Source organism: Aotus nancymaae, unplaced genomic scaffold, assembly GCF_030222135.1.
Source record: "Aotus nancymaae isolate 86718 unplaced genomic scaffold, 86718_ANA_hifiasm-v0.15.2.pri h1tg000016l, whole genome shotgun sequence".
Lineage (NCBI taxonomy): Eukaryota > Metazoa > Chordata > Mammalia > Primates > Aotidae > Aotus > Aotus nancymaae.
This window is the reverse complement of record NW_026988428.1, coordinates 21,581,646-22,158,361: the sequence shown is the minus strand read 5'-3', so window position 1 is coordinate 22,158,361 and position 576,716 is coordinate 21,581,646. Positions and strand designations below refer to the sequence as shown.

General features: G+C 36.6%; 2 protein-coding genes and 2 pseudogenes across 3 annotated transcripts; 2 read left to right on the top strand and 2 right to left on the bottom strand.

The window, feature by feature from the left end:
* The first annotated feature begins 209,305 nt into the window (after positions 1-209,305).
* On the top strand, positions 209,306-477,578 carry SYT1 (synaptotagmin 1). 2 transcript variants are annotated; one of them, XM_012442029.3, is made up of 9 exons: positions 209,306-209,408; positions 238,217-238,399; positions 310,875-311,059; positions 317,095-317,208; positions 320,839-321,006; positions 324,107-324,274; positions 372,834-372,951; positions 469,544-469,677; positions 474,523-477,578. In XM_012442029.3, the coding sequence occupies exons 2-9, from the start codon at positions 238,234-238,236 to the stop codon at positions 474,727-474,729; spliced, it is 1,260 nt and encodes a 419-aa protein (XP_012297452.1). In that variant the 5' UTR covers positions 209,306-209,408; positions 238,217-238,233; the 3' UTR covers positions 474,730-477,578. The 2 variants fall into 2 exon arrangements, with proteins under 2 accessions (XP_012297452.1, XP_064233009.1); XM_064376939.1 differs by having other exon boundaries at positions 209,388-209,408; positions 317,086-317,208.
* Positions 332,631-333,434, top strand: LOC135275258 (RE1-silencing transcription factor-like). The gene has a single exon (XM_064376703.1). The coding sequence runs from the start codon at positions 332,631-332,633 to the stop codon at positions 333,195-333,197; it is 567 nt and encodes a 188-aa protein (XP_064232773.1). The 3' UTR covers positions 333,198-333,434.
* A 14,135-nt stretch (positions 477,579-491,713) lies between the features above and the next one.
* On the bottom strand, positions 491,714-494,762 carry LOC135275319 (uncharacterized; annotated as a pseudogene).
* A 1,106-nt stretch (positions 494,763-495,868) lies between these two features.
* On the bottom strand, positions 495,869-501,601 carry LOC135275318 (uncharacterized; annotated as a pseudogene).
* Between the last annotated feature and the right edge of the window lie 75,115 nt (positions 501,602-576,716).

Here is a 576,716-nt window from a genome sequence, read left to right as displayed (position 1 = left end):
GGTTTTGAAATCCAGACCTCAGGCAATCCACCCACCTCAGCCTTTTTCACATAAGAGTCCATTCATTGTTTCTTAAATGGACTTTATAGTAAACTGATAATAATTATATATAATAATATATTGTTTCAAACTATTTAAAAGTTTAACTATATTAAATAGCATAAATATTAACAAATTATGCTTCATGGAAAGATTTATTAAAAGACATCTTTTGAAACAAGAAACTAAAAAAAATTTAAAAACACGTCGATGTTCTTCTGGTTCTCAAGTCTCCTTTCTCTAGAAATCTGAAATTGCCTACAAAGTATTGCTCTTGTTAGTTACCCTGTCCAGTCACACATGTCAGAAAGTCTGCTGCGCTTGGAGCAACTGAATCCTGTGCAGAGTAAACTTCTAATTTCCTGGCTTATTCAATCCAAAAATTATTATTAAATGGAGGGTTATGACTGACATTTACTCTGACGTTAGTTTCCTAAAATGTGTGTGTGTGTGTGTGTGTGTGTGTCTGTGTCTGTGTCTGTGTCTGTGTGTGTGTCTATAGAGAGGGAGAGAGAGTTTTTTTTGTGCTTTTTTGCTTTTCCCAAATTTATTCTCCCAGAGTTTTTTTCCTGCACTTGAGACCAGAGTTTACCTAAATTCCTACAGTGGTCAAAACTATTTCCAGTATTGGTATTATTAGTTATCTAGTAACCAATATCCAATATATCACTCTTCACTGTTCAATAGATCATGTGCCTTAAAAATTATCTCTTATGATGACTATTATTAGCAAATCTCTAGACTAGATCCCTTTCTAACCAAATTTATCTTATAAAGGAGTCCTAAACTCTTTCAAATAATTTAAAATCAATTTTTAAAAATAAATTTACAAAAGATAAAAGAAATACATTCATCTGTCCTCACTAACAAAGGACTAGAGAAAGTGAAGGCAATCAGTTGAACAAAAACAGGTTGTTAAAATTCACAGCATAGTCTGTGTTGAGATTTTAGAAATAATAAAAAAGTGAATGTAGATGCATTGTTCCAGGGATTAAATCAGACAAGAGAGCTAAGCTTTTCAAATTCACTCTTCTGAACAATTCAGAAAGAAAAATTATATAAAGTTTCTTGTGCCTTTCATTTCACATTGAATAATATGGTAAACAATTTTTTCCCAACATTTTTGATACAAAAATCAAACAAATTCTAATTTTAATAATAAAGCAAAAACTTATTTTTCTAAGTATCTTGTGCTATTTTAACTTTGTGATTCTAGAGGCAAGTAAAGTCCTATGATGGCTTGACTTGAACTATGTATTATAGCAGAGGCAATATATAGTCTATAATGAAAAGCGTACTTTTCACTGACTAGACTGAGAATCCATATATATGAATGCTACTTCAACTATGCTACTAATAAGCTTTGGGCAAGTAAATCCCATTTCTGAACACTAATTTCAAGGAAGGGAATCACTGACCTCTTTTAAGAGTCTGGTGAAAATGCGTACACACATATAATTTTATAAACTATTTCAAGAGGTTTGTGGACTTCTAGGAATTAAAGTCCCCATTAATGAGTAATTAAGTGAAGACATACATAATCCTAAAGTGTGTTTACATTCTGTTTCTAAAACAATTTGTAATCATTTAATTCCCAATTATTTCTTAAACTAACAATAAACAATTGAGCGGCGTAGGTGAAAGCTTCGCTCTTCTATTTTCTCCTCCATTTGCTGCCTTTGCCCTTTGAAACCAAGATTCTTCTTATGTAAATATCATGTAGGATATCTTGCCACAAAAAATATTTCAGTGTAATTATTCCTTAAATATTCATGTCTCAGGTAATTAGCTGGTATATCATCTGTGATTTGCTTATACACAAGGTCAAAAACCTGAGGTAATGCATCATAAACTAATCATTTCTACTTTCTTTGCCAAAGTTCACTGAATCTTTTAACCTACATTGACTATGATAAAGTTAATTTTCCATATTAAAGCAATATTCAAATTAGCCTTTTAAAAATTATACTATGGGAAAAAATGAACACACGTAAGTCAAAATTAAGGGTGCCATAAGCAAATAACTTGGCAGGTTTTCTTAGCAAAAAAAAAAAAAAATATATATATATATATATATATATCTGAAGCACATTTCTCTAAGTTATTTAAGGTGGTATATTAAACCAATTTATATCTAATCCAGTGAAATTTATGGCACAAATATTAATTAGGGTAAAATAATTGATAAATTAAGAAACATTTCACTCTGTAAAAACTCATTATTTCTATCTCATTAGATTTTTTTCTTTCATCTTTTAGTTTTTATGAACTTATGTATATGCCACAAAAATATCATAGTGATATTAGAAAATGTAAAATACATACATTTGGATTAAGTTATATCCCCAATCTCTCTGCCAAATAAAGGGTACCAGACAGTCCACTATCTGCATCTATCTCTTAATTGATAATAACTAAAGGATTCTGAATTTTATGTAACCATCAAGAGAATATGCTGAAAATAATTGGCTCTTACTCTACAATAATTGAACTTGAAGTCTCAGAGAAATATGTTAAGACAAATATACTTTGCTTTCCCATTAGCCTCTTTATCTTCTATTTTTTTATCCATTTGTTTTGTTCAATCGGGTTTTATTTATACTTTTTAATAAGCTACAACTCTAATAACTGTTTATTTTAAATTTTTTTTTAATTCACAGGTAAAATTATATGCATTTACACGTACAACATGGTGTTTTGAAGTCTATATGCATTGTGAAATGACTAGCACTCGCTAATTAACATGTGCGTTACCTCACATCATTACTATCTTTGTGGTAAGAACACTTTACATCCACTCTTAACATTTTTATGACTACCTTATGTTATTAACTACAGTTACCATGTTGTACAGTAGATCTCCTGAACTTATTCTTTCTAACTGAAATTTTGCGTCCTTTGATCAACATCTCCCCAACCACCTCAGGCCCTCATAACCACCATTCTATGGAGACTTCTCAAAAATTAAAAATAAAACTACCTTATGATCCATCAATCCCAATACTGAGCATATATCCAAAGGAAATGAAAACGGTATGATGAAGACGTATCTCCATTCCCTACATATTGCAGTGTTAATCACAATAGCCAATGTATGGAATCAATCTGAAGAATGTTTTTAGTGACAAATAACCGGGGACACATTTTATTAATCTGATATGCTACACCTTACTACGCAAGTTGACCTTGCATAAAAGCAAATTTACAAGAATATTAGCAGTAAATAATTCCTAACATCTTGGAGACAGTTTTTAAAACGATACATTTGTTAACTCATTCAAGATGTATTTACTAAGCTACTACTGTTCTATGCCAAGTGATAGTCTAGGTCCTACACATGCATCATAAACCAAACTGAAAAAAAAATTAACTCTTGTAGATTTTCAAAGTTACTATAGTAGCGAGAGGAAGAGACAAACAGCGAGAAAAAAATATATGTAGGCATTCCTTACTTAACGACAGGGATATGTTGTGAGAAATGCACCGTTGGGTATTTTGTCATTGAGCGAACATCGTAGAGTGTACTTACACAAACCTAGATGATACATGCTGACTATACATGTCGTCTAGATGGGATGGCCTGTTGCTCCTAAGCTCCAAACCAGTATAGCATGTTACTGCACTGAATACTGTAGGCAATTGTAACACAATGGTAAATATTTGTGTATTGAAACACAGTATAGTAAACATATAGTATTACAAGCTTATGAGACCATCATCTTAAATGCAATTCATCATTGACTGAAATTTCATTATTTGGTAGATAGCTAGGTTAGATAATGATAAGTACTATGAAGAAAAATATAGCATTACTTACACATTAAGAAAACAGATCAATCTACCAAATATCAGGTCATCCAAAAATTATTTTTAAACCAATATAATAGTTACTCCTGAGAATAGGTTCAAGAATTTTTTTAAATCATGATAAATGTCATCTCCTACCCCTCTTCATTCCCGCCTCCATCTCAATCCATTCTTCAAAGAGCAGCTAGAAGAATTAGATCCTCCAGAGGCTTCTCATGATCCCCCTCACTTAGACCCCTCAGCACAAACTGACCCATGCCCACCTCCAGCTTCATCATCCTCTGTGTTTCTCTAAACTCACTATATTTGAGCCATAATAACGTTTTGTTTTTTTTCAGTCTGTCAAACATATAAAGCATCTTCCTGCCTTAGGTCTTCACACACATATTGTTCCCACCTTGGGCCCACCCCCACCTCTCTAATCCCAACCCATCTCCAAACCCAACTGACTCTTGCTCATTTTTTAATACCTAAGTATGATTTCTGCATGGAAGCCAGTACTCAATGAGGTTACCCTGTTTGCAGTCTTTAAGGGTCTTTACCTATCCTTTGGGAACTTATTACTATTTAAATTATGTAAACACTTATGTTATACTCTGTATATTAGTCAAATATACCTCATCAGATTGCAGGCTCTGAGGGATGAGGCAGGAGGAGGGGTGGAGGCAGTTGTTTCTCTCCTTGGCCAGCGTACTTTCACTGCTCTACACCCTGCCTGACATAGACTAGGCATTTAGGAAATTGTTCCTGAGAGAATTAAAGAATAAATTTTCATCAAAAATGTCTTCAGTTTACAACATGTAGTTTTATGCAACACATGGCAAAATGGGTTCTGGTGGGAGCTGTGAATATCCTTTAAACCATGGGAATGAGCAAATGATTCTAGTTGAATCTGTGTTGTTTAATCTGTGTTTTTTAATCTGTGGGGCTCTTGCTCCAGACTCTGCTGGAAGTCTACTACTCACTTGTAAGCTCATAGTCCCAGTGACAGATAGTTTTTAATCTTTGCTATTTGGCTTCTAGGATGGGTATGTCTTACTAAAACTCATGTATTTTCTTTAACATGTAGAATCTGACTCTGATGGCCATTCCCTCTGAGGAATAAGATACTTTCTGGGACTTGTAGCCATGGGAGAAAGGTTTAAAACACTTTCAGAGAGTTGAGGAGAAGCCACTTTATGCTTGGAATCATTGTTGAAAAAAATTCAGTTATGAAAAATCACAAATGTGTAAACCATTAAATAATCCCAGACAGCAATAGCTTAGGGAATTATTGTTCAGTCATCTCATGCTAAGTATTCTAAAGAACACACGCACACGGCAAACACAGGTTTGGTGATGTTTTCTACGTCTTTCAGAGTGAGAAATTAGAATTATTTTTGAGGATGAGAAGAATCTTTTTACAATGACTAGCATATCCCAAATTTCCACCATGACAAATTTATAAAAATATTTTATTTTATTTCCATTTATGTCACCCCAATTTTTTCAGAGGCAAGAACCTATCTTTTCTTTTTTTTTTTAATCCCCAAGACCTGGCCAGAAAGAAAAAAAAAGTTTAAAATAGACAGTCAATTAATATTTATTAAATAAATCACAGATAGTAAAGAAGTATTAGAAGCAGCCTGAGCTGAAGCTAACTCTCCCTTGTCTCTATCAGCCAGGCAAATTATAGCTCAGAAGCCACTCAGGGAATAGAACTCTCTTGTGAAGCATCTATTCCTTTAAACTAAGGCCTTAAGTTTTCCCAAACCCTGTAAATTCCCAGGTTCTTCTGTATGGATTTATGCAAGAATGATTCCAATCCACTGGTTGGCAAAGAGAACGGTTTAATAACTGCAGAGGAAATATAAAATTCTATTCAGAATACAATGAAAGCTGTAGGGGATTATGTATTCATTTATCTTGTAGTACAAAAACGCAAATCTTCAAATAACAGAGTGTTGCCATGTCAGCTTCCTCTGGAGAGGTGAAAAATAAACTGTGAAGACAGCAGAATGATGTGATTTGTATCAGAGTCATTGGAATTGACAAAACCTAAATTCTTTTTTTTTAATTTATTTATTTCAGTTAACAAATGACAGATTTTATAAACTAGTGGTATACAATATGATTTTAATGTATGTTCTGCTATGCAAAGCCTCAATTCTTAATTGATCTACAGGATTCAGCTGATAATGTGAATTCTGTCTACCTGTGTTTTTACATTTGTGAAAGAATTATACTACTTTATTACTCAGTTTTTTTGAGATTCCATATTCTAAAATTATGACTTTCAACCATCAAATACAAGGTAGTAGAAATACGGGTCAAAAGTTTTTGCAGTTTTATATCAAAAAAGTAGATAAATGCAATAGGGAGTGCATTAAAGAGAATAGAAAGAATTTTTTTTAAAGGAACAGGGAAAAAAGAAGAGAAAAGAATGTAAAAGAAAAGAGAAAGGAAGGGAGGCCGAAAGGGCAAAGAAAGTGAGGAAAGAAGGGAAATATTAAAGTATTTGATAGAGCTTCCCTACCACTCAGATGCTTTTGTATGTGCAGTATTTCAAAGTTCTTCCTAGGTAAATAGCAATGTCTTTCCTTTTTATTAGCACTGCTGCAGCTGCTGTTGCTCATAAAGAGATTCACAAATCAAAATAGACTCAGTTAGATTTTCAATAATTCTGAAAAGGTAGGAGAACATTGCCAGAGAAGGATAGCACTCCAGTATCCTAACATGGAGTCCTGTTAGCAAAACGAAGTGTGAATTGCTTAGAAAATTCCCTGCTGTTGGTAATTCCACTGGGTGCCTTCTGTGGCAGCACAGGCTATTTCTTCTCTATAGACCTATGCCATTGAACAGGAGATGTCAGAATAATATGAAAAAGTTGCTCTTTTGAAATGTTTAGTCTTTTAGATTTTTTTAAAATGTCAGCATGATTCATACCTATTGGTTCTTAGCCTGGAGCACCCAGCACATCAGGAATTGAGGAAGCTAGACCAGGATGTGAATAATGAATGGGCTGCATAAGCAGAAGTCTATACTCAGTCAATAGTAAAGGCATGTGCAGAGTTGCAGGCCAGCATTTTCACAGATTCTTTCTATTATTCTCTCTCTCTCAAGGGAAAACAGGAAAACTAGCAAGAGCTAGCAAGAACTAGCAAGAGCTTGAACAAACACCTGGACTCAGATTGGAAGACTGCTTATTTGTCTACTGCTTCATTCCTGGAAATCGCACTGGAACTGCCTGATTAAGGTATTTGGAAAAAACAAATTTTGATACATTTTGTTGATTATCGACCTCCTTTATCCATCCATATCTTTTGATATGTGGTGGCAGGGTGGAGGGGGTCGTATTTGTGCCGAAGATTGGAAGATTGAAGAAATGTATCTTTTTCAAATTTTTTGTGATATTAAGGGGAAATTAGTATTTGTCACATCTTCTGAAATTATTACTAGTATTAATGTTTTTGAAATGCTGGTTTCGTTGGTGGGGCACTGGCTCCTTGTATAACATGTTTGCTTTCTCCCACTGTCATTTTGTACTCCATCAAATCCAAAGTTGTCATGGTTCATTATCTGTAGATGATCTTGAGCAGCCTTGCATTCTAAAAGAATATGCCATGGCATCTGCCTCTGTGCTTTTGTGGCCTGATGCACAGATGATATTTTAGCAAGAGTATTGGGTGAGGGGCTAGAGGAGAGAGCAGAATTTGTCTCAGACCGATGTTTCTTTGTACCATGCTGTGTCTCATTCTTTCATACATGCCTAATTCAGCAGTGAAGTACATATATCACACTGTGACTGTTACATACGTTAGAGTACATAATTGGGGTTGTAAAGTATCTGTTGAATGTCTTAACTAATGAATTCCATCAAATTCAATTATCATTCTTAGACTCTTCATTAACCAATCAAATTACTCCTTTGGTATAAGTCATTTCTAAGACACGTTTATTAGACATAAACACAATTCTATGAAGTAAATGCGAAGTGATTAGATTATCTCATGATCTTTACTTGGCGTCCACTGCTACTGAAGTTTGGATTTCTAAAGAATAGCTTTTCACATTGCTTCCATTGTATACAGGAGAAATAACACTACAGTGTGAAGCTCTGTCCTTAAGACTATTTTACTACTATATCTTAAACTCTTTCTTTTCCCTGAGGAAGTTTGCTACAGTGAGTCACCAATGCAAAAATACATAGAAATATACCAACCATATATGTCGATAAAATTAACCTACTTATTAAATAAATATATCTATAGACTTATGCCATACTGAATCATAATGTTCTTCACCTTTTAGGAATAAATTATTTCAATGTTAGAACTTTCTCCTGTCTCTTGCAGTAAGATACCACAGTGTAGGATCACAGTTGTTATTGTTGAAACTTTTTTTTAAAATTATTATTTCTCTACATGGCTTTCTTTTGAAACAAAGTAGTTCTGGAAATGCATATACCCAGTATCAATAGTACTGCAGTTTTCTAGGAAATAATTGCCACATTACTAATTTACATTGGCTATTTCAATCATTTTACAATGAAGGGCAGGTGCCTAATGTCCTTGCATATGATTCTTACCATACAGATCTTAAAATATTTCCACTTTGTTCTCTTCTACTTTGATGTCTTTTAGGAACATTTTCTTCTTCTGTCCTACAACCATTTTGAGAAACATCTCTAAATGTGATCTAAAGCCAACCTACAAAAATATGTGCCTGGGTTCCATGCCAAACTTAAGTCAGAATCTTTGGGAGTAGGCCCTAGGACCAGAATTTAAAATATACTATTAGGTGATTACAATGTACTCCAAAGTTTAAGAACCACTGCTTTACAAAATGAGAGCAAGGAAACAACTGATAGAAAAGCATTGTAAAACTACAGACATATAACTGATATCAAAAATAAAAACATCAAAATCAAGTTAAATTTGCATTTTAACTTTTTCTACATGTTTTCATTTCTTGGGGCTGCACTAAGCATTCTAGGATGTTTATTTCCCCTTTAATATAAGTCTAAAATATTTTAAATTAAAATTTTAATATTTAGTGTTAATTGAAGATATTAAGGATATGGATGTCTCTTATTTAAAAACTTTTCCAAGTTGCCTAACAATGATTGATATTTATAATGGTAAAAGGTATTAAATTCACAGTTTGCATAATTCATTATTATTTTCTTATTTGAATCTTTAGTTTTACAAACTTTGTAATAACAAGTCTTTTAATATTTTATATATCTAATAAACACCACTTTTTAAAGATTTCAACCTATGTTTTTGTTATGGTTTCCATTGTGATGAATTACCTGGGTGTCTTACTTTCAAAAGATGCTTTATTAATACAACTAAATTGAATTCTTTGAGCTTAGATTTGAATATTTCCATGTTATCTAATGTTAGTAAGATAATTTTCTCATTGCAACAAGTAAGACATTGTTTGCCAATTTAAAATACCAAACTCTAAAATAAGTATATACTCAAATGAGAGTTAGGGGACAAAGAACTGTCTTCTGAACCATGAAAAGACAGAATGTCATGATTACCTCAGGCACTGAAAGACAGCAAATATCAACATTAGTTCTAGTAGAAAGACTACAGAGAATGTTTGACCCATAAAATTAATTTTTGCTTCCTACATAGCCAACTCCATGGAGACAAAGCCTAAAAAGGGAAAATGGTCAAAATCTTAGGTTTGTAGGTTAACTCACTTTGTAAACTAAATATGTCCTGAAAAGACTGGAATAATTTAAATTCTTTCCATGTCCATAAGAATCATTTTATAAATCAAAAAGTCTTTTGTTTTGAGCTAGTTTTAAGGTTGTATTTAGATTATGGACAGGCACTACTGTAGTTGGGTTGTGTTTCAAAAGTTTTATTTAGAAGTTAAATATTTGGGACTCAAAACTTATTTTCAAATAGAAAGAATGCTATACATGATGTTTCATGCCCAGATTCAATAATATGAAATCCACAAATTTATAGTAAAAGTATATAATTTATAAAACTAGAGAATTGAAGTGAAGAATCATTGAAAATATATGATCCTCAAAATTAAGCCAATTAGATCAAAAGTATTAAATTATACATTTACTTTGAATATCAATGCTAAAGGAAAGTAAATTTGCTTATAAATAAATGAGAAATTAAAAGAGATGGTAGGATATTTTTCTAAAACACAGAGAAAGTGGGGTTCTAGCAGAGCAGTATTCTTCCCCTGAGCAGAGGAAAATGAGATGGAGGGGAGAGATGCCAGGTAGATTTAGAGAATCAAAAGCAAAAGGATCTCAAGTATGGGTGGCCAGCAGCATCGAACTAGCTATTAAATAGAAAATTTGCTTGTAAATGGTATGTTTATAATCCAGAAGAAGAAGAGTATTCAATTCTTTTTTGTTGTTGTTTGTTTGAGGCGAAGTTTCACTTTTGTTACCCAAGCTGGAGTGCAATGGCGCAATCCTGGCTCACTGCAACCCCCGCCTCCCAGGTTCAAGTGATTCTCCTGCATCAGCCTCTGGAGTAGCTGGGATTACAGGCACGTGCCACCACGCCCAGCTAATTTTGTATTTTTTGTAGAGATGGGGTTTCTCCATGTTGACCAGGCTGGTCTCAAACTCCTGACCTCAGGTGATCCACCACTTTGGCCTCCCAAAATGCTGAGATTACAGGCGTGAGCCACCACGACCAGCCTCAATTCTTTAAAAATGAGTAAATAACACATCCATTTAGAAAGCAGCTGTGTAGAGGAATGGTTAAAGAGAGAAAGTGAGCATACATGCTAAGTCAGTGAGTGCCAACTAATGGAGTGACGGGAGAGCTAATGAACCTCTGGCCTTCTATCAGTGGCTTTTTCTCTGAGTGAATTAACTCCTTACTCAACCCTTTAGTGAGCTCCACTTTCTAAGGAATTCTACCCTTTGTTTCTTTCTAAAAATTCTGCATCAAGTGAACCAAATTTACTAATTTGCTGCCTTTGTGAGCACAGTTGTTCATTTAATTTACAAAATATTTATTGAATACCTACTATGTAGTCAGCACTTTGCAAATTTTGTTACTTATAGCCCAGACTTTAAGACACAAAGAATATTTTGTTGTATTGGAATTTTAGTATTTTGTATTTTACCATTTCTCTTTATTGTTTGTTTCTTAAATTTGGATAGTCAAAGGGAACAGAATGGAGGGCTAGCAGTGTGGATAACACAGAGAAGAAGGCCGAAAAAGGAAGTACCTGTCTTATTCTTCTATTCTTCAGATTTTAAGGAGGTCTTAGCAGCACTAAATAGAGCCCCCATCACTTCCATTTAACCTTAAAAACAATTGTTAGAGATGGAAAGACAAAGAGAACTATTTGCTCATGATAAAAATTCTCCATTCAAAGTGAAGAAAAATTAATACATTCAAAATGAAGACCTGCAATATAGAGCACTTTTTGAGCTGATGTATATACTACTAGGCTAATCTATGTATAAGAAGCAAGAAGTCCGGAAGGCATCCTGGAAAAATGGCCCGTAATTCTTCATCAACTGTAATTTTCAGTAAAATAAAAGTCTAAATCTCCATTACTAGTTAGTTTGAAGTATAGAAGATCATCATGTAAGTTTCCAATATTCCTTCTAACTCTAGAAATTCTACTGGAGAGACAGATGAATAAGACTGGGAAAAAAGAATGGCTCATCTTTTATTGAAGAAAGATGTTTAGAGGAAGTTTTAAATATAAAGCACCCCTTCTTTCCATTCCATTTTCAAGAAACAAGAGCAAAGGATGAGTGTTGTCAACATTCAAAGAAGTGTCTTAGGGCAGGAATGGTCAATGTCTATGTTGAGTTATCTGAATCTATTTGGCAGCTTCTGAAAGCTACTGTACAAACCTGGACTCAATAAGAGGATGATGGTATAGTCTCACAGCCTTGTGTGAATTTTCCAAATGGTTTTTTCACCCCAAGCCTTAGAAGTGATACTTCAAAATTGTATGACTGATGCTGTATCATCAGTTATACTCACGTATAAACTTGCTTGATAATATTTCCCATACTTAAGTTTCCAGTCAATCTGTCTTTGTTTCTTACACTTCCCTGATCCAACAAATCTTACCCATCATGCAGCCTGAGTTCACACCTTTGTTTATTCAACAATTTTATTAAGCATCTATAACGTCAGTCATTCTTCAAAGCCTCTTGTCCAGGCCTCTGACCTCATGGAGATTACATTCTAGTACAGAGGTAGACTATAAACAAGAAACAAATATACAAATAATAAGACCCACCAAAATCTTGTTTATTCAGTAACTTTAATCGTATTTTTGTTTAAATTTTCTTCCTCCAAGTTGTTTTCAGTAAGTAATCCTACTCTTTATTTTAGCCTCATTGATTCTTACTGTTTTCAACATCGCACTCAAATTAATAAAATCCACTTATTTTAACTCTTTTAACACTTTCCATCATCTTAAGTGGAAGGGACAAAGAAATTCATAAATTTGCATATTACATAAGATGAATTGCCTGAGAAATCTAATACATATAGCTAGATGTAAGTAATACTAGAGTGGCTCCAATGTGGCCGTTATGGAATCAAATAACTCACAGCTCAGGCCTCAAAGGCATCTTTTCTTATCATAAGATTTTTCTTAATTACATTTGCCAGTGGCTAAGTGTCCCATTTCAATACATTCGAATGCATTTTCTGTAGTAAGTTGTCAGTGATCATAAACTATCTGGCAAGAATTTTTTAAATTATCCCAACAACCTCCTCCAGGATCTCTAGCTTAACCATTCTACATTTACTATGTCTATGTGTACTTGGCACCAGACAGTATAAAGGTTTAGCCACTAAATTGTTTATAAATTTTTCACACTATTCCAGGATATTAGAACCGGATAGTCATTTACATGTGTACACATATAAGTGTCTGAATGTACATCTTGAAAATGCAATAGGTTATGTCTGATGATGGTTCAAGAACTAGAAGGATAATCTTAAATGAACACAAAAATTTCACATTTTAAGTTATTGCTAAGAAGAATAGCAATGTAAGAATTTAGATAGCTGAAAAAGTAAAGAATCAAGGCAGTTTAAAGTTTCCATATTTTAGGGTACTTAACTAGCTGTTAAAAAGAGCACCTCTCTGACATCATTGAAATTTCAAAAATTTGATACATAAAGATGTATCAGTAACAAGTTTGGTCTTTAGCAATATTCCACTAATGATACTGTCTTTTTCATTCAGTGAATCCAAGAATGATAGTTTTCAGGCCTAAATATTTACAACCACAGTTTCATCAAAATGCAGAGAACATATATTTTATTGAGCATGCCTTTATCTAGGACAAATCTTAATAGCATCTAGATACAGACCAACTACTAAGACAAATTACTGAGACAATTATTAAGAAATTTGTATAAATAACTTTATTACTTCTTAGATTTTAAAAATTCTCGAAACAATTACAACCTTTACATACCTGTGCTGGTTTTTTATTCCATGGACAATTTTTCAGCAAATTAAAAATTCAGAGCACCCTAGCAACACAGTAGTATATTTACTGTTACAGTATTCCCATTTGATTTATTTTTTATGGAAAACACCCTAATGTTTTTATTTATTAACCTATGCAATATTGGATGAAGTATAACATAACTACAGTAAAGTGAATAAAACATACATTTTATACAGCACAATGAGTCTTTTTTCTCTTGCTTTTTGGCCATTTGATCTTGAAAATTTTTTTTTTTTAGTTATCATGATGATGATTTAATATCCAGAATATACAAAGAAATCCTACAACAAAAACCTAATGTGTCTATTTATTAAGATAATTACAAATTAGAAAACAATGAAGAATAGGATTTAATTGAATGGAAAATATATTAAATGTTTGTATTCATGGAAGAAACACACAGAAAGATGAATTATAATTTTCTATCAAATATACAGAAAATTAGATGGAGTTTTTGATTCAGAATAGCTGACAAGTTGACAATATCCTAATGTTAAAAATAAGCATTCTTCTAAAGTATTTAAATAGAAACATAACAAAAATAATCCTGGGTATGATAACTTTGTTAGAGATCTGGATTCAAATTTAGATTCCACAACAGAAAAATAATTAACAACAAGGTGGAAAGAGCAACAAAACCACAGTTATTTACAGTTTATAACATAATCTTGTAAGAAAAGAAGTTCAAGGTGCTAAAATTAGAAAAAAGAAGGAAGCATCAAATACCATTACAAGACACATTGTACACTGAGGACCAAAAAGCAACTTACTGAAATTGTAGAAAAGAACAATGAATGACATGATGCAATATTCTGAGAAGAGAATGTTGAATTTTCTTCTTGAAAATTTTTAAAAAACAGTTATTTATCATTTGTGGAAAAGTGTAATACAGTTCCGTTTAACAATGAAGAACTGCGTCACTGTATTACATCCCAATTCTCACATATTTGTAGATAAATATTGAAATGATACTTAGTATAATAAACCTAAATTTCTGAAATATGAGCACTATCACAATTTTCTAGGTATTAAGTTATTATACGATCTTGTTATTTAACTGTAAGCAAGGGAGAATCTGAGAAAAAACTCTTTCAGAAGAATGTATTCTCTTTCTAAAATGACTCCCTTTCAAGATGGCAGCTGAATACATAGAATAATCAAATTGGTCATTTGGGTTTAGTGGTTGTTTTTATGTTATATAGAAGGAGAAATGACCATTCTCTGATGGCATCCAAGAAAGTGTCTCTACAAGGATAGAATTTTTACCCCAATCACAATTGCTCATTAACCCCTTTCATATTAATGGGCACATTCCAAGTAGAAGATACGATACTAAACTCCTTATGTTCTTTTAGGACTTTTAATTCTAAAAATATTGGGACTTCTTATATACTGCTGGTTAACTTCTGAGTATGAATGTAAGGAAATTCTGTTTTACAATTTAATTTTATAATTTAGGGTCTTGAATAAGACTTTATAAATTGATTTATGATCAGTATGCTTCAAGTTTACTTCGGATATCAAATGTTCCCTTTATTGAATCTACTTAAATCAACAAAAGAAGGAATTTCAAACACTATTCATCCAATAAACTGTAGTTAGGAAAATGTACATTAATCTAATTTTATTTACCAAGAACTTTGTCCTTTTCTTTAGAAAACACATTGAAGGATGGAAAAATGAAAAACAGAAGGAAAGAGAAATTATATACAACTATAAAAATTATGTGCAGTTTTGCATGCCTTTTATGTAACCTAGTATTCAAAACGTATCTGGTTTTATCAGATTCCATCATGTTATGGACACACAGACTAGTTTCTTCTAACTAGGAAGAACATTCAAACTGAAAATCTAAGTTAGTGTTTTTCTACTGAAGGAAATGTCGCTGGTTTTGAATACAGAAAATGATTTATGTGCATAAAACTGACCTTATAAAAATAATTTGTGTTCATCATAAAGTTGAATTTTATTGCTATGAAACATTTGTTCCAGTTTCTTTTCGTAAATCTCTGATACACCATTAGTTTGTAGATCTCTGATGCCTTAGAATACATAACAGTTTAAAAATATCTATTGTGTTTTCCCAAAAATTCTTTTATTAGTCAGTAGTTTCTTTTGATGAAACAGTGACAACAATTTCTTCCATGGTTACAATTTTTTCAGGGTTTTAGCTAAAATATTTTACAAACTGAAAATTATCTTTGCCTTTGATTCAGAAATTAAAAATTAAATATATTTATTAATTCACAATTATATCTCCAAAGTAAAGTAAAGGTTATTTGGTTTCTGATGCTGGTAATTCTTGTTTATATTTAATAGAATTCACATTTCTCCTGACAGGGAAAAAAAATTATTTCTCCACATTAAGAAAGCCTTTGCATTCATGTCTTGAAACTACATATTTTTGTTCTGGAATATATATCATCTATCTATTTTATATATATGCTGAAATTTAGTTTGTGCAACAGAATATGTATCTATCTATATGTCTCTCTGTAATAGAATTCTGGACTGTGATGAGTTGTTCTCCATATACATGAAGGATTAGATACATATCTTTCTTCTTTCCAAAAATGCCATCGGCATTGTCAGTCTCAGAAAACAGGTGGAAAATTGCCTCAATGTTTCTGATATCTCTTATTAAATATAGTCACAATGCAGAACTGAAAAATACTGAAGTTTTATGAAGCATGACCATGAAATAATAATTGTTTTTAAATAAAGGACTCGTGTATCGAAATTTATATCCAAATGAGTGTTGTCCTTCACTGTGGTCACCTTAGATTTCAGAAATGCTTCCATCTTTCAAAACATTTTGTTCTGTGTTTGCAACTTTCAGAGCCAGTTTATGCACCAGGAAGCAGTCTTCGACAAACACCACTGTGAAGATATTATGTCATTATGATCAGTACAAATGAGGAGGCAGCCTTTCTAAACATGAAGAGCATTTCTTTTAATGAGTCTGTGCTCTCTCCAAAAGAAATATGCATTCATCAATTACACTTTAATTCGAAATGGTGTGTGCTTTTTAGACAAAAAGACATCTTTCACAAAGGAGGAGCACTCTGGGGCTGATGGACTCATGAGGTCATGTGTTAGCTAAAAGACCTGATAGGCTATCCCCAGAACGTTAGTTAAACCTTTTCAAGATTTGGGGAAAAAAGAAACATAAAGTTTTAGGCTGAATCAATGAGACCACTTTTTACTCAACTCTTGTTATATTATATAGTTATATCCTTATCCCAGATAGGATATAAGGTCCTTTCAAGAACCCATGAGGCTATACATGACCTTCCCCTGCTACTTCTCTTTATTGGAATATAAAACCTTACTTGAGCCTCCAGTACTCTGCATGCATAGTTACCATTTACTATTTACTTTGCATTAGGGATATATAAAATAGACCCTAAAAAGCCAGCCTCTACCAAGCTCAGATGAGCTCACTAGCGAATTTTACAAAACATTTAAAGGAGAGATATTACTGGTTCTCTATGATCTCTTCCAGAAGATAGAAGCAGAGGGAATATATCCTAACTCATTCCATTAGGACAGAATTACATGAATATCAAAACCAGACAAAGGCAATACAAGAAAAGAATACTACAGACCAGCATCTCTCATGAACATAGATGCAAAAGTCCTCGACAAAAGCCAGACCATAAGCCATCATGCCCAGTGAAAAGGTAGTGGAACTGTAGAGGGATGTTCTGCTTTCCATTTCAAACCATTCATTTATTCAACCAATATTTACTTTTGTGAGGTTGATTCCATTTGGTCAAGAAATCAAACTTGTCATCTTCTCATTCAGTCAGTCAATAATTAATTCACTCATTGAATCAATATTTTTTCAAAGCATACAATGCATTAGCATTATACCTTGTGCTAGGGGATACAATAGTCAGCAAAACAGGTCAAATTCCTGTCATCATGGTTTTACATTATATTGGAGAAACAGACAAATAACAAGATGTTAAGCAAATACAATAAATCAAGATTTTATATATATATATATATATATATATCTTGTTTATTATCTATTTCTCCAACATAATGTAAGATATATAGTAAGATTTATATTATGTATAATAATATTATATAGATATATAATGTAAAGTATGCTAGTGATATATGCTAAGAAGAAAACAAGAACTTCACATGTACATAGGGGTGAAATTTATGTAGATTGTTCAGAGATGGCCTCACTGAGAAAATGACTTTGTGTAAAACCCCAATAAAGAAAAGAGTCTTGATAATGTTTCCTGGAAGAGCATTGCAGACCTAAAGAATAAGACAACAACAGAGGCTGGTGTAGAATGAGTGAGGAAATATGCTTGGAGCTATGAAGTCAGAGATTTAGATGCAAATCAAATCATGCAGAGCCTTGTGAGAAATGGCAAGGAGTTTTTATTTTCAGCCAAATGTAATGAACAGCCTTTGGAGAGTTTTCAACAGGGAAATGCTATAAAATGATTGACTATTGTAAAAAAAATTATTCTAGTTTCTGTACAGAAGACAAGATTTATATGTCAAGAGTACAGGCATATAGAACAATAGGAAGTTACTGCCTTACTCCAGGTGAGGCAGCTACCAGAGTTGGTAATTTTGATTAGACTTGTAGCTATACAGTACTGAGAAGTTAATAGACTAGATATATTTTAAAAGTAGAACCTATATTTTAAAAGTAGAATCTAATATGATTTATTGATGGATTGAATATGGGAAATAAGAGAGAAGGAATCATCAAAGTAATTACCCTACATTTTTTCCTTGAACACTTTGGTGAAGCCATTTATTCTGATGGGGAAGACTCCAACAGAAATGTGTAGGGGAGGAGAAAACAAATTCTGTTTTTATATATTAGGTCTGAGGTCATCCTTGGACTTCTAAGAGAAGTCAGTTAGGCAGTTAAAATATAGAAGGCTGAACATCAGGGAGAAAGACTGGGATGAAGATGTCAGATTAGGATTTGTATGAAGTAAAATAATCTCAATAGCAAATTAAAGAACACCTTACAAAACTTTGCTTAAATATTACTGATATTTGTTATGTCACTTTATATCTATGTATTAAATCCAACTCTAGAGAGTACCAAGATTTATTCAGTAGATAATTGATATCAAAACCCTGGGTCAGCCTCTCTGGGAGTCTCTGAGCCTATACCCCATGTCTTCAGACTTTGTGCAGCATCTCAAGCATCATATCCTCCCACAGCAACAGATAAGGCAGAGTCACTGCAAGAAGAACATGCAGAAGAAAAGGGTTCTTTTTAAAGTTAGCTCTCTCTCCTGATCATAGAGAAGAGAGAAAATCTCTTCCAGAAAATTACCAGTGGATTTCCCTAATGTCTTCTTCCAGAGCTACATCAAATGTCCATCCCTATGCCATCCTTTGCAAAAGGGAAGTGTATTATCTAAATTTGAGAGGACAAGTATGAGTTATTACTTGTGACTGAGGTTCCATCATCAAAGAAAAATCTAGGACGTGTTGGGAAGGTAACCATCCACGTCTGCTACAGTAGGCATCCTTTTATAGATTGTATTTAAAATCAGGACCAAATGATGTCCCCAAAAATACACCAACTGTGCACTCAAGATATCTTCATCCTCTGTATATAAAACTCTTTATGGCTACTGGAAGAAACAGATTATATCAGCCTGAGAAGGGAATGGGCAGATCTATTGAATCATAAATAGAACCAGAAGAAATAATAAAAGAGCTTATAACATTCCCAGAAAAGTAGAAGAAACTGAATTTCGGAAAATAAGTTTCTGGGTTTTATACCATAATTAGAGATTGTGGGATGGTATTTGAACATGAGCTAGTGCACCTGAATATCTTAGGTGCCTGTGAATGCTGCCATTTACCAGAAACCTCTGTGAGAGGGGTTAATAGGTACTAACTGTTCATTTGTTTCTGAGACTCTCCAATATACCAGGTGCTGTGCCTGGAGCAAATAAAAGGTAGGCCTCTATCCTCAAAAAGTTCAAATCTCTGATGGTGATCTAGGTAAATAAGTATTGCATTAAATAATTTTCCAAAACTCTCCTATTATTGTAATTTTTTCTGACTTTAAAAACTATAACCCAAGCAATCTATTGACATTTAAATCACGACTATCTGGTTTACACTGTCTTTCCAGACATTTACTTGTTCTATTTGTTCTATTATAGAAAAGACAATACGAGTTGATATCTGCATGTGTTTTTAAGTACAAATTCTTATCTGTGTCTGCCATATCACACTGTATTGTGAGAAGTCCAAAATTTAGGTTCTTTCTTAAATTTAATTATCTGGTACTTTCCTACAAAACAGTGTGTCTCCTATTGACATTTCAAATTTCATTTTGTTCACATATCTTGTGTGTGTGTCTCCTTGATATTGATAACAATGGCTGAAGAGTTTATCTCCTCTTGATTCCGAAAATGTAATAAAGAAGGAAAATGCAAAGTAACAGCCACATGTGCCAGTTATTCAAGCAACCATCCAACTGCTGTATGAAACTAATATTGGGGGAATATGGTATGCATGCTGCAGCTCAGGCTCATTCGTGTCAAAGAGAAATACGGATGGCAAGGGACGGTGCTGCTTTGACACATACATGAAGGAATAAAGTATTGAAATAAAACAAGTAAATGGTCTTATGAGAACCTTTGTTTTACTTAGAAGGCAGTTTCATGCATGTGGTCTTGTTTATTATATTACTCTTTTTACTTCAAAACAACAGCATTTGTATTCTTATCTAACAGATTATGAATACAAATAACATGAAAATCGGGAGATATTTTTACTCTTTATTTTGATTTTTATTCCACATACTCCACTTGAATATATATCTAAGTAATCGTCAAAAGTAAGTGGATATTTGAGGAAAAAAATATAATATTAAAGAACCTCTGAGAAGTTACATAGTTCTTGCCTTGCTCTAGGCAAATTTATAATTTGTAAAGATCTTCTAAAGAAGAAGTTTGTATAACCTATTGTAGAAATTCTTCCTTATTTCTAACTCAAATATTTTATATTTTGTATTAAGCTTGTTGAAGTTTTTTCTTAGAAAATTTGTAATAAAGCATCATGTTTCTTTGGCCTATAGCAAATGAAAAAATCTTACAGTTAATTAATGCAGAGATTTTAAAATTATAGATCTCTAGATAACTCATTTTGTTTCCTTTGTATTTTACACATAAAAGTAAACATTGATTAATAATTAAAAGAGGGGAAGAATTTACGATTTGCAATCATTTTCTGTAAAAGAAGAATAGAATTAAAGATCTGTCACTATTTAAAATTGGAGATCAGGCATTTTTATCGAAGAAAATTCTGGAGAAATAATTTTGATTTTCAAATATGATTAGAAAAACTCAAACATTCAGCCTTGGCCTTTCTTTGAACTCTTTCTTAGGCTAACAAGTTCTCCTATGCTCATAGTTTTAGGTGCTGTTTATAAAATTGATAGTTGTACATTTATAGATTTTTAAAAATTGTGCTCATTTTGTGGATAAGTATCTTTATACCAAATTTATTTGGCTTTGTGAGGATTACTGTTTGAAAAAAGACTGATCATTTTGTAATGAGTATCATTACATGAAGAGCTATTATTTCCTGGAAACTTTATTCTGCAGCCTCAGAACATAGATCAGGGGCCCTAGTAAGTTAAGGGCCAGGCTCCTCATCAAGGTCATTGTCCTCTTTATACCATTGCCCTTTCTCCAACTCAAAGTCAGCCTAATAGTCAGGAAGATTCACTATAGGGAAAGAAAAGGAACAGTGCCTTCTTTACTAATGCCCTGCATAGCAAGTAACAAATTCCAGGTTATGATGAACTCAAAGTCATTGTGGAGACTTGGAATATCCAAGAGTTTTAGAAATGGTTATGGTCAGACACCTGTGTGTGACCCCGGGCAAAGTGGCTAAGCTCTCCAACATATTGTCCTTTATACACAATTATTAAAAAGTGTCCTCAAAACATCTTTAAGATACGAAGGTAGTTATGGTGTTTCCAAACTATTTTGACTTGTACTTTGTCAGTAGCCTGAGGCTATTAAGATATAACTTTTCATAAACAGTGGATGACTATGGAATCAAATTAGTGACTTGTGATTGGCATTTTGAATAAAATAAAACAGAAAAAATAAAGGACATAAGTTGCACCAAATGCAGTGAGAATCAGTATTGCTTTGTGAAACTTTGCATATGAAATTGTGCTCTAAAATGTATTTCCTACCATATGTAAAAGTTTTCCAAAAATTTTTAAAAGATGTCTACAGAACTGGACTATCTAGTGCAACATGAAAACCTCCTAAAAAAAAAAAATACAATACCTCTCAAAGATACAGAGCACAGACGAGTATTCGGGACCACTAGAAAGAAGCAGTGCAGTGATGCTCTTCAGGGTCTGTGATAGCTTTGGGTAGTCTTCTTGTTGCCATGTTGCATTGAGAAAGGTAGCTGAGCTGTAGATGTCATGTGGGTGTAATAAAAAAAAACTCACATATGTCCACTCAGTTGGACACTTATGGGAAAAAAGCAAATAAAATAATGTGTCCTTACTTAGTTTATGTAAGAACTGCTTTTAGGTATCTTTCCTCAGAATTCATGGTACTATGATGACTGCAGAGAAAATTATCTATATGTTTCTTTTACATTTGCTCTCTGGCATTTTTTTGTTTGTCAGCAAAAAGATGGTTACTGTATACTAATAAAATCCCTGTGCATCTACCCACAACTCATCCCTTCTGATGGCTTTATATCTAATTACTTAAAGCCTGTATTATGTTTCTCTGTTTTCTAAAAACACTATATGAAACTGTCAGGCCTAAATTATCCTGAATCCCAATCTGTGAAAGGACACACAATGATGGGAAAAATATATTCCTTATCAGAACAACCAGGTGTTCTCAAATATTGACTGAGCTGCATAATCATTTGGGCAAAGTATATCTTGCAAGAAAAGATAGTATGTTCAAATTCTTACATTTTTATTTTCCATGAGTTTGGTGTTTTCCTTTCAAAATAATAATTTTTCATGTTCTTATAAAATCGAGTTGATGCGTCAAGTCAGCCATCCTTGAAGGTATGAAGCCTGTGACATTAGGTCCTGTGATGTTGTTTACATGTTAATTACTGGCATGGGTGCCCATTCAGAAATTCTGTTCTACCAGGACTCCACTTTTGTTTTTCTAGAAGCAATTGCATCTCCATAGAATCTATCTTCTGGAAAGAAAACCTTCAAACAAAACACACTCTGCACTTGTTTATGTTAAGCCACATTAAAATTTTAAAAGGCAAACAACATTTTAAAAGTATGTACATGAACCATATGAAATTGCTGATATTTTAGTTTTTTTGACCTATAAAAATGATGATATCATATAGCTCAATCTAACATTACTTTTCTAAAAGCAAGGCAATATTCTAAACCCAATAGGCAATTGCTTTTAAATATCCAAATTCTTTCCGTTCAGTTGGTATTAGAAGTAGTCTGATGCTTTTCTTCATTCTCATATTTAACAAATATTTTCCTAAGTTTCTACTATGTTCAGAGTACCAGGCACCTGGTAAAGAAAAAAAATAAAGCTGACACAACTTAATAATTATGAAACAATTTTTTCTGATGATAGTAAGTTGTTGGCAGAACAAAAAAATTTATATGTTTCCTTTGCTCATAAAGTGACCCAAATATTTATAACTCCTTCAAATGTGTGGTTTTTCTTAAGCATTTCCTCAACTTGGTATTGTTTCTATCAAATTGCCTTTCTTTATTTCCTCCTGAGTAGATTCACTCAGAATCAACCTGTCAGTGTACTTTAGTCTCTCCCAGGTATTGTTCTCTAATTTTTAATGTAAGAATTAGCCTGTCTCTCGAACATTTTTTTGAAACATTAACAATGCATGTAAGTCTTTATCATTTGAATTGTACTAACCACGATAAATAAAACATTTGTTCTCATATGTTATTGTTCCTTCAGTTTTGAGGAGAGAATAACAAGGGGATGTCTATGTAGTTTGTCCCTTTGTAAGACATTCACTGAATAGACTGCCTGATGTTCTATCTAGCTCTTTCACATTTACTTGAGAAGTTGCATCATATTTTGTTTTCTCTTTTCATTGCTTTCTTTTTCTTCTCCCTTTTTTTCTTTTTCTTTTTGATTGGTGAGCATTCTTTGTTCTAAGGATCATATTTTTTAAACAAATGCATCCCACCATCAATACCCGATGCTGCAGAGTTTCTGTTGTTTTTTTTTTTTCAGAGCTCTCACTTTGTTTCTCTAAACTTGATTACCCCATTTGTGATTGCTGCACTGAAGCTCCCCAGTCTATATGCTGAATACAGTAGGGCAATTCATGGAAGCCAGCGATTCTCCACCTTCACTTCACCCTGGATCACCTGGGGAGTTTTAAAAATACTGACACCTGGGTTTCACTCCCAAGATTCTGATTAAGTAGGTCTGAGCCAAAGCCTGGGCATTAGGATTTTTTTAAATCTCCCAGGAGGAGCTTAGTGCACAGTGAAGCCTGAGAACCACTGATTGAAGTTTTAACAAGAATCCCCAGGCAGAGCCTTGTGTCTTTGACTTCATTGAAACCAGGCCCAAACTTTGGAATAGGCTAAAACCTCATGTCTATATCCACTTTTAGAAGCCCATTTTCATAATTTGTTGGCTACCATTTATTAAGTGTTTTCTATCCGCCCAAAATTTATCAGAGTGGAGTTCAGATCTCAATAAGGGTGAGAAACAATAACCATAATAGTCTTGAAGTCATTCTTTGGTATCCACGGCCGGATTATGCTACTCACCTGACAATTTGGGCAGCTTTCTCCAGAGAGTAATTAACATCTGTGTAAAGATGTAATCACCTGAAGCAGCTATGTAAGCAAGAACGATCTCAAGAGCTTTCATTTCTAGCAGCAAAGAAATTGTATTACAGCAGCATTTTGCCAGCATATCTTAGAACATCAGTGTAATCAGTATTAGAATGAAGCATTGTAAGACTGAATAACAGAAAGAGATTAATTTCTATTAAATATCTACATCTGTTGGTTCCCCAAGGTAGATTAGGCTGGGAAAAACTAACAGAGGATTTTCTTTAACCCAGCTTCCTTTCACTCCGTGCCCAATTCCTGCAGTTGTTGCTGAGGTTCACCAGACGGATTAAACAAATAAGAAGTGGCCCCAAACACGTAAGCAATCCCCAATTAATTGCTGTTTGAGTGAACTGTGGTGTTATTTGCACTTAGTCATAATTTACATGGAAAATGACATCTTTTTGCTTAGAAACAAAGATAGTTTTCTTTCTCTAAGTAACATTACTCACTGTGGGATCAAAAACTTGCCTGAAGTCTCTGAATTGAACTTATTGTTGTCCATAATGTCACTAATAACCCAGGTCTATCTCCAACCACGATTGTTACACTAAGGTCTACAGGTGAAATTATGGGTATAATTTGACCTCTTTTTTACTACCTTCATACCATTTACTTGAAGAGGGTTGAAAGATCTCTGTCAATTTTTGCTGAACTTTATGCTTCGCTGCCTCAGGGCATTAAGTAAACCATAAAAAGAGGCATTAGTAGTAATTTTCAATGAAAATAATATCCAGCTGCTCTCAAGAGAATCCCTTGATCACCTCTATTGCCATGATTTTGGCTTAGAAAAATATTATTAAGTGCTGACTTCTACCTTAAGGAAGGGTTGGTTTAGGATTTTATAGGGGAATCTTACAAAGGCACCTTTTCCCTTTGACCAGTGTATTGAGACCAAGTTAGAGAAAAGCATGAAATGGGAACTCTGCTGGGTTTCTGTTCTGTTTTGTCAGAACTTTGTTAAAGCCCTAGGGAAGAGCTTTAAACTTCCCTTGATGGTTATTTTAGACACTAATACTCAAAGATATTCTTTAAGGTCCTCACAGTTCAGAAAAGCCACATTGACGCTGTTACCTATCAAGAGTTAGGTTTCCTAACACCACATCAAATAGCATATGCAGAATGAACCCAAGAACAGTATGATTTGAGGATGCTGTAGAGTTCTATGCCACACCCTACAAATCCATATACCTGCTTTTCCTACTCAACTCTAGTTTGCCAAAATACAGAAAATGGGTCAAATAAGTCAGAGAGATAAAGAACAAAAGCAAACTAACAAAAGCAGCCTGGGAAACGCAGTGCTTTAAAGGAAACTCAGAAACAGGGTTTGGATTATTCACAGGATAAATATAGACCTGGTCACTGTATGAAGAATCTTTGAATGCTAAGTCATAGAAACCATGTGAGCTGATCTCAGTGATTTTATCAAAAAAAGACACTGGGATATCTACAGAAGCCAAGGACGCATTAAGCTTTAACATCTCAAAGAGAGAGAGATCAAAAGCAAATGCAGGGAGCTCAGCAGCGGGAGTCTGGTCTCCAGGTTTCTGGAAGTCTCCTAGAGGAACAACAGCATATGCCTCTACATCCCTCAGTTCCAATTCCAAACAGGCAGGAAAGTCATTTGATTTTTCTATTTTGGATAAGAGGCCCATCCTATATTAATTAGTAATAGCCAGGAAAGCTGTTCTTAGAACAAAAACATGGCCCTTGGGAATCATTCCTATGGACAGTGTGGGCAGTTCTCACTTAGAAGGACCTAGATAGATAACTCTGGAAGATTCTGTTATGACTATTTTCACAGAGTCCTTAAAATAAAAAGAGGTCATTAAAATATAGGGAAACTTATGTATCACTTTATTCCCAATGCCTTGGGCTTTTCTATTTTGCCTAAATTGCCTTATATTCTTGACAGCTAGATATTAAATAATTATGCATTGAGAGAAGGTGGTAAACTTTGCTTTTAAAAATAGGATTGAACTAGTCTGTGAGAAACTTTGAATTTCTTTTCTCTTGAGTTTCTAAGTGATACTTGAGGAGTAGAGTGCACTGAAGGTATCTTCTCCCCTTCCAGAAGCCACCTCTTACCCTATTAATGTATCTTTCCCCTTTCTCTTTCCCTTTTCTTTTTTCTGTTTTTCTTTCTTTTTTTGGTGGGGGGAAGAGAAATGGAGGAGAAAACAGTGGAGTTGGGATGAGAGGATAGGTAGAAAAGGCTGTGAGAAAGAAGAGACACATGGGGAAGAGAAGACCACGTTTAGCAGAGAACACTATTGTTAAACAAGGTATCCCCTCACCCAGCACCCTCATGGAAAGAGAGCCACTGCTTCAAGGAATAATTCTGGAGAAGTGAGACTGACTCCACAGTCACCCCTGTCTTTCTCTTAGTGGCCCTATTTCCTGAAATGACTTTACAAAAGCTCAGACCCTCAATCCACATTTAACAAGGAGAGACTGGATTGATTTAAATTCAAAACAAGTGACAACTTGGCTCATATTAGATCTTTGCCCCAGACCAGGTTTTGCTAGATCTGAGAACAAATGAAACAAAAGAATTACAATAATCTGAAAAGAAAAAGGAAAGAAAGAGCAGGATCTGAGACCCCCCTCCAAAATGACTCTTGCTCTCTTCATAGTTTTTCTGATGCTGTCCTTGATTAGAAGTAATTTTATGAAGTGTCTGTTTATATCCTTCACCCACTTTTGAATGGGCTTGTTTTTTTCTTGTAAATCTGTTTTAGTTCTTTGTAGATTCTGGATATTAGCCCTTTGTCAGATTGCAAAAAAAATTTTCCTGTTCTGTTGGTTGCCGATTCACTCTAATGGTTGTTTTGATAAAAAGGTCTTGTTTGTAGATAGTAACATTGATGTTCTAGAGCAGCAACACTCTGGACTATATGACAGAACATGGCTTATTTTAGTTCTCTGCCCTATCAACTAACCAATAAATAAATTATAAAATTCAAATAGAAAGCTCTGATCCGTCAAGTAATTTTTGGAAATCCGTATCTGGTGTTTTTCATCTACATTAGTACCATTCAAGGAGCAGTAGCATGCTCTTGGCTGTGGTCCTAAGTGTTTTTGAACCTTCATTTGTAACATTCTCTCTAGAAAGGCAGCAAACCATTTAGAGGCAACATGATGGCGTTATTTATAAAAGGTGATTCCTTTGTATATCTATAGTTTCACTTTTGGGGGTTGTAAGAGTCTAGATCTTTGACATGTTTTCTATATTTTTGTCTAAAAGTGGGAGACTAATAGTGCTAATCAAAACCAAGATAACCATGGCGTAAACTGCTTCTGAAAGCCCTTCTAATGACAAGTTTAATTCTGATTTATATCATCCTACCTCTTCTTTTCTAATCCCTCCAGCCTGGAAGAAATAGACCATTTTGGATGAAATGTATGTCTGTCCGAACACATGTGATTAATAGCAACTGGAATTAAATTAATCACACCCTCAATATTTGAATTTGTTTGTTATAGAGAGGATAGGTGTGTGTAATGCAGGATCCAGTGTAGTACTTTGGCCGCTGAATTGAGGTAATTCAGGAATCAGTCACTGTCATTACTTGATGTATTCCATGTTAGTGATAATGGGGGAGGGGATCATCAGAAGGTGTAGAAGCTTGCTAATATCCCTACAAAGAATTCATTAACTGCAATGTGATGTGATGTGATTTGAAAGAAAACGTTCTAATCTTCTAATCACACATTTTAAATAAGCACTTGCACTTAATAGGTGCCATGGTTTTGATTTTACAACTGGATATTATTTCATACTGAGAAATACTGACCATTTGAAATGTATTGGTGAAGTTCATGGAAATATACAAAATGTTTGAAGTGTGAAATAAATGCAAACATTACGAATATTAGATCAGATTATATTAAATTGGATTGGGGTATGTTAGAATATAGGACAGAGTACATCTCTAAAGTAATTCAAAACTAATTCACCATTACTAAGCTGTGTTTTAGCTGCAAACAAAATAGAAAGCAGAGTGCAATTTTTTTTCAACTAAGCAATGGAAAGATAAAAAATTGTAAACTTCTTGGAAACAAAATGCCTCCCTTGCTTTTTAACATAAGTGATATTTAAAAATGACTTTTTAGAATTGCTTTAACTGCTTCTTTTTTCGTTTTCCTTTCCTTTTCTTTTTTTTTTTTCTCTTTGAGACAGAGTTTTGCTCTTGTTGCCCAGGCTGGAGTGCAATGGCACACTCTTGGCTCACTGCAACCTCCACTGCCTGGGTTCAAGCAATTCTCCTGCCTCAGTCTCCCAAGTAGCTGGGATTACAGTTATGTGCCACCACACCCAGCTAATTTTGTATTTTTAGTAGAGATGGGGTTTCACCATGTTTGTCAGGCTGGTCTCGAACTCCATCCACCTCAGCCTCCCAAAGTGCTGAGGTTACAGGCATGAGCCACTGCACCTGACCACCTTAACCACTTCTTAATTTGAATATATAAAGCTTTTAATCCTTAAAGGGTAATTATACTTTGTCTCTATAGTTGAAGCTGTCAAGACTGAGGTTGGATTTTCTAATGGTGCCTTAGTCATATACATTATTTTGGGGCCAAAGGGCTCCAATCAGCATTTTGTTTGGGGAAGGAAATTTTTTGTCATCATGATTTAATGTATTAAATATTGTTGTTAGACCAAGTGGTTTATCTTTTACATCAACATCTACTAGTCAAATACGTATATACTCAGATTCTCCAAGAAATGCCAATTTAAATGCCCTAAAATATCTCTACTTACAAAAAATAAACAAAAACAAACTTAGCCACACTGTCAACAGGAAGTTTCAGATAAATTAGATAATTGGACAGTGCCTTTCCAAGAATTCTGAAAGTTTACAGTTCTAATGTGTTTGCCCATGTGATCCTTTATCTGTCCATATCCTAATTCATATACTATTCTAGTGTGAAAATTACAGTATGTATAAGGGGCTCCAAGAAATTTCTAGTTTAAACATCAGTAGCTAAAAATTGCCATTATGTAGTCAGTTTACCTATTTTATGCGCTACATTTATTGGACTAAAATGATGATATTTTGCAAATTCTTTACACATTATGAAATTCATATCTTTAAAAAATATCCCTATCCCTTTAATGAAGCCACCGTCAGTAGTACAGAAGAACATTATGAAGTTTCATCATTCAGAGAGAACATTAACTTTAGTTCCTATTATTAACTGGAGTCAAATATCAATATTTAGTTGTTTTCTCTTCCTTTTGTGCACATTTTAACTCTATTTTATAAAAAAGAATACAGTTCAAACAATGCATTTAAAAAGAATCTCTGACTAGACTGGAGAAGACTAAAGATGTTACACTGCTCTCTCTACAATCCATTCTAATGGTTGGAAAGATCATGTGCTATTAGTGACTATATAAAGGCTCAAGGAGTCAGTACACCACCATTATCTGACTAATTGCTTTGTGAAGTGCTTTTAGAAAAACTGGAACTGAAAGGCACTCCATACTACCAATTTATGTTCTATTCTTAGTGTCAATGATGCTTGAGAGAACAGCATATTGTGAAGTATGTTTTTCTGGTGATAATATTTTTGTCAAAGTGATGCAGATTTTAAAATACTCTCTTACTGAAAGGTACAAACTTATCATCTGTTTTTCCTGATGTGAAATTTATCCTCTGGATGTTGATTTCTTCAACTTTCTTCACTTAAGCTAGTTTTTTTGGCACTTGCTTTGAATTTAAAAGAAGCTAAACAGAGTACATGGATTAATTTCAGTGGTTGAATTAACTGAGACGTTTTGCTTTTGGTGATTTCAGGGTTTTATAATTCTATTTTAAGAGCATTCTCTGCTTTAATCATCTGCATGATAAAATAACTAAAATATTTAAGGAAAAAAACACTGCAACATGTTACATAGAAATGTTTACAGATCACTTTTATTAAAAATGTATGAAAATACATATTTTGTTCCTCATCTCTTTCAAACAATTCAATTTTATTATAGATTTATTACAATCTATAATAGTAAAAAAATGGTTAAAAAAATTAGCAGAAATAACATGGATAAAGTAAGCTTATCCATGGTTAAAAAAAAATAGCAGAAATAACATGGATAAAGTTAAAAAAAATTAGCAGAAATAACATGGATAAAGTAAGCTTAAGCAAGCATGAAGTGCATCAATGCAGTGTGCTCCCTCCCCAGTCGGAAGACTGTGAAATAAAAGCAATCGTGGCATATGCTTGCTGCTCCTTTGTTGTAATTTTCATTTATGAACAACTTACTTGCTCTTAGCTGAAATTTCTTCAGTAGGAGGAATAACAATATACTTATGATTTCAACATGAAATATTCCATGTTTGGTTTTTTGCTCATCGCCAATTTTTTTTTATTATGAAGGGAAATTTTGCTTAAAATAATGTCTCATCATTTCACATTTTTAAAAGTTTTTCCTAATGAATGAAAATTTGGGTTTTGGACCTCAATTTCAGTATCCAGATAGGGAGCTACACAGAAAATGTTCTTGTGCTGTTTTTATCGAAATGCCCTGAACTCTTGCCCTGAACTTATTTCATTTATATTCCAAGTCTCCTGTAACTGTGAATCCAGTTTAGCATCACTAATGACTATATATTCCTTGACTCTCAAATTCACTGAATCACTCCTTTGTGATCCTTCTGTTGTTGTTAAGGAGATAAGGAGGTAAAATAAGGCAGAATGAGAAAAATGGGAGCCCGCATTTTGTTTGGAAATGATTTTATGAGATTTAAAGTATTGAGTTTTAAAAATATGTCTGTTATATTAATATCAGTATGTAGCTTCCTTTTAAAATGAGTACAAGATCTTACATTTATGCAGCACTTTTCATCCCTAAGGAATGTTACAAACTATACAGAGTACAGAAATCACTTGACCCACCACTGGAGTGGAACACAGCAGTTGTTTAACAGATCACAACAATACTGCAAAATCATTTAAGAAAGGAATTGAATGAGAGAGTACAGCATCCAGAAGAAATTACAAGGAGACTTAGAAAAGCAGACTACAATCTCTCAACTTAGAATTTGGCTAAAATATTCAGGGCAAACATTTCACTCCATTTTTTTCCCTTAAAAATTGTAGTGCCTTTGACCCAATGATTGGTATCTCGAAATTTAAGTGTTTCTATCACATGGCATCTCCTAGACATAGTCACTTGGAAATTACTTGTCTAGAACTAATCCATCCCCCGGCAAAAAATAATTCCACTTAATGACTTGCAATCTTCAGTCTTCTAGTGTAGCTGGCTTCCTACCTTCACGTATCCTTTCCAAACATCGGCAGTCCTAGTCAACGTTAGCAATATTGCAACACACGTTATTTAAAACCCACAGAGGCAGAGTTGTAGCTTCTCAAACATCTCATAAATATGAAAAGACACACACTTAAGACCACTGCAAAATTAGAAAAATTTAGACAGACTCAGTGAAGTAAAGTAAATAATGTAATAGTAAAATAAACCTAATATGCATCATTGATTGGTTGTTGCTTCTTTGTTTCTGATTACAAAAGGGTGTACTTTATTTTATATTATACTGCAGATCTTTCTGAACTCCTGAATGTGGCCTATTCATACTTTACATTTTGATGATGTAGTCTACTTTCTCAATTTGTAAGTGTTGGACAGTTCCATTTCATTTTACGTAATTCTATAGAAACTACTTCTACAAAGAAAAACGTAGGCTTTGAAGTCAGATTAGAGCTTTTTTTTTCAATCTGGCAGGTTTGAATTATTACTGTCTCTATAAGGGTTAATTTCTTTTGTTACAATTTTAAAGCAACAATTGTCAGCATCTTGAAAAGTATCATGTGGAAAAACAGCCCTGAGCAGAAACAATAAGAAAATAGTTCACCTCCATCGTTAGAGTAACTGCGATGCCACTAATAATTCCATTTTCTCTGTTCCCAAATATCTAACGACCCTGCTTTTTAAAATCTAATACTCTATTCAAGGAAAGGTAATCACATATACTTTCTATGTATAAGAAATGATAATGAAAAAGCGTTCATATTCACTGGAATTTTGTTTGATTTACAGTTATTAGTGAAAGTTATCAGTTGTCTAAAATTCTTAAAGATAACATAGTTGGACATTGTAAAGTATACTACATTATTATTAAAAACAAATTATATCATATATATAAAAGTGATGACAATTACGATTTTTGTCAAAGTAATTATAGCATGTGACTAATTCAGCTAATTCTCACTGACCTCTCTTATGTACCTGATCAATTCCAGGGTTTGGATATGAAGCACTGAGAACAGTCTTGGGAAATATTGAGCTCTATACAAATGTTGCCATTTTTATCATACCATTTTTTTCTTTAGTTGCATGAATAGTTGGATAAATTACCTTAGTTAGCATAAGTAATTTGAATGAAATTTCAATAAAATATCAATAAAATAGCTATTTTGTTTTGTTGGCTTGGGGCTAAAGATAAGAAATATTTGATGTCGCAATTGCTTTTGGATATTTCATTAGTATAGTAGTAATTGTTCATAAATACAGAGTAAAAATAATAATGTAATTTTGATATAGATGTGAGAAGACTCTCTAGGCCAATATTTTGTGAGTATCATATTAATATGTCTCAGCATCCTTTAAGTACTTTATCTCATTTCATTTCATAACAACATTATTGAGAAAATATTATTTCCATATTTAGATAAAGCAAATGGAGCAGAAAGTGGTTCAATAACTTGCCCTAGGTCACATGGTTATAAGTGATAGATCAATACTGCTAACTCTAAGATCCTTTCTGTTAAACAATAATATTGGTTTGGTGAATAATATGCTCATATAATTTCAAACTTTCAAAGCAGAGTTTACACAAAAATATGAAGCTTAACTTTACTTGTATAATATCTCCATGAAACCCTAGGGTTCCATAGGAGGTAACTTGAAAACCATAATAGATAGCATCTTATAACAAGATCCTTATTGTGTGGGCATGGTAAAACTTTCCTTTAGCACTTTCAGTACTAGCAAATAAGGCTTCTCTGTGACCATGCTAATTTAATTTGTCCTAGCTATACATGAAGTCAGCAGAGAATCTTATTTCAAGGGTGCAACTAACATGTGTTACAGGCCAGCCATATATTTTTGAAAGAGAGTATGAATGAACTCATAATATATCGGAACCTATTTATTAATAATGTTTAGCATGACAATATTTTATTCATATCATGAAATTCGATTATATAAATGCTTATTAATAGAAAGCATACCCCCATGAATATTAAAAACATGGAATTTAAGGTCCCACAAACCTGGATTGCATTCCCAGTTTTCCCTTTGCTAGATCTAGATCTAGGACAAGTGATATTAATTCGCTCATCTCCAATTTCCTTATAGGAAAACTCAGGCTAAAAATAATGTTTATCTGAGGGCTGCTGTACATTAATCATGTATTAAATTAGATAGTATATGTAAAACACTTGATGGGCTATCTGACCCACAGGAAGCCCACAGAAATGATCTTTATTATTTTGATATATGTAATAGCATTATTATTGATATATATCAGATACTAAACAAGGTTCTTAATAGTAAATAGACATGGCCCCTACATAGACATGTAGGTTATGGACTGAAAAGACAGGCAGTTAAACAAGCATTGGCCATGCAGTTTACTAATTACTTTGCCAGAAAGAATTAAAATTGTCAGAGTTCCAAAAGTTTCACTGAGTTCAAAATTCATTTCAAGTTGAGAACTGGTCACATTGAAGGTATATATGTCATGAGGGTCCCAGTCTAAACTCACATTTTCAAATTGTCCTTCCCACCACGGAAACACCTCACCACTCATGGGTGAGAATCATATACCCCAAGGAGTACTGCCATTTGGACAGGTGCTCAGTTTGCCTACATTTATTTTCCTTAATTGGTTTGCATTGAAAGGTTCTAGTACACCATTTAAGATGCCAAAAGACCCAGGTGTCATCTCCTAACAACCAGATGTGACTGTGAATAGGAAGTTTAGAGAGGTTTCTCATTCAGGGTTTTCTTCTCTGGAGGACCAAAGTCTTGAAATTGACTAGAAATGCAATTTCTATTTTAGCTTGGAGAGGACATGATGGCATTCATTACTTTCAGGATTTCCTGTCTCCAGCAGGTCACCTTGTGACCATGTAGAGGATCACTTATATCAGGTTTGGGAATTAAAGTGTTAGATCTGATCATCAAAGGAATGCTTGATTAAGACTAGCCTATGGACCAAGTTGGCTACTGTATGACTGAAACTGGAATGCTGTATTAGGGGAAAAGCAGAAGCAGCAGTGACTGTAAATGAGGTCTATGCAACAGGTGCTTTTCTTGAGAAACTGGTCATTTTACTAAAAATGATGATGATGATGATATATGTTTGGCTTTTCTTGTCTTTTGGCAGTCAGTAGGGATGAGTATTTGGTGCCATCTTCTGAGAGCCCCTGAAATGACATCTGTCCCATCTGTTTTATTAATTTGTGTGTGTGATTTCTTCCTTTTGTTTTGAGTTTTCTAATCTAAAATATACTATGTAGGATGATAAGATATTTGTGAGAAGATATTCTCAGAAAGCCTCAGATCTTTACGTAGTAAGTCTGATTGCAACGGAGGAAAAGGGGAGGATCCTGATCCTGCAGCATCGTTCCTACTTTCTCCATGATGAGCCATGCTGTTGCTTTTGGCAAAACACATTATTATCACACTTAATTGCTTTGAAACACAGTTTATTTATAGGTAATTAGGATGCCTTGCATTGATTATTGACTTTGGTTGATAGATAGCTTCTGATATGTTCTTGCTTTGTAAATTTTTTCAAGTCACTAGCAGAGTTCTAAAGAAAGAAGTAGGTTTGTATCCTTACAAATATACTCCTAAGCTGCTCTGCCCATTAACATTTCAGTTTATGGAAGTTTTAAATGTTTTCAGTGTGAAATTATTCAGTTACTGTGATGGTCATTTTTCAGCAAAAGGGCCACTGCTCCTGCTGACAGACATGACAGCCGGCCAAGAGGAACTGGGCATAGAGGAGAAGCAAATCTCCCCTCAATATTAAGTGAGGGGAAATTACATAACTAAATATAGCCGCAGTTTAAATTCATCCATAGTTCAAGGACCATATCAAGTGCCTCCTCCTCTGTGATGCTTCTGTAATTACTCCAGGCCATGTTGACCACCCTGTCCTCTGGACTTTGATGGCTCTCAGTTTATTCAGGTATTTAAAATTAAAAGTAAGACATATTAGTCATTGAGCACATGAAAAATATTTTCCCAAAGGGTGAAACATGCATGTTTTATGTGATCATTGTATTTTTTTTTTTTTTTTTGTAGTCAGCTTCATTACCATTATTAGGAGATCATTGCCTGGATCAGTCCCGACCAAAGCCTTTTAACTGTCATGTAGTAGTAACAGTACTGCAGGAACTTGATGCACTTAAGGACCTCTATGTTCAAATATCTGGAAGTTACTTTCTCTTAATTTAGTAGATCATTTGAACTCAGAAGGTAATGGAAGGTTAATTTGGGAGTGGAGGGCAAAAGCTAGATCATACTTATACCTTTTTTTGTTCCCATACGTCAACCTTCATTTCCTGGGAGGTGTCAAGAAAAGGCTTTGGGAACAGAAGGTGAATAGCAGATTTGAGAGCTCAATTCTCATTAGAGAGGCAATGAAATAATTTCAGTGCAAAAGTTCATCAAAGACAGAAAAGCATGTGGGAAGTAGATGGCTTCAGAGATAGGGAATGCATGTGGATGAAAAGTATGAGTAATGGCCCCCTTCAGTCATTCAACATTCAACTAACAAATGCTTTCTAGGTGTCTGGCACTGGTTTTAGGAAGCACTTGGAGATACAGTAATAAATATGTTAGCCAGGATTGCTGCCTTCAAGGAACTTGTACTCTAGTGAAATAAAACAAGAAAATAAACCACAAGCCTATAAATAGTGATTACTGTGGTGGGGGAAACATGACGATTAAAAGGGAATAATGAGGAGTAACTTGGGAGTAGAAGGTTCATTTGTATGAGATAGTCAGAGAAGGGCTATCTGAAATGGTCACCTCTTAGTTGAAACCTAAAGAATAACAACCATCCTGGAATATCCGAAGGAAGAGGGCTCCAAGCAGAGGATTCAACATATGCAAAAGTCCAAAGGCCGGAGTGACTCTGGTTTGTTCTAGGAGCAGAGAGACGGAGTGTATGGCTAGAGTTTAGTAAAAAGAAGAAGAGAGTATTGGATGAAATCGTCAGGAGCACAGCATGTAGAATCCTATAAGCTGTGACGAGTGGTTGAATTTAATTCCAATTGCAGTAAAAAGCCACTGAGATGTTTTCAGCAGAGAAATACTATGACCCTAGATTATATTCAAGAAATTTACTCTAGCTATTGGGTAGAACATGGACTATAGGGAAAAAAGTTTAGAGTTATAATAGTGAAGCATTCATTCAAGGGAATAATGAAAGTGGTTTAGACTGTAATAGTGGCTGTGAGAATGATATGAAGTCGTTAGATTTGGACCACTTTTTGGAGATGAAATAGATAGGTTATGATAATGTAGAGAGTGAGAGAAAGAACAGAATCACAGATGATTTCCAGGATCCTTGACTCAGCAGCATGCTGGATACGTAAGGAGCTCCAAATACCTTCTCGGCCATCTCCCGTTGCTTATTGCTTTTCGCTAGCCTTGTTTTCCTGCCTACTGTCCTGGACGAGTGCGCCCATGTCTTCTCTCCATACCATGTCTAGCATAGCTTGAAGTACACACCAGGGGTTCAGTTACAACTCCATGAATTTATTTTCTCTACCACCTGGAAAAGAAAATACGATTCAAGAATAATTTTCTTCTGTAGAAAAAACATTTTGGTAAAATTTATGGAAACTTTAGCTTTGCTGTAAACATGTTTATGCTTCTAAGATTACTTGGAACACTGTTGTTCTGTTTAGTGCCCTTGCATCAAATTTAAAATACTAGTTGTTCACTTTCATTACATACTTAACTTGCATGAAGATACCTCTTTTTGTTTTTATGTGACAACTTCTGTTGAGGCTGTTATTAAATACAAGATAATATTTTAAGAGTTCTATAAATGATTAGTACTTTTTAATAAGAAAAGACATCTCCATGATTACTGTGTATTGTATTTTCCTATACTAATACTTTAAATCCTAGTGACTTTATTTCTACAATTTAGATAAAGAGCCCTCTGGTTGGTTGATTGTTGGTTTTGTTTGGGAATTCCAATTATTTATGCAAGGCTATATGCTCTGTGGATTGTCTATAGCGTTGGCAAACCTACTTTCAGTCTTCCCTGACCTCCAGAATAATCTTTGGTTGTCTGCACACTCCTTATGGATGAGCATTAGCAAATGCAAATCATAGCTATTAATACTAAATTACATGCATTAAGTTCTTACTTGCTCCCTGGCACCATGATAAACACTTGTATGTTTTATTTCATTTAATCATAACATAATTATCCCCATTTTACTGATAAAGGCTGAGGCTTAGAAAGGTTGAACATTGTGCCTATTATCATCTAGCTGTTCAATCAGAACTGCAGTGAATAAAAATCCACAACTCAAACCCTTGTTTAGATTTTCATCATTTGAAATTCTATGTGCTTTCACCTGCATCTCTTACTTGTTTCCCCATCAATATCAATTCCATTTGTTTTATTATCCTCCTATGTTTTCTTTCTTTTATTTTTGTTTCCAAACCTAGATTTGGTGCTTTACTCCACAAGTACTTAGAGCTTAGCACAGAGACAGCCTCCTCCATATTTCAAGGCACTTGTCCCTCACTGCTGTCACCGTCCTCTCTCCTGGATTCACAATACTGAGCTCTGATAATATTGCCAACATTTCTTACTTGCCTTCAAGTGTCTGTGAATGGAAAACTGCTGTGTGAGTCTGAGATTTATACAGGAGGTTTTACAGGCTTCTTGTTATTGCTAGATGAATACTGTAGGTTATTATTATTACTGTAGGTTAATGTTTCTTCATCCTGTTCTTTCAATATTTTCCTAGAATGATGGAGAGAGAGGTTGAAAAATCAATAGAATTAGAATTGAAAAGAGACCATGACAAGATGAAAATTGGATAGAAACAAATTGAATGATTTTTTTTTCCAAGTTGAAGTTCAAGATTAGAGTAAGGAGATATCTCCAGCTTCTCTCAGAAAACAAAGGGTGGGGAATGTCTCACACATATCTATCACATGCCCTTTTCTCACTTTGGTTGCCTACTATGGAATCCTCCATTTCATTCTGAACAAACTCTCCTCTCAAAATGCTTCCTTATGTGTTCATAGCAGGGACCAAGTTGTTTGTAGTAACATTTCCTGCTGCCTCCCTTCATGAAGGTCGCACCTCTTTATATGAAAGTGAGGAGGGGAAGTATCTATATTTTAACCCCTAACTTATTAAATAAAGCCCACTAAACTATTCTCTACTATATTTTTTAATTAAACCTGGATTCCTGGTTTAAAACATCAATTCCTCTTTAATGCCTCCAAAATACCCATATCTTCTAATCTTTTGATTCTCACTGATTATGCCTTTATTCCTTCAGTACAGACTCATAAAGTCCTTTCTTTCTATCAGTTTTCAGACCATCCCTGTGGAAGTTCAAAAATTTTTCTAGAGCCCATCCTAATCAGTTTTCATTTCTATCTGTATTTTTATTATTCATTCCATAAAGACAATTTTCTTCTAAAGCTAGATCCTCTAAATGTACCCTTCATTTAATATTTACCTAATTCCTGAGCAATCCTGCCCCCATAAGAATTTTTCATTTTCCAAACCTATTTTATTTCCCCTCAAAGGGAAGGAAGAACAGAGGTATCTTGGTCTAGGATTGTACCCTTGCACAGATGGTGACAGGTAGCCAGATTTATATCATTATGCCAATAGTTGCCAAGAAGTTCTTCCAGAATCTTCTTTCTATTTCTATTTTTGTTTGTTTGTTTTTGTTTTTATTTTACTTTAAGTTCTGGGGTACATGTGCAGATCTTGCAGGATTGTTACATAGGTATACACATGCCATGGTGGTTTGCTGCCTCTATTCCCCCATCACCTACATTAGGTATTTCTCCTACTGTTATCCCTCCCCAACCTCCCCACCCCCTGGTCTCCCTCCTCTTGCCTCCCATCCCCTAACAGACTCCAGTGTGTGCTGTTCCCCTCCATGTGTCCATGTGTTCTCATTGTTCAACACCCACCTATGAGTGAGAACATGCACTGTTTGGAATGGCTAAAAAGTTGCATTAGAATCTAATATGAAACTTTACACAAAATGATATACTGTCATTAGTGAAGAGGAATTTAAGGAAGAGACCACAGTCTTCAAGTAATAGAAACATTTATCTAACATTTATTGCCTATTTTTTCATGTAATAAGTATTTATTAGTCACTAGGTTCTCTGGTAGATATTAAAGATTCTGTTGAGCACACAATAAACAATATCTCCTTGACTTTACATACTAGCTCAGAAGAAGGCCAATTAATCAGTTATTACAAGGAAATGTGATAAGTGACCAGATTGGGAAATTACAAAGAAGTATATAAACTTATAGTAGGGCATTCTATCTAGTGAAGAAGAAAATGACATTTCATCAGAAACCCTAAGAATAAATCCTTTCCCAAGAGTTAATCCTATCCTAATGTTAAGGAGAGGAAGTTGAAAAAAAAATGCCCTGACCTCAAAGAACTTACAACACAGGAATCTATATACTTTCTGAGAGATTTTGCTAGAAATAGTTCGAATAACCTAGGAAGAATTTTTAAAACAATAGCTGCTAATTTTGCTCTTAACAGTTACCTGAGCTTTGTAAAAACAAAACAAAAGAAAAAAAAAAAAAAACACCTGTGACCAATCACCATTTAAACCTCCTGAATTAAAATTTCTAGGTGTAGATCCTGGGTATCTGCGTTTTATAAGCTCCCTGGGTGATTCGTATATATACAAATAATTGGGAAACATTGCCTAAAATATAAACATAGGTTTTCTTAAGAATCACCTGTGAGTGTTTTATGCTGGGCATGGTGACTCATGCCTATCTATAATCCCAGCACTTTGGGAGGCCAAGGCGGGTGGATCACCTGAGGTTGGGGGATCAAGATCAGCCTGGCCAACATGCTGAAACCCCGTCTCTACTAAAAATACAAAAATTAGCCGGGCATGGTGGTATGCGCCTGTACTCCCAGGTACTCAGGAGGCTGAGGCAGGAGAATCGCTTGAACCTGGGAGGCAAAATCTACATTGAGCCAAGGTCATGCCATTGCACTCCAGCCTGGGCAACAGAGTGAGACCCCCATCTCAATTAAAAACAAAGGAATCATCTGTGGGTGTATTATATCTACATATTCTCAAGTTGTACTTGAGAACCTGGAATTTCTAGAAGAGGCCCAGATATTTTCAGGAATCAGCACAGTCAGTGCTGCTTGAGGAGTTGATAGACCACACATGGTAATTGAGTACTCTAAAGTTCTACCACAATGTTATCTATTACAGAAGACAACTGTGGACTAAATACTGATTTAAGTTTTAGAGGCAGATTGGATCACTTGGATGATGCCTTACTTTATGACCACATTTAGCACGAACCGTCTCTTACTCAAGCATAATTGAGCAGGTGCTACTCTGATACACAAATGGCAAACACTTCTTTGTTCATAAAAATGTAAATATATGTAGAACTGTCAATTTTTAAGGAGAGAATCACTTTTCCAATTCTATTATTTGTTATTGTAGCACTTCTGGGATCTATGTGGTCATGTCACCAATATATAGCCTTTGCTTTCGAAAAGAGCTGGAGGGAGATATTATTTTATTATAATATCCCCTTGTTCTTTGTGAAGTGTGTAGGCAAAAACGGACAGCTTTCTATAAACAAGCGTTCAGTGCTTCTGAAAAGAGCAGAGTGCACCTTTTAACTGCTCCCTGTGCCTCCTTCCAGACTGCCTCTGCTTTGTAGTCAGAAATTTTCCTTCAGTGGTTTCTCCTTATGCTTTATGATGAGGTAACCTCCTTAATGTCGCCTGCTGTGCTTTTCAGGATGTACCCCAGCCCACCTCCAGATGCATCCCCACTCTTTCTCTGCTTCATTAACAGTGTCACACCCTTTTCTACTACAAGCCCTCCTCCCATGCAATCCCTTCCACCTGGAGGTCTCTGCCACCTCTGCTTGCTTCCACACCAGCCCAGCTAACACTCGTCTTTCACATGTCAGCTCAGGAGTCACTTACTAAAGAAGCCTGCCTTGATTCCCGGTCAAGGTCAGTTATTAAACACTATTTCTGTCTTGTAGAGTGCTCTTATCACTTTTTATTATCCTTGCTTTCATGAGTTTATTTGCCTAATATCACCTTAACTAGATTGAATGCAGGGATTGTGTGTTGGGGTGTGCGTGTGTGTGTGTGTGTGTGTGTGTGTGTGTTTACCATATTGCCTAAGCATAGTAGGTATTCCATAAGTATTTGTTGAAGAAGTGAATGAAGGGTTTAAAACACTCTGAGAGCATTAGGTTTATGATTTCAGTTCATTGAGTGGGTTCATCAAATAATTGTTCAATATTTGCTATGTGCTGAGTCTAGTAATGGGCACCAGGAACTCTAAGAGGGATTAACTGTTTGTAAACTTACTAACATGCACCCTGAGTTTTAGTCAACTCTCTTACAAGTAGATGCTGTTGGAACACCCATTTGTATAAGTGGTAGTCCTTTCTCACTAACTCATCTTCCCATCTTATCTGCAAGGATCTTAAGCATATTTTACTATATTTCTTCTGTTTCTTCCTCTGTAACTCCTAGGAGGTCTTAATAAAAATATCCAGTTCAGTCCAATTATAGAAAACAAACAAAAAATCAGATAGGTTCTTCATTTACTATATAAAACCACTTTGATTCTAGATCGTTATATAATATAAAGGCTAGGAGAAAATATTAGAAGGGTAAGCTTATAAGGTTTTCTTCATATAAGACCAAGATTCTACCATTTCCATTTTGTTAGAAAATAAGCCTTGGGTATTTTTGACAACTTCTAATGAAAAACCAGTGCAAATACTTTAACCAGCAACAATTCTCAATAGTTAGTATCGTTTGTTTTTTTCTGAAATTTGACCTGAAACCTACATTCAGATATGATTCCCACTCTTTTCAAATACTTTATACTATTTAGAATAATGTTTAGAATTCTTCCCTTTAATCATTCCTATTTTAGTGCAAATATTTCTTCTCTTTGAAAATGCATTCTAAAACTTTGATATTAAATGTAAGTTAAAAGTTTCAAAGCTAAACTTGCACTCTAATATAAGCTTATGCTGCATAGACCTGGTTCCAATTTAAATATATTTGTAATATTGTCCTTTTAAGTAACAATAAGTATCTGACTTTTTAATTTGCTTTTTCTAATTTTTATAGCTGTGCACATCAATTTCTACTATATATTATCTCTTTGACAATTTGTTTTATCTGATTCATATTGTTGCTGTCTCTATCACTTACTACTTTGCTAATGGTTTAAATGGTTTAAACTAGAAGAATCAGAGCCTAAATTGCCAGAAAAATAAGTTTATGCACTAAACGTATTTATCTAAACAAGATAAGCAGCCAGAATATATGTGTCTAATGGACCAAACTAAATATAATCACTCCCATTTGCTTAAATGAATCCAAAGTACCTAGTTGTCAAAACAGTTCTGAAGTTCAAATGAAAGCAATTTGCTTAAAGGCTTATGTGAAAGACACAGTAATATTCTTATGCCATCATGTTTATCCTTTATATCAATAATCCTCCATGTACATACCTATTTAATGTATTCTGCTAGTGTTTATTTTTGCTAGGCTAGGTAGGCAAGGATTATCTGCACTTCTTCTAAATGAAAAATCTGAGGTAAGGAGAGGTTAAATTACTTTGCCAAGGTCGCACAGTGAGTCTACAGCAGACCTAAGATGAAAACAAAGTGTAATGAGCCATGGTGCCTCCCTTCCTGGAAAATAATTTATCAAGCACTTATCTCAAATCAAGATTAATAGGGTCAGATGATAACTCTTCCTTCACTGAAACACATTCAACTAATACAACTGAGATCTGTTTTTATGTTAACATTTCTAAATTTTGTGTGTAATGAAACACAAAGACAGTTAAAAACAGAAGTTCTTTCTCTCTAGTAATATCAAAGATTTCATATCTTTTCACTATCACAGCATCTGTGTGAGGTAGGGCATGTGTAGTGAATTTATCACACATATGTCCAGATAAAAGCTAAAAAGAAAAATAGGTCCATGGCTCCTCAATGCTCTGATATCATACCTGTTTCTAGAATTAAGGCTGCATCTAGTGTGTTTCCGTAAGCATTATGCTTTCCTTTGGTTCCTGTTTAAACAGCTGTCCTCAGTGCAGCTGCTTTCATACTGGTTGTAATTATATTTCAACAGAAAACCATTGTTGCATTGTTATTTATAACTTGGGGAGGGAAAGCCACTTAAACTACACAGAGGTCAGTTTTTCAGAACTAGAATCAGTTAAATTATTTACTAAGGGCGCCAGTGTCAGAAATATTATCCTCTGCTATATTTATACATTTAAACGGGAAAAACTCAATTATAAAATCCCTGAGCATTAAATGAGTAGCAATGCTTTCTGCAACTTAATTTGAAGTGAATTTTTAAAATCGGTGGAAGTTGTTGCTAATGATGTCATAGAGAAGGCACAGTGATTAAGTTAAGGTCCTATATGTGCCCAGGATTTAAATATCTGCATTTGGTCTCCCATTCAGTTTGTAACAGCTTAATAAATAAATACCAACAAGGTATAAATTTGGGAAAATTGTAATTTTTTATTTGAAATGTAGTGTAGTATGAGGGATAAAGGCCACCATAAATCCACTCCACTATATACTAACTATGATGACTTTGGACATTTTAAGAGGCAAAGCATTGGTCTGTTTAATTGTCTGCTCCTAGATATGGACAAGGGGCTTTTTGTGTTTACATAAGCTTTCTTACATCCATCACTTATTGACCTATTAGAAATCCCTGATGAGAATGGAGAAAAATATTGTGATTCCCTAATATTGCACAAGACTGCCAAAGGTGGCTTTAAAAAACAACCTGAAGTCAGCTACCTGAGAACTGGGAGCTTCTCTGCTTTATGATATGTAGATATTCCCATTTAAGAAAAAAATGACTTAAGATCAGAAGATAAGAATATTAGAAATAATTGTAGTACATTCATTTTATACTTACTTGGGTACTAGGCATTTATTTTATATCAAGCATTATGCTAAGTGTTAAGCATACCAAAATAATTAATCACAGCCCTTGTCTTCAATGAGTTGTCTAATAAAATAACCAAGCATGTAAGCAAATAACCACAGTGCAGTGGCAGAGTCTGTAAGTGAGGCACATAGACCAACAAAGAAAAATTAACTAGGATATTTCAAAAATTGTAATAGAGATGTTGTTGAAGAGATAATGGTTTAATGATTTTTCAAAGTATTTTATTTACCAGCAAACTGATGGATGAGGAGGGAGTTGTCAACAATGTGTGTGATACAAAACTAGGAAATCTAAAAGGACATGACACATTGTGGGGAGGGGATGGACTTCAAGATAGTCAGAACATGTAAGAGTTAGGAGCCAAAATTGGAGGAAGAGGTTGGAAATACAAAAACAGGTTAGGTTAATAAAGGTCCTGCATGCTCTGCTAAGGAATTTCAGGAAGCAGCTGTTGAAGATTTTTAACCAGAAAATTGACATGATTAGATTGTACTTTGATAAAATGTCTCTGTCAACAAGGAAATAAATGGATAGGAGTAACATGAGTCATATAAAGCTAGTAGCAAAGAGTCTAGTATAGAAGCCATGGCAATGATCCAGGCTGAAGGTGAAGAGGTCACTAAGACTGGTTTGAAATAAAATTGCTTATTTTTGTTAGAAGAGTAGTGTTGCATGGATGGCAATGGATAATGAGGGCAAAGAAGCAGATGAATATTTCTTCCATCAATAACAGGAGATCTAGGTTTAGGGAAAAAGATAATGTTTTTTAAAAGTTTTGCATATTCATTAAAATCTTTCCTCTGTATGACACAAATTCTAAGTGAGAACCAACTGCCAAGAAAAGAAAGAGCTGCTAGAAGTGGATTTCCCTTGGTTGGATGGGCCAAACCTAAGTCCTATAAAGCTCTAAAGAAAAGCAATTGACATTTGGGGGTGGAGACTTTCTTTTTTTTTTTTTATTGTACTTTAGGTTCTGGGGTACACGTGCAGATCATGCAGGATTGTTGCATAGGTACGCACATGGCAATGTGGTTTGCGGCCTCCATCCCCCCCATCGCCTACATCTGGCAATTTTCCCCATGTTATCCTTCCCCGACCCACCCCCCACTGTCCCTCCCTTGGCCCCACCAAACAGACCTCAATGTGTGATGCTCCCCTCCCTGTGTCCCTGTGTTCTCATTGTTCAACACCCGCCTATGAGTGAGAACATGCAGTGTTTGTTTTTCTGTTCTTGTGTCAGTTTACTGAGAATTATGGTTTCCAGATTCATCCATGTCCCTACAAAGAACACAACTTATCATTTTTATGGCTGCATAGTATTCCATGGTGTATATGTGCCACATTTTCCTTGTCCAATCTATCGTCGATGGGTATTTGGTTTGGTTCCAGGTCTTTACTATTGTAAACAGTGCTGCTATGAACATACATGTGCATGTGTCTTTATAATAGAATTATTTATAATCCTTTGTGTATATACCCAGTAGTGATATTACTGGGTCAAATGGAATTTCTATTTCTAGATCCTTAAGGAAGCACCACACTGTCTTCCACAATGGTTGAACTAGTTTACACTCCCATCAACAGTGTAAAAGTGTTCATATTTCTCCACATCCTCTCCAGCATCTGTTCTCTCCAGATTTTTTAATTATTGCCATTCTAACTGGTGTGAGGTGGTATCTCAATGTGGTTTTGATTTGCATTTCTCTAATAATCAGTGATGATGAGCAATTTTTCATATGTTTGTTAGCATCATATATGTCTTCTTTTGAAAAGTGTCTGTTCATATCCTTTGCCCACTTTTGGATGGGTTTGTTTGTTTTTCTCTTGTAAATCTGTTTTAGTTCTTTGTAGATTCTGGATATTAGCCCTTTGTCAGATGAGTAGATTGCAAAAATTTTTTCCCATTCTGTTGGTTGCTGGTTGACTCTAATGATTGTTCCTTTTGCTGTACAGAAACTCTGGAGTTTAATTCGATCCCATTTGTCTATTTTGGCTTTTGTTGCCAATGCTTTTGGCGTTTTAGTCATGAAGTCCTTGCCTATGCCTATGTACTGAATGGTTTTGCCTAGGTTTTCTTCCAGGGTTTTTATGGTGTTAGGTCTTATGTTTAAGTCTTTAATCCGTCTGGCATTAATTTTAGTGTAAGGTATCAGGAATCGGTCCAGTTTCTGCTTTCTGCACATGGCTAGCCAGTTTTCCCAACACCATTTATTAAACAGGGAATCCTTTCCCCATTGCTTGTTTTTGTCAGGTTTGTAAAAGATCAGATGGTTGTAGATGTGTGGCATTGCCTCCAGGGCCTCTGTTGTGTTCCATTGGTCTATATCTCTGTTTTGGTACCAGTACCATGCTGTTTTGATTACTGTAGCCTTGTAGTATAGTTTGAAGTCAGGTAGCGTGATGCCTCCAGCTTTGTTCTTTTTGCTTAGGATTGTCTTGGCTATGTGGGCTCTCTTTTGGTTCCACATGAAGTTTAAGGTGTTTTTTTCCAGTTCTGTGAAGAAGGTCATTGGTAGCTTGATGGGGATAGCATTGAATCTATAAATTACTTTGGGCAGTATGGCCATTTTCATGATATTGATTCTTCCTAACCATGAGCATGGAATGTTTCTCCATCTGTTTGTGTCCTCTCTTATTTCCTTGAGCAGTGATTTGTAGTTCTCCTTGAAGAGGTCCTTTACATCCCTTGTTAGTTGTATTCCTAGGTATTTTATTCTCTTTGTAGCAATTGTGAATGGAAGTTTGCTCATGATTTGGCTCTCTGTTAGTCGTTATTGGGGGCGGAGACGTTCTAGAGTTGGGCAGCAAGACATTCCTGGAAGAAAAGTTGTTCCTTATGGGTATCTTTATTTAGCTTCAATAAGCATAGAGACTGGATTCTTTGAGAGTTAAAGAGTTTCCTTCTAATAATTTGGGAAAGACATATGTTAATCCCAGTTCCATGAATTACTAGTTATAAAACTTCGTATAAGTCACTTTGATTCTGAAACTCAATTGTATTATGCTTAAAATGGGAGAATAATATTTGTCTCATAATCATTTCTAAAATTAAATGAAATAGTATGAGGTGTTTTGTATTCTGCTTAGCACATATGTACTTTGTAAATGGTAGCTATTTGTCGAATTCCTATTGAAAGTAGTACACATGTCCATTAAATTAAGGAGTTGCCAAATCTCAGTTTTATATTTCTTTATATCTTGGTTCTCTTTTTATTCAATCAAAATGCAGTTTTTGAACTCTTGCCCTGTATGAAGGGGTCACAGATTTCCTGGCTATGGTCTGCAAATCTAATGGACAGAGAGAAATATTGTCAAATAAAGATGGTACAATGTGATTTCACGGTCTACAAATATATATGAATACTACTTCATTCATGAGTATTCTGTTAATGTCCTTCTTAAAATAACTTAATTTGGGGATTTGTCCTTAGAACTTTGCAAAAATTTGAAGCCACATTAAGTTACCCACAAGGTAACTAGTTTGAATTACTATCAGAATTTCCAGGGTTATTTTTCAAAACCTATAGATGATGTAACTAAGTAAACCAATCTACACAGTGATAATATCATGATAATAATCATAACAAGGGTAGGTAAAAGTTAATGCAAATGTAATAATTCAGACTGCCTACCGAGCACGGTTACTATCGATACAGATGTAATGATCAAGAACACAACAGACATTTTATCTATGATTCATCTGCCTAGTTGGTACTATGTTAGTTACTTTTAACTTTCATGGGCAAAATGACATTGGGCTGGGAGAAAATAGAAGTAAAGAAACAACCTACAGTTTTATGTTTCTCCGGCATGAAAGGAGTTTAGTAAATAAATAAATAAGGCTTATTTAGTAAATAAGTAAATAAGCCTTATTTATTTATTTACTAAACTCCTTTCATACCGGAGAAACATAAAACTGCTGGCTAGAGAAACCAGGAGTAGAATCTGTAAGTGAAGCAAAACAAATTCTAATCAATTCTTGTTATAGTATTAAAATTCTTTCATTTTCATAACCCATTTAACAAGTAGATGTTTCCTATGATGCAAAAATACATTTTTTTTCTTTCCACACCTCTACAAATTGCTTTTGTGTGATATACTGCACCACAGGACACTTATCCGAAGAGCTAATGTAAAAACCTCATTTTGAGAAACAAAAGTAGTGTCAATTTATATGTCAAGAGAATGAATACTGCATTCCAAATTGACGTAGGATCTGACATTTCAAATCCAAAACAAATTATTTGGAAGACCCACTATCTTTTTCCCTGACCTCTGTATTAACAGCTTTTGTGACCTTAAATGCAAATGAAGTACACTACTAAAGATGTTCATCAGTATGAATTAGAAGTTCCTTAATGTATGTTTCTGTGATCATCAGTTTATTTTCCAACGTTTTTTTTTCTCCCTAAATCAGTTTAACCAGGAGCATGTTGCGAATGTGACTCATGTCATCTGTGCCTGTGGTTAACATTATGTTGCAGCAACAAGTCCACCTGACAGATTTTTTGAGCCTAGGAAGTTGTCCATTTCAATTAACAGAATGCCCAGGACATTTCCCTGGCAGAATAATCAAAGTGCACACTGGTTCTCCTCCTCTCTGAAAAAGAAGAAAATATTATGTACTATTGGCATAAAGTCAACTTTCTATTTTTTTTAAAGCCCAGTCTTAGCAGGAAACCAATATAAATAATGAAAAATAATAGGTATGTGCTAAAACTTAAAGAAGTGTGATTTCTTTATTCTCTGAATTATAGTATACAGGCCAGGCATTCCTTTCCTATTCTGTCTCTTCTGTTGAAAAATAGATGGGTACATCTATGAATTTATATTGCTGCTATTGCCTGCTGTTCCCTGTCCATTGCAATAGGTCTGGATTTTCTGTGCTCTGGAAAGGAAGTACTTTGAAGAAAATGCATCATCCTAATGTTTAAATATTGTTTACTCTGTGAACTCTTTGAAGAAACCTGTGGTGTTTAATTCCTAGGCCAGTGCTAAGCAAGGCTACCTAATGGGTGGTAAAGTAAAAACACAGTGTGATGATGACTCCAAATGGCTTCATGAAGAATTGATGCAGCTTCTCAATAATACTTTAATGAGATAGGAAACTCTGACATTGTCTCACATTTAGTCAACACTGGTCTAAACATTTAATAAAATTGCATTGTAAACCATAACTCTTTAAGTCCAACTCAATTTCTCTATGTTCTATTCTTGATTTTTTTATTCTTGTTTTTTTTTTGTAAACCTACATCAGATAGGAGACCAAAAAAAAAAAAAAAAAAAAAAGAAGGAAAGAAACTGAAGCAAAGCTCCATTCAGCTATTAAAACATCCTTCCAAATGTATGCAGGCACTCCTAAGATATACCATTTTGTATGGTTGAGCTTCACCAACTCATCTCTACAGCAGGCTGCATATTTGGCTAGGAGACAACTGAGTTATAAAATTGGTTTTGGACCGTTGAGAAAAGAAATGGAGCTAAAGGACAGAGATTCTATCATGAGCCTCGTAAAGTAGGAATTATTTCTTCTGGTAAATTTCTCCTCTAATATTAGTTTATTTTCTTTTATATGAAATCTGATCATTATCAAGTTACCTCATCCTGTTTCTCCATGCACAGTGATCCTCTATTAAAATTGTGCATATATAGTAGTGAAGAGATGAGCCTAAAATACTGCAAATATCTCCTTTCTTTGAAAAAATCAATTATTACTAAAAATAGTATGATAGCATTAAACAATTGATAAATTATAGCATTAGGAAAAATAATTATAAAGAAAAAGAACCATAACATCATACAATTTGGGAGCTGAAAGGATGATCAGTTAACCCCTCCAAAAAATATTTTAAAGATGAAAACTGCTGTGCACAAATGTCGATTTGCACCAGCTCAGAAAGATAGCTAGTACTGGAAGAACAGAAGTTTAGGAAATTTATAGTGCCCAAACCTAGGCTTTTTAAGAAAATAATTTACTGTAATTCTTTTTATTTTATTTTTAAAAGAATTGAATTTTGTCTAAGTAGAAAATTTAACTCACCCATTAACATTTTTATTCTGTTGCCAAAATAAATGTATTTTTTATATTTTAATGTCCCTTTTATTTTTTCGAAGCATCTTCAAATCTATTATTTTTGTCATCATAGCTATTCTGTAAGGTAGCTATAAAAATTTCTGATTTACTTTTTTACACTGAGGACACTGAAAAATAAAGATAAACTACAATACTTCCAAGTTCACAAATCAATGTCACTACAGACATTGACTATATAATTATGAGTGCCAATGAATTTGCAGAAGAATAAAAAAGAGGAAACTCACTTTCACTGAATACAAAGTTATTTATACTGAAAACTATTGAGAGAAGTTTTATATTTATTATTTAATTATCTGTAGAGAAGCATTATCTCAATTTCCTAAACAACAGACTGTGTCTTTCAGATAGGATAAGTAATTCAACTGAGGCTTTAAAACTATTTAGAGACAAAGGTGGGATTCAAACTCAGGATTGTCACTCCAAAACAAGTGCATGGTCCACTACATGAGTGGCTCTCAAAGTATGATCTGGGTACCTGTAGACCCCAAGATCTTTTTAAGGAAGATTCTGATATTAAAACTATTTTCATAATAATGCCATTTAAAATCTTGTTCTCGGACATGGATGAAACTGGAAACCAACATTCTCAGCAAACTGACACAAGAACAGAAAACCAAACACCACATGCTCTCCCTCATAAGTGGGTGTTGAACAATGAGAACACATGGACACAGGAAGGGGAACATTACACACCGGGGCCTGGGGGTTAGCGGGGTAGGGGATGAATAGCAGGGGGTAGGGAGGATTGGGGAGGGCTAACATTAGGAGAAATACCTAATGTAGATGGCAGGGCGATGGATGCAGCAAACCACCACCATGGCACGTGTATACCAATGTAACAAACCTGCACGCTGCACATGTACCCCAGAACTTAAAGTATAATATATAAATTAAAAAAATAAAGTAAAATCTCATTCTCTGACAATTGTACACTGGAGTTTTCTAGAGATTACCTGCAGCTGCTTAACTGACAAAGCAGAGTCCAGCTGTTTTCTCTTAAATCAGACATTTAACAAGATTTGCAAATATGTAAAATAATGTCATGCTCTCATTTGTTTTTGTTTTGGAAAATTATTTTTAAATATATTATGTTATAGGTTAATTGTTTATTTCAAAACAAATTAATTACAGTTTATCTTTTTTTACTTTTAATATCTAGTAGGTTATATATCTGTAGATGCAGCTCATATGCATAAAAGCCCTCATGCATCCTTAATTTTTAAGAGTATAAAAGAGTTCTGATTAAAAAAAAAATTTTGAGAACGACTATGCTAAATTAAGCTTCTTTATTCAGTAAAATTGGAAGCTACAAATACAGCAAAACAACCGAGGATCTAACTTTCAAAAGACAGGCAAATCTCTGTGTACCTTAGTTTTAGTGTTAGAAATGACCTTTAGATAAAATCTTGCTTCCCTGCTGTGTTTCTATATAATTTATCCTAGAAATAAATCAGTAATTATTGTTCGTTGCTTGGAGGTCATGAGTTATAAGTTGTTACTGTAACCAGGTATTTCAATCTGACTCTTTTGACTTAAAAGGTCTAAAAAGCCAAAGAGGAAAAGATGGGTGATGAAACTTGCACATTCCAAAGTGAGGGGCTAGAGTCTCCATAGAGCTTTCAAAGGCAGCTTTAAAAATTGGTTTGACAACACTGCTTCTACCTGAATAATATAAAAGAGTTGAAGTAGGAAAAGACAATTTGTTGGAAATTAAATAATTTATTTAGATGTGGCTGTCACTGTGCTCTGAATCTTCACGGGGGAGGGAAGAAGAAAGCTTCTCTCTCCCACAAAACCTGAGGAATAGGGCTTTAGAGATTCCATCTGGAGATTCTCAGCTGTAACACATGGTGTTTCTGGTGCCCCACTGCAGATATCTGACCCATGGCAGGAAAAGTCAAAGGTGGGATATTGTGGCTGGGTCAGCCCTCAAATGAAGGAGCATGCATTGGAGGCTTCATTGAGAGCAATCTGTACTTACAGAGACTGACAGCCAAGAATGATGTTTCCTCTGGGACCAGATATTGAGGAATCAGCCTGTAGCCATTGTTTTTAGTAACTTTTTATTTTTTATTATATGTTTTATAAGTGATATTATATTCATTATGATTACATAATTATATTGCATTTTTCATGCCTGCAGAAAAGTTACAAGACAAGCACAAAAAATTCCCATATACTCTTTACCAAGCTTCATCACTTGTTTCTGTTATCTCATTTGCTTTATTATTCCATCCATCAATCTCTCTCTCTCTCTCTGTCTCTTTCTCCATGCACATTCATTACACATACACTTTTGTTTTCCAAACCATTCGCCTATAGGTTAGAGACATCATACCTCTTTACTCCTAAACACTGAAGTGTGTAATTCCTAAGAATAAGCACATTTTCTAATATAACTACAGTACAGTGGTCAATATCAGGAAATTTCACATTGATGAAACAGGATTACCTAACATATAGCTGGAGTTGTTTTAAATTCTTCCCAAGACTGCCTGGAAGGGCATCCTAACCTCACAGAGGAAGAGAACTGCTATTTTCCCAAAGCTTGAAGGAGGAAGTGTGAAGGGCAAACAGATGAAAATGCATAGTGTTCTAACTCAGTCTTGAGTATCTAGCAACAATTCTAGGAAATTGGGGCTGGAAATAGAACAGACTCATTTACCAAAGGACAATTCAAAGACATATTTGCTGGGTAATGGGATTGAGAGAGATGCGTGGCCAGCAAGCAGCAAGGCAAACTCAAGGATGGGTTGGAGAGCAACTACCCCAAGCTCCTGTTTGTGCCTATTGACTAATGTCAGAATTGGTGGTAGAACCTAGGATTGTGCTACTTCAAAAAGTAAAGCACTTTTGTGCTCAGCTGCCAAGGTTAGCTACTATATTATTATTCAAATTCAGAATTTTGCTTGACAGTATGTTAATATAATGTATTTTACCATTCTAGGGCCATAAACTCATTTATTCATTTAATAATCAAATATTAACTGAATGTCTACATGGTAAAGATTCCTGAGCAGTTTGTTCAACATTCATTCATTCAACAAATGTTTACAGATAAGACTAATGTACCAGACTTTCTAATTGCTAGGAAAACAGTATTTGACTAAAATGGGCAAGACTCCTGCTCTCCCCTGGAAACTACTTTCTAGGGTACATTCTGTTGTCCTTGTTGACTTTAGCAGTGTCATTACTGTAGGGGGATGCCGAAATGATGTTTTGGTATATCTGACATACTATGGTTTTTATTCTACAGTTATTAAGGAAAGATTTGGAATGGGGAATAACACTAAAGAAAATTTTGATCTAGCTTTGTTCCTCTGAATGATCCAGTATCCTCTTAAAGTCCTGTTTGTTGGCTGCATATTTTGTTATTTTTAAATAGTTCCAGGATAGTAGGTACTTTATGCTGCATTTATTGTGACCTTCGATAGTCTATGGCAAAGAAGAATACTCTTATTTAAAATGTGCTTATAGGATGCTTCTTTAGGCAAATAAAATTTACACATTCTTGAGCAAAAGCTTACAGATGTATACATTATTGTTAATGGATTAATTATTATGAATACCAAGTCCCAGTGTTGATTTTATGTCCTAACTTCCATGTGTGTTTTTAATATTTAGGAAGTTATGATTTGTCTACAAGTATTTTGACATGCTACGTATATTAAACACTCAAGCCTGAATTCAGAGTAATTTTCCTTTAGAGGCAAAAAAATATTATCTGAACCATCATTTAGTTTTACTTCAATGTGAATTATGAGCATCATCAACATGATTCCATTTCCTCTAAGTTGACTTTAAGACTTTTAAACTCAAAGTCAAAGCTGTAATGACATTTGGTTATTGAGCTTTATAGAAGCATTGGGAAGCCTGGAAATGATGCTTAAATTATATTGAACCTTGATATTTCTAGTAGCCATTTTTTAAATCATGAGAAATTAAGTTTAGTAGCTTGCTTTGGGGATATTATTTCTAGACACACAAATCCAGAGAAAAGTACACTGTGTCAGATTTCTGGCTATTACACATTGTAGGATAAAAACATGATCAATAGCTTAGGCATACACACACATATAATACAAATGCATATAGGTGATATATATATATTTGTTGTACATATATACATATATATTTCTTCTATACATATATATGCTCTGTATTTTGTTCTGCAGTACACGTAAAGTATGCATATATATATATGTTTATGTATGTGTGCATAATAGCTATTAAGTGGTAGCACGTTATAAAGCCTGTTTGACTCTAGAGCTTTTTAAAAAAATACCAGGCATTGTAACTGTATAAGTGACCTTTTCAGAAGGTTAGTAATATTGATAACCACGTTGGGAAGTGTGTTTTGATTTTACTAAATAAAAGTAGATTATGTTTATATATGAATGTGAAACTAAAGTGAATCTTTTCCTTGGTGCTACATATAAGATACTGAAAATAGCTATTTTAAAAGATCCTTGAAATGCAAATGCCTTTGGCATAATATTATGATAAAGCATTGTGTTTTAAACCCTGATTTGTTAATTTTATGCATCATTTATTTGAATTTTATATAATTTTTAAAGGAAATATTACCATTCAAGTGTTTTAAATCGCTTCCTTTTATAATTCTAAGTTAACAGATTGCTTACAGCAGTTAATGGTTCTAGTCAAACACTTTAAAGATAGAAGAAAGTTATTAACTTGTTGGGCATAGAAATTATATCTGTTCCATAAACATGTTCCAAGTACAGTACACAGAGTTATTATTGCTTCTTGATCAAGGAGGAGTTCATGTCCTAGTTATAGAAATGAGGAAGTAAAGATTCAAGAATTAGTTGCATTATCTGATGTGTAATGCATTTATATATTGAACATTGGAAAAAATGCTCATTCTTATCCATTTAATGTGTTCTTTCTTGATAAGAAAATGCCATTATGCAGTTTTAAAAGGTAAAAAGTTATAATAAACAAAACACTATGCTTTTACATTATTGGAATCACATGGTTTATTTATTTATTGATTTTTAGCCATTAGAATATATTTAAAGCTAATTGAAAATCCACACAGAACTGCATACTGACTTAGTCCTTTTATACCTTTTAACAGACCACTTGAATTTATCTCAACAATAATCTGATCTTAGCATTTGGAAAATACTTAATATTTTTTAATGTTTAATTGACACAGATTATATTTGAGATGTACAATGTTATTATTTCATATATGTTTACCTTGTATAATAATTTCCACAATGAAATTAACACATCCATCACTACCCATGTTGTACCTCAGATCTTTAGAACTTTTTTATCTTATAACCGAAAGTTTGTACCCTTTAACCAACATCTCCCCATTTCCCTCACCCCTAGCCCCTGGTAATCACTTTTCTAGTCTCTGTTTGCATGAGTTAAATTTTTTCAGGTTTCATATAGAAGAGAGATCATACAGCATTTTTCTTTCTGTATCTGGCTTATTTAGCATAATGTCTTTGTGGTTAATCCATATTGTTGCAAATGGCAGGCTATCCTTCTATTTTTATGGTTATTCTTTATATATATATTTATATATGATATATAGAAATTAAATTAATGAACACATCCATGGCCAATTATATAAATATATTATATTTATATAATATAAATATATAAGATAGATCGATCTTATATATATATCAGAATATATGATATATAGAGATATATATATCAGAATATATGATATATATGTTCTGCATTATTAAATAATTGCAGCATTATTCACAATAGCTAAGATACGGAAACAACCTAAGTGTCCATTCTGCTGCCTCAAGAGGTACACATACTATATATATGGTATGTATATACATATATATACTATGTATATATATAGTATGTATATATAGTGTAATTATATGCCTCAGTATACATTTTATATATATATCAGTATGTATGTATATCAATATATATACTGATATATATATATATATATATCACATTTTCTTTGTCCATTCGCTATCAATGGACACTTAGATTGTTTCTGAATCTTAGCTATTGTGAATAATGCTGCAAGAAATATGAAGTCGGGGGGCCGGGTGCGGTGGCTTACGCCTGTAATCCCAGCACTTTGGGAGGCTGAGGAGGGCGGATCATGAGGTCAAGAGATTGAGACCATCCTGGCCAACACGGTGAAACCCTGTCTCTACTAAAAATACAAAAAAATTAGCTGGGCGTGGTCGTGTGCACCTGTAGTCCCAGCTACTCAGGAGGCTGAGGCAGAAGAATCACTTGAACACAGGAGGTGGAGGTTGCAGTGAGCCGAGATTGCACCACTGCACTCCAGCCTGGTGACAGAGCAAGACTCCGTCTCAAAAAAAAATAAAAAGAAAAAAATATGAAGTGGGGATATATCTCTGAGATACTAATTTCATTTCCTTTGGATTTCTCAAAACCACATTGAGATATCACCTCACACCTACTAGGATGTCTTCTATTAAAAAAAAAAAAAAAGCAGTAACAAGGGTTGGCAAGGGTATGGAGAAAAGAGAATCCTGTACACTGTTGATAGAAATGCAAATGGTACAGCCATTACGGAAAACAGTGTGGAGGTTCCTCAAAAAATTGAAAATAGAACTACCATACAATCCAGTATGTCCCACTTGTGGATGTACTCTGCTTTATTTAGAGAATTGATGTTCTTGCTATTCCTTGAACACAAACAACTGTCTGCTGCCTCAGGTCACTGGGCCTTCAGCTCTCTCCATCTGGAAGTTGCTTACCTGTATCCTCAGCTGAATGTTTTTCTCACTTTACTCTGGTTTCTGCTGAAATATTTTTCCAGAGATGCCTTTGCTGACCACCCTACTTTAAATGGGCTCTCCTCCCTGTCTCCTGCTTACTTCCGTTAAGCTTTAACTGCCTATATTTTTTTTCATAGCCATTACTACCTAGATTTATATTGATTCACTTTCGCATTGAGTCCATGAAAGTGAGGACTTCATCATATTTAACACTGGAAAAACTGTCTATCATTAAGGAGGTGTCAAAAAATAAAGTGCAAATGCATATATAAAGCATATATATGTATACTTTTTATTATATATAACAAATAATATATAGATATTATTTAGATATGTATACTTTTCAAGCCCTCTGTAGAATAAGTGCATTGGGCAGGCTGAAAACCAGAAGCTTTTAGGCAAGTGACAACCATACATACTTGAAGTCAATTTGTGATCTTAAAAAAAATTCATTTTTTTCCACAGAAGAAGTCAAACTAAAACATAATATTCTATGGATATTTTAACTTGGATCAATAGAAATAAATTCTTTAAAACCACAAATAAGAAGTTTTATTAAGACACATTCTGTCTGCAGCAATATAAAGGCATAGCACCACACCAATTATCTTGAGTTTGCTTTAAACAGATGAAGACCAGCCATAGAATTCACATCAACCACTGGCCAAGTTTTCATGATGTGATAGCCAACTGTGGATGGACAGTTCTCCTTATACATTCCCAGCTTGTATGCATTTGAACTTGTCTATTTCTTTATGCAGTCATTATAGATTGATAAAGATATCCACATTAGATCAGAATAAAGGGGGGAAAAAAGAGGATACTGAATATGACCAAATCCATAAGATGATATTATCACTTGCTTGTTCAATTAATATTGTAAAAACACATGGTTAATTTTGTCATCTCGAAGGTGTTTCTATGATGAATGTCTTCAAAAACCAGAAAAATCACGTACTGTGTATTGAAAGCCTCTTCAAATTTTCTGTCTGTTGACTTATTATTTGTATTCTACTAACCCTGTCAGACCTTACCAGATATTTCTTTCCTTCAATAAAAATTTGTTTTTAAGCATACATTACTGTATGCTTAAATTATTTACATTATTGTTCTAAAATTTTAAGTGTAAATGCTAAAGAGTAATGTGTATTCCTGACTAATCTAATACTATAGAAGTTCAAAATTCAAAACAAAGAAATAAAGTAATATGGATACAGCTGAGTGCTATTCAAGGTTTTTTCTGTAGAGAAAATTAGAGCCTGCATATTCATTGCAGAGACTGTAAACACCACGAGAGTAAAGTCCCAGTATGCACCGTGGGCCTCGTATCCAGGCACTTAGTACTATATCAGGCACATAGTAGACACTCAATACATCTTCGTTGGATAAACAAAAATTTGAGGCTATGTAAATCATCCCTTCTCCCCCAAAATTAAAATAATAATAACACAGTATTAGCCATTTATGTATAATTGGTAAATAGTTAATATAGTCTTACTTTGGTCTAAAATGTACTTGCTCTTCTGAATGTGATATTGAGAAGGAATGAATTATATTCACCAAGCTACGAAATATATAAGCATGATAGTTTTATAATTGAGTGAAGATGTTATGCTGTTCCTTAAGTAAAAACTGCACTTTACTCATGACCTTGTCTCAAGAGCAATAAAATAGTTGAAATGGGACAAGATATAGAAAATGTATGTAGAGGTTCCTGCCTTTCGAGGTGGAATAATAACAGTAATGAATTTTCTAAGGGCATTATTTCAAAGGACTTTTATGTTAACAGTAGTCACACAAATATTTCATTTTTCTATATCTAGTGTTGGGGGCATTAGTCTCTTATGCAGAGATATGCACAAAATATATTTTTGCTTTTGAAGTCCTACACGGTAGTAGGATACTTTCTTGTTCCTAGGTAATTTCTACTAATGCTGATATCAATTGTGCCTTCAAACTATTCAATATCTCACCCTTGTGTGCTATGGGTAGTGCACGTTGTTTTTGTTTTATAGCTTTTGTTAATGCATTTGCGGACTGCACTGAAAAGAGCCTGAGAAAATTACTCCATATATCAGCATCAACAGTACAAATTGCTTTTGTTTCTTTTCCCTTTTAATCCACACACTGTGCTAGTGTGCCATATTGTACAAATCAGTAAAAAAAATAATAATAAGTGATTAAAGCTATTCTGGAAAGTTGTAGTGCTGAAGCAAATATTTTTTTTCGATGTTTCTCAAAACTAAGCAACAGAAAGATTACAGAAAATAAAATGTGAAGCTGAGCATGCATTCTGCCCTCTTCCAACCACAAGGATTCGAAACATTTGCAATTTCTGACTTGGTGATTAATTTAGCATCACTTGTGTAATTAGTGAAATTAAAATATTTTTCATGCATATAATGCTATTCTCTAGCTAATGAACCTTGAATGAAATTTTATTTATGTAGATATGCTAAGCGTGGACATAGGAGGTTACATGGTAATTATAAGTTATTAGTAATAGCTGTAATAAATGATATTTTAAGAAGTCTTACAGTGACATTTTACAATTAAAGATTATTTTGTAACCAACTGTATTATCAAGATAATGATTTTCTTTACTCAAATGTAGACAGAAAAGTAAGCTAAATTATATGTTGCTAACAATATTGTATAAATTCTAATACATTAGTTTTTATGTCAGACTTGCTTCATCATTCACACTTTTTCTCTTCCTCCTTTAATACAGATCATCAGTGCCATATAGAGTAAACTATGTGATATTTTGTGATTTTAAGTCAATCATGTTTTCTCTTCAACATGTGATGAATTTCAGTGTTAAATACACTTACTTCTATGAAAGAAACAAAAATGTTATATACTTCATAATTCACTTTTTAAATTTTGCCTTACAATATTTTAGTATTGTGACACAACATTAAATAAAACATTACCTGATCAAATAAATGCTACCAAATTCTCGGGCTATATTAATCTTCTGAGTTTATCACTGTTATCATGAGAAACCTGAATTTGCTCTTTGTTGCCCTCTGTAACGTTATTATAAGGATATCTACAATATGGTCCAATCTCCTTTTCCAGTCTTCTTTCTCTCTCCTTCGCATACTTACTTTAATCTCCTGCCACATTAACTTACTGTCTAGAATCCAAACATACCCAATACTTTTCTCCCTCTATAACTTTGCTCCTTCATAAAACTGAAACACTTTTTTCTATCAAAACACATAGAAAGAATGGTCACTCGTCAAGGACCATATGCCATAAGGCCTTTTGCTGTTCCACTGAGCTTTCATTGGTATGCATGGAAAACTCATCATAGTCTGCCTTGGGTAGAGTTATAACTGGGTTTAACTCTCTCTTTCCCACTCCATCTTCTGGATTAAAAATTCTTAAAACCAGAAATTTCTTGAGATTTCTCACTTTTCAATTTTAAACAGTATTTGTGAAAATTCTTTGCCCAAAATATTCTGTCAGCAAAATATATTGAACCAATATATATTTTAAGTGAATTGCATCAATAACTTCAGTGAGCCCATTCTAAAATAAAAACAATAGTTCTTTATACAGTTTTATGTTTAAATTAAGTGAAGGGGTAGAGTGATGCCATCAGCTCTACTTTGTCTTAGAAGTATACCTATGTTGTCTTTAAATAATGACTACATTTAGATGAAATAGGTTGAATTTTCCTCAGAAATACGTCATATCTCCACTAGAAGTATAATATTCTTCAATTCTTACCTCCAATGTGCACTCACTCCCAACAACCGCCATCTAAACTTTTGGAGCTGCTCATTTATATATATTCCAGAAGGAATAAAATGCATATGTTTAAATATATAATAAACATATTTTTAAATAGTTTATATAAATAATATCTATTAAAATTAGCTGCTCAATAAAATCTATACTAATTGAAATAATCATCAAAATAGTATTGATTATATTGATATCAACTATTAATGTCACAATTATTTGACTTCTCTTATGTAAAAACTCTATCATAGAAAGTAAATGATAAGAACATTTTCCTGACTTAATACATTAAATAAATGCAAATTTTATTTTATACCTTCTGCAAGTACTTCTCATTTTCCTTTTTAAGTAATAATATAAAATTTGAGGTTGTAGCAAATTGTGCCTAATGTATTCATCAGGGCTTACATGTTAAGTTATTTTCTTGGCTTTGCTTCTTTTCAATAAAGAAACATGAACAATGTACAACGCAGAAACGACTTCTCAGGCTTGTGGATAATCTGTGATAGCTTGTCAGAAAATGCAGGGGAATTTTATATTTCTGGCTTGAATATCCCTAAATCACCAAGTCATTCAGCTCTTACTCCCTGTTAAGATGATAGTTCTTGTTAGTACCCTATTATATAACTTTCATATTAAATACATCACAGAATTAATCCTGGCTTTTCCTTATAGAACTTAAAAGAAAAGTGAATGACGGCATAGTTAATGGCAAGAGGTTTGTAAGGTTTGAGGTATAGTAATTAACAGACTGGGAAAGAGAATAAATGAGATACAGAATAAGATATAATAATACTCTACTTTTGGAATTCCTAATCATGGAAATGTCTAGAATATATGCCCCACATATGGCAAAATATCTCCTGTACCCCTTTTTTTCTTTCTATTAATGGTCACAAAGTATGTTTAATTATGCAAGCTGGCATGTAAGCCTTTATGAAAATATATAGGTTATCAATCTAAATAAATAAATATCATGGGAGATAATTGAAAATTACTTTTATGTCCCACATAATAACTAAATATCTTGTAGAAATCATGTAAGTTTTTTCATGATTACATAAAAATCGGGAGCATAGCTAGTATCAAGCCTAAGTATAATTGTAGCTTCATGATTCAACTAGATTGGCAAGATAAATTCTGAGTGAGAGGATGCTGTGTTAAGAAAGGGGACTGATTAAGTCCTTTAAGCTTTTAGTTCAACAAATATTTATTTAGAAACTTTTATGTATATGCCAGGCAATGTGCTAGGTACTGTGAACTACAGATTAGTCAGACAGTGTTTCTTGGGGAGCTTCTATTGCCGTAAACAACAATAACAAAAACAAATGTCAGTGTCATGCATTACATGATATATGATAGAGATACGAGTTTTATAGGCAGGGACCTTATCTTGTACTATTTTTTACACCACACAACTCCTGGAATAGTACCATTGAAAAATTTATTGATATTTGCCTGTTTTAGAGATCAAACTTTGACTTCACTGGGGGCTAACTCCAGCGTATTGACAGTGAGAATACTGTGATTTGTATTCAGCTAGAAGGGCTGAGCTTCCCATCAACCTCTGCCAACCAAGTTTGCTACTCTTAATGCAGTTCACATTTAAATGATTTCATTATGTTGACATTTTAGTTCATGTTACAATAGTTAGTAAAATTAAAAATCCACATGTGGTAGATGGTGTTACAAGATTCCATTAAAGTCTGTTAAAGTGAATTATTATATGATTATTTTCTGATTATTCCCTATTTCAAGGATATGAAGTAACTGTAATAGTCAGTTTCTTGTCAAAAATAATATAAACTTTAACTATAACAAAAGAAAATATTACAATGCTAAGGGATTCTATGGCAAATACCACAATGATGACACTGAAGAGCAAAGCAAAAAATCACTTGCTATATTATACAACTCCAAAAGAATTTAATTTCAAATTGAAGTCCAGTCAATTTAGTTGAGTTTTATATCAGAAGACCAAAAATTCAGATCCTTATAATCTGCCTTGAGTTGTACCTCCCCAGAAATTTGCCTGTTCTAAGGAATTAATTTGATATTTGTCTTGAATATCTTCTTTTGTCAGTAAAAATTAGTTGTCATTTACATTAGACACCTAAAAGATCAAAGATTGGAAGTTGAGAGAACAGCTCATCCATGTTATTGCTTCGCTTGATCGCTGTTATTCTATTCATTATATCATTTCATGGGTGAAATGAGAGTCTCCTTCAAACCAATCAAATAGTGTCAAAATTGTAAGTGAAATTGCATTGAACTCTTCCCCAAATCTCTCACCATAGTGCACTCAATTGCTTCTTCTAGTGAAAACTTTAGTAAGACTTAAGTATACATTCCTCATATAATTTGTTGAATGCTGTCCATTTCTCTCAAATATAATTACATTACTTTAAAAGCATCTTGAATTCTCCTCAGACTAAATCATTGATTTAGAATTTCATAGAATTGCATTTATGCTCATTTTAACATTAAAAAATAATTTGATCAGAATTAGGTGGTTGGTTCTTACTTTTGGTGAGCTTCTTTCTTGCATCCCCTCCTACCTTTGGTCTTTTCTGTTTATCAGTATGTTTTCATCTATTGAAGGGGTATCTAGAGTCTAATATTGTGAAATCATGGCTTCACAAGTACTCCAGCTTCTGAACTTCTAAGTCTAAGAACTAGCTTTTAAAATGTGTTTTAGCTGCTAAAGTAAATTTTTTAAATTTTACTTGTAGGGCTTTTAGAATTAAATAAATGCTGTCTATTTAAAAGGATTGTGACTATTTGGGTTAATGTGGTCTTTTGTGATTTCAAGTCTCCATGTAACGTATCTTACCCATCTCTCTAGTACTTAGATTTCCACTCATATTTTATGGACTATAATTAAGATAAAGCATATCTCTAGACCTCCATAGCCATGTGGTTTTATTTTCTACCTAATGTAATTCTATGTGAACTATGTAGAAATAGATGTTCTGGAGTTAAAAGTAGTATGACAAACGTTTTGTACTTCTCATAAATTTATCCAAAAGCAAGCTCACAATGTATAATCATCATATGTAGATGAAGCTGTCGTGTTGATTTTGAATATTTTTATTTAATATAAGAATCATGCTGTTCAGGCAAAAGCCCCAGAAAAACTGATCAATTTAAAGATGTTAGTATCTTGAAAATTCTTTGGAAAGCCTTTTTGCTTTAAGGGTTTTTTTCCTCTAAGATTAGATAAATGATTTTCAGAAATCTAAGATACCTCAATAAATTAGCAAATCTAGTCTCTTTCCTTTGGGTAAATATTGCTTTCTCCCCATTTTACACATGAAGAAATTAAGATGAAGTAAACGTATTAATATAAAGGTAATATATCTAATAAGTGGTAAGGAATGTCTAGAAAATACATTTCCTACCCTTTCAAAGTCCATTCCAGCATTTTAGAGTCTTTTTTGGAAGAAAAATAGGGTTTGGTTACAGACAGAACTGAATTTAGATCCCAGCTCTACTACTTATTAACTCCAAAGAAGTTATGAATTGAGTTTGCTCATATGTAAATAGAGATACTTAATGCCTACTGCACCATTTCCTTGTGAATCTGAATGTGATAAACATATGCAATCTGCTGAATGCAGCTTATTAAATAGCAGTTATAATTTTTTTAAACAATGCTGCTTCTCCATAAATAGGCATATAGCCTCCTCCAATCAATCTCTGTAAAGGACAATTTTCATGTGACTATAAAGATCCAGGATATCTGTGAACCAAGCTGTATTGTTTATAATCTGACACCTTTTTAAAAAGTTTTATTCTATTTTTAATTGACATATTCCCTTTTGATATACCTGTAAGCTTGTGTCTTAAAGACAGGGATAAATAAGATGATGTCTTTAGAGTAATTTAGCATGAGAAGTTGATTATTTCTTATTTTATTTCTACAGTTGTTCTCTACATTGATGTTCAATAGTGGAAACCAAAGACCACTTCCTCTAGGCTGTAATTTTTATCCTTCCCACCATTGTCATCACAGGGTATGGTGCTGAGCTAAACTCAAATATAGCAAAGCACCTGAAGAGCTGCTAATCAGCTCAGAACTATAAAAATCTCATGCCAAATCCCAACATACCACTTACTTATTCAATGACACAGTGCTGGGTTTGAATATGGAGCAAACCAAGGTTTAAATACATCATTTTCTCTTCTTTAGCCTTCAGCATGTATTGATAATTGCTACCCCATTCTCTCTACCTCACTTTCCCAAAAGTTGGGAAAGCTGAGTCAATTTATGTTCATTGTTTATCATTTCACCAACATACTCCATCCTCTTAGGAAATGTGCACAGTTTAGGCAGCTACCCTCAAGCACTTTGTAAAGATTTTTGGTTGGCTTCTCCTTTTTATAAAGCCAAAATTATGTATCTGTTTTATCTCAATATTCTCCAGTCTCTAACTGTTGGAGCATCAGAATCTGTGTAGATATCAATACCTTCTAGAAATGAACCAATTCCTTTGCATTCTCTTTCCCTTGTGTCTTCCTCCTCTTCTGTAGCCCCCTTACTACTTCCTGCCCACAAAGCCACCCATTCTGCCATCACTGCCCTGCCAGCTTTCTTACAGGAATATTGCCATGGTGGTCTTGATTTGTACACAGAATCATAAGAGACATTCTGCTGTTTTGATAAGGCTGAGAAAAAGACTCTTGCTCAGCCCTGTAGACTCAAATGACAAGGACTTGAAGCCATAGCTTCAGATGGTTTTAAGGCTTTTTAAATAGACCTTTCTCATTAAAGAAATATACCTTTGAACCTCTTATGATAAATGTCCTGGCCTCTCTTTCCACAAACACCTAATAGAATATGACAATGAGAAAAAAAAAAAAAAAAGGTAGCAGCATCACAGAAGTCCAGGGTCACCATCCAAGCTTCATGCCTCAGAAGTCATCTTTGGCAGCTGCTAATCAACATTCCTGTCCAGTTTTTAAGCTCAGAGTATTTTCTGATCATCTTCATTCATTGATGAGAGTTTATTTAGCATCTACTCATTTTAAGTACCAAATAAAATGGAAGCACAAATATATAGTGAATAGCCTCCTCTAGTTGTCACAACAAAACCAGCATTGATGAAACTGAGAAAATAGAGAGATCATGTATAAATAAGTGCTGAATTTTATGTTACAGAATGTAAGTACCTGACAAGCTTATAGGAAAGAAAACACCTGAGGAAGCCACTGTTGGTATGGAAGGTTTTATGGTGGTGTCAGCAATTGCCAGATGGGTACTGAATTAGCTCTTCATGGAATTAAATATAGATGCTAAGAATTTATTCAGTTTTCTCTCCTCTACAATAGACAGTCTCAATTCTATGACCTTGTAGTAAAAGAATGTTTACATAAACTCCTACCATTTTGTAGCGTCTTTTGAACACTCTTCATTTCTCTTCACTTGGGGATGCTAAATGTGGATGCAAGAACTGTGCAGAGTCACTCTGTAATAAAAAGAACAGATAAAGATTTCTATATATGCATACTTGTATCAATAGTACATATGAATGTCACTTCACCGCATACAAAAACCATAAATTGCCTTTTGCATTCTCACTTTTAAATTAAAGTCTCTTTCAGTGGTACTTATTTTTCATTATTTAAATCAGTGCATTGATCCTTTATTCATATTTTCTATTTTTTCTCATATCTCTTTTTATAACTCATATCAGGCTATTCTGTTTCTTGAGAGTGTTCACAATGGTCCATTTTAATAAACGGACCTGTATACAGAAATATTTAGAGCTAGAAGTCACCTTGGAGAATCACCTTTTCCCACTCTCTCATTTCACAGCTAATGAAATCAAGGTCAAAATAGATGAAGTGATTTGCCTAAGGTTACGGACTGAATAGAGGCAGAGTCAGAAATAGGATTATAAGACACAGAATTTTACTTGTGTCATTATGTAACCTTATTCACTGAATAAACATTTATTTATGTGACAGGCACCATTCTAGGGACTGGAGGCCAACCAAAACCCGCCCCTAGGCACAGTTCTGCTCCTGATAGTCACATTTCTGCAAAGTTCTGTTAGATGTGCTCAGTGTGATTTTCTGCTATACCTTTTCGTAAATAATTTTGTTTCTTCATGCTTTGATAGTGCCCTTATCTTCACTCAGTCCCAATTAACTTCCCCAAGCTTCTCATTTAATTAGTTCACATCCTTTTTTGTTTTTCAAGGTACATACTGGCTCTCCTGACTTACTGCCATCCTCCCTCATTATCATCCCCCCTTTCTAAAATAATTATTTTGAGTATAATGAAATGTTAAACATGATTGAACCCAATATGTGATTGTTGTAACTCTGGCTGCCAACAGATGTTTTCACATTTATTGACTTGTATAATAAGTGTCACAACAGAAAAATGAGTAGTTCCTTCATCCCTGCCCCCTCTCCCTTTTTAAGTTCTTTGTTGGTAAATATTTGCTTCTATCATAATGAGAGCAGGCTTGTAGACTTATGCCTTTTAAATGGTTGTCAATGGTTAGAAACAAAAGAGAAAAAATAGAAAAATTCTTTTGCTCTAAATAGGAGGTACAATCTTTTGGCCTTCTACTTTCATTTTCAACAAAGTCCATATTCTGTACCATTGCCTTCCATACTGTTCCTACCAGCAACACCACAGGTACTTCCAGTGGTTACCTGTAACTACAGAACATGTCTTTGTTTACTCTATGACTTCTTGGATTCCTTTTCTTTCACTGCCTAATACTCTTCAGTAGTTATCCAGATAAACATTATTATCTTTTACAGCTGTAGACACAATCAGATAATGTTGTGCCTAATGAACAAACTGAAATAGCCACAGTTTTGTGTAATACAGTATTGATAATGAAAGTGGCATTTTATTTTTGTTTAATATTTTTAAAGGGTAATTATATGGTCTTTTTTTTGGTAATGTTTATTTCTCTGAAATTTTAAACTCTCACAAAAAGCTACAAGGATAGTACAGGTTCTCATATGCCATGTACCTTGACTCACTAATTGTTTACATTTTGTCATATATCATCCTTTCTCTTTATTCTCTCTATATATGAATATATGAATATATTATATATATGATATATAATATAGTATATGATTATATATTATATATGTAGTTATATATATAATATATAATTTATATGTATAGATGTGTGTATATACACGTGTGTGTGTGTGTATATATATATAGAGAGAGAGAGAGTTCAAAAATTTTTTCTGAATCATTTGAGAATAAGTTGGAGAAATGGTATGCCGTATCTTAAATACTTAAAAGTATATTTCAGTATATTGCTAAGAACAGGACATTTTCTTACATTACACAGAACAGTTGTCCAATACAGGTAACTTATCTTTAAAATAATACTATTATCTAAATCACACTCTATTCAAATTTCATCTGCTGTCCGAATAATGTTCTTAACAGCTAATTGTTTTATTCCCCCCTGGTCCAGGATCTAATCTAGAATCATGCAATGAATTTAATTGCCATACAGTGCTTTATTTTTGTGTTGAAAGCTTACATTCACAGTAATGATCTGGACAGTGTCCTTTTAAAAATAATCTCTGCGTGCTGACTGCTGTTTCAAGAATAAGAATTTAAGCCAAAAGATACGCAACAAGATCCCCTAGGATTAGTGACATCTGTGCTAAGGATATCTGTGCACATCAACCTTGTAACTATTTTCTAACCACAAGTTTTGGCATTTCAATGGGAGAGGGTCTAAGACAGAAAACCCTGAGTTTATTAACACATTACAGTTTTCAAGTACAAACCTTAGGATTGCCATTCTAGTCCATTATGGGTTAAAGAGATAGTGTTTATAAGTAGTCATGGAACAAGGGTTCACAATGCATTATTTAAAACCAATCCTAAACAAATATTTAGCTCAGTGCTATGCTACTGAAGCCTCAATTAAAATCAATATTTTCCCCAAAAGAAATGTTTGCTATATTTAAAAGCAAAACCTGGATGTAAATATGAATTACTTGTCATTCTTTAAATTAAGTCCTCTTTTAAAAACTTACAGCTATGCACTTTTGAATGTCCAACACTAAAATGAATATAAATAGTTGTCTTCCTCCCCCAAAATGCCATAAAAATTATTTGTATATTTATAATTCCTAAAGCATACAGTGTTTTGCTTAATTCTGTAAATAGACTATGGTTAAGGCTACAGGGTATGAGCAGTTTGCTTTCTAGCCTCTGTCAAAGCAATAATAATCCCTAAGTCTCAGATATTTTTTCTCCATGTCATGTTTTATCCTGCTTCTAAAACTGGATTTAAAAAAACACTAAAATGTCATCAGCTTTACCAACTATGAATGTATATAATATTTTGTGAAAAACATATACAGATTAATGTTCTTTTAAAAGTATTGTACAAAAACCTGAAAGTGTCAAGGCTTAATACGAGAAAATTATCAGAGTCAGTTAATACCAATTACATTACCGAAAAGTCAGATAGATGATGGAAGGTGCAAAATAATCCTGTGCTATGTTCACTTTTTCTCTAAAATAAAGAGAAGGCGTTTATACATGCAAAAGACAGAAATTAGCTACCAGAAAAATGCTGTGCACATCCATATTCAGAGCATAGATTAAGAATAAAATAGTTGTTTGTCCCCTGCAGTAGAACAAGTTTGCCCATTCATCCTTGTGATAGATATGCATGCACAACCAAAATGAAATCAAATCCCTACAGATGGCTCATAAGTCACAAAAACTGTTTAATCCTTTCACTTCATTTCTTTGGGAAGCCTGGCCCTTGGTAAGTAAAAATGTACAATGTATATAGTGTCAAATATTCTCTTATTTTTAAATAGAATGTCCTTGTTATCTTTAACAGGGTTCCCCCCATATTTCTTGTAAAAAGCTCTGTGTCACTCTGTTTACCTTAATGTGTATGTCCACAGAATCTTGCTGTAGTTTTTGTTTTAATAAAAAAGAAATGTCAGCATACTAAAGCTATACAAAGCATATCTAAAATTGATTGTGGCTCAAAGTCATGTTTTAAGAGGCAGTCAGGCAAATCTAAGGGCATTTTAACATTGCTCTTCCTAATGGATTTTACTGGGAAACAGTTGAGTTTCAAGCAGGAATAAAGGAAAAGCAGATCTTGAAGATTTAAATGTTGAACAGATGCAGTAAATGCGGCTTTGGAAATACAGCTGTCACTTCAGATCTTTTCTGCTGAGTAGCTATGTCAGCCAACAGCTAGAGCTGACATTAAAATATTTTTGTAATTCTGTTGAAAATAGATGCCTTGAGAACTCTTAAAATCAGAGTAACGTACCTATTATAAAACCTATTTTAAATATTTTATTCTTTCCTCATTTTCATGATACCTAAATTTTTTGAAGACTAAAAATGATGAGAACTTATATGAAAAGGTACTTGTCTCTAGCACCATGGAAATTGTCATTTATGAGTTGTAAACATGTCAAACCAAATCAGAAATTCCTAATATCTTTATTACATTAAAGCAATTCTTAATCTTGCCTCTTGAGGATTTAATTTTTTTCACTCTTTAAACTGAAAGTTGATCTTTTTTATGCAATGATGTACAATTATTTTTCTCCTAATCCCTGATGGGCTTCTAATATAAACATATTTGTGTGTGTGTGTGTGTGTGTGTGTGTATACACACATATCTATTAATGTATATAAACATAAGTAAATTTAAATACATGTATGTTTATCCTATGTACTAGAATAGTTAGTAGGTTACATCTAAACATTGATTAGATTCTGAAAATAGGCAAATATGAATAACATATTGAAGTATTTCTAATATCAGTGACAAATATAAAATTTAAAAGTAACATGGGCTATACAAGGTTGATTTGTAATAATTATATTGATACTCGAGACAATACTAGACATTTACTTGACTAAGAATCGTGATTTATTTTAATGAATGTAATATTCTCTAATAATATCTGCCTAGATTAGTGTTATTCTAATTTCAATTTAAAACACTATAGAAAGCATAATTGACTTTTCACAAATCAGTATATAAACTATCCACAGACTCCTGATCTCTAACTCATCAAACAACTTTAAAATCCAACCCATATGTATTATACTATATATACCAAATATGGTTATATATGACATTTTTATTGGAATATATAGTAAGATTTTAAGTAGAAATATTAAATAATAAAATTAACATATGTATGACAATCTGAAATAATACTGAACTATGTGTAGTCAAGTAACCATTGTATATATTGTTTTCCTTTTAGAAAAACAAAATAATTCTGAAAGAAAGAACACAAAGAAAAACATACTCCAGAATTCCTAATATAACAGTAAGTACTTTAATGACACAATGATGATAATAAATCTGTAAAATTAGAGCTTATAAATGTCTTTTATAGAAATACTAACCTTCCTATTTTCTAAGATAATAAATTAGCAGAGTAAGCAAGTTGAGCTGTCTCTCAATTTACTGGAGTAAACTGAAAATCATTTGTCCTATAATCCTCTTAAATAAGAGGACAAGGTAATCTTTGTGATACATTTATGGGGCAGAAAATGTTTATGGTGACTCCATCATATCTTTTGGCTAGCATAGTATCATCTTAAATTGTAAAGAAGAAAACAGTAATAAGCTAGTTGTAATCAAAGTGCCTCATTTTCTCCATATGTGATTAAAAGTTTTTACTTATTTTGAACAATATTTTAAATAACATTGATGTGCTTGTTTATTTATAATCACTAAATTGGAATTATTAAAAAAGGCAGCTATCTGCAGCCTTAAAATCTGCAGCATATTCTCATTAGTACATTTGTTTCTAATCTCACAACGTAACTAAAAATGTATTTCCTAGAAACGTATTTCCTTGCTATTGTTTGATGATGATAATAGTTTTCCGAAATATGTTTTCACTAAGCAAAGTTAAGTACATGTTGTGTCAACCTTTATGATAAAATTGGTGAAACCATAAAAATTTCAAGATGCAGGCAATTTTACATTTTGAATATATGAATATGAAGAATAATAACATAAAGATAGAAAAGCGAAATCCATGTTGATGGCCCACGTTGTATCACATTTAATACCATTGAGTTGGAAAATGCAGTATCAAAAATTAGAAACAAATATTAGAGTAAAACGTCATATAATAAATTAACAAAATGAAAACTCTATATATTAAAATATATCAAAATAGAGTCAAGTTAAATGGAAAGAACGTAAGTTTGATATAAAAAGTAGAAATTTCTAAACAATTTTTATAGAGTATATACAAATTATTCTTACATAATAAAATTTTCTAGCCCCGAAGAACTTTGATGCATAAGTCACATCTTAATTTTGAATGATTAGGTATAATTAAGCATCATTATGATGATATAAATGAAATGTATCTGAAATATATTTTATTTATTTATTTCTCTCTGCCTCTGTGAGAGAAGCAGAGAGAACACATTTTTTTTCTTTTACCTGCTTGTCTGAAGATTATTATGTTACAACTTCACACAAAGCACTCTGCCAGTTACTTTTTGGTGTAGTTATGAATGGCCATTTATTTTAAATCAGAAATCTAAAAAATTTGTAATTTGAAATGTTCACAGTTTTAAAAACTGTGCTTTGATTTAAACGATTAACTCCAAATGTATGAAAGTTTATTTTGAGTTTTCAGAGCAGGTTATAGGTGTGTTTACATCATTCTGGGTATAAAAGGATAATTTAATAATCAGATTTTTCTGTCATATATAATAATTTTTTAAACTCTGAAAATCTGAGTTACAAGATACCAAATAAGTGAGAAATTTCTTTTTGACATAGAAATTTTTTATCATCTTAATAACCTAACATAGTCAATGAAATCATTCAGCCAAAATAAACATTTTTCAACACCTAAAAGACTAGACTGTTTTAAAGTTTTGTTTTTATGTATATATTTCAGTTTTTAAACATAATTTAAATTCTGTGCAATATTCATTGGAAAATGGTTGAAGTGTTTTAAATGACAGGACCAGACATATTTGTTATAAGCTCTTTATACAAGAACCAAATAATATCTACTTCACTCCCTTACAATTTCTCTGCCCTCTGAGTATAATTTCATGTGAAAACAATCATCAATGACTCCTTTTCTACTCTGATTTATGTATAAGTTATTTGGTCTATGGTTCAAGTGTGTCCTGTATAAGTTATTTGGTTGGAACTGCAATTTTCACAATTGTATTGAAATAAGATTTAGCACAGCATATATAGGAGAGATGTCATTCAAGTAATGAGATACTCTGTTCATTTGGAGTAATCTCAAAAAAAAAAAAAAAATACATGTTTCCAAAGAAGAAATCATGCCTCTTTTTGATGAATTTTTATGTAGTTTAAAGCAGTTTTTCATCTCAGATTTTAATTACCTATTATTAATAAGTGTATGCCAAATCACTCATAAATTACATGCAAAGAAAAATGACTCAATTCAACCTCATGTAATAAAAATATAATTCTTTAAAAATTTTATCAGATATTTAGGAAAAAGAAAACTCTGAATTAAATGAAATTGTCAACATATAAGAGTTCTTAATATGTCTTAACCACTAAGGAGTTCATGAGTTAGTGTTAGACAATACATGGAATAAAACATGATATCAGATGAATATAATGGATAATAGAGTGACTACACTTTATCTATAGACTGTGCATGTGTTGCTAGCCCATGAATGAGTTTTATGAATTGTATTTGAACCAAAACTTTATAAATGAAAGATTTTTAGCATAGGAAATCTTTACAAACCTCTTACAATTTTGCTTTTAAATCCATAGCTTAAGAACAAGTTGATAATTGATTAAAATATTACTATACTATTACTAAAGAAATGAAGAGCACATTGCATTTATTGCTCACAAATGGTTTTGGTGCTTAAAAAAGATAAGAAATATAAGATAAAAGATAAAAATATAAGATGCATTCTTATAAGAATAGAAGAATAAAAGACCATTGGAAAGTATATTCTAAAATACAGCTAACCCTTGAACACCAACTCCCACGAAGTCCTAAAATTCCATGCCTAACTTTTAACTCTCCCAAAACTACTAATAGCCTACTGTTGACTAGAGGTTATCGATAACATAAATAGTTGATTAACTTATATTTTATATTTTATGTGTATTATATACTGTATTCTTAACAATAAAGTGAGAAAAGTTATTAAGAAAATGTTACTAAGAAAATCATAAGGAAGAGAAAATGTTTTTACTAGTCATTAAGTGGAAATGGATCATCATAAAGGTCTCTATCATTGTCTTCACATTAACTAGGCTGAGGAGGACAAGGAAGAGGAGGGATTGGTTTTACTGTCTCAGCAGTGGCAGAGGCAGAAGAAAACCTGTGGCTAAGTGGACCTGCATAGTTCCAACCCATGTTGTTCAAGTAGTCATTTTTTTCTTGATTACTGAAGCTCAGTAGTACTTTCAAGAACTTCATAGTCTGCTCCTTATAAACTCTAATTACACCGGATAGTAATAATAAAGAAGGTGTGTTTAAAAAAAACTTCAGATGCTCAGACATCCTTTTTTGGAAACTATTCCTATTATTCTAGATTTCCCAATTCTCATTAATACAACTGGGAGTTGATACACTTACTCAAAGTGTGACAATTATTAACAACCTAGCTTTCCTAGAAAACCAAATACAGCAAAAAGTTTTCAGTAAGAATATTTCTTATGAAAAGCAGATTTTAACCAATAAAACATCTTGTGGCTCATTAGAAAATAAATATTATTTGCCAATACCCCAAATGTTACCTGCAAATGCTCCTGACAAGTTTTACTTAGTCAATATTTCCATATTAGAATAATAACGCCTTGCAATAAAAAAGTATAAGCCTTTGAGTGTGTGTAATAGTGGCATAAAGCTAGGAGAAAATTTAGAAGTCACCTATCTAATATTTTAATTTTATAGAGGTTACCTCCTCTAATATTCTCATTTATACATAGACTGATAGGTCATTTGCCTAAGTTCTTATACCTAGTGATAGAACTGAGAAAAAAAATCTGTTAACCATCCACCATTTTTTTCTACCTGCCGTATTGACTGAAAGTGCAGTTATTAAAATATGAATATGTCTGAACTGTTTAAAAAAAAAAAAAACTCTTCTCCAAATTTAATCTTTCTTCAACCAAAATGGTGAAAATTCATGTAAATTATTGTTCAATGTCTAGTAGTCAAAAATTGTATTTTGATATAGTTTTATTAGGATGATGTTTATAAAGGTCATATATCTCCACTATATAACATATATATATACATATATATATGTATATATATCCACTATGTATGTATAAGGAGAGCTGAGGTATATAGATATCGATTTATTTATTTATGTTTAGATATATATATATCCACTGTATATGTATAAAGAGAGAGGTAATCTGAGTCTTGGCTTAATCCAACTCCCCCTACTATTTATTAATGATAAGTAGTAAAGAAAAATAATATGTGCACATTAAGCATTCATGTGCAGAGAATCCATAGGAGAAGGTGAGGACATTCAAGATTACACAGTTAAAAAAACTACTGGGTAATAATAATAGGTAATAATACATGCATGCAGTCTGCCATCAGCAACACATAAGCAGTTACCTCAATGAGTCTCTCTTTTCCCATCTGGGTAATGAAAGATGTCTGCCCAGCATACTTCCCAAGATTCTCTGAGATCCTATTAAATATATGGAGATCTCAATAGTGGTATTTAATTAAAAATTCTTATATATATATATATATATATATAAAATATATAAATTCTTATGTATAAAATAATGCATACTAATGTTAAATTATAATATTGACAAAATTATTAAAAATATCATATATCACTAATAAAATATATTTATTTTTAATTAAAAACAAAATTTATATATAATAATTAAACAAACACTTATTTTTAAATAAACAATTATTATTACATAAAATCTTAGACTATAGTATTATAAAAAGAAGTTCTTTTGTGAACATTTGCCTTAATTGTTTTTGGAGTACCATGTATCATTTTATAAAGGCATGTTTCTGAGAAAAACCAAAGTTGTTCGTTGATTTTTGCTTTAGGCAATAATGGTCATCCAGAAAAAAAAAATTCTCCTTTTCTTGAATTTATAAGTATCTTTAATCCTCATCAGTGTTCTCACACATAAGCCTAAGAGAGTTCATATATAGAAGGAAGGGAGTTGGGAAAGGAAAGGAAGCATTTATTGAGCTCTCATTTTACGTCAGGTGTTTAGTAGGCATTGAACTAAATTTCATTTAATTATTCAAAGAACTCTTCTGATGTTATTAATGGTTTTACAGATGATAAAAATGCGATTGAAAGCTAGATAAGGTTAGCCTACTTAGTATGCAGCAGAGTTACCATTTAAACTCAGATCTGTCTATTTTTCCCTTTTCAAGTTAGGATTCAACTAAACAGGGGCAACTAGTGAAAGTAAGGCATATTTCATCTTCCTATATGAGTGTCTATGCAAAATAATGTGCGCATATTACTTTCTTTACTACTTATCATTAATGAATATTAGATTACATCATGCATATTTGTCCTTCAGATGTTACAAATAAACCATGGTAAGAGAATTTAATTATTAAAGACAGCAATCTTTTGATAGGAAAAGTAGAACCAAAATCAAAATGGATTATAACCATAAGTATAAAAATTCACCCAAAGGAGAAAAACAATATTTATTTTGTTTTTAAATAACAATACAGTGGATATTCACCATATATACTTAGATTTTTATACATACTACATTATCTGGATTTATTCTCTTTAAAAACTTTGATACAACTTTGGAAATTTATTCCTTTATCCTTCATTCTTTATTCAACAGCTGCTATTGATTACCCACTGTATACATAGTTACAGGTGTTTTAAATATAGGAATAAATAAAGCATAGTCTCTGTCACCAATAGTTTATATTTTGAGTAATTATAAATATAGGAAAGTTTCCTTCATAAAGAGAATAACAGTTCTGTTGACTTATAGTCATAGATTTTCTATTCAAGCTACTCATCTGATTAACCATGATCAGATTATGTTTTTATTTGTCAAGTCATTCGATGTTTTGTCACTTTCCTTGAATATTGAGTAAAATGCATTTCCCACATCATCATTATTCATGATAAAGCTAAACCATATTTCACAATTTATAGTATTTTTAATACACTAATAAAGAAGTCTATTATAATCTTATTACAGCATAGTACTGACTTTGGAAATTCTCCATATTCAAATGCTAGCTCCACCACTTATTCACTATGGGATGCAGGACAATTTTGTAGACCTCTATGTGTTTTGATTTCTCCATTGAGTAATTGTGATATTCAAATGAGTCAAATATATGCAATGTCTTTGTTTATATAACAGTGTCTTGCTAATAGTAGGTACTGTATTCAAGTTGGCTATTATAATTAGTTGATAGAATTCAGTCCATTGTTTCTAAAACTTCTTATTAATCTTTGACTTGGAAGCTCTAATGGATATTAGTCTTTATTTTATTCTGAAAAACATTATCATCTTTCTTGACTGATATATAAATTGTATAGTTAAAAGAGATAAAGTGGAAATTATTTAAAACCAGCATTTACAGTTTTAAAGAAATCATGTTAAGTCCAAAGTTAATAAGAATTTAAACCAAATGATTTAGCTATACAAATTATTAGTTTTGATCTGCTATAACATTATGATTTTTTTACTTGTCTACAACAGGGTATTGCTTTGGGTTGCATTATTCTCTTTTGTAATTAAGAATGTTTGCACTGGATAAAAAAACTGTGTTCAAGTGCTATTTCTGCCACTTATTACCTGTGTGTCTGCAGGAAGACAACATAAGCTGCTTCAATATCCTCATTTATAAAAATGAAAATGAATCCTATTTTATAGGTTTCATATGAGAATAATAACATGTTTATTAACTGCTTATTACAGAAATTAATATAGTAACATAAGTAAAAATTAATGTTGTTATATTTGTTATTTAAAACATCTTCTTAGTAATATCAAAAGGGCATTCTTTTCTTTCAAATTTATTTATTTATTTATTTGAAATTGTTGTGCCACCTAACATTTCAGACAATGATGGACTGCATATACAGCAGTGACCCCTTAAGATTATCACATGAGATTTTTACTGTATCTTTTCTATGTTTGGATACACAAATACTTACCATTGTGTTACAGTTGCCTACAGTATTCAGTACCGTGACATGTACAGGTTTATAGCCCAGGAACAATAGACCAAACCATACGGCCTAGGTGTGAGGTAGACTGTACCATCTAGGTTAGTGTAAGTACAGGCTACGGTGTTCAACAACAGCAAAATTGCCTAATGATGCATTGCTCAGGATGTATCCCTGTCGTTGAGTGATACATAACTGTATATATTAATATACTTGGAATAAAGAGAAAGGGAAAGTGTGAAGGAAGGAAGAAAAGGAGAAAAGTCTGGTTGGAAATTTTGAAAAGAAGATGAAATTTGGATTTGGTAGAGTAGGACGCAAGCTTACTTTGGGAGGAGTCCACCATGAGCCCTCTCCTTGAAGGCCACTTCCTCCTTAAAGCAAATACAGAAGTTAGACCATCTTTATAGCATTATTCCCTTTCTGAAAGGTCAAGAATAAGGCTTGAAACATTTTGACAACCTTCATGGCTCTAGAAGTAGGCTGACTCAGTATATATTATGATGTGAAGGGTAGCAAAAATACTTTCTATCTTACCATGAAACTATTTCCTTTGGAATCACAAAGGGGCCCATTTTCTCCAGAGAAAATAGACCTAACCAAACTGTAGGCTGAGTAGATGTCCAGAAAAAAATTACATCCAAGACACTGATATTACATGCACCATTTTAAAATTAAGGGCAGTATGATGCCATTACAAGGCAACTCTCACTTTTAAAAAATTATAAAATTTTGTATATGATGCCTGAAATTGAAATCAAATCATTATTCTTTTACCAAAGAAATCTCAGTCAACAAGGTTGCTTATTTTGCTGCAATTTTCCCCTCGTGATACAGAATACTTTGTTTCTCCTCATTTTAAAATCTCAATTAATTATCTTCAGATGAAAATTTTCATATTCGTCATTTTAAGTGGCTTTGTTGTTTGAGTCATTCTTTTGCAAACACCATAAAAATCCCTTTATAATACTGACATAGACTATCAATCCTAACACCACTTCTCCTTTCAATACAAAATCTTGTTATGCCTCTAAAGATGACTATATCCCAATCTTAATAAAAACTATTCTTCTTTCAGCAGAAAGTAATTCATAATGAATATTTTAGCATTTTCCTCTTTTCCTTGGAATTGAATCATTACAAATACTGACAATTTTATTTCTTTTCTATTCTTAAAGATGAAAAATCTGGTTCAGCATATGCTCCATTGTACATTTGAGCAATTTATGTCCCCTGTTCTTATGGTTAATATGAATTGCTTAATCCCGTGATTGTTTTTGTTTTCCACTTTCAAAGGGATCCTGGCAAAGCCTATGTTTATGAATTTAGTACAAAATGTTTCAGACTAAGGAAAATGTCTCTAAACAAATGCTCAAAATACATTGGTTTCTAACTCATATGACCCCCCAAAGTGATATTATATGCTTTTTCAATAGTCTGAAATATATTGTAAGAAATAGTTCTTAGCAGTAGTTTTGCAAATTGCTCAGGATTTTTGATTATCCATTTTACATTTGTATGTAGCGTTGACATAATTTGCTATAACATCTCCTAGGAAGTTATTTATTTTTTATTATGCATATACTATTTGAGCTATGAAGGCTAGTCTTAGATGTTCCTTCTCTTTTGTATTTTAAATTTTTTTTCTAATTTTAGACAAGGTTTTCTTAATATCCTCTATGTCTTAGATTCACTGCACAGCGGTGTCCAAGGAAGAGAATACAGTCATGGGTTCTTAGTTTCTGTTTCTGGCTGGGCCAGTAAAGCCCCTTCTTCATCCCTCTTTTCTGCTTATCATTAGACACAGAAACCAAAAACTATGGCTTCAGGCTGCTAAAAGCCCGAAACAAAACAAAACAGAACAACAAAATAAGGCAGGTTGGACAAGCTCATGAGCATTACATATGTCACTGCCTTTATAATAAATACCATTTTATTACAGAATGCAACAGATATTTATTTGAATTATGCCCAGTACCGTAATTCCAGAAAAAAATAGGTTTTCACAATTTTATAATTATAGACATATCCATTGTTCCCATTTTAAGAATTGAACAATAATTACTGTGGTTTTTTTTTTGAAAGGCAAAGCCAGATCTGTCATTAAGTGAGACAGCTAAAAGAATGAAAGCAATACAGGCAGTTCCCAACTTATGAATGAGTTATACAACAAAATGCTTTTAAGATATTTTATTTCCATTTTAAAAGATGGACATTTATCCAGAGTAGCCACAAAAACAAACCTGTGAAAATGCACAGCTTACACTGAACGACTATATTTTTAGCATTGGTTATGGCAACGGTGTGAGAGGGACATAAGGAAAAAAATGTTTCTCCATTTTTCCTGATATTCAATTGATCCTGCCCAAAATGTGAAAAATAACTAAAGCCAGCTTTTCAAACAGCCTTTTCTCTCTCTCACACCTGTGTGTTTCTCCTGAGGTAATTCTGCTTCACATCTGATATTCTCTAGCTGCCTTTTCTTTAAAGTGGTTCTGGCTTTGAATTTTCTAACCCAGCTTGTCTCTTGATCAGAAGGACTCAGTACAGCTGGTTTGGGGAAATGTCTAAGAAAAAAGTAACTGGACCCAAGTGTTCACACCAGCCCTGCATCCTGCATCCCCTCTGCTTCTCCATTCCCCCGCCCTCACCCCACAATTGTTAATTTCAATAAACAAATAACTTAAGGAATTTTCGGCAATGTGGGGTCCTGGAGTGATAAATGTAGTTGGTATGGGTGATGATATTTGCAGACAGGAACTGAGATAGGTGGGATTTCAGCTTTAAATGCAGCATCCCCTGTACTGCTCTTGAAGTAATACATCTTCTTCAATTCTATACTTAGAAGCCTATAGTTTCTTTATTTTAACACATACACATTTTCCCAGTGAGTCTCATGAAGCTTGTGACAGAAGCTTTGTTAATGCAGTGTGTATTAGTTTGTTCTCACACTGCTAACAAAGACATGTCCGAGACTCGGTAATTTATAAAGAAAAGAGGTTTAATTGACTCACAGTTCCACATGGCTGGGGAGGCCTCACAATCATGGCAGAAGGTGAACGGGGAGCAAAGGCATGTCTTATATGGTGGCAGGCAAGGAAGCATGTGCAGGTGAACTCCTTTTTATAAAACCATCAGATCTCATAAGACATATTCACTATCACAAGAACAGCATGGGAAAGACCCGCACCCATGATTCAATTACCTACCATTAGGTCCCTCCCACAATAGGTGGGAATTATGGGAGCTACAATCCAAGATGAGATTTAGAGGGAGACACAGCTAAACCATATCAAGGTGTAATAGGCTAGAGATAACTGTGCTTTATTTTCTCTAAAATGTAAAAGTAAATGTAAAATACACGATTATATAATATTGTTTGCCTATATTTTAATTCTTTTCAATACCACAAATGTAAAACTATCCTCTTATAAAGTAAATTTTAAGAGTTACCTCTATGTGAAGGAAATCGTTATTTGTATTAGCTGTACCATTCCTTGTACCTGACCACCCAAAAGAAGAAAATAATCAAGTTTTTAATTTTCAGTTTTCATCATAACGCTGAAAATAAATATAACTAAAATGTTTTCAGCAATAACGCTTGCACAATGATCAAACAAATGCTGTTTGATCATTGTGTGCTAGCATCAAAAATCATGAAAGTGGCTTGGTAAAGCCAGGACAGACCTTTGTACACAGACAGCCCCAGACAGCCCATCCCTCTGACCCAGAGCTTATGGAAACAGTGGATGCTGGTAACTGAACACTTACTCCTTGCCGCATGCTTCCCATGTCATGTGAAGTATACATTCATATCTATATTTCATAAATGAGGAGACAGATTCTGAAAGGCAAACCAACTTGCTCAAAATAAAATAGCTTATACATTTTGAGCCAGATGCAGACCAAAGTCTGTGTAATGCTAAATCCTGTGCTCTTAGACTTTATGCAAACTGTTTCATGGGCTTACACTGGAATAATATCTGATGAATTTCTCTTTGCATAAGAGAGAAGCTCCACAAGTGTGGTAAGCAGAGCATCTTCATATCTCAGAACCTGACACACCAAAAGTGCTCAATGCTGAATGAACCAAAGTGACAACTTTTTTACCTAGCTCTATCAAAGCAGTAACTTTACTAAAAGTTCTCTGTTCCCTTACTTTTTCTCACAAAAGGTATCCATGTCCCCAAACAAAGCCTATGTCCCTGTATCAAAAAGCTTTTATTTTCAAGAGCTGTATCTTTAGCCTTTTTTAAATTGTGATAAAATATATACAACATCAAATTTACCATTTTAACCATTTGTAAGTATACAGCTCAGTGGTATTAAGTACAATCACACTGTTGTTCAACCATCAGCATCATCCATCTTCAGAATTTTTTCAACTTCCCAAGTTCACTCCAAACATATTAAACAATAACTCTCCACTCCCCCTCCCCACAGCTTCTGGCAGCCACTGTTCTACCTTCAATCTCTATGAACTTGACTATTCTAACTACTTTATATAAGTGGAATTATACAGTATTTTTCCTTTTGTAACTAGGTTTCATGTCGTATGATGGTATGATGTCAAGGTTTATCCTTTTTGTGGCATGTGTGAAAATTTTCTTCCTTTTTTAAGGATGAATAATATTCTATTGTGTGCATATATCACAGTTTGTTTATCAATTTATCTGATAATTTACTAAATAATGTAGTTGTCTGAGATAGAATCTTTTTGCCAATTCTTTAATGGAAGGATAAGATGCAAATATAGAAATGTAATGAGTTCATGATTTGTAGAACATCTCTCTTTTTATATCATAAGCCCTAAAATTAGTCAGGGAAAATTTGTTCAGTTTAGGCAATTGGCAAAATAAATAGATAGGTTTAAGATAATTTAGGATTTATGAGTTATAAATATGCCACATTTTAACTACTCAGGCTGGAATTAGCCTGTCTTCATTTGATTGTCTGTTTTTATACATTGACTGTTCTTGAGAAGATTCATGAAACTAGGGGTATTTTTAAATTGCCAGTTCTCTAAAATTAAATAAAATAATAGGGAAGGGGAGCATTGATTCTAAATAAGAATGCAAATTTATAGCTGTCAAATTTTCTAATACTATCATTTAACTTCTAATCAGTATATTATGGAATATTCTTGTTCAAGAATTGGTGTCTGAATCTTAAATGAATAAGAAGGAAATAATCTATACAGTTTTTAGTATTTTCAACAGCTTTCCTTATGTGCTAACCAATAATTTTTTAGCTGGGATTTATCAATGCAAGAGACACATTCATATACACATATGTATATATCCTCTAATACACAAACATTATCCTCTACTCCTTACACTGAAAAGTAGACGTCATCACCATTTTACAAATGAGGAAGCAGGGGATTGGAAAGGTTAAGTGACTTTCTCAGTTAATAACTGGCAGAGTCGGCATTTGAGAACAGGGCTTCTAGATAGATATGAGGCTGCTGCTCTGGCACCTCACACTTCCCCTACATCTGTGCATGGTGCTGGGGCCCAAAAATGGATGGGATAGTCTCACTCTGGAATAACTTATACTGGAATGGATGGACATTTTTAATTAATTAAAATGTAATAGTATGAGGATTAGAAGTGCTTTTGAAGCCAGCAGGTAGACAGAGCTTAACAGTGCCTGAAAAGCTTTGCAAAGGGAAGGGCATTCCAGCTTGGCTTAACTTGACTTCCTTCCACGCTGATTTTCCATTTTAATTAGTAAAGCATTTAGTTAAGCACATGGTACGATTGGTTAAAGTTGAAGCTCTAATGAGATCATGAAGGTTAAATTGAAGTGTTTGAAGTGTATCTTTTAGCAGTGGAAAACAAATGTTTTAATGTTTTTGTTCGTGTTATTTCTTTCTGCTTAATCTACCGTTCTGTAGAAGCCTTAGCAATAAAACAATAGTAGGAGAAGAAAAAGATAAGTTTTTAAAAACAATCCTTTTATGAGCTATGCTAGCTTATTTTAGTGTTCTTGCATTATAGACATGATTAAAGATTTTAAGTGTGTGACCTTGCATGTTGATCAGAGTTATCATCTTTCTCAAGTGCTGCTCAATAATATGATCCATAATGACATTTTGTTGTTATTTTCTGAGCTGTTGGGTGAGGCACTAAAGCTAGCTTCCCTAGGTCTATGTTGCTTTAAGTTACTGTAGTGAGGAAATTTCACAGTGCTGTCACGCTTTTGGTTAATACAGTTTTGTGTTTTGCTTGGGAAAGACAATTCTGAGAGTGTCCTATTGATTCAGATGTTTTCTGACAGTAGCTGCCTACCAGGTTTGCCTTCATTGACTTTTCAATGTTCTGTTACAAATAACTTGCATGTACAATTTGATATTGAAGAGCCTAGAAGGTTCCCCACTGTGCATGAAGTTAGAGCAGCCCTGAGCCATGAGGTGGTGAGTGCTTATTATCATTCTGAAAATCATCCACTTGTCCTGGGCTGTTGCCATAAAAGAGTTGTGTTTTCTCTGTTATTCTTTTTTTTCTTTTCCTGCTTCTTTTATTCTTCCAGACATTCCAATGCACTTCTTATTCTTGAAAGGTTTAAACTTCATTCTTAAATATCCCCCATGGTGACTGAAACTTGAAATATAAAGTCACAGGTGTTTTCTGATGTTTTTGAACACAGGAAATGTGAGATGGCTTGGATTGCAAGTACTTACTTTGTTAGTAAAATTTAAAAGAAATCTCTTCTATGAGGTTTTTCTAAAATGGTGAATGGTTAGAAACGTATTTTATAATAATAAGAAAAATACCATTTATGGAATGCCTACCATCTGCCAAGATCTGTGCTTAGCAACTTTCATGTTATCTATAATATTGACAACTGTGTACGGTAGATATCATTAAACTATTTACAGATAAAGAAGCTAAGACTTTGAGAAATTAAGTGACTTGTGCAAGAGTGATTACTTCTATCTTTCTAACTGTGGTTGACTTTTAGTTATCGAAAGTGATAGTAATATCATTTGAATTTGCAGAGCACTTCACAGTTTACATAGCAGTTTCACATATGCCACCTCCTTTAACCTCACAAAACTGATAATTACATTTTGCATTTCATCTTAATCTTTGTGAAACCATCTTGAGGCTCCAGATCAGAAATGGAGTACGGATTGTGCTGAAATATAACCCTTTGTTAAGTCGACCTCATTTGCAATAATGGTTTCATTTATACCATTACTAGTTTACGCTTGCATTTTATCAGCAGAGAAGGCAGCTTGAGAACTTGCCTGTTGATGCCCTTGAAGAGTTTGTGGGATTATGTTTACCCAGACAATAGCTGCCTTTAGTAAAAACATAATAATAATTTTGAGACCCAACTGCTTTGCCCCTGAAAACTATGTAGGAAATACTTACATAGCTGCTCTTTCCTGCTGTCTCCTCCCAGGATCCCAGCCTGTGGCATCTCTGTCTTTCAAAGACATTCTACTGTGCAGTCTGTCCCTATGTCTGCTTGTAAACCAAAGCATAACGTTCATTTATACATAAAAGTGGGGAAAGGAGATGGAGAACCTTATAGTATTACAAATAACATAACATGATAATGAGTAATAAGTACATTTCTGCCTCATCACCAGTGTTTCCAAAACCCAATGGCATCAAATTCTCTGAAATAATTTAGGACTGTGAAGTGGGAATTGACTAAAAAAAAGATAAGTAAAAAGGTTGTTGGATTCAATAGAGAAAAATAATAAAACAAATACAGCAACACATACAGTACGCTCTATCCCCCATGGAAACACCAAAGCAAACCACTCACTGTTCCAAAGACTATCATTTTTTTCAAATCTCAGAGCTTCGACCCAGGAGTCTGACCTCACTTTTCCTGACCTAGCTCCTCCTGGGGAGGTTAGTTTCTCCCTCTCTTCTGTATTCTCAAAGCACCTAAGACATGCCCCTGCTTCAATATCCATCTCCTCTACTGAACATGAGCAAAATGAGCCTCCTCCTCATCCCTACCATTCCAGAGAGCAGTCCATCACTTGGAGCGCAAAGCTTAGTGCACAGCAGATGATTCCATTCAGCCATACAACAGAACCAGACCCTGTGCTGGTACTGAGTGCTACATTTGGAGAATGTTTAAAGAAATGAGGAAAGAAGAAAGGGAGTGAAGAAGGTAGGGAATGTAGGAATGAGAGAGACAGAAAGAAAAGACTAAAGGAGGAAGGAAAGAGGGAGGGAGGAAGGAAGAAAATAAGAAAGCCTGGCCCAAGATGTGAATAAGTGTGTGATGATTTAATTTATCACATAGTATTTCACATAATATCTATTGTTTACTTTCCGCAAAGAAATTTATTTTGAGAATATGAATATTTCAGAGGGATAGTCCACAGTGGAGATGGGGAAAATGGTTTTGTAGAATACTAGATATCAGTTCTTAAATGTTTCTCTTTCCACTAATTTCAAAGTTTATTTTTCTTACTACTAAAATATTTCCACTTTTATGTATGTGAAGATAAAACTTGCTCACTCCGGCTGGTCGCGGTGGCTCACGCCTATAATCCCAGCACTTTGAGAGGCCGAGGCGGGTGGATCACGAGGTCAAGAGATCGAGACCATACTGATCAACACAGTGAAACCCCGTCTCTACTAAAAATACAAAAAAATTAGCTGGGCATGGTGGCGCGTGCCTGTAGTCCCAGCTACATGGGAGGCTGAGGCAGGAGAATTGCCTGAACCCAGGAGGCGGAGGTTGCGGTGAGCTGAGATCGCGCCATTGCACTCCAGCCTGGGTAACAAGAGCGAAACTCCATCTCAGAAAAAAGAAAAAAAAAAAAAACTTGCTCACTCCTTAGCTAATGCATTTTAGAAACTGTTTTATATGTTTTTATAATATATGAAATGAGAATACTAAGGAATTTTATCCACCACCTACATATTACCATATTAAAATATTCCTGAATAGAGTAAACCATACCATAAATGTGGAGGACGGGCGACAGGGGTATGATTTTTCTTTTGGGTCTATGAAACAGATTATGCTAATTTACACCAGCATTTCTAATAGCAACTAACCCTTCTGCACCCCAAACATACACACACCATCTACTCTTCTCTCCAGCACTCTGTAATGTTAGTTTAGTTTCCCTCTTTTATTCCCTAGCTCCACCCTCTTCAGACCTAAAAAAGAGAGAGAGAGAGAAGAAGAAGAAGAAGAAGAAGAAAACCTCTTCTCATTTCTAGGGCTCCGAGGCATCACATTGCTGCCACTCTACCATTCTTCACACATTCAAATTAGAAACCCAAGGGTGGCCAGCACAGTGGCTCGTGCCCATAATCCCAGCACTTTGGGAGGCTGAGGTGGGAGGATCGCTTCAGTTCAGGAGTTTGAGATCACCCTGATCAACATGGCAAGAACTCGTTTCCACAAAAAATACAAACAAACAACAACAACAAAAGTAGCAGGCATTGTAGCACACACCTGTGGTTCCAGCTACTAGGGAGGCTAAGGTGGGAGGGTTGCTGAGTCTGGGAGGTGAAAGATAGAGGCTGCAGTGAGCCTTTAGTGTGCCACTGCACTCCAGCCTGGGCGACAGAGTCTGGCTCTGCCCCAGAAAGAGAAGACGAGGGGAAAGGAGGGGAGAGACAGGGAAGAAAAGAAACTCAAGGGTGCCATGTATATCAGAGGATGCTTTCTTGTCTGCTTAATCTCAAATCTGGCCAGAAATTTGAATTTCTGGCAAGAGGATAAACAGGAAAATAAAAAATCATCTTGAGAAAAAAAAAGTCAAGGATGATTTTGAATATTATTATAGTATCTTGAAATCCATCATAATCACTTCCCAATTTCTTCATCAAATCTGACCAACATGTGCTCCCACTATTTGTTGAGATCTATAGGAAAGTCAAAATGATACAATTTCTCATTGTATCATTTTTTGTGCACTTATGTACACAGAAGCTACTGTGTGAATTGGTTTGAAGTTTCCTTCTTTTCATTATCCATTATCTTAATGGCTTAATTGGTAATGAGCAGCAAATTTTAAAAGATTAAAAATTGCAGGAGGGAGAAGAGAGGAAAGTTAGTGTCCTAGATAGAGTGACAAAAATTACAAAAGAACAAAGTAATTATTTGCAAGATGGGGAAAATATATAAATGAATTGAATTATGGATCAGACAGAAAAGACCACACACATACACATCCACATGTACAAACATTCACAAACCCAAATACACATACACACTCATGCACATACACAAAGACATGCACACACGGTCTACACTGCACACATATCCACCCACACAAATGCAGAGACCACACATTTGCACATCTGCTCACAAACACACTCACCCAAACATGGCAAAATTATGCTCCCAATTTAATTAGCGAAGAATATATTTTACAAGAAGCAAGGCAAAGATCACACAGAATAATAGCATGTATCAGAGTAGCCTCCCTTGATCCCAGAGTCCCTGAGGGGGCTCACAACCACCTATGAATGGGACATGTAAGCAGACCTACAAACCTAATTCTTCCTGCAACACTGAATGTTTATACGCCAGATGTCCAGGATGATGTCACAAAATCTCAAACTTACAATCTTTGTGCCTCTGACTAACATTAAGCATCACATCTCTTGGTTCTCAAAAAAAAAAAAAAAAAAAAAACAAAACTTTAGTGACATAGAGGCCATGTCATCATCTGGGAAGAGAGAGCAGAGTCAGTGAGCAGAAGCCGTGAGCAAAATGGCATTACCTTGTAATAAATATTGTGAATTATACTTAATCTAATATTCAGTTTATAAATGGGAATAATTAATAACTAGCGCCTAATGAGAATAAATGAAATAATATTGGTAACAGATAGTACAATGCTTGGCACATAAAGATGCTTAAAAAACCAGAATGAGGAAAGGTGAGACAGATTTTCATTTCTTTGTTATAATTGATGATTATCCAGTTGCTCTTGGTCTGGTTGGTTTTCCTCACATGATCGATTAGCTTAGACCCTAAATAAGTAATTGCATTTTCCAACTTGATCACTATTTAATGTCCCAAGATGTATTAATATAGGCAACTGGATCTACATTAATATGCCTCTGAGACCTGAATAAAACCTTAAAACTTCCAGGGATAGGTTAGAAATACAAATTATGTGAGTGTTACTATACATTGCTTCTATGCAGTGTGCTTTGTGATCATACATCAAAATGGTGGGGAAATCTTTCTGCCACAACAAGCCAGTTAGTTTGTCCCACTGTGAGATTCACCCCAGATTGCAAAATAGACATGCTTTTTCAAAAGAAGTGGTTTTGTTTAAATTTGTTGAAATGTCAAAAAGAGCCTAATGTTATAGATTTTGGTAAAAGGTAGTTTTCCATTATCAAAGTCATACAGCTCATACTTATTTTTAAATGTCTATTGTACAAAAAATGGTCTTTATGAGTATTGAACTCCTACAGTTGACTTTAAATTCTGCTCTCTGTATTGAGCAGAAAAATAGAGTCATGGAACTGTGGAATTGTAATTTGAAGGTATGTATTTCAATGCCATTTAAATATTAACAGTAGGAAACTACATCAATAAAATGCAGTCATTTTCAAGAGTCAGGTTATTTCCTAGAGGCTTTTATTTTTCAACATTCGAGATGCTTTACTTGGAGTTCCTTAGAGAAAAATTTCTTCAAAAGCTGAGATAATATAAAAACCATAGCTTTCCCAAAACGTTTACATAAACTTCGAAACAAATAACTAGCATGGTATGAATGCAAGTGAGGCCAAGGAATTAGTCTGTAAGGAGACCTTGTAATGCAGAGGTGTAGGGGATTCCAGGTAACACATCAATACCAACTGTACTTTTATGCTCTGTGCTATAGGAAGGCAGATGAGAGAAGTCGGGATACTGACATAGGTCCTGGACTTTTTTTTTTTTTTTTTGCATTTTAGGTTTTGGGGTACATGTGAAAAACATGCAAGATTGTTGCATAGGTGCATACGTGGCAGTGTGATTTGCTGCCTTCCTCCCCTTCACCTATATGTGGCATTTCTCCCCATACCATCTCTCCCCAACTCCCCATGCCCTGCTGTCCCCCTCCACTCCCCCTCAACAGACCCCAGTGTATAGTTCTCCCCTCCCTGTGTCCATGTGTTCCCATCGTTCAACACCCGCCTATGAGTGAGAACATGCAATGTTTGATTTTGTGTTCTTGTGTCAGTTTGCTGAGAATGCTGGTTTCCAGGTTCATCCATGTCCCTACAAAGGATGCAAACTCATCGTTTTTGATGGCTGCATAATATTCCATGGTGTATATGTGCCACATTTTTCCTGTCCAGTCTGTCATCGATGGGCATTTGGATTGGACATGCACACGAATGTTCATTGCAGCACAGTTTACAATAGCAAAGACCTGGGTCCTGGACTTTTAAAGATTCACTTAAATTTCCCTACTTCTTTATCCTGGCACACATCCTCCCCTGTGATCAAACTGCCCTGTGCTAGAAATAAAAACTCAGAGTATATTATTTGTTCAAGATCGCACAGATGAAGTAGAAATCACTATAGAACATATTATGTGCTTCCATGTTTCAGGATTGAATATAATCATTTGGTAATATCACCTCTACATTTTTATTTCTACCAAGACTCATCCATGTGACAAGCCTTAAAGAAGGTGGCAGCAATAGATATTATTCCCAGAGTTCCTGCTGTTTTGAGTCACTCAAGGTGATTGGCAAAATATTAAAGGAAATATGCTTTGGATTACAATCTTATCAATTTGGCTTGAAGTTGCAAAAAATGCAGGCCAAAAAAGGAAGTTTGAGTATTTTATGAAACCCAAACACACTTGTCAAACCTAACCATGCAAAACAGCACAAATTAAGTCCACTTTCAATCTGGTTTTGTGCCAAATGGAATGAAACCTCTGGTGGGCTGGACAGCTCTATTTCCTGCTTTCAATTTTGGAGAGTCCAATTAGTAAATCAAACTTTAAAAAGCTGTCTAAAATAATTAATTAGGTCATAATTACTCAGAAGCATATTTTATAGTGTACTCTAATCTAGTATCTAGTCTAAATACTTGAAAAGGGTATCAATTTCATTATTAAAGAATTAATTATAATTGGGCCTAATCCTTTGGTGATGAACGTTGAAAAAATACTCTGGGGATAAACTGTTCACATATGCAAAGTGGATAAGTTCTTTCAGAGCTCAAGAATAATAGTTATGCTCTGGAATTGTTTTCTGCTTGTATTAATTCCTTTATTAAAAATCTTTACAGAGATCACCCAACAAATAAAGAGGTTCTTTTTCCTTTTCATAGGAAAAAGAGCCCTCTGTTTAAATGAATTTATCACATATGGACAACTGATTTTCCTCCTACTCTATCCCAAAAATTTTCCATAATCAGTACATTGGTACAAAAAAAAGAGAAAAGAGAACTAACCTGCCAGGCATGGTAGTTCATGCCTATAATCTCAGCACTTTGAGAAGCTGAGTAAGAATTGTTTGAACTCAGGAGTTCAAGACCAGCATGAGCAACATAGTGAGATCTTGTCTCTACAAAAAAAAGTTTAAAAAAAATAGCCAGAATAGCCAGGTGTGATAGTGTATGCCTGCAGTCCCAGCTACTTAGCAGGCTGAGGTGGGAGCACTGGTTAAGTCCAGGAGGCAGAAGCTGCGTTGAGCTGAGATCACGCCACTGCACTCCAGCCTGGGCGACAGAGCAAGACAATGTCTCAAAAAAAAACAAAGAACCAACTTTTGTAAGTGCACATATTGCATCAGTCACTCTGCTAAGGAGTTTTACCTACATTATCCCTTTCAGTCTAATAATATAATAATCATCCTGTGATAAATATATTATTTTTATCTATTGAGGAATTGAGTTTCAGGGAAGATAAATCATTTTCATCATTAATAAGGATAAGAACTAGGGATTGAAGTCAGACCTATCTATTTTCAAATCTCACCCTAAGTTTTACTATTTCAGCATTTATCATACCTCCCAGTAGCATGTTTTCCTTGGGGTTTATAAGCACTATGGAATAATTTTTAAAAATTATGCTCTCTCATTTCCATTACAATCTAAAAGTGTATATATTTCACGATTTATGAATATAAAACAGCTATGTTAACAGTGATCATTCAGAAATGAAAAACATCTTAATATAATAAAACTTTATTCGTTAAGCCATGACTTCTCAAACAGAATTCTCAAGCCCCACCATGTATCCTCAGTGATGTTTTCCTTTGAAAGACACTTATATGTGACTCATACTTGCAAAACCCTACCCTACACTGCAATGCAATATTCCTTACAGACTTCTGAGTATTTTAAATTAATTTTTCAAATTCCAGATTGTGGGCTTTTTTTAAAAAATTTTCTCAAGCACCAATGATCTTCAAGCCTCTACATGTTACAATATCAACAGGTATGAAGAAATATCTAGTTATGAACTATTGGATTTGAGTTATATAATTGTAAATTATGAAAAAATTTTATTTAATGAACTACCAGGAACCAATATGGGTGTCTGAATCAAGAGTAGATTTTTGATCAAATGATTCTAAAGATAATACTTGCTGTTTTATGCATTTAATGTTTTTATTAATATTATCTAATTTCAACCAGACCGCTGAGTTATCTTTTATATATTGTTTATTTGCTCCTAGTTTGCACATGTTTTAATGAGTTTCATGAAGCCTGGTGTGATAATATCTTTGTCTCTTTCATATGCTAGTACGGTATGCTCTTATTTGACAATTAGTTTTTATCAACAGGATTTTAATGCCACATTCACAAGTGTTCTAGCAGAAATGCTAAATACAATTTGTTTTGTCAGTGAGGTGTGATTATGAAGACATTTCCATCAGAAAAGATATATGAAAGGGATACTATATGAAAAATAGGAATTATAATTACCTTACATCCTAATATTGATACAAAATAATATAACTTCTTACCAATTGCAAATAGAAAGAAAAAACTCTTCTTTAAAGACAATATTATATCTTCCTGTAGAAAATAATTCACAATTTTAATTTGATAATAGAAATCCTGTCTGTAAATTAATCTAAAATTTCTTTTTTGGAAAAGCAGCTTTGTGTGTGCATATGTGTGGGAACTTACATAAAGATTCATTTTCCCTAATCTTTTCTTTCCTGTACTATGAAAAAGAATGCCAAGAGGGAAAAATGTTACTAGTTCTTTAACTTCCTTCTCATTTCTTCCTAATGTTCTTTTATAATCTAGCAAATCAAATTTAAAAACTCAACGTATCATAAATAACGACACCTGAGATCAGTATAGCTTACCTCTTTTTGTCTACATCAGAGAGAATAAATAAATAAATAAATATAGACCATTTCAATACCCTTCCTGCATATGTAGGTCAACGAGAATTATAAAGCCAAAGCTCTAGAGCTCAATAAAGGAAAGTCAGCTAATGATTATACTTTCAGGGGTAAATTGTTGTAGTGAATTAATGTGTTTTTCAGAAGAGAGAGAATAGGAATGGCAGGTGTTCATCTATAAATGGCAATGAACAATGTGAAACCAAGACCACAGGTAGTATTTCTGTGGTTTATACAAGAGTATAAACGACAGCAGCTAAAAACAAAACAAATACATAAGTAGACTAGTCAGTCAAAAACATATTTTATGCAATGTTTTGTCTTTATTTTTAGACTTCACAAAATATAATACATACACGACTAAGGCCACAACACTGACTTAAGCTCTTATTTAAATGCATTTTTTGAAAATAATTCAGAAACTTTTTCAGAACTTATGTTATTTTTATATTTGTCTATACACATTTCTGTTTTTTTTCAATTGTGTTTGACTGTTGAGACTCTAAGTGATTTCTCTATTTATGGAGATTATAATTTTTAAAACATAAAAAGGAATCTAAAAATCCCTGTTATGTAGAATGATGGCTACTATGACTCACATGTGACTTGACATTGACTGAAAAATATTCAAGTATGTCTACAAATGAACACATAATAAGTATGAACTAAGGATATTGTCAGATGTTAAAATCCGTTTCTGGATCCTAGTCCTCCTGGCAAACATAAATGTTGTGTTACTCTTTATATTTTAATGGGAGCAAAGTGTTTGGGTGAAAGAATAAATTTTACTTTTATCTCTTTCCAAAAATACACGCACTGCTGTTTTCAGATGCAAAATGGAAAAATTGAATAGAATAGAATTAAATCTCATTGTTCAACAGTCAATAAATAATAAATAAATGAGAAAAATAAATATAAAGAGATGTTTAAATATAACCTTGAATATAATGCTTTTTGCAGGATTGTAAGACTTTTCAAATGCCTTTCATTTTCATCCTCTTAAATTTTTCAAAAGCTACTTAAGGTGTTGTAAGTAAATAGTAATGCTTCCATTATAACCAAAGCCTATTTTTTGAAGGCTGTTTATTACCCATTTCTGCTATTTTATTAACCATAATGGACCTACCAATAAGATACAATGAGTGGCATACACACTGATCAAGATAGACCCAGGAATCTAGATACACATAAGAATATCATTTATCAAATCAACATTTTTGCCTCCAGAATCCTTCATGGATCTCAAGAAATTCTAGCAACACTCCCAAGAGGACATTTACTCTTATTAACAATTTAATGGCAAATTACTTTGCCCAAAGACAAAGAAAGTCAGATTATGGTTTTCAGGCTAAATTTTTTTAGTTCAATTGATTATCGGCATTGCATTCTCTTTTTTAACCTTGAAGTCCTTTTATTCTCATAGAAATGTGGCGTTGTTTGGTACTGTGAATCTATATTGTGGCTATACTTATGCTTGAGATTGCACTGCTATTTTAAGTTCCTATTTCCAACATCAAGTTTTTTAACGTCTTTCTCCTCTCTTTTTCTTTTTTTTTTTAAGTTTTACTTTATTCTGGAAAGCTAAACTAGAAAGTTGTACTAACAATTGTTTGGCATTGGGTACACATGACCATAAACATGGGAACGACAGACACTGGGGATTACTAGAGAGGAGAGACAGGGATGGAAAAAGGCTGAATAACTACCTGTTGGGCACTATGCTCACTACATGAATGACGGAGCATTTGTACTCGAAACCTCGGCATCATGCAATATACCTTTGTGACAAACCTGCATGTGTGCCCTCTGAATCTGAAATAAAAGTTGAAAGAAAAAAAACAAAGAAAATCGTTTAGTTTTGTTCCAATTAGCCAAAATTTGAGATAAGTAATAGCTGCAGGTAGTAAAAAATATTTTATGCTGTGTGTACCTAAGAGTAGGTAACTCAAACCTTGGTTCCCCTCTAAACACAAACTCTAAGTAAAGGAAGAGAGTTCTGCCTTTCAAAAGTGAAGATACGTAGACGAAAGAAACCAATAACTTGAAATGCTAAGCCTCATTCTTTTCAAAAAATATTTAAAAAACTAGTAAAACAACATAAAAATGCAATTCATGTGTGTGTTTGAGAGCAACAGACCCTTCTTCAGTATATTTTTGGCTGGAAGTGTGGAGAAGTCTTTGTAAATTTTATTTAAAGGCAATTTATTGGCTAATTCAACATTTTATTTACTACCTTCTATGGCAGAACTACTATGAGTTCTGAAGTTACAATAATAAATGATATGGATCTTCTCCTTAAAAAGCTCACAGTCTAAGAGAGTGGGGGAATGCAAAGATAATAAATCTGTACTGAAAGAGTACAAGGGAAGAAGTAATCATTAATACTTTTGTGGACAATAAACATTATTATAGATCAGAAAACTGGTTCCCAAAGCATAAATGTGGTTAAATGCCTATTTTATTTGTTTGGTAAGACCACCATAAGACACCACCAATTTGCATAGCCTCAACAAAAGAAATGCATTCTCTCACAGTTCTGAAGACTAAAAATCCAAACTCAAGGTGTCAGTCAGGCAGTGGTTCCTCTGAATGCCTCTAGGGAAGGCTCCTTCCTTGCTTGTTCAGCTTCTGGTAGCCCCGGGCAGTTCTTGCCTTGTGGCAACATAACTCTAATTGCTGTCTCTGTCTTCACACAGCTGTCTTCCCTCTGTGTCTGTGTCTCTTCTCTTCATTTAAGAATACCACTCATGTCGGATTTAAGGCCTACCCTACTCAGGAATGACTTCACCTTAATTACATCTGCAAAGATCCTATTTCCACATGAAGTCATATTCATAGATACCGGGGATTATGACTTCAATATATCTTTTTGAGAGGCACAATTCAACACAAAACACTTACTCAGCTAGATGCTCATTAAAACACTGGATTTCTGCCCTTCTGGATTCAAAAGGTAATGATTTAATTAAAACATCAAACAATAAAACGACATATTAGTGTTTTGCAGTTTACAGTTCTATATATAGGCATGTATATACGCAGCTGCCATTATTTCATTATTATCCATAGAATTACTTATTTTGTCTTTAAATATAAAAAGGATTATCTTCTCTAAACAGTAAAAAATGATAAACTAAATTTAATTACCAATTAAAGATGTGGGTAACAAAGAGCAACAGCACCTAAAACAGAGTAATCATGAATATTGTGTAATCTCTCTCTCTCGTAGCTTGTTTATACAGGGAGACTAATGAAATAGAATGATAAAATCATGTCCAGCGATGAGGAGGGTTATTAAATGACATCTGTTCATTTAATATGAATATCATAAGCTTCAAAGGCAAAAATGTGAATATAATAAATTTTGAAATTTTTGAAAATGATATGATACATAAACATAAATATGTACGTAAGATTAACACATTTTATATATGTTATTTAAATTTATATACATATCCAACCTGAAAATTGTTTAATATTTGAGTTTCTTATAGTCTTTAAGAATGCATAAATGGTATGCAAAAATATTTTCAATTTCTTGCTTACCATAGCTGAATGTTACAAACTTATGTATCCAGCAAATTCCAAACTGTATACTAGAACCTACAGAGAAAACAAAATGTTTTCCATGACACTAAGAGATAAATAATTATTTAATCATTATACTAAGAGATTTCAGCAAGATGAGAATTAAGAATGGGATGAATATTCCAGAGAAACGGAACAATTAATTCGTTCAATTAAGATCTGTTGAGAGCCTGCTTTATAACAGGCACTGGTCAAGGTATTGGGAACACACCAATGAATACAATGTTCCAAGTTTCTGCCTCAAATGGCTTAACCTCAAATAACTTAAATTCTAGGTGAAGGAGTAAGGGGAAGGAAGGGAAAAGGGATGAATTCTAGATAAATAACAAATAAATTTTTAGTACAAGTATATTCCATGCAATATTTGGGACACTTAAATAAACAACAAGTTTTCAATATAAGTAACGAAAAGGAGAAGTAATAATATTTTTCATATGTCTGATGCAATAGTTAGAACATGATTATCCTTTTTCTTAAGACAGGACATCTCACTCTGTAGCCATGCTGAGGTGTAGTGGTGTGATCATAGCTCACTGCAGCCTTGAACTCCTAGACTCAAGCCATCTTCCCATCTCAGCCTTCCTAAAAGCTGGGACTATGGGCACATGCCACCATGCCTAGATTGGACATAATTAACTAAAAAGTTTTTTTGTTGTTTGTCTGAAGTTCACATTTAACTGGGTGCCCTATTTTCATTTGCTCCATCGAACCATCTCAGCGGGAAGAGATAGCAAATAAAGGCATTTTTAAAAGTAGTATGCCATATGGTGATAAATGCTTTGGAGGAAATAAGGCAAAGTTAGGAGAATTCAAAATGTTGTGAGAAGTGAGGGATCCCTACTCCATACATCAGAAGGATGACCTCTCCAATAACGAAGCATTTCAACAGGGACTTGAAGGAAGTGAGCAGGTGGTTCAAGCCACCAAAGCCTTCCTGGCTAGAAGGACAGCAAGTGAAAATCCCTAAGGCAGGAGAACGGTGGATCTCTCCAGGAACAGAGAATCCAGTGGACTGGAGCAGAGGGAAGGAGGAGAAAAGCAAATTTTTGCTTACCCTTTCAGTATTTGTTGTTAGCCAGAATTAATTCTTCGACATTAATCAAAACATGACCTTCAGCTGTATGTGTCCGCTCACCTCTGTCTGCCTGTCTCTCTTTTCCTGTCTCTCTCTTTATCTCTGCCTCTCAGCACAGGCACCTATCTATCTTCATATATAGCTTACTTATAGACCGAACACAAAGTAATGTCTGCTGCAAGAAAAAATAATGAGCAACTTAATTAATCCAGGCCTTATTTACACTCATGTTGTCAATTTTGATCATTTGCTTATTTAACTAAATTGTTCTGCTTTCATTCCAGTCATTAGCTTCCATCTATAAATAATAATGTGTTCACATTCCATAAGTATGTTAGAGTTTCACATATTTTGCATTTTGCAAAACAGACCAAGACTCTGGAGTGTTTTTATTTCATGAAACCTCAAACAGATCCTGTGGATTTACTAGTAATTAATCTTTAAAATAACACCATATACAGGACTTTAATACCCCAATTTGTTAACCTCATCTTTTGTTTTGTTAATCGCCCTCCATTTAACATTCTATCACACTGTATGCTGCCTCGCTCCTGCAGCCTTCATCTCCACACAGCTATGGTCTACATGGCTCCAACATGTGGATTCAGTACTGGCCCCCAGTTGTAAATGAGAGGTTTAAAAGGCTCCAGATCCAAGTGACACATGCAGCATTTCTGTTCAGGTTCTGCCTCCATCTTCGTGCCTAAATCTCTGTGTAGCTCCCCACAACTGCATCTCTAGAAGCCTGGAACTCTACCTTTCTCCTGTTAGTAACTCTTTAAAAAATCTACTTGTTCCCTTATTTCTAGCCCAGTTGCTGATATAATTTCACCTGCTGATAAAATGTTCTGAATAAAATGTCAGAATATGAATCACCCTTCATTCGTGAGTTTAGCTTACTCATGAACTGCGACATCCCAAGTCAGCCTCTTAGACTCCTATTGTTGACTTTTCCCTAGTCTTGAGCTCTGCTGTTGTCATGCTTCTTGACACAGGCCAAGGTTTACCTGATAGACTAAACTTTCTCTGATCATCCGCTGATGCTCTTGGGCTTCACTCAAGCCTGATTCAGAATGTGATTCCAGATTCTATTGTCCCCGTCTGCCCTCGTTGGATTTGGCAGAGCTGAGACACTTAGGGATAAGATAACCTCTGTCCCTCTTTTTAATAATGGGATTGGTTGGAAATTGCTTTTTATGTCCTATTTTCCATGCAGTGGGAATATGAACAAAAACACTGTGTACTTCTGAAGTCCCCAAACAAAAAATATCATCAGAAATATCCTGGATCTCAAATTAGATGTACCATACACATATTGTATCACTCTTCCAGACCAGGGATTAGAAGAACAAGCTCTATATTTGTAAAAATACAAACCTTAACTAATTTTTTTCTTTTTTTCTTTTTTTTTATTTGAGACAGAGTTTTGCTGTTGTTGCCCAGGCTGGAGTTCAATGATGCAATCTCGGCTCACTGCAACTTCTGCCTTCCGGGTTCAAGCGATTCTCCTGCCTCAGCCTCCCAAGTAGCTGGGATTACAGGCATGGGCCACCACATCTGGCAATTTTGCATTTTTAATAGAGATGGGGTTTCTCCATGTTGGTCAGGCTGGTCTCAAACTCCCTACCTCAGGTGATCTGCCTGCCTCGGCCTCCCAAAGTGCTGGGATTACAAGCATGAGCCACCGCGCCCAGCCTATATTTCTATTCTTTTTAATTTTACATACTGATGCAAAAGAGATACCAGGAGTTCCTCCATCAATTCATTCAATTTCTTGCTTCTTGGCCAAAGTCTTCAAGGCCTCTGAATTTCATAGTGAATTTCTCTTTTTGGTCTGTGGACCCACTCTTTCTCTTTATTACATCTCTTTTGAGGTTTTCCCCTTATACCTACTAGAACTTCTTCTTCTTAGTGCTAATCCAAATAGACTTTTTGGCCTTGCCCTAGCAAACATTTATCATCTTCTTCCCAGCAAGTGTCTGTCTCTAAAGCTTGATGCATAGTTGCCAAAGAACACTTTCTTAATGTAAGTAAACAGAACCAGGTTTGATTGGGCTTTCAGATGAAACAGAGAATTGTCCTTTTCACTGTGGTGAAGTACATCTGATGCTTTAACATTTATACTCTAGATCTGATAGTCTAAAGTCTGCACTATCAGATTGTGTGACCTTAATCCCCAAGTCTTGGTTTCCTTATTTGTAAAATAAGAATATTGGCTATTTGATCTTCAAGGTCACCTACACCTCTGCCGCCTGTGACACAACCATTTATCACATTTAGCAGATGCTCTTCTCTTTAGAAAAATCTCAAGCCTTATAGAACCAGATAGAATTTAAATGATCCCAGGCATCATTTTGCCCTCTCAGGATTTCTATCTCCATAGTCATATACACATTTTTTAGAAAACCCCAAGAGAGAAAACCATGCATATTAGAGGTAAATGTGTATTAGATGATTATAAATCACAAATTATATCAACCTTGTAGGGGAGAAAAGATTTCTTTTCTCACCCATAGCTAGGTTCATGGCTGAGACCTTTATAACAAAAGTCATATTAACAAGAGAAAAACATACATTTTTTTATAAAAATTTTATGACATGTTACAATATTACATTATGTAACACGGGAACCTTCAGAAGTGAAGAGCAAAGGAACAAGGAAACCTATGACCTTTATGCTGAGTTTGGTGGAGAAGTGGACAGTTGTAGAAGTATGATGTGATCTAATGGTAACAAGTTGGGGGGAGTTTATCAGGGCCTATTTGTTCAGATTCTCCTCTGTGTCCCTGTGTCTTCAGAGATAAGGATGTTTCTTTCCTCTGGGCTTAGGGAGGCACCTCTAGAATGAGGGCTTTGTGACCTGCTTCAGGGGAGAAAGATCAGGGGAAGGTGACAGCGACCTTCTTGCTTCTGTTGTTTCCTCAAATGCCAAGATACAATATTTTGTGGTAGTGTGTCCTGAGCTCCATCATATTTAAAAATAGAGAGACTGTTACTAAAACTTTCTGAAAAGAAATATCATACCATTTTATATATTGTTACTATTTTATTTGGAGGTGAATACATAAAAAGTTTCAGAATTTTCAAAATTAACCAGATCAGGTGAAATGCAGTTATGATCCCTGGCCCTCTGTTTTTGCCTTTCATAGTAGATATTATAAATGTAAAACATTCAGTGTGAACATATTTATAAGACTATAAAGTGTCAAATCCGGGCAGAGTAGCTCACGACTGTAATCCCAGCACTTTGTGAGGCCGAGGTGGGCGTATCACAAGGACAGCAGGAGACCAGCCTGACCAACATGGTGAAACCCCATGTCTACTAAAAATACAAAATTTAGCTGGGCCTGGTGGTGTGTGCCTGTAGTGCCATCTACTCAGGAGGCTGAGGCAGGAGAATTGTTTGAACCCGGGAGGCAGAGGTTGCAGTGAGCTGAGATTGGGCCACTGCACCACTGCAGCCTGGTGACAGAGCAAGACTCCGTCTCAAAATATATATATATATATATATATATATATATATATATATATATATGTATGTGTGTGTGTGTGTGTGTGTGTATGTCAGGAATAATTGTATCATAAAGCTCACACTCTTTATGACACAATATACTCTAATTTACAGACAGGATTGTCTATAAATTAATAATGTTTAACAAATATATTTGAATATGGAAACAACCACTTTAAGAGATCTCAAATAATTTTATGAACTAATGTTTAAAATGAATTGAGATAATTTATTCATCTAAATAAATATGCGTGGTTTATTAGTGGGCTTGTCGTTGCAGAATTCCATGCCTAGATTTCACTAGTATTTACAGTGATAGTTTTTAGCCTGACTTCCTTCCTATCCCTAACCCCAACTCTTCTCTGTATTTTTCACTTGCTGGATGTACTCTGTCAATTACTGAGCCAATCTTCACAAAGTTCAGGTGTTTTATTGCACACCACAGTTCAACATGCACAAGGTTTGGAATGTCTTGCAGAATAACTTAATAAGTTCTAGCTCTGCCTTTATTCTTTTGTCCCAGCTGCTGCATTAACCACCATGAAGTTTCTGCTTTGTTCTGCTGCTGAGCCTGAGCTCTCTTGGATAAAGGCTCATTCCTGCTTGGTTTCTGTCAGCCCCACCTATAGAGAATAAGAAGCTATTTATTCCCACAACATTGCTATGTTCCTTCCAGAAATTGGCTACTTTGCCCAAATACAAAGCACTGCCATCCACCTAATTCTGATATTAAACATATTGCTTTTTCTTCCATGACTATAGTGCATTCACACTATTGGATTCAACACAGCCAGTAACCACATAGAGATCTAATATTTAATACTGGATAGGACCAAGGGCAGGTATACCTTCCAGTTTCCAGTTGCTTGCCCATTTCCTTTCCACTGTCTCTTGTTGATGAAATGGCTCTCTGGCCCATTCTGACAAATTCAAATAGTGAGGAAAATTAGGTAGTTCTTTGGGTCAATTATCATGTTCTTGGACAAGTAATGGGAAAAGAATTGAGGCAATATATGAATATTCCTCTTTTAAAATATTAAGCAATGTATTGAAGGGTCAACTGTACAGTATTTCCAAGAAATAAATGAGAATTAATTCAAGATATAAACTTTTACAAGAGCATTACATACTTTCTACTTTTCAATGTGTTGTTGCTTTTCCTACAAATTGGTAGCTGAAAGGAACTATGAAAAGCTGATTAAAAATAATGTCATATAGAAATAAGCATTGGGCTGTTAGGTATATTATCATGACTATCTTGCTGGTCCTATTAGAAATACTATGCCCTATTAAAAAATTGTATGCTTTTTTTTCTGGTTTGATAAATTTTTGCATTTAAATTTTAAATCATTAAAAAGCACTATTCACATTTTTTATGATACATTTTCTGAAATATTTTCACATTAGTTTATATGCTAGTAGGTACAGAGAAATTTTTTTTTAAGTACATTTGAGAATACATTTTTGGAGTTTAAAACTTGTTTTTCATGAATTTTTTTTACTAAAATTTCAATAAGCTTCAAAACTATCAAATTAAGGTCACCTATTTCCCTTTACTCATTGGTCATTGTCCAGTTATAATTTATCCTCCTCACCATCACTTGAGAGCCAGAGTAATGTTGTGGAAGAAGCAAGTTGACTTTAGACTTAGAGTTGTGTGCCTTCTCCCCTCACCTTCACTCTGTTCTTGTCTCTCACACTCTTTAGCACTCATATTTTCTCATATCTAAACAGTAAGAATATCAGTATCTTCTCTAGTAGAGGTCATTGTAAGGGCTTTTATAATAACCAATATATGTGAAGCATTTAGTTTAGTACCTGATGTACAGTAGGAGCTTAATAAAGTAGTTACTTAAAATGACATAGTAATTACCAAGCTCTGATGGAATTAACCTGTTTATATTTTCCATTATTTTTTTCTAATACTGACAACCTGCTTTGTTTTTTCTTCAATATTTTTAGTTCCAGGGTTCATGTGCAGGTTGTACGGGTTTGTTACATAGGTAAATATGTGCCATAGTGATTTGCTGCACAGACCAACCCATCACCTAGGTATTAAGCCCAGCATCCATTAGCTATTCTTCCTGATGCTCTCCCTCATTCAACCCAACCCCTCAACAGGCCCCAGTGTGTATTGTTCCCCTCCATGTGTCCACGTGAATAAACTGCCTTCTAAGAGAAGAATATATATATTATATGTAATATATAATATATTCACATGTTATATGTAATAGATAATATATTCTTTTATGTTATATGTAATATATAATATATTCATATATTATATCTAATATGTATTATGCATATTCTAAAAAAATGATTCTGGTATAAAAATCAAATCTTACAGGATATTTTACACCTCAAAAATTAGTTATGGCTTCTTCTCTTAAAAGGCAGTTTGTGTATACACACACACATACACACACACACACAGAAAGAGATAGGAGCACTATTTCCTGGTTTAGATTTTCAAGAAGGTCTTGTATATATTGTTTGTCCCTGGATGCAAATGAATACTTATGCTATATGGTGTGACTTCATGGAGAGTCCATTGCACTCAATGGTAGGTGATATATTCAGCTATATTAAGAGGAAGAATTTAAAAGGCACACGAATTTAAAAGGATGCATGAAATCCACCTAAAAATTCTGTTCTGACAGGGTACTAATTTAGGCTACAACCCTGAATCTCCAGTATTTTTAGCTCTTCTGATGTTAGGAATACCATATAACTAAAGAATGAATAGAAAATATTTAACTTGCAATCATGGTAAAATAAAAGTGTAATATAGAAACTATTGTCACAAGCTGGCAAGAACATGAGAAAAAAATTTCAACTGACTTTCACCTCTCCCTACACAGAGATTAATACAGTAATAATTTTACTTTGATGTATAATCCATATTAAAACACACAGAGTGATTTAAATGATTCCTATACTATATGAAGCATTAGCTACATCAAAACCCTCTGAATTGAAGCTGTAAAAGCCTTGGAACTTTATAAGAGGATTGACATGTATTTGTGAGATTATTTTTTAGAATGTAAAATAGGAAATTTTACCTAGCTAAATTTAAAACGCCACTAACACAAATTATCATCTCATTTAAATTAAGATATATAGTTGTTATTTCAATTAATTACCTAGATATTTTATACATAGATATGTCAAATACAATTAATGTATCAGAGTATGATAGTAGAAATGACATTTTCAGATATTTGAATTCTTTTATTTTTTCTTTTATTATAGCAATTTTCTGTATCAACCACAGAAACTTTGAAACATGCATGTTATGTTATAAACATATAAATAAATAATTTTATTCTTTTGAAAGGCCACAATAATTTCAAAGAACCATTTGCAGTTGACATTGACCAAAATAAAATACACTGAAGTAATAAAACAGATTTTAGGTCTTAAATGTAATCGCTATTGTTAACATTGAATAGATCCATAAACATGAAAAATGGGCCATCTGTCCTTTTTGCTGACTCAAGGAGAATACCTTAAAAATAAGTTTAATACTTTCAGATAGCTGCTGATTGTTATGGATAAAGAGAATCTTAAATTCAAAGTACAAGATTTTATATTCTTCATCTATGAGTCATTGTTACCAAAGTAAAACCTTTACTTCTTCAATAGCAAACTTTCTGCTCTTTCAATGAGATTAAGCATTTGACTAGTCCTTATTTTATATTTAATATTAACTTAATGGTCCTATAGGAAAACAGCCTCAGGATTTAGTATATAGACATTTACCCAATGATATAACATCTATGTATTTGGACAAGAAAGAAAAATTTATGCAAATTACTTATTTCTTTTTACGTTAGACAGCTGCATATTTGGGACATCTGGGTATTTGATAATCGTGAACCTCAATATGATTAAGCATTTCATTTTTTGTCTAAATAATCTGGCACCAAGGCAAAACAGACTTAATCATTATTAATTAACCTTTAGGTCAAAGGAGAGTTAGAGAAAGTTCTGTTATAAGATATAAGAGAATCCATTCACTATACTAAAATTATACTGCCTAAATCTTAATCTGAAAGGAATCACAATGGATTGTGGTGGATATACATATAAATACATTTTCTTCAATCTTTAAGATAACAAACATCACAAAAAGGTGGTGGGATTGAGTATTTAGGTTTTATAGGATAAATGTCATCGCTTCTCGACCTTTTGGCTAAGATCAAGTGTAGGATAAATGTCACAAGCAAAAATTTAATGGAAAGATATACTGGCTCCCATATAAATTAGCAGCAATTATACCAGGCAATATTTAGACTCTATTATAATCTTAAAGGCATTCGGATTTTACCAAGTCCACAAGGTATCTACTTGGATGTAATAGCTCCAGAGAGGCTGCCTAGCAGCCACAAGGATGCTGTTAGACTAATTAGGTTAGTACCTTCCACTTTGAAGACTTCGTCAAAACAGTTTAAGATGACAGATGGGGTAGGGAATTTAGGAATCCAGGTAATGGACATGAGATTGGAGAGTGTTTACAGCCAAGTTGTGGGTTTATGATAAAAGCAGATTAAAGAAGATACTATTGTGACTGGACGGGGATTTAGGTCATGCTGTAAAACTCTTCAGATGGTATAGATATATATGTTAGGTCAGTGCAGAGGCTGAGGGTAGTAGGAATGAGTCTGTAGAGGAACTGATAAAAGTTTGGGACTGAAAAGATTTTAAAAAGACAGACATCTTGGAAGAGTTATCTGTTATGTTAGAAACAATTGTGTGCATGTGCATATGCATGTGTACGTGTGTGTACATAACCTGCTGCTTAATCCTCAGCTCCTGTGTTTCTTCTCCCCTTCCAGAGTCTGCCATGTATTTATGAACGTTTTAGAACTCATATATAAACTTTACAAAAAAAAAGAAAAAAGTAAATTACTACATTTTTACCTCCACAATGAAATCTGGGATACCATTATGTCACACAAATTCAAATTCACATTTTCTTTTCTTTTCTTTTCTTCTTTTTTTTTTTTTTTGAGACAGAATCTCACTCTGTTGCCCAGGCTGGAGTGCAGTGGCATGATCTCGGCTCACTGCTACCTCTGTCTCCTGGGTTCAAGTAATTCTCCTGCCTCAGTCTCCCGAATAGCTGGGATTACAGGTACCTGCCACCACGCCCTGCTAATTTTTGTATTTTTATTAGAGATGGGTTTTATCATATTGGCCAGTCTGGTCTCAAACTGTTGACCTCAGACAATCCACCCAACTTGGCCTCTCAAAGTGCTGGTATTACAGGTGTGAGCCACAGCGCCACGCCCAAACTCTCTTTTTCTACAAGTGACACTTGAGGCTTGTTCTGTATCTAGTCATTTGTTCTCATTTCTCTCTGTATTCCACAGTCTCTTCTTCCTATCAAATTTAAAATTAACAATTTGTTCCTCTGATGGAGTATATTCTCTGTCAATTCAAGTACTTCTGCTCTTCTTTCCCCAGGAGCTTCTAAGACCACAAAGGACTGCTTTACCATTGAATTCATTTCACTGTAAAGGAGTGTTTGTCACTATATGGCTCTTACTTTCATACATGATAGCTGATGGATCATGTGACATTACAATCTTGGTTTTTCTGTATCTCAGTTAGAAAAATAGAAGTAGTTCACTGTATGTACTATTCCTATTTTGTAGAAAATATTTTTCTATGCAATAGAAGTAGTACATATATTGACATAAAACTTTTTCCTACTCAAACTGTCGTGGCCAAGATTAATAGTGTAGTAAGCTAGACCTCAAATGCACCTCTATTGAAAGGCCTATGTGGATTCAACACAGATTTTGGAAGGAATTTTGACCCTTTTATAAATTCTATCTTAGAAAGGAAGTTATGTAGACTTTTTCAGACTTTTGTCCTTTATTTATTTATTTATTTATTTATTTTATTTCTAAAAATTTTTGTGTGTAGGTGTCTTTTGTCTTTTATTCTGCATGTTTCCACAAAGACTTATAGACCCATCTCCCACTCAACAGTCTGCAAGAAGTAGCTTCAATAAGCATCACAGGCTAGCAACTTTCCAGGTGAAATAAGGAAATCTAATCATTCATTTATTAGTTCATTTAACATAAATTTTTGTGCACCTACTGTATCTCTGGAAGTACCCTAAGCACAAGGATGTTTGCTCTGAACAGACATGATCCCTATCCTCAAGAAAATGGTACAACAGAGCAGAAGTCAGACAATACATGAGTAAGAAATAATATATACATAAACATATACCTTATAATAAGTGTGACAGACAAAGTAAGTTGAGCGGTAATAGGAAATAGCTATCAGAGAATATGGGAAGAAGATGGCTTGAATATATCCCTGAACCCTTGCTGCTGCTGTATCTGAGCCAAGCAGCTGCTGAGGCCTCCTGCCCTGCTGAAGTCTTGAAAGAAAGAGCTAGGGAAAGAATTTTTACTTCATGAGCCTAGGAAGAGCAGGGACCAGTTAGGGGAGGTCTAGGGGAAGGCCTCAATGCATGTGTTAGTTCTGACAAAAGTCTGGCCTGAGGGGTAAGGTGAGCGAAACTTGCCTGTGAGAGTGGTCCTTGCCAGGTGAACAAATCTCCTCAGGCTTTGAGCAGCTTCCAGGAAAAGGAAGAATTTTTTAATGAAAAAAAAAAAAACAAAAATAAAATAAGCAATAAAAGAAATGATTGTTAAAGATAACTCCAAGAGGATTAAAAGAAAAAAATAAATGCATATGTAAAAGAAGCTAAAAAATATGAAAGGACAAGTCAAGGCTAAGAAAATATATTTAGAAAACAAATAATCCAGAAGAAAAAATAAATAAAAGAGAACATCAGCTATTTCATTGAGGAAAAAACTAGAATGTCAACAAATATATCAAAATATGTTAAAGTTCACTAGCAACTTCTGAAATATTAATAAAGGAGATTGATCAAAATTAATTAATTTTTAAAAACCAAGATACTAATAAAGATGTGAAAAGGTAAGACTTACATACATTACTGACTGATGTGTAAATTAGTACCACTGCAAAGGAGAGTATCTTCAAAACACCCGGTGAATATGAACAGGCTCATGAGCTATGACTCAGCAGCTTTAGTAGATGAATTCCCTAGAGTAGCTCTCGCACATTTCCATAGGAATTATGGGCCAGAATGCTCGGGCCAGCTCCCTTTGTAAAACTGAAACATAGCAACAACATAATTGTTTTTCAGAAGGAAAATAGATAAATAGTATTGGCTGAAAAAAATTATGCTAGCCATATGATTTTTAAAAAGGAAATTGCTAAAAAAATAGAGTATTAAAGTATTTAAAGTTGTAAAACATATATTAAATGTAAAAAAGCATTTATATACAAACTTTAAATCTAGAAAATAGCATTACATATATTGTTTATATATATATATCCATATTTTATGAAATATAAAATTATGCAGATATGTAATATATACCAACTTCAGCAAAATGATTGCATTTGAGAAGGAAGGGAGGACAAAAGGATAGGAGAAGCTTTAGCTGATGTCTAATATTTGATTCTTAGAGAGAGAACACAGATGCAAAGATGTCAACTTGAACATCTTTGTGTTCATGGAAATGGACATCCTTTGTAATATTATTTTTATATTTCATAAAATCAAAACTACAATGGAAGGTTCACAAATGAGCATATATCCTAACAAGAATAAAAACTGCAGTTTGTCAAGGAGAGAGGCAGGCTGAGGGTGTCCAATGTTGCAGAAGTGCATACATATAAGAGTAGCTGCTGGTGTGCTTTGGGATCAGGCGTGGAACAATTCAGATTAACTATTTACCAGATATAAACTTTTAAAAGACTCATTTCTCCTTTTAATGATTTAATTTTTTCATTAATAAAGTGGAGATAATAAAGGAATCTACTTCACAGTATTGTGAGGCAATGTACTATCGCCTATATAAAACAACTGTCACTGTGCCTAGAATAAATGTTCCATAAATGTTGAAGGACACAATTTATTCATTCATCTAGATATTATTAAAATGTCAAGAATAAAAACATAATTAGCATAAAGATATGATGAGGGTAAATGGCAATTTAATAGTTAGAATTAGTTGAAAGTACACTAGTCTCCAGCTACCTTACATAATTTACCTGATACCCTCCAAATAACCATGCAGTGGTGACTCCATCATTCTATGTAAGGAGACCAAGACTCTAAGAGGCTCAGTGTTTTGCCTAAATCTGAGGTCCAGATTAAAGTTCATAGCTGACTGCTGCATTCTTTCACTTATAGTGATATTCACACTGGACTTGCAAAGGATATGACAGCTTAAACATATTTGAGAAGCATAATTCTACACTACATTGTCTTTATGAATACTAGTAGATGTTTGCTAAGATTTAGAGAAAGGCCTACACAATTGGCCAATCTACAACTTTGATGACAGTATAATATATTAAGTATATAATACAAGTAAAATTAAATTGCTTAACCTTAATCTTATAATTTTGTTAATATAGATAAATTAGCTAACCAGATGTATAAAGAAAATAATAGAGGTTGAATATCTTTTAGCCCAAATGCTTGGGACCAGAAGTGTTTTGAATTTTGAATTTTTTTCAAACTTTGGAATATTTGATATACAATGAGATTATCTTGGGTTTAGAACCCAAGTCTAAACATAAGATTCATTTATATTTCATATAATACTTACACACATGACCTGAAGGTAATTTATACAATGTTTTTAAAAATGTTTGCATGAAGCAAAGTTTGTGTACATTGAACCATCAGAAAGCAGAGATGTCACTGTCTCAGCCACCTATGTGGACAACCTGTAGTTGTTTGGCATCACCATCATTCCTGACTCTGAATTTATATGCCAATGATAAGCAATCATTTTCTTACAGTTACTTACACATAAGTATTAGCCGTAAGAAATAGGATATACCATTAATATGAGAAATTAATGTGTCAGGGTAAAATTTTCCACTTGTGGCATCACGTCTCTGCTCAAAAAGTTTCAAGTTTTGGAGCATTTCAGATTTGGAATTTTTGTGTTAGTGATGCTCAACCTATACAAAAATGACTCTTATGCTTGAAAATCTTCATGTCTTCTGGTTTTTAAGTCATCTGGGAAGTTTATATATGGCATAAAATGCAGCTAACCACATCCCAGGGCAGAGGCTGCCTCCAGTGCTCACGGTGGAGGCCACTGAAGTGTTATGACCTTGTTCTGTCAGTGATGTGTTCCTTTCTTTGGGCTCACAGTGGCATAGAAAGATGTGACCTAAGTCCGGGGAGTTGGGTGCTAATTAGAGAACTGCCAGTAACCAGGAGTAGGACCGTGACACCTGGGACTCTCAGCTTCATCTCTCCAGGTCTGTTTTGAATCCTACAGCCCTTTATTCAGTTGAAATTTTAAGCAAATGTCAAATATGTAAATTCGAGCCTGAGATGGGACTTTGAGTACTCTCCCCAAATCCTCGGAGACATTTCAAGAAGCATTTTGAAACAACTCAGAGAAATCTTTGTAAAAATTAGTGGACAAGATGAATTCTAAGATTGAATTAATTATGGAGAAAATCGAGGGTCCATTATATGATCACCAGGCTTGAATCCCAGATCCTCCAGTTACTAGTCAGTCTGATAGTGACTAAATTACTTAACTATTCTTCAAGCAGTTTGCTAACCTTTAGGGTTACTGTGAATATTAATTAAGATAATTCATGTGAAGCACTTAGAAAATAACTTAGGACTATCTGTGACCAATTTACCACCACCCTCATCACCACCATCATTATTGTTATTATAAATGTAATCAAATGTATGAGAAAAATCTAGCAGTTGTCTGGCACAAGGGAGCTACATATATGTATACGTGTGTGAGAGAGAGCCTGTGAGTAATTTTTTAGCTTCCATCATTTTTTCTACTTTCCTGTCAAGATATCTACTCTCTATCAGGTGCTAGAAATATAAAATGTTATTAGTTTGGATTAAAAGGTACTGAGAAATGAAGTACCAGTCTCAGAACACAGCGATGAAAAATATTTTCTACAGATTAAAATGAATATCGAACTAATATCATTTTTGTTAGAAACTTTCCTTCATCCCCAGAAGTTTAGTATTCCCTTTTCTGAAAATTTTAGTGGTTGAATCATTCCTGGCTACACAGGATATGAAATGATCATTAAAAGAAGCATCATGGTCGCTGCCTTGTAAAGATGATTCTAACAGCCTAGTTCCTTCTGAACTACTTGTGTGTTGGCTGGCCCTGACTTTGCACAAGTTGGCCACTGAGGCAGAAAAATCACCGCCAGGGTTGTCAAATATCATTGGTGCAAGGTGCCTTTCTGTGTGCCTGGCTGAGCAGCTTCCAATGACATGTGATGTGGGTTTTCTCCCAAGGCTGTGGCATGCTGTGTGCAGCATTTCTAAGCTGAAAGACTAGTGCATGGCTGGGTATTCTCGGTAGGCCTCCAGGCATTTCACATTCATTTATAAAATGCCTTTTTTCTACTTCAAATTAATCTTATGTTCTTTCCAATCACCACTGTAATACTCTTTTGACTTTATATTCTGACAAGCTTGAAATAGCCATATAGGATTGAACTGAAGTATAAAAAACCAGAGTTATAACAGTCAGAAACAAATGAAAAACTGAAACCAAGTCTGCAGAGTTACCTCCATAGCTGTGTTAGTATACAATTCGGGTCTTTTCTGGCTTTATGATTCTAAAGCACGTCTTTGTTTTGAATTAGGTTGCTGGCATTATGTTTGCAGAGCAGTTAATCCATCTCCAAAATCTGTAATGTTCCTGGTTATTCTGTGACTTTCACTTCAAATGAAACGTCAGTGTCTGGTTTATGGGAGAGCTATTAAAAAAACAGAAGGAGAGTTATCACAAGTCTCTTATGGAACTCGTTAACTTATGGTAATTAATCTAAATAGGACATTTATTTGAATTCTATCTAAGCAAACCAAAGCAAACTTTCTCTTCCTAGATGTGCAGTTTAATGCTTATTTATATTCAAATATTACATATTTTTAAGTTATTAGTCACAATTTGTGTTGCTGGGTCACCCATTCATTTAACAAGCATGTATTTGGCACTTCTTGTGTGCCTGAGTCTTGGAACTGAGAGATGAATACGACTAGTTCCTGTCCTCAGAGAGTTTCTAGTCTGGTGGAGGAGAAGCTACACAAAGATTGAGTAACGTGCATCAAGCCCAATGGGAGTAACATGTACCAGGCATAGGGATAACAGAAGAGAATGGCATTAACTCATTCTGGGAGTTCAAGGAATACTTTTTGAAGGAAGTGATGTCTGAACTGGATGATAAGGAGTAAGATAGTGACAATCCATAATGGAAGCTCATGTTTGATAATTTGTTACACAAAAGATTCCCAGTAATTGAAATAGGGTATCTGAACGATTTGCATGGGGCTTTCTGTTTAGCACTTTCCTATTTTCACCTCTTCATTTTTTCCTCCCTCTTACAGAAACTCCCTGAGATACATAAATTGATACTCCTCTGATTTTTCAAGTTGGAGAACTGGCTCTCAGGGTACACTCAGTGACTATTAGTTGAATGAGATAACACAACCAATATTTATTTTTATTGAGTCCCTACTGCCTCTCTGTGCCTTAATTCTTTATTTGTAAAATTTGCATAATAGCCATGTCTGTCTCCTACGATTATGGTGAGGAGAAAATGAGATTAATACGTCATGTAACATAGACTAGCATTGGCTCAAAATCAGGATTATATAAGCCAGTTATTATTACTAGTAATTTTCTAGATAACAAGAAATTTGTTTAGGGGTGAAGGGAATCTTCTTTACCCACTTCTTAAGGTTCAATAATTTGAGTCTATAAAACAAACTGACAGTAGACAGGTTAACAGAAAACAGGCATACAAAAGGATACTAGTTGTGATAACTAGTACAGACATGCCACACACTGTTTTAAGCACTGAACAGCAGCAGAGCAAAGTCAGGCTTTCATGCAGTTTAAACCGTGGGGCCAGAGTGGAGTGGCTGAAGAGGGGAGCAAATAAAAAGAAACGAGTTGAAAGACTTGCTGGAGGAGAGAAAGGCACAGATTGCAGAGGGATTTGTAAGCCATGATGAGACTACAAAATTTTAAGAACAGAAGAGTCAGAAGGTTATTCAGATCATAGTGGCTTTGGGTCAGAATGTGTGTGTGAGGGGGTCAAGAGGTCAAAATCTGGATATATTTTGAAGGTTTACTAGGCAGAATTCGCTAATGGAGTAGATATATGGCATTCAAGAAAGAGATTCCAGAATTTTGGCCTAAGCAGAAAAATAGAAGCTTCCATTTCTTGAGATGGGGTTATGAGAAAGAAAATTGGCTTCAACAAATGAAAATTTCCATTTTAAACATGTTAATAATAAATCAGTGAATATAATATGGTATTGCAAAAGACCAAGGAATTAACCTGGGTTAGGAAAGATGGATAGAGATTTTAAAAAACGAATGAAAGAAAAATGTATTATGGCTTCAAGATCCAAGGTGAGAAGTGGGAGACAACAAGCCTTATAAAAGAGAAATGCTGTTTGGATCTGAATCAGAAAAATCACACAGCATGATAATGAGAACTAACTGGACAGAAAAAGTCAGGGTTTAGAAGGCTAGCGTGAACGGTTTGAACTCATTTACTAGTAGCTTGGCAACAGTTAAAATTTTCAAAACAAGTTGATTTGAGCTAAGTATCTTAGCATTTGCCACATTATACTGAGTTATCTATTTCTGTGTTTTGCTCTCCAACCAGACTATAAATTCTGCTATGTTTTATTCATCTTTTTACTGCTCCTGTGTAGCACAGTCCCTGGTACATGCTTGGCACTCAGTAGTTGCTTGTGGAAGTCAACTGAAAAAAACAGTGGCTTGTGCCCAAACAAGGACCCACATTGAAATAATAGGATAAGCTCCATTGGTTCAAATTCAAACTATTCCCATATGCAAAGGATGCAAGTTTGCTGAGACCCCAGATCCAAGGCCCAAGATACCTGTCTTAAGATGATAACAAATGGTTACACTCCCTCACATATCCCAAAAATAATTTTTAGTATTCTGCTACTACCTCATTTTATCTCATACCAGAATTGAGGGCAACCATTCAATGTTTCTTTTTCTCTTACATTTAATTTGCTAAACTCCAAGTCAAACTGAACCCTGGTCTACTTGAAGAAAATACAGTGATGTAGTTTCTCCTCCCCTGTGCAGGCTCATTTATCTATACCTTAATTCACTCAAAACTCAGAGGAAAAAGACATCTGTATTGAAACATTTGTATGGCATTGATTGCTCCCCATGTGATTATTCCAACAACAACTATGTAACAAGGTTAGGGTGAAAATAATCTCTGTAGCTTGTTTGGTGTGGGCTAACACTCTAGTGAGATGGAAAAATAGACTAAAAGTCTGTCTACTTTTCCCTGAGACTTGTCTTTTCAATAAGAGCTTATTTAGTATACATCATGCTTGCTTTTAGTCACTGATATGTTTTGAAGATAGAACAAATTATCTTTTCTACTTGAAAACACAATTTATTTTTATCATAGTAAAACTATCCCATTAAAAATTTTTTAAGATGTGGAGAATAGATCTCATTTTAAGTTGGTACAACCTGTTCAAATTTTGATACAATAAACCAAACTGAAGGTGTAGGATAGCAAATATTTTTCTCCAGTTCCACTTAATAACCAAAACTGCATCATTCCAATATACCTGCCTCCATTTGGTTTCTTGCTCTTTCCTATCTTCCCCCAAGATCTCTCAAAACACCTCTCATACTTCCCTGTTTTACCCATCAAGCCAATACTCCCTCATTCCTGAAAAATTAGGCCCACCAGAGACCCATTAGCAGTACCGGAGTTCATGTAAATCATAATTTTTCTAGATAACAAGAAGTTGGTTTAGGGGTGAAGGGAATTTTTCTTACCCCCTTCTGAAGGTTAGATAATTTGAATCTATAAACCAAACACACTAGACAGATTCACAGGAAAAAAGCATGCAAATTTATGACATGCATGTGCACAGGGAGCTACACAAAATATGGGACTCAAAGAAGGACCTAAGGTTTTTATATGATACAGAAAGAGAGCCCTGCAGCTCCTGGGGGCTGTGGTGACAGGTTATGGAAGGGTAAAGGGAAGAAATGCACTGTGAACAAGGGTTGTTGTTTCATTGTGCAGATAAAGCTTCTCAGGTAGTAGCCCTCAGAAAGAATAGATGGTAACCTGTGGTAATATTTTCTCTGTCAGATCTTTAAAAGTGTCAAACCTGTCTTTAGCATCTTTTCCTGTGAGTTAATCTTTCCTGGATTCAGATAAAAGGACCTCAGAGAAAGCATCTGTCTGCATCCCTTGTTTGCTTTATTAATATATAGATGTAAATTTATTTTACAAAAGGATAGATTTTCAGAGCCATGCTTGTGTCTGCAGACCCTCTGAATGGTCATCTCGAAATATGCCAAAGAGGCAAACTTTGGGGTGGCATATTTTGGTTTCCCACAGCCCCCTCTTTGAAATTTATTTCCAGAAAGTTTTACATATTAAAATATGATTGATAATGGTGGAAAATTTAAGTTAGACATTTTGAGATAAGACACCAGCAAAGGGAAGAAAAACGTAAATTGGAATAAGTAGAAAATGTCTCATTTTAGGAAGTGGTGTTGCAGGATTCCCACAGTTAGGTCACTACATGCTGTAAACAAACAGGTTTTTAATATGAGGCATCTCTAAGGAAATAAAAGAAAAACAAAAATTAATAATTGGAGCAGCATATAAGCTAGTTCTGAGTCCAGCAGTTGAAAAGATTTCTAGATCTGGCCTCAAAACATCTTCAGTTGAAGTTGGGATAGGCAGTGACAATCTGACAGATTTTAAGTTGTTACTGTGATTTCTCTGGAGTTTATCAAGTCAACTAGCTTCAGCTTTCGGGGCTTCAAGAAAAAGGCACATCTAATTTCAGTGATTTCGAGTCAGGGAAAAAATGGGAGAAAAAAGTGAAAATGTTAGTTGGGAGAGTTGCAGCCAGACATTAGAGGAAACTAAACAATTTCAGAATCCAGTCTAAATCATAAATAAACAAAATCTCAAAAATAATGAACAGACCTAGAATCGAATAACAGATACATTATAGTTTTATTTTAAATCATAGTATTTCTCTCTCTTGTTCCCCACTTTTAACCAAAAATAATCACAGTAAAACTAATTTATTTGCAAAATAAGTTTTAAGCTTGTTATACTTTGCCTAATAATTTACATAAGTACAGCAAAATGATGATTAATCACATAAGCTCATTTTCAATTTTACTTTGCTGGAACTTTTCACAAGGAATCTCAGATTAAGCTTTTGACAGCCTCTTGAGGCTGGGAAGCCAATCCAAAAAGTCACCCTCAAATTGTGCCTGTAATACCTTTAAACTCGGGTGAATACTTCTGAAAGTTCCCCAAAATATCTTCAGGTTCCAGGGCCTCTCAGGAAGTGACATTTTTTACTCACCTATAAAGCAACCATGTTAATTATTTATCCAAGGTATCACGATAGATTTTCCAAGGGGTTTTAATTGGATTTGTAAAGTAAACTTTAATCCCTTAGAGCAATCTGGTCATAGCTGAAAATAGGACATCTCAGGCAAAGCCTTCGAAATATAGCTAATGTTTCCAGTTGTGTCCTATTACAAAGAGAATAGATTATTCTTGAATGTAAGAAAATAACTATATTGCTATTGAAATAAAAACACAAATGGCCTCCACACTCTGGAGGGATCAGGTAGGTAGAAAAAAAAGTTTCAATTCTGCACACAAAAGTACTCCTTCCTATATTCCTATAAACTATAGATAGCTGAAAGAAAAAAAAATTTCATGTGGAAAATGAAATATAAAATAATAAGCCATATTTCAAACAAAAAAGTCATAAAATCATAATCTTTCATTATTTTGGTCCCATGTAATAATTCTTATCCTACTTGATGTTGGGTTAGCAGTTTTATGAGTCCAGCTTTTTCATTAGAGTTCTGGATTTCTTACTCTTACCCAATCAAATAATATGATCTCAAAATCATCAGAATCCTATTTTCAGTGGTACTTGTCAGAGTCTTTTCTATAAATTTCATTGAAGAAAAGCAATTTGGGGCTATAACTGATTGCAAGATGCTTTTAGAGAAGAAGCAAAACTACTGTCTGTCTATGACAAAAACTTCCAATGAGAATTAATAACAAGTCATTGACAAGGAAATGTGTTTGTGGCATATAACTTCTTAATGTAATAACCATAATTATTACTGATAATGTGCAACAGGACTATAAATTTCTAGAAATTTTATACAATTTTGGAATACATGTGAATAGCATATCTATAAAAATATAACTCAGAGACGGTTAAACATCATTTGCTATTTGGAGTGCTTCCCATATAACTTCACCTATTAAATAGGCCTAACTTGTTTAATATCTCACTTTTGTACTTTTAGGGGTCCTTCTGGAATGCCCAAAAGTTAGTTTGAGATCAAAAAGACTTAATTTTGATTTGGGGAAGGTTGTTAAAAACAAAGCTTCAAAGCATTCCATCAAAAATAGGATCACAGGTTACTGTGAAATAGTAGTTATTCATTTAACCAGAATGATAATTAAAACACTGCAAAAGAATATACAGGAAGTAACATGATTATAGAAAAATTTTAACTATTTAACCCAATTTTCCTAAGTTAATCAAAGACCTAATAATGACAGTATAAAGCACAGGAAATTATTTTGATAAAGTATAAAACATTTACCAATACTTTGTTTTTGAAAGAGAAGACCAAATTTAGTTTTGTATCAGTGTACTTCTTCTATTAAAGCTCATTTCTAAAACCTTTAATTTTATTCACTTTTAGTCAATATTTTCTCACCTTACAATATTTTCTCTCACTCTCTTTTCCAAACTCTCTATGAACTATCATTCAGCTTTTTATATATGATTTCTTCATTCTGAAACAGCCTTTAAATAACCTTTAAACTAAAAGAATTATTTTTTCTTCAACAACAAAAATATCCTCGTGCCTTCCTTATAACCTTTCTCACCAAAACACATCCTAGTTTCCTTGTACACTTACATACAGAATTGTTTCTCTTATCTCTAGTAGTTTTTAATTACATATATTAATTAGAATTTTAATTCTTAGTAATCTTATTTTCCAGTGAAAATCTGAGAAGTAAACAATCTTGAACTGTCATGTACCAACACATGTTATCAATACAGATTTCATAATTTCTAGAAACATAAGCTTTCTCATAAAATAATTTTTCAATATGGATCAGGGTATATTTACTAGCTGACCCAAATATATTTAGTTCTCTTGTAATAAAAAGTCAAAGTAAATACACTTAAATGTGTGGTTAGCAATTACTGTTCCAATATTATGTCTTATTTGGAAATGATCTAAATATTTAATGAATATTCGTTATCTAATTTAGTTTAACAATACTTTCAGGATGTAGTTACCTAAAAGATTTGAAAAACCTTTAAAAGTACATAGTATGAAAGATAATTATTGTTAAAAAGTAAATTTATGTAGTTTTATCCCACTTACATCTATTTAATTTACTTACTTTAAAACCAACAGCATCAAACTAGTCCTATTTGTGAAAGATTTACCCAAGTCACAGGAACTTGAATAACCTTTGAGTTTCTTACTATATTTCTAGCATTTTAAAAGTATTTAATTTATGAGGACTAATTTATCTTTAAGCCAATTTGAAACTCTTCCAAGGAAATTTATCTCATGTAGATATAATTTAACCATACATGTACACATTATAAACATATACAAACATACAAATATGATACAAACAAAAATATTACCGTTTTTATTTTAAAACTTTAGACCAGTACAATAATATAAAACTCACCAATTTATAAAGCATTAACCAAGTTAATACTATCTGTTTACATGGTCAAAACTCTTTATCAATATTAATAGAAAAGGCCTTCAAGATTTTTCATTTCCTTTGAATTTTTAAATAGCTTTTTTTTTTCCTGAGGATATAGTGCCATTTTAGCTTAGGAGAGATGGCAAAGAAATTCTTATCATGCTCTGAGTATGAACCAGAGTTCTAAACCAAAGGTAGATCTACAAGAGACTCAACACCAAAAATAATTCTCATGACCTAAATTAATGAGCCTTTTAATGGCTTTAACCAAGTGTCTAACATTAGAGCAAAAAGATGTAGGCTGTTGAAAATCCAAAGCCGCTCCCAAAAGAAAGGCAGTCAAAAAGAAAGAAAAGCTTTGCTAGCCAAAAATGAGGTACAACCCACACTTCTGTCCAGCTATATTTGTGGGGCTGTCAACCTTTTGGTAGGCCACCCACACATGAAGGCCTGATAACCTGTGTGCCCTCAATAGACAAAAGGTTTAAAAGAGACAACAGTTGGTAAGACAAACAGGAAAACAAAAGCCGTTCATCGGAGGGAAAAGGATCATTATCAAATGAGTACCCCAAAAGTCAACAGTTATACAAATTCAAAACAAATAATTCAAACAAATTCTTATAAACTAATTCTTACAAATATTTATCTCCTGATCTAAAGAAATTTACTGAAAAACATGGAGGTGGATTCAGAGAAGGGTAGTTTTAAAATCTGGAGCCCAGAGATCCAAAAGATTTTCTCATTTAAAAAGATTTCAACTTTATTCTAAAATTAATTTTTATTATTTTGATATTGCTAAGGGAGTCTTTAAGGTTAACAGTTATATTTACTTGTGTCTCTTCTTTTTTAAAAATTTGATCTTTTTGTAGCTATAAATAGTTGAGTTTTTCTAAATATAGCCAATTTATTACAAAAGTGATTCAAAACAACAAAAGACCTCATTTATAGACATGTTTTCACCAGCAAATCTAAATTTGAAAGAAAAAGAGACAAACATGACTTTTACCACTCTTACTCAACTAGGCATTAAAGGCAGAGATCTGGGAATACTGACCTTGGTAAAAATTCTTACCTTTCTTTGTTGGCTTTTTTGTCAGTCATCCCAGGGTCCCATTTATAGGCTCAAAATGAGCAGAGTGATTTGCTCTCCGGGCTGGGCTCACCAAACTGTTAGGGATAAAGGGAAATTTTCTCCCTCCTCTTTCTGAAGGTTCAATAATTTGGGTCCATAAAACAAACTGACAAGAGGCAGATTAAAAGGATAAAAATGCATACAAATTTATTACATGCACATGAGCATGAGAGTCACACAAAATATGAGACTCATGAAACAGCCAGATGGCTGATATTTTTATGTGGTACAGGAAGAATAGAGGCTTGGAGGTCCTGGGGGCTGTCGTGACAGGTTATGGGAGGATGAGGGGAGGAAATGCACTGTGAACAAAGACTGTTGTTTCATTGTACAGATAGTCTCTCAGGCAATAGCTCACAGAAAGAATCGATGGTAACCTATAGTAATAGTTTCTCTGTCAGACCTTTAAAAGTGTCAGACCTTTCTTTAATTTCCTTTTCCTGTGATTTAATCTTTCCTAGTGTTGGAAATAGATGCTCGGTGCCACAAAGAAAAATTAGCACTGAGACAAAGGATCTTTCAGCAACGCAATTTTTACTTCCTGGACTGCAGGAAGGGTACCCTCACTAGCCATCATGCCACCAGAGTACAATGAACAAAGGAAAAACAGACAAATTTATCCCTTAGGTATTTGTAGTCATCCTTACTGCTGAGTCTGATCTCTGTTGGCTGGAGCCAGACCTCACAATCTAAACTAAAACACGATTGGCTAACAACTTTAAACTTTTCTAAGCAGGTCAAAGCAACGGAGAGCTGGAACATGCCTGTGAGCACATTCAGCACAGATAAGTACAAGGACTTAGAATGTACTACATGCCTGTAAGTATGGCATGTCTAACAACTACATAGGAAAGAGCTTAGCAAAGATTTATTAGCACACTTAATGATTTATTTTTTAACAAGAAAGGAAACTTTACAAATGAACTTTTCTACTTCCCACACCTAGGTTTAGAAAAAAAGGACCTCAGAAAAAGCCTCTGTCTGCAAATTTTGTTTTCTTTATTAATATAGATCGATGTAAATTTGTTTTACAAAAGGATAGATTCTTCAGAACTCTGCTTGTGTCTGCAGCTGAGTAGCCATCTTGAAATATGCCAAAGAGGTACACTTTGGGGTGGCGTGTTTGGTTTCCTACATTGATCAGGTGGAACAATATACCAGCTAGCAGAGATCTTTTGATCTCCTGAGAGACAGGCCATGTAAATAAACTTTGCTAAGTGTGATTAAGGCTCAGAGGATATGTTTCTTAACACTTCCTGGGGCAGCTGAGGAATATCACATGCAGAGATGATGTTTAGTTGAACCTTGAAGGATAAGAGGGAGTATTCCCATGAAAGGGGGCATTTTAGGTGAAATAAGCAGTATGTTAAAAGGAATAGAGGAATGCAACAATATGATCCACTGGGAGAAAAGAAACTAGGTATGATTGGAAGGAAGAATCCTGAAAGATCAGGGGTAGATACTGGCGAGGCAGCTATTAAAGGCATTTGAACAGGAGCATGACATCCTCACATTGGAAGCAATGTGGAATTCAAATTAGCTTTAGTACCCAGTTCAGATAAAAGTCCATTGCCATATTCACAGTGAGGTAAAACAAAGGCAGAGTCAGAGAGATTAAGAGGCTGGGAAAGATTCAAGAGATTTTTAGGGATCGGAATTCACATCAGTTGATGACAAGTACAGAAGGGCAGAATAGCAAGGAGAGGAAGTAAATGATAATTCCTGGGTGCCTTATTCACAATCAATTGTGGAACAGACATTGGCTGATTTTGGAAGTGTTGCATTTAAGGGGACTTTGATTTGAGCTAGTTATGTACTTGGGAATCTTTACAAAAGCAGGGAGATTGAAGCCACAGATGTGGATGTAATTACTAAAAGTAGAAGAGGTAGGGTGAAAAGGGACATGGAATGAAGCAAAAGCAACATTTGAGACTGTCCAAAGAATACAGGTATATTACCTTACTGCAGTAGTCAAAGTCTGAGAGACTCTGAATAGGCTGGTCCTTCTTAACTACTCTGAGGGCTACCAGCCATACATCTGGGAGATAAGCATATATTCCTTGGCTTAAAAAATTAAAATAATATATTATCATCCACTAAGATGCATGAGACTGCCAGAATGACCCATTAGCCAGAGGTCATTGATATCATCTATCCACAAGAATTTAAACCTCTGAGGTCTTAGAAAGTAGTTTTTCGAGGTGCTATAGAAACAAATGTTTCCCTTTTCTATGACTCTCTATGGCAGGCAGTATCACGTAAAATACTATGTAATCTTTGAAAGTCCCTCTAGAAAACAAACATACTCCCAAAATAAAGCTAAGATTTTGTCAAATGAGGCCTTACCCAGCTTTATTCAAGAAGGAAAGCAGTCCTATTGACCTCTGGGAAATGATCTATTTGCCTTCTCCTCCAAGGAATAGCAGTAAAACTATAGCAACTGTATATTTATATATGATAATGATAGAAAATTTTAACTTTCAAGTATCCTGCTTAGAGATGAAAAGGCAGGACTCCCAAAGCTACATTGCTAACCAGGGAAAAGCTTACTTTCTTTTCCTTCTTTAATGTGAAAAAAGAGTCCATTTTGGGTGTGTGCGTGTGAGTATGCATATTACTCACACATACGTGTTTACCTGCAATCTACTAAACATTGCATGGTCTTTTTAAAACTTGTTTTGTTTTCCTGAAATGTTTTCTATTTTGTTTTCTCTTAGTCTCTCTGGGCTTGTTTTATCTCAGCCACCATTTAATGAGTTTCTATGCTGTTCAAAATCATGTTTCACATTCTTCATATCATTTCATTTTTCAATATTTATATGAATGAGATGTTAACATCCAGTTTTATACATGAATCTCCCTCTGCAAAAGGCTCAACAACTTGCCCAAAGTAAGTCTTTCTGACACGAAAGCCATCACTTCTTCCACAACACTCTCATCTCCAAATGAGCTGGATAGAAAGTGGCCCCTAGTAATTCTAAGTTAACTTGAACCTCTTTATTCTAGAATTCATCACCTAATACAAAATTTTTATATGCCAATAATAAAACTAGAAGTAAAAAATCTCAAAGTATTAGCAACAAAAGTCCAATAAGTATGAAACACCTGGCAAAAGAAACTATTTATATTGGCTAAATCTAAACTTGTCTATGTCAGTTAATATTATTTATGTTATCCTGTCTCAAAGGATACACTAGAATTTCAGGTTATGAAGATGTGGTTTTAATTAAATATTTTAAAGTAGTTCTCAAAACAGTTATTTTACAGTGTCCAGTTATTCACTAAGAAAAAAACATTTGATGTTCTGGTTAGTGGTGACTTAGTACAAAGTTTCCATCCTTGGCCTCTTGGTGCCTTGGCCCCAGTCCAGTAATAAACATGTTGTACCCTGCAGTGATACAACAGGAGAAAACCACCTGTTACAGAGGCTCCTATTAAGACCTTTGAGGAACTGAATCTCTTTGTGAATAAGCAGCTCCTAAGAAAGATCTGATTTAAACATAACATGAACTCAAAATTGTTGCCTCTCCACATGTTATTTCAGAACCTGTGAACAGCACACTAAACAGCTTGGTAGAAGAGCAGCTTCAACTGGTCCAAGCGTATGAGTACCAACTTTTTATCCTTTAGAGCTTTACTGCTGCCTCTCAAGGGCAAATTAGGAAGTAATTCCAAAAAGTGCAGCCAATGGTAATTTTCTACATTGTGGAGCACAGGAAAGGAGGAAATAAAAGAAAAGATAAATGGGTTACCCTAGTGCTATCCTTAGTAACTCTGTCCAAACTTGGCAATGACAAACCTACGTAAACTTTAACCAAATAAAGGCAGTGCAGCCTGAAGGTGAATTTTGCTACTTGGCTCACAGTCCCGATCCTGAGAAAATTGTTAATTCCCCTGATGTCCCTAAATACTCCCTACCAATTAAGAAATGTATTAATTCAAAAAATCCATTTTCCACATAAAAGAGAAGCTTTAGCACAATAATGTTCTTTTTGTCTAAACATTATTTATTCATTGCTACTGAGAATTTTAAAACAATGCAATTTGGAATAAACATATGCCTGGTTAATGTTATCCTTTAGAGAGGAATAAAAATTAATAATTTAAAACCATATAGTTATAAGGTATCTGGTTTGATAGAAATGTACTCTCGGTGTAGAACAGTGCACAATTACTCAAAAAAGTTAGAAATATTGGAGGAATCACAACTTCTTGGACAGTTAGTCTGTCTGTAAATACAAAGTAGAGTTTTTAATCCTTATATTGCTTGTCGTTTCTAATAATGTGAAGAAATGTGTTGATAAATATCTTTAAAAGAATGAGTTTTTTAAAAATCTTCTGGTTAAAAACAAACACTAGTATACTTTGAAAGAAATTGTCAATAATAGCCTGTGTGATTTTATATAAATAGCATAGACACTAATCCCCAATTATGGCAATGACTGGCTTACTGGATTCAATTGGAGGTTAATCGAGTTCACATTTTTCAAAGCACAGCACTAATACTCTGGACTCCTAATCAGGATCTTCCACATTAGAATCCCAGGGGAAGTATTTCCATTCAACATTCCAGGTAATTGTAGACATGATAAAGTTTTAGAATCACAGTAATCATATGTTACTGTAGAAATTTCCAAGGATTTGTCACATTATTTAACACTCGATTAAATAATTGTACATGATCTTTCAACTTTAAGGTAATAAAATAATATGTTATTCATATGTTATATTTAAGTATATTCAAAAATAGATTTATGTTGTATAATAATAACAAACACTTGGAGTGCTTCCTTGGAGGTATTGTTTTAAGTAGCAGTTCATTAATATGAATTTGTTGAGTACTCACAGCAACTGTATGAAGTATTACATTTATTCTCCCTTTTTATGATGAGGAAAAGAGGTAACTAATTTTAATAAATTGCCTGAGGTCACACAGCTAGCAAGTGGCAGAGCTAACTTTGGACTCATGCAATCTGGCTTCCAAACCTCTTCTTAACCACGAGGTCATACTATATCTTAAAGGTTTTCCATTGAAAACTGGTCTACTTAGAAAGTCATAATACTAGGAAAATGCTTGTAACACATTATTAATGGAAAACAAGAGGAAGAAAAGGGAAGGAGGAGGCAGGAAAGGAAGGAAAGGAGGAAGAAGAGATAAAGGATCTTACAAAACAATATAGACACGACTGTTTTGCAGTCAAAATATGCAAGAAAAAAAGACTAAAAAGGTATAAACCAAGATACTTATTATCTGATGATGGAGTTGCAGTAATTTACTGTTTTCTCTGTTCTCCAAATTCCCTGTCATAAGAGAATGAATGATCATGGATTGCTCTTATAATCAGAAAACAAAAATTGAGTCAGTTTACAGACTGATTACATATGTCTTAGTTGACCTGTTTCGTAAATATACAGATTGATTTAGATTTTTAATTATACTTATTACTTAGCTACTTTTAGAACTACATAGCTATATAACTAATAACTTTTTTAAAGAATAGTTTAATCCTTATATAAATTTTATATATTTGTGTTATGTTTAGTTGCTCCATGAAGAAAAAAATGCAGAGTACATTGTGGCATTAAAATAAGTATGCTATTTCTACACCACTTCAATGGAAAACATTCCAATCTTATTTTGTTCTCCAATATTATGTACATACATAAATAAGATTATTTATCAATACATTTTATGTTATATGTATTTCATTATTCTAATCAGAATTAATTTTGTTAGAATCAAGAAAAGCTGTACCTTAAAATGAAAGAACAAATATTTGTATACTCATGTTCATAGTAGCACTATTTATATATGATAATATATATGATAATATATATGAAAATATATATGATAATATATAAGCATCATTCACAAGCATCATTCACAAGCAAAACAATTCATAGCACTATTCACAAGTGCCACTCAGTGGATAAGTGAATAAACAAAATGTGTATAACTATACAATGGAATATTTTTCAGACTTAAAAAGGAAGGAAATTCTCACACATGCGACATGAACCTTAGAGACAGTATGCTAAGTGAAATAATCCAGTCACAAAATAACAAATATTATGTGATTTCACTTATATGAGGTGACTAGAGTAGTTAAATTCATAGAGACAGAAAATAGAGAGCTGTTTACCTAAGGCTGAAGGAAGGGAAGAATGGAGAGTCAGAGTTCACAAGGTACAGAGGTTTAGGGAAGGTGAAAAGTTCTGAAGATGGAAAGTGGTGTTGGTTGTACACTGTGAATGTAATTAATGGTATAGAACTGTCCGCTTAAAATGGTTAAAATAGTCAAGTTTGTGTTATATATAATTTTCACAATAAATAAGCTTGGTGTGGCAGCTTGTACCTGTAATCCTAGCACTTTGCAAAGTTGAGGTATGCAGACCACTTGAGACCAGTCTGGGTTACATGGCAAAACTCTGTCTCTACAAAAAGTACAAAAATTAGCTAGGCATGGTGGTGCATGCCTATAGTCCCAGTTACTCGAGGGCTGAGGTGAGAGGATCACTTGAGCATGAGAGGTTAAGGCTGCAATGAGTTATGATCACACCACTGCATTCCAGTCTGGGTGACTGAGTGAGACACTTTCTCAAATAATAATAATAAGTAAAATTAAAATAAATTAATAAAATAAAAGATGTTAAATACTATTTTTTTCATTTGTTATTGTGTTCAAGACAGATCACACTCTCAAAATTCTTTTAATTACCTATTCATAAGAGTTGTACTCCTAAAGACACTTTAATAGATACCTGTTTTAGAAACCTTGCATTTATCTTCTCCTAATTTGTCTTTGATCATAATATATCCCTGCTTATTGAACTCCTCCTGTGGCTATCATTAACATTATAAGTAAAATCCGAAGTCAAAGATACAAAAGATGCTTTATAATATTGGTTTCTGTACATAGAAATATACCTACACATGTGTCTCTTCCCTCTTTCCTTCTCTCTTTCTCTATCTCTCTCTCTCTCTTTCTCTCATCCCTTCCTACTGCTGCACAGGCTTCTTGCTGTTTCTGGTACATACCAACTTTTTAACATTGTCAAAGACATAACACTCAATACTTCCACTCCTAGAAAGCTTCCCCTAGACTTCTGTGTTCTTTTGCAGCGAGGTCGTTCCTAAGGGCCCCATCCAAAACAGTGTTGCTTCTAAGATGCAGCCACCCTACTCTCTAGCCTTCTTTCTATGTTTCCTCTTTAGCACTTCATTAACTAAAATGCTGTATGGTTCGCTTGTGTGCTTGCTTTCTTTCTGTAGTGGAATGCGAGCTCCAGGAGAAGACACATCTTGACTGTATCTCCAGTGACACAGCACTTAGCACAGCGCCTGGTACAAAGTAAATACTCTGCAAATACTGGGTGTGTAACTGTTTGTATAAACATATTTAAGATACCTCATTGGCTGTCATTGATATTTGTGGTATAGATAAAATGAGATTGAGGCTTACAATAGTAAGGATGAGATTTCTGAATCAACAAATTGTTAAGTAGGTGGTCATTTGTTCTCTGAGATAATATCCTGATTCTAGGTAATAGAATTTCATAAAATGGACCCAACCTTTTTCTCCACTGAGAAATAATTTGAAGACAGACATTTGTTATGTATTTTCTTCAATACTTTACATTCATTGTAGCAGTTCATCCTCACAACACAATAAGGTAAATATTTTTATTACTATCATTTTACAGATGCAGAAACTGAGGTACAGAGAGCAATTTGCCCCAGATCAAATAAGTATTCAAATTGGACTTCACTATTAGCAATGATTCCCAAGCCAATGCCTTTAAGCAGCATTCACTGTGGCTTCCCCTAAACACAGATAAGTTTTATCATGGCATTTTTTACTACTGATTACATTTAAGATGTGTGCTCATTCAGAAAAGTGAAGACATGAATATTCAAATAAAAAATATACAAGTCATTCCTAATCCTTTAATTAGACATTACCACTTTTAAAATAAATTGTTCTTATCTTTGTGCTTTGCATAGACAACTTAAAATAAATCAAAGTGAAAGAGGAATGAAAATAGTGAACTAGTAAAATTCCAGAGTAATATCTAAAAGATATTTTTTTCATTTAACATGCTAAATGTTTTTTCAATTTTATCCATTCATTTTTTTTTTACTTGATGAACTGGAAAGAGGAGTGAAAGTTCGCTTGCTACAAGATTTTGTTTAAAAAGTGACCTGTTTTCCCAACGTGGGGAGTTGGGGAGAGATATCATGGAGAGAAATGCCAGATATAGGTGAAGGGGAGGAAGGCAGCAAATCACACTGCCACGTGTGTACCTATGCAACAATCTTGCATGTTCTTCACATGTACCCTAAAACCTAAAATACAATAAAAAAATAAAAAATAAAAAAATAAAAAGTGACCTGGAAGACAGTAGGTATATTCTTTTATGTAAGTAAATATAAAATTATTTAAAGGGTTTTCAAAAAGTTTTCATTGAATAATATAGCATAATATTTATTCCATATAATAAAAATATTTTAAGCAGTTATTTTAGATTCATAGTGGCTTCTAATATCTTTAGGGAAATAAGAATGATGTGACCTATTAGTGTCCTTCTCAACTTCCCTGGTTTAACTGTATCTGTGAGAATTAATCATATTTTGAACAGATTTACTCTGAGCAGGCATTTTTCATATGTGTGAAAATGAGCTATAAGAGTTTTAACAGATAATGGCAGTGGATGGGGCTCTCTTAAGAATATGTACTTACCCACATTAGTATTGCAGTCTTACCCTTGGGTCTGTAAATTTAACTTGATAGATATTCCACATGTATATTGTAAGAATATAAGGCAGGAAATAGAGAAAAATTAATGCAAGAATGCTCCCACAGTGACAAATAATAAAATTATATTAAAAATAGCTGCACAGGGATTGTTTTACAGTATTATTATAGGCTGTTGTCACTGGAAAATAGTGTTTGTCTTGCAATACATTGCAATGTTATATGATAGGTTATTATAAAAAAATTATGTTGACATTCAATGGAGTCAAAAAATTTTTTTAATTTGGTCTACATTAGACAACACTCATCTCAAAATGTACTTCAAAATACAAAGAATTCTTTTTTCAAATTTAATACAGATTTAGTGAAAACTACAGAAACTATATAAATAAGGATTTTATGGTGCTTACAAAACTGGATGAAAGATCATACTTCTCTTTTGAGAACTTACAAATTAGGAGGGAGTGGGATTTTTTAAAACACAATACATGATATATACAATGCGTATACAGCATGTTCCCTAATAGCTACAAAACGTAAAGGCAATTGAGAGGAAAAATCAACCATAACAACTATGATTAGGAAAAAATGGGGAGATGCATAAATCCTGATGTTTCATCAGACTGACGGCTTTAATTCGGATCCTGAAGTATTAGTTGACTATTAATAGGCAAGGATCTCTTTATCCCTTACACACATGCTAATTTAGCATCATACTATGAACTTGTCCAAGGGCTAGACAGAGCAATTGAACAACACTAATTGAACCCCTACTCTAAAGCCTTCCAGTAAACAAATACTAGATAAATTAGGTAAGTTCAAATACTGATAAATTCTATTATAATAATAAGATAGGATAATAGCAGAGTGAGTAAGTTGCTTGAAAGAGGGGAGAAAGGGGCCTTTTTGTGAGGTAGGGCTTTCTGAAAACACAGTATCCAAATAAATATTAAAAGCCAGTCTCAACTAGAGCATTTCAGAAAGAAAAATAGCAGATTTAGAGATTCTGAGATTAAAACAATGTTGATCATGAGTTCACGAAACAATAACTAGAACAAAATGGAGGTAGTGCAGTATGAGGTCAGATTAGAGAGGTAGACACAGGTCAGACTGTGCAGGATCAAGAAGATACTCAAGGCAGAAAGAACAGCAAGAGCCCAAATATAATTCAGAACACATAGAGCACAATGGTTGAACATATGTGGCTATTGGGATCGAATGGCTTGGCTTCAAATTCTGGCTCTTCCACTTCCTGGTGGTTTAGCATTGACCACATTATCTATTTTTTTTGAGCTTCAGTCTTCTCAGTTTTAATGCAAAAATAATGATGATGCCGGCTTCCCATGTGTGATGAGTACTACTTGGTATAATGCATATTCAGAGCTTAGCAAAGTGTCCAGCACTAACAAAGTAACCATTCTAGAGTATTTTGGAGAACAGAATTCAGTCCAGTTAGACTGTTACATATAAGGAAGAGTAATGGAAAATGAGTCTCCAAATAAAATAGAAACTAGAGTAAGCAGAATATGAAACATCAGATTATTTCATAAGCAGGAGAAAATCCTTGCACCCCTTTGAGCAGTAAAGCAATGTGTCAACAGTAGGCTTTGGGCAGACGAATATATCAATTGTTTATAGATTAATATAGCAATTGTTTTGGATATTGGAGATATGAAAATAAACGATTTAATTAGTTCTAAGGTAGAGACCAAAGAGAAGGACTGGATTGCGGACATCCTGGAGGTTAACTTGGCAGGATTTTGTGACTAAATGAATGAGTACAGTCTTAGGAGCCTGAGAGAATATATAACTGAAATACAGATGGTGGGGAAGGAACCAGTTTGAGTCAGAAGAAAATGAGTCAACTGTAGACCTGCTGCTCTGAGATTTCTACAGCTATCCAGCAAGCAGTTGGAAATGCAAAAGTAAACTAAGGGGAAAAGTATTGGTTGGAAATGTAGGTTGGAGAATTACTAACATTTAGATTTTAGCTGCAGCTTTCTGATTGTCGGTTGGATTGTCAGAAGAAAAGAATGGAGATAAAAATGCAGAATACTAAGGATATAACTCCAAGGTCCAAGTGTATTTCACTAACAAGACCAGAAGAATGAGTTTATGAATGAGATAGGGGAGTGATCCACATGGTCCAAGGAAAGCCAGAACAGGGATCATATTCTACATGTCAATTGCTGGATATAAATGATACCTAAATAATGAATTTAAACATTTTAACTCAGATATTCAGTTTATGGGATAGCAAACAATTGATTTTAAAAATGTTTATAATATTTCTTGCTCATAATGAAATGATGTAAAAATTCCAACTCTGTGTCTTTTTCCTGTATATATCTAATTTACTTACAAAACTCTCATAGGGAACTTTTTTTTTAAATGTTCCATTTTTAAAGCCTAGAATAACTTCCTAAGGAAACTGTGAAATATTCAGACCCAGAATAGCTTCCTAGAAAGTAGGTCTTACTAATAGGGAAAAACTTTTTCTTTGACATAACAGCTAAAGGTGATGAAATTATTTCTTCTTTAAATGACTCTAGTCCTATGGTGGCATTTAGAAATGGATTTAAGTGAAGTGTTATCATAAAAAGTCTTTTCTTTCTGATAGTTTTTCCACTACTTTATCTTTAATCATAGCAGAAACAAAGTATAAACAAAATCAGCAAATATAAATAAAATTTGTATACATTGTTCTATTTTACTTGTTGTTCAACTCATGTCTTACTTTGCATTGTATAGACCAGAATTCAGGTTCATAGGAAAAAAAAATTGTTTCTTCAAATAAGCATGCTTATTTATAAAAATAACATTATGAATGAGATTAAGAAATAATAAAACCGATTTAAGATATTGAAATACTATGACAAATATATGTTAATAAACTTGAAAATGTCAGTGAAATAAACATCTCAAAAGCTAGAAATGATCAAAATTAACTCAACATATAAAACATAAAGAGTTCAATAAACAAGAATTAAATTTTAGTTTTTACCCAAGAACTTTAGGGCCAGATATAGTTTACCAATATTATTTTAAAATTCAAGTAATAGCTTGCATAATATAGAGAAAGTGAAATGGCTATTATTGTTTCTGATGATTACAAAATTTGATCAACAGTATGAATAAATATAGTACTATGATGCTGCTATTAACATAGATGAATACAAAAGTATAAAATATATACCAACAAGGTAATTCCAATAATACATTAATGTATTGATGACATAAGATAGGTTTGTTCCAGAAATTTAAAAAATATTAAATCAATGAATTTGAAAATTTGTAATATTCACACTAAAAGTATTACCATTAAAACCAAAATATGGCATACTTATTCTCTCCATTATTTTCGAATAAGAAAAAATTATTATTTGCAGGGCTCATGCTTACATGTATAGAATACCCCAGAGGTTTATTTGAAAACTGTCAGATATTCTTAAAGACTTCAGCTACAAGAATTTAGATACAGTATAAATAGCCTAAAACCCAGCAACCTGAATATCATTGATGACTACTTACAAGACTGAAATAATTTATTATCAATTAAGAAAAAAAAACTAAAACATATCCAGAAAGAATCCTAACAAATCTGTGGGAACTTTACCAAGAAAACTATAAAGCTTTATTTAAAAAACAAAAAAAGAAATAAACAGAGAGATGTACGAGATGGGCTACTGAATGGAAACAAATATTGTAAAAATATGAATCATAAATTTAGAGATTTAATGCAATCTTCAGCAAATTACTAGAATATTGTAAGAACTTAGCATAACTCTAAAGTACATTTAGAGCAATAAAAGTAGAAAGACAGCTACAATTAAATGACATTACTTTTTTCATACAAGAAAAAAGAATGAATGATTTTTTAAAAGAGCAAAGATGAAGATATGTGCCAAGCTGATAATGATACTAATCTCTTGGGTATGGAACTAAAAGGGATTGATGGAGGGGTGAGGCTATTTGTTTTTTCCTGTATTTCTTTAGTGAGAGCAATTTTTACTTTCTTCTGACTGTATTTTTCAACTTAAAAAAAGTTATTAAAGCAATAAAAGATGAAAATCTAGGAACTATAATCAATATAATGAATGTTTAATATCGTTGATAAATAAAGATATGTATCAGCTATAGTACTAAATATATTCTAATAGAAAATTTTATAAATATTATCAGGTAATTGGCACTGAAAATAAATTAAAAATTTAACATAACAAAAAAATACATTTTTAAAGTAGAGGTAGCCATTTTATCTTCATAATTTTGTGATTTAAATGTTAAGACTGATAAGGATACAGTGAGAGAGACCCTCCTGTGCCCTTTGGATAGGAATATAAAAGGGGAAATGAAAATCTCCAGTTGTTGAATCATAATGCATTTTTATTTTCCTTCTCATACATTTATGGATTTTAAAAAAATTCTTAATACTACACATTATTTCTATATTAAGGAAAAAAAAATTTCAAATTCAAGAAAGTTATGTTTTAACTAAATGCAGCAAGCTAGAACTTTTAAATATAGTACTCCCTTAAAACACCACTTTTCTTAATTTATTTATGAGTACTGAACATGGTTACAGTCTCAATTTCTGTCTCCAGTAAGCTCATGCCTAACATTTTAGTCATTGAAATGGAAATACACAGTGTCTTCTCCTAAACATAGTGGTATGCATAGTAATAACTATCATAATGTTGGTAATGTTGTGGGAACTTTTCCATAGCTCAACTGAAGATGGATGTCCTTATCACACAACCACAAGAAATCAGGCTTGCAGACAATTTGAAGCGTGAGGAGGGCAGGGATTATTGGGTGAAAGGAAAAGAGGGAAAACAGGGACTCTCTGCAAGGCCAGAGGCCCTGCTAGAGTGCTTCCTGCCTGGCAGATGGAATCCCAGGTTCTACCCAGGAAGAGGAGGGGCCAGGCTCTTCCCTGCTGCAAAAAACACAAACTTCTGTGGCTCTAACCCAGTACGCACCCCTCCCAATATGCAGGCCAGTTGGAGGCTTTGCCAGGGAGCCCTTCCCACCTGGCTGTCTCAGTAATCGTCAAAATATTGAACATTTTCATATGCTGGATACAGTGTTAAGCTCTTTGAAGGCATTAATACAGTTAAACATTGAACCCTATGTGATGGATATTATTGCTTTCACCAAAAGAATTGAGGGTCAGAGAAGTTACATAAATGTCCAGGATGGTGGGCCCTGGAGGAGGAATGCCAACACCTATGCCCAGCCAGATCACTTATTTGTTTTCTATCTTCCCTGAGAGGCCATTTAACGTACTGGAGTCAAAAGGTTCTCAACTCAGCTGTAAAATGGAAATAATAACACTTGGCAATGTTGTGAAACCCAAATGATGTAATATATGTGAAAGCACTCTGAATAACAAATTCTATAAATTTAAAGCAAAATGGAGATTAAGTATTTACATAGTTTCCCTCTTAAAAGTATCTTTCTTATTTTACCACTTATCTTTGCCCCAAACTTTAAAAATTGTGATATTTCATAGGGGAAATTATTTTTTCTTATTGAGTCCAGTATCTGAAATTTTGTCTACTCAGTGTTGCTAGTTAATGTTTTATTGCAGACTAACCTATTAGTGGCCTCTTTAAAAGTAAATCCCATCCACAGAACCTGTCTTCCTGTGTAGGACTTTAGATGCAGCAAATAATAATGTATCTACAGAAAGCTTTCCACTATATATTGCTACTGCCAAATAATACCAGATGAGATATGAGAGAAAATAAATTAGTCTGATATGACTCAAAATGTAGTGAACACTTTGCAAACAAGTATTTTTTAGCATCTTAGATAATTTTGGTTGAATTCCATCTCATTTATAACACCACATTTCATCCTAATTTCAGTTGTTTTCCATATTGTCTCCTCTTTACTTCTACTCCATTTCACAAAAGCAGTAAACCTTTTTTTTCATTTCTGAACAGAACATTGACGGAAGACCCTGCCATGAGTGTAGAGTCCTACACAAGGAATAGCTAGAGATGTAGTTCAATTACTACCAATAGGAAAAAAAAAAGTGAGACAATCTCCAATTTTTTATCTTAGGTTTTCTCTGTGATATGGCACAGGAAAAAATAATAAACAATTTGAACAAAAAGGCAGCTTTTTCAGTTCCATAGCAATTTATGAATAGGATATAAGAAATCCTTTTTTCCTTCTAAAATAAGGACTGTATGGGGTTTTGATCTTATTTTTTTTTTTTTTTTTTTAGTGGTTAGAGAATCTGATCACTGAAGTAATAAGAAACAAATGAAACTCTGGAAAACATTTTACATTTTGTTACATATTTACAAATAGCATGTTTTCACTTTCATTCTAAAGCTAATTATTATCAGAAATTTGTATCTTATCTACATCATTGGTTAATAAGACAGATTTTTTAACTTATAAACTTTAATTCTTCATATAGCAGTCTGATTGAACCAATACATTTTAAAAATTTTTATCAGCTAATTGAAGTATAACTTGAATTAAACACACATAGACTTGAAAAGAAAGCATAAATAGAAGTGCATGGAAAAATGAACCTGTGATTGGTTCTTAGGAAATTAATAATAAAGGCCAACATTTGTGGAACTCTTACCAAGTATGACATGCAGTAACCAGTTATGGTATGCATTACTTCTTTTAATGTTCATAATAATTTTATAATTAAGTACCATTGCTATTTTATAGTCAAATAATTAAGTGATTTGCCCAAGAACATGTAACAAAAAAAGTGATGAACTTGGATTATGCAGGCACTGGTCAAATTCTACAAGCAGTGTTCCTCACCTCTCATCTACACTGTGGGTAACATTTATTTTTCAAAATATTAACTATATAAAGTATATCAATTAAAAATGAAGAATGTTATAAATATAAATTGTCCTCACTTAAAAAATGTTAAAAAAAAAAACAAAAAAAACAGCTACAATGAAAAGAGAATCCTTATGTGTCAGCATGATCTAGCGCAGTATTCCTAACAAAGTTGAGGCTGGGGGCAGTGGAACAAAGAAGGGAAAATCCCTAGAGGAATATATTAGAATCAAAAAGGAGCATTTTCATACTATGCACACATCACCTCCCAACTCTAGAATTTCCCCACCAGTTTTTCTCATGCCTTACATACCCTTTCAAATACTCTTTCTCTTCCTGGAACACCTTTTCTACCTCTCCCTCACTTCAGGGCTAAGTTCTGCAAGTTGGTCTCTTCTAGACTGTCAGAACCTTCTAAGCAAGGACAACGAGTTTTTTATTCATCTTAATGTAATAATAAACTGTAATAATAATAAATTATAAGTTATAACAATTTTAAAAACTATCATAATGCCTGCCACAGACTCAACACTCAGCAAGTATTTGTTGAATAGACAAATATATTTCAAAGTAACTCACAGTTTGCAATGCATCTTCTCATAATACCTCATTTAATTTTCATGGTAAGCCCCTATGGTGAGTATAATAATCTCTCTCTCTCTTTTTTTTTTTTTTTTTTTTTTTTTTTTTTTTTTTTTTTTTTTTTTTTGTGACGAAGTTTCGCTCTTGTTACCCAGGCTGGAGTGCAATAGTGCGATCTCGGCTCACTGCAACCTCCGCCTCCTGGGTTCAGGCAATTCCCCTGCCTCAGCCTCCTGCGTAGCTGGGATTACAGGCATGCACCACCGTGTCCAGCTGATTTTTTGTATTTTTAGTAGAGACGGGGTTTCACCATGTTGACCAGGATGGTCTCGATCTCTTGACCTCGTGATCCACCCACCTCGGCCTCCCAAAGTGCTGGGATTACAGGCGTGAGCCACCGTGCCCAGCCTCATTTTTAAACAAGAAGAAATCTGAGACACAGAAAAGCTAAGAAACTTGTCTAGAATCACAAATCCTGCAACAAAAAGAACTGAGACTCAAACTCATGCCTTTCAATTCTGCATCCAGTATTGTTTCTCTCATAGCTCGGGCAAGAAATAGGTCTGGCAAAGTATAAGGGCTACCTCTCAGCTACCAAATTTCATGCTCTAAAAAATTTTAGTACAGTGAAGTGGTTACATTCCACAGAAATTTTTTAACTTTCATTTCAAGTTAATTGTTTATTGCAGAACACAGTGGTAGTAAATAATAGATAGAATCTTTGCCCTTGGGAGAACTTTAGTTAGAAAAAATCAGGAAAAAAAAAACACACAAAACTGCAATTCAAAGCAAGAAAGAGATGCTATAAGAGAGTCAACACAAATTTTATTAGGTAACTAATTCTATGCACCAACCTTGATACAACGTGCTAGTACATGAGGAATTTAAAAGAGGGGATTGTGGAGTCAACAAAAAGAGATATTCACAGACTCATGGATATGGTAGAATCTGAGACAAAACTTGAAGAGCAGGTTTACTTTTAAAAGACAAGTATAAAGGTAGTCAATCTGAGACAATAATGAGACATTAAGTAAAAGCTACAATGTGGAGATGTGTGGGGCGTGTTTTGGAGAGAGCCAGTTTAGTTAGAGTGATAGCAAAAAAATATTCTATTTCTTAAAATATAAGAGTGAAATATTAGGACCTTAAATGCCAGACTAAGGAATTCATTCATAATTCGATAAGCAATGTGCAGCCATTGAGAGTTTTGAGCAGGAGAGTGACACTATTGAAGCTGAGGTTTATAAAGATTAACCTACCAGTGAATATAGGATGCTGTAAGAAGCTCAAAGTTGGGACACTAGTCAAGGTTTCAAAGATAAGGATGATAAAGTAGCATCCCTTAATTATACCATTATATCTCAGAAAATACTTCAGTGATCTAAAATAAACACATTTTTTTAGTTTATTCCCTCAAACAGATAAAACGATTTTAAGAGAGTCCCCGATGATGAGTTTTTATACTAAACAAAATGTTTATTCGGGTGAGAGATTGCAACTCAGTATGGTTAAATTAGATTTGTTATTTCTTAGAACTACACTCCCTTTGGTACTTGTAGAGAACTTCTATTGCAGATTTAAAAAGAAGAACATAAAGCGTATGACAATTTTTCATAGTTATTACTGCTGACATCTAAGCTGGCAGAGTGCAGACAAAGGAAAGGCATATAAATTAGACAAATAAAAATTTCTTTAGATTCATCCACAAACACCAACAGAAGTGTATAAGGAGATAATGAACTTGCCTAGGGTCAGTGCTGCTGAATGAACAAGCCCAGATATCTATCAATTCCAAAATGTATTTGAAATAATAGTCGTTATTTTTTATTGCTGTTTTCAAAAGCCACCATTTTTAGAATATTTGTGTTTCTCATATAAGTTAACCAAAATATTTTATGTATGGTGTCCATTTTAATGTTGTCAATACTAAGTATACTATGCTAATAATGACCATGACTACTGGCATCTCTAAACAACATAGAAGGTCAATTTCATTGATTTAACTTGATGTTTTTAGCAAATAAAATAGGAGAATATTTGCCTTGGTGCTGACTATTGAGTATGGCACTTACTGGCACTGAATAAGCAGTTTTTTAATAACTATCTTATACTAGAGAGGTATGACTTTGAAACTACATTGTATCCATTGGCCAAAAAATTTTACAGCTATAAATTTTGTTAAATTATCTACAAAAAACTTCTATTGTCAATTGAATTTTGGAAATTTGTATATCTTTTTATTTTGGAGATACATACTGCATAGTCGCATATTAAAGTCTAACACATGCTATGTAAAAATAAAACCTACTTAACTTTCTTTAACCCAGTGCCTTCCTAACTTATTTGACCATGTAATTGATTTATCTTCCTTGAGCATCTATTCAGATTCTATGCTGGCTTTAGGGAATATTGCCAGAGAACAAGGAAAGCAGCATTACATGCCAGAGAAAGTGAAATTTTAATGAAAGATCTGTGCACCACTGATCCTGGGTCCCCCAGAAACTGCTATAGTGTCCTGGTCTGACTCAGCCCAATAGGCGTTCAAATTTACATCAAAACATAGGTGTTTACAGGATTTTTATAGTCCTATCCAATTATGCCTCAAAAATAGAAAATTATCTCTGATTATTTTATCTCCCCATCTCTGCTGCCTCCCTCCATTCATTCAACCACGGCTTTCTGTTCTGACTCCACAACGGGAAGCATGATATATGCTTGAAATGAACTCGTGGGTAGAACTCGTGGTCCTCACCTTCGCTAAGCAAGCTGGGTAGTAGAAGAAAAAGACAAGGAAAGAGCCTGATATGTCTTTGCTAAGGAAAATACCTTGTGTTATGGGAACTGCCTTGGTGGATAAAGGTAGTTCTGTGAATAAACCAAAATCTGAAGGATGAGTAGGTATGAGGGAAGGAAGAGTTTCAAACAAGGTCTTTATTTGGGAGAGCATAAGTGCAGTAATTCATTCCATCCATGCAGTACAGAGCCTAAGGGAAAATATTTTTTACTATTGGATTTCTCTTGTCAGGAAAGCTTAGAAACACTAAGCAATACCTGTAGGGTAATCTGGAGGCAGAGTGAGGTGGCATCACACCTCTTACAAGCTTGACCTTTGGCTCTGTAATCAGGTAGCTACAGGTATTAGGAGGTAAGGGGGCTGACGCTCAACTCCTCCTACCCCTAACTCCCATGTCTTAAGTCCAGCGTGTCAAAGGAGACCCACCTACATCACAACTCCTCCTACAGTGCTTTTCCTCTGGAGTTTTATCCAACCTTGGAGAAATTCCTTCATGCAGACTCCGGGTCTTTGCAACTGTACTTTCAGGCCAGAACACTTCTTTTTTGAGATAGAATACAGCCTTTGAAGTGTGTTCCCAAAATACAAAGAATGTTGGAATATTTCTGACCAGGCCTCTATTGATCTGTTTACTTCTTGTCAAAAAATTAATTTGTCTTTGAGGAGAAGACCCACCAGATTTTAAAATCAATGTGTATGCCACATATAAGCAAAATTAAAGAGTTTCTACGATTGAAAATTTCAGCATTTTTCATACAAGCTCAAAAATACCAAACTGGCAACATTCCAGTAAAATGAAGATTAAATTTTTTTTAAAAAAAAATGAAAAACTGGAATATGTTAGTATATGCAATTATTCTACATTTTTAAAAGGAAACATTCACAGGAGAGTGTGATCATTTATCATCCTGACCAGACCTCTCCCACTCTTTTCTCTTTAAAGTTGAAAATGCTGCAATTATTCTGTTACGCCTCATAAAATAGTAAATTATCTCCAATTACTGTAAATTCACAGTAGCAGTAAAAAGCTTGTGTAGAACAACATACTCCCCATAGTCATCTTGAAATTTATTACAATATCATAAAATTATAACTCAGAAACGAGTTTCAAAAACACGTCTAGTCCATTTTGGTTACCTCTGGGCAGGACTGAGCTGCAAATAATTCCAGGAAACTATCTAAAGAGAAGAATCAATAATTAGTCTTGTTAGCTAGAGGATTCAATCACACTCATGTAGTATAAATATTTTTCCTATATGATACATTTCTTAAATGTTTCTTCATGTTCATATACAGCTAAATTCTCAAAATTCACATTCTACCACCTCAACACAAGTGAATGGCCTCTGAGCAATACATAAATAAATAATTTTACCCTTATGAACTTAGGGAAAACCTTTCATTTATTTGCCTTCATATTTCTATTTTCATCTAAAAGACAGCACTACCTAGAGAAATTTTTAGCCCTCTTAGAGGAAATATCAAAAATACTGTTTTAACAGCATGATGGTAACCTAGCCTCTGCACAAAAACATCTTGTTCTTCCCACAGAAACCATAAAGTAAGCACAGCTTCCACCACTGATATTGTAGAATATGAAGTAATTTTTTAAAATTATAATTGCTAATTTTTGTTGGGCATCAGAGTAATGCCAGATACCCTTTCTAAAACTTTAACACAACCAACTGTTCTTTCATTGCTCTGCATGCCATCCAGGCTCCATCCCGGGGCATGCCCTTTCACAGTTTAGGGTTGCTTTGAATATTTCTACAGGAGTTTTCAGACATTAGCCTGTCAACCAAATATGTAGTAAGTTCTCACAAAGTTTCTCACTTCCTCACACTCTGAAATCTATAATGGGCAAACAGGGTAGACTCTAATGTTGTGAACAGGAGAGCATAAAACATTTGAACTTAGATCTTTGTTTGATACCTGCTTCTGTCACTATCTAGCTGGACCTTGGATATATCATTTCATTTATTTGGAAATAAATTTCAGGTGCCTTGTCATTAAAATGGGTATCATGATGGTTGCCTCATAGGTGAGAATAGGATTAGTTGAGATAATTAATGGAAAACAAATAATAGCTGGTCAAGAAAACTGGCCCTCAGCCCATGTTTATAGTTACTATGGCTGATGTTCTTGTTGTTCCTAGTACTACTATGTCTGTTGGGAGTGCCAGAGGATGATGGCCCAAAAAGCCTAACAAGAAGTTTAGGATTGGTATTAGTGTTAACTAGGAGAAGTGCTTGGGGTTTTACACTGGCAGAGATGTACACAATATTCAACAGAGGAAAAGGTAAGTGAAATTTAAGAAGGCAAAGCATTTCCTCTACAGGTTGATGAGGTGTCGACTTAGGATCCACACAAAATCTCTAATCAAGCAAAACATTCTCTTGTTTGTATCTTACTTCATAAATGAGGAACTCACAGCATAGAGTATTAATAAAACATGTCCAACGTGACTGAACTAAAGGATTTAAACTTAGGATTTCAAAGTCCAAAGTGAATGCTTTCTTTATTCACTTTTACCAGGCTCGCCCTCTGCCATTTACAAAAGAAGTCTTTCCCATATTCTTCCCTATGCAGACTACCATTTAGTCCTTTCCTATATTGAATTCCCATAGTATGCTAAACTCACTTTATTATAGGATAATTACTTGCTGTATTCTATCACTTTCTACTAAATTGTGAGCTCTGGGAGGTCAAAGAGAATTTTGAATTTTCCATTCAGCTACATATCTCAAAGCCTACACCCAAATCCTGAGATTCACCTTAGTTGCTTCTCTCCCTCTCCAGTGAGGAGGGCAAGCAGGATTCTATCTGGCCTCTCTGAAATCCACAAGCAGCTCTGCAAATAGAGAAGCGTTGATGTAGAGACTGATTGGCAATAAAATTAATGAGGAAGCCATGGTACCAAATTTTATAGCCTTTCTGTTCTGAACTAAAGTCAAATTCTTGAGTGTTGGAGTTTCTTCTTTAAAGCCCTGTTACTGGAGAGATTAATCTACCAGCAATACACAAAGACAGATTAGTGAGAGGTGGTGGTCCCAATAAAATCATTCATAGGCTACTTAAATTCCTCCTTCACTCAGTTTTACTACAATTAAAATATAAAAGGTCTGTTTACATTTTTGGTGCCTGGATATGTATTGAGAAATACGATATTCTTAAGCAGGTTTTCACTTTGCATTTCTCTGCTTTAATATAACGAAGTCATTATCCGTGTGGGCCCACAGTGCTCCGTGTTAAATTCACCAACTGCTGTTCTGCACATTCCCTCAGCCAATTTATTTCAATTTCAGAAGGAGCAACTGACTCCACAGTGGATGACTGCTGACTGCAGTTCCACACCATCACTCTTCAAGAGTAAACTCAAATCAAGGAAAAAGCTTCCACATGTGAGCATGGGTATGATCAATCTCCTGTTAGCAGCAGCCGCAGCTTCAGGCCTGATAGACCCCAGTTTCTGCACATGGGGTACAAAGCTACAGACAGCTCACCTACCTCTACTACAGGACAGGCTTTGTGTGTGTGTGTGTGTGTGCTTGTGTGTGTGTATTAATTACACATACATATATTTGATTATTCTCAAATCCATTATTTTCCACTGTTACCTTTCTTCTCAACCTCAGATCCAGATATCCATACACACACACACATATATATATTATTATATGTATTATATATATGTGTGTATATATAATGTAAAAGAAAAATAGGTTGTATAGAGATTTTCAAACCAATCATTAACACATATAAGAGCTAGGTCATATTTATGGCATTGTTGGTGGTGGCCAGATATCATAAATTCTGTATCATAAATACTTTTAGATGAAATTATATAACTCTTAGGATAACAGCTTAAAACTCATAATTTGCAGAGTTAGGGGGTTAGAGCCTAAATGTTCAGAAATTTTCCACAAATGGCTATCATCAATTGAAAATAGCTATGTTTACCAAATAAATTATACTGAGCTAGACATATGGATTAGCAAATCTATAGCACAGATCTGAGAAAGGAAGCCTTTGGTCCTTTTGACCTACCTGCTCTTGTCTCTGATTTTCTCTGTTTGCTGATTCCATCAGTTAATTTGTTCTTTGTAGAGCTGATCTAGCCTGTTGTTTGACAAGACCCTTTTCTCTTGAACTATATTATCACTTACCCCATTATCATGTACTTGTGAATAGCATATAAGAATGAGTCATTTTGCCACTTACCATGTGTGGTTATGAATTATTGGTTGTGTATTGTCGTACTCCACTAAAACAATGATTTCAATATAGAAGCCGATGCTTTGAGAAATCAGTAGTCTCTCTACTGGGTTGGGTTTTTTTAAATTTGGGTTGTGCATGATCATAAGGTTAAACATTTTTCAAGTGGAACATTAAGAACAATGTTTTCATGTAATTTGGATAGACAAGCCATTTTGCTGAAGTCTATATACAATTTTCATGTGCTAGTCTTGGTGTAAAAACTAATGGTAGACTGTTTTAAAATGATGGTAATCAAGTTTACCATCTCCACCATTTAATGAAGCAAAGAGCACTAGTGTAGAAATTAGGAAGGAAATAAAAGGAGCATTTAGTGAATGCCAATGTTTGATAATACAATGTTGTACATGCATTAGCTCCTCTAGTTTCCACAAAGCCAAAATGAAGTAGTTATTGTCTGAGTTTTAGAGGTATTAAGAAATTTACCAAATGTGCCCTGAGAGCTCTTTAAATGCTGTATTCCACAAGTTCCCCATCCTGAGCACTCTAATTTTCTATGGTACATAATTTACTTGGGTGATCTCATCTCTTTACTTGGTTTCAATTGCTGCTTATATACTCTGATTACTCTCAAATCCATTCTTTTCCACTGTTGCCTTTCTTCTCAACCTCAGATCCAGATATCTAGCTGCCTACTAAACATCTCTTTCTTGTCCCTAGACACTTCATCCTTCAAATTTCCACTTTTGAATTCCCTATTCTCTACTCTGTTTCCTGTATTCTTCAGTGGTTGCTGGTACCATCCAGCCAAAGTAGGAAAGGGCTGCTCATTTTCTTTTTCTCCATTACCCCTAATATATTCCTACAAATTTTACTTCCTCAATAATGTACAAAAGCAACTAGAGAATCTGTGTCTGTCCTCTCCACTCTCACTAACTTCCTATTGTGTCTATCATCATCTCCTGGCTGAACTTTTAACAGGTCCTCCTGCCTTGAGTCTTAACCTCCTGAACTCTGTCCTCCATGCTACTACTGGAGAAGTCAGTGGCAAACAATGCACGTATGAGAGTTTGCTTTTTAAAAACATTTAATGGTTCTCCATTTCCTGGAGAAAACAGGCCAAGCTCCCTAACAAGTCTCTCCTTAATCTGGTTCATGCTATCGTCTATAAAACTTCACCCCTCTTCAGTTTTTGACCCATGACTTTTTTCTCCAGATACACAACCCCTTATATTTTTTCTCACAAAACATGATTTTTCTTTAGTCATAACTTTTTTTCAGCTGAGGTCTTATCTGCTCTTTCACTTTTCCTATCTTACTCTTCACCCTTTAAGATTCAGTAAATGTCACAATCACCAGAAATCCTTTTCTGATCCAGTTTTACAAAAATGTGGAAGGATCTTAAATTTTGAAAGTTGTCACTATCACCAGAAATCCTTTTCTGACCCAGTCTTACAAAAATTTGTAAGGGACTTACATGTTGGAAGTTGTTAACTAAATGTCTAGAGAGTTGACTAGATCAGTAGTGTTAGAACTTAGTGAGCAGAAATATATGCTTGCAAATGAACTCAAAAAACCCGGGACTCACTGAAACAAAAAGGAACATTTCAAATCATTTTGGAAGATTCCTTTACTTCCTGAATTAATTCATAAGTTGGTTTTTTTTTTTCTCTCAGCTAAATTACTTAAATAGCTTTATTCTCCTTTTGAGTAAGGACGGAAGCTAATTAGGCATCCTCCAAGGCGCAGATGGGAAAAACATCATCTCCCTCCTCTTTTCTTAATCCCCAGTATAGCCAGACGTAGTGAAGTTCCCAGCTGCCTCCTAAAGACCTGCTGTGGAACAACAGGAGCTAAGAGACTGGGCCAGCCAATCAAGCTTAACATTTGCATGCGAAGGCCTCCCAGAAGCAAGGAATTCAGCTCTCTGACTCCATATGCGTTCTACTGCTTATGGGCAATAGCACCACAAAAAGAAATGGGCCTGTGCGTAGAAAAGAAAAATATTTACTCAAGTCAGAATGTTCGTATGTGGTGATGAGAAGCCAATCAATTTAAGAAGACAGAGCAATTAATTTATATATTAGTTTTAAAAATACAAATTGACATAAACATGGAAAAATAGACACTGTGGACTACTAGAAGGGGGAGAGAAAAAGGGGGGCATGGGTTGAAAAACTACCTATTGAGCACTAGGCTCACTACCTAGGTGTAATATCCCATGTAGATCTGCACCTGTACCCACCGTATCTAAAATAAAATTAAAAATTAAAAAAATATATATATAAATGCAAAATGTGAGAGGGAGAGCTGCTTAAAGCAGCTTCAAGGATTTTTGTCTTTCTTGAATTTCTATTCAGCAATCAATATTTCACACCCACGGTGCATAAGTATCAAACTAACATATTATCAGTAAAACTGGATTTGGATGGCAGGACTTATACACAGTATCCTCTGAAACATGGTTGTTCCCCACGTACATCAGCTGAGTGAACTATAAGTATCAAAGAAATCTACATGAAAAATGTATGTTTATCTAAAAGTTATATGATGTTTCACATGATTAAATTCTAAGAAAATGTTCCTAAATGTCTCATTCTTACAGCTGCAAAGCAGTGTTGACATCATCCGATCCAAATTCCCTGCTTTATAGCTGAAAATCCAATGCATGTAGTAGTTCAGTGACTTTAATGATGACACAGCCAGTGTTAGCCTAGAAACCAAGGTGCCTTGCCTTGAAGGAAGTTCATATATATATATATATATACACACACACACACACACACACATCTATATATATTCAGGTTATATATATATATATATATATATATATGATTGGTGATAGATGTATGAACATATGCATATATATATCCAGGTTAGGAATCTGTTTTCCTTCAGATTACTCCCAGCCACTGCCTTCTTTCTTCCTTCTCCTCTGGCAAACCCACTTCCCAATCATAAGCATCCCATTGCCCACTTACACATTGCTCACCACCCAGAATCCAGAATGTCGGGATTGAGTCCTACTCCCAAGAGACTCACTTCAAGCCACCTCTTTCCCAGACATTGCTGGACTTGGCATCTGAATGTTTTTGTTCTGCAGTAGATAGCCTCATATGCTAATCAAGGGTTAAAGTTTTGTCTGTTGGGTTTCCTCTAACATCCTATGAATAATCTTCAATGAAACACAGGGAACGCTTTCAATGGCATCAAAAAGGCAGACTGCTATTCAACATTGCTATCCTCTGACTGATTCCAGAAGTAAAGCCTCTGTAATAAAGTATTCAATTTTACACTTCTGTTCTATCCCCACTCAGGACTTGCTAATCATAATCACCCCCTCACTCCACAACCTGCTCCCATGCCTATTTCTTAGTGTGGGTATAAGATCAGGCCACAGACAGCCAACAAGCAATGAGTTTGCTACACTTGTGTACTGAGCCACTAGAGGGGCTAATAGAAAGGAAATTTTCTTATTAGATGCTTTCAAAAAATAAAATTCTGGAGCCTAAGTATTGTATTTAATGCCCTAAGGGCAGATTTTGTATAGAGAAGTCAAACCTTGTACTTGCTTAAATATCAAGAACCTGTCAATGTATTGAATGATATACAACACAGTAGATGTGATTCAAGTCAACTAATGCTTATTGAGTTCCTAACACAAGATAGCCTGATATATACAAAGAAATGAAAAGCCCTGCTTCCATGGTAAAGAGGAACTAGGAAAAGCTGTACTTAACCACACAGTTTAATGAAAATGTTCTGCTCTTGTCATTGCTTTCAGCACTTTTTGAAGTAGATGTCTTCTGTTTATCTTATTTCCTGGCAAGATTTATAAGAGTCTTCAAATTATAGATCTTTAGCACAAGTCTTGAGTACACTCTCATTTCTTCAAACTCATCATCATTCATATAATTAGAAATAAAAGACTGCAGAAAAATATAAAATTCCTTTGAAAGAAATCAATAAAGAGATTCATGTTTTGAATGTACATGAACTTTTAACTAGTTATTGAAATTTTCCAATAAATTGAGCTATTACTAAACTGGAATATACGTAATTCAGATTCCAAATGTGATGAGTAAGGCACATTTTTCTGGTCATAAATAAGTTCCATTCATTGTATTGCCTATAAATTGAGTCTGGTAAGTTTGAGTGAGAGATATTTGAGCATTATGATATTTAAGGTAATGCTTTGTTTCCATCAAGTTCTTAGTAAATAATAAATTCTCAGTTATTTTGAGAAAGATGGCTTTTATTTTCCCCATATTGCCTAAGCCTCCAAGTTATAATTCTAACTGTTCATCCAACTCGCCCTATTTTTTTATATAAATGATGACACCTCCTAAGTAAAGTGATCATTAACATCCATCATTTTTAAAAGTAGTTCCACTGAAAATGAAGAATTATAATGAGAAGAGAACCTAATTTTACAAGAGGGAATTTTACCTTTTCTGTAGAGACAAGTTCTACAGCCACCCACAGGAACTTGTATGTTTAATTCAGTTATGATAGAAAGAATAAAATATCTTCTAAAAGCTCCAAACTAATTTACCATTTTATCGACAAGTTTCTAGTAGGCTCTAACACTAAGCAAAACAGAAGCTAGTAGGTTTCTAGGCAGAACCTACCTTAATGGTCCATCTATCTAAAAATGTGCTTTAAGGTGCTCAGTATTACAATTCCTATCTGGTACTCAGTAACACTCTGTTATTTCTAAAAATCTCTAAAAATGCAATGTGTGTATCGGGAGTGTGTGTGTGTGCACGCGCGTGTGTGTATGTGTGTGTGCTTAGCTACCATCTCAGAAATCAGGTAAGCAAATCCTTGAGAAAACAAAATAGGAAACTATGTTAAAAATAGTAACACCTAATGTTTATTTCTTTTGGTCCTCTAGGTACTAACATCATCTCTATTCTACAGATGAGGAATCTGAGGCTCATAGGGACTGAGTCACTTGGTCAAGGCTATGCTCTTAACCACAGCACTGCATTATTGTATTGAAATCAGTTTGTTTACTTACAATTTAGAAACACATTTACTGCACAAATCCAGTGCTGCTGTGCATAGAACCTTATTATACTTTTTTCCTCTGGCTAAAATAAAATTGAAGCATTTTACGTTTTCTTAATTTTCAGCAGGTGTCTAAAGTTTCCTTTTTTCATTTTCTGGTGTTAAAACTGAATGAGCTCAAATTAGTGATTCCTGATAAATATGGAATAAATAGAAATGCTTTTTAAAAATTAAAGAATATTGGTTCTTTATTTCATTGACCAGTAAATTAGCAAAAAAAGGGAAAAAGTCTTGAAGAGCTTTACTCTTCCCCTTAAGTGAAGACGAGGCTAATTAAATGCTCTCTAATGCCAATAGGAGAAATATATTTCCCACCCTGCTTCTGTTTTTTTATTGCTTTTGTTGTGTTTTCAGATAACATTTATCAAGCACATACTATGTGCTAGGCACTGTGACAAAAACCTGCATCTAAATATGCAATGCTTGTCACAACCCCATGGGGTTTTCCTGAAATAAGCCACATTAAAATTGTCAAAAAGAAAACCTTTCACAAATAGCTGATCAAAATTCATCCTCTAAAAGCCGTCCTCTAATATATTTTGACTCTGCCCTAAACATAGCCAGAAGTATGTTGTCTTTCAAAATTATGTGGCCCGCCATAGGAAAAAATTCTCCAGCACCAATATGATGTAATTGGAAGAACGTAGATTCCTAGTGTTTGAATATACCCTTTGTAACTTTCTCGCTGTATGATCTTGGAGACAATACCAAACCTCTCAGAATCTTCCTTCTCCTATCTGAAAAAGGATTATGCCAAACTCATAGTCTTCTGAGATTACGACTTATGACTCTTCTTTGGCTTGTCATGAGGTAGGATATAGATAACATATAGATAACCTGGAAAAAAGAGTGCCCAATAAATAATAGAGTATTACTCTCACCATCATCATCATCATCACCATCGCCATTGTCATCATCAGCATCATCACATGATGCAATCTTAGATTTTTTGTGGGGGGAAATAGGTAGGAAATGAATAGAAAATAAGACTCCTCCATGTGATAGTTGTATGTATTATACATACACAACAATATATGAAGTCATTTCATGTTTGGTAGCTAGACAATTATATCCCTACTCTTTTTTTAATATTATTAATCAGATGTCCAGTACATAAAGGTTAAAAATTAAGTATGGAGTAATTTGAGTATAAGGAAAGCCAGGAAAGAAAGGAGGGAAATTGAGAGAAGGGGAAAAAGTTGAAATGTCAATTTTTTTTTCCATTCTCTGCCCTTGTGGGTTTTTGTTTTGTTTTTGGGTGGGACTATAACACAGCATATGCATCCTTGCATCTTATTATTTCTCATGCCGAATAATCCAGCCATTCTTTTGTAGGTGTCATAGGGCTTAGCAGATTGCTTTATCACAGGAGGTTAAATCATAGGATCATCAAAAGAATGGGTAGAACTCATTATAAACTGTGCAAATGGAAAATAACATATTCCAATTTCTTTTTCTGTTTTCTTCTTGCTACTTCAGAACTTTATTCTTCTTTGGCAAACATTGTAGAGCAGGAAAAATGTTCAGAGGCTGGATACAGTAGCTCGGGCCTATAATCTCAGCAATTTGAGAGGCCAAGGCATGAGGATCACTTGAGTCCAGGAGTTCAAGACCAGCCTGGGAAACATAGTGTGACTCCTGTCTCAAAAAAAAAAAAAATCAGCTGTGTGTAGTGCCTCATGCCTGTAATCCCAGCCACATGGGAGGCTGAGATAAGAGGATTGCTTGAACCTGGGAGGTGGATACTGCATTGAGCTGTGATTGCACCACTGCACCCCAGCCTAGGCAACAGAGCAAGCCCCTATCTTAAAAAAAAAAAAAAAGAAGAAAGAAAGAAAGAAAGTGCTCAGAGTTCTCAGCATATTTATACAAAATTTAAAATATAAAAACTGCATTATTCCTTTGACTGCTCTAATATCAATATGCAGCTTGCTAATAGGTATATCACATTCCTGAATAAATGACATTCACTCGTCCTGGAACAGGTAGCACCCAAGTTTCTTCATGTCTTTACACAAAGGCCTCCTTATCAAAGAAGACTTTCCTAAGCTCTGCAGGAAGCAAGTTCCCCAGTTTATCAATCACTACCCTCCTTATCTGGCTTTTTCTTTATTTTCTTTAGAGCACTTCTTGCAATGTAACATCTATCTATTTATTTAGTGTCATTGTCAGTCCATTAAAAAGTAAGCTCCATGAGACCATGGATTTTCTTTGCTTCACTACTGTATGTCATGGTAGAAAACTTCAACAATAATTATTTCAATGATAATGCGGTGATTATTGAAGAGTGAATATTAAAGACTATTATCTTCTGGAAGAGCAAAGTTCTAATTGATTATATATCGGAGACTGACAAAAATTAATATCATCACATTTAAAATACATAGCTGATATCTTGAGTGTGTAACCCATATATAAGGCCATTATTAAAAGTGGTTGGGTTTTTTTTGTTTTGTTTGTTTTGTTATTGTTGTTTGTTTGTTTGTTTTTGAGACAGAGTCTCACTCTGTCCCCAGGCTGGAGTGCAGTGGCACGATCTCAGCTCACTGCAACCTCCACCTCCCGGGTTCAAGAGATTCTCTTGCCTCAGCCTCCAGAGTAGCTGTGACTACAGGTGCGCACCACTACACCCAGCTAATTTTTATATTTTTAGTAGAGACAAGTTTTCACCATGTTAGCCAGGATGGTCTTGATCTCGACCTCGGGATCCACCCACCTCAGCCTCCAAAAGTGCTGGGTTTACAGGCATAAGCCACTGCGCTGGGCCAAAAGTGTTTAATAATATGCTAGAATTGTCACTTAAATAACTCCAGTGAAATAGCCACTTTGGAGGATTTATATAAGCAGTGTCAAATAGCTTCATTTAAGGTGTCTATCTGGACACGTCAAAATGGTATAAGAAATTATTTTAAGACTCAGAATAAGATAGTGTCCTGGATAACCTGGATCCGTAAGTGAGCAGGTTTAACGGGTACTAGAGAATAGGGACTCTCTTACCATATCTTGGACTCAAGATTGTAATTAGGGTAGAGTTTGCCAGCGGCATTAACTCCGTGCTTATTTGTCAACCCTATGGTTGTCTATACTCAATTCAGTAAAACTCTGGCTTTCAACTTGAAAATTAGCACATGATACTTGTTTACAATTTTATGACATTGACATTGGTGAGAGACTCCTATGTAGGACTACAGCCTACCAGGAAGAGACTACTGGGTGTCTGCTGGCAGCATCTCTCAGCATTTAATCTATTGTCTCACACTGTTAATTTGGCCTCAAAATTTTATATTTTATTCCACAAAGTGAAAACTTAGGAATTATCTGGACTGATCTTCCTCTGAAAGCAGACATGTGGCATTTGTTACTTAAGTATATTTTTTTAGAGCTTCATTCTCTTCCAGCAGGTTGTTCATCAGAGTGTTCCTCCCAGAGGCATAAACAAGCTCTAGGGGATGGAATTTTCTCCATCTTCCAAATTCCAAAAATAAATTTTAGTGCCCCTCACACATTGGCTTTCTGGCAAATGCCTGACTGGCCCACACTTAATCTGACTTTGACTTAACATAGCACTGGTTGCAAAAGATGTGAAAAACATGGGCAGTTTTCATGAAACAGATTGTGGTTCTTGAGCTTAGTCATGTTGAAGTGCAAGAGTTTAGAAGCCAGTGTGGGTGGTAACAACCATCTGAATGTGGGAGAGTTCCTTAACGTTTCTAAAGCTCAGATTCCTCAGTTGTAAGATGGGAATAATAACAGTACCTAGCTCGGAGGACTGATGTGAGAATACGAGTAAGCACCAAACAACGTTGTCTTAGGCCTGAGCAGAACAGTGAACATGAAAATGACTATCACAGAGCAGTTCAACATGTCTGTTGTTTTCATGTGCTGCCAAAATCCTGCATTTGTGTGGCTGTTTCTGTTTCCAGCTGTCTTTAGTCAACCACACAGAAGACAAGGAAGAGCTCAAAGGAGTCCTGGAAAACAATGGTTACTTTGTCTTTATTCTGAGCAATAGAAGGGCCTTTCTTTAGGAATGAATGTTGGATCAGGCTGGAGATGGTGATTACCATTGTTTAATATGGTTTAAATTCAGCTACTTAGGAAATGAAATGTCTGTGCTGATAATAAAAAGATCATAGATAGATGGGTAAATAGGTAGATAAATGCATGATAGATGAATAGGCAGATGGAAAAACAGAAATAGTTATAGATGGGTGGATGAGTAGATGGGTGGATGGACACAGAGATAAAAACATATCTGGGTGCACAGATGGATAGTTAGATAGACAGATTAGATAGATAAAGAGGTAGCTCACGCACAGTGGTTCACACCTATAATCCTGGAACTTTGGGACGCCCAGATGGGGGTGGATCTCTTGAGCCCAGTAGTTCAAGACCAACCTGGGCAACATAAGGAGACCATGTCTCTAAAATAATGAAAAGATTAGCCAGGTGTAGCGGCTCACACCTGTCATCCTAGGTACTCAGGAGGCTGAGGTAGGAGCACCTGTTTGAGCCAGGAGGTTGAGGCTGCAGTGAGCCACAGCACTCCAGCCCAGAACGAGTTTCAGTCTCCAAGAAAAGATAGATAGACAGTTAGATGATTGATAGATAGACAGACACATAGATAGATAGAAAAAACAAATCTTGGAACTCCCTGCCCCTTTTGAGTTACAGCTGAACACACTTACGTTTTAAGTCTATGCTCTTCAGGCATGGAGCACTCAACTTGCAAGGAAAACCTGGCACATTTTCCTAGAACTTCTGATTTGTTGATACCCTATTAAAATCGTCAACATGCCCCTGCACAATTATATAAAATCCAAATTTCTATATAGAACATAAGAAACCTGTTATTATCATACTTACATCACTAACTTCTGTTCCTGTCTGTACTTCCTACTCTTCGAGCCAAGCTGAATTTACTGGTAATTCCCTGAACGCATTATGGTTTCTACATGATTTCTATGTGCTATTCTTCCTATAATTTTGTGTTTATGTTTAAAAAAGTATAGATATAAGACAAAACAAAAAATTTATATTTATATTTTATAGAACAAAAGCTTAAGGAAACAGTGGCATTTTATGTTAGAGAAGCAAGGCTGTGGGTTACAGTCCCCCTGACCCTCCTGATGGTATCCTTTTTCTCTCCTTTGCCTTTATGGGTACTTTGATGAAAATTTTTAGAAATGCATGGTTAACCAAAGGACTGCAATAATTTATGTGGCCTGACTCATAAAGCCTTCACAAGTTTTGTTTTATTATGCTTTTATTTTAGCAATGTATGAATTCATTTTTGCTAATACTAAATACACCTGCTGTTAAGGTGATGTTGATCGGATGATACGTTCAGCAGAAAGGCAATGAGATGCAATGGAAAACGGAACACAGTTTGCTATGGGCAGGAGATAAAAGGCATAGATGCATGCTAAGCCAAAGAAAGATCAAATACTCAATAAACCCATGAAACTTTCCCTCGTCGGTCTATAAAAGAGCATGGTCAAGCTGATAAAAGTTCTACTGAAAGGAAGAGTCACTGTTGAAAGGAGATCAATTGAGTAGTGTATTGACCATGGATGCAATTTTCTACAGCTTTGTAGAAATATTGATGTACTCTAGGAGGGATTACATTATAAAATGTGCTGCCTCATTCACCATATTTGAGTATTTTAACCCCACTAAGTATGAGTGTCAGCAAAGATTTAGTACTTGAAAGTGTGCTAAGAGTTCAAAATGGTTAAGAATCTGAGTTAAATTTTGCATTTTAAATCAAGACACTTACCAACACCTTTTATCATCATACCAGAACCAGAAAATCAGGGGTGGGGAGGAGGCAGTGGCTTTTGACATAGTAAACTTAAGTATAAATGTATAAAATTCCATTTAAGTCACAGTGCTTGCATGGAATGTAAAGTTATAACAAAGATGATTAAAATATGAGTATATTATAAACATTTACAGAGATGTAGTATTTTGCAAATGGTAAAGACCTCTGCAAATGATCAGATGGAGAGAATTACACATATACAAAACAATTAAGTAACATTTTTAGATTAAAATTTTGCAGATCTTTATCACAAACCTTTATAAAAGCAAGTAAACTTTTTTTCTTTATACATAGAAACATGGAAAATTAGCCAAGTTTCAGTTGGAATGTGGGGTATACACTTTTAGCCAAGAAAGCAGAATTTTTATGCTCATCTGGAAAGAATTTCTTTTCAGGGATAAAGTATTTTTTTCCACAGTAAGCTGTAACTGAGTGATTATATATGTATTCATGTGAGACGCTTTTGAGAGAGAAGGTGCTAAAACAAATTTAAAAGTATTAATTGATCATTAGCAGGCTTTGCCCAGGCTTTTCTATGAGCAAACTGGAACACACAGTTAATCAAGGAGTAATAGCTACTGCTTCAATATCATTTGCCATTGTATGTATTAGATTGTCCACCATCTCTAAACTCTCTGAGTCTCACCATTGTATTGTTCAGTGACCATTCTCCATGGATGTCTGTTTCCATACATCTTCAGAGCACAGGAATTGGGTGCCTTGATTCCAGATGATCTTTTCAAGAACTTTTATATGGCAAAGAGCTTCAGAAGCTAGAAATTTGAAGCAAAGATCAAGTTCATTTGTTTGTATCTTTTATAAGATTTGGATTTTCTAAGATTAGGATTTCTCAGTTCTGACTTAAAACCACCATTCGAACATCATCTGCTTGGGCCATGCCACATTACCCCCATGGGACTTGGGACTTGGGGTGTCAAGGGGAGCTCGCACAAATATAAAGCTCATGCTACTTGTTATGTCATAAATAATTAGGTCCTTTGTCTTTGAACCAGGAGTCTTAAGCCTTCTGCTAGCATCCATGAATTTATAGCAGGCTAACTTGTTAGTTTACAAGTAGGTCAGAACCTCAGTCCCTTCATAGTTCTTAATACAAATCTACAGGGCAAAGGTAAAACAAATAAACATTATAATAGTGATATTCAATCCTGTTGCATGTTAGGGCACTAAACAGGGATTTGGAAATAAACTGTAATCCCACTGGATTACAACCATTTTGAGTTACTCTGAGCAAATTATTTCACTTCTTTCTGCTACTCAGTTTCTTTTTTCCTTTTTTTTATAAAGGAATTTCTGCTAAAATGCAAATGTGTGCATGTGTGTATTCTTTTTTCTTCTTATTTGCCCTTTTTTAAATTATACTTTAATTTCTGAGATACATGTGCAGAAAGTACAGGTTTGTTACATAAGTATACACGTGCCATGGTGGTTTGTTGCACCCATCAACCCGTTATCTACATTAGATATTTCTCTTAGTCTATAAAGTTTTTGAGAGAGGATGGTGACCCTGTAAGGTATAACTATAAATTCTTAAAAGTTCTCATTTTTTTCAGTGTTTTTCATAACTCTGTCCCTTACTCCTTCCACAAGGGGTGTGTGTGTGTGTGTGTGTGTGTAACTTAAAAATCAGAGAATATTAGATATGGGAAGCTCCTAAGAGATTATGTACTTTAGAGACTCCCATAATTATGTTCTGATGAATCCTAGGATTTCTTCAGAGAAAATTTTGGGTCTCCAAAATACTTGATTAAACTTTAATTTATGTATATTTTTTAATTAATTTTTAAACTAATAAAACAACATGTGTACTCAGATGTTATAAGCCAAGTGGTAACACATAGAAGACCATCAATGAGTCAACTTATATATTCACTGACCTTAAAAATGCAAATGCCATAAAATACCATTTCTAAAACAAATCTACACTGATAATATATTTATTTTGACTGTTTTTCTATGGAAAGTTTAAAACAATAAATCACTCTGAACAGCTTATTTTACAAATCAGAAACATGAAATACTAACAGGAATATTATTACAATGAAAGAAGGTAGTTAATTCAAGTAAGGAGAAGACAGTGGAGGCAGGAAGTTGGCTGTGCATGTGTGGAGCTATAATCATATAGTTGAAGATTTTTATTCCTTTTGAGTTGAGGGTCACATTTTTTTCTTTCGAGTTTCTGTAGTTAAATCCTGCAATACTTTGGAGTTCAGTTAACCAGAGTGAGTTTTCTTCCTATTTGAAATTGTTATCAAAGGCTTTGTTATAACTAAACAGCAAAGAAATGAATAATCCCTTTAAAATTATGCAAAGGACAGAATAAACATTTATCAAAAGAAGACATACAAATGGTCAAGTATATGAAAAAATGCTAAACATCACTAATCACCAGACAAATGCAAGTCAAAGCCACAATAAGATCATCTTACCCCAGTTAGGATGGCTATTATCAAAAAAACAAAAAATAACAAATGCTGGTGAGGATGTGGAACTCTCATACATTGTTTGTGGGAATGTAAATAGGACAGCCATGAGGTAAACAGTATGGCGTTTTCTCCAAAAATACCTGAAAATAGAACTATCATGAGATCCAGCAATTTCATGACTGGGTATCTATCCGAATGAAAGAAAATCAGTATATCAAAGGTACTCTTGCACCCCCTAAGTTTATTGCAATACTAGCCACAACAGCCAAGATATGGAATCAACCTAAGTGTTCATCAGTGGATGAATAAAGAATATGTGGTATATTAGTATATATATATATATATATATATATACACAATGAAATACCATTCAGCCTTTAAAAAATGATGAAATCCTGTTATTTGCAGCAACATGGATGGAGTTGGAGGTCATTGTCAAGTGAAATAAACCAGAAGCAGAAAGACAAATATCACATGTTCTCACTCACATGTGGAAGCTAAAAACATAGTTTCTCTCATGGAGGAACAGAATAGCTTGATAGTTATCAGAGGCTTGGAATGTGGCAGTCGGGGTGGGATGAAGAGAGAGAGATTAAGGAGTTAGATAGAATGAGTAAGTTCTAGTATTTGATAGCACACTAAGGTAACCATAGTTAACAACAGTATACTGTGTGTTGTATATTTCAAAATTGCCAGAAGAGGGTTAGTTGCAGTGGCTCACATCTGTGATTTCTGCACTTTGGGAGACTGAGGTAGGAGAATCACTTAAGCCCAGGAAGTTAAGGCTGCAGTGAGCCTAGGTGGTGCCACTGCACTCTAGCCTGGGTGACAGAGTGAGACCCTGTCTCAAAAAACAAACAAACTATAAGAGAAGATTTGAAATGCAAAGAAATGATAAATGCTTAAAGTAATGGATATCCTAAATACCCTGTTTTAATCATTACTCCTTGTATGCATTTATCAAAATATCACCTATACCCCATAAATGTAGGGCTAAGGACCCCACAGGGTCGTGGGTTGTCCCTTATGCTGTACTGAGGCATAGGATCTGAGAAATAAAGAGACAGGACACAGAAGTACAAGGAAAACGCAGCTGGGCTCAGGGGGGCCATGCCACCTATAGGCGGAGACAGGCAAGGCCCCAAATGTCCAGATGCATCTGTATTTATTGAGTATAGGTTTGGTGGCAGGGTAATGAGTGAAGTCATCTTTAAGGATAGTGATAGGGTCGTGAGCAATAAAACAAGGGGTCCACCCCCATTAGGTCACCTAGGCTAGGAGGTGGACAGTGCGCAGCAAGGGGTCCACCCCATTAGGTCATCAAGGCAAGGAAGTGGGCCATGTGCAGTAAGGCGTTCACCTCCATTAGGTCACCGAGGCATGGAGGTGGGCTGTGCGCAGTGAAGAGGGTGCAGTGTGCAATACCTCTATCTATGGGCATGCTACTCCTAAGATCTATAGGAGGATGCTTAAGTCACAAAGCAGTGACAGAGCTGTCAGGGTCTACCGCCACCTGCTGGCAGCTTCCAATGAGTCCTATAGGAGGATGCTTGAGCTAGCACAGTAACAAGAGCTGATAAAGTTCAGTCACCAAGGTGCGATTATCCAGAGGGGTTTTGAGCCCTCGGATGCTTGAGGGATTGCTGGTCTAAGGGCAGCCTTCCATAAGAACTGGAGCAAGCTCCTACAACTCCTTTATCGGGAGGAGTGGCTCTTGCTCCAAGCCTGCCATACAGTAGGTATCTTTATGATACTGAATGCTGCCGCCTGGGTCATGGATTCTTGTCCTGGTATAACTGTTTTTCCCTTAAATCATGTTCTGTACTGTGTCTGCTCCAGACATTCCTCCAACTATAAGCTGCTTATTTCTTAATTCATGCTCTGTACCGTGTCTACTCTAGGCATTCCTCCGATTATGAACTAAGATATAGTTTATATATATATATATATGTATATATATGGAAATAACTGAGTGGTAAGATATTCCTTAGGCACTCATTCTATGAACTAATATATGATTATATATAGAGGATTATATAAAGAGAAATAACTGAGTAGTAACACTATAAACTGAGATATTCTTCAGACACTAATTGTGCCAGGATTCTGCTTAGCTCTCCTTCCTCAGTACCTATATGATGGGTTACCCACACATAAATATTTACAAATATTATGTATCCAAAAAAAGTTAAAAGGGTTTTATATACATCCCTTCTTTGGAATTGCTACCCCTAATGATGAGATGATAGACCTAAACTTGGGAGAAACCAACCAGAATGAAAAAGAGATATATATAAAAGACAATACAGAAGAAAAACCACAGAACTTAATGGCAGGTACAAGTACAAAAAAAAATTAAACATTGCTCTTGCATCCTGGTGACTGGGAAAATGATTATATTAGTGACAGAAATATGAAAGTAGAACAGAGTAACCAGTTTTGAAAGGAAAAATTGGGAACACAATTTCAGAAAGTTAGGAGTTTGAAGAGATAGCAGAATGTCTGCTATAAATCCCTAATGAACAGATCAGAATTGAGAAGAAAGGACTAGATAGAATTATAGATTTGGCAGTCATCTGTGTCCATAGATTGCAGGCTTCATATATCAGAAATTATCTGTTATTCTTGAATCTGGACGTGCTGATCATGTGGCAATTTTCTGCCACTCTTTCCAATAAAAAGTCAACATTCTGATTTCCCTATGACTCAGTAAATTGCCTCAAATCTCATACACTGTTTCTCTTGTTACTGGGTGTCAAACCCAAATCTACCTTCTCTTTAAGTGTAAACGTTTTAAAACTATGTTGTGTATATGCAAACTGAATTGTTACATATTCCTTTACCTGAGAAACATGGAAGCATGGAAAAAAGAATAATAAATCATTTCCCTCAATCAATGTAAGGAATCCAGGTTTACAAAGGCATATTTGAATTACTATAAAAGAAAAGGAGACCTGACAATTTCTGTTTGATTGTGGGATATATAGCATCATCATAATGACAAGGTAAATTCTGAGGGACGTTTTTCTGAATGTTGGAAGAATTGACGGGGTATTCAGCAGAAACTGAATGAAAATATCAGGGTAACGATGGTGATTTTGCAGTTTTTCACACTCTGATGACTGGTACATAGAAAGATTTGATCATGGCTTCATAAAATAAGAAATTGAACTTTCAAAGACATTGCTGGTACTAGAATATACTGGAATGCTCCTTTAGTATGCATTCAAGTTTTTTTAATAGTATATTACTTGGTTAATATTTATGTCTCTTTCATCCCTTAAGTCTATATACTTTTAAATTTATTTCTTTGCACATATAAAATTATTCTAAGCTTACCTCAGACACTAATAAATAAGTAACAAGGGCTCGGTTAGTATCAATTCCATGCCTAGCACAGGGCTGGGCATTATAAGTTTAAGACATTCTAAGAGAATAGAACAGTGGTTGCCAGCGGCCAAGAGATGGAGAAAATAAGGAGATGTTGGTGTAAGGGTGCAAACTTTCCATTATAAGATGAATAAGTTCCAGGGATCTATTGTAGAGCATGGTAATTATAGATAATAATATTATATTGTACACTTGAAATTTGCAAAGAAAGTAGATCTAACTCTCACCACACACACAAATGGTAACGATGCCTTAACTAACTTGATTGTGGTAATTATTTCACTATATATATATATATATATATATATATATATATATACTAAAATATGTACTAAAATATCACATTGTACACATTAAATTCATACACTTTTATTTGTCAATTATACCTCAATGAGGCTAGGCTGGGAATGTGAGCCAGGACTTCTGGCATCATGCTAGTCCAGGCATTTATAAAATGTTATGTAATTACTGTGTTCCTTTGTAAAGGCTCAGTTTCAATAGTTCATAAATTATTTATTCATTATTGGTGTCTCTGACAAGATAAATAAATATGAAACAGCCTTGCACTTAAGGGGGAAAAAACCTATGAAAAAATTACAAGCTACTTGGGAAGCCTTATTTGGATACTAATAAAGTAAGTTGCTCCAGATTTATTCTGTAATAAGGAAGAGTGAGAGAGTTGGATGATTTACAGGAGCATCTTGCTTTCGATAGTAAAAGGCACTCATTGGAACATCAGCTTGTTCAACTCCATGCCTTTACTTTTAGAGCCACAGGAAACAGGGGTCAATGATGGTGAATGCATGCTTTTTCTCTTGACAGAAGTAGGAGGATTGAAAGACAATGGTGCCTTAAATGTGGTTGAATTTCTGAACAAATAAGACCCTTGCAAGAGTAATTAAAATAAGCTGCTAATTAAAAGCTTTGGCTATTTGAACTTGGGGAAGCAAATGAAAGTGCCAAACTTTCACTCCAAGTCATCTCGTTGCTCTGATGCCAAGAAGGGCAGCTTGAGACAGTATTACCTAAAAATTTCTTGAATGCCTGAAAGGAGTTGAGTTGAGTTCAGCTTAGAAGTTTAGATTGGAAAAGATGTCTGTGTTTAAACTAAATCGTGGATTTTTAGATTTAACATTTAGATGGAAAATTACTTAATTTTGATTATTCTAAAAATAAATCTGCCATTCCAGTTAGTAGAATAGACATTCTTTCAGCTGCCATATATTGAACTCTTATTAACAGCCAGACATCTGCTAACTGCATAAGCTTAGTTGAATCTCACAGTAGTATTATGAGGTTGATATTTTAGTTATCCCACTTTTATAAAGAAGAAAAAAAAAGAATGAATATTAAGTAATGCCAAGATTCATTAACTCACAAGGGTGAGCCTGGAGTTGGAACCCAATGTACTGACTCCAAAGCCATTGTCTTTACTACCGTATTTTGCCAAACTTGACCAGCAGTAAACTTCAGGAATCATATATGAATGTACTGGATAAAATAGTTTCCAATTACTAAAAGGCTTCTAATCTCCATTTTTTGTACTACATATTACCATTATACTATTTTTTGTAACTTCCAACATACGTAACACTCTAATAATGATACTGCAATTATTAATAAAAATTGCTAGTGCAACTCTATAATTTTCACTTTTAACATGTTACCTAAAGCATTTTTTGCTTAAATGTTTCTTCTTGGTCAATGATTTATGGCTCTTGCTAACCTCAAAGAAAAAAAAATGTGTTTGATGAAGTTATTTCATGTAAATGGTAAATCCTTTTCATTTAGAAAAAAATCATTTTTCTTGTGTTTTTCATTAATTAGAATAGCAATGATCAATTTTAAATATGGCCTCACCTGCATATTAAAATTGATTTCCTTCTCAGGTTTAGTTCTGCAAGTTTTACTTATTTGGGAGACAAGAAAAATTATAAACTGTTTTTATTATTCCATGTTTGCAAAGTATGGGTAGTCATTTCTAAAGGTCAGATATTTGTTCCAAAATACTATTCCTTTGCTTCCACAAACACCAATAATAAAAAACAGTTAGGTCTAACATTTATTATTCAATAAACTGATATGTTCCAAATACTATACTTAGAACTTTCTTTTTTCCAAGACGGAGTTTCGCTCTTATTGCCCAGCTTGGAGTATAATGGCACAATCTCGGCTCACTGCAACCTCCGCCTCCCGTGTTCAGGGGATTCTCCTGCCTCAGCCTCCCAAGTAGCTGGGATTACAGGCATGCACTACCACACCCGGCTAATTTTTTGCATTTTTAGTAGAGACGGGGTTTCACCATGTTGGTCAGGCTGTTCTCAAACTCCTGACCTCAGGTGATCCACCCTCTGCGGCCTCCCAAAGTGCTGGGATTACAGAAATGAGCCACCAAGCCCGACCGGAACTTTTTTATACTTGGAACTTTATATCCATTATCTCATTAATACAACCATCTTATAAAGCAGCTATCATGCACAATTATACAAGAGCAATAGGGCTTAGGGAAGTTAAATAATTCTCCCATGTCATAAATTACAAGAGACAGGCCAGGCGCAGTGGCTCACGCCTGTAATCCCAGCACTTTGGGAGGCCGAGGCGGGTGGATCACAAGGTCAAGAGCTTGAGACCATCCTGGCCAACATGGTGACCCCATCTCTACTAAAAATACAAAAATTAGCTGTGTGTGGTGGCGCGCGCTTATAGTCCCAGCTGCTCAGGAGGCAGAGGTTGCAGTGAGCCAATATCACGCCCCACTGCACTCCAGCCTGATGACAGAGTGAGAGTCTGTCTCAAAAAAAAAAAAAATTAGAAGAGACAAATGCTGTTCTGAAACCAGGACTACCTGCTTCCTAATACTCATTTTTTACCCTATCACCTTGCTGCAGCCAAGATACCTTTGAAAATATTAAAAATTAAACTGTAAGTATAAAATAAGACCTTGAGTTCATTTAATATTTGGTTTGTTCTTCATAAACATTTTAATGCACACTTTCAATTTTAGATGAATAAGAATTTGATTTGGCTGTAATTCTATAATGTGTTTCTTTATGTAATTGGTATCATATTAACTCTTTGTTAGCCTTGCTGACCTTTCCTAGTACTGGTATTTATGTATATGAGCCTGCTTTATATTGACCATGAGTCTTTCTTTCTTTCCTATTCCCCTGCTTTTGTATTGACTATGGATATTCCTTTCTTTCCTATTTCTCTGCAAAAATCTCTCTGCTGTCATGTTGTTAGCTGATATTTATTCCATTCCTGCAAGCAGTCATGCATAAAAATATGATAATAGATATTCATGTCCTTTCTTAAGCCCCAATACATACTGATTTAACCATCACGTCATTCAACAATATTTATTTCACCATGACAAGAAGGGCAACATAAATAATTAATATTGATTTCCCTGGTCTTGGCTCTAACCCATACAGCTTTCTCAAGTACTGATTGATAGAAAAATACTTTACCTCCAAAGCTCTCTCACATTTAAATATTTAATTCCCATCTCATAGTTCATGAAATATTACTAGAGTACACAAAAAAACTACTAAAAAAGCAGTAATTCAACTAAAAACTTGAGGAATCAACTGAAACCAATGAAAAAGAAACCTCTAGAAACTTACATTCAGAGCATCAAATTTGTATTTTTAATCTCCATGAAAGAGGCAAGAACATTATTGCTATTTAATAAAATCTTGAATGATATTTTGCTGCATTTCCCAAATGCAGTAAGAACGATTACTAGTAGTTTATTGGTGTATAAAAACACTCTCTTATTTCATAAATAGATTACTCTCTCTCACTTCTATTCACCTCCTCCCTTTGACCTTTCAGCTCTGCAGCTTTGGGTAAATTACCTCTTTGAGCTTTACTCGCTTCATCTGTAAGAAGTAAATGTAATTCACGGGATTAAATATGAGTACACACACATAAATATCTTTGTGTGTGTGTATGTATGTGTGTGCATGCATATATATAACAAACAATGCCTGGCTTACATGTAGTAGGTTCTCAAAAACTATGAGTCCCATCCTTCTTTTCCCTTTTTGTATATTTATATCACCACCTGTGTACACACCTAGTTAAATACTTCATATTTTGCGAGGCTTTCGCATACGGTGGGGTTAGGGTAAGGCGAACGTGCCAGTTGCTTTATGCACAAAATTTAAGATGGTAAGAAAAAAACTCAGTAATTAAGGTCAAATAATATTTTTAAGCAATATTTTTAAAAATCAGAATTTATCCAAAAATTTCTGATGAACAAAACCTCAAAATATTAAATAAAGGCAAAGTCAGCATGATTGGCATTTCCTTTGCCTCAGACTCCAGCGTGGTTTAGCCCAGCTCTGCTTTCACCAGCATTATCTACTCATGTCCCATAACCCTGGTCCACACACAGAAACAACATCTAAGACATCTGCATCCTTAGTCCCAGGCCTCCTGCATAAGGCAGCTCACAGCCTCATTCCTTATTCTTGGTTTGAGGTTGAAAGGTTTAAATCTTGAATTTGGAGATAGGAATGAAGGCGGAACTCAAGCTGAGAATTTGAGAGAAAGTAACAATGGGAGAGTCCAGAACATCACAAAGATCTAGCAATGAGGTAGCTTCATTCTGAACTTACCATGGTTGAAAGGCTATAGATGAGCACTGTCTGTTCCCTCACTCTGCAACAGCTTCTTCATCCAGCAATGATTTTCGATGATGACATTGAATAAATATCCATGTTTCTCTAATAGTTTTAGGAGGCACAAAATGAGCTTCTGGTTTCTCTTAGGCTTATAAATGTAATAGAGTATTATATAGTTACTTTTCCTCCTATTGGCCTTGAAAAAAATACCCTATTAGTTATCTAAGTCCTCATCATGTATAGGTGTAGAGTCAATGTTAATAGTACTTTTTGAGAAATAAAAATGATTTGATTACCTCCTGTTTCTATAATACTTTCCTATTATGTCATGTTGTTTCATTCCCAAATATTTAAATACACTTCTACTAAAACCAAATCATAGACTAAGTCGGAGTGCTTGGTGTTACTTGGTTTTGATTGGTTCTCTCCTGAGACAGGATGCCTTTTTCTCTTTGTTTTACCCCAGGAGAAAGTATTGTCACCACTGGACAACCCAGTGAACAGAAAAACCAGGTTACTGAGCAGAATGAGTGAGTGATGGTGTTTCCATCTCTCCATTACCAAATTGTGCACAAAATATATCTGCAGCTGGTGCTGCCATGTATGCAGCATTTCAGGTGGGCTGTGGACTGCCAGGAAAAGAGTATACAAACCTACAGAAAGTCCCTGATTTATTTAACAAGTATGCTGAAGTTAATGGAAACAGGGGCTCTTCATGGCAGGAAAAGACAGACCATATATGGTTTCCCCTTTGCCCCTGGGTTGCCAGAGGGGCACAGAGCTGCCAGAAACTCGCTTCATCTGGGAAGGCCATGCTAATGTTGAAAATATAGCCTAGTTCTTGCTATGCCACAGTCGTTTAAAATGTAGGGCATATAATAACCATATAATATTCCAGGAGAATTTAGGCTAAAAATCTGCATGCTTCTAGTACAGAAGCATTTACAAACTTCAGACTCTACACGTTCTTCTACAAAATCTGCACACAGGAAGCCCACATCCTCTTCTGGAAGGGAAAGCAGTATCAGGTTTCCCTCTGCAGTATATCTGCCTTTAGAATTCTTGTGTCTATAAAAAACTCTTTTCTAACAAAACACTCCTTGATACAGATTTAGTGTGCCTTTACCTAGGTGATTTCCATATATAGTGTGTTCTCAAGATAATAGCAACTTCTCTGAAATTTATTGTCTTTACTGTGTGCAAAGTTAAGTATTTGTTGAGATTTTAGAGCCAATGGATGTGTTTTATAGTCAGGCCTCCCTGACTATTAAAGACCGTGTGCTTCATTACCATATGGGGTTCTACAGATTGCATACATCAGAATCATATGGAGTGCTTATCAGCACTGCATTGCATCTGGTACTGAATCTTTGTCTTGGGGTATGGGGCCCAGGAACTGTTAGTTTTACAAGCTCCTAATTGACTCATACATGCTGAAGTTTGGAAATCATTGCTTTAATTTTATACTGCATCCTGGTTGCACTGATTCCTTCACAATTTGAAGTTCTGGTTGTCTCAGGAAGAGAAGCTTATAGGATAACAGATTGCCAGCACTCCTGTGACCATTACTCTTTGCTTGCCTCAAAAAAGCCACATTGTTGATTGGCATAAGTCCTTTAGTCACTATCCCACCCTAAGCTCAGCTTACCGACATCTGAATGAACTGGCAGTCAAAGTCGTACAGTGTCAAGGAAACAAGTTTCCTAAGAGTTGCTCATGAAAAACGAAGGCCAGGTTTGCCCCCTTGCTTTCTATCTTGAGTTTTGTTAAAACAAAAACTATTTTTAATCTGTGGAAACAAGCATGTGTGCCATCTGTTTTCTTTGAGATATCAAAGTTCTGTATTGTTTTTAATTCAGTCACAAATATTTATTTTGCCCTTCCATATGATGTTTATTCATCCTCGTCTCCTTTCCCTACCAGATTTATCTGATTAAATTCAGTCTATACATTGGTACATCAATATTGTCTTTGTGTTAAATTTGTTCCTAATTAAACCTAAGAAATTTTATATTTTAATGTATTGTGACACTCTATGGATTTCTTATTTCTTCAAAATTATACTCCTTTGGAAATGTACAAATAAAGTACATTTGTACAATTTGTACAAAAGTACAAATAAATGTACAAATACTTTTACCTCTGCTATTACTTAAATTTATTATTTAGGCACATTATATATATATAATATTAGACATGCTGGAATGTGTGGTTTAACTAAAATAAGCTACTTATTTTGTTTTCTTCCATTTATATTATTGTGGTTATACAGGTTAACAAACTTGAAAAACATGAGAACTATATTATAATTAAATTATTTTGCATTCCATAGTCCAAATAAGCCAAACTAATGTTGTTCTGGCATTGACAATGAGAAAAAGAGGGGTCATTGAATAATTGGGAAAAAGATTAAAAATATATTGATTAGTAATGATTATTTAGACATGAAAGAGAAGATAATATCTACTAAAAATATAGATAAACTGATATTCAGACATATTCCACTTGTCATAATTAATTTGAGCCTAGGGTATAATATTTATTGCTTCTAATGCTCTCATAATTTTTTGTGTCTTATTGAGCCCATATTTTCTAAGAAACATCATAGGGCCATATGAACACATTGCCTTCAGATGCATAATTCATTAGGTTAAACAGTGTATGTCATTGGCTTGGGTTTCTTTCTTCAGAGTGCTGCTGAAGGACATCAGAACCCAGTTTAACTGGCAACAATTTGAGATGCAGAATTAGCACATTGTTTCTTGGGGAATGCCCTTGAATGTGCTTGAGTAGCTGGTTGTGTAAGGCATGAGCATAATTGCTAAGAGCCAGAGAATAAATGGATTCCAGGCATCATGCAGTAATCGTGTGTGCCTGTGCCTAGTTTGGTATCTCAGGAAAACTCTTCAGGAAATGTCAGATCATTGTTGAATGATTAACACACAGACAGTGCAGACCAGAGTTATACCTGGGGACTCACAGCTCACTCATATTACAGCACACCTGTGCAGAATTCCAAAGCAAGGGATCCCTGTGGTGCCAGGTAAGCATCTCACCTTCAGTGCCAATGCTCTAAAGTTACACCTAAGAAATTACTGAGAAGTTAAGCTGCAACTTTGCTACAACTTGAAAACTTAACATTTTTCGCCTTTGTGGGGCTGGAGCTTAATATATTTGTGTCCTGGAAGAGACAAAATACAGAAATAAATACAGGGCCAGCTTGTATAAGTATACTAAAAATGTGGCCAGAAAAAGATATAAAGAAAAACAAATCAACCTCCATTGGACCAATAATGAGAGCTTAGCAATATGACTTTTTATTAATCTCACATGCCAAGAAACCGTCCCTTACTAAAATAGATGGGATAGAATATTTCCATTTGGCAAAATGCTTGCGGGTGAAGCAAAATTTAATCAATCAAATGCAAATATTAGTAAAATGAGGAGAAATAAACTCTAGGCAATTCACAATTTCATAAGAACTTTCATTTGTCTTTTGAGCAAAGAATAAAATGGCTATCATTGCTTTTAATCACTGGAGAACCAGAATTCTTTTTAGACTTCTATCACTTACTGTTGAATATGCTTGTGTCTGAGTCCTCCAGTATTCTGAGTTGGAGAATGGTTTATTTATGGGATTTGTGTCTGCTGAAGAATGCTTGGAGGAATATCACTTTTGTTTACAGAAATTGAAATAGGTATGGTAGGGAGATACTCCTGTGTCTGAAGTACGTTTTAAAGTAGGAGGTCAAGCCCAAGTCCTTGGACAAGTGAGAAGCAGACATAATAACAAAACTTCAAACCCTAGATTGTCTTCATGTAACCTTTTGGGTCTATGATTCTGAGAAAATCTTACACTTAAAAAAATTTGGGTGATTAGGTATAGAGAGCAATATACAGTTTTCTCTGATGACTCCAAAAATGGATTGTTAAGAACAGATCTTGTTAAGATCTTTTCATGTTGCTAGGAGCAATTGTTACCATAGGAACAATGATACTAGCGAGCATTATTTATATACCCATAACATGCAACCCAGAAAGTAATTTAATTAAAATACCTTTAAAATTACATCCTGTTGTCTTTTGCAGAATTTTCATGTGTATAGTACAACTTATTAGGCCCTCTTTAAGGCAAGCACATGTATGTTTGCTCACTGGTAACTTTTACTGGTTTGTGTCTTCACTCATTTTGTTACATTGAAGTTCAGTCTTTCTTTGGCATAGAAGAAAAAAGATTTAACATTCTGAGCTTGATTGTCATTTTTGTAGGGAACTTTGAGTCACAGCAGTGATGGGTGCTCAGCCCTGATGGGGCTGCCATAATCAAATAAGAAAATCAAAGAAAACATTGACACTGCTGCAAATTTAAATTGTGCTTCACCCACAACCCAGTTATCTTATCTTGAATATTATTTTGAAAACATAAAATCGGAACAAGTAGTCATCCTCAAATTCTTTAAAACATTCCTTTTCTTAAGGTTTTCATTAAAAATCACATTCTCTGATCAAACTGAAAAGAATTCAGCGCAAGCAATGTTGGATATGCTCCTCTATTTCCCCCCTTAAAAGAATAGTTAATTAGACTATATTACACAGTTATTGATTACGGACTAGTGGTTTGCTGTTCAAAGAATATGCTAGCTCAGGTTACAGATCTCTCTAAAGTCAAAAGATAGAAGTCTGAATTCAGGTTGTAAATTGTTAAAACATTGCCAGAAAACAAATTGGGAGATGCTATCCTTGGCTGTGGATGTGGATTTGTGCCATGATTGTGGATTTCCTGAAATACTCTAAGTAGAGAGTCTTAGGTACTGGGGAAGATAAAGCACACCACACTTCACTGCCACAGGCTTCTGCTAATGGCACATCCATCCTCACCTCCTTGACCAATCATTCCCTCCAAAATTAGCTCATTCAGTGTACAATACATCAAATTACTTTTCAGTTTCTATCAATGAAGTGTGCTATCTATTATTACAACTGTGTAATACACTGACAGGGCACCAAACTCATTACTCCTGAATCCCAAAAGTGGACAGGAAAAGCAGAATCAGTAACACCTGTTAACAAGGATTGTGCATTCAGCAATGTATATAAAATACTGGGTTCTTTAAAATATGATAGAGAACAGAGATGTCAGTCCTTGAGCTCAAATCCCTTCCCTCACATTTTTCAGTGAGAAGCTTCCTTTTTTCCCACTGCCCAGGAGAGCATGTCTTAGCAGTTTCCTCAGCCCACATTGGGATAAAGGAAAGAAGCTTCTGATTTTCTGTGTGAGGACCCTTTCCAAGATCACTCAGACCCCAGGCATCCATGGCCCAGGATGCACAATCTCCATCTGCAAACGACTAGGCTAGACAGCACCAGGAAGTAGGTGGCTCTTAAAACAAGACCCTTCATCTGGGTCAGCCATTGCAACTATTGGTCCAGCACTAGGAAGACTAGGATACCTCTCAAACCTCCTCATACGCTGGCTCATTTCGTTTAAGAGACTTATTTCCCAAGAAATTGGTGTGGGATAAGCTTCTAATCAGCTTTCACTTTAAACCACCAGTAATTCTGTTTTACCTTTCCAGGGATGAAATACTCTTGAATCCATCTACAAAATCAAAATCAAAGCACTGTTTCATCCTATTTAGCTGTAGCCTGAAGGCACTTTCTAAATTCAACACATTCAGAGCTTGGTACCCTCAGTAATGAAGAGTTTCAGAGTCTGACCTTGCCCTGGACAATTTTTTTTTCCCACAAACATAGAAAGAGCAAGAACCTCGGTATTAGCAACGTTCTAAACTTCAGTTTATCTGTATGGAAAATAAAGAACATCACTTTACTCCATAATATTATAATATTAATGAGTATCAAGCTAGATAATGCATATAAAGGTATACAGCACAGCATCAAAAATATAACTCTTTTTCATTTCTACTCTTCCCCCAAATGCTTTAGATGATAACAAATCTGCTTAATATTCTGAAATGCATACTATATATGTCTATTAATATATTATCTAATTTTATAAATCTCTATAGCTTTGACTCATCTTGATTAAAAATGTATTTTTCTAATTTTATTTAGAATGTTAACTTTTTTTGAAAAATATGAATTAATGAAATTTGTCATTTTCTTATATGTGAATTTTAAGGATCATGATCTTCATAACTCATCAGAAACATTTAAGTTAATGTTTATTTTTTATCTGATTTTTTCCATGATTTTAATACTTTTATCTAATTCTTTTTATGCAATAATTAGTAATAGCAAACATGTATATGGTATGTGTGCTTACAATGTCCAAAACATCATAACCATTTTTAATGATTTTTACATATTAAAAATTACTCCTCATGACAACAATCCAATGGTATCATTATCAACAGCCTTGTTTTGCAAATATGTAAATTGTGGCACAAACATTTTATGTGACTTCCCCAACATAACACAGCTAATTTTTCAAACCCAAATAGTTGGACCCCAGAACCCAAGCTTCAGACATAGTGTTTTAAGTCCTGTGGAGAAGAGGGAAAAGGAAATTGCCTAAAAGCAAAAAGCTAGCAAGCACAATAACAAAACAAAAACCACTTCAGACTTCAAGGAGTTTCAATCATGAGAATGTACAGCCTGTGTCCTAACCATCCTTTCAGCCCTAAACATATTCCCACAGACAGGCATCATATTCATACACCCTTAGCCAACTCACTACTCCATCCTCACACTTCATAGTAGAATGAAAGTTACAAGAGAATGTAAGGTAATGTTGTTGTAGAAAACAGTCCATTGGAAGGACTGGGACTAACATAGATTGTCAGCTATATGTCAGGATTTTCCCTGTACTGTCTCATGTAATCTTCATCACTTCAGAGAAAACTGTGGCCTAAGAAAGCTCATTACCTTTCTGAGGACCACATAGATGATTATGAAAGTTCTGGAATTCATACCTCATTCTGACTTCAAAGCCCATGACACCACCACACCACAGTACAGAGGCCCTAACCCAAACTTCTGGTTTGAGAAGACAATGCTTTCAGTAGTGTCAAATGCTTATCTTCTCCAGACATTCACCTCAGAAGCCAGGAGACATTAATAATAATAATAATAATAATAATAAGAGTATCTGTACTTCAACAATTCTAGAAAATAATAAACTTTAAAACATGACCTTACAAAGTGGCATGGTAGAAGAATGAGCAGAGGCTGTTGAAGTTCATCAAAGGATGTTGTCTGAAAGTTTTTAGATCTGACCTGACTTTTTAAAAAATTATGTAAAGTGTCTACAAGGTAAAGGAGATAAAAGGTTAAACACCATATATCTACTTTTAAAAATCAATAAATCTTCCGAATGTGCTCATTGTTCATAAACTGAATATTTGCAATCATTACCAAAAATTAAGCTGCCTACTCTTCATATTTGCTTCCTTCCTCTACCTCTTAGCTAAAATAGTATTTATTCTTAGCTATCATTGTCTTTATTTTCTAAGTACATGAAAAGGAAAGACAGGCCTTTAGAAAGTATATTCTTAATGTTCCCCTAATCACAGGCTTTCTTGAAAATTAAAAGACAAAGGAGCTAAGGTATGTTTAAGGTGTACAGCCTGGGTTTTTTTTCTAGACTTACACTGATTTTTAAAATATTTTTGTGAATTTTGAAACTTGGGGAAAGAGAGTGTTACAATGCTCATCACAATAATTATAACTTAGACAATCTTAAGTAGGCTTTGTGAGATCAAACCATATTAACAGACCTTAAACTCAAACGTTAGGTAACTAATAACAACGTTTCTTACATTATTCAGTACCAAACACAAGTAGCTGATAATTAACTTGAACAGTCTCATCACAATGATTAAAAATATGTCAACTGATACAAAGGAACAGTTACACTTAATGAGTTCATTATAGTCTGAGATTATCTACAGGAAGAAATATCAATCCTGAATGTTTTAATGTTTTAATATTTGTAAGTCAGGATGAGGGTCAAACTTAAAACTTTTCAGGCATGTATAAGGGAATTTGTATTTGGTGAAATAGCAATGAATTTCAGCACTAACATATAATTGGTTTGAAATAGGAACTTTTGATGCCACATCTGGAGAATAGAATAATATAATCCACAACAGGTAGTAATTACTGAAGGTAATTGAAATGCAGCTTGAGTTGTAAACATTAATGAAAAAAAGATTTCTAAGCAAATGAAATCTCAAACATCCAAAAGACAAAAAGTTTGTGATAAATGGTTCATTTAGGCATGCAGTGCTGTGTGGGCAAAATTGGATTGCAATCATAGCCATTTCAAAAAATGAAAACATTAGGAGAAAAGAAAATTGGACAGAAATGGCAGGGAAATTACAGCCTTTGATCCATTCTGAAGAACCTTTTTTTTCTGAAGCATCATCATGAGTGGGCAGCAAACTCCTTCCAATCTTCTGTTAAAACTTTTTTGAAACCTTGGAGACCACGAGGTGAAAATGATCAATTTAGGACAGACCATGGAAATATTTTTCAGTGATAATATTTGTTTCCATAAAATTGTACAAAACTAATTCCAATGTTAAATTGCTATCTGATCTTGAAATTGACACTTTTAATTTCAGGAGAAGGTCTTTCCTGAATCTTTTTTGACCTGTCCAATTAAAGATCAGTTATTAGACACATGCTTCATGGCAACTTATATGGAGATGGCACAATTTCACAAAAATAAAGAGTATTGTAATGCTTTTACTGATAGATCATTGAAAATGTTATGGGTCCAAGAATCATACTCTGAATAATCACACCTTGAAACATAAGTGGGCGCTATCCTATGGAAACAGATCTTTGGCTATTGTAAATAATGCACTATAGTTTCCAAAGGCCTGTGGTGCTTTATCTGTATGTGCAGAAACTTAAATTAATCCCTACAGCTTTGAAACAATGATGATCGTAGACTTGTTCAATCATTATTAAAATGTCTGTAATTTGATTGTAAACCATTAATATTTGAAATTACCTATTGGGTTTCTTTATTAATTACTGGTAGTCATTTTATGAGGTTTTTTGACCCATATTATTAAATCTAAGTTTTTAAATTAGCTTCCAACATTATTTAAATTACTTCTTGCATCTAAGATTATTTTAAGTTATTATCTTTAGAAGAATATTACATCCTAAAATTAAAAAGAAGAATTACTGGCAAATAAGTATAAGAACATTACTTTACATTTGAGTAAATAGTAGCTTTATTCTTCTGAAGGGGCTGTTTAAATCAGATTTACAATGCCTGAAGCAAAATCTAGATTTATTTTCTTACTTTGTTTGACTTGACTACATTCTGTTTTCATTAACATTTTCTATTTGACCTTTTGAATTATAGACCCCTTCTAACCTAAAAAGATGTTATTATGAAAGAAGAATGTGTGTGTGTTATATCTTTAAAAGTGAATACTGGTTTTATTGCTATTTGAAAATATTACTTAAAATATAGGGATGTGAAATTTTAAATGATATGACTGAAATATGTTTTTTTCTGTCAAGATTTGTAATTCAACTATGGGTGAAGTAGTTTCTTTCTAGGATTTATTAATCTTCAAATTCTATAACTAAAATGAATCATTTGTATGATACTTTTAAGGTTCTAATGGTAATTTTTCTAAATGATCCCTAACAACATTTAGTAAATAATTCCTAAATAGCAGTTTTCTTAGGTCATTGTAATATAAACACATTTTTTTAATCTGAAAGAGATGAAAATCCTTGCCCTTGCCCTTGAAGAATCCATACTTAATGGAAAAGATAGATAAGTGATTAATTTAAAACTAGTGCGATGAGTGCTGTAAGGGAGGTGCTTCAACATCACTGCCTCAAGGACCGCTAGACTAGATTTTATCCCCTGTGATAGACTCTTAGCACACTGAACTTCCCCTTCTACAATGCTCCACATTCTACATGGCAATTACGTTTTTCAAATCTGTATTCATAATAGACCATAAACTCTACACAGGCCCCACACCTTCTCTCTTGCTCACTGAAGTATCTTCAATACAAAGCATCATTTCTGACACATAGTAGCTGCTTTATACATACTCACTGAGGAAATAAATGAATGAGGGTAAATGAATGAAAGGTATGGAATGGTGTTTTGTTATTTAACCCAGATTAGACTAGTTTTGAATTTTTTATTTTTAATTGACAAATAATAATTGTACATATCGATGGAGTCCAGTGAGATGATTTGATATTTGTATACAACATGGTATAATTAAATCAAGTATTAACATATCCATCAGTTCATATTCTTATGTTTTCATGGTGAGAGCATTTAAAATCTACTCTTTCAACGATTTTGAACCATACATTATTACTAACTATAGTCTCTAACAGATGAATGGGACAAAGAAAATGTGGTATAGATACACAATAGGATACTAGTCAGCCATTAAAAAGGAAATTCTGTCATTTGCAACAACATGGATGAAACTAGAAGACTTTATTCTAAGTAAAATAAGCAGGCACAGAGAGATAAATTGTGTGGTCTCACTTGCATGTGGACTCTTAAAAAGTCAAACTTGTAAGTAGAGAGTCAAATGGTGGTTACCAAAAGCTGTATTGGAGAGGAGGGGTGGTAAGACTTTGGTCAAAAGGTACAAAGTTTCAGTTAGACAGGAGGGATAAGTTTTTGAGATCTAGTGCACAGCATGGAGACAGACCATACTTAATAATAATGTGTTGTAGATTTCAGATCAGACCATTTTTAAATGAGCATTGAACTGTCATAAAAGAAAGTACAAGTGAACATGATGAGGGGGCACAAAAGCCAAGAAGATAGTCATGCCAAAGCACAGAGGTGAGAAAGAGCACAGAGTAAGCAAAGTCAACTGTGAGGAATACGGAATGACTGGCCATTCATAGAAGTTGTGAAACAATGGTATTACAGAATAATTGTTTAAGATATTATTTTGTATTTTGATATTAGTCTTCTCCATTTCAAGCAAGTAACACATCCTTGTCTAAGGGCATTTTCCTTTCAGAGAAGAAAGGAAAAACAGCCAGGAGTCAGTAGCAGTTCTTGTTTTTCATGAGAGTTTAAATGCATTGAAGAGATACTTTAAGTGTCCAGAAAAAGAAGCATAAAGGGGAGCATGATTTTGAGGGCAAGTAGAGAATAAGAAGAGCAACTTCTCAAGCTAGGAAAGGGGAACTAGTTTGTCAGGACCTTAAGACAATGGTAATGACTATGCCACAGACCCAGAAGCTGCTGGCTTCTCCTGAGAGTCCTTTGTCCCAATGACAGAATGAAGAAAAGGGAGGATGGGGTGAGAAACCCACTGAAGAAACCATGCTGGCTAAGAAATTGAAAGCATGATGGCTAAGAAATTGGGCATCTCAGAGGTGATAAGGGTTGGCAGATGAATTATGACCGGAGGAACTTCCATTTCTGTTTAGCATTCAGTAAATTCCGGAGACTTCAGAACAACCTGGAGATTATAAAATTCCATATGTACTAAGATTAACATTTCCACCTGCCAGGAAGAATGGAAACTTGGAGTCAGTTTTAGGATAATTTATGAACATAAATAAATGTAGTCATTTTGTCATTTGAATTTGAAACTTTAGATTCATACGTGCTACCTAACTGAGAGAGGATTGAGGCACGTCATTGAAGGACATCACATATTGAGCTAATACATTTGAAATTGATTCTGCAGAGTTGGCCATTAATGGTTTTTAATCAGGAGAATAATAGCAAACATCACCCTAATGGCCACAAAATGATGGACTGGACAGCAATAAGACTAGTGGGAAGTTGACCAGGTACAGGCAAGAATTCAGTCGAGTTGACGAGCTGGACCTAAGATCATGAAAGGAGCTGATGGTTTGAGAGATACTTAGGCTATAGAATCATCTTGATTAGATGTCTGTGGTGAAGTAAAAACAAACCTCAGACAGCTCCCAGGTTCCTGGTTCACAGCAGGGCAGTATGGGAAAGATGTAATATCATTTGTCCCAAAAACTGTGAGGGTTGTGCTGATGAGAGAAGGAAGGAAATGATACGGAGTTCAGGAGAGAAAAATTGGGGGCTTATCAGCAAAGTTGAATGTAGAAGCACATAAAAGAGACATGGTCCAGAAACATATATATAGTAAAAGGGCTGAGGAAAGGACTGTGTGTACTGAGGAAGTTTCAAAGAAGACTGATGAAGAGTGAGCACAAAGCTAGGAGAGCAGTAGAGGATGATGTCACAGGAGAAATGAGAGGAGAAGTTTTCTGGAAGGAGAGAGAAGTCAGCTGTGCCAGATACTACTAAAGGGAGAGAAACTAACATACCTAGGAAATTTGAGTGATAAGACCTTAGATGACCTATGAGAAAAGAATGTGAGGATGTGGAAACTGAACTTCAATGGGTCAAAAAGGCAATCTAAGTGATGATGTAGATATGTTACAAAATTTGATGAGGAGGAGAGAGGGGGAGATGCAGGACCCCGAATGGGTTTTAGGACATAGGAAGTTGGCAGCAGAAAGCGGGGGTGAGATACAGACAGACACACCTCTTCTATTGGCATGGAAGGGGAGTTAAATCTTTATGAAATCAGAATCATTTTGCACTTTGTACAGGACAGTTAGAAGTAGAAGAAAAGTGCCAACTATCAAGGAGATTATTGTTTGCCTCTATTTTCTGAAAGGAAATATATGAGAGAGGAATTATCTGTTATATAAGGAATATTATGTGAGGAATTATCTATTCCTAATATAATTTCATATTATCTAAATATTTATCCATTACATCTATTTTATGAGAAATTGTATGGAGGTATCTCTATTAAATGAGAGAGGAATTATAGGCTGAGAATGAGGACATAGCTTGGAAGATTAAGGGTTTAGAAGTAAGCATAGTAAGTATTTGAAGAATAGAGTGGAAAGGGAAGCTTGACTAGGAACAGGTGAAAGGGGGATTATAGAAATTTTGCCAGGAGCAAAGCTGTCCTTTTGGGTCCAAACTATGGAAATTAATTTACTGATGATGCTTCATAAAAGCAAGAAAAATATTAAAAAATAATAAAAGTAAGAGACATTAAGCCCTAGCAGAAATCTTAGGTTTTACCTAGCAATATGACCCTTCTTATTTATATATAAGAAAATTCAAGACCCTACAGGTAAACTACATTAATCTTGATAATAAGCTATAAACACCTGTTTCCCAAGTTGTCATCAATGACCCAAAAACAACCCAAAAAAAGGCATTAAACTCAAAAGGAAGCCTCACTGAGAGAGGTTGAGGGAGGTGGGGCTGAGTTCTAGCTCAAGACCTAGGTATTTGCAAAATTATTTAATTTCATAGGTTTCTCAGCTTTTGTCATCTGGAAAATAAAAGCTTTAAACTTAATAGCACTTATGATCCCTATAATCAATAGGATGCCAATCAAATCAAATTCACCTAGTTTCAAATTTAACAATAAACCCATGCCTCTGGCTAATTTTCTGGAAAATTATACGTGGGAAGAAGATCCATTGAACATGTTAGAAAACTCTGTTCTGTTTCACTCTCTAAAAGAAAAAATGATTTACAATTTTAATGGTTTATTGGCTACCCTAATGCATCCTATGTTATAGAATGCTGTGATTAAAAACAGAGTTGATGAACAATAGAGACACATTAATTATGACTGGAAAAAATAAACATAAGCACAGAAGATATAATGCATTTTATATATAAATTATTCCACCTTATGATAATCAAACTGTGTAGCAGTGGTAATCCTTCTTTCACTATAATGGTTATTTTCAAATGCTTTTACTTCACTGAGTGGAGTTCATAGATGATAATCTCTAGCATGAAAAATCATTCAATTGTCATCACTATTTCTTCAGAAAATTTGGGAGTTCATAGGTCTTTACCTAAAATGAGTCATTATGATGATTCTATTTTTCTTTCTATGGTTTGTCTGACCATATATTCAATTAGACATTTGAGGTTCAGAAATAAAGTCAAGTTGAATATTCATCAGTTGGATATAAAATATGTACCACATGGAAATCACTGTTGCTAATAATATTGCCTCTATTTTACAGTCAAAGAAATTGACATTCAGAAAGATTAAAGAACTTATGAAAAACAAGCAGATTTTAGTTGGCAAATCTGAGAATCAAGCCCCTGATTTTATAAACTTCAAGTCCATTGATGTCCACTCCATATCTTAGACTTTAGCTACCTTCTGCCAATCATTAGTGTGAAGTTAGGCTGAGATCCACCAGCTCACGTTAACATTAACCTATTCTTGGTTAAATTTCTGTGATGTATATCAGAGTGAAAATATTCAACGGTATGTTAAAGAGCCAATGAAGAGCTAAAATTTGAGAAATGTAAGAGAGATGAAAATAAAGCAAGAAATTATAAAGAGACATAAGAAAAATCATTTTATAGAAGAGCTAATCAAATATTAGAATGGGCTGCCAAGAGGGATTATAGAAGCTCTGTCTCTGAATATCAGAGGGGAAGCTGTTCATCCTTATTAATTAAAAATTCAGATGTCAGAAGGCAGGGACTCCCTAGGATCCCACTGTTAATATAGAAATCCATACTCAGCTGTAATCATTGTCTCTGAGGCATTAACAATCCAAACATGCTTGAATTTCTCTGCTGACATTATATTCTTTTAAAATAGGGTAAAACTTTCTTCTCATCTAGGCAACAAATCAACTGTACATATTTTGTTTAAAATCTGTGAGTAATTTAGTAGTGTCCTAGATTCACAGAATGATGTCCCTAAATAACACAAAATATTTTAATGTACTTTATATATCATGAAAGACAGCCTATTACAGTTATGTTTCCATTAATGCACTCTGTATCACAATTAGAAATATCTAGTTGCACTTTTAAAATGTTTATTAGAATGGAACAAACTTCTCTGACAGACTTTTAGTGATGACTTCATTTCAGAAGGAAAAAAGCCGAAAGGGAATTCTTCTGTTGCCTTCCGTCCCCTCTTGTGTATTTCCTTTTCACAGAGTAGAACTTGAGTACTTTCAACCAACCAATGTGAGATAGGAATTTGTTAACAATTACATAACCTCAGTGGATAACTTGATTGCCTAATCAGCCATTGTTACAGTGTGGAACAGATTACTAAATCATGTACTCAGTCTAACCAATCTTCCTGGAGGAAAAACATATTAAAATCTACTTGGGTCTAACATCTGGTCATTTTATACCTATCAAGTACTAGATACCAAGTGTGTTACATATACAACCTCATACTAAGAACAACCTTGGACAAAATGAGTACTATTATTATTCATTGTATAAATGACAAAACCAGGACTCCATAGGATTTCAGGAATGACTAGCAGAATTGTGAAGCTAATCCAGAGAGGTTTATCTGACTTAGAAAGCCGACCATCAGTGCATGAGGCCATATGACCTCATTTTAATTAGAGAAGCTCACTGGTGTTCCCTGTATACACAGATAGGTTGTATGGGTAAATTATCTGTGTATGTGTGTGTCCCTTTGAGGTTGCTTGCCTTCAGTGACTATGCTTATCCCCAAACTGCCTGAAAAATGCAGGCTGTTCAGTTCATTTTTAATTCAATTATGTAATCAAAAAAGTCATCAAAATTTAACACAACTTAAAAGTTCTGATTAGATGTGCTCAGTGACTTCACTCAGAGAAGCGTCCTGCTTAGTGAGCATTACTGTCAATTGCCACAAGCAAACACTTCCAGGTCAACTTTCCTCTCACCAACCCCAGGCAGGAAGTGTCCAAAGCTTCACTTCTAGGGTTGTCTTAGGCAAGAGAGAGACAGACTGATGGGGAGAAAGAGAAAGAAGCGGGAGGGAAAGGTGATGTCAGAGTGAGGTACAGAGAAGAGATAGTTGAAAGGTTCAAGTAAACTGCCTAGACTGATCCTGGGTCTGGGTCATCCATCCCTGCTCCTGCCACCTCTGCACGTGCTGCAGTTAGTACCCTGTCCTTTCCACTGTCAGGCAAGCTTGTTCCGCAAGACAAAGTGAACTGCTTGCCGTTTATTGCAAGGGAACTTTTTAGCAGTGACCTTTAAAAGCACCATATCCTATAGGCATGACTGTCATTCACCATTTGCATTGATGCAGCTGGCTGGAAGTATGACACCAGGTTATGCACCTTGGGCAATTAAAAATTGAAAAAGACAGACTGACACAAGGTGAAAAAACTGAAATAGCTACTTCAGAATCAACCTCCATCTTGCCGCTATTTTAAGACCTCCTTTTTGAAATAGAAAGTGACAAACAGTCCCCCACTTTAAATGAAACCTAAACATGTTTAACTCTCTCTGTACAAAGAATCTGACAAAAATAGTTTACCCATTTGACCTTATACGATAAATCTGTGCTTCTATTCCATGTTGGTTTGATGGCGCTGTTCATCTAATAAATACTCGTGAAGTATTGGACAAATGTCAGGAACTAGGTTGGGTATTTAAAATGTAAAGAAAAAACAAGACATTGTTTCTGTCGGGTAAAGACTGGCTTTTTACTTGGGAAGGCAAACAATTAGAGGACTTTGTACTAAGAGCTTTAACCTTACTATGCACTGGAATTCTTCTAAGTGATTTAAGTATATTAACTCAATAATTCTCCCAACAACTTTTTATATGGTTGCTGTTATTATCCCCATTTTACTAACAGAGAAAATAAGGCACAGAGAGGTTAAGTGACTTACTAATTTATTTACTAATACCTGCTGAATCTAGACTCAAACTCAGGCAGCTGACTCCAGAGACCACATTTATATCCACCATGCTATAAAGCTGTGGTCCCCAATCTTTTTAGCATCAGGGACCAGTTTCATGGAAGACAATTTTTCCACAGACCAGTGGGGAATGGAATGGGTGGTTTGGGGACGATTCAAGCACATTACATTTATCATGAACTTTATTTCTATTATTTTTACATTGTAATATATAACGAAGTAATTATACAACTCACCACCATGTAGAATCAGTGGGATCCCTGAGCTTATTTTGCTGCAACTAGATGGTCCCATCTGGGGGTGACGGGAGACAGTGACAGATCATCAGGCGTTAGGTTCTCATAGGGAGCACACAACCCAGATTCCTTGCATGCACAGTTCACAGTAGGATTGGCTCTCTTATAAGTATCTAATGTCACTGCTGATCTGAGAAGAGGTGAAGCTCAGGCAGTAATGTGAGCGATGAAGAGGGGCTGTAGATAACAGATGAAGTTTTGCTGCTCACCTGCCACTCACCTCCTCCTGTATGGCCTTGTTCCTGACAGGCCACACACTAGTACTGGTCCATGGCCTGGAGTCTGGGGACCCCTGCCATAATCATCTAAAATTAGAGAGTGACTCTTTCAGAGGAACCAGGAAATACTTTTGAACAATGATGTTAGATGATAAAAGGCCAGGCATGGTGGTTCATACCTGTAATCCAAGCACTTTGGGAGGCTGTTGGGTGGATTGATTGAGCTCAGGAGTTCAAGACCAGCCTGGGCAACATGGTGAAACCCTATCTCTACAAAAAAATACAAAAATAGCTGGCTGTGGTGGAGCGTACCTGTAGTCCCAGCTATTTTGGAGGCTGAGGCAGGAGAATCACTTGAGCCCAGGAGATCGAGGCTGCAGTGAGCTGTGATCACGCCACTGCGCTCTAGCCTGGGTGACGAGGTGTAACCTTGTTCAAAAAAAATTTGATAAAAGATAAATTGAATTTAGTCAAACAAAAGTATTTCAAGGCAAAGTATGTAGCATGTCCTAAGGCAACACAGTTTAAGGAACCTTAATAAACTCTGTAAAAAAAAAAAAAGGTATTTAAAGTGTGTGGGAGAAATGAAGAAAGGCAGAGAAATTACATTAGGACCAGATTGGAAAAGGTCTCTTATGCTATGCTGAGGAGATTGCATTTTTATCCTGCAAACAATAGAGAGACAGCCAAGGTTTCCAAAGCAAGGAAGGAGAGGTGAATGGTAAGGTGGAGCATAGGCTGGTGGGTTCTCTCTAAATTATAGAAAACACAAAATATAGAAATCAGGTATGTTTAGAGATGATGCATACATATAATATTCTGCATTTTGTTTTCGAAGACTTATTCTGAGGACTGACAAACAGAGTACTTGGGAGTGAAGATAGAAAGAGGAAACAGAAGACAGTGGCTGGGAAGGTAGAGTAGTCGCCCCTTATCTGTGGTTTGCTTTCGAAGGTTTCAGTTACCTATGGTCAACCACAGACTGAAAATATTACAGTATTTTGAAACAGAGAGAGAGAGAAACAGAGGGACAGAGACCACATTCATGTAACTTCTATTATAGTATATTATTATAATTGTTCTATTTTATTATGGTAATTGTTGTTACTCTCTCATTGTGACTAATTTATAAATTAAACTTTATCATAGGTGTGTATACATAGGAAAAAAATCATAGTATTTATAGAGGGTTCAGTACTATCTATGGTTTCAAGCCTTCACTGGGGAACTTGGAACATAACCCCTATGGATAAAAGGAGGTTACTGTACACAGAAAACCATTAGCATGTTTCATCAAATCTAAGGCACCGTCAACTGTGAAGCACATTAATGTTAGAAATTCTAAGAAAGAAAAATACTTCCAGTTAAACACCATCTATTATTAGATGAATTCCAATTTCTCGGATGTTAAAATGTAGCAGTGAATGCATCTCAGAATCTATGAAATATTGTTAATAACTTAGGCAAAAGTAGAATTGATCACTGGTTCCAGTCACTGAGTAAATGAGAACATAAATTAATTACAAAAATACTTATTGAGTGTTGCAGAAATACTTATTGAGTATTATATAGAAATATAATGGAGATGTTAAGAATAAGTGGCAGTTGTGATTGAGGGGAAAAAATGATAACAATTTAAGGTATTTAGAAAATAGAACAATTAGGCTTTTTTGTGCTACTGAATGCAGATGGTGAGGGAGAGACCTTTAAGTGATGTCTAAGATGGCTGACTAGCTAATGTCTTTAAGACCAAAAGGGCAAAAAGAAGAGCATGTTGGGCTATGATATCGAGTTTGGCTTTGGACAGTTTGAGGTTGAAATAGAAGTAGGACTTACATGTGGGATCCTCAGCAGGCAGTTGGAATATTGGACCCAGCTCAGAAAAGAAGCTAGGACTGGAGGTATTGATTTAGGACACATCTAAGTGATGTATGTGGTCAATGAAACCATAGAAATGGATGAAGCCACTCCCAATAAAAAGTCTGGCTAAGAGGTTATGTTCACTTGAACTAAAGGAAAGCATTAGCAATAAATAAAAGGAGACAGATTCAAGACCTACTGTAGGTCTTGATAACTGATGATCTTTAGGTATTAAGAGAAAGATGGTTCCAATAAGAGATACAAGGAAGTTAAGAAATACAGCAGTTTAGTTGAAGAGGAGTGAAAATTTCAGTTCTAGACATACTATGTTAGAAGTGCTGCCAAGACATCAAGTGAAAATGACCCAAGAATAGTTGAAAATGTGTTCTGTATTTCTGGAGATGCGGCAGATCTAAAGATTTAAATTTGAAAATCATCTATTCATAGTGAGAGTTGGTGCTGTGGCATAAAAGATTGTCAAGAGAAAAATATAAAGAAAGAGTAAAAAGGATTCAAGCATAGAACCTTAAAGTAAGTTCTACTTCGCAGAAGTCATGTGGTGCATAATGACATTTTGACCCACTACAGACAGCATTTATGACTGTGGTCCATAAGATTATAAGACTAGGCCAGGCATGATGGCTCACACCTGGAGTCCCAACATTTTGGGAGGTCGAGGAGGGTGGATCGTTTGAGCCCAGGAGTTCAAGACCAGCCTGGCCAACATAGCAGAAACCCATATCTGTTTTTTTAAAAGCACAAAAAATATTAGCCAGGCATGATGGGCTCACCTGTACTCCCAGATACTCAAGAGGCTAAGATGGAAGGATCACTAGAGCCCAGGAGGCAGAGGTTACAGTAAACCAAGATTGTGCCACTGCAATCCAGCATGAATAACAGAGTGAGACCCTGTCTCAAAAAAGTAGGGATTATAAGACTGTATTTTTACTTTACTTTTTCTATATTTAAATACATGTAAATATACAAATACCATTGTGTTATAGTTTTGCCTACAGTATTCAGTACAGTCACATGCTAGGTTTGTAGCCTAGGAGAAAAAGGCTGTATCATATAACCTATCTGTGTAGAAGGCCACACCATCTAGATTTATATAAGTAAATGCTATGATGTTTGCTCAGTGACAAAATCACCTAGCAATGCATTTTTCAGACTGCATTCCATCGTTGTTAAGTGATGCATGCCTGTGGTTCGATCTTATGCTAAATGATACTATTTAATAAAATACTAAAACTACTACTATATAGTGAATGCTGATAGGTATAAGACATTTTACATCTTGTTTACAATACTTCTAACTGCACAATAGATAATCAACTGTCTATTTTACAACTGAGGAACATGTAAGGTTTAGTAACTTTCCCAGGGTCACACAACTAGCAAGTGGTGCGTAGGGATTTGAACCTGAGGCTTTTGCTTGAAAGTCCTCATGTTTTATAATGCATCCAGCCTATACAAAGCCTATCCTCCTCTAACTTTTACACATTGCTCTTACGTCTTTATAGAGTACACATACCAAACCCAAATTCTTACAAAAGACACAAGTAAGTAACATATGAGAGACCCTAGCTGGGCCTTTCCCCAAGGATATCTGGAATTGTATGATTCTGACACTGGCATGCTTCTTTTAACTATGAAGATATATTCTTCAATTACACATACACACACACATACACACGCACACACAAACAAAAAACAGGGTTTTCTTCAAATATGTGATCTTCTTACTTTATTCTCAATTTTCCGACTTTTGACTGAAACATAGAAACAAATATTTCTCTACCATAATAAAGCAACAGTGTAAGATGATGGTAAAAGCACCAGATATTTGAATTCAGTTTTGTGTACAATAAGGAATGGTGAGAACTATTGCAAAATGGAGAGTAAAGCCCAATCTAAAAAGGTGGCAAACCCTCAAAGTTCTGTGTTGCTAAAATTTCAGATTTTGTAAGGGAAGATGGAAACTTAAAATATTAGGTGAAACCTCCATCTATAGTGTGACTCATTATTTTAAATAGTATGCAAGCTAAAGAAAAAAATGCCTGTCAGCAAAATCCACTTTAAAAGATGATACTGTGTGCCACTGCATTCCAGCCTGGGCAATAAGAGTGAAACTCTGTCTCAAAAAAAAAAAAAAAAGACAGTACACTGCCTTATATTCTCCAATTTTAATATTTCCAATTCCTTCAAGTGTTTATGTTGGTTGATTTACAAACTTTACTCTCCTTTGAACAGAGACCATTCTGTTAGTGTTCCTTTTAAAATATGACATCTGGAGCTAAACAAAATCATGTAGCTTCTCTCTGGCCTTCTCAGAATTCAGTGAAACTGCTGCTATATTTGTGCTGAGCACTGTATGCTAATGTAACCTAGTATTGCATTAGCTTTTTCTTTTTTTAGCATTTACATTTTACTGTTGCCTAATGAGTTTTAGTCCATAAAAACCCTTAGTTATTTTTTCACATTAACTGCTGAGATAAATCTTAACTCATCCAATACTTATAAAGAAGCAGCAATTTTGTTTTGAAATTAAATGCAAGACTTTACATTTTCTCTATTAAATTGTTTATGGTCTAGATAGAGTTGAATAAACTTTATTTTATTTATTTGGGCTCATTATTCTAGATTTCAGGCAGAGTTTTCAATCATCTGTCTCTTTCCACAGCTTCAAATATAAGGATCTACAATTCATTATATGTACTGTTCACAGGCACAATGAATGTTCCTGAGAAGTCTCATCCACCAAGGTGCACACAATTTTAAAAGGACCAAATCAGAATTGACCCATAATTAGAATATTACATTAGCCTTTAAGAACTATCCCCACAGCACCCTACAAATAATGACAGCATTATCTGCATTTGCCTGCATTATTTATTTGCACCCAGGGATGCCACATTGAGTGGAACACCTACTGCACACAGGAAATAATTTCAGTGATTTCAGCTATTTGGCTGCTTCTGCTGTTATCCAGAACTTCAGCCTTACGTCCTCTTCAATGTTCATCTTAATTATAAAATTTTCTTTCTGGCAACTGTAAACATATGTTTGATGGTAAAGAACATTCTCTTCCTGTTCCTCTGTTTGAAAGAACTAACCAATAAACATCAATTTATCTGACTCACTGGGGCCTTGCACTCCACATGGCTTCCTTTCAGGGAACTGTGTAGGCTACAGTATCAATAATGATAGCAACTCATGCATCCCAAGGGGTCACTATGTGCCAAGCACTATCCTGTGCACTTAATGTAAGTCATCTCCTATATTCCTTGATAACATGGTCTAAAGAAGGATTTAACAGCCAAGGAACTAAGACATACAGAACTTGAGTAGCCTCACAAAGTCAGTAATTGTCAGGGTCAATTTTCCAATAAGTCTGTCTACACTGAAAACTCTGCTCTTGATATTACTGTTCTCGTTCCTACGCAGGTCATCTGAACTTTCCTTCGGTGTAGTCAAATTACCAGATGGACAGCAGAACCCACCAGTACTAAAGAATGCCCTATGTTCTGTGTTCTAAAGACCTTATTTGGCAGGCATGTATCAAACCCTAAACTAGAGTTCCCTGATAGTCCACTACTAGGTCTATACATTTTAGCCTTTTTAAATCAAGGGGAGAATTTTTCAAACATTTTTCTCTTTGTTAGGTCTCTGCTTTAGAGGTCAACATACACCTTTTTTTCTTCAATCAGGCTGTTGGTAAGATATTGAATGAGAAAGAATTCTGGGCTGTGCCATTGTTGTATCACTATCTTTTTTCCACCATGATACAGATAATTGACATACATATCTGTATGAAGTTCACAATCCCCATTGCGCTTCTAATTCTGAAGCTTCTTTTCCATTAAAAAATAAGATCACAAGCATAAAATAAAGTAAGCATGACATTATCATAGGGACAACATCAAATCAGTTTTACTTTTTAAAGGAAATAATTAAGAAATGTTGGTGCTTTACTATCAAGGATAAATTACTGGTGTCCCAAGACACTACTGCAGAGGACCATTTAGCTTGGTGCATTCACAGAGAATTTAGTGGCCATCTTTTTTTTTTAAACTTCCATTGTTCCATCAACTATTAATTCTTCTAAACCAGATTGCCCTCTGATTCTTCATTTTTCCACTTGTTTTTACAAAATATATTGCAAGAAGTTGTGTAGATGCCTCACTAAATTAAAAAATATGTGTATATGAATAAATATTCATTATTTTTCATCCACATCAGGCTTTGCTGCCATGAGATGAGAATAAAGAGAATGAACTATGTCCCTTTACCTGCCTTAGAGCATTCCCAGAAAAACACAATATAGAGAGAAATCCTTAGTAATTGCTTCTATCAATGGCTGCAGTCTCTGCTGAGCCTCTTGTTTTGTCTTTGGAAATTTAATGTTTAATAATTTTTAATATGTCAAAATTTTAGTTTATCGAGAGAGGCTGTGCAGTAACAGGCGTTTGGAGATCATTGTTTGCTTTGCGAAGTGGATAGATTAGATTTAAATATTTTTATTGGATCAAGAAATATCCAGCTTTTACATTTAATAAGTAAGAAATGGCAAATGAACAAAGAGAAATGGTGATGTAGACAGAACCGTGGTGCATATCTAAATTTCTGTTGAAGGAGATGTATCCCTTTAATTTAAGACTTTGATATAAAGTAAAAGGCAAATATCTGGAGAGGTGACCTTTTGGCTATCACTAGTCTTTTGTGAAGAAGTTGGACACAAATTTTGGTAAGACGTAGAAAGAGAAGAATCTTATACTGCAATCCATGTGGAAGTGAGAGGAAAGCAATAATAGGCTTTTTTTCCTATTATCTTCAAAATTTTTGCTGACTAGTGTTAGTGTTTAGAAATGTACTTTTTCTTAGGCAAATATCAGCTAAGCTCATTTAAGAGAAGCTTGTTCTGGGTGACATTTTTGCTGCATTTATCTTTAGAAACAATTTTTAACTCTGCTTGTCTATGTCATTTACAGCTGAAAATTATAATTGAACAGTTAGAAAAAAATCTCTGTTGATTAATTACATAGCTTATGTGGTATTTAAATAGCCAAATTTATTACATATTTGTAGCTTGAGAGGATTCTTCACAAATAAAAGCTTTTTTCTGGGCTGGGCACCATCCCAAATCAGATTTAGAATAATGTTGGAAAGGTTTTGTTCACTAAATGTATTCCAAAATTCTAGTGTTCTTTAAGGACGATATGGTTGCTGATTTTATTTGATGGTTTACTGTGAAGACTCTTCGATTAAAATGTGTTTCACCGAAAATTTATTCTTCAAGCAGACGCCTTAGAAATTTATCTTGATTGCAATGGAAGATGGCAATTTAGAACAATTATTTATCCTTATAATAACTCAAGAGCTTTTATCATCAAGCACTTGCTATTTGAAGACCTGACTCCCATTGCTAAATAAGTGAATATTCATCTGATTGTTTTTAGTCCTTATAACGTAACTTAATCTTTTGCTAGCCTATTGCATGAACTGAGTAAATATTAAACGGGACCTGAATTGTCCACCTTCTCCACTGTTTATAAAGATATATATTAGATATGTTACAATAGAATGAGTGCTAAAGCACATTTTCTTTTGAAGAATAATATTCTAGGAAACGTAGCTTTCATTACTTGCTAAAGCTCACCCATGGAATTCAATTTTTTCTTAGTTTTTCTCATTTTGACTACCTGCCTCGTTACACAAAAACATATTACTGTTTATAAGAAATCATTATCCTTCATTTTCAAATGGAAAAGACAAACCAAAGACAATAATCAAAATTGGGTGTAATGCCAGATTCATCATCTTGGAGTTCCGAGATTTGATTATTCAAAACGTGGAACAGTATCTATAAATTTTTTTTACCTTTGTAAGCCATGTGGAACCCAAGAGCCATCAGAACTGCTTTTGTAAAACACTGTTCTATACAAATAATTTCTCAGAAGACAATTTAGAGTTTTGAAATACATTCCAGTTGTCAGAGTCTGTCAAGTTCTGTTTATCATTAATTTTTTAAAATTTCGATTATGGGTAAACTCTACCATAATAATAGTAATCGAATACATCACTCATGACTATAAAAGTTTAATGCAATGCATAGAATAGAATTCATAAGCTGACAATAAGAGTGGTGGCTTCATAGCCTATGCAGGGAAGCCCAAGCACTAAACTGATATATATACTGCAGAGAGTAGGAGACAAAGGTAATATTCTGAAGAAGAATATTTTAGGGAGAAAAAATGAGAAATTGAATAGCCATCTAGGTGATTTTTTGACCAAAATTTTATTTAATTTTGTTTTTATTATGCAATGACCTAGTAATGGTTCAATAGCATCATAAATAGTCCTAAACCTTGGGTGATAACATATTCTCCTTCTATTTTTAGAAATGCAATTGGCATCAAAATAGGTATAAAAATAAAAATACCTACCTCCCTAGGTCTTGTGAGGATCAAATGAGATGATGTGAATGAGAGACTTCAGATGCTATACAAATGTTAGTTGGAGTCTATGGGAAGTCTTCAGAGATTCCTTTGCACAGTGGAAGGATCCTTGGACTTGGTAGTTGAAAAATCTCAGTTTTGCTAGCCATGTTATCTTGAGTAAATCATTTAAATTTAATTCCTCTGGGTCATACTTTTTACATGTAAAATGGGGATAATAATTTCTACCGTAGTGCTGTTTTGTAAATCACCTCAAACAAAATGATATCTATAATGAAAGTACTTTATAAAAATGAAGCATAATGCTAATAATGTAACAGATTGTTAATAGAGTACTTCTTAAATATGGCATAAGTAAAGGAATGACATTTGCAACAAAATAAATACAATTGTTTAAGTTAAAATTATATGTAGAAAGGGTTGAGAATTGAACTGAGTTCTTCTGTTGAATACTTACCGTATTGCAATCTCAGGGTCCCTGTGAAGAGGACAAAGTCGTGGCCTTGCAAATGTTAGGATTTCAAGAAGAGGTAGGGCAGACTTTGGGTATCTACAAGATATAAAGGAAACAAACCCAAAACTAAAAGTTGCATTATAAGCCACTTTTATGATTAAATCTCATTCCTAGCATGATTTTTTATTGAAAATTCATTGTATAGAAAACTTATGTCCTGATTTGTGGGAGAGTGTTTGTGTTTGTGTGTGCTATGCGTAGTGGAAATGGTTCTGAAAGGTACACTGCAAAAGAATGTAAATATGTTTGCTTCTCTTTCCTCAAGCTTATATATTTGAGAATCATAAATTTTGATAATGCAAAGAATCACAAAATAAATATCAAATGACTTACACTAGGATGTACTATTGAGACTTACTAAGCCTACTATGTGGAAAATGGTCTTTAATTATTTTTACCAAAAAAAAAATGAAGGTTTAAATGTCAGGGACTGAATATTTGTGACTATACTTTCCCCAAAAATCTAATAAACTGGAATTAAAACATTAAGAATTAAGAATAATTATGCTTAAGACAGCGGTCCCCAACATTTTTGGCACCAGGGATGTGTTTCATGGAAGACAGTCTTTCCCTGTGGGGCGCAGGGGGCTGGAAACGGGCTGGGCCTTAGATTCTCATGAGAAGCGCAACAACCTAGATCCCTCACGTGTGCAGTTCACAATAGGGTTCACTCACCATACAGTTCACGCTCCTATGAGAATCTAATGCCTCTGCTGAGCTGACAGGAGGCAGAACTCAGGCAGTAATGCTCATTCGCCTATGTGCCACTCACCTCTGCTGTACAGTCTGGTTCCTAACAGGCCATGGACAAGTACCCATCCATGGCAGAGGTTTGGGTACCTCTGGTCTAATACATATGTATGTACTTAAATTCTTCATCTTCCAGTGATTCCTTTAGAAATGTGAAGAGATCTGGAGCTTAGGAGAGACAACTAGATCTGGTTAGAGCCTTATTTGAGTGAAAGTTATCAGTTTATCTCCCTAAGCCTCAGTTTCCTTATCTGGGGGGAAAGTCCGAATTCACTGGGTTGTTGTAAAGATTCAGCATTATAATGAACACAAGTGAACCAAAACTGTGCCAGGCAAATGCTTGAGTCTCAAAAAAGTGAGTGATTATTCAGTGTCTCAGTAATCTTTATTCTTAATAAACCCACCAAGTGATAGTTTGATCTGGCAAAGATGGAATGGGGCACCCAGCACTAAACTCTTCTTTGCCACAGAATATTGCTAGTTTTTACCAGTGAATTACTAATATTTACAGACTAAAGACACCCGTTTATTACATTTTAGTTTTAAATTTACATTTTAAATTTTTCCGATACAATCACTGGAAAGATAAAGGACAGTTTGTTATAGTTAGAAAATAACACAATTTTCTGAAGTCCTTTTCATGAAATGTTTTAAACTAGAGCTTTGTCTTGGGAAATTCCTGCTCTTGGGCATAGTTATCATGTTGTTTGAGGTTAGCAAGGATGTGATTTTGAGGTCACAACCAGCTATTGTTTACTGAATGTGTGTAAGATAAAACAAGATGAGAGGCTAATTATCTATAGGTTTGCCTTAATTAGCAGATAACATTTTCTAATTTAATGAGGCCTCCGTGATCATAATCAACAGTCAAGTTTCTAAATAGCTTTCCCATATCTTTGTGGGCCATTAATTCCCTCATCTTCAAGTTTTCTACATTCTTTTCAAGGCATCTTGAATACTTGAGCAGCAATTTTCCCTGTTTGCAGCAATCACCAGTTGAATGCTTTTGTGAATGAGAAATTAAATGGGTTTTCAACAATGTAGATAGTTTTAAATGAGAGTCCCAATGAAATTATGGATGAATCAAGGGACAGCAGGAAGTCTGTGATTTTCTCCATTTGCAAATGTCTTTCTAAAAAATGCCATCCTGAGAACTCTTTATAGATATTAACCTATTAATGCCAATGCCTCGTTTTTTTGAAGAAATTCTTATTCTTTTTTTATGGCTCCAAAAATTCACAGAAGAATAGTTAGTAAAGCAGCAGTGAACTATACTCACCAAATTTCATAAAGTGCATTAAATGTACTACTACTCACTGGAAACCTCTTTCAAAATGTATACATCCAGGACTTCCAAAAGTATCGATTATAAATGGTATGAAAAATGCTTCAACATTTAAAGAGAATGTAAGAATTTCTGTAGGGAAAAAAAAGAAATATGTACAATCTTATTTAGTGATCTGCTTATTATCACATGAATTTGTGAGCAGAGTGATCTAGAGAAGGCTTACAAGATGTAGTGAGACAAACAGAATTTTGAAAACTCCTCTGGAAGAAGATGGAATCAGTGAAGATTCAAATTCACCTGCAAAAGTTACAAGCAGATGTGAACTGTGTAACCAAATCTAGCTGCACCTAAATATGAAAGGACACCATTGAGATTTGCCATGTATAGTTCTGAGAAGGAGAGTGGTATGAGTAGAACTATGTTTTTTTCTTAACTTTTAAGTTTAGGGGTACAAGTGCACATTTGTTTCATAGGTAGACTTGTGTCATGTGTGTTTGGTGTACAGATTATTTCATCATTTAGGTATTTATCCTAGTACCCATTAGTTATTTTTTCTGATCCTCTTTTTCCTCCACCCGCAGTTCCAAAAGGCCCCAGGGTGTGTTGTTCCCCTCTACGTGTCCATGTGTTCTCATCTTTTAGCCCCTATTTAGAAGTGAGAACATGTGGTATTTGGTTTTCTGTTCCTGTGTTAGTTAATGACCTCCAGCTCCATCATGTCTCTGCAAAGGACATGATCTCATTCTTTTTATGGCTACATAGTATTCTGTGGTGTATATGTACCACATTTTCTTTAGCCAGTCTATCATTGATGGGCATTTAGGTTGATTCCATGTCTTTGCTAATGTGAATAGTGCTGCAATGAACATACACATGATGTGTCTTTATAATAGAATGATTTGTATTCCTTTGAGTATATAGCCAGTAATGGGATTGCTGGGTCAAATGGTAGTTCTGTCTTTAGGTCTTTGAGGCATTGCCATGCTGTCTTCTACAATGGCTGAACAAATTTACACTCCCACCAACAATGTAAAATCATTCCTTTTTCTCCACAGCCTTGCCAGCATCTGTTATTTTTTCACTTTTTAGTAATAGTCATTCTAAACTGGTGTTAGATAGTATCTCATTGTGGTTTTGATTTGCATTTCTCTAATGATCAATGATGCTGAACTTTTTTTCATATGATTATTGGCCACATGTATGTCTTCTTTTGAAAAGGGTCTGTTCATGACCTTTGCCCACTTTTTTTATGGGGTTGTTTGTGGGGATTTTTGTAAATTTGTCTAAGTTTCTTATGGATGTTAGATATTAGACCTTTGTCAGATGCATACTTTGCAAATATTTTCTCTCATTCTGTAGATTGTCTATTTACTCTCTTTATAGTTTCTTTGGCTGTGCAGAAGCTCTTTAATTAGATCCTATTTGTCAATTTTTGCTTTTGTTGCTATTTCTTTTGGTATCTTTGTCATGAAATCTTTGCCCGTACCTATATTCTGATTGGTATTGCCTAGGTTGTCTTCCAGGATTTGTATAGTTTGAGATTTTATACCTAAGTCTTTAATCCATTTTATGTTGATTTTGTATATGGAAGGGGTCCAGCATCAATCTTTTGCATTTGGCTAGCCAGTTATCCCAGCACCATTTATTGAATAGGGAATTTTTCCCCCATTGCTTGTTTTTGTCAGGTTTGTTGAAGATCAGACAGTTGTGGGTGTATCGTCTTATTTCTGGATCTCTAGTCTGTTCCATTGGTCTATTTGTCTCTTTTTGTACTAATACCATGCTGTTTGGATTACTGTAGCCCTGCAGTATAGTTTGAAGTTGGGTAGCATGATGCATCCAGCTTTGTTCTTTTTGCTTAGGATTGCCTTGGCTATTTGGGGTCTTTTTTGGTTCCATATGAATTTTAAAATAGTTTTACCTAGTTCTGTGAAGAATGTCAAGAGTAGTTAAATAGGAACAGCAGTGAATCTATAAATTGCTTTGGGCAGTATAGCCATTTTCACGATATTGATTCTTCCTCTCCATGAGCATGAATGCTTTTCCATTTGTTTGTGTCATTCTGATTTTTTTGAGCAGTGGTTTGTAGTTCTTCTCATAGAGATCTTTTACCTTCCTAGTTAGCTGTATTCCTAGGTATTTTATTCTTTATGTGGCAAGAGTAGAACTATTTTTAAGGAAGATGATTCTTGCTACTACTAAATAATCATAGAAGAGGAAGAATCATTTGGCTTTCACATGAATCATGTATTATAAATAAAATAGGCCTTTCAAATTAATTCTATGTTTTATAGATTCCTTCCATAATTCAACTATTCAATTCAGTAAAGGCTTAGTCTGCCAATATAACTGCATGATTTTCCAAAGGAGGTATACAGTAGAAAAGTGATTAGAACCATAGGTTCTGGAGTTGGACCACAGGGTTTTAGATCTTGGCTATACTTTTGGCTAGCTGTGTGACAAGGATGAACTAGTTAATCTCTCCAAACCTCAATATCCTCAGTTCTCCCATTATTAATAAAATGGGTGTAATAATCATGTCTTCCTCCTTATTTTAATGAGAGGATTAAATGATAGCATGTTGAGAAAGTACTTCCACAGTATCTGGCATATTATAAATGCCCAATAAGTACTAGTTATTGTTAGAATTTCTAGATTTAAAGAGATGACTTATTTTTAAGGTATCTTGATTTTTACTACTAAATGCAAATCTTTATCTCTTTTAATTATTTATTTAATAACAGAAAAATAAAAACTGAAATATTCAAAATTTATTTTCCAAATGCTTAAGTAATTTCTAAATAGAGATATAAACACTTTTAAGTTCACAATAATATTGCATGTCACTGGAGTTTTACATCTACTCCTTGGTTCTAAATTCTTTGAACTAGATAGTTAAACTTCTCACATTTTAAACCTTCTTCCAAACATAAAATACATTCATTGAATAACCTAACTTTAGGTATATTGAGACTTTATTTTATAATGAACAGTTATATGAAGAGTGCTTGCTCCCAAAAACGGACTTACAATGTTTCAATTTTAAGTGGTAAGACATTTATTGAGATACAGAGTAAAATTACAGTGAAAAATGTGAAGATGCTATCTGAGTAATGATAAGATAATTTTATTGTCTATTTAAAAATAGGCCTTGGTAATTGGAAAATATTAGTTAAATCTTTTTTGAGCTTTTTGCTGTTATTGTTGTTTTTATTATTGTATTAGTTTTGCTTTCTCTTTTCTATCTTATAATTTTTTCCCTAAACAATTAGAGTTAGTTATATGGGGCAATCTAATATGGTGGTATTTATAATGCTCTGAATTAAATTATTGAGCTAAAAAATCAGTCCTAAGATTTGTCAATTTTATAGTGAATTATAAAATTTATCTCTGTAAAGAGTTCTGATTATGAAACTTCTATGAACTCTCATTATTTTGCAACTTCTTTCCCTTATTTATTTTATAGAGTAAGGCATTTAAGCCTATGTTAGCAACATCTCCCCTTGGAAATACTATGATCATTTGATAATACTGGGTTTCAAACTCTAGATGCCTTTCTCACATTGCCATCATAGTTCAATTCACAAAGTTTGTGTCAAGATACTACTACTAAGATTACTAAGAGCTCCTGCTCTCAAAAAAAAAAGGAGTTTTGCATGTCCAGAAATAAAATAATGTAGCAGAAAAGATGTACAAAAACTCTTGAGATTTTAGAGAACTGATTAATAGCATCTCTACCTTTTCACGTCAGAGTCCTGAACCAACTAAGAGGTAGAACAAAGTATCAAGCTGCTACAGTTCAGAATAGTAGTTTTTTGCACTATAGGCTTAAATGTGTAGCCCCAGTTTGGTTCCTTGAATTGAGCTTACAATTCAGATCAGCAATGCTCCCTATCAGCAAGTTCCCTGTAAGCTCACTATACGTCTGATAGAGCAGCCTACAGCCTCTCAGGAGGTAGACTATGAATAGTAAGAACACTAAATGTCCTGGACTAAGCATGCTTAATTTCTTCCCCCGTATGTGTCAGTCAGGCCAGGCATCCTTCCCATTGCCCCACCTGGGGAAGATGGATGAACGAAAGGAGCCCAAAAGATATGTGTTCTTCCCTTTTTTCCCTTTAGTGCATGCAGTGGAAATTCCCCATCACTCAGTTGGAATGTGAAAAGTAAAAATAAGTGTTCCCATCCTAAAAGAGACAACATGTATTGCGATTCAAAGAAGAAAGATTCCAGATGGTTGGAATGATCAGGAAATAATTCAGAGAGAAGATAGTGTCTGAGAAAGGCTTAAAAGAGGAGTACAAATTATACAGGAAAGATGAAAGAACAGAGATACCATAAGGAGCCTGGTAAAAAGTCCAGAAGAAATAACTGGAAGAATTTCCAGGCATCAAAAAGGACCCAGTTAACACTGGAGTGAATTTTTAATGAATTTAGTCAGTATATTTGAGACTTTCTTTATTAATATTTAGAAGGCAAGGATAAGGCAGATATCATAAGGTGTTTACAGTTAACCAGTGCTCTAATATATATTTAAGTTAATGTGGCACTCTAAGAAAGTAGTGTGTCATTACAATAGATGTTGTTCAGTTCACACTTCGTTGCTGGACAAACAAAACTAGTATCTGTGTCAGTCTAGGAGGAGTAAAGATAGGAAAATAATGAACAGATTTATAGGGAAAAGTAGAGGACAGAAGTCTATAATGAAAGAGAAATTTCAAAATGGATGATATAGAAAGTAGATCAATGCCCACAGATAAAACCCACACTACAATTATGAAAATCATTAGAATTATAACAAAAGGAATTTTGAGGGCTAAGTAGCAGAGGGTCATCAATTTATGCTGAAATCACTAAGGATGTTTCTAAAAGTTTTGGCAGAATGTGGTGTAAGCTAGTGGAGAAAGATGGATACCCATCCCAGTTGTTGGTGACACTAATGAAGAATTTTATATCGCATAAGTACAGAAAAAAATAAGTGGCTTCCATAAGTCCTGTTGGTTAATAATCTGGAAGTGGTATGGGGTGACAAATAATGTGCAGATCCATTCTCCTGCCCTTATGGAAAAATAGGCTAGGAGGTATCAGGGAGAAATCGGGTTTCAACTAATAAAAGGTGTAAAGAGCCTTGAAAAAGATTTAAGAATTTATTACAACGTGTAATAAAATGTAGGTAGTCAATAACATATGATGTATGAGATACTAATAAGGAAATGGGCCAGAGTATGTGTGGCCTGGGAAATAAGAGAGATCTAGGTAAGAAAAGGAGTTGGGAATTACCAATAGCAAGGATTAAGAAAATGGGTTGAGAGAGAAGCTCCAGGAAAATGCTGACAGTACAGAAGGTGGAATAATTTAATCACTTCAGTCCTTTGGAATGGTATTGCCAAGTCACTTTGGGATGTTAAAAATTATATTCCTTCAACACTTTATAATTAGGAACAGGAATTGGCGTCATTCTATTGGAGCTTGCTGCTGACAGTGTGGGAGTTTTTAGAGACAGATACGAGGTCTTGCCAACACATTCTAATGTAGTCACAATGCCATCCAGTGGTTGGTTTGGTTACTTTACAGGTACTTTCCACTGCTCTTTAAGAATAAATTTTATTTTCTAGTCAATATTCATCAAAGTTTTAGAAAGCTTGTATGGAAAGTGTTTTATTATACCTTCAAAAATTGCATAGCAGGGATTCGATTTGCTATGTACTTCTAAGCTAATGGAGTTATATCCAGCTTGTTTTCTATATGTGTTATGCTCTGGGAAACATGATTTAGCCTGTCCTCTGTCGAAATTAATGCAATAAGGAACCATGAAATAATGGGTCTTACACTGTATTCAATTTTAGTCCTAATAGAAACACAATGGAAAATAACATCTGCGACATAGGCCTGGATGATCAGAGGACAGTAATGGACATTTGTTGCTGTGATTTTATTGGTGCTATGGGCTTTATCCTTCACGGTATGCTCATCAGTATAGAGATAATGTAATAAATACTTTTGACTTGATTTGTAGTTAGTCTCAGTTTGTCTGTAAGGTCATAATGGGCACACTTAAATGGGAAACTTTAATTTGGCAGCTGACAACATAAAATGAATCTAGCTGCCATTAGCAAAGACCTTTCTTAAATTTTTTATAAAAGCACAGCTTTCAAGTTAACTGCACATCTCTTTAACAACGTATTTAGAAGTAATTTCAGAGACATCTATTTGGCACACTCAAACTTTTGGTGATGAAATTCCCTATTGCCACAAAAATTCATTATTTGAATCTCCATGGTAAATTAGCTTTATGAGTTAGCCATTGTAATTATTTTTCTGTGAAGCAAAGGCATGAGTAGAGACAATTTCATCATCTTACCATCATTTGTATGTGGAATCACTAAAGAGTTTGGCCACGTGGAACCATGAAAGTCCCTGGTTTACCCCTCTATCAGCAGGCATAAACATATCTAAACCACCCTAGAAAATGTACATTAATATTGCTTCTAAAGACCTGTGGGTTGGGCATGGCATCACCACAGTCAACAATGTTAAACTGATCAAATATTTTAAATAATTTTAATGCCAAAATTATTGGATCCATTTCTTGTTTGATTATTTTCACACTGTTGGTCTTTTTAAACTTGGTTCAGAAAATACAGAAGCAGGCGAACATGGTGGCTCACAATTGTAATCCTAGAACTTTTGGAAGGCTGAGGTCTGGAGTTTAAACCTAGCCTAGCCAACATGGTGAAATCCCATCTCTACTAAAAATACAAAATTAGCCAGTTGTGGTGGCACATGCCTGGAATCCCAGCTAACTGGGGAGGCTGAGGCAAGAGAATTGCTTGAACGGAGAGAGAGGCAGAGGTTCCAGTGAACCAAGATCACTCCATTGCACTCCAGCCTGGGCAATGAGTGAAACTTTGTCTCAAAAAAACAAAAACAAACAAACAAAAAAACCAGAAGTGATTTGGAAAAAAATGATATTGATGTGAATGATGGCACGGCTGCAGATTTTCAGGTGTGTGGGAGCAAGAGATCTAATGTTACCCAGACCAAGTGGCAAAATTGGAGATGATGACCACAAAAGAAACACTTTACAATTCACAGAAGTTACAGTATTTTATCTTCACTCATATAGCTAAATACTCCTTGTTGATGTTAATTTACCAATACTAAATTAAGCTGAGTAATTTTTTAATAAACACCGTTACTCTACAACCTGCTTCATACAATACATTGACTGGGGGCTTTGTTCTTGTTGTTGAGTTCTATATTTTTTTAACTTTACATTTGCAAATGTTTTAGACTTACAAAAAAAGTTGAAAAAATAGTACAATGAACACATATATACCTTTGCTTACACCAAATGGTAACCTCCTTGCCACATTTGCTTTGACTAACAATTTACTTTTTTTGAGTAAACTAGATAAAAATAAGTTGAAGACACTTCCACCTATAACCCTGTAAACCTTAGGGTTTACAACCCTAAGTAATTCCATAATATCTTCTAAGAATAACAGTACTATCCTATATAACCACAATGTCAATCTCACATCCAAAAATTGAATATTCATGCAATAATATTATCCAATATAATCTCTGAATTTAAATTCCCACAATTACCCAAACTTGCCTTGATAGCTTCATTGTAAAAGCATATTTCTACTATCATTAATATTCTCTGCCCCAGATATCTTCTGCCCAGTGTTTTCAGCATAGTTAGCCCTTGCCTGAATCACTTATTATATTGATTATTGTAAAACTGTGATTTTCTAATTCTATCATTTCCTTTACATTTTGAGACCATTTTTTTCTTTAAAGAAAATTCTCTTTCTTTTACTTAATAATATCAATCAGCCACATAGATTCCTTTCTATTTCAATTTTTTGTAATCTGTTACCATCAGTTTTCTTTTTTATGCTCATATTGTCCAAAATTTAGCTGGTGAGAGCTCCTGAAAACCAGCTTCTGTGTCTTTTTAACATATCCTCAATAGACTTTGGGCATGTCCTTACTTACAAAATAAGGTATTCTAGGCCCACTTTGTACCTTGCCTGTTCCAGACTTAGAAACAAGAAGTCTTGGTTTTTATTTTTGTTTTTTTCCTATGGGCAATGACATTTGGAAAGCTACAGTGCTCATTTTTACTGTAATATTATTCTTCTAGGCTCTTTTGTTGGACAGAGTTATATTTTTTTCTTAATAATGAGTACATAGTTATCCCTCCAAGTCAAATCCAATACCATAGGATGCTTCCCCACTTTTCTTCATTTCATATGTTTGTCTCATATCTCCTGCTGGAAAAACGGTGGTTTCTAGCATCATTGATCTATTTGCCATTTGCTCTGGCCTAAGTTTCAGGTTTTTAATTATTCATTTTTTGTCCTTGGACAATGTACCACTAAGGGTGTTTCACTTAAAAATGTATATTGAAACTAACTTTATATCAGTTCATAGAGATATGCTTAATTCTTTTTTATGGCTTCATAGTTCTTCATTTTATGGATCTAACAGAATTTACTCAACCAATCCCTATAATTTGATATTTGGGATTTTCCCCAATATTATGCTGTATTGACTTACTTTGTGCATGTTATTTTATATTCTTCAAGACGTATCTTCAGGGTGAATTTCTAGAAGTGGGATTGCAAAGGCAAGAGTTGCTAAAGATATATGCTTTCATCAGATATTGCCAAATTTCCCTCTATAGAAATTGTACCATTTTGCATTTTCACCATTATACTTCCTAAAATAACCAAAATCATTATTACTCTTTGATCATATGAACAATATTAATTAATTAATATTAAAAAATAAAGAGTTTTTCTATAACAAGCATAAGAATTTCTTATACACTATCCTCACTTCCTGATTCCAAACTCAAATTTTAATTTTATAGGTAGAATATGCCACTGCAGAAACAGAGAAGACTATAATACTAGACAAGCCTCAACATATGTAATCATTTAAAGCTTTAGTATTGGTATTAGTCCATTCTTACATTACATTAAAGAAATACCTGAGACTGGTAATTTTTTTTTTTTAAAAGGGGTGGTTAACTGGTTTGGAGTTCTACAGGCTGTACAGGAACCATGATGCTGGCACCTACTTAGCTTCTGAGAAGGCCTCAGGAAACTTATAATCATGGCAGAAGTGGAAGGAGGAGCAGGCATCTCACATGGCAGGAGCAAGAGAGAGTGGGAGGGGAGGTGCCATACACTTTTAAATGAGCAGATCTCAGGAAAATGAACTCACTATCATCAGGACAGTACCAAGAGGATAGTGCCATAAACCGGTCATGAGAAACTGCCCCTATGATTTAATTACTTCCCAGCAGGCCCCACCTCTGACATTGGGTGATAAGGTTTGGCTGTGTCCCCCAGCCAAATCTCATCTTGAATTGTAGTTCCCCTAACATGAGAGGGATTCAGTGGGAGGTAACTGAATCCTGGGGGCGGTTACCTCCATGCTCTCTTCATGATAGTGAGTTAGTTCTCATGAGATCTGATGGTTTCATAAGGGGCTTTTCTCCCCTTCACTCTGCACTTCTTACTGCTGCCACGTGAAGAATGTGTTTGCTTCCCCTTCCACCATAATTATAAGTTTCCTGAGGCATCCCCAGTCCTGCGGAACTATGAGTCAATTAAACCTCTTTCCTTTATAAATTACCCAGTCTTGGGTATGTCTTTATTAACAGCATGAGAATAAACTTATTCATTGGGGTTTACAATTGATCATTAGATTTGGATGAGGACATAGGTTCAAATAATATCAGTATTTATGATTGCATTTCTCTTGAGCTAATTAAAAATATAAAATAAAACAAAGTCATTCATTCTATAGAAATTTGGAGTGGAAAAAAATTCTTGGGGATTTACTTTTATGGATCATATTTGCAGAAGGTGAAGTACTGACAATATAAAAATGATTGAATGCATATCACATTGTTTTAGAGTATGGATCGATCTATATGGCATTTTTGTCACTTTCTACTCAAAATACAATCTCCTCTCCCTTTTATTCTTCTAGGGCCCTCATTGTTCTCCGTATCAACCCTATACCATTTTAGATGTCTAATATATTTAAACAGTCTCTGAGATCCTATGATCTGATTTCTCAGTTTCCATTCCCAAGTCACTAAGTGTGGCAGACCCGGTCATGTGATTGGAACCATTATATATCTCCACATGAGACATCAGTGGGCTTCCACTGCTACTCAGTACTCCTGCTGCTCCAGTCTTCAAATGTCTGAAATTCCCCCAATGCCTCTAATACCTTCTCTTTCAGCTGTTGATCTTGGTTTTCACCTCATATGAAGACCAACAACATCCTGTTTGTGTTGCTATCAATTTTATCATCCCTTTTTCAGAACATCTTTGTTTTCACTCTTTTTTCTCTTTCTCCAAGATAACCCCACCCCTACTTCATCTCCTTACTCTTCCTCTGAAACTCTGTCATCTCCTTTTTAATTTATAATGTTTTAAATCTTTCTCACTTCTGGTAACTTCTCTTTGTCTACACACATGTGTAGGTCTCTAACATTCTAAAGATACCTTTTAACCTTGTTAGGCTGAGTTACTACTTTGTCTTTGTCCTTTCAACTGTAAAATTCTGTACTATTTTAAAATCACAGCTTTTTACTTACTTGTCAAGCCCTGGTAATCCAGCTTCCACTTCATAATGCTGTTCTCTTAAAAGTTTCTAGTGACCTCTGATCTCTAATTTCAATAGTCTTTTACTGGTCTTCATCCTCTGTAAACTTACTTTAATGTTTGGTATTACTGATTGATTTTTTTTCAACTCCCCTTCTGTGATTTGTCAGGATAATTTGGTATAGTTTTATTCCTAAATGCTCTTATTCTCTCTTGTTCGTTAGTGTGTCCCAACTCCTAAAATTAAGCATTCTCTGAAATGGAATGCTTAATTTTAAACCTATTTGAGTAATTCACCAGATGGACAAGTTGAGTACCACCCATGAGGATATACTCCTGGATTGTGAAAATGGCATAATGCATCCTGGGGACTCAGTTGACAAAGCCTCATAGTAAAAGGAGAAAAAACTATAGATATGGGTAGGTCCAGATCCTATGCATATTAGTTCAAGGACTTTATTTTTTAGGACAATACATATTACAGTTAATCATATCAATAGTTTTTAACTGACTGAAAGCAGAGATCTGAACAATAATTTAAAAGCATAAATGTTTACCTTCTTCTAGCATTTCTGCTGAAAATATTTTCTTTCAATCTAATAACCTAAAGTAAATTCCATAATATTAGTGTGTCTAAACTGCCCTTAGTTAGGGCATTAGTAATCATCTGTTACTTCTCATTAGAAATCAGTTTCCTCATTTTTAAAGGCCTAACAATTTTGGATAGTTAAATATTGTGTACACATAATATTATTACAGTTTCATTTGATGTAGGTCAATTTCTGGTGCAACCTTATCCTTGTAATAATCATTCAGAATAAGAACCAAATGTGTTATGTTCTTTTTAATTAGGAATTTAAGAAATATTTCATCACACCTTCATTGCCTAAGTCAACAAATGTTTATTGTGCACTGATTATGTGAAATTCACTCTTCTGAGCATTAGGGATTCGAGCTAGACAAACATTTGCTTCTGGAGCATGCACATTTCATCTGAATGAACTGAACTGTCAGAGCTGTTATGGTATATGTAGCTTATATATGAGGCACCATTCACTTTGGGAAGAGCCAAATCTTCTGCAGTGACTGGTGCTTCATAGAATGTACCAGCTTTTAGTGAACACACTAAGTTGGGCAGACAGGAAGATATTTGTCTTCTGTAGAGAGGAACTGGTTCATCTTGGCCAGTAGTTCTCAGCCAGGGATGATATTGCCCCCAGGGGACATGGGCAATATCTGGCGATATTTTTAATTGTCACAACACAGGGGAAAGGGTGTTACTGGCATTTAATGATGCTGCTAAACATCCCAAAATGCACAGGATAGTTTCCCCCAACCACCAAACAATTATCTGTTCCAAATCGTCAACAATGCCAAGGCGGAGAAACCCTGCTCTAGGCTAAAGGGTCATGTGGCTTAATTACTGGATTCTTTCTTAGAAGGACATACACCACGCTTCTCCCACAGACCCTCTCCTCCCTCTGACCATATAGATTTCCTTTCAAGCTAGTTTTTCCAGCCATTTTTTATTCCATGGGTTAACAGAGAATGTTCAGTTTAGATCTGTACCTTCTATTTGTTTTTCAAGCTGTTCTCAAGGGTCAATCAATGCTTACTAAAGTTTTCGAGCAAGCACTAAGGTAGTAAGTTCTATGCCTGCTGGGCATAATTATAGGAAACAACTTTGTTTTTAAAATCTCATAACAAGAAGCACAAGCACAATCCAGAAATTACAGTTCCTTTGCAGTGTGTTTGTACCTTTAGCAGCTCACAACAGGGCCACATCATCGTCTCCGTCAGCCACCATTTTTCTAGCTACCTTCCTAAAATATCAGAAACAACAAACTTCCCAGGGTAAGGAAACATTCTGCAGTTTTGCCCACATGGATCAGTATTTTTCCCATTCAGTCATTATGTTGCTATAAAGTAGACAATAAATTATTATGAAAACATGAATAGAAAGAGGAAGTGAGTCATGTGAATCATTATTAGTATTCTATTTCACGTGGTGGAAAACTCACAGGGATCTTGATGTTAGTCCAGAATTAACTCATGCTTTCCCTTTCTTTTAAATGCTGGGGGAAAAAATTGAGTTGTAATGTTATCATTGTACTTGTAGAACTATATGGCTAGGTATGAACTAAGTTACTTGGCAACAGTTGAGCTCCAAATGGGACTTATACCTTTGTTAGTTATGTAACATTAGATACATTGTTTACCCTTTCAAGGGCTGAATTTTGTAATATGTTAAATAAATAATTTGAGCTAGTATCTGGCATGAGAATCCTGGTTTTGAATTTGGCATCATCAGTTTCGGGCCATGGGCCATGTGGCCATGAGCAAGCCACCCACTGTGCAGAGAGATTATAATGAGATGAGATTAACATGGGCATTACAAAGATTTTTGCCATTGCTGTTGTCATCACCAGATAATTATCTTGCATGTGTCTTGTATAACACAACATAAAATCACTGTAAACAATATTAAGAGATACTATCCAGCATTCAGAATATCTAAGTTTGTCAGAATTAGGTAGGTTTTAAAACTCTATGTTTCAGCATTTTTCCAAGTCAAATATGAATAACTATAATGCACATCTAGGAATAAACCTATAAAAATGGACATCTAATTTGCACCCCAGTGGTTCTTGACATCATCTTTGTTAACATGCACACTCTAAGTATTTTAGATTCACTGGGAAACTGTTGATATTTAGAAAGGGAGTATTTCTCTTTAAAGTAGTAAAGCTTAAGCATCTCTTTTGAAAATTCTTCTATCCTAGGATCTCTTCTTTCCTGACGTAAAACTGTGTGAGCTGTGTTCTTATAGCAATAGCATCTTCACTAGCAAACAGAAATTTCACCCAGCAAAAGGAGGTTTCAAGAAGTCAGTCAGTTCTCTCCACTAGGAACTGCCAATTTTGGTCTGTATTACTGATCCTCAAGAGCACTAGTTATGCTCAGAAATGGAACCTCAGACATTATTTACGGATTCTGTGAATTTCTAATTACTTTTGTTCACAGGAAGTCAACCACAAATGCTTATGAGGAGTCACTTGTTTGAATGACAAATAACTAAGTGCTGGGGATTTATAAAAATGAAATTAAATGCTACTTCATTTATCTTTCACCTATCCATATGCATTTCTATTTTTCCAGACTATTTTTCTAGCAGTTCTTTTGAGTATAGTAAGGTCTTCACCTCCATCAGGCACTTTTAGGGTTGAATGCACTTTGGAGTGATTCTAGTGTGAGATTTTACAGAACAACTATTCTACCTTTCCAATATCCCTTCTGTGTTAGATTTATCCGGAGTACACAGATAATAAGTGGCCACATTATATCTTGTTGCATAAGTTTGCACTGCAGAAGGAATGGTCTGAGTCTTCAAGGAGCTGACATCTTTATTAGAGATAAAAGACAAACACGTGTAAAAAAGAGTAGCCCATTCAAAAAACATCAGTCCATTACAGCAAATCATCATTATATCAGCTAACTACTAGCAGTATGGAATAAAAATGTGGAACAGTGGTATATAGAAGTGATTTGAAAATATCCATGATTATATACCAGTTCCATTGAACCAAGTGCTGTATCAAATAATGATTATTTTATATATACAGGCTTTTTCTATAAAGTATGTCCTATATTTCCACTAATTGACATTAGAAAATGAGAGATATTCTCCATTTTTTTTAATTTGCAATATTTTTGGCCAAAAAATATTTAAATGCAATCCTGCAGCATGTAACTGCTTTACTTTCTGACATTTTAATTCTCAAAAAGAGTTCATTTGGTGTTACAGCATTTTTAATATCATCTTTCTTTGTTCAAGAAGCTCCTTCTATCACCTTTTCCTCTGAAACTAAAGGATTTTCTTTATGTTCAAGGATCCCCTCATATTTACATCTTCAATAACTTTCATGTGATTTTCTAGTGTCCTCCAGATTTTACTTATTTCATAAGTATAAAATTTTTATAAGTAATATGACATAAAATTCAATTACTTTATCAAGTCTGTACATTCAGACTTTCTCTTATCTATTCTACCTCACTTGCAAGATACCTATGTTAGTTTGCATTTTATTTATATTTTTTGCACAAAGCCATTGCTTTGTAAAAAGTATTCTTATGGTATACTGGAAAGAGTACAGAAAACCTGGGTTCCAGTCTTACGTTGCTTGATATTTTCTTTCCTCAATATTAGAATGGGAAGATTAGACTTGACTGTGTTCCTTTGCCCGTAACTTTTATGTGTGTTTTTTTTATTCATGTGCACTTCAATTTATTATCCTCCCCAGGTCTAGAAAGGAAATTGAACTTTTGAAAGTTTTTCCCTGAGAGAATTTTATTCATGATGTCCATTTCAGTTAGTAAAAATGTCTTTAAGAGGTTAAGTGGCTCCCCAAAGATTAGATGTCCAATAAGCAATAAAGTTGGAAGTGGACTCCTGGCTCCCTGATTTCCTACATCGAAGACTAGATGCCATATATATTTCCTCTTACCAGGTTTCTCTTGAAATTGTAATTTGTCATCTTCTGAGTAGTAGGCAGTGAAGGCCTAAGATTTGTTTTCCTTGCAAATGAATAATTAGTGAATGTCAATTTCATGATTTCTTTCAGACTATGTGAAAGTCAAAAATAGTCATGTTAATTATACTTAGCAGGGACTTTTCTGTGATAAGACACCAATTCCTGGAGATGACATGTAAATATTATTGTTTTCCTCCTTAAAAGATCATCTAATCTGGTATTAAAAGTTCATTTAACATTGTCTTCTTTGTAGATAATTTCAAAAGTGTTTTGCTAATTAGATAGAAGACAGTCCCCTCATCTAAACATTATTTTATATACACTTGCTTTTAGGTTTTTATTGTTTCTTTTCTTTTTTTTCTTCTACACCTCCTTATAGCACAAGGTATCTCAAACCTCAAGCAGCAACCATCTGGCTTGTTTTATATAACTCTCTCAGCCCATTCAAGTGGCAATACACCAGTGAAGAATAAAAAGATATATATTGGATGAAGCCCAAGAACTGCACCCAAAATAGCTTTTTAAAAGTCATTGAGCATAACAGTGGGAATAATAGGACTGTCTTAAGCGGCAGCTGCTCAGGGAGCACTGGAATAATTCTCCCATCATCATGCCGCAGGTATTGTCCAGAAAGCAATGCTCCTAGCACCTCCACTTTCTCCTTTAGTTTTTATGTCTATCTCTCAAATTGCAACAGCTGACAAGCACCTGGGATTTAATTCCTGCTGGATTTCATACATTCACATTAATTTTGGTGATTTCCCAATTGTAACAGTGAGAACCTTCTCCAATTTGGGTGAGTAGCTTTAATATTTCATTGCATATTCATGTATCACCTCACGTTATTTTTAGTTTCTAATGGAGATAGCAGACGAGGCTTCATAAAAGATTAGTAGGAACCCTAGAAATAGCTTTCTCTGTTCCAGTATATTTCTTTTTTCGAGAGAGCAGTAAAGAATTCCCTTCAAAGAAGGCATATTTGGTAGCGAACAAAAGGGAATCTTCCCAAGACCACTAGCAATCTCATTGATAATGTTAGAATGTTTAATTTTGATTCTCTCAATACAGACTACCACAATGCCCCTGTTCAGCTATTGTAGGGCACAAGCCCATCTTGACATTTTGTTTCCTTCCTCCCAATTCTTCCCATTTGAATTATTTAAAAACTATGTCATGTTTCATTATTTCTACATTTCTTTTACTGAAATATCAAGACTTCAGAAAGAAATACATCTTTTTTAAACACACACATATACAGCACAGTTTATTCCTTTTCTATTTCAAATAATTTATTCACATTATATTGGTGTCTTTTAACTTTCATATTGACTGTGCTGCTTTTTAAAAATAATTTTTCAAAATGAAATTCCCTGTATCATTTCCCTTATTCATCCAGAGATTTTTATAATATCGTATAGCATGTAATATGGTAAAAAGCTCAACATACCAGAATGTATTTTTAGAATAGAGATATTCTACAAATGGCAGGGGTTTTTTTTCCATTTTATGCCTTATGAAAAATGGATTTGGAACTTATAAAAAATGTATCTGGAACATCTGAGTGCAAGATTTTTTATTGGATTTTAGAATTCAGATCTATGATTTAAAAGCAATTTCTTCCTTTCTGAAAGTGGCCATGTCAAATTGATTTTTAAGGATAAAGAAAGGGTGTAATTTGGATTTTGAACCCTTTTCTCACGACTTAGATTGTGTTCATTTGTGTTGGCTTCCTTTATCCTTATTGCATCCTCATGGAGTGGGAAAAGCATGTGTTATCACAACTTTTTTTTTGCAAGGATTGACCACAGGCAAAGCCATAAATAAGGCTTAATTCTTCTTTGTTCCATTTCACCTTTCTAGCTATACATCTATTAAACGCCAGTGGCTTTCTAGCTAATACTCTTTTTTTTCTATCTTGAAGGGAACGTCTTAATATTTTGTGGCATCACTCCAAAAAAGAATTTGCTTTCCCCCCCTCCAACAAAGAGTAAGGAGAGGAAATAGTCAACACAAATGAATTCGTCACTAATGGCTGACTTTTCAAGTAAAAATCCAGTGAATGTGGAGTAGTTGTCTAGGAGATGTAACTGGAAATTTTTCAAGTATTTGAAAATGCACAGAACAATACAGAGTCCCACTTTATCATTCTTATAAAAACCAAAGATCTGAGTATCAAATCACTAACCTATTTTTTTTTTTTTAATCTTGATTCTTAAGTTCTGAAAGTAGTTCTTTCTCTATCAGGCTTCTAACTTCTATGATGGTTGCATCAACTTCAATGTTTTAATTTTTAGCACAGCTAATGGAGTAAAAAGGTAATTGAGTAAAAAGATGACTAGAGCACTCTCTAGTTTTCTGACTTTTGGAAGCAACCGTCCCTTTCTGAATGTTATTTGCCTCCTCTAAAATTAGGAGGCACAAGCATATTTTTAAAAAATACCTCTGCGATAAGCTTCTTCGGTTTTAATTTGAATTCTATTACTCTACTAGTTCTGCGGTCTTGTTACAAACTATATAATCTGTCTACACTTTAGTTTCCTTACTGTAACATGGAGATCATTGCAAAACCTACTATGGAAGGAATTCTATCGAATGATGTACATGCTTAGTTGGTTTTCAATAACTTTTAGCTATTATTTGATTCAGAGGTATGTTAAAGTCATTATAGCTATGTAAAACAATTAGAATAACTGACACATGTAAACAGTTCCTAAATATTTGTATAATAGCTAACATTTTATTGTTTATTAAATGTAAAACACGAAGTTCTTTATTTGTGTACTTAAATTATTCCTCTCAGTAACACAGTGTAGAAGATACAATTATCCCTGGTTTACCCATGAAAAAATTAACCTAGGCAGAGCATGGTGGCTCACACCTATAATCCCAGCACTTTGGGAGGTCAAGGCAGGCAGATTACCTGAGGCCAGGAGTTCGAGACTAGCCTGGATAACATGGCAAAACCTCATCTCTACCAAAAACACAAAAATTAGCCAGACATGGTGGCACTTTCCTATAGTCCCAGCTACTCTGGAGGCTGAGGAAGGAGAATCACTTGAACCCAGGAGATGGAGGTTGCAGTGAGCTGAGATCACACCACTGCACTCCAGCCTGGGCGACACAACTGTGTCTCAAAAATAAAAATAAAAATAAAACCTAAATAAGAACATAGTCACACGAGTGAAAGAGTGCTGGGATTGTCATATAAATGGAGGCATGTTCGCCCCAGAGTTCACTCTTTTAATCACTGGGCTGTATTACCTTCCACTCTGGTGTCCTCTGCCTTCAGTCTAGATGACTAATGCATAATTAACTGCAGCACTATATTCTAATGAATACCAACCTGTCCATCTTTCTTGAATTTTTTTTATAATTAATATCTGATTTACATTACTTATTTTCCAAACTTGCCAGAGAACTTTAGAACATGATGTGTATGTATTTTTCACGCATGCAAACCCACGAAGTCAAAGAGAGTTTTCCAACCACAGCTTGTTACTCCTCTACCTTCCTTTCCTGTCAAAATCACCTATGAAGAATCAAGTTTCTCAGAAATCTCAGCAACTTGTTGAGATTTAGCCTGGAATTCACGTAAAACTAGATAAAATTAGTGCTAAAAGGCCTATAAGAGCACCATAAAAGAATTGACATCAAAGCACACACAGACACACACACTCACACACACACACACACACACATTTTCATTTCAAATGTAAGAAGTCAGAGCTCTGACCCCATTGCTTTCCATAACTGGTGAAAAATATGACTTTTGAAATCGATACATTTCAATCTCCATGTTATCATTCTAGTACAGTGCTCCACAGCGCTGGGAAGAAACATCAGTGTTTCTTTCTCCAGATTAATGCTCTTCTTTCAGAGAAACGACTTTCAGCTATTTTAGACTATATGCCCTTCATTTGAGAAGCAGTTTATATTCATTTACTTACAGTCACTATTCACTAATATCATGGATTGATGGAGCTAAAAAAGCCTTTCATTATTTCTGTTAGCAAGGCCAATTTTTATAGCATTTGATCATTTTACTTCTAGTTGCCCCCCTTTTTTTAAGGACTTTGTGTCCCCCTATCATTCTTTAGATAGAGTAATATATTACATGTTTTTATCTACAAAGATGTGCCCATGTCCCCAATAATGAAAGCAGCTACTCACACACACAAAAAAGGTTCCTGTTCCTTGTACTAATTATGCACAGAAAGTTCCACCTCTCACTTACCCATGAGATAATTGAAATGTGAGTCTTGGAGCAGAGGATCAGAGGTTTGGATGCTTGTATAATACATATATTACTGGCTAGTAATTTGTACAGAAAAAACATAAATATAAATATATATGTGTGTAAACTCTTTGCTCCATTTCTCAAGTATCTTATTACTTGTTTATTCTTGCAGAACTTGTTATTGCTAAATTCAAATGAGTCACAAGTTCATTCAAGATAAATACTATTCCATGGAACTGCATACCAATTATAAAAATAAGGAATGTCTTGATGAAACTTAGATATGGATGTAGAATACATATTCCTGATCTCTAAGTGTACATCAATCGTGGGGTTCTTTCCTCATTAAATGTAACTTATCAATAACATATGTAAAAACTCTATTCTGCTATTCAAAGATATTCACATGAAATTTTTTTGTGTGAAGTGGCAGATCTGAGTACATGAAGAGCCTTGGGAATAAAGAAGAGACAAAGCCTTGTAATAATAATTCCTGTTAGTAGAAATATTTATAATTACAGTATGACATCCTGTTTTTAGTTGCTATGCAATTAACATTTTCTCTTTTCTTCTGCTTCCTCTTACACTTATACACATGAGGATATGTGGGTTTCATTATACCAGGACGATTAGGTAGAGATATTGGTTGATATTTTAATTTTAGGACATTTTCTAGACTTCTAAAATGAGTGGGTAGTTATTTATTTTTTATTGTCAAAAACTTGTAGTGGACCTTGCTATGTTTCAGGGACTGCACACATACATAACATCTTCTTTAATCCTCATGCAACCTCTGAGGACTTGCTGGTCTAGTATGGAATATGGGATATACACCTGAATCACCACAACTTAAGACACAAAGCGGTGACTGCCATGAGCAAAGTACAGAGATAAGTAGCAATAACCAGAAGAAGAAAATGTTGCTTCTACCTGAAGAAATATAAAAGGCTCCTTTAAGAGGTGACATTAGGAGCTGACCCGAGGGGGGAAAAATGGTACTTTTAATATCAATCTAACCCCTAAAATCTCCCCTTAACTTTAGATGTGTATCATTAGCATTATTCTTGTGTTAAACAAACAACATTAGGAGGATGCTTTGGCAAGAACCTGAAATGAAGACAGGGGTGCAAGTAAAAAGGAAACAGATTGAAAGCCAGAGAACGTCAGAAGCACCTGGCAAGGACTAGGATTGAGAAGGAACAGGAGTGTGTGTTTTAGTGAAAGGAAACTACGTAGAATGAAAGGAAACAAAATCTATTTCTAATGAGTTAAAAATAAAAGGATGGAGAGTAGGAAAATTATTGTTTGATACTCCTTTGATACAATCACCAGATGATATCATTAAGACAGTCTAGTTTATTAGTTGCCTGAATTGACCTATTCAGATGCCAAAGGAGACTCTTTGTCTTCAGGATGGTAGGGATAAAGTGAGAAGAGTTTAATTTCTGACCCCATGTATAGGACGTTGGACGCTCAAATGCTCGTTACTTGGGGAATACCTATGAGGATAAAACAAGAGGTACATTATCTACTGAGGGTCTGGAAGTTTACTATTGTTAATACCTACAATGTGGAGGGTGGGGAAAGGATGCAAAGGAGAAAAATGCACTTGTTTTGAAGGTAGCCAAGATGACCTTTACCCTATAGCTAAGCTGAATGACCTTGCTTGTAGGTGAAGTATTTTGTGAAATCATTCTGGCTCACTTAGGGGCCAGCCTTGTGGATTGTCATTATTCAGAGAAAGACACAGTGTTTGTTCCCAACGTTGACCCCACAGTATGAGAGTTAGGTAATGTGAATTAATGAATTATTTATAACTTATTCAAATTTAAGATTCACTGGTCTCTAATAGAAACAAAGAAATTTTTTTCTTCCTTCTTTTCCAATAAGTTGACACCAATATCTATGCTTCTGACAAATGGATTCTCTAGAATCAAGTGATTCCTTTCAATACTGTGGGCTCTCAAACTAGCTAATTACACCTGAATTAAGGTCAGTCCCATTCAGGTGGTTCTACATTTTATTTTACACAATGCCATAGCCAGGATGACCCAAAACAATTTCTTAATTGCCTGAAAGAGTTCCTCAACTTTCCAACAAACTTCAGGAAAAACACATAGGATAATTAAATAATTCAGGGAAACAATTTTTTAAACATTTGCTTTATACTAGGGTTGAGCAAGACACTACCTAACTTTCAAGGAGTTTACAGTATGACTTTTTGAAGCATTATTTTTACAAATATGAAAAAGATATGTCAATAATAAATATAACACTAGGCAATAGGACATAAGAGATGTACTAGGGAAATAAATAAATTTTGACTTGGCTGGCTTAGAGAAGAAGAAAACAATTGACTTACAACCTAAACCATTACAAGGATTAGGATAGTCAAGAATTAAGTGGGAGTGGAATTTGGGTAGAAAGTTTGCCAGGACTGAGGAAAACTGAGCTCCTATCAATATGGTGAGTTAATTAATAGAGTTAAAATTCAGGTGTGTAACCCAATAATTTACTTTCATTTCCTGGCTTATCATTACTTATTTCCATATTTTAGTTTTTTGCTATTATTAAGATTCATCAAAGCTAAGTACTGTGCTTCACACCAGTAATCCCAGCTATTCAAGAGGCTGTGGCAAAAGAATCACTGATGCTCAGGAGTTCAAGGCAGCAGTGAGCTATGATCATGCCACTGCACTCTAGCCTGGGTAGTGAGACCCCCATCTCTAATATTCACAAAGTTATCATGACCAAAATATCTTTTGTTTAATACATGAATAACGGATGAAGCTAACATTAAATATATTCTTATATATTTCTTCATCAAATTCCATATTTTTTATTTTTAAAACAATTCATTTTGTATTGTTTTATTTTTTCTTACTTCTTAGGTATTTTTAAATCCCAATACGCTCTGATAAATAATTATCATAGAGCATATGATTTTAAGCAGAAGTGTAATTGACTTTAAAAAATACAGACCCATCATTGTCATCATCTAACTTTTGTTGAACCCTAAATTTCAAATTTTTGCTAAGCACTGCAACTCATTTAAAATTATTCAGAAAAGCAGCATTTTATGCGGAGTGAGCCTCTGAAAAAAAAATTATCTATAGTCTAAAAAACTTTTGTCAATAGGCCTACTATGAAATTCAGTAGACTGACTTTTCCTGTCTCTCAGTAAATCTAATATAACATTGAAAAAGATCACTATGCTTGGTTTGAAATCTAAATGAAATAATGGGCTTGAATTAAGAGCCATATTGTATGAAAAATATAATTGCTTATACTATTTTTTCCTGAGCGGTAGTGTCACCTTTGTTTCATAATGTAACTACTGCAGTGTTTCTTAAAGATAAGACATATCAGAATCACCCGGAGGGCTTGTTAAACTCAGTTGCAAAATTCTACACTTAGTAGGTCTAAAGTGGGGCTTAATAACTTTTTTATTTATTTTTTCTTTTTTTTGTAGAGACAGGTCTTACTATGTTGCCAAGGGTAGTCTTGAACTCCTGGCCTCAAGAAATCCTCCTGCCTTGGCCTCCCAAAATTAGAATACAGACATGAAAGGATTTTTATTTTCAATGGGTAACCAGTGTTGCTGATGCTGCTGGTCTAGGGGACGCACTTTGAGAACCACTGTGTATACACATACACACTTGAAACACATAAATATCTACATCTTAAATTAATTTGTGATCATGAAAGGTATATGTGTGTATTTAAATACCTGTGTGATTGTGCATCATTCAACCAATTACATTTTTTAGTCATTAGTCATTTCCTAATTACGTGGCAGTGAATATAACCACTTCTAATCTATAGAACTGTTTTGATGTGCAAAGCTTTCAAAACCAGTTCTCAGCTGCTTGGAATGCCTTAAATGCTAAGGTCAAATTGTCAGTAGAATCCTGCCTGTGTAGATTTAACACCAGTAAGATAGGTCTAAAATTGGCATTTCAATAAGCTATTTTGCTAAACTTTAATAACGCAAATTCTGTTAACCTTGAAGCCCTGATTAAAACACAAATAAGTGAGAAAATTCCTATTGTTAACTGAGCCCATTTTGCATATTTATTGCTACACCTTTTAATTTGTAAGGCCATGGCAGACTGTATAAACTATTCTCTAGTTGCTAGGTCTTTCGTTTTGTCTTTTCCATATTATATTACATGTAGATGCTGGACATAAGTGTAGTAGCAGCTTACCTATATTTGGAGAAAATATGAAAACCTTTGAAAAAGTGTTATCATTCTGTCATTTCTTTCTTAAGTCTAATTTTTTCCTACATTTGTCCATAATCTGTTTTCAGAGCCCAAAAATTTTAACTAGTTTTTTCACTCCACCAGAATGAAAATTGTAACTATTTCTTTAAAAAATAAATAGTTAAATAAAATTTATATAAAATAAATTTAACTATTTATTTTTTAAAGAAATACTGTATTTTGTTGGGTTGAGTAGTATATAGAGTCTACTAAGTGCTTTGGTTAATTCAAAGTTATCTTTTGCACAATCATATACTTGAAAAAAGAAAGGTAACCCTGAAAAATAAAAAGAGAGAATACAATATGAATGAGCTGCGATTGGACAGTACTGAAGTTCAGAAACATGTGGACTATTTGGCACCCAAGAAATAAACCACATAGTGATCATCAGGCGTTGGGACTGTTTATGGAGAAGAAAGACAATGCCCAAAGTAGTTTAATGAAACACTGAAAACAGTGATTTAGGAACAGATCAAAAGGTGCCAAATTCATTATTTCATCACATGATCTGACTTTCTTTGCAGTCTAACTTGGGAGAAACTAAGGAAGAAAGCATGTCAATCAAATTACCTGCTTTTCCTTTTTTAATAAAATTATGTAAAATTATAGAAGACAAAATTAAAACTACATGTCTCATTTCAACTACTATATCTGTTGATCTTTTACCAAGAACTGTCTCCAGTGTCACAAATAATTTTAAATTGCTTGCAGTGTTTATATTTGAAGACTATAAATTCTACTTATTCCTTCATTCTACAGTATTTGTTACGCAACTTCTGTGTGCCAAGTGTTAGCTGAAGGAAATATAGTTGTGAACAGACATCTCTTGCCCAGCCAGGTAGTTAAGACATACTAAGAAACACTAATAGCAATAAAATGTACAAGAAGCTATGTACATTTCTAATTTGTTTTTGTTTTTTTTTTTTTTTTTTTTTTTTGAGATGGAACCTCACTCTGTCACCAGGCTGGAGTGCGGTGGCGATCTTGGCTCACTGCAACCTCCGCCTCCCGGGTTTAAGCAATTCTTCTGCCTCAGCTTCCTGAGTAGCTGGGACTACAGGCACACACCACCATGCCCAGCTAAGTTTTGTATTTTTAATAGAGATGGGGTTTCACCATGTTGGCCAGGATGGTCTTGATCTCTTGACTTTGTGATCTGCCCACCTTGGCCTCCCAAAGTGCTGGGATTACAGCCGTGAGTCACTGCGCCTGGTTGTTCATTTCTAATTCTATAATATCTGGATACTCCTCTCAAACTCGAAGAACCTTAGTTTGGAATTTAATTTTAATTATATGGAGGGAAAGGAATCAGTCCATCCTCTATGCCTTTTCTTTTAGTAACAACTACAGAGCAGAAATGTGTCCCTTTAACCTTTGAAGAGGCTATTTTCTCTTTCAACACAGGGGAAGAAAGCTTCGGGTCAGAACTAATTGTTCTGTGATTGATTGATAGTTTCCCTCTTGTTACTACATACAGCCCAATGACATGCATTGTACACACAACAGGAGGTAAGAGAGTCAATAAATTAGGGAAACAATTAGTTCCAGTTTCTGCAATTCATTTGATGTAGATGAAATTGCCTGAAAATATTAAGAACATTAAAGATCAGTGGTGAAACTTAAATAAATACATTTATATTCAAATTTTAGAGGCAGATGCTTAGTTGATGCTGCTCTTCTGCAGATAGACAATGTTAATGCAATAACAATTACAATTTGGCAGTGATTAATAAATGGACTGTCAGAATCAGTCAAGTTGCGTTCATGGTTTTGGAAGGCTGCTGATTTTAGCTTTGACAAGATGTGGCTGAAGTGTTGCTGAAAAACTCAACATGATTAATTAATTTAGAAGATATAATCTGTGACTCCCCTTCTAGGAGTAGTAGTTGGAAATGAGGGAATCCAAACATTCAGTGCAACCTGATGCCTTCTTTGGGGTCCATATTTAATTAGTATTTATTTCTAGTAAGTGCAATATATAGGAGTATTCTAAGATTTATGAGATTGATTACATTGCAACCAAGAAAATATGAGTCAACTTGGAGTAATATAATTTTATGAGATCTTCAGGTCACAGAGAATTCTAGATTTAGAGCTTTTGTTGTAATATTAGGGCATAAAACTCAGGGTGGGGAAGAAATTAGGATGGGCTAGGGGGTGATGGGCTAGATCTAAGTGAACTCAAAGCTATGTCTCATGCAGAACAATGTGAGAGACTGAGGTCCCTCTCTTCCTTGGATTAAGAAAGTAGAAAGTTAATAAAAATGATCAAGAACATTTCATTCAAAACAGTGGAAAAGGGAAAATGCTTAAGAATTTTATTATATTTCTTCTAAAGCAAAATATAAAAATGAGTTTAAAGCCATAATTCCATTCATCAGATTTTGAGTTTATATGTTAACCTATCCTTTATTATGATCAAAGCTGCCTAAATCTAGAAAGTAAATCCTGATTAGTTTCACATTATCTATTCGTTTGTTCAACAAAGAATAAAGAGAATATTGGTGTTAACATGTGTATGTCTACAGTGTCTAAAATCTAACACATTCTGAGAAAAATGTCCTAGAGTGGCTCAAATTTAATCCCTCAGAGAAAATTTATATTTTTTTAAAAAATAACACTGTTACTTTGATTAAATTTTTTGCTAAAAATCTCTGGATACAACTAAGACAGCAAAGACATATGGAAAGCAATAAATCATCACTATCACCCAGAAAAAACAAGGTAATACTAACAGAGAAAATTAATTCTAAACATTAAATCCATTTCTAGACCAAAAAGAAAAGAATTCCCATTATCTTATTTGGGTTTTTCTAACCTTTCAATGAAAACCTTGTAGAAATTTGCTATCAAAGTTCATTTTGTAATTTAATATTAGGAATTAATTAGGAGGAAAAAAAATTGATATTCTCAGCTCCTTATCTTTGGTGTTTTAGTACTTATATTGTCTTTGGTGTTTTAATTAATTTTACTAATCCCTTTAGTTAATGAATAAGTAAATCAGGACCAGGGGAAAAATTCATCAATTGGAAGAAAAGTGTAGAAAATTGTTAATTCAGAAGTAACCCATAACAACCACAGTGAACTTGTCAGTATTGCTTTGCTCTCTTGCTAATATTCTAATTTCTGTTTTATTGTTCTTCATAGAGCAAAATGTTTCACAGTTAATCTTTACAGTACTTTTGTTTCTAAGCCTTCTAAAAAGCATTGATTTGGGAATAGCTTTTGATTTGGGAATTCAAATATTTGGCTAAATATTTGAATATAAATTGATTTTATACAATACACAGAAAACAAGTATTTTATTGATTTAAATGGTTTCTTTATTTGTAGAATTACACTTAAAATTATTTTGAAGCAGCATGAACTCTCTCTGGACGGTATTAGAATTTCATGCCTAAATCAAGTTGAACATTACTTTTATATGAGCCTTTTGTCTTCTGCAGTAGCATAAATGCCTATGGTTGGAAGTGTCAGGGGAGTAGAGATGGAGATAAAAGCTTCAGGAAACAAGATGTAAGTGTGAAAGATGACAGAATGTTCACGTGGGAAGAAATTGCCGTAGCTTTTTTTTCCTTCATTCCTCTTTCTAAAAGAAATACTTAGATTTAAGGACTTCAGTAATTTTCTTTCAATCTAGTTGAAAATAACAGGAGACTCAGGCTTAACATATTAATTAACACAGAAAATGCCCAGACATCATAGAGACAGACATGAAGAAGGGGAAGCCTGTGTGAATTTTTGGAATGACAAACCTTGTGTGCTGATACTCTGATGTCAGTTGACATTCTGATATTGATTTTCCTTCACTGATGAAGTAGTTATAATCTTTAACCAGCATGGCCAAGAAAGAAGTCTCAAGGGCAGTGGAGACTTCCGCTATTGTCTAAGTTCTTCTTATCCTCTTTAATGCCACACCATTCTCGCCCCTTTGGAAGGCTGTTTCTCATTCACAACCATCTCAATTTAATTCAGTCTCTGATGATGGACTTCTACAAAGTGCATCTTAATCAGCAGATTTCCACAGAGACTTTTTCTCTCTCTAACACCCTCTGCAAAATGCTGGCTGAAATTCTTACTTGTTACCATGAATAACAGCATGATTTTGCAGCTACATGTTCCCCTCTTTCAAAATTGAATGCTCTATATCCGTTTTTCCCTACCAGCTGCCTTCCCTCTCTCCACTGTCAGCATTTTGTGATGAAAAAGATTCAGTTACAATATGTGCCCCATATTGTGTAGGGTTTATATTCACTTAGGCTTTGAGTCAGGCTTCCATTCTCACCATAGAAATGCCCTATCACCTCTCCAAATACCAATTCTCTCTAAAATTAAATTTAATGTGATATAACATGCAAAACCTAGAAATGCATTCAAAGCCTACTTCTGACACCAGAGAAAAATAAAAAATCATGAGCAAATTCACCTAAGTTTACCCACATTTATATGTTTTACTCCCTTTTAACAGAGTAATGCAATATTAGGTTTATACCAATATAATACATATCATAAGCACTATGAAATTTCATACTGTTGTAGGGATTGAGACATTGTGGTGAGTACTTCAAATACAAATGTGAATAAAATCCTTTCCCGAAACTCAGGGAGCTCAGAGCTGATTGATGAAATAGATATATAAGAAGACAATCATGATATATAATTCTAGAAATGCAATAATAATTCATAAAAGTTCTGATCTTTTCCTTTTCCCAATATAATGGTAAGGAAGTTTGTTTAAGAAAATATATTTAAGAATTTTATACTATAGTATAAAATTTTTTTCATTAGAATTATAAAGAGGGCTTCTCTTCCTGGTGACATCTTAACCATAAGAGATTATTTATGCTTCCTTCCAAAAGCTACTAAAATATTATAATAGAAGAGAGATGAAAAAAGTGAAGGACATAAAATTCTGGGCAACATGAAAGTACCTTAACAAATCAGAAATTCTGAATTGTTTCCAAAACATAGAAAGCATTTTATAATAATTAATAAAGATACCAGATCTGACAAAAAAAACTGCAACCCAGAAGTGCTTGGAAGCAATGTGCTGCAGAGAGAGGAGCCATTTTCCCCAGCTGGCCCTTGATAGTCTAACAAATTGCCAAAGGATTTCTGCCTGGAGGGTAATTACAGTGGAGTAATGTATTAAAGGAGAATTGCCTCCTCACAGCTGGACAACTGGCTTCCATTTACAAAGAGGCACTAAGAGCCACTATGAGGGCTTTCTGAGTAATGTGGACAGGGTGTAGGACCAAACAAGAAGCAAACCACGGTCCTCTGAAGCTCTAAAGGATATGAAAGAGTAAGAATAGTCCCTCTGCCAGACAGAAAATCCTGTCCACCCACAGAGAAATGCCTCCCTTACCTTGAAAATTGAGGGAATTCCTAGCCTATCTCCTGCTACCTGCCCAGGCATTTAGAAGAAAAGTCTGTGTAACCATGTATACCATGCTTTCAGTCAACACTTTCATTCAGAGAAGAAGCTAACTGGGGAAAGAGATTTGCCCAATTAACAAAATGTATACCAGTCGTAAGATTAATCAACGTAAGATTCCAGCATAGAGTTCCTAGCTTCATAGCCAATGCTGTTATCCAGATCATAACTGAACCAGTCTATATAATTCAGAAACATAATCTGTCCACCCTCCCTGTCATATTTATCTTGATTAAAGGGGATTTTTTTGTAAGCCAGATTCATATTCAATTGGTGAATCACCAACCTGTACAAATAGTGAAATGGTAAAAAATTAAGGAAATGTATTTTGAATCAGAGGGTTATCACATGGGTCAGCCAGTCACTTCATGGAGCCATCCTTTGATCATCTCCCGGCTGTTTTCAATTCTCAGGACTTTTTACTTTCTTCATTGCTGATGCTGTGGAGCCTCTAAAAGGCTTACAGTTTTTTAGGCTAACGTTCCTAAGAGCTGTAGTGGAATGGCCCATGCTAGGCAAGGGGTGATTTTTCACATGTGTATATTCTGGAAGTTGGGACATGTAAATAGTTGACTACCTCTGAGTGCCATATAAAGCTAAGCCAGAGCCAATGAGAGAGTCTAGCGAGTTTCCAAAGAATCCTGAATAATTTCTTCGGCAGCAGCTATCATTTTAAAATTTGCTAAATCTGAGAATATCTTTAGACCTTATTCTATAAAGAAAGGCTTCATCAAGGAATTGACAAAAATACTTTCAGTTGTTTATGTTGCTATAAGACTATTGGTGTTGCTATAAGACCAAAGGATAGTGAAGTAGGGACACAAAAATTTAGCCATATTCCAGGATCTGACCTTCAAAGTAATAGGCTCAAAAATTTGTTTAAAGTCATCTTTTGGTATGACTCACACACAAGGGGCTAATATATAAGCCATAATTCTAATAACTGTTCAGGGACTAGACACAGTGTCTTTAGATCTGTGCATTCTCTCCTAGTAGAAAAATCTATAGGAAAACACTATATTGACCTTTACAAAATCATAGTAGAGTTCTACTCTCTAGTAAAGTTACAGTGTGCATATTCTTTCTACTTCTAGTATGGGAAAACTTCTAAGTTACCTTTGTAAAAATCTTTCTCATGTATTTCAATTTGATTTTATAATTTTACTCCAATTATTTTAGTGGTGCTTTGGTAGCATTCCTGCTTTTCCTCTTCTTTCTTTCTCTCTTTTAGGCACAAAATTTTGACACAATCTTTTGGGATTCTTTTTTCCCTTCCCATTGATTTTGTCTTTGATTGCAAAAGCCCTTGAGTGGTTTCTAAACATAAAACTGCTGGTAAACAAGAGGAATTTTATTGTCATATCTTCTATTTTATTCTATATTTCACCTTCTATAATATAAGGTGAATCTTTTAGTTGATTAAAATCAACACTCATATTTTATTCATGCTATCAGTGTGCTTCTTAGCTTAGTAAAATGTTAGTTTATCTGTAATGTAATATTCAGTTATGAATATTATTTGTAATCGTGTGCCCTCACTCAAATATGTCTCCTTAGCCAGTTGGATATTAATTGAGATTTAGCTACTTATATTACGTATTTTAAGAAAAAGCAATTGCATATGAATGGCATGGAAGAAAAAATATCTGAGTAAATATAAACAAGTTTTCTTCCAACAATGCATCATAGTTTATATAGTTTATAACTAGACTGATGAAACAAATGTGGAGTCCTAGTCATCAACAATCTGGAGCGACACCGTAGGAAAAGATGCAGATCTTCCATACATCCATTGCTTTACAGTAAGGTAGAACTGACTTCTACTTAAGATTATTTAAAAATATAATATGGCATTTTGAGAATAAAAGACATCCAACAACTTTTAAAGTAGATGTTTGGCACACTCAGTACAAGTACTTTAGATCATGTTTTAGTTTTCTTTTACTGTCATAATGTCAAATTATTGATCAATAAGTATGAAGAAAGTCCAAAGAGATGAGGCAACTGCCTGTAGAATGACTTCATGTCAATGAAATTAGAGTATCTGTAATTACTGAATAAAACATGAAAAGGCAATTTAGCTCCATATATTGCTCTTGTCAGTAAGCCAGCATGCCTGTTTATCATGCAAATAGGATAGTATTTACAGATCATGCTTCAAATCAGAAACTATATTCTTTCTAAACTTTTTCTTTGAAGAGCTGAGATGCAAACTGTGGTATATTCGTCAGTCTTATTAAGCCATTCAGATGGAAATGGCATTAAGTCCAGGCATTGGCCAAAGTGAAAATAAAAGTTAAAGAACCAGAGATAATGACCTTTTATTAAAGTTACTTATTTCACAATGTTCAATATGATGCTCCAATGTGAGATGTGACTCAATGGTATTTTATAGGAAATCTGTTCTGAACCCCACTTTCTTAAAGTGGTATCTGCTGGGTTTGTCAAGATGAAAGAGAAGATGTGAAAATTCATCATGGACATATCCCTAACTTTATTAAAGCATGACTTGTTGAAGAAACAGAAAATAAATTATTTCTTATGAAGAAACAAAAGCAAAGAAGAAACAGAAGGAGACAGGGAAGAATCAAAAGAAAAGGAACTTACTAAGAAACACATGGAAACTATGCCACATAAGAATCACAATAGGGCACCTGCCTTTCAAATATGCTTTCCAGTCCTCCAAGTCCTCCTGATTTATTTGTATAGTACTCCTGATAGATCAAGGTGTAGTTGTCCACTGCCCCCTCACTCACAGACTTTGATGAATGATGGACACACTAAAAGGTAGAATATTCCATTGGAATGTAACATATAAAATTGAACCCTTACCTAAACATTTCAAATATTTTAAATCAGCTTAAACCAATCACAAAACCATTTTTTTCTTTCTCTTCCTTCCTTCCTATTTTCTTTTCTTTTCTTTTCTTTTCTTTTGACGATGTTTTGCTCTTGTTGCCCCGGCTGGAGTGCAAGGGCTGATCTGGGCTCACGGCAACCTCCGCCCCCAAGGTTCAAACAATTCAAGTGATTCTCCTGCCTCAGCCTCCTGAGTAGCTGGGATTACAGGCATGCACCACCATGCCTGGCTAATTTTGTATTTTTAGTAGAGACAGGGTTTCTCCATGTTGGTCAGGCTGGTCTCAAACTCCCGACCTCAGGTGATCCACCCGTCTCAGCCTCCCAAAGTGCTGGAATTACAGGTGTGAGCCACCATGCCCATCCTACCAATTTTCTTATAATTCACATAAACTCAATTCATATTTATCCAGCTCCACAGGATGCAGGGTGCTGAACTTCACCATAATTTACAGAATGTAGGGAAGACACAACCCTGTTTTGAATAGGAAAAAAAAGGTGTAACGAAAATCTCTTAGACCTACTAGGAGTCAAATGCTTCAGGCACACAAAAGTAAAGAGTATTAGCAACAAGGCAAGTTAGCTTTGCCTAGTAGAAAATAAACCTATGGAAAAAATAATTTTTTATTGTGAAAATAAGATCATAAAGTATTTGTGTATGCTTGTTTTTGGCTACAAGCAACAGCAGATGCAATACAAAATGAATTAAACCATAAGGGAAATGTATTATTTTCCATTATAAGAACTCCCAAAGTATGGTGGTCATGGGTTGATTAACACAGCTGCTCAATGTCATCGTGAGGTTATGGTCTTTCTGTTTGTAGCTCGCTGTCCATAGAGTATCTATCTGCCTTCCCTTTCACCAGATTCTCTCAGAATCATGACATGGCTGCAAGCAGTTCCAGGTACCACATGCAAATGCATACCCAGCAGAGGAGACATTACTTCCTCTGCATGTCTTTTTAAAAATTAGAAAAACGTTTCCAGAAATCACCCAACAGAATTCCTCTCATATTACTACAGTTCCAAATATTGACTCATATGCCCTTTCCTAAACCATCGGCAAAAAGAATAGGATTTCCGTGATCAATATATAGACTAATAAGATTTTCTCATGAAATAGGAATAAGGTAATCTCCCTAGAGCAGTACTTGTCAGGAAAAAAAAAAAAGGTTTGTCTTAAATTGAAAGGAAGAAATAGCTGTTAGGTAAAAAACCAACACACTGTTAGGTAAACAGCCAACAGTGTTGTTTACTATTGTCTTGTAGATTGTGGATACTGTTCATTCTTGTCTCATGTCCCCAAATTAATTCATTGGCACACAATAGAAGGTAGAATTTCAGGAGAAGTAAGACAAATCACCACTTTTTACACTTCATATTGGATATATTTAGCATATAAACTTAGTTTCAGGCCCTGCTATACTCAGATATTTTAAATCGCAATGGTTTTCTATGTGGTGTGTTCTCTCAGTACAGTCTCCTCTAACTATTTATACTAGAGTATATTTTGGATTTTAACCATCTGTGTACATGGCTGTATCCCCAGGCATTCAAATGGTGAATGAATTACTTGAGAATTATTCAAAGCACCTAGTATAATATTGGACACATTGTAGACACACAGTTTATTCATTCGATCAACATTTATCTATTCATTTATTAGTGAGGCAGACTTCCATGGACTCAGAGCTGGCCTGTTTCAATTTAAATCCTGGCTCCACCACTTACTAGCTGTGCAAACTTTGGCAAGTTCTCCCATCTATAATAGAGAGACACTGTAATAATATTGCCTGACTCATGGGGTTTATTTTGTGACCATTATATGAGCTTAGATGTTTAAAGCACTTATAATAATGTCTAGGTAATAGTATCAGCTTAATAAATGTTAGATATTTGTATTTATTATTATATTATTTCTAACGGGTAGATTGCAGCATTTTCCATCATCCTATTTACTTCATTCTGAACTGTGTAAGGATGGATTTTAAGGTTTTGCTTCACTGTATGACAAAACAATGACTGTTTGAACACAGTGTGATAAAAGAGGGCTGTCAGTTGCAAGCTCAGATTTTCTGTCAAGTGCCTGCAGCTCAGACACAGCAAGAATTCAGAGATGAGTTTCAGCAAAGCAATGGAGAATGGAAATTCCAAATTGTTTATTTGTAACTTCTATAAAAAAACACTATGAGAGCCAAATGGATTTCTCCAGCTAAGCTGTGTCTCTTCATAACTACCAAAAGCATCTAGTACCATCTTACTATACAAAAGTTAGAGATCACTTCAATTATATACTATACAGTGAGCACAGTCACTAAGAAAAGCTATGTCAAATTGATTCATGGAAGATTTCAATTCCATCTCTAGGCCGTTACATCTACCTTTTCTATCAAAGGGGGGTGTTGAACAATGAGAACACGTGGACACAGGGAGGGGAGCATCACACACTGCGGTCAGTTGTGGGGGACTAGGGGAGGGACAGCAGGGTGGTGGGGAAGGTGGGGAGGGATAATATGGGGATAAATACCAGATATAGGCAATGGGGCGATGAAGGCAGCTAACTACCTTGCCATGTATGTACATATGCACCTATCCTGCATGATCTGCACATGTACCCCAGAACCTAAAGTACAATAAAAAATGGAAAAATAATTAATTAATTAATTAAAGAGACACTTATGTTTTAACATTTTTTAAAACACTACAAAATACACCTGAAGTTTTTATAATGCATTTGAAAAGACTCATATATTTTCTTGATTATGAACCTGCCATTCTGACTAAAATCTTGGGAGGATTTTTAAAGTCAGAAACATTCTACATCATTCAGTGGCACTTTAAAAATAAATGCGATTTTTGAAACTGTAATGATAAAATATTATATTTGTGGAGAACTGGATGTATAATAAATGGATTATTAGCAAAATGATGTTAATTTTGTGCATTCATCAATGAATATATTTTTAGTGACAACTCTAATGTACCATATATTCAAGATTTATATCCCTATTGTAGGTGGAAATTTTTAAGATTTGTATAAAACCTTCTAATTTTCTGTATATTATTATAGTAATTTAGTACTTGAGTTTTCTCTTGGATATGTTTTTGCTTGTTTGTTTCCATTCTTTTGTTCTCTATAGGTCCAAAGGGGAAAATAACATAGCAATGAATATAGTTTTCACTTGCTTATGGATTTATTTTTATTTTAGCTAGTTCTTCTGAAATTTATGTTGACAACAATTGCTAAATATAATTGTAATTGATCTTCTAAGAATAAGAAACACAGTTAGTTTAAAAATTTTTTAAAGTTTTCCCTTTCCAATACATTACTCATAAATAATATTCATATTTCTCCTCATTCTTTAGGAAATATGTATTTCATGTACTCTAAGAGATCATTAATTATAAGATGCACCATTATTTTATAAAGCACTAAGAAAAAATATTGCAAAACAATTTCAAAAATGGTTTTGTTATTTGAATTTTATTTTGTATTAAAAGATCATTTAGACATTTAGACAGATTTCATTTTGTCACTCTTGTACACACACAAAAAAACAAAAATAAAAGCAAAATAAATTGGTTAATAAACTTCTAAAATTTCTAAATCTGTTTTCAATATTCAGATTTGATAATGCCCTTTTTTTCACACACCATTTTTGCAAATATTGCTTTACTGTTACCTCCAAAATCTTCCAAATTGTTTGTGTCTCATTCTGCTAGTTTTGATGGTACAGCCAATATTGGAAGGTTTCAGACAACAACCCAGATGCAGATCCCTTCTTCAAGTCACCTTTGACTGATTTATTGACTAGAACATCAGTAGGAATAACAACTGTGTTGAGTGTACATCGAGCAAAATGACAACCGAGTCTGGCAGACAGTGATAGTAAGATGCCACATATTGTAAGAAAAATCCCCATTTCAGAGATGTAAAAAATGTTGAAAAAAATATTGTGAAAGAATGTATTCAGTTGAGTGTTCAATCCATCACTCAACAATCAGTCTCCATGGCATTTTCCTTAGCTTCCATGATGGGATCCCACATCACTCAATGCTGTCAGTTCTAGTAGTCTTCCATGTACATCAGTTAGGAGTGCAAAGTGAAGACTTACTGACAAAAGTCATCACTTCTGGCTATAAATTCAAATGATGAAGAAACTAACAAGACTAGTGACTCCACATAGTAGAGTCATAATACTTTCTTGATTACAAGGTGCATGTATACTCAGATCACCATCAAGTGTGAGAATTTGTGGGATACTATGTACTGAAACTCAGATCGAGGTGAAAACCAGATCAATGGAAGTGGAATAACCGCGAAGATGACATTGCATAGTGATCACAGATGTGAGCCCTGGGATCAGATAGCCATACTGGAATCCTGGCTTCACCACTTATTAGCTCTGTGATGATGAGCATGCTTATTTTTTTCTCTATGCCTCAAGTTTCTTCAAAGTTTTTCATAGCTTAAATTCCTAGGGAAAGATTCTTATTTGCGTAACTCACCTTTTCATGCCAAACAGTGTCATTGGCCTCAATCCAATGAACTGCGCTTGAATCAGGTACACATTCCTCCTTAAATTTGCTGTGACTATTCTGTAGGGTGTGGTCACACAATGTGCATGAGCTGTTTCCCACCTTTAGAGCTGTGAGAACAATTTTACTGAAAAGGAGCTATCGATGGGCACACATTGGATTTCATACTTCGAGTACATCTCCCACCCACCTTGATTAGGATCAAGGGTTAGATCCATCTCTCCTTAGAAAAAACAAAGTTTTTTGTTTGCTTGTTGTGATTTGATTTGATTTTAGGTTCCAGGATACATGTGCAGAATGTGCAGGTTTGTTTCATAGGTAAACGTGTGCCATGTTGGTTTGCTGCACTCATCAACCCATCACTTAGGTATTAAGCCCCTCATGCATTGGCTGTTTGTCCTGATGCTCTCCCTCTCCCTGCCCCACCTACAAGGCCCAGTGCATTGTTTCCATCCCTGTGTCCATGTGTTCTCATTGTTCAGCTCCCACTTAAGAGTAAGAACATGCAGTGAAAAACAAAGTTTAAAGAAAGAAAAAAAGATAAAGAGATGTTAAACCAGTTAGGCCAGCTTGGAAATAAATCTAGAAAACAATGACACTTTTTGACACAGGACGTTATGATTTTTAAATAATGAAAATTAGAGTTAGATGGGGAAATAACTAAATTCTTAATATAACCTGTCTCCTTCCATCTTTAAGAAAGATGGCTCTTGAGCTTTTGCTCAGCTTGAAGAGACAGGGATTGGAGTGGATGGACACTGGAGAATCTGGAAAACTAAATTGCCTCACATAAGAAAAAGACAGGAAAGAATTCTCATTAACAATATGAAATTTTCAAGTTGGTAAGTCAGTTTTCCAACCTCTAGAAGTAGGATTAGCTAGGTACTTAAACATTTAACCCCTAGTTTTTAACATAGACTTTTGCTTTTTAAGCTATTTGTCCATTTTGAGAAACTTACAGCTGCATGTCTCTGTGCTTATCCCTTTTGGGCCCAAATTTCCTAATTCCTCATCCTATTTGCTACTTCTTATTTATGCTTTCTCACCTGCTTCCTGGAAATCAGAGTCATGTTCCCAACTGTCTAACTATGTCAAAAAGATAACTATGAATTGTAATTTACCATTATCAGTTTCAGGAGATGCCACTGTGGGGTATATTTGAGTTTCCATAATGGGAGGAAGGGTCAGCAAGCAGAAACTCGTGGGCTGTTTTAGTGGTGTGAATTGATATCTGATTCTGCTATTCTCCAACTCCACACAAAGCATAAACCTCACTAAATTCTCATTACTTACATCAAGTCCTTAGTACATGGTAAGTAGGACCTAACTAAAAGTGATTCTTGTTCTCCCCTTAGGGAAAAAAAATCAAAAAAAGAAAAGAAAAAGTTAAGACAAGGAGGGGTTATAAGAGAAAATAGAGACTGAAGCATTTTGATCAGAATGAGAAGAGAGAGACAGGAGACAGGGGTGTGAGAAGGAAAGCCAATAGGGCTGTAGGAGGCTGCAGAGAAGTTTTGAAGAAAGAAAGAGAGAAGACATATAGCATCTTCAATAGAGCCAGAAACCAGGGGAACAGAGATGTTTAAAGGGGATTCTTAGGAAAAGCATTTGGTGAGCATGCAATATTTCCTTCTTCTTACATTCTTCCAAAGACACCTTCAGCATAACACCTCTACGCACCTCTTCAATGTTTGTATTGTGGAATTTATGAGATTGGGGAAGAATTTTTGTTTGTTCCATTCTTAAAGTAAAGCTAAGAAGGTCCAGCTATATTCAATTTGCAAAAGCACTATGAGAAATATTTCCTGGAAGGCATACTCTTTAAAAAAAATTCTCCCTACACCTCTGATGAAACTTGTGTGACTTGTTAAATGGGTACAATCTGGAGGTAACTAGATCCACTTGGAAAAGAAATGAAGAAGAACCCAGGCACCTGTGTGCTTTATGTTAAGCAAACTGCTGTGCTTCTGGTTGTTCCAAGGTCTGAAAAACAACCTTTCATCAGTAGCCCTTCCTTTGGAACTACCGCTGTTTAAGTCAGCTCTCCTCCATAGTGACAGGGCTGCACAGTCTCTTGCTTCCTTCTTACTTCCCTCAAGAGAAATTATGTTTGAACTAGAGAGAGGATATACCTCGAGCCTGACATTCAAACATCTGCAAACTTGTGGAAGATTTTGATATGCTGCTAGGCTTTACTTAACTGCCTAAGGATCTTTGGATTCAGAAAGAATTTAAATGAAAGTTTTGACAATGGTTCATTTTTTTCAAAAATATTTAAGAGTAGGTGTTATAGGTCAGATTCTTTGGGAACCTGTTCTCAATCAGAGATAGTTTACTAGGAAATGTTCTCCATGTAAAAAACTGAAGGAAGCAGATGTATGAAAGGGGAGATACTTGCTGAACTGATATGCTATAACGACAGGCTTTAGCTGATCCTACAGTGTCACTCAGAGATGAACTAAATCGAGCCAACATCCACCACTCATTGCATGAAGGGTATTCCTGGGTAAGAGGCCTTAACCTTCGGCAAAGCAGCTGCTTTTGGCCAAGGGCAATTTCTTCAGAGTGACTCCCTGGCTGTGAGCAATCAGCAGGCAGCACTGCCTGAAGCCGAGAAAAGAGGCTGAAATCCTTATTCCTGAAAGCCACGGGGCATGGGAAGAAGTGAATGTATGTGGCCCTCACTTATGGATTCTAGCTATACCCACAGCAGATCAAGGAAAACTTGGATGTAATAAAATCGCTACATTCTGCCCTCCACCTCAAAATATACTCTGACACCTTCCATAATATCTCCTAGATTCTTTTAAATAATTATTCCAATAGTTAGTTTCAATATGGGGCTTTCTGCATTAAAATACTTCTTTTAGCAATAATATTTTTTCGACCTTCTCCTATAAGTGCTTTAATTTTGCATGCTATTGTTATAAAATGCAATACTTAAATAGAAATAGAAGTAATGCTTTGTCTAAAAACCATGATGCTATTGCAGTAAAGTAGATTTTCTTACTATGTAATCTGAGTAATCTATGTCAATTTGTAGATCTAGAGATAGGTATAACTAAAGTCCTACTAAGAAGAATAATTCTAAGGGGACAGCGGGAAGTTGTCATAGCAACCAATGTCCGGATTTTCCTCATTTTATACCACAAAACTATAAACTTTTTTCATATCTCATGTTTTATAAGTTATTGGGGTACAGGTGATATTTGGTTATGAAGTTCTTTAGTGGTGATTTGTGAGATTTTGGTGCGCCTATTGCCCAAGTTGCCTACACTGCACCCTATTTGTAGTCTTTTATCCCCCACCTCTATACCACTCTTCCCAAGTCCCCAAAGTCCATTGTATCATTCTTATGCCTTTGCATCTTCAGAGCTTAGCTCCTACATATCAGTAAGAGCATACAGTGTTTGGTTTTCCATTCTTGAGTTACTTCACTTAGAATAATAGTCTCCAATCTCATCATCACTGTAAATGCCATTAACTCATTCCTTTTTATGACTGAGTAGTATTGAATAGTATAAATGTACTGCAGTTTCTTTATCCACTCATTGCTTAATGGGCATTTGGGTTGGTTCCATAATTTTACAATTGCAAATTGTGCTGCTATAAACATGCGTGTGCAAGTATCTTTTTCATATAATGACTTCTTTTCCTCTGGGTAGGTTCCCAGTAATCAGATTGCTGGATCAAATGTAGTTCTAACAAAAGTATAAACTTTAATGATAACTTCATATCTTTTCTATATTTTATTTTAACCAGAGCCCATTTCACATATTTGCTAAATATGTAGCTGCATCATTCATTCTTGAGATTCAGCTTCTGAATACATTTTAAAGTATTTTTTGAAAATCTGGCATTAGGAAATTAAACTTCTTCTGCAAGATCCTTTTTTCTCCAGAATAAACGTTTTGAAGATTTTTTTCTTTTTCATAATTTAAAAAAATCAGGTTTACAATATATTGAGAATGTAGACATATAGGGGAAATGTAGATATTCTACCACAAGGTTAACACTTTTCAATGCATCCTTCCAGCCTCTTCTCTACAAAAGATTTTTTAAAGAAAAATGGGACAGTTTATATACTGTCTCATAATTTGTGTTTTTACCTAACACTCCCATGTATTTCCAGGTTTATAGATGGCTACCTTTTAGTAATTTTTATAACATCATTTTGTAGATCACTATAATTAAGAAGTTTCTCTGTTAGGCAATTTCTGGTACTTCTAATGTTGTAAATAATGTTACAAACATCCTGATAGTAAATTGCTTTTACATCCATCTAAGATTAATTTTTATTGAGAATTCCTAGAAGAAAAATGACCCTTTCTAAAGCTTTTGATATGTTCTGTTAGTTTGGTAACTATAAAGTATCTTTCTAATCTATTCTCCTTCCTAATTGCCCATTTTCTTGTACCCTCACCTTCACTATCTATATTTAGCCAGATTTCTAAATGAATATGTCACTTCACTGTTATTTTAACTTTCAGTTCTTTATTTGTGAAATAAAATTGTTTATGGTTTTGCTTTTAGTTTTTCTTAGGAGGCAGAGGAGTTTGTGTTTCTTTCTTTGAAAATTGCTTGTGCTGCTATTTACAATAGGAAAGACTTGGAACAAATCCAAATGCCCATCAATGATAGACTGGATAAAAAAATGTGGCACGTATACACCATGGAATACTATGCAGCCATAAAAAAGAATGAGATCATGTCCTTTGCAGAGACACGGATGAAGCTGGAAACCATTATTCTCAGCAAACTAACACATGAACAGAAAACCAAACCCTGCATATTCTCATAAGTGGGAGTTGAACAATGAGAACACATGGACACAGGAAGGGGAACATCACACATCCAGGCCTGTCAGGGATGGAGGACAAGGGGAGGGGGAGCATTAGGACAAATACATAATGTATGCAGGGCTTAAAACCACCATAGCACATGTTTACCTATGTAACAAACCTGCACGTTCTGCACATGTATTCCAGAACTTAAAGTAAAATTTAAAAAAGAAAAGAAAATTGCTTATGCTGGACTTTCTTTTAGAAGATAATTTAATTTTTATTCAATAATATTTTTCTTGACAATTTAATTTTCTATTCAATAATTTTTTTGGTATATTTCAGGACGCTAAGTTCCACTTTAACAAACTAAATGACTGTGCCTCTAAAATTAACCTTTTAGGAAGATGACTTGTGTCTTCCATTTACTGGCAAGTAGATTCAAAAGAAAATCATAAATACTTCTTCAGTACTGATTTAATTGTTTAATGATGCTTACATGTTATTATTAAAGTAGACCAGTGGAAGGAACCTTGGATCAGGCTAAATCTGTGTAGGACCAATTACACTACCCTGGGAAAGCCATAGTGCAGTTTCTTCTGTAAAATAAGATTGAGTTACTTTTCAGAGTTGTAATAGGAATTGAGAATTGTCTCCTTCAATATCAACAACAGTATTTTGGCACAAAGTAAATGTTCAATAAATGGAATCATTAGTTTTTATTAGCCTCTTTTGGTGTTATTTTATTTTAACATGTCCCTTATTTTACTGGTTTTTCAAACTGTACATCTCAAATCATGAGTGGATTGTGAAACTAATGTACACAACTTTGAGATACAACTAGAGCTTTTCAGAAAGAACAAAGCAGAATTAACTATATCTAAGTATTTCACAGAAGTGTGTTTATGTGAAACTTTTCTTTGGTATATAATATCTAGGCAGAGAGAAATGTGTACACTGGATGACAGTGTAAAATGACCTCTTACTATGAGTTGTATCTAAAAACTCCTTCACAAATGGGATTATATTAGATACTTGTCTCATAGTTTGCAAGTCTCTTGATGCTATAGTGGCTAAGACACCTTGGTTCAAATTCTGACTCCATTAATTACTACCATATAACTTTAACTGCCTGACTTTTACTGTATAACCTCCTATGCCCTAGTTTCCTCTCCTAAGAAAGGGGTGATAATTATTCATGGAAGTAATATGAAAACTACTGTATTCTTTAATATGTGTAAACCACTTAGCAGGTGCTTAATAACTGTTAGCTTATTTTATAAAAACTGATTAAAATAACTTTTTTTTCTGAATAAGCAAACAGTATACATAAAAGAATATAAAGTCATCAGTCCGGGCTTGATGGCTCACACCTGTAATCCCAGCACTTTGGGAGGCCAAAGTGGGCAGATTACTTGAGGTCAGGAGTTCGAGACCAGTCTGGCCAACATGGTGAAACTCTGTCTCTACTGGAAATACAAAAGTTAGCCAGGTGTGTTGGTGGGCACCTGTAATCCCAGCTACTCAGGAGGCTGAGGCAGAATTGCTTGAAGCCAGGAGATGGAAGTTGCAGTGAGCAGAGATTGCCCCACTGCACTCCAACCTGGGCAACAGAGGGATACTCTGAAAAAAAATTAAAAATGAAAAAGTCATCACATTAGCCAGGACTGAAGAATCAGGTAGTTTTTCCATCCACAAAAATGATGCTTCATAATAAGCATCTTATTTCCATAAATATGAATTTTCAAAAACCAAGTAACTATTCTTAGTTTTGCTATTTACAAAAAAATATTATCTCTCAAGATATGAAGGAATAAAAATAAAACACTAATTAATCAATTAGTCTTTGCCAGTATATTAGATCCTCAATTACCCATTATATTTTTTTGTTTTATGAATTTTTTAAATTTCACAGTGGTGTGCACTAAGTAAAAAGAACTTTGTCTATATTTAGCCTAACAACAGAGCAAGATCCTATCTCATAAAAGAGAGAGAACTAGTCAATTATAAAATAAAAATTCCTATCTATGTATATGTGTTAGTCTCAGCAATGATCTCCTGGAAGTAGATCCAAAATCTCTGGTTTTGATTCAGATTGTAATAAGAATCCTATGCATCTGAGATTACTCTATTTTCAATTGTACTTTTACTAAATTACTCTATTTTCAATTGTACTTTTACTAAATAAGTGTGCATTGCTAATTCACAAATTGTTTGAATTTCATTTTTTTAAAAATTGTTTGCTGATTATCTCCACGTCTTTGCAAAATAAAAGGTTTTTATAAGTTCAACCACTTTTCTATTGAGAATATGAAGTGAATCCTGTCCAGGCCTCTTTACTTACCAATTTATGCCCCAAATCATGCCCATTCTCTCATCAGAAAGCCTGAAATCTTAAGTTGTGCAGGAAAATTACAAAGTCCAGAATATTTTTAGATTGAAGAATATTCATTTCTACTCCTTTAGAATACCTTCCTTGCAATTGTACCTTCACATGTTCTAAGAAAAATCTAGGAAGGACAGGTTTTAGTTCCTTCATATTTCAGAAGGTGGACAAATTATGAAGTCAAATGGCTTGTTAAAGTTTACTTAGCTAGTGAAGAAGATGAGAACTCACGTCTTCTGAATTCACAGCTAAGATATATTTATTGATCATTTTATTAATTGTTTTGGGATATTTGGGAAGTGAACAAATGCTTAAAATAATTGAATAAATTAAAAAAATAAAATATTCAAATTAAATAAGCTAGATAAAGTAAAATAATGAAACTTATGAGCTGTGTTTCATTAGCAGGATTTTGATGTATATAGTCAACCATGCTACACTTATAGTGACTTTAAAAAATTACCCAGCAAGACAAGTGAATTATTGATCAGAGTATTGTTTACAATAAATGTCAAAAAAGTGATTGGGGTGAAAACTTACCATCAATAAATAATATTCAAGAACCAATCATTGTAATACATTTATAACATGTTTGAGTATCAATATTATAAATAGTATATTTATAACCATTTTAAAGTCACTAGCATTTTGAATGTATGTTATCATTTATTAACATTTCCAATATAAATATTACATCTCTTTTTTCCTTTTAAAAAATACAAAATATTTAATATATAGAGCATGTATTTTGTCAAGAATTGTTTCATACACATTTTGGTAAGATATGGGTTAAAAGTTAAATATACACAGCAAATAATTGGCTCTATAAATAACTAATAGATTTGACAGTATACATAGTATTGTTGGGAGAGAATGCTATTCAGTAACTATGTCTGGTCTTACCTTCTGGGGAAGAGGTCTTTACTCACTGTGGTTCCATAAATATTTCATGAACCAACACAAAGCAATATGCTAATGATGGACTATTTACCCAGTGAGCAGGTGCCACCTCTGATGCTGTTTCATCTCTGGAATATCTTTGATGTGGGAGCAGTTAAGCCATTTTGAACTGTTCTATCTTTGCTTCCCTCCCCTCACAGCTTCACCTGAACCTAAAATGGTGAGCGAGAGTCACCATGAGGCCCTGGCAGCCCCGCCGGTCACCACTGTCGCGACTGTTCTGCCAAGCAATGCCACAGAGCCAGCCAGTCCTGGAGAAGGAAAGGAAGATGCCTTTTCTAAGCTGAAGGAGAAGTTTATGAATGAGTTGCATAAAATTCCATGTGAGTATTCTATATTAGTACTTAAGTAAAAATAAGTGGTTGAAAAACACCCTATCTTTTGGAAAGAAAGCTCCTTTTAATATACTATAAATTTACATTTAATTTATTACTATAGGAATGATAGTATCCCAATATAAAATGAAATATTCTTGGAAATGGAATATTCTTCCTGTCTTTAAATATACTTCATAAATGAAAATTCAGTTTATAAAAAAAATCTGCCGCTTGTCTTCAATGTAGGTAGGTTCTTTTCTTCGGTGTCTGTTTCTCTCAAGAATATTAATGTTTAGGGTTGTGTTGTATGTATTTTGGATTTGTATTTATGAAATTATTTCATTGTAAAGATTGTTTCTGCACAATAGCTAAGGTTTGCTTTCCCAATATCGCAGGTTTGATTTTCTGTCACTCATTTGTCAACATTTAAAAATCTTATTATGATTTTTTAAAGTTTCTTTATTGTGATTTTAAAAAACTGCACTTAAGTTTATTTGGATAGTATAACACTAAGTTCAATCAGTGACATTTAACTTTTTTATTGTATTTTTATATTGACAGATAAAATCATACTGTTGTACAACATAGTGGCTATCATTAATAATATATCTATGGTGTATTCCAGAAAAATGTTAAGAGAGTGAATATAAAACATTCTCACAACAAAAATGATAACTATGTGAGATTACACATATGTCAATTAGCCAGGTTTAGTTATTCCACAATGTATCAAAATATCATGCTGTAGACAGTAAACATCATGTTGTACAAAAGATCTCTCGAACTTATTTCTCCTCTCTAACTGAAATGTTGTATTCTTAGACCAACATCTCCTCAATTGCCACCTCCCCCGAGCCACTGGTAACCACCATTCTACTCTCTACTTTTATAAGATCATCTTTTTTAGATTTCACATGAGTGATATAATGTCGTATTTATCTTTCTGTGCCTGGATTATTTCACTTAACAATGTTCACCAACTTCATTCATGTTGTCATGAATGCCAGGATTTTATTTTTTTATAGCTGAATGGTACAAGTGGATGTACCACAATCCATTCATCCACTGATAGACACTTGGGTTGATTCCATGTCTTGGCTATTGTGAATAATACTGCAACAAACATGAGACTGCACGTATCTCTTTGTCATATTGATCTCATTTTCTTTGGATACATACTCAGTGGTAGGATTGCTGGATCATATTGTAGTTCTAGTTTTAATTTTTAAAGAAACCCCCATACTGTTTTCCCTAGTGGTTGAACTAATTTACATTCCCACCAACAGTGTGCAGGGTCTCACTTTTCTCCACATCCTTGCCAACACTTATATTTGATTTTTGATCATAGACATTCTAACAGGCTTGAGGTGATATTTCATTGTGGCTTTAATTTCCATTGCCTTGATAATTAGTGCTGTTGTGCACTTTTTCATATTTCTGTTAACCATTTAAATATCTTCTTTTGAAAAATGTCTATTCAGGTGATTTGCCCTTCTTTTGATTGGGTTTTTTGTTTTCTTGCTATTGAATTATTTGTGGTCCTTATGTATTTTGGCTATTAATCCATTAACAGTATATAGTTTGCAGATATTTTCTCCCCTTCTGTAGATTATCCCTTTATTTTGTTGATTATTTCCTCTACTGTGCAGAAGCTATTTAGTTTGATATAATCCTATTTATCTGTTTCCTCGTATTGCCTGTGCTTTTTGGGTCATATCCAAAAAGTTGTTGCCAAGACCATGTCATAAAACTTTCTTCCTGTGTTTTATTCTAGATTCATAATTTTGAACCTTATATTTAAATATTTAATTCATTTTCGATGATTTTGCATATGTTGTGAGATAGAGTATAGTTTCATTCTTATGCATTCGGCTATCCAGTTTTCCCAACACCATTTACTAAAGAGACTCTTCTTTCTCCTTTGTGGGTTCTTGGCTCTTTTGTTGAAAGTGAGTTGGGAGTAAATGTGTGGATTTCTTTCTGGGTTCTCTATTGTTTCATTTGTCTGTGTGTCTGTTTTTAGGCTGGTACCATGCTGTTTTTGTTACTATAGCTCTGTAGTATAAAACTATAACTCTGTACGTAGAATATTGAAGTCAGGTAATGTGATGCCTCCAGCAATGTTCTTTTTGCTCAAAAAAGATTACATTGGCTATTTAGGAATTTGTGTGGTTCCATACAAATTTTAAGGTTGTTTTTCTATTTCTGTGAAGAATGTCATTGGTATTTTGTAGTGTCTTTGTCTAGCATTGCTATCAAGGTGTTGCTGGCTTTGTAAAATGAGTTTGGAAGCATTCCTTCTTCAATTTTTGGAAGAGTTTGAGAAGAATTGGTATTAGTTCTTTAAATGTTTCATAGAGATCAGCAGTGAAGTTATAAGGTCCTCACTTATGGGAGATTTTTTATTACTGATTCAATCTTTTTGCTCATTACTGATCTATTAAGGTATTCTATTTCTTCATAATCCAGTCTTGGTAAATTGTAAGTGTCAAGGAATGTATCCATGTTTTCTTGGTTATACAATTTGTTGTTGCATAATTGTTCATAATAGTCTCATGACCCTTTGTATTTCTATTGTATCAGTTGCAATATCTCCTTTTCTGTTTTTTATTTATTTTAATCTTCTCTCTTTTTTTCTTAGGTTTGCTAAAGGTTTGTTGATTTTGTTTAACTTTTCAAAAAACCAGTTTTGTTGATCTTAGTTTTGTTGATCTTTTCTGTTGTTTCTGTAGTTTCTATTTCATTTCTCTCTGTGCTGATTTTTATTGTTTCCTCCCTTTACTAAATTTAAGTTTAGTTTGTCTTTGTTTTTCTAATTTCTTGAGGTTCAACATTAGGCTATTTATTTGAGATTTTTCTTCCTTTAGTGATATAGACATTTATTTCTATAAAATTCCCTCTTAGAATTGCTTTTGCTGTATCCCATAGGTTTTGCTGTATTGTGTGTTCTTTTTCATTTGTCTTAAGAAATTTTTTTTGTCTCAAGAAATTTTTGTTTCCTTTTTAATTTCTTTAATGATCCATTGTTTATGCAAGAGTGTGTTGTTTAATTTCTATGTATTTGTACATTTTCTAAAGTCCCTTCTGTTTTTGATTACCATTGTAGTCAGAAAAAAAAATCATTTGATATAGTTTCAGTCTTAAATTTATTGAGACTTGTTTTGTAGACTCACCTATGATCTGTTCTGGAGAAACTTTCATGTGCGGTTGAGAATAATGTGTATTCTGCAGCTGTTGGACAGAATAATCTATGTATGTCTGTTGGGTTGATTAGATGCAGATTGTAGTTTAAGTGATGTTTCCCTACTGATTTCCTATCTGGATGGTCTGTCCATTACTGAAAATGGGGTGTTAAGTCACTGTTATTGTATTACAGTTGATCTCTCCCTTCAGGTCTATTATCATTTGCTTTGTATATTTAGGTGCTCCAATGTTAGGTGCATTTATGTTTGCAATTATTACATTCTCTTACTGAATTGACCCTTTTTATCATTATATAATGATCTTTCAATTTCTTTTTACAGTTTTCGTCTTAAAATCTATTTTATCTGATACACATATAGTTATTCCTGCTCCCTTTTAGTTTCCATTTGCATTAGATATCTTTTTTCATTCCTTTATTGTGTATGTCCTTACAGGTGAAGTGTAGGCGGCATATAGTTGGATCTTTTTAAAATTCATTCATTCACTCTACGTCTTTTGATTGGAGAATTTAACTTATTTACATTCAAAGTAATTATGAATAGTTAAGAACTTACTTTAGCCATATTGTTAATTGTTCTCTACTTACTTTGTAGATTGTTTATTTCTCTCTTTTCTTTTTTGCTGTCTTCCCTTGTGGCTAAGTGATTTTTCTCTAGTGGTATGTTTGATTCCTTGCTTTTCATTTTTTGTGTATCAACTAGCGGTTCCTTCTATATGATTACCATGAGATTTTCAAAAAACATCTATAGTTATTAGAGGTTCTTTTAAGCTAATAACAAATTAACTTTTTTCATGAAAAAACCTCTGCAATTTTACTCCTCTACTGCTCACATTTTGAATTTTTGATGTCAAAATTTACATCTTTTACATTGCATTTTCCTCTAAAAATTATTGTAGCTATTATTATTTTTAATTGTTTTGTCTTTTAGCCTTCATACTAAAGTTATACATAGTTGACACATCAGGATTACAGTGTTAACAGTATTCTGCATTTGACTGTGCACTTACTTTTACCAGCAAATTTTATACTTTCAAATGTTTTTGTGTTAATCATTAGCAACTTTTTTTTTCAACTTGAAAAATTCATTTTAGTATTTTTATAAGACAGACTTGGTGGTAATGAACTCCCACAGCTCTTGTTTATCTAGAAAAGCCTTTTTCTCTCCTTTATTTCTGAAGGATAGCTATGCTGGGTACACTATTCTCTGTTGGCAGTTTTTTCTTCAGCATGTGGTATAATATTCTACTCTCTCCTGGCCTTTTCTTCAGCATGTTGTGTAATATTCTACTCTTTCCTTGTGCAGTGGTGCAATCTCAGCTCACCGCAACCTCTGCCTCCCAGGTTCAAACGATACTCCTTCCTCAACCTCCCAAGTAGGTGAGATTACAGGCATCTGCCACCACACCCAGCTAATTTTTTGTATTTATAGTAGAGGCAGGGTTTTACCATGTTGGCCACGCTGGTCTTGAGCTCCCAACCTCAGGTGATCCACTCACCTCGGCCTCCCAAAGTGCTGGGATTACAGGTGTGAGCTGCTGCCCCTGGCCCTGACTTGAGTTTTTTTAAAGATCATTCTTGCTACAGTGAAAAGAAAAGGCAGGGGAGGGAGATAGAGAGAGACAAGGACAGAAAACAGGTTCCTGTAATCCAGATGAGAGACTTATAACCTGTATAAGAGAATTATTCTATAAGGACACTGAAAACCTAAATGAAGCATACAAGGAATTAGTTTCTTATTCCTCTTATTAATGAGGAATAAGCAACTTGTTAATTTGCCGGTCCACTTTTAAGAAATTCAAATTGATCTAAGACATACTTTTAGCACAGTTGTCAGTAATTACCATTCTTAACAGGAAGATTTGTAAGCCAGTAGAGATGAAGATGATCCAATACATCGAACCCATCAACTGGGAAACACAAAATCTCAATTGTCCTTGCTCTGCTCCTGTGTTAATGGACTGACATACAAACTCCAGGCACTTTTGATATAACTTTGAAGTCATAACTACATAAACCAAATACATCTATTATGGGTGTAAACGTTCACTTAAGGAATATTTTGTCAAAATGTTTACATAGGATATGTTTTAGAGAAGCAGAGAACACAATGAAGACCATAAATCAAATGCATATCCTGCCTTTTGTTTAACACCATCTTCCTCTCTGGAATAATAAACAATATGAGACACATGGCAAGGCTGATTAACTATATGATTGAAATGCTCACTGTATACAAGCCTAACTCATTTACCCATTTCCTTTCAGTCTTTGCCCAATATTAGCACCTCCCCAACCACAATATTCAAAATTGCAATCCATTCATCTTGCCCTATCTTTGCCAGTATTTCCTGTCCCCCATCCTTGATTTATTTCCCACCATATTACTTAGCACCATTTTAAATAGCATGTATGTTATTATTTGGTTTTAAATTGTTCTAGCTTCCTCCAAAATAATGTAAGCTCTATGAAGGCAATATGTTGGGTCTGTTTTATTCATGGTTATATCCACGCTCATCCCTGGCATATAATGAGGCATTAAATATCTATTTGATGAGTGGGTGGATTAATGACTACCAATTCAACTTGTATCCTGAATCACTCTTCTTAGACTTTGAGGCCTTAATATTCTGAAAAATTTAAGCATATTACTAAAGCATAAATTTTAAATTTCAAACACTTAGGAAAGCATCATTTTAATGCTTGACTTTGCAATAAACATTGAAAATGCAATTGTTTCTATCTTTAGTGACAACTCCTCCATCTTTTAGCCTTTCCCACTTAGAGTCAGCTATTACTTTATTTTTTCCTCCCTATTTGTTAGTAGGAAAGCAATCAGCTGAAAAAACTATCTATGAAACTCTTTCCTTTCTTTCTTTTGTTTCTTTTGGGTAATCTCACCTCTTTCCTTCCCAAACCATTGTCTTAGTCCTGTGTCCCTTTATCAGGCACTGGAAATCAGACCAGATAAACAATCTGCTTGTCCATGGTGATTTGCCTTTGACAAGCAACCTAAAATAATAGAATGTCAAAGAATCTGGGTACCACCCCTAAAAAATATTGTTGCTAGCACTCTCCTTGATTTAGTAGGAAGAAAAAAGTAAGAGAACTAAAATCTTAAAGTGGTATGGTAAATCAGTGTTAGAAAACACTGCATCACAAAAATGTGTAATAGTACATATTTTACACTTTTATTTTAATCCATCACAATTTTTACTGCCTGTGTAATTGACATTCCTAATAGGATTTATATGCAGGAAGCAACACTAAACAAAAGACACATCCTTAAAATCAAATTTCTTTAGGACCATATGTTATATAAAGGTTATCACTTTTGACTTGGCATAATATAGTGTGATACTAATGACAGGTAACAAATTAAAATATTAATTGATTTCAGTCTCTGAACTAAATCTTGGCTATCTGGCAGATGCGTTTTTTGCAAAATTGATAGCAAACAGCTTTAGTCTGTCACTTGAAATTCCCACTTGTAAGAAGAGAGGTGTCACAATGGCAAGGAGTGTTCCTGTCATTAGTTGGGTAATCTGCACAGTCCAGCATGAAACATAGTCAAACCAAATTGCCTGATGATATCATCCATAATACCACAGGGCTTAAATTTTTTCAAAAAAGGAGAAGGAAATGGTAAATGCTTAGCATTTTTATCTTTCAATTCATTCTGCACGCTGTTATCTAAATGAAGCAGACAAGGTTTTTCAGAATGTTTTTTTATTTTGCAACTTTGATTTTAATATGACTAGGGCCATGGTTGGTTTGTAAAGCATGAACTCATGTCATCTGAATAGCTGTGATTAAGGCTTTGATATTCATGAGCTTCTTGAAGTAGAGTGCACCTTTCTTTAAGCACAGTAGAAAGCCAAATAGCCAGAACCTGACTCTTAGTCCAGAATAAGAGCAAGTGGATTAAGAGTAGTTGTATAATTCATGCAGAAATGTTATTGGATAGACAGTTTAATTCAGAAATTAAAAATACAAGCTCTAGACATAGACTACTAGAGTTCAAATCCTAGCTCCACTGCATACTGGCTCTGTGACCTTGGGCACGTTAATTAATTTTTCTGAGTATCAGTTTCCTCCTTTATAAAATGGAGATGAAAATAATAATCCCATCATAGGGTTGTTTGGTAAAGGTGTCAAGGCATATGAAATGCTTAGCAGTGTGTCTGGCACTGAGTAAGCGTTCTATAAATGATAGCTATTATTAAACTCAAGCTGTCACTTTAACAAGTCTATTTCTATTTTAGAAAAACCCTTTATTCAGGTCCGTAACCCAAATTGAGAAAATTCTGGAAACTTTGCAGCCAAATACATGTGCATTGCATTCTTTAATCCCATTCCAGTGATGTCTGTATTAGAGAAGGTAAATTCCCTCTTGGCATTTCCTCATTTCATCTTCTCCTTTAATTTTTTTTTGGGGGGGTCCTGTAATTTTACTTTCTCCCTCCTTCTTTCCCTTTAGCCTACACACATGATCAAGATTCACATATCTGAAAGTGCTTGGCAAAATTCCAAGCATAGTAGATTCTTAAGAAATGCCAGTTTTCTTCCTTTATACTCTAAAAATTTCTTCCCCTACTTTACCTCTCCCATCATGCTATCATTCTCTCTCTTTCCTTCACATCTCCTCCACACTTATTTAAAAACATAATCTGGACCCTGACGTCTGTTTTTTCCACTCTCATTAACAACTCAATTCCTTCCACTCTAATTTCCATCCTTTGAGTACTATTAAAATTGATTTCACTAAAGTCCCCAGGTACTTCCTGATATACAGTTATGAGGATTATTATCAATATTCAGTTGCTTAGATATTTTCTCATTATTATCACTATTGGCTTCATCTTCTGAAAACTCTTTAATTCCAGAACCACTCTCCTTTCCTCCTCTTCTTTCTTCCCCTCCTTATTCTCCTTCACTGACTGGTCCTTCTTTTTTATTATTTTTCTCCCCCTAGGTATTAGAGATCCTTGTTTTCTGGGGTTTCTCTTTTAATCCTATTCCATTTTTATTCTGTATGCTCTCTTTGGGCAGTTTCAATCACTTAGCCATTCAAATAAAACGGCTCACTGTCATTCTTGACTCCTTGAGCTATTTCACCACCAGTTCTGTACCTGCATTTAAGTTACGTGAATTATCTTGAACACCTTTCAAAACCAGCCAGCACTTCACTACAACAGTGTCTCCCCTCATGATTTTCTCTCTTCCTGGACTAAATTACAAAAATTAACATTATATCAGTGTGGTTCTTGTGCCATGCTTGGAGGAAGTGTGATCTAGAAAGCAGGAGTTTTCAAACTGTTTTAGCCAAGGATTGCTATGTTCAAATGCAATATTATACAGATACTTGAATGTATAAGGTCTTATTTTATCATCTTCTTTAGTTTATAATTTTAGTTTAATTTTGACTCAAAATATAGAAAGTGTGTGTGTGTCTGTTTGTGTGTGTGAATACTATGTATGTGTGTTTTAAGAGTTACCTTAAAAGCAATTTTGTGGAAAGTCTGGTTCATCTAGAGCAGTAGTTCTTTTTTTTTTTTTTTTTTTTTTGAGACAGAGTTTTACTCTGTTGACCAGGCTAGAGTGCAGTGGCACAATCCCGGCTTACTGCAACCTCCACCTCCTGGGTTCAAGTGATTCCCCTGCCTCAGCCTCCCAAGTAGCTGAGATTATAGGCGCCCACCAGCACACCTGGCTAATTTTTTATATTTTTAGTAGAGATGGCGTTTCATCATGTTGGCCAGGCTGGTCTTGAACTCCTGACCTTGGGTGATCCACCTGCCTTGGCCTCCCAAAGTGCTGGGACTACAGGCATGAGCCACCACACCCTTTCGAGCAGTAGTTCTTAATAGAGATGGCACTGCTCCTACAACAGATGGCAAATATTTTGGGGTCATTTTCAGTATATTAAAAAAGTGGGCATGCAAGAAACTCCTGGCATTAAGAGGACATGGTCACAAGACCCTACACATTCTGCAAAGTGTGGGACACTTTCACAAAATGAAGAATTTTTCTGCATCCCACATAAATTTCAGAAGCCCCATAGGACATACATAGAGATGGAAACCCTTTTTATAATTATCTGAACCTAAAACTATTTTCCATATAAACACAAAGTATTTTTGCATGACGCTCATGTATTAATACATGGAATGGTCTAGCTTGTGTTCTACTGTCCACCTTGAGTTTAACCTCCAATTTTCTTTTGATTTTTAAAAAATCTTCTAATTGTCTTCTCTAAATCTAAACATCGTTTTTAGTATTAAAAAGTTTCAAGCATTCGGTTATTTCACTGTCTTATTGTCTAGTTGCACCTGAGGATTTTTGTACTGAAATATAAATCAATTACTATGTTATTTATCCATTATATTATAGTTGGCACATTTTATTAATTTTAAAATTACTTGTGTAAGTATGTTATATTATTATTTAAACTTGGAGACAGAAAAAAGAAATATTATAAAATATTTGTTACGAACTGGAGTATTGTGTACAATATGTGTTGGAAACAGATGCTTGGTGCTGCAAAAAAAAAAAAATAGCATTGAGACAAGGGATTTCTCAGAAAATCAGTTTTTACTTTCTGTACTGCAGGAAGGGTATTCTCACTAGCCATCTTGCCACAGGAGTACAATGAACAAAGGAAAAGCGGACATACTTATTCCTTATGCATTTGGAGTAGTCCTTACTGCTGTGTCCTTACTGCTGTGTCTGATCGCCATCGGCTGGGGTCAGACCTCATAATCTTAACTAAAACCCAATCGGCTAATAACTTAAAACTTTCCTAAACAGGTAAGGGGCATAGGCTGTGAGCTGGGACATGCCATAGAGCACGTCCAGCACAAATATCTTGGTTAAAGTACAAAGACATAGACTGTACTACATGCCAATAAGCATGTCTAACAGCTACATAGGATAGGGCTTAACAAAGAGTTATTAGCATACTTATGATTTATTCTTTTACAAGAAAGGAAACTTAGAAGAGAAACTTTTTTACTTTTCACAATATGGATTTTTAAAAAACAAATGTGTGAAAGGACTCTATCAAAATTCCAAAAGCTAACATTCTACTGATGCTGCATTTCAGGAAAGGTTGTTTATATGTGTCCTTGGATTTTGCTTTATAAACTAGTGTTGAGGGGATTTTATAAATTTCCAAAGCATAGGTAATAATAAGCATAGTAAGCACACAAAGGCATCAAGTAGATTAAAATCGCAGATATGGTTCTAAACTTGATTCAGCTGTATTCCATTAGCATTTCAAAGATATTAAGCAAACAGAAACACACCTGAGGAAAATGAAGGACCTATATCCAAAATGACTCAGGAATTATCTTGCTGCAATACCATACAAATGTACTTTAAAATAGCTTTAAATGTCTACTTTGTTTTTGCCACGTAGCAGATACATTGCAAACTACAGGCTACATTTTCACTAAGCAAAATCTGACTACAAAAGCAAATCTGCTAAGACCACAGAGTGAGAGAAGCTGGGAGACTGCTGTTTTCTCCTTACTCATGACTATGTAGATCTCTTACTGCATTGCTGATCTGTCAGGTTTGAGTCAGTTTCTATTAAATTGAGTAAAGAATTTAGAAGCAGAAACCAGAGGGAATTTATGAGATGTACCATTATATTTTTAGCACTTGGCTTTATTTTTCTTTGTTTTGATTTTCATTTACGAGAACACTATAATAAAGAGATTTGTACTTGATATCTTCTGAGTCCATGGGTCTCCCCAGCCTATCTTCTGAGTGAACCTAAGTAACTTTGAAATAAAGATTAAGAAAATATTGGCCCATTTAGAGTTCCTCACTAAGTAACACTTTCATTGACACTGCTGCCCTGGAAAAATTTCAAAACCACTTGAACCCTCTTTTTTTTCTCTCCTCTTTCAAGTTGTTTTCACACATATAAGTTTTTTTTTTTTTTTTAAGGATAATAGTAGACAACGAATAGAAATATATGTGAACTGATAAATATGCCATTTTCCAAAAGTAGTTTATACCTGTCCATAGAAACTCAGAAAAGAACCAGGATCTCAGGAGAATAAACTATAACTGTATAATTGACTGAGTCACATTGTTCAATGCCTTGAAGGTAAAATATTATTGTAAAAAATTCACTTTTGTAAGGATTTGGATCAGATTATTTTAAATCAGGAAATTATTGCAGTTGATTTAAAACATTGCTTTTATAATCATGCAAATATTACTACCTAAATTATTTGGTATACTTCAGTAGCCCAAAAATGGTGGCAATTTATCCATAATGCTGTCTTAGTCACTCAGAGACTCTGACCCAATATTAGCAACTAACCCAGGTCAGGGGAACATTGTTTGCTAGAATGAGAATCTATCAAATGAGGTCATTTGTAGTATGAGCTACAAAGTTGGTCTTCCCAAGTTCAAAATTCTGAATCTACCATTACTAGTGTATGATCTTGGGCAAACCATATAATTTATCTGTAAAATAAAGACAATAATAGTACTTTACCTCTGGGAAGATGTGAGCTGTAATGTATCCATATACATAAAGTTCTTAAAACAATGTCTGGAATATAATAGCCACATTCAAAATCCATAAGCTTCCACTGCATTTATAAAGCACCTACTATGTGCTAGGCTGTATATGGCATGGTAAGGAGTTAAATCAAAGCACATAATTTTTCTGAACCTTAATAGCATTATAACTCAGAACTTTCCTGCTAGAAAGACTTCTAACTTAAAATAACAGCAAGACAGCAATGGCTTCTTATGATATGGCCCTTGCATATGCTCCAGCCTCCTCTGCAACTATTGGCCCTCACACAGTTTGCTCCAGCACGACAGAACCTCTTAACAGTTACTCAATGTATTATCCATAGTTTATCTTGCTTCCAGATCTTTATACAGACTATCTCCTCTGCCTGAAATTCCTTGCTTGCCATAGCTTGTCTACCTAGACTTCTAGTTAGCCCTCAGAACTCTACTTTTGCTTAAAGCCTTTCCTGTTTTCTGTTACCAACTTCCTAATCTACTATTCCTCAGCAATTCTTCCTCCATAACAAAGTTTGTACTTTGTATATGCTTATAATTTTTACTTTTATTATTTTGTATTTACTTGAGGCCAGGGACACACTGTCTTTTCATCTTTGTGTCTCCAGTCCAGCACAAAAATCTGGCTCATAGGTAGGCAGAATTATTTTTCTCCTTTGGCTCAAAGGCCCTCATATCAATTTATAAAGACTTCCAGAGAGCTCTTACGGGAAAAGAGTGAGAGAGGGCATAATAATCAAAGGCGACATTCACCGTGAAGCTGAGCCGAAGACAGGCAACCTTCCAGAGCCATTGTGCCTTGCCCTCGACCCCACTCTACTCTATAATCCATCTTTTCTTTTTCTCTCTCCTTTTATTTTTTTCTCCCTTTACTCGACCTTTCTTTAACATTATCATCTTCTGTTCCCTTTCTTTCCTCCTTGCCCATGCTGACTTAAAATGTTCATTGTTTATTTTGTTCTCTATCTGCCTCGTGGCAGCCCCGTCTAATTCAGACTCAAGATGAAAGCAGCCACCAAATGGGTCCTCCAGCTAAGCAGTGTCCCCACCCTCAAGCATGTTTATTCCAAGTGGAGATCAGGAACTCACTGATAGCTTCATCTTTTTGTTTTAAAAATAATGGATTGTATTAAAGTGTCCAGGAAATAAGATTAGTTCATGTCATATGATGATTATTATATAACATAGCCCAGTATCCTGTGTTTTCACTGAGAGAGTTCAAAAGATAGCTGAATATGCTGTTACAGTGGCTTTTCCTCCAATGGGTACTTGTGTGAGGTTTGCTTTGCTGAGTAGCTGTTTATAGGAAACTTATGCTTCTGTGTTTCACCCTATCAGGACCACAAAGCACAGCAATTTCTCTTTTCAGCTACGTTGTCAATATCACCACAACTGTGGATATCATTTGAAGTGGTGCTTCCACATGACCTTGACAGTCATCTTCTGCCCACACTGATTGGAACTGTTCTGTGTCACCTCACCTTTCTACAGCTGCTGTCATTCATCCACCTTTCTTTTCCAGATCTGCTAATGTGGCTCTGATGCAATTTACCTGGCTGTCTTCCAGGCCCTCATCAGCAGTGAATCTGTTTTGCTGTTTTGCATTAAGTAGTCTTAAGCACCAGTGCTATTGATGTGAAAAGCAAGGTACTTCCATAAGAGCTTCAGTGTAATAATTTTTCTAACAGTTGAGCCCTGCATAATTTCACCAGTGCTGAAATTACAGAAAAACATATAGGCAGTTTCCCAAAGTCAGTTCCACTACTGTTATCTTCCTTTGCAGATTGATGCTGCCTTGCCTCTAATCTGGATTACTTGATTTGGCCTCTTAGGTAGGGATAGTTGGATCTATATGTACAAGGCACCCAACACAATGTACCTTACTGTTATTGAAACTCTCCCCTCCCTTGGCTTCTGATACTCAATATAACTCTTTCTTTCCTTCTAACATTCTCTTTCAGTCTCCTCCAATTGCCTGCAGGTGGGTACTCTCCAAGGTCCTGCCTCTGACATTCTTCTACCCCTATGATTTCTTTATAATCTCAGGATTTCCAATACTATCTTTATGTAAATCACACTCAAAACTCAGTCATCTAACTCGATGTCTCTAATGAACTCTCCTTTTTTGTTACATTAACTTTATTGAAGAATGATTTACATGCATTAAGATGCACCCATTGAAAATGTATAGTCAAATTGCTTCTAGTTCCTTTCTAGCAATTTCTGCCCTACTATCTCTAGTTCTGGGCAATTATCAATCTGCTTTCTGTTACTACAAATTAGTTATAACTGTTTCAGCATTTTATTAAAATAGAATCATGCACTGTCTTCCATGTCTAATTTCTTTCACTTAGCACAATGTTTTTGAGATTCATCTTGCCTGTTTCAGTAGTCCATTTCTTTTTATTGCTGAGTAGCATTTCATTGAGTGGATATCCACAAGTTGCTTATCCATATATCTGTTGATAGACATTTAGGTTATTTCTAGTTTGGGGCTCTGAAGAATAAAATTGCTATAAATATTTTTGAGCAACTCTTTAAGAGAACATATATTTATTTATGTTTTTGTTTCTCTTAGGAAGCACCTAGGTATAGAATTGCTATAGAATTGCTACATATGGTAGTATAGAAGTATATTTACCTTACTTTATAGAAAAAACTGCCAATCTGTTTTCTAAAGTGGTTATATTGTTTGTATCTCCACAGTTGATGTATGAGAGTTCTAGTTGTGCTATATCCTTGCTAACACTTGGAATTATTTAAATTATTTAGTCTTTTTCATTTTAGTTACTCTAGTAGGTGTGTAGAATATATCATTGTGGTTTTAATGTGCAATTCCTTGGTAACTCACAATGAATTGCAGACTAAATGTAAAAGTTAAAATTGTAAAACTTCTAGAAGAAAACATAGACAATAATTTCATGATCTTGATATAGACAAAGATTTTCTTAAGAGGTCCCCAAAATCGTTAAGTATGAAAGAAAGACTTGATAAGTTAGATTTTTTCAAGGAGTCAAGACTTCTGCTTTCTAAATATACGACTAAGAAAATACAGGAAAAAAAGGCAAGTCACAGAATGGGAGAGAATATTCATTTTTTTATATATATATATATAATGGAAATAACTTCTATGTCATTATATATATTCTCTATATGAATTCACATATATATATAGAATATATATAATGACATAGAAGTTATTTCCATAATATATATTTTAAAACTTCTTACAATTCAATACAAATATGAGCAAAAGATTTTAATAGACACTAAATGAAAGAAGACATGAATGGCTAAGTTTATGTAAAGATGTTCAGCATTCTTAGTAAAAAATGTAAAATAACAATGAAATGCATTTTTAAAGCTCTCTTTTAGAGATTTGTTCATCTATATACCCATTAGCAATTGAAATTCAGTATGTCCAAAACTAAATTCACCTTCTTTTCTTTTTCCCCCAACAAAACAAACAGATGCATGTTTCTTGACTCTGAAGCTTAATCCCAGAGCTTATATTTAATTCTACTCACTTTGGACCCCATTGTCCAACTAGTTGGCAAGTCATATTTTCTGATTTACTGTCTTCTCTCTACTCTCAATTTCCACTGTCATTATTCTGATTTGAGCCCTCATCTATATTGTAAGAGTCTCTTAAGAGGTGTTCCCACAACAATTTTCCTTTATGGCCAGCCCATTGTACGTAAATCTTTCAGATGATTTTTCTTAGAGCCCAGCTCTGAAAATACAAGTCCCTTGTTCAGAAACCTTTAGTACTTCACCTTTGGCTGGCTTTTCAACTTCTTTATTTGGCATGCAAACTTCTCTATAGTTTAATCCCAACCTACCTTTCCAGCCTCTTTCCAGCCTCTCTTTTAAGTGCTCAGTACTTTGTGAACAGAACTAATCACTGTTCTACAGATACATGCTTCCCTTTCCTGTCTTTTTACCTTAGTCCATGGTGTTCTCACGTCTGAAATGGCATTACCCTCATCTCTGCATATTCAAACCTTCTGTCCTAAAAGACTAAGACTCAATTCAAATGATAGCTCTTCTATAAAGCACCTGCTGAATACCAGTATTACTCATTTAATATACTTTTTATCTTCCACCAAGTGGTATTATTATAAGCTCAAATTTTTCTTACTAGATTTTTAAGATTACTGTAGAAGTTTACCCATTCCTACATAGTGCCAACTATGTGATATAAGCCCTATGAGCAGAAAACAGTCAACATGTTTGTGGCATGGATAAACAGCTTGATGGTGGGATATAAAATAGAATAAGTCATCATTCTTACAATCTGATAAGAGAAATAGGATATGCATGGAAACAATAACAACATAAGAATGTGATGCATAATAAAACTTGTGACAGATGTGTAGAGGAGTCATCATAGAGTAATTTGCAATTAGGTTAGAGAGGTCCATCAATATCAGGATGTTTAGACTTTATTTAATAGTTAAAGAGGAGCCAGGAACCATTCAAGATATTCAAACACAGAAGTAACATAATTACAGTTTTGCTTTGGGAGCATCAATCTGGCAGCACTGTGTGGGTAGAATGGTTTGTGATGGGGGAACCTGGAGAGCGAGACAGGCAGGACAGAGGGAATTGAAGGAACACTAGCATGAGATAATGAAAGACTAAATTGCTAGCAAAAGTGCAGATGTGACAGACTCTGTGAACATGCTGTTGACAAGCACTGTGTCTGGGTCTGGAGGTGTGTAGAAAAGAAAATGAAATATAATTTCAGAGAAGCTGGGTATCCATTCCAGGGTCATGCCATGTAGGGACTGGAGAATAAAAGAAAGAGTTTAGCATTAGAAATTGAGACTTCTTTGACCACATACAAGTTTAGGTTGTATTAAATAAAAGTGGATATATGTTATTAGTAATACTACATAGAGGGGGGAAAAAGAGAGAAATCCAGTGATAAATTCCTAAAATACAAAACTCATGGAAGAGTAGAGAAGTTGATGAAGACATAAATGAGCTGACAGAGACTTTACGTAAAATAGAACAACAGTGACTCATGGAAGCTAAATAGAGAGTTTCAGAGAAACAATTGTCATTTCAATGTGAAAGAATGTTTTCGAAAGTACTGCTTAAAGTTTGGAAGAAACAAAAAAAGGGGAGTCTCTGAGCCTACTCCGGCTCCAGAGGCTGCCCATTAAAATTTTTGAATTAAAAAAGAAACAAAAATGATTAAAGCAGGCAATCTATTCTTATAGTGTTTTCGGTCTCATGGGGCAGAAGGAGCAGACTTCATTCACATCATCACCATTCCCATCATTTTCCAAGTGCTTAGTACAGGCTGTCATCTGTATACTTAATTATAATTTTGCTAACCCTATACATTTATGATCCCAATTTTATAGTGGAGTAGAAAGTCTCAAAGATGTTATGCAGAATACATTTTAGTACAGGGCTAAATGAAGTAAATATTAAAGAGAGATACAAGTAAGCTCAAAGAAAATAGAACTGGTATGGGAATAACAGAAAAGGAGTTAAATGAGTAACCTCTAGACCATGCCTTGAACCAAAGAAGAGTTTGCATAACCAGAGAGTTGATAAAAAGTCATTCTACACTGAACGAGGTGAGTATCATCAGAGTTTTGTGGTTAACAGTGAGGTTGGTGTGATTGCTTGATGTACAGTATTTTGTATATCCTACAACTTACTGTAGAATACATTTAGTGGCATGGCTAGAAGAGAAAGCGTGTGACCCCATTTTCTAAGAACATTTAATGCCATCCTAAGCAGGATTTATGCTGCAAACTCTAATCCTCTGTGGGCTTTAGGGAACAGAATATGACCCAACTTAATGTTTTTTTCTTTTTGGACCATTAAAGAAATAACTAGACATATAAGCATTCAGGCATGGCAAATGCTTCAGAGAGATCACAGAAGATTATGCCTGAAATAAAAAAAGCCAGTGGATTTAGAGCGCTTCGTTGACCTTGGAAAGCCTTGTTTCATTAGAGAGCTGTAATCAGAAGCCAACTTGCAGGGTGCAGGGTGAGGAGTTAAGAAGTGAGAAAACAGAGTGAGAACATGAAAGCAGTAAGCGTGAACTGTTCTCTCCCATAAGAGGACAAATAGAATTACAGCTCATGCACTTAACAAGATGCAGGGCAATTGGGTAAGCGTTGCAGTGGTGAATAGAATGAAATGAAAATAAACAGGTTTTATTACCAAAGGCAAAGCTAACTCTCTTGCCTACTTCCAAATGCCACCATATATCCACACCCTTGATCTCATTACTAATTCCTCTTTTTTTTTTTTTAAGATGGAGTTTCGCTCTTGTTGTCCAGGCTGGAATACAATGGCATGCTCTCAGCTTACCGCAGCCTCTGCCTCCCAGGCTGGTTCAAGCGATTCTCCTTTCTTAGCCTCCCAAGTAGCTGGGATTACAGGCATGCACCACCATGCCCAGCTAATTTTGTATTTTTAGTAGAGATTGGGTTTCTCCATGTTGGTCAGGCTGGTCTCAAACTCCTGACCTCAGGTGATCTGCCCACCTTGGCCTCCCAAAGTGCTGGGATTACAGGCTAATCCCTCATATTTTTTGCAATAGAAGTTACTTGTGAACCTGGGACAGAAATGTTGATGACAATCTAACTGATAATCTTGAATGTGAGAAATCCTTTTGAATATATTCATATGGCTAATTTGCTTTGACTATAAAGTGTGTTGCTGAGACCACATTAACATATTTGTGATATTTCCCCAGTTTCTTTGATCACAGTCTCCCTGTCCTTGGAATTCTCCATAAGCCTCATGCATATAACACTTGCCAATTTTATTTTTATGTTCCAGTTATTTGCCTTATTCTTCCAGATTATCCCACATTCTTTGGTGGCAGAAATGGACATTTAATATGTACTGTTCCTATAGAGCAGACACTAAATAATCACTTTTGAATTGAAATAATTTTAGAGACTATGTTTCTCTATTATAAATACATGTAAAAAAATTGACTTGTGGAGATATATTAATTTTCTATTGCTGCATAAAATTTTACCACAAACTATGCATAACTCACAGCCCTAGTATAATCATGAGAAAAATATCGGACAAATCCCAATGGAGAGACATTTTGAAAATACTTGACCAGTACTTCTCAAAACTGTCAAGGTCATCAAGAACATAGAAAATCTGAGAAACTGTTATAGCCAAGAGAAGTCTAAGGACACATGACAACTAAATGTAATGTGGAGTCCTGGAATGGAAAAACCCAGAAAATCTGAATGAAATATGGACTTCAGTTAATAATAATGTATTTATGTTGGTTCATTCATTGTAATAAGTGTGCCGTATTAATGTAGATATTCATAATAGGGAAAACTAGGCATGAGGTATATGAGAAATCTCTGTACTATCTTAACGTTTCTGTAAATCTAAACCTATTCTAATAAATAAAGTTTGTTTAAAAAAACATTTGCTGAGGAGATCCAAGATGGCCAGTTAGGAGGAACTCGGGATTGCAGCTCTGAGAGAAAGCACAGAGGGTGAGTGGATGCCGCATTTCCAGACAGATTTTTACTGCCCACAGACCAGGAGATTCACAGGCAGAGGAGCCCCATGGGTCACCAGCGCCGCTGGTTTGACTGGCGCAGCCGCTTGGCCTGCACCCTGGGGCAGCGGCTCCCTATGCAGAGTGAGTGAGACTGAGTCCCCTCTAAGCCAGCAAGGGGAGCTGAAATGGGGAGCCAGGCCAGCGCCACGAATCTCAGAGCCATGGCTCCAGCTGACGCAGCAGCTCCGGAGGCAGAACAGATGAGACGGTGTCCCCTCTTAGCGAGCAAGGGGAGCTGAAACAGGGAGTCAAGCCAGGAGATTCCCGGGCAAAAAAAGTGCCACTGCAAACACAACTGAACACGGGACGGTCAAGCTCTGTGGAGGAGGGGCGTCCTCCATTACGGAGGCACCCTGCAGTTCCCAGGGCAATTTCCATAACCAAGGCAACCCGCCACTTCAGAGACTCTGTCACTACAGGGGCAGGCCAACATAGCGGAAGCAGTTCTAACTACACCCATATAAACAGGACTGCAGGGAAGTTCACACAGAAGCTGAGCGGAGCCCACAGCAGCTCAGCAAAGCCTCTGCAGGCTGAGTGTGACTAGGCTGCCACCGTGTGGGCAGGGAAAACGGCAGCGGCACAGCAGAAAATCATAAAGCCCTAACTCCCTGGGACAGAACACTTGGGGGGAAGAAAAGGGGGTTTATGAGTCCTGCTGCTGCAGACTTAAAATTACCAAAATCAGAAAGACAGCAACTACAAAGTCGACAGGTGGATAAATCCACAAAGATGGGAAGAAACCAGCACAAAAAGGATGAAAACACCCGAAACCAGAGTACTTCTCCTCCTACAAGGGAGCACAACTCCTCACCAGCAAGGGAACAAGGCTGGGTGGAGAATGAGTGTGATGAAATGACAGAATCAGCTTTCAGAAAGTGGATAATAAGAAACTTCCATGAGCTAAAAGAACATGTTCTAACCCAATGCAAAGAAACTAAGGACCTTGAAAAAAGATTTGACAAAATGCTAACAAGAATGGATAACTTAGAGAGGAATATGAGCAAATTGATGGAGCAGAAAAACACAACACAAGAACTTCACAAAGCATGCACAAGTTTCAACAGCCGAATTGACCAAGCAGAAGAAAGCATATCAGAGGTCGAAGATCAACTAAATGAAATAAAAACAGAAGGCAAGATTAGAGAAAACGGGGTAAAAAGGAATGAACAGAGTCAACAAGAAATATGGGACTACGTGAAAAGACCTAATCTATGTTTGATAGGTGTACCTGAATGTGACGAAGAGAATGCATCCAAGCTGGAAAATACTCTTCAGGATATCATCCAGGAAAACTTCCCCAACCTAGCAAGGCAGGCCAATATTCAAGTCCAGAAAATACAGAGAACACCATAAAGATATTCCTCTAGAAGAGCAACCCGAAGGCACATAATCATCAGATTCACCAGGGTTGAAATAAAGGAGAAAATACTAAGGGCAGCCAGAGAGAAAGGTCGGGTTACCCACAAAGGGAAGCCCATCAGACTCACAGCAGATCTCTCAGCAGAAACTGTACAGGCCAGAAGAGAGTGGAGACTGATATTCAACATCCTTAAGGAAAAGAACTTTCAACCCAGAATTTCATATCCAGCCAAACTAAGCTTCATAAATGAAGGAAAAAGAAAATCCTTTGTGGACAAGCAAGTACTCAGAGATTTCATCACCACCAGACCAGCTTTACAAGAGCTCCTGAAGGAGGCACTACACATAGAAAAGAACAACCAGTACCAGCCACTCCAAAAACACACAAAATGGTAAAGGGCATCAACACAATGAAGAATCTGCATCAACCAAAGGGCAAAACAGCCATCTAGCATCAAAATGACGGGATCAAATTCACACATAACAATATTAACCCTTAATGTAAACAGACTAAATGCCCCAATCAAAAGACACAGACTGGCAAATTGGATAAAAAGCCAAAACCCATCAGTATGCTGTATCCAGGAAACCCATCTCACATGCAAGGATACACAAAGGCTCAAAATAAAGAGATGGATGAAGATTTACCAAGCAAATAGAGAGCAAAAAAAAGCAGGAGTTGCAATTCTCATCTCTGATAAAATAGACATCAAAGCAACAAAGATCAAAAGAGACAAAGAAGGACACTACATAATGGTAAAAGGATCAATGCAACAAGAAGAGCTAACGATCCTAAATATATATGCACCTAATACAGGAGCACCCAGATACATAAGGCAAGTTCTTAAAGACGTACAAAGAGACTTAGACTCCCACACAATAATAGTGGGAGACTTCAACACACCATTGTCAATATTAGACAGATCAACGAGACAGAAAATTAACAAGGATATCCAGGACTTGAACTCAGACCTGGAACAAGCAAACCTAATAGACATTTACAGAACTCTCCACCCCAAATCCACAGAATATACATTCTTCTCAGTACCACATCACACCTACTCTAAAATTGACCACATAATTGGAAGTAAATCACTCCTCAGCAAATGCAAAAGAACAGAAACCATAACAAACAGTCTCTCAGACCACAGTGCAATCAAGTTGGAACTCAGAATTCAGAAACCAACCCAGAACCACACAGCTTCATGGAAAATGAACAACTTTCTCCTGAATGTTGACTGGATAAACAATGAAATGAAGGCAGAAATAAAGATGTTCTTCGAAACCAATGAGAATGAAGACACCACATACCAGAATCTCTGGGACACATTTAAAGCAGTCTCTAGAGGAAAATATATAGCAATAAGTGTCCATATGAGAAGAAAGGAGAGATCTAAAATTGACACCCTATCATCAAAATTGAAAGAGCTAGAGGAGCAAGATCAAAAAAACTCAAAACCTAGCAGAAGACAAGAAATAACTAAGATCAAAGCAGAATTGAAGGAGATAGAGACACGAAAAACCCTACAAAAAATCAATAAATCCAGGAGCTGGTTTTTTGAAAACATCAACAAAATAGACAGACCACTAGCCAGATTAATAAAAAAGAAAAGAGAGAATAACCAAATAGATGCAATAAAAAATGATAAAGGGGATATCACCATAGATTACACAGAAATTCAAACCATCATCAGAGATTATTACAAACAACTCTATGCACATAAACTAGAAAACCTGGAGGAAATGGATAAATTCCTGGACAGTTGCCTCCTCCCAAGCCTAAACCAGGAAGAAGTCGAAACCCTGAATAGACCAATAACAAGGTCTGAAGTCGAGGTAGCAATTAAGAGCCTACCACCCAAAAAAAGCTCAGGTCCAGATGGGTTCACAGCCGAATTCTACCAGACATACAAAGAGGAACTGGTACCATTCCTACTGAAACTATTCCAAATAATCCAAAAAGAGGGAATCCTTCCCAAATCATTTTATAACACCAACATCATCCTGATACCAAAACCCGGCAGAGACTCAACAAGAAAAGAAAACTACAGGCCAATATCCATGATGAACATAGATGCAAAAATCTTCAATAAAATACTGGCAAGCTGATTACAACAGCACATCAAAAAGCTTATCCACCATGATCAAGTAGGATTCATCCCGTGGATGCAAGGCTGGTTCAATATACACAAGTCTATAAATGTAATTCACCACATAAACAGAACCAATGACAAAAACCACATGATTATCTCAATTGATGCAGAGAAGGCCTTCGACAAAATTCAACAGCCCTTTATGCTAAAAACTCTCAATAAACTAGGTATCGACGGAACGTATCTCAAAATAATAAAAGCTATTTATGATAAACCAACAGCCAATATCATACTGAATGGGCAAAAACTGGAAGCATTCCCTTTGAAATCTGGCACTAGACAAGGATACCCTCTCTCACCACTCCTATTCAATATAGTACTGGAAGTTCTAGCCAGAGCAACCAGGCAAGAAAAAGAAATAACATGTATTCAATTAGGAAAGGAGGAAGTCAAATTGTCTCTATTTGCAGATGACATGATTGTATATCTAGAAGACCCCATCATCTCAGCCCAAAATCTCCTGAAACTGATAAGCAACTTCAGCAAAGTCTCAGGATACAAAATCAATGTGCAAAAATCACAAGCATTCCTATACACCAATAACAGGCTTAAAGAGAGCCAAATCAAGAACGAACTGCCATTCACAATTGCTACAAAGAGAATAAAATACCTAGGAATACAACTAACAAGGAATGTAAAGGACCTCTTCAAGGAGAACTACAAATCACTGCTCAACAAAATAAGAGAGGACACAAACAGATGGAGAAACATTCCATGTTCATGGTTAGGAAAAATCAATATCATGAAAATGGCCATACTGCCCGAAGTAATTTACAGATTCAACGCTATCCCCATCAAACTACCAATGACCTTCTTCATAGAACTGGAAAAAACCACCTTAAACTTCATATGGAACCAAAAGAGAGCCCGCATAGCCAAGTCAATTCTAAGCAAAAAGAACAAAGCGGGAGGCATCACACTACCAGACATCAAACTATACTACAAGGCTACAGTAATCAAAACAGCATGGTACTGGTACCAAAACAGAGATATACACCAATGGAACAGAACAAAGGCGTCGGAAGCAACACAACATATCTACAACCATCCGATCTTTGACAAACCTGATAAAAACAAGCAATGGGGAAAGGATTCCCTGTTCAATAAGTGGTGTTGGGAAAACTGGCTAGCCATATGCAGAAAGCAGAAACTCGACCCCTTCCTGACACCTTACACTAAAATTGACTCCAGATGGATTAAAGACTTAATCATGAGACCTAACACCATAAAAACCCTAGAAGGAAACCTAGGCAAAACCATTCAGTACATAGGCGTAGGCAAGGACTTTATGACCAAAACACCAAAAGCATTGGCAACAAAAGCCAAAATAGACAAATGGGACCTAATCAAACTCCATAGCTTCTGCACAGCGAAAGAAACAGTCAATAGAGTGAATTGGCAACCAACAGAATGGGAAAAAATTTTTGCAGCCTACCCATCTGACAACGGGCTGATATCCAGAATTTACAACGAACTAAAACAGATTTACAAGAGAAAAACAAACAAGCCCATTCAAAAATGGGCAAAGGATATGAACAGATACTTTACAAAAGAAGACATACATGAGGCCAACAAGCATATGAAAAAATGCTCATCATCACTGGTCATTAGAGAAATGCAAATCAAAACTACATTGAGATACCATCTCAACGCCAGTTAGAATGGCGATCATTAAAAAATCTGGAGACAACAGATGCTGGAGAGGATGTGGAGAAATAGGAACACTTTTACACTGTTGGTGGGAGTGTAAATTAGTTCAACCATTGTGGAAGACAGTATGGCAATTCCTCAAGGACCTAGAAATAGAAATTCCATTTGACCCAGCAATCCCATTACTGGGTATATATCCAAAGGATTATAAATCGTTCTACTATAAGGACACATGCACACGAATGTTCATTGCAGCACACTTTACAATAGCAAAGACCTGGAACCAACCCAAATGCCCATCGATGATAGACTGGACAGGGAAAATGTGGCACATATACACCATGGAATATTATGCAGCCATCAAAAACGATGAGTTCGCATCCTTTGTAGGGACATGGATGAACCTGGAAACCATCATTCTCAGCAAACTGACACAAGAACACAAAATCAAACATCACATGTTCTCACTTATATACGGGTATTGAACAATGGGAACACATGGACACAGGGAGGGGAGCACTATACACTCGGGTCTGTTGGGGGGAGCGGGGACAGTGGGGGGTGGGGAGTTGAGGAGAGATAGCATGGGGAGAAATGCCAGATATAGGTGAAGGGGAGGAAGGCAGCAAATCACACTGCCACGTGTGTACCTATGCAACAACCTTGCATGTTTTTCACATGTACCCCAAAACCTAAAATAAAATAAAATAAAATAAAATAAACATTTGCTACAATCTTAGTGACTTAAAACAACACACATTTATTATCTCACAGTGTACCTGGATCAGGAATCCAAGCACAGTCTAACAGGGTCCTCTGCTCAGGGTTTCACAAGGCTGCCATCAAAATGTCAACTAGACCTCGGAAGAGGGAGTCAGGGCTTTTTTCCAAATTCTTTCAGACCTTGTGGCAGAAATTCTGTTCCTTGAAGTTATAGTACTGAGATCCTCAGTTCCTAAAGACAGCTCTTCCTTATGCAGTTTACAACATCGTGACTGCTTCTTCAAGGCCAGTGGCACAGCTCTCTCATCTCAGGAAGGGCCTAGCCATGCTTTAAGGGCTTTCAACCGGACTCGCCCAGGACAGTCTCCCTTTTGATGAACTGAAATACAACTTATTTGGGACTTTAATTACATCTGCAAAATCCTTTCACCTTTGCCACATAGCACAATCAGTTATAGTCACAGATCTTTCCCATACTCAAGGAGAAGGCTTACATAGGGCACGTATGCAGGAGAGGGTGGAGTCTTGAAAACCATCTTATTAATAGAATTCTGCTTACCAAAGATTTGGAAAGAGAATGAACATATGAGAGGGAGCAAAAGGATTTTTTACTTTATGAAAAGGCAATAGAGATTACCTTTTATCTAAATAACGTCAAATTGCACTACTCTATCTTTTACAAAATTCAAAGGATTTGACCTGGAAAGCATCTCCTTATTCTCATTTTCTTCTCTTCTTCCTTTTGATGTCATTCCATTGTAGCCACCAAAATAGTGTATTTTTGCAGGGCTAGCAGCAACATGATTATTACAGTGGTGAGATCTTCCAGTGCAGATTCCTTAGAGTCTGAGCATTGTTTAAAAAGAATATGAAAGCTTTATCAGTTTACTATTAATCATTCTCAGTCTAGTGAAAACTTCAAAGCTTATATTTTGCTGATGGTGATCAGTTCACATCAACAGGTTCTGGAAAGTCTATGTCCAAGACTATGAAAACAACATAGATTCCAGATTAGAAACATGGTTCCAATTCCAAACTTTTGCTTAAAATAAAAAGTGATTAGGAAGAAGTAGAGTTTCTGTGCTTAATTTGATTTCAGATGTACAACTCGAAATTGTGAGCTAGTATACATGGGAGTGGTTATTAGAAATTGCTAGCTTGACACATTCACTTTTTAAAAAATAATTATATATTGCAAGGTGTTGATACTGTCTTTTATAAGAAATATGCATCTAGAAAAACAAAAATGTAGAGGATAATATTTTATTTAAAAAAGAAAGGGCTGAGCACAATGGTTCACACCTGACATCCCAACACTTTAGGAGGCCATGGCAGGAGAGTAGCTTGAGCCCTGGAGTTTGAGACCAGTCTGGGCAACATAACAAAACCCCATTTCTATAAAAAATTTTCAAACCAGTATCACAGGCACATGCCTTTAGTCCCTGCTACTCAGGAGACTGAGGTGGGAGGATTGCTTGAGCCCAGGAAGTCAAGGCTGCAGTGAATTGTGATAGTGCCACTGTGCTTCACCCTGGGCAACAGTGTGAGACTGTGTCTCAAAACAAAAACAAAAACAAATGGTAATTAAAATCCTGAGGAAAGATTCTAGAAAAAAAAATGATTTGTTTACTGAGGAATGATTTACACTGGCAACTTTTTTTTCTTTTTTTTTTTTTGTTGTTGTCTTTGTTGAGATGGCGTCTTGCTCTGTCTCCCAGGCTGGAGTGTAGTGGCATGATCTCAGCTCACTGCAGCCTCCACCTCCCTGGTTCAAATGATTCTCCTGCCTCAGCCTCCAGAGTAGCTGGGAGTACAGGTGCATACCAGCACACCTGGCTAATTTTTTTGTATTTTTAGTACAGATGGTTTCGCCATGTTGGCCCGACTGATCTCTAACTCCTGGCCTCAGGTGATCCACCCACCTCGTCCTCCCAAAGTGCTGGGGTTACAGGTGTGAGCCACCATGTCTAGCCTATGCTGGAAACTTTTGAATATGTTTCCCAAAACATAAAAATTCACGTTTTTATAAAGCATAGGAAAATGACAGTACAAAATAATTGTTGCTGGTAAAAAGAAAAAAATGTATCTGCATTAAGGAATTAGAAATGTATTTTTTAAACTCAAAAGTAGATAATGTGTGCTGCAGTTCAAATCACGTGCCCCATACCATATGTTCAAGTACTAATCCTTGGTACCTGTCTGCAAGTGTGACCTTATTTGGAAACAGATCACATTTTTTTTGAAGATCTAATCAAGTTAAGGTGAGGTCATAATGAAGTAAGATGGCCCTTAATCCAATATGACCAGTGTCCTTAGAGGAGATAGAGAGACGTAGGGAGAAGACCATGTGGCAATGGAGGCAGAGATTAGAGTAATACATCTGTAAGCCAAGGAACACCAAGAATCGCTGGCAACACCAGAAACTAAGAGAAAGACACAGAACAAAGTCTCTCCTAGAGCATTCAGAGACAGCATGGCCCTCTAATACCTTGATTTCAGACTTGGAGCCTCTAAAACTGTGAGAGAATAAATTTCTGTTGTTTTCAGTCACCCAGTTTGTGGTCATTTGTTACAGCAGCCATAGGAAAGCAATATAATGGATGAGTTGCATGTGGATCACCTAAGTCCTTGTGTACAAATGCTGAGATGACTTTACCATCTCTGCCCAGGATCATTGTCAATCACTGCTCCTAAAAGAGAGAATGCCACTTAAGAAGAGGGTTATAGAACGGCTTGGGAAGCTAGGCTTCATCTACTTATCATCTTCTCTTGGGCTACTTAGGTCTACTTTTGATTGTGTGAGGACAAGGAAAACTCTGGCCAGAAGCCCTTTTGCAATGAGAGGCTCCTCCCCTGTGTGCTTAAAATACCAATTTATGCACTGGAGCTTGATTGTCCTAATAGCCACCATTGACTGAGTATGCACCTAGTAATGCACAGGCTGATATTGACTTTTCAAGCAACAAGCAAAGTGATATTTTTTTAAAGCATGGCTTCTACACAGAAGTACAACAGTTTCAGAAATTGAAGACCAGAAATTGAAGATCAGAAATTCAAGATAGATTTATTAACCAAGATTATTCAACTGCCAAGTAGCAGGGCAGGATTCAAAACTAAACCAAAACTAAGTTCTTAAACCAACCAGGTTCTCTGCTACTACATGCTGCTTACTCCTCCCAAAATGCCAGTGGAAGACTGTGTTGTATTTAGTATGTAACTTGTATTGTACTTGTGTATAACTTATGTAACTTTTCATTGAATATTGTACCTTGCTCCTTTTTCCCTAAAATGGTGTATTAGTCCATTTTTATGCTACTGTGAAGAAATACCCGAGACTGGATAATTTATAAAGAAAAGGAGGTTTAATGGACTCACAGTTCCGTATGGCTGAGGAGGCCTCACAATCATGAGAGAAGGCGAAGGAGGAGCAGAGCACATCTACATCTTACATGGCGGCAGGCAAGAGAGCGTGTGCAGGGGAACTGCCCTTTATAAAACCAACAAATCTCATGAAACTTATTCACTATCACAAGAACAGAAGGGGAAAAACCCGCCCCATTATTCAATTACCTCCCATTGGGTCCCTCCCACAACACATAGGGATTATGGGAGCTACAATTCAAGATGAGATTTGAGTGGGGGCATAGCCAAACCATATCAAATGGTGTTCAAAATGTTTCCATTTTATCTTTTTTATGTTTGTTTTCTTTATGACTTATTAAATAGAATTTCTTAAATTACCCTAGCACAGCCACATGCTTTCTCACACTTCAGTGTCAAGCAAAACATCAAGTACAGGGCATATTTTTCACATTGATGCAACTTTGCTGGTAAATTAAGATAAGAATATTTATTAGATCCCTTTTGTGTTTATGTATTAAAATAAATTATAAAATAAACTCAGCACAGTTAGAATAAATTTGAGGACCTTCCTTGGGAGCAAGAATTGTCATAGTTGGAGACTCAGTGCAGAAAATCAAATTCCTTTTCTCTGCTTCCAAATTCAAGCATCATAAAGCATTCATACTGGCAAACAGGAAGTCTCTAAAACTAAAGTCACTCCAGAATGGCAGAGTTGTCACTTTAAAGATAGGTCTTAACTGTAATGTTGATTTCAAACCTCTACTCCTTAAATATACTAAGTATCCTTATCTCAGAAATGTAAAACAAAGTTCACAGGGTCTTCCAAGTAGAAAAAAAGGTAACATTACAAATTTTCGTAGCATAAAAAGTAAGAAAGGAGAAAAGGAGGGAAGGAAAAAAAGAGAGGAAGAAAAGGTGAGAAGGAAGGAAGAGAGGAAGGGAGGGAGGGAAGGAGGAAGGGAGGAAGGAAGGAAATACAGGATGGGGTGGCTAAATTATACCGAATAAAGCTTAGAATGTGGTAAATTTTTTGACATGAAAAGCATAATCCTGTATACTGTATCATAAAGTAAAAGAAAGTTGTTATATGTTTTACCAGTTACATAATGAGCTCTTACACCACATTTTTCAAATGTGTTAAAACAATTGATCAATTCACCTTGATTCCATTCTGGGCACTATAAAGTACTGCATTGAAAGACTGCATACTGATAATTATTAGTGTTCTCTTTTCCTGGCCAAAAATTAAGGTGCTCTTATTAATACCTTCATGATTATCATTGGCTTTCCACATGCCATACTCTCATTTACTTTACAACTTGCTAAGCCTTTTTTGTCTCTTTTGGTAATCTTGATCCTCAAGAACTTTCCACATTATTTCTTTCATAGTCCTTTTGCATTTTTTTTTCCTCCTTAGAAACTTTCATTTTTTTCTACACTGCCACAAGAAACTTCAAATTTTGATCATAAAGCTAAAATGATGGCCAGGTGCGGTGGCTCACACCTGTAATCCCAGTCCTTTGGGAGGCCAAGGTGGGCAGATCACCTGAGGCCAGGAGTTCAAGAACAGCCTGGCCAACATGGCAAAACCCTATCTATACTAAAAATACAAAAAAATATTAGCCAGGTGTGGTGGCGCCCGCCTATAGTCCCAGCTGCTCGGGAGGCTGAGGCAGAAGAATCACTTGAACCCAGGAGGCAGAGGTTGCAGTGAGCCAAAATCACTCCACTGCACTCCAGCCTGGATGACAGAGCAAGTGCCTCAAAAAAAGAAAAAAAAAGCTAAAATGATCCACGGTTATATTAGCCTTGCCTCATAAGTCTCTATACATCTTGATTGAGTATTTATTGAGCTAGGGAAGCTGGGCTTCTAATTTGACTTTTGAATGACTCTTTTTTTCAACTGAGATTTCTATCTTTAGTTTCTTTTTCTAAGTGACAAGAATGGAATGAGAACTTTAAAAGTTACTCAAAAACTTTATCTGATGAAGTAGGTAGCTGTCTTGGCAAGTAATGGAATTCCTGAAAATTTTTTCCACCAGAATGATAGCTATTATGGCTACAAGATAAGGTGTGAGCAATGAGTTTTCTTGCCGAAGGAATGGCTCTGAAATTGTCATACCTCTGTGCAGAAGCCATGCTTTAAAAAATATCACTTTGCTTTTGCTTGAAAACTCAAACATAAATAAATAACTTCTAACCTGGCTTTGACTTCATAAGAACTTCATTATATATGTAATTGTGCAAAACTTGTGAGAAGTAATGTTTATATGAAGAAAAATATCCCAAAGCATTGTGGCAAAAAAAGAAAAATAACACAGAAAATAATTATGCAATTTTGCTAATCCTACAACCAAAGCAAGCTGTTTTGGGGAGTAACTCAGGAGAAATCTCTCAAACTAGCTTCTATCACTGTTTAATTACATTCAACATGATTTCTTACAGATCACATAGTTGGATAAATATAGGTGAGATGCTAAATGAACATAATACATGATTTCATCAGTTCTAGAAATGTTTTACAAAGTAGTTCAAGAGGATTTCATGAAAAGTAAAAAGAATATATACTAGTAGACTAACACCTTTTTTTTTTTTTCAGGAAAGGAAACCACATCAGCAAACGCTTAGATGTGGCCTGAACAGGGCATAATTGAGAAACAGAAAGATCAGTTTGGTGGCAGAAAATCAACCCCTGCACCATAGTATGGGACGTATGTTTAGCATCTTAACATGAAGTACTTTTAATATCAATTTAAAGTAGATTATTTTTTATTTTAAAAATAGGGAGTTATTAAAGATTTTTGCTGGTATTTTAATCATAAGATTAAACTACTTTATGGAAATTATGCAAAAGACTTAATGGAGAACAGATTCTGAAGACCAGTAGATGTATTAGTGGTCAATTCCAAAAGACAAGGCAATTTGTACAAAAGATATTGTTCTCTTTTCCAATATGGTACTTATTTTCACCTCTGCTCTTTTATTCACATTGCATCTCTCTCACCCACCAGCTTTGCATGTATGAATTTTGCACATCTTTCATGATATCACCTTTATAAGTCCATTCTAGTTTTCCAGTTCTTCCCTTCTTCCTCTGAATTTCCACATTTTTTTAAACTTTTGCCTCTGTCTTAGTCCATCCCTGCTGCTATAACAAAATATGTTAGACTGAATAATTTATAAAGAACATAAATTTATTGCTCACAGTTTTGGAGGCTGGTAAGTCCAAGATCAAGGTACCAATAGGTTCAATGTCTGCTTAGGGGCCTGGTCTTTGCTTCTAAGATGGTGTCTTGAACACTATCTCCTCACATCGTGGCAGGTAGAAGGGCAAAAGGGGCAAATACTATGTGAAGCCTCTTTTATAAGACCTTAATCCCATTCACAAAGGAGGAGCCTTCCTGACTTAATCACTTCCTAAATACCTTGCCTTTTACAACTATCATACTGGTGATGAAGTTTTAGCATATGAATTTTGGGCGACACATTCAGACCATAGTAGCCTCTGAGGCAATTATCATTAATTCTATTTGGAAACCTAGTCATTTATCTCTTATTTCAACTATTATGATTTTCTGGAAAATTAAGATGATGTCTTGATCTCTTTTTATCACCCTTATCCAGTCCAGTGGCTGGAACATAATGGTTCAATATAAGGTTGACAGAGTATTCACGTGTTGGGGATGTTACAGAGGTAAAGTGACAGAAGTAAAGCTGTACAGTTGCTGAGAAGTCAAAGAATAAAAGCAAGAGATTCAAAGGATGAAAGATTTTTTTAATTAAAAATTTTAAATTTGTTTCTGATACCAAGTGTCATAGAGGTTGGGAAAAATAAAGATAGTTACATTTAATGATTAGTTTATCACCTGTGACTTTCCAGTGTATGGTTTTTATAGAGCAGATATTAAAATTTTAGAAAGGATATTCAAAAATCAAGTATGATCAGGCGTCTTTTCTCACCTGTATAGAAAATGCATCCTCATTTCTCCAATTTACCGGTACTTTCAGTTCACTGCTTTTAAAAAGATATCTGAAGTTAAAAACCATCTAATAAGTATTACTCATGAGGCAGAGATGACTTTTCTTATAATTAGACTTTATAATATTGTTTTTAAACATTCTTGGCCTAGAACTAACATGCCACTATTGGGATATATAGAGTATAATGCAAAGTAACACAAGCAAAGACAATGATACACAATTCTTCCTTATGAGAGAAACAATTTATGGGAAATTATTAAGAACTCCCAGTATTATTAGCATCTCACCTGCAATTGGGATGGATGTTAATATATTCCCTTAACACATGGTAGATTGTTTTGCAACCACCTACACATTGGCCATGGATCACCAAACATTTAATGAGTGCCTGCTGTGTACTAAAGAACCTTCTAGAGTACACAACAGTGGCCGGAGAAGACATCTACAATACCATAGATGCTTATAGCACACACACATAGATGCTCAAAAGGGTCACAGTTATACAAGAAAAGAAAATATATATATAAGAGTTGAAAAACAGTTTCCAGAGAAGTATTTCAAAAACCACAGGAAGCTACAGTATAAATCTAGGAAGATGCACAATGAAGAAACACAAAGTATAAAAGTAATAAGAACCATCTTGGGGGGTGAAAATATTTCTCTTAAAAAAGAACATCTTCAGTTGGGTGTTTAGAAAATGAAGGTCAATAAAGACCTTATTGGTTAGAACAAATAGCAAAGAATAGTCCAAGTGGTTAATTCAATTTTTTAAAGTTCACTTAGAAAGAACTAAGCCCGTTTGACCCAGTTGACACAGTCCATTTAAATCTCCCTTAGGATGCCCCACATTAAAGCAGGTGAACTAATTACATAACATTGGTGCAAACCAATGACATTTCTGAAAAAAAATACTTTAAGTGAATCCTCCATTAATGGAGAGTTGAGAAGATTATTTTTATATCCAAAAAACAGAATTTAATAATAAGTGGAATAAGTGAGATGGATAAAGGGTACAGTAAGATTAGATTGCTTAAAATAAAAATATATTAAAAAGAAACTAGGAATCAATAGAAGGAGAGATTCAGTTGTGCAGGTGATGGAGAACTTCTATTGTACCTGACATTCTTAAAAAAATAAACATATTCAAAAAAGAAAAAATATTTTGACAATAGTATGAAAGCTAGAGACCTTTCTTGTCTCCTTGTTTGGAAATTATCATCTTTTTTTACATGTCAGTGTACTTTATCCATCACAAAATCAAAGTCTACGAAACAAACTCTCACAAATAATAACCCCAACATTGCACAAAATATCACCATGTATAGGAAAACACAGAATAGTCTCCAATTAAATTAAAAGAAAACTAACAGAACTTTTTGAACATGATAATAAATATATTCAAAAATTTATAATCATTTTTAATCAAGAAAAATAATTTTCTTGTTATAACTTTTTAAATTTTACTTTAAGTTCTGGGGTATGTGTGCTTTGGAAATTATTATAGCAGTTTAGGCATGGAAATATCAAAAGGAAGGAGGAGTATGGTGTTTGTGAAAATGAAAAAGCTTTAAGTTTCAAAAATGCCATGGAGAGGAATTTGGCAGTGGATAGAATGTAAATGAGTACCAAAGAAGATGGAGAAGGCTAAATTAACCGAAGACTAAAATGAGAGACATGAGTAAATGGTATGTTTAACAAAATGCAAATAGGCAAGAAAGGCTTGATTCTGGAACATATCAGCTTCAGATCTTACACAAACACCTCTGGGCCAAAAGTTGAAATCAACTGGAGACCCTTGACATTCTAATTGAGAGTTAGCCTTGCAAAGGAGCTGATAGATGAAATTCATTCTAACACATAACTGATTGCATAGAAAATCTGAGAACATTGACCCTTTAAAAATGTATGAAATTAATTCTCTGTTTTAAGAAGTAGAAGATCTTTGACAGAATAAACTGATTTTATTTCTCTGCATGTGTTTTAGCTACTTCTGACTCTCAAACATGTTCCATCTCTCAAGCATACGGCTTTTCCAGCTTAGAGTTGTTGAAGGGCAACCACTGTACAAATTATTCCCTCTTTTCTTTATCTCTTTTTAATCTTCCATCCGAAGAGTTGGAAGTGTGAGTGGTGAGAAATCAAATGCATCCAGAGGAGACAGACTATGTAGCACATACACAACTCGATGGAGGACTAGACTAGCTGCCCAATCAGGTATTCGGAGAAAGACCAAAAGTTATTGGCTTTTTTTTTAGGGAGATTGCATCAAAACATTTTGAACCAGAAGTAAGTGATAAGTAACTCCAGGAAGAAAGGTAGAAACAAGGGTCTGGTCATTTAGAGATAGACAGGCAGGTAATGTGGCAGCCAGTAGCAGCAGCCAGCCTTGGGGATGACTTTACTCCTATCAATGAATCAACAAAAGGTTTGGTCCCTAGTCCTGGAGAAACAGAATTTAAGACTTTTCATATCAATACCAATTTAGAAGAATAAAGCCCATTTTAGTAATTAGACTAGAATGTAAAATATCAAAGTTTTGAACCCCAACATCAGAAGTGAATCTCCAAATCAGAATAAGGCAAATTAAGAAATCTAGAACTCCTTAAAGTCCTCAGACCAAATTTAAAAAAAAAAAAGGTTTGGGTCCAGAACCTGTAATATGATCATTATCATTAATTTAGTGATTATTAAGAACTTTACCTGAATCATCCATGCAATTCTATAAGATGAATATTATCATTATTTCCGTTTTAGAGAAATTAACTTACCCAAAGTCTTACAGATAACATGTGTCTAGGAAGATACAAAATCTATCTATAAGTGGGTGACAAAAAATACCACTGTGTAGATAAGAGGAGGATTCAGGACAAGAGCTGAACATCCCTTCTAGTAGTCCTTCCAGAAAAAAAAAGAGCCATGTCTGAGTGTGTCTGACTTCCAGAATATGATATCTCCCAGTAAGAGAAAGATCTTGTTTATTGTTCTTACTCACCCTTTATTAGTAAATACAATTCCAGTATGTAAACATATTCCTCATGTTCTTATTAAGGGCTTTCCTGGAACACTCAAGTTGAATCACCCTCAAATATGTCAACTTTCTTGAGTCCAGCAAGCATAGATCACTTAAAATATTTTAAATTTGAGAGTAATTCTCGTGAACAACTTTGTTTTATCTCTGGAGATGTTTTTATATCTTTGGAGTTGTATTTATAATTTATACTGCAGCAATAATAAAATATCTATGAACAACATGGTCGAGTCAGTTATTTTAGGATGATACAATCTGGTCATTTTGTTATAGTAGACCAGAACTAGAAGCATCTTCATATGATAAATGGGCTGATCTGTGACTTATATTTTAGGTGGGAGGAACTCAACTTCAACCTGTGTAAGTGTTAACGGGATTTATTATTATTATTATTATTATTTGGTTTAAGAATTAAGAAGTAGCCACCTACCCTGGCTTCCACAAAGCTGGACACCAAAGATCAAATTATGTTATCAGCATTTAGTTTTTACTTTTTCCATCTTTTGGCTTGGATTTCTTCGGGTCTTAACATCACTCTTAGGCAGGTGTCCTCTACATGGTGGCTGTCTGGCAGCTCAAGGTTTCCATTCAACCAGCAGAGCAGCTCAGCATAAAGTGACTTTTCATTCACTCAACAAATAGGTTGAGTGCTTACCATGTGCCAGCATTGTACTCCACTTGGAAATGCATCAGTAAAGAATACAGGAAAATTTCTACTCTTCTGTTGCCTTTTATAATTCTAGAATTTGTCACAATAGTCTCAAGTCCAAGTACTACTAATATTGACTTGGGTCATGTACTCATCTATGGACTAATTATTTTTCTCTGGAGGAAGGAATGTCCTGACTCACCAGACCTGAGACTTATATCCACCCTTAAAGAAGGGAAGAATCATTAATGCTCTAATTACCCTGATTAGCAATGAGGAAGCATTATTTTTCCAGAGAGAAAGTTGAGTGTTTATATCAAGCAATGTATGTAAATGTGGAGAAAAACAAAATTCAATTAAAACTTCAAAATCCAAATTCAGGAAAGTTAAATGAGGAAATCTCCCCAGAAAATAAATAGAACTTGTTCAGATAAGAGAGAATGGAAATTTGAGTCAAAATAAGCCTCCAGAATCATCAAATCTAGATGCTCCTTTATCTAGTCAACAAGCACAGGTAGGAAAATAGTCTTCCAATAAGGAATAAGTTGGTGGGTGAAGTTGTACTTCCATGGATAATCACTCTCTGTGGTCATTGTCTGAATGCATTGTCTGAGGTTTATAACTTCTATTTATAGAAGTTCAGCACTCACCAAGTGAAGGGATCTGGGCTATAGATAACTTGCTTCTTTCCATGGACAGTAAAAACTGAATTCAATCTTGACTTAACCCCAAGTAAGTAGAACACAAGCTGTTAGTGGTTGAGGCCTCAGGATTTTTAATTTATAAAATATACTTTGCTCTTCTGTGTAATGGAGGAAAACCTGCCAACCTCCATGCTTTGGAAAAATTGATTCAAAATTTGTCTAACATGCTGACTTCAACTAACTGTACAGTTACTGATAAATATCTCCTAATGGAGTTTTATCTTATTTTTTCCAATAACAGTGTTATGGTAGTTGAATATATTTTTTTCTTAGCAAGATACATGATAGATAGATAATAGACAGATGTGTATCTATATATCTATATATGGATATGTGAAGAGCAAAAATTTATAGATTTATGACATGGTAGAGCATGTTAGTTAAGAGCATAGGTTTCACAGCTACACGGCCTAAGTGTAGACATAATGCTATTAGATACCTAACAAGATACAGTATAGTGTAAACAGAACTTTTATATGCACTGTGAAACCAAAAAATTCATGTGACTCACTTTATTGCAACATTCACTTTATTGTGGTGGTCCACAACCAAGCTTAGCTGTAAGGTATGCCTGTACAAAACTGATTCAATTTGGTCATAATCCATCCCACACATCTGGGAAAAGGGCCTACTATTCATGAGTAAATGAATCCTGCATAATAACGGAACAAAATCAGCATTCTCTTAGCAAAGAGTAAGGAAGAAGAATGTCTATGTAGCCAGGAATATTTTTCACAAGAGTAATGGCCTTCTATAAGACTCTTTGTAGAACTGAAAGATTTCTTAAAATGAGGTGCCCTTGCATTTGCTGTATATGCAGTTTTGTCCCAGGAGAGAGTGTTGGATCTGCTGAGAAGAAACTGACGTATCCTGATAAGTCTCACTGCTTGTGTATTATAGTGGATAATGTGGATTTCTAAATAGATTTGCTCAGCCACATTATTAGACAGATGCCTAATAATATAATGTACACTAAAGTATGTTAATAGGAGAATGTATAATCATAAATTAATTACCAAGATTATGATTATCCCAACTTTAAACAGTGCTTGAATTAAAATATATCCCTAGAATACAAAATGAGTGGAGGCTTAACTGTGTTCTATGGTGAGAGATAAGGGATCTGCAACCCCTGGTGGCTTTGGAAAATGATGCGTTTTGCAGTTTGAAAGCATGGATTTCAGTTAAACGTTAAAAGCAGATGACTGCCATTACTTTCTATAACATGATCATGCAGGACACTGAGAGATACGTAAAAACAATTCTGCCTTGTGGCACATATTTTCCCTACTAATATTTGCAATTCCAATTTTCAATAGCACAGGTGTATTTAATTGCCTCTGAATATTGTGATGCAAACCCATTCAGTGTTGAAAACAGGAGCCCAAAAAGGAATCCCAGGCTTTGTTGGCCTGCAGAATCTTGTAGCTGCAGATTGATTTTAATATACCCAGGGAATGTTTTTTCTTTGTCATTGTGCTTTCTTTAGAAAGGCATTTAAATTATCAAACCATTACCTTACCAAGCACAAATGTTCTGCCAATCCTTGTGATTTCTGAGTTATTTGTGCTAAAACTGCATGAGTTCTATTGACTATTTTTATCAAGTCCAATGATGGAAACATGTATTTTCTAATGCTGTAAAAAGAGTTGGTCAATAACTCAAAACCATTTTTTGATGAAGAGATATACACTACTAATAGTAGAAATCCTTCCAAAAGCTTTTAACAATAGGAATACTTCTAAAATTTTTAATGCCAATTACTCTGCCTGATGTAGAAGAAAAATTCTATCTATTCAAGTTAATTAATCCAGTTTCTCATTTGTTTGCCCTACATTTGAGTTTTATCTGAGTAACAATATTACAAAATGTATTTACACAGTATGAAAATAATCTATTTTTCCTTGGGTATACCCATGATTCATCTTTAAATTAACTTTAGAAAATCTCAAATCAAAACTTGCTAATGTTAGCTTTAGCTCCATTTCCAAAGGAGACCATGTTGCTAATAAAAATAGCTTCTAGCAACTTGATAAGAGAGTCTCTGTGTGTTCACGGCCAAGATAAATTATCTTAAAGATTTAGGGCACAAAAGACAATTTTGTTGAAATTAGCCTTAACAGATATTTAGTAGCATATATCAAAATTCAATTTTGTCTGAAACTGAAGAAAACCCATCAGATATTATAATAAGACAATAACTCAATTCAAACTTGTAAACAAAGGTGATATCAATCAATTGAAATGCTGAAAAATAGTCAACCTGTATCCTTCTTATACCATAAATCAGCATGTTTGATCACTGGAAGCTTCATTTTGATGATTAGCAGTCACGTCTTGAGGCTAAATGATATGTTTGTCTCACAGCTAACAATAACTAAAACTGTTTATCATCTTGCCAGTGGTACTACAGTGAGGTCACACTTTTGGTGCAGAACAAAAAGAAACCAGGAATCTGTCAACAGCATCCCATTGTAACATTATTGTTGAATGAACCAAGAAAGAAAGAAAAAAAAGCATCTGACTGTTAACCTTGTATACTTTTGGAAATGGATGTCTGTGTCCACATCCCCTTTTATATACTGGTTATGGCCTTGGTGGTGAAAATCCCTTACTGTATATAGTGGGTCAAAAAAGTAGGATGAATGCTAACAAACATTTTAGGATGCATCACAACATCTGAATTCTCCCTTCTGATGCTTAGCATTTTATTTCACAAAAGGCAAGGCTACTAAAAGAATATATGAATCAACTCTTTAGATGAGTAAGCAAAATTAAGTAGTAAATGTAAAAAGTGATTATTTGGGTTTCGCTATGACAATAAACAAGATATCTCACTCTCAGAAGAAAGTCAGCTAAAGTATACCTTTATTATACTTATTTCTATGGGTTACACATTTGAGAATATTAAGGAATAGTAATTCTGATTTATTTTATTTCAGAATGACTGTGACGGTGTTAGCAGGATTTTTGCTTCTTTTCTTATGTTTTTTTGACTTAGTATCTTATCTGACTTTCAAACAGTTCCAAGGAAAGAGAGTACCAATTAGACAAGAGAGGAAGGTGAGAGACTACCTGAACAGTATCACTTTTGTAAACCGAGAGTTACTCCAAGGATAGAGTGTATAAATGCTGACCTACATTAAATACAAGTGGCATGGATCTCTGGGCATGTGGGATGGCTTGGTAATTTGAGTGACAAATCACCTATGGTGCATTTACTACTCTTCTGTGGTTTTAAAGTTAGGTAATTTTAACTCCACAGCATGAAAGTTCAAAGAGCTGTTAAGATTTCTCTGTGATGTGTGAGGGTTTTCTTAGGAAGACAAAGTCTAAAAAATTCCCAAGAAGACACTTATGTGCAATAAAAGCATAAAGAAATGTACATGAAAAAAAAAAAAAACATTAGATTTTGTGTAGAGGTTACCTCTTGGGAAGAGAGCAAAGAATGCAATCAAAGGTAGTCATATGTAGCCTCAGCAGTACCCATACTTCTTTAGTTCTCCACTAAGTGTGTAAATAAATATCATACTTTTTTACTTGACTTAAATTTTAATAATATTTGAAAGAATTAAAGAAGTCCATGAGATAATGTGAAAATTTGTAATGAAAAGGCCTGAATACAAAATTGTATATGTTATGAAGACAACTCTAAATATTTGTGTGGAGATGGGGTCAAGAAGAAAGAGCTAACTTTCTAAGGTGGCAGAATTATGAGAAATTTGGACAGAAACTGATGAGAAAAGTGATTAGGTGATGAAGAAAGGGAGACTAACCTAAAGAAAATTGAAGCTTCTTTCACATAAAACTAGGAAATATTTAGCATAAATCAGTTTCACCAATTTGAACCTGGTCTTCTATCTGTCCTCTCCCTTGTACTCACCAAATCATTTTACAATCTTCCAATTAAGGAAAAATACTTCCTTTGTATGAATGTCTAGAATTAATATTTATAGTTCTATAAAAAAATTCAGAGCTCTAAACCTAAAACAAGTGAAAGTACATTCACAGTTTTTAAATGTTACAAAGACAATACCTGACATTAAACTGTATTTCCTCTATATTGCATATTCTAAATTTAACATTGTCTAACACCTTTAGGCTTAAAGCTTAAATTAGGCATGTAAAACAAGATAATAACAAAAGAAAAGAAGGCCGAGTGTGGTGGCTTATGCCTATAATCCCAGAACTTTAGTAGTCAAGCACTGGAGAATGCCTGAGCCCAGGAGTTCAAGACTAGCCTGGGCAACATAGGGAGACCCCATCTCTACAAAAAATAAAAATATTAGCCAGGCATGATGTCACACACCTGTGGTCCCAGCTACTCAGGAGGCTCTCTTGAGCCTGAGAAGTAGAGGCTACCGTGAGTTATGAGTGTGTCACTGAACTCCAGCCTGGGTGGCAGAGTGAGCCCCTGTCAAAAATAAAAAACTCATATTTATTTTCAAAAGGGACTTGATTATATGGAGCAAAGTGAAAATATACCTCAAAACTACTTAAAAATACCTATTATTTTTTCTATAAGTATCCACTGCCAAAAAGAGCAAAACTTGCTGAGTATGATTGGCAAAAAGATTTTCTTTTGTTTTGATTCCACTGTTCCTTCTATTTCAGGCCTTGAATAAAGTCAAATATAGCACTGTTATGAAAATATTCAGTGTAGAACGTATAATTTAGCTACTATTGTTCTGTTGGATTTATTTTATTTTGATCAATTTCAGTCAGATTCCCTTGATTTCTCTGAAATTGGAGAGTATTGTATTCTAAACGAATGACTTGTCTTTACTGGTTGAAGTAAATAAGCAATTAGAGCAAAAAGCTACTTCATAGAACTTCAAAGAAAATTGTTTTTAAGATTCTGTTGTTCTGTGGCCCTTAATAATGCGGCCAGTCATTATACTACAGAAATCTGTCAGAGAATAAATTTTTATTAGAGACTGACTTTACACACACACACACACACACACACACACACACAAACAACTTCAGAAGCAGAAGCACAAGGTACTTCCTCAGAGAACCACAAATATCATGAAAGTCTTATTTTGACATAATGCTACTTTAACAAGAAATTCAGATTTATGGAATGAAAATTGCTGTAGTAACAAGTATTTTGAAACCCACTCTAATACCTAGAAAGTGACAGCAAATCCCAGTGCTTCCGTAACTGAGCCAGTTAAACTGTAGGACAAAAATTCTGCTGTGGTCTGGTATTACTGTCTTTCTGAACTGAGATTGTGTATTGTGCTTTGGATGATAGGAAGCAGTGAGGGTCCTGCCTTTCCCAGATTTGAACTTTTTCAAGTGGTTGAGATCTTCCTTGCAACTCCTAAATTTCATTATATTTTTCTCCATTCCATAATCCCCATCCAGTAATAAAAATCTATTCAAAAGCTGAAATTAGAGATTCTTCCATTTACATCAGATTATTTTTCTAAGGAAAAATTTAAGATTCTGTTTTTACTGAAAGTCTGATTTCTTTTTTAGTAGACTTGGGTCTAAAGCCATTCTGTTAAAGGGGGAAAAGAGTAATATCATTATATTGAAATATCCAACCATATCATGAGATGAAAGCATAAAAACAGCTCGAGGATCATCTGGTGAGTCCCGCTATCTGCAGAAACCCTGCATGTCTGCATTGCTGTGAACAGCTCAATGTGGCCCAGGGGTCACCTCACGGTTGGAAATTCAGTGGTCCCACACAGTCCCTAAATCCAAACCACTCCCCACTCCCACCTGTCATTGTTCTTTGGCGTTGTAAAGGCCATTAAGTGCTCAGTAGTCTTATAAAAACATGCGGATTCCTCAAACAGAAATAATAGTTTAATTTAGTATACTTTAGAGCCGTAAGTTTAAAACTTAGTGGGAGACAATAAGTGATGGCCCGGCAAGAAAAACAAAACTCCCTGCCAACCTTCACTGCCTACGAAACGTAATGATCTATGCCAGATCTACTCTCTGTAAAATTCTTTCAGAAGGTATCAAGTCTCAATGTCAAGAAATGTCTACCTTCCTTCCTCCAATATTTTCAATCCCTCTGCTACACTATGTTTATATTCTCTCACAATTCTAGTAGATCCCATTGTCCAAGGCTTAAAAGCTGTGATTTTATGCTGGATTAACTTTAATCATCTGTATTTCCTCTAAGTTGTAGAGATTACCTTGGGCCAATTTTCTTTTCCTTCAATTTTTAAGAGAGGCAAATCAAACTAAATCTTTAGAGGTAACATAGCAAGTCTTATGTAATTTTATTGTTTGACTCTAATTATTTTAAATATGTTACCAAGTAAAAAATTAATTAGGATAAAAAAGTTAAATTTTAGAATAGAATTTGATATATATTTCTTATTATTTAAAATGGGAAAGGGCATTAGCATTTATTAAATCTCATCTGTGTGCCAGGTATTCATATGTATCATCTCATGTAATTCTCATTTTATTATTATTGTGGTATTATTTCAATTTTCATGTAAACAAAAAAAGTTCAAAGAAGAAAATGACTCACTGAGTTCTGAACACACGATTCTCTGAGTCCAAACCTCTAGCACTTTCTAGAATACCATGAAGAGTGGAAGTAATATATAGCACTAGAATTAATGTTTTATTATTTTATTGTTTTATTATTAAATTACACATTTATTGAAATCCACACATAAACATTTATTTTAATTTAAAATCAAATTATACTGACATAGTGCCAAAAAAGCTGCTCTATGAGACCAATAAATCCAATCTATTCTGATGTAGAAAGGCAAAACCCATGTGTATTGCTTTATAATAGTAATCAAACAGTCATTATGTTTCAGCCATTTCAGGAACTTATTTTTAATTATTGTGTATTGATTATGATTCTGATCAGTTGTGGTTAACAAGTCTTTTTCTCCTTATACTTTGCTTTTTTTAAAAAAAAAGCAAACAAAAAAAAGACTATTTTGTTTTATAGCATGGTTGGACTTTTGCCTAGAAAATTACAAATGTATTCAATATAAGCAGTATTTATACTAACTTTCTGAAGAAAAAGAAACTTCTATTTAACTCCAACCTCATAACTCTTCTCTGATATTTTTCCAGCAGTAGGTGTTAGCATCTGCTGTTGTAAAATCTTTGGTGTTGATTGGTGAGGACTGAGGTGAGGACCAGAGCCAAGATCACTTTTTACATAAAATATTATACAATTCTGCCCCGTGTCCAACTCTATAAATTACTGGAGTTTTATGAAAGAGTGTACATCTTCCAGCTTATCTTAATCATTTCCACATTTGTATTCTTGAGATTATACCTGAGATTCTTATCCACACAATCCTTAATTAAAGCAGCTGACTTGCTTCTCAACAATGTAGGAAAATGGGGGTGCCAACTGCCTCTGCCGACTCCTGAGCACTGTTGAAGCTGAACTAGCTCCTCAACGCTTCTTCTCTGGGAAATGTACTGCAACTCTCATTCTACTTATCACCTCCTCTTCTCATTTCAAAAATTGTGCTGCTCAGAGACATTCAGAAAAAGTCCAAAAGAACAAAACAGCTCCAAATAGCTTTCTGCAGTTCTGTGCTGTATTCTCCCCTCTGTTGATTACCCTACAAGGCAAACAGGCATAAAGCAACTCACAAAAGAGAATACACAAAAAGAGAAAACCAAGGTATATGACAGCACCATGTGCTTCAAGAAAGACCTGGAGTAAAACTTGGAGCACAAGGTTCAGGCAAGAACTGACCTAAGTTAGCATAAACATATGGTCACTTACTGCCCTCTCTGCAATGACCACAGAATGCATTCCTAATTTTCATTCGATTTGTCTCCAATTTGTGATAGGATTTCAAAGACTCTTGATTAAAGAAGTTGTTCTAATCACCACTTACAAGTCAGAGAGCTCCCATTCTGGGGTGAGTGCTAAGCTTTTTCAATAGACAGTAGCACACTGCATTCACTTCTTTGTTGTTCTTTCTTCAGATCCTTCTTCTGGTAATTTTTTCAATATCCAGAGTTCTATTATTTTCTTCCTTTCTGCCTAATAATATTTAATTTAAAATAAATACATCTTTTTCAGAGATAATAATTTGATCCTTAGTAAAAACATTTACCCATATCATCCCACTATATTTTGTGTTTTATATTCTTTGTTTGTTTGTTTGTTTTTATTTTAGGTTTTGGGGTACATGTGAATAACATGCAAGATTGTTGCATAGGTACACACGTGGCAGTGTGATTTGCTGCCTTCCTCCCCTTGACCTATATCTGGCATTTCTCCCCATGATATCGCTCCCCAACTCCCCACCCCCTGCTGTCCCCTCCCCTATTTCCCCCCAACAGACCCCAGTGTTCATTTAAAATTACTAAGATGAACTTCAATTATAAAATTTTATATTGCTTGAAATGCATTTGCCTAAATATGCTATGTGTCTACTGTAGTTTTTCAAAGAACTTTGACTTAAGAAGCCACAAGTATATTAAAATAATTCTATTTCTTCCAGGAAATGGCTGGATTTAATTATCCTATAAGGTTATAAACATTATAATATTTATATATTGACCATGCTCTTGATTTAGATAGTTTCATATAAGCAAAATACCAAATGAAGACAAAAAAACATAGCTATCCCTTTTATTAAGTTTCATCGCTTTTAATTTCCTAAGGAAATCCTTTAGCTATTTCTCTCTTTCACTAAATCATATTAAAATGTAAATTTCCACGAATATTGCAATTCTAGTCAAAGCCACAAAAAGAAAAAATGGGCTCCTAAGTGTTTAAAAAAAAAAAACTATGAGCAAAAACAGCAGAAAATAAAGGTTTCCTATGAATGAATACGGCATCTACATTGGAATTATGTACACAGTAAAGGACTAAAAATTGTGTAGTCCTAAGTAAATTTAAATCCTATCATTATTGATTGAATAAAGACAGAATTATCAGAGATTGGATTAATAAAAAGAGCTTTACAGTTCAAAGAACTAAGCTTGTGAATGGGCCATGATTTTTTCCACGGATTTTTGGGTAGTCATATTATTTTCTGTACCTTAAATTTGCCATCTGTGAATAAAGATAATATTGACTACATGAAAGACTAAGCCCACCTATTTTGTATATTATTCAGTGGAAATATGATAAAATTGTTTCTCAATTAAAAATGATCCTAATCATGTAAATGGGCAAGTAAATACTTATTGAATAATAAAAGTTGAACTCAAGGTAGCTTTTTCAGCCACTTAAAATACTTGGCCAATTTTGAAGGAAGGAAGCAAGCAGCACCCAAAAGTCTATTCTTGATGCACTATAGAATTGAGAGCGTGTTCAAGCAAAACCTAGCATTTTGCCAATGGAAAGACAGTAAAAATCTTGCTACTAATGTCTGTACTGCTCTGTTAAAACATTTACCTCAGGTACTGTTAGCTGGGATGGCTAATTACTGAAAATACAAAGTAGTGCATATTGTTTATTTCCATTAGTACAAATTTAATATTATTCTAATGCTGTTTGCATTATCTGAATAAGGTAAACAGTTGTCAGTCACTGTGACTTCAAAGGACTATTCTTTATTCTCCCCAAAGTTTGATTTACTCATTCTATTATTTATTCATGAATAGCTGCATACTACCAAATGTCTTGCCTTTCAGTTTTTCGACAACAATCTTTATTTTAGAATGTTACTCTGACCTTCTGATATATCATTAAGTTTGAACATGTTGAATGCTTTGGGGGTTGTTTTATACATGTAAAATTGCTTGTATTTCATCTTTCGTTTAGACAGCTTTTATAGTTTGGTTTTTTTCAGCCAAGTTTTCAACATTTTTAAGTTATGAAGTTTACTAGGCGTTGCTGACAAACAATAATAACTGGCATTTTTAAACTCTCCTCAATATCCACTACACTAAGTACTTTACATATTGTAAATATATATATCACAAATCACTTACAAGTTTTTTATATGCTTATCTCCTCTCTCCACCCCTTTTCATTTTATAGATAGTAAAACTAAGGTTCAGAAAGTTTAACTAATTTGATCAAATTTATTTGGCAATTTAGGTGGCAAAACTAGAAGTCAAAATCCATGAATTTTTTATACTTGGCATTGCCCTATTGTTGTTATGATTAATAGCAATTATGTTTTTGGACAAATGATTTTCACTGATTTGGAGTAAATAATTTAAAATTATTTCATTTAAATTAAGCCTGATAGTCCTATACTAACTGATATGTTGCAAAACTAAACTCTTCTTAGCAGTAATATCATTAGCATTTGCTCAGTTTTCAGCATGAACATAAAAGAATGCCAGAATCTTTGGAAAGAGTATGAAAGCTGAACTCCAAGGACCTAAGTCTGATCCTAGCTTTAACAGGAATCACATTACAGGAGCTACATTTTAGATCCTCAGTGTTATAATCTGTAAAATGAAGATAATTTTAGCCACTTTAGCAGTTCTACAATTTGGTGTTTAGGATCAAATCCATTGAGGTCATGTGAAAGGGTCTCAGAAAGTGAATAAAACTATAAACAAAAGATAGAATTAGTCAATACTGCAAGTGCTGCATGCAAGAAGAGTAAAACTATTAGCATTACTAATACGATGTTAAGAAAACATTTTCAAGAGGATTTGCTATGCAAAAATTATTTAGAAAAAAAATAATTGACAGAAAACAAATAAGTTTCTCTGTCATTTCCATGTCTACCTAGAATAAAGAGTAAGGAATACTTGCATAGATTTTCTAAATAATCTGGAAAAGTTGATATATCGCTGAAATTTTATTAGGATTTGATCCATAGTATTTTTTAAGTGTACCATTTAGATTTAATAAGGAGTCCAATGGAGCCATGCTTACACTATACGTAAACAATATTTGAAAAAAGCTTTCTCTACCTCTGATTATATTTTTATGTATTCAATAAGCATTTGCTAGACTTAGTATGTACCCAGCCTAACTGACACTTCATAGAAGGCAAAGGAAAGGAAGAAAGCAGTATCCCTCTTCAGGTAGCCTTCCCCATGCTAGAACGACAAGTCACAAAGCTACTAGAAAGCAAAGATTGATATAATAAAAAACAAAAGGCGTGAATACATACAGATAAGAAACAAAATAAAGGGCTCACATATGGTATTACTTAGGTAGACATTTGGAAGAAATCTTTTGGGAACGATGTCTTATTTTAGCAAAGAAAATAAAGGGAATTCTACTTCGTTAGGAGAGATCTATGAAAACCTACAGTAGCAAGAATCATGCAGGGCCTTGTGGTCATGTGCTTATAGTTTCAGTGCTTAGAAGCACAAACTCTAAACAGAAGAGCCATGTGATGGTAAAAGAAAAAAGTCACGAAGAAAAAGCCACTGTGTGTGAGACTGACAGGTATAGGGAAGTCCCTTCAGATGTAAGAACAGACAATAAATCAAGGATCATGGGAGTTGTAGAATGAAGATAACAGTTTAAAAGCCAGGAAACAAAGAGAAAAAATGCTGCTACAAATTGGGGATTGGACAGATAAAATTGCCATGGAGAGAAACAGAGCAAACTACAGATAGAGAGGAAAATTAATAAGCTTGGTCTGTAGTGGCAGAAATCCACTGGATAACCAAGGAAAAATGTCCCACGGATACTCAGACAAGTGAGGGGCTTTGTTTTCACTGTTGCCTACCTGTCACTTCATATAATAATGAAATTAATGAGCCTGACTCTTCCCTTTCATGACTGTAAAGATTCAGGGAGATCCAAGATGGCCGCTTAGGAGGAACTCGGGAATGCAGCTCCGAGAGAAAGCACAGAGGGTGAGTGGACGCCGTATTTCCAGACTGATTTTTACTGCCCACAGACCAGGAGATTCACACGCAGAGAAGCCACACGGGTCGCCAGCGCCGCTGGCGCCGCTGGCTTGAACGGCGCAGCCGCTGGGCCAGCACCCTGAGGCAACGGCTCACTGTACAAAGTGAGAGAGTCTGAATCCCCTATAAGCCAGCAAGGGGAGCTGAAACGGGGAGCCAGGCCAGCGCCACGAATCTCAGAGCCGCGGCTTTAGCCAACGCAGCGGCTCCGGAGGCAGATCAGATGAGACGGTGTCCCCTCTTACCCAGCAAGAAGACCTGAAACACAACTGAAACCGGGACGGTCCAGCTCTGTGGAGGAGGGGCGTTCTCCATAGGCACCCTGCTGTTCTGTACCAAGGCAATCCGCCACTACAGAGACTCCGTCACTACAGGGGCGGGCCAACATAGCGGAAGCAGTTCTAACTACACCCAGAAGTTCACACGGAAGCTGGGTGGAGCCCACAGCAGCTTAGCGAAGCCTCTGCAACCTGAGTGTGACTAGGCTGCCACCTTGTGGGCAGGGAAAACAGCAACCGCACAGGGGAACATCAGAAAACAGTAACTCCCTGGGACAGAACACCTGGGGAGAAGAGCAGGGGGTTTATGAGTTCTGCCACAGCAGACTTAAAATTACCAAAATCAGAAAGACAACAACTACAAAGTCAGCAGGTGGAAAAATCCACAAAGATGGGAAGAAACCAGCGCAAAAAGGATGAAAACACCCAAAACCAGAACACCTCTCCTCCTACAAGGGATCACAACTCCCCACCAGCAAGGGAACAAGACTGGACGGAGAATGAGTGTGATGAAATGACAGAATCAGCTTTCAGAAAGTGGATAATAAGAAACTTCCGTGAGCTAAAAGAACATGTTCTAACCCAATGCAAAGAAACTAAGAACCTTGAAAAAAGACTTGACGAAATGCTAACAAGAATGGACAACTTAGAGAGGAACATGAGCGAATTGATGGAGCTGAAAAACACAACACGAGAACTTCGTGAAGCATGCACAAGTTTCAACAGCCGAATTGACCAAGCAGAAGAAAGGATATCAGAGGTCGAAGATCAACTCAATGAAATAAAACGAGAAGGCAAGATTAGAGAAAACAGGGTAAAAAGGAATGAACAAAGTCAACAAGAAATATGGGACTATGTGAAAAGACCTAATCTACGTTTGATAGGTGTACCTGAATGTGACGAAGAGAATGCATCCAAGCTGGAAAATACTCTTCAGGATATTATCCAGGAAAACTTCCCCAACCTAACAAGGCAGGCCGAGATTCAAGTCCAGGAAATACAGAGAACACCACAAAGATACTCCTCTAGAAGAGCAACCCCAAGACACATAATCATCAGATTCACCAGGGTTGAAATGAAGGAGAAAATACTAAGGGCAGCCAGAGAGAAAGGTCGGGTTACCCACAAAGGGAAGCCCATCAGACTCACTGCAGATCTCTCAGCAGAAACCCTACAGGCCAGAAGAGAGTGGGGGCCGATATTCAACATCCTTAAGGAAAAGAACTTTCAACCCAGAATTTCGTATCCAGCCAAACTAAGCTTCATAAGTGAAGGAAAAATAAAATCCTTTGTGAACAAGCAAGAACTCAGAGAGTTCATCACCACCAGACCAGCTCTACAAGAGCTCCTGAAGGAGGCACTACACATAGAAAAGAACAACCAGTACCAGCCACTCCAAAAACACACGAAAAGGTAAAGAGCATCAACACAATGAAGAATCTGCATCAACCAAAGGGCAAAACAGCCACCTAGCACCAAAATGACAGGATTGAATTCACACATAACAATATTAACCCTAAATGTAAACGGACTAAATGCCCCAATCAAAAGACACAGACTGGCAAATTGGATAAAAAGCCAAAACCCATCAGTGTGCTGTATCCAGGAAACCCATCTCGCATGCAAGGATACACAAAGGCTCAAAATAAAGGGATGGAGGAAGATTTACCAAGCAAATGGAGAGCAAAAAAAAGCAGGAGTTGCAATTCTCATCTCTGATAAAATAGACTTTAAAGCAACAAAGATCAAAAGAGACAAAGAAGGACATTACATAATGGTAAAAGGATCAATGCAGCAAGAAGAGCTAACGATCCTAAATATATATGCACCTAATACAGGAGCACCCAGATACATAAGGCAAGTTCTTAAAGACTTACAAAGAGACTTAGACTCCCACACAATAATAGTGGGAGACTTCAACACACCACTGTCAATATTAGACAGATCAACGAGACAGAAAATTAATAAGGATATCCAGGACTTGAACTCAGACCTGGAACAAGCAAACCTAATAGACATTTACAGAACTCTCCACCCCAAATCCACAGAATATACATTCTTCTCAGCACCACATCACACCTACTCTAAAATTGACCACATAATTGGAAGTAAATCACTCCTCAGCAAATGCAAAAGAACGGAAACCATAACAAACAGTCTCTCAGACCACAGTGCAATCAAGTTAGAACTCAGAATTCAGAAACCAACCCAGAACCGCACAGCCTCATGGAAAATGAACAACTTTCTCCTGAATGTTGACTGGATAAACAATGAAATGAAGGCAGAAATAAAGACGTTCTTCGAAACCAACGAGAATGAAGACACCACATACCAGAATCTCTGGGACACATTTAAAGCAGTCTCTAGAGGAAAATATATAGCAATAAGTGCCCACATGAGAAGAAAGGAGAGATCTAAAACTGACACCCTATCGTCAAAATTGAAAGAGCTAGAGGAGCAAGATCAAAAAAACTCAAAACCTAGCAGAAGACAAGAAATAACTAAGATCAAAGCAGAATTGAAGGAGATAGAGACACGAAAAACCCTTCAAAAAATCAATAAATCCAGGAGCTGGTTTTTTGAAAAGATCAACAAAATAGACAGACCACTAGCCAGACTAATAAAAAAGAAAAGAGAGAATAACCAAATAGATGCAATAAAAAATGACAAAGGGGATATCACCACAGATTCCACAGAAATTCAAACCATCATCAGAGATTATTACAAACAACTCTATGCACATAAATTAGAAAACCTGGAGGAAATGGATAAATTCCTGGACAGCTGCCTCCTGCCAAGCCTAAACCAGGAAGAAGTCGAAACCCTGAATAGACCAATAACAAGGTCTGAAGTCGAGGCAGCAATTAAGAGCCTACCACCCAAAAAAAGCCCAGGCCCAGATGGGTTCACAGCCGAATTCTACCAGACATACAAAGAGGAACTGATACCATTCCTACTGAAACTATTCCAAATAATCCAAAAAGAGGGAATCCTTCCCAAATCATTTTATGAGACCAACATCATCCTAATACCAAAACCTGGCAGAGACTCAACAAGAAAAGAAAACTACAGGCCAATATCCATGATGAACATAGATGCAAAAATCTTCAATAAAATAATGGCAAGCCGATTACAACAGCACATCAAAAAGCTTATCCACCATGATCAAGTAGGATTCATCCCGGGGATGCAAGGCTGGTTCAATATACGCAAGTCTATAAATGTAATTCACCACATAAACAGAACCAAAGACAAAAACCACATGATTATCTCAATTGATGCAGAGAAGGCCTTCGACAAAATTCAACAGCCCTTTATGCTAAAAACCCTCAATAAACTAGGTATCAATGGAACGTATCTCAAAATAATAAAAGCTATTTATGACAAACCGACAGCCAATATCATACTGAACGGGCAAAAACTGGAAGCATTCCCTTTGAAATCTGGCACTAGACAAGGATGCCCTCTCTCACCACTCCTATTCAATATAGTACTGGAAGTTCTAGCCAGAGCAATCAGGCAAGAAAAAGAAATAAAGGGTATTCAATTAGGAAAGGAGGAAGTCAAATTGTCTCTATTTGCAGACGACATGATTGTATATCTAGAAGACCCCCTCATCTCAGCCCAAAAGCTCCTGAAACTGATAAGCAACTTCAGCAAAGTCTCAGGATACAAAATCAATGTGCAAAAATCACAAGCGTTCCTATACACCAATAACAGACTTAAAGAGAGCCAAATCAAGAACGAACTGCCATTCACAATCGCTACAAAGAGAATAAAATACCTAGGAATACAACTAACAAGGAACGTAAAGGACCTCTTCAAGGAGAACTACAAATCACTGCTCAACGAAATAAGAGAGGACACAAACAGATGGAGAAACATTCCATGTTCATGGTTAGGAAGAATTAATATCGTGAAAATGGCCATACTGCCCAAAGTAATATACAGATTCAATGCTATCCCCATCAAGCTACCAATGACCTTCTTCACAGAACTGGAAAAAACCACCTTAAACTTCATATGGAACCAAAAGAGAGCCCGCATAGCCAAGTCAATTCTAAGCAAAAAGAACAAAGCAGGAGGCATCACACTACCAGACATCAAACTCTACTACAAGGCTACAGTAATCAAAACAGCATGGTACTGGTACCAAAACAGAGATATAGACCAATGGAACAGAACAGAGGCATCGGAGGCAACACAACATATCTACAACCACCTGATCTTTGACAAACCTGATAAAAACAAGCAATGGGGAAAGGATTCCCTGTTCAATAAGTGGTGTTGGGAAAACTGGCTAGCCATATGCAGAAAGCAGAAAATGGACCCCTTCCTGACACCTTACACTAAAATTGACTCTAGATGGATTAAAGACTTAAACATAAGACCTAACACCATAAAAACACTAGAAGGAAACCTAGGCAAAACCATTCAGGACATAGGCGTAGGCAAGGACTTCATGACCAAAACACCAAAAGCATTGGCAACAAAAGCCAAAATAGACAAATGGGACCTAATCAAACTCCACAGCTTCTGCACAGCAAAAGAAACAGTCAATAGAGTGAATCGGCAACCAACAGAATGGGAAAAAATTTTTGCAGCCTACCCATCTGACAAAGGGCTGATATCCAGAATTTACAACGAGCTAAAAAAGATTTACAAGAAAAAAACAAACAAGCCCATTCAAAAGTGGGCGAAGGACATGAACAGATACTTTACAAAAGAAGACATACATGAGGCCAACAAGCATATGAAAAAATGCTCATCATCACTGGCCATTAGAGAAATGCAAATCAAAACTACATTGAGATACCATCTCACACCAGTTAGAATGGCAATCATTAAAAAATCTGGAGACAACAGATGCTGGAGAGGATGTGGAGAAATAGGAACACTTTTACACTGTTGGTGGGAGTGTAAATTAGTTCAACCATTGTGGAAAACAGTGTGGCGATTCCTCAAGGAACTAGAAATAGAAATTCCATTTGACCCAGCAATCCCATTACTGGGCATATATCCAAAGGATTATAAATCGTTCTACTATAAGGACACATGCACACGAATGTTCATAGCAGCACAGTTTACAATAGCAAAGACCTGGAACCAACCCAAATGCCCATCGATGATAGACTGGACAGGAAAAATGTGGCACATATACACCATGGAATATTATGCAGCCATTAAAAACGAGGAGTTCGCGTCCTTTGTAGGGACATGGATGAACCTGGAAACCATCATTCTCAGCAAACTGACACAAGAACACAAAATCAAACACCACATGTTCTCACTCATAGGCGGGTGTTGAACAAGGAGAACACATGGACACAGGGAGGGGAGCACTATACATGGGGGTCTGTTGTGGGGGAGTGGGGGGGACAGTGGGGGGGTGGGGAATTGGGGAGGGATAACATGGGGAGAAATGCCAGATATGGGTGAAGGGGAGGAAGGCAGCAAATCACACTGCCACGTATGCACCTAAGCAACAACCTTGCATGTTTTTCACATGTACCCCAAAACCTAAAATGCAATAAAAAAGAACCATTTGGTTAATGCCAAAAAAAAAAAAAAAAAAAAAAAAAAAAAAAAAAAAAAAAAGATTCAAACACCCTGTTCTTCTCTACTCAAGCACAGTAGCCATACAATTCTCCTGTCAGTGCAATCAAATCTTTCCAAGTTACAGAGAATTCTAAAAACGCACTCGTTTCTAGAATCTTAAAAGAAAAGTCGTGGAGGAAAAAAATTCTTCCAAAAAACAAGTAATAAGGCATTTTTGTTTGCTTATTGCTTATAGCTGTTGGCCTTAAATTATAATATAGCAGGGACTATATCTGCCCCTTTAGCTGATAATCTTTTATCATAATTGAATTTAATCTCAATAACATTAAATTGCTTAGAATAGAAACAGGTAGATATTCAGATATTGAATTATTCAGCAGTTACCAACAGTGGCCATGTTCAGTTCTTGGAATGAATTTCTTTTTCTTGGGCATCTTTGCCAAAATTAAAAAACAGGTTAACAAAATTGTTAACAAAATTGTTAACAAAATTGAAAGCGTCAAAATAAAGCCAAATACAAATTGGGTCAGAATCCAAGAGTGCTTATTGTGAAGTCTTCTAACATAAAAGTTGGGAGGAAAGTTAGCTTCCTTGACAAGAGAAAAAAGACTGATAGGCGATGTGTTTTTAGTTTTGAACTTAGAAATCAGAACTGAAGAAAGACACACTGAAAATTTCACAGGATAAATGGATTTCCCTTTAACCACAAAATTGTGTTGTCCACAGAATGATTGAAAACTGTTACAAACTTCCAGAGGTTTCCGATAATTAGCCTGTGAATAGCCTTCACCTCTGCCAACTTACCTGGCATCCTTCATGTTTACCAGCGCATTTCTCCCTGGAGCCTGCAGACAGCAAGCTCCTGGGCTGACTGTGGAGCCTTATCTAAATCCTCCGAAAGTTGTGCTGGGGTTTATCTCTGCCTGAAGACCCATCATTTTGCATGTCAAATTTCAGACATTCTAATACTGTGAAGATATGGATGGCTTTGCCTTATCATTTAAAGCAGACTAATATTATTATAGGCATTTTATAAAATTAATTATTTGACTAATACATGTGCAGATAAAATGTCCTTCATTCAACTAACTTTCATCATCAAGACTAATCACTGCATGTAGTGAAAAACATCAGTAACCTTAATAAGTTACTCAGTAGGGACTGTGAATTTGTTCAACATCACAGGAAATACAGAAATCAGATGAAAGGGTAGAGGATCTGGTAAAAATGTATTGTGACTTTGTGTATATCAAAACAACATAATATACTTTATTAAAGTTTTGATGTATTGACTGTTGAGTTTATGGGCAAAGAGGCAGATTTCCCATTCTATTAAATGTTAAGATTTTTTTTCTAATCATCATAAAAAGTGTATTCATTTGATGTGTAAAATAAGGTTGCCACGACTATATAGCAGAATCAGAATCCATTAACCATGGATTAACCATTAACCATTTGATTTGTAATTTAACATGCTATGTGGCAGTTTTCACAATATTTAATGTATGTTAGTCAAATCTGCCCAAGTAGACTGTAAACTAATAAATTATTTCAAACTTGTTCAAATGAATCAATGAATGAATGAGTCTCTCTTCTAGATTGCCACTAATCACAATTTATCTACCCTGAAAAGTCACAGGTAACTAACCCAAGTCAATGGCTTGGAGCATTTTTACAATATTTTTGCACAGACATCCAGTTTCCTCTTTGTCAGGAACACAAATTGAAAAGAGAAATAGAACTATGTGGGAGGAGAATGTGACATGTATCCTTAAGGAGACAATTCTGAAGGCTATTTGGAGAAGGCTACATGGATTTACTACAAGGAAACATTTTTTCATCTACTATGATTAAAAAAAAGAATGCAGATTTTTGATGTCTGTGTCATAATGAAAGCTCTGTTTAACAGAGTAATCGCTAGGTGATAAATTAGATTAAAAGGAGTCTGAAAACCAAAGGAAAGAAAGAAGGAAAGAGAAAGGATGAAAGAGAGACAGGTAGGAAAAGAAATGAAGTCTTTCAAATACCATTTTCACTGTGGAGCAAGCAGGGCTTTGGAGCATACCTCAGAACTCACCTCCTCCATGAAGTCTTTTCTGAATTCCAGGCCCTTTTATCTTGCCCTTCTCTAGCCAGCTACCTATAAAGACTTTCTGCTCCACTGAATTTTGTGCTTAACTCTGTATTGTCTCCTATCTCTAGTTTTTTGTTTTTTGTTGTGGTTTTTTTTCCTGAGAGTTAGTCTTTCTAAGTTCCTAGGGAAAGGGAACCATCCTTTCTTTCTGTGTTCCCTGTTCTCCGTTCTCTCACTCCACCCTTACATAGTTTAAACATATAGCAGATTGTCAATAGGAAAGAAATGAATGGTTAAATGACCTGATAAAGGAATAAGTTTTTCTTTGGCCTTGGTGCATCTTGCCCTGATGCTCTGAGAAATAGGCTTTTAATTTGGAGTCCAGTTGTCTTCCAGACCTGAGGAACAATGATCTGCACTCAGGTACCACATATTACCAACCGTATGAAAAAGTAAAGTACGCACACACGTGCAATGCACACACACACATATGCAATTTCCCATGAAGAGTCCACAATTTTATCATATTTTAAAATGGACCTATGATTTTAAAAAGGTTTAGAACTATCATTCTGAATAGAAAAAGATACTTCAATACCCAGGAACCTAGAATTGGTAGTCTTTGAAGCCATTTTAGGCTATAATGAGAAATTCTTCATTTGGACCTCTGACTGATTGATTTAACCTTAAACTATGTTCTGTAAGACTTTATACACTTTTTCAAATATGTGTTTAATATTTTGTCTCCAGAGATGGCTAATGAGTATATTAATGCACATATTTGTAGAACTTTTTTCCATTTGTACTGTATAGTTTAGAAAAAAAAAGATTTTGATTTTTGCCAATTTTTGAAAAATTATTATCTTTGTGTGTTTTTGAAAACTAATCATAAACAGTCCCAAAAGCAAGACTTTGAAATAAAGATTAGTTTTTGTACTAGTTGATAGCAAAATAATTATTTCCATATTATATTCTGCACCTTGCATCTACCTATAATGATCTAGAAAAATGATGAATTGTTTTGGGTAAAACTAGAAATTGGCAAAAAGCATCAGTAAATATAAGAGTGAAGAAATATGTATATTATTCATAAAATGAATAATGCAGACATTCGTGCAGTGGTGAAGCATTCAGAAGACAAATAGAGATATGTTGAAGGTAGAAAATACTTGAAGTTACTGCTGAATTTTTGTAGTGACCATAGCAACAGTATTACCTGTGTTGTCTTGAGGCTCTTAACTGAAATATCTGGGACTGATGCAAATGTACAAGCTTGTATTTTCCAGGGATGAAAATACAGCTCATTCTGTGAAAAAAAAAAATATGGATTTAAGGTTGTTTCTTAATATGATGAATGCAAATGGAGCTAGTAATACAAAGCTGCCCTTAAAAGTTAAACCAAGGCAGAAATATAAAAAAACAGTGAATTATGACATAGATTAAAGCAAGATCCCAGTACATAAATCTACCAAAGTTTCCCAGCCTGGGAGACAGAAATAGCTGACTATGAATGGGAATGAGGAAGAAGAGAATCAGTGCCAAGGAAAAGCCCCTTGGCACTTGGGATGGTGGCGTACTTCAAAGACTGTCCACTCTACTTCTACTTGAGCTTGAGAAAATGGCTATGTGGGTTTCCTTCAAGTCATCTAATATTTATTGAGCACTGACTCAGGCATTTTAGGGACTGCAAAAAAGATCCATTTAGAAGTAAATTCTCAGAACCACACACAGCCTGCCTCCCCTAGGCCATAGGCACATTGTGTCAACTAGAAAAAAGGTTTCTTCCCAATTGTTCATTCAGTAGGTCTGACATTCAGTGAACATCTGAGGAGCAGGCCTCAGATTTGAAAGCATAAACTTAACAAGCACAGCAGCTAGTCTATAATGCCAAAGATTTTCCTTTTTAAAATGTATACTCTGCAACAGCCTGGCTCTTGGTGAAGATTTCGTCTTTGTTTTCACAATGCTCAATTTAAAGAGAAAGATATTTGGAGCATTTACTTTTTAAATATATACAGGTCAGGACTCCTTAAGTAAATAATTTTTAAAAATTTCTGTGTGGTGCCAAAACTCCCTGGAAGAAGAAATATTGATGTTTTTCTATCTGAGGGTTATATTTTTATTGTAGAAAGAATATTTATGAGTTGATTTCATCAATAGTTGTATCCCTGAAGTGCTAAATTTGTATGCAAGAGCCTGTTAAGCCATGTAGATTTCATTTGAAAATGTACCGTATTATGTTGTAAGAGCTCAGTTTAGCAAATATGAGAAATTGAGTTCTTTTAGTAAAATAAATAAGACTGAGATTTTAACACTTGGGAAATAAATAATAAGTTTCATGATTGCATAAACCATCTTTAGTGCTGTATCCCGATCCTGAGAAAAATGCCTTGCACGAAGTAGATGCTCAATAAATATATTCGATTAAATAATTTTTAACTGCTCAATTTATGCCTACTTGTCATGAAAAAGCAGACTTTCTTGATAAAGGAAAATCATTGTCTTTTTCCAACAAAAAACTTGCTAATGCTAATTTATTCCTAAATGGTTCCAAGTATTTCTATTTGTTTGTATTAATATCAGTGCTCATGAATAATCTACAGAGAGCCAAGATTTAAGTCAGAAAGAAATAAATTTCTTGTATAGGAAGGGAATTTATTAAAATACATTTTATACATTTGCATACATTTTATCTCTTCTTTTCTTAATGCATCTTTTTATACCAGTCTAACATAAACCTGTCAATGTATTGTACCACATAGTCAATATTTCTACCAATGGGGGGCAGATTTTAATAGATGTATTCAATATTTTTATTTAAAAATCTGTCATGATAAATGAGACTTGTGGTAAGCCTTGAAAAGGAAATATTATTTGAATGACTGGAGAGGAATAAGAATAGCATTTGAAAAAAGGAATGCCCTTTAGAAAACACAGGAGTAGAATTGAGCAGGAAACAAGTTATTCAGTCTGATATGAATAGAGGTGCATGTGGGGGGACAGTGAGAAATAAACACAAATAAGTAGGATGGGCTAAATGACAGAGGACTTTGAACACTGTGCACAAAATAATTGATAATTACATATTAGAAAGTTTTATCTCATTACAATGAATGGGTAAAACGAACAGCGAAGATAATTGATGGGAAAAGAGATCAGATGGGAGATAATATCAGGTCTACACCTTATAAATAGACATAAAAGAAGAGTAAAACACATTGAAGGAGAAATGGCAAAGCTTGCCAACCAGTTGGATTTGGGAATAAATATTTCCCCATTTTTCTGGTGTGGTAGGAAATGACAGAAGCATTGAGAGAGCCATAGAGCTGTTTTGAAGAACTGGTTTGGGGAGGAGATAAAGAATTTGTACAAAGCATTCTATAGACATTGGAAATACAATCCTGGGGTATAGAATAGAGAGCAGAATGGAGTAACTGATCAAATAGTAAGGCATGGGAAAGGATGTGCTCAACAATGAGTAAATGGGAAGATAAGCAAGAGGCTGAGAACCACCTTAAATAACACATTCAAGACTTGAGAATAGAAGGGGAAAGAGAGGGGAAAAACATAGAGATGTAGCAGGACATGCTGGCAGAGAGCAGTAACATGAAAAATAAAAGCAGAAGAAAATTTCAAGAAGGATTATGTGGTCAAGATTTTCTAATACCACAGCCAATGTTGTTGGGGTTTGACCAAAAATGCCATTCGTTATCTTTTGGAGAATCCCTGGAGAATAGTTGCAAAATGAATATATAGAAAGGGTGGATAAGAAGAAAAGACAGTTTTTTTACCCCCAAGATAGCAGTTTGGAGGCTTTGTTAGTATGCCTCAGCCGCTTGGAAAGAGCGAAATAGTGTGTGTTAACTTTTTTTTTTTTTTTTTTTGAGACAATGTGTCACTCTGTTACTCAGGCTGCAGTGCAGTGGCACAATCATAGCTCACGGCAGCCTCGAATTCCTGGGCTGAAGTGATCCTCTTACCTCAGCTCCCACATAGCTGGACTACAGGTATGCCAAACACTCAGCTATTCTTTCATTTTTTGTAGAAATAGGGTCTCACTATGTTGCCTAGATCTTGAAATCCTGGGCTCAAGTGATCCTCCTGCCTCAACCTCCCAAAGTACTGGCATTACAGGCATGAGCCACCATGCCTGGCCACACACTGTGAACTTTTATAGAAGAAGGAACACAGAAACTTTACATTAAAAGTGAAAGAAACTTCAAAGAAGTGGTAGGCAGCAACTTGCACCAGGAGTGCGGCAGAAAACTGTGAGTCTCCAGAGTGCAAAATGGGGAGAGAACATCACCATTATTCTCATTTCCACTGGAAGGTCTGGCAATCCAGGCCACAGGGGAGCACCTTAACCCTACCCAACATTGAAGCTGATTTCGTGAGCAGTGAGGAGTATTTGAGAAGGAGCAGCCTCAGGACATGCTTTGCAGGCACTCCTAGACCCTAGTGAAACAGAAGGAAGACATTCTTGATCCTAACTGGCCAGCTAAACTCAACCAGTGCTTACAGCTTGCAAGAAACTCCTAACTGAGATTTGTGATATAATATCAAGTGGGGATGAACCCCCAAGGCCAGAGCTGAGCACAAGTGGGAAGTGTGCTCTTGCTACAGGTATGGGAGCTGGACACCCATGCTTTGCAGGTCAGTCCAGGAGGAGTATGGCCTGAGAGCTGTGGTTTGTGTCTTGAGTGGAAAGTCTTGCATCCTGGGGCAGTTTTGTATTCTGAGCATGGACTGCCTGGGATTCCACTGGTAGTTACAGCTCTCTTCAGCAGAAGTCTGCAGTTTTGAGACACACCAGGTCAGGGGCATGGGAGCTGTGTGGGTCTCATTGTGGCCTGCTGTACCTCTCTTCCTATGCAGACTCTTTTGTGCAGAGGAAATGGTTCCAGTCCTCTCTGGAACATTACCCTAGTGGCCAGGGAACTTCCTTTCAACCTTCACTGCTTGCACCTGCACTTGGGGAGCCAGAGCGCACTCTTGGCTGACCCAGCCCCCACACAGCTTCTCCTCCTTTACATGCCTTGGTAGTAGACTATGGATAAAGACTTTTGAGAGTTCCATGGCCCAACCCATCACCTGAGATATCTGAGTACTCTTTCTGGGTAACATAGGCCGTGCATAAATCCCACAGTCACAGCTGGCTCTCTCTTGCAAGTGCCACCTCTAGCAGGAGGTGTCAACTGGCACAGCTTATTACAACATCTGCTGACACAACATAGTGCTCAGAAAGAAGAAAACTTTTGTGCAACCTCAGCTAGTACTATTGCCCATACCCCCTCGCTACTCAGGAGGTGTGGAGCCTGTTCACATGTGCAGTGAGCATGTGAACATACTCGCGATAGCTGGCAATTCAGAAAGCCACCACACTAAGGCTGTTTATAACCAAGAAAATCTTACAGAGTCTACATCACTTCCCTTTCACCCCCATCGGAGCTGGTGCTTGCACCTGCCACTGGGAGACCAGATGACAGATCACACCCCACCAGCTCCACACCCCACCAGCATGGATTGTGGCAGCCCCACCAGGTGGCTAGATCCAGAGGAGCAGGAGGATTCACAGTTTTCTGACCCTAAGGGACTGCCACTCCTAGGAACAGAGGGAGTGCACCACACCGAGGGAGCACCCTACAGAACAAAAGAAACCAGAGTGTCAGCTTTTCTCTACACCAGAACTTCCTGCTTATGGGCAGGGAACAGCTGCACCTCTTTAAGCAAAGGCACAAGCACAGTGCTGGGCTCAGTGGAGGAAGACTGTGGCTCTGCACAGCAGTCGAACAGCCCCAGAGCTCATGAAGAGATTTGGAGAAGGGGACTTCTTGTCCCCCTCAGCCATTGCTGCAGACACAGCCAGCGATTCTCCTGTAAAAGCTCAGTGAGAGTACACCTGTAGACAGCCTTTCTGGAACATTTCGGGGTGACTGCATCCCCAAGGGAGCTGTGCCCTCCAGGTTCCGGCTTGCATGAGGGGTGGAATTCCACTCCCTCTCTACATGGATATTGGTATTCCTGCAGATGGACCGAGATGCCTATCTGATCTGAATACCAAAAATCCTGGGATGGGGGCACGATAAGAAGGCAGGTCGCTTTTGCGCTGGCCTCATAGTGGAGCTGAAATGACTCCTTTCCTTCCCCCACAAATACCTCAATGTATTTTGCTGGGAGCTCCCTCAGCCGCCTCTGTCAGAGCCAGGACTTTTGCTCACTATTAGGCATTGCATTTACGCACCTGCTTCAGCCGCAGGCAGTCCTTACCCTTAGCTGCCTCCTACTGGCCTGAAGGCTGAACTGTTCAACACAATGAAAAAATACTGGTGGGGAAGGGAAGTGCACATGACTGGGTTATGAGGTGAGCTTCATGAGACCTCTGCCATTCTAGCCCCATAGGAGACAGTGAATCTGTTCACACACCCAGTACATCGCTACTACAAGCAGCATGTGAGAAAGCCATTGCACAGAGATTCTCTGTATCTAAGAAAACTCATGAAGAGACTGCCATGGAAAGCACCCAGAGCCAAAGCTGGCAATCATAAACTATACACATTATAGTAACAACTTCAAACTGGGAAAAAAAAAACCAGCTCAATCAAAATAAATTTTAAAATAATAAGAAGAAATGATATCCCCAGATGAGAAGGAACCAGAAAAATAATTCTGGCAATATGGAAAAAAAAAAAAAACAGTTTTACAACACCCCCAAAAGATCACACTAACTCTCCAGCAATGGATCCAAGTCAAAATGAAATATTTGAAATACCAGATAAAATATTGATTGCAAACTTGCTCAGTGAGATCCAAGAGAAATTTGGAAAACAACATAAAAAAATAAAATTCAGGGTATAAATGAAAAAATACCTAAAAACAGATATTTCTTTTAAAAAAAGAACTTTTGGAAATAAAAAGACTTGCTTAGCGAATCATACAATGCATTTGAAATTTCTAACAGTAAACTAGACCAAGCAGATAAAATAAATTAAGAGCTGAAGACAAGGCTTTTAGGTTAAACCAATCAGGCAAAAATAAAGAAAAAAATTTTTTTAAAAATGAACAAGTTCTCCAAGAAATATGAGATTACATAAAATGTTCAAACCTAACAATCACAGGTATTTCAGAAGAAGGAGAAGAAAAAAGAAGGAAGAAGGGGGAAGAAGAAGGAAGAAAGGGGAAAGGAAAAAGGAAGAAGGGGTAAGAAGGAGGAAAAAAGGGGAGGAAGAAGGAGGAAGAAAGGGGAAGAAGAAGATGAAGAGGAGGAGGAAGGGGGAGGGGGAGGGGCAGAAAAGAAAAGGAAGAGGAAGAAGAAGGAGAAGGAGAAGGAAGCAGCAACAAAACGTTTAGAAACCTATTTGAGAGGACAATTGAGGAAATATTCCCTGGTCTTGCTAGAAATCCAAACACAAAAAACTCAAAGAACTCCTGGGAGATACATTGCAAAAAGGATATCACCACAACATATAATTATCATGCTATATAAAATCAATGTGAGGAAAAGAATTCTAGGAGCAATGAGACAAAATAACTCATAAAAGAAATAACTTATAAAGGAATCAAATAACTTATAAAGGAAAACCTATTAGACTAAAAGCAGACTTCTCAGCAGAAACTGTCTAAACCAGAAGGCATTGGGATTCTGTCTTTAGACTTCTAAACAGGGTAACTGTCAGCCAAGAATTTTGTATGTTGCAAAACTAAGTTTCATAGATAAAGGAGAAGTAAAGTCATTCCCAGACAAGCAAATGCTGACAGAATTTATCACAACCTGACCACCTCTACAAGAATTGCTCCAATGAATGATAAACATCAAATCAAAAGGTTGATATGCACCAGTATAAAAACACTCAAAACTATAAATTCATAGAGCTTATATAATAATAACACAATGGAGAATACAAAGCAATTACATAATGATCCACATGATGAATGGAACAGTAACGCACATATCACTATTAACTTTGAATGTAAATGTTCTAAATTCTCCACTTAAAAGATATAAGTTGGCAGAATTGATAAAATACATAATCTAAATATCTACTTCCTTCAGTAGACCAACTTAACACATAAATATTCTTATAAGGTCAAGGAAAAGAATGGGAAAATATATACTATGCAAATGGAAACCAAAAGCAAGCAGCAGTACCTATTCTTTCATCACATAAAACAGACTTTAAATCAACAACAGTAACAGTGACAAAGAAGGTCATTATATAATGATAATGGATCAATTCAACAAGAAGATATAATAATAATAAATATATATGGACCTAACATCAGAGCTCCCAGATTGATAAAACAAATACCACCAGACCTAAGAAAACAGATAGACAGCAATACAGTAATAGGGGAGAATTCAACAACCCACTGACCACAGTAGATTGTCAAGGCAGAGTCAACAAAGGAACACTAGACTGGACTCTGGAACAAATTGACCTAACAAATATTTACAGAACATTCTGCCTCAAAACTGTAGCATATACATGCTTCTCATCAGCATATAGAATATTTTCCAAGATAGATCATATGATAGGCCACAAAACAAGTCTCGATAAATTTTTAAAGATTTAAATCATGTCAAGTATCTTCTCAGACCAAGCAGAATAAAACCAGAAATGAATTTTAAGAGGAACTCTCAAAACTATAAAAATACATTAAACAACCTGCTTCTGAATGATCTTTGGGTCAATGATGAAATTAAGCTATAAATTTTTTAAATTTTTGAAAGGAATGATAAGAGTAACAAGGTATCAAAATCTCTGGGATACAGCAAAAGCAGTGCTAAGAGGGAAGTTTATAGTGCTAAATGCCTACATAAAAAAAAAAGATTATAAATTGACAACCTAATGTCATGCCTCAAGGAACTAGAAAAACAAGAACAAACCAAACCCAAACCTTGCAGAAGAAAAGAAATAATAGAGAGCAGAACTAAATGAAATTGAAACCAACAAAACAACACAAGGATCAATGAAATAAAAAGTTGGTTATTTGAAAACATATATAAAATCAATAGATTGATAGCTAGATTAACCAAGAAAAGAAGAGAATTTAAATAACCTCAATCAGAAATGAAAATGAAGACATTACAACAGATACTACAGAAATATAAAATATTATTCAGGATTTTCAAGGTTACTATGAACACCTCTAAGTACACAAACTAGCAAATCTAGAGGAAATGGATAAATTCCCAAAAAAATACAACCCACAGCCTGAATCAGGAAGAAATAGAACTCTTGAACAGGCCAATAACAAGTCATGAAATTGAATTAATACTAAAAAAATCTCCCAACAAAGAAAATCCCAGAACTAGATGAATTCACAGTCAGATTCCACCAGACATTTAGAAAACTGACACCAATCCTACTGAAACTACTCCAGTGGGTCAAGAAGGAGAGAATCCTCCCTCATTCATTCTACAAAGCCAGTATCACCCTAATACCCAAGCCAGGAAGGCACACAACCAAAGCATCTATGTCCCTGATGGATATAGATGGAAAAATTCTCAACAAAATACTAGCAAACCAAATCCAACAGCACATGAAATGATTAATTCACCACAATCAAGTGGGTTCCATCCCAGGGATGCTAGGATGGATATATATATGCAATTCAATAAATATGATTCAGAATTAAAAATAAACAGAATTAAAAATAAAAATCATATGATCATATCAGTAGATGCAGAAAAATTATTCAATAAAATGTAACATCCCTTCCTGATAAAAATTTTCCACAACTTAGGAATAAAAGGAACATAACTCAAAATAATAAAAGCCAAATGCAAAAAACCCATAGCCAACATCATACTGAATGAGGGCAAAGTTGAAAGCATTCCCCCTAAGAACTAGAACAAGATAAAGATGCCCAGTTTTGCCACTTCCATTCAACACAGTACTGGAGGTCTCAGCTAGAACAATCAGGCAAAATTAAGAAATAAAGAGCATCCACGCTGGAAAAGAGGATCAAATTGTTTCTGTTGGCTGATGATATAAATGCATATGTAGAAACCCCAAAGACACCTAGATTTTATAAATAAACTCAGTAAAGTCTCAGGGTACAAAATCAATGTGCATAAATCAGTAGGACTGCTGTACGCCAATAATGATCAAGCTGAGAATCAAATCAAGAACTCAATCCCATTTACAACAGCTGTAAAAAACATAAAACACCTAAAAATATACTTAACTGAGGAGGTGAAAGATCTCTACAAGGAGAACAACCAAAAACACTGATAAAAGAAATTGTAGATGACACAAACAAATGGAAAAGCAACCCATGATCATGGTATGAAAGACTCAATATTGTGAAAATGACCATACTATCCAGAGCAATCTTCAGACTCAATATAATTACTATCAAAATACCAACATCATTTTTCACATAATTAGAAAAAAATCCTAAAATTCATATGGAACTGATAAAGAGCCTAAATAGCCTAAGCAATCCTAAACAAACAAACAAAAAAAAATCTGGCAACATCACATTACCTGACTTAAAATTATACCACAAGGCTATAGCAACCAAAACAGCATGGTTGTAAAATAAAAGTAGTATAAAAATAGACATATAGACCAATGGAACAGGATATACCCAAAAACAAAGCCACATATCTACAGCCAACTGATCTTCAATAAAGCAGACAAAAACATACACTGGAGAAAGGATATCCTATTCAGTAAATGGTGCTGGGAAAATTGGATAGCCACCTACAGAGGAATGAAACTGGATCCCTATCTCTGACCATATACAAAAAATTAACACAACGTGGATTAAAGACTTCAGTGTAAGACTTGAAACCATAAAGATTCTAATAGAAAACCTAGGGGAAAAAACTCTTCTCAGCATTGGCCTAGGTAAAGAATTTATGATCAAGACCCCAAAGGCAAATGTAATAAAAACAAAAATAAATAGGACTTAAACTTCTGCACAGCTAAATAAATAATCAACAAAGTAAATAGACAACCTACAGAATGGGAGAAAATATTCACAAACTATACATCCAACAAAAGACTAATATCCAGAATCTACAGAGAACTCAGCAAGAAAAAAAAAATCCCATAAAAAGTGGAAAAATGTGAACAGACGTTTTTCAAAAGAAGCCACACAAATGGCCAACAAACATATGAAAAAAAATGCTCCACATCACTAATCATCAGAGGAATGCAAATTAAAACCAAAATGAGGTATCACCTTACAGTCAGAATGGCCATTATTAAAGAGTCAAAAAACAATAGATATTGACATGGATGCTGTGATAAGGGAACTCTTATACACTGTTGATGCATTAGTAAATTAGTACAGCTTCTATGCAGAACAGTATGGAGAGTTCTCAAAGAACTAAAAGTAGGTCTACATTTGATCCCGCAATCCCACTATTGGGTATCTACCCAAAGAAAAAGAAGCCATTATATCAAAAAGACACCTGAACTCTTATGTTTATTGCAGCACTATTCACAAATGCAAAGATGTGGAATCAACCTAAGTGCCCATCAATGAATAAGTGGATAAAGAAAATGTCAGATATAGAGATAGAAATAGAGATAGACATAGACATAAACATAGATGATAGATTAATAGTCGATAGATAGATAGATAGATAGATAATGGAATACTGCTCAGTTATAATAAAGAACAAAATAATGTCTTTTGCAGCATCTTGGTTAGAATTGGAGGCCATTATCCTAAGTGAAGTAACTCAGAAACAGAAAAACAAATACTGCATGTTCTCACTTATAAGTGAAAGCTAAGCCATGGGTATGCAGGGGCACACAGAGTGGTATAATGAACATTGGAGGCTCAAAAGTGGGAAGGGTCGGAAGGGGCTAAGAGATTAAATATTACCTGTTTGATACAATGCACACCATTCAGGTGATGAGTACACTAAAAGCCCAGACGTCACCACTATACAATTCATCCATGTAACCAAAACTACTTGTACCCCTAGAGCTACTGAAATAAATAAATAAGGAGGTAAAGACAGCGGAAAATACATGAATAGCCCACATGAATATTACTCTTGTATAGTCATCTATATACAGCATATATTACAAATTTCTTGAGGTCTTCTTTGTATCACTTGAGCTCCTATTGTTGCTATAATGAATTATTCCAAGTTTACTGGCATAAAAACCACACATATTTATTATTTTCCCATTCCGGAGGTCAGAAATCTGAAATTGGTTTCACTGAGCTAAAATCAAGGTGTCAACAGGGCCAACTCTGTCTTTAAGGAGTAGGGGATTAGCTGGGCATGGTGGCGCATGCCTGTAATCCCAGCTACTTAGGAGGCTGAGGCAGGAGAATTGCCTGAACCCAGGAGGCGGAGGTTGCAGTGAGCCGAGATCGCGCCATTACACTCCAGCCTGGGTAACAAGAGCGAAACTCCGTCTCAGAAAAAAAAAAAAAAAAAGGAGCAGGGGAGAATCCATTTTCCTGCCTTTTCCCTTTTTTCATCTACAAAACCAACAACAGACACTTACAAATCTCTCTTTCTGGGACTCTAACGTTTCTGCCTGGTAATGTCAATTCTGCCTGGTAAAAACCCTAGTAATTACATTGAGTCTTCTCAGATAATTCAGGATAATCTCCCCATCCCAGGATCCTTAACCTAATCACATTTGCAAAGTCCCCCTTTCCAGGGAGGGTAACATTCACAGCTTCCAGGAAATAGGATGTGGACATCTTGGAGGGGCCATTATCATGTCTACCACAAGGTATAAATTAAAACATCAGAAATCGTTTTAAATTAATTTGCCTTGGACTTAATTCTTACGCATCAGTTTACTTTGGGTCAAATATATATGTTGGATTGACTCATTAACTAGAAAATGAAAATAGTATTTTTAATAGAGTTCTTATACCAGTCTATTATTTTCTGCTGAAAAGCCTTTAAGTTAAATGTTAAAATTCTTATTATAAAATTCCACGTAATGGTAGTTGGGTAGCAATAGCAATAAACTGATATTTTCTGCCAGTAGCAGTATTTTGATGAGGCTGTTTTTGACTGAAACTCTATTTTATATTTAAAAAATCACTGTTGGCAGCATTTTATGCTGTTACATAATTTGCTTCACTGGATTTTTAAGTTTAATATGTTCTATTAAAGAGGCTTCAAAGCTAGATACAACTTTTTTCTATGTATACATTTTTAATATTCACATTTTTATCCTAACAACCTAAGGATATATTTGAATTTCTCAAACTATTCAATCTATAGAGTTTTTCCTGCATAAAACTGAAGTGATACTGAACAAAACTGCCTCAAAGACTAAGTTTTTCAGTGGTTATAAATTACCTTCAAATTGCATCATTTCAAATTTCTTCCTGTAATCTCATATTCCAAGCTCTTTAACTCCCTTTGATTAAATAATGTTCCTTTGCTTTCACTATTTTCTTTTTGTGAACTTGTCAAATCATCTTTGTCTTGTCTTAGTATAATTTAAGAGACTCTTATGTAGCTCTCTGAGCAACTATCACCACACAAGTCCAACAGGGAGAATAATTTACGAGGTTCAAAATGAAGAGTCATTATGAATGCTGTCTTTCCTGTAATGAATATGAACACTCTCTTGTTCATGCATGACAGGATTTTAACTAGATCAAGGGAGATAGATGCTTTTACATGAAGTATTATGAATGATATCATTGGTTACATAAAATACTTTTTTAATATTTACATTGTTTAATAAGTTTAGAGAACTGGAAGAAAACATCTTTGGATGTGGGTTTATCTATAACTTTCACGTAAGTATTCTTTTGTTGAAAACACAATTTCAAAAGTGGTAGTTTTATGTCCTTAGGTTAACATCTAGGATCCAGTCATAAGCTGGAATCATATGCATAGTAAGTATTCTGCACAATGATACTAAATGCAGAGAAGAGAGCAAAGAGAGTAAATTTTCTCAGTTTTGAAGACAGGTTAATTCTTAAGTGTTTTTACTTCATCAAAGTACTCCTGACTGGTGTTCAGCAATCATTGGTTCTAGTAATGTTTATTTGGCTATTTTTTTATTGCAACAGACAAATCTAATTACTTCTGATTAATCTCAATAGTTGTGATTTGTATCATGAATACCTCCCTTCCACTCTAACTGAAATCCTAAATGTTTCCGTGTCACTTTATTTTTTATAAGCACATGGTCTAACCAAAATCCTAAATGTTTCCATGTCACCTATTTTTTATAAGCACGTGGTGTAAGGCATACCAAATAAGAAAATGTATCAACCTTTAGCAGAGGGAAAACTGTAATAGAAAACTAAATGTTTATTTGAGTATATTTATGTATATATGTTCATTATTTTAAACAGCCTGGAAACCTAAGCCTCTCCTCTTATCTAAAAATCATCTTTCCTCCTTTCATTCCCTTTGCATTTTCACTAAACTTTCCTCAGTGTACTTATCTTGCTTTTTACATATTTGTCCGGAGCTCTCTGCCTTACCCACAATGCCTTGACTAGAAAGAAATGATAGCTAACATTGGCCAGGTGCCGTGGCTAACGCCTATAATCCCAACACTTTGGGAGGCTGAGGTGGGCGGATCACAAGGTCAGGAGATCGAGACCATCCTGGCCAACATGGTGAAACCTTGTCTGTACTTTAAAAAATACAAAAATTAGCTGGGCATGGTGGCGCGGGCCTGTAGTCCCAACTAGTTGGGAGGCGGAGGCAGGGGAATCGCTTGAACCCGGGAGGCAGAGGTTGCAGTGAGCCGAGATCGTACCACTGCACTCTCCAGCCTGGCAACAGAGCAAGATTCCATCAAAAAAAAAAAGACGGACGGACGGAAGGAAGGAAGGAAGGAAGGAAAGAAGAAAGGAAAGAAAGAAAAAGAAAGAAAGAAAGAAAGAAAGAAAGAAAGAAAGAAAGAAAGAAAGAAAGAAAGAAAGAAATGCTAGCTAACATTGATTGAGTTCTTGCTATGTTCCAGATGCATTCAAAGCTTTTTAGCATATTAATCCCTTTAATCTTCAAGCCAGATGAAATGGGTACCACTATAATCTTCACTGTATAGAGGTGAAACAGAAACTCGGAACAGTAAAGCAATCTGAGCAGAGTCACAGAGCCTCTAAGTGGCCATGCCAAAATCTAAACCTGGATTAGGAGCCACTGAACACATGACCATCACCCACATCTAGAGAACCTCAGTGCATACATTTCCCCGTGACTGACTTGCAAATCACCAGGTACTTCTTCCGAATCTTCACTATTGTTATGATTTTACATTTGCTGTTCTATGTATATGACTAATATCTGCCCCCCACCATGCCAGAACATAGGAATACAACACCTAGTATTTTATAGATGAGTAATAGCAGCTACCATTTATTAAGCTTTTGCCATGTACCAGGCACTGCATCTTATTATTTAATACTCAGAAAGATCTACAGGGCACCTACCAGTTTACTTCCACTTTAGAGATGAGGAAAGTGAGGCAGAGAGAGGTTAGATGACTTGCCCATGATCACACAGCTAGTAAATCGTGGAGCCAGGATTTAAACTTAGTGGTTGAACTCCAAAGCTTGGGTCTGAATGAGTGAAGGGATGCATTCATAGAAACCTAGCTTGGAGAGTCAAGAAAAGCAATAGGGAGGAGATGACATTTGACATATCTGGAAGGGCAAAGTGGGAAAGAAAGGAAACAATACACTCAGTGGAGAAAACAACATGGATAAAGTACTGAGGAATGGTGTACCTGGAGCATAATGGGTGCTCAAAAATGCAAATAAAATGAATATCTTTATAGCCCATGAATTAAAAGCTTTTGCACATCTAAGTGTTGTATGACTAGTGCTCTCTGTGCATTTCTTTCTTTCAGTGCCACCGTGGGCCTTAATCGCAATAGCCATAGTCGCGGTCCTTTTAGTCCTGACCTGCTGCTTTTGTATCTGCAAGAAATGTTTGTTCAAAAAGAAAAACAAGAAGAAGGGAAAGGAAAAAGGAGGGAAGAATGCCATTAACATGAAAGATGTGAAAGACTTAGGGAAGACGATGAAAGATCAGGTAATGTATTTCTTCTACATTGCTCCTTAGATTATTTTCTTTAGAAAAAATAAACAAATGGTTTATTATTTTATGCCATATATTATAGAAATAAACAACTTCTGGACCCATATCATTGTGAGATGCTTTGCAGGCCTTTCAGTCACTGTTCTAGATCCCAAAGCATCGTGGAGGCATTTGGCAGGGTTTTCCAATCTCCTGAGCAAATGGAACAGAAAAGGGCATCCATGATCATCAGGCTCATCTTGATGCATTTGGCATAGAGAATGATGCCTGAATATTTTGATTACATCTGTTTAACCAGTCTTCATTCTGTTTAGAGTTAGAGAAATCAAAGAGTGCCTGAGTGTTTTTGCAACTGGGCAGGGGATCTTTCTAATTTCTACTGTTCATAGTCACTGTTAAATAACTGAGCTTCACAGCTGTTCATCAAACTTGATGAAAGCTGCCTTTCCTACATATCCATCCAGCTGAAAAATTAGTTCTCAAGAATAATGAGTTGTATGGGAGAAGGGAGAGAAATATGAGCCAGTTCTAAGTATCAAGACAGGACAGAATTTTTCCCTTATAAGAAAGTTTTCTTTCTTATTTCTTATAAGACAAAATTTTTATTTCAATTTAATAAGGACAATTAAAACCATAACACTTTGTTATAAAATCCATTTGGCTGGGTTATCTTTCCAAGCCCAAGAAAGCTATTTGGATGTCTTTCATGTTGCTCTCTGTTTTTGGCTAAATTAATTGGACAACTTGGTTCAAGATGACGTTTACTATTACTAATGATAATTATTAAATGCCTCTTCATTTTTGAAATAATATTCATACTGAATATCTCTAAAGAATATTTAATTCATATTTTAAAATTAAAATGTAAATGTACAAATTTTTCATAGAAATAACATTTTCAACTATCAATGTTTTTCATCAAATACAAAAGTTTTATTTATTCCCAAATTGAAAAATATATAGGCAGTTTTATAAGTTCCTCTTATAGTATTATTATTAATCTAACTCTTAAACCTGAAACTCCTTAAGAACAATTTAATCAGGTGTTACAACAGGCATTTTAAATACATTTGCATTGTTTCCTAGTTCATTACACATTCAGGACACTAACTTCCCTTCCTAGCTTAAGTTTTAAACTCTTTTTCCTCAAACACACTATAGTATCTATTGGTAATAATTTTACAAAGGCTCGTTTTTTACTCCCTGCATCTGTGTTTGGTTTTTGGAGCTATGGAATGGATGGAATCCCTGTACTCACACTCAAGAGAGTTTTGGCCTGAGCTCGGAGTAGAAAGGGTTTGATTTTTCTGGCAATTTCTTATCACAGTCACAAAGCCCATGCACAAATATCCAACTACAGATGTCTAATAAGATTTTTCTCTTCAGTTAATTTAAATTGAAACTAAAATTTTAAATCCTGTCTTACTTTATTTACAAACTTTTCATAGTAAGCAGGACTTGATAAAGATTTCTTTAAACAACTTATTGGGAGAAATAAGTATAGAAATAACCAACTAGATGGACATGGACTGAATAATATGTATGTTAATTTTAGCAATACTGTGAAAACAATAATTTGACAATAGATTACTATCTTTTTCATAATTATCATAAAATTTGAATGTGGTTTCCCTGTGTTCTAGAATTAGTTAAAATTGCTGAATAATGTAAAGTGATAACTATAGCATTTCTTCCTAGGATAATAAATCTATAATATTTGTGGGATTTGTTCCGTATGATGTAAGATTGTAATTTACAGCATAGTGGTGGTGTTTATTACTTCTGTTATAACCTGGATAAATGACCAAGATCTCAAATATAGAGAATTAATGGCTGTTAATTTTTCACTGATGATCTATTTTTTGGGTGGGGAGGGACAGAGAAAATGATTGAAACAAAGGAATACTAAGTCAGAGATAGTTTATAATAATCTGTTATCACAAATTATTTAGAATTTCAGCCACTCAAAAAGATGTTTTCAGTCATTTTAAGTAGTCTCAATTTTACTAAGTTATGAACAATTAAATGCACAGAATAAGATACAATTTGGACAGATGAATATACACTCCAGTGATAAACATTTATATAACCATAGCTTATGTTACTTTTTGAAGCAGACAAAAGTAGCTAATAATAGGTTCCATCATTTTATGAAGAGGAAGGATAAAAAAGCAAAACAGAATGTGCAGATTTTAAGAGGATGTTTCATCACATGATGATCACCAGATCACCCAAAATTCAAAACAGTGTAAATACAAATTAAAATTATTATTAAATAATTATATTTTCAAAACACCTTAAGCAGAATGTTGAAGTGAACATGGGGAAGAAAATAAAGATGGCTTATGCCTCTCTCATTTAAAAACAAGACAGATGTGATGGGCATTTTAGATATAATTTCTTAATCTTAAGAAATATATATATAGGCTCTATATACAAAATATAAAGGCTGTAGGACAATGAATACATTTTTTACCTTTCAATTCATATCAAACTCACAGAAATTCAGATTTCAATATTCATGGCTACATGTCTCTTTGGGAAGGTTTTTTAACCAAGGAAGATTTTTTAAATATTCTGCAATGACTACAAAAATTATAGACACTTTATGTTGCATAAGATACATATTTTTGTGTTCTTTCATATGCGTTAAAACTGGAGAACACTAGAGGGAAAATATTCACTTGTAAAGTCATAGGTCTGGAAAGGTCATTTCTCCACGGTTTTCACTAATGTGTGTGGATATTTTAATTTTTATTTCTTCCTTCTATGTCCTTATCTGTGTTGTGTCTCATGACTGTTCTGGACTGTCCCTTGCGGTAGGTTTCCTCTTCTACTTAGACATCCCTAGTCAACGCTCAGATACATTTAGTGGCCTTGGCACCTGGGGCTCCACAGCTGAGGGTATATCATTCTGACATACATCAAGAGGCTGAACTAAATTGATTTTTTTAAAAGATAAAGTGTTCTCATTTTGAACATGCTAATGGATTAAATGTAACAGTATTAGAAAGCTCAGGTTTTAAGTTGATGGATACTGAAAGAAATTCAGTCCCTTGTGCTGCTTTTCTAGTGTGCATTATTAAATCCAAATCTGAACAATGTAACTTACAATGAACAAATGCTCTTTCTGATGGCTGCAAACAAAGCACCTGTTGAATGTCAAAGCAAACCATAAGCATGTGCACTAATCTTTGAAATTTAAAATAAGGTCTGGTGTTCCCAATCCAGCTTTTTCTACTGCAATTGATCAAACCTCAGAACTACTGGGTTTACAAGCTTTTTCTTCCAAATTTTGTTCCATGGAGGGGAAAATAGTGCTCTTGAGATGTTATAATAGCTACTGATATAATAGGTCTGAATATAATGTGATGGTACAGATAATGTCTTGCTTAAGCTCAGCCTTTGGGACAGGAATAGACTTAATCACTTCAGTGATGAACAGTGGCACTGAGAAATTATCAAAAATTTAGCCCTATTTCATGCAGAATAATTGCAGAGATGGTCCTGCCTTCTATTCAGGCAAAAACCACTTAGGGAGAAGGAGATTTAATATCTCAGCTATTTCAAATTGCACTGGGCCTGAAACATGATACATGAATTGTCAGTTCTGAAAGAGACTTTTGAAAAGGTATTTTAATCAATGAATTGTTTTATTATAATGATAGAGTGACATGCAGATTTATCAAACAAATATGTGTTAAATAGTTTGCTATTATTTTTTAAAAACAAAATCTTATAGGGAGGCAAATTACCTAAGCTTCAATTTCCTAAACACATCTACAACAGTGTTAAAGACTTATACACAGCTAAGGTTTTGAAAGGGCAAAGGGATCCCACTGCATAAAGTTCTCTAATTAAACTCAGTCTTTTTTTTTTTTTTTGTCACTTTACTATTATATGTTCCCTTTAGTGACCAAGCCCCTTGTTCGCAAGTTAAACAATTAATAGAAACTTTAAAATATTTTCATGTTGTTTCCTGCCTTTAGCTATTAGTAAGTCAACAGTTTATATTCAAAGAAACAACCAAGTGTAGATTAAGCTTTTCCAAATGAAATGGTTTGTAGCTAACCAAATTTGAAAATGTTTCTACACAGATGTATATCATGATGGCAATTTTCAATTTTCCAAACTCACTGTAGGCTTTTAAGAAATTTCCAGCCAAAAAAGAGGAGGCATCTCTGACAACAGCTCAATTCTATTTATATGATCTTCCCACCTGAATGAGTTCTATTAATCTGTCATACAGATTAATAGAACTCAGTTTTTTAGAATCAAATTAGAGTTAACTGGGTGAAGCCAAATTAGAAAATCCTGTAAATTCAAGGACTGAGGGTGCCATTTGAAACACCACTGAAGGTCCCTGAGTACGTGGGTGGATTGAATAGAGAATCTCCTTCCTGAGAATGATGAATACAGCAGAGAAAAATGACTATGTGGTCTTGGATGTGAGGGTAGCAGAGTGAAGGAACTGCAGTCTGACTGATGCCTCTCTACAGCCTGGTTATACTTCTTACATTTGAATTCTGTTAGAATTCTTAGATTCAATCTGAGAGCTAACAAGAGTTAAGATTCCTTTACTTTGTCAGAGATATAAAACAGTCCACCACTGGTATGTCCACTTTGATTTCTGTGAGATTCTACAGTAATACACGCGTGCACATACATATACAAAAATAGCAATAAAATGCTAAAACATAAAACGCTAAACCATAAAACTAGAAGATAATAATTGTTATATGGAGCACAACAACAAAGCTGAAATTTTTAAACTACAAAGAGTCTTTGTAAATCGATAAGTAAAAGGTGAACAACACATAGACAAATTAGCAAAGGCTATGGACAGGCAGTCCCCAGAAGAAAAAATACAAATGGTTAATATAAAAGTTTTTAATATGTTGAACCTCAAAAGTGGTCAGGATAATGTAATTTTGTATTATTTTTTATTTTGAATAATGATTGTGTGTGAATTTCTAATTAACTGTTCTAATTACTTGAAGCAATAAGAATTGCACATCCCTAGAAACAAAGCTTCATGTACTTATAACCTTTGTAACATTTGATAGTTTTAGAAAAATTTTTGCAAGATAGGAAAATACATTATATATTTTGATTTTTTTAAAAAAGAGCATTTGAATGTAACTTATGAGATAATGAGCTTTCTAGTATTTCCATTTATAGTACACTTAAGTTTTAGGTCACAAATATTCAATTGGTTAGACTGAGTTTTGAGAGTTCAATACAATTGATTTTGTTCTTAAATGCAAAATGAATTTTTTTATACCAATTTGTTTTTGACAAAATTGCAAACCTAACTCTTTTTATATTTTGATATCAAATAGACTCTTAAGTCAATTTAATTCAGCCCAGCTTTTGGTGGAGCTGTTATGAAAATAAACTGGTAAACTGAAATTGGAAGTGGGGTGAACTTTCCTCTAAACATGGATTTGCTGGTGGCATGTTTTTTCCTCTTTTTCATACCATTATAAATGTATATGTGAAACAAAGGGAAATTAAATTTTCTGAGGATCACTTACTGAACTGTCTTTTTCATAGGAAATAAGTCAACAAAAGGACATGCTTTTTATAGTAATTATTCCACTGCATGTAGCGATGATATTTTATATGATGCTGAGCACCTCTTTAAACTACATGAATGTGAAATCTGGCCTGATTAGTAGCATGTTTATCTTTCCTCAGAAAGCAGCAGTTTTATCAGAACCAAATACAACACCAAGTTGACACTTTCTTTGCAACAATGTTGCATTTTTTGCTTGCAATATTCTGAGGGGCTTCTTCCATCGCTTCCATTTTGCTTGCTGATTGGGGAAAAAATTCCGTGCACAAATGGAATTTAAAAAATATGTAAGCAGCAAATGTGAATGTGTGTCAGACAAACAGATTTCCAGCATCTTAGTGCTTGCTTCGAACAACTTGGAAGTATAACTACAGGTCCAGTTAAATTTGAGTTTTGATGAAATTTAGTGGAATTCACATGTGATCCACTTCTCTACACATAGGCCCTCAAGGATGATGACGCTGAAACTGGATTGACTGATGGAGAAGAAAAAGAAGAACCCAAAGAAGAGGAGAAACTGGGAAAACTTCAGTATTCACTGGATTATGATTTCCAAAATAACCAGGTCTGAAGTGGGGAAATGTCTTCTAATTCCATTATGTTTTCTGAAATTACCAAGTAGAAACTGAAGCAAGATACTTTTTAAAATACTTTGTTTGCTGTGAGGGAAAATGCAATTATCAAAGCTATTGATGAAATAATTTCTAAGAACAGGCAGTCCCCAACTTGCTAATTTAACATCTGGTAATTAGAATTTACAGTATTCAACTGATTACATCTACTTGTGGCACTTTCAACAGGCAGACAGAATACAAATTAACTTGAAGCAGTCGGTCTGCTTCTGAGAGCTTCCAGCCACAGTCTCCCCGCCTCAGCTCCCTCAGCCTGAGCTGCAGCAACCTTCCTTGGACTTTACAGATTTAGAACTAGACAGGGCTAGGGGCCTTTGAATTGAGCTACTATTACAGCCAAAGTTTTGAAAAATCATCTAATGGTTTGACAAGGAATCAGAGATGAAAAATTGACTCTGGTTCATTAATTTTAAAAACAGGATTGCCTTATATAATGCTAGTTGAAACTCCTAGTGTTAATGAGTTAGCAATTCTAAGAGTGGGAAGACCAGAGACTAGTTTCTAGTGCCTAGGAATACTGCCCAAAAAATGACAAAAAAAACTAAAGAAGGTAACAAAACAGGCATTTTTGCTTCAATTTCTCAAAAAATCGTGAAATGTCACCGAGATTCATGATAATATTGGCTACCTTTTACTGACTGCCGGCAAATAAAATAGAGATTGCTGAAAGATAACTGTTAGAAAACTCTTTGTAAATTATAAACCATAATAATAATAAAACCCATGAAACCCCCGCCCCCCAAAAAAAGAAAACTCTTTACATTCAGAGACATTCCCGGATCCACAAAATTGATGAAAATGTTCCTTACCTTCTGAATTGTTAAAGAAATGTAAAAGTTGGATAAGAATTAGGGGAATAGGCTAAATTAGAGATCAGGTTCTTAAAAATCTGTAAGACATAGCTCTTCTCCAACTAAGAAGGTTTTAAACCTCTCCAGTTCATTTTGCTTCACTCATCTTTTTGGGCAAAGAAGAACTCATAAATGTAAAATAAATACAGTTACTAGCAATGCAGAGTGTGTTAATGATTCCCAGTTTGATGAGGAATGAACAATAAATGAGTGAGACACTAATGCTCATCTTTGATGACTGCCCAAAGTCAGTAATGCTGTGAGAGCTCTAAGCAGTTGCAGAAATTCTGTGCTTTATTTAGGAATTGATAGTTCAAATAATGCCTTCACTTTCTGAAATTTCCAGAGGGTTCCTCATGAAGAATTTATAAGCATGCTGTCATATTAAAAGTAATTTTTTGATCAGCTTCATTAGAGCCTGGCTAGTTATTACATAATACATTCTAGAAAACTATGTTATTGGCTGACAGGTAAAGGTTTATAGTTATTCCATTTTTAGTTAATTACATATGATATTTGTGGTCACATCTATCACTTCTACCAAAATTTGAGCATCAGGATTTGGTTAGGAGCAAAACCTCTTGTTTACATATACTAGAAAAGATCAAGGACAACTTATATTGGTTTTAATACCTAACATGTTTTCCAAAAATTTAATCTGACTTTCTATATGCATCCAATATTTTTCTCATCATTTATTGTCTATTCATATCTTTAAGTGAAAAATCTACTGGTATCTGATCCTGGTTAGTCATAATTTTAAAGCTTTTAAATTAATTATAAATACTGTAAGTATCATTTTATAAAGCAGTATTTTTAAGAAAATAAATAACACTGAAATTCTTTTTACTAAATATAGTGACAGTACATTTACTGTTCTCTTTCCAGCAAACATCAAATCTAAAAAGATATTTTATTCTGAGAAACTGATGAATTTTAAAATTATTATGCATTGATTTTTCCCAAATGTTCTCAACTAATTTGATTTATAGAGTGATTCCTAAGAAGCAGGAAGGTAAAGTCTGAAAAACTCCATAAACTTTTGATCAAATATATATGTTTTCTTACCAAAACTAAAAAACCCTAAAATATTCTCATTAAGAAGCTTTATGGTAAAGAGAAATGTGACATTTATCTCTTAGGCAGAAGTCAGAATAAAGTTGGAAAAAGTAACGCCATTCTTTCTTAACAGAATATCTAAAAATCTCTAAATTATAAACCATCTAGTTTCTAAAGAGTTTAAACCATCTCTCTGGCATTTTCCCTGCTCAAAAGAAAACTGGTCATAAAAAGTGAGGATGAGGAAATAGAATATTGCTTATTTGCATTGCTACATAAAGGCAAATACCAAATACCAATTTGGCAAACAAAGAGACAGACTATTTGCTTTACTAATCATGGCTATTTAATCTGATGCCTATTTTTTAGCTATTTTAGCTTTTTAATCTGATGTCTATTTTTTAGCTTTTTTTTTTGACCATCTGTCTGTGTTTTGTGTACCTATGATCTAGCACTCTTGTTGCTACTGTTGTATCATGATGCCACAAAAAAGATATTGAAGCATTAAAATAGAAAAAACATAATCATTCGGGGTATTGGTCCATGTTAAAAATCGAGCCACCTAGCCAAAATGCACTTAAGAATACGGTGGGTCACAATAAAAATGGATATGCATTTTTTTAAGGAGGTGAATTGCTTTTTTACTCTACTAGCTAAAAAGGCATGAACTCAAGATTTTCAGGCTGTGATGGAAAAACCTGTGGTGTGACTGCATTTATTGAATAGCATATACCTTGAATAACAATAATAGTCTACTTTGTTTCCTGTATTTATCTAAGTCAGTCCGTTGACACAAAATCTCTAATGGCAGAGTATCTATAATAGTCTACTCACACCTCTTTTTTTCTTTGCAAAAATATTAACAATGCCATAATATGTTAATATTCATAACGAGGCTTAAGAACGTATTGGTTAGAAAACAGACTTGAAGAAATGTAGATAGTTCTGTGGTGTTTGGGGAAAATAAGAAACATAGTTCCTCACCATTAAGAAACCTCACCTCTAATCTCCCTTCCTCTCTATGAAGCTGAAATTACATTTCTTTCACTCCACATCCTATATTTAAACACAGAATCTCATAGATAATAATCATTCTACTGTAAGTGAAAATAAATGTAGCCAGCACACAAGTGAAGGTCAAATATAACAGAACTAGAAGATCTTATTTTTTATCTCAAAATGCCATCCAATTTCTAAGAAATTTCTATTCAGCTGGTCTGAGGCTTTGCTAAAGAATAAAAGTTTCCCACTTTATAATTACAAACTTGTGATTGCTTAACAATGTATTTTCACTTACAAATCACGCCCTGGAAAGAAAAACAATGCACAAGGGCTTTTAGCAACTGGAAAGTTATTTGATTACAACTCTTTTACCAAAAAAATGGATTCCATACTTAACTGCAATCAGCAACCTTTTAAAAGCCTCTTTTGTGCTTAAAACTAGGCTTCCCAGAGCCTGCATCTGTCATAATTGGGTTTCTGAAGTCTACATAGTTCACTTCATTTGCCTTCTGTGTTCAGATTCACAAGAGAATAAGAGTTTATTAAAAATAAATAGAAGTGGGAGAAATCACAATATGCATCATTGTGAACAAATCGATCTTTTTCAAAATCTCCACTAATATTTATGTTTGCTCTATTCTGTCATTTCAGCTGCTGGTAGGGATCATTCAGGCTGCCGAACTGCCCGCCTTGGACATGGGGGGTACATCTGATCCTTATGTGAAAGTGTTTCTGCTACCTGATAAGAAGAAGAAATTTGAGACAAAAGTCCACCGAAAAACCCTTAATCCTGTCTTCAATGAGCAATTTACTTTCAAGGTATTTTTTAATATTTACTTATAACTTTTCCTTTGCTGTTTTAGTTAAAAGACTGATCTCATCCTGACACATCATAGACATGCACATGAATGCTTATTCAGGGACTCACAATAATTTCAGTCAGAATATGCAAACTTCTTATCTTCAGTCAAGATTCAATATTGCCTTTCAGTGTATTCAGAGTAGGATTCACTTCAGTCATTTCAGAATGGAATGGACTAGAACATGACTAGGATGTCATAGTCAATCTAAAAAGTGAGATTGCTTCCTAAAATAAAGTCAAAGGAATGAAATCATTGTTTTTCTGAATTTCAAAGTTAGTGAAAATAGGTACATCTGTTGAAATCCCAGGATTAAGTAAGCTGTGTCCCAATGCTTAAATGGTACAGATAGCTATGATCTTGTTACAAAATTCTATGTGTAGAAGAAGGGCAGTTGGAGCACTTTAAAGTCATTCTTCTTAACTAATCAATAAAAAGATTACGAACATAATGTTTTATTGCATTTCTAGCCTTTTTCCTTTACTGTAGGCTCTGCTCTGATGTTCTTCAATTTGTTGAGGCACCTCGGTTGACAGACAATAACAGAGAGATTCTAGCCATATAATATCTCATCAGGAAAACATGCCCTGCAGGTCTCCAGGATCTCTGTGGATTTGCGGGTCTTGTTTTGAAATCATTCATAAAAATAATTCTTTTGTAGATATCTTTAACATGAAAAAAAACTTTTTAATGCATTACTTAGAACAATATGTTTCTGAAAAATGAATGTCTGTGATGCCAGCAGGCTAATTCAAAATCACCCCGTCCATCAGCCAGGCTTAGCATGTGCCTTGTGTTGGCAAACATTCTGGGGCAAAATAAATTGAAAATGAGGGCATGAGTCATTTTCTCAAGCCGTGTTTTCAATTATGTAAAGGAGAAGTGTCTTTCTATTCACTCTAAAAATTCTGAGTTTTCAAGACAAAAGTCTCTGATGTATTGTTAGTAATCTTATTTAAAATCTGCTTTTTCTGTACCTAGACAGTGAATTTAAAGTAGCAGTAAAAACATTCTGGAAATACTCAGCTCACAAAGAGCTTAATCACTATAGTCAACATACCACAAAACATGAAATGGAAATAAAATTTTAAAAATATTGTAATAGTAATCACAGTTGTTTTATTCATCAGCAGTTTCTGACCAAAATTTAGTAAGGAAATTCTTAAATTATATGAGCTTTTTTTTAATGTATTGGAGCTTTGTTTGTATTGCATTACCTGCATATTATTTCTAAAAAAGTTGCTAATAATGTTATTGTAATTTTATAGTATCAAGTATAATTATTGAAATGTTTGAATTCTCTATAAATTTTATCAAGTCCCATTTTATTTCAGAAATGTTGATAGAACTTGCATAAATCCAAAGTATGATATATTCTGCTATATTTTAAAATACTTCAGTTTTTCTAGCGAACTGGTTAGACATTGTAGATTACTCATCTTGAAATGCCAAGAGGCACTATGATATAGGAATGGAAGCATAAGAGACTTTAAAGAGGGATGGCTTTACAATGGATTTCAGTCACTTAACAGGAACTCAAGATGCCCCAAACTAAATTCATCTTCTTTTCCCCAAAACAAACTGTTATCTGAAGGAGCTATTAATCATTCAAACAATACATATTTCTTAAATGCATCCTCTGTGCTAAGTGTTTTACCTATATTCATTTATCCTCAAAACAGCCCCATGAAGCAGCCACTACTACAGTATTATCACAATTTAATAGATGAATAAACTGATGTTTAGTCACCTGCCCCAGGCCCTTTAGTTGGAAAGTCCAGAAATCTGGTACAAGGTCTGTCTGACCCCAAGCCCAGGTTTTTGACTTTTGCTCTTTTAGTACAATCATCAAAAAGTCTAGAGAGATTTTAGATATACAATAAAATTTTCAAGGGTTTACCCCTACTCTAAAATATTTTGTTTCTTTCTTTGAGAGTCAGCTCTTTGGAAAGGTTTATTTTCCATTCCTTCTAAAATGGAAAAAGTGTGATGCTTACTTTTTAATCATAGCATTTTAATAAAATAATCAGATTCCAAATAGATGATAAATGACCTAAAAGAAAAACTCTTTGGAAAACTAAAATTTCTTGTATGTAGATGGTCCAATATTCTTCCTTTTCTTCCCTCCTTAATATACAGAGTTAATTGAGAAATGTTTGCTGAAGCATAAGACAACCATTTACACTGATAAAATAATAGGAAGTATATGAAAATTGATCAAACCTCTAAGACAAGTCTAAACAATTTCTTAATTAGGTATTTCTACCCAGTTACTGAAGTGTAGCTTGCTTGGATTGCACTGCTTTCACTGAATATTAAAAATGTCACTAATAAACATCCCAACCCATAGCATCTGTCCCAGATATATTTGAACAGCTGGAGAATTCATCAGTTCTTGGCCTTTTGCCACCACTCATCCTAAAGCATGTCATACCCAAGAATGAACTTCAAAACCCATATTATAATGCACCTCTGATATTCAAAGCATCAATTTCCTAGTCAGTTCTTGTCAATCAGCAAATTATTTTAAGGAGTAGGTGAGGCACTTGTGAATATCATTTCAATCCTTTCAGACTCCTAATATAACCTTTAATAAATCATTGCTCCGTTGAACTGTGACTTTTATATGAAAGAGTTAATGGAACATTTGAAAAAACTTATTTGCCCCTCAGTAAGTTACACCCGGACAACATAACTTATAACAACAACAACAAAATATTCTACAAGAAAAACTTATTTATAGTCAAATGCAATTGTCTTGTTTATTCTTTTATTAAAGTATTTATAGCATGACTAATAGCAGGATCCATTATTAATAATGCTAACAGCTTCTAGAACTTTGAAATAAAGCAATAAATCACTATAAATTCCCATTTTCTCTCAAGTAATTTTAGCCTTAAGCAGTTTGTCAAAAGTCTCAATTTAAAAAATAACCAAAACCAAAATTATCTCCCTGTTCTGTTTATGCAACATAAATATTAAATTAAGCACCGTGAACAAGTAACATGTTTTAAGCATTTTTGTAACTGGATATTTTATCCCCATCTCTTTTTATTAAGGTGCCATACTCGGAATTAGGTGGCAAAACCCTGGTGATGGCTGTATATGATTTTGATCGTTTCTCCAAGCATGACATCATTGGAGAATTTAAAGTCCCCATGAACACAGTGGATTTTGGCCATGTAACTGAGGAATGGCGTGATCTGCAAAGTGCTGAGAAGGAAGAGGTAAGGCAATTACTAGCATTTCTAACATCACCAGCTGTACTCGCCAGTTGCTGCTCATATAGTAACTTATTGAGAGATACTCTTTACAAAGGGTAACGTGGGCCTCTAGTTGGTGATAGCTGGTAAAATAGGACCAAAGGCATTGCACCACCTCATTAAAAAGTGTACAGGTCTTCTGACTGTAATTTGAAAGGAGAGAGAGAAATTTGTTTACTGGATCTATAAACAGCAACCCTGGACACACACAAACACACAGGCACACAGAAACTCTTTCTGAAAGCTTACGAAATGCCACACACACACACTACTGTTTAAAAGGACAATGAAAAATCATTTTATTCCTCATATTTTCCACAATCATTTTGTGTTTTCTGCATAGGTTATCACACAAAAATAAAATGGTACCTTTTCCCTTATTGTTTCTGCATATCACAGACAGTTCACTGTTTGTCCTGAAGATATGAGAGTGTGATTGGTGAAACATCAAATATAATTCACAAAGCCTGATATTAAATCCACTTTTTTAAATGACTCACATTTTTATGCAACTCCTCACATTGTTTATTCCCAGTTTTAATAGTTTAGCCTAGTATTTTTCCATGACTTAAAAAGGGAAGTTCAATATTTTTTGTGTGTGCACTTAAGCTTCATAATAATCAATCATATCTGATTATGCGATGCCTGCCTGGCACTAGCATTTTTCTCTGCAAACATTTCAGTAGACCAATACCAGAAAAGCAAAAAACCCTCAGCTCTCCAATCCTTAAAACAACTTTTTTCCCAGTCACTTTATAGTTCCTGACATGTAGCTATAATTACCCAAGGGACTGCCGACAGCTCAGTCATTTAGGATCTCCAGATCCCTAGGATTCCCTGTCCTCTTGGGGTTGGCAGGAAGATCACAGAGATTGCCTTCAGAGAAACTTAACCAAGCCCATCACCTGGGAATCCTCTCAGCCTAAGGTTTTTTGTGACCAATCTGAAGCTATGAACTTCATACCCCCTATAGGACGAAATGAGGTTTTAGAACTGGCTTATTAATTCCCATGCTGAAATTAAACTTTTCATTCTAAAATTGCTATTTTCTATTTGATTTTACAGAAGGAGTCCAAAATACTTAAGCTCTGCTTTCTTTTTGGAAATAAGTATATATACTACTTTCTAAAAGGAACCAGAGCTTAAATACTTTTGTGTATAATATACATGTACACATTGTATGTATACTGTCTCAGTATGTGTGTGTATGTGTGTATATATATACACACACATACACACATATATATACAATGTGTATATATATACACATATGTATGTTTATATATAAACACACATACCTATATACACATATATATGTATATATATACGCACATACATACACATATATACACAAATATATGTGTATACATATACATATATGTGTGTATATATAGGTATATATACACACACGTATATATACCTATACATGTGTATACATGTGTATATGTGTGTGTATATATATACACACACATTTATGTATGTATATATGTGCATATGTGTATATATGTGTGTGTGTGTGTGTGTGTATATATATATATATATATACTGTCTCAAGATCTAAGAATGTTGACTAACCTTTCTTAGATATTTAGACAGATTTAGTTCTCCTGTGGGTATTCAAGAATAACCAAGAAAAATACTGAGTTTTAAAATTACATGATTTCATGGATAGTTCTTCCCTTAAGTGAACTAATAGTAATTTTATGGACATCTTTATGAAAAGAAATTCAATCATTCAATTACAATGCTTATAATTATTTAACAAAGTAATGACATGTTTTGCTGAGTTTTTTATTGAGGTGTTTGACTTTGCATAAATTCTTTGGGTGATAAAGTAGGACCACAGCAAATGTTTATTAACTGATTGGTTTTTATTATTTGGCTGGTATTTGTTTGGCTTGTTGGTTGGGTGTCAGAACATGAACTACTGGTACTTCACAACGCCCACCTGTGCAGGGGGCATGGCTCACACTTGTTACTTTCACCTTGATAATTATGTGGTAATGGCATCCAAGATCACACCCAGTGGGTTTCTGAAAAATTGTGAAAGATTTTTTCTGAGTTAAGGTAATGTAGGCCATTGAGCAAGTTTCCTCTTTCAGAAATCTTTGAGTACCAGCAGAGTTTGAATCTTAACACCAACCTGATAGGTTTCACTCTAGAATTTACAGGGTTAGGTACACTCCTCATTCAGTTTTTTAATCTAGAAAGTGGCCTAATGTAATTTACCCCTTATCTTACTTGCCCATGAAATAGAATAGAATGTGAAGTACCCAGCATAAAGTCTGGCATATGGTTAATGTTCACTATGTGAGAGGTCTCTCAAGCCTTTTTCTTGGTTAATTTTATGTGTGCGTTCTCCTTCCCCTTTTTGTGTGTTCATCTCCCCATTTTTTCTGCCTTTTCCCTCTATTTTTATCTACTTCTCCATTCTTTTTCTCACCATTGCACTTACTGAATATCTGTAGGAGTTATTAATGGGAAATATTAATTTTACCATTACAGTTGTAAAACTCTAGAGACTTTTCTCTTTGATTTCTACTCAGGAATAGAAATTTTTGGCTTTCAGTTGAATGAATGTTTAGCTTACAAAGTATCTCTGGATGACTGGACCCAGTTAGAAACATTTTCATAATAAGGAAATAAGATTTCAATTATATTTTGTATCTGAAGAATTATATATTCTCAATGATATGTGCTCTAACTTTTCATGCCACTGTCCATTAATTGTAGAAAATTATACTTGTGTGAAACAATTGAAGTCTTAGATTGACTTTAGTTTTATGATTTCAAATTAGAAATTGTTTTTTCACTTTACATGAGAAATTTTGTTCATGATTTTAGTTTTGCTTTCAGCTAACAGTGTTAAGCATTATTTTTAATGTCATAATGAGATGAAAGATATCAAAGAAAGTGAGAAAAAAGAATTCAAGGAACAGCTTTGGAATCTAGAAATAGTACTGCTAATCACAGTAAGCTGTTCTCCCAGAGACCTGGATTTAAACAGGTTAAATCAGACCCACTGACAGCCAACTCTGTGATGTTAATTAATTGGAGTAACGTTTTGTTGCCAGAAAGTTGACAACTATAAGTCATAATATGATGAAGCAATTGTGTAAGTTAAAGAATTATGTACTATTTTAGTGACCAAATAATGTACAATCAATTTAGAAAGAAATGGGAAGGAACATTGATAGTGTAAGAACCACATTTGGAAGTGACTAGCCCCATGTTTAAAAAGGAAGTTGTGTGGAAGAGATAAGCTTACCAGGAAGAGCCACAACAAAAGCACATGGTTCCCACTATTCGATCCTATCCCCGGGTGGAAACATCACTGGTGAGGTCTCCATTTGGCTTGATAATGTTCCGCAATTTACATAATCAAAGCCACCTCACTGGTTTCTGTTCACTTGCCAGGTTTTTTTTTTTTTTTAATTGCATTTTAGGTTTTGGGGTACATGTGTCAACTACTTCTTCCTCCGCTTCCCCACCTTCTAACAGATGAAGGTGGAATTTGGCCTTGGAGACAGGTCAACCTTTCTCTTATTTTTGTTTCTTTAAAACAGAAATATGTATCCACTGAGTTTCTAGAGACGGTTATATATAAAACTGTTGTTCCTTAATTTTTTTCTTTCACAGTATATGGCTTCAAAGTCATCCTTTGTAATCAGTATATACAATTCTTCAATTTGCAAAAGGCTACCAATATGTATAGCCCTAAGTAGTCTATGTTGAATCTTTGAGATTTTTCTTTTTAATCTTTCAAAAAATAAGTATTTATGGTACACACGTCAAACCTGAAACCAATCTTTATCCTTTTAGAACAATCTATTCATTTAACATCTTGACTTAATTATTTCGAACATTACAATCAACAGCTATGACTCTATTTTTCTCTTATAAATTTCATTTATGTCCATTTTTAAAATTGTCTCAGTTCTGCACCCCAGGATCAGGTAGATCATCAAGTATTTAAACCCTTTTTATTTTAATATTTTGTTCCTATTTTTAAAATTTCTTTTTTCTTCCATGCCTTCCACTGATGTTTGTTATCTCTAAAAACAACATAAGGAATAGATAGCACCAGAAAAAAACAGAGCCTTTCTTTTTAACATTCTGCCCTGATACGCTGCAAGCTCTCATGACTTGACCAGTACCGTTTTGTTGTTTGTTTCCATTAGAGAATAAGTCTATCACCTCTGCTTTGTGTAAAATTTGGTAAAGAGTGATTTTTAAATGAGATTCTGTAATCCAGTGCAAATGGAAAAAAAATTGATTGCAGAATTGAAACAAGTTGAAGCATAATTTAATTAGTATCCAAGCAGAAGGGGAGAGAAACTACTTTAGTGCCTTAATGGAAAATCAATTTTGCAAGAAAATTTCACATTTTTAAGCTTAATTAGAAAAACATTGACTTCACAGAAAAGCATGTGAAGAATACATATTCAATCAAATGACAACAGTTTTTTAACTTCCAATGGTCAATTCCTTGGTGCTTCTTCAGAATGAGTTAGTCATTATTCCTTACGGCATCTTTTATGCCCAAGGATCATGAAATTAGTGATGATGTTTCTAAGTACATTTAGCAATCAGATGGCAACTATGCTTTCCAAGAATCTCCACCTAACAGTCAATGCCCTGATTGGAAATCCTTATAAAAGATTAATTGATGGAACTTTAAACATGGATGCCAATAAGAACCTTCCTGGTCATTCACAACCTATCACATTTGAGAAACGTAACAAAAACATTAATTTGCATCCACAGCATTTCAGGAAGTTACACTTGTTTCTCTTTACTTGTTCATTGTTTATCTTTCCCACCATCCAGGCAGCAGCCATGTCTATGGTTCCTCACCAAGTTTAATCACAGCGGCCAGAACACAGTAGGCGTGCAAAAATATTTTTGAATGAATGAATGGAGATGTTTATTATACTGTAAGAAATGATTCCAAATGCCCTTTTTAAAGTCTGTGTTAATAGTCATTGTGTTCCTATTTTACAAATGAAGGTTAAAGTATTCTGAAAGCAAATTAGCAAAATGTCCTAGCTCTGAATGCTGAAAATAGTTTAGTGCCTCTTTGGGGTTTTTTTGATATGTTTCTTTAAAGATAGAGGCAGTACAGATGCTTAGCAAAATCAGCCTTGTTATTGTTTATGATTTTGAAAATAATAACAGATTTTGTTTCAATAACTTTTGTTTGTTTATTAAAGGCTTATTCAGTGTCTCCTTCCTCTCTGTAACCCTCTTTTTTATCCTGTTTCCATTATGCACATGGAGCTCATAGATTAGCTTAATTTAACTTTTGTTTAAATTTAAGACTCAGAGCTATGGTGTAAGTCTCTGCTTACATCATGGAAATTGATCCAGAAGAAAATGGGAAAGAATTCGTTCTAGGAAGAACTCAAAGAATGAGAACAAAATCTAAGTTTATCATGCCTAGAATATTTGTTGTTAATCAATTTTATAATATAGTAGATATAGTTTAGTAGTACTGGATTATTTTAATTAGTATATTAAAGCTATAATATGTATTAGTGTACCTAATATCTGTGTGTCCATATCATGGGACTTGGAACATATTGATTTCCCTTTAAACTGCTACGGAAGTATAGACGTGTTTCATTTTTTATGGTATCTTGGGCCATAGCTGTGGTTTATTTGAGTTTGAGTGTTTGGTTAGAATTTCTGTCACCAATTATAATTGTATTCTTATGCATAATAAATGTTATCCACTTCATTATACGGTTTCCAAGAACACGGTAGGCAAAAGCAAATAACTTGAAATATCTCTCTAGTATGTAGGACTGTAATTTGATTACCTTTCTAGTTAAAAAGACTTTTCAGGCATGGGTAGAAGAAATCCAAATTCTTACTTCAGAGTTTCTAAACAAAAATATAATATTTTTTTATTTTAAATTCCTAGAAAAGTAATACAAATTAGACTCCAATTTGAAGCAAGAATTAAAGCGAGGAGAGACCCTGGGCGTTTTCAAAACGCACTTTTACTACCTTCCTTTGTTCTCCCTCCCATTGTCTTACTTTAGCCCCAGTGCACCTGCCTTCCCCGTCACAGTGACAGCCACCCAAAGGTCTTGGCTCACAGTCTGGCTCTCTAGTTTCCAAAGTTCATCTTCAATAAAGCTTATATTAACTTTTCTACCTATGCTATAAACACAAATAATAGCTACCATTTACTAAGAGTCTACTGTATGCTGACAAAAAAAGAAAACAACATTCTCATAACATTCTTCAGAATTGGCATTATGAAATCTGTTTTACAAAACAGGGAAGGAAGGGACCTGAAACCCAGGAAAGTTTAAGTAATGTGTCCAAGTTCACCCAGGCAGTGCCAGAACTAATTCAAACACAGGTCTAAAAGCCTACACTTTCCATTTTTTGAGACTGAGTCTCACCCAGGCTGGAGTGCAGTGGCATGATCTTAGCTCACTGCAACCTCCGCCTCCTGGGTTCAAGCAATTCTCCTGAGTAGCTGAGATTACAGATGCCCACCACCACACCCAGCTAATTTTTGTATTTTTAGTACAGATGAGGTTTCACCATGTTGGCCAGGCTGGTCTCCAACTCCTGACCTCAAGTGATTCACCCACCTCAGCCTCCCAAAGTACTGGGATTACACGAATGAGCCACCGCACCCAACCCACACCATCTTCTTTAAAGAGTCTCTCTTGTTTTTTTCAGATCTGTCTGGTTCCCAAACCCATTTTCACTCTACATTGCCATACTGCCATGAAGAGAGTGCAGGGATATTGTCTGTTTTGTTTATCTATTTATGCCCAGCACGTTGCACTGTGACTGCAACATCCAAAGTGCTTAAACAAATACTTTCAAGTAGATTGGTCAAACAAATTAGAATTTAACAAACGTGTATTCTAATGTTATATCACCTTCGAGAGAGTCATCTTTGAAAGATACCCAGTTATTCCAGTTGCACTGCTTATATGGTATCCCAAAACATTTTTGAATTCCAGTCCCTCTATCCAAATATCTTTCTTAGTGTATAATACATTATTTTATCTGCTCTCAATAATGACTTGTCTTTGTCTTGAAAAGGTAAATTTCATCGAAATGGCCATAACTGTGTAGGGTCAAGTGTAGGCTATTAGTTGATGATCAAATTAGGTAAAACCATTTTAATTACTGTGGTAAAGCGATGAGATGGATGTTCTTGTGAGATTTATATTCTGAGTCTCTCCTAAGTGCTTTGCACACTAACATTGTTACATGGTCTCTCAAATGGGTTGCTATGGGGAAAATTCTCATTAGAAGATATAAATTCTGATAACACGCAGTACCAAGAAAATATAATTGTTTTAATAGAAATCAATGTAAGTATTAGGTTTTCTTTTTATCCAAAGAATAAAATGACTGAGAGTTTTCAGTTGAATTTTAAATAAAGCAGTGGAAAGTGGTTTTGGGAGCCTGATTTCATGTATATAGTCTGGCAAAGCAGAAACTGAGAAGTGGGGGTTGAAATAGGAACAAATATAAAACAAAAAGAGAGTGAGAATAATCATGTAGACAAGAGCAGTCTTGTCTGCATCTGGTTTTTCATATTATTGAAATAATGAAGAGGATTTTGAGTGGGAAGCAGTGTGAGCAATGCAGGAGAATGCCTTGTTCTGTCTTCCACAGATTTAAACCTTTTAAAATGTAATCTTTTCTTTTGAGTTCATCATATGCTTCAGAGCAATTTTTTTTATCTTGTTTGTGAATCTTCAAATTAGATGTTTTTACCTTCTGTCTTACTCCTACCTACCTTTGAGCAGGCCAAATGTTTGTGCTGTAAAATCTTTAATCCATTACATTCTGTTACTCTGCAATTAGATGAAATGTCAGTGATTGAGTTGTACTAGCTGTACTACAGAATAAGGGAGGAGAATGAGGACTTGCTGAAAAACAAGAGCTTAAGTTACTAAAGAATCCAAGGGAGAGGAAGCATACCCAGACACACAAACTTACTTGCTTTAAACATGATTAAATTCCTGCCAATTATGAACAAGAACTTTTAAATACTGCAAATTAATTTTATTTATTCATTCTTTCATGGATTCATCATATATTTATTAAACCTATTTGATAAGCCAGGAGTTGTGCTAATTTCAGGGAATACAGTGGTGAATAAGATAGACACCCAGGTTCGGCCATCTGACCTCCTGAGCTGGCGGGGCTGTGGCACGTTCCTGCCAGGCGCCGTGGGGTAGTGAAGTTCGAAGACTCCCAGAGCACCCAGCCCGGGGCGTTGGGTGAGCCCAGGGGCAGCCGGAGAAGCCCAAATGCCACCTGCGCGAATACAGTTATGGTCACCCAGGTGATGGGGCAGTCTTCTGGAGAAGGAGGGCTGTTTACCCGCAGTGGCAACATTGGAATGGCTTTGCCTAAAGACATGTATGACTTGCATGACTTCTGCAAAGCTGAACTGGCTGCACCTCAACTTATCATCCTGGCAAATGTGGCCTTCATTGGGGAAGAAAGTGGCAGCTGCTGTGATTACCTGGTCAGGGAAGAAAGACAGATGGCAAAATTGATGCCTGTTGGGCATAACAACTTTTCAGATAGTGAAAAAGGAGAAGGACTTGAAGAGTCTGCTGAAATAAAAGGTGAACTTCGTGGACTGGAAAACGTGGAACTGAGAAGTTTGGAACTCAGCGTTATAGAACCTCAGCCTGTATTTGAGGCACCAGCTGCTCCAGAGATTTACGGCTCAAATAAAGATCTTCCTCCTGAAACATCTGGAGCAGAGGACAAAGGCAAGAACTCGAAGACCAAATCCTTTCACTGTAAGTCATGCCAATACGAAGCAGAATCTGAAAAATGGTTTGTGCATCACATCAGCATTCACCGTGCCAAGAAATTTTTTGTGTAAGAAAGTGCAGAGAAGCAAGCAAAAGCCAGGGAATCTGGCTCTTCCACTGCAGAAGAGGGAGATTTCTCCAAGGTCCCTATTCACTGTGACTACTGTGGCTACAATACCAATCAATACGATCCCTATACGGCACACCTGAAACACCACACCAGAGCTGGGGCTGAGGAGCGAGTCTACGGGTGCGTCATCTGCGCATACACAACAGGAAACAATATTTGGAAACTTCAAACTTGGAATTAGGAGACATAATTATTCCTTCAAGTTTTATAGAATATCACTTGGGAGATCCCAAAGCCATAGCTATTACACAGCAAACCTAGGATAAGGGAGGTAGTACGTATGAGTGCTGGTAGACCAGCTACAACTTTCCTATACAGTGAAAAAGGCTAGTGAAACATGTTCAGGCCAGATTTTTAGAAATCATACTTTCTCAGGGATCTCCACAAACTAGTGGGTGTCCTGGCTGTCTCTATGATAGCCTCTTTGTACAGTTGAGGCCTCAAATGAATTGCAGCTATCCTGGTGTTCCCGTGGGGGCACTTTGTATGAGAAAGGGCATGTACTCCAAAACATTTTTGTCTTTGTCCCATTGCCAAAGAGTATGAAAGAATCCAGTGTAGGATTTTTCTTACTGATAGCAGTTATTCATTGCAGTAAAACAGAATATGATCCCAGTAGGGAATCTTGAATTCTGACCTCCCATATTCTATTTAGAAATAACCACTTTATGTTTCATTTTTTTAAATCTGATGATCTCTTTGAGGCAGGTTTCGGATTTTGGCAGTACAACATGAAAGATTAGGAAAAGCATTAATAATCTGTGGGTGGAAAGCTTGTTAAAAATCTGAGAGTGAAGCTTGTTTGAAAATCGAATTGACTGGGAGATGAAAGATTTTTTAAAAGCAGAAGATTCTTCTCTTAAGACATGAGGAGTAAGTTGTGTGATAATGGTGTGTGTTTTGTGGTGAACAAATGGAAATTGTAAATGTTGAATTCTAGGCTCCGACAATCACTGTCAACAGAAGATTAAGCTGCAAATATTTATGCTTTAAAACTTAAATTATAAAGGTAGTTCATTCTTTCTAACAACCAGTTTTAATGTTCATGGGTACATTTTACCTACGTGACCATTCACATTGCATAGAGAAAGATTCACCTTAAGCACAGATTGGCTATCAGGAATTAGTTTGGGGAAGCGGTTTCTTGTGGATTCCTTCATACTACAAAAGAAAAACCATTTACCTTCTGGGGAATTGAACTAAATTCTAATCTAGTCTTTAAGACTGGAATGCTAAAAACAAAAACATGAAGGAAATTAAAACCCCTTATTATTAAATCAATTGGTAAAAAACATTGTTACTGGAAATTGATTGGACTTGATGCCTTCTGCCAGAAAATAAGGACTTGATTGTCAGCCCTGTATTAGGTTCTAAACCTTAATGCCATGTAGTCGTATTTATTAAAAATCTTTCAATGAAAAATATTATTAGCAGTATGAATTTCTGGTCCGGTTGGAAGTTCTTCCATTTGAAAAATGTGATGTTTACATGGAACTGTTTGCATCTTTTTGTTTTCTAGTCCCACTCCTCCACACTGGATAAAATTTAAGTTAGAATTTTCCCTTTTGATGAAAGAACAAAAAATGAATCTGTTATTTATAAATTGATGTTTAGTAACTCGTGATAAACTTGAAATATTAGAATACATTATAAGCCTTACTCTTAGGTAGTCTTATGAAAACAAATCTCTTAAGTATCTTTTGAACCTATATTCACATTGGTTTTCAAGATATTTTAAGTTACTATTTTTTTCCTCTTTTCTTCAGAGCTGCTTCTTATTTTGTGGCAACTTTTTTGTTTTATTGTGTAATTCACAAGGGGCTGCATTGGTTTTTTGATAAGGCCTATAATTATGGCTGGATGTTTTGCTCTAGTCTTCTAAGAAGGGCCATTTTATTTTTTAGAGTCATTTCTAAAGTCATGTGTAATTAACTTTGGAGACTGTTTTATATATGAGTGCTGATACAAATTAAAACTCAAGTAGACCTCATTGCATATCACCCTATGAATGTTGACAATGGAAGGAATACCTTGTCTGTAGTATACTGTCACTTCTGGACTGAAAAGCTGAGGAAGAAACTTAATTTTCTTTTTTGCGTAAGTCAGAAAAACTTAACAGCTAGTGTTCCTAGTTTCCTGGCTGACCTCAGCAGATGAAATGAACAGATAGTGTTAATTCAGATTGAGGAAATTATATGAATCTTGGTTTGTGTAGGTTTACAATCAACATACAATGCTAACTAAATCAGATAGCTTTTACAGTCTCACATGTGTATATAGGTTCCCTCCCAGTCCCTTCCATACCCATTAGTTATTGAAATTTCTAATTCTAATTCTATTCAAACATTACAAGAGTGTTTTGTTGCAAATTTTATAAACTCATGCAGTGCAATACGTGTTATTTTTCTGAGACAAACCAAAGGTAAATTTCTCAAGGTTCTTGCTGCCTTCTTTAGCAGCATTTCAGGGAGGATCTTTTATACATTTGTAATAGATAAAAATAAACCAGATTGCAGATCTTTTTTTTTAAATCTTAAACCATGTACCAAGTTTTTGGTCCAAATTGTGTAGGATAAGTTAAGCTTAAATTGCATTCTATTAACCAATATATGGGTATTTCTGTAAGCATAGTTATGTTGAAATAAAGTTTTTTTTAAAAAAAAAAAGATAGGCCCACTATGCTTAGTCAATTATGAATTAATGGTGAGACAGAACTGCAGGGTAGATTAAAGCTCAGCCTATGTGGATCACTATGACCCCACTAACTACTGATGTGTCCTTGGGCATGTTGCTTAATCCTTACATAAAATGAGATAACATTACTCACCTCCCTGAGTTGTGACACACTCTAAATGAGATAATTCATGTAAAGCACATAGAACAATACTTGGCAGCACATAAGCTCTCAAAAAGTATTAGTGGTTTTTGTTATTGAAAGCATTGGTCAGAGCCCTTATTTCCTTGCCAGCTAAAAAGCATTGCTCTGATGACTAGACTTATATCCTTCCTTTTTTGAGGACACTGGGACAGCCTAAGTGTTCAGAAGGCATTGTCAAACATGGTTTTAATAAAAGAGTAGATATCTGAGCCTAGATCCCATGTGCAAGAGTCTGTGGGGTGTGAAAAGATTTCACAAAGATGAACTCAGTGTAAGGCTCAGCACGTGTGAGTGGGAGATAGTGCTACCCTGGCGTGACGTCAGTGATTGTGTACCAATTAACTCCTAAGCTCTAACACCACACAAAGGAACCAAAGTTTCAGGTTCTTCTGAAATCAGACAGACAATAACAAGTGTTGGTGAAGATGTGAAGAAATTGGAATTCTTATACATTGTTATGTATGTAGCAATGTATAAGAATTGGTATATATGTAGCAATGTATAAGAATTGCTACATATTCTTATACAATGTATAAGAATTGCTACATATTGGAATGTAAAATGATGTAGCCACTTTGGAAACCAGTTTGACAGTTCCTCAAAATGTTAAATCAAGTTGCCAATTCTACTAAACGATTCTACTAAGTTCTACCCAAGAAAAATGGAAACTCACGTACACACACCAAAAAAATGTTACAAGAACAATAGTAGCATTTTTTATAACAGCCAATAAAAGTAGAAACAACCAAAATGTTCATCAAGTGATGAATGAATAAACAAAATGTCGTCCATACAATAGAAAATTACTTAGCCACAAAAAGAAATGAAGTGCTGATCCATGCTATAACACTGATGAACAAAAATATGCAAATCCACAGATGGAAAGTAGATTCATGCCTAAGGGTAGGGGTAGGGTAGGGAATGGGGAATGACAGGTAATGGGTATGGGATTTTTTTTGCAGTGATGAATATCTTCTAGAATTAGATATCAAGGATGGTTACATAACCCAGTTAATATACTAAAATTCACCAAACTGTACACTTTAAATGAGTTAATTTTATGGTATGTGAATAAATACCATTTTTCTCAATAAGCTGTTTCTTATTTTTTATTTTCCTTATTATTTTTAAATTAAATTAAATTAAAAAAATTTTTTTGAGACAGCATCTCTCTTTGTCACCCAGGCTGGAGTACAGTGGCACAATTGTAACTCACTGCAGCCTCAAACTCCCAAACCCAAGCAATCTTCCCACCTCGGCCTCCTGAGTAGCTGGTACTGCAACTGGCACCACCATGCCTAGCTAATATTTTTTTTTTATGGTTTGTAGAGACAGGATCTTGCTATGTTACTCAGTTTGTCCGCAAACTCCTGGCCTCAAGCAGTCCTCCCACCTCAGCCTCGTAAAGTGTGAATCACTGCACCTGGTCCTAAATCTGTTTATTAAAAAAGAGTTTCCAGGGTGGAGATCCTAAACATCAAAGTGTGATGCTCCAGGCTGACTGAGGTCCCATGTGAAACAGCACTCAGGTATGCTGGGACTGTCTTTCCTGGGACTGTTTCAAAAGTTTTGGGATATTTGCTGAAAATATTCTAGTCTCTCTTTAAACTACAACACTTGTCTCCAAAACCACACTCCTTATTACCATTTCTACTGATGTAAGGTCAGTACTAAGCTTTCCTTTTCAGAAATGAGGAACCCAGGCCTAGGACATATGCTAGCCAATGAGAACTCAGGATGTAAATGCCAGTTTTTCTGATTCCACAGCCATTTTCTTCTAGTCTACTGTCCTTTAGGATAAGAAGTTTTATGCTTAATTTCCCTGGTGTAAAAACAAAGTTTTAAACATGAGAACCAGTCTTTTTGCAGCTTGTTTTCATACTATAGCTTCTCAGAGATTCCCCAAGTTGCTCTTTTCTGGACCTTTTTTCTAGCAACATCATGACTTTTTAAATTGAGATAAAATTGGCATGCAGTAAAATGCACAGATGTTAAGTGTACAGTTCGATGAGTCTTGGCAACTCTACACACAGTGTAACAACTCTACGCATGGTGTAACACCATTGCAGTCCAGCTACAGAACATTTCTTGCACCCCAAAAAGTTCCTCATAACTCTTTCCAATGTATCTTTGCCCAAGCCCCTAGAGGTAACCTCTGTTCTGATTTTTCTCACCATAGATTAGTTTGCCTGTTTTGAGCTATATATCATGGAATCATAGTATTTTGTGTCTTGCTTCTTCAGCTCAAGATGATGTTTTTGAGATTCTTCATACAGTAGTATTGCGCTCCTTTTTATTGCTAAGTAGTATTCTATTATGTGAATATATCAAGATTTATCCATTTTCCTATTGGTGGACTTTTGGGTTGCTTCCAGTTTGAGATTGTTGGAAATAAAGCTGTTGTACATGTACAGCTTTCTATGGACATACGCTTTTATTTCTCCTGAACTGCTGGTTCATAGGTAGCTGTGTGTATCATACTTCTTAAAGCTAAGATGACCAGGACCCCAGGTATAATAGTCTACATAGGAACGTACTGTGATACCTATGGTATGGGCTTCAATCATGTTTTCTTTTCATTCTCACTAGACTTCTTGATGATGCTCAGCACTGCCTTGATCCTTGACCTGGGTACTATGTTGCCTATCCTGCACCATCCAGCTGGCACTTCATTATACACACGCTAATTCTTTAAGTGTAGGTGCATAGCCACACAACGCTGTTACATAAAAAGATGCCTTGTTTACCTGTTTCCACTGTCTCGATAGGTAGAATATAAGCTTTTTATAAGTGAGGAAAGTGTCTTAGCACTTTTTCACATCACAGTACTTAGCTCTTAGGAAAAAGTATGGCATAGATCAAAAGAGCATAGAACTCAGAGTCCAAATCACATCAACTCTCTGAGCCTTATTTCTTCATATATTAAATGCTATTGAAAAATGCAAAATAAATTATGTACTTATGTGTTTGAAATTTAAAAGTTATTGGTCTAGCACAAGTCTGTCCATTGCCAATTGAATTCCTAAAATAAGCAATCAGATACATCAAGTAGCCATTCACTTTCACTATTTTATGGGGGGAAACAATCCATTGTTTCCAGAACCATTTAAAAAGTTGAGGAGTATTTTCACTTTTGCTGCAGGGCTGGTGAACATCTCAGCATCTTTATCACCACTCCCTTCCATTCTTCCCAGATTTCAAGTGCCGGAAGGCAAAGTGGAATGACCCCTAAGCTTTTCCCCCTCCCCCTCTCCCCAAAGCGGATAGAAGAATTCCCTGTCAGCCTGCTTTATGCAAAACAACTTCTGGCACTGGCTGTCACCCTGCCAGGCTTATCTCCACTCTTCTTCCTTTTTGCTCTACTTTAAACATCTCTCAAATCATTACTTATATGCAATTATTTTCCCCCTGGGACAGGCCACAGTGAGATTGTGAACCAGAGACGGCAGAGTATTCACTGGGGTGCCTTGCTCCTGGGCTTCAGAAGCTGGCAGACTTCTGGCTTGGAAAACAGCAGAACATTGCACAGTGGGCAAACCTGGGGCACACAAAGCCACCTCAGGCCAAGCTTATCTACTTACAATTTTAAAATGCTTACAGGGCAATGTCAGAGGTGACTGCCAGGCGAGGTGTCAGTGCCCTGGCATCAGGAAGTGGTCAGCTCATGTGTTGGTAAAAAGAATTTACTGACAACAGTATAGGTTGTTTATTAGAAAGAAAGAACACTGCAGAAGAGTGCAGCGGTGCACCTCAGTGAGAGGACTGAGCACACCGCCATGAATTTTTCCTTAGGGTTATTCATGGACCTTAAGGCGGGAGCTTAAGGGTAATTTGGACCATATTAGCCCCATAGGTCATGATTAATGATTACATTTGTAGATATTTTGGTGTGATAATGTCAGCAAAAGTTGCAAAATGAGTTTTGGCATGACATTCCAGAGGTAAGATACTGAGCTATGAAGAATTGATCAAAATTTAAAAGTTTTTAAAGAATAAGAAAGCTACCAAAGATGTAAGATTCCCTAAATGTACTGCAATGTGAACTGTGACAGTGACCATTCTCCTAAATTAAACTTTCTATACATCTGGTGTTTCTATACATCTCTATATAGAAATTTTAATTACTTAGAAAGGTTGAAAAAGGCCTGGAACCAGAGGCCAACTGTATATATTAGGGAAGTCTAATTACTTCTGATTTTCCCAGATAAGGAGTTTTGCCTCTGGTTGACCAGTTTGATAGTCACCAGGTGGTCCTTGCTGCCTTCTAAATTCCTCAGTTAAGGACTTTTTGTCTCGGGGGCCTGTTCAATGATCAGCAGGTAATTTTCACTCTCCTGTTTCCAGCCTCCCCTCTGAAAGCCTTCTACACCAATATTTCTCTTTTCATGTGGACTATAACTAGTTTATATGCAAGAATAAATTTCTGGACCCTGGATAACACTAGAATACAGACAGGAACATTTATGAGTGAAGTGAAAGGCCCCACGTACAAAAGGAAAATTTGAAACTATCTCAAGTCAACTTTTCTCATTCTCAAAGCTGCAAATATACTCTGGAATGTGGACAGAGGTTATGATTTGCCACAAGTTAACCAACTGCTCTTCCCTTTGAGCTGTGATTTTACATAAATAAATCAATATTCCGAGAAGGTGCTCTCCCGAATTTTCACATTCTGCTAGTGTTTTAAAGAGAGGAGAAAAAAATGTCTTTCAGAAACCAACATAGTGTCAGAAATAGTCTGCTCTTAATTGTATCTCTGTGTCAAAAAACAAAAACAGGGTGAGATTGGAATATTAAAATAGGTAGAGAGTGTGGAATTTTCTGTTTTTATTTTAGAATATATTTTTGGATAGTCTAAGTCATAAACAGTGAATATAGAAAGCAGCCTTTGAAATGCCTGCCTGAGGTAAAATCAACATTAATGTTTAACTTAGAATCTGAGGAGAGATGCTTGCCTCTTTTCAAGGTCATTGACTTTCCAAGCTGTGTATACTGATGTGTTTGCACTGGGGCCATGTAGCCATGTTTGAAGATGACGTAAGGCAATGGAACCTATGTGTCACAGTAGATTGCCTGATTTTGGTCAAAAAGGTGCATTTTTGTTTCTTTTTGGTAAACAGTGCTCTCTGTTACCCGGAATATCATGTATTGTGCAAATTTACCTTTACCCATGTTTAAGCTCACGTCTATTAAGTATCTGTTTAAGCCAAGCATTGTGCTGTGTGTAACTCATTTACTCACAACACTGTGGGGTAGGCACCATTATTATCCCCAATGTATAGACAAAGAAGCTGAAACTCAGAGAAGCTGGAATTCCATGTGGCCAAGTAGCTAATAATAGGAGGGCTGAGATTCAGAATTTTGTCTGACTTCAAGGTTCTTATCCATCATGTTAAATTTCCTCTAAGTTAGAAAGAGGTAACAGGACCTACGCTAGGGATGATGTTTTGGTCTGCAGCACATACACTCTACACATGCCCTATAGTTGTGTGTTTCCTTACTCCAAACCCCCAACAATTCTGCCAACACCACAACACCATATGGTACCAAGGGAGGGCTGCAATAGCCAGCATCCATTCAACACCTTTTCCTTAGCTGCTCCCAAGATTTCTGGGCCACTCTTTCCATGATACACATAGGCGTGAAAAATCCCATATAAAATTCAAATGCTTCTGTTTTCAGTTCCCTCTATTCCCCATCCTTTGGTTTATTCCATTCCACGATATTGCAAGTTCCTGAAAAAGGGCAATAATCGCTTCCATCTCTTTCATCACCTTTTCTTTTACCAGATAGGATGAGGAGCATGGAGTAGAATATCCATCCTTGTAATTATACCTAAAACACTAAAGATCAGTGAAGTGTATATGTTAATGTTCTCCAAATAGCACTTAATTAGGAGTACTCAAATATATGAGAAATGTCTTTGCAAAGTAAATGTTCTGTATGCGTAGAGTTTTCTAAGCCCCTGTGTTTCATAATGCAATATAAGCTTTTTATTAGTACCCTCTGGCTGGGGTAAGATACTGAGCTGTGAAGATGTGCCCAAAATTTTAAAATTTTTAAAGATTAAGAAAGCAATGTAAACTATGGCACTGACTATTCTCCTGAATTTCCATCCCAAAACCCTACCCCTCATGAAAGAAAGAAAAAAAAGTAGGGAGAGAAAAAGCACATGCAACATCTTACAAAACTAGATAATTACTAAATACTTGTCATTTGGTCCCCAAATTTTCCTCTTTTGAAATCCTAATCTTTAATATTTTTTATTGTATTTTAGGTTTTGGGGTGCATGTGAAGAACTTGCAAAATTGTTGCATAGGTACACACGTGGCAGTGTGATTTGCTGCCTTCCTCCCCTTCACCTGTATCTGGCATTTCTCCCCATGCTATCTCTCCCCACCTCCCCAACCCCCGCTGTCCCTCTCCTATTTCCCCCCAACAGACCCCAGTGTGTAGTGCTCCCCTCCCTGTGTCCGTGTGTTCTCATTGTTCAACACCCGCCTATGAGTAAGAACATGCGGTGTTTGATTTTCTGTTCTTGTGTCGGTTTGCTGAGAATGATGGTTTCCAGGTTCATCCATGTCCCTACAAAGGACACGAACTCATCTCTTTAATATTTTAAAGAATAAAATGCCTGGAGGTTTCTACGTCATCATTATAGGAATTGTTTTGACCAATTTTACATACAACTCAGCTAAATTTGTCAGCATATTTTGTGTTAGATCTGAATCTTGCAGCATAACTAGTCTATATTAGATGAGGAATGGTTGTTGTCAGTTTCAGTTATGACTCTCAAAACTTCATGTCAGCTGGTGCTAGCCCTGCTGTCCTGCATCAGCAGCACCTTTCTTGGGTAATTTCTGAAGACTGATCCTCACTACCACTGCAAATCCCCAAACCCAACCCCTTCTACCTGCTGGCTTGTGTTCCTTCTTCAGAACTTTCCAATTTTGTGATTCTAATTGCTGGTCAGTCCCCTTGAGAAGAAAAACAATGGACAAGTTCAATTTAAATCTGAAATAACTAATTAGTTCAATGAAATCTCACAAACTATGTTACAGATATTATTAAGTCAAATTTGCAAATGAGGAAACTGAGACTCACAGAGGCTAAGAAACTTACCTGGAATCATATAACTAAGCAAGTAATGGCAGAAATTTAAATCAAAAGTTTGCTTTATTCCAAAGTCTATGTTAATTACTATTTTCTCTATTTTTAAATTCTGTTAAAGCAGGGGCTTCATGTTAAATTTCTAGTATTTGGGAGTTCAGGAAATGTTCAAGAAAAGTTCATTACCAGGTTCTTGAACCTGGTAATGAACTTATGAAAAAAAAGTATCATGTGACTATGGTGGTCTTTCCTCTTTTAACAAATTGATTGAAGGTTTTCCTGAAAAAGTGATCAGGGATAACTTTAAAAGGTGCCTATTTAAATTAGCGTACAGGCAGTTTGAATTCTAATTCTTCCTCTTTTGGTATGGTAGAGGCAAGAAAATAGTTTATCCCAGTGACTGCTACTCCATAGACAACTGAACTGAACCTGAAGATAGAAAAGGGATGGGACATAGCTGAATTTTAACAAGGCTAGTTTAGGCCAGTGCTGCTCTTCAGTGCACTGGGTTTGAGTCTGAGACTAGTATTTACCAAAATGTGTTGTAGAAGTTATCAGGAGATACATTCATGGAAAAACAGAGTACACAGCACAAGGACCAAACTGTCTTTCAGATCCTCATGTTCAGCACATAATGAATTCAGTGCCCTGAGCTAGAACTTAAATAACGGGGAGCAGAAACCAGTTCGTCGTGTCATTTCTACAGGAAGATAATGCTTCAGGTATTGTGTGATCTCCTCCAAGTAGAGCACAGCCACTTGCCCAGCCATTAGTTAGAGTGCCTGGATGAAAGGAGAAAAGCAGAGGCTGGGAATGTAACGGGGGGTGCAGTTAATTGTTCCTCTCAGGCCAAAACATAGTGATGTACCGTTTCCCACCGCTCCTCCCATTATCAGTAAGCAACCTGGTCAATGTCCTCTAAGAAAATGATTCATTCAGCATGCCCCCTTTCCAGTTGAAATCACATACACTTGACTTCAGAACTGAGAACGAAAATGGTTCTTCCTAAATGCAAATTCTAGCATGCCTAAACAGAAATTTTGTAATTAGTGAGCTAAAATCTCCCAAAGAGTTTAAGGCATAACTTATTCAAACATATTCTAAGACTGTGAAAATTGAGGACTCATCTATCCTCAAATGGAAACTGCTGCTGGCATCATCTTCTGTGCCTTATCCTTCCTTTTAAAAAACTCAGATTTATCACTTAAATGCCTGCATCTGTTTGGATTTACTTTCATGTTCTATATATTTCTATTTTTATTAGTCCATATTTGTCCTCCAAATGTAGGTCATCATACAAGTGATAAGTTTCAGTAAGATTCACATTCTCTTTTTTCTTATGGATGTATCAGTGAATATTATTAACATTGTCTCACATTTGCAGGACACTTACATGTGCTATAGAAGCCATTGGAACCCAGCTCTGTATTTCTGAACCAAATTCTCTCCTTCCTCAAACCTCAGGGCGTTGGGCATTCCCTCAATTATGTGGCATATATGGTAGTTTCTAATCTGATTGGGGCTCTTAAAATAGAACCAGAATCTCTTTTTTGGAATGAGAGAATGCAGTGATGCGTATTTATTAATTAAGGGAAAAACCTCCACTTGAGGCAACTGGGAATGACTTTCTAAAGACACTAAAATCCAAATAAAAAGAAAGGCATTCAAATGTGGGAAGAAAAAGTAAACCCAGTTAAGACCCTACTGAAAGTATAAAATGTTGAAATGGATATCTGAAAGAACCAACTTCTTTGGAGGATTTTTAAAAAAAAGAATTGGGGCATGGATTTGTAGTCTTGCTTCAAGGTAAGGGAATAGACAGGTGATCTCCCGTGGGATCTCACAACCTTGTAATTCATCAAAGAAGGTATTTAAAAGCAAAGCCAATGAGGGGTAAAGAACAGTAACATCAATCTAAATCAAGCCTTACATGCATTTTCTCTTTTTGGTTCACTTCTAATCTCTCCCTGCATTTTTGTAAGACCCATCACAGTAGGGCTTACTCTCTACAATTACTTTGACAAACAATGATAACAGCACTTGGGTTTTTAGTGTCTTCCAAAGTAATCCACTTTTGACAGTGAAAAATAGAGGAAACTAATTCCTGATGCTGTGGACTACAATGACAGATTTGGGGATCTGACTTGCCAGAGTGGGTTTCCATATATCAGCCCTGGCTGACATTCTTGGGCAAGTACCCACAGGCACAAACTCTCAATGGAAAGTTGAATAAATGTAATACAAACAATAGTCATATGTTGACTTTCCTACCAGGTACCTTGTAAAAAAATGTACAAAATTTTAAAAATCTTTTATTTCAATGAAGTTTACTTGACACCAAAAAATTCAGTCCAGCAACGTGAAATTTTACATTATGAAGAATTATGGCAAATAGAAACACTAACAAACTAAGCCTCTAGCTGTCATATCTGAAATACTATACATACCCATATTTATGGATGCCGACTTGCTCTAACATAATTTTACATATTAAGATAGGCTCAATTTTCAACAATAATAAAATGGCTACTTATACTATGACTTCGTGGAATATTAGATGGCCATTAGACATACTTATATGGAAAAATGCTTTAATATATTAAATAGAAAAAGTAAAATATAAAATTATATATAAATTATATATATGCTTTTGTAGTGGTTTTTAAAAACATTTGCATATGTATAAAGATAATTTGGAAATCTGAAATGAGAATAATTATCTTAGGAGGCTAAGATTATGGTATTTTTGTTCCCATTTTCAATACACACAAATACAAATGCACACACACAGACATACACATTTGATGTAACAAATGACCACTCTTTCAGAACTCAGTCCATTATATTATGGTTGAAGAACAGACTTACATTAAGTGCTCTGCCATGAGCTTTAAGAAAAAGTGAGTAGACCCACATGACCCTGCCTTCATTCCCTTTTCTCCTCTCAAGACCTCTGCCAGCAAGAGCACACACATTGAGTGGGCCATTGTAACTTAGATCCATCTGATAAGATTATCTTTTTCCAAATTAGTTTGTTCCAAAAGTATCCAGTAGATTGTTCAAGAGAAGCGTTTAGTATTTGCCTTTAATAAATGAGAAAATAGGAAGGTCAAAATGAATTAGCTTTTAAAAATAAGACCAAGCACACCCCTGTGGTGCATCTGTGGGGTCTGAGATGTGCAGCATCATACATATATCACTAGAAACTGAGACATTTGGAAACAGCTAAGAAAAGTCATGTTGCTGAAAATAATCATGACTGGCAAAAAAAGCTTTTTGTGAATATTCCCTACCCTACAAAGAATGGGACAAAAATAAATACATAAAGACTTATACCCTAGAATAATATAGCAGAAAATATCTCATTAAAAGACTTTCGATACCTTTGAGGTACCATGACACAATCATATTAATCCAAAATACTTTCTTGAAGCATGGATTTTTAAAGCTTGCCTTTTGAATGCCAGTTGGGCTGTATTATAAGTAGCCATCAAATTTTTTGTTTCCTTTTTCTGGCCACGTCAGAAAACTCTTTGGTAGTTGGTAAGTTTTCTCTATTGCAAAAAAAAACCTGTAAACCTTGGGATATTCTGCTGTAATATATGAGTCCCATTTAAGTATCTTCCCAGGAAAGGCATGGGGATGGTAGTGGGGCCAAACCATCTGCTTATTTTAACAAGGCCTTTGGCCTGCTTCTGATGATTAAGGAGCGTTAACTCCCTGGCTCACCTACTAGAAGCTCAGAGAATGAGAGTTCCTGGTATTTACAGTGTTACTTTTTAAATCAGTTTAAGAATGTGACTAATACACCTTCCTAGGCAGGAAAAAGCTATGTTACGGCTGAAAAGAAAAGAAGCAAATAAACTTATTTTTGGTGGATGTGGGAAAACAAACCATTTGGATACTGAACAAGGAATAAATACTGTTAAACACTTAATTTCATACATAAAATATATAGTGAACTTATTTTAAGCTTCCTGTTGCCTTTTAGATGCCAAATTCAGATCTAATTATAAATGCCAGTTTTGAGTAATTCAAAAATTTATATAAAATCATTTCCATGAAACAGAGTTTATGGAAAACAGAGAAAAGATTGCCCATTTCATGTAAGGCCTGTGATTTCCTCCTTTTACGCTGACTTAGCATGGCTACAGATAAGGTTCATAGAATACGAACGTCTTTGTAGTCAGACCTGGGTTCGGATTGCCTCTGCCATTTGTGAGCTGTGCAAACTTGAAGTCAGCCTACCTCCCTGTGCTTTAATGTTCTTATGCATAAGATAGAGAATATAAAACCTCATCACAGTGTTATTGTAAGGATCGGATGAGATGCAGTATGCAAAAACATCCAAAACTAACAAGTATCCAGTGAATATTAGCTCCCTTTTCTCTTTTCCTTCCTCTAGGCTCCTGGGCTACTGTAATTTACACATTAATTGTGTAACTTAAATTTCCTACTACCTCTTTAAAATACAGACCATATTTATTGATAGAGGGAAAAATATGAAAAACTTAAAGCATGTAACATAAAATAGTTCCTTAAAGGGTAGTACAGCAAAATGGAACACATTTTCTTGCCCATTCACAGAAAGACAGTGAATGCATAATTATTGGAAAAACTCAGCTACTCTGACTTTTTACAATATCTAGTGATCAAGAAAACCTTTAGATCATATTACTTTTCCTCTCAATGTTGTAGTTAGGCACTCAGAGAGGCCTGTGACAAGCTATAGTTAATAAGTTTTCCATGGTGTCAAAAGTAATAATATTAACGCGCCGTTGTGAGTTAAATTAATTTTGTTTTGTGCACTGGCCTGCATAAACGTGAATGACATTTCGAAATATGATCAGGCAGGAGCTGAGAAGGAGCCAAGTGGCAAGGCAGAATGAGATGCGGTCATTAGAGCAGAGCAGCCAGCTGCAAGCATTTGTGAATGCAGGCAAAGAGGTACAGGATATTATTACAGCAAACTTAGGAGGGTTTCTTTCAGTTCATTTTTCCCTTTTTTAAAAAAAATATTGATTTTGTCTTTAGAGGAAACTAGAGATGTTTGACATCCGGGCTCCGTGTTTGGAAATGAAAGACTGTCTTCCTGCTAATCACTGATTTCAAGTGTCTTTCAACCCACAAATTTTTCATCTCTGCCTGCAAGAGGCAGCTGATTGATAACGGCTTTTAAACTGATGACCAAAAAGTGGCATTTTAAAATCTTAATGGTTGTGTTTATTTCAGAGACTTCTTCAGATTCCCCACCAGCACCACACACAAAGGAATATGCCTCCTGCCAATAGAACAAATAAATATGCTGCCTATAAACAGTTAAAAGATACAGGTTGAGACTAGGAAGAAAATACCTTAGGATCACTCAGGGATCAGATGACCAGAATGGCTGGTGTCATAAGTTTTATACTTATTACAAAATGGCTGGACAAGTCCTTTTCCACTTGAACGCTAGTATTTTAACTACTGTAATCAGAAATCAAATTACAAGAAAAAGAAAGATGTTCCTATTAAGGCAATCACTGAAAACAAGAACTAGATAATAATTTAAGGGGTGCTGTACCCCTTCATATGTTAAACTTGACAATTTAGTTTAGGCAACATCCCATAGTCATGAGTCTCTATATTTCTTTCATACATCTTAGTATCACAACAGTTTTTGTGATTGTTCAGTACTGTTCAGAAGTACTACACCTGCACCAGTCAATTTTTAAATTTCTCTATTTTAATAAAATAAAGAGCACTATATTCAGAGCTGTACATATTGTTTAGTATCCACAGCAATACTACGTGATGTGAAAGCATTGTTATCCTCATTTTACAAAGGAAAAGTAAAGGAATTCCCTGAAAGCCATATAACTGTTAAGCCACAGAATCGTGTATTAACTCAGATCAATCTAACTCCAAAGCCTGTGCTCCAGGTGACATATAGCCACAAATACACATGGCCTATTTCCTTCCAGCAACCAATCCACTGTACCTTCTATGGTAAACAACTATGTTCTGTAGCTTCTGCATTTAACTACCTCAAATGAAAAGGCCCCAGCAAAGGAAATGGCTTATTCTGGAAGATTTTGCATTAATCGTATTATTCACTTCAACAAACTTACATCTGCAGACCAATTCTTGCTGGGCAGTGGTGATGTAAAGATGAATTAGACAGTGATAAGGAAGGGATGATGCTATCTGGAAGTGAGGCATTCAGAAGAGATGGTCAAAATGTGAATTTGAAATGGGTTATAAAGGATAACTAGGAATTAACAGGTTGAGAATAAGGGCTTCTAAGAAGAAGAAGCAGGGCAACCACTGGAACATTTAAAGAACAAGATGTCCAGATCTGATTAGGTTGTAGTACTGTACATGTGAGAGGGGGATGGTGTGAGTGGTAAGCCAGAAAAATAAAGAAGAGTAATGTTTTAGGGCCTTGAAGGTGGGAGTTGACATTTTAGTCTCACATTTGGCAGCCAGCAAGAATAATAAGGCTGTCAGTGGTCATATCAGCTCTGTGTGAGAGAAAGCGAATTTTTTGGCTCTTGCCTCCATTTAGGAGTCTATGAAACTATATGGCTGTAAAGATAGAATATGAACTTGAATTTGGAAAAGTATTTTCAAAAGTAGAATTTACAGAATTTCGTTATCAATCAGATAGAGAGGTGAGGGGAAGAGAGAGCTGTTGAAAAGAATTTTGATTTGTTTGGTTGACTGAGAAATAAGCAAACAGAGCAATAAATGAAATTACAGAAAGATGCACTAATTTTAAGGGAAAACAGTAAGTTCTGTTTTGGACATGTTGATTAAAACGGAGTTCATTTCTATTTAAGATGATGTTAACATCCTTTTTTAACCCTACCACAACTTGTTTTTAATATTTTATATGCAATATTTGATGTTCTCCTAAATTGTACCATGCCCACAGTCAAGAAGCATTGCTTAATTTTTCTGATTCCACTCTCTTTACCAACCTAACACTTTCTAAAAATTACTCACAAAGAAATCCTAGAGCCATATTTTTTTCTTTTAAAAGAATTCCAAAGGAAAAAATACCCTGAAGAATAGCAAGCATGGCCTTTATCCTTGCAGCTGAGGATGGTGTATTTTCAAGTTTCCTCATGGACTTTGTGATTTCCATTTCAACACATCCCAGTTAGCAGCCAGGTGTAATAAACCGCTACACCCATCTGCTCTTTACTGTGCTGATCCAAGCTCATGGTCACAGAGGGGTTAGGTGGAAAATAAAATCCAAACTATGTTATCCAAGCACAGGATCCAGTGGACTTCAACTCTGAAAGACCCATTGGGTGATGAGGCCCTAAGCCACCCTGCAGAAGGAGAGCCTTGGAAAGGGCCCAAGCGTGGTAAAGTACACATCTCCACATAGATGTCTTATAAGGCCTCACTCCATGTGCTCTTCTGTGTGTCTAAGAAAAACCTGGTAAGAGGGCTGACTTAGGGAATGTCTCTATATAAACATACGACATTATCTTTCCATTAATGAATATACTGAAAATATAAGTGTCTGTTACGTGCCAGGCACTAGCTGAGCAGGAAACACACAAAGTTGGATAAAACATTAAAAATTATTCTTAATTATCTATGGATGGGAATGCTACTGTACTGGAATAATAATGAAATAACTAACATGCATGCAGACTTTCCACATTCTAGGCACTGTTCTGAGCACTTTATATATCTCATCTCATTTAATCCTCACAACCAGGTGAGATCAGTACAATTATTATCCCCATTTTATGCAATAGGAAATTGAAGCTTAGAGAAATGAAACAATCTGCACAAGGTCACCTATCTAGTAAGTGGCAAGCCAGAGTTTCCAAGCTGTGTCTGTCTGATTTCAGGCTTCAAACCCCTACTCTGTGTAACCTAACAGGTGCTTCAGTCACACAGCCATCTCTACACTGTATCTGTTGACCTTCAGCCATATGAAAACAGAAAATAGAGTACTTATCACTTGTTTAGAGAAGGTGGCTTGCTTTTATCTTGTTCTAATTCATGCCTTAAAATTATCTCTTTCTTGCATTTATGTATCCTCTTCTTTGCAGAAAGCTTATCTTTCCACCTATTTTATCTTATTTGACCTCATTAAATCCCTATAAGGAGAGAGGAATACATTTTATTACCCCTCCTGAGTCAAGGCACTGTAATACATCTACTCTTAGTCAATCTGTTTGACTCAGGCAACCTCAAGAACATAAAGGAAAATCGGGAGCTTGTGTTCGGACATACTTCTGCTCCTCTGAGAAACACTTTCACCTCAACAGTCTACAGATTTCCATGGAAGACCTTGAGATGGTCATTCAGGAATTGTAGCCTGCTGTTTCCTGTGCATTCAGGAAGACATGAAAGCAATTACAAATTGCTTAACAGATGATGCATAATATTAGAGACGAAGAATCTGGCGGCAATCACTTACACCAGGGAAATTCTGCCGTGTGATTTTTTTTCCATATCAGCACCTTGTGCTAACAGTATTTCACTGGCATAATGTTGAGTACTCCTAAATAATGATTCAGTAGAAGAAGAAAAAAAATTTCAGAAACTTTCACTACATAGAAGAAAGAGCATGACATCTGTGCTTAACAGACCTGTCTTCTGAGTTCTAATAACCTTAGGAAAATTACTTCACAGGGCTGACCCTCAATTTGTTCATTCACGAAATGGAGATAATAACTATATTTCAGTGCTGTGAAGATATGAAATAAATTACATGAAATACCTAGCACATAGAAGTTATTCCATAAGTGATAGTCTGTTATGACATTGAATAACATTTATTGAGCACTTGGTATGTGCCAGGTGCTGTTGTATGCACTTCATGTGTATTAATCCATTAAATCCATACAACAGTCCTTTCACTTAGGTACTATTATCATTTGGATTTTCCTGATGAGGACACAATAGTCCACAAAGTTTAAGAATATTACCAGATCACATAGCTAATAAGTGATAAGCCAGAATTTTTGAACCTAGGAGTCTAACTGTAGTCTTACTTATGGCCCTCGCTGTCTCTAAAATTCTTGAGAAGTAAACATCTTTCAGGCATACAGACTTAACTTCCAGTCTATTTTCATTTCTTACAGTTCCTTATTAGTAAACTTAGGAAATATTTCTCAATGACCCCAGGAAAAATTGCCCCAGCTTAACTCTTTAGCCTTTTCAGTTTTACCCTCACATGCAATTGAGAGGTATTCTTTTTTTTTTTTTTTTTTTGAGATGGAGTCTCATTCTATTACCCAGGCTGGAGTGCAATGGTGTGATCTCAGTTCACTGAAGCTTCCACCTCCTGGGTTCAAGTGATTCTTTTGCCTTAGCCTCCTGAATAGCAGGGATTACAGGCATTCACCACCATACCTGGCTAATTTTTGTATTTTCAGTAGAGATGGGGTTTCACCAAATTGGACAGGCTGGCCTTGTGATCCTCCCACCTCGGCCTCCTAAAGTGCTGAGATTACAGGCATGAGCCACCACACCCTGCCAGAGAAGTGTTCTTAATTTAAAACAACAACAGATTCTTTCAGAAAGCTTTCCCACCTAACTCTACCAATCTCACTTGTAAGTGGCATCACTGGCTCATTTCTCTACCTTGAATTTCACCCTGGATAAATTTAGAAGTCACCTGCTACAATTTTACACATTTTCTTTAAATTTTTCCCACAACATAAACCTGCTCTTCTTTTTTCTCTTAATAGCTTGCAAAAGTAGTCATAAATATCTAATGATTCATCTTCTTCAGCCAAATGGTCTCAAATATTCCAGGACTTCTACTGCCTAAAGGCTTTTTTCAGATAACACAATTGTTCACATACTCTTTTCAGCTTTAAATTCAAAATGATTTTCCTTAGATGTTTTATATTCTCCTAGTTTAAACATTTTGGGGACATCTAAAATTTGTTTGATTTTTTAAATTTATGTCTTTTGAGTTATTTTCTTCTTTCATTTTGCCAAGAATTAATATGCATTTTAAATCAATGGAAATAATTTGTGCCTTTGCAGCATTTTTTATCCTTTTGCAGAATTTGTTAAACGATAGTTACTACTTTTATGAAGTAGATTTTCCATGGACGTCTACAAACTTCTTTAAAGTACAGTGTTAGTAGAAAACATGCTTTTATGAGATTCCACAATGTGGAAAAAAATAACTTTTTAAAAATGTTTAGTTTGATTTCCACCCAATAGGATATCATATAATAAAATTATAGGTAAAAGTCAGGCTGGGCACAGTGGCTCACACCTGTAATCCCAGCACTTTGGGAGGACGAGGCAGGTGGATCACCTGAGGTCAGGACTTGGAGACCAGCCTGACCAACAAGGTGAAACCCCATCTCTACTAAAAATACAAAATTAGCTGGATATGATGGCACATGCCTGTAATCCCAGCTATTTGGGAGGCTGAGGCAGGAGAATCACTTGAAATCAGGAGGTGAAGTTTGCAGTGAGCTGAGACCATGCCATTGTACATTGTACTCCAGCCTGGGCAACAAGAGCAAAACTCCGTCTCAAAAAAAAAAATATATATATATATATATATATATATGTAAAAGTTAAAAATAAAAATAAAGTCATAAAAAAATGATAAAAATTATCTGGTGAAATTGACCAGGAATTTATGGATCAATTTTCTCATTTATATTTTTCTAGAAACTTATTAATTTTTCTTCATCAAAATGTGATGCTCAAAAGTTGAAAGCCAGAATGCCATCACAAATAAGGAGAAAAATTGTCATAGTTTAGAATGCCTAAAGTTGCAATTGCATAACATATGCTGTTAAAAAAATCCTCTATTAGTCGTTTCTCATAAAAATCTGTGATGAACTTTACATAACCAAAGTCCTTGGCATCTCAGCAGGGTCATTCCAGCTGTCAGTGTGAATGCTTGCAAAATGAAACAAACAAGATATACCTATTTGCTTTTTCTGTCTGAAAAGGATGGCTTTCATTCAAATTCACATCATACTCATTTGCAGATAAACTGTATTTTTGCACTGTGTGATTTAGTGACATCACATTTTCATGCAAAGGACCATTGAATTCCCTAATGATGTTCTGATTTTCTTAACAATGAACACCAGTGAACTTTCCCCTAGGCAAACCAGATGGAAACTAAATTGTTTCTGCAGAATGAACAATTTGTGAAATCTTGGCAAATTGAATTCCAGATATACTTAGAGACGATCTTGACTTTCTCTGTAATTCTGCCACAACATGCAATGCGTTTAAGGCCTACATGGGAAATACACTAATTAGTTGCATAACCTTTAAGCAGAAATGAATGAGAACAGAAGATCACCATCGAAGAAATAAGAGTCAAAAACTCTGAAAAAGAAGTAATATGCACATGGGACATCTTCACTAAGAAAGTATGAGTTTAATGTAGATATTTTGGGAGGTGTTCACTTGTCATCTTTGAATTGGTTCTTTTTAACCTATTTTGTGAAAGAGGTAACTCAAGCAAGTGTCTTTACATTGTTTCAAATACATTATTTAGCCAGTTATATGAAAATCTGAATTCAAATTCCTAATCTATGTGTCTATATTTGCTACTTCACACATCTCATATATGCCCCAAAATGGAATTAAATGGACTATGTGTGAAAAAGATTTTGTTTCTATTACCCACAGTCTGATTATATTATTTTCATAGTGATCTTATCCAATAGATGCAACATGCTTGTAGCACAAAAGATAAATTGTGCTTTCTTCCTGACTTCAAGTAAAGAATCCTTACAATTCTCATAGCATTCCATCTACAGAGGGTTATAATTTCCCCAGATGTGACTAAACTGGCATGGCCATAGTTATCATTAGGCTTTATGTCTTGTCTTAGTCTGTTTAGACTGCTATAACAAGATGCCATAAACTGAGTGGCTCATAAACAACAGTAATTTATTTCTCACAGTTCTGGAAGCTGAGAAGTCTGAGATGAAGGTGCCAGCAAATTCGGTGTCTGGTGAAGTCCTGCTTACTGGTTCATGGTCTTTTCACCATATCCTCACATGTCAGAAGGGGCAAAGGAATTCTCTCTGGCCTTCTTTACAAGGATACTCATCCCATGCAGGAAGACTCAGTCCTCATCATCGAATCACCTCCTATTGGTCTCACTTCCTAATACCATCACCTTGGGAGTTAGGATTTCAATGTATGAATTCCGCAGAGGAGACACAAAAATTCACAGCACAGTGTACCTATTCAGAAATTCAAATATTCCACCTCAACTACTATGTCATCAAGTAATGAGGGCTTTTTTGCATTTTTACAGAGTTCACTCATATCTAAATCTAAATATAAATCTAAAGAGGGTTATTTTGCATCTTTACAAGATTCAGCCACTCAATGTCTTTAAAAAATAATGAGGCAAAGTCAGGGAAATGCTTTTTAGAAAGCGTAATTCTATTGGCATTAAACTAGCAAGAAAAAAATGCTGGCATCTTTCATTTATAGAATAGAACAGGTTTAATTTATTAACACTTTTATATTTTGATTTGTTTATTCTTACCAGCTCTTTATTATAAAAGACGGTTATATTATTATTTATAAATATAACAACAAACAACAAACCAGCCAAATTCCCAATGTTATTTATATATCATTTTTCAAACCTATTCATTTCTCTCAAATTGTGATTCTCTTCTTTTTGTCTCATTTACATTTTTATCCTGCCTAGTTAATTCCCCAATAATCTTTATATATTGTCCGTGGCATTTCTACTCTCCCAGAAAGATTGATACCCAAAACCCTACTTCACATTTTTTCCTTTGCTTTTAATAAGAAACCCAAATGTACCTTAACTCTTAAAAAAAAAAAAAGTTACTGAGTATCAGCTATGTGCTGGGCAGCTTTTACTTTTTAATATCACTATTGCATACAGCACAGCTTTTCATTTTTTCCTCACAGTCTTGACCAACTAACTACAAACTTTTCTTACAAAAACTAAGAATGACTATTTTCTCTGTCCTATGCCTTTCCCACAGTAAAAAAACAATCTCATTCTATATTCACCTTTAGCCATATGGTGCACATGGTTAGGCAAACCAATTAAAACACAGGATATGTTTAATGAAAGCAGGAGAGAGGTGAGCAGACATTTACAGCACAATATTGCAAGTGCTAAACTGAGGGTTTGGAAAGGTGTTATAGAAGTGCAAAGAAAGAAGGGCCAAACTCTAGTGAGAATGGTCAGGGAAAGGCTCAGTGAAGAGATGATAGTTGAGAAATAAGTAGGAGACCAGTAGGAAAACACGGGGAGGGAAGTTATACCAGGCAGATGAAGCAGCATGTTCAAAGGCTTGAAAGCACAAGGGTATGGTGCAATCGAGAACATGCAAACGTCAGCTCTCCTTTTTCTATTTCCTACAACCCTATGTGAATTTGCTTTGATGTAGTAAGATTTCTGTTGTGTAAGCTTAATCTCCCTTGATATTTCTTTGATAATACTTTCATCATTTTTCTTTTTATGTCCATAGCCTTTATGTTCTACTCTGGCATCATCTTCATAGGTTGTCCTTGTGTTCTCAAAAATCTTTTCAAGTGGGACCACCTTTTCCAAAAGGCTGTCAAGAGGTTAGGTTATGTTTAACCTGGGCCCTCCCATGTCTACTGTCTTAATTTTTCTTGCTTATAAAGACTAGGAGAGCCAGGAACATTCACAAAGCTGGTCTTTTTTTATTTCTCATGACACATTGACACATCGAACTCACTTTTTCCTTCTCCCACAATTCATTCCCCACTACAGGTAACATTCTTCCCCTATTGATGAGAATCACAAACCCCAAGCCTATCCCTTCAAATGTGTTGACCTCCCTTACTTTATGTTATTGTAAAGTGCTTGTGCTTAATAGTAAATTCCATTCTGCTTCCAACACTGCAAGCAGTGCTTTCCTATGCTTGTACAATTTTATTTAGGCCCCCAAGTCCCTTTCAACTAGATCTTTCTTTCTAGGATCTACTGTCTCCTCTTGTCTGGTAGTCCTTTTTTCTGGAACTTGGGTTTTATCCCCAGAAAATCTGTTATGTCTGTCTGTTTTTCCAGCCTTTCCTTGTATTTCTTCTGTGTTTTTAATGCCTTTCCTTGTATGCCTTTCGTTGTGTTCTCTGGTGCTTTTTTTTTTTAATTCACACTCCTTTCTTAATTCTTCTGTGGACTTCAAACACAGGTCCATGTTTGAAAAGGCAGTGGTTTACCTTTCCTCTGCAAGAACCATCTTCTCAAGGCACTTTTATCTTGGCTCTTGCTCTTTATGACTAGCTTATTTATATTCCTGCTGTACCTTTAAATCCATTCTGAGAGAAGAACAAGTAATATGTAACATTGATAACATTTTCTTCCATTCAATCAATGATAGTTTACCCACACACATACCCAAAATACCCAATGACAACCTCTTTTTAGGGTCCTTCTATCCAAAAACACATACCTTGTGCTAAATTTCTCATGCTACCTTGTCCTTATCTGATACTCTTCCCCAAGCACTTTATTCTCACGTGATCTGTTAACACACATGTAAAGGACATCTCTAGCTGTTCCAGCCACAGCCAGAACTTGTTTCTGTTCTGGATTAAAAGCAGCTGGAAAATAGGATGCCCGTGTTCACCTTGACAGCTTTCTATTCCATACTTATGTTTCCCTGTCCTAACGCCAAATCTCTCTGCTGCTGTTAATGAAACTTCTCTACATCATAATGGGATTTTTCAGTGAAATTGCCATATGACCTATCTCCTGTGTTACAATCCCTGAAGAGAACTAACAGCCTTTGGCTTTAACCTGCTTGGGGAAATCACCAGTGCCTCCTGCTTTTTCTCCCGATACAGCCCACGAAATATATCCATTTTCTCTGTCATCTGAGGTTCACATCAAACTCTTTATATCTGTGGATTTGAATTACTGCAAATACGTCTCTTGGGTTCTTCCCAATTGAACTAATAATTAGGGTCCTATCACATAGTCTCTCTCCAGGCAGCAGCTCTCATCCATTATGAAGTAAATCCACAAAAAACGTCTTTCAAAATCCTTCCACTGCTTTCTCCACGATTCCCGAGTTGACTTTCCTTATCTTCTCTCTTCCTTCTGTCCTCTTCCTAATGGAAGATAAAATAGACAAATTAGCCCTTTTCCCCTTTATTCTCCTCCTCAAGCTTCTTTTTTCCCCTCTATATCTTTCTCTATTTTTTCTACTGCTTTGCCTCCCTAACCATAATTCTTTGCCTTTTGTTTCTGTCTTCTCTCCTTTTCTAAGTGTGGCATTTGCATTTGCTATCGACAGACGCCATAGAGAAGCCAGCTTTGGCACCCTCTGACCTCCCTAACACTGCACTCATTCATTCATTCATTGAGACAGGATCTCAGTCTTTTACCCAGGCTGGAGTGCAGTGGCAATCATAGTTCACGGCAGCCTCTAACACCTGGGCTCATGCAATCCTCCCACTTCAGCCTCTGGAATAACTGGGTTGACCAGAGTACACCATCATACCAGGCTAATTTTTTTTTCATTTTATGTATATATTTATTTTTATTATTTTTTATTTTTGTGGGCAGAGACAGGATCTTGTTTGTTGCACAGGCTGGTCTCAAACTCCTGGCTTCAAGAGATCTTTCTGCCTTCGCCTCCCAAAATTTTGGGAGTACAACATGAGCCACTGCACCCAGCCCCTAACACTGCTTTTAAATAACTCTTCTCATGCCTTTTATGTCCTCCTTTTTGGTTCTCCTCCCGCCAGTGTTGGGCTCCCCTTAGCTCACAGATAGATTGTGTGCCATCCTCACTCATAGGATGGCTGTAATTTACAGTCAATATTGCAGTAGACAAAGCAGATATTATTTATCCATTTTGATGGTGGAAGGAGCACATGCTCAGTGTGCCCCTAGGAGTGGATTAGTGCAGAATTGAGGTCTGCTGGCTATTCACCCTGCTACGGTTTTACCCACTGCTCCCTAATAAGAAGGAAAACTTTCCTTGAGTAATGGCATCTCCAAATTGCGTGGCCATTGCCATTTCCTCCAGATATTTCTTCTTGGTTACCATTGTCCCAGAACTAAAAAGAGAAAAGTGTTCTTCTGATAGAACAGCATCCTGGCTTCTGAGCTTTCTTCATCAAGACCCCAGTTTCCCCATGATATCCTCTCAAGTTAATTAGGATGCACCAGCAGAAGTAGCTACAGAGTGACAGAACTTCAGAATACAAGTCTTTTCAGTCATTGGATATGATTGGTAAAAATATAATGCTGCTTTGTCAGGAAGCCTGTGTATAAATCATTCAGATACATATCTCTGCCACTAAAGATTATGATTCTCAGAGTTAAAAGTACTAAACAATGCCTTCCAAGGCTTATCTGCCATTGTTTTTCATGAACACTCCAGAATCAATAGTCCACTTCCTGGCATATTACTTTAAATGCCCCCTTTCTAACTGCACAGGTCAAATCTGCATTGTTATTTAGAAATATATGTTGTCCATATTTCAAAATCACTTGGTATCCACATTTACATTTTAACAGAGGATAATACTGGTTCCCATCATCCAAATCACTATGAGCCACCTTTATCCCAGAGCCTCAAAGTCAGGTGAGGACAGGAAAGTAGAATGTTTAAAATTGAATTTGACCCAGAAAACCGAGGACATGTGGTTGACAGAGGGAGAATGTTAAAGTGGCAAAGCAACTTGGTAAAGGCTTGTCTTTGGACACTGTCCACAAATTGTTCTCTATTAGTTTCCTTCCACTTCACATGTCCTTAGCTATTTACCTGGATTCCTACTTAGCCCTCTACTGAGAGCAGCACCCAAGCTATGGGGCCAGCCTACCATCTTCCCCATTTTTTGGCCATTTCCATTGACTTAGAGAAATTGTTCATATTCCAAGAAAATGTCAACTAAAAATTTTTCTTTTCTTTTTTCTTGAGACAGGATCTTGCTCTGTCACCCAGGCTGGAGTGCAGTGGTGCAATCATAACTCATTGCAGCTTCAATCTCCTGGGCTCACACAGTCCCCCTACCTCCTACCTCAGCCTCCCAAGTCACTGGGATTACAGGTGTAATCCCACACTCAGCTAATTTTCTTTAATTTTTATTTTTAGTTGCTTTGTTGCCCAGACTGGTCTTGAACTCCTGGGCTCAAGTGATCCTCCTGCCTTGACCTCCCAACACCCTGGAATTACAGATGTGAGCCACCACACCTGGCCAACTAAAATTTCACACTGTGATAGATGTCATGTCACCCATTAGGGAGCAAAACAGTGTTTCATATTGTTTTAAAGGACCTAAAGCTTTAGCTAAAGGTAATAAATGGTAGAATTTCAAGTACCTCAGCACACTATAGCATGAATAATCTTTTGACAAGGACATTTTTGGAATTCACTTTTCTCTACTCTCCAATAAAAAGTCACATAAGTAATTATTTACAAATTCCTCTACCTTCTCTATATTGGTCCTTCCTAATACATGTTTCTACAATGGCACCTACAATTTCATGTTGAATTTTTGTTTATATACTTGTTCACCCCAGCACTGAAAAAGCTTCTTAAGAGCAAGGACATGTTTTAATCATCCTTTGTTTCTAGTTCTTTGTAGCATAACTGGCATATGGAAAACACAAAATAAGGGTTTGACATATAAGACTAAGCTTTACTCATTTTCTATAAGCCACAGATTGTTAAGTGGATCACTAATTATACTTCTGAAACACTGTTTAGAAGTCGTTTATTTATTTGTATTAATTATGTCAGGCTAGGCTACAATAACAAATAGGCCCAAACATGTAATGAGTTCCGCAAAAGAGAAGTCTATTTTTCGCTTGCTCAGTGAGATAAAGAGGTTCCAGCTTGGCAAGTAGGGCTCTGCTTTATTACATCTTCAAGGATCCTGTCTCACTGAACCTCTGCCATCTTCAGTGTGTAGCTTCCAAGGTCACACTGAGGTCACTGTCACAGACATTGGGAAAAAAAATCATGGGTAGGAGTTTTAGGGGGTTGGGTCTAGAAGTGGTGCACATCACTTATGTTGACATTCCATTTTCACTAGAACCCAATCATAAGACCACATGTAACTACAAGAAAGGCTGGGAAATGTAGTCCAGCTGTGTTCTCAGGAAGAAGAGAGTGGACTTTTGGTAAACTACAGAGACTCTGGCAGAGTGGGACACTCAATAAACGTATTCATTCTTTAGCTTCATAAATATGTACTCATAATACGTGTGCCAGGTCATCTGCATATAGATAAAAGGATACGATGTAAAGGAGGTCAAATTCATCGAGGTGAGATACAATTGAATAATCATGCAAATTAATACATCACTACAAACTAATAGATATTTTAAAAGAAGAGTACAAATCACCACTAACAAATCTATTAAAAGGTTCTGATCTAGTTTAATGAATCATTTGAGTCTTCTCTAAATAAATGAATTTTGAGGAGACATGAAAGATGAGTAAAAGTTAACTAAATAAACAGGAGGGTGACGAGAGGGCAGGATGTCAAGCAAAAGTAACTGTTTATATGAAGCCTCCGAAAGTGTAGGTGACGTGGCATAGTTAATGATACAAAGAAGGTTTTCCCCTTGTGGCTGTTGCACAGAGGGAGAAAGGGGCAGGAGAAGAAGCAGAGGAATAAGCAGGAAATAGAACTCGAAGGCTATTCTAAATGATGGTAAGAATTTGGACCTTTGACTCAAGACAGATAGGAGGCCTATTTAAGGATTTTAAGATTTGTTTTTTTTTGTTGTTTTGTTTTTTAGAGACAGGGTCTTGCTCTGTTGCCCATGCTGGAGTGCAGTGGCACAATCATAGCTTACTGAAGACCCAAACTCTTAGGCTCAACTGATCTTCCTGCCTCAGCCTCCTGAGTCAGTGGGACTGCAGGCATGTACCACCATGCCTGACTATTTTTTTGTTTTGTGTAGAGACAGAGTCTGGCTTTGTTGACCAGACTGGTCTCAAAATCCTGGCCTCGAGCTATTCACCCTCCTTAGCCTCCCAAGGTGCTGGGATTATAGGGGTGAGATACTATGCCTGTTATTTAAAAGGTGACTTTGTCGATTGTATTCCAAGGGTAAATTTCAGGAAACCAATTAAGAGGCTATTGGAGTAATCTGTATGAGAGATTATTCAATCACATTGTGAAGATGATAAGGATGGAAACGAGTGAACCTACTGAGAGATTTTATGATAAATAAAAACAGAACTCAAAAGAAGTCAATGGTCAATGATAATGCCCAGTTTTCTGACTTAAGCAACTTGCTGGATGCAGGTATCATTTGTTGAAATCAAGTGAACCAGATTTAGAAGAAAGATCATAAATTCCGTTTTTGGCATTTGAGTCTAAAATGAGTGCGAGATATTCAATGACTAGTGGACGGTTGGATATAAAAGTCTGGGGCTTACAGAAAACATCTAAACTAGAGGTACAAACTTGAGAATCACTTCCATATTATAACTAAAACCATGTACTGGGATAAGACTAGTTTATGAAGAAAAGAAGTCAGCTATAACTATGCCTTGCAAAAGGAGACCAAGAGTGAGTAGCCAGAGAGGCAGAGAAACTAGAATCAGGAAAGCATTGTATTACAGAATCGAAGGAAGAGAAGGGAGTCAATAAATTCTGCCGAGAATTCATAGAAATGAGACCTGCAAAATATTAATGGCTCGGTAATATGATGTTATTTGAAATCTTAGTAGCAGCCATTTCAATGAAATGATGGAAAGAGAAATCAGTAGAACAGGAAGAAATGGGGACAGTTATTGTAACCAATTTCTTTAAGAAATTTGGCTGTGAGGAGCAGAGAGACATGGCACTATGTAGAAAAGAGGTTGTTGAAATAGAAATTTTGTTATAATAATAGTGAACATTCACACAGTACATTTTGTGAGCCAGGAACTCTTCTAACTCCTTTGTACATACTAACTGATATAATTCTGCTGACTCCATTGCTGTTCTTTCATTTTAGAGATGAGAAAAGTGAGGCACAAAAGAGAAAGTACATTTCCCAAGACTTAGTAGGTAATAAGAAGCAGACCTGGGAATTGAACCTGAGTAGCCTGACTATAGAGTTTATGTTGTTACAAAGTCACTGAGGAATCTTCTAAGCATATTTAATGTTGAATAAAAGATCCCAAATATTATTTCCTCTTTTGTCAGTAATAAAATATTTGACACATCCTCCCAATGTTTCTATCTATAAATCATATACACATTGTCCTATACCAATATATGATGTGTTTAATAAAACATATAAATGAAACACAATTTAAAAATATGGGATAAAAGTTAATATAAACAGAAGGTCTAATATTTTCTTCTCGTACTCCAATGGATTGCCTTATGAAATCCGCGATGAAGATAACTAAAGAAGAGAGGGAAAGGATAGAGAGAAGGAACTGAGTGCATTTACTGGTTTTGATTGCATGTGACAAATTTCCACAAATTCTGTGGCTTAAAACACCCATTTATTAGTTCACAGTCCAGTAAAACAGAGAGAACAAGCAGACAGGCAGCTATAATAAAGTAAAATCATGGAAACATATGATTTCCCAGCCAGAAGAACCTTCAGGACCATGGTATCCAGATCTGTTTTATAAAGACAAGGAAGGTGAGGCCCAGATGGTTAAGTAGCTGACCATATTTCACCTCCTTCAAATCCTTCTTACAGAGACCTTCCCTGAACTTCCTGTCTCAAATTGCTCTCCCTTATCGCCCTGGCTACTTTACATGTTTCCACAGCACATACCACACCAAACATGCTTTTTATTTTACTGTTTATTTTCTTCATTGACTTTGCGTTTCTTACTGGTCACTGTGCCCAAGTGCCTAGAACAGTACCTGGTACAGAGGAGGTACCCGATAAATATCAGTTGAACCAAAAAGTAGTGAATGAATACCCATGGCAGTCCAGTGCACTTTCCACCACTCTATACTGTACTTTACTGTCACTTTTTATTTGTTTTTATATTTGAGACAGGGTTTCACTCTGTTTCCCAGGCTAAAGTACAGTGGCGCCATCTCTGCTCACTGCAACCTTCACCTCTTGAGCTCAAGTAATCCTCCCACCTCAGCCTCCTGAGTAGCTGGGACTCTAGGCACGCATTACCACACCTGACCATTTTGTTGTATTTTTTTGTAGAGACAGGGTTTTGCCATGTTGCCCAGGCTGGTCTCAAACTCCTGGGCTCAAGCAGTCCACCCGCCTCAGCCTCCCAAAGTTCTGGGATTACAGGCGTGAGCCATCACGCCAGGCCTACTGTTACATTTAAGAAACACTTTGATTTTCTATTTTCATCCTTATTTTGATCACATCAGACTATCCCCTTTTCTGTTAATTATTATTTCTAACGGGACCACAAGTATATCCATTAATCAAAATATAAATTATGGATATCATGAGGAAATTTTGAATATCTAAATCATAAAGTAGAAATCCATTTTCAATTAAATTACTTGAGTTTTAAACTTATAAAAGAGTAACTTAGTTTAAGCAGTTCAAGGGGTCAAGTACTGCGTACATGTATTCCTGTGCTTAGAACACTCACGCCCTCTTGTGGACGGGGTTCATCCTGACTTCCTGCCGAATCTTCCTTATCTCAGCCCAGGTAAGGGCTCCTCCAGGACACTTAAATGTCCCCTGCCTTTCTCCTCCTCCCATAGACACCAGTTCTGGTTAAATGGGGGAAGCTAGAAGGCTGGTCTTAAAGCTACATTTGTATGGCCTGCACGTTGGTTTTACAAAGAACATGCATTTGGGGTGGCTTGCAGAAATTTATAATCATTATTGGGGGAATAAATCTCTAATTAAAGTCCCCCTCTACTTAGTTCTGTTACTAGACCCTGGAAAGTTTCGATCTTCAACTCCTATAGCATTTGTGCCACTTCCATGGTACAGTCAACACATTATATTGTTACTTATCTAGATACCTGTAGAGCCTAAACTAGAGCCTGGTAGAGTCTATGGTGGAATTCAGTAATTATTTTTTAATAAGAAATGAATGTATATAAATCGATGAATTACAGAGTATCCCCAAAGAATAAGCATCCAAAGATACACTCTTTCTTTCACCTGAACAATTTACTGTACATTTGTACATTAGGCCAGATTCAGTCTTTCTAGCCTGAATACATTACACAGCAACATTTCACACTGTGACCATCTGGTCCATTAGATGTAAATACCGATTTGGCAGATACTTCAGGAGTATGAGAGTAGTGTGGGAATAAAATAAAGCTGAAAAATACTACCATATAAAAGATATATTTAAAGCTACCCATTATCTTATTAAAATTAAAAACATGACATTGTCCTTCATATAAGTGAAGAATGTCTTAGTATTTTTACAATGAGGACTATGCAAATGGTCTGAATTTTCTTCTTTTTTTTTTTTTTGAAACAGAGTCTTGCTTTGTCCTCCAGGCTAAAGTGCAGTGACTTGATCTTAACTCACTGTAACCTCTGCCTCCTGGGTTCAAATGATTCTCCTGCCTCAGTTTTCCTAGTAGCTGGGATTACAGGCACCTGCCACTATGCCCAGCTAATTTTTGTATTTTTAGTAGAGACGGGGTTTCACCATGTTGGCCAAGCTGGACTGAAACTCCTGACCTCAGATGATCCACCCACCTCAGCCTCTCAAAGTGCTAGAATTATGGGTGTGAGCCACCGCTCCCGCCTGAATTTTCATTTCAGAGATAATTGGGCCTCCATTTGTTTTGTCACCTCCAAACAGACTCTCAACCTCAGAGAAAAACCATCTACTCATCAAAGAATCTGTTGCCAATTTAACACATAGAAAAATCTTCCTACAATTAACATAAATAGAATGTCCTTTTAAAATGTCACAGCATCAATTCAGGTACTTTTGAAAAACTCACTCAAGAGTACAGTGTTTCCATCAAATGTATGAACTTGGCCCCATTTGCAAAGGTCACTAAAATGAACCCATCTTTTTACACATAAAACGATGTATGGGGCTACAGAAGCCATCAAATAAATAATTCATTTTAAATCAAGCTTTTTATTTATCCGTTGAAGATGACCTCTATTCTAATTACCTATAATGCTTTTCAAAAAGGAAAGGTATTTTTGTCATTGTCTAGTAAATCATTAATTTGTGTCTTCTCTATTCAGTGGCTGCATTTTTAAAAAAATAATGAAATTATCAAGCTGCTCAGAACAAAGCTGCCTTCTGATTATCAGCTCCATATTCTAAAAGAGCAGGTTAATTTCTCTGAATCTCACAGCTGGAACTTTTCTAACACTAACTGATAGTTTCCACCTAGTGATCAAGGCAATTGACTAAAATACATTATACATAAAGCTGAAATTCCTAATAGTAATAAGGCCCCTTCATGAGATAATCACACCAGCAAAAGCACTCGTGTTGGCTGCAACCCTACAGGGTCTTGAAATTATCTTATAAAATCTATACCTCCAGAAATGTCTTTGTTTCTAGTTTCATGACAGGGCTAGTATCCATAGCACTAGGTTCAAAGGAGGAGCTCCAAAAAAATCTATTAGTTGACTGGATTAAACTGGAGACATTGTTGTTAGAGCACTGACATCAGTGCTATTTACAAAGCAAAAGACTGGTGAGGTCCTCATTTCAATACAGTCAACCGAAAATTATTTAGAAGCCTTTATTATGTGCCTGGAGCTAGGCATAGAAAAGTACTATAGAGTCCCTGCTCTTCTGGAGTCCAAGGTGAATTGAGCTCACATATAAAAAATAAATAGGGAAAAAGTAATCTCTAGGCACCATTCTACGAAGCAATTGCTAGCAGAAATCCATGTGGGCTAGAATAGTAAGGAGGGATTTTTGGCGTTTTTTTTTTTTTTTTTTTTTTTTTTTGGACCACGGACTAGTGCTTACTGGTTAGGAGTAATTTGATTAGGCAGAAGGGAATTAAAGCATTGCAGATGGATTTTCCAACTAAGCAAAAGTCTGGTGGCAGGAAGGAATATAGCTCACAGAGAAACAGTGATTGCTGTAGCAAACTTCCCAATCTTTGTACCATCTTCATAACCAAGGCATTTATTAACTAGGATCTCAGGAGTATTGATGGCTGACAGCTCATAACTGAGTTCCCCCTTCCTGGCATCACCCTCAGCTGAAAAGATGCTGACCCAAGGTGTAGGAGAAGCTCACATCCAATGTTTGGGAGATTCAAGATGATAAAGTCTCATCCTTGTTGCCCCAATTCCAAATATCTTTGAAGAACTCTTCCAGCTCCAGAGTTCCCCATAGAATTGACTGAGGACTTTGACGTAACTGTATCACAGCACAACTTCTCCAGAGGGGTTGATCTAAAGGACCACCCCTATAAACCTCATGTTGAAAATCTGCCTGAGTCTGCTTCCTCAGAGCACTCAACTTGTGACAAACAAAGATGCTGAAAAGACCAACCCGACTTACTCAGTTGTAAGGAAGCTGCATGTTCTCATTCAATAGGCATAGACACTATTCTAATGCTGGGAACACAGCAGTAAGAAAAGCAAGTCTCTTCTCTTATGGATCTGATATTCTGGTGAGGAAAACCTAAATAGACATAATGGAATGTCAAGTAATGACATGTACTAAGACAAAAAAGAAGCAGAATAAGAGGAGAGGCAGTACATGTGTTTAGGACTGCACTGGACTATGTTAGATAGAGTGGCCATGGAAAAAGTCCTTAGAGGTAACATACAAGCAGAAAGCTGAATAAACTAATGAAACAATTCACAGCAGAATCTAGAAGAAGAATATTGCCGACAGAAGGAACATCAATGCAAAGACCTTCAGACAAAAGTGTGCTTGGCATGTTTTGAGAAGAGGAAGTGAGAACTGGAGAATAGTGGTGGGATATGAAGGGGTCTGATCATATCAGGCTTTTTAGAATAAGGAAAAGATGTTATTCTAAGTAAAATGGGAAGATATCAAAGGGCTCTGAGTGGGATTGTCTCATGATCAGGTTTCCATTTTAAAAAGATCATGCTTTCTTTTATGTGAGAAGGAAACTAGAAAGGAGCAAGAAGAGATGCAAAGAGGCTGTTATGAGGCTATTACAGAAGTCTAACCCAGAAGAGACAATGGCATGGACTTAAGGTTGCCACTAGTCATGGCTTGCCTGGGACTGAGGGGTTTCCCAGGATACAGGATTTTAGATCTTAAACCAGGAGGATCTTGAGCAAATCAGGATGTTTGGTCACTTGGACTAGAGTGATAACCTATGAATGAAGACGTGTGGTCAGGTTCAAAATATATTCTAAGGGTTGAAGAAGCAGTGAAGCAGGAGAAACTGGTTTAGACATTTAGGACAGAGGCAAAGTATAAACTTTTTGAAAGTCAGGAAGAGGAAGAGGGGTTCAGACCTTTCAAACATTTGCTTGGCATCAGTATGCAGTATGCACTGAATTTTTGGAAAGACCATAACTAAAGAGGTCTTTAATCAGACTATTTCAGAAAATATGACAAAAGTGTCAATAGGGCTCAAACACAATGCAACTGATGGTAAAACTTGGAGGTGGAGGTGATTGAAGTGGTGGTGTTAGTTGTAGCAGCGATCCTATTGTAGGGTGGAGAAGGCGGTGGTGATAGTGGCAAGTATTATATGGAGATGGTGGTCACATTGAAGTGCATGTGGTGAGGGCAGAGGTTACATTGATGATGGTGGACAAAAAAAAGAAAAAAATCCAACCTGAGAGACATTTACATATTCAGAAATATCAGGACTTGTGGGTTAAATGAACAGAGGAAAACTGAGAAAACAAAATAGGCCACTAGAAACAGATGAGTTAGTGACCCTGACGGATGTTGGAAAGAATAGTTGAGAAGAGGGATTGGTGTTGAATATTAATTTCGTTACAGAAATCAAGTAAGAGTTGAATAATCAAGTGGATGGCCAGCTGGAACATTAGTTTCTATCTTTTCCAGATAGCAGTGTACTAGTAAAGAAAACTCATGATTTTGAGTCAAAAGAGCCTGCTCCAGTTCCTCTCTGAGACAGCTTTGTAACCTACAGCCATCTTTATATATAAAATGGACATAACAGTATCTAGTTCACATGGCTATTCTAGAAAAAAAGTAGACAAAATTGTCAAGGAGCAGCAAGGATCTGATTTGGGTATCTTCTTTTTTCTTTGTAAATTTTCCAAGAACCCTTTAGTCCCCATCACCATAATCCCACCAAAGAAAAACTTTTTTTTAATTTTGAAAATCTTTATTTTTAGAATTTTAGAGTGATAAATAATTTATATTAAATGTTTATAAATTACTACACAGTCATCTTTCTTCCAAACTGGAACGTCAAAACTATGAAATTAGAGTTTGATGTAAAACTGTTCATGTAAAACTATCAGGTTCTTTAAATTCCTCTATGTTGATGGACAAGAGTTACAGTAAAGCCTTCATATGCTAGAGCAAGACTCTAGGGACAGACGTGCTTTCCTTCTCATCACAGATGTTCAGGGAAAGACTTCACTGAGAAAATGAAAATATTTGTTTCCAAAAATTCGTACTGGTATGAGTCTTTAAATCTGATTCAGTGTGACAACACTGCCTTACTATATAAACCACAGACACAATCCTTGTTTTGACTGGGGCAGAATAGAACACACCTTAGGGGTTGACACAGGAGTCCAGAATCATCCTGCCATGAGTGTCCTTCTTGCGGGCGGTATTAGGATGCATATTCTGGCTCTCGTTTCATATGAACTTCAAGTCCCTTATCCTCCACAACATGTGAAAAACACATGACAATCGTATTTGCAAATGTCCTAAATCAATTAATCATGGGTCAAAACGTCAGATAGTAAAAGGAAGTTGCCCTAATTCTCAAACTTTGGGTAGAAAATTATTAAAGCTGATTCTTAAAGCATTAGGGAAAGCATATACTTAGACCTCCAAAAATTTCACTAACAAGACAAAGGTTCGTATAAACTGGATATTTTCCTTGCCTTTTTCTGAAAATGAGTTTTTCTCTACCTTGTTGATGCCCATAAAGGACATAAATTTCAGGAAAATCAAGGACTGAATTTTAAATATCTTGGAGATCCAGAAGTAATCAAATGTTAATACTTTGAAAAGTAACTTCAGTTAATTAATACAAACTACACTTTCAATTTGGCATACCAATTATGATAATTTTATGAGCAAATGAAATTTTACATGTTAAATTTCTTAAACTAACGAAGCAAATGTAGATCTGTAAAGGGTGCTTTAAAAAAGTCACTTTTCCACATTTCTCTTTCTCCCAAAATGCCCATTTTTTTTCTTTCAAACACTTATTCTTCCCCCATCCCATAACTTTATAATTACAAGTAACATCACACACTTCTTCTGCCTTAGGTATGCTTTTTCAAACCATACAAATACTCTCTTCTAAAGATAAATATTATGTAAAATCTTTTAAATTTCCTATGTGTCATAAGATAGAGGTATAAAAAGATATTGGAAGAAAGACAAATTGTAACATTTTTTTGTTTAAAACAATTGCAATGCCCCTAAATTAATCATGGAATTAGATTATGGCCCATAAAGGGAGATGTTATTTAAGAGAGAGCAATCATGTCTGAAATTCCTAATTAGAACAGTTAGAATAACGTGATCCTGCAACACAATTAGTTCTCCCAGGAGACTACTGTGGAAAATAGACAGAATTCTGCAAATAAAAAAAAAAAGGAAAAAGAAAAAAGAGCCCTCCTCCTAATGAGCATTTTAAACAGCAATTTTGTTAATTTACATTTCTCTTGTCCCATAAAGTTCAGATGAATTTGTCCATATTTTATATTAATTTCCGTGATATTGTCTCCCATTCTTTGTTTTCAGAGACTCTGAAGAGTAATTTATTCCACTAGCCTCTCCTGTTATATAAATTAATTTCTAGGAGTGAGTAGGAACATCAGGTGAATTCGGCACATTAGAAGTAACTATTATTTATATTAATGGAAGGGGGCTATGACCTAGATAATTCAAAACAGGTATTTTCTAAAGTTTCCACTTATTTAAGTTTTGAAACTGTGTGGAAAGTGATAATTTAATCATGGATCCTGTCTTCAAGGAGTTTACAGTCATGTGGGAGAGTTAAGACACATACACACTAAGACAAAAACAAAGTTCTTAGTAACAGAGAGATGTATGGTAAAATGCTATGGGGACTCAAGAAGTGAAAGACTTGGAGCCATAAACATACATGGTGATGTTTCCAGCACAGGCATTACTTTAGCAGAAAGAGGCACTATTTCTCCCTCATGTATTGAATGTATTACTTCTCAATTATAGATAAATTATGACCTTTCTCTTTTGAAAAATGGATATAATGAGTACCTCCCCCCAAAAAAAGAGGGGGGGAATTATATTTCCTTACCTTGTTAAATTATATCTAGGCACCTATTTCCATACTGGAGACTCTGGCCAACTTAACACATATGTCGAGTTATAGATAAAGACACATGTAGTCATAATAGGGTATAACTTGACAGTGCCTTAGTACATGGCCTTCTTTACCTCATTTCTTTATTAAAGGTCTATCTGCAGCAGTCTGACACAACTGTTGCCTTCTTTAGAATCAGAATTTGCATTTCATTGGGGAAAATACTAAAATAAATCCTGATTTGCCATATAGCTAATTCTGCATGTCAGCAGGCACTCTAGAGCCTCCAGTATCTGAGGGACATACAACAAACTCTCTCTCTCATACTCTCTCTTATCTCATGCTTATAAATATGAGTGCAAATTCTACTTATGTTGAACAATAACATGATTCTCAATTAGTCATCTTAGAAAATAAAACAAAGGAGGAGAATCAGTAGGAGTCTTTTCTGAAAAAAAAAAGTGTAAGTTCTCTATACCATCATCATTGTAAACACTTGATCAGTTGTTCAAAAATGCCTCAGTACAGGACTGTTGAATGTTCTTTGGGACTAAAGTATGGTATCGACAAAATAACGTGAGAAGTTATGAGATGGGTTTGCATTGTGTTACTGTGGGTTTCAATTTGCTAGCCTGATGCTCAGATTCTTAGGATTAGGAAAAAAAGTCAGACCTCACTTGAGATGAGTAATACTAAAAGTGCAAAAACATATTTTGTTACATTTCAGTTATTAGGAATTCAGAATTTCTCATCAATAAATAGAATTTAATGAAACACAAATGCAAGTCTTTTTCCCAAAAACCTAAATATAGAGTATTAGACGTAATCCTATTTGAAATGTAAAAAGACAAAAACAAGTAGATTGATTCAACTAAAAAAGTGTTAATTTTCAAAGCTATTTAACAAAATTATGAAAATTTTGCCAAGAGTTTTGCAGTGCTATTCAGAGCACAAAGTCTCTTTAAAAAGTCACGTTGTTCTCATTTCCTGCACCATTGTATTATAGATATATTTTGATGAACATTAAAGTATAGCTGATCTTTGTCAAAAACTGAAATAGATGGTCTTGAAAAAAATAAAAGCTGTTATCACTCTTAAGACCTTAATCAATGAAAGGCCACTGTGTAAATCCCAATGGACCTAAAATTTTCAAATTCTAATCAACATAAGTCTCCTCTTGAAGAATTTACAATGTATATGTTAAAACTCTATTTACTTTTATTTGAAAAATTACTAATACTTTCTTTTTGATTTTCTTAGCAAGAGAAATTGGGTGATATCTGCTTCTCCCTTCGCTACGTACCTACTGCTGGTAAACTGACTGTTGTCATCCTGGAGGCAAAGAACCTGAAGAAGATGGATGTGGGTGGCCTATCTGGTAAGCCTGCGGTGTTTATTGATTTTTTTTTAATGCTGTTTCATCGTGGGTACCAAATGCACGGAGCACATGCTGCGACTCCCCACTCCTTAATTGATCACAGTTCTCTTTCCTACGGAGCCTGGAAGCAGTCTCAGAATTCATCCCAACACAGTGCCCCAGGAAGCCACTCTCAATTTATAGCAATTGGCATAGAAGATGAAATCCATTTTCCTTCTTTGGAGCCAAAGTATCAGTTGTCTTTTTGATGACATTGAAAGCTGAAAATGTTTGCTTCTTTTCTGAAAGAGAGTGCTTATAACAGATTATAATTTTGTTGAGGTTAGGAGGTTTTTTTGGTCAAAATTCACGCACAATATAAAAAATAATGTTTTCTCTGAGACTTATTTATTAGGTATTTGATAGCCTAACATAGTCCCTACAATACCATTTATTAAAGACACAGCATTTCAATATATATGCATAATAAAATCTCTGTTTGAGACTGAACCCCTACGGTAATGCATTTAATTCCACAGCTTACATTGAGGATGGGGGAGATGTGGGGATTGAAAGTTCTGTACAACCCAACCTTAGTAAGACATGGTGAATAAAGTACACCCTTGCTCAAAAGCAAAGTCAACTCAAGGACTTGTCACTTCCACGGTTAAACATAATTTTTCTTCTTCTCTGTATGATTAAATCAATTATATTTTTAATTTTCCGCTAAATCATTAAAGTGTGAGGAATTTTCTTGATATGCCACAAGGTCATCATAAATTGACTGCAGTTGTCATTGTTTGTGGCTGAGGAATTACAACCAACATTACTGGTTACTCAATGCTTTCTTTAATAAAAATAATGCAGACTTCAAAAGGTTATCCTAAGGCAACATGGTGATTTTTTATTCTAAAGCATAACAGCTGAAAAGTGCTACAGCTGAGCTTCCCCTCACCCACTCATTTGTCAACCAAATTCTCCTGGTACCTGAGTTTATTTCTATTTATAAATAAGTCACCTGGGGAAGCCATACTAATTCTTTCATGTCACTAAGACCCTATTAAATAACTTGCTGTTTTTATTGTGCCTAGCAGTGTAACACAGCAATTTTAAAGCAATCAGCACAGTTTTATCTAAAAATATAGAGTATTTAATGTGACTATAAGTAAAAAACATGCAGAGAAATTTTTAACTACAATAACAGTTCACTCCCAGATTATTATTTAGTATCCTAAGGTAACATCAGATACCTTTGACTTTTCTCTGTCCTTTGGTTCAACAGCCAATTCCCATGACATGGTTTCTTTGTATACTCTCTCTTAGGCTTTATCCCAAATGCCCATGCCAACCATCCCCTCATCACCTATGTCTAGTACTCTGCTAGTCTTCCTAAGTCATTCTATACGCTTCAGCAGAATTCCAGGACAATTTTACCATGAAGCCACAAAAGCTTCAGGGCCCCTTATTTGTCTTGGCTTCTTCCAGGGTCCCAGAAATGAGTTCCCATCATCACAGATGTTTCAACCACGATTTGTTCATCCCAGTTTGCTGTCTCTTTCCACTGTGGCTTCTCCACTATCTATTTCTTCTTGTTGAGTGGCATCAGAGAGGCTGGCTGCAGGCATTTTGGAAACTTGGCTAAGGGAAGTTAGGTCTAGCAGGTTATTTTTATGTGGCTTACAGTCATATCATGTATAGTCAGGTTATTGCTAGCTATCCCAGAGAAGGAAGGGTACCTGAAACGCACTGACTAACTCACCGTTGTGACATAAATAAGGACAGCCAAAGGTCATACCTAATTTAGTATTCATAACTTTATATTCTTTTTTTCTAAAGAGAACCGGCAAAATCGTATTCACTTCAGGATCCACACCTGAGTTCACCCCTACATTTGAATTACCTGGAATGATTTTAATTATCAAGTAAGAATATTTAAAGAGTAAATATCCTGAAAAAGCCCTAATTTTAAGGGCTCCGCACTGCTTGTGGAATTAAGCCATAATCACTCTAATCACTTGAGTCTAAGTAATGTGGATATGTCCAGCCTATGTCATGCCATATTTCATTTTCACCAAATTGACCAGACACTCTTTTGCAAACAAACAATATGACTTTCTGCCTCAATTCTTTGCTTAGGTCATCTCCTTCACCTGGAATTCCCTTCCTGCCCACAATGTCTCTCTAAATCCTACCCATTCTTTAGGTCCAACTTAAGTATTATCTCCTCCATTCATTCAATAAGCATATATTGTGTCCCTACTTTAAGTCAGCATTGTTTTTAGCACTAGGTTTTACATTAATGGATAAAATAGGCCAAAGACCCTCCCTTCCTGCAGCTTGCATTCTAATGTAGGGAGACAGAAAAGAACCCAACTGATAGCAAAAGCATGAGTCTACCCAAGAGGTAACAGATGCCATGAAGCAGTAAAGCAGGAAGTAGGATGAGAAGTGCTGGGGATTCATTTTAAATGGGATTCACGGAAGCCCTCATGAGTAGGTGGCATTTCAGCAACAACCTAGAAGTGAAGAATTGAGCCATGGGGTGTCTGGGAGAGAGAACAGATATCTCATGGCTCATTTCTTCACTTCTTCCAAGTTGCAGGTGAAATGTCACCTACTCATGAGGTCTTAAGACCTCATGGTTTTAAGATCCATCCCAGTAGAACAAATCTTTGCCTTTTTTAAATGCCACTAGCCATTTGTTTACACCCTCAAACATCATGCTTCTCTCTCACTAGACTGTGTTCTGTATTTATGCCTCCCACAATGCTCTCAGTGACGGGCAGCACTAAGCATAGCTGCTGAATGAATAATGAATTATTTACGAAGGAGCTATGGCCTGAGAAAACAAGCCTTGCATTTCAAATGTGTTTAACCTACTTACCATTAAAATAACTTTAAGCACTTGCATGGTCTGTCTCAAAGTATGTTGACCTGTGTACGAGGAGACCAAAATTATATAATAAGATCATTTCAGGTAATTCAAATGCCAAACTGCATTTGCTGGAAATGGCTAGTTAATTGGAACTAAAGTGGGTTGTTTTGCCAGAGTTTAAACTCCATCTGCCACTAACTAGCAATTTGACATTGCACAAGTTATTTATTTAACTCTTCTAAGCCTCAGCTGCATTATCTATAAAGTAGGAATAATGAGAGGACTTTGTTGATGACGCTATGAGAAATAAATGAAAGCACAGGGCCTGGCACAACTAAGTGCTCACTAAATACTATTGTAGTCATTTCTATTAGTGATTTTGTCAAATCTTGAGCTAAATATGCAACATGGGAAGGCAACCAATGGATGATTTAACCAATTACTTGCTTCAGTGGAGAAAAAAAATGTTTATCTGACTGATGGAATTAGCTGATTAATTCAGGCAAAAGTATCAGTAGGCCCACATTTTGCATATTTTGCATAGACCCTATAGTGAATTAAGATAATTAACAAAACAATTGAGAAAATAAAACATGGAAACATATATAAAATAATTTTCTTATTGCTCTCCAACAAGGTTATTTCTTTCCTATGGTATTCATTCAAAATACATTGCACAAAGATTTTGCCTCTATTTTATATCATTATGACAAACAATGCAAATCCCAGCCCTTCATACTTCACAGTGTCAAGCTTAATTGGACTATGCACATCTCTACAGTAGATCCTTGTGCTTGCATTGTTAATATCCCAACTTTCAAGTGCTTGTGAGCAACAGTGAGGATTTCTGAATTTAACGGCAGTCGTGTTGATTAACGAAAGGCATACATTTTGAGAAGTGTGTCATGAGGTTATTTGATCATTGCACAAACATCATAAACACAAGCCTAGATGGTACAGCCTACCACACACCTAAGCTATATGGTTTGACTTGTTGCTCCTAGGCTACAAACCTATACAACATGTTACCATACTGAACACTGTAGGCAATTGTTAAGTATTTGTGTATCTAAACATAGAGAAGGTACAATGAAAATACAGTATCATAATCTATGAGACCCCATTCTATAGACAGTCCACCCTTGACTGAAATGTTGTTACACAGTGCATGACTGTGTTTGTATCGAGATCCTGAATCTTGCAGGCTGCAAGACAGTTCTTCAGGAGCAAGTTGGTGCTGTAGAATATGTGTAGGTGTTTTTGCCTTGTACTTGGAGAGAATCAAGCCTCTGCCTAGTACACGTGTCTCAATAGCTTTGTTATCTTTTACACATCTCTGTGTGGAGTAAGTCTTCCTTCAAATAATAAATGTTTTTTACTTGGGAAAATTGTGGAAGAGAATAAAGAGGTCAAAGTGAAGGCACTGGAAAAACTGAGAATTCCCAACGGTATAAAGTTGTGTATCTCATAGTTTTGAACTAAAGTATACATAATTTTTATTCTTAAATTTATATCTGTGTAAACTCCCAAGTCAGAGACTAATCAGATACTTTGCTTCTTGTCCCTATTTGTGTCACAGAAACTACTTTCCTCAAGTTTGGTGGTTTTTTGTTTCTGTGTTTGTTTTTGTCATCTCAGAAATGTGAGACTTCTGATTACAGCTTTAAGAGGAATGTCAATACTGTAAGTTTAGTTCAGACTTTTCTATTGTAAATTAAGTGAAATTCTGAAAATTTTCTATTTTAGGACATGGCTGTTTAAAGAAGGAAACACTAAACTTTAAAATCAGCAAAAATTGAAGTGATTATAGCTTTTAAATTTTGATCTATTCAGTAGAAATTCTATTTTTCTACTTCAATCTGAGAATTATTTTTAACTGATAAAAAGTCACATTATCAGTTATAGAACACTACCTAACTTAGAAATCTTTTTTTAACTTGATTTTCTTATGGGGTTCTCATGATAGCCCTATGAGGTAGTTGCTGAAGATAATATTCATATCTTACCAGTGAGAAAATTGAAGCTTAGAGACATTAGACAATGTACATAAACTATCTTCCTGTATGTGTCACATAGATGGGGGTCTTCAATACTTGCAATTGCTCTTAACGCTGCTGACATTTGAAGTCAGCTGATCTGAGAGTAGGACTGAAGTTCAGATCCCCTGGTTCTCAATGCAGAGCACTTTACAGTAGAGCATTCAGCCTAGCCCACACCCTCACCTTCAAGATGGGAGAGTGAGGATTCCTCAGCTCTAACCTGTTAAGGTGCTGCCCCTGCCCAAAGCTGAAACATCAAGATGAGGTCCTCACAGTAGGTAAGACTAGAAATGGAGTCTTAGTGGACTGTTGGAGATGGCGGGATTCTTGGAGACTCGGGAAAATGTTCGTAAATGTAAACCCTTATGGATACTCCCAGTCAAATAGCTCCAGGGCACCCCCTTTTCTTGCCTTCTCAGAACCACAAATTTATTTTCTTGCTTCACTTGTGGTTTCTGGCAGATTCCTCTTCTTGCCGGGCCCAAAATGAAACAGAATGTGGTTTCATAGACCTGTTCTACGTCCCTCATTCCCTGAAGCCAGTAGGTAGTTCTTTTGAGACTTTTTTCTGTGTTTGTACTGCTAGTAGCCATGGCAAATCTGCAAGGGCAGAAAGTGTGCAGTCCTGGTTCCTTTGATGTGGTTCGCATTCACCTAAATTGGGGTAGTGGGGAACATTAAAAAAGTATGTCAAGCATGGGGTCAAGCTGGAAACCCATATGGTAAAGGGCTGAAATCACATCTATCTATTCCAGCAGTCTCCCAAACATCAAAGAGCTAGAGGGGTGGCTAGGAGGTGGGATCAGATCAATGATGGTTGCAAAGTACTCTCCTTCATCATTTTTCTCTCCCTTTCACTCTCTGTTCTAAGCTCCATCCCTAGTCCTCTTCCTGGCCATTGCTAGTCCTGCTTTGTCTCTATGAAATGAAATCTGTACTGTGAAAAGCAACATTTGGGTCTATAGAAGAGATTCCTCGAGAACATCTAAGTCTCCAAAAGCAAAGACAAATGAAATGTTGGAAAGTAGCAGCAACTACTTGAGGGAAATGATAAGCGAGGGAACAGGGGACTCGTGGTGATAAAATAATCACCATCACTATATGTCACACTGCCCGTATGTGCATTATCTGACCTAGGCCAGCAAAATTTACCCTGTCTCTCTCCCTCCACCCACACACACTCCGTTTTCTAGAAGGTGCCATTTTTAAAATGTGGCTCATGGGTTTGTCTTTTCTCTATCTGCTTTTCTACTGTCCTAGAAATGTAATTTGGGAAATGCAGACAGATTTAAATATTTGAGATCATTTAGGGAAGAGCAACTCACCCAACCTCAGGTAACTACTAGATTCCAAGGAGAAACCACGAAGCAGCAGAGGTAGGTCATTCCCTCAGGCAATATTTATCAACGTGATATTTTGCATAACCCCATCAGAATCACCTACGGTACTTATTAAAAACTAAGATTTCAAGGACTAATTCAAACTGAGCTATAACTGAGTATCTAGGAGTGGGAACCTGGAAATTGCATTTTAAACAGGTCCTCCCCATCCATACACACACACACACACAGAGGTTATTTTTATGCATCTTACATTTGAAAACTACACTTCAGAGGCTTAAAACACTATGTCATAATTTTAACTGAGGCCTAGGTCAGCCAAGTTCTGAGTTAGAATTTGTTTTTTGCACAATAGAATATAACACATCTTTTGCTTTATGTAATGGAATTTCCTCAAATAAGAAGTTCTATTTCTTTCATCAGTCCAGTATCCTCTTCCCTGAAAAACACCATGCCCACATGTCTAAATTATTATCTTTTTTCTTGAGCCTCCTCCACTGAAAGAGGAAATAAAAGCAGGAGATGTTTCCTTTGTACATTCTGAAGTTGTTTCTAATACCCTTGACTACCACCCTTATCTGTCCTTCCACTGGTGCTGAAAGCACAACAAAGAAAAACACTCCAAATTCAATTGATTTGAACTAAAAGCCACTAGTCTGGGAGCCGGGCCAATAAATAAAATGGCAAAAACTTATTTGAACCAATTAGATAGGGATATGCAAATTAATTGGCCATGATATCAGGGTCAAGCAATAATATGCAAATAAACTGGCATCTTATTGAGCTAATGGGACAGGAATATGCATAATAAGTTGGCTGTGATGTCAGAAGCTTCATCATAATTTCAGGCATGAATGTTACAATATAATATTAATTCTGGAACACTTCAAAATGCTTAATTATAATATTGATAAAATAATCTGAATTCCTAAAATGTGAACAGATTGGTCTAAAAAACAAATGACAAGTCTTAAAATTGGATCATCCTAGAAAATGAGTAATTAGAAAGGATGATAGCCAAGCCCAGTACAAGTTGGGACCAAGGCACAGTTACTTGTTTTCACAGTATGGATAGAAATGCTGTGCCTGAAGGACTAACAGTTTTAGAGAAATGAGCAGATGTGAAATCAAGAGAAATAAGTGATAGACTGAAATGTATTTGTTCAGAACAGTTAGCCCAAAAACTCCTAAGTAAATTCTTTAGCCAGCAGGTACGTATCCAATCAGTCAACAAACATCATGTGAAAACTCCTCTGTGCCAGGCACCATGCCAATCCTTGGGAATATGAGTAAAAACAGCAGACACTTGCATAGCAGAATATGAGCCAGACACTGTTCTAAATGCTTTACATATGGCTAACTGATTTAATCCCCATTACAACCCTGTGAGGTAGATACTATTTTTAATGTGATTTTATTGATGATGGAACTGAAGGACAGAGAGGTACATAACTTGCCCAAGGTCACAGAATTACTATTTGACAGAGCTAGGATGTCAACCCAAGCAGACTGTCTTCAGACTCCAATGAATAAAACATGATGTCTAGGTCCTTATCATTTCTCACCAGGTTCAACCTGGAGAACAGGTGGATAACTACATGTTGCAGTTTGAAAGATGTGCAAAAGTGACCTGATTCCAAATATCCTCTATACTCACTAAAATTCTATCATGGAAGTCACTAATATAAATCAGCTGGTTGACTGTTTAATTAGTTCTTTGGCTACTTAGACAGCAAAGGTGAGATCAACAAGTCTGCCCGGGCACAGTGCCTCATGCCTGTAATCCCAGCACTTTGGGAGGCTGAGCAGGCGGATCATCTGAGATCAGGAGTTTGAGATCAGCCTGACCAACATGGAGAAACCCCATCTCCACTAAAAATACAAAATTAGCCTGGTGTGGTGGCACATGCCTGTAATCCCAGCTACTCAGGAGACTAAGGCAGGAGAATCACTTGTAACCGGAAGGCAGAGGTTGTGGTGAGCCAAGATCATGCCACTGCTGTACTCTAGCCTGGTCAACAAGAGCGAAACTCCACCTCAAAAAAAAAAAAAAAAGCAAGTCCATAACACCAGACATTGAATAGTCATAGAGGACTTTTATGCTGGAAAGGACTGTATCCGTTTCTCCTTAATGTACAGATTGGTATGTTACTTTAGTGACTAATTCTTCACACACAAAAGAAGATGAGACACAAAACAGTGACATTTCAGCTGTATCTGTGGTGCAGAAGAGAGGTTGCTGAACATGGTGGAAGAGAGTCCGAGTTTAAGCGATTTGAGTGCCTTTTAGGTGGTAGAGAGAGATTAAAGAAAAACTTTACCTACAACTAAATATATCAAAAGCTGATTCTGCTAAGGAATACGTGATATGATTGGGAGAGGGGCAGTGTGATGTAGGAGTACAAAAGCTTACTACCCCTGTAAACTGTTATAAGTCTCTTTGGGTCAAAATTACATACATAAATATTAAAATTAAAGAAATTCAAATTGCATTAGACAACCTACCAGGAAAATACAGCTCAGCTAGATAATGTTAACAAGGGAAATCTACAGATGACAAAGTGGAAATAGAGAGTTCCAAAGATACCTGTTCTAAGGCACTTTCATTAATCACCTTAAAATTCGTAATTTTGAAGGTAAGATAAATGTTTCCAGCCATTGAAATGCAAAGCTCAGTGAGTAAAGAAAAAAATCCAGCTAGGCTGAGAAGGCCAAAAAATGTGGTAGATGAGCTTCCTTTAGGTCAAGCTAAGAAATAATACACTGAAAGGAGAAATTGACCCAAATTAGAGCATAGAGTAATAGGATCAATTATAAATGAAGAACAATGTCACATAGAGCCATCCACTGAAGACATTCATCAGTCAATGTGTCTTTTTTGCTACCCAGAAAAAGACTCGATGTTGTCACAGATTTTATACATAACAGGGAGGGAAAATGCCCTACCTTTGTCCAAGTCCAGAGCTCATTCATGTGTACAATACACATAGTTTTGGTTGTCCACCTTAGGAAAGACAGTGGTGTTAGATGACTATCTGCTGGAGGAAGGCAGCTACAAAAGGGGCTGTGTGAGGACAGGCTAAGGACAGTGGGACTTTGTGGTCTGGAAAAGCAAGGCCGAATATGATAAAAGTGTGAAAATCATGAAAGGTAGAGCTAGAGTAATGCCTGCCTCTTTATCACATCCCACAATACTAGAATCAGGAAGTAACCTTGATGTTTGAAAGAGAACAGATAAAAGGACAGCTATTCAGAATGATCTCAAAGGCACCTTTCTACTCAAAAATTCTTTGTCAAATTTTCTTTATTACTTTACAATTGGTTTGTAAATACGTGTTGCTCCAGGAAATGGAACAGACTGAAATATAAGGCTAAGATAAGTGTATGTCTGTTTTGTGTTATAGGCTTACAAGGAGACATTTCTAAACCTTTGTGTTGTCTTGTAGGAATCCCTCATGCCATTCCATGGGTAACCATAAATAGCCCACAGCTGCATATCTCACTAATCCAACCCAGAATGCTTACATTTGCATCCCTGAGTCGACCACTTCTATTTCCTTCTCTTCATTCAGTATACAGAAAAAAAAGAAAAGGGGGTCAGAATTTCTAAGAGGTGATTGTGCCGGGAGGAATAGAGCCCCATATATTCCTATTTTAAAAAAATTATATTTAGTGGGTTCTTTCAGGAGGTATTTGGGATTTTCTAATAAAATAATTAAAAACATATAGCAAAAGTCTGTGTTTTTTCCCCTTTCTTTTATTAAGCTATAGATTCCTATTAGCAAAACCTATAATAAGTGAAAAAAGCATGCAGAGTTTTCAGTCTCAAACACTACAATAATGCTCAGAAGTGGAAACATCAAAAACAGTCCTTTAAAAAAAAAACTGGGGAGAGAGATCCAAGATGGCTGATGATTAGCAGCTCGGGCACGTACCTCCCAGTGAAAGCGCAAAGAACGAGAGGACGCCACACTTTCAGACGAATATTAGTTGCTCACGGACCACGAGATTCCCAGTGGAGGAGCTCCACGGGTCGCCAGGGCGACTCTTGTGGCCGGCGTGGCGGTTTTGCTGGTGCCTTAGCACGCCAGTTCTTGGTGCAGAGTCCGGATATTCCCGGGCAGAAAAGCACCATCAATCTTAACACCGCTCTTTTGGCCGGCTCAGTGGATTGCTCAGATTTCGGCGCAGGGAATCAACAAGTTGGACGTCAGAGACCCAGTTAGAAAGTCGGTAATTATAAAGACGATAGACGGACAAATATATAATGAAGGGAAGAAACCAGCGTAAAAAGGTAGAGAATACTCAAAATCAGAATGCCTCTCCCTCTACAGGGGATTGCAATTCCTCATCAGTAACGGAACAAGGCTTAATAGATTACACCGGTATTCCAATAACAGAAGCAGGTTTCCAAACGTGGGTGATAAGAAACTTCTGTGAATTAAAAGAACTTATTCTAACCCAATGCAAAGAAACTAAGAACCTTGAAAAAAGGTTTAACGAAATGTTAAGGAGAATGGACAATTTAGAGAAGAATATAAGTGAATTGATGGAGCTGAAAAACACAACACGAGAACTTCGCGAAGCATGCACAAGTTTAAACAGTCGAATTGATCAAACGGAAGGAAGGATATCAGAAGTCGAGGACCAGCTCAGTGAAATGAAACGAGAAGACAAAAATGCAGAAAAAAGGATGAAAAGGAATGAGCAAAGTCTCCAGGAAATATGGGACTATGTGAAAAGACCTAATTTACGTTTGATAGGTGTACCTGAATGTGATGAAGAGAATGAATCCAAGTTGGAAAATACTCTTCAGGATATCATTCAGGAAAATTTTCCCAACCTGGCAAGGCAGGGTAATATTCAACTCCAGGTAATACAGAGAACACCACAAAGATATTCTTCAAGAAGACCAACCCCAAGGCACATAATTGCCAGATTTATTAGGGTTGAAATGAAGGAGAAAATACTAAGGGCAGCTAGAGAGAAAGTTCAGGTTACCCATAAAGGGAAACCTATCAGACTTACAGCAGATCTCTCAGCAGAAACCCTACAAGCCAGAAAAGAGTGGGGACCAATATTTAACATCCTTAAAGAAAAGAACTTTCAACCCAGAATTTCCTATCCAGCCAAACTAAGCTTTATGTGCGAAGGAAAAATTAAATCTTTTGCGAACAAACAAGTACTTAGAGAGTTCACCACCACCAGGCCTGCTTTACAAGAGCTTCTGAAAGAAGCACTATACATATAAAGGAACAACCAATATCAGCCTTTCCAAAAATATATCAAAAAGCAAAGAACTTTAACACAATAAAAAATTCACATCAACTAATGGGCAAAACAGCCAGCTAGCATCAAATGCTGGTATTAAACTTACATATATTTTAATTGGATAAAAAGCCAAAACCCATCGGTATGCTGCATCCGGGCCCATCTTACATGAAACAATACACAAAGACTCAGAGAGAAGGAGGAAGATTTACCAATTGAACAGAGAGTAAAAATAAACTAATAAACAAAAAGCAGCAGATGCAATTCTCACCTCTGATAAAGTAGACTTTAAACCAACAAAGATCAAAAGAGGCGAGGAATGACATTACATAATGGCAAAAGGATCAATGCAACAAGAAGAGCTAACGATTCTATAGATCAACGAGATAGAAAATTAACAAGGATATTCAGAACTTGAACTCAGACCCGGAACAAGTAAACTTAATAAATATTTATAGTACTCTCCACTTCAAATACACAAAACATACATTACCACCTCACACCTATTCCAAAGGTGACTATATAATTGGAAGTAAATCACTCCTCAGTAATCGCATAGCATTTCATAGGTTTAAATTAAATATTGGTTGGCTGTTTGTTTGTTATCTTCTTCCCTTACTCCTTCCTGATTACATCATTAAGTATAATTATCAGTATAAAAGAGGTTTTCAATACCCATTACTAAATGCATTCTAGCCTGGGCAAGAAAGCAATACTCCCATTCTCTCTCCCTCTTTCTTTTCCTTCTCCCTCCTCCCCATTCTCTCTCTCTCTTTCTCTTCCTTTTTTCTCCTTCCTATTCTCTCTCTCTCTTTCTCAAAAAAAAAAAAAGGAATGCACACGTTTCCTTCTGCCTCGGGCTCCAAGAGGGCTTGGCACAGCAGTGCTCACTGATGATCAGGCCTCTCCTTCCAATGCTCTTCACACGCAGACCACGCCTAGATTCTTCCTTTTGGGATGGAAGCCCTGTGCGGGCAGATCCATCCTCTCCCCTGCTTCTCCTGTCGTCTATCTCTGCTCCCTCATAAGGAGGCTGTGTAGCTCACTGAAGGAGCCTTGGTTTTCCTTGCAGCCTCACCTTCAGACAGACAAAAAAAAAAAAAAAAAAAAAAAAAACTGTACTGGCCAGGTGCAGTGGCTCACACCTGTAATCCCAGCACTTTGGCAGGCAAAGGTGGGGGGATTGCTTGAGTTTGAGATCAACCTGAGCTACATAGTGGGACTCCCATCTCTACAAAAAAATTAATTTAAAAAAAATAGCCAGGAATGGTAGCACACATCTGTGGTCCCAGCTGTTTAGGAGGCTGAGGTGAGATCTCTGGAGCCCAGGAGGTCAAGGCTACAGTGAGCTGTCATTGTGCCACTGCACTCCAGCCTGAGTGACAGAGTGAGATCCTGTCTCAAAAAAAGAAAAAAAGTACTTTATTATAATCACCTCTGCTTCCAAAAGTATATACTGTTTCTACTTGGTTCCTTAATCCCTTATTCTTAATCTCAGTTATAAAGGTGTCATTCTTGTTACCTTTACCACATAGTCCTGCCACCTGCTGCACTATGACCTATTTTGAGAGCAGGGATTGTGTCTTCTTATGCTTGTGTTCTCAGAGCCCCTAGCATATATGTTGAAGAAACAGACCTTCATATACCCCGCCTAAATAATCAGTTAGGAATTTTAAAATTCCACTAATCGAACTGATTATTTCGTCTTCATCTTCCAAATGGTCTGACTTAACTTCATTAATTAATGCAATTATTTTGGCGTCATATAATAGTAATCCTATTATAATAGAAATAGGGTTCATAAATAAAAACCAGATAATGGAATTCTTAAAATCAATTGGTTATTTTAGCCATCATTTTCAGAAAATTTTACTTCCTTCCTTCATTTCCCCCCTCCCTACCCTCTTTAGTGGTTAAAAAGAGAAAAAGAAACAGACTATCTCCAAGAGATAAAAGAAGAGAGTCTCACAGAAATGCACACATTACAGTAGTTATACCTCAATGACAGTCATAAAGGCATTTTCAAGGGAAGAAGTAAAGACAGAGAATGATCCTCTGGTCACCTTTTGCCCAGCATGAACAGATCAGGCAATGATTCAGCATCTTACTTGTCCACTGTTTTAAAGACTAACTCCTTATCAAAGGAAGTCAAAAGACCACACCAGCTGACTGCCTTTTGAATTACTAATGGCCTAAGTTTTGTGGCACATCATTTTCAGTGATGACTGGAAAACTAGGAGGCTTCCTGTCATTTTTTCTTTCAAAAATAAATGATATTATTTAACTTTAAAAAAAGAAATAAACATATTTATTTTATATCCTCAGAACCACTGAAACTGCTTTTATCTGAAACTAAAGCAACATGATTAAGAAATTAATAGATTTCAAACTACTGATTTCAGTCAACAATATGACAGTGTAATTAACTAATAAATTGCCCCATTAACAAAAAAAAAGAAGCGAACGCACATTTTGTGATAGTGTACTTGCAGAATTACTACATATACATGTGAAACTGCAAGATTACCCAGTAAGCTACTGGTGCAGCTGTCATTTGTTGAGAATATTATGAACTTTCATATCCTTATTAAGGAAACAAATGCTTTCACAAGTAGCATGTGTTTAAATATTTCCTTAGAATTTTAGTTTTAAAATATAGGAAAGCTCAAGAAATAAAGTAAACCCATACCCCACCACTTCTTTTCATATATAAGTGAAAAAGTAACTCAAATTAGCCCCTCTAATCCCTTTCCTTTCCTAAGAGAGAGTTAATTGACTCAAGGAAATAATTTGAAATTTCACATCCTTCCAGATTTTCTTTCTGCTTATTTCAATTCTATACATATATACAAATATATATGCATTTTACAAAAATGAGATTTTAAACACATTATTCTTTAATTATATTTCACCTAGCAATATATAATAGAGATCCTTTGGGCCAACATATAGATGTGCCATATCTAGTGGCTGCACAGCATCCCGTTGTTTGAATGTATCAGAGTATATTTAGTAATAGTCTTATAAATATAACTATAAGAAAAACTATATAACTTCACCAAAAGACTTCAAATGAGACCTAAATAAATAGAAATATAACATGCTCTTGGATAGGGAGCAATATAGTAAAGATATTATTCCTCCCAAATAAATGCCATAAATGAATTTGAAAGATAAGTAACACACTAAAAGAAAGCTTTGCCTCACATAAACAGATCAATTATTAATATCCCTATAATACAAAGAGTTTCTACATATCAATGAGAAAGAAAAGCAATAGAAAAAAGTCTCCATTTTATTAATGTTCCTAAAGTTTACTTGCTGCTGCTTCTACTACTGGCTGCTCTTGCTGAGAGGTAAAATGTTGCATTTATACAATGTAATTATGCATCTAAATAAGAAAGGATTTTAAAGTAAGATGTAATTACCCTAAGTTCAAAACCTAAAAACGTGTTGCTTAAAAAGACAACCTAGACTGATTGCAAAGAGTACCAGGAAAAAAAAAAAGCAAGCAAGTCATTAGCTTGTAGATTTTCAAATTTTCATCAATTATATTTGCAGGAGTTTGAATCCATTAAAACACTCAATCCAGCAGCATTGTTATGATAACTACCTGAAAACAACTTGAACAGTCACTAAAAGTCAAAGTAAAAATATATACCGCTATGAAAGTCATTTTTAAGGGAATATCCCAATTTCTAGACTTTACAAAAACAAACATTTGAAAGCTGCTTTTACTATAAGTTGCCAATTCAATTTGTGTATCTAGAAAAGACTCCTGAATTTTACAGTACTGTCTTTAATGTAGTGAAAATACTGTGAATGAAACTAGCCTAAAGAGCAATAGTATATCACAGTAAATCTCCAGTTTACTCTAATTAGGAATCTACTTTAATCTTACCTGAAAGACATGTTCGTGTTTTATGTTTATAAGGATTTCACTGAAATTTTTATGAAACAGCTTAATAGAAGAGATTTTAAAAGAGGCAGTGAATGTTTATGAATTATGCAAGTCTGAACTTTCATTTTAATAACTTCATTAAAATATAAAAACCTTAAAAGCTTCCCAACAGGAATTTAACTTTATAGAAATGCTTTATATGTGCCCTGACCTTGCCAAGAGGCAGGCCTAAGGCATGATTTAACAGTTACTACAGGGCAAAGCCTAATAATAAATACCTATTTGAAAATGCCAGCATTTGTCCTTGCCTCCCTGGCCCCCAGTGGGGTTGCAACTCAGCCATAAACAGGCCCTCTCCTGAGAGACAGCAGGGCACAACAGAAAGAGAACAGCCACTGGCCTTGGAAAACCTGGATCGGAAGCCTTTAACCTTTCCGATCCTTAGTCTGCTCATCTATAAAACTGGGGTATTAGAGACAGCCACGTTGTTGAGTAAACAAATGAGATAACGTTTAGTGGAAGCTCCAAGTAGGAAGCACTGTATAAATGTTGGTTATTTCTAAGCAAAAGACAGTTCTTGGTTAACTCTTAATTTTTCTCACCATATCCTGGCTCCAGGAGAATGTGTGTTCCTATATGACTGATATAAATAATACTGTGTGTGTGTGTGTGTGTGTGTGTGTGTGTATGTTCAAAGAATGCCTCTTCATTATTTAGATGGCAGTCATCTGCTTTGACTATCTTACGTTCACATCCTGAAGCTAACAGCAAATCTTCCTCCCATCTCCGGTTACTATGTGGCCAGAAGACCCAGGATATTTTATAAGAAATCAGAGCAGTAGTATATTTCTACCACCTTCAGCTTGTTAAGCTATTTATTTGAGTTAAGACACTGAGTTCTCTTCCAAGTACTTCTTCTATGATACCAGATCCAAGACAAACACAGCTTTAATTGGGCCAACAAATGGGAACAAAGAGGAAGAACAGAGCCTCTGTCATCCTAATTATCAAGTTAATGCCTGGTTGCTGGACAACTATCTCTAAAATGAACCACCACAAAATGGAACCTGATGTTGCAATGTTAATTTGACTAGAAGTGGGAAGACCTGGTCCCAGAGCAGCTTCTGATTGTCTTTCCAAATAATTTAGCCCCAGCTAATAAATACCTAACTGGATACAATATGAGTCAGTATTTGTTGTTCATTGCTGCATAATTGAGTGGTCAAGATTTCAGCTTTCACCTGTCTCTACAAAGTCTCAATCTCCACAAGTAGTCAACACCAAAAACAAGAAAATTACCCATGTAAATTTCTACATCCTTGCATCCAAAGACCCTTTGACCCTCTTCAGCTTGCTTTCCTCTAGCTGAAATTTCATTGTTTATATTAAACAGATCCTAGTCTGTGCACATTTGGCATTTCAAAAACAAATAGAAAAGCCAGGTTGGATTATTCATCTGCCTTCTCCTTAAATCAGATGAATTGCTCCACATGCCGATAGGAAGAGTAGCTCAGTTAACGCATATACTAAGAATCTAGGTAAAAAATGTGAAAAATTGTTGTTTATTAGTCCTACAGCAGAGATGATAGCTTTATACCATTTTTTTAACCATTTAGCATTGTTATTTAACTAATGCTAAATTTACCCATATCAGTCATGTTGAACTGTGCCTCTGTCAAACAGCTAGCAAGACTGACCTGAGGTTGAACCAATTGCTTAGGAAACATCCTCTATGAAGCCATGAACCTGAAAGCTATCTATATTTCAGTCTCTAGAGATGAAAGTGTCAGAGCTGGCTGGGCATGGTGGCTCATCCCTGTAAGCTCAACACTTTAGGAGGCTGAGGCAGGAGGATTGCTTGAAACCAGGAGTCTGAGACCAGCCTGGGCAACATGGTGAAATCCTGTCTCTACAAAAAATATTAGCCAAGCGTGGTGGCATATGCTGCAGTCCTGATTACTCAGGAGGGTTAGGTAGGAGGATTCCTTGATTCCAAGAGGCTCTACGCTGGACTCCAGACTGGTGACTAAGCATGACTCTGTCTCAAAAAAATTTTTTTTAAAGTGTCAGATGAATTTAAGAGGTATATTTCAGCCTGATCCATATTGAGATTAAAGGGCTGCTTTCTTTTCTAAATAAAGGTATGTTTAGTATTTCTACAACAGGATTCAATACAATAGAATTGAAAGTATATGTAAGTTTAGCCCAAAACTAAAGAGAAAGATACTATTCTCAAGCTGAATTACATAGAGTACGTTGATATGCCTGTATCTTTATCTTTTTTTTTTGAGACAGGGTCAGATACATCTTTTAAAAGTAACTTGCCCTCACACTTTTGTAGCACATACAGATTTTGATTCTTGTAACTGTCACTTCAAATTTTGTTTTTTGAAGCTAAATTAGTCCAACCATCTTTAATGCTGCAAGAGGAACTAGTTATTCAAGCTATGGGAACTTAGTATTTGCTTCCAAGCAAGATAGCAAGAATGGAATCTTTTTTATCTTGGATAGGTCAGCGAGCAAAAAGACATTTCTTTTTATTTCTGTGTGCTATTGGAATGGGTGGTTCTCATCATTGCCCCTCTAACTTCCCATTTAATTTTCAAAATGATTTAATCTGAAATGTAAAACAACTGTGAAATCTTATTACCGAGATTATTTATTTCAAAGATGAGTCTCCAGCAACAGAGTTCCTATACTCTATGCTGAGAGGTCTGGAATATTGCATTCACTTCTGCAAACACACTTAAGAGGAGACACACTAACTTTCTGAAGCAAATCCAGCAGGAAATCAGGGTCATGCAGAGGGAAGATACAGTCTCAGTCAAGGAACAGTTCAAGGAATTGGAGATGTTTAAGCTCCAAAATACAGAACTCAAAGAGGATATAACTGTCTGAAAAATGTGGGGAAAGAATTAAACCTACTCTTATTAACTATAAGGATCTGAACTGGGATTCATGAGTATAAGCAATGGAAATCCACACTTGGTTCTTCTTATTTTTGTTCTCAAGCAAAAGCTAGAGGAAAATTAATCAGAAATACTGAGTTAGGGATGGTACCCTATCTACCTGCCATAGGTTAGAGAATTAACCTATTAAATCACTCCAAGCTCCTAAAGTTTCATTTTAAAATTCTAAAAGATCATGCCCAGCCTAAAGATAACATCAGTCCTTGAAGAACACATCTATTAAAGACAAATGTATCCTCACCAAAAGTGATTATTTTATTTTTTCCTTAAGATAATAAGAATGAAAGACTACTGCTGCTAATAATAATTATAGTTTTAATCTAGTGAGTGCTTTCTCTACTGTGCACTTACTAATTTGGTCTTGTTTAATCCTACTCATACTTTTATAAGGTAGGTATGATTATCCCCTTCTATGAATGAGAAAACTAAGGTTTGGAAAAGTGATTTGCTCAAGGTCACAGGGTAAAGAAATGGCGAATGCCCAGCTCGTCACTCCAGCTGCGTCTGTTACCTAAGCCTGCCCACTTACTCCCATCATCCCCCACCTAGACTGTGCACACTGTAATTTCAATTGGCCATAATCCCTGAATCATAGAAACCTCAACTCTAGAAGATAATGAATGCTCTTGAGCAGCAAAATGATCATCAGTTGACTCACAATGAATACTCTCTATAGATTATTTTGACAAAGTAACACTATCCAACTGTGCCTGCAAATGCCAACACATGCAAATCCCTGCGACTTCATAAACAGCAAATGCCCTAATGAGCTAAAGAAACAATTGCTCTTTATTCATTTTTTTTCAGTGTGTTTCTTATTTCTGCTGGAAAATAATGTCCAGAAGGAATTTGTGTTCTATTCAGTGACTATCAAAAAGAGGAAGGTTAGTGTTTACAAGCTTACATAATACAAAAAAGAGTGGCCGTGAAACAGTGAGCTGTGGCTTCCTGGTGGGAAGACAATCATATGCAGCCCGTGAATTCCTGGGCAATTTTAATTTACTTTTAATCATTTCAGAAGTCGTGCCTCAGAGGTTTGAGATGAAAAGGTTCATAGCATCTTGTCTTTTTCTTTCTTTTTGGCCCCTCCTATTCTAGCTTGGTATAATGTAGTCCAAAAAAAGAGGTGAAGGGGAAGAACCGATTTGAGTATTTGTTCCTCCAGGAAACTTCCTCACATATCCGAAACCCATCTTTGTTCGTCTTTACCTTTATACTTTCCACATTTTTTCACTTGATCACCGACTGTTGTGTTCCTTTGATTGTGTCCTATAAATGCCTTTTCTCATTTATGAGATGGAATTGTTTAATCATCAGGGTGGCCAACACCCTCATTATTTGTTTTTCTGTGTTTCCACGGTCCACTGGAGTTATCTCGTCCCATGATTTATCACGCGCTGTAGGTATCCGTGGCTCCTGCTCTGTGTACTCCTTTTGCAGAGACCCAACTTAATTTACTTTTGCATAGACATCATCTAGCATCATCTAGTACATAGTAGGCCTCCAAGGAGGAAATTAAATTAAATGAAAACTAATGGTTCATGTAATCCTCAGTGTTCGACATAGAGTATGAACCGAATTGAGCTGAAGTGAATTAAACTCAATCAGAACAAACCAAAATGAATGGATGTGACTATATTAAGGCATTATTATGTTGGATAAAATTATCAAGATAATATTTATAATTTGTAGAAAAATTGATTAACACAGCCTAGCTATGTTGTGTAATTCCAGCGATGGACACTCCAGATTGCCCATTACGTTACTACCATAGAAAGGTCAGCAGCCTTCAGGCCCAATATTGCAGTTTGTTCTTTAAGCTGAGGCTCTAAGGGCAGACACAGTCTAACTCAGTAAATATTTAAAGAATGGCTGAGAAATGTAGACCAACCTCTGGAAGGCTGACATTATTTCTGAACAAGCAAATGATGTCTAAAGTGAAATGATGCTACTGATTATACAGGAGAGTTCCCAACAAGTAGATCTAAAATTTCATTTCCAGGGCTAAGTCCCCTTCTTGGTTCATGGTTTGCTGTGATCCCAGAGGGAGAGAAAACCAAACCCACAGCAGCCCTCCTCCCTCTCCTTTCTTCTTATCTCTAGCTTCTGAAAACTGGTCCATCAGCACACACCGTGCACCCCTTCAGGGTTCAGCCCTGTGTTAGGCACCTGAAATTTTGACAATAAGATGAGCATTATCTCTCCACTTTTGGGTCCTCACATCTCAAAAAAGAGACTAACAATAAGTACCAAAAATATTAAAATAAATGATCACAAATTCTATCAGGATATGAAAGAGAGAAATGAAAAGGTATTTCCCTCATCCAAAAATGTAGACTCTGATTTAGGAGTATAGGCAATTCTTTTCTCAAAATTATATCCCTTTTCATCAAAAAAGTAATTAGTTGTAAACCAGATAAATAAGCATTTTGTAAAAATGAAAATGACTGGGAGAGAGAGGAATAGCCCCCTATAATCTGTGCTTAACTAGCATAGGTTTGTCTAATGAGACCGGACATCTTTTAATGTTGATGATGTTCACCTATCAGTAAAACTTTGGGAGCACATTCCTCTTTATACATTGATTTGTAGGTTTGCAAGTGTATATTTACTGCTATAGTAATATAAAATAGACATTATAAACTTAAAAGTCAAATGTAAAAGATAAAGCAAAAATAAACATTTTTACAATTATTTTATTTGGTTTGTGAATGATCAAAATGTTACTCTCCCTTTAAAATATAATTTCTATGTTAATAAATATGCCTCATTTTTCTTCAAGATATCAGTTTAACTTTGTAATGTAACAATTCACAAGTATAATATTAGATTCCATTTATTTCAACCCTTAGTTTTATAGACGGTCACATAAAAAAAAGCCTCACAAATGCACAATATTCATAATATTTAACGTGAATTTAGTTTGGAATTTATAGAAAATATGTCAGTATATCACATTGAAGGTTTCGATGTTTTTTTAAATTTTAGCCAACTTCTCTAACCTGAAATAGATTATCATTCTTACCTGTAGACATGACTGATACAGAGCACAGTTGAAGAAGAAAGAGGTACCCACTCTGCTATATTCTCATTTCTCATTCGTGTTTCCATTATCAAGTTTTCTTCAAGCCACAGTTGTTGTTCATGACTCATTTTAGGCAACATGTTCATTTTGTGAGGATTAGTTTGGTTACAATTAAATAACATAATCTACAAACCAATTTAACTGGGCTCAAATAAAGTGCAATACACAGAAAAATGCTAACATTAAATAAAGTGCAGGCCCCGCTGGCACCCTACCGCATGGTGGCGCTTCCATGCCACCCTCAGGAAACCTTGGGTACTGCATGTGAATCATGCCTGAACAGGGGTTCCACTGTGGTACTGTACATCAGACCTTAGTAAATTTTCAAAGCCTTATTTTTAGAAGAAGAAATTAAAGTAGAAACTCTGATATTTTCTCCTGGGTGCCAGAAGTAAATATTAGAGTTTCCGTTTTATTCTTTCCACACTGGAGATCAGAGAAATTAAAGGTTTCGAGTTCATAAACCAAAAGTCAGCCAGCAAATACATTTTCCTTTTTTTCTCTTACCAAAAAGAAAAATGTTATATCATATAGATTAAGTTTTGTCTTTATAAATCAATTACTCATTAACCAGAAGGACAGATCATTGTTATTTGACATCATTGTTATTTATTAATGTGATACCTAATTCTTATTTTAAAATAGTACACATTCTAACAAATGGTAAGTTCTTCGTAATTTTCAGAAATAATGCTAGGTTTTATTAAAAGAAAAACAAGTGTGACGAGGCACTGAACCAGATTAGTTTCAGGACACTCAGTGTCATCAAAAGAATAGGAATGCCTAGATGTTTCACCTATAAAGGAAAAGACTGGCTGGGTAGCAGGATGACCGCTCACAAGAATTTGAAGAAATGTCCTATGGACAAAAGTATGGAATCAGACATTCAGCAAATATGTATTAAATGCCCACTTGCTGAGTACCACAGTTAGGAGCTGGAGAGCTGGCAGTACTGAGATGGACTTTGTGATATTTGCCTGTAAGAAACTTGGAATCAGCTCTGAGAGATCCACTTTAAAATACTGTGTGATTTAAATTAGGAGTAAACTTTTTTTGTAAAGGAGCAGATAGTAAATACTGTAGGCTTTGAGGCCACATGATCTCTTGCAACTAAATATTCAGCTCTGCTACTGCAACACAAAAGTAGCCACAGACTGTAAGGAGTAGGCATAGCTGTGTTCTAATCAAACTTTTTATTTATGGATACTGATATGCAAATTTCATATAATTTTATATGTCATGAAATAGTAAACTTTTTAATTTTTTTCCACTCTAAAAATGTAAAAACTTTTTTAGCTCATGACCTACAGAGATATGCAGGGGCTAGATCTGGTCCACAGGTAGTCATCTGCCAAGAGCTAATTAACAGGATTTCACAAGAGCTCAGAAGAAGAGTACTTAACCTCAACTGGAGATTTCATGGATGCTTCCTGGAGACACCAAGAACTAGGGTGAGGGATTGTGCAGGGCAAGAGGGCAAGGCCAAAGGATAGTGAGAGCAAAGGTGTGGTTGTACAAAACAGACTGGGGAGTGCAGAGGAACTGCTAAGAAATGAAGTTAGAGAGGCAGTGACCAGTCAGGAAAATTAAACTCTGTTCCAGAGGTGCTAAGTAGCCACCGCAGGGAGTTTGTATTGGAAAAGGTACTGTAACATCAATTCCAGCTCAGGCTGTGGAATCAGCTTCATATAGTTAGGATCCCAGTTCTGCCACTCACCAAGCATATGAACTCAAATCATTTTCTTAGCCTCTTCAAATAGCAGTTCTGTCATCCGAAAACCAAAGATAATCCCTACCTTACCGTTTGTTATTCTCTATTCTTGTACCTGTCCACTTCACTTATTGCCCAAAGTGTCACAACTGGTAATATGAATTCCATTGCTAACTTGTTACTTGACTGATGCCCCCTCTAGATTGTGGGGCCATGTCATCATCCATATACACCAAGTGCCTCACAGGGGGCCTGACTCAAAAGTACCTGATGAATAAATGGAAAAAAAATCAACTAACAATGATAAAGCCAATGATCTCCCACTTGTAGTTCCGTCACTATCCATGCTTGCTTCTTGCTTTACAAGGATAAATATGTTGTATCATTGATTTAAAACTTGGAATAAAGTCATAAAGAAAAATGATTAATCATTGTCTATGCAACTACCTTATCCATAATGTTTATTTTCTTGAGCAAGTTCTCATTACATTTCATTTTGGCACATGGCTTTTCCCTCTTCCACTGAGATGCTTCCTCCAAGAAATTTTCTTAATCTAAATGTTACAGGAAAGGGGTCCTAATCCAGACCCCAAAAGAAGGTTCTTGGATCTTGTGCAAGGAGGAATTCAGGGTGAGTCTTCAGTGCACAGTGAAAGAAAGCTTATTAAGAAAGTAAAGGAACAAAAGAATGGCTACTCCAAAAGAAAGGCTACTCCATGGTTGCCCATTTTTATGGTTAGTTCTTGACGATATGCTAAACAAGGAATAGATTATTCATCCCTCCCCTTTTTAGACCAGATAGGGTAACTTCCTAATGTTGCCATGGCATTTGTAAACTGTCATGGCGCTGGCGGGAGCATAGTAGTGAGAAAGACCAGAGGTCACTCTCGTTGCCATTTTGGTTTTGGTGGGCTTTGGCCGGCTCCTTTACTGCATAAACTCCTTTACCTGTTTTATCAGCAAGGTCTTTATGACCTGTATTTTATGCCAACCTCCTGTCTCATCCTGTGACTTAGAATGTCTTAATCATCTGGGAATGCAGCCCAGTAGGTTTCAACCCATTTTACCCAGCTCCTATTTAAGATGGAATTGCTCTGGTTCACACACCTCTAACATAAGTGGACAATTTTCTTTTCTTTTTTTTTTTTTGAAATGGAGTTTCACTCTTGTTACCCAGGCTGGAGTGCAATGGCGCGATCTCGGCTCACCGCAACCCTTGCCTCCTGGGTTGAGGCAATTCTCCTGCCTCAGCCTCCTGAGTAGCTGGGATTACAGGCACGCACCACCATGCCCAGCTAATTTTTTGTATTTTTAGTAGAGACAGGGTTTCACCATGTTGACTAGGATGGTCTCGATCTCTTGACCTCTTGATCCACCCGCCTTGGCTTCCCAAAGTGCTGGGATTACAGGCGTGAGCCACCGCGCCTGGCCTAAGTGGACAATTTTCTAGTTTATATTGCAGTGAGCTGGAAATGAAGCGAAATCTTTCCAATGCATAATTGAGGCTAACTTTTTAACTTAAAGCTCACAGATAGGATAAATGGCCTATTTCATTAATGATCTCTAAATGTCTGCATGACTCCTTATCTAAATTGCCAAAATACCTTTATATTTCAATGCCAGATATCACACTATAAATTGTAAATATATGATTTATCTATTCATTCGATTTCCAGAACTCTTATTCTAAGGCAAGCAAGAAAGCAACAAAATCCATGTTGCATTTTAGCTCATATTGCTCCATATTGTTCAACTTCATTCATTTGTTTAACAAATATCTATTGAATGCTTACTGTGTGCCATGTAGTGTTAAATCTTCCCTTTTAGAGATATTTATGGAACACTTTTTAAGGTGCTTATTTTCTAAATAGCTTAAATCTTAACCACCAATTTATTTTTTAATTTTATATGTGTTGGTAACTGTGGCTTAGATAAAAGCCCTAGCAATTGTAGTGGCAGGGCAAAATATAAAAATTTTCAGGGCTATTTAAATTATAAACAGATTTTAAGAAGCACTGTGTTGTTTTCCGTCATCCTTCTACTTTCCAAGAGAATATATCTGCATCCTGAAATCTAATCGAATTTACATATGACAGAGTTACTTCTGGAAATTCAGACTTTGTCTATATTGTCTTTGTTGTATAAACAACTTAGCTTCCCTTTCTCTCTTTTAGTTCTAGAATTCTTTAGGACTAATTATAGATTGAGGATATCTAGGGTGCTAAACTTACGTACAATTTACTCAACGTATCCAATCTGCTACTTAGGAAAACCCTGGCATTTTTTAAGGAATGCTTATACTTAAATTCTAACTTTTTTTTAATCACTCCAATCTTGAATAAAATTAAGCAGGGGATTATCTGTATGAGAAAATAGATAATTTAATTATTTTTCTAGAAATGAGTTATTTCCAAAAAAACTCTTTTCAAACGTGACAAGATCTCCTGGGATTTTTATAAGTTTTAATTTTCAATTACTAATTTGTTAAGCCAAAAAAATGGGGAGATAAATATTCATTTAATACTGCGGACCAATTTTCTATAAATAGACGTATTTTGTGTGTATATACGTATTCTATTATATATGCTGTAATTATTATCCCAAATTCTAAGGATAATTTAGCATTCTAATAAAATATACATAACATACACAGTATTTAAAGCCTTAATATTCAATTAGGCACATGGTAAATACACAAAAATAGCTGTTGAATTAGTCCACTAAGAGTAAATTCCATTTAGTATTGTTTCACCTTCCTCTTTCTTCCCTGATAGCTTTATTCACTCATTAATTCAAAAAATATTTATACAACACCTGCTATACGCTAGGCATGTCTACAGGTAAAGGATACAGCAGTGAATATAACAGTCAAAAATTCCCTCTCACGAAGATGGCATTCTAGAGGGGGAGAAAAACACTAAACAAAGTAAATTACCAAAACACAAAGTATGTTAGGTAATAAGAGCTTAGAAGAAAAATAATGCAGGGAATATTGATGAAAAGTGGTCAGATTCTGGAGATATTTTAAAGGAAGGGCCAACAAGATTTGCTTTTCACCATGAAAGAGAGTAAGGAGCCGAGGATGAGTGCACTGGTTTTGCCCTGAGCAACTAGAAGAGTGGAGTTGCTAAACCCTGGGATGCAGAAATCTGTACTAGTCCAGGACTAGGGAGAATCCAGTTCAGAAAGAGTGGACAGCATGGGCTTAGTTGGGGACATATGAAGCCTGTGATACCAATGAAGACAACAAATGAGACATCTCCACAAATGGAGATGTTTAATATGCAGTTAGTCACCAAAATTATAACTTCTTATTTCTTAAGTTTTTCAAACTGCCATGGAATAGTCCCTTTCTCATTATCTCACCCATGACAAATTTCTCCTATTTGTCACTGCCAATACATTTGAAAGGTGTTAGCTATCTTGCTCACTTATTTCTCATATTATCTAATTCTTAAAGCTCTTAACTATATAAAATGCCGGCCATAAATCAAGGAGTTTTACCTCATCCTTATTTTTAATTCACATTCCATATTATCAAATTCAAATTCCCTTCCATTAGAAATCCTTGCCTCACTAACTAGAAGAAGCTCAAGGCTTGATTCCTTTATGAAATCGTTGCAATCCAACCCCAGTTTACAGATGTGCCTTTTTCCAGGATAAATTTGGAAACCTTCAGAAATATCACAAATATGACCAACTTTGAAGGATCTTCTATCGTGATGGTATAATCTGTGACACATAAACACAAACTCTTAAAATTTCAAAGGGAATAGTCCACTGGAAGCAACCTTTTTTATTCTTCTTGCTACCAAACAAGCTGCGTGACATAGCCCATGAAGCCAGTTTACAGAAATGAATTTGTAAAGAAAATTGCTGTTTTTAAAGAATCAACTGAAGATAGGTTAGTTTAGTGGCCTCACAGACTTCATTAAAAACAAATCTGGGTCCTGATTTGGCAGTGATTTTCAAACTATTCTGATTCAACAACCACTTGTGAAGGTCAAAAGCACAATTTACTAGCTTCATTGACTATGAAAACAAACAAAATATGACCTCCAGTTGGGTAAAAGCTTTTGATGAGACACTAGCATTAAATCACTAACTCATGCCAGAAACAAAAATATAAAGATTGGAATCTAGGTCAGTAGTGATTAATACAAGGAACAAGCTGGAATGAAACAACCTAAGGACTCTACTTGGGGAAGCACTAAATATCATAACTAAAAATGGTCATTAGATGAATTTACAGCCCAAATTAGGAAAGTTCTTCCATCAGTTACTTGCACACAGAACTTAGGAAATTTATGGAAGTCATGACAGTGACTTCCAAAATCGATACAAAAATTACTGCATGTTTTGAAAACAGACTTTGGGTCAAAGTGTTGCTTTTCAAAATAGGAGTGGCAGTTGGAGATGATACCCTCTAAAATCTTCCATAGTAGTTTCTCAGGAGGAAAATAAAAGAAATTCATTTCATTCTAGTGTTCCTATCATGTTTTTGACAATTTACATCCTCATTTTCAGTTCTGAAAGCACGATTTAGTAAATGGTCCTCAGACCCAATAAGCATATCAACAGAGAATTTTTTAGGAAGTTAATCAAAATACAGGGAAAACAATGAGATATGCTTGAAATAACAAATCAGTTGATTACTTAATTAGGTTAACAAGATTACCATAATGGAAACGCTGTCGTTTTTTAAAACCTTGGTTGAAAATATTTCTGGGTAATGATTCAAAGATTGAAGAAAATTGGCCTTTTGGAGGTTACCAAAATGTTACCAGCTGTGTACCATTCCGAGGAGTCCTCTGAGAACCCTGAAAATACGTATGGGTTTTTGTGAATCATCTTAAAATCTCAAAGAGCACTCTGCTACACAATAATACCTGAAACCCACATGAAACTTCCTGGTGTTTTATGGAAAGTCCTAGTTAGGCCAAGCTTTTTGGATTTGGTTGAGAGCCCTATTTCCAAGCTCCGTAGCAAACCCGTGAAAGCCTGTCCGTTGTGTCTTTTGCCGCTTCATATAGTAACCATGTATATGTTTATATACTGAAGCGTCATCCAACAGAAGTCTAGCTTTGTAAAGTAGGTTTACTAAGAGGATACTAAAATTACCCATAAGATAATTTAAGGGAATTAATTACCCAAATAAAATAATATAACAATAAAAATAACCATAGACATTGCTGAGAGTTTACTTACATGCACTATTATGGCTAATTTACCTTGTTGAAAAGATGAAGAAACAAGCCTAAGGAAACTAAATAATTTGCCAAAGGTTACACCAGAGAGTAAGCAACTAAACCAATCATCTAACTCATGCCTTCTAACTCCATTTGGATCATGTTTTCTGGTTTGTGACTCTAAAACCCCCTTTCTAGAAACAATCTGACATTTTTAGAAAACTTCTTTTAGAATTGACCTATTTTACTGAAAAAGACTCCATTTCTTTTGAAGATAAACCAGAGATTTTAAGGCTAATCTTGGCTTTTATTTCAACATTTCTTCACCACTGTACCCCCACAAAAAAAAAAGAGAGAGAAAATAACAGTTTCTGTCATTTTGATATTTTGAGAAAATATTAATAGCAGAAACAAATTAGCATACTCCGAAAAACAAGTCTCGGAGTTTAGAGCGACTCTGACAAAGATGCAATTTGAGTGTGTTTCTCAAGCACATTCATTCCCATTTTACCTTATTCACAATCAATCAGCAAATGTGGCAGTGTCCGGGATGAAGACTTTTTTGTTTATTTATTTTAGAGACAGAGTCTCGATCTGCCACCCAGGCTGGAGTCCAGTGGCATAATCATAGCTCTCTGAAGCCTTGAAACTCCCCTTTCCTTAGCCTTCCAAGTAGTTGGGACCATAGGTACAAGCCACCCTGCTCTGCTAATTTTTTTTAAGAGATGAGGGTCTCTCTGTGTGGCCCAGGCTGGTCTTAAACTCTTGGACTCAAGTGATCCTTCCACCTTAGCCTTCCAGGTATCTGGGATTACTGGCACAAGCTACCATGCCCAGCTGAACAAATTCTTTCCTAAAAGTGAAGAGGGCTTGTTTAGAAGGACTAGAATAAGCTTCCCTTGCAATTCCCCAAGTGGACTTTGCAAAATGTCCTCCTCCCCTCAACTCTTCCACCTCCTAGAAAACACCTATTCATGCCTTCTTCTTCCTGGAACCCCTAGGAGTTTCCTGGGGTTCCTTGAGCTATGGCAACCCCATATGTCTGATTCCAAATTTAGACAGAGGAATGTAACCTGTGTCCTAGAATGCCAAGCCAAGAAAGAGAATTCGCACCAATATGTGATACTTTGTGTTCCATTAGAGTTGAGATAACTGCTACCTTATTCAGAGCTTACTATGTGCTAGGCACTGTGCTAAACACTTAACTCTCTTTCCCTCATTTAATTCCTACGACAAATCTAGCTAATACTGTCATTATCAACAATTTGCAGATAGGGCTTAGAGACTTAGAAATCTAAAATCCATGCCTTTGGCTACTTCACCATAATTTCTCCTGGGATTTAATAGTTTTTATTCCTTGAAACATTGACAATGAATGGCCTACTATACTATTAAGCTGAATTCCCTGATTCCTACTTTAAAACACAACAGTTTCCATTTTTGAAAGATTATAGATACATCTCTTTTGCTTGCCCGAAAGTAACCCATTCTTTCTTCAAAAGTAAAACTGTACGCCTAAACTTTGTAAAACTCTGTAGTCGAGACTGTCTCAAATTCCTATTGAATCAGATAATTCTTATCAGATCTCCTTGAAAAAGATAAAAAGGACCACCATGGTTACAAAGTGCAGAGCAACAAAAGCCAAGGTCCAGTTAGCAGCACTTCATTGAAATGCAAGAGGCATCTCTGTGTACTGGCTTTCTATCTTAGCATACAGCAGAGCAGGGGGGTTGAAGGATTTGAATTCTGAATTTCTGTTATAATAACATCTGCCAAGAACAAGCCCTGAGTATACTACTTGTCCCTGTAGAGAAAAATGAGGAGCTTATCAGGCAGGTCTTTGTCAAGATAATACCTGCACTTGTTGTCAGGCTAAAGATTTAGATACTCCTGGATGAAATTCCAGGTCTGCTGTGTGAGGGTCAGGGAGCATGGTTGAGCTACAAATTGCCTGGAAGCAAGCTGATTTTAAGTTGCCATGGCAAAGAAAATGCAGAGAATGAGAAGTTTTTCATTAATATTTTCTACATCTTGTTATGATAGGATTGTCCAGCTGAGGGGTGCTTTTTTTGTGCTTCTACTGACATGAACGGATAATAAACACTAATTACAGAGTATTATAATGATTTCTGGGCTTGCCTCAGAGGGGCGTCTATCTGGCTAGGTAATTACTTCCCTGACAGATAGATTTCTACGTGAGAATGGAGCATGATGAGCCTAGTTTATTGCCTGCTGATGAGACCACAGGGGAGGAAGGTCATGCGGTATGCTTATTAAGACCATTTTAGTCAACCTGTTTTTCAGTCCGTCATCAGGGTACCCACCCCTGGTTAAAGAAATGCTGCAGATGAAAATGGCACAGTGATTCTCAGTCGTGCGAGTCTGTTACTTTAGGGAAGTGACTAAATGGTAAGAGACTTCTCAGGTTGAAGTGGAAGGCATTTCTTAAAAATATGATACTTTGTCTATAATGCTTGAAAGTTGATCCCTAGTGTGAAAGAGAGGGCTGGTTTCTTTATGATACTTTATTCCCTGAAAGATTATTTCCCCAGCTAATTCAGATTCAGGTTTCTATGCAATTCTGGATAATGTTTAGGAGGTATACTGACTTCAGGGAATTTATATTCGAAAGTACACAAACACATGCAGTTTTTTCCCTTCTCCTACACCCTAATTGAATTTGCCAGGAAAAAGGGGCAATGATTCTTTCCCCTTGTTATTTACTAATAGATAATAAAGAATATATAGTAGGGTAAAAAAGACAGAAAATCAGAGAATCCAGAGAGGAAAAGAAGTTAAAAAAAAAAAAGCAGGGGGGAGATGGGGCAGAGGGCACACACAAAAAAAGAAAAACTAAATGAAGCTTTGACAAAAATTTGATAGTGTACACATGCTGCCCTTCTTGAAATGACCCATCTTATTCAATGACCTGATTTCAGTGCTTACCTCTTAGTCCTGCTACACCTATGGAAATTCAGAAGAAAGCTAGATTTATCACTTTTTAAATGATGGAAAAATGTTACATGCTCCAAATGCTGAGTAGAGATTCTTGGATTGTGATGAAATATAAAAGCATAGTGCAGTCCCCACTTTGAATTACTAAACAAACTCAAATATTGTAAAAAAGCAGGCATTTCTTGACTACCTCATACAGCATAAACTTTTCTCCCAAGTAGTCTGTGTCATGTATGTAACTGTAGATAATAAATCTAGGATTGCTTGCCTTGTCTTCTATGAATGCTCCACAGGAAGTTCATCTACACCTAAACATAACGGTTCAAATATTTATTGGCATGATATGGTAATAGAGGCCCTTATAGTGCTTTGTAGAACAGACACATATACAGTCACGTGGAATGGGGATATGTTTTGAGAAATGCACAGTTAGGCATTTTCATCATTGTATGAACATCATAGAGTGTACCTACACAAATCTAGATGATATAGCCTGTTGCATACCTAAACTATAGTGTATAGCCTGTTACTTCAAGGCTACAAACCTTTAGAGCATATTACTGCACTGAATACTGTAAGCAGTTGAAACACAAAGGTAAGTATTTGTGTATCTAAATATAGAAAAGGTACATTTAAAACACATCAGCGATGCTGGAGGAAGATCCAAGATGGCCGGTTAGGAGGAGCTCAGGATTGCAGCTCCCAGTGAAAGTGCAGAGGGTGAGTGGATGCTGCATTTCCAGACGGATTTTTATTGCCCACAGACCAGGAGATTCGCAGGTGGAGGATCCCCACGGGTCACCAGGGTGGCTGTTTTGGCCAGTGCGGCTGTTTTGCCTGTGCCCCAGCGCTGCAGTTCCCAGTGCAGAGTAAACGGGACTGTGTCTCCACTTAGCCAGCAAGGGGAGATGAAACAGGGAGCCAGGCCAGGAGATCCCCGGGCAAAAAAGAGCCACGAATCTCAGAGCTGCAGTTTCAGCTGGTGCAGTGGGTCGCCTCACGGGAAATCACACAGATCCCGGTGCCTATTCAACAGGCGACCAGGACACCTGGGAGAGAGCCAACCGTTCAACTAAAAAACAAAAGGCTCTAAGGCAGGGAGCCAGGTGATCAGGCCCGGCTGGTCCCACCCCCACAAAAACAAAAACAAAAACAAAAAAACAGCAATTGGAAACGCTCTGGGTTGAGAGTTTCACAGCAAGCACAGTTGAACTCGGGACAGTCTAGCTCTGTGAGGGATGGGCTTCCACCACTACCGAGGAACTCCACCACTACGGAGGCAGTCCGCCATAGCTGAGGCAGCCTGCCGTTGCCAAGGCAACCCACCATTACAGAGAGAGTCCATCATTACAGAGGTGGGCCACCATTGCCGAGGCAGTTCTAACTACACCCATATAAACAGGACTGCAGGGAAGTTCACACGGCAGCTGGGCGGAGCCCACAGCAGCTCAGCGAAGCCTCTGCAGGCTGAGAGTGACTAGGCTGCCTCCTTGTGGGCAGGGAAGCCCTGAAAAAAAAAAAAAAAAGGCAGCAGTAGGCAGAAACCCATAAAGCCCTAACTCCCTGAGACAGAACATCCGGGAAAAAAAAAAGGGGTTTATGAGTTCTACTGCTGCGGACTTAAACTTACCGGCCCAGCAGCTCTGAATGAACAACAGAGCTCACAGCTCTGCACTTGAGCTACTATAAAGGACAGACTGTTTCCTCAAGCAGCTCCCTGACCCCCGTATATCCAAAGAGTCACCTCATAAAGGAGAGCTCAGACTGACATTTGGCAGATATCCTTCTGGGACAAAGCAGAAGAAGAAACTGGTAGCAACCTTTACTGTTCGGCAGCTGCTGCAAGTGATCCCCAGGCAAGCAAGGCCTGGAGTGGACCTCAGCAGTCCTACAGCAGAGAGCCCAGACAGTTAAAAGGAAAACTAAGAAACAGAAATAACTTCATCATCAACAAACAGGATGGCCACTCAGAGACCCAATCAGAAAGTCAAGAACTGCAAAGTCGACAGGTGGATAAATCCACAAAGATGGGAAGAAACCAGCGCAAAAAGGATGAAAACACCCGAAACCAGAACACCTCTCCTCCTAGAAGGGATCACAGCTCCTCACCAGCAAGAGAACAAGACTGGATGGAGAATGAGTGTGATGAAATGACAGAATCAGCCTTCAGAAAGTGGGTAATAAGAAACTTCCGTGAGTTAAAAGAACATGTTCTAACCCAATGCAAAGAAACTAAGAACATTGAAAAAAGATTTGACAAAATGCTAACAAGAATGGACAACTTAGAGAGGAATATAAGTGAACTGATGGGGCTGAAGACACAACAGGAGAATTTTGTGAAGCATGCACAAGTTTCAACAGCCGAATTGACCAAGCAGAAGAAAGGATATCAGAGGTCGAAGATCAACTCAGTGAAATAAAATGAGAAGGCAAGATTAAAGAAAACAGGGTAAAAAGGAATGAACAAAGTCAACAAGAAATATGGGACTATGTGAAAAGACCTAATCTATGTTTGATAGGTGAACCTGAATGTGACGAAGAGAATGAATCCAAGCTGGAAAATACTCTTCAGGATATTATCCAGGAAAACTTCCCCAACCTAGCAAGGCAGGTTAATATTCAAGTCCAGGAAATACAGAGAACACCACAAAGATATTCCTCAAGAAGAGCAACCCCAAGGCACATAATCTTCAGATTCACCAGGGTTGAAATGAAGGAGAAAATACTAAGGGCAGCCAGAGAGAAAGGTCGGGTTACCCACAAAGGGAAGCCCATCAGACTCACAGCAGATCTCTCAGCAGAAACCCTACAAGCCAGAAGAGAGTGGGGGCCAATATTCAACATCCTTAAAGAAAAGAACTTTCAACCCAGAATTTCATATCCAGCCAAACTAAGCTTCATAAGTGAAGGAAAAATAAAATCCTTTGTGAACAAGCAAGTACTCAGAGATTTCATGACCACCAGACCTGCTTTACAAGAGCTCCTGAAAGAGGCACTAGACATAGAAAAGAACAACCAGTACCAGCCACTCCAAAAACATACCAAACGGCAAAGAGCATCAACACAATGAAGAATCTGTATCAACTAATGGGCAAAACAGCTGGCTAGCATCAAAATGGCAGTATCAAATTCACACATAACAATATTAACCCTTAATGTAAACGGACTAAATGCCCGAATCAAAAGACACAGATTGGCAAATTGGATAAAAAACCAAAACCCATTGGTGTGCTGTATCCAGGAAACCCATCTCACATGCAAGGATACACAAAGGCTCAAAATAAAGGGATGGAGGAAGATTTACCAAGCAAATGGAGAGCAAAAAAAAGCAGGAGTTGCAATTCTCATCTCTGATAAAATAGACTTCAAAGCAACAAAGATCAAAAGAGACAAAGAAGGACATTACATAATGGTAAAAGGATCAATGCAACAAGAAGAGCTAACGATCCTAAATATATATGCACCTAATACAGGAGCACCCAGATACATAAGGCAAGTTCTTAATGACTTACAAAGAGACTTAGACTCCCACACAATAATAGTGGGAGACTTTAACACCCCATTGTCAGTATTAGACAGATCAACGAGACAGAAAATTAGCAAGGATATCCAGGACTTGAACTCAGACCTGGACCAAGCAAACCTAATAGACATATACAGAACTCTCCACCCCAAATCCACAGAATATACATTCTTCTCAGCACCACATCACACCTACTCTAAAATTGACCACTTAATTGGAAGTAAATCACTCCTCAGCAAATGCAAAAGAACGGAAACCATAACAAACAGTCTCTCAGACCACCGTGCAATCAACTTAGAACTCAGAATTCAGAAACCAACCCAGAACCGCACAGCTTCATGGAAAATGAACAACTTGCTCTTGAATGTTGACTGGATAAACAATGAAATGAAGGCCGAAATAAAGATGTTCTTCGAAACGAACAAGAACGAGGGCACCACATACCAGAATCTCTGGGACACATTTAAAGCAGTGTCTAGAGGAAAATATACAGCAATAAGTGCCCACATGAGAAGCAAGGAGAGATCTAAAATTGACACCCTATGATCAAAATTGAAAGAGCTAGGCTCACACCTATAATCCCAGCACTTTGGGAGGCTGAGGCTGGTGGATCACGAGGTCAAGAGATCAAGACCATCCTGGTCAACATGGTGAAACCCCGTCTCTACTAAAAATACAAAAAAAAATTAGCTGGGCATGGTGGCGTGCACCTGTAGTCCCAGCTACTCAGGAGGCTGAGGCAGGAGGATTGCTTGAACCCAGGAGGCAGAGGTTGTCTTGAGCCAAGATCGTGCCATTGCACTCCAGCCTGCGTAATAAGAGTGAAACTCCGACTCAAAAAAAAAAAAAAAAAAAAAAAAGCTAGAGGGGCAAGATCAAAAAAACTCAAAACCTAGCAGAAGACAAGAAATAACTAAGATCAGAGCAGAACTGAAGGAGATAGAGACACAAAAAACCCTTCAAAAAATCAATAAATCCAGGAGCTGGTTTTTTGAAAAGATCAACAAAATAGACAGACCACTAGCCAGATTAATAAAAAAGAAAAGAGAGAATAACCAAATAGATGCAATAAAAAATTATAAAGGTGATATCACCACAGATTACAAAGAAATTCTAACTATCATCAGAGATTATTACAAACAATTCTATGCACATAAACTAGAAAACCTAGAAGAAATGGATAAATTCCTGGACACTTGCCTCCTCCCAAGCCTAAACCAGGAAGTAGTCGAAACCCTGAATAGACCAATAACAAGGTCTGAAGTCGAGGCAGCAATTAAGAGCCTACCACCCAAAAAAAGCCCAGGTCCAGATGGGTTCACAGCTGAATTCTACCAGACATACAAAGAGGAACTGGTACCATTCCTTCTGAAACTATTCCAAATAATCCAAAAAGAGGGAATCCTTCCCAAATCATTTTATGAGACCAACATCATCCTGATACCAAAACCCAGCAGAGACTCAACAAGAAAAGAAAACTACAGGCCAATATCCATGATGAACATAGATGCAAAAACCTTCAATAAAATACTGGCAAGCTGATTGCAACAGCACGTCAAAAAGCTTATCCACCATGATCAAGTAGGATTCATCCCGGGGATGCAAGGCTGGTTCAACATACGCAAGTCTATAAATATAATTCACCACATAAACAGAACCAAGGACAAAAACGACATGATTATCTCAATTGATGCAGAGAAGGCCTTCAACAAAATTCAACAGATCTTTATGCCAGAAACCCTCAATAAACTAGGTATTGACGGAACATATCTCAAAATAATAAAAGCTATTTACGACAAGCCAACAGCCAACATCATACTGAATGGGCAAAAACTGGAAGCATTCCCTTTGAAATCTGGCACTAGACAAGGATGCCCTCTCTCACCACTCCTATTCAATATAGTACTGGAAGTTCTAGCCAGAGCAATCAGGCAAGAAAAAGAAATAACGTGTATTCAATTAGGAAAGGAGGAAGTCAAATTGTCTCTATTTGCAGATGACATGATTGTGTATCTAGAAGACCCCGTCATCTCAGCCCCAAATCTCCTTAAACTAATAAGCAACTTCAGCAAAGTCTCAGGATACAAAATCAATGTGCAAAAATCACAAGCATTCCTATACACCAATAACAGACTTAAAAAGAGCCAAATCAAGAATGAACTGCCATTCACAATTGCTACAAAGAGAATAAAATACCTAGGAATACAACTAACAAGGAACGTAAAGGACCTCTTCAAGGAGAACTACAAATCACTGCTCAACGAAATAAGAGAGGACACAAACAGATGGAGAAACATTCCATGTTCATGGTTAGGAAAAATCAATATCATGAAAATGGCCATACTGCCCAAAGTAATTTACAGATTCAATGCTATCCCCATCAAGCTACCAATGACCTTCTTCATAGAACTGGAAAAAACCACCTTAAACTTCATATGGAACCAAAAGAGAGCCCGTATAGCCAAGTCAATTCTAAGCAAAAAGAACAAAGCTGGAGGCATCACACTACCAGACATCAAACTATACTACAAGGCTACAGTAATCAAAACAGCATGGTACTGGTACCAAAACAGAGATATAGACCAATGGAACAGAACAGAGGCCTCAGAGGCAACACAACATATCTACAACCATCCGATCTTTGACAAACCTGACAAAAACCAGCATTGGGGAACGGATTTCCTGTTTAATCAGTGGTGTTGGGAAAACTGGCTAGCCATATGCAGAAAGCAGAAACTGGACTGCTTCCTGACACCTTACACTAAAATTAACTCCAGATGGGTTAAAGACTTAAACATAAGACCTAACACCATAAAAACCCTAGAAGAAAACCTAGGCAAAACCATTCAGGACATAGGCGTAGGCAAGGACTTCATGACGAAAACACCAAAAACATTGGCAACAAAAGCAAAAATAGACAAATGGGACCTAATCAAACTCCATAGCTTCTGCACAGCAAAAGAAACAGTCATCAGAGTGAATCGGCAACCAACAGAATGGGAAAAAATTTTTGCAGCCTACCCATCTGACAAAGGGCTGATATCCAGAATTTACAATGAACTAAAACAGATTTACAAGAAAAAAACAAACAAGCCCATTCGAAAGTGGGCAAAGGATATGAACAGATACTTTACAAAAGAATACATACATGAGGCCAACAAACATATGAAAAAATGCTCAGCATCACTAGTCATTAGAGAAATGCAAATCAAAACTACATTGCGATACCATCTCACGCCAGTTAGAATGGTGATCATTAAAAAATCTGGAGACAACAGATGCTGGAGAGGATGTGGAGAAATAAGAACACTTTTACACTGTTGGTGGGAGTGTAAATTAGTTCAACCATTGTGGAAGACAGTGTGGCGATTCCTCAAGGACCTAGAAATAGAAATTCCATTTGACCCAGCAATCCCATCACTGGGTATATATCCAAAGGATTATAAATCGTTCTACTATAAGGACACATGCACACGAATGTTCATTGCAGCACAGTTTACAATAACAAAGACCTGGAATCAACCCAAATGCCCATCGATGATAGACTGGACAGGGAAAATGTGGCACATATACACCATGGAATATTATGCAGCCATCAAAGATGATGAGTTCGCGTCCTTTGTAGGGACATGGATGAACCTGGAAACCATCATTCTCAGCAAACTGACACAAGAACACAAAATCAAACACCACATGTTCTCACTCATAGGCAGGTGTTGAACAATGAGAACACAAGGACACAGGGAGGGGAGCACTATACTGGGGTCTGTTGGGGGGAAATAGGGGAGGGACAGTGGTGGGTGGGGAGTTGGTGAGAGATAGCTTGGGGAGAAATGCCACATATAGGTGAAGGGGAGGAAGGCAGCAAATCACACTGCCACGTATGCACCTATGCAACAATCTTGCATGTTTTTCACATGTACCCCAAAACCTAAAATGCAATAAAAATAAAAAATAAAACACATCATCATAATCTTACAGGACCACCATAAAACATGTGGCTCATCCTTGACCAAAACATTCTTGTATTTTCACTTCCTTCCTAACTATGAATACTTTTATCCTGATAAATATGGTACAATGGCAAAATACGTTTATACAGTATAGATGGCTAGTCAAGATATAGTTATTTAAATAAAAAGTAGGGTTTTTTCCTAAAAACAAAACAAAAGAAAATCTCCTCTTGCTTTTAACTACCCTTTATGTACATTTTGTTGTTGTCTTTTGCAGAATATTCAGTGTTAGACAAAACACATGGTGGAATGATCAGAATTTAATTAGGTTTATTTGTTGTTGAAACAGCTTTCAAATTCTTTCATCTTATAAGGAGTGAATCTCTAGATTCCTCACAGACACATGAAAATAAAAAACTACAGAGGAATTTTCACATTGCACTTCAGTTCTTAATCATGTAAAGCACCTGGGCCTTTCTAAAAGATGCAAATCCCTCTTTATTATTTTCATGAGCTAACAAGATGAATTCATCTCTAGAACACTATAAAAACTAAATTGTGAAAAATGACCCCCAACCATATAACCTCTCCTTGATCATGTCTATTATTTGATAATTATCTGGGGAAACTAGAATCTTATAGAAGTATTATTTGTGTCCTAGCTATTTAAGTGGATGATTTACCCTCCTCTAGGCAACTTAATATTGAGAGTAGGCAGAGAGGTGATCATCTTTAGCTGGAAAATTTTTTATAAATTAAGGAAATTGAGTTTACTAGTTAGAGCAAATTCTCCATATGCATCATTTTTCTGTACTGAGTACTGCACTATACAATAAACACAGCAACTGAAGACAAGTTTTCAGCTTTGAAAATATCCAGCAGATTCAAGTATTGTTATTTGGCCTAACAACCTCTTAAACATATGCTCATTTGCAATTGCAAATATGAAAGCATTTGTGCAAAAGGCTTTATAATATACTGTATGCACAAAATATAAACCAAATTTTATATGATTAGATTTGTATGCCAAAAAGAATTTTTCATATATATAATTCTCTGATTCTTAGATATCAAAAATAAGACTATTTTAACAGTTTGGTATTAAAATAAGTGGCAACTTAAATTACCTATGGGGGCATGTAACCAGAGTGGCTATATATGAACAAGGTATAAAAAATGCTTAATATGCAGCTTAACACTAGCATGTAAAGTGTATGTGAATTCAACAAAACATATTTTCAGTGGCTTTACATTCCATTACTATATGGGTTATAGACACAAAGTTATGGCACTGAGATGAATCACTACTTTTGAGAAACATTTTTGACACTCTGACCTGGGAGATCTGAAGCAGCATCCACTGAGAGCCAAAATGATCTTAATTCATAGTTCCATCATTTCAAGCCTTGAATAGAAGCAAACAAGAATAAAAGTTGATTCCCTATGGTTGACAGATGTGAAAAAATATCATCACTTATTTTATGATAGGTCTGGTTGGCTTTTTCCTAAATTACATAAGATGGTATGTTCCTCATCTGTTTGGGTATAGGTGTTTAATACGTTAAATACCCAAATCTTTGAATTATTGTTTGATTATTTACTGTCTTTTGTTAGTGGTTATTCCCACCAAGAAATTTATAATAAACAGCTAATGGGAGAGACTACTGGATTTTTTTTTTTTTTTTTTGAGACAGTTTTACTGTGTCACCCAGGCTGGAGTGCAGTGGTGCGATCTCGCTTCACTGCAACTTCCACCTCCCACGTTCAAGCGATTTTCCCACCTCAGCCTCCCAAGTAGTTGGGATTACAGGCACCCACTACCACACCCAACTAATTTTTGTGTTTTTAGTAGAGACAGGTTTCACCATGTTGGCCAGGCTGGTCTCAAACTCCTAACCTCAAGTGATCTGCTAGCCTCAGCCTCCCAAAGTGTTGGCATTAGAGGTGTGATCCACTGCTCTTGGGCAGGACCACTGGATTTCCATATGGAACAAACTACTATCAAAAAGAGAATTTTTTTTCTAAATTCTACATAGATAGGAACTATATAATCAGTTATTAAAAATGCATTCTCAGGATTGTCTGCATAATTTATTTTCTATGTATTTGTGGATGCTCAATCAAGCTTTATGCATATTCATTGATTTTTTTCCCAATATGATTAGCCTTTATAAAAAATGTTATGCATGTTTGTTTCCCCAAAAAATGTCAGCCACAATTAAAATTAAAATTAGGGGCCGGGCGGGGTGGCTCACACCTGTAATCCCAGCACTTTGGGAGGCCGAGGCGGGTGGATCACCTGACATCGGGAGTTCAAGACCAGCCTGACGAACACAGAGAAACCCCATCTCCACTAAAAATACAACATTAGCTGGACATGGTGGTGCATGCCTGTAATCCCAGCTACTCAGGAGGCTGAGGCAGGAGAATCACTCAAACCCAGGAGGCAGAGGTCGCAGTGAGTTGAGATTGTGCCACTGCACTCCTGCCCGGGCAACAAGAGCAAAACTCTGTCTCAAAATAAATAAAAAATTTAAAAAATAAAATTATGATACCAAACTTACTGGTGGTAGCATGCTAGAATTTATAATTCAAGGTGGTATGAGGGCCGCATTGTATACTAAACTGATTTTGCATGTGCAGATCATCACAGAATTTAGAACAAATTGGTATATTAGGCCAGAGTTACCAATTGAAGGGAGCATCAACCAACTGTGGTTATACAGTCAATTACCTTTTTTTTCTTAATTCAGGAAGATGTGTTGCATATGAACAAACTAAATAAAGGAAATGCAGCCGTTAATAGTTTTTGCCACTAGTGTCTTAGGTGAGAACATATGCCAAGTTTCATAACTCCACTAAGATTGTTATTGTCAGTTAGCTAGAGAAAGTGGTCTATGACTAAGTTAAAAAGCTAGAAAAATCTTGCAGTCAAAAGGAAAACAAACTTTGTTAAGGCTACTCGGGCTGGTGGGACAGATGACGGTGCATGGCAGTGCTGGTGCATATCATTGCTGTGGTCTATAACACTGCTGTAGTGCTGCCCAGCTGCTACTTTAAAGCAGCATTGCTAATTGTGGGCCTTGAATTAACCCTTGAAGGTTGTATGATCCATTACCCTGCTGTTAGATAAAATTACTTTAAATCATTCCTAAAGAAAGGTATCACATCATTCTCCAGAGATTAAGTTATTAGATTCTTAACAAAAAAAAACCCACATATTTATTGAAATAACAAATTTCCAACAAAAAATTCACTATTATAAGAGTTCTTTGAAAATTGCCATGGTTTCCCCCACATACATTTTTGGGTTTTTTTTTTCCTTCCTTATTATTCATTAGTTTTCTATCATATGGACATCTTCTATGCTTATTTTGCTTTTATTAAAAATAAGAAATCTGTATCCTGGTATTCCCTGGTGTTTGAATCTTTAAATACCTATTAGAACCACAATTTCTGGAACATAATAATGCTTTACAAAAAGTCTCAGTGCTCGTTCCTGAAGTTCGTAGTTTCCAAGCCTCCTCGATGCCTAGCTTTGTGCATCCATTGATCTGTGATTGCCCCTGTAGCATTCTCATTGCTGCTTCAGTTTCCCTGTTACCTCCTACTTCTCTTCTCTACAGTTGTGCACTCTCCTTATCCTTCTTACTTTCTCTCTCAACATTAGCTTCACATACGTGAAACACATTCTACAGGAAGAATAACCTACTCCAGAATTTAATAGAGCCATTCTAAACATGTCTGACATAAACATGTCTGCCCGTCGCCTGCCTATTCGGGATAAAGGAAATAAGCTTGATTGGAGATACACATACTATTGCAAACCACAATCAAGGCTGATATCTTAACCTGACTTTATCCTAATTTATCTCTATTTACCTTCATTTTCAGCACTTCTGCTATTTCCACCTTCTCTTACCCACCTTGTAATCTTTGAATATTGTATCTAACTGATATCCTTCATAAAGGGAATATTTGGCAGATACTATGTACTTTCACTTGAAGAATAACCCTCCAAGACAGCAGTGGCCCAGAACAGAGACTAGAAATGTAGTGATAATTCATAAGTCAACATCTGCCTGTCTTTTCTACTTTAGTCAAGTTTAATGCAGAGGGCATTAATTACACTTAGTTTTAGTCTCAAGTCTACCACAATTAGAGCCATAATCATGGGTAAATCGCTTAACTTATCTGGGCATCAATCTCTCAGTGAAAAAATTAAACTATTCGACACATATGGCCCCTGTTATGTTTAAATCAATTTTATTGTTTTTTTACTAAATGAGGTTTAGAATATTGGCCTATCAAATGAAGTCACTGTAAAGAATAATAAAACTTATAGTTAAATAACATTTCAAATATGAAGCTATTCAAATGTCAATTGTGCAGGCAGTTTTTGAATATTTCTAGTCAATTATAATCACTCTTTTCTCAGTCTTTCTATTCTACCTACAAGCATTTGATTAAAGATGATACACAAAATTCTCTCTTAATATGCATTCTATTGGGGATACCAATTAAAATTTCTTTAACTTGTTTACTTTAGAAGTTGTGTATAATGTCAAACAATAGTTGTTAAGAGGATAAGTTTCCCAGTAGATGATCTTGAAAACTTCTATAATATCTAATTATGTATAGATCCAGACTGTTCATGTTTGGCATACAAATAATTGCTGCGAGCTAGAATGGTTTGACTAATACATGCAATTAAGTGCACATATGTTAACCTTTTTCTTAAAAAGTTACTTTGTTATATGACCATTTATTTCTTGGGTGATATATTTAATCCCAAATCTTTGCTATCTCATGAAGACCAGTTTGTCATAAACATTTAATAAATACCATTTTGTTCAGTTAAAACAGAAGAGCATGTACATCCTATGCATACATACTTTTTCTTCTACTACATTGTACAGACATTTAAACCTATGTGTGTATAGCTTCAGGAAACTATAGCTGGAGCTGGGCCAGAAAATGTCTACAGTAGCCTTGCAATAGTTTTCTAGCTCCTTGGTCATTACTATGCATCATTAGTGCCTTTACCTATGTCCTTTTTCTCTTCAACATATATACACACAGACTTTTTCCTGCTCCTTTAAGTGGGGAAAAGCCTGCTAATTCAGGTGAAGAACTATGTGTTTGAAAAAGTATTTTCAAATAAAACACTTGGCCAGTCATGATGGCTCACATCTGTAATCCCAACACTTTGGGAGGGTGAGGTGGGTGGACCACACGAGCCCAGGAGTTCAAGACCAGACTGGGAAACATGTCAAAACCCCATCTCTACTAAAACCAAAAATAAAAAATAGCCAGGTGTGGTGGTGCACATATGTAGTTCTGGCTACTAGGCAGGCTGAGGTCAGAGCATCACTTCAGCCAGGGACTCAGAGGTTGCAGTGAGCCAAGGTCATAACACTGCACTCCAGCCTGGGCAACAGAGTGAGACTGTGTATCAAAATAAATAAGTAAATAAATTTTGTAGTGGTAGAAGTTTCTAAGCAGGGATTTCAATGTTCTACTCATAGGAAAACTTACAGAACAAGCAGGTACTTTAAACCCCACCTTCTAGGGCTAACTGCATCATAAAAATTATTCTATAAGGACTTGATCTACATCATTCCATCACATATGATTCCAGCCCTCTTTGTCTAAGCCTGTGACACATACTTAAACCCTGCCGTTTAACAAACTCCAAGGGAACCCATCTTTGATTGTCATTAAGGATGTATATCTGCAATGCTAAAAACTTTGTTATCCCATAATGTTTAGAAAAATCTGCTTAATGAGTAGATGTATCCTCCTTGTTTATTACTCTGCATGGGTACTCTCGATCTACTTACAACCGAATTGTATGTAATCACTTGTTGTCATTCACATGTACAAACCATGAGAAGAAATAAATATGTGGGAGTATCAGTTCTCTGCATCAAGGGACATCTTTAATAGAATATAGAATATCTTACTAATCAGATATCCTAACAACATATATCTTAGCCATAATTTCTGTACTAAGACACTGAAATTACATCACATTGTAAAAATTGTAGTATGAGGTATTTATATGTTCCTAGCATTGTATCCTACCTAAAAACCCTAAATTAAATAATACACCCAATGAAGTTTAGACCATTTTTAGTTAATTTAAGAAAATAATGGGGCCAGGCACAGTGGCTCACGCCTGTAATCCCAGCACTTTGGGAGGCCGAGGCGGGTGGATCACGTGGTCAAGAGATCGAGACCATCCTGGTAAACATGGTGAAACCCCGTCTCTACTAAAAATACAAAAAATTAGCTGGGCATGGTGGCATGTGCCTGTAATCCCAGCTACTCAGGAGGCTGAGGCAGGAGAATTGCCTGAACCCAGGAGGTGGAGGTTGCGGTGAGCCGAGATCGTGCCATTGCACTCCAGCCTGGGTAACAAGAGCGAAACTCCGTCTCAAAAAAAAAAAAAAAAAACCAAAAAAAAAAGAAAAGAAAAGAAAATAATGTCAGATATTTTCCGTTGCTAAGCATTTGATATGAATAAGACATTGTGCCAGGTACTTTATAGACAGTAGCCCATCTAATCCTCACAGTTAACCTATAAGGTAGATACTGTAATTAATATTATTTGACAGGGAGGAAGCTAAAATGTTAAAAGCTTAAGTACCTTGCCCATAATTATAAGTGGAGCTAGAATTCAAATCAAGTTTGTCTGGCTCCTGAATTATTTTTTTATGCCACCCTCTACTAGCACATTTATATTCAGGTTTCTTTGGGTATCTCACCATGAAATGCTGCCACCCCATTTTAATGGTTGAGGAGATTCAACTTTCAGTTCTACCAAGTAGTAGCATGCAATTTTAGCTATAACTCTAGAAGTATCCAGGAGTAGTTAGTTCAATTTCCCAGCTCTTTAGGTTAAATTCATAGTCTTAATGTGTTTCACTCCAGCTACCCAGTGCAAATTATGTCACTAGGAACAAAGGAATAGTCACTACTTTTAAGATTAATCATAGACTCTAGACCAGTGGTTAAAGCAGTTGTTTCCAATCGGTAAAGTGCATTACAAGTTCTGGGGGTGTTTGTTAAAAATGCAGGTGCCCAGGCCCACCCCAGTGATCCTGATTCAATAGCTCTGAAATAGGGTCTCAGGCATCTGAATATTAAAAACACTTGGAGGTTATTCTGATGCAAAGTCCTGAAGAATCATTTTTTGAGAAGCACCAGCTCAAAGATATACAACAAAAAATAACAATAGGCAGCAGTGATTTCCAAAGCCAACAGTAAAAGAAGATTTCAAAAATTCCTTCCCAGTTCTAAAATGTATACACTGGGGGATGCCAGAAATATATTGCTTAAGATTTTTGAAAAGTTCCCTAGGAATGAAAAAAAAAAAACCCTAATTTAATAAAGAAAACACAGTCCATAGGTCATTAACTTCAAAGCATGTGTTAGGAAGATGGCCAAGAGCTAAAGTGGCCCATTTTCATTATTTTCTGAATGTGGGAAAGATGTTGCCAAGAGCAAAGAAAAGAAAACGTTATCTTTTGTAATCATTGAAATGAATTTTTAGTTGATTCCCCCCAACAGTTTTGAGTAGACCGTAAGAATTACATATGATTACACCACTTAGCAAAGCCGGAGAAAGGAACAAATGGATTTATTTTTATTCAGAATGGCTGATATTTTGTGGTCAGAAAGCAAAAAGTGGTTTCTGGTCTTCTCCTGGGACAGAGAAGACCAGAAACAGCTGCTGTCAATTTACACATTGTCTCTGACTAACCTAGAAGCTATAGCAGGGGCTGCATTAAAGACGTAAAATATTATTTGGCTGTAATCTGCTCTAATGCTTTGGCATTTGGTCACATGTATTATTTAAAATCAGACAAATAAATAAACTGTTCACGTAGCCCAGATAGCTTGGTGATAGCACCTGGTAAATGCTAGGGGTATGTAGCTGGGTATTAACTTAAATTGCAATGGGCCAGCAGATATGAAAATGATTTGGGATATTACCAAAACAGTTGTTAAAATGGAAATCATATTGCTTTCACTGGGAAGAAAAAATTGAAAATAGTAAAAATGCAACTACAAAAAAATTACAGGCAGAAGCTCTATAGTATGTCAAGTTTAACCTGTGTAGGCAACTGATAAACACTGATAAAGATAGATTGCTATGACAGCATATAAAACAGTCTGCAGGATCAGTATCCGAATGTGAACCCATTTAAGCTAATAAAGATCAATACCAACCAGAAGGTGACGATGTACAACCCACCCTTTATTCCTGTGTCTCATATTAGAGGTTAAAGACATTTCAAAATCCATATATTTAAAGATGCTTAACTTTTAAGATAGGAATTGATTTAGCCCATTTTATGTTAAAGAAAAGTGTTTCAGCTCACATTAATAAAATATAATACTTAACTAGAATTCATCAAAAACAGGTTTCTACTGCAACATATAAAAAAACTAGATGATATGTTTTTGCACTTATTCATCACTCAAATGCTAAAACATCTGGACTGTAAATTTAATCTTCCAATGAAATAGCTACACAATAGTGGGATTTTTGCTATTGGGTATATTTGGTTATTACCCTGTTTACCTAAAATTACCTCCATAATTACCAATAGAATTAAAGTTAAGTAGATAAATTTCATGGGAATCCCAATGTTTGAAAACTATTTTCACACAACACACGTAATTTTATTATCTTATATTATTTTTTTAAGGCCAAGATAATTTTGAAGAACTTGATACATAATAAGCATTAAATACATTTGTCAAAGAGATGAGAGAAAAGGAGAAAGGGAAAGAGGTAGAGAGGAAGACTGTAGAAGAGACACGAATCAACCATATCTGCAGTTTAAAAATTCCTCTGAATAGGGCCAGTCGCAGTGGCTCAGGCCTGTAATCCTAGCACTTTGGGAGGCTGAGGCAGGCAGATCACAAGGTCAGGAATTCGAGACCAGCCTGGTCAACATGGTGAAACCCTGTCTCTACTAAAAATACAAAAATTAGCCGGGCATGGTGATGGGTGCCTGTAGTCCCAGCTACTCAGGAGGCTGAGGCAGGAGAATCACTTGAACCCAGGAGGCAGAGGTTGCAGTGAGCTGGAATCACACCACTACACTCCAGCCTGGGCGACAGAGCAAGACTTTGTCTCAAAAGAAAAGAAAAGAATTCCTCTCAATGATTAATTAGAGATTCATTACAGAGATTAACTTTTTTTTTTGAGATGGAGTCTCTTCTTTTGCCCAGGCTGGTGTGCAATGGCATGATCTTATCTCACTGCAACCTCTGCCTCCCAGATTCAAGCAATTCTTCTGCCTCAGCCTCCTGAGCAGGAGCTCACCACCACGCCCAGCTAATTTTTGTATTTTTAGTAGAGATGAGGTTTCACCATGCTGACTATGCTGGTCTTGAACTCCTGACCTCAAGTAATCCTCCAGCCTCGGCCTCCCAAAACGCTGGGATTACAGCCATAAGCCACCATCCCTAGCCCCAGAGTTCAACATTTATTACAGATTTGTTTTTGTTTTTTTGTTTTTTGTAGAGACATCGTCTCACTATGTTGCTCAGGCTGGTCTCAAACACCTGGACTCAACCAATCCTCCCGCCTTGGCCTCCCAAAGTGCTGAGATTACAGGCATGAGCCACCATGCCTGGACTATTATAGACTTTGATAGTAGTCTACTTGATTCATAAAGATTTTTTTCTCTCCTAGTCTACGTGTAGTAAACACTTTACTTACAATGTAATAAAAGGAGCAAAAGAATATAGAAATAATATCAAAGAAGAGAAAAATTAATTTAAACTGATGCATATCGTATTAAAATAAGTTTGAAATAACATGCTCAATAAAGGACTATCCATATTTTCCTAATTTTCTAAATTAATAAATTTAGGGATACATCTTTATAGTTTATAAGACACCCATTGACTATTTTGTTATCATACTATTGCTGCAAAACACTCAATAATGCTCTGTATCCTAAATTAGTTACTACATATAGGAATATAATTTTTAATTGCTTAATGCTTATATACAAAGTTATCTATAACCATTTTTTTTTATGGCAGAGGCTCGGTCTGTCACCCAGGCTGGAGTGCAGTGGCACGATCTTGGCTCACTATAACCTCCGCCTCCTGGGTTCAAGTGATTCTCCTGCCTCAGCCTCCCAAGTGACTGGGACCACAGACACCCACCACCACACCAAGATAATTTTTGTATTTTTAGTAGAGACAGGGTTTCACCATCTTGGCCAGGCTAGTCTCGAATTCCTGACCTTATGATCCGCCTACCTTGGCCTCCCAAAGTGCTGGGATTACGGGCATGAGCCACTGCGCCTGGCCATCTATAACCATTTCTAAACAGAATATTTTAATACTTTAGAAACTGAGTGAGGTATTTAGTATGCTGACATTTTATAAGGTCCAAAGAGAATGCTAATGGAGTTCCAGGTGAGAACAAGAAATTTTTATAATGATGGCCAATTTTCATCTGGGAACCCCCTCGATGCAGAGGGATTGGTTGATGTCATGTCTGCCTTAAATTGATACTATTTCACTTGAATACAAATTTAGAAAAATATGTTGATAATTCTGCAGCATATTGCAAGTAAATATTAATTTAAATATTGAATGTGTAAGTATTAAATTAAATACTAATCCAGTCTTTCTCAACCCTCCCAGTACTTCAGAATCACCTTAGTGGATTTTTAAAATACAGATGCCAGGGCTCTATTCCAAGAGAAACAGTTAGTTGAAGGCTATAGGAAATAATGATTTTTTTGAAAGTTTCCCCAGATGATACTAATCCAGTACAAAAGAGGATTAAATGAAATCATCATATTCCTTTTCTGACAGAATAAGTGAATAGAGCTTCATTCAAAGAATGGAAGTTCTATAAATTCTATATCTAGGCTAAGGGGACACAATCATAGGTTAAGTGGCAAAAACTGTGCCTCAAATACTTTGTGTGGCTTGGTTGAAGGATGATATTTTCAGACAGTGTGTCAACAAATATTTATTGAGCATTTATTTAGTGCCAGGAATTATCATGCTGGTACTAGGAATAGAGAGATTAACATGGTATTTGCCCTTCAGCAACTTACATTCTAGAAGAGAGAATTAAATAATAAACATAAAATAATTTTGGGTACTGGTAAGTGCTACAAAGAAGACAAATCGAATAATGTGAAAGGTAAATGAAGGGGTGGACTTAGCTCCGGTAAACAGAGAATTTTCTTTAAAAAGGTAACATTTGAAAATCTAGAGGAAGAATGTTTCAAGCAATAAGAAAAGTGAGTGCTAAGGTCCTGAGAGGGGAAGAAATTTCATATATGTTGGAGGAATATCCAGGAAGCTGGAATGGCTGGAACTTGGTCCAGCACTGGGAGAGTGGAAGGGATGAGGTCTGAGAGGCAGGCAAGAACCAGCTGCTGTAGAGTCTTCGAGGCCACAGGAAGGGGGTTGCTTGTATTCCAGTTGCACTGGGAAGCTAGACATCAGAGGTTTTATTTTCTTTTGTTTGAGACAGGGTCTCCCTCTGTCGCCCAGGCTGGAGTACAGTGGCACAATCACGGCTCACTGCAGCCTCGATCTCCTGGGCTTAAGCATTCCTCCCACTTCAGCCTTCCCAATAGCTGTGATTACAGCCTTGTTCCACACATCTGGATAATTTTATTTTTCTGTAGAGACAGGGGTCTCCCTATGTTGCCCAGGCTGATCTCCAACTCCTGGACTCAAGTGATCCTCCCACCTCAGCCTCCCATAGTGTTGAGATTACAGGCTTCAGGCACAGTACCCGGCCCATCAGAGTTTTTTAAATAAAAGGAGAGCTGCCTGCATTTTGGAATGTTACTCTGGTTGCTGTGTGGAAGTTGTCCTGAAGAAGGAGATCAAATTTGGAGGCAGGATCCCTGATGCTACAAAACTATGGTAGCTGGGTACTGGGAAGATTCTAATTAATCACCTAAGTCTTACCAATAATGATTTTTCTTTATCATTCTTTTAGTTCAAAGACTCTATGCTACAAGGCTTAAAGATGTGGGGAGGATGTGATTCATATAAAAAGGAAGTATCCTGATAGATTTTTCCAAGTATATGAGATGTCCTCATCCAAACAGCTTTTCATCCATGAAGTTTCCATCAAGTTGTCCACTATACACTGTAAATTCCATATCGCTACGTAGAACCAAAATCCCTGAAGTGTTTGTGTTTCTCAGAAAATGTTGGTGCACCCTTTTAGTCTTGTAACTGAATGAGGTTAGGTTATGTTCATGCCACAAACATTAGATTCCAAATTACTGCTTAAAGTTGAAAGTTAACATTCTAATTGAATTAATTTCTACATATTTTTTCCTGTTCCACCAATTATATTCCATTTGTCATTTATTACATTTCAGGAAAAGTGTTCAGTATGAAAGGTCAGTCTGATCCTCAGAATAAGAGAACACAGAATAAGGGTAGGAGGGCTCTTGCAACGTCATAGGCTGAGCTCCTCTGAACTAATAGGAACTAGCATGTGTTCAAACGCTACTGAATGAATTTCATACTTTAAGAAGATAGAATACTAAGGACCACGCTCTGAGTTCAAAGCAGTAGCTATCTCATATTTAATAATTAATTTGGCTTTTAAATACTGTCTTAAAATATCTTCTGAATTATTATGTTTAATTCTTAACTTATCCTAGTTTTGTACTGTTAGCCAACTTAACTTTAAATTTCCTAATAACAAGGACTAGGTATTATACGAGGCCCATGTGTGTTAAGCCTAGTATGGCATAAAATACGTAATAGGAAGTCAGTAAATATATGCCAAATAAAATAAACGTTTAATAGAATATGGCCCTTATACTCTAGAAGTCAAGAATAAGGTCCTTATACTTTAGACTTTAAAATAGATTTAAAATATGATTAATGTTAACTTATACAAATCAACATGTATAGAATTTGTCAACAGTAAACATGTATCAAAACATTTGCAAATAGGATTTATTGATGAGGAAAACTTTCTGGGATAACATCTAAATTGCTATTTTAGAAGGAAAAGGATTGTAATATAGAACATGAACATGTTTTTAAAATAGTGCATTTTTAGTAGGAGAGGGTAGAGAATTTGGTATCAGGGGCCAAACAATTTTCTGTTCAATAGCGATTCCTCTTACAGTGTTTTTGTCATGACTCTTGTAGCTGATTCCTCTCCAACCCCTGCTCCAAGTCGCTGTCCAGCTCAACATGACCATACAAATAACCAGTACAGTAGATGAAAATAAATCATGTAGTTTCAGGAAGTCTTCCATGTTTCTGTCTGCTTAGTCAATGTTGACACCATTAATACATAGTCCAGTATTGTTGTCCCTGGTCTCCTTTGAAATGCTACAATTTTAAAATCCCATTATTTCAGTGACATTTATTTTCTTAGGGGATTGGATTAGGGCATGAATAAGAAGGAATATTTATCTTTTCCCTGTTCTTTTCAAGTTTTAAAAGGTTTCTTGATATTTTTATTTTTGATTCAGATTATTATATGACATTGAGACAAGTTATCTGCAGTAATTTGAATTTTTTTTTGCCTTTCAAAATTCCAATCATTGTCTTCAGTAGGTAATCTCCAAGAATATTATGATAAAAGATAACATAAAAATGCAGATATGACATTCCTGTTATTTAGAGGTTAATTTTATTTTTCTAGTGAGACAAGATCTCACCCTGCAACCCAGGCTATAGTGCAGCAGCATAATCATAGCTCACTGTAGCCTCTAACTCCTGGGCTCAAGAGATCCTCCTGCTTCAGCTTCCCAAGTAGCTAGGACTACAGGCAGTAGCCACCATGTCCAGATAATTATTTCATTTTTGTGAAGTCATGGTCTTGCTCTGTTGCTCAGACTGGTCTCAAACTCCTGGGCTCAAGCAAACCTCCCACCTCAACCATGAGCCACCAAAACTCAAACATTTTTAGGCCAAAACTCAAACTTTTTTAGGAAGAAAGAGACTAAGAAGGTGGCTGCCCCTGGGACTTAGTAATTGTGTAAGCCTAGCACTGTTTGCCTAGTGAGTGTTTTAGCACTTTCAGAATCTCAGAGCCCTTCACAGATCCTCTAACAGGAGTTGACCCTTGGGCTTCAGTCAATCTACATTTCACCCCTCGCAAGCTCCGATAGTAGAGATTTCTCCCATGAAAAGTTTCCATAATGCTACATGCAAACCCCTTGGGAATAGTAGCTCCTCTTTTGCTTGGAAGTGCAGGCTACTTTCTGGAGCTGCTATGTCCCACAAGGCCAGTAAGTGCTGCCATGTAAACTTATGCAATTTCCCCATCTCAACACAAAATCAAAGCTTCAAGCTTTGGGAGAAAAAATCTGGGTTTCAAGTTTGATAAAATCTTTTTCACAGTAGTTATCTAGGATTGATCAATTCTGAAAGCTCTAATTTCTGTTCTTCAAGCTAATTTAACACAAGGCAGCCTGAACAATGCCTCTCTTGGATGGGCAGCCTAAGATACAGATTTTCGCAGGTGTTTCCTCTGTGCTGCAAACCTAAATAGCCCCCTATATTCAATCACATGGATGCCAGAGGCAGGAAAAAATACTGCAACAAAAGAAGAAAAGAGAGCAAGCTCAGTAAAGCTGACTCCTCAAGAGCTGTTTTGATGTAGAGATCTCTGTGAAAGCTCATTAAATCCTCAGTGTGTGAGGCAGCGCTTAGGGAAAATCAAAATAAGGATAATAAGACACCATATCCATCCATACTGACATATTTGTAAAGCATTCATTAATTAAAATACTCCAAGGAAATTCCATATGACTTCTCAGCATGTTAAGGGCCTGAATCAGCTCTTCTGGTTAAACTACAGTCCAGATTAACAGGTACATACTTGAGAGATACAGTTAGTTTTTGTTTTGTTTTTCATAATACCACAAAAAAACCTATTGAAAAAAGCAATTCAAAGCATGGTTCCCATAATGAAGGACCAGTTGGGTCCTCTTCAAGAGGAAAGATGGCCCTATACGCTATTAATATCTAATATATTTGAATATATGATAATAGGTCATTAGATGATGGGTGTATATGAGAAAAGCTCAACCTATTAAGTTAGGTCCCCACTGCTTTTATTTTCTGGAAAACATTCATAAGGATAGGTGTACCTTCATGCTTCAGCCAAAACCTGAATGGGAGTAAGACCTTCTATTATTCAAGATTCCCCAGAGAAACAGAACCAATAGTGAGGGGGTCAGGGGAAGAGGCAGTCAGGAGAGAAGGGGAAGAGAGAGAGGCTTATCTTAAGGAATTGGCTTATTCAGTTTTAGAGGCTGGCAAGTCCAAAATTTGCAGAGTAGGCCAGTAGGCTGGAGACCTAGGAAACACTTGATGTTCAGTCCAAAGGCACTCTGCTGGCAAAATTCTCTCTTCTTCAGGGGAGGTCTTTTTTTCCCTTAAGGCCTCTAACTGATTGGATGAGGCCCACCTAATGACCTCATTGTAATTTAATTACCTCTTTAATGACATTATCTCCAAATACAGTAGCATTCAGGGGTGCTAAGGGTTAGAACTTCAACATGTGAATTTAAGGTGACACAACTTAGCTCATAAAATACCTTAGTGGATTTTATTTTGATATAGATATTAGAGAGAGAGAGAGAGAGAGAGAGATGGGAAAGGTTGATAAGGACATGTATTTCTCCAAGCAGTGATTCTCAGAGTATGGTCCTAGGTCCAGAAGCATCAGTATCGTTTGGGAATTGGTTAGAAATGAAAATTCTCAGCCCCAACCCCAAATCTACTGAGTCTGTGCGTGGGGCCCAGCAATTTGTTAATAAACCTTTCTTCCTGGTGGTTCCAATGAAGGCTAAAGTTTGAAAACAACTATCTTAGAAGTTGCTTGATTACAAAAATGACGCCACCTAAGAAGCTTTCCAAAAAACATGTGTGTAAATATTGTTCAATCTATGTGATTTCATTAAATATATCAAGCTGAGTCATATTTTATTAGTGGGCCTTGGATCTATTTTACTCTTGTAAATTGAAAACGAAGCCAGAGTTCCAAGGATAAGCATCACAACACTGCAAAGAAACTTGGCCTCTGAGTACAGATTTCACAGGGTAAAATCAAAACTGTGAGTACCCAATAAAGCTAATTTATCAAATACCAGAGCAGTCTAATTGCTGTCTGTCTGGTTGGAAGCCTCAATTACCTTATGTAATTCCCATGAATGGCAGACTAAATTATAAGGTAGAACTTAATAAAATTCATTCTACACTCTTCTTAAAAATGAAAACCTATAAATAGAACTACTAAGTGGCCACTTTTGAACAAGAATGTGGTTTATATTATGTCCCAAAACCCCTTCCACACCCTCACAGCAGTAGCATTTGCAAATATACTGTCATTAAACAAGCCTCTTCCTCATGGTCTTTGAGAATCTACAGTACAGCAGCAAGAGCAAGAAGTTTTAATTCACCTGTAAATTATTTTCAAGCCTTGCTGGTCAGATCATGAACAAGAATGCACAAGACCAACTTATCTGGAGAAGTCAGCCTCATCTGAGCAGATATTCTACTTGGTTGTCAGGTACATGTCTCTAAAGGTAAAGCCTGTATCCAGGAAGCTTACGTGACTTGCCGAGCACAGTTCTCAGCACATAAGATGCTAGATCACATTGCATAATGCAACAAGAACTAACACTCATAATTACTTATGTAAACTATATAGCAAGAATTTCCCAGGCCTTTAGGGAAAAAATGTTTATTTGCGGATCCTGATTTTTTTATATTAGCTATCAAGAAAAAGATTGCCAAGGAGCGTATTTGATTATTGGACTTGGATCTAGATGTAACCTATTTGTAACATTGTCACATAATGACAACCTGAAGGTTAATACATTAGGGCAGATTCTATGTGAGTGAAGCTTCAGAACTACTTGCAAGTTGCACTATTTAACTGTGTCCAGATGGAATAGAGAACATTCTCACACTGAGCAATTATATCAGCAGGCCATTGATTGGGAAGTTGATGTTTGTCTTTTCCAAATGAACAAGGCTGTCCCATTGCTGGAAGCTAGTGCTCTATCATTTTTAAATAAAGAGAATGTTTGTCATTAGCACTTTCCAAAGCATTGGAGATACTTGATCTGGATTTGCCTTTATTTCTTCCTTATCAAATGAAATCTGCAAAGTCTCCATATACTCTTGTGCAATCTTGGCACTTATTTAAATCATAGAAGCTCACAGAATCAAAATTATACTTTTCATAAAAATTGTTAATCCCCAAAATTCCAAACAGGCAGAAATAAACATTACCTAGAGTTCTTATTGGATTTTTCAATGGGTTCCCTCCTAATCAAAGGATTATAATTTAAAATGTGATCGTTTTAACTAGGATTTTAGAAGTTCCTAATATAAATTCAGCTGTGAGGATTACAAAAATAGATCATTAAACAAATATTTTATGACCCTTGCTATATCTCAGGAATTATACTGGAGTTTGACAAATAAATTTCTGACCACAAGTATTCATAGACCCCTGCCCTTGAGTCTTCACAGTTGGGATATACCCTAAGCAATATATATTTCAGTTAAGAATGCATTGGGCTGCAAGTAACAGAAAACCCAGTGTAAATAGTAGAGTAAGCAACTTGGGAATTATTTTTTACATGTAACAAGAGGTTAGAATGCAGAATGGTTTGCCTACTCTATGATGCCATCAGGGACCTGTGTTTTTTCCTTCTTTTCAGCTCCTCTATCCTTAGTATGTTGGCCCCTATTCCTGTGATTGTCTCCTCATGGTGCAGTTGAAGACAATGACTGTCCCAACCAAGTTTTTCCTCCTTATCAGTAAAGCAAAAGGTTTCTCAGAAATCCACTCAGACTTTCCTTAGATCTTATTAACTGGAGAGTTACAGGTCCACTTTTGTCTAAAAGGCTACATGAGAACTAGAGGGACAAGATCATCATGGCTGGCTCCTAAGTACAAGAATGACATAGGAAAGTAATAGTTTAAAAAAATTAATGTGGTACTGAAAGAGGAGAAGTGGAGTCAGTAGGACCAAGTGGAGCATTGTTAATATAATTCTGGCATGAGAACATAAAGGTCTAGGTAATGGATCCTCTTATGATGGCTTAGTTTGTAATACCCTTCATGAAAGAAAAAACATGATAAACAGGTGGTCAGACACTTCCTAAACAACAGTCACGAGTTGTGCTACGTTATGATGACTAGTATGTCTATAGTGGCAGGTTAAGCACTACCCCAAGCACGGAGGTGGCCCTTGGGGCAGGATAGTGCCTCTGAGCTCCTAACGGTTACATATTATAGGCCCCAAGACCCTGAGAAAAGTCTAAAAACTACAGATCTGACATGGGTGCATCTCTGCCTACAAAACACAGTGTCTGCTTACATATATCTTTTTTTTTTTTTTTTTTTTGAGACAGAGTCTCACTCTGTCATCCATGCTGGAGTGCAGTGGTGTGATCTCGGCTCACTGCAGCCTCTACCTCCCAGGTTCAAGAGGTTCTTCTGCCTCAACATCGCAAGTAGCTGGGACTACAGGTGCATGCCACCATGCCCAGCTAATTTTCTTTTTTTTTTAGTAGAGATGGGGTTTCACCATGTTAGCCAGGCTGGTCTCAATCTCCTGATCTCGTGATCCACCTGCCTCAGCCTCCCAAAGTGCTGAGATTGCAGGCATAAGCTGCTGGGCCCAGCCCCATATATCTTTTTCAGTGTTATGTGCCCTGATTTCCACCTTATTCTATACACTCTCTGAAACTTCCAAAGATTCTGCTACATAAATCAATCTCATGCCCAAGTTGGTGGCAGCAGAAATGAAGCTTAACTTAGTCCAAAAGGGTTTGAAGAGAACCAAAAAATAAAGCTAGAACCAGATCCAGCACTATCATTATTCTCGTGCTACTTTTTAAGGTCTTGTCCACATTAGACAGTGACAGAAAACTGATGCTAGAAACACTGAGCACGTAACTGTCACTCACTCTGATCTCTAGTTGCTGCTCCTGATAGTTTTCACCAATTAGCACAGGCTTCTGTGTCAGACTATCTGAGTTTGAATACCAGCTCTGCCACTGAATAGTGGTATAATCTTGGAGAAGTTCTTAAATTATCTGTATTTTTCTATAAAACATTGATCATAATGGTACCTACCTCACAGAATTGTGGTGAGAAAGAAAGTGAGTTAATATTTGAAAGTCCTTGAAAAGTGTGTGGCACATGGCAGCACTCCTAGAATGTCGGCTATTTTTATTACTGCAGCCGTTATTATTCTGGTGTAGAGGTTAACCACCCTGTTTTGGAAGTCATAAAGACTTTGATTCAAATCCTGACATTATCACTTACTATCCCTATGACCCTGGACAAGTCAATTAATGGTTTTAAGCCTCAATTTCTTTATCTGTTAAAAAGGGATAATAATGCTTGTTTCATCGGGCTATAGTAAGTGTTAAGATGACATGTGACAGTGCTTAGCCCCGGTTCTGACAAATGAGTAATTTGTATTCTTTTTTCTCCTCCATGATTCACTCTTTTCTCTGGGTTTATCACTAGAACTCCCCCGGGATGATCTGTTATTTGTGACTAATTATACTCTGTGCACTTGTCCCACTAATATTATTTGAGCGAAACAAACAAATTCAGCATCAGGAACTATCTTGAAAGGAAAATAGATTCATAAGAATAGTCTCTTACAGTTTTAAGAAGAAAAGATGCCATCTTACAAATATGGTAAGGGTCTTGATGAGAGAGGTAGGACCCTGCCACCTACCATGATTCTTTAGCATCAAGTGGTAGTCCCACCACACCGTTGTCTCCCTTCCCCACCAGAACTAACTGATCTAACCACCCTCTAGAGTTGCTTACCCACCATTTGTTGGGAAGCCGTGAAAGCAAAAGAAAGTGTGAGACCTGGGATAGTTGTCCCCATTTGTCATACCATTGGGATAGCTCTGATTGTCGCATTCTCAGAAATGCACATACTAAGCCCTGAGAAGATACAGTCTTCTTTGTGAATCACCTCCATTCCAATTTTTGACCTCACTTTTAAGTGGGGTGTATCTACAACACAGAGTCTGTAATTCTGAGACACATCAAAGCCTATTTGGTGGCCCCTCCTGAAATCAGAAGAGGATGTAATTTTCTATGGTTTCTGCAACTCTTTTGCACACAGTCCAAGAGAAGAAGGTTTTAGTTTTAGAGTGGATGTGGCTGTCCTTTCTCCAGTAAACTCATAGGAGAAGGACACTGCTGTCTTCTTTCCTTCTATCCTTGACCACATCCCTTCTGTATTGTTACTTCTTCCCAGGCTCCTCCTCCCACAAACAACAGTTTTATCCCCTTAATCCTGTTCAAACTGCCTTCTAACATTGACCACCACCAAAAGACATTGCTTCCAGAACAGGCTGAGTGGAGAACCTTAAATGCATGGGGAATATTCCTGACTCTCACCTGGAATCAGTTAGCCCGGGTTTTACACTTGAATTTAAAGCAAATGTATGCACAGACAATCCTGGGTGAGCTACTCTGAACAGGAGATGGCAGTAGCGGCCAAGGATTTGGACATCCCTTTCTAGTCCTAACAGAGATTTCCCATTGATTGATTGTCAGTTCTGGACTGCAGTTTTGCCTCACCAAACCAAGGTAGCTAAACAATATGCCCAAGATCCCAGACCTTGCTGAATCTCACAACTATTGAAGAACTAGAAATTGCTCAAATTGAAGGCTGAACAACCAAGTGAACACTGTGGGGAGCTGTTACTAAGTCTCACTGCAGAGGAAAGGAGGAGCCCTCCAGGAAATAAACAGATTGCCCACTTAGATTGGCATTAGTGGGTTTATTGGAAGGAGCAAGGATCAGAGATCCAGTGTATTTTCTTACTGAGACTTTGAGCAAGTCATTTAGCAATGTGATTCAACCCATGCTCTCATGTGGATTCAAGGGATAAGGAAGTCTTCCTCACAGACTTGACAAAGGGTTAAGTAAGATAACATCCAGGAAAACTCATTTTATATACTATGTCATGCTATAAAAATACAAGAAAGACATTTTGGTTGGTTTTAGGTCATTTCTTCGAGTTTGTCTTGGCACCTCAAATTTCCTAGACCAGTTTTATTTATTTTTTTGTTGTTATTCAAGTAATATGGTCAGAAGCTGTTTGACTATGAGTCTATTACTTCTCTGATAATTATAATTTCAAGAGTTATGGCACACAAATTACTTTGTAATAGCTCTGAATTCTTTGCTTTATCCTGAGTCTACAATTATGCACTTATCCCTGCTCCTGTCATCTGTGGTACTGATTTATGGAACCTTCTGTTCTCAGATCTCATTTCTTACCTCTGCCTCCTTTAAAACTCAGGAAATGTGGCAGCAAGGTCAAATTTCTCATCGGTCCAGCATTACATTCTCAGGTGTAATTATTACTCTCTTAATAAAGCAAGCAGTTAGTTCCACAATGGTCTGTTTAATCCACTAGATAATTGCTAAGCCTTTACAATATAACTTCCCATCCTGTCCCTTGCTATGATTCCAGAGCCACCATGTTGTAGTTGAAACATCTATTAATTTGGTGCATATATTAATTAAAATTTATTTCTAGTGAAGAATATGATGGATCAAGTGCCACGTTAAAAAAAAAAAAAAAAAAGGAAAATATAATTAAATCTTAACCAATTTCACTTGGAGCAAAAACAATGTAACTGGAAAGTTTTCCGGTAACCGCCACACACTCACAGACTTTTTTTTTTTTTTTTTTGAGACGGAGTTTCGCTCTTGTTACCCAGGCTGGAGTGCAATGGCGCGATCTCGGCTCACCGCAACCTCCGCCTCCCGGGTTCAGGCAATTCTCCTGCCTCAGCCTCCTGAGTAGCTGGGATTACAGGCATGCGCCACCGTGCCCACCTAATTTTTTGTATTTTTAGTAGAGACGGGGTTTCACCATGTTGACCAGGATGGTCTCGATCTCTTGACCTCGTGATCCACCCGCCTCGGCCTCCCAAAGTTCTGGGATTACAGGCGTGAGCCACCGCGCCCGGCCCTCATAGACTTTTTTATCCAAAATTTGAAAAAAAAAAATCTAAATTGTAAAGTACTGCAGAATCAGTTTGGTATTATGGCAGAAGATTTATAAGCCATGCAATTATACAACATTTTTGATATAGTTAATACCGCAGATATATTACTTCGCTTTGTTCCACTTGTGACCTAGAGCGAATTTTATTCACAGTAAAATTAGACCTTACTAGGGTCTTATAACTGAATGGTCAAGAGGTAGAGAAATTTCCAGCACAGCCTTATTAGAGAGTGGGATACATGACAAGACCATAATCTAAACCCAGTTCTCAGTTTTATTATTTACTTTGCTGCCTTGATCATTTTTCTGCACTCATTTGGCTTGAAGGCATAGACATTCCCTGTTGATGATCTCGGCTTGGCAGTGGGTTTCTGCTACACATTTTGATTCCTAATATGGTAGTAGGAGAGGATTTTGTATGAGTTCCAGCGAGTTTCTCTGGGCTTGTGGAATGCAGCAAGGAAAGAATCCTACAGAGATGAAAACATGAACATTTGCATTGATAAAGAGAAAAAATGAAAGAAAGAAAGAATCACTCTAATTTTTTTTCCTTTTCTTACTCTGATCATTTTCACTTCTAATAATGTCTTACACTTTTGGGGTGGGAGGAATTAACGCTGTGTTCTTTTATTGCCCATACCTTCATGGCCATTTCAAAAGTTATTTTGAAATGCCTGAGTGTTTTGTTTTTTTTTTTTTTTTTTTTTTTGAGACGGAGTTTCACTTTTGTTACCCAGGCTGGAGTGCCTGAGTGTTTTCACAAAGGCAGTGTTAACAAAATAGTTTTCATCATCATCAAGGTTTGAATCCCTGAAGCACCCTATTCCACTGTTTTGCACATTAGCCACATGAAGAAAACTGAGAGAAGTTTCATGTCACTAAAAGAGAATAATAGGTTGATCATGTATATTCACAGGGTACAAATTACATTGTCTTAATTTTGCAGCAATATGAACTATTGCTAAAGAAATACCTTACTTGCTTATCCATCTATTGATTGTGTTGGAATTCAATGCAATTTTTCTCTCACGGTCAAGTCATTCACAGAATCAGGGGTGTTCAAGGGTAAGAATTCAGTCATGGGGTCTTAGTTTCTGTTTCTGGTTGGGTCAATAAAGCCCCTTCCTCATCCCTGTTTTCCACTTATCACTAACGACGCAAACTTAAATCGTAATAAACCACTCCACTGGTAAGGGAAGAACACCTCAAGTAAGCATGTGTACAACTCCAGTAAACTCACTGTGCAGGCAGCTCTCCCAAATGCTAGCAGGCCACTGTGCATGCAGACAGCCCACCCAAGGGAAGAATCAGGGAAGAAGGGACACAAGACCCCGGAAGTATGCCAACCTGTAACACCCCATGCACCTGATCTTTCAAGTCACCTGTTTGGCCCTCTTCCAAGTGTACTTTACTTCTTTTCATTCCTGATCTAAAGTTTTGTTAATTAAACTTTCACTCCTGCTCTAAAACTTGCCTCAATTCCTCACTCTGCTTTATGCTCCTTGGCCAAATTCTTTCTTCTGAAGAGACAAGACTTGAGGTTGTTGCAGACCTGTATGGATTCACTGCCACTAACATACTTGCTACCTCAAAGAAAGCAACTAGGTGGGATCCTTAAAGGGCCACAGACTGATGTCTTATGCAGGTGGACAAACTGCTTCAAAAGTCACCAAAAATTTGCCATTGGAGCATAACAGAGAAGAAAAGTGTATGGTAAGTCATAGGAGCTGGCGGAGCCAGGGTTCCCGTTAATGTCTGTCTGGGCAATGGGCCAACAGATGGGGAAGGGCTGGAGGTCATCTGAACTGGTAAGGTAAAAACAAGTATAAATCTCAGAGGACAACTGCAAGGGAACCCATATCTTTGCTGCCAAGCAAATGCAGCAAGAGCCGTGGGTACACAAATAATAGGGATTGTGTGTTTTAACATGTGAAGTGAAACTATAGAAAAACGCAGACTTGCCCCCAAGGCAGACAGTCTGGTGGGTGTGCAAGGCCATTGCAGAATACACACAGAGAAAACAGACTAGTCAGTGCAGGTTCTTGGGGAAGAGCTGATTTTAGTTGAAAAAGCAGAGGAAACACCAGACATTGCACAGTGTTAAGCTGTAGCCCTACCACTCTCGCACGTCCCCTGTCCAGGAGGGTTGTTAGTGCCTCAGTCCTACTTCTACTTGGTGCAGACTCCAAGGTCCTTCCCGCCCATCAGGCTGAGCTGAGAGACCCGCCAAGGGGAGTAGAGCCACTGTGGCAGAGAGGAATCGTTCTGGCAGTTGGTTAGTAAGCAGGAGAGCAAAAAGGGAGAAGGAAACCATATATGGGTAGTAACTACTGGGGAACATATCTGTGTTGCACAGAACCACAGTATGTTAGCAGCAGTGAATCCATACAGGTCTGCAGCAACCTCAGTTCTCGCCTCCTCAGAAGAAAGAATTCGACGGACTGGTATAAGGCAGAGTGAGAGACTGAGACAAGTTTTCGACCAGGAGTGAAAGTTTATTTAAAAGCTTGGAAGAGGGCCACATGGGCGATTTTGAAAGATCAAATGCAGTTTGGCCTTTTGACTTGGGGTTTGATACACTGGCATGCTTCCAGGGTCTTGTGTCCCTTCTCCCTGAGTCTTATCTTAGGGTGGGCTGTCCGCATGCACGGTGGCCTGCCAGTGCTCAGGAGAAGCTACATGCACAACGTGTCCACTGGAGTTGAGCCTCTCTTCCCTTACCAGTCAAGTGTTCCTATAAGGTAATATCCCAGTTAGACTCTGCCATCTTGCTCTTAGTTTGCATGCTTCAGCCCACTCCCCCAACTCCTGAGATCTTATCAGGAAGTTGATCACCAGTCTCAGGTTTTTCTATCTATTGGGAGACTGCCTTTCTCTGGTGCTGTCTGCAGCCGGTTATTATTTTAGAGAGGCAGTTAATACTTGCCTGACCATTGCCTCATGGTTGCCTGACATTCATGGGGTGGGGCGGCGGAAGGTCTCTCCTGCCTTGCTTATGTCTGACCAGCTACCTACTGTAACACTGTTGTTAATAATTTTGAGTTTTTCTGTATTAGAAGCCACACCTCAGTTAACATCTTTGTTACTAAATCTTTGCTCATATCCTTAATTACTTTTCTTAGAAGATAGTTTTTCTGATAAAATATTATGCATATCTTAAGGCTTTGATGTGCCAAATTCCTCTCCAGAAAAATTAACATTTTACATTGTTACCCTTCCATCTGAGTATATGCCACTACCTTTTGACCAGCAATGAACGTCATATAATTTTTAAAAATTCTTTACCAATCTGATAAACCAAAACATCAGTCTCAGTTTCACTATGCCTTTGATCACTACTGAAGTGGAACATTTCCCCTGCTTTTATATTTAGCCTTTTTTATTATTGTGGAAAGATAAGAGAGGAGAGAAAGAAGCTCATGGGCTCAAATTTGAGAACACTAACTTCAGACTGCATAGAAAAAGTCTCTGGTTCTGAAGATAAGCCATATATGCTAACTCAGAATGGCAACATAAAAGGAGAGGTTATCCTTCCATTTCAAGGCATTCAATGAAGCTGTCACCTGACCTCTTCCAATAAAGTACCCAGATTTTTCCTCCATTGAAGAAAGAAGCTGCCATGATCTTGGCTCACACTGTGTTGAGTTTGAAGGACACTCTTCATATGTGATTTACAGGTTTTCTCTCAGCACAGTTATTCCCTTGACTTGACTGTCAAGCTCTTGTCTCTGTAGAGTGGCAAGTGAAAATACTCCAAGGGGCTAAAATTTAATTCAAATAGCCAGTAAACCACAAGATCTGTCTGCTCAGCTCTTTTCATACCAAATAGGATATTTCCTATCTAAATTTGTAACTGAACTGGAAACAACTTTGTGCCTTTAAATATTTGATGTTGTGTCACATTTCACTACATTTAAAGCCAATAGAGTAAGTAGCCAGATCACAATATGCCAAACAGCTGTTTGTATCATGACCTGATATTTGCTAAGTAGAGAATTTCAGATGCCCTAGGCACATGCTATGTGTGAATGGGATTGATATATTTTCTTGCTTCTGTATTGTATAAAATACTCTGGAACAGTTAATTCTTTGCAAGTTTTTAAACCTTGTCTCATGCTCAAAGGCTAAATTGTAAATCAAGAATTAATCTAAGAGAGAGTTTGAATACTCTCTCTTAATTCCCTGTTAGATTATAAAGACAAACACTCCGATAATTGCAATCCTAAATAGTAAGGTACAAATAAAAATAGGAAGAAAAAAATAAACTTCAACCTCTATCAGCAAAACCAAAAGTTAAATATTGAACCATAACTATCTCTTTTCCTCTATAAGCCTACCAATTCTTTTCCATATAGGTAAGGAAGGCAAATATGCATTTTTGTTTACAATTTAGGCTGGGACTGCTACAGTGACTCACCTGTAGTACACCACAGCGAAAATTTAGTGGGCAATAACACAGAACACTATAAGCCCATAAAATTGTAAAACGTTATTGGAGTTTGCCCATCCACCAACTGTCTTGCTGAAGTCTATTTTTCTCTTTCTATAGGAGAAGCTATTTAGAGTCAAGCATCATTAAATCAAAATGCAAAGGAAGGAGAAAATGAATGTGGGTTAATTGCATTCTGAATGCAACTGAACCGCAGTTGGTACAAATTACTAGAGTATAAGAATGCAGTGTGCATACCAGGAAGACGAGTAATTAGGTGAAGCCAGATTGGGTGTGTACCAGGAAGTGGCAGCAGATGAGGATTCTGAGTGTGTTTGTGTGTGTGTATATGTGTGTGTTGGCAGGTGGGAACACATTGGATCCTTGTATGTTGCACTAAGAAGTTGGGACTTTATCCTGAAGCATAGATCTCCCAGGAGAGTTGCAGCTGCTGTCTAGGAGTGTCCCATTCTATGCAATTTGGCACACTCTGTGTAATCTTCTCTTCTTTATTGCACAAAGAAGTCCTATGCCTGCAATCTTGCTAGGGAAGTAAAACCTGTATTCCTTATCAGTAGATCTGCAAGGTAATAAAGGGAACATTCTGATGGGCGCAGCTGCAATGGAATTGAAGACCTCTTTCTTCTTGCCATCAATTGCCTGAAGATAAAAGGAATACAATTAATATAAATAAAGGGCAGAAAGGCACAGACTCCAAAGCAATTAATTTTTTGTAATAAAAGTGGAAAGAAAGCAGACCAATGAGGGCTACAAGAATCACAATGGGCTCCTGGGAGGAGGTGATACTTGCTGTCCCTGCCAGACATAAAGCATAATCTTCAGGGCCCTCAAGAATTAAGTGACAGTCGGACTCAAAAAACCATTTCTCCAGTAGGGATATGGTGATGTGCAAAACAGACAAATATCTGGTCTCACGGCTCACCACAGAAAACACAAGTACCTGTATTTTTTTGCAGGGCCTTGTTATGTTACCTGTACCCAAAGGACTTAGGTAACTGTTCCTTTATATATTTTCCATTTTATTTACTTATTTATATAGAATTATTTGCTTGCTTATTTACAATTTTTGTTTGTTTAAGTTATAAAAGTAATATGTGTTTATGACAGAGAAGTAAAAGCAGACCAGAACTGCAATCCTCCCCTGCCCTACCCAGTCCTTCCATTTGGAGATAACCAATGTTAAGTGTTGCATATACAATCTTTCAGAAATTTTTCATACATATGCATGCATGGATTTATGTTATGTATAAATATTATCATACTGTTTTACTTTTTCATGTAACCGCATAGTGATAGCACCATGATGTAGATATAGGAGGGACTCCACCCTCTTTCCAATCTGGTTGGAAAGAGGGTCTTGAAGCTCCATTGCAAAATACTTATAAAAAATAGAATATCGATTTTTTCATATCAAAGAAAGGAAGGTGCTGGAAAGTAGGAGACAGTAAAGTCCCGCCAAGTAAATCTGTGGTTTTGCCAGTTAAACATTTTTGTATAATAGCACGTAGTTGCCTATGATTCCCTTGAGTGAATGGACCAGAATTTCTTGATCATTCTCCAATAGTAGACATGTAGAGTATATGTAGAGTTTTTGCCTTCATAAATAATACTATTTTGAATCCCTTTATACATAGCTTATACTTAGGCAAGGGAATCTATAACACCAATTCCTATAAGCAGAATTTCTGAGTGAAAGAGAATATGCATTTTAAATGTTAATAGATACTGCCAAAATTAAGCCAATTTTCCAGTTTACAGTTAATGGCAGAGAACATTGTTTTTTAAGAATGTCCTTGTAGAAAGAAAGTGCTGAGTAATGCGGCCACAGAACTAGTTCTGCTAGCTAAAATTTCAAAGTCTACCTACTTACCCATTTGCAACTAGGATCCAAGCCAGGCTTTACAAGTTCAGCTTTCTCTCAGCATTTAATAACAAAGCTGTTTACATTAGCAATGCAACTAAACTGTGGAGTGGCATAGTCCCATTTACATTGAGACTCATTTTTGTTTTAGCTTGTGGAAGTGTAAATTACTATTAAAGAAGTTCCATTTCAAATCCAAAGAACGTTCTATTGAGGAAAAAAACTAATGAGAGAGGGAGCCATGAAGGCCAAGTTTGAGCTGCTGACAGCAAGGCAGATAGAAAGAAACAAGGCAAGGCAGAGAAACAAACTCAGAAAATTGAATAAGAAACTGTGTCACAGTCACATAACCATTTAGGTCTTATGAAACAAAAGGCATGGTAGATATTTGCCTGGAAGTCCCTTGGAGAAAGGATGGCAGGAAGACTAAAAGGCAAACGCAAAAAGTTGAACATCTTTGCCATTTTCATCTCATGTTCAAATGCTCCTTAGAAACATACAACCTTATCTGCATTAACATTTTGACATTTTATGTACAGATCCTCTTCTAAATAGAGTTTAGGTTTATATTCATGTTATTGTAGTAAAATAACAGATGATCACTGTTTTTTCAAAGATTAAAAAATATGACTCATAGAAAAATGCGAGCATTGGTAATTTAGCTTCTGGCTTTATCAAATATCTTTTAAAAACTCAGCTAATAATATACTAAGGCTTCTCATACATAATTTATATTATTGATTAAAATCTAAAAATGGAAGGAAAAGGCTAAGTCTAATTTTTTTGCTAAAAGAACAAGTAAAAAATAATCAGCCATGTTAATATTTCACACAGCAACTTTGAAATTCACTTCTGCTTTGAAAGAAAAGTTTGAGACTAATAAGTTCTATTACACACTATTGATAAAGAAGATATAAAAGATACAATATACTCTTAAAAATGATTATATTTTCAATGAAATATAAAAGAATAGCTTCTTTTTTGGTCAGTAAGAAAACTATTTGAAACCCTGTGTAGTCATAAATAGCAAAAATACAACGAAAATCCTAAAATGTATGTGTGTGTTTTCTCTTCTTCAAATTTCCATATCTGATATATTTTTAACTTACTCTGAATTATAAAGCATGCATCAATTGTTAGTTATCAGTTGTTATCAATTGTCAGTTATCAAAAGCATCTCTGACAATTTGAGGTAGCAAAAAACAATGGAACAATGAACATATTCATTTAGTCTTCCCTGCTTTTACAATTTGTCATTGAAACCTGTGTCTTCGTCCTAATCATGTGTTCTTAAATTTTACATTTATTTAGGATTTGGTGATTGAGAGTTTGGGTTTTTTGTTTGCTGATTGATGGTTACTTGGTCATTTGGATGGTTTTCCTTCATCCGGTTGCATACGATGTATTTCTAAAAGGATTTTTAAGGAAATGTGGAATGTCATTTAGTAATATGCCCTTTTGCCCATTCCTCCTAAATATCTCTCCTATCTCCACCTCTTCTTCTTTCCCGAGGCCGGCCTTGGTTTAGGCACTCACCACTTCCCTTCTGATGACAACAGCCTCCCAAAGCTCAGCCCTCTTGGCTCCTGCCTTGACATTACTGCCAATGGCCTCATCCTAAAGCAAAAATCTCATTATGCCACTCTCCTGTTTTAAATGCTTAATTGGTTTTAATTAACTTCTCACTACCTTTATGATGAAATCCAAATTCCTTAGAATGCTCTGCAAGCCCTTTCATGACAAGGCCCAGACCTGCCTCACCAAATGGCATCATTTACCCTATGCTGCAGCAGTAATAACACCCTGCATTTCACACCGGGGAGCTTTGGTGGGTGTCAGTGCTCTCCCTGAACTGTCATCATTGTAGCTCCCCCACTCCCACCCCTCACTTCAACCTGGAGAACCTCTAAAGTTGTGCTTTTCTGCTTTTCCTGTGTGTATCATGTCCTGAGAATCTTGTTAAAAAGGAGATGTTACTTCTGTGAGTCTAAGATGGGGCCTGACATTCTGCATTTCTAACCAGCTCTCAGGCAATGCTGGGAACACACACTGAAGACAAAGCTCAAAAACCTTACTCTGCCATCACTCCCTCTGTGAAAGACTCTCCTACAAAGCTGATCTACACAAAGCGTCCTCTTTCCAATGTTTATGACTTGTATATAGAACATGTACAGATGCTCTTAAATGTCTCACACCCTATTTAATTACCTGGTTACAAGGCTGTCCCTGTAATCACTAGTCAATCATCAAGGGCTGGAACAGTGACTGCTGCTCCTCATAGTCCCAGCGCTAAGAGTTGGTGCGCAAATGATCATCTGATAAGGTGTTGTTAAAAATGTCCACTGGATGGAAGGTTAAAATAACTTCTTAGTTTTCAAATTGATGGGTTTTTTTTTATGTGATTGACAATCTCTCCAATGGGGTTTTGGTTAGGGAGAGGCTTAAAAGTAATTGATTTATAATTCTTTTAACCAACTTGTAAGTCAAGAGGCTGGCCAAGGTTTGAAAAGCCCAGACCTATTAAGACAGTACAACCAATTATCTTTGTGACCTTGTGGGTAACTTCGCCACCCCACAGCCCTGCCTGTTTCCAAAACACCTGGCCTTGCAGAAAAGAATGAAGAAAGAGCCAAGTCACAGCTAATATTCTCCAGCAGAGTTTGGGCAACAAATGATACCTCAAAGATATCTGAGTAGAGAGAGAATTAGTGGACACTGCCAGGCGTGGTGGTGCATGCCTGTAGTCCCAGCTACTCGGGAGGCTGAGGTGGGAGGATCGCTTGAGCTCAGGAGTTCTGGGCTGTCATGCGCTATGCCGATCGGGTATTCGCAGTTCGGCATCAATACAGTGACCTCCTGGGAGTGAGGGACAGGACCACCAGGTTGTCTAAGGAGGGGTCAACAGGCCCAGGTTGGAAACGGAGCAGGTCAAAACCACTGTGCTGATCAGTAGTGGGATCGCGCCTGTGAATCGCCACTGCACTCCAGCCTGAGCAACATAGTGAGACCCCGTCTCAAAAAATAATAATAAAAAATAATTTTAAAAAGAGAGAGAGAGAATTAGTAGAAACAAACATCTATCCAAGACTTCTCGCATCATATCACAAACTTAACAAGAAAGGCCAGCAGTAACTGTCCCAACCATGGTAACCAATGGCCCTGAAATTTGGTCAATATCAGGTATATCAGAGCCTGAGAGATGAGAGTGGTTTTCAATACTGTATGCAGATTAGAATCACCTGGGAAGTGATATTTGTAAAATACAAACATCTGAGGCCCCACCCTAGAACAGCTAATTCAGATTTCTGGGGGAATGGCCAAGGGGTCAGTAGATTTTAAAACTCAGGTAATTATACTGTAAAGCCAGAGCTAACAGCCACTGATAGAGGATAGTACCTTCTTCCCCTATAGGTGCCTCAGAAGTGAACATCTAGCTTCAGCTCACACATCCCACTAATTGGCCTGGCCACTAAGTCTTACTTATTTTAGGCCAAATAAAACCAATAGAAAGTTTTGCCTTTTCTCAATGCAGAAGGCACTAATGAGTCTATAACTAAGAATTTTTAAATTTCTACTCACATTCCTATCACAGAGTTGTTGAGAAATTGTTGAGAAAAAAATGTGAGATGTAGAAAGAAGGAAGCTGAATTCACTTAGAAAACAGAATTCCAAATGAGCTTAATTTCCTTTTATCTAAATCTTAATAATCTACCTTGCTTTTCTTCTCCTTCCACTGCACCCTTTCTCCACGAATTCATCAGTCATAGTGGTGAGCTCACAGTATCCAGCAGCAGATCAGGTGGGATCACACTGACTAACAAAGGATCTGAAGGTACAATGCAGAAGTCGCCAGATAATGGGATTCAATTACATTTATAAGCATAGACTTCTCCAGTGTTGGCTGTCATGCTGCCAAACGTGGAAGAGCACTGTGTTATCTACATGGCAGGCATTTCATACATTTTAGTTGAATTTGACTTGGAGTACCTCGATTTTTTAAATGAAATATTTGAGGTCGCAATAATAAGTATAAATAATAATATAATGAAGGCCTGTACCTACCACATTAAAGAAATAAAACCTAACATCTATAATCAAAATATCCTGTGTCCTCTTGATCTCCTTTCTCCCATTCTCTTCTCAGAGGTAACTGTTGTCTTGAATTTATGATTCCCAACCCTGTTTTCTCATTTTGTTTGTCATTCCGATGTATGTTTTTATGACATACACACACAATTTTGATTTTTTGTGTTTTCAAATATATAAATGGCACTTTATTGTATGTATTTTGTGCATTTTCAAGCTTTATATATTTATCATATATCCTTCTGCAACTTGACTCCCTATTTCATTCTTGAGATGTATTCATGTTGATTAAAGTAACGCTGTCACTTTTTATTACTGTATAACATCATGGTAGGTAAATATCCCAGTTGGTCTGCTAATGGATTTTTTAGTTATTTCTAATCTTGCTGTCGCAGACAATGCAACGTATCTCTTTATGCAAATGTGGATGAGTATCTCTAGATATTTATGTAAGAGCGGGATTGCTGGAATGTAGGGTATGCACATTTTAAAATTCCCTAGATGTATTAAATAACACCCCAACCAGAAGTATGTGAGCTTTCCTATTGCTCACATCCTTGCCACGTTGGTATTGTAGACTTTTAAATGTTCGGCCAATTTTAACTGGTGAGTTTTTCCTTAAAAACCCTGAAGAGGGCAGCATATCCTGGCAATTGCTGTATCCTATACCTGCATTCCAGTTTATAGATCCCTCCCTTCTTTACTGCTTGAAAATCTTTGACCTCAGTTACTCTTCAACCCACTCTCTCACCTCAATCAGCTCTGGGCAGTATCTTAGAAGGACAGACAAATATAACACTATCTCAAAGCCGAAAGTTCCCTCCAGCTTTTTCATTCCACATTCCTGGAACACTTCTGTCCTCTGACAAGGAGGTAGGGAAACAGAAACAAGTCAGTCTGGAATTAAAGCACTTTTTCCAGTTCAAAGTAGCACGAGAGAGATATGTATGATGTGAGTAGAGAGCAGTCTTCCGCCATTCTAAAGCAGTGGTTTGTAATCTAAATAGAAGGGCATTGCACACTATCATAAACGATGCTTATGTAAATGGGAAAAATACTGAGAAGTAGGAAAAAGGATTGCAAAGTGGCGTTGTTTTTCTTCTGGAATAAAAGCTATGTACTCCTTTGCCTTCTCAGTTACACTGTTCCTGGTTCCCTAAGGAAGAAAACAGTGTCAAAGCTTCAGAATATCTCCTAGAATTTCTCTCGTTTAATACTGAGCTAAATTCCTACCACTTCCAGAGTTCTACAGTGGGAATGCAGCCTTCATAAAGATGCTTTCCTTTAAACAAAGCAGATGTGAAATTGAGCCGTACTTAAAGATTTGACATGGCTGCTTTAAGAGAGAATTTATTGTTAGTACTTTCAAAGTAGACCTACAGCTACCACTCTACTTTTTTATTCCTGAAACCGGATTTTAAGATTGTATTGCTTTAAAATAAATGAATGAATAAATAATAAAATTTCATTGGTTGGGGAGGAGGAAGTAGGCAAAGGAAAATGAATTGTTCTTGGATTGATTGCTATTTTGAGTTATTAAATCTTTTTCCCCTCCATTGCGGTAGATCAAACTTTCTCCAAATGAGATCTGCTACTTTTTCATTAATGTCTTGGAGTCTTTTATATGCTTGTGAGTTTTATAAATTTCTAAGGTGTGCCATTTAGAGAGTCTGTGCTTCTGAATTGTTTGACCAGAGTTTCCTTGTTCAAGGAACACTTCACTGGAGTTAAAAGTTCACACTTTGGAAACCACTAGTGCAGCTGTTCTAAAGTTGACTACACCATCATTACTAACCATGCTGGCCAGAAATTCACAAGACCCAATCATACGTCAGTCTTGACTGAAATTCCTTCATGGTAGAATATCTGTCTTGACATTGGTTGGTATACATATTGTTCTTGCACTGAATATTGTCATGGAGACATTCAAAGCCAGTCTAATTTTTGCTTTATCCAATGTGACTTTTTTTTTTTTTTGGCTTAAATTCCCAAGAAATGTCTTTGTTCTTGAATTTTAAGTATTCAATCAGGGCTGTGTCAAGCATGCTGTTATCAATATTTCCTAGAATGTATTATGCTCTGTCAATCTATAGATGTGGTTATTCTTTCTCTTTAGTGAAATTTCCTTGTGTGGTATTTGTGAATACTTTTCCTGTTACATTAACTGAAACTTCTCCTTCAGGGACATCAATTTCCTCATGTTAAGTGCTTTTGAACTCCAATCTGTCACCTTCTAATTCCTTTGGTCCTCTTGTATTCACAAGTCATTCCTCAAGGCCAGTAATTTTATTTGCAGCCATGTTTATTTTGTTCCTTGCTCTGTCACCTTTTAAAAATTCACTCTATAATATTGTTTTTGTACTCAGCTTCCTTAGTTCTGTAGCCTTCCTGTGGTTCTGTCAACTCATCTTTGAGCTCTTGTTTTTCTGAATTCATGTTCTCATTAACTTGATTCATAGTACAAAGCACTTCTGAGGAATTTTGTTTTGCTCTTTGGACTATGTTTTCTTTAAAAGTGGGAGTTTTATCTTTCTTTTGCATGCTATGTTCCTTTCTTTTAAGGTTGATTGGTTTTGTTTGTTTTTATTTGGGAGCATTAGCTCGTTTGGATATTTGTCACTGGCTTCCCCCATCTTATTCATACCTGGACAGCTTTACCCAGACCTTCCCTGTTCTATCTAGTATAGGTGACTTATTGACTAATGTTTTCCCCAAAGTTATGGTTAAAGAACTTGATTTTGGATATCATCCACTTAACTGCAGCCTAAGGAAATGGTGCAGGGAGTAAAGAGGGAAGGGCAGCTCTGCTGAAGCTGTGTGACATCTGAGTTAGAACCTCTGGGCTCTGCACTCTTGGTTTCTCTCTCTCTTTCTCTCTCTCTCTCTCTCTTTCTCTCTCTCCTTCCCTCCCTCCCTCCCTGGGATTCATTAGATGTTTTGAACTACATTTGAATCCCTCTCTTTAATCAGAATATATGTCCATCCTGAAGGGAAACAGTCTAGGATTTTTTTTAATCATTCAGCAAATTTTTAGTGAGTCCCTCTCCTTTGCAAGGCACTATTCTAATCTAGGTGCTAGAAATAAGCAGTGTGAACAAATGAGACAAGATTCCCCTTTCTAATGAGTTTATATGCAATGTAGTATCTTTACTGATACATGTGATGTCAGAAAGAAGCAGCCCACTTCTGTCAAATACCCAATCCACTACCCTTCAGACAAAAATGAGAAAAATAAGGATAGTCATTTAGTTATTTTCTCTCTAGATTTGAAGACCATAGTGAGGACTTAAGATTTCAGTAATTCACCAGTAAGGTTCCAGGGGTAGAGAGGGAGCTCAAGGTTAGAAGCTACACTGTGCCACTCCAAGATCTGCTCTTTTCTGAGCCAGCATTTTATGTGTATGTGTGTGTGTGCACCTGCACATATATGCACACATGTGCATGCATGCTCTGTTGTCTTTTAATGTCCATATTATTAGGTTACAGTCTTTTCCTTATTTCCTTGCTGACTTATTACTAGAAAGGAGGGAGCTAGTGTTTCTTGTTGTTGGCAGCCCTTGTTTTTAGTTCTGAGAGAAGGAGAAAGAGAGATTCCACAATCTGCTTTCATTCTATCACCTGAGGCTGGAGGCCTCAACTACTACTTTTAACTCTAATTAAACATCTTACCGTAGAGTCTGCAAGTATAAGATTGCTATGAAATAGCTCTGTTCTCAGAATTTTTTAAGTGCTTTAAGACGCAGACACACATACACACACACACACACACACACACACACACACACAAACATGAAGCTGAGGTGGTTTGGTTCTTTGCCAGCTTAGCCTCTTACTGTTGGCTAAAAAACATTTCGAGGACTTAAACTGTGGAATACTTCTAAGGAATTGCTTAGTCATATCCCTGGACACTACAAAATGGATTCCCTCAGATTTAAGAAACATATTTATCAGAAAAATTATTCAATTTCATGATACATTATACTCAAGATGTTATTGCACAGTCCCACAGAAATCCAGTCCCTCTTCTAAATATGCCAAACACATATACAGATTGAGGCAAGCAGAGAGGGGAAGTGAGAATGAACACCTGTTCCTGATCTCTACCAAGATACCAGCTCTAGGTTAGCATTAGGAGGCCTAAGCACCTGGATCTATTAACCTAAATAGAAAAAGAAATAACCAAATACTTGTGGGTTATTGTGTGTGTGTGTGTGCACATGCATGTGTGTGTCTTAAAGTACTTCTGAGAGCAGAGCTATTTCATAGCAATCTTATACTTGCAGACCCCAAGGTAAGATGTTTAATTAAATGTTTAACCAACAAGTATTTGGTTATTTCTTTTTCTGTTTAGGTTAATAGATGGAGCATTACCTGCAAATGAGATGAAGCATTACCTACAAATATCCCTCAAACAAGTCATACTTAGTTCAGATTATAAAGATAATATTTTATAAATGCTGTACATATAAGGGAATTTGAATGGCACTAGCTTGCAGCTTCTTGTGTCACTATCATGCCTCTAATGTAATTTCCCCCATCTAGAAATGTAATCCTCAGCCAGTTGCCTTGAAAGCTGGTTACCGTGGAGATGATTATCAGTATTATGATGACCTATTTAGAAGAATTTCTGCATTGCCAGAAAACAAATAACCACAGAGAGAGCCTTTCAAATGAATCATGCTCTTTCTCTGAAAGTGCCTTTACAAACAAATGCCATGGATGTATTGTGTGTGTCTGTGTGCGTGTGTGCTGTGTGTGGATTTACTCATTATTTGGATTTGCAAAGGTTTTAGTGAAATTCCAGTTGTCTTTAAGTATTCCAAGAGTAGAGAGGGTAGTACAAACAACAGGCATAAGCATATAGACATCTGTCCTCTTCCTACAATTTGAAATGCATGGCCATGGCTGTATTGATTTCTCAGCAATGTTAACATTTCTTTCATTTGTACAGTTTTTCTTGCTCATCCACTGTTTTTGGAGCAACTTCCAGGAGTGTTGGAGTGTGGTTAGCAGGTAGTTGGTAAAAACTGGTTTTTACGAACTGATTGATTGGCCATTCATAGCTCCTAAACATTCTATGACTACTTGATGGCTATTTTGATTTTCTCAAAATTATGTCATGAAATCTTCTCTTAACTTCTACCTGGCCTCCCATTTTTCTGTACAATAGTTTTCTATGTGATCGTATGCAGATCTAGCTTTTTTTTGTGTGTGTGTAAGTTTTTAATTTGTCATCCATTAATCATTGCCCTGCTCCTTATAGGAAAGACTGATGTTTCAGCTGCTGCCCTTTTTGGTTTTGTTTTGCTTTTGGGAATTCTTTTTCTTTACTTTTCTTTTCTATTTTTTTATTTGAGACGTTTAATTTGCACTTGTAAAAATTTCAGGGATAAAAATTAAACTTTTATTATGTTCACAGTAGCAGCAAATAACAATATAAGCCAAATGTTACCCCAAATATGTCAAACAAATCTAATATTTTCCTTCCAGCCTATGAAGGTCATGTATTATGGCATTTTATATTTGTTCTTATTGTATTTTCAGGCACGTTCCTTTTTCTACTCTCATCCTTCCACCCATTGTCACTTCCTCCAAGGTAATGGCAGGAATGTTCATGTTTTCTGCTGTTATTTCATATCATCTAGCAAAGTGCTGGATAACAGATGTTTAATAAACCTGACCCATCATATAACTTCAGAGGTTTCAAACACTCTTTAACCAGATAAACTCCATTTTCATCTGTTCATGTTCACAATGGCCTTCCAGTGAAAATTATCTAGGAATCTCCGTTTTTTAAACCATGTACAGGCAGTCTGTTTTCCACAGAATATTTTGGGTTTAAGTCAATTAATTAATTTTGGCTCCATTTTCAATTTCTGTACCATAGACTTTTCCTTATCCCTGAAATCACATTGCTCTGAACTGAGGGCAAATATCAAATTTATATTAATTATCTCACTAATATTCTTGGGCTGATCTAAATGCTATGTAAATCCCAATAAAAATCTTAATATGAGAAAATTTTCTTCCATTCAACTGAATACAACTCTTTCTCTTTCAATATTTTTTTAGAAAGAAGTACATTGACATTTTAATTAACAAGTTCTTACAGTTTAACTCCAAAAAGTCTAGCAAAATATATTTAAGTTGACTGTGCAAACTATTGACTTCTGTCCATCTAACATAGTATATAGGCACAGTTTTACCTGCAAAGTATTAATAATGCATATTGGCATATGGCCTTTGATTCATTTATACCATTTCCCAAAAGAGGCATGAAAGACACAGAGAACTTTTCCATGTAACTCAGAGCCCATAAATGGTAGCTCCTCTTAGAATATTATGTTTACTCTCTTATTCAGTTATTCAACAAAGATTGTTAACTCTCCTTCTAAAGTGGCCTTCAGATTAAGTAGCAAGTTGTGAGATGTTTGAGTATATTCACATCCAGCACTGCTTGATAAAAAAAAAAAATTAGCCTTTCTGAAACCAGATTGGAATCCTAATCACCCAGAACAGATCCAGACAAGATTTAGAATCAGACCTCTGACTCTGACCAACAGTTCCTCTAAATTAATTCACTCTGCACACTCTTGGATGGACTTGGAAGGCAAATCATGAGCTTGCTTTAGAATATTTCCTCTGTCTCATCTTTACTCCTAGAGATGATCATGCTTAGCACTTAGCACTTGTAGTCCTTCCCACCCTGAAGCTAAACTGGGAGGAATGAGAGCAGAGTGTTCTAACCTTATTCATACCACAGGCAATTATTCAAGGAAAAAAAAACATATTTCACAGCCTTTCACTAGATAAACTTGCTTTGTGAATAGAGCACAATCTTCAGAAGAATGATGTGGAATAACTTTTCTCTAGAAACATTCCATGGCTTTATTCCCTCTTCTCTAAGAAAATTCATGTCCTTAACTGCTAGCTATCCAAAGCAAATTATTAGCACCCCATGTGTCTTGCAATGTTGTATGATAGCAATAATCTAATATTAATAACCTGCAGACCTGCTTACTCCAGGAAACTATCAAAAAAATGATAAGTGAAAAAAGTACGGCCACTTAACAGAAAGTTAAGATTTGTGTTTCTAATAACATTTTTTAAAAGGTTTCTAATTAGTGTGAATATATTATGATATGGTTTGGCTGTGTCTCCCCCTAAAATCTCATCTTGAATTGCAATCCCCATAATCCCCACATGTCAAGGGTGGGACCAGGTTGAGGTAATTGAATCATGGGGGGAGTTTCCACCATGCTGTTCTCATGATAGTGAGTGAGTTTCATGATATCTATGATTTTATAAGTATCTGGCATTTTCCCTGCTTGCAATTCTCCTTCCTGCCACCATGTGAAGAAGGACACATTTGCTTCCCCTTCTGCCATGATTGTAAGTTTCCTAAGGCCTCCATATCCATGCTGAACTGTGAGTCAATTAAACATCTTTCCTTTATAAATTACCCAGTCTCAGGTATGTCTTTGTTAGCAGCCTGAGAACAGACTAATACATATTAACTCACTACAATTATTCTAGCTAATAATTTTTGTCATGTTCTATCCAATCTGGAACAGTACCTGTTAGGGTATTTCTGATGAGAAGCTCAGGGAAGTTACTGTTGGATAAATCAACTGTTTATAGCAAGTTCCATTCACCATCATTTTAGTGTCCAGTGAGTAAACTATGCCATCTAAGATTTCCAGGGACAGCTCTTATGGGGCTGTGCCCAAGAAGTCCCACAAGGTTTAGAGCCCTCATTCCAACATGCTAAAAGCATAAACCAAAAATCATGTATTCATTAAAGATGTGCTCATTGAGGATCCATTGTGTGCCATCAGGTTCTCCAGTAGTACTGAAGATATGGTTGAATGAAAAAATAAAAATGGAAATGGCCCCAATCATTATGAGGCTTAGAGCTTAGTGAGGGAAAAGGACATTTAAAAATCACACAAATAGAAAGGGTGAATTGGAATTTTATAAGAATTATGAAAGGAAACTCTGCTTTAGAACAAGAGGTCCAAGGAGTGTCCATGAAAAAATCATGTTGGAGCTGAGCTTAATTAAAGAGGTGTAGGAAAGTGACATGAGGAGGAGGCATCCCAGGCATGAGGCCCCAAAGATGAGTGGAGCACATTTGAGGGGTGAAAAGGTCACTGAGGCTGGAGCAGAGGCAGCAAGCGGGAGCGTCCTGAGCAAAGAAACTGGAGAGACAGTAGGAGCCAGATTATTCAGGACCTGTTAGTCTAGTTCAGACATGTCTGCATTTAACTTATGGCATAATTACTGGATTAAAACCAATATAAGGGCTGGGCGCGGGGCTCACGCCTGTAATCCCAGCACTTTGGGAGGCCGAGGCGGGTGGATCACGAGGTCAAGAGGTCAAGACCATCCTGGTCAACATGGTGAAACCCCATCTCTACTAAAAATACAAAAAATTAGCTGGGCACAGTGGTGCGTGCCTGTAATCCCAGCTACTCAGGAGGCTGAGGCAGGAGAATTGCCTGAACACAGGAGGCAGAGGTTGAGGTGAGCCACCGCACTCCAGCCTGGGTAACAAGAGCGAAACTCCGTCTCAAAAAAAAAAAAAAAACAATATAAGGAGTTATACCATGTTTTAGTCCTTCCTTACACAATGTATATAATCTAAAAATGATAACTAATATTCACTGTGTGACCATGGACTGATAACTTTTATTCTTAAGAACCTCATCTGTAAAATGGAAGTCATAGAACCTACCTCTCAGTGTGACCATGTCTTCATAGACAAATTGGAGAGACGGGGTGGTGCAGTGCCTGGTCAAAGCCTTTTAAAAATTGGAAGGAATATGCAGTACAGCCCTTATACCTGGGAAAGAATGAAACCCATCCTGGAACCCAGCGTTTAGAGGGTCCTATTCTGGTCCTCCCCTAGCGAGACTCTAACAGGGTGAAGAGTCTTCAAGTCCAACAGAATATACTCACTTGGGGCCACACCGAGCTCCATATTCTAGATAATGCTCTGGATACCTGGACCCCAAAGTTTCCTACCAAAATGATTCCATGATGATTCCCAAGGTCTTTAAGGGTCTTTTCCCCAAGCATGAACCATCTGAAGGCAGATGCATATACCATGTCTGAGGGATGGCTAAGGAGCAGTGGTGAATGGAACTTGCACATGCAGGTGGAGTGTCCCCATATGTATATATGAAACTTCTTGGAATGCACATTGTAGCTCAGTGTGAGAAGAGGAGGGGGATGGGGCAGGGCCAGTAATAAACTTTACCCACACTAGCAGCTTCTGTTGTGGGATCCCAGTCTGAGAATTATAAATGTGAAGCTAGATTCTCTGGTCATTATGAACATTTATTTGTCAAGATATGAGAACAGAAAATACATATTGCCTTAGCCCACTTGCATTGCTATAAAGGAATACCTGAGGCTGGGTTATTTATAAAGAAAAGTGGTTTATTTGCCTTATGGTTCTATAGGCTGGACAAGAAGCATAGTGCCAGCATCTGCTTCTGGTGAGGATCTCAGGAAGCTTCCAATTGTAGTAGAAGAAAGGGAGCAAGAGTCTCATGACAAGAGAAGGTGCAAGAGAGAGAGGGGGAGGAAAGTGCCAGGCTCTTCTTAAAACTCAGATCTCATGGGAACTGATAGAGCAAGAACTCACTCATTACCACAAGGATGGCACCAAGTCATTCATGAGGGATCCACCCCCATGACTCCATGACCCAAACACCTCCCACTGGGACCCACCTCCAGCATTGGGGATCAAATTTCAATATGAAATTTGGAGGGGAAAAATATCCAAACTATATCACATGTTAACAGTTTGGATTTTTTTTATTTTTGAAACAGAGTCTCGCTCTGTTGCCCAAGCTGGAGTGCAGTAGTGTGATCTCGGCTCACTACAACCTCTACCTCGTGGGTTCAAGTGATTCTTCTGCCTCAGCCTCTCACATGGCTGGGACTACAGGTGTGCACCACCACACGTGGCAAATTTTTGTATTTTTAGTAGAGATGGGGTTTCACCATGTTGGCCAGGCTGGTCTTGAACTTCCGGCCTCAAGTAATCCGCCCATCTCAGCCTCCCAAAGTGTGGGGCTTACAGGACACCACACCCAGCCTGGATTTTTAATTTATAACTTTATTAGACATATGGCACATGGACTTGCATTTGTAGTGTTAATCTGAGCAAGTAAAACAGGCAAGTCTGAGCCTGTGATTTACAAAATTCTACATATCACAGAATTCCATTTCATTTGAACCATCTTAAGATATACGGATTTCCTATATATGAAAATCACATTAGGTTAATCATCAATTTCTATTATGCACAGAAAGACTAGAGAAAGCTAAGGGAAAAAGTAAGTTCAAAGGAAGACAGTCCCTCTAGTGACCTCTTTCCCTCTCTACGTAAGCGTAACACTATACAAATATCACTGCATTTGTATCTTATGAAACTGTACATCTCTATGTGGAGATGGAAGGAGAAAAAAACATAAAGATGATGTTTAGAATTAACAAAAGGTTAGTTCTCTATCTGTAAAACTTTTTAGTACTCTCTAACTATAGAGCCTCAGATTCAAATTGAGCATTTCCAGCTGAGAGAAAGGTGCATGCCAGCTGAGTGAAAGGTTCCTCTCACAGTTATTGCTGTACAAATCATTTAGCAAGAAAATATACATTATCTTAGTCTATCTTTCCTACTACAAAAAATATAGACTAATATAAATATAATTTTTTAGGAATTGATGTCTTCTATTCCCAACTGAACTATAAGTTCTTTGAAGAACAAATTGGAGTCTACAGTTTTCTGTATGTCTTCATTCTCTTGAAGCCCCTAAGAGTTGCTCAGGAAAGCCAGGCATGAGGCATCATGCCTATAATCCTAGCACTTTGGGAGGCCAAGGTAGGAGGATCACTTGAACTCAGGAGTTCAATACCAGCTTAGGCAACAGAGCACGATCTCATCTATACTAAAAATCAAAAGAATTAGCCAGGTGTTGTGATGTGCACCAGTAGTCCCAGCTACTTGGGAGGCTGAGATGGGAGAATCGCTTGAGCCTGGAGGTTGAGGCAGCAGTGAGCCATGATTGTGCCACTGCATTGCAGCCTGTGCAACAGAGCAAGACCCTGTCTCAAGACAAAACAACAACAACAGAAGAGATGCTCAGTAGATTTTTATACTTAACTGGTTCATTCAGTTATCTAGCACATATTAACTGGATCCCCACCATGTGCCAGGCTCTGTGCCAAGCATGAGGATATGGAGCTGAACAAGACACTGGCTGAAAGATAAATACCTGGCACATAACAGACACTCATCAGTAAATAAATAAATGAATGAATGAATTCTGTACCACAAAGTAAAGAGAAAATATCAAGAAAACTGGAATCACCATTTAAGTTATCTTACATCCTAAGTCATCAAGGTAAAAGATGTCAGCCTGGCAGAATGCCCACAATTCTAGAAAATGGAAAATCTGAGGAAAACAAGACAGTTCTATCATTTGTTCCTCTGGATCATCTCCATGACCATTTGGTATGTGGTGCTAGAATATTGCAAAGAATTTAATCTTTTCACAGTAATGAAATTTTCTATATAAGGAATTTAACTAATACCCTCATTCTCACTTCTAAGGGACAAAGCAACGTATGTAATGAAATTTCTTTTGCCAAAAAATCAGTGTATACAATAACGTTATTGTATTTTTTTTTTTTTTTTTTTTTGAGACGGAGTTTCGCTCTTGTTACCCAGGCTGGAGTGCAATGGCGCGATCTCGGCTCACCGCAACCTCCGCCTCCTGGGTTCAGGCAATTCTCCTACCTCAGCCTCCCGAGTAGCTGGGACTACAGGCACGCACCACCATGCCCAGCTAATTTTTGTATTTTTAGTAGAGACGGGGTTTCACCTTGTTGACCAGGATGGTCTCGATCTCTTGACCTCGTAATCCAACCGCCTCGGCCTCCCAAAGCACTGGGATTACAGGCGTGAGCCACCGCACCCGGCCCGTTATCGTATTTTTTTACTGAGATCTGAAATATTGATGTGTGGTGATTGACTTTAATCACAAATTTGCTTCATAAAAATCTGTGAAATCAGCACAGAATTATATTACTCCATGTTATTTTCCTATATGTTGTATAATATTAAAGCCACACTTTATTCCTTTTTATTTTTTATTTTTTGAGACGGAGTTTTGCTCTTGTTGCCCAGTCTGGAGTGCAATGGCACAATCTTGGCTTACTGCAACCTCCACCTCCTGGGTTCAAGCAATTCTCCTGCCTCAGCCTCCCAAGTAGTTGGGATTACAAGTATGTGCCACCACGCCTGGCTAATTTTGTATTTTTAGTAGAGATGGGGTTTCACCGTGTTGGTTAGGCTGGCCTCGAACTCCTGACCTCAGGTAATCCACCTGCCTCGGCCTCCCAAAGTGCTGGGATTACAGGTGTGAGCCATCAAGCCCGGCCCCATATAATGTATTTTTATTTTCTCCTTCTAATATTGTAAGAAAACTAGAATACCAAGGTAGAAGTTGATCTCTCCTGCAAAGCTCTTTACCTTCTTGATGTGCAGTATGCCAGCTGATTTTAAACAGAATTTTGCAGCTTTATGAAAGAGAACCATATTGGGTCATCAATGAATTAAAATGAAATATCTCTCTGGAAAGATAAGGAAAATCAACATTCAAATATAAAACCTTGATAATAAGGCAACTAACATGTTCAAAGTTTCTATTTTTAAAATATGGCCTACATTATTAATGCTATAAAATTTCAAACCAAATATTAAAGATCTTAAAAAACATTATCACTTTTTCTAATGGGAGAAAACAGGTGCATTGTTCATCCTCTTCCAGGTCCATAGACTCTGCAAAGTCACTTAAGGATAGAAAGGGGGTAGCAAAGGGAAAGAAACTCCCTTAAAAAAAAAAATTTCTTTTCTTTTTCTTTTTCTGAGGCAGAGTCTTGCTCTGTCTCCCAGGTTGGAGTACAGTGGCGTGATCTCAGCTCACTGCAACCTCTGCCTCCTGGGTTCAAGCATTCTCCTGCCTCAGCCTCCTGAGTAGCTGGGATTACAGGCACACACCACCACCCCCAGCTAATTTTTGTATTCTTATCAGAGACAGGGTTTCACCATGTTGGCCAGGCTGGTCTCCAACTCTTGACCTTGTGATCCAACTGCCTTGGCCTCCCAAAGTGCTGGGATTACAGGTGTAAGCCACTACACACGGTCTTATTTTCTTTTTCAAGCAGAGAAAGAAGCACAGAGACATATTCAGCTAAGAAAACTTAGAAGGCATTACCCAACCCCCTAGGAAATATACCCAAACCCTTGAAAAGTACTAGAAATAGTTCACCATGAGGAAATGAGAGTGATTTTTCCACTTTCTGGAAGCATTTCCAGATCTCTCCCTGAATTATCCTCAGATTATCTCAGTCCATACACTGCTTAATTCTTAGAGGGCAGAATGTTTAGAAAGCATGCAGATATTTTAAAGCAAGTGCATTCAAGGAATAGAGAGTTAACGAAAGTAAAATTGATTCTGGCCAAACCAGCTGTATAACTGAGTGAGCCTGAGTAACTCCACTGAAGAGCCTGCACCCCATGTAGTCATATGATATATAAGATACCCTCTGTTCTCACATTGTTTTCATTTTGTACTCATGTTAAATTGTCTAGAGACTGTTTCTATGTGGATAAGAAGTAGCATTAATTCATCATATTACACGTACATTTATTAAAAATCCTAGCAGCAATGTTATAACAATGTTACTGATATTATTTCATCAATTAGAAATGCTGAATTATTTTTTAAAGAAAAATCTCACTAGTGACCTTTCATCTGATGTAAATAAGAAGCTAAGTCCATATCTCAAAAAAAAATCAAGTCGAATTTACCATTTGCAATTTTGTTTGCATTACTGAATCATTTGACTTGTTTTTGTCTTCATGTTTGTAATCAGCTTATACAAACAGTTTATCCTTGGTCATTCCACCAAACTCTTTGTAGTCATCCAGAAAGAATCAGACATTATTACTACTGTTCTTCCACTCATGCATTTGCTCTTCCTGAAAGATTTTCCAAAGAAAAGGAGAAACAGGCTTGAATTATACATGAAGAATTTCACCATAAAAGCTGAATGGAAAATATCCAGATTATACAAGCATAATGTACTTGCCCCTCTACTAAGGATGGTGCTGCAACCCTCACACTGATAATTTCACCTGCCCATAACCATGCCCCACCTGAGAACTCTTTCTCTGCCATATCCTTGTTTTTCAGCTTTTATATATGCATTCCTACATTTTTTGTCAAGAAGCTGACAGTCACAGGCAGTCCATTTGGCAATGTTGGAAATGACTTGGAATTCACTGGTTTCCCCCACCACTAAGAAAAATGCTTTCCATTTATTTATACTAGTAGCAGTTTGCATTTATGTTTTTTATCTGTTTCAAAGCACTCTGCCACCATTAATGAACTAAATCAGCCTTTGCTATTTTATGATGTCTCATTAAAATGGAGTTGATTTTCTCTGTAGTAGTCACTTGCGTAATGTTGTTTTCTTCTAGCAAGCACTGCACTTAACTAATGTAAATTCATTTTTAAATTGTGTGTTTACATAGAAAATTTTCCCAGAATATATTTTTAATGCTGCATCATTACATTATAGGGAGTATTTTATTCTATATAGACATTTTAAACTATAAAGACACTTAAATGCTTTAATGTAGTCTTCTCTAAGTACTTGTAAATTATTTATAAAGACCCCCCTCAAGTAAATGTGTTGAAGCTGCCAGTGACAGAAATTGTTTGCTCTGTGAGCACTATTACTACTTAATTATTTGTATACTATTAAATGATGGGCTTACTGATGAACTAAGGCTTACTCAATAAGTGAACAAGAAAAGCTGCAGTTGGCAAAGAAACTCTGAATGTTAGATTTATTATGTTTTAACTCTGTCTCTGTCACTACTGGGCCACTTTATACAAGTGCCTGATGGCTCATGCCTAGGAATTTGATCTAATGTGGGAAGAAAATTCTCTGCAAATAAGTGCAAGCACACACTTCCAAGTTTAGGCAGAGATGGTGTTCTAGTGACTCTAGGTTGAGAACCTCTATAAACATTGGTTGGTTGCCACCCACCTTCCATTCTCCCTTCTTTCGGCTAGAGCCTTCTGGCTTCTGCTTGAGGAACCACCCTATTCTACTCTAGCCTTGTGCTTAGAATACAATTGAGCTTACCCCCAGTTCCAAGGTTAGGTCTACCTGCCCCTCCTAATGATTTAAAGATAGACACATAACTCAACCTACCTCATCACATTCTTTTAGACACAGGGATTCAGGGATTAATGTAGAATAAGCATTTCATCTATGTTAGTCCAATCAGAATATACTTAGGACTTCCTCTGGGAATTCTGGATGTAGACTGTCTTTTCCCTTGGGTGGAATAGTGTGATGATATAAGACTTGTAGCTGGTGCAGTCATTTGTATCCATAAGAGAAAAGCCTAGAATGGCTGGAAAGGCCAAACCTGGGACTTTGCTGATACTGTTGGATTTGTATTAGACAGGGAACAAACTGCTATAACAAAGAGTTTCCAAAATACAGGGACACAAAAAGAGAAAATTTCCTTTTTTTTAAATTCTTTTTTTGTCTTTTTTTTTCTTTTTGTGGAAAATGGGGTCTTGCTATATTGCCCAGGCAGGTCTCAAACTTCTGGGCTCAAGCTATCCTCCTGCCTCTGCCTCCCTAAGAGCTGAGACTACAGGTGTGAGCCACACCTGCTAAATTTTTTACCTTCCTTACATCTCCTTTTATCTACCTCATAACTATATGGCTGGCCAAGACTGATAAGCAGTTTGGGGTTGTGAGGTCATCTAGGGACCCAGGATCGTCCTATCTTGTACTGCTGTTCTGCTAGAGTATTGTCTTCATGTTGCAAAGCCAATGATGCTTCACCACTCTCCCATCACAGCCATGTTTCAGTTACAAGAAAAAAGAAAGGAAGAGTTGAGGGCAAGAAGCTTATTCTAAGGCAAGGCTTATCAATCTAAGCTTTATTGACATTTTGGGCCTGGTAATTATTTTCTTTGAAGTTGTCTTGTATATTGTATGTTTAGCAGAATCCCTGGCCCCTACCGCCTAGATGCCTGTAGCATTCCCCTCTCTAAGTAATGACCATCAAAAATGTTTCCAGACATCACCAGCTGTCTGGGAGGGAAAATAGCCCCCCACTGAGAACCCCTGCTTTAAGGATATCTATGGAGGTTACACATATTACTCCCATCTAAGAGTCAGAAGGTAACATGTGGACACACTGAGTCATAAGACAGTCAGAGAGAAATGCTTCTAGCTGGGTGAACTTTTGCCCTGGTAAAACTTCAAGGGTTCTATTGCTAAAAAATGAGGGAAAATGGATTTTAGAGGACAATTCACAATCTCTTCCACACAGCTGTACTTTTTCTATCATATTAGCCGGTACGTTACCTTTACAATTTAAACAATTTGGAATAGGTTTTTCAGTCACTTGAAGTTCAGAGCCCTAATTGATACCAATATTATTATCTTTATCCAACACTGTAAGTTGAAAATAATGAACATTATCCAAAGGAAAAAAGATGAAAGGAGTAATACCTGAAGATACTCAGAAGCTGGGTACTGGCTAAGAAGGGATTGAACAAAACAGCTGAAATGAGGCTATTCCTTATCAAGAGAAGTTTGTTTGAAATGGAAAGGCCATGGTCACAGGACCTGCGGTCACTGTAGTAGTTAAGAAAAAAGGCAGTATAATTATGCAAAACTACCAAAATGAAAACTGCAGGCATCTTGCATTATTTGGCTTTGAAGTGCTACTTTCTAGTTCTCATTGTAAATACAAAAAGCATTTAGTGGCTCCTTTATATCTCACACAAAAGGATCACTGCTTACAGCCAGCTGTTTGGCAATTATATTTCTATGAAGTTAGCATAATTTGAGATTCGAACTGCCTGAGAGAAGAAGAGGGTGGTGATAACGTTCCAGGGCATTAAAGTAGGGTATGGAATAGTGATGGGGGAAGCTCTGATTTTAGAAGTAAATGGCCTTTCCAAAGTTCATCTCAAAGCCAACAGTTCTGAATTCAAAACATATTTTCCCATAGGAATCTTATTTTCTAAGTTATTAGATTACCACAGAAGTCCTCCAATACCAGAAAAGAAAGAGATATGTAGTTTATGGTGGTACAAAAGAAAATGCTGCAGGGCAAAAGATGATTTGTCTGAAGGTTCAGACTGAGGAAATCATTAGTAAAGTCTTCAGGGAAGAGGTGACTTTTAAACTAAGCTTTAGCTGAGGAAAGAAAGAAAGAGCTTTTCAGGCTGAAGCACAGCCAGTTCAAAGACATGGTATTTAAAATTCTCTGTGAGGAATAGTAAGTGTCTACCATGAGTATAGCATAGTGTTTGTGGAGATAAGACAGTAAATAAGTTACGATGCAGCTGTGAAGGCATGGTAGAGTCTGGTTTTTTTTTTTCTTTTTGAGTCCACAAGCCACTAAAGAGTTTTAATGAGGAGTATAGTATGATCAAATATAGCTTTAATAATTATATGAAGAATGCTTTGAAATTGAGGACATTACTGCAAGAGAATTGGATTTCTGATCTTGAGACGTGGTAGTCGGTTAGAGAGAGAGAAATAACCAGAGAAACAGCGTGAAGATAAATTGGCATGAGAAGTAGAGAAGAAAGAATCAAATCAAATATGGCTCCAAATTTTTAGGTCTATGAGGTTGGAGTCACAGCACAAGGACAGGCTTAAAAGGGAAGGAACGAGCTCGGTAGGTCTCTGTCTACAGGATAAGAGAAGAGGTAAGGTGGTGGTGGCCTTATCGTATAGCACATGGGCTTCATTTACATTTCTGCAAAACTTGCCCACTGGGTCCCTATAATTGGAGAAAAATCACTTACTAAGTTTTGTACCTAGTTCCAAATTCTTCCTCCAAGTTTACTTTATATTAGTTGTTTGGGATATAGCTCCACATGTTGAAACTGTGCCCATGACACCAGTGTTGGTGAAGAAGACACTGCAATCCTGTGCCAGATTCTGTGGTCAGAAATTTTGTTTAACAGAGGTAGCAATAATATTAGAAGCATAAGGTTACATTATAGAGTGTCTGTGAAAAGGGGTGCAGAGAAAAATCCTATCAAACATGCATTAAAATAATGTCAAAAGTGATATACTCATTAAAATATGTCCTTGAGCATCCTGGGGCAGAGGAAGGGATGGGAGAGAATAAAGGAGGATCATCTCATGCTCAAAGAGAAAAAAAGAGAGCAAAGGAGAGTTTAGCAGGAAGGGTACTGTAGAAATGCCAGCAAAGGTGGGATCAAGAATTACCTGGAAAAGAGAGAATTTCTGGGGTATCTTTTGATCCACATCCAACTTCCTTTTTTCTATTCCCTCTAGACAGTTGAAGTCATCAAACCAACCAAGCCTTTGTACAGCATGGTGGGTGATGGAGAAGGCCAGTAATTGGAACAGCAAGGAAATAGAGGCATATGTCAGATGCCATATAATGCCTATATATCATATATCATCTCTTCTTACTCCCTGGCCAAAAAAGATGGCAGATTCATTGTATCCAGAGTATATTAATGGAGGCAAGTAGGATGGAATGCCATGCCTGAAGGACTAGGTGGAGGTGATAGTTCACGCCACCTAGAGCTAGATACTGGAGCATCAGGGCTAGATCAATCTGCTAGGTACTGGTTGCTGGAAAGAACCCTTCAAAAATGAAACTCCTACCAATTAATATGAGAGAGCTATGTTTCACTCAAAATTAATGCCAGAATATGGACTAAATAAACAAAAAAGAATGGCACCAGGCCACAGGCTGTCTACTCCATGAATTATATTCAGAAGGGCTGCCCATTTGTCAGAGTTGTAGAATTGCTAGTTTATCTTTAGAGTTGCTCATAGACTAGACAGGATCAAGTAATTACAAAACCAGTTGAACAAGGTCTATATCCTCATCCCTGAAAATAACTAGTGAGACCAAAGTAGTCATCTAGTCTCCATGCTAGGATCCTCTGCTTCCTTCTCACATGGCATACTCAGTGTTCTAAGTCTCCACTGTCTTGGAACTGAGGAACAATTTGATTTGACTTGGTAAGTCATATGGCTGTAACTTTAACACAGTGACTTCCTATTCCTCATTCTGAATAGGACAGGGTTTGGGATGGGGGGTAGCTTTACAGCTAAGAGGAAACCAGAAAGAAGAAAACAGACTATAAAATTTTCTCACAGCAGAAAGGAGTCAAGAGAAAAAGTAAGGGAAGATGTATGGATATCACCTCTCTCCAACACCAGCACGTATTACCACATCTCTAACAACAACAACAAACCTCAAGCCTGAGGTATTGTTTTTCTCTAATTCCTCATTTTCAGCAGAATATGGAAAGTAGATAATTCAGGCATAATATGCCTAAGTGTATCAACATTAGCTGGCCTCAGAATCTGGAAAGAAGTTCAGCAAATCGGTATTGATTCAGACTATCCTATAGCCTCAGTAATAAGATTTCACCAGGAACTCGGAGTTTAACTCTTCAGCCCTGTATGATTTGATCTATTCATGTCAGGAGTGGGAGCAAACTGTACAGGATGTTAAATCAGTTTCCCATCTCACGCCGCGAGACCACCTCGTATAGGCAGTGATGAAAGAAACGCTCCCTTTGTCTTTTATCTCATACAGGATTACAATCTTCAAAATGAACCAGTTGTTTAGAGGGGGTATGCTTCTTTCCAGAAATAAACTGGGACTGGGATAGCTTGGCTTACTTGTGCAGCAAACGAGAAGATGTTTTCCCACTAGCTAATGGTGGTTACCAATTCAGCAAAGTGAGTTGAAGGAGAGTCTGATTCACATATGCTGACTTAGATGTTAGCCCTTTCATAAAACCACAGTAATAATTAACAACAAAATGTGCCAGCCACACTTTGAGTCACTTTCCATGTGGTAATTCAATTTAATTTTAACAACTTTATGAGCTAGGTATTATCATTTTCACTACTTTACAATTGAAGGAATTATGCCACAAAGAAGTGAAATAACTTCTCCAAGACCACACAGCTAGAAAAAAGCAGAGCCAAGATCCAAATTAGGCTGGCTCTAGAGTCTGTACTTGTAAACACTGTATTAAATTGTCTCTCTGACAAATCACAAAGAGCAGCAGGTTTGGAGTCAGAATAGACTGGTTTGAATTCTTTTTTAAAAAAATCAGCCTTTTTGACTGGGTGCAGTGACTTAACCCTGTAATCCCAGCAATTTGGGAGGCCAAGGCAGGCAGATCACTTGAGGCTAGGAGTTTGAGACCAGCTCGGGCCACATGGCAAAACCCCATCTTTCTCACCACAGTCCAGAAATGTTCTCTGTTTTTAAGGGCTCATGTGGTTTGATTTTCCCCTCCTAAATAATCTAGGATGATCTTCTCATCTCACGATCCTCAACGTTAATCACATCTGCAAAGTCCCTTTTGCCCTATGAGGTAACATATTTACAGGTTCCAAGGATTACAACGTGGACATCTTTGGAGAGCTATTATTCTGCCTCCCATAATTGTAACTGGTAGGAGCAAATAACCCAATTTGGTATATTAAAAAGGCTTGTCAACATATAAAAGTTTGAGGATAAGTTTATTACAGTGTTATGAAAAGCTTCCAAGTCATAACAACTATTATGACAGAAAGGAGATAAAGCCCAGCAAGGCTGATTTCAGACAAAAAGAAAGCCTGACAATGGTGGATAAAGGATAGCAGTGCCACATCAATAACGAAGCCAAATGAGAGCCCTGAAATTATCCAAGATAAGGCCATGTATCTGCACTCACTGTACCTGCAGTGTGTTGTTGGGAATGAAGAACATTTTTTCTGATCTCAGTTCATCATTTTTCAGAAGCGAACAGTTACAAACATTAGTAGAAACTAGACAGACATCAGAGAACAGATTTCCCTTCTACCAAAGTTTTTTTTTTTTTTAAAAAAGGGCTCAACTATTTTTTTAAGATAAGTCAAACAAAAGAAGTGAAGAGTCTCACGTCTTGCATCTATTTCAGTGGCAACAGGGATTATCTAAATGACGTTGAAGACAGGGTGTCAGTATTTAAATGATGAAGCATTCCATGAGTTCTTGTTTTGGGAAACAGAATAAATCCATATAGTTGCGGAGATATAGAGGGCCTAGAAACAGTAGCCCAGTTTTTTGGTTGCAGATTTCCTACGCTATTTACATGCTTCGAAAAACCTAGTGAATGTTTAGATGTCATGCATGGTGCCCGGCAGTTGTGCTCAGGAAAAGCAAGAGCAACATTCATGAGTTTCATTACATCTTATTTTATTATTTGCATAAAATTGTGTTTTATTATGCAATCATGAGGACTTCTAAGCCATCAAGAAACTGACAAGGATTTTGCTTTGCAGAACAACCCCTAAAGCAGAACATATTTAATTATCCAAAGGCCTATTTTGTAGGAGAGCTAATCTTTGCTTTAGAATTTTAAAAAGTGTGTTCTTAAAGCACAAATGTGACTCATAGGTGGGTGTATTTCCATTTAGAGGACTCAGCCACTAGCTAGGGATATAGGAGCAAGGTCTATGTCTCAGAAAAAGTTACAAACAAGCTAAGCAAGAGATTAGGGATATCACTAAAGGGACCCAAGTTCAGGACAAGACTTCAATACAATGAAAGAACTAGAAGGCACTTAGTTCCCTGGCAATCAAGACTGGAGGAAATTGAGAAGCAATCTAAGACTTCAGATTGTTGGGCCAAGAAGATGCTCAAATGTGCCCATTCCAGGTACATATGTCAAGACTTATCCAAGCACAAAAGCTGATAAAGAACTCTAAGTTACTTCCAGCTTGTTATGATTAAGAGGGGAATTTTGCCTGCAAAGTAAGTGCTTTGGCACCTGCATCAGAGTCAATCTCCAAAGGTAAAGATTGAGACTACCCATTTATAGCAGCTCCAAACCTGCTTCACTTGACTCACTGCAACCTCCGTCTTCCTTGTTCAAGCGATTCTCCTGCCTCAGCCTCTGGAGTAGCTGGGATCACAAGTGTGGGCCACCCCATGCCCAGCTAATTTTTGTATTTTTAGTAGAGGTGAGATTTCACCATGTTAGTCGGGCTGGTCTTGAACTCCTAACCTCAGGTGATCCACCTGCCTCGGCCTCCCAAAGTGCTGGGATTACAGGCATGAGCTGCCGTGCCCGGCCCTCAACCCTCTGTTCTCTTTTTTATATATCACAAAATTATAGAATACATCTGAATCATCAGAACTGGCAGCTTCTGCTTACAAAAGCAACAAATCAGCAGGTCCTAAGTTACCTCTTTGACCTCACCATCTACCTCTGTGCCCCTTGCCTTCTATTGTTTCACAAACATGCAGAATGAGGGGCAACTCAGGGCCTTTGCAGATACTGCTCCTTCTGGTGGGTACAAGCGTCCACCATACAGCCAAATGACTGATTCTTTCATGTCTGTCAGTTCTCAGCTAAAGTTTGTCGTCTCAATGAGGACTTCCTTGATCAATCTTTTTAAAATTACCCTATTCTCCCCAAGGCATTAATAACATCATGTCAGAGCTCTTAGCAAAATCTGAAACTATCCTGTTGGGTTTTTAATTTGCTTACTGAAATGGCAGATGTGCAAGGCTTTTTCTTATCACTTATTGTGTTAAATGAATCAATGAATACTCAGAGTGCTTCTCTTGAGAAAACCTGTGCCTCAATTAGGTTGATAAAGTTTCAACACATGAACACAGGAGGCATATATAGTAGATATGTGTATTTCATCAGTGCCAAAGAACAACTGGAGACATGATTATCTTTGTAAAAGTGTAAGGGGGGCCAGGCACAGTGGCCCATACCTGTAATCCCAGCACTTTGGGAGGCCAAGGCGGGTAGATCACGAGGTCAGGAGTTTGAGACGAGCCTGGCCAAGATGGTGAAATCCCGTCACTACTAAAAATACAAAAATTAGCCAGGCACAGTGGCCGGCACCTGTAATCCCAACTCCTCGGGAGGCTGAGGCAGGAGAATCACTTGAGCCCAGAAGGCAGAGGTTGCAGTGAGCAGAATCACGGCACTGCACTCCTTCTAGCCTGGGTGAAAGAGCAAGACTTCACCTCAAAAACAAAAACAAAAACAAAAAAATACAAGGGGTTTGATGGGGGGCTAGGGAATTTATAAGACAAACAAGGTCTCTGAACCAAATCAACATTGGCTGTGAACAATAACATGGATTATCAGTGACATTTTTTGCTTCCATTTACAACAGTTTACAGTGGATTTTTTTTTTTAACTGACCAACTCTTTAGTTTACGGAGCTGGTTTCTCATCTCTAGGCCTGGATTTTTTGGGTTTTCTTGTTTGTTTGTGTGTTTGTTTTGAGATGGAGTCTTGCTTTGTCGCCCAGGCTGGAGTGCAATGGTGCGATCTCGGCTCGCTGCAACCTCCGCCTCCGGGATTCAAGCAATTCTCCTGCCTCAGCCTCCCAAGTAGCTGGGACTACAAGCATGTGCCACCACACCTGGCTAATTTTTATATTTTTAGTAGAAACGGGGTTTCATGGTGTTAGCTAGTAGGGTCTCAAACTCCTGACCTCCTGATCCACCTGCCTCGGCCTCCCAAAGTGCTGGGATTACAGGCGTGAGCCACCATACCCAGCCGCTAGGACTGGCTTTTAAAGATATTCTTAATTTTGATGAAAATCTTAATTATGATCCCCTTAACTGGATGTAACATTTTAAAAAAATCTCCTAACAACACATATCCTGGTAATGTAGGCTTTAGGGGAGTGGGAAAAAAACAGGACTGGGAGTCAAAAGACCCAGACTGAGGCCCTAAATAAGTTGCACTTATTCAACAGAAACTGAATATGTGCCAGGCACTGTTTTAGCAAATTCAAATAGTGAATATGACAGACAAAGTGTCTGTCCCTTAGGAGTTATGTTCTACTGGGGATAGGGAGAGGGAGATAAAAATACCCTTTTTTCATCTGCAGTTTTTTCTTCTAAAAATAGGTGGGCATTAGACTAGATCATCTGGAAAGTTTCTCCCAGCTCTACATGTTCCGAGAGAGAGGAAAGAAATTTGAAAGGTTTAGCAGTAGTTATTTTGGGGAAGTAAAATCCTAGATTCAAATTTTTTTTTTCTTTTTGGTCATCATTGCTTTCTGATATTTTTTTCTATAATGAGCATGCATTACACATGAAATGGAAAAATGTTTAAGAAAAACAGTAGAGATTTTCCTTCAACTGTGAGCATTGGTTTCTAGTGACCTGAAGGTACAATATTCATCCATTAGTAATGGGAGCTGTAAAAGGGAATTGTCCTGCCCCTCCAGTGACTTATTACTTGATCTTTGCCTAATGAGGCTTTAGGGAAACTGCTCAGGGGATCTGTCTGCTCCTTTTCCCATTACTTTGGTGTGTACCGGTCTCTTCTCTTTTCCTCGAACACTTGAAGTTCTTCTCTACTAGAAATATTCAGGCTCAGCTGGCCTCATCTCACTCTTTAACCTTCACATCTCAGTTTAAATTTTACTTCCGCAGATGCCTTACCAGAGCAATCTAAAACCTAAATTGCCTTCCTACTTTACTATTCACCATACCATCCTTGGTATTTCCTATATTATCTCCATTCTGCTTTTTTCTTACAGAGCACTCTTGTCAACTTGTAATTTCATGTCTTTTGTTTCTATACAAACTTAGTTTATTTCCCCCACAGACTGAAGTTTCACTTCGAAGATAGGGGTAGTCTATTGTGTTGCAGCTATATTCCTAGGACCTAACTGTGCCTATCACATCATAGGCACTCAACTAATATTGATTAAATGAATAAATGAATGAATGAAATGGCTCCTTTGTTCTCTCTCTGTTAAGAGTTTTATTCTCATACAGTGTTATGCTACAGGCAAGCCCTTTGCCAGCTCACAAGAGTGAACTGTTAATTTTTTAGGCCAATTGTTAAGCTTAGTGCCTTGACATTGGCCTTGGTTGGGGTATATATATACCATAGACATAGGGAAATGCTACATGTCAATACTTTTTTTACCCCAAAGAGCTGGTTTGCCAGCATACCACTACTCTCATCTTCTAAATCAAACTATAAATATTGAGCTATCATGGCAAAAAGCATGCCCCATAGGTACCTTAAACTATTTCAGTAACAAATTATTGAATTTTAAAAATACTAAATACATGCTATATAATTATTTACCTGTGGGAAATACTTAATTCTTTTATAAGCTAAATTATAAAATATGTATCTCTGATCTCCTAAAGTTTTTGTTTCCTGTTTTTCATTCAGATCCTTATGTGAAGATTCATCTGATGCAGAATGGCAAGAGGCTGAAGAAGAAAAAGACAACAATTAAAAAGAACACACTTAACCCCTACTACAATGAGTCATTCAGCTTTGAAGTACCTTTTGAACAAATCCAGGTAATGTCAAACATAATTTTATCTTCCCACTCAATTTCATTCCTTCAGACCACATAAATTATACACACAGATCTTGTAAGTTATCAGTGCACATGCCTTCATTAGAACTGCCGTTCTTTCTCCCGTGCACATTTGATGGCTGAGCTACATCAAGAGGGTAGGATAAAATATACAACACAGGACGTGCTGACTCATCAACCAAAAACAGCTGGCACTGTGTTGAGCAGAAATAAAGTCGGAAAAAGAAAATCAACACAACAACTCTGCTAACTCAAAAGTGCAGCTACAAAAGTTAAAAAGCCAAGAGAAAAATGAGCTTTCGCTATTTACTCTTAGGCCATAAGTCAGTCTCCTTGTCAGAGCAAAAAATAGTGGTAAGAGAAATATTTTTCGTTGATGCTAAATATGCAGCATATTGAGTCTTTATTAAAAGATGATTAACAATAGAAAAATTAGGCCAAGTTGCATTTTTAATTATCTAAATTCAGCTTCCTGTGTCTGAGTTGGAATGGATGGCTATTTTAGTAAAAGTGGAGCCTCAATTTGCCAGACAATATTTATGATGGGAAGTATTCTATTAAATGTCCTTGTGGTTAACATGTTCAAATTAAATTGCTATGTGGAGCCACAGTGATAACGTGCAACCTTATCATTTAGGGCTTTTTTAAAATATTTACATTTTCTCACCCCATCTCCATAGTTAGCCTATAAGAATCCAAAGTTCATATCCAATAATTTTGGGCCATTTCTTGCAAATCTTTAATGGGCATCAGAGAGTCAAACTGCATAAAGCAACACTCTTTTTACATTTTATTAAATAATTGGCACAGGTGTATATTTTCAGTGATATAAAAGTTTGCTCATAACTTGAAGGAGAAATGGAGAGCAGACATCAAACCTACGACAAAGGGCCTTCTAAAGGTCCAGAATAACAAATATTCTTTATTTATTTTATTTACCAAATAATAGTTGTACATATTCATGGGGCACATAGTAATGTTTTCATATATATAAGGTATTATCAAATCAGAGTAATTAGTGTATTTATTATCTCAAATATTTATCATTTGTTTGTCTTGGGAACATTCAATATTCTACTTGTAGCCATTTGAAATTATATCATATGTTATTGTTACTATAGCTATCCTATAATGGTATAGAACACTAGAACTCATTCCTCCTATGTAGCAGTGATTTCGTATCCTTAAACAAATCTCCCTCTATCTTCCCTTTCCCAGTCTTTAGTATCCTTTGTTCTGCCTTTTACTTCTATGATATCAACTTATATTTAGCTTCCACATGAGTAAGAACATACAGTATTTAACTTTCTGTTCCTGGCTTATGTCACTTAACATAATATCTGCCAGTTCCATCCATTGCCACAAATGACAGGATTGATTCTTTTTTATGGCTGAGTAGTATTCCATTGTGTATATGTACCACATTTTATTTATCCATTCATCTGTTGTTGGACACCTAGGTTAATTCTATATCTTGGCTGTTGTGAATAGTGCAATACCACTCTGAATATGCCCAATTGTGTGTTCATTTACCTTTAATCTATTCTTAGAAGACAGTATCTTATGAATTAATCACAGCTTTATTCCATGAAGAAAGCTAATATAATATCTACACTTACATTACATATATAAAATATACATGCTTGTGTGTATATATGTACACACACATACATTTTATATATAAAAGATATATTTTATATATATAATAAGTATAACTATATAATATATACATATATAAAATAAGTATAGCTATTATATTAGCTTTCTTCATGGAAACATTAATCCAAAGACATATATATACATATATCTATGTCTTTTGATTAATGTGTGTGTGTGTGTGTGTATATATATATATATATATGTATATATATAATGTGCCTAGGTCCAAGTTAACCACTTTATTTACATAATCTCACTTAATCCTTAGAAGAACTTTATGACAAAAGTACCATTGTTATTATCTCAATTTTATATGAGATATAAAATTGAGATTCTAAACAAACAGGCTTAGAATTTCTTTATATATCAAATAGGAATGATAACAGAATCCTTGTCAAAGTGAGATTATGCATATAAAAGCACTTGGGACAGTGCCCAATACATAGGAAAACACAGTAAATGGTCCTATTATCATCATCATTATTATTACTATTATTCACATGCTAATGTCCTCTCTTTTTCAAGTTAACATTTTATTAGAAAATGGATCTAACAATAAGTTTAAATCAATATATAAATTAGTGCTGTCCAATAGAACTTTGTGATGATTGAAATACTCCGTCATCCATACTGTCCAATAATATGGTAGCCACAGGTGGCAAATGAGTACCTCAGTCACTAATGTGACCAAAGAACATTATTTAACTTCCATGTATTTAAATTGAAATTGAAACAGCTAGATGTGGCTAGTAGCTACTGTGTAATATAGGGCAGTCTTAAATGATCCAAAATAACCAATAACTCCACCATCTTCATATTGGTTGATAGTTTTAAATACAACATTTATCATATAAATTTTCACATAGTGGCAAATTATACATACTTACTTACTTTAACCTCTGTTATATAAATAAATGCAGAGGACACTGGTTCCCTGCTCCCAATAATTTGTTCACTAGCCTGAACCAGTGGGCCCCCTGCTTTGGACTCCCTTGCAAACCCTTAAGACATCAATTTTTTCCAACAATTTATTTTGTAATATTTCTTCAGTGAACTCTTTTGAGTTCTAAGACCTTATTCCTATGGAAACTAACACCTCCTGGCATTTTTTTTTAATTCCAAAAATAATATAAAACAAGGCATTGAGATGAAGACTCCCATTGAGCTACAATTCTATGACTTTAAAATAAATAATCCTTTTCAACTACAAGATGCAGAAAATGCAAATATATTGAAAGTGAAAAACATTAAAAATAAGACACATGTTAGGTTTCTAGGGCATCATTTTAGAGTCAATAACATTTTGTCAGAACAGACAGAAACTGAGCCCAATATAGAATACATTAGACATGGAAATAATGAGCATTCCTTTCTCTGTATCCCTCTTTCTCTGTTCCTTGAGTCAGTTTATTATTTTTCTTTTCCTTTTTTTATAGGAGGCAACATTTATAGTCTTTGCCTTTTTCTAGAAAATATAAGTATTTCGCATGCTAAAATAGGGGGTTAGGTTTCCCTTATCCTGAGGTAATAAAACAATATGCCTGTCCTCTGTCTTTCTCTATCCCTATAAAATGTATTATGAAAGAAACAAAATACACTAATTTCCAAATGCTCATGAAAATGTAACCCGTCCTCCCCAAATATAGAAATAAACTACATATGCAACTGGAAACATTAATCCAAAGCCTTCACAAGGATATTTTGTTTTGAGTGTCACTAATTAATGCATTCCTAAGTGAAAGAATCAAACTTTTAAAACTTCTGTTACCTTTGTGTATAATGTATCCCACCCCATTCATTATAATATGATTGTTTCCTGATAAATTTGCTTAGGACAAGTTCTTAGAATCAATATATCCCTCTTCTTGGTTCCAGAACCTACCCATTGGATAGCTAATTCCTTTAACAATGGAATCACTACAAGGGAAGATTGTCTCTTTTATTGCCATTGTGTTGCATTTTACATTCTAAATTCCACTTCCAGATGGGATTGTTTTCTCTGTTCTGAAGCTGTATATGAATGACATTTCTCATTTCATTAATATAATAATTCAGTCTCAGCATATAAAGTCCACTATAGGGCTATAACTCAGCTGTATCTTCATCTGGCCCTAGCTTTTATATTTTCTGCTACTTTAACTCTGGCCATAAATGTTGCATATTCCATTTATTTTAAACTCTTATCTTTACACTCAGTTGCTAGATTGAAACCATCACATATTCTGCTAAGTAAATTCGTTACTCAGGAAATAGAACTGAAATGTGCTTTTAAAAACTGTATCTTTCATACCATAATGGTATAGATTTGCTTTCATCAGTTCAATCATTCAGAAGAGAAAGTTATCAAATTTTCAAAATCTGATGGAATCACTGAAGTAAATCCTGTATAGCCTAAAAGGATACTTCCATTTGATATCCAGATACATAGTAGTTACTGTATATGCCAGATACATAGTAGTTACTCAGTAAATGTTTACTGAGAGAATGTATGGATGAGAAAAAAAATCTTTATTACTATTTTTTAAAGACTTTCACTGTATTGTCACATTTTATGCTCACAATCATATGATTATTTGAAATTCTATATTAATTTTTTTGTAACATGCTGTCGCCCCCTTGAAATTAGATTATTGCACGTGGTTGCCGTGGGAATTATAATCAAATAGAATGGCCTGAACACCAATGCCAGAACTTTCACTGATGAGGCTATTGAAGCAAATGAATTTAGAGGTTAGCAAAAGTTGACACAGACTCCATGGCATAGAGGTTTACAGGATAGGCGCTGAAAACCAAACAACTCATTCCTTAAACAACCTCAGGCAGGTTATATAACTTCTCAGAGCTTCACCCATCCTTATCTGTATAATGGCAATATTAATAGGATCTGATATGAGAAGTAACAGTTCGTTCAGGAAAAAGACTTAGTGCAAAATATTTAATAAAAAATAATGTTTGAGTATTAAGATGATGATGGTGACAATGATGATATAGTAATGGAAAAAGAAAGATTAGACTCAAGCTTTTACATTCAAGCCATTTTCATCCTCATTCTAGTGGTTAGAGATTGATTCTTTTATTTCCAATTCCTTAGATTTCAAGGACGCTTTCTAGTTGGGTCTTATCTCTAGAGCTAGATAATTCATATTCATTTTGTGTCTCCCTTCAGAAAGTGCAGGTGGTGGTAACTGTTTTGGACTATGACAAGATTGGCAAGAACGATGCCATCGGCAAAGTCTTTGTGGGCTACAACAGCACCGGCGCGGAGCTGCGACACTGGTCAGACATGCTGGCCAATCCCAGGCGACCTATTGCCCAGTGGCACACCCTGCAGGTAGAGGAGGAAGTTGATGCCATGCTGGCTGTCAAGAAGTAAAGGAAAGAAGAAGCCTTTCTGCATTTGCCCATATAGTGCTCTTTAGCCAGTATCTGTAAATACCTCAGTAATATGGGTCCTTTCATTTCTCCAGCCATGCATTCCTAACACAATTCAGTGGTACTTCAAATCCTGTTTTAATTTGCACAAATTTAAATGTAGAGAGCCCCTAAGTTTTCATCATACCACTGCCCTCCAAATCTACTCTTCTTTTAAGCAATATGATGTGTAGATAGAGCATGACTGAAATTATTTATTGTATCACACCGTTGTATATACCAGTATGCTAAAGATTTATTTCTAGTTTGTGTATTTGTATGTTGTAAGCGTTTCCTAATCTGTGTATATCTAGATGTTTTTAATAAGATGTTCTATTTTAAACTATGTAAATTGACTGAGATATAGGAGAGCTGATAATATATTATATGGTAAATATAGTATCGTCTGCATTCCAGCAAAAATATCAACTCATAAGGCACTAGTACAGTTAAACTGATATCTTAAAGGACAACTTAAACCTGAGCTTTCCCAGATAAACTTACACCACATACTTGGTAGGTGAATCCAATTTTTTAAAAATCCTGCACAGGCAAAATAGAATGATCTGAGCAGCAGCATCCAGGCTGACCTCAAGGAAGCATAGCCACAAACCAGAATAGCATCTGTCTGTACATATTTACAAAGCTAAAATAATGGCTTCACTCTTAAATTTGAGGAAGCAACTGAACAGGAGTCAATTATTTCATATTACAAGGTGTTCTGTGTGTGTGTATGTGTGTGTGTGTGCACACGCGCACGTGTGGTGTACACACATTTGTTTGGGGATGGGAGAGAAGAAGCTGAGAGGAGAAGTCAACATTTATGAAATATTGCCTGGCTATTTAAAAAGAAAAAAGTAGCTCTCCGTTATTACCTTTATACAAAATGTGCATCCTGTGAATTCTGTTCCAGATTTCACACTTATAATAATTCCAAAACGGTTGCACATTAGAATTTGTAACAAAATATTTTATTATATAAAACCAGATTAGAAGGAATGCAGAATATTTTTAACACAGCAATCTGTGCTTATTACACAAAATTACTTTGTGGTAAACAGACAGTATTGTGATCCCACCAAAAGATGAAAAAAAAAAAAAAACAACGATTAGCCATAGTTCTGAATGCACTTCAATTAAGCCAAAACAGACAGCTAGTGATCTTTTTATATACTCTTTTTACTTAAATAAGTTTCAATTTGTCCTTTAAAAAAAGGTGAAACAAACCAAGAACAAGTTCTAGAAAACTGAAGCAACCTCTTATGTATACTAGATGCTTGATTTAGGAGGAGTTTTTAAATGTTTTCAATGTTATTATGTAGTAAATGGCACTATTATGAAGCTACTAGTCATTCCATAAGAGTCTTAAAGGACTGCTCTGTGTAACACTGTGACTGCCGTGTGTGCTTAGACACGTAGTTTCCTCAGTGGATAGCACTCAATTTATTCTGTAGTGATATTGTAACAATACTGCCATTCCCTTCTACTGCACTGCCCAAGGTGTGTGTAGCACAAACAGTTCTCATTATAAAGGACCAATTCAGAACTGAAAAGCTATGCATAGGACAAGGAAGATACATAGAATGGGGTGGAACACAGCATTTTGTCAAGCACTGTGCAATATTCCATATTTTTCCCCACTATGGTAGACAACCACTTTGTGGAAGGGCAGCCTGTTATGTCACATTGCATCTACTCACTTTTCTGCCACTCACTTCTGTGACCTATTTTAATTTCCGGGCCACAGACAGTAGTGATCCTCTGAAATGAAAGTTTATCTTCACAAATACCAAAACAAAATGGAGGAAAACTAAGCATTAACCTCATGTTCAGACTTCAGGATATCACACCATGTCTTTTCAAAAACTAAAGAGAATTCAAAAAGGGCTGATGGTAGGCTTTGAACATGGGGCTGGCTGTTTCCCAGAAAATCTGGAATTCCTATCATTACTGTTTCCTTATCAAAGAGGGGGCAAGTGCTTTTGCCTTTTAGCCCAGACATAGCAAACACTTTATAATTGGGACAGACACAAAGGACAAAAGAAAAATACCATCTCCTTCTGCTGAAGGTCCATACTTCTAAAAAACATAGGTAATAGAAAATATACACAAGTCAGATTGTGAGATTAAATCATGGCTTGAACAGAAAATTCAAACAAGACTCTTCTCAATTTAAAGGACCAAACCCTTCCAAAGAGAGGGAGTTGATTGGCTTTTAAAAATTATTGAAATACCAGAAATGACATTTAATTTCACTGTCTTCAGCTTTAAGTTATTCACAATGAACAACACTTTAAAACAAGCAGGTTCAAGCTGCTGAGCAGATATTATTTCTTGCATTAAAGTACTGCTAATGTATTCTCTTGCAACACTGCCAGACATGGGATTGTCACCATAGAATTAGTTGGTACTATGCCATCTTCCCAAGTCAGTGATGGAACCTGCTTTATGACCAAGATTCATCCTCAAATAAGCCACATGTACCTTTCTGACAAAGCTGTGTAAAATATTAGAATCCGATACTCTAGAAAGATCCTAGTTGCCTTTGTGTATATTTACTGCCTGCTTGAGTGTTTCTCTGTGTGGGTTTTTTCTGTATCTTGTAGAAATGTTGGGGTGTTTTCTTCTGCCATATGGCTCGTGGCCCGCGAGCCAACTCCTTCAGCTGTATTTTACCTTCATTTTTTGATGAGGTGGTTTAAATTTTGTTTCACTTTGTGTAGTGAATTCCACAGTAGTTTTCTGATTGTTGTTAAAAATGACTTAACATATTACACAGATATTCAATAAAAATGTTTTATTTCCTGTTGATGTTGCCGCCTTCCCACTCTTTTCCTTGCCTGACTCTGGTGGTAAGCCAATGGCCTATTGACTTTGGGGGACTCCTGGAAACAGCAGCTAAACAAAAGTTTGCACTGAATGCCAGTGTCTGAGTCACTGATGACTGATGACTACAGAATGGCTGGAGGGAAAACAATGCCTGGAGAGCATTTGGCCGTGACTGCTCTGTGTTCCTGGGCAGTGTCATTCTCCACATGTGTTTCTCTATTCCTGTTTGTGATCAGTTCATCAGGCATACTCTGAGGCTTTTCACTTTGCCCCAACATGCATCCTTCAGAGTTTTCACTCCAGAACCCAAGTCACACAGCTTTTCCAGAACGGGATTGCAAACAAGATTGTTTTAACCCCAGTTTCGGAGAACAGCATGATACGTTAAATTCTATACCTACTGCGATTGCCAGGAGAAATAAGTAAACACTTTTTCTCCACTAAATTTAACATTTATCAAGTGCCTACCTTACTGGATGCTGGAGCCCACAGTCTCAGGCTGATGTAAATACGCTATCGCAGTGCACTGTGATGTGCACTTAAAAGTAAGGATCTTAGGTCCCTGAGGATTTTAACTGGATCAATCGTAGTAGATACCGTGGTGTATCACCATGATCCCCCTTCAGCAGAGAGGTATTCTTGCTGCAGCTGCTAGAATTGGTGCTTGCTGATAGCTGACAGCTGTGTCCCTCTGTGCTCTACAGAAGGAAGCTGTCTCACCTAAGTTTATGCATCCTCCCTGGGAGCAGCCCAAGTTTGGCTGCTGATGCAGGATCTCTCTGAAGTGCCATCTCAGTTTCATAGCCCCAGGGGTTAGTGGAGACTGCTTTTGCAACTGTGCTGCAATTCAACTTCTTTCTCTGCCCTGTTGGTTTTCCTCATTGCTTTGCAGGTGTTGTTCCTAAGAGAACTTCCTCCAATAAAACCCCTTTATGTACAGCTTAATCTCAGAATCTGTATCCTCGGGATCCAATCCCACAACACATTCTTTGGGGAGGAGATATCAAGAAGAGTTTTCTAGAGAAGATAACATAGCAAAGTACAAAAGGAACTGGCAGGAGTCACCCAAGTCAAGGAATGGGCAAGACTTCTGCAAAATTTATATCACTTGACAAGTGTATTCATGATAGGGTCTTTGAGGGTTGGCTACATACATCATACTTCCTTCCATCAGCTCTATCAGTCATGGCCAAATAAAAATAGGAACGAAACCCAAACTGCTAAGACAACCAGAGGAAAGATTGCTTAATTACTATTCACTGTGAGGAAGTTGTTGGCAAAGGTTTCTAAATCTAAGTTTTTAAAAGGAAATGTAAGGCACAACTAGGGTTACGAATTTTTAAAAATCAACATTAAATAATCACAATTGTTTGGTTTTCAATGGTGAGGATTTTGTTTCTTAAAATGCTCTTGAAATTTGGTCGAAAACTAAAGAATATTTCTTAATGAATTCTCAAAAAGAAAAAGAAAATCACATCATCCTTTTTCAATGTTATTTTCCCAAACGGTTTGAAGGTCTAATATAAATACATTTAAGATATTTATTTGGTGTACTAGCCAGGAAAACAAAATCATTTCACATATTTCAGTGAGGGAATTTAACATAGAAAACTGACTGCATAAGGGAGAGCTGAGAAAGCAAAGCAGAGACAGTGGAGTAACCCAGAGATTAGTAGATATCACCTCCCAAGCTGGCAGGAGAAAATAGAGAATGTAGTGTTCATGGAGCCCGGGACTGAAAAGGAGGGGCTAGAATCTTGGACAAGGTTGCATGGAGACTGCATGATTCTAGGACTACAAAAGGGTATTGGGTGCTGGTCCACCCTAGAGGTGATGGAACTGCCAGAAAACCCTGATCCATTAGCTGCTCACTATTGCTAGAAGGAAGCTGAAAGAAGCTGAAGGCAGGAAGAGGATCTCTTTTCCCCTCCTCCCTTCCACTCCGACCAGTGCTTCCCATTGGCAGAACCAGCTGGTAAGGGATTCTAGGAAAAATAGTCTGCAAAGGCTCAGACCCCACCCCAAGTATACAGCAGGGTACAAAGACGGGAATGAGAACAGCCAGAAAATGATCAACGCATTAGGAAACCTGTTACCAGCTGCAAGCACTTTTTAAATGCTTTCCTTTCTTTCACAGAGGAGTCAGATGTTTCTGAATCACACAAGTCATCCCCCACCTGATAAAACATGCATAGAAATCACATTCTTATTCTATTTATGCAGAGTTTATTCTTAACAGATTTGAAAATTCCAACCATGATTGTAGTTACCTCCCACCCCCACTGCAACACATCTTTATTACATATGCACAGGACTCTGATGTTTAGCAACTGATTTAGGCTACACACAAATCTTTACCATAAAACAGTCAAATGATGACTTTGGAATAAGAAGACAAAAAAGCAGGAAAATAAAAATGAGAAATAGCCTAGTACTAAATGTCCAAAGTAATTTTCCAAAGCATACAGATCAATAATTATGCAGGAGGAGCCATCAAGAGAGACCCAGAAACGATAGCACTATGCAAACATGCTGATGATTTGTGTAATCTAAGTTTTGAGGCTGGCTGTTATATGCATTTTCAAATCCACATTTCAGCTATATTGATTTCTTCGCCCCCCACGGCTTCCCACCAATGAATATCCCCAAAGTTCTCACATTCATCTTTCCTTAACGGTAACTATCCTGCCAGCTAAGCCTATCCCCTGTGCAAAATATTCTTGCCCCTACTTGGGCACACACAAGGTTAAGAGGTATTTTCTACTTAGCAAGTTGGGACTCACTTTCTTTTCAGCTGTCCACTTTAACTCTGTCAACTTCTTTCCCCTCTGGACTCTGCAGCAAAGTGTTGACACCTTTTATAGGTAAGAATGTTTGAGTTGCAAATGGAAGAAATCTAAATCAAGCTGTATTAAGGAAAAAAGAGAGAAAGAAAGGCAAAAGAGGAGAGAGGGAGAAAGAGATAAACAACTGGCTCACCTAACCAGGAAGTTCCAGGTGGGTGATTACTTTTAGGAAGAGCTGGATCAAGAGCCACAAACAGTGTCATCATTTTCTCTCTCTTTCTCCTCCTTCCTCCTAAACTCTGCTATCCTTAGTATTGACTTCACTGTCAAGCTTCTATGTCCCCCTGTAGCAACAGGGATGATCCTTGGGAGCTTCACACATATTCTTCCAGCTTAGCATGATTGCAGAGAGTGTTTGTTTCACAATTAGACCACCAGCCGGCTGTGGTGGCTCATGCCTATAATCCCAGCACTTTGGGAGGCGGGCAGTTCACCTGAGGTCAGGAGTTTGAGACCAGCCTGACCAACATGGAGAAACCCTGGCTCTACTAAACATACAAAAATTAGCTGGGTGTGGTGGCACATGCCTGTAATCCCAGCTACACAGGAGACTGAGGCAGGAGAATCACTTGAACCGGGGAGGTAGAGGTTGCAAAGAGCTGAGATCGTGCCATTGCACTCCAGCCTGGGCATCAAGAGCAAAACTCTGTCTCAAAAAAAAAAAAAAATTATACCACCAAAATTCCCAAACCTGACTCATATGCTTAGGTCACATGCTCTTAAAACAATCACTATAGCCAGATGATGATACAGTATTTGCTTCAGCCAAAACTAGGCCATGTCTCTAGACCCAGAGCCAAAGAGATGGAGGAAGGATAGCTCCTCAAAAGAAAATCAAAATGATATGGACAAGAAAGAAAAGTAGATACTGAGCAGACAAAAACAGCAAACAGCTACTCTTCAGCTTCTGGTATACCTCCAGCCCTAAGAGGAGGGACAAACTCAGGTGATAGCAGCGTCCTGGTCATTCCTCCTTTTACTAAAAACACTGTTAGGAAATTTTTAAAGTGTGTACCACCTTTCGATTATCTGAAAACTTCCACTTACTTTCCTATTTGTTGCCAGGAAAATCAATCAGTTGCTATATATTTTAAAACAGATTATTATTATTATTTTTGGAGACAGGATCATGCTCTGTCACCCAGGCAATCATAGCTCACTCCAACCTTAAACTCCTGGGCTCGAGTGACCCGCCTCAGCCTCACAAGTAGCTGGGACCACAGGTTCACACCACCATGCCTGGCTTTGTTTTTTCTGTTTGTTTGTTTTTGTTTTGTAAAGACAAGGGGTCTCACTATGTTGCCCAGGCTGGTATCAAACTCCTGGGTTCAAGCAACCCACCCACCTCAGCCTCCCACAGATGCTTTTTTTGAAAGCACTGAGATATTAATACAATTTTAGATTCCTGGCTTCCTGAAAAGAACGTATTGTTACAGAAACTTAACAAGGCAAAAAGAAAATAGAAAAGAACAATAATCACTCTACACAGCACTTTACGCTTTTTGCTTTCACATACATGCTCACATTCTTGGTCCACATACATCTGCCTTCTAGTTTTAATCATAATGTGCATAGAATTTAGTATCAATTTTCTTCACTTAACATGAAAAATAAGCCTTTTTTCTTATTGCCACATAGTTTTTATCATTTTTTTAATGACCAAATGACTTTCCTTTTCAAGTGGATAAACATAAACCTAATCATTTCCCTAATATCAGATATTTAAGTTGTTATTAGTTTAATTTTTACATAAATACATTGCAGTTGATACTTTAGTGACTATGTATAAGACAAATAGCTAGCTAAATGGACAGATAGATAGATAAATAATAGATAATCCTTTCTACTTATTTTCTTGGGATGAGTTTCCTGAATTAGAACTATTGGGGAAAATTCAATTTCACAGCTGCCACTATGGTTTCTTGGAAGGTTCCATCAAAGCACTGCCATTGGTATTACACATTCCAGTTTCCTCAAAGGCTCTCCAGCTGTGGGAGTGGTGACTCTAATGACTGCCAACTGCATAGGTCATGTACCTCGGTGATGACAGGTGTAGAGCTGGAGTATGAGTCTCTCAACTCTGGAGCCACAGTTCTTCTCACTACTCCAGGCAGCTTTGTTGGAAAATCAATGACATGAAGAAAGCTTTGGCAGAGAGTCTGAGAAGGGAGTATGGGAGGAGAGAATCTCAAGGAAAATAACATGTCTGGATGTGACTCTTTCTTCTGCCTCACCTTCACAACAGACCCCATGGACATTCAGCACTGTGAGGTTTCCCAGGTCCTGCCCTGCTCAGTTTGCCCATCGCTCCCTTAGACTTGCAGCATCCTCCCCTTCCGTGCCACAAAAGCTGCCTTTGGCGACAAGTGTTCAGCTGGCTCACAACAGCTGCCCCACCCTGCTCCAGCTCTCTCTGGAGAGGGGAGGAAGTGCCAGCCTTCAAGCCAGCAGCCCTGGGCCAAATCCTGCTTCATTCACATAACTGTATAGCCCTGAACAAGTCACTTAATTTTGAAAGTGAAAGATAATGGACATTAAAACCTGGTATAAAATAAGCATTCAATAAATGGTAGCTATTGTCTTTCTAAATCTAGCCTAGAAGTCAGCAGACTTCATCTGTAAAGAGCCAGAAGTAAATATTTCAGGCTTTGTAGGCAATACATTCTCTGTCACATCTTCTCTCTGTCTGTCCATCAGGCCACCCTTCCTTTCTTTCCAATCCTTTACAAATATAAAAACCACTCATAACTCACCGGTCACACAAATACAGGCAGGTGTAGTTTGCTGACTAGATTCAAGTCATGTCACTCTGCGTCTAAAAAAGCTTCAGCATTTCCTATTCCTTAAAGATTAGCATTGAAATTCTGTAGCATCGCAAGAATGATGAAGTCCATCCCCAGGTACTGTTTCCCTCTCTCAAACCCTGCCCCATTTTCTAGCAACAAAATTCTTAAATAAGCTGCATGCTATCACATCTCCATGCCTTTATAATGTCATCCCTTCCACCTGAAATTTCCTGGCAAAGTCCTCCAGGTTTGTGAGTGAGGTGGGGAGGAAGGAAAGGTGGGGAGGTGCTCAGGCAGTTTTTGGGAGGAGAAAGACGTGCCATTTATTTCAACCTGCACTGCATAGCCCAAGTTCTCAGGCTCGTTCATTACTGCTGTGTTCTTCTAGCCCACAAAAAGTTCCTTCATTTCCAGATGCCTCTGACCCTTAGGCAAACAACAATGCTTTTTAGAGCAACAATGCCTGAAGAACGCACCACTTTCCTTGAACACATTGCAGATTTTTTTTTTTAATTCAGGAGGAAAGAAACACATTTCAGAATATGTAAGCAATGCTTTCTCCAGCAAATGTGAGATAGTAGGATGCCTTATAAATTATAGAAAGGAATCGGAAGATAGGTCCCTGACTCATTTTCTGTCAGTGCCACAGTTGCTTAGTTTTCTCACATAAAAAATATGTGCTTCTGGGCTTCTCATAGCCAGGACTCAGACCCAGATGACTCCAATTAGGCAGGTTTGGGAGAGTAATTATGGGCTACATGACTCACTAACCTTTGCTCTGCCTCAGTCTCTACCACCATTGCTGGTGTCCCGTGGCCAGGAGGGGAAGAGATGAAGGCATCCTCATTTGCCTCGCCAACCTCAGAAGCCACTGTGACTTGAGCTCACCCAGGCCTGCATTTTTACTCTGAAAGATTCTCCTCGTTTGCTGATAATTCTTTAGGAATATGTATGCCATCTCCATCTATTTAGTCTTTGAACACTTGCTCTGAACTAAGTGTTTATCTTTTGATTGGGAGTCTAAGGCAGACCTAGGTGGGGGTCACTGGGGCCTGTTATAGACTGAATTTTATGTTCCCTCCAAATTCATATGTTGAAGTCCTAACCCTCAGTACCTCAGAATGTGACTGTATTTGGAAACAGGGCCTTTAAAGAGGTCAAATGTGGGCATTTGAAAAGTTAAAATGTGGGCATTTTAGTGGGCCCTAATTCTACCCAACATATGTCCTTATTACAAGAGGCAATTAGGACCATAGCGAGCCTCCAGAGGCACCTGGGCACAGAAGGATGCCTGTGTGAAGGCAGCAAGCAGGTGGCCATCTGCAAGCCAAGAACAGAGGCCTCAGAGAAGCCAAACCCGCCAGCACATTGGTCTCAGATTATCAGCCTCCAAAACTGTGAGCAAATAAATATCTCTGTTTAAGCCACCCAGTCTGTGGTATTTTGTTATGGGGGTCTTAGACAAATCCAGGACCCATCTCTTTGGTCCTTGACAGAATTAAAAATGCTTCAACCCAAGCGAAACTGGCTTTGCTGGGACTGTAGATCAGATCTCTCTGGCCCTCTTGAAACAGAATATACTCTCTCCTTCCAAAGTCAACATAGACCCCTTCCTTCACACTTCCCATGCTCCCTTCCTCCTCCCTCTGGACAATATAGAACCTCTCCTCCTGCCTCACTTACATACTCCCAATGCACATACTTCTCTTCCTAGAGTGACCACTATTCTGCAAAACTCTGGACTCTGGAAATGAGGCAGGGAGGTGGAGTAGGGGGTTCTAGATATGGTGTGTGTCTTTCCTTTGTCTCATGCATGTTGTATTAGTCATGTTTCTTCAGAAAAACAGAACCAACAGAATGTGTATATGTAGCATGGAGAGAGAGGGAGACATGCATTTTAACAAATTGGCTCAAGTCATTGTAGAGGCTTAGTAAGTCCAAAATCTTATGAGCTAAGCTGGCAGGCTGCAGACAGAGAAGAGTTGCAGTTTGAATCCAAAGCCCACCAGCTGACAGAATTGCTTCTTACTTGGGGAAGTCTGTCTTAGTTCTAATCAGGCTTTCAAGGAATTGAATGAGGCCCACCCACATTATGAAAAATAATATGCTTCACTCAAAGTCCACTGATTTAAACGTTAACCTCATCCAAAACTACCTTCACAGAAACATCCAGAATAGTGTTTGACCAAATATCTGGGCATGTGGCCTAGCCAAGCTGACACATAAAATTAACCATCACACATGTTATTCTTGTACTAAACTTCTTTGCCCCGTTCTCAATGTACTACTTAGAACTATATTGTCCAATATGGTCACCACTAGCCACATGGTGCTATGGAGCATTTGAAACGGAGCCAGTTCAAGTTCAGATGTGCTGCATATGTAGGATATACACTAGGCTTCGAAGACGAAGTACAAAAAAGTAAAATATCTCATTAATAATCTTTGTATAGATTTCATCTAGAAATGATAATTTGGGGAGTATATGGAGCATATTAGCTTCCTAGAGTTGCCATACAAATTATTGGAAACTTAGTGGCTTAAAACAACACATTTATTATCTTACATTTCTGTAGTTCAAAAGTCTGACTCAGGTCTCATTGCGCTAAAATCAAGGTTTTGGCAAGGTTGCATTCCTTTTGGAGGCCTTAGGTGAGAATCCTTTCCCTTGCCTTTTCCAGCTTCTAGAGGCTGTTCACGCTTTTTGAAGTGGTCCCTTGCTCCATCTTCAAAGCCAACAATGTCTCCTCTCTAGCCCTTCCCCATTCTCACATCTCCCTGACCATAGATTGGACCCACCTATATGATTCTTGATACTCTTTTCTTCTCAAGGCCCTGAGCCATAATCACATGCAAAGTACCTTTGCCATGTAAGAAATATATTCACATTTCAGGGATCTTAGACATTTTTGAGGTTACGATTTTGCCTACCTCATTGGGTTAAATAAAATGTATTGAGATTAATTTCACATTTTAAAAAACTTTTTAAGTGGCCACTAAAAAATTTTTAATTACATATGTGGCAGGCACTTGTGGTTCTCAATATGTTTCTATTGGACAATGTTAGATTAGAAACTGAAAAACATAGAGATTAGAGGGCTTGTCAAAATTTAGCGATCACATCAATAATGATGCTAAGAACTCTGGGGATTTTTGGTTTGTTTGTTTTTTTTTGAGATAGGGTCTCACTCTGTTGCCTAGGCTGGAGTGCAGTGGCACTATCTCAGCTCACTACAACCTCTGCCTCCCAGGCTCAAGTGATCCCCCTGCCTCAGACTCCTGAGTAGCTGGGACTATAGGCGTACACCACCATTCCTGGCTAAATTTTTAATTTTTTTGGAGAGACAGAGTTTCACCTTGTTGCCCAGGCTGGCTTCAAACTCCTGGACTCAAGCAATCCAGCCGCCTTGGCCTCCGAAAGTGTTGAGATTACAGGTGTGAGCCACCGCACCCAGCCCCTAAGAACTTTGAAGGGCCTCAGGGCTCAGACCTCCTCTCTTTCCACACTCATCTTAGGTGATCTTATCCTAATTACTTTAATGCTGCTGCTGCTGCTGCTGCTGTTGTTGTTGTTGAGACAGGTTCTCACCCTGTAGCCCAGGCTGGAGTGCAGTGGCACCATTACAACTCACTGCAGCTGCCTCAATCTCCTTGGCCCAAATAATCCTTCACCTCAGGCTCCTGAGTAGCTGGGACCACAGGTGTGTGCCAGCATGCCTGAATAATTTTTTCTATTTTTTGTAGAGACGGGGTCTCGCCATGTCACCTAGGTTGTTCTTGAACTCCTAGGCTCCAGAGGTTCTCCCACCTTGACCTCCCAAAGTGGTGCGATTACAGGTGTGAGCCACTGCACCCAGCCAACTTGAATGCTATTTACATGCTGATGATTACAGGCGTGAGCCACTGCACCCAGTCAACTTGAATGCTATTTACATGCTATTTTACATACTCCAAAATGTTTAGCTTTAGCCCAGGCCTCACCCTTGAACTAGCCTGACATCCAACTACCTATTCAGTGTTTCCACTTGGATGTCTAAGAGGCATCTGAAGTGGAATGTGTCTCAAAGGGAACATTTGCTCTTCCCAGCACCCCTGCCACTCTTCATCCCCACCCACTACTCATATCATTTTCCCCATCTCAGTAAGGCCAAAAACAATCTTGACTGCTCTTTTTCTTTCACGACCCATGTCTAATTTATCAGCAAACTCTGTCAGCTGCGCCTTTGAAATATATCCAGTATCTAATTATTCACCACCTCTGCCCCTCCCACTTGATCCCAGCCACTATTGTATTTCACAACAGTGAGTACCACAGCCTCTGAACAGACCTCTGTGCCCTCGACCTTCTCCCAATTAGTATATATTCAATTCAGCAGCCAACGTTATTGCTAAAACACACAGATTGTGCCATTTCTCATCTTAAAGTTTTCCAGTGATTTTCCTTCATACTCAAGAGAAAAGCCAAATTTTTTACCATGTTTTACAAGGCCTTACATGGTCTAGCCTCTGGCCAATGCTTTGACCTTTCTACCCAGCACTCCTTCCCTGGCTTGCTCCACTCCAGTCAGGCTTGCCTTCTTGTGTTCTTCAGACATGCCCAACATGCTCCCACCTCAGGGCCTTTGCACCTGCTGCATCTGCTTTTCTTTCTAATTCAACAGTCATTCTCCAGAGAGCTCTATATCTAATTCTTTCACTTTTTAAGATCCTTGATTAAATATCGACTTGTCAGCATCCTTATTCCATCATCCTCTATCCCCCTACCCTGCTTTTTTTTTTTTTTTTTTTTTGATGGAGTCTTGCTCTGTCACTTAGGCTGAAGTGCAGTGGTGCGATCTCGCTCACTGCAACCTCCGCCTTTCTGTTTCAAGTGATTCTCCTTCCTCAGACTCCTTAGTAGCTGGGATTACAGGCACACACCTCCATGCCCAGTTAATTTTTGTACTTTTAGTAGAGATGGGGTTCCGCCATGTTGGTCAGCCTGGTCTCGAACTCCTGACCTCATGTGATCCACCCACCTCAGCCTCCCAAACCCTGCTTTTTTTAATTAAACATCAATATCTGACATACTAAATATTTTCTTGCTTATCTGTTTATTGTCCATTTCTTTTCCTCAAACCCTGGGGACTGAGCATTTCAACTGCTTGTTCATTCCTTTATCTCATGTATCTAGAAAACTTCCTGGCTTGCAAGCCCTCAATAAATACTGACCAATAAATATATGAACTATCTGACTCAGAAAGAATTAGTAACATTAGGCTGAATAATTAGGAATAAGCTGGATAACCATGTGTTCAATATTATTTTTTCCAGAACTGCATTATTTAGTTTGGCAGATATTTAAAGGCAAATTATCAATCATATTAGCCAATTTTCAGATGTCAATCTTATCCACCAAAGATCTAGTGGTTTCAAATCCTAGTTGCTCTTTTGCTATTCAAGATCGGGGTTTTTTTTCTACATAGATAATTGTTTCAATCTAGTCTTTAGAACTGGCAGAAGAAAAATGCAGATAATTGCTGTTATAATAAATGGAAAAGCAGCAAAAATTACTGATTTTTTTCAGTTCATTTAATCCCTAATCAACTGTCAAACAAAACGTCCTTCCCAACTGACAGCCTCAGTTAGCAAATTTAAAGGGCCTGCTTTTCTCAGGTTCCTGTCACATTGCAAGTCTCAGAAAGCAAGTTAATTGCTTATCACTTATGCAGAATGGGAGTGGGGCATTATATTTTCTTACTACTGTGCAATTCTATCTCCTTATTGGCTAATATTTTTGGAGCTGTTGATTTCAACTTTCAAATTGCATGTTTTCCCCAACCCATACCAATACCAGATGTTCATGACTTTGAAGCGCAATCCTCTTTTGCTTTATTTTTCTTAAAATCACATTGCATTCGACGCTATTGTCTACATGTGGTATTGTCATGTTTTAAAGAAACTTCCAAACTACTAATAGCCTTTTTCTTCTTTCCATAAAACCTTGAGCTAATGTTTACATTTTGCTAATGCTTGCATTTTTACCAGTTCTATGGCCCTTAAAGACATTAAGAAGTAGAAGGAGCTGTTCTACTGAATCATTTTAAAAATTACCATGAAATTGGACCTAAAAAGAGAATTAAAATTTTTTTTAAATCATCGTAATCTATAAATGAGGACAGTACTAACTCTTGCTCCACCAGATATTAGAAAGTTAGATGGTCACCACATTACACAGATATCCCAATGGCATAGAAAAGAAAGTCCAGAAAGAGACCAGATATATATATATAGATATATAGATATATATGTAAGAATTTGGTATATGGGAAAGTAGCCATTTCAGGAGTTTTTGTTTTGTTTTCTCTTGAGACAGGTTTCACCTTGGACCCAGGCTGGAGTGCAGTACATGATCTCAGCTCGCTGCAGCCTTAACCTCCTGGACTCAAGCAATCTTCCCACCTCAGCCTCCTGAGTAGCTGGGACAACAGGTGCATGCCACTATGTCTGGCTAATTTTTGTATTTTTCCTAGAGACGGGGTCTCCCATGTCTTGAACTGCTGAGCTCAAGTGATGTGCTCACCTCAGCCTCCCAAAGTTCTGGGATTAGAGATGTGAACCACCGTGCCTGGTCTTCAATAGGTTATTTTTTTAGTGTTTTATAACTGTCCAATAAGTTGAAAAACAAAATCTTTAAATTCTATAACAGTTTAAAATTCTGTGGCTGCAAATAACAAAACAAAAACTAACAAAGGCTTAATACATAAAGATGTCACATATTACATAACATGAAGTCCAAAGACAGAAAGTCCCAGGATAGGTTTAATACCATAAAGATGTTTTCAAATACCCAGGCCAGGGTGGTGACACAGAGAGCATGCTCCTTTAGTATCTCTTTCCTTTTTTTCAGGGACTGACATTGTTTACTTAGAAGCCACCCAGAAGAACTCCTCTTATGTCTCATTGGCTAGTCTAAGTTGATGAGCATTACTTGCTGTAGAGAATGCGGGTTAAACCAGTGTCTGACTTTTTCAGTCTCTGCAATAGGCGATGGACAAGGGAAGGGGCACTGGTAATAGATATTTGGTAGCCAATCAGACCATCAATTACATATATCAATATCAAATACATACTTTTGTCTTTCATGAAAATTAAAAATCCACCCGCTCTATAACCACCTTCTCTGTTGTGTAATACATTAAACCTGCTTTAGAAAAATCTAGAGTCCAAAAGTGCCAGAAAATTTAATTTCTCTTATTTGGTTTCTAAATTTCTCTGCCATATTTCTTTGTCTTCATTCTCTTTAGGAATTCAGTTGTTGTTTTTACTGACTTCTGATTTATACAGATTTCTACTCTTGATTTTTTTTGGCAGGGGGAATAGTGATTTTTGGGGGAATCTACGTAATGGGTACATTTATTTCACTTTCATTTAGTTTTTTTATATAGCACTATGTTTGGAAATTTAAAAGTAATATGATAAAAATAAGATCTATCTATCGAGAAGCAAAGTGAAATTCACTCGGATGTAATTCTGTACATACAAGTACTTAAATGAACTTTTCATTTTTTCTTACCTTGTATTAAAGTTATTTTTGATATACTACTCATTTCCAGCTGACTACATTCCAAATATATATCCAAAAAAAAAGAACAACTATCTTTTGTACAACCAGAAATGCACCAATCCCCAACCCAAATACTATTACATAGAGTTAACAATACTTAAATGCTGATGTGAAGTCAATAAATCTTATGTCACATGATAACAAAGAAAGGAAATAAAATGAAGATATTTTCTTAGTACAAGGGTATAAATGCACAAACATGTTTTTAACAAAAGAAGGGGACAATTCCTGTCCCCTCATGACAATTACAGTCCCTGTTTCTGCAGCTGGTCACGTGGTCATAGCTGGTATTGATGACTACCTTCTTCTACTACCCATTCTGTATGCTCTTGGCCTTCAGCAAGCACCTCAGCAGGTTGTGGGGTTTTTTTTCCTGGTGGAGCAACCCAAACCTTCAATCCTGAAGGGTCTGACCATTTGTAGTCCTGCCTAGATTGGGCTGTTGTAGTTTCCCGTTGACCTTTATCACAGGGCACAGGAATACTAAGAGACACCCTAATGGATCTCTGTCTCTCTCTTTTTTTTAAGTTTTGAAGTCTTTAATTTCAGCCCTCCAAAAAAAAAAAAAAGAAAAACTTATTTTTATTGCTTAGCGACAGGGTCTCACTATGTTGCCCAGACTGGACTTAAACTCCTGGGCTCAAGTGATACTCCCACATCTCTTGCATTCCGTGCATACTCTTCCTTGCCCCTGCTGTGGAGTAGTAGACTAATTTCATCTTGATAGTCTGAGTCGATCACCCCAGTCAACACTGTAACTCCCTTCTTAGCCTGTTGACTTAAAGGTAGGAGGACCCCAAAGTGTCCAGGTGGCAATCTTAACTTCCAGTTTAATGAAATTGTTGTGTCTCCTGGTAGCAGCATTCCTCCCACTGGAACTCAGACCTCTAGGCAAGCAAAACATAATGTCATGGGAACAGGAAGCAAAAATTTTGCTAGTGGGTCACTAGGGGTGATGGTAAATGGTGCCACTTCCACTTCCACCCCTTGATTCCTGGACCCGTGAATCCTGGCTATGGGAGGAACAGTACCATATATTGGACACCAATTCAGAGCATACATGGTCTTCTGGAGAATTTTGCTTCGGCCCTGCACAGTAGTGTCACTTAGTTGGCGTTGTAATTGTGACTTCAAAAGGCCATTCCACCGTTCTGTGAATCCAGCTGCTTCAGTATGATGGGGAACATTGTAAGACCAGTGAATTCCATGAGCATCAGCCCACTGCCACACTTCTTTAGCCATAAAGTGAGTGCCTTGGTCAGAGGCAATGCTGTGTGGAATATCATGATGGTGGATAAGGCATTCCATGAGTCCACAGACAGTAGTCTTGGCAAAAGTATTGCATGCAGGATAGGCAAACTCATATCCAGAGTAAGTGTCTGTTCCAATGAGGACAAACCTCTGCCCTTTCCATGATGGAAGAGGTCCAATATAATCAACTTGCCACCAGGTAGCTGACTGATCACCACCAGGAATAGTGTCATATCAAGCACTCATTGTTGGTCTCTGCTGCTGGCAAATGGGCACTCAGCAGTGGCCGTAGCTGAGTCAACCTTGGTGAGGAGAAGTCCATGTTGCTGAGTCCATCCCTGCAACCATGGCCACTTTGTTCATGGGCCCATTGGATGATTGCAGGGGTGGCTGGGGGAAAAGGCTTAGTGGTGTCCACAGAATGAGTCATCCTATCCACTTTATTAAAATTCTCCACTGAAGTCACCTGTTGGTGAGCACTCACATGGGATACAAATATCTTCACAGTTTTTGACCACTCAGAGAGGTCCATCCACATATCTCTTCCCCAAATTTCTTTGTCACCAATTTTCCAATCATGCTTCTTCTAAAACGCTGATCATCCTAACAAACCATTGGCTACAGCCCATGAATCAGGTTATAATTGCACAGCTGGCCATTTCTCCTTCCATGCAAAGTGCATAACCAAGTACACTGCTTGAAGTTCTGCCCACTGGGAAGACTTCCCTTCACTGCTGTCCTTCAGGATGTCCTAGAAAGGGGTGTAGTTTTGCAGCTGTCCACTTTCATGTGGTGCCTTCATATCGTGCAGAACCATCTGTGAACCAGGCCCTAGTCTTCTCTTCCTCTGTCAGCCGATCATAGGGAACTCCCTATGGGGCCATCCATGCAGGCTGCAGGAGAGAAGGCAGGGTGGCAAGAGTGGAAACCATAGGCATTTCAGCCACTTCCTCATGTAACTTACTTGTGCCTTCAGGACCTGCTAGAGCCCAATCACTTATGTACCACTTCCAGTTGATGATGGAATGCTGCATAACTCACTTTATGGATAGATGGGCCAGAAAGCACTCAGTTCATGATAGGCAGTTCAGGTCACATGGTGACTTGATGACCTACAGTCAAACGTTCAGCTTTCACCAAAGCCCAGTAACAGGCCAAGAGCTGTCTCTCAAAAGGAGAGTAGTTATCTGCAGAAGCTGGCAGAGCCTTGCTCTAAAATCCTAGAGGCCTCCACTGTGATTCACCTATGGGGACCTGCCAAAGACTCCAAATAGCATCCCTATCTGCCACTGACACCTCAAGCACCACTGAATCTGCTAGGCCATATGGCCCAAGTGTCAGAGAAGCTTGCACAGCAGCCTGGACCTGTTGCATAGCCTTCTCCTGTTCTGGACCCCACTCAAAACTGGCAGCCTTTTGGGTCACTTGATAAATAGTCCAGAGTAACCCACCCAAATGAGGAATGTATTGCCTCCAAAATCCAAATAGGCCCACTAAGCATTGTGCCTCTTTCTGGGTTGTAGGAGGGGCCAAATGCAGCAACTTACCCTTTGCCTTAAAAAGAATATCTCAACAGAGCCCCCACACCACTGGACCCCTAAAAATTTTACTGAGGTAGAAGTTCCCTGAATTTTAGTTGGGTTTATTTCCTATCCTCTCACGTGCAAATGTCTCACCACCAAGTCCAGTGTATTTGTTACTTCTTGCTTACTGGATCCAATCAGCGTAATGTCATCAATGTAATGAAGCAAAAACTGATCAAGATCTCTCAGAATAAGATTATGACACAAAGCCAGAGAGTTGATATACCCCTGAGGTAGGACATTGAAGGTACGTTCCTGACCTTGCCAGCCAAAGACAAATTACTTCTGGTGAGCCTTATGGACAAGAATGGAGAAAAAGGCATTTGCCAAGTCAATGGCTGCATACCAAGTACTAGGAGATGTCTTAATTTACTCAACCAATGAAACCACATCTGGCACAGCAGCTGCAATTGGGTCCATTCTCCCTGTCATTTTCAGGTACACCAATCAAATGTAGGTTTGATATTTTCACATGGTCTCATATTTCTTAGAGGTTTTGTTCATTCCTTTTTCATTCTTTTTTTCTCTAATCTTGTCTTCATACTTTATTTCATTAAGTTGATCTTCAATCTCTGATATTCTTTCTTCCATTTGATCGATTCAGCTATTGATACTTGTGCATGCTTCATGAAGTTCTCATGCTGTGTTTTCCAGCTCCATCAGGCCATTTATGTTCTCTAAACTGGTTACTGTATTTAGCAATTCCTCTAACCCTTTATCAAGATTCTTAGCTTCCTTGCATTGGGTTAGAACATGCTCCTTTAGCTTGGAGGAGTTTGTTATTACCCAGCTTCTGAAGCCTACTTCTGTCAATTCATCAAATTCATCCTCTGTTCAGTTTTGTTCCCTTACTGATGAGGAGTTGTGATCCTTTGGAAGAGAAAAGTTGCTCTGGGTTTTGAAATTTTCAGCCTTTTTGCACTGGTTTTTCCTTATATTCATGGATTTATCTACCTTTGGTCTTTGATGTTGGTGACCTTCAGATAGGGCTTTTGTGTGGCCGTCCTTTTTGTTGATGTTGATGCTATTCCTTTCTGTTCATTAGTTTTCCTTCTGTCAGTCAGGCCCCTCTGCTGCAGGTCTGCTGAAGTTTGCTGGAGGTCCACTCCAGTGGAGGCTGCAGGATGCAAAGATTCCTGCCATTCCTTCCTCTGGAAGTTTTGTCCCTGAGGGGCACCCACCAGATGCCAGCCAGAGCTCTCCTGTATGAGGTGTCTGTCAACCCCTGCTGGGAGGTGTCTTCCAATTAGGAGGCACGAGGGTCAGGGACCCCCTTGAGGAGGCAGTCTGTCCCTTAGCAAAGCTCAAGTGCTGTGCTGGAGATCCACTACTCTTTTCAGAACTGGCAGGCAGGAATGTTTAAGTCTGTCCCTTCCCCCAGGTGCTCTGTCCCAGGGAGATGGGAGTTTTATCTATAGGCCCCTGACTGGGGCTGCTGTCTTTCTCTCAGAGATGCCCTGCCCAGAGAGGAGAAATCTAGAGAGGCAGTCTGGCTACAGTGGCTTCACCAAGCTGTGGTGGGCTCCACCCAGTTCGAACTTACTGGCAGCTTTGTTTACACTGTGAGGGGAAAAGCACCTACTTAAGCCTCAATAATGGTGGATGCCCCTCTCCCCACTAAGCTGAAGCATCCCAGGTCAACTTCAGAATGCTGTGCTGGCAGCGTGAATTTCAAGCCAGTGGATCTCAGCTTGCTGGGCTCCTTTGGGGTGGAATCCACTGAGCTAGATCACTTGGTTCCCTGGCTTTGGCCCTCTTTACAGGGAGTGAATGGTTCTGTCTTGCTGGCATTCCAGGCACCACTATGGTATGAAAGAAAACTCCTGCAGTTAGCTTGGTATCTGCCCAATGGCTGCCCAGTTTTGTGCTTGAACCCCAGGGCCCTGGTGGTGTAGGCACCCAAGGGAATCTCCTGGTCTGCAAGTTGTGAAAACCATGAGAAAAGCATAGTATGTGGGCTGGAATGCACTGTTCTTCACAGCACAGCCCTTCACAGTTTCTCTTGGCTAGGGGAGGGAGTTCCCCAACCCCTTGCACTTCCCCAGTGAGGCAACACTCCACCCTGCTTCAGCTCACCCTCCATGGGCTGCACCTACTATCTAACCAGTCCCAATGAGATGAGCCGGATACCTCGGTTGGATATGCAGAGTCACTTGCCTTCTGTGTTGATCTCGCTGGGAGCTGCAGGCTGGAGCTGTTCCTATTCGGCCATCTTGCCAGTCACACGTACCCCTGCATCTTTCAAGTCCTTGATGGTGGCACTAATCTCCACAATCCCTCCAGGGATGCGATATTGTTTTTAATTCACTTTTTTTTTTAGATGAAGCTTCACCCTGTTGCCCAGGCTGGAGTGCAGTGGCACAATGTCAGCTCACCACAACCTCTGCTTCCCAGGTTCAAGCAATTCTCTTGCTTCAACCTCCTAAGTAGAGTAGCTGGGATTACAAGCATGTGCCACCATGCCTAGATGATTTTTTTTGGATTGTTAGTAGAAATGGGGTTTCACCATGTTGGCTAGGCTGGTCTTGAACTCCTGACCTCAAGTGATCCTCCCATCTCAACTTCTCAAAGTGCTGGGATTATAGGTGTGAGCCACCATGCCTGGCCCTACTATTTTTCTTGGTAGAGACAGCTCTAATGGCTTCCATTTGACCTTTCCCACCACTATAGCCCATACCTTACCAGTCAGGGAGCCAATGTGGGGGTTCTGCCACCTGCTAAGTATGTCTATGCCAACTATGCATTCTGTCACTGGGGAAATGACCACAGGATGAGTCTGGGGACCCACTGGGCCCACTGTAAGTCAGACCTAAGCTAAAACTCCATTAATTACCTGACCTCCATAAGTCCCTATTTTGACTGGAAGACCACAATGACATTTTGGGTCCCCTGGAATCAATGTCATCACAGACCCAGTGTTTAGTAGTTCCCAAAATGTCTGATCATTTCCCTTTCCCCAGTGCACAGTTATCCTGGTAAAAGGCCAGAGGTCTCCTTGGGGAAGGATGGGAGAAAGATTCACGGCATAAATTGTAAGTAATATAGTGATTTCCTTCCTCAAGGGGACCTGGCCTCCCCTTCATTCAAGGGGTTCTGGGTCTGTAAAGTGGCTCAAGTCTGGATATTGATTGAGGTCCCATGATTCTCTGTTTTTATAATTCATATCAATCTTTCATCCATTCTACTTAGAAGTTTTCTGCTTATATAAATTAGGTAGGAATGCAGTAGGCTTCCTAACAATTTCACTTCTAGGAATATGATTAATTAGCCAGTGCCAGAGCTCTACACAAGTCAGACTATTCTGATTGCTGCTTTGCCTCTGCTGTCCATTATGGTAGCTACACCCACCCTGCCTTTGACAGTTCAGGGCCACCACTTGGCCCCTGCCACCTCAGGATCCAATTATTCCCACTGTATTCAAATTTTGTAGTTGAGTGACAGTGGTTCCTACTGTTAGGTCTGACATACAGAGAAAAGCAATTACAAGCCTCTTCAAAGATGCAGGTGCTGCCTTCACAAATCTGTTTTGCAAGTCATTGGTCAAGTGTATATCTTCTGAACCCTTCCAGCTGGGATGAACAGGTCTAAAGTGATTAATCCACTCAACCATCCCAATCTTTCTAAGCCTTTGGATCCCTTCCTCTACATTAAACCAAGGGAGATCAGGCATTTCTAGCTCACTCATAGTGAGCCATCTTTTAATCCATATTTCAGCTAACCAAGCAAATATGCATTAGAACATTTTTTTAACTCCCTGAGCTGCAATATTAAATGCAGAGTCCCTACTTAGTGGGCCCAAATCAATAAATTCAGCCTGATTTAACTATGTTCCTTCCACCATTGTCCCACACCCTTAATATCCATTTCTATTCCTGTTGTCTAGATTTCTGTTGATATAAATTAGAAAACTCAAGCAGTTCTTTTCAAGTGTAGTGCACCTCCTCATGAGTCACACTCTCAACCTCACCTGTAAGGGCCTGCCACGACTTAGTCTAGTTACAGGTCTAAAAGAAAACAGGGGTGTTGGGGTGGTTCCTAAGGAGAACATTATCTTGCCTGGAAACTGCCTCAGGGGAGGCCATCACTGTTGCCTCAGGCAGCACAGGGTTTATCTCCTCAGACAAAGGTGGAAAGGCCAATGGCAGCATGGGTCAAGAAGGGGATGTTGCCAGTACCAAAAATGGAGAAGCTGTTTCTTCTGGCAAAAAAAAAAAAAAAAAAAAAGTTTCATCAGAGTTTACAAACTCAGTATCCCCAGCTTCATTGGGGTCCTCCCACACGTCTCCATTCCAAGTTGCAGAGTCCTATTCTTTTCCAATCAATGCCCTCACTTTAAAGTAGACACCTGGTGAGGCTGTGTATGCACCATTTGTTTGTGTCTGCTTCAGTTTCTTTCAATGCTGTGTTTAGTTTTCCTTATAGAGATCTTCTACCTCTTTGGTTAAATTTATCCTTAGATATTTTATTTTTGTGGCTATTGTAAACGAAATCGCATTCTTAAATTTTTTTCTCAAGTAGTTCATTATTGGTGTATAGAAATGCTACTGATTTTTTTATCCTGCAACTTTACTAAATTTATTTGTCAAATCTTGGAATGTTCTGGTGGACTCTTTCCTTTTATTTCATTATCTTGTGTGATTGCTCTGTCTAGAATGTCCAGTAATATGTTGAATAAAAGTGGTGAAAGTGGGCATTCTATCTTGTCCCAGTTCTTACAAAAAAGACTCTTGGACTTTCCCCATTCAATGTGATAATAGTCATGGGCCTGTTGTATCTGGAGGCATGTTCCTTCTATACCTAGTTTGTTGAGAGTTTTTACCATGATGAGATGTTGGATTCTATCAAATGCTTTTTTTTTTTTTTTGTATCTACTGGAGTGATCATGTGATTTTTGTCCTTCATTTTGTTGACATGATGTATCATGTTTATTCATTTGCATATGTTGAACCATCCTTGCATCCATGCAAGAAATCCCACTTGATCGTGGTTTATTTTTTGTTTGTTTGATGTGCTGTTGAATTTGGTTTGCTAGTATTTTGTTGATAATTTTTGCATCTATGTTCATAAAGAATGTTGGATAGGTCTAGCCTATAGCTTTCTTTTTTTTTTTTTTTGTTTTGTTATGTCTTTGTCTGGTTTGGTATCAGGGTAATGCTGGCTTCATAGAACAAGTTAGGAAGAATTTCCTCCTCTTAAACTTTTTGGAATAGTTTCAGAATAAATGGTGTTAGTTCTTTTTTGAAAGTTTGATAGAATTCTAGCCAGGCATGTGGCATGTACCTGAAGTCCCAGTGACTCAGGAGGCTGAAGCAGGAGGATCTTGTGAGCTCAGGAACTTGACACTAGCCTGGGCAACATAACAAGACCCTGTCTCAAAAAAAAAAAAATTATTATGTAAAGAAAAGAAAGTTTGGTAGATTTTGCAGTGATGCCATCTGTTCCTAAACTTATCTTTGTTGAAAGATTTTTTATTACTCAGATAATCTCATTACTCATCAGTCTGTTCAAGTTTTCTACTTCTTTGTGATTCATTTTTGGTAGGTTACATGTGTCTAGGAATTTACCCATTTCTTTGCAGTTTTCCAGTTTGTTTGTGTATAGTTATTCATAATAATATCTTATCTTTTTTAAAAAATTATTATGGGTACATGCTATGCATATGTATTTATGAGAGTACATGAGATGTTTTGATACAGGTATGCAATGTTCTGATGATATTTTGTATTTCTATGGTATCAGTTGTAATGTTTCCTTTTTCATTTCTAATTTTTTTAGGGGGAGGCAGTCGTCTCTCTTTTTTTTTCTTGGTTAGTCTAGACACTGGTTTATTAATTTAGTTTACCTTTTCAAAGAACCAACTTTTCATTTTGTTGATCCTTTATATTGATTTTTAAGTTCATTTTGTTCTGACCTGATCCTTATTTCTTTCCTTCTGTTAGTTTGGGTTTGGCTTGTTCTTGTTTTTCTAGTTCCTTTTGATCCATTGTTAGAATGTTTATTTGGAATCTTTCTACTTTTTTCATATAGGCATTTGTCTTAGTTTGTTTGCATTACTATAGAGAAATACCTAAAGCTGAGTGTTTAGAAATAAAAAGGGTTTATTTGGCTCACAGTATTGCAGGCTGTGAAGGAAGCATGGTACTCGCACCGCTTTGGGTAAGGACCTCAAGAAGCTTCCAGTCATGGAGGAAGGGGAAGGGGAGCACACATTACATGGTGAGAGTGGAAGAAACAGAGAGAGAAGGAAATGCCAAGCTCTTTTTAATAGTTAGGTCTCATGAGAATTAATAGAGTTATTCAGCAGATCACAAACTAAAACAAAACAAAAATAACAAAAAGAGAATTAATAGAGTAAAAACTCACTCAGGGGATCATGGCCAAGATAGCCAACTAGAAGCAGCTAGGGTGCACCGCTGTCATGGAGAGAAATGGAAGGGGTGAGTACAAACAGCACCTTCAATTGAAATATCCAGGTAAGTGCTTTGGGACAACTCAACCCATGGAGAATGGAGAAAAGCAAGGCAGGATGACCACCCACCTGGGAGCCAAATGGAGCACGGGGAACCTACACTGTCTAGGGAAGTGGTGAATGAATGAGCAACCGTAGGAACACATGCTTCTCCCATGGATCTTTGTAACCCTCAGATCAGGACACACCCTCATGAACCCACTCCACAAGGATCTTCAGTCTGATACACAGAGCTATGTGGAGTCTCAGCAGAGCAGCCTCTCAGGCACACACAGAGCCCAAGGAGCCTTAGATACCCAGGCTTCCTGGCAAAAGCAGCTGCAACTCTGGCAAAACAGGACATTAGACTCCTGTACATACCCCTGGAAAAAGGGACTGACTCCAGGGGGACTGAGCAGTGACAGGCTACAGGCCCTGCTTCCATGGCACTTCGCAGGATAAGATCCACTGATGTGGAACTCCAGTCAGCCACCAGTAGCAGTGTTAACCTCCCTGAGACAACATCTTTGCTGTTTAGCCAACTTAATCATTCTTGCCTTCTGGCTTTGGAGAGTCTGAGGCAACCAGGGGTTGGGGCAGACCCCAGCAGAGTACAGATGCTCTACAAAAAGGTGGCCAGACTGCTGTTTTAAGTGAGTCCCTGATCCCATTCCTCCTCACTAGATGGGACCTCCAGATTAAGGTTTCTAGCTATTTCTACCAGTGTTTTCTGGCCAAAAAAAGTTTCAAACCTCCCTGGAACGAAGCTCCCAGAGGAAGGGGCAGGCTGCCATCCTTGATGTTTGGCTGACTTAGCCATTCTTGCCTTCAGGCTTTAGAGAGTCAGAGACAATCAAGGGCTGGAGCAAATCTTCAGCACAACACTGTTGCCCTACAAGAATGTGGCCAAACTGCTTTTTAAAGCAGGTCCCCAATAGTGTTCTCCCTTACTAGGTGACACCTCCTGAATGGGGTCTCCAGCCACCTCCGAAAGTGCATTCAGGCTGGCAACAGGTCCACACCTCCCTGGGACAGAGCTCTCAAAGGGAGGGGCAGGCCACCATCTTGGCCATTTCACAGCCTTTACTGTTGATACCTTCAGGTACTGGAAAATCCAAGGTGACTAGAGACTGGAGCAGATCCCCAGCACGCCATAGCAGCCCTACAGAGAAGTAGCCAGACTGTTATGTGGAAGCCCATTCCCATATCTTCTCACCAGGCAGGTCCTCCAGGCCTCGGCCTCCAGCCATCCACTGCCAGGACTAACAAGCCAGTAGCAGCTCTACAACTTCCTAGACACAGCTCCCAGTGGGAGGGGTGGGTTGCCATCTTCACTATCTTGCAGCCCTTGCCCTTGCTGTCTCCAGGCTTCGAAGAGTCTGCAGGAAACAGGAGCTGTTCTGGACTCCAAGGACAGAGCAACCACCTCTCAGAAAAGTGGACAGACTGTTCTCCGTGAAGATCCCAGTCCTCACTTCTCTTCATTAAGCAGGGTGGCCTAACCTGGGACTCCAGAACAATCACCCTGTCTCCACTTGATCACCACAATCAGAGGCAGCCGAGCATTTCTCCAAGGAGGAAATCCAGAGTCAACCCACAACCCCTCCACCACTACAGTTGCAGAGGTACAGCTGTAACATCCCTCAGCTGGGAAGGAACAAAGGTCCTAGTAATTACACTGGCACCTCCAGCACAATGCAGCCACCATACAGAGAGGAGTCCAGACTCTCTTTACTGGGAACCACCATCCCCACTCTTCACCAGGCAGGGTCCCCAGCTCATGAATGCAGAACAGTTGTTCCATCCATAACTCAAAATACTCACTGGTAGTGGCTCAGAGTTTCCCCTGAGAGAGGCTCCCAGAGGCATACAGCAACCCCTCTGCCACTGCAACAGTAACAGTTCTATCCCTTCTGCCCTTGATCTGGGAAAGAAACAAAGAACCTGAGGACTATAACGAAGTTTACAGCACACCACAGCCACCATATAAAGAGGAGACAAATCTCTCCTTCTTTTGAACATTTGACCCCCCGACTCCCCAACAGGCAGAACCCTAAGCTCACACAAGCAGTGCAGTTACCCTGCCACACTAGCTTAACACCTCCAGCAACAGCCACTCCACGTCTCTTGGAAGTGGAGCCCCCAGGGGCAACTGAAAGATTCTCTGCCACTACTTCTTTAGTGAAACTGTCCTTGCTACCCTTGGACTAAAGAAGCAAAGACCCTAAATGCCTTAAACACGCCTCCAACAAACTGCAGTCAACCCAAGGAGAGGAGGCCAGTGCATTTCCCACAGGTCCCATCTTGCCACCGCTAATTCATCACCAGATAGGAAATACCTGGCTTGGGCCACAGCACAGATGCTCCACCCTGGAATCATTGCACTGAGCAACTTCTGACCTTCATTTCTTTGAGGTAGAGCATCCAGAAAACAAAAGACCCTTGGCCATAACCACCACTAAGTTCCCTTCATCTGCTGCCTCCAAGTTGGGGAAGAAATATAAACCCTGAGATTTCCCCAGAGCTGCAGTGGATAGCACCAGGAGCACCAAGCCACAATCTACAGCCAGGACTCAACTGGGAGAGGAGCCCATACTTTCAGAGCATTGAGAGGGAGCATGGTGGCAACTGTGAAGAAATATAGGGGAGCCACAGAACTGAGCAAGAGCCTACTGACTGACCACCTACTGGATTACACTGCAAAGCTTCAACACCAAAATACCTTGCTAACACACGCCACTGTGAAAGCAAATACAAGAAAATAGCTACAAATAAAGACCCTGCACAAAGCCTCAGCCCTGTGAAAACATCCAGAAAAGAAGTTTATTGATTGTACTCCATCTACACTGCAGTTAAAGGAACACGCACATGCAGAGATGAGAAAGAATCAATGTAAAAACTCCAGCAATTCAAATGTTCAGAGTGCCATACGTCCTACAAATGACTGCCTCAGTGCTCCAGCAAAGGTTCTTAACCAGGCTAAGCTGGCTGAAATAACAGAAATAGAATTCAGAATATGAATAGGAAAGAAGATTACTGAGATTCAGGAGAAATGGCAAAAACAACCAATCCAAGGAAATCAATAATCACAACAAAAATGATACAGGAGCTGAAAGACAAAGTAGCTGGTATAAAAAAGAATCTAACAGATGTGACAGAGCTGAAAAGCACACTATAAGAATTTTATAATGCAATCACAAATATTAACAGCAGAATAGACAAAACTGAGGAAAGAATCTCAGAACTTGAAGATTGGCTTTCTGAAATAAGATGGACAAAAAAGGAAAAACAGAAAAGAAAAGGAATGAACAAAACCTCCAAGAAATATGGGGATTATATAGAGATCAAATCTGTGAATCATTGGCATGCCTGAAAAGTTTGAGGAGAAAGCAAACAACTTGGAAAACATATTTCAGGATATCATTCATGAAAACTTCCCCAATCTTGCTGGAGAGGCCAATAGTCAAATTCAGGAAATACAAAGAACCCCTGCAAGGTTATACACAAGAAGATCATCTGCAAGAGATATAATCATCAGATCTTCCAAGGTTGAAATGAAAGAAACAATGTTAAAGGCAGCTAGAGAGAAAGGGCAGGTCATCTACAAAGGAAACCCCATGAGGCTAACAGCAGATCTCTCAGCTGAAACTCTGCAAGCCAGAAGAGATTGAGGGCTTATATTCAACATTCTTAAAGAATAAAATATTCAACCAAGAACTTCATATCCAGCCACACTAAGCTTTCTAAGTGAAGGAGAAATCAAATCCTTTTCAGATAAGCAAATTTTGAGGGAGCACATTACCACCAGACCTGCCTAAGAAGAGATCTTGAAAGGAGCACTAAATATAGAAAGGAAAGACCACTACAAGCCAATACAAAAGCACACTTAAATACACCAGTGGCACTATAAAGCAACTACACAACCAAGCCAGCATAATAGCCAGCTAACAACACAATGACAGAATCAAACCCACACATTTCAATATTAACCTTAAATGTAAACAGGCTAAATGCTCCACTTAAAAGGTACAGAGTGGCAAGCTGGATAAAAAAACAAGTCCTAATGGTATGCTGTCTTCAAGAGACCTAGCTCATGCATAATGACACACATAGGCTCAAAATAAAGGGATGGAGGAAAACCTACTAAGCAAATAGAAATTAAAAAAAAAACAGGATTGCAATCCTAACTTCAGACACAACAGACTTTAAAACAACATGGATCAGAAAAGACCAAAAAAAAAGGGCATTACATCATGGAAAATGATTCAATTCAAAAGAAGATGTAACTATTCTAAATATATATGCACCCAATACAGGAACATGCAGATTCATAAAGTAAGTTTACAGAGACCTACAAAGAGACTTAGACTCCTACACAATAATAGTGGGAGACTTCCACACTCCACTGACAGTATTAGACAGATCATCAAGGCAGAAAATTAACAAAGATATTCAAGACCTGAACTCAACATTGGTCCAAATGGATATGATAGACCTCTACAAAACTCTCCACCCAAAAACAACAGAATATCATTGTCACATGGCACATACTCTAAAATAGACCACATAATTGGATATCAAACAATTCTTAGCAAATGCAAAAGAACCAAAATCATACCAAACACATTCTCAGACCACAGCACATAAAAATAGAAGTCAAGACTAAAAAAAATCCCTCAAAACCATGCAATTACATGGAAATTAAATGATATGCACCTGAATGACTTTTGGATAAATAATACAGTTAGGCATAAACAAGGTCTTTGAAACCAGTGAAAACAAAGATATAAAATACTAGAATCTCTGAAGCGCAGCTAAGGCACTGTTAAGAGGGAAATTCATAGCACTAAATGCCCACATCAAAAAGTTAAAAAGATCTCAAATTAACAACCTAATATCACAACTGAAAGAATTAAAGAAGCAAGAGCAAATCAACCTTAAAGCTAGCAAGAAAAAAAAATTAAATAGCCAAAATCAGAGTTGAAGTGAAGGAAACTGAGACACAAAAAAAATTCAAAAGATCAATGAATCCAGAAATGGATTTTTCAAAAAATTAATAAGATACATAGGCTACTAGCTAGGCTGATAAAGAAGAAAAGAGAGAAGATCCAAATAATTACAATTGCGAATGACAGAGAAGATGTTATCAGTGACCCCACAGAAATAAAAATAACCATCAGAAACTACTGCAAACATTTTTATGCACACAAACTAGAAAACCTAGAAAACACAGATAAATTTCTGGAGACATACACCTTCCAAGACTGAACCAGGAAGAAATTAATTGCCTGAATAGACAAACAAGGAGCTCCAAAATTGAATTAGTAATAAATAGCCTACCAACCAAAAAAAGTTCAGAACAAGATGGATTCCCAAGCTATTTCTACCAGCTGTACAAAGAAGAGCTGGTACAATTCCTACTGAAACTATTCCAAAAATCTGAAAAGGAGGAACTACTCCACAGTTTATTCTATGAAGCCAGAATCATCCTGATAACAAAACCTGGCAGAGACACAACAACAAAAAAAGAAAACTTCAGGCCAATATCCTTGATGAACATTGATGCAAAACATCATCAACAAAATACTTGCAAACCGAGGGCTGGGCTCAGTGGCTCACGCCTGTTATCCCAGTATCTTGGGAGGCCAAGGTGGGTGGATCACTTGAGGTCAGGAGTCCAAGACCAGCCTGGCAAACATGGTGAAACCTGTCTCTACTAAAAATATAAAAATTAGCTGGGCATGGTTGCAGGTGTCTGTAATCCCAGCTACTCAGGAGGCTGAGACAGGAGAATTGCTTGAACCTGGGAGATGGAGGTTGCAGTGAGCTGAGATTGCACCACTGCACTCCAGGCTGGGCAACAGAGTGAGATTCCGTTTAAAAAAAAAAATATATATAGCTGACCTGCCATGATCAAGTAGTCTTCATCCTCAACATGCAAGGTTAGTTCAATATGCAAATCAATAAATGTGATTCATCACATAATCAGAACCAAAGACAAAACCACATGATTATCTCAATAGATGCGGAAAAGGCTTTTGATAAAGTTGAACATCCCTTCATGTTAAAAACTCTCAATAAACTTAGGTATTCAAGGACTATACCCCAAAATAATAAGAGCCATATATGACAAACCCATAGGGAACATCATACTAAATGGGGAAAAGCTGGAAGCACTCCCCTTGAAAACTGGCACAAGTCAAGGATGCCACCTCTCACCACTACTATTTAACGTAGTATTGGAAGGCCTGGCCAGAGCAATCAGGCAAGACAAAAAAATAAAGAAGAGAGAAAGTGAAACTATCCTTGTTTGCAAATGACATGATTCTATATCTAGGAAACCCTATAGTCTTGGCCAAAATCTTCTTCAGCTGATAAACAATTTCAGCAAAGCTTCAGGATAAAAAAAAACCAATGTACAAAAATCCCTATCATTCCTATACACCAACATTCAAGCCAAAGGCCATCAGGAATGCAATCCCCTTCATGAATGCCACAATAAGAATGAAATACCGAGGAATACAGCTAACCAGGGAGGTGAATAATCTTTACAATTGGAATTACAGAATACGGCAGTATTTGGATAAAATGTTTTATAAATGTCTATTCAATCCATTTGGTCTAAGGGACAGTTTAAATCTAATATTTCTTTGTTAATTATCTGTCTAGATGATCTAAGGCTGAGAGTGGGGTGTTGATGTCCCCAACTATTATTGTATTGGAGTCTATTTCTCCCTTCAGATCTAATAATATTTGCTTTATATATTTGTGTGCTCCACTGTGTGTGCTATATGGTTTATAATTGTTATGTCCTCTTGCTGAATTATCCTTTTATCATGGTATTTTTTGTCTCTTTTTATTGTCTTTCACTTAAAGTCTGTTTTATCTAAGTCTAGCTACCCCTGCTTACTTTTCGTTTCTATTTGCATGGACTACCTTTTTCCATCCCTTTAGTTTCAATCTATGTGTGTCTTTACTGGCAAGATAAATTTCTTACAGGCACCATATAGTTGAGTCATGTTTTTTTTTTTTTCCTCCATTCAGTCAAGTCTATATCTTTTAAATTGAAAGTTCAATCTGTTTTCATTAAAGGTTATTAATGATATGTGAGGGCTTATTCCTGTCATTTAATTAACTGGTTTCTGGTTGCTTTGCATATCCTTTGTTCCTTTCTTTCTCTTATATTGTTTATCATTGTGTTTTGGTGGTATTCCACAGTGGTATTCCACAGTGGTTAACATTTGAGATTTGGTGAACACCACCAAATCTTCCTTATGTATTCACTCTACCAGAGGTTTTTGTGTTTTCATGATGGTAGACGTTGTTCATTTGCTCCTGTGTGTAGATATCTCTTAACCATTTATTGTAGGGCTGCTCTAGCGATGAATTTCTTCAGTTTTTGCTTGTGTGAGAAACACTTTATTTACTCTTCATGTATAAGGATAATTTTATCGGAGACAGTATCCTTGTCAAGCAATTTTCTTTTTCTTTCAACACTTGGAATATATAATTCTATTCTTTCCTGGCCTGTAAGGTTTCTACTGAGAAATCTACTGTTAGTCTGATGGGTGTTCCTTATAAGTAACTAGACACTTTTGCTGTTTTTAGAAGTCTCTCTTTGTCTTTGACTTATGATATTTTGACTATAATGTACTGTGGTGAAAACCTTTTTGAATTGTATCTATTTGGGGGATTCTGAGTTTCCTGTATCTGGATGTTTAAATCTCTTGCTAGGGTTGGAAAGGTTTCACTTATTATTATCATTAAATAGGTTTTCTAACCCATTTGTTTTCTCTTTGCCTTCTGGGACACTGAAAATTGAAATATTTAGTTACTTTATGGTATCCCATATACCACATATGCTTTGCTCACTATATTTTATTTTTTCTTTACTTTTGTCTGATAGGGTTATTTCAAAAGACTATCTTCAAACACTGAGCTTCTTTTTTCTGCTTGATCTAGTCTATTGATAAATCTTTTGAATGTATTTTGTATTTCATTCAGTAATTTCCTAAGTTACAGAATTTCTGTTTGGTTCTTTTTTATGATATCTACCTCTTTAGTGAATTTCTCATTCATATTCATATTCTCCACTGTTTTTTCTGCTTTTTTTTGTACTGATTTTCAGTACTCTCTTGTATCTCACTGAGCACTTTTTTTTCCAGATAGGGTGTCACACTGCCACCCAGCCTTGAGTACAATGGTACAATCTTGGCTCACGGCTCACTGCAGCCTCAACCTCCCAGGCTCCACCAATCCTCCTACCTCAGCTGCCCAAGTAGCTGAGACCACAGGCATGCACAAACATGCCTGGCTAATTGTTAAATTTTCTGTAGAGACAGGGTCTCACTATGTTGGTCTTGAACTCCTAGGCTCAAAGTGATCCCCCACCTGGGCCTTCCAAAGTGCTAGGATTATAGCTATGAGCCACCATGCCAGGCTTTGAGCCTTTTTCATATCAATATTTTTAATTCTTTTTTGGAATTTTATAAATTTCTATTTGATTGGGATCTGTTGCTTGAGAAACAATGTGTTCCTTTGAAGGTGTCACATTTTCTTGCTTTTTCATATTTTTTGTGTCCTTACAGTGATATCTGTGCATCTGATTTAACAGTTACTTACTTCTTCCAATTGTTTTTTTTTTTTTTTTGGAGACAGTCTCTGTCACTCAGGATGGAGTGCAGGGTACAATCACACCTCTCTGCAGCCTTGACCTCCTGAGCTCAAAAGATCCTCCCAACTCAGCCTCCCCAGTAGCTGGGACCACAGGCGTGCACCACCATGCCTGACTACCAATTTTTAAAATTTGCTTTTGTAGGGGAGGACTTTTTCCTGAAGATACATCTATGGTGTTGGTTGGGTAGGGCACTTTGGCTTTGATTCTGTGTGCTTACAGTAGTGTAGTCTCTGTGTGATTTCTTCATTTGTAAACAGTATTAGTGGTATCTGTGATTTCCTTGGTGTCTTAGGGTGCAGTTATTAGTGGAGCCTGTGGTAAAGATTTGCTGGGATCTAGGATGCCATGTGGCCAGTCTTTCTTTGGGTCCCAGTGGTGGTAGTGGTAGGCCAAGCATGCCTGTCCTTATGTCCCAGGGTGGCATACACTGGTACCAGTGTTAGTGGGTCCACACAAGCCAAAACTTGGGCCACTAAGTGACTTGCTTGGATGCTGAGAATGGCAGTGGTGGGTTGGGTGGATGGACAGGTTCTCCAACCCATGGGCAGTGGGCACTGCATGGGTGACTGCAGTAGTGGTGAGGCAACAGCCCTCTGGGACCCAAGTGGTCCCTGCTGGTGTTGGCAGTGGTTGTGATGGGCTGGGAAGACCAGTCCCCAAGCCTTCAGGTAGCAAGTGTGGGTGGTTCCAGCTGTGGTGGTAGTGTCAGGCTCTTGGACAGCATGCTCAGGTACTGGTGGCAGCCCTAGCCAGGCTGGGTAGACCTGTCCTTAGGCACCCTGCTGGTGTGTGTAGATGCTGGCTGTGGGAGGCAGGGGCAGCATGATACCTAGGCCACTAGCAAAATGCTCAGATGGTAGCAGCAGTGGCTGTGCTGCAACCCTTCTACTGGAGAAGGTAGGAATACTTTCAGTGGGAGCAGCCTCACGCAGGTGGCTTGGGGGCACACACTTGGCTTGCACCTCAGCCTTGCTGCAGCTTGCAGTGGTGGTGGCTGTGGGCAGTAAAATCCGTCCTTGAGGTGTGTAAAAATGTGTGCCAGTCACCCCTCTGCTTGGGGGTGGGGGAGGCAGGGTTGCTACCAGTGGCTCCCGCCTCAACCCTGGCTGCAGCAGCTGCAGGCAGGAAATGTTAATGAAGCTCCAGGAATGTGGAGATGCAAGGGCTGTCAGGCCCCAAGGCAGCATGCAGTCTGGTAGGGGCTGGTTTCTCAAAATGGTGCCATGTTGTAGTGGCTTAGGCCTCCAGGGTCTGTGGAATTCAGCAAGAACTCCCTCTCTGGTGCAATGCCATTGCACAGTCTCCAGGAGGCTCCCTATGTTAGTTTTGGGCCTGTGATAGTCAAAGTGTTCTCCTGTGGCTAGGATTGTAGGAGTCTGTGGTAGGCATATGGACCACTGGAGGTCTCTCCTTTATTCTTTCCTTGCATCATGGAGCCTTCAAGACTCTCAGCCAATCCTGGCCAAGCAGGCTGCCTCACTTCCCTCTCATTCCCTTGCTTTTGGTGCTTCTTGTCACTTCTGTTTAAATCCAGTGTTCTGTCTTAGATGGCCTGTTCGAAGAATGCTAACCTACTTGCCGGTTTTCTTCCTCTCTGTGGAAGAGGCAAGTAGTCAGCCATCTAGTCATCTAGTCAGCCATCTTGAAGCCCCTCCTTGGGCAGTTTTTCTCCATATACCTATATCAAAAATCAGTTACTGTAACAGACATCTTATATTTTATATCCATTTTTCTATCTATCTTTACAAAACAAAACAAATTCCTTTTGTTCAATGAGGAAATGTGCTCAGCTAAAAACACCCACCTTAGATCTCCTTATGATCTTGTGACCAAGCTTTAGCAAATGAGAGCTAAGCTGAAGTAATAAGGTTATAGTTCATAGGAAAGAAATTCAAGAGGTACTAATTCTATTGATGTGCCCATTTTGCCTTTTGCCTCTGTCACTTTATCCTCCCTGGAACATAGTCATGGTGCCTGAAGTATAGCCAGCATTTTGCAACTATGAAATTGAAACCCACATTCTAAAGAGAACAGAGCAGGAAGATGGAAGCAGCCTGGTCCCTGATGGCATTATTGAGCTGCTCAGGCTCCAGAACTTCTTTTTATTTCAGAAAAATAAGCTTCTTTCTTATCTAAGCCAAGTCTTCTTTTAATTTTAACAAACACATTCCTAACCAACAGTCACATTTATGATAACATTTTACATAATTTTTTATCTTTGCAATTAGTTGATTATGTTTGGGATTTATAATTCTTATAGTTTTATTGAATATCACCTCAAGCCCTTCTTGAAAGTAGGTACAGTATACCTGAATCAATTAAAAAACCTTATATTTATAAGTATTATAGGTTCTACACTGCAAACTTTGTAGAACAGCAATTAGAAATAAAAATACAAGTGGCTTGCAATGATTTTTCTAAGCCAAAATGTTGATCAAAAAATCTAAAGCCATTAGTTTTTTAAAAAATTTTGTAGCAATCACCTACTACAAATTAATATGTTTGCATTCATAATTTAAATACATGAAAATAAATTTTGTAGTGAGAATTTTATTTTACCCTTTGTAAAACTATAACCACCCGCAAGTATTATAATCTTGAAGTTGGGATGCCAGAACCAGATACATATCTGTATCTACTTTGTTCCCTTTGCATGGAGAAAATCTGACTTCATTCCAGCTCCCAGCACAACCAGACTTGGGAATGCTGGGAAATTGATAGCTCTAAAATATGAGGTAAAATGAAGGGGATATAAATTGCTAAGTATTATCATCATCTTGATGGCATTGTCATCTTTTTCTCTTCTTTAGACACAGATTCATTGGCTGGGAAAAGAGATACAATTGAATTCTATAAGTCTACATGAGAATGGGAAGGTAATAACCCAAACTACTCTCTAAGTTCTATTGAAGATGGGTTGCTTTGCAGTTATGGCAAATTGCCTTGCAATTTTCAAAGGTAACTATAAAGATTTGACATTTTTAGAGTGGAAAAGTAATGAGACAGAATCCAGGCTCATTTAGGAAGTTTCACCCGATTGAAAAAAGGTCAAGGAGGCTGGATGCAGTGGCTCATGTCTGGTAATCCAGCACTTTGGGAGACAGAAGGGGGTGGATCGCTTGAGGTCAGGAGTTCAAGACCAGCCTGGCCAACATGGCGAAACCCTGTCTCTACTAAAAATACAAAAAGCAATCAAGTATGGTGGTGCACACCTGTAAAGCTACTTGGGAAGCTGAGGCAGGAGAATCACTGGAACCTGAGAGACAGAGGTTGCCATGAGCCAAGATCGTAACACTGCACTCCAGCCTGGGTGACAGAGCAAAACTTCATCTCAAAAGAAAAAAAAAGTCAAGGAAATCAAGCACAGTTCTGGAAATTTCCATGCATATTAGTTCTTCATAATTGCAAATGGAATTCTATGGAATGCTGAAGCTGTCACTTAAAAGCCTTCTAAATAACCTTCCATAAAGAGAGAAAGATCAAAGAGGGCAATGCTTAAACTTTGGCAAGAGTCACCTCAAATAAATTACAAAGAATGTACCTTTTAACTTTGCATGCAAAAGCAATCTCCTTCAGGTAAGTAATTAATTGACTCAAAATATATTCTGAGCAATTGACAAATGTAACAAACTCTATTGAGTGCCTATCATTTGTTATCACTGAGATTCATGCTAAGAATACAAAAAACATTTATATGGCAAAAGTATGTAACTTTAAAAGTTTATAACAGAAAAGGAAATATAAAACAAATACAGGAAAAAAATGATGATACATAGACTAAGTGTTCTGCATCCAAGTGACACAGCCAAAATGACTACAGGAATCCAGCAAAATAAATAAATAAATAAACAAACATAATAAATAGAATGCCATGGGTTAAGAACTCTGTAAACAGAATGGGCTTGAATCTCTGTTCCATCCACTTCACGTTTGTGACTGGAAGCATGTTATACAACCTGTCTATGCCTCAGTTTCCTCAACTGTAAAATGGACTTAAGAACTGTACCTACTGCACAAGGATGTTGTAAGGATATTTATGCAATAAATATTTTATGTAAATTACATAAATATGTAATAAACATTTTACATAAATATGGGGATCCCCCACCAGCGTAGAGGCCCCTCCGTGTCTCCGCCATGACGGGGTTTGAGCCCAGACACGTCTCTCTCCACTGGGTGCAGTCGAGTGAGGTGGCTACAGGAAGACGTGGGAAATGTTAAGCTTGCAGAGAGTTACTCTCAGTTCACTGACTGAAGTAATGCCAGATTATTGTGTTTCTCCTGAAGTCAATGTTCTGGGCTAGTTCTATGACTCTATTTACCCGTAGCCACAGAAACATTGAGATCATTCACTGAATCACTACAAAATTGTTCCCCTCCTGATTTATTGCTTGCCCACCTGTCTTAACGTCATTTTCTGTAACAATGGATAAAAGGATAAGAATCTTTTGTGACCTTTAGGTAAACTTGTATGTTGTCCCCCTTCCTTGGTTATTTTGTATTTTCCTTGGTTACTTTGTAACTTTCTGTTCTTTCCCCCGATAATGATTCTGTAAGAAAACTGACGTCAGCCACTGTATGTAAAATCATATATAAGAACATGTGCACAAAAAATAAATCGCTGATCTGAGCATATCTCTTATCAGACCTCCAGACCCATTTCTCTATCTCTCTTCTCTTCCGCGCACTCTCTCTTCCAGGTATTAGGACCCTCTTGCTGGTCAAGAGATCCTTGGCAGAAGTGCCGATCTCACGGCCAACAACGCATAAATATTTATGTAATGTATGTAAAATGCTTCTGATGAAGTCTGGCAAGAGTAAGTACATGATAGATATTACTTTATATTACCCATTATAAAATTATCAGAAGAATGATAACAGAGAACTGGCTCTGCATCTGCATTGGAAGTCTTTTTTAGAGATGTTGCAAAGGATTCAATTTAAACAAGTAGAGGACACGGAATCACTGAACACATGGACTAACATGAATAAACACAGGACAACAGGAATGCATGGGGAATGTTTTGGAATTAATAAATTTGCATGCAGCTGAGCAGTAGTTTTTTACTTTAAAATGAATATTACAGTGAATAAAGAAGCCAAGGGTATGAGTGGCAAATTAACAAATTAGGGAATGATTAATAAATGACCATGGAAAAAATGTATGTTTACAAAGACTCAAAAGTGCAAATTAAAATACAATGAAAGAAGGAGCTTGAGTCAAGATGGTGAATTAAACACACAAATCTAATGATTCTCTGGACCCGAAATCCCAAAAATGATGGGTGTGATATTAGGAAAATAGAACAAAGTGCCACCAGCAGACTAGAAAAGTTGTGAAATTTTTAACTATAAAAATCACACTGCACTGGACTGATGGAGAATACTCAAAAGAATGCGTGCAGAAAAAGACCTCTACTGTGTAGAATGCATCCCTTCTGGAGGTTATCCAAGTTCACAGGTAATTAAAACATGGAGGAGCTGGGATGAATAGTTGTGGGAATTATTGGGTAGCTGCTGTAACAGACACATCCTGAAATCTCACTGGTTTAATACAATAGAAGTTTCTTTCTCCCACTTGAATCATGTGCCATTAGCAGCAAGGATGAGTGGGAGCTGCAGGATGGGGGCGCTGTTTCACGCTGCCCTTCGGTCTGATACATGCTCTGCCATCTTTATAACTTTAGGTATTTCCCTGGGAGGAGAGAAAGGGAGGGAAGCAGTAATGCCTTTAACCAGGGCACCTGAGGCTTTTTTCCTCAGTCATGCCACTCAGGGATCCCTGTGCTTTGGAGCATCTTCCTTGACATTTTCTAAACCTGGTGTCTGGAACTGCCCAGACAGCCAGCATCTTCCGTGCAGAGCACTTCAGGTCTGGACCTGGTCTAACATGATCATAGTCACCAATCTCCCCTCTGAAGTTTTCTAAGCTCACTCCCAGGACTGGGAACAGCCTGAGCTGGAAGTATCATCCAGGTGAGGCACACTGGGCGAGGATTGAGTGGGTTTCAGTCCAGCAGACTGTTCTGTGACTACTTCCCATAACTTTGTTTTTTCTCTAATGTGTCCTTTTTAATTTCTGGTTGCTTTTTAGAGTTTTCTTATCACTACCACTTTTCAGCAATTTTATTATGAGTTGGTGTGGCTTTATTCATGTTTCTTTTCTTTTTTCTTTCTTTTTTTTTTTTTTGAGATGGAGTTTCGCTCTTGTTACCCAGGCTGGAGTGCAATGGCGCGATCTCGGCTCACCGCAACCTCCGCCTCCTGGGTTCAGGCAATTCTCCTGCCTCGGCCTCCTGAGTAGCTGGGATTATAGGCACGCGCCACTATGCCCAGCTAATTTTTTGTATTTTTAGTAGAGACGGGGTTTCACCATGTTGACCAGGATGGTCTCGATCTCTTGAGCTTGTGATCCACCCGCCTCGGCCTCCCAAAGTGCTGGGATTACAGGCTTGAGCCACTGTGCCCGGCCTATTCATGTTTCTTATGTTTAGTGTTTGTCAGGCTTCTCATATCTATAGGTTTATAGTTTCATCAATTTTGGAAAATTTTGAACCTTATTTTTAAAATTTTTTTTCTCCTCTCTCCCTCTTTTCCTGGGAATCCAATTACATGTAGTTTTGACTGCTTGATATTGTCCCACAGATCATGATGCTGTTGTTCTTTTTAAGGCTTCTTGCAATCTGTGATTTTTTTTTTTTTTTTTGAGACAGAGTCTCGCTCTGTCACCCAGGCTGGAGTGCAGTGGCACCATCTCAGCTCACTGCAATCTCCGCCTCCCGGGTTCAAGCAATTCTCCTGCCTCAGCCTCCTGAGTAGCTCACACTACAGGCACTCACCACTATGCCTGGCTAACTTTTGTACTTTTAGTAGAGACTTTTGTACTTTTAGTAGAGACAGGGTTTCACCATGTTGACCATGCTGGTCTCAAACTCCTGACCTCAAGTGATTTGCCCACCTTGGCCTCCCAAAGTGCTGGGATTACAGGCATGAGTCACTACACCTGGACAGTCAAGGGCTAATTTAGTTCCAGTACTAAGATAACACTCTTTGGAGGTTTCTTCCCAATGTGTTGTATGTAATGAAATCTTTCCACTATGTTTGGTGGGCAAATGAACTATTCCAGCCTTGAGCTCCAGTCACGATCCTTCCTACTCCTTTCTGATGCTTGTTATTCTGGTCCTGGAGAATTTTTTACGACAAATCAGCACTCAGGACCCTTCTGTAACTCAGTCTTTCCCTCCCTCTTTTCCCTTTCCTCCCTTACATTTTTTTCTTTCTCTCCTTTTCTCCCTCCCTGTCTATGCCTTTCCTTTCTTGTCTCCTTTGGGAATTACTTTTATGAGGTTAGGTAGAGTTAGCTTGATGGTGTTTCATAATTCTCATAGGCCTTCTTCACTCTTTGTCATTCTTTTTTCCTTTTGCTTCTCTGATTAGGTAATTTTATGTTCTGTCTTCAGTCTTGTTAATTCTTTCCTCTGGTTGATCAAGTCTGCTGTAGAAGTTTTCTCATGAGTTTTCAGTTCAGTTACTGTATTATTTCTAGGATTTCTATTTGGCTTTTAAAAATTATTTCTATATATTTGCCAAATTTGTTATTTTGTTCCTGGGCTGTTTTCCTAATTTCATTTAATTTCTATCCATATTTTTTTTGTGATTCCCTGAACTTTAAGAGAATTATTCTAAATTCTCTATCTGACATTGTATACATCTTCAATTCTAGGTCCATTGGTTCCTTTTGATGGTGTCACAGTTCCTGAGTTTTCACAATCTTTGCACTTTTACATCGATGCCTGTGCATTTGAGGAGACAGTCACCCCTCAAGTTTTTGCAGGTGTTCTTTGGTAGTATTAGACCTTGAATCTTGTCTCTTCCCATTCTGGGGAGGACCTACAATGAGCACCAAAACTAAAACACTGCAATTGAAGTGATTCATTGTCCTGTTGTTATTTTCTGCCCTGGGGAAGACTTATAGTGAACACCAGAACTTAATGTTGCTCTAGAAATATATTGCTGCTCTGCCATTGTTTTCCAGTACAGGGAAGAATAAGTGGGCACTGGAACTTAATCCTGACCTTTTAGTTGTTTCTAGGCCAGGGAAATGCTCCACTCAAGAACCTGGGCTTAATGAAAAATCTGACAGGAGATTCAGGTCTTCCTGTGAATCTTGCCCCTTGTGGCACTATGGCCCCAGCCTGTCTCTTTATTATGGCATCCCTGCTGATGGAAGCACAAAGTATCCATCAAAAGCCACATGTTAGTTGCTGCGATCCATGCCCTGCTCTGTCTGCAATTCACTCCAGGTGGTTCAGCCCTTCTGGCACCTAAATGGTTCCTTTGGGACAGGACTAGAGTAGGATTCCCTTGAAGATTTCCAGACTGGTGGGAGATAAAATGTCCACCTCTAATTCCCTTCTCTCACCTGGGAAATTCTCTGTAAGTGGTGTTATGCAGGCTTGCCAGAGGGGCAGCACAGTCTGAAATGATCATTTCTCTTACATGTCATAGCTTCTCTCTAGTCTGTGGTCCCAGGAGGTTTTTCCGCTTTCTCCCCTGATTTCTGGTGAATTCAGGATAATATTCTTGTCTTGGAGTAGTTTCAAGTTGCATTTTTGGGGAGCGGGGAGTGATGCCATGGGCTCTTCTATCTCACCATCTTGCTCATATCATCTCCTTCCCTCCCTCCCTTCTCCCCTCTCTCCATCTCTCCCTCTCTGCAACTCTATTCTCTTTGGTACTCTGACCCACACATTCTTGGAATTTTGGCCTCCTCAAACTGTAATCTGTCTTTTCACTTCACGGAGAGTGTCAGATTCTATTTGGGTCCCCCTCCCTGTGCTGTGGCCTGGAAACTGTCGCCAGGCAGTAAGCTGGCACAGCCACAGAGCTAACCTTAATTGTTTTCCTTTTCTCCAAAATATATCTCTGTGCTGCCTATTATCCAATGTCTGAAAACTGTTGTTTCATATATATTTTGCCCAGGTTTTTAGTTAAGGTAAGAAAGCAAATCTTGTCACTTTATTCCCCCCTGGCCAGAAACTTCTCAATGTAGCTTTAATTTACATTTCTCTGATGCTGAATTCTTGTTCAAAGAGTATATGCATCTCCAGTGTTGAAAACTACTGCCTACTTGTTCTCCAGAAAAAGTGTTATAAATTTTTATTTTAAAAGTTTTGGAGAGTGAGTATTTTCTTACATTCAGGACAATCCTAATGATTTTCAATCTTAAAATGTTGGATATGGATAGACAGTGATCAGAATAGGAAATACAAATGCCTTTAAACATATGAAAACATGCTCAACCCAATATGGAATACAGAGACCCAAAGCACAAAATTAGAAAAAAAGTAACTTAGTAGAAAGAGAGACTATGCAAAAAGAGAAAATATCAAATAATATGTTTTGTTTTGTTTTGTTTTTTGAGATGGAGTCTCACTCTGTCACCTAGGCTGGAGTGCAGTGGCTCGATCTCGGCTCACTGCAGCCTCCGCCTCCCAGGTTCAAGTGATTCTCCTGCTGCAGCCTCCCGAGTAGTTGGGATTGTAGGTGCCCACCACCATGCTCGGCTAATTTTTTGTATTTTTAGTAGGGACAGAGTTTTGCCATGTTGGCCAGGCTGGTCTCAAACTGCTGACCTCAGGTAATCTGCCCGCCTCGACCTCTCAAAGTGCTGGGATTACAGGCGTAAGCCACCGCACCCCACCACACAATATGTTTTTGATCAGAGAAGATAATGCATTCATAAGACAAGATGCTATTTTTTAAAAGAGACGTGTCAGAGAAGAAAAAAAATACTCTCATAAATTTAAAATGCGATGACAAAAGTTAAAAAAAAACAAAACAAGAAAACCCCCAAGAAACAAAAGAAGGTTTGATAAAAGCTCCCATAAATTGTACACTCACACACACAAAAGGACAAAGTTATGGGACATAGGAGGAAAAAAAGATTTTAAAGAAACAATAGAGCCAATCCAAAAAATCCAATGCTTACATAGTAGGAGTTTCAGAAACAGAGAATATAGAGGAGGAAATTATCAACAAAATGAGTCTGAAAAATTTCCCAAAACTGAGACACTAGTTTAAAAGGGTACAGTGAGTGCCCAATACAGTGGATGAAAATAAGAATGAAGCATATTATGGTGACATTTCAAAACACTGGACCAAGAGAAGATTCTCTAAGTTTCCAGAGAGAAAGGGAGAGGAAAAGGAGGAAATAGAGGAGGAGGAAGAGGACAATGAGAACGAGAAAAAGAATGTAGTGACCATACAAAGAATCTGATACCAGAGTAACATTGGACATCTCAATAGCTATACTGGAAGCTGAAAGACAATGGAAAAATGACTTCAAATGATATCCAACTTAAAATTCTATACTCAAGCAAATATCAAACAAGTGGATGAAGGTGGAATACAGGCATTTTCAGGCTCAAAACAAACATATATATATAATCCCACTAACTCAATATTAAGTAAAATTGATGAATATGTTCTACCAAAACAAGGAAGTAAACCAAGAAAGAAGAAAACATAGTATTTAGGAATGTATGAGATCCACACAAAAGGGAAGCAAATTGAATACCCAGGAAAAAGTAAAGGATGATCCCAAGATTACAGTCATACAACAAGTATAGAGGCCAATCAGAACAGTGTTATTCAAATGACTGTCATATTGAGAAGTATCATGAGCAACATTCTCCTTTTTCTATCATTTTAATCTGAGGATTGAATGCCCAAATAAAGCCTGGCCCAGGTTTTTATATATACTGGCTTATTTGAATCATGTGCAGATGCATCTCTTCACTCCACACCCTGATTTCTCTCCCGTGAAATGTTTTGCTTTGACCTGTTCCTGAAAGTTTGAGGTAGGCCATAGTGAGCTCGTAAGCAGAAAATACAATGCAGCCTTTCTCCCTATTCCTATTGGACGTCCAGTACATGAACATCCACATTCCTTGCAGATACCTCAACCTGTTTCACTGCATTCACTCGCGACCATGTCCCCTGACATCCGCAGAAGAAGCCCCTGAAAACTTTTAGGAAAGCTGAGGCAAGGCTATAATCTAATTATTCTTGGAAGTTTTTAACTAATATTGGCAACATTGACTTTTCCTTACACAGCTAAGTTTGTGCTTGGCACTTAGTTTCTTTAAAATTAAACAATGTTTTTCTTTTTTATTTTTCAGAGACTGAGTCTTGCTCTGTTGCCCAAACTGTGCAATGGCGCAATCTCGGCTCACTGCAACCTCTGCCTCCTGGGTTCAGGCAATTCTCCTGCCTCAGCCTCCCGAGTAGCTAGGATTACAGGCACATGCCACCATACCTGGCTAATTTTTGTATTCTTAGTAGAGACAGGGTTTCACCATGTCAGCCAGGCTGATCTCGAACTCTTGACCTTGTGATCCGCCTGCCTCAGCCTCCCAAAGTGCTGGGATTACAGGCATGAACCACCATGCCTGGCTAAACAATGTTTTCTTAAAAGATACAAATATAGGTGTTACAGCTATACAGAGAAACATCATAATAAATACAAAACTCACATAGCATTTCCTCTGGAAGGGAAAAAAGGAAAGCAATTAGGAAAAAACACAGAGCTCTTTCTAAAGTGTCAGTGATATTTTGATCTGGTTAGCAATACACAATTTTTCACTTTCTAATTATTCTTTAAAATGTGTGTATATATTGTGTGTGTATATATACACACACATATATACATTTTATATATTCATCCATGTGTGATACACTTCACAAACTTTACAATAAAAAAGAAAAAACATATGACAAATAATGTTCATAACTGGAAAAGTGCTAAAAAAGTATTTATGTATTCAATAAAATTGAATGCATGCTATGATTACAACTGTGTGCATTATATGACTACAGGGGAAAGAATGGAAGACAGTTATATCTAAATAAAAACAGTGAATTGTATTTAAAAGGTTACACATGATTTTCTCACAAATGCAACAGTTTTCAAGTGACTCCAAATGCATTATCCCATTTGGTCCTCACCATTCTGTGAGGCAAAGGATTTTAACAACTTTCATATTACTTATGAAGCAGAGGGCTCACATAGTTTAACAGTTTCTCCATAATGTGACAGCCAAGGGGAGTGATTCTGGAACCCAACTCTCAGTCTTCTGGCTGTGACTTTGCCCTTTGCTCTGTCCTCTATGCCATATAATATCTCTATCCCATGCTATTTTCCTACTTTGGTCAAGTGACAACTTACTAAGCCTCAGCTTCTTCAGAGTTATCAGGATTAAACGAAATAAATCATGTAAAGCACTTAGTATAATACCTAGCACATAAGAAGGGCTCAATAATTGCTAAGTTTCAGTAATAATAACGTTAAAATTAAAAACTAATTAGTTGAGTTCAAGTATTATTCAACTAGGCATTAGGCATACAAGAAAGAACATGAGCTCACTGTCCAGAATAGACACATAAACAAATTCAGGAACTTCTGGGAGTGACAGCAGTATACACAGGATGCTACGGGAATAGGGAAAAGGAACATTTGGATTGAAACTGGCTGGGTAAAGGCAGCTGGGGAAGCCTTCCTTGAGATGTTACATCCTCTGAGATGCAGAGTTGCATTGTAAAAGATATCTGAGATGATCATACTATCCCCCCAACTCCACCTGAGAAAAGGAAACATGATGATAGTTAGAGTATTGGCCAACATTACTACATCCAGAGTTTAGTATTACCTTACTGAAAAGGTCTACAGTAACTGTCCAAACAAATAGAAGGAATAAAGACCAAAGATCATTTTTTACAATTAAAAGATAAGTAGCATTAGAAAAACTTGAATATATACTGGGAATTAGATAATATCAAGGAATTGTTACTTTTATTGTGTGTGCTACGGTTACAATTTTTATGTTAATAATTTTTAAATGTCTTTATTAGAAATAGAGAGTTCAGTTCACATAGTTATCTTTAATTTATACATTTGGCCCACAATGCAATGGGATGGAAGGAATCAGGATTATTAAAAGTAGTATCACAAGAAAAAATATCACCAGGAATTCGATGAGAATAATAATTTTATCTTTACTTTCATATATTTTTGACATTTTTCTAATACAAAATTTAAATTTAAAAAAAAGTCGGCCAGGCACGCTGGCTCATGCCTGTAATCCAAGCACTTTGGGAGACCGAGGCAGATTGCTTGAGGTCAGGAGTTTGAGACCAGCCTGGCCAACATGGTAAATAACTGTCTCTACTAAAAATACAAAAATTAGCCAGATATGGTGGCCTACACCTATAGTCCCAGGTACTTGGAAAGGAGGGAAGGGAAAAAGGAAAGGAAGAAAGAAAGAAGGAACAAAGGAAGGAAAAGAGGGAGGGAGGGAAGAAAGGAAAGGGAAAAGGAAAGGAAGAAAGAAAGAAGCCAGCAAATAGAGAAAGACTGAAAAAGTGGCCGGGCGCGGTGGCTCACGCCTGTAATCCCAGCACTTTGGGAGGCCGAGGCGGGTGGATCACGAGGTCAAGAGGTCAAGACCATCCTGGTCAACATGGTGAAACTCCGTCTCTATTAAAAATACAAAAAATTAGCTGGGCATGGTGGCGCATTCCTGTAATCCCAGCTACTCAGGAGGCTGAGGCAGGAGAATTGCCTGAAACCAAGAGGCGGAGGTTGCGGTGAGCCAAGATTGCGCCATTGCACTCCAGCCTGGGTAACAAGAGCGAAACTCTGTCTCAAAAAAAAAAAAAAAAAAAAAGACTGAAAAAGTAAAAGAGAAGGATGATAGATTAAAAGCCCTGATGACAGGCCTGGGTCCTAAAAGGAGAGGTGATTCAACTATCAATAAAAGAGCAAAAGAAACTATTTTTGAAACCTCATCCAATGGGACAAAATCTTCGGCTTTCTTCCAGCCTGATCCCCCACCGTTTTAGGAAGACAGCAGCCATCACCATTATGGCTGGGATAAGGCTATTTTGATGGAAGACCTGACACACTGGAGATGCCAACAAAAAGGAGAGAAAGCAATATAGCTACTTAAAGTGAAAAGTTTCATACTGAAAGACTCTGGCACTGCAGTGAATCATGCCATTCACCCACAGCCCTGCTGCTTCATCACTAAGTTCAATCAGACTTAGTTCCAGCAAATGACCTACCCAACACTCTCAGGCCTCATGTTCAGGAAAGGCAAGAAGTCTGACCTAAGTTGGAGTGAGTAATCAAAAGGGTTAATACAGGCCTGAGGTCACTGGGACAAAGCCGGGGACTGGAAGTGTCAGTATCCACATCAAAGAAATTCTAAGTCTCAAACTCAATAGGTTTTGAGTCTCAGGGGTCAGTCCAAACTTAGGCCAACTTTCTTTTGGTTTGAAATAGCAGCAGGCTGCTTAAATGGCTACTCGCTAACAGTACTCGTGCTATTATTCTATACTAAATTCAGTGATGAAGGAATTTTGGCTCACCACTTCTCTGTAATTGAATTTCCCAACAGTTGCCCCTAAGTTGGCCCCATGGCAGGAGAAAATAATTCAAAATAATCATCATAAGAAAAAAATAATAATTTCAACGAGAGGAATAAAATTATTCCTCTCCTATATGCAAACAGAAAAAAAAAATTTCCAACCTTTTCCCCCACACCCATCCAAAGACATATCTGAATCAGTGATCTTTTGAGAGCCAACAATAACTCCCAATTGTTAAGGAACTAGAATTCTACTAGAATAAATCATTTTCCTCACAATGCCATACAAGGAACTGAGAACTATTTGTTGCACTCTTTAGATGTCTTAATAGGACATCATTAAAATTCCCTTTTCCATTCACCACTTGAGATGCAAAGCCAGGGAAATGGTCCACTACATGTGGGTAAAGACACTCTAATTGGTGTTATTGTAACCCGGGTTCCTGCCCGTGGATATGCTAAATCATGTGAACTGCATGAATAGCTAAATACAGTGGCAAGTGTTTCAGGTCTGCCTGCTGTGCTGAATCTATATTCTGCCTCTAATTAGAGCTACAAAGATTTCCTATATACAAGCCCACATTTCTAACTCCCCACCTGTTATTGACTCTTCCTTGAAGCCACCTCACCCCACAGTCCTCTCAGCAATGCTCACTCCTGTGTGTGTTTTTTATTCCCTGGAACACAGTCCGTTTCTCCTGGCCAGGAATTCTCACTGACAATACCTGGAGAGCAGAGTTATTCTCAGCGAACAGCCTGCCCAGTGCCAGGCTTCATTTGTCTTTCCCTATGGGTCATTTATCACAGGAAGGTGGCCTGTCGAGGTAAATCCCGACTGCAAGCGTGGATATTCTCCTGTGTGCAACCTGATTCCAGCACTGAGCAAAGGAAATTATTTTGCACCCTGCATACAGGGCGCACGAGTACAGAAATGAAAAGCCTCACCAGCTGACAATAACACATGCCCTATCAGTGTCTTTGGAAGACAGTCTTCAGTTCTTAGAGTAATCACATAGTATGGTGATTTACATATGCTACCTGAGATTTCCTTCATGCCAAAGGCTTTCTTCTCCAGTAGCTTTAACTACCTTAACATCAGAACCCAGTGCCAGAAAGTCAGGTTCCTAAAGTTAGGCATGTTCTTACATCCATTCCCTCACCCTTCCCGACCTTCTCTCCACCCTGTTGAACTTGACATTACAGGTAAAATCCATCTGTAAACAACTCAAGTACATTTATTCTTGATTCGGTAATCATCTGTAAGGTTGCTGGTATGCACCAGGCACAATGGTAATAAGCAAATCCAAATCATTGGTGAGTAGAATTCTGATTCTAAAGAATTATACATCACACTAATACAAGCATTCATTAATGATTTTCAATTTTTAGGGTCAATCTATACACAAAACTTCACCTAGATAAAAATATACAGAGCAGCATGTGAATGTTAGCAAAAGTGACAATGTAAAAAACCTAGATGACAGAGTCTGGGAAGTGGAAGGCAGGGATCATTGCTCATGGGGTGCACTGGGGAATCAAGAAATAATTTCTAGGGTCAATGGAAGAATTTTAAAAAGGCATAAATAAATTAAACATATGGAGTTAATTATAGCAGACATTATTTGTGCCTGCCCTATTGCTACCTCCCCTTCTCCCTCTTACTACTGTTCTCCCCCTTCCTACTGCTTTCTTTTGTTAGCAGAGACCAGATTTTCACTCATGTGTCCACATTATCTTCTGGGGTCAGTCATGAGCGCGGAAGGACTGAGGTAAATCATGATTATTGCAGATGATAGTAATGGCACACCCCTTGTCAGTCATGAGTAGTGGTAATATGGCTGGTTTTAGTCAGAGACATGAGGGGGAATCTGCACTGGGCTTCCAGGAGTGCTATAAAGGCAGAAACAGCCTCTCATATTCTTTTAGACATTATCTGAATTAATTAATCTTACGGCTGACTTATCTTGGGACATGTTATTGTGAGGAACTACATTTTCCTTACTGCTTAAATATTGAAATGGATTTTCTATTACTAGTAGTGAATGCACCTTTACATAAGATAAATCACCAAGGAGTTAAAAATGATGATTTAACTATACCAGAAGAAAGGGGAAAAGACGGGGGAGGAAATACAAGTAAAGAAAATTTTCATGTAAATTGTAGAAAGTCAGTAGATAACAGACATATAGCTGATTTTTTTTAAAGGAAATGAAGTAGTGGTATAATACTATTTAGAGAGATGGAAGTAGTCATCAAAATAAACAAGAGTTAAAAATGGGACCAGAGGAGGGGAGGGGTGGGTAAATGTTGCTTTTCATTATTAAGCCCTTTCTCACTATTTTATTTTTAAACTATGTGTATGTGCATGTATTATTTTGATAAAAGTTTTAAAATTGACATAAAAAAGAAAATGAATTTAAAATCACAAATTGATTTCCTCTTCTGGAGGCACTAGAAAGAAAAAAAATAAGACTTTTTCTCTGAGACAAATCAGCAAGTTAATAGAAGTGCTTTTAACCCAGGAAGAGTTCCAAGTGCTCCAGTGCTTTTCCTTGTGCTATGAATGCAGTAGTGTTCTCTGTGCAGATGTAGATTAGGCTTTTGGCAGTGAAAGTGTTTGAAACAGGAAGAGATAAAGGAGCTTGGAGGGCAAATAAAGAGAAAAATCCCCTAGCTACAGTCTAATCCATTTTTCTCTCCCCATCCAAATAATGCAAATGACACAGATTCTCAGATTCCATTTTGTGTTTGTTTGCATGTCTGTTTGCAACATCACTATGTTGCCTCACTACGTTGCCCAGTCTGGAGGGCAGTGGCTATTCACAGGTGCAATCCCAGTACTGATCAACACGGCATTTTTTTTTTTAGATGGAATTTCGCTGTTGTTACCCAGGCTGGAGTGCAATGATCTCGGCTCACCACAACCTCCGCCTCCTGGGTTCAGGCAATTCTCCTGCCTCAGCCTCCTGAGTAGCTGGGATTACAGGCACGTGCCACCATGCCCAGCTAATTTTTGTATTTTTAGTAGAGACGGGGTTTCACCAATGTTGACCAGGATGGTCTCGATCTCTTGACCTCGTGATCCACCCGCCTCAGCCTCCCAAAGTGCTGGGATTACAGGCGTGAGCCACCGTGCCCGGCAGCAGTTTTGAACTGCTCCATATCTGACCTGGGCTGGTTCACCCCTCCTCAAGCAACCTGGTGGTCTCCTGATTTGGGAGGTCACTACGCGGTGGCCTAATGTAGTGTGGACACTCTATCAGCATAGCACCCTGTAGCCCAAAACTGCTGGACCCAAGTGATCCTCCCACCTCAGCCTCCTGAGTACTTGTGACTATAGGTGTGCGCCAGTGTCCAGCTTCATTTTGTTAAAACATTGTTATATGAATTAGATAATTCAGCATGCTGGATTTCTGCCACTAAAGTAACTCAACAATTTTCTTCAAGCTAATTTCACTCTTAAAAGTACAACAGAAAATTGTCTTGGTTATCTTGACAGTCGCCTCGGGGATATGAGCACAGATCACACTTCAAACTGGATCTCCTATACTTCTTTGATGTCATTGACTAAAAGGTACTGATGCCCTAACTTGAGCAACCAGCACTGCTTTAAATCAGCCAGACATTCTTCTTCAATAAATCCCAAAGCCTCCAAAGCTGCAATTGTGTTCTCAGGAGAACAGAGTTATTAAAACAAGTTCTAGGAAGAGGACAATCCTATAACTTCCAAAGTCCATGAGAAATAAACATTTACTTCCAACTTTATTCACTATGTCCTACTGAACTCAGTGGTAAATAGGCCATTTGCTTTAAGTTGTTTTTCAGTAATGCAAGCCATACATATTGGTTTCAATTCAGTTAAAATAAATCCTAAGTTAAAGTTTTCTTTAAACTAACCTATTACAATATTAAATATGTCTTTATCTAGCCATGCATATATCTATGAATATATGCTACAGAAAAACATACAATGTTGTACATTGCAGCATCTTTTCTTGAGGCAAAATATAAAACAAAAACTGGAAACAGTCTGAAAGTCAAATAGTAGAAGACTAATTGAATAAGTAATGAGGTAATCACTTTATGGAACATCATGCAGCTATAAAATCAAAAACAAACTAGATAGAATTCCATGAATTGACAGAGAAAGGTGTTGATGATACATTGTTATATATTTAAAAAGCAAGCTACAGAAATATGTGCCCAATTTTATTCCATTTTTCTTTTTTTTTTTTTTGAGACAGAGTTTCACTCTGTCACCCAGGCTGGAGTGCAATAGCATGATCTCGGCTCACTGCAACCTCCACCTCCCAGGTTCAAACGATTCTCTTGCCTCAGTCTCCTGAGTAGCTGGCATAACAGGCGTGTGCCACCACGCTCAGCTAATTTTTGTATTTTTAGTAGAGACGGGGTTTCAATATCTTGACCAGGCTGATCTCGAACTCCTGACCTTGTGATCCACCTGCCTCGACCTCCCAAAGTGCTGGGATTACAGGCGTGAGCCACCGCACCCAGCTCATTCCATTTTTCTAAGAAGAGGTATGTATTCTTTTTTCATATAACTGAGGGAAGGTATAAAAGGGTATATATCAAACTATTAGTGATGATCAATTTAGTGTATGGAATTAGAGCACAGTAGAGTTTTACTTTATATACTAATGAATGTTTTGAATTATCATATCAATCATACATTATTTTTCATCAAGGGAAAAAATAAAATTTGTTTATTGAGAATGTGGGAAAGTTGTCAAATCTTTCTTTCCAGGACACTCCGAATATCACAATTTAATAAAAATATGTTCAGTTTTTTTCAATATCTTCAGTAGATAAGGATTTTACGGCTGGGTGAGGTGGCTCATGCCTGTAATTCCAGCACTTCGGGAGGCTGAAGCAGGTGGATCACCTGAGATCGGGCGTTCGAGACCAGCCTGACCAACATAGAGAAACCTCGACTCTACCAAAAATACAAAATTAGCTGGGCATGGTGGCACATCTGTAATTTTGTCACAATACTAGTTTTGTTTATCAAAAGGCTAAGATGTATAATATAGTAGGTAATTCGCATGCAGTTACTTAACTTACTCCTCTAATAACAGCACAGGCTCTATTAGGTCCATTTTACAGATGAGAAAACAAAATAACTTAAACAAGATCACATAATTCTAGAAAGTAGCCCAGCCAAGACAGTATATAGACTGGAAACCAGACCTAACTAGAAAGCTAATGTTCTTCCTAACCTTATACTAGATCTATTAGGCACATACATCTAAGTTAAATCATTCACTTCATTTCAAATGCATTTGTAAATGAAAGTAATATTACTATGGGGATCTAAAAAAACCTACCTTTTAGAGTTGTTTTAAAAGGATCAAAGTGTTTAAAAAGGATTAAAGTTTTCCCAGTCTTCAGCAAATCCCTCTTCTTCCACTCATCACACTTGGCTCCTAAAGAAAACTGTCCTCCATGAGCCACCATGTCTTCTGGTACTCAAAGTCATACTCTTCCTGCCTTATATTCTTCCTTCAATCTCTTTTTCTTTTTTTTGAGACAGTCTTCCTCTGTCGTCCACGCTGGAGTGCAGTGGTGCAATCTCAATTCACTGCAACCTCCGCCTTCAGGGTTCAAGCAATTCTCCTGCCTCAGCCTCCGGAGTAGCTGGGATTACAGGTGCCCACAACCACGCCCAGCTAATTTTTATATATTTTTTCTTTTTTAAAAATTTTTTTTATTATTATACTTTAAGTTCTGGGGTACATGTGCAGAATGTGCAGGTTTGTTACATAGGTATACACGTGCCATGGTGGTTTGCTGCATCCATCACCCCAACATCTACATTAGGTATTTCTCCTAATGCTATCCCTCCCCTAAACCCTCCCCTCATATCCCTCCCCTAGCCCCCCACCTCCAGACAGGACTGGTGTGTGATGTTCCCCTCCCTGTGTCCATGTGTTCTCATTGTTCAACACCCACTTATGAGTGAGAACTTGTGGTATTTGGTTTTCTGTTCTTGTGTCAGTTTGCTGAAAATGATGGTTTCCAGCTTCATCCATGTCCCTGCAAAGGACATGAACTCATCCTTGTTTATGGCTGCATAGTATTCCATAGTGTACATGTGCCACATTTTCTTTATCCACTCTATCATTGATGGGTATTTGGGTTGGTTCCAAGTCTTTGCTATTGTTAACAGTGCTGCAATAAACATACGTGTGCATGTGTCTTTATAATAGAATGATTATCTTTTGGGTACATACCCAGTAATGGGATTGCTGGGTCAAATGGTATTTCTAGCTCTAGATCCTTGAGGAATGGCCACACTGTCTTCCACAATGATTGAACTAATTTACATTACCACCAACAGTGTAAAAGCATTCCTATTTCTCCACATCGTCTCCAGCATCTGTTTTCTCCTGACCTTTTAATGATTGCCATTTTAACTGGCATGAGATGGTATCTCAATGTGGTTTTGATTTGCATTTCTTTAATGATCAGTGATGATGAGCTTTTTTTATACATTCATTGGCTGCATAAATGTCTTCTTTTGAGAAGTGTCTGTTCATATCTTTTGCCCACTTTTTGATGTTTTTTTTCTTGTAAATTTCTTTAAGTTCTTTGTAGATTCCGGATAGTATCCCTTTGCCAGATGGGAAGATTGCAAAAAATTTTTCCCATTCTGTTGGTTGCCAGTTCACTCTAATAATAGTTTATTTTGCTGTGCAGAAGCTCTTAAATTTAATTAGATCCCATTTGTCTATTTTGGCTTTTGTTGCCATTGCTTTTGGTGTTTTAGACAAGAAGTCCTTGCCCATGCCTATGTCCTGAATGGTATTCCTAGGTTTTCTTCTAGGGTTTTTATGGTATTAGGGCTTATGTTTAAATCTTTAATCCATCTGGAGTTAATTTTTGTAAAAGGTGTAAGGAAGGGATCCAGTTTCAGCTTTCTGCATGTGGCTAGCCAGTTTTGCCAATGCCATTTATTAAATAGGGAGTCCTTTCCCCATTGCTTGTTTTTGTCAGGTTTGCCAAAGATCAGATGATTGTAGATGTGTGGCGTTATTTCGAGGCCTCTGATCTATTCCATTGGTCTATATCTCTGTTTTGGTACCAATACCATGCTGTTTTGATTACTATAGCCTTGTAGTATAGTTTGAAGTCAGACAGCATGATGCCTCTAGCTTTGTTTTGTTTTTTGTTTTTTTTTTTTAATTTTATTTTTATTTTTTTTTTTTGCTCAGGATTATCTTGGCTATGTGGGCTCTTTTTTGGTTCAATATGAAGTTTAAGGAGGTTTTTTCCAATTCTGTGAAGAATGTCAATGGTAGTTTGATGGGGATAGCACTGAATTTATATATTACTTTGGGCAGTATGGCCATTTTCATGATAATGATTCTTCCTAACCATAAGCATGGAATGTTTTTCCATCTGTTTGTGTCCTCTCTTATTTCCTTGAGCAGTGGTTTGTAGTTCTCCTTGAAGAGGTCCTTCACATCCCTTGTTAGTTGGATTCCTTGGTATTTTATTCTTTTTGTAGCAATTGTGAATGGGAGTTCACTCATGATTTGGCTCTCTGTTTGTCTGTTATTGGTGTATAGAAATGCTTGTGATTTCTGCACATTGGTTTTGTATCCTGACACTTTGCTGAAGTTGCTTATCAGCTTAAGGAGATTTTGGGCTGAGAGGATGGGGTCTTCTAAATATATGATCATGTCATCTGCAAATAGAGACAATTTGACTTCCTCTTTTCCTAATTGAATACACTTTCTTTTTCTTGCTTGATTGCCCTGGCCAGAACTTCCAATACTATGTTTGCTCATTCAGTATGATATTGGCTGAGGGTTTGTCATAAATAGTTCTTATTATTTTAGATATGTTCCATTGATACCTAGTTTATTAAGAGTTTTTAGCATAAAGGGCTGTTGAATTTTGTCAAAGGCCTTCTCTACATCTTTTGAGATAATCATGTGGTTTTTGTCTTTGGTTCTGTTTATGTGATGGATTGTGCTTATAGATTTGTGTATGTTGAACCAGCCTTGCATCCCAGGGATGAAGCTGACTTGATCATGATGGATAAACTCTTTGATGTGCTGTTGGATTCGGTTTGCCAGTATTTTATTGAGGATTTTTGCATCAGTGTTCATCATGAACATTAGCCTGAAATTTTCTTTTTCAGTTGTGTCTCTGCCAGGTTTTGGTATCAGGATGATGTTGGTCTCATAAAGTGAGTTAGAGAGGAGTCCCTCTCTTTGTATTGTTTGGAATAGTTTCAGAAGGAATGGTACCATCTCGTCTTTGTACCTCTTGTAGAATTCAGCTGTGAACCTGTCTGGTCCTGGACTATTTTGGTTGGTAGGCTATTAATTGCTGCCTCAATTTCAAACTTTCTTATTGATCTATTCAGGGATTTGACTTCTTTAGTCTTGGTTTAGTCTTGGGAGGGTGTCAGTGTCCACGAATTTATCCATTTCTTCTAGATTTACTAGTTTATTTGCATAGAGGTGTCTGTAGTATTCTCTGATGGTAGTTTGTATTTCTGTGGGATTGGTGGTGATATCTCCTTTATCATTTTTTATTGCATCTATTTGATTCTTCTCTCTTTTCTTCTTTATTAGTCTGGCTAGCAGTCTATCTATTTTGTTGATCTTCTCAAAGAAACATCTCCTGGATTGATTTTTTTTTTTGAAGGGTTTTTTGTGTCTCTGTCTCCTTCAGTTTTGCTCTCATCTTAGTTATTTGTCTTCTGATAGCTTTAGAAGTTTTTTATCTTGCTTCTCTAGTTCTTTTAATTGTGATGTTAGGGTGTCGATTTTAGATCTTTCCTCATTTCTCTTGTGAGCATTTAGTGCTACAAATTTCCCTCTACACACTGCTTTAAATGTGTCCCAGAGATTCTGGTATGCTGTGTCTTCATTCTCATTGGTTTCAAAGAACATCTTTATTTCTGCCTTCATTTTATTATTTACCCAGTAGTCATTCAGGAGCAGATTGTTCCGTTTCCATGTAGTTGTGCAGTTTTTAGACAATTTCTTAATCCTGAGTTCTAATTACCGACAACCACCCCTTTTCCCAGGTGCTCTGTCCCAGGAAGGTGGGGGCTTTATTTATAAGTCCCTGATGGGCTGCTGCCTTTTTTCAGAGATGCCCTGCCCAGCAAGAAGGGAGTCTAGTGAGTGACACAGTCTGCCTGCAGTGGCCTTGCTGAGCTGCCATGGGCTCCACCTAGTGTGTGTATAAACTTCCAGGTGGCTTTGTTTGTTACACAGGCAAGGTTAAAACCACCTACCAGAGTCTCAGCAATGGCAGACGCCCCTCTCCCCACCGAGCTTGTATGTCCCTGGTCAAGCTCAGACTGCTGTGCTGGCTGCAAGAATTTCAGCCATGGATCTTAGCTTGTTGGCCTTTGTGGGGGTGGGACCCAATGAGCCAGATCACTTGGCTCCCTGGTTTCAGCCCCCTTTTTCAGAGGAATGAGTGGTTCTGTCTCACTGGCATTCCAGGTGCCACTGGGGTATGAGAAAAAAAAAACTGCCGCAACTAAAATGGCTGCCCAGTTTTGTGCTGGAAACCCAGGGTGCTAGTATTGTAAGCACCAGAGGGAATCTCCCAGTCTGCAGATTGTGAAGACTCTGGGGAAAGCACAGTATCTGAGCCAGAGTGTCAGAGTGTCAGGAAAAGTCCCTAATGGCTTCCCTTGGCTAGGAGAGGGAGTTCTCCAGCCCCTTGTGCTTCCCAGGTGAGCTGATGCTCCACCCTGATTCAGCTTGCCCTCCTTGGGCTGCACCCACTGTCTAACCAGTCCCAATGAGATGAATCATGTACCTCAGTTGGAAATGCAGAGATGACCTGCCTTCTGCGTCACTCTTGCTGGGAATTGTGCACCAGAGCTGTTTCTATTCAGCCATATTGGCAGAAGTCCTCCTAATTTTTATGTTTTTAGTAGAGACAAGGTTTTGCCATTTTGGCCAGACTGCTCCCAAACTCCTGACCTCAGGTGATTCACCCACCTTGGCCTCCCAAAGTGCTGGTTTTACAGGCAAGAGCCACCTTGCCCGGCTTACCTTCAAACTATTTTTCAGAAATTACCTCAGTGAAGTCTCTCCAAATTCTCTAGGTTTCTCTAGACTTGACACCTGATCAGGGATCTATAATATTGAAGATTATCTCATGACTTCTAAAAGCTAAGATTGTATTCATATATCTGAATATCCTGCAGGTGTGGTGTTATGTTTTGTACATTAACAAAATAAAAAATATTGCAGACTCATAGTCATTTAACTCTAATACCTTTTTCAGCTCTACTTGCATATGATTTGCCATTCCTGGCCTTGAATTTGTAATATTTGTTAGCAACTCTATAGGGGGGACAGTAGTCAACAATTTTTACAGGGAAATGCTCATTATAGCAAAAGACGAAAACTCAGTAGGGTTTAGAAAATGCAAACCATAGTAAATAAGAAATGGGAAAATACACTAGACATCAGAGAGGAGGTAGCTCTGTCCCCTATTGTGTACCCTAAGACGTGGCTGAATTTATTACTGATTCTGTATTCTCACAGTTTCAGTGACCAGAAATGCTTTTCATCCCATCTCTGACTGGTCCAAAGATCACACTCCCCAGGGACCTAGCACTTTATAATAATGATTCATTATTTATTCTAGCCCCAGGACATTTCAAATGAGTGTTTCAAACCACTGCTGGTTATTATATTGGATTTAACTCTACGGATACATTTATTGACACCACAGGAACCACTGAAATGTAGTGGTCTCCATAGCGCTTTGAAAGCTGCATCTTTATTTGATTTTCTTTCCTGAATCCTGAAACCCAGCATAAGAATCTTTCTATAACAATTAATCAAAAGAAACATATTTGGCAAATGAATTAATAAATGAATATTTTAAAAAACTAGCAGAGTAAAATCTAATGACTTTTAAGTTTTGAGGAATTATTTTTCTTTTCTTTTTTTTTTAATTTTATTTTACTTTAGGTTTTGGGGAACATGTGCAGGTCATGCAGGGTTGTTGCATAGGTGCATACTATATCTGGCATTTCTCCCCATGTTATCCCTCCTCACCCTTCCTACCCCCTGTTGTCCCTCCCCTAGCCCCTCACAACTGCCCGGTGTGTGATGCTCCTTTCCCTGACTCCACGTGTTCTCATTGTTCAACACCCGCCTATGAGTGAGAACATGCGGTGTTTGGTTTTCTGTTCTTGTGTCAGTTTGCTGAGAATGATGGTTTCCAGATTAATCCAAGTCCCTACAAAGGACATGAACTCAACGTTTTTTATGGCTGCATAGTATTCCATGGTGTATATGTGCCACATTTTCTTTATCCAGTCTATCATTGATGGGCATTTGGGTTGGTTCCAAGTCTTTCCTTAATGAGCATACCAAACATTTTCCAAGCCTATGCCAAGATAACCGTGAAGGTAGGAGTGGCATCTGGTGTTACCTGGCATACTGAAGAACTCAATTAATAGTTATTGAGAAAACGAATAACAAACTAGATTACCAAAACAAGTTATCTTATTATTTTTTCTGACATTATACAAGTGCTATGGAGTAGAAATTGGAAACATGTCTACTCCTTTTATATCCACCTTTAACCTTTCTGCCTGGGGACATTACTACCTGAGTCACAGTGTCTATATATCCTGCAAATAGAAAGATACATAGGTCATCAGAGAGAAAATTCAGAAGGGTGCTTCCAAGTCATTTCCAGAAAACCAGTCTTCAGAATCAACAGAAGAAAATGAAACAAAATAACACCCCCCCACCCCCACCCCACATTTCCCAAAAGCATAGATACTGCTAATTAGAAAGGATGCTTTAAGCCCTGGAGAGAAAGCTTATTTGGAGTCTACTACAAGTAAGTCTTCACATTTGCATTTGTTTGAGCACATAAGAAAGGACGTAGAGGAATGAAAAGAAGAGGCTGTTAGTGTAAATGGTCAACCACGTACAGTTCTGTGCCACGTAACATTTTGATCAATGGCAGATCATATTAATGATGGTGGTCTCCTAGGATTATAATACCATATTTTTATGACACCATTTATGTTTGGATATACAAATACTTACTGTTGTGTTACATCTGCCTACAGGATTGAGTACAGTCACATGCTATACAGGTTTGTAGGAACGAAAGGCCATACCATAGAGCCCAGGTGTGTGGTAGGCTGCATCATCTAAGTTTGTGTCAGTACACTCTGATGTTCGCACAGCAGAAATACCTAACAATGAATTTCTCAGAATGTGTCCCCTTTATTAAGAAACACATGAGGCCGGGCGTGGTGGCTCACGCCTGTAATCCCAGCACTTTGGGAGGCCGAGGCGGGCGGATCACGAGGTCAAGAGATCGAGACCATCCTGGCCAACATGGTGAAACCCCGTCTCTACTAAAAATACAAAAAAATTAGCTGGGCGTAGTGGCGTGTGCCTGTAGTCCCAGTTACTCGGGAGGCTGAGGCAGGAGAATTGCTTGAACCTGGGAGGCAGAGGTTGCAGTGAGCCGAGGTCACGCCACTGTACTCCAGTCTGGCACCTGGTGACAGAGTGAGACTCTGTCTCAAAAAAAAAAAAAAAAAAAGAGCCGGACGCGGTGGCTCAAGCCTGTAATCCCAGCACTTTGGGAGGCCGAGGCAGGTGGATCACGAGGTCAAGAGATCGAGACCATCCAGGTCAACATGGTGAAACCCCGTCTCTACTAAAAATACAAAAAATTAGCTGGACATGGTGGCGCGTGCCTGTAATCCCAGCTACTCAGGAGGCTGAGGCAGGAGAATTGCCTGAACCCAGGAGGTGGAGGTTGCGGTGAGCCGAGATTGCGCCATTGCACTCCAGCCTGGGTAACAAGAGCGAAACTCCATCTCAAAAAAAATTAAAAAAATTAAAACAAACAAAAAAAAAGAAACACAAGACTATACTTCCTTGGAATGTCCTTGGATTAAAACACGACTCAAGTCATATAATAAAGCAACTGAATTATCAGATTTAAAAGTCTACTGGTATTAAATGGTTGGGCAATTTTCTTACTCTGATCTATAAAAATTTGCTTATAGAATTTCAAGAAGGCACATATGATCCTCTCTTTCCTAAGAGGCACCAAATACACTAATGGTGGCTAAGTCACAAGCCTATGTATACAGAGATAGCTGGGAAGGAGGACATAGGTCTGGGAGGAGGGGTGAAGGGTACTGGCATTTATTTACTTTTCATGGCCATACTGTTACCATAGCGACCTAAGTAACTCCCACATGGAACACCCTTCAGTGGCTCCCATTACCCTGAAGATTACTCCCCTAACATGATGTCTACCCTCCTTCAGGATCTGGCACAAAACTTCTCCATCTAGGATTTAATCAAATTAAACTTGTTGCTATTACTCATTTTAACTATGAGAAGAGTTAATAATAATTGCCAGAAAATACTAATAGGCCAGGCACAGTGGCTCACACCTGTAATACCAACATTTTGGGGGGCCGAGGTGGGCAGATCACCTGAGGTCAAGAGTTCAAGACCAGCCTGGCCAACATGGTGAAACCCCATCTCTACTAAAAATATATAATTAGCCAGGTGTGGTGGTACATGCCTGTAATTCCGCAACTCAGAAGGCTGAAGTGGAAGAATCACTTGAAACCAGGAGGCGGAGGTTGCAGTGAGCCAAGATCACACCATTGCATTTCAGCCTGGGTGACAAGAGCGAAACTTTATCTAAAAAACCAAAAAAAAACAAACAAAAGAACTAAACTAATAGACTATATAAGTTTTTGTATCAGAGGAGCTAATAGAGTGCTTAAAAACAGTAGATGTATAATGACTAAATGAATGAATGAATAAATGAAAGAACAAACAAATGAGACATTATTCTTATGTAATTCTGTCCAGTTGTTTTGATAAAAAATTTGCTAGTTTATATTCACAGGAGGAAAAAATTTAAAATATATCTACATATGCTAATATTCACAGGAATAAAGAACATATATCTATCCATCTATCCATCTGAAAGCCCAACAGAATAAGGCATTAAAGATATGGTTGTTATCTTCAACAATGGGGATTGTTGAACCCAAGAAAGCAAGGGATTTACTTGTGTTTACTTTTTCTTGTTTTTCTTTTCTTTTCTTTTTTTTTTTCTTTTTTGAAACAGAGTCTTGCTCTGTTGCCCAGGCTGGAGTGCAGTGGTGCAATCCTGGCTCACTGCAACCTCCGCCTCCCAGGTTCAAGCGATTCTCCAGCCTCAGCCTCCTGAATAGCTGGGATTATAGGCACCCACCACCATGTAAGGCTAATTTTTGTATTTTTTTTTAGTAAAGATGGGGTTTCACTGTGTTAGGATGGTCTCGATCTCCTAACCTCCGCCCACCTCGGCCTCCCAAAGTGCTGGGATTGTAGGCATGAGCCACCACACCAGCCTGTGCTTACTTTTTCATTCTCAAGGCTAATTTTTTTCTATCATTCAACATGTCAAAAGTCCCTGAAGCCAACTAAGCCAACCATATGATCGAAAATAGAATTGTAACCTGGTCATCTAGTGACTAGGGAATTAAGCAGAATTCCAACTTACTTCCTTAGTACCATGTTAGTCTGAAAAACAACAACTAAAGAAATCACATGCCAGGAGTGGTGGCTCATGCCTGTAATCCCAGCACTTTGGGAGGCCAAGATGGGTGGATCACGAGTTCAGGAGATCAAGATCATCCTGGCCATGGTAAAACCCCATCTCTACTGAAATACAAAATATTAGCTAGGCATGGTGGCACGTGCCTGTATTCCCAGCCACTCAGGAGGCTGAGGCAGGAGAATCACTTGAACCCGAGAAGCAAAGATTGCAGTGAGCCGAGATCGCGCCACTGCACTCCAGCCTGGCAACAGAGCAAGACTCCATCTAAGAAAGAGAGAAAGAGAGAAAGAAATCACATATTTCTGGTATTAATGCATGACTCAGATCACCCAGGTCACAAATTGCAGGCAACTGAGTATCGGAAAACAAACTGCCATCTAAAAATGTCCCCTGTAGATGTCATTAGTTAAAAAAGTATTAATGCAGCTTTCTAATTACATTAATGAAGTTGTTTAGAACAGAATGACTAATTCCTTTGCACAAATATGAAGAGAACTCTAGAGAATCCCTTTGCCGTAATATCTCCCTTTCTTCCCAATATCACCAGCAACCTTAATAGTAGCACCACTATCTACTCGTTGCTCAAATTAAAAACCTAGTAGTCATCCTGGGCTCTTCTCTTTCACATCCAATCAGTCTGTAAGTCTTGAGAGCCCTGGCTACAATAAATGTCTCTAAACTGACCATTTCTCACCTTCGTTGTTACCATCCCATTTTAAAGCAACTAATAGGTCTCCTTGACATCACATTTGCTATTACATTGGCAAGGAGACCCATTTGACCATCTTCTTGACAGCAGACAAATTGATTTTTTCTAATTACATCAGGCCTCAGCCCTTTCCTGCATAGAACACTCAATAACTCTTCGTTGCAACATGAGTAAACACCGAACTCCTTACTACGGCCCAAAACACCTTCAGTGACCCAGCCTCTGCTTTCCTCTTCAACCTCATCTCTCTCTACCATTCTCCCTTGTTCACCACATCCCAATCTACTGGTCTTGTTTCTATGAGACATGCTGAGCTCAATCTCTTTCCCCTCAAAATTGTCAAATTGTTGCCTTTTCCCCAACATTCAGACCTTAATTCAGATATCATTCTTCTGAGAGAGCTTTCTTAACCAATTTAGGTCAATTTGTAATGCATCACCCTATTTTATCTTTTCATGTCTGCACTTTTATTATTTGTCTCCCTCCACTAAAGTTGAAGCTACTTATGGGCAAAGAGTCATCTGTGCTATCCTTTTCCCTGTCCTCATGAACAGAACAGTTCCTAGCACAAAGTATGCATTAGTAAATATTTGCCAACCACCCAGTACCATCAAAAAAGGATATTCTCCTCCAAATAACAAAGCTTTGTGTTCAGAATTAGCACACCTGGGAGCTCCATTTTGAAAAACAAACAGCTTATCTCTTTGAAAGGAATATGCCAGACCACTGTGTGATACTATTTGCATCCCAAAGTAAAGAAATGACATGTCATGGGCAAACACTCTAGGTAGCTCATCTTTCATTCTCACTAGATTAAGATCTAAAAGTCTGATTTCAACATCCTGAGACCTTCACACTAAACTTGATGAATTATTTCCCTTCTCTGGTCAATGGGTAAACAGAAACTTCTTGTCAATTCTCACTATAATTTACTCAATCTTAAATCTTTGGAAATCTGTTTGCTCCATCTTAGTGCAGTTACAGCTCCACTCTGTGGAAAAACAAGGAAGATAGACAATACAATATAGGTATGTCACCTAAGTGACCAGTGAGAAAATTTGGGAAACTATGCATAAGAGATTATAATCTGTAAAAACATATGCACAAAATAGCAGAATGATAGAGTATTTATTCTTATCTAGAGTTGATATGGTATTTCTAAAAATTAATTATGAATCAGGGACCAGTAAATATTTGATTATTTACATGCTGTCTTTCCTATCTTCTCACCTTTTATTTCCATAGCATACTTGAAGCTGTTCAGCAATTTTCTCTTTTAACTACTGCATCTGTCAGTAGATACTTTGATACATATAAAAATCACAAATACAAAACACAAAATTCATTCTAGTCAGATCCAGAAATGAGACAATTTAAAGTAAATAATTCCCTATGTGTAGATACATAAAGATGCAGCCATGGAAACTAGCAGAGGCAGCACTCCCTTTTCTGAAAAGGAAAAGAATATTTTTCACTGACTTGCATCCCTTGACCTTTGCCTAGGAAAAAAGATCCTTCATAAAACTGCCAATAGTTATGAGTGACACTAAATCAAGACCTAGTCAATGTGAAACTGGCTCAGTTTCCAGGAGATCGGGTGCAGAAATAAGTTAATAATCTCTTCCAAAAAAGCTCAGAAATATTTTCAACATCGCTTAGGATTTAATACATTGCAATTTGGGGTCTTCAAGGCACCAAAGCATAGTCTGATTTCTAGTAACACAGCAACACCCAAACGAAGAGCTACACAGCTTCTACTGGTTTACCATCTAAGACTTTAAAACCATTTCAGACCCAATTTCAATATATGATTGATGGAAATAGTATAATCCTTTCCTTCCCTAGCTTCAGTGAGTAGAAGTTGAACTCCACTATATACTACTGGGTCTTTCACTGGACTAACTTATTAGAAGGCTTCGACTGTTAGTGAAATTAGAAACTAGGCAAAGTTTAATCTTTGGTCACTCAAGCAAGATAAACCATCATCTCCACTCTCCCCCATGCTCCTGCTATTCTTTAGCTCTCAAGTTCTTTTCCTATCAAAACATCCTCTGTGCAAGAGATCTGAACTCCTTAACATTAAAATAAATATTTACTAGAAGCTTCAAGAATGATCTTTCTCAAGGAGCTAAGGAAGCAAATAGGAATCAGAGCTTTGAATTATAGTATGTTTTCCAGAATAACAGAACAGGTAGGGAGATGATAGGGAAGTTTTCCCTGAACCTGTAAAATTGCACAACACAGCAGCCGCCTGCTTTGTCTACACTGTGCTTGTCAATTCAGTTAACTTCAAAATCAGACTCTTCTCTCAAGTAGTTCATAATTCTGACAAGTAAACAATTAATTTGCATTCATGAAATAATTAGAAGAATATTTAAAGGAGATAATTAGTACAAAAAAGGTTAAGTTTTACAGAGGAGGCAATGATTGAGCTTGGTTTTCAAGAATGAATAAGAATTTGTCAGTGGTTGAGGTTAAAGGACATTTTAAGCAATAGGATCAAAATGAGCAAGGTAAGGTGAACTGAAAAGCATTGTATTAGTAGCATGGACTCTAATTCATCTCTCTTTCCCCTCCAGAAGATTCTGACCTTAAGTATTATGAACTCTGCTTACAACTATCAGTGCTCAGTTTTAGAACATAAATATGTGTTGAGAATATTATTGATGGATATTCACTGTGCGGAACACAATGATGAGTAAGGTACAGCCCAACCTCAAAGCAGTTTACAAAATAATGGGTTCAGACAGAAATGTATGCAAATAATATAAGATCACTCAAAATGAAATTCAGGAAGTCCCCCAGTCTAGACATGGTTCTCTGTATGGCTGCCAGCAGCTGCCCATCCCTGCTTAGACCAGCCTTTACTCAGCTATTAGTATGCAGTCCTGTTAGAGTAAGGAGAGTGCAGCTCCAAGTGTTGACAAATAACGCTCCCCCTGTGGCTAGATCAGCATGCCTGCTCATCCGTGATGAAGGCTTCACCAGGAAGCCTTGACTCCTTTGGCCAGATATCCAGCTGATTGTTTTCAACAATTATGAATTGGGTAAATATTTTCTTCAGGCTGAAATTTTAACAGTTTGGGTAAATGCTCTCCAAAGCTTCAGGTACAGAGTCAACCATACTTTTCCTTTAAAAAGTCTCATCCCCTCTCTTTTAACCTTTTAAAGCAGTATGGGCAAGATTGGAGTTCACTGCTGCTTTTCTTTTTTCTTGTTTGGTTTTCTTGAGTGCAGAAGCATGGAAGACCCATGTTAAGAGGTCCTTCTCTCTTGAGAAAGCATCTGAAGTCCAATCGCCTGCCTTGAAATTCCCACTTATGGAATGATTTGAGCCCCTCATGTAAAATGAATGCAGTAACAAAAGATGAAAGCAATCTCAGTAAACACTGAGATTTAATTATATTAAAAAAATGTGAATGAGGTATTCTGTAGTTTGGAATCACAGAAGCATAGACTCAAAAAGACCTCAGAGGCCATTTCATCTAATTTCTCATTTTATGATTTAGGGAATTCATTTTCATTCATTTACTTATTCAAAACTCAAATGATTCATCCTAGGCTAGCATTCATCTTACTGACTCTCAGAGTATAATCCCAGCAGCATTAACATCACCTGGGGCTTCCTAAAAATGAAAATTCTTTAATTTTAATTTTATTTACTCATCTATTTATGAGACAGAGTCTCACTTTGTTGTGCAGGCTGGTTTCAAACTCCTAGCTTCAAGTGATTTTTCCCACCTCAGCTTTGCAAAGTGTTGAGATTATAGGTGTAAGTCACTGTGCCCAGCCAAAAAAAAAAAAAAAGAAAGTTCTTGAGTCCTATCCCAGATCTACTGCATTGGAAGCTGTGGCAATAGGGCCCAAAATCTGAATTTTAACAAATCCCTCAATTTATGATAGTACATGTGAAAGTATGAGAATTATTGCCCTATACCTTATAAGTGAAATGTATTAGTGAGGGCTGTATAGTTTAACTGGATTAAGCAAAAAAGGGAACCCGTGCTCTGTGTAACTACTAAGTTCAGGGAATAATACTTTCTCTAGAATATCTGTGAAAACACCATGTTTTTTCAATGACTCCCAATTTCCTTCCCCATCAACTACATACTCCTCTGTTACAGTTGTACATATCTTGCTCCCAAGTTGCCTAACTGGATTTTCCACTGCTCTTCCACAAGCATCTCAGCTAGACTTTGTGGTCTCCTCTCCATGCCTTGACCATGCCATGTCCATCTCCCTCACTCCCATTTCATCCACGAAGTTCTCCTTGACCGCAGTACTTTCCATTCCTTCCACCTATCAAAAATCCTGCCCAGACATTAAGATTTAAGCTCACATCCTACCACTTACATAAAAAACCCTTTGTCTGCTCCAACCCTCTCTTATAACTTTCTTATGAACTCCCAAAACATTTAGTTTAGGACTCATACGATGTTAATTACATTCCTGTTTTCGGGACTGTTTTATTGTAAAAGAACCCATCTATGTTAGCTAAATAAACGTAGAGAGTGGTAAGGATTTGGATGGATTTCCTATAATCCAATTGCAGGATAATTAGCTAAACCTCAACAGGTTTGAAAGTCTTAATAATTAGATAAGAGTACTTACTCCTCATGTTGCAATATGAATAGACTTATACTGGCCTCTTTCCTTAACCCTCAATCAATCTTGATCAATTATCTGACTGGTGAATTTGGAAGAAGAAACTATAAACGCTTTGTGCTGCCCTTTCCTTTCTTCTCCCTGGGGATCTTCTGTGTGGGGCATTCAAGGGCAGGTCCCCACAGCAGGGAAAAACCAGGGTGGTACAGTAGGCAGCACTGCACTTTTCCAAGTTTGCCTTTGATTAGGTAGATAAGTTTATTTCTGCAGTGAAGTTGGTAAGCCCCTTGATATCGCAAGATTAAAGTTGTTCTCCTGGCTGTGCACAGTGGCTCACACCTGTAATCCTAGCACTTTCGGAGGCCAAGGCAGGCAGATCACGAGGTCAAGAGATCGAGACCATCCTTGACAACATGATGAAACCATGTCTCTACTAAAAATACAAAAATTAGCTGAGTGTGGTGGCATGCTCCTGTAGTCCCAGATACTCAGGAGGCTGAGGCAGGAGAATTGCTTGAACCTGGAAGGCGGAGGTTGCAGTGGGCCGAGATCACACTTCACTGAACTCTAGCCTGGCGACAGAGTGACACTCTGTCTCAAACAAACAAAAAAGTTGTCCTTCAAATGGCTTAAACAGCAATAAAGGTGACACTTTTATTTCCATGTGCATAACTTAATTATCTGTCCCTCAATTGGTTTGAAACTCAGGAGAGGAAAAAGGGGGTGTTATCATTGGTCACACTAAAATTTAGATAATAGGCAGTGATCCTGTCTCTATCTGGAGCTATAAACTTATGATTTCTGCAGCAATCTACTCCAATTCATCTCACTCTAAAAACTAACTTCTTTTTAATTGCATCTTCTGGTTCCTCATTAACTTGGGCTTTTACATGGAACTAGTGTTATTATTAGTGACAGAGACTACTAATTTTCACCAAAATTTAATTTCCTCTGCTCCTTTAGTAACAGAACACCCAAATTAAATGGTGAATCGTGGCCCAGAATAAAGAATGTATTTCTCACCTAGGTGTGATCATGTGTTAAAGTTCTCACCAATGAGATTTAAGTAGAAGAACTGTGCATAACTTCCAGAAGATATCCTAAAAAGGGAAGGAATTTGATCTTTTCTTCCAATTTCTTCCATCCTATTGATTGAAATGCAGTTTTAATGTCTGGAGTGAGAGTAGTCATTTTGGACTATGAGAAAGAAGCAGAGGTGTGCTAGCTCTGGTTTATATGAGCTTGGGAGAGCAGATGGTTAAATAATAAGGAATTCTGCAAGCTGGTTGTTAAACCATTGTAGCTTGCAATTAGCCATGGTGGGAGTATTTCCACCATGAAAACCAGGCAAATGCTACAAATCAAGGCTTTTTTTTTTTTTTTTTTTACAGAGGGCCAGTTTACCAGCCTACCACTGGATAAAAGCCACATGTTGAAAATGGTAGAGCAATAAGACAGACGGTGTCTGAGTCCCTGATGATTATGAAGTGGCTAGCCAGATGAGCCTGAAGGACTGCCTGTATTTGCATGAAAGAAAAATAAGTTTTCATCTTTCAGGCATTGTAATTTTTGCTTTCTGGCCCTTAAAGCCAAATTTAATTGTAAATAATACTCATTTGAGGCACTAGGCCCAACTCCACAATATCTAAATAAAGTTTTGGGGTCATTAAGGAAACTGAGAAAGAAAATGTAACTAGTTCAGCATAGGTCAGGTGTTCACATTCCTCGTACAATCTGTGGGGCCAGAGATGTGGGTTCCATGGTACAAACCTGGCCACCTAAACCTATCCTTTCAGCAGGGACTATTGATTCACATCTGAAAAGGAAGATATGGGCTGACAGGCATCCTAACTAGTTTACTATGCTACATTTACTATATTAGCATATAGTAAATGGTAGTATAGCACAGAGGTTTTTTTCTCTTTTTTTGAGACGGAGGGAGTTTCACTCTATTGCCTAGGCTTGAGTGCAGTGGCGGGATCTTAGCTCAGTGCAAACTCTGCCTCCTGGGTTCAAGCAATTCTCCTGCCTCAGCCTCCTGAGTAGCTGGAATTACAAGCATCCACCACCACGCCCAGCTAATTTTGTATTTTTAGTAGAGATGGGGTTTTACCATGTTGGCCAGGCTGGTCTCAAACTCCTGACCTCAGGTGATCCACCCACCTCGGCCTCCCAAAGTGCTGGGATTACAGGCGTAAGCCACCGTGCCCAGCCCTTATCTATTATCATTCTATGTAGCAGCTATTCCTTTTAAGCCTATTTGTCCAAATTATTTTCCAAAAACATTTTATAAATCAGTTTATATGCATTTTTCCTTTAATTGCTAGATAGAGATTTTCTGTTTTGCCGTGAGTGCAGTAGACTATTTTAAACTCTCTCAGCCACTGAGCACTCTACTATGCTGCCCTGAGTTAAGTATCTTGTTTATTCCAATATGGTCTCTCTCCAGTTATTTTATGTCCTAGCAAACCATTTTGACCAATAATGCCTGAAAAGAGCTGTTCAAATGATGGTGCTGTACCTGCTTAAAGGAACAAGAAAGAGTACCACAGGAGACCTTCAAATGCCTGTTTTACTGCAGCTCTAAGCACCTTCAAGGAAACAGAGAATAAAGATCCTTAGAAGATCCTTAGGGAATAAGAGACTTGTAAAGATCTTCTGACTATAGGAAAACCCTCATAAACATGACTGCATCCAAGGAGGATTGACTGATAATCGTGTGAATATGGAACTAGAAGAAGACATAGATGGAGGCATATCAGACTTTAGGAGATCTGAAGAGACTGGAAAAGCTACTGTCACTGTAGTTTTTCAGTAGAAATGCATTTCCAGTGGACTTTACTATAATGACCTTTTATACTGCTGATTCAGTTACAGCACCCAAATTCAAGGACACAATGCAACACCAAAATGCATCTATTTAAAGTGTATGTGTGTGTGTGTGTATTTCATATCCAAGTTGATAATATTATATTGCTAACCAGATTATAAAGTCCTGGAGGACCTGGAGAGAAAAAAATGAATAAGACAGTATCCTTAACCTATTAAACAGAAAAATAAAGAGAATACTACAAAACACCCTAAAAAGTGCCATGAGAGAGGTAAGCAGGGTGTAGTGTTCATAAAAGTTGACGGATCAATATTCATCCCACCGCATATGAACAGTCTAATTCCACCCATGAGAATCCTATTTCCTTCATTGGCAATTAGTTTCAAAAGTGAACATATGATTCAGTCTTGGTTAATGAGACAGAAGGAAGTGGAAAGTTTTCTGAGAAAGTTTTCTCACTTCTAAACTGGAGACACAAAGAAGAGATGCTCCCTCTCTTGCTCTGAACTTTGGAGGCAATCACCTCCCCAGTGGGCTTACTGCAAGGCAGTAGACATTATTTTAGCAGATGGAAAAGAAGGCCTGGAAAGAAAAAGGTATCTGAGTAGACAGACTTTAAATGCCATAAGGGGAACTACCACTCTTCTTATGGCCAGGAGCTGAACCTTTTAAAACAGGCCAGATCAACTGCTTTGTATAATAACTAATAGCAGAAGTCTTATCCATACTCCTATGTTATAGGGCTAGGACCAAGTCTAAAGCAAGATCACAAGCACAGCACCTTGGCCAGCCCAACTGGCAGTGTTAAGAACAAAAATTCCAATTTTTTTTTTCTAAGAGTGAGATTGAGTATTTGATCATGAGAAAAACAAAATGATCAGTAGGAAACTTTTGGGGGAGAAATGAAACTACTCAATGATCCCTTCCCTAAATTCTTCATCCCCCAAACTACTCATACAGGAGTCTTGCTTTTTTTTTTCTTTTCTTTTTTTTTTTTTTTTTTTGAGACGAAGTTTTGCTCTTGTTGCCCAGGCTGGAGTGTGATATGATCTCAGCTTACCGCAACCCCAGCCTCCTAGGTTCAAGCGATTCTTGTGCCTCAGCTTCCCGAGTAGCTGGGATTACTGGCATGCACCAGCACGCACAGCTAATTTTGTAGTTTTAGTAGAGACAAGGTTTCTCCATGTTGATCAGGCTGGTCTTGAACTCCCGATCTCAGGTGATCTGCCCACCTCGGCCTCCCAAAGTGCTGGGATTACAGGCCTAAGCCACCGTGCTAGGCCCAGGAGTCTTGCTTTCTTCAGGTGCACCTCAAGTACCACATGTTTCTCAAGAGATTGGTATACTAACCAACCTCTATAATTATTTCTAAGTACTGTCCTTTCAGAGTCTTGTTCTATTCTCCACTGGTCATATGAGGTTCTTAACCCTCACTGCGCGTCAAATCACTAGATTAAAACAAACAAACAACTACTGGTCATGTGAGGTTCTTAATCTTCACTGTGCATCAAATCACTAGATTAAAACAAACAACCACACACAAAAAAAGCTTAAAACTACAATACCCAGACCAGTTGAATCTAAAATGAAGCCAAGTCTGAGAACCACTAACTCATTATACCGGGGGCTAAACATCAAGAATTGCAGAGGAAGTCCCGGAGCTAAGAATAAAACTCTACCTTACATTCTATGTCTGGAGAAGTTACAGATGTAGGGGACAGACATCCTCATGAAGGGATTAAAGGCAGTTAACACTTTAATCAACTCTCTTCTCTGATTAAAGACTTGGAGAAAACAGAGGTCATGTAGGCAGGTGACACATACCTGTAATCCCATCACTGCCAAGGGAGGCGGATCACTTGAAGTAAGGAGTTCAACACCAGCCTGGCCAACAAGATAAAATCCTGTCTCTACATTAAAAAAAAAAAAAAAATTAGCTAGATGTGGTGGCACACACCTGCAATCCCAGCTACTCCAGGGGCTGAGGCAAGAGAATCGCTTGAACCTGGGAGGTGGAGGTTGCAGTGAGCCACGATTGCGCCACTGCACTGCAGACTGGGTTACAAAGTGAAACCCAGGAACAAATGAATGAAAGAACGAAAGAACAAAAGAAAGAAAGAGAAAGAGAGAAGGAAGGAAGGAAGGAGAGAAAACAGAGGTCATCCTTAGGGAGATGCATTTTGTTTTTGTTTGCTTGGTTTTTTTTTTTTTTCCGCTCTTGTTGCCAAAGCTGGAGTGCAATGGCACGATCTCGGCTCACTGCAACCTCTGCCTCCTGGGTCCAAGCGATTCTCCTGCCTCAACTTCCTGAGTAGCTGAGATTACAGGCATGCACCACCAAGCCTGGCTATGAGAGATGCATTTTGTAGAGAGCTGACTATCCCTTCTACCATCTCTTACTGTTTGTGGGGTTAGAATGTGACCAGGCATTCCACATGAACTGAAATGTGCTTCCCACCAACACCACTAAGTTGGGGATTGGTGATTGGCTTTGATCTGAAAGTTGTCACATCATTGACCTGACACAGCACCTGATCCTTGGGAGAGGGAGGGAGGAGAGAGGTGCTGAAGCTGAAAAGTGCCAGAAGGCAGACTGCATTGCCATTCTTTGCAGTAACAAGAATAAAGTGTTTCACAGGACACTGATAAACGCCAAGGAAGGTGGGGGTGGGTGGGGTCTTAAGCCTTCATGCTTTTCCATGAGACTGTGTACAATGGTATGAAGATTATTATACCTGAGAGAGGTCTCCACCTAGAGCCTGGTCAGAAATATCCTGTAGAGTCCACTGAGGAATCAGCACATGTGTCTCAAGAGAGACCACATTCAGACTCCTTCCCGTGGATTCGACCAAAGGACAGTCTGTTGGCCAAATAAACAGGCACAACCTGCAGAGAGAAGTGAGGACAAGACAACCTCACTAGAGGCAGGCAGGTAAGAGGAGTCAATGTCAGTTTCAGTTTCTACATCAGAGGGTAACCACAGGAAAGGGGGCTAGGATGTTATAGAACAGACGAAGACCCCGCCACTCCACCCTCTAGTATTTAAGATTACTATACTATTCTGTGGGTAGATAGAGGAGAAAGAAGACTTTTGGATAGAAAATAATTTTTATACTTTTTATTATTTTTATTTATTAATATTATTATTACCTTTTTTTTTTTGAGACAGAATTTCACACTGTCACCCAGGCTGGAGTGCAGTGGTGGGATCTCGGATCATTGCAACCTCCACCTCCTGAGTTCAAGCGATTCTCCAGCCTCAGCCTCCTCAGTAGCTGGGATTACAGGTGCCCACCACCACTCCCGGCTAATTTTGTGTTTTTAGTAGAACCGGGGTTTCTCCATGTTGGTCAGGCTGGTCTTGAACTCCTGACCTCAAATGATCCGCCTGCCTCGGCCTCCCAAAGTGCTGGGATTACAGGCATGAGCCACTGCACCTGGCTACACTTTTTAAATGAATACTTCTGAGTCTTAAGATTCCAATAACAGCATTTTTAATAAACTGGATGTGAACAAGTTATAGAACTAGGCTGCATGAAGGGAGCTTACTACCTAGCAGGCAAAGAGTTTTAAAAGAACACAGTTAATAGCAATTATGGGAAAAATAAAATCCTTTCATGTTTATATCTTAAGGAAAGATTCCCACTAAATTGGTTAAGAATGGTAATGTTTGCACTCCTTGAATGTGAGTTGAAGAGTTGCCTCTCCTAAGTAACGTATTTTAAATGTTTCCAAGGTGGTTTTTATGGAGACAAAAAGTGTTGAAGGACAGTCCTGCGAAGTGGCTGCAACACTTGAAGGTAACAGTGAGTCTTCACCAAGAGTCAGATATGCCTCAGGGTAAAGGTAAATAAATAATTCAAAGCAGAGGCCTCACATTACCAGACTCAGTCCCAACCAACTAAATCATGTTCCTCATTTGAAATTCCTCTCAGTGTCACAAAGGTTATTGTGTTTGTGATGTGGGTTTTGACTGTCCTCATGTTACCAGATAGGGGTCCCAATCCAGATCCCAAAAAAGGGTTGTTGGATCTTGCACAAAAAAGAATTTGAGGGGAATCAGTAAAGTGAAAGCAAGTTTACCAGGCAAGTAAAGGAGTGAAAGAATGGCTACTCCATAGGCAGAGCAGCCCCAAGGGTTGCTAGTTGCCCACTTTTATGGTTATTTCTTGATTATATGCTAAACAAGGGGTGGTTTATTCATGCTTCCCCTTTTTAGACCACATAGGGTAAACTGTCATGTCACTGATGGCAGTGTAGCGGTGAGGACAACCTGAGGTCACTGTCGTCGCCATCTTGGTTTTGGTTTTGTGGGTTTTAGTTGGCTTCTTTACTGCAATCTGTTTTATCAGCAAGGCCTTTATGACCTGTATCTTGTGCTGACCTCTTATCTTGTCTTGTGACTTAGAATTCCTGTCTGGGAATGCAGCCCAGTAGGCCTTAGCCTTATTTAACCTAGCCCCTATTTACGATGAAGTTGCTCTGGTTCAAACGCCTCTGAGTTGAATAAGAAACATTCAAAGAAACCAAATAAAAAGCTTTATGTGGATAGAGAATCAGAAAGACTGTGGTGATAGTTCTGAGTCAAACCTTAGCCATTTTCCCTTCCTTTTCTGTAATGAAATTAGAATCAGGAGAAGTTCCAGGATTTATCAAACCCAGGAATAGCAGTCTACATTTCAACTCTGAAAAGTTTTCTTACTTTGTTTACCAACTATGTGGACTACAACTAAAATATTACAAGAAATAACTCATGTCTCATGACTCAGAGCCAAATTAATTTCACGTATCTATAGTTTGCTACACAAACAAACCCTTTCCCAGAGGCCTCTGTTCCTAGGTCAACAAACACGAGGTGACTCCACGATGAGACTCCCAGGCTTCAGACAAGTCCATAACCTTAGGTAATTATGATCTGAGGTGTTTTTGAAGCCCCTCTTACACACACACACCAATCCCATCCCTCCCGCCCCCTGCACCCCACTCCATCTCTGGACCAAAACTTTCCTTCCAGTGGGTCTGGAAAGTACTGCCTGAAATTCTCAGCATTCCTGTCATTCCACAAGGGCTGAGGCAGCTCTCTAAACATTCTTTCAGGCACCTGAGGAATTGGGCCACCAGCTCTTCTGCAGGAAGCCAGCAGGAAATTAAGTATAAAGAAAGGGCAGCAAAAGTATTTGGGAAGATGACAATGAGGCATAAAGGAAACATAAAGGGTGAGCGTGCAAGAAAAGGAGCCTGGTCTACCTATGCACTTTGCCCTGCATACAGTTCTACCTCTCAGAACGTGTGATGACCTACCTAGGAATGGAATGTGGGCCAGAGGAAGGGAAGCTGGTACAAAGCTGTGGAGGCTGGAAAGAAACCCAGGGCCCTAGAACAAATCCTGAATAGTGACTTTTAGCTAAAATCACTTGCTAGAAGCCTGAAGAAAAAATGTTTTCACTGAGGGCCTAATTGGATGCCAGAAGCCCTCTACAGAAAGCAGGCTCCTAGAGCTTCCTAGTTGCTGAGATGGGCTATCCTGGCAAGAATCCTCTCCCTCCTCCTTTCTTTCCGTCTCTCTCCCTTCCTCTTTCCCCAACTTTTCTCTTTCTACACACAATCTGGCAGTTTATTTGGGAAAATTATTTGGAGAACTGGGGTGCACCTTCAGTATATTCATTTTTAAGCCACGGACACACCACTAGAGGGCAATGTTATCACTAGTCGCTTAAACTTAGCTGATTTCCTCTGGCTTCAGCATTCAGCAGGCCTATCCACACATCCTGCGACAGGATGTTTCGGAACTTTTCCTTCGATTCTCATTGTAAATAAACAGCCTGGGGTGAATACATCCAGATGCACATCACAGTGACATGCAGCATGAATTGTGCAGGGCACAGTTTCTGGTCTATCTGGAACAATCGTGCCTAATACGCACCACAGTTCAGAATCTAGAGCTTAAACTGGCATTTTTGTCTTGAATTTCTGCCTGAATTTTGGAATTTCTCTCAAATGCTATCCCTAAGGGCAAAAGGAGCCCTTAAAAGAAATAAAAAGTTAAATAATACAGCATAGCCCATTTGTAAAGGATTCTATTTTGTTTCCATATTCAAGTTACAAGTATTTGGTTTGCTTAAATGCAGCATTGCCCAAATGGTCAAAAGCTATTAGTAGATTAATCATTTATGCAAGCATGGGGACCAGGGGCCACATGTTTCTCTCTGCTTGAGAAACTGTGTGTATAAACTGGGTCCCAGTAAATTTGGTCCTACCTGGGATGTACCAAAGAAAGCAAAGCTAGCCAGGGGTGGTGGCTAATGTCTGTAATCTCAACACTTTGGGAAGTTGAGGCAGGAGGATCACTTGAGGCTGGGAGTTCAAGGTTAGCCTGGGCAACGTAGCAGACCCCATCTCTACAAAAATAAAAATAAATTAGACAGGCATGGTGGTATGCACCTGTAGTCCCAGCTCTTCAGGAGGCTGGGGTGGGAGGAATCTTTTGAGCCTAGGAGTTTGAGGCTCCAGTAGCTATGATCACACAACTGTACTCCAGCCTGGGTGACAAAGCAAGACCCTGTCTGAAAAAGATAAAAAAAAGAAAGGGAAGAAAGAGAGAGAAACAGAAAATAAAAGGAGACACAAAAGAAAGAAAGAGAGAGAGAAAGAAAGAAAAAGAAAGAAGGAAAAAAAGATAGAAAGAGAAAGAAAGAAAGAAGGAAGGAAGGAAAGAAAGAAGAAAGAAAAAGAAAGAAAGAAAGAAAAGAAAGACTGCTAGAAATCTAAACTCGGCTAGGTACACTGGCTCACGCCTGTAATCCCACCATTTTGGGAGATCAAGGTGGTTGGATCCCCTGAGGTCAAGGATTTGAGACCAGACTGGACAACATGGTGAAACTCCGTCTCTACTAAAAATTCAAAAATTAGCTAGGTGTGGTGGCGGGAGCCTGTAATCCCAGCTATTCGGGAGGCTGAGACAGGAGAATCGCTTGAACCTGGGAGGTGGAGGTTGCAGTGAGCAGAGATCGTGACACTGCACTCCAGCCTGGGTGACAGAGTAAGACTGTGTCATCTCAAAAAAAAAAATCTTAAACTCCTTTAACTTTTTTGGCAGAATCTCCCTTCCTATGAGTTCCACTACTGTTCCTAGGCATACACTCTGCCCTCTTGTATAGGGGCAAACTAGCATCTGATTTTTCTGAGATTAGTATTCAAGAAGTTAGGCAAACTAACCTACTAAAGTTGGTCTTAGACTGAAGATCTGGGTAAAAATGTAAATCAGAAGGTATTCAAGAAATAAGGTAAAGGACGTAACAGGCTATTCATGGACCGGGATACTGCTGCCTCCAGCACCGGTACTTGAAGAAGTACAGCACTTCTTCAAATATTTGCTGATGTCAAGCTTATCCTCTATTTATCAGCAGAGGCAGATAAAGTGAGGAAAATATTTGTAGGCAGAGAGATTTCTGGAATGTTCCTACAGTGCTGCAATACCATCCAGAGTTCAAGTGGGCCATATTTGGACAACGATTGCTATGTTATTTTTTTCTATCTCTTATATTTTCACTGCTATATAATAACATTAACACTCTTTACACAAGGTCAGTTCTATTTACCTAAGACTTTCCCAATCTTTCCCATTCTCTCTCCTCAAAGGGTCATGAACATATTCTATGTTTTGGAAAGGAAAAATATAATAGAGGAAAAGTTTATTGAAATTAGTCAGGTGGGGATTATAATTCACCAAATCTGCATTTACTAGGAGGATGACGGAGCAGAAAACTAGTCCCAGGGTTTAAAGATTACAATTCAACAGAAGACTCTGATGGTTGGGCCAACACTGCATTTCATAGCAGGTGAAGAGAGAGAAAGTACAGAGAAACAAACAAGAACAGAAGTATGGTGTAGGAGGGTGCACAGTGAACAGAAGAAAATGCTATGGAAGACTACTTCTCACTGAGCAAAACCTGACTAGGTGGAATGTGGACTGAGGGTCGAGATGAATTCAAGAGTTTTACAGAGGACACCTGTCACCTAATCACAGCCCCAACGACGTTACCAAGAAAGCATCATGGCTTTTTCTTTTACAGGCACTTTGTTTACAGGACTGCACCCCAGGAAATCAAGGAACAGGCACCTTATCTCTTTCAGATCACTTTTAGAATCCAAGCTTTGGTACACTGAGACAAATAAAAACACATAGTTAGGAAAGGGTAAACAGTAGATGAGATCCCACTTGTAACTTGGCTAAATATAGCTGTTTCAGTACCTGACAACTCAAGTTCAATCTGGATTATTCTAAATGTATAATTGATGTGGCCATCAGTTTCCAGTAGAGGAGCTTTTGTTTTGCTTTTTTTTCCCCGCCTTTCACTCAGAAGGAATGGCTTTCTCATTAGGAAATATTCACATGCCCTCAGAAAATGTGTTTGGAAGAGAAAGACTCCCCGGAATCACAGATTAAAATGCCAGCAGAGTTGAGTATGTTCTTCCCCATTTTGAGCTAGTTAAATGGGAACTCACGCCGTTCTCCATGCAGGGAACTTCTCAGGTAAGACTATTAAAGCCATGGAACCAACTACTTAGTGTGATTATTAAAATCCTGTGGCGCTCTGGTGAACAGTGGTGTGGACTGGCAGCCAGAACATCTTTTCCAATTCTAGCCCCTGTATTTCCTGGATTTACAGAAGCAAAGTAACTAGGAAAGAGCTGTAGGTCTTCTCACCCATTTTGTAGATATTTATCAATGTTTTAGGCACTGGAGTATAGTAATAAATGAGATCTAGCACAGTCCTTACCTTCACAGTTTAGAGTCATGAAGGAAATAAACCAGTCCACTAGCATGGCCATCATGAGAGAGAGAGAGAGAGAGAGAGACAGAGAGAGAGAGAGAGAGAGAGAGAGAGAGAGAGAGAGAGACAGAGAGACAGACAGAGAGACAGAAACAGAGAGACAGAGAGAGAAGAAAAAAGAAAAAAGGAAAAAAAGAAAAAGTAAAGTGTTGGTGATGATGTGAAGCAATCAGAACCCTCATACAGCATTGGTGTCAATGTAAAATGATGTGGTTACTCTAGAAAAGTCCTCAAAAAGCTCAATACAGAATCAGAATAACTATACGATGTAGCAGTATCACTACTAGGCACATACCCAAGAGCACTGAAAATATATGGCCATACAAAAACTTGTACACAAATGTTCACAGAAGCATTATTTATTAATAGTCAAAAGGTGGAAGCAATCCAATTGTCCATCAGCTGATGAATGGACATACAAAATGTGGTATATACATACAATGGAATATTTCAGCCATAAAATGAAGTACTGATACATAATACAACATGGATGAAACTTAGAAACATTATATTTAGTGCAAGAAGCCAGACACAAAGGGACAAATACGGTATGATTCTGTTCATATAAAATGTCCAGACTAGGGAAATAGAGATATAAAGTAGATTAATAATTGTCAGAGGATTGGGGGAAGGAGGAACAGGGAGTGGCTGTCGATGGGTGTGTATGTGGGTTCTTTTAGAAGGGATGAAAATGTTCTCAAATATATAGTGATTGTAAAACCTTGTAAATATATTAAAATCCACTGAATTGCACAATTTGAAAGGGTGACTTTTCTGTTATGTAAACTATATCTCAATAAGACAAGGTAATTATAATAAGATGACGGCCATATTAGAGGGTGCTAGTCTACAGGTGTGGAGGTAGTGTTGAAGAGGTTCAGAAAAACTTTCTGAAAAAAATGACTGTTAAGCAGTGATCACAAAAGACAAGTAGGAGTAAGAAGGAAAAGGAGGAATAATGGATCGATGCTAAAGGAACAGGAGAACATGCCCATGGCAGAGGGGAGAGAGCACATGGTACATCTGGAGGAATAGTGGTCCTGCTGGGCTGAAACACGGTGTTCACAGTGGACAGTGGAGAGAAGTAAGGCTAGGGATAGAAGGAGCTAACAAGCCATGCTAAAGAATTTCTACTTTATCCTAATTATCATAGGATGTCCTTGAAAGAGTTAAAGCACAGGAGTGACAAGATCTGATCTGTTCTTTGGAAAGGTTGTTTTAAATGCAATGTGAAGAATGGACTGGAGGTAAAGCAAGAATACGGGCCAAGAGATTAGTTAGAAGGTTATTGCACTAATACAAGGCAGAGCTGACCAAGTAGGGAAAATTGGAAGGTACTGGGGAAGTTCTTCCAAGCTCCTTGTAATGCTCTGCCAACTATAACAGTACTAGGCTCTGCCAGGAAGCAAGATGTGGTTTCATAAGGAGGCGGCGTCCATGCTAAGGCTGCTAGAAAGCCTTCCAGCAGACTCTATTCCTGCTTTTGGCCCAAGCTTTATACTCAGTCTCCTCTAGACTTGGGTTCCCTCTTCCCTCCACAATAAACATAAAGATCCTCACCATGTGCAACAGAGAGACAGTCTACTGTAAGAGTATGGATTTGAGAGTCAGAAGCACCCAAGTTCAAATTCCTACCCTGCCATGTCCAAGCTTATGTGATAAGATATACTTAACCTCTGATCTCAGTTTCCCCAAATGTGAAATTAGGAAGATATTAACATAGCCCAGTTTTGCGCTGAGGATTATATGTGATTACAGATGTAAAAAAGACTTGCACTAGACCTGCCATTTAGAAGGTGCTCAATAAATGTGGTCTCTGTGCCATTCAAACCCTTTGGATCACAATCCTATAGTTACAATCATAATTCTTCAATGCAAGCATGACACCAAAGGATGAGGCCTGCTACTGTCAAAGTTTTAGTGAGCTAGGAAGGACTATTCCTTATCATTCTAGAAACAGGTATTTGCTAGTTGACAAACATAAGTTATTTGTATCCATGGTTCCTTAAATACCATTTCAAAGTCAAATGTATTTAGGGCAGGTGCAGTGACTCATGCCTGTAATCCCAACACTTTGGGAGGCTGAGGCAGGTCGATAACTTGAGTTCAGGAGTTTGAGACCAGCCTGGCCAACATGGTGAAATCCCGTCTCTATTAAAAATACAAAAATTAGCCTGTCATGGTGGTGGGTGCCTGTAACCCTACTCAGGAGGCTGAGGCAGGAGAATCGCTCAAACTTGGAGGCACAGGTTGCAGTGAGATGAGATCATACCGTTGCACTCCAGCCTGGGCAACAAGAAAGAAACTCTTGTCTCAAAAAAAACAAAATGACAAAAACTAAGTCAAATGTATTTAAATTAACTCCTAAAAGGAAAGATCTGAGAGTGCTTCAGACAAGTCATCAAATCAGGCTTGTTTATGCTCAAGCAGGAAGGCCAAAGTTCCAGGTAAAGGCTCTCCTTTCTAGAATCAGCATAACTGCAAGGCAGCAGACCATATAAATAGTTTGAGGCGTTGAACAAATGGAATGTCGTCTGGAATGATAATGTGAAAGAGTTCATGTTAACACAGCAGGCCATTTAATGTAAAGAAACACATTTTAAAAGCTACGTAGAGCTTTCTAGGCACAAGTGTTTTGTTCAGGTTTTTACACAGACAGAAACACAGTTTAAAAACAAGCAAGGATAGGAGGTATCAAAATGTGTTTTAAAACCTATCTTAAGGAGCTGATTACTATCAGCACTAAAACCCAGTCTTTACTCTTCTTAACCAGGATTTGAAATAATTAGTATAGAACCTTTTAGCAATCAGCCTGAATGCTAAAAACAACTGTATAAAAATCATTTGGTCTAGTCATTTGCTTTAGACAGGTGAAAAGCTATTATTATTCCCTTCTATCATGGGCTCAAGCAAATTCCCAGAACTGATCTAACATAGTAAACAATCCTCAGACCTTTGGAGATGTATCCCTCTCTGTCTCTACACACACACACACACACACACACACACACACACACACACACAGTTTTATATCTTTCATGTATTCCTCACCCCCTCCTTCCGTACTATGAAGTAACATTTACTCCCAAAGAAGGAACAACCTTGTTAAAATATGTTTCCTTCTTTGCTAATCACTGCAATGGAGTTCAGAAAGCACAAGGTGGCAGAAGCACACTAGAAATGCAGCTGGAATAAAAGGCTACGGCAATTTGAACATCATGAAGATAGCAGCAAACTCTTATTTTTTATAAAAATGAGTGCTTTTTCATCATAACATGCTCAATAAAATTTTGACAATATGACAGGTAGAAAAAGGAAAGAAGACTGTATTACCCAGACATATGGACAAACGTTTAATTCTTCCTACTACAAGTATTAGTTGTGATTTTATCATATATGCCACTTTATATACTCCCTTTTAAACTTTAACAATGGGAGCACTTTCAAACCTGATTTATTGAAACATCTCTTTGTTTCACAAAAGATTTAAGGCATCTGCATGTGTCCACATTTTTATAAGCATTTTCAAAAGATCACTGATTAGAACATGGCTAGTTTTATCTAACCATTTTCCCATTAGCAATGATTACTTTAAGTTAAACATTATCAATGATATCTGAGTCAGTAAATTTACGTTTTAAGATCTCATTTCAAAAAACAAACAAAACAGGCTGGGCGTGGATAGCTTGCACCTGTAATCCCGGCACTTTGGGAGGCTGAGGCCGGCACACCACCTAAGGTCGGCACATCACCTGAGGTCAGGAGTTCAAGACCAGACTGACCAACATGGCAAAACCCTGTCTCTACTAAAATTACAAAAATTAGCAGGGCTAATTTGAAATTATTAGTTCCTAATTATTATACTAATAATGGTGAGTGCCTGTAATCCCAACTACTCAGGAGGCTGAGTCAGAAGAATCAGTTGAACCCAGTAGGTGGAGGTTGCAGTGAGCAGAGATTATGCCATTGTACTCCAGCCTGGGTGACAGAGCAACTCCGTCTCAAAATAAATAAAATAAAATAAAAACAGCCATCTGAGAAAATCAGACCTGAACAAATGAAAACATTTATTCCAAAAGAGAAACAAATGATGCTTCCTTTCTGTTTACTTTTTGCACTGGCCTGTAGGTACTTGGACCTTTGTTTTCTTATTTTACAAACCTGTATCTACAGTGTGTGTGTGTATTTAGAAAATCATTTTATATGTCAAAAATATAACAAAATAATTTAAAAAATACTTAAGTATTGTGGTAGCAGTCAAAAGTTATTTATACTTTTAAAATTGCTACTAACTAGATTCGTCCCTGGAAAATTAACCAAAGTCATAATTCCTTTGCTGCTTTGAAATCAACCTGAATGCTAAAAACAACTGTATAAAATCATTTGGTCTAGTCATCTGCTTTAGACAGGTGAAAAGCCATTATTATTCCCCTCTATTATGGGCTCAGGCAAGTAAAGCCAACATCAGTGGGAGACAGGGTGCTCAGAACCCAGTCAAGTATGGGAAAAATTATGTATTTCCAGATGTCTCATGACCTTAATTTAGACCTTTAATCCACAGGTCAAAATATGTAAAATTAGAAATAATGTAATGACTCTTCCCCTTTTTGACTGAAACTCAGTTTTCTCCATTAAATGAGCAAAACAATGACTTCCATGGGAGAGGAAATTCAATTGTCAGGAACAAATGTTATTACATTCCAGCAACTTCTGAATGGTTCGTCTTGAGTCTTTCTTTTGTAAGCACTAACTAAGCAATCATAGGGAATTCTCTTCAAGGAGCATTCTCACTCATGATTTTCTCCATGCCCCAGTGAGAACTCTAAATTAAAGGGCTCTTCACTCTTTATGGCTTCACTTGCTTCTTCCTGGCTTCTTCTTTCCTCAGTAGCTTTGAGGAAATTTCCCTTTTTATTCAAATGCTCTCAACCAGTTCAGAGAGGGGATTTCTTGAATTCTAAGCATCAAGGTTAAATCTTCCATGGTCTAACTAACACCCTGCAAGTTGCAAATAATTGAAGAGAGGGGAAAAGCTCACCTTAAAGAAATTATTAGTATAGAATCTTTCTGCACCTTCTCAACATCTCTTCTCCTTAGGCCTGCATAAGAAATTCAAGACAAAGTCTGGATAATTCAACTATAAACTCAGCATCAGAACTTTTTTTGCCTTCCTATTTGCTAAGGTTTCCCAAAACTGGGCTTATCCAGTCCCAGAGCCCTGGAAAAGATTTGAAAACACGAACTATATTAAAAATAATGTGCCTTGTCTAGAGAGCATACACATTTTAAAAGCCTAGAGATCCTGGCTTGGGAAAGCTAGAAAAGTAAATACCAACTATGATGACTGGAGAAGCTAATCTAAATTCCTTTGCTGAATCTTGTCCCCAAACTTCCAATAAAAATAATTTAGGTTTTGGCCCTCAGAACTATTCCTTACAAAAATTGCTTATCATTATACAAGAATAGCTTCCCCTATTTTTTTGTTTATTTGTTTTTCCTCTAGTTCTATTCTTTCCCACATAGATTAAACCAAAATAAGATTAGCCAAACCTAATTTGATTCTAATCCAAGCCACACACCCTATGTATTCCATTACAAATCAAGTTTAATTTACTGACTTCCCTGGGTCCCAACTGAATAACCTACTGGAAGCTATGAAAGGGGTCACAGAGTAAGACTGCAGGCCAAAAAAAGAATGTGAAAAACACAAGCAAGCCTGGAAATAAATTCACCCAAAAACATAACTTTGTTAAGATGTTTCTTGTGGAATTTGAATGCTAAAAGGTCAAGTCTCCTAAAAGAAAAAGCAGCCAACAGAGAAGCAGATTTATTCACATTCACTCATTCATTCATTCATTCATTCAACAATTATACATAGACCTCCTATATGCATGAACTTTAACAACAGTAGAAACTGGCCAGGTGCGGTGACTCATGCCTGTAAGCCCAGCACTTTGTATGTTGTAAAATATTTACTTTTTATCTGCTTTTAGTTTTTGGTAATTTGGAAGCTGAATTAAAAACACCCTCTTTAATTTTGGCAACCAGTAGCTTTTAGATTCTTTTAATCCAAGAGATTTTTAGACCTTCTGAAGTCAAGGTTTACTTCTAAAGAATAAGGTAAATTTTGTTTGCTAACAATGTGAAAGAAAGAGCTAATTTAATAGCTATATATGGTCTTATACCAGTGATAAGTCATTAATGTTATTATTGCTTATATTACAAACATTCACAATATTTTTGATCCTCAAAATCACCCTCATGACAGCAGTAATACTCCAGACAAGTGTGAGGAGATGAATGAAAAACCCAAAAAGAAGAAAAAGCAAAAGCCCCAGGAGGTTCCTCAGAAGAATGGAATGGAAGATCCATCTATCTCTTTCTCCAAACCCAAGAAAAAGAAATCTTTTCAAGGAGTTGTTGAGCAGTGATCTTAAGAGATGGCTGGCAGCACCAGTCTTCCCAAAAGGAAAAAGTCTTCACCCAAAGAGGAAACAGTTAATGACCCTGAGGAGGCAGGCAACAGAAGTGTCTCCAAGAAAAAGAGGAAACTGTCCAAAGAGGAGCCCGTCAGCAGTGGACCCGAAGAGGCTGCTGGCAGCAAGAGCAGCTCCAAGAAGAAAATGTTCCATAAAGCAGCCCAGGAAGATTAGAATGCAAATGGACATTCTCTGGGACGCGGGGCATACCATAGCCCATGTTGACATTTCCTACCCTGTCCTGTTCCCCAATAAAAACACATTTACACACACACACCAAAAAAAAAAAAAAACCACCCTCATGAAATAAGAGAGAAATTATGGGCCGGGCGCGGTGGCTCACGCCTGTAATCCCAGCACTTTGGGAGGCCGAGGCGGGTGGATCACGAGGTCAAGAGATCGAGACCATCCTGGTCAACATGGTGAAACTCCGTCTCTACTAAAGATACAAAAAATTAGCTGAGCATGGTGGCGCGTGCCTGTAATCCCAGCTACTCAGGAGGCTGAGGCAGGAGAATTGCCTGAACCCAGTAGACGGAGGTTGCGGTGAGCCGAGATCGCGCCATTGCACTCCAGCCTGGGTAACAAGAGCGAAACTCCATCTCAAAAAAAAAAAAAAGAGAGAAATTATGACCCCTTTGAAGATTAGGAAGTGGAGGCTCAGGAAAGGGAAATGTTATGTCCAAGGTCACTTTTTCTAAGTGGTGAATTCAAATCTTTTTGTTGAGACAGAGTTTCACTCTGTCGCTCAGGCTGGAGGGCAGTGGCACAATTTCAGCTCACCGCAACCTTCCCTTACTGGGTTCAAGCAATTCTCCTGCCTCAGCCTCCCGAATAGCTGAGATTACAGGCACCCGCCACCATACCTGACTACTTTTTGTATATTTAGTAGAGACAATGTTTCACCATGTTGACCAGGCTGGTCTTGAACTCCTTACCTCAGGTGATCCATCTGCCTCAGCCTCCCAAAGTGCTGGGATTACAGGCGTGAGTCACCATGCCTGACCCTCAGATCTTAAGACTATCTGATCACTGTTCTTTTCTACTTTTCCTCCAACTAATATTTAGTTTAAAATTTAAGCTTTTGTGTATTTTGTTCTAGGGGTTGGGACTATAAAGCTATACACATATATAAAATTCCTCCTTGGCCTAGGCAACATGGCAAAACCCTATCTCAACAAAAAAATACAAAAATTAGCTGGGCATGGTGGTGTGGGTCTGTAGTCCCCATCACTCTCTGACGTGGGAGGATAGCTTGGGCTCCAGAGGTTGAGGTTGCAGTGAACCAAGATCACACCACTGTACTCCAGCCTTGGCAGCAGAGCCAGACACTGTTTCAAAAAAAAACAAAAATTCCTCCTTATGATTCAAAAGATTCCTACATAGCCCTCAATCTTTGGTTTTGCTTTAAGAACAGATCATCTACCCCATTAGGCTTAAAACCAAAAATTAAAGACATAATACAAACATGAGACTACAAATGCATTAGACTTCCAATAAATCGAACAAAAATGTTCACTGTTTAGTTACAGCATGTCATTTGGTGAACAGAAAATTAGAGAAATGATTTTATTCCCCATTTCAGCATTATTTAACTAGACAACCTTGGGTAAATCTCTCAAGTTCTGTGCCTCTGTTTGTATACACTATCAAATGGGAATAAAAAATTGTCCTTCAGGGCCGGGTACGGCAGCTCATGCCTGTAACACCAGCACTTTGGGAGGCCGCGGCAGGTGGATCATAAGGTCAGGAGTTCAAGACCAGCTTGGCTAAGATGGTGAAACCCCGTCTCTACTAAAAATACAAAAATTAGCTGGCATGGTGGCAGGTGCCTGTAATTCCAGCTATTCGGGAGGCTGAGGCAGGAAAATCACTTGAACCCGGAAGGCAGAGGTTGCAGTGAGCTGAGATCACTCCACTGCATTCCAGCCTAGGCAACAGAGCAAGACTTTGTCTCCCCCAACAAAAAAAATTGTCCTTCAAATTTTATAACCACTACAAAATCATTATATCTAAAATTGTTATATATTTCCTAGTATTACTGGTATAAGAATTCTGAAAAAAGAGAAGAAAAAGCTCACTTTCAGTTTCGTCTCATGCAATAGTTTACAAGGCACTTTTTTCCCCTGCTTGTTTAGTATCTAGAATATTGTGTACACATTCATTAAATTTCTGAAATTCTTTTTACTGATATCCCTTTGGACCCTGAATCCAAAATTATGTAGCCGTTTTCCCTATTATATAAATAGACTGGTTTGCACAGATTACACAGTAAGTTAGCAGCAGAATCAAAGGTCAAAATGTCTGATCGATATCCTAACCTGCCAGGATCTTCAGATCACACCACTGCTAACAAGACAAAACTGTGACAGTCTCTCTAACATCACCAGAATTCTCTAAGCTGAACCTTATTTTAGCTATCAGTTTCCTTCAGTTCTCATGCTGAATTTTATCAAATCTGCTTCTTTCTCATTCTCTATTCATGCCCAATAAGCAAAGTAATAAAAAAGAAAAGCTGTAAAAAGCAGAGCACAGCATCTGGATAATCCACAAGCCAGAAAACCTGACATTTAAATAAGGGTTAACTAAATGGATTTTTTTTTTTTTTGAAACAGGGTCTCACTCTGTTGCCCAAGCTTTGGGCAGGTACACAATCACAGATCACTGCAGCCTCAACCTCCTGGGCTCAAGTCATCCTCCCGCCTCAGCCTCTTGAGTAGCTGGGACTACAAGCATGCACCATCACACCACTCTGATGTTTTGTTTTGTAGAGACAGTTCTTGTTATTTTGCTAAGGCTGGTCTCAAACTGCTGGCCTCAAGTGATCCTCCCGCCTCGCCCTCCCAAAGTGCTGGGATTATAGTCATGAGCCACTGTGCCTGGTTGGATTTCCTGTCTACAGTTTAGAAAGTGAATTTTCTTTAATCACCTAATGAGTCTCATGATATAACAGCAAGGTATAATGTGAGTTTGTGATTAAATTTTACTTTCATGAAATTTTTTGCATAACCAGAATCACAAAACAAAAATGAGGAAATGCATAATTTGATTTACAAAAAAGTGAAAGAAAAAACACACCTGTGGGAACTCCATCACCACAACAAAACAACAAAAACAAAAAAAATCACAAAAATCTTTTAGAAAAGGCAGTCTAGTCACCCAAAGAATTTCATAAATTGACTGGCTGGAGAAGATCTATTGAAAATATACACATAGTCCTTACAAATTAAGAAGTAACATATGGAGTAAGTGATCAAAGCGTATGTGAAAATAAGTGCAATAGTTTTGTATTTATCATGTGATTTATAATGGACTATGCATTTTTTTAATCTATTATTTTACTTAATCCTTACAAATGCTAGATTGAGTAATTTTCAAACTTTGGGTGCATAAGAACCATGAGTTGATCCTGCTAAAAGGGCAAATCTCTATAATCCAAACCCAAAAAAACTTGACTCAGTATATTATCTGAGTTTGATCTAGTGCTTATGTGAGATATTCAACAAACATTTACTAAATTATTTTATGCAATACGTATTAGTACACTCAATTTTACAGACATGGAAATAGAGCCATGAGTATATAAAGTAACTTGCTAAAAGTCATAAAACTTAGATTATTGTCAGCATAAGTACAATAGACAAGGTCTCTCACTTATTCGTTCCTATATTCACTTATGCAACAGGTATCTGAATACTTCCTATAAGCTTTCGCAAGGGAAAGGCATTCAGATGATAAAAATCAATTATTTCTGTACCATTAGCTGAGAGTCCTAAAAAGCTTCCCTCTACCAATGTAGTACTGGAGTATACATCAAAAGGGATGCAAATCAAGAAGCAAGAAAAAGGGGATGTTCTAGTTTTATTTCTAGAGATAGCAGCAATTATTTTAGAAATAGCTGTTTCCTTTAGACACTAAATTTTTTCAGTGGGGAATACTTTAAAAGGTGTTTTTTCTAGGCCTGGCACAGAGGCTCACACCTGTAATCCTAACACTTTGGGAGGCCAAGGTGGGCGAACTGCTTGAGCTCAGAAGTTCAAGACCAGCCTTGGCAACAAAGTGAAACCCCAGCTCTACAAAAGATACAAAAATTAGCTGGGTGTGGTGGTGTGAGCCTGGAGTCTTGGCCACTTGGGGATGCTGAGGCAGGAAGATGACTTAAGCCTGGGAGGTCGAGGCTGCAGTGAGCTGAGATTGCACCAGTGCACTCCAACTTGGGTGACAATTTAGGCAAGACCCTGTCTCAAAAAAAACAAGTTCCTTTTAAATGTCTTTTTCTGTTTAATGTCTTGGTTGTCTTTTCACTGTTCAGAAAATTCATCTACCTCTTTAAATCTGTATTATCTCTGGTAATCCCTATCAATCTATATTAAAAGTTTCCAATACTTTTATTAATAGTTAAAAAGGTTCGGTTTTCTGCTTTTTCTCTTTAATCTCACTCATGGAAAAAATGGTTCCTACTATGTCTGAATTTCTTTTTTTAGACAGGGTCTCACTCTGTCACCCAGGCTGGAGTGCAGTGGCACAATCTCTGCTCACTGCAACCTCCACCTCCCAGGCTCAAGCAATACTCCCACCTCAGCCTCCCGAGTGGCTGAGGTACCACTATACCCAGCTAATTTTTTGTATTTTTAGTAGAGATGGCATTTCACCATGTTGCCCAGGCTGATGTCAAACTCCTGGGCTCTAGCAATCCAGGAGTTTGGCCTCTCAAAGTGTTGGCCTCTCAAAGTGCTGGAATTGATTACAGGTGTGCACCATCCTGCCTGTCTCTGAACTTAAAGATTGACATTAAACTTTATTTTTTATATTCCACAAATTTCGTATAATGACAAGTAAATATCCCATGTTTATGTGCAGCAGAGTACTGACCTACTTACTAGAGAGTATTTATTAGATATGCAAAGTCTAAGAATGGTAAGTGTAAGATCCAACATATTTAAGGAAAAAATACAGCATGAAGTAATTGTCCTGTGTGTATAACTTCAAATTAATACATATAATTGGACAAATAAAATATCCACTTCTCAGTTCAATTCTTTTTCTAGGTCATAAAATAAACATTACTTTCAAACTTGTGGAATTCAGCAGAAAAAAATGTTTTAGACCCTTTCAAGTGCCCCTGTGACCCTCTCCTGCAATGATTAAAAAAAAAAAACAACAAACCCTATTGCCAACACCTATAATTGCTGCCTTAAAGCATGCACATCCAAATCAATAAAAATTGCTTCTTGTACAGGAGGAGGTCAGTAGACAAACAACTTCCTGCTTTGGTAATGCTTCCTGTTTTCTGCTATCAGGACATACCTGTAAGTATGTAGTAATCAGGCTCACTGAAAAAACAAATTGAGAAGTAGAGAAAGAAACTGACTGGTTGCCAACCCACATGAATTCAAGCTAATTCATCCTGTTTAGTTCCTGTTTCAGCTTAGTTAATGACACTTCTCTGGAATATATTTGTTTAGGAGTCCAAGCAGAGACATTTCTTACTAGGAAAACAGGCCGAGGTTGAGCACAGAGATTTGAGAGAAAAAGAAACCTAATTGGGAAACATTTTGAGCTTCTCAAGTAAAGTAACTCAAGAAACTCTTTCTTTCTAAAAGACGTTTTCCTTTACCCAAGATTTTGTTCAATGTTTCTTCAGTAGCTACAATTTACAAATGACTACAGAGATTACATTACATCTGTGTCAACACATACTGCATTCTTTTTTAGAACAGAGTTCTGATTTACTTCAATTGGGTTTCTAAGGGACATAGAGTCTTCCTAGAAAAGAGGAAATTTAAGACCAGAAGCCAGTTTGTTAATAGTCCAGAAACTTCCTTATAAACCCCTTTTTTAAAAAAAATGTTTTTCAGGAAAGACCACCATTATAATCTTCTCAATTTCATTACTGACACAAACCATACTATCTATGAAATGCATTGTGTCACACAATTTACATGCATTATCTCATTTGTTCTTCACAATGACCCAACCAAGTTAGGTCCTATTTTCTTTGCTGTAGAAGAGGACTCTGTAAAGCGACTTGTCCAAGTTGACACAGCTAGTAGTGGTAGAGCCAAGATCTGAATTCAAGTAAGTCTAACTTAGAAGTTAGTGCTCAAGTGGGTCTGATTTGGAAGCTACCACTTCATTAGGTGCTGCTTGTACAGAGAGCCTTAAATGCAGCACTCAAGTATAATAACCATGGTTCAGTCAGATGTTGAATACATTTTTCTAAATATTTCTATGATTGAAACCAATCTTTCCACCTCAATTCCTTCAAAGCTTGCCTTAAATGCTAGATCCTGAAGAAGTCTCTCCCAGTCCTTTAAGGAATGAATGAATCTCTCTCTTTTTTTGCTTGTACACATTCTGTTCTCTATATGTAACTATATGTAAGCTTTTTTGAGAATGGAACCAGGCTGATTCCTTTGAGTATTCCTATGTGCTCTTGGTGCTTCTGATGCAGAAGAAAAAGGACCACATCACACTTAAAGAAATAGGTCTCCAACTGTTGTTTGTAATACTGAATTCATATCATGTTCTAAACAGGCAAGAATAAATAAGCATTAATTTCTACTCTGCTCAAAAATAATTTTTACAAATTCCTATATCATATGGCTTCATAGTATTTTGTAATTCCTAGTTTTTCTTCTAAACAGACTGTGTTGCAGATTATTTTATTAGTGGCTAGATAACTCAATTTTCAGGAACTGGCAGGTATCTGATTTAGTATATATCATCATGTGACATCAAAATAAGTAAAATATCTCCCTCAGTCTTATTTTCCCATCTACAAATAGATTAATCAACTTTTTAAAAGTCAGGAAGATGTTATAAACTCATTTGAGGCCAAATAAGAAAAACTTCTCAAGTATCCTAAGGAAGGAAAGTAGCTCTTATCAATTTAGTTGTTTTAAGAGTTTCAAAAAAAATCAATGTATAAAAAGCTAAATAAATACTATTCTAATGATCCAGGTATAGTAAATCCCCCAAATTGGATCTAATTCCCCTATGGTCTCAAATGAAATAAATCTTTACATAAGAATCACAACAAAAGAACAAAGTGTTTGGACCAATCAATTCCCGTCCTCACATCAAAACAGTAAAAGGATGATGATTTCAACCACAGTGGGTGTTTCTCAAATAACTAGATATAAAGAGCTGTAAAAGTATACTGTACTTAGCTCCACCTCCACTTCGGATCTCAGAAGGAAAGAAAAACACAGGAAGAATAAATAGATTTAATTGTGGGTGACTTTGGGAATTTTATGAGCTATAGGAACTCAGATATTTGGAAATCCATTATAAAATTAAGAACAGAAACTGAGTGTAAATAATTATAAATGTTTTAGAGGATCAGAATGTATGAGAAAATGTGGGATTCTGACCTCCCACCAAGTACTTAATAGCAACTGGCCATTAAAGACATGACTTTTAGGTAAAAATGTAATTCATGTATAGGGGATGGGCTTCAAGATGGCTGACTAGAAGCATTTCATGCTCATCTCCTCCACTTACAAGAACCAAAACAATGTATAAACAATCATGCTTCAAATAGTATCCAAAAGAGAACACTAGAATTAAACAGAAAAGTGTCATGAGATACCAAAAGCACAAAAGGAGAAAGAAGAAAGGCAGTCTGTTTGGCTGGGAGCCATGAGTGACTTCCCAGTATGGGGAAAGATGAGTGACTTTTAGAAGTACACATCTCCACCATGGAATCATGCATTCCTGACCACAGTAGAACCCCTTGATCCTTCCCTTCCTTGAAACTAACATAGAGAGCTGCCAAGAGACCCTGGGACAGAACTGCTATCTTACATACCTTCTGAGCCCTAAGTGGCTACAGCAAGGCATCATATTCAAACCTGGCCATTGGCAGACTGCACTCTGTGCTGGATCCAAGCAGCACTGGTACTGATTGATGAATTAGGGAAACTCAGTCTGTCGTTGCTGGGACTGGGGCACAAACTGACAGCACTCCTGATGGCAAGGCTGAGCAGTGAGTGAGGTGTGAGCTGCAGCTGCCAGTCCTGTGCCCTTTTAGGACTAGGACATGAGACAGATGCACAGTCTCTACCTGCCAACCAAGGTTGTGGCTACTGAGGACAGCTCTGCCCTCTCCAGTGGCAGGGTCTCAGTGCAGCTGCTACCACTAATCATGCAAGCATTCTGCCTGGGACCTGAGATCACCTGGTCCCAGTCCACCAAGGCTGGTGCAGACTCTCACAATTGGGGGACTTCAGCAAAAGCCTACCCAGTCTGGTTTCACCTCTACACCCCAATGAGAAACAGAACACTGCTCAGGACCCAGAAAATTGTTCCGCCACTGCTACTGCCATTGCCCACACAATGCTCAATGCTCAGGGGCCTGATAATATGCACACCTGCCTGTTCCACTGCTGCCACTACTGGAATACAAATAAGCCATCTGGCAGACCAAGAATCAGCCCACTAGTAACTGCCAACACAGGTGACAGCATATGTCACGCTGCGGCACAAAGATAGCCATAGTCAGCCTACTGCTGCTACCACTAGGGCCTGAAAACTGGCTTACCTGACATCCCCGTCCCCAGTGCAACTTCACCAGAGCCTTCACTAAAAACAGTACCCTAACTCACAGAGGAAATCACAGATACTACTAATGCTGTTTATAGCTGAAGAAACAACACAGAGTACATTACTGCATACACCCAAAATCAAAGCCAAACTGCCCTACAAAACCAACACCATAGATATATCTTAAGGAAAAAGTTCTCTCCTACAAAAGTAAATCCAGGCCGGGCACAGTGGCTCACTCTTGGAATCCCACCACTTTGGGAGGCCAAGACAGGCAGATCACCTGAGGTCAGGAGTTCCAGACCAGTCCGGAAAACATGGTGAAATCCCATCTCTACTAAAGATACAAAAATTAGCCAGGCGTGGTGGTGTGCACCTGTAAAAAGAAAAAAGAATGAAAAGTAATGAGCAAAGTCTAGGTGATACTTGGGACCACATAAAGAAATCAAATTTAAGTCAGGAGTGGTGGCTCAAGCCTGTAATCCCAGCACTCTGGGAGGCCAAGGCAGTAGGATCACTTGAGGTCAGGAGCTTAAGACCAGCCTGGGCAACATGGTAAAACCCCATCTCCACCAAAAAATACAAAAATTAGCCAAGCACGATGGCACATGCCTGTAGTCCCCAGCTACTCAGGAGGTTGAGGCAGAGGAATCGCTTGAACCCAGGAGGTGGAGGTTGCGGCAGAGGAATCGCTTGAACCCAGGAGGTGGAGGTTGCAGTGAGCCAAGATTGTGCCACTGCACTCCAGCCTGGACAACAGAGCAGATTCCATCTCAAAAAAAAAAAAAGAAAGAAAGGTAATAGATGAAAACTGCTCAATTCAAGGAAGAGATTTAGATATTCAGATACAGAAGGCTCAGCAATACCCAGGTAGATACAATGCAAAAAGGTCTTCTTCCACGTCACATTGTACTCAGATTGTCTAAAGTCAAAGAGCAAATCCTAAACTAGTCTAAGAACATCCAGTCACCTCTAAAGAAAACTCCATCAAACAGCAGATTCCTCTGCAGAAACCTTATACACTAGAAGAGAATGAGATAATATATTCAAAGTGCTGAAAGGAAAACACAAAACTGTCTGCCAAGGATACTATATGTAGCAAAATTATCCTTCACAAATGAAGAAGAAATGAAGTATTTTCTGGACAAGCAAATGCTGAGAGAATTTATGTATTACCACTAGACTACAAGAAATGCTCAAAGGAATCCTAAACTTGAACACAAAAGGATGCCACTTACCACTGTGAAAACACACAAGAGTACAAAACTCACTGGTAAAGCAGTCACATAAAAGAGAAAGAGAAAGGACTCAAATGGCACCATTTGAAAAATCTACCAAACTACAATGACAAACAATAAGAGAAAAAGAAAAAAATATATATATAATAGCCAGGAAACAATGAACAATTATGACAGGAACATAATAACCCTGAATGTAAATAAATGAATTAAATTCTCCCCTTAAAAAGAATAAAAAAATAAAAATTCTCCCCTTAAAAGATATAGAATAGCTGAAAGAATTAAAAAACATGATCCAACTTTATGCTGTTTACAAGAAACTCGTGTTAGCACTAAAGAAACAGTTTGAAAATAAAGGGATGAAAAAAGATATTCCACATAAATAGAATTAAAAAGCAAGAAAGAATAGCTACACTTGTATCAGATAAAACAGACTTTAAGTCTAAAACAGTAAAAAAAGACAAAGGCCTTTATATAAGGATAAAGGTATGAAGTCCAGCAAGAGGTTATAACACTTTTAAATATATATGCATCTAACACAAGGAGCACCCAGATTCATAAAGCAAATATTACTAGATCTAAAGAGAGAAAGACTGCAATACAACAATGGTGGGGGACTTCAAGACTTAAGTCTCAGCATTAGACAGATGATCTAGACAAAAATTCAACAAAGAAACATGGATTTCAAATGGATGTTGGATCAAATGTACCTAACAGACATTTACAAAACATTCTATCTCCAAACTGCAAAATATACATTCTTTTCATATACATGAGATATTCACTAGGATAGACCATATGTTAGGCCACAAAACAAGTCTTGACATTTTTATGTATTTATTTTTAATTATACTTTAAGTGCTGGAGTACATTTGCAGAAAGTGCAGGTTTGATACATAGGTATACGTACACCATGGTGGTTTACTGCACCCATCAACCCTATTTTTTAAATTTTTTTGAGATGGAGTTTCATTCTGTTGCCCAGGCTGGAGTGCAATGGCTTAATTTTGACTCACTGCAACCTCTGTCTCCCAGTTCAGGCGATTCTCCTGCCTTAGCCTCCCAAGTATTATTATGTATTGTAAACATGTAACAGAATTTCAAATGCACTCCATATATTTGTGCAAAAAAAGTAATAAAATTCATTTAACAAATTAATGGAAACATAAATTTGTGCCCAAAATCCTAAATCATTCTCAATTTCTCAAGATTAAGGGAATAAATCTATCTTTTCCAAACATCGGACCTATCAGCATAATTTTTTCATCACAAATTATGACCCATGACATGTACTGACACCATTTCTGTCGAGAAAGAAGTGGAGTTCAATTCTCATCTTTTGGAAAGTATCAAAGAATACTGTAACCAGTCCTCAATTCTGTGTCAACACTCTTTCACTGAGTAACTAAAAATTAAAATAGTGCCGGCTAGGGTTTTTTTGTTCACTGCTATGTTCCTAGTACCTAGAACAGCACACCAAGTAGGCACACATAAGTATTTGTGAACCAATACAACAGACAAAATGTAAGAATTATAGGTTTCAGATGATTTTCACATTCTGGAAGAAAACAGTGGATCCTTCCTTTTACCAAAATTATAAAGTGGTATCCCAAGTGATGACTGCCAGCAACTGGGCTTTAATCCAGTCACTGCAGAGGCTCCTGGTGGTTCCATCAGCCAAAGGGCAACTTCACAGCTTGCTTTGAGCCATCAACCAACATTTTCCCCATCAGGACTGCCTCACAACCAGCTGTGAAAACTCACCAATGATCAGCACCTCCACACAAATCCTCATTCAGATGTGACTAGAGATAAGTATCTAATCAGGAGCACAATTTGGGTACCACTTTTAAATTATGTATTTAATTTAAAAAGCTCTGATGTCTTTTCACATCTGTACATTTTTACATAGTTATATGGCTATCTATAAATCTATACATTTTAATACATATCTATATATATGTATACTATAGAAATGTACATATACTATATACCTATAGTATCTATACATTTTTACATAATTGTGTGGCTACTACCTAATTTGAACACAACTTTTAAGTGCTTTTAACTATCAAAAAAAAAAAATCTTGATTTTTATAGTCAATCTTCTGAAGTCCCTAACATACATGTAAAGGTTTAAATAATAATAATGAAAAAAAAAAAAAAACTAGATACAGTCATCCCTATTTGTAGGGGATTGGGTCTAGGATGCCCTAAGAATACCAGTATCTGTGTAGTAGTTGCATATACCCCATGTATACCCTCCTGCATACTTCATCAGGCCTACTATTACTTATAATACCTAATACAAAGTAAATAGTTGTAATACTATTTTTAAATTTGTATCCTTTTAAACTGTTGCATTGTTAATTTTTTTCCTAATATTTTCCATCTGTGGTTGGTTAAATCCATGCATTCAAATCCATGGATATACAGAGCCAACTGTATATCTAAGATCTGCCTGTCTTGCACAGAATATGTGAGAAAATAAATTTTAAGAAGGCAAAGAAACAAGCAGACTTGTCACCTTCTTAAAAATTTTCAGTGAAAGTACAAGTTGGAGGCCAGGCATGGTGGCTCATGTCTGTAACCTCAGCACTTTGGGAGGCTGAGGCGGGCAGATCACCTGAGGTCAGGAATTCAAGACCAGCCTGGCCAACATGGTGAAATCCCACCTCTACTAAAAATAAAAAAGTTACCCAGGCATGGTGGTAGGCGCCTGTAATCCCAGCTACTCAGGAGGCTAAGACAGGAGAATTGCTTGAACCCGAGAGGTGGAGGCTGCACTGAGCTGAGATCATGCCACTGTACTCCAGCCTGGGCGACAGAAGGAAACTCTTCAAAAAAACAAAAAATGTACAAGTTGGAAAATGTTTCAAAATCCTTATAGACTTTACAGTTAAGCACTCCATAAAGGGGCTGGGCGCAGTGGCGCAAGCCTGTAATCCCAGCACTTTGGGAGGCTGAGGCGGGTGGATCACCTGAGGTCAGGAATTCAAGACCAGTCTGACCAACATAGTGAAACCCCGTCTCTACTTAAATACAAAACTTAGCCAGGTGTGGTGGTGAGCATCTGTAATCTCAGCTACTCAGGAGGCTAAGACAGGAGAATTGCTTGAAGCCAGGAGGTGGAGGTTGCAGTGAGCTAAGATTGTGCCACTGCACTCCAGCCTCGGCGACACAGTGAGACTCTGTGTCAAAACAAAACAAAACAAAACAAAAAACAAAACAAAAACCCTCCATAAATGCCCTCTGGTTTTTATACCATCTAATAATTTAGATGGTTGTCAGGCTTTAATTACCTGAGAAAGAAGGTAACTCTTAATTCTAGGTCCTGAAAAGGATATGTACAAGATGATACTGGAACATCTTATGCCAGAAAACAAAGAAGTTATTGATAACCAAAAAGATATAGGAGCCAACTGGCCAAAGATGAGATAATTTGGACATAAAAAAAATAATTACCGAATGGAATGAAGCTCATGAAATAAATAAATAAATAAAACTCATGACTTACCTTTGGAGATTACCAAGGCTCTAGCCCATTATTATAAAACTGGTAAAAAAAAGAATTAATATGATTTTATCTTTCTTGTATTTTAGGGAAACCAAGCAGTTGACGAAGAAAAGTTTTTCTAAAGAACTTCAACTACTCATGTAAATGAATCACAGAATTCTAAAACTATCACTTTGCAATACCTAAAGATATAATGGATGTGGGCAATAATCATCAATGTTTGCCAAAATTATCACATAAAATGTTGATAGGGAGCTTTCAAATAGAGCAATAAAGATAGCATCTGAATCTGCTTATCAATCTTATCATTAAAAGTGAGACAACCAGACATTATGTGTCCTCTGATGTGATTCAATTGGAAGTACTATCTATTGAATCTAATAAAGCTTCTACATCTAACAATTAGCAGAAAATAGAGGATAGAGGAATACATTAACACCATAAAGATACAGTGAAATCCAGAATGTGGGAAATTCTATACAGCAAATGATCTAATTTCTTCAATTTGAAAAATGGTCTAAGAATGGGAGAAAGGGAATAATTTATAGGTTAAAAAAGATTCAAGAGACACACTAATGAAATACAATAGGTGACTCTTATTTGGATCCTTAAGTGAATAAACCAACACCGAAAGGAAAATTTTAGAGGCATCTGGAGGAAATTTGAACACAAAGTATTAGACGATGTGACAGTCATAAAAAAAATGGACCTTTCAGAGTTCCAACTTCAGGGTGGGTAACTGACTGGCAGTTTCAGTCACTGTGGTCTGAAACCAACACAGTATTCAGCTGAGGGCACACTTCCTACTGGCTGCTCTGAGCCAACAAATGAGCACTGCAGGATTACAACGGCAAGGCCATACCTACAAGATGTGAGACTGCTCAGGAGTGGGCATATTTGTTTTGAGGATTCCCCAACAGCCTTGTTAAAACTTTTTAGAATTTAATTATTGCTGTAGTTTGGTTTGACCCCCTCCAAATCTCATGTTGAAATTTTATCCCCAGTGTTGGAGACAGGGCCTAGTGGGAGGTATCTCGGTCATGGTTGCAGATGCTTCATAAACAGGTTGGTGCCAAGCTCACGGTAATGAGTTCTAACTCTATAGTGCATAAGAGCTGATTGTTCAAAAGAATATAAGGCCTCCTTTTCCCACTCTCTTCCATCATCTATTGCCACGTGACAGGTTGGCTCCCCTTCCTCTTCTACTGTGAGTGGAGGCAGCCTGAAGCCTTCACCAGAAGCAGATGCTGGCACGATACTTCTTGTACAGCCTGCAGACCATGGGCCAAATAAACTTCTTTATAAATTTCCTCAGGTACTCCTTTATAGCAATACAAAAGGACTAAAGCAATTATGGATTAAGACTTCCTGGCCAGGCTTGGTGGCTCACGCCTGTAATCCCAGCACTTTGGGAGGCCAGGTAGGCAGATCACAAGATCAGGAGATCGAGACCATCCTGGCCATAGTGAAATCCCATCTCTACTAAAATACAAAAAATTAGCCGGGCGTGGTGGCACACGCCTGTAGTCCCAGGTACAGGAGGCTGAGGCAGGGGAATCACTTGAACCCCGGAGACAGAGGCTGCAGTGACCCAAGATTGCACCACTGCACTCCAGCCTGGCGACAGAGCAAGACTCCATCTCAAAAAACAAAACAAAACAAAACAAAACAAAAACTTCCTGCCCAACTATCCTCCTCTCTCCTTCACCAGGTAGGCTTGTATCAAGTTTCAACATCTCTCTCAACCTCCTCTAGCTCCCTCCCCAATTTTCTTCACAAGTGTTTCCCCCCAATAAATCTCATGCATGCCTGCTTCTTAGGGAACCCAAAGTAAACAATAATATTAACATTAATTTTGAGATATAACATTGCAGTTATTCTTTAAAGTTCTTACTATTAGAGATACATACTGAAGTATCTGCAAGTGAAAGGATAATTGGAATTTAACTTTAAAATACCCCAACAACCAAAAAAAAAAGGTAATGAGACAGATAACATAAAATTGGCAGGATATTGCTAGTGATTTTCTCTACTTTTGTGTATTTCTGAAATATCCATAGTAAAGTGAAAGATCCTGCCCAGAACTCAAAACTGTCAAGGGCATCAAAAACAAGGA

What these genes read in the sequence shown, in the direction of transcription:
- SYT1 (XM_064376939.1), top strand. Translation starts at nt 238,234, where the DNA reads ATGGTGAGCGAGAGTCACCATGAGGCCCTGGCAGCCCCGCCGGTCACC. An exon ending in ATGAGCAATTTACTTTCAAG is followed by an intron (nt 321,007 to 324,106) that starts GTATTTTTTAAT and finishes CTTTTTATTAAG; the next exon opens with GTGCCATACTCGGAATTAGG. An exon ending in TACCTTTTGAACAAATCCAG is followed by an intron (nt 469,678 to 474,522) that starts GTAATGTCAAAC and finishes GTCTCCCTTCAG; the next exon opens with AAAGTGCAGGTGGTGGTAAC.
- LOC135275258 (XM_064376703.1), top strand. Translation starts at nt 332,631, where the DNA reads ATGGTCACCCAGGTGATGGGGCAGTCTTCTGGAGAAGGAGGGCTGTTT.